Source organism: Heloderma suspectum, chromosome 13, assembly GCF_057233095.1.
Source record: "Heloderma suspectum isolate Gila_16-S chromosome 13, 16-S_ref, whole genome shotgun sequence".
Classification (NCBI taxonomy): Eukaryota; Metazoa; Chordata; class Lepidosauria; order Squamata; family Helodermatidae; genus Heloderma; species Heloderma suspectum.
Window position 1 is genome coordinate 12448744 of NC_139470.1, and position 576716 is coordinate 13025459.

Here is a 576716-nt window from a genome sequence, read left to right on the forward strand (position 1 = left end):
TGATTGAAACGGGGTCTTCTTCTGGATCTACAAACCCAATGGCCGATCTACATGTGCGACGGAATCACATGGTATAGGCTTTCCCCCTCCCTAGGACTGTACCATTCAAACTGCAGCTGGGGATTTGCATAACTGAATGTTCCTCCATGAAGAAAATGAAAATCTGCACATTAACATCAAAAGAAAATAAGCATGTCAGGGAGTATATATATAGGTTTGCTTTTCTCCTTGGTGTACTATTTCTTTTTATGCATACGGAGGTGGTTTTTCATTTTTTTCATTTATGGGGGAGCATTCAAACATGTGTATTCTGATGGAACAGTCCTAGGAGGCTCATGTCATCTGCTTTTTTATGGATATGTGACATAGCCTTCAGAGGAACAGCTTCACTCATATTTAAAGCTTGTCTGATCAACCTTGCTTTAGTTAGGAAGGCATTTTCATCCAGGTCCTATTGGCTAGTGACCTTAATGCAGGGGTGGCGAACTGCTTTCAGCTTGAGGGCAGAATTCAGTTTCAGAGAAGGTCTCAGGGCCCATATAATAGTGTCGGGTGGGACCAAAGGCAAAGGGGGTGGTGCCAAAATGGGGGAACCCCCGCTAGCGTACTGTAGCTTAAAGGTCTTACTCTCAGTAGCAAAGCTCTAATAGAGGCATTTCTACTTTTTAGAATAGGGAAAAACTGTGCTAAAGCCTGGAAACCATGAAATGATTGGTGGTTGGGGGAAAGAGGGTGTGGCCAGGGAAAGGGGTGTGGCCATCTGGGATACTCTGGAGGGCCCAATTGGGATCTCAGGAGGGTGGGCCTGAGGTTCCCCAGCCTTGGCTTAATGGGCTTATTTGTCTTGGTTTGCTTACTCATGTTATCTAGGGGAATTGCTCCGTAAACACCTCTTGAAGGGCACCTACACTCCAAAGTGGCTATGGTGTGTTGATTGCATTGCGTGGCTGATCAGCAGGGGCATAGCAAACCAGTTTTAAAATCTTTACACTGGCTGCCAATTTTTTTCCAAGCAAAGTACAAGGTGCTGATTCTGACCTTCCAAGCCTTACATGGTCTAGGTCCAAGGTACCTTAGGGAGCGCCTCCTCCCCTATGTCCCAGGCCTCCACCAAAGGTCCTCTGGGGGCTCTCTGCTGAGGCTGCCCAATGTCAGACTGGCAGCCACATGCAAGAGGACCTCATCCTTTGCCGCCCCTCCATTGTGGAATGACCTGCTGGCTGAAATGCGCCTGCGGACCTCATTGAAGGTTTTTAAGCAGGCGTTAAAGACTCTATTATTCCGGCAGACCGTCCCTGTTTAGAACTCGTGTTCCTTTTGCTGACTCTTGCATGCCATTTTGAAGCTGTGTTGTTTTAAGCTGTGTTGTTTTATCGTTGGATTTGTGTTGTTGTTGTTAAATGGTTTTTAGTTCACAGTTGTTTTTCGTTACATGTTGTTCGTAACTATGGTCCATGTGCTTTTCTGTAAATGGCTTTTAAACCTTGCATATGGTATTTTAATGTTTTAACTTTTGTAAACTGCCCAGAGAGCTTCGGCTATGGGGCGGTATAGAAATGTAATCAATCGATAACAATACATAGTAAGAAGATGGCCCTGCCGTGATGGGGCAAGGGGCTGCTGGCCTTTTGAAATGTGCTCCCTCGAAACGTGCCGATTTTGTGGCAAGTCTGCCCATCTTGTGGCTTACTGAGCTGAGCTCTGCTAGCTAGGCATGGTGGACTGTTAGGCTTATCCTGCCAGCTGCCTGTTTTTGTACCTGGAGGCAGCCTGCAGGATGATAAACATCAGGCTTATCAAGCCTCTGGTAGGTCACCGTACGTGGCTGATGGGCAGCACGGTTGGTTTGGTGGGTCAAAAATTACACAGGCCTGCTCTGTGTTGAGCTTAAGAAGAGCCCTGCTGGATCAGACCAAAGGTCCATCTCATCCAGTTTCCAACAGTGGACAGATGTCTAGGAAGCTCATGGGCATGTCACGATGATCATGTCTATGCCCTCTTGTGTGTCACCCGCAACTGGTATTTAAAGGTAGGCTGCCTCTAAACATGCATGATCTATCCTTAATATCATGGTTATTAATGGTTCATAGACCTCTCCACTGTGGATTTTTCTGATCCTTTATAAAAGGGGAGAAGAAACTGAGGCCTGGGAGCTAAATCCAGTCCTTATGGGATCCCAATGTGGCCGGCTGGGGCTTCCCAATGGTCGTGCCCCCTTCCCCTGGCCCAAGCGTTCCCCCCACCCCAACTAGCAATTATTTGGAGTTTTCCCAGCTTTTGTGCAGGTTTCCCCAATTCTAAAATGGGGAAAAACTTTTCCCCATTCCCTCATTTGCTTCTCCTAAAGCTTAGTTAGTAGCAGTAACAGCTCAAAGCCGAAATATGCTGGTGTTCGGGGGTATTCTGTGCCCCTGCCCCTTTTGCCTTTGGCCATGCTCACCAATGGAATGCAGCCTCCGAGAGCTTCACTGAAATGAGGTTCCACACCTCTGCTTTATAATGACATAAGAACTGCCCTGCTGGATCAGACCAAAATCTATCTAATTCTGCCTCCTATTTCCAGCCAGATGCTTCCAAGAAACTGACAGCCCAATGATTTTAGAGTTAAATTTCATCCTTCTGGGACATGTACTGGCCTTTCCATAATCTGTGGACTACAAGTTTTATTGGAGGCATCTGCTTTTATCTGCTTTTATAGCATTTTATTGAAGATTTATTCATTGATTTTCTACTGCTGCTATTCTGCATAGTTTTGTATTGTTTTGATCTTGTATGCTGTTTTGAAAGGGTTCTGCCATTAAAGACAGCATTGGAAAATCATTTAAAATAAATATATAAAATAAAGAATGCTCCAAAACATCTGGAGGGCACCAGGTTCAGGAAAGCTGGGTTAGTGTGTAATCTTATACATGTTTAGACAGAAACAAAGTCCTATAACTCCCAGCATCCCTCACCCAGAATGGCTGGCTGGGGGATGCTGGGAGTTGTAGGACTTTTTTCTGTCCAAACATGCATAGGATTACTCTCTCAGGGAGTCCAGCTAGGATTGGAGAGACCCAGTCACTAGCTCTCAGCCTAATCTACCTCACAGAGTTGTTGTTCAGATAATATGCGGGAGGAGGAAAGCCATGTATGTCGTCTTCAGCTTATTGGACAAACGGTGGGAAATAAATGTGAGAAATAATAAATAAGGTTAAAAATACATTAAATCAGTGGGTTGTGGCCGAAACAGATGGCTTATCTAAGGAGTTCATAGCTCAACTGAGAATTGAACTGGAACTTGCTGTCTTACAGACTCACACTTTTAGCAATTCCACAACACGCAAGCTCTTGGAGGAGGAGTTTTGGGCGAGATGTTTGACCTACAAATGGCTGCTTTTCACATGCAGGCTCAACTCCATGCTGCAGTTGTGCGGCGATAAAACATTGATATTTGAACTCTCCCGTAGCTACCCTCTCCTCCTCCTCAACCCCTTTTAAAACAAAATCCAACCCCAGGCTTCTTTGAGTGTCTCTTTTCCCTATTGTTTTCCCTTACACAAACCACAGAAAGAAACAGGTCTCCCAACGGGAGAGCTGACAACTCACTAACACGCCTTTGAATTTGCCTCATAAATAGAGGGAAATGGAAAAATAACGTTGCCATTTTCATGGTATCTCCTGTTAACTAGTGACTGTTCTTTTTGCAACTTGTTGGCATGCCTTTAGTTGAAACAGCAACAAGTTTCGATGCAGCTTCAACCCTGCAATCAAGGCGTATTGTTTCCATGGGGCTCCATCTGGCAAGCAAACCAATGATTAATTTATTCTAACAGTGCATTTCTGAAGAGACCTGTTAATTTGTCACCTTATGTATTCTGGAATAATCAGCTGTGCCCTGTGTACCCCAATTATTTCTGAACTATAGTGGTAATCACTGGGAAATATTTCTATTTCCCTGCCTGCCTTTCTTTCTTTCTTTCTTTCTTTCTTTCTTTCTTTCTTTCTTTCTCTCTCTCTCTCTCTCTCTCTCTCTCCCCATCTCTCTCTCTCTCTCTTTATGAAAAGCTTTTCTTTCAAAGGTCCTCATATTTTTCTCTAACATATTTGTCATAGTATTGCTAAAACATAAACATGTGACTGCTTGTGATTAATGCAAAGGGAGAATTTTACATTAATGCATTTTACATCATCACCACCATCATTTCTATACCGTTCCATAGCCAAAGCTCTCTGGGCAGTTTTCAGAAGTTAAAACATTAAAATACCACAAACAAAATTTAAAAGCCATTTACATAGAAGCACACAGACCTTATACACAAGCAACATATAACTAAAAACAACTTTGAACTGTCAGCCATAAGTAAAGACACATCCAGGACCGATTAAAATTCATCAAGTGCTGCCAAATGCCTGGAAGAAGAGATAGGTCTTAACTGGGTGCCGAAAAGATAATAATATTGGTGCCAGGCAGACCTCATTGGGGTGCTCGTTCCACAGATGGGGGGCCACCACAAAGAAGGCCCTCCTCGTTACCACCCTCCGCGTTTCCCTGAGTAATCGCAAGTCGCACGTTTGGTGGAGATCCACATTTGCGAGCCAAGGTCTCCACTGAACCATGTGGAAGCGTTGACCCAGAGGTGTTGAACCTCTTTAATCCCGACGGCCAAATTCCATTTTGGAGAAGATTTCTGGGGCTGCATTCCAATGGTGGGCAGGGCCAAAGGCAAAAGGGGTGTGGTTACAAAATATCAAGAATAGCAGCATATTTTAGCTTAACGCTTTTACTTAGGAGAGACATTGCAACCTTTTAGAACGGGGAAAAAGAAAGCCATTGGTGGTTGGGGAGAGGTGGGTGAGGCCGGGGAAGAAGCCATGGCCTTTTGGGCCTGATGTTTTGCAGGCTTGCCTAGGCAGACAGGCAGAAAGGATAAATGGTAGACATGAGAAGAGGGGCTTGATCCTTCTTCCAACAGCGATCTCTCCCCTGCTACAACCATCTTCCCCAGTGCAGGTGGGTGGCTCCGGTGTCAGTGGGGTAGTGAATGGGTTCCAGTCAGAATGAGTCAGAACTCTAAAGGAGCTACCCAAGGTGCTGAACCTAGCTAGAGTTCTGACTGGTTCTGTTAGGGATCCTGGAAAAATCTGCTGCGGAGTTCAAATGAAGCCAGATTCCCAAGAATCCTGCTTGCGGGGTCCAGCTGTCCTTACCTCCAAGCCCACTGGACTCTACGCAGGACAGCGTCCAGGTTTTAAAAAGACAAGGTTGTGAATGCTGGCCGCCATTTGCAGACTTCGGGAAAATCATGGCCATAAATTGAGTACTTTACACCGTTTGCGGCTGTAAAGCAGGCACATCTATGTAGAAGTGCTTTTACAGCTGCAATTTATGTAAACGTAAGTTCTTTGCGGCCACAAATGGTGACAAATATGCCATTTACGGCTGCAGTTTCCCCAAGGTCTGCAGATGGCAGCTGACATTCATGGACCTTGCCTTTTTAAAACTGGAAAGTCACCCCGTGAAATCGGGTGGGACTCTGAGGAAGTCCAGTGAGCCCAAGTGGCCCAGATTCCCCTGCTGCAGACCCATCACCCCAGACTGGATTTTGTGGGGATCAGTCAGAACTGCCCCTAGTTCTGACTGAAACCCAGAGCAGATTCACCACCCCATGACATTGGAGCCACCAGCCTCCACTGCTCTTCTCTCATCTGCATCCCAGCAAACATACATCTGTTAGTTTTACCTAGAGCTGTGCACAAACAGCCTCTTGAAATTCTCCACCTTAGTTGCAGGCAGAGAAATCTGGGAGACGATTTCACTGAATTTCTCCAGGGGAGGAGAAATTCTCAACAGGTCCTCCCAGGTAGGGCTCCCCTTTGGCAGGGCTTGTAGCACAGCTGCTTTCTTTTTTGGTAAGGGCTTTGGGGGTTTTCATGCTGCAACAGCATCAACTGTCTTGGCCTCCCCCCCCCCTTTGCATCCACCGCAATGCAGGTGGGGGCAGCGTGGTGTCCAGCTCCAGGGATGAGGGGGAGTTCATGCTCTGCCAAAATCTGTCCTCCAATTTCTTGACGGTTTTCTCCCCCCATGAAAGAGGCTTCCACTGTTCTGCCTCATTCAGGAGGTCTTGTAATTTATTTTTGTGGTGTTTTTGAGCTTACCTCATCACAGCGAGCCTCCCAGGCTGCCCGCACGTCCTGATCTGAAAAAGCCCGATGGGAGGAATTACCTCACGGTGCCTTGAAGTGGGCTTTAACTGAAGTGTAGGAAGCTGAGGAGGCTACAGGCTGCCAGAGAGATGACTGTACAGTGAAAAAAAGGACATTTGTGCTCTCTCCTCAACCATCTCCTAAGTAAGGTAAGCCCAAGAAACCCAAATCCAACCCATGATAATTCCTCTGAAATTTCTCCATCATTGAATCTCTTCCTGAAAGCAATTTATCTCCCATCAAATTGAATGAGAATGGCCAAAAAACATGTGGGAGAAATTTTTGGGCACAGAACTAGTTCTACCCATCCTACAATACATGACTCTTGAGAAGGGCTAAAGGGCAATGACCATGCATGCTTGAGCAAGCTCCAAGCATCTGAACATCTCTCTCTGGAATGAATGAAACACCAGCAGGTGCCTATTTGACAGAATGCTCTTTTGCAGTCATAATGGGACCCATTACCTTTTTGCCCGTAGAAAATGATCCCTTCCCCATCAAGTCCACAAATGAAGCAGAGAGAGCTTCCAAATGGTCCCATAAAGCACCATTCAGCTGACACAACAGGGAGGCGGTTGACCAAGAGAGGATGTTGAGGAACAGCCCCAAACAGGTTTTCCCCTCCAATAAAATTAATAAATAGCACCTCCAGTTCAGTGACACGATGCTGAAAACATGCAAACTTCAAACTGCTGCCTTAGTATTAAATGCTTGTGAGGAAGAAGAAGAAGATGAAGAAAAAAAAGAAGGCTTCTTCTGTAGATTAATGCCTTCCTATAGATCTGCTCCATACATGTAAGAGACACCGTGAAAATTGCCTATTTCTAATAAAATGTAGCAACTGTACCCTGAGGAAAAATTACGGCATTATGAAATATTTTTCTCCCACTTTTCCTGCAGTCAATTTAGTTTTCATTTAAAATTCAATAACTGCACCACGCTCAGAATCTTCCACGGCAGCTGTAATGATTCTGAACCAAAAGTGCGGGCAGTAAACAAGGAAGATTAGGAAGCCATTATGAAGGTAATTTCTACCCCCCCTCCCGTTTTCTCTTACCGCACAGAGGCAGAAAATGGAAATGTGATAACCTGGAAATGAAACGAATGGAATAGAGGGCAGTTGTTTATTACCCCCAAACGCATAGAATCATAGAGATGGAGGGGTCCGTGGAGGGCATCTAGTCCAGCCCCCCATTTGTTCTGGGAAAACCAGACCTGGAGGATCCTCAACAGATGGTTGTCTGGCCTCTGCTTGAAGACAACCCATGAGGATGACTGCCAACCACTCCTCTAGGAAATTGGTTCCATTTTCAAACTGCTGTAACTGCCAAAACGTTCCTCCTAATGTTCAACCAAAATCTACCCTCCTGTAACCTCAGCCCACTGGATCTGGTTCCTCCCTCTGGGGCAGCAGACAACACACCTTTTTTGCCTTCTGTGGGGCAGCCCTTCAGATTTTTAAGAATCATATTGAAATAAGTATTTTTTTATGAGATGATCATTGTTATGGGACCTGGTCTGGAATGAACTGATGGGATTATTTAGTCCTGTTAGAAAGGCAGTTAGCAGAGGCAAAACAAAGCAGAATGAGCATTTACCAATCCCATATGCACACAAGGCTATCTGATAATAATAAATGGAGAACGCACCCTTGGTGACGAAAAGGTAAAATGGTTTACTCACAATATGTTCTTGCATATAACAATGCAGGTACAGCATAGAGTTTCAAAAGGTGTTTGAATCTGGCCTCCTCAGAAGCAGAATTTGAGTCCTCAGAAAAAGTAGCAGTAGTATTCCTGCAGTTGCTATGCAATCACAGAGGGCTTCTTTACATCTGAGAGGCACACGCTTTATATCACACTGAGAGCCAATGTGGTGTAGTGGTTACTGTGCTGGGCTGGAACTCAAGAGATCCAGGTTCGAGTCCCCACTCGGGCCATGATGCTCACTGGGGGGACTTGGGGGCCGTCAATGACTCTCAGGCCTAATCTACCTCACAGGGTTGTTGTGAGGATAAAATGGAGAGGAGGACCAGGTTTTTTTCCCCTCTTGCAAGAGGATTAGCCAAGCTGCCTAGGCTAATCCCCTTGCAAGAGGGGGGAAAAGGCGGGATATAAATGTCATATAAATAATACATACATTCTAAATAATGAAATATCCTCCCCCATCTCCTTTGCAACAGGTAAAAACGGTGGTGCTGTCAGGGTTGAGAGGACACTAGACAAGATGCTTTCTAGGACCGCCCCCCCCAAAAAACCACACACACACTTCTCTCGCTCATTCACCTGTGGCTCTCACTCTCCCCTTGGTGTTCCTCCCAGTGCTTTATCACTCTCCCCCAACACTACCAGGCAGAGATGGCTTCTTCTCCTTCTCCTTCACTACTTTACAGAAGAGGTCAAGAACTCTGCAAAACAAAGCTGCTGTCGAGGCTGGCGTCTTGATTTCCCCAGAGTGCCTCTGAGCTCATGTGGGCCTAGAGGCCCTCTGGGGAAGTCAAGAGACCCAGCATGACTTCAGCTTCTCTCTGCACTATGCCCGACCTCTTCTGTAAGTTCCCCCTGCTCAACAAAATCCCCAAAACATTGCAGTGACTGCTTTTGGGGGCCCTCTAGGCTGTGGGGCCCTTAACCTGCAACCGATGGTCCAACTCTAGCGACGCCACTGGGTGAAAACAAGTAGCCCTTGGCTGAAATGATATCTGCTGAGCGGATGGGTTTAGCAGAGTTGTAGGCTGGCAAGCCCCATAGCACTGTCAGCAGTGCTTGTTCAATGCTTGAGCTGGCTCCAACGGTGTGACTTCCCAGATGTGCAGCTATGAGATAAATGTGGCATTGCAAAAGCATTGTCATATACCTTTTTTTTTTTTTGGCCCCCAGTCCCCCTGTGGGCTGCACCCTACTCCCTTATGGATGCTGGGGGAAAATAGAAATGGGGTCCCTAGTGCTATGGAGTGCCAAAAGGGTCAAAATGTGTTTGTTTGCAAACTACATTTACTCTTTTGGCACTCTGTAGTGGCTACAGAGGGCTTAAAAGATCAAATTTAGCTTGCAGACAAGCTTAATCTGACCCTTTTCGCACTCCGCTTAGCTGCTATGGATGCCATTCCCCTAATCCCCCAGCAAATTTGGGGGTCAGTGGGGTGTGTGAAGGGGGCCCCATATGCATGGGCCCCATATACAGTATCCACCCCTGCCATATACAGTACTTTGGTAGCCATTTTTTAAAAACTCTCTTCCTCGCCCTGATTTTTTCTAAATGGGGGGCAAAAGGAGACAAAATGAGGCAGCCATATTTCTTCCACCCCCCGCCCCCCACACGACATACACCCTCTCTCACTCTTTTGAATCTTTTCTCGGAGAGTGTGAGAAATGAGGCATGGTCTCCGAAAAGCCAGGAACACCAGACTGAATCAACAAGCAGTTAATATTCCGAGATAAAAGAATACTGTTCGGTTAGATTAATCAAACCCCCTTCTGCTTGCCAAAGCCTAATTATCCTTTGATCCACATTAATGACTTCCAAAACCACAGTACACCTGGTGGGAGGACTTGACGTGCAGCATTTTAAGCTAAAAGGAAGCACCCCCCCATGCAAACCAAATCTAATTTGCTTACATCAGTTGACACAATGGCTGTATTGAGCAGTGCCTCCCAAAGGTATGACCAGACTGCACTGGGGAATGATGGAGTCATTTCATCAACAATCACAAAACTACTGCAAATGGCAAAGTCCTTTCCGCAGCAGTTTTGAGCAGCCCATCACATTGCTGGATGCATCACTTCAAAATGACGATGATACAACAACATCACTCTTCATTCTCCTGTATACAGCTAGGGATGGGGAAGAATGCTTTTGAATGCGAACGTACTGATTTTTTTCAAACCACTGCGCAACCCAAAGCTCAATTATCTTCCGAATTTTGAAATTCACAGTTCTCTGAATTCGGCATTCGCCAAAGGAAAAAAATGCTCTCAGAGATGCATATATTAAAATGCATTATACGAGGAAAATTGGTAGCAAAAAATGTGTGCATTAGGCAAAATGAAGAGAAAAAAAAGGATGGATTAGGAGAAATGCACACAAAAATGCTTATGAATTTCCCTCGATAACTTCTATCTATCTATCTATCTATCTATCTATCTATCTATCTATCTATCTATCTATCATCTATCTATCTATCTTAAAATTCCATTGATTGATTGATTTATCCTTCATTCATTTTTAACTGGGAGGCTGGCATGCTGCAAAGTGAAGTGCTGCCCTCTAGATGTTAAGAACATAGGAACCACGCTGGATCAGACCAGGGTCCGTCTAGTCCAGCATTCTGTTCACACAGTGGCCAACCAGCTGCCCATGGAAAACTCACAAGCAGGACCCAAGTGCAACAGCACCCTCCCGCCCATGTTCTCCCCCAGCAACTGGTGTACATAGACAGACTGCCCCTGCTACTGGAGGTAACATATAGCCCCCAGGACTAGTAGTCATTGATAGCCTTCTCCTCCACGAATTTCTCCAATCCTGCTTTCAAACTGGTGGCCATCACTACATCCCGTGGTAGCAAAACCCACAGATTACCTGTGTGCTGTGTGGAGAAGTACTGGATGGTAGTAACTGACTACCTCTCTTGGAGCCTACCAAGGTTTGCTGCCCCTCCTGATTGGGTGTTACGGTTATTGAAAAGCAGTATATATATATATATATATATATATATATATATATATATATATACACACACACACATATATACAGTCTAAATAAATAACAAATAGAATCACATGGTGCACAGCGGATCAATAAAAGCATTCCTCTAAAGGAACGCTAGGCAATATCAGAAAGAAAGATACTGAAGTGGACGTGGGGGTGGAAGATGGGGAGATAAGTGGCCCATTCAAGGCAACCATCAAGCACTCAGGCATGTTCTGAAAACCATGCCTTTAAAACACAAAGTGCCATAAATATGCTTTGATTTCATTGCATGGCGCACAAGTCCACGCCGAACTGTTTTGCCAGCCCAGCAGCATACTTGGCAATCTAGGTCCCCCTCTGTATTCATGAGCAACCTTCAAGATGGATAGCTCTGCTCTTAATGGAATTAGTCCACTGGGGCTGGTGTTCCCGGGTATCCAGTTAGAGGCACGGTATAATCAAATTTCTGCACACTTTGCTGTCTTTGCAAAGTAGGACTCAATAATAATTCAAATTCCCCTGCTAAGCTAAGATGAAAATATTGGCAGATGCCTGAAAAGTCATTTGCTCTAAAGTTCTCCTTTTCGTAACACCGCGCAGATGAAGGAGAGCGAGGGCTCCTTTGTTGATTGGAACCAGTGGAAGTTTGGGAAGGAGATGGGAAAGAGAAGGCGGAAAGCATCCATTTTCATCTCCTTTCAGGCTGCTGCTAATGTTTGTGTTTGCATTCCCCGGAGTTGTAAGTCACTTATCGTGTAATGGAGGAAAATAAAATCTAATAAGGAGAATATTTGAAGACATGCTGGCTCTGATCTAAAACTGCCTGTTCTTTAAGGTCATCGCCTGAGGCCCTGATCTCTAGCTGCCCCCATCTAGAGAGGGTAGGAAGGTAGCCAAGTGACATGAAAGACTGTAACTGTGTGCAGCTTGCCCACATGGTGAACCATTGAACTGCAGGTGGCAGTTTCTCAGTGAAGTACCCTCGGGCCCTAAACTGACCCTGCCCATCCAGGCTGGGGATTGGATCTTTCTGGGCAGGAAGGAGTAAATGAAGGCTTCCTGTTACAGCTGAGCCTTGCTTGAGCAAGATGGTCATCCTGACTCTGGTGTGTTCATGAATTCATGATTATTCCTTGGTCTTGGCTCGCCCCTCCATCCTGTCTCCGGGTTTATCCTCCAGTCATGACTAGTCTCACAGCTTTTGGATCCTGGCTCCCCTTGGACTGCTACCCATGGCCCAGCCTTTGGCATCCTATGTACTTGCCCCAAATCTGCAATCATCATTGGAGACCCTGGTAGATGTCACAGCACCTAGAGGGGTTTGGCTGGTGGGCACTCAAGACAGGGCCTTTTCTGTAGCGGACTGTGGAAGTCCCTATCTAGGGAAATCAGATTAGCCCTTTCTTTATTATTCTTTAGATGGTTTAGGACTGAAATATCTGACAGAGCACCTCTCCCAGCATGAACCTAACCGTACACTGTACTCAGCATCTAAGGTTCTCCTCCAGGTGCCTTCTCTGAAGGAGGCTTGGAAGATAGCAACAAGGGAGAGGGCCTTCTTGGTGGTGGCCCCCCAATTGTGGAATGATCTCCCCGAGAAGGCCCACCTGGTGCCAACATTGTTGTTAAGACCTTTGTCTTTTCTCAAGCCTTTGGTAGCATATGATCAGTTTTAATCAGGTCCTGGATTTGTCTCATGTTTATAGTTGACTGCTCAAAGTTGTTTTTAGACATAGGTTGTCTCTGTGTGTAACATCTGTGTGTTTTTATGTAAATGCTTTTAAAACTTTGTATGCTGTATTTTTAATGGTTTTTAATCTTTGTAAAACACCCAGAGAGTTTCGGCTGTGGGACGGTATAGAAATGTAATTATTATTAATAATAATAGATGGGGTTTTTTCCCATCAAAATATATGGTTTCATCAAGCTTTTAGTAGTTTCTAATGTCATTTTCTGATTTTCTTGCAACTAAGGTTCTGGCTTTGTTTTCCTTGTATTGTTACAATATATTAGTTGTGTTCTGTTTCTATGGATGCTTTTATCTGAATTTTGTATATTGAGGGCTCAGTGGGCAAATGGGTTAGGTATAAATATGTCATAGACAGCAATAATCAAATACAGAATACCCATTCCAGAAACATTCTTCTCTGTTATCCTTTAGATGCCCAAGTAAAAACTGTTTCCTTTTCTTGTGTTTTGGGGGAGTGATAGCTCTGCCTTTGTTCTGATGCCACTACTTAGTTTTATTTATTGTGCAGTGCGTTTTTAGACAGTGTATTCTGAGATTGTTTAATTTATTTGGATTTTTGTTTTTACTATACATTGGGTTACTTCGGGTTGTAAGCTGCCCCAAAGATCTCGTAGGTCAAAAGGCAGGGTATATGCATTTTAAATCAAACTAAGTAATAAAATTCCATTACAATTTTACAGTGAGAGATTCCATCCCAAGTTCTGTTTCGTGGTCATGCAGATAGAGGCAAAGTTCCCCCTGGGTGGCAAACCTATATTGTGTACTACTTAAGACTCCAGGACTGGATTCATCTGATGGAATGTTCCTCCATACAAGTACATCCCTAGGTATAGAAACCTAGCATGTTAGACTCACCTGCTTCCTGATATGCTGGTTTTATAACTGCAGTATTTTATTTACTTAAATAATATTTTTTGTATGGAGGAACATTCTTCATCTGCAGTCTGAAAGCAACACAGGTTTTACCACCTTCATGAAAACTAGGACAGAGTGTGTCAGAATCTTGGCAAATGGCTTATGGATATAAAGATTCCATTTTTGTGATTAAGCCCTAGTGTCCTAAGAGCATCCTTTAAGGAACTCATGTCAATTTGGCAGCACAGTGTGTGTGTTTTAAATTCGCACTCACGATTAGTGGCTTTGTGCCAGTATTTGGCTGTCCGAACTCTACAAACATGGTTCGCTCTTCGGAATGCTTTCAGAACTGAATTTTGCTAAGCGGGCACAGTATTAACAAGAAAATGCAGAGATCAGGATGGTCAAATATTCTTCCTTCAGAACCAATTCCCACCAGCGGCTTGAGGCCATGAGCCAGACTGTCTGGCAACATTTCAGAAAACTAATAACCTTGAGGGCCTTTAAATACATTTTTTGAAAACTCATCTTTTCAGTTTCTAGAGAATGTGGTCTACAGAAGAACCTGGATCTGAATACAAATGAGTGGTACTCAGGTTGATTACAGGTCAATTCACTGGCTATTTTTTCAGGGGGAGGGAGAAGGTTTCACTTCTCATTAAAGCCAGGACTAGGGACTGTTGAATACAATGGGGCTTACTTCTGAGTAAACGTGCATAGGATTGTACTGTTGTTGGATGGAACACTTATTCCAGGTGTGGAAGGTCATAGAGCTCCCAATGTTTTACAGATACAGTTTGGGTCATGCTTGTAACACCCCTCTTTGTAGAACCAGCCAGAACTCTACAGGAGCTATCCAAGGTGCTGAACCCTATCCCCAAAATAGGTTCAGCACCTTGGATAGATCCTTTAGAGGTCTGACTGGTTCTGACTGAAACCCCAAATGGATTCACAGACCCACTGCAATCGGAGCCACCAGCCTCCACTGTCCTTACCTCCCATGGGGACCTCATCCAGATGTGTCTTCCCCATCCCATCGGCCTGCCATCTTGGGAGTGAGAGAAATGAAAAACCTGCAGAAGACAGGAATACATGCATGGCCACATTAAGGTGCCATGAAGTCCTCCACAGCCACAACTGAGTGACCAGATGAGCTGCAGTCAGGATGCACGAGGCTTATATTCAGTCCACATTATGAAGCAGAAGGACCAGAGATCTGAATGCAATCTGTAGTCTGCAGTTCTTAATGTCTGAGCTTGCTAGATGATTTGCGCAACAAGAAATACAACCGAAAAATGTGCACATTTGAAAAGTGCGCTTGTAAAAATGCCTACCTGTGAAAATGCACACAAACACACAATGGGAGAGAAATACTATATTCTAAAAATGTGCACAATTGATGCATACCTTTGGGAAAAAAGGCCCACAAACATATACACAAATGCTCATACCACAAAGCATGCAATCTGATATAGACACATGTCAGAACAAGCATTGAGGTGGAAACTGGAGAACTTTGATAAGGGGGATGTTGAAATCATGCAGATGGGAAACCAGAACAAAAAAAAGCCAAAGAAACACAGCAAGAGAAAACTACCCAAGCAAGGTGGGCCCTTGAAAGCCGTCTGTTCTAATTCCCCATCAAAAGACAGAAGCTTTTAAATATAGCATTTTGATAATGACAAACTGTTTGATCCCCCTCTGAAGAGTTTAGATGGGGATTTTGGTTAGATGCAAGCATCAAAGCCAGCTAACTTTTTTTTTTTTTTTAAAGTACTGATCTATTTGGGAGATGCTGCAGGGGTACAGGCAATCTGCATTTCATGATCAGTGAGATGTGATTATAAAAAGAAAAGAAAAAAGAGAGGTAGCTTAGCCATTAACAGTAGTGATGTCCAGAGAAATCTATTAATTATACATATACCACACCATCTATACCTCCCCAAGGAGAATTAACCTTTGAATGTCATTACAACCTTTTATCAGGGAGTGGGGGGAGGTTATCAACCAGTGCCAAAAAACCCCTTCGCAATATATTGCATGTCACAAGCAAGGACTCAGCCAATGTGAAGATTATAATTGCATGCAATTAATATGCAATGTGCATATTATATTCAGAGATGCAACAGGGGTCAAGCGGCAACTAATGGACACATGTGTCCTCTTCTGCAATATGTTAAATCTTCTGCAAGACAGAGAATTTGAAAAGCTCAAGGCTGTCTTTGATCTATCTACAGATATAAGGAAAGTTTGCAGACGCACCCGCCGGGATTGTGCTTGTCAGATGGGGGGGGGGGACGACGACGACCACAAGCTCCTGCCAAGTGTACTAGGCAAGGTGTAAAACAGTAATATGTACATATAGGTATTTATTATGTTTTATGTAAATACTCCCCTTTGAAAAATGCCTGTCAGGGTTCCCCTTATGAACTGGACCCCCCCAAGCAACTCCTTAAAGATCTCTTGCCTCCTTAAGAGCCCCACCTTCCTTCTTTTACCTTCCCCTTTCTAGTAATGTGTGGTTTAGGTTGTAGGTGTGGGGTGACTGACATTGTAGACACAGGGTTTACCCACAACAGTTTACTGGTAAATGAAAGCAAGCAAATCACAACTAAAGGCATTTACACAATAGAACTGAGTCAGTGATAATAAGATAATAAGAGAACTTCTGTGCCCTGCAGGTGGAATAATTTTACTCTTTTTCTGCTTCGAACACTATTGTAATAAACAGGAACAGGAAGACGGTAGGAAAGCAGACCCTTGTGGTAGACAGTGACTTTTGTAGGCCACATTATCCTTAGGGAATAGGACAGAAATAGCCTCATTTTCAGTTCTTCCTTGTTGTCCATCTCACATTACAAAATGGTGCCCTCTAACACTTTGCAGATAAAAATAGGGACATGATCGTCACAGTGCTGTTTCATAACAAAGGTTGCTAACTGAACTCCTTCCTGTTATTGACACGTTGCTGAAGGCTCTACTCAGTGTGCAGTATAATATTAATTTACTCTCCAGTTGCCCTGTCCTCTCTAGGGATGGGGAAAAAAAATCTGTTCTCATTCTAACTTGAACTTACCTAATTTGCACTTCCTGAACCAAGACGCAAACCAAGGCACAGTTTTCTTCAGCACTTGCATTTCCCTGAATTTTGTGATGCAGATTTCCTGTTTAAAAATGTGTACAAAAACACAGACACTGGGGCTAAAGTGCACAGAAAAATGCATATATTTGTGATAACTATGTACTCCAAAATGCATTATATTAAGGGAAATCACTTGCCAAAAGATGTGGACATTAAGCAAAAACATGTTATTAGGGGAAATGCACATGAAAATGTGCATGCATTTTGCTAGAGACCTTTTTTTTTTAGAAAGCAAACTGATGAAGAAATGGGACAGAACAGACTTAAGTTTTGAAAAAAAAAAGAAGATTCTGAAATGGACAGATTTGTCAGTTCCTAGACCTCCACAGATTTGGAAAGAGAAAGGGACATTGACAGATTTTTCCAAGGGAAACTGATATTGACACATTTGTCTGTCCCTAGTCCTCCACTGATTTAAACACCCAAGAGGGTGTTTATTCTTTTGCTTAGAGATGTAGTAGAAGAACATAATTATCTTTCTGTAGCCTGGGACCAACTGAACCTGGCTCCCATGTAAAGTGCACTGCAGACCCTCACACCCTATGTGCGTGCATGCGTGTGCGCGGGCGGGGGGAGAATATTGCTGCTGGAGTGACACTATCAGCAACTGTCACCAGTTGCAGCAACTGTACTGCAAGCTCAATCAGATGCAGAGGAGTTGGTGACAGGTGGAATAAGGGCGTGGTAAGAGGGGTGGGTTTCTGAAAGTGCTGGCATAAAGGGCTCCTTCACATGGAGCTTTTATCCTGCTATTGAGATTGCTCACTCACAGAAGATTGTGGGTCCTTTTCATGACGTTGTTAACCTCCAGGGCACATCCAGAGGTTTTTCCTGGATCTTTCGCTCCAAAAAGATCAGGAACTAATGAACCATTTTTTAAAGTCAGAACCTGACGTGATTGAAACACCCACTAGATAGCGCTGTTTCATTGTGTTCTATGGAACCTTGAAAATGAAAAGCTTCCCCTCTCAGCAATCACGTGGTCACTGACTGGGAGCCTGTGATAAATGCGGAAAGGTTCCAGAATGGGAGGACTGTGGGTTTTTTCTTCAGTGTAAAGGCAGCCAAGGTCTCCTCTTCTGAACATGGTAGAGCTGGAGCAAAAGGAAAGCATTCAGAGATGTCAGGAGGAAGCAGAAGGAATGAGTCTGCATGGGAAGAGTCTTAAGATGGATTATGGGAGAAGTTGCAGACATTCAGATCAGGTGCTGTGATGGTTTCAGGTTCCACCATAGACCATCCCTTGGACTGCTGGAAAGAACAAACAAATTCACTCTATGGACTGCCAACTGTGCACTGAGTCTCTCCTAGAGGTGTACAGATTTTGTTAAATCTGTTCTGTCTGTGTTTCATGGATTGTCAGGCATATTTCATTCCATCATCTGCTCATTGATGGTACTGGGGGGGGGGGGTATAACCAGAATTTCATTCTACTTGCACTGTTTGTAATCTGCTCACAGAACGTTAATTATTGGGATTAGAAGTATTATATAGTGGATTAGAAGTGTAATAAATAAATAAATAAGTCACATTAGCGCTAATGCACATGAGTACAAATGCTTACTTGCGCAAATGCTAATTAGTGCAAATCCCCTCCGAAAGTGAAAAAATGGTCCCCAAGTCCATGGAATCCACACAACTCAGAAAAAGCCAGGCTGCTGAGGAATCCACAGGTCAGATTCATAGAAATCTAAACTCATTTGAATCCTTTGCAGATTTCTCTGATAGCCCTCATCTCTCCTGCTGGTTATCGTTAATATCATTGCAGAGGCCCAGCTGGGAAGAAACCCATAGCTGTGCATCCATCTGTGAACCAGAGCACTTCATCCCTGGAGCCATTTTCATTCACGCTTTCCATTTATGAGCCTTCGGCTGCACTACCAAATAGCCACTTATTAACATCCTTTGACAATGTGGCTCATACGTTTTGAGAGAAATAGAATACAGTAATGAACGGGCTGTCACAATGAAGCTTGAAAGATGCTGGTGTGTCCCAGCATTAAAATGACTCAGTCACCACCATGAGCTTAAGAAACCCTTCCAGCGACTTACGTGTACAATGAGCAAAGCATCACATCTTACATTTGAGTTAGAAGATCCAAAAAATATTAATGCTTTTGGAAAGATGAGACTGTCAGGTAGATACAGACTGGCATCATGGGTCAGCATTGTCACAAATATACCAAGGCCTATACCCCATCAGGGAACCCACTGCTTACCTCCAGAGACCCCAGGCTGCTTTTCCTATTTGCTGTTTCTGCCTGTTCACTTGCCCTCCCCAATTATGTGAGTAGTAGGGATGTACATATTTCATTAAATCTGTTCCATCTGTGTTTCATGGATTGTCAGGTGTCTTTTGTTCCATGGTCTGCTCATTGATGGAATCAGATTTTTCTCAGTTTCCCAGACTTTGTATATATGGCATATCAGAAGTAGAAGATCTTCCCACTATTTAGAACGCCGATTATATTCCAGTTGTAGGGAACAATATTTATCTCCATTTCTTGGCCACATGAGAAATTGGGCCATTGAGGACAAGCTGAATTTTCTCTTCAAGGATCTAACCAGTTTGTGACTTAGAGGGTTGGCCTTGTCTGTGGTTGAGGTGGCCAGTTTAAGGAAAACAGAAAAGGACAAAAATGTCTGATTAAATGAGCCATATAACAGCTTTTTATCGTGTGGGGGTCTCAATGGGTTCATAAAACCTCATTTTATTAAAAGGTATATGTATTTTAAAATATTTTAATATTTTATTACTTCAGTCTCTTTTAAGTTTGTTTTACATTTTAAGATTCATGTATTTACTGTTTGAATGTGTGCTTATTGTGTTTGAGATGGTCTGAAGACTTGTTCAATAAAATTTGACCATTTCCCAAACTTGCATTCACATTGGAAAGTGCACACTTGTTCAAATGTGCACTTCCAAAAATGTACAACTTCCCCCAAAGCATGCATTTTCAAGCTTTAGCCTATGGGGAAATGTGCATTTTCAGTCATTTTTTTTTAAAATGGATACTTTGTATTTTTGTACGACTAAACTTGCATACAATTCCAGAAAGTAAAATAACCAGTCCACAAGTCCACAGAAATGGCACGACTCAGAAAAAGCTGGCTTACTGCAGACTCCACAAGTTGGATCCACAGGAATCAATTCTTATTTCAATCCACTGTGGATTTCCCCAACTAGTGAGTAGTAATGAGATACAGGTGGGGAACAGTGTCAACAACCTGTTCTTGCCTTGCCCTCTCCTTCAAGGCCATGATGTGGATAGGAACCAGAGGAAGAGTGCAAGCAAAGGGCAGCCATGGCAGGGATGTGTGCCTATTTAGGGAAAAGGGCCCATCTTTCTGAAGAGCCCCCCCCCCCAATTGGGAGCCAACCCTGGGCTGAGACCTTTCCAGATCCAAAACTCACTGGCTCACAAGGATTTGTATACAAAGGTGTTTAGCCATTGTTATGCTAAATGCAACAAGCTTGGCCTTTGTCAGCTTCAAATCAAAAAGACCCAAAGGCCTTTTCAAGACCAAACGACCTGCAAAATTTCCCTTTCCGCATCCACGCGTGAGGAGAACATATGGCGAATGGCATTCTAGTGGGATTTTCATTGAGGGCAGCTCTGAGGTTTGGTGCTGTCCACGCAAACACTAGCAGATGAAGTCAGAGGTTTGACCTTCCAACTGACAAAGTTCTTCGTTACCTCGTATTCACCGAGTAGGTTCATCTTCAGCTGCCTTCTTTGGAAATAGATTCCAAAAACAACGATGGCTGTCAAATGGAGAAATGACGTGCAGTGCCGACTCCAGGTCTCTGTGAGCCCTTGGGCAGACACCCACAATGCCCCCCCTCCCTTTGTGAGTCTGTCTTCTCATCACCACTGTCACCAGCTGCTCTTGTTCCTCACTCTCTTTCTCCTCATTGCTACCGCTTGCTTGCTTGACCGGGAGAGAGCCAGTGAGCAAGTAGGCAGGGGCATTCACTGCTCCTCATTTCTACCACTACTGTTGTTTGGGCCAGAGCGAGAGGTGGGTGAACAAGCAGGTTGCAATGACGAAGAGGAGGAGCAACTCCAAGGGGGTCCTGTCAGTGGGCCCCTGCTGCGATGAGAGCCCTCGGCAGGTGCCTGAGCGTGCCTACTCTTGACGACTGCCATGACAGCATGTTTGAATAACAGCTAAATCTCTGGTTCAAATTAGAACTAAGACTTACCTAAATAGAAAAGGCCACAGCAAGCCAACTAAAAACAATAAAGCCTAAAAACAGAACCATATACAATAGTCGTGACCAGACATGTGAATGCCTGGGGAAAAATGGAGAAAACTTTGAAAAAAATGGGGGAAACCCATTTTTTTCCTTGGGACTTTTTTTTCTGGCAGGCGGGGGAGATGAATTTTTTTTGGCCATTTTTTCCTTCCCCTACTGTTTTCCCTCCATTTATTTCAGGCCTTCACATCTCTAGCAGAAACAAGCCAAATCCTCATCATCAACAACAACAATGTGCAGACTAATATTATTCACCATCAAAGGCTTGGGAAAACAGGACATTTTTGACCTGGTGCCTAAAGAATACATTGGCATCACAGATGTTTCTGGAGGGAATTCCACAAATGGGGAACCACCATGGAGAAGTCCTTGACTTGGTAACCCTCTCTTAGTGGTAGAGCCATTAGCATGCAGACTGAAGAACTCAGATTCACTCCCAAGCATCTCTGGTTCAAGCATGATGGGGGCAGACTCCAAAACTACTTTTGCTTGAAAGCCACTGTCAATCAGAATAGACAATACTGGATTAGACTATCATGCCCCCATTGGAAGACTCTGAGGAGGAGGAAGAGTTTGAGGCCCCAGTGGAGGACAGTGCCATGAGAGAGGACTGAGCCCATGGAATTGCCCACTGAGGTCCCAGCCACTTGGGAAGTGGAGGAGTCTACCCCAGAGGAGGAGGCTGCGCACCCCAAATCTCAGGGCATGTTGGCATCAGAGGGGGCAGGCTGAACTTGGATAACTTGGAGACCCTCAAGGAAGTGCCACACTGCAGCAGAGGTCTACTCAGGAGGAAATGGGCTCCTCACAAGTAGAGGGTCCTCCCCACACAGAGGACTCTCTGCAATCAAAGTGAATGGCTGCAGCTGGTCTTGGGTGGAGCTCTAGGATAAAATCGCCAATAGAACCTTATAGAAGCTGCTGGAATGGTTGGTTCTGGCACCAGCCTGCTACGTGCCTTCTGCTTGGAACCCTGTCTCTAAGTCACCTTGGCCAGGATTTGACTACTCTCTCTGCATAACCCCTTTTGTCTATACTGCCGGGCTTTGCTATCTGCTACCCTGGATCTGATTAGGACTGTTTGTGGACTCTGTTCTACCTTCAGCTACTGCCTCACCAGACCCCAGCCCAGCCTGGACACCCGGGAGGTGTGTCTGTGTGTCTGTTTGTTGTATTTACAATATTTATATACTGCTTGACATCTAGAATGGATTTCAGAGTGGTGAACGCAAGAAATAAAACTGTGAAAGAATAAAAAGATTAAGACACCATATTAAAATTATACATGTCTCAAAACACAATGCCAATAAAAACTATAACTGGTCAATTAAGGAATGCCTCCTGGAACAGTGCTGTTATCAGGAGGTGCTGGAAACAATGCGGTATTAGCATCTGCCTGACCTCCAGAGGCAGGGAGTTCCATAGGAAGGGGGCCACCACACTGAAGGCTCTTCTCCTGGTGGACTCCAGTCAGGCCATAGGTCTGTGTGGAACCACCAGGAGGAAGCCCTCTGATGACCTCAGGGACTGGGCAGGTCACTAAGGGAGAATGCGCTCTCTCAGGTTTCCTGGTCCCAAGTTGTTTAGGGCTTTGCTGATGAGGAAATAGGACACAGATGGACCAATAATTTGATTCAATATAAGAAGCTTATGTGCCCTTAGGGTTTTACCCAATGGTGGCTTTGCCTTCACGGAAAGTGCTTCTCCTCATACAAACTGAGGCACCTGATTTCCCTACAGACACTTTACTCCTTCAAAAAACTGCTCTTGAGGGATAGGCACTCTCTGAAACAGATTGGAGTATGGGGTTGGGGGCTGTACTAGGTGGGGTGATTTGGAACCATTTGGATGCTCTGACCTGCATATGTAGAAGCACTTTCTGCTAAGGCAGAGCTACCTAGGGATGGCAGAGAAATCCACCATGGACTCCAGTGAGGCCGGATTCTTTAGAATCCAGCTCCCCGGAGTCCATGGCGGAACGGATTGCTCCCCCCCCCCCTGCGAAGTCCAGTAGGGATGAACCCTAGCTGGCACTGGCTGGTCCAGGTCCATCCGCTGCCATCCACTGCTGGGCTGCGGATGCAAATGGTGTCTGGCGTAGCAGATGCCATTTGCATCCCTGCCCTTTACCGTGATTGGCTATGTAATTATTTACGTAGCCTATCATGGCCAAGGGCAGGGACACAAATAGCGTCCGCTACACCGGATGCCATTTGCATGGCAGTGGCCAGAAGTCTGCCTGCGGACGGGCCTGGCCAGCGGCTCCGCTGACTCGCCTTGGAGTGGAGCCAGCTGGGAAGGATTCTGGGGGGAGGGATGGATCGCCTCAGCGGATGCCCCTGACCGGATGGGTGAGTGGGGTTCGTACACCCCTAGAGCTACCATTGTGTATGGCCATTAAGGTTTATTGTAGGGACTCAGAACCCCAGGCCTAGGAGCCAAATCTGGCCCATCTGAGGTTCCAGTCTGGATCTTTGGGGTTCCCCAGATGGATGCACCCCCTTTCTCCCAAGCACCAACAACTTGGTGGTTTCCAGGCTTTTGTGCAGTCTCCCCCCCCCATTTTAAAAGCTTAATGTTAGCGCTCTGCTGAAAATTTCTACTCTACCATTTTTGGCATTTCCGGGGTGGGAGGGCAGTGCAGGAAAAATGAAAACTCTGGAGAAGTGAGAATTCTGGGAGGGGTGAGAATTTCAGGGAATTTTCTTTTGGGGAGGGGGACAGGGTCTCCACATACCTTTTTAAATGTAGGCAATTATTGAGGGGTTTTCTTTCTATTTTTTATTTTTCTAAAAACACCCCCTTGCACTTGCCAGGCCTCTTCTCCAGCTTGGCAGTTCTTCTGAACTCCCAGGAGACCCTGTGACCTTACCCTCTCCAATAGGCATTCAGGAAGAACTCCCAGCTGAGAAGAGGCCTCAGCTCCTGCAAGTGCAAGGGGTGTTGCTTTTTAAAAATAAAAAATATAGGAAGAAGACCCTTCAGGAATCACCTACACCTAAAAAAAAAAAAAAAGGTATGTGGAAACCGTGTCCCCCTCCCCAAGCAGAAAATTCTCTGAAATTCTCCCCTACCCTGAGAAAGAGGCAGAAAAAACAATGCCTCTTTCGCAGGGCAAGAAAAAGTTTCCAAAACCTGGGGACAGGGTTCGGTCCAGCAGTACTTAAAATGTCTCTGAGGGCTTAATTGCTGCAGTCAGAGCTTGAAGCTACAATATGCTCATATTTTTTGCCCTGCTCCATTTGCCTTTGACCCCACACACCCCTGGAATGAAGCCCCCAAGAACTCTGAAATTGGAGTTGTCCCTTGGGCTGATAGAAGTCCAGCACCCCTGGTTTATTGGAACTTAGTACACAAATAAGCACTCCAACACCAGCACAGTCCAAAGAGGAGAATCTAATAGGAATCCAAAGCTCAGCAGCAGAGAGGATCAGTCACGAAGCAAGGGTTCAAGGCACTGGGGCTGGTAGAAAGATGTTATTCCAGCAGCTAGCAAGTTCCAGCTGAAATGTACTAGGTGCCTAATGAGAATGATTTTTTGATGCCTTACTGAACCATTTTTTGGAAGGGGTGTCTAGAAATTTACAAAACCCCTGAAGATATGGTGTGAGCTGAGATGAACAGGTCATTGTCCTCTCCTCCTGCCTGTTCAGGCAGCTGCCTTCCATTTGATTTTCATTAAATCCTAGCAGGTGTTTTGTGAGAGCTCTTTTGACAAGGACACTGGCACCTGAGCAAAATTTAAACCAGGGAATTTACACCATCTTGCCTTGTAATTAAGTAGTCTGTGAGTTCCCTGTTCTGATGCTCCAGATTGTAGAAGGCCTCTGTGGACATGACATGAAAACAAAGAAAAAGGTTTGGGGAGGCGAGGGGAATTGTCTATTATTTATTTAACTATGGAGATCTAGATAGCATCTTTCAGTGGGGCTTCTGCAGCAACTGGCAAAAACAAAATAAAATAGATAAATAGCCACCAGTGGGTCTTGATATGCCTAGGTCAGGCTTGGCTCTGGGCCAACTGTGGGGAAAATCTGATACTCCCATAGGAGCCTAGGACACTAGATCAGGATGGAATGTTTTCTCATTTATGGTGGACTTGTAAAAAAGCTAAAACATTTTGGAAATGAATACAGTCTTTAGCTCAAAGAATATTAAAGACTACTATAGAATTAAAGCCAGAAACTTTTTTATTGGGTCTAACAGATAAACACATAAAAGAGAAGGGGGGAACCCTCTTTCTCTACATGACAATGGCTGCAAGGTTATTGTATGCACAAAAGTGGAAGAATGAAACAATACCAACTGTGAACGAGTGAATCATGAAAATGATGGAGCTGGCAGAGATGGGAAAACTTACTATTATAATTAAAGAAGGGTCAGCAACTAAAGTTATGTTAGATTGGAAACCTTTTATAGAATTTGTACAAGAAATAGAGAGAAATGGTATCTATGTATGTGGATTTTGGACTTTGAGATGGTTAGTCCTCCTTTTTTGTTGTTAAAAATTAGGAGAGAAATGAGATAATGTCTCTGAACTCAATGTATTATATACAACTAAGATAAGAATAATAATTCTTAATAATAATAATAGAGAATAATAATAAGCATTTGTTGTGTAAGGGGAGCCAAAGGTAGATATTTTATGATCTTAAGAGATATTTTAGTGTATGTGTATTAGGGATGTCAGAGAATTCCATGACGGATCTCGATGAGGCCGAATGCCAATGCATTTGGCCCCCTGAAATCCATCGCGGAATGAAGCCTCCGCCCTCCCACCCATGAAAGGCGCATGGGACAAAGTCCCCGCTGCCCCCACCCCATGAAAGACGCTCGAAACGGAGCACTTACCTGCTCCCGTCTGCATTGCTTTGCGAATGGCGGCTGTCCTGAGGCCGCCATTCGCTTCCTCCTCTTCAAGTCGTGATAGGCTACGTAAATACTTACGTAGCCTATCATGGCTAAAGCAGGGATGCCATTTGCGTCCCTGCGGAGGCCGTGATAGGCTACGTAAGTATTTACATAGCCTATCATGGCAAGGAGGGGGGAAACCCCAGCGTACGCAAATGGTGGCGGCTACTGCCATTTGCGTACGCTGTTCCCCCCCCCCGCCGTGATAGGCTACGTAAATATTTATGTAGCCTATCACAGCTCAATACAGGGATGCAAATGGCAGCTATGACAGCCGCCACTTGCGTCCCTGCAGGGCTGCCCAGCGGCCGGATGTCTGGCTGCGGGTGTCTGGAGCTGGCTGGCGGCTCCGTGGCTTGGCCGCAGAGCGGAGCCGGCCGCACAGGATTCTGGGGGAGGGATGGAGCGCCTCCCCTCCACAGCGGATGCCCCTGCGCAGAGCCAGGTAAGGGATTCGAACATCCCTAATGTGTATTGTGTGTTTATGTTGTTGTTGTTTTCTTTTAAAAAAACCTAATATATATGTATATATGTATATATGTATATATGTATATATGTATATATATAAAAGGAGCCTAGGACACTGCTTTATACTGAGTCAGACCTTGCTCCATCCAGTCCAGTATTTTTGACACTGATTGGCAGCAACAGCTCTCCAGAGTTCCAGGTAGGAGTTTTTCCAGCCCTACCTGGAGATGCTGAGGATCGAACCTGGGACCTTCTGCATGCAAAGCGGGGCCTCTACCACTGAGCCATGGCCCCTTCCCACAACTGTTTCAGGGAGATGATTCCAGAGAGTCTTCAGCTTAGAACACTGGGGGGACGGGACACCTCTTGGTTTCCAACAGGCATTTGTCGATGTTATGATTAATTCCCACCCTTTCTAACATTCGTTTCACAAAGGACAACCCCCTTGGGCTTAGTTACACAACTTCCCTCCCTGTCCTCCTAATAATGTTTACAATGAGGAAACCTAGCAAATGCAGACTCCTGCCTGAAACCCTGGAAAGCTGCTGCCAGTCAATGTAGATGATACAGAGCTGGTGTCATGTCCTAAATCTCAGAGGCAGCACACCTCCCTGAGGAGGATTCAGAACCCAATGAGCCAGTCACCTCATTTCAGAGGGAGCCCACAGCACCCTCTCTTATGCCTCCCAGGCCCGAGGGTGTAGCCCTGTCCTCAACCTCAGATTGCGATTGCCCCACCTCTTCTCTTGTCCCTTGGCCATGGAGGAGCATGAAGCTATGGAAATAACCATGGGCTCTTTAAGGCTGCAGCTAGTGTCAAGTGTGGGGAGAGCCTCTGAAAGTTCTGGGCCTGGCTTCAATTTCTTGCAGTCCCTTGCTGGGACAACAGCTCTCCCTGTGAGGAAACATTTGGGTTAGTGGCCCCTACAGTATGCTGTCTAGGGTCCTGAAAGCTCCTTACTTTGCTGTGAAGCTGTTCTCCTGGACCTGATCATGCTCTACTGGATGTGATTTTATTTAATGGACTTGACCCCTCCCATCTGATAAACAGGGATTTGAGGAGTCAAGCCATTATTTGACATTGGATGATTTGTGAGTGTGTATGCTACAGGCTCCTTCCCATGGACTTCTAGACTTGCCAGAACAACTAGATAGACCAACAATTTGGCTTGGTATAAGGCAGTTTCTTATGTTGCTATGGGTCTGCGAAGGTTTGAGGCCTGCAGAAGCAAAGGGGAAAAAGGACAGTCTTAAGCTGCTGTTGTTGTTGTTGTTGTTGTGCGGGGGTAACCCTGAGAGGAGTAGTTTCATTTCCCTTGTTAAGTGTCAGTTTCATTTCTCCACTTCAATTTCATTTCTTCAGATTTGAAGCAGTACTTTCAGTTTGCGGGGAGGAGGGTATAAAAAGAGAGAGTCAGAAAGACCAGAGCAGTGAAAGCAGAGTCAGAAGACCAGAGCAGGAAGGAGGAGCAGCCTAGAGGAGTCTAAGGACAGCTAGGGTAAATGAACTTGCATTTTGCAAGATTTATTTTCTTTTAAGGCCTTTTGTATCACTCAGCTTTATTGTGTAAATACCTTTAGTTATGATTTGCTTGCTTTAATTTACTAGAAAACTGTTGTGGTTAAATCCCAAGTGTCTGGAGTGTCAGTCACCCCACATCTACAGCCTAAACCTGATTGGGAAGGGGAAGTTTAAAAGAAGGAAAATGGGACTCTTAAGGAGGCAAAAGATCCTTAAGGAATTGCTCAGGGGGTCCAGGTCATAAGGGGAAACCCTGAAAGGGTCAGTGCTGGCAGATACATAATTGACCTGGGATGGAATCCAGGATCTGCCTTCCATGAGAGGAAGAACTCAATAAATGGCTGCATTTAGGCTAATCCACCAGCTTTACAGCAGCAAATGGTGCCCACTATACCATTTCCGTCCAGAGACTTACTTAGCACAGCGATACGGCATGGCAGTGGCTGCTGGCCGTATCGACATTTGCCAGCGATGCGGAGCAGGCGGCCGGCTCTGCAGGATTGACATAGAGATGGATCCGACCCAGATGGATTCTGGGGGGAGGCGGAGGAGAGTGCTCCATTCTGCCATGGGCCCCAGTGGGGCCGGATTCTTGGAAACACCACTCCTACTTTCAAACAAGGTGCTGTATAAGAGAAAGTTGAGGGATTTTGTTTTGTTGTTAAACCCAGCGAAAGGTCAGACTGGAGTAAATCAGAACACAGAAAAGGCAATCAGTGGAGGAAAATATGTACTGTATGAAAATCCCAGCAATTTAAAATGGGTTGCCAAAGTTCCATGTGCAAAACTGTATAGGGGTTGTAGTTTGCAGTGGGTGCCATGTGTAAACTTTGGGGTAGACATACTATCCTTAACAGATCTGTTAAATACTGATAGAGGTGTCTGTCACTTAGAAATCCAGCCCTTTTTGGGCTCGGGGAACTTCCATACCTGCCTGATCCAAGCTGTGGGGTTTCCCCAAACTCTAGGGACCTTTATTGTTTATGTGTGTGCACATCACAATTTGCACAAATAGAGATTTGCACTAAGTCTGCCTACAGTCTGTGCAAACTGCACAAATTGCGGCTGTAATTTGCACAAATAATTAAAAAAACAACCAGAAAATCTGGTAACTGTCCCTAGTTGCTGCACACTGATTTGGACCAGCTAGCGGAAAACATACCAAAGTCCATGAGGGCCGAGCCAATGAAAGCTCATCAAGCTCCACCCCTCCAAACAGATTCCTCTGACATCCCTAAATACTGATTAAGGGTTTACCAGTGGGGGTGGCAGGACTCCATGAATGGAGTATTTTCCTTATCAGGGCTCTGTACTAGCTGATTCTGAATTGACCTTGGAAGACTGACTCAGCAAGCAGACAGAAGCTTGCAAGTTCCGGAGTCTCCATTCCTTCCATTCCAGGGGGTTGCTCCTGCACTGGCAGACCTAAGGTTAGACTTGGGACCAAGGTCCAGGGCCCTGCAGCCCAGGGGTCACCAAATGACCACTCAGAGAGTGGCAGGAGATGAGGACAGCAGATGCAAACTCCATTCTGTTCTTGTGGTCCCGATGGGGCTATGATTCAAGTGAGTTTAAAATGAAACAAAAACACACACACTCAGAGTAGGGATGTCAGAGAAATCTGAAATGGAATCAAATGAGTTTGGATTTTCATGAATCTGACCTGTGGATTCTGCAGCCGATCAGCTTTCCCCCTGTCGGGCAGATTTCCCACACTTGGGGACCATTTTTCTAACTTTCCCGAATTTTGCGCAAATTTTGTTATAGAAAACTATGCAAAATTTAAAAAAACAACAACCTGGCCAACAACGTGCAATTCCCCCAGAGGTGAAAGTGTAAAAATGTGCATTTGGGCAGTTGGGCACGTTTGAAATTACGCAGGTGCGAATCTGCACAAATCTGGAAACAAAAAATCATGTGATGGGCTGACGACAGAACGAAAGGCACCTGGTGATCTATGAAACACAGCCAGAATGGACTTTACACAATCTGTACATCCCTGGCTCAGTGTATTTTTTCTCCCCAGGGTTGGCAAACAGTTTGTTGTTGTTCTAACATCTCAGGAACATAGAGGGCGTTGTAAAACATGCAGTGGTGTGGGGAAAAGAGACATGTTAGTTGTCGAATGTTAATTCAGTCTTGTTTAACTTCAGAACCTATATTAACTTATATTAAATGGGTTCTAAACACTCTGGCAGGTTACTTGCCACCTTCTTTTCTGGAGGTGTATACTAGAGACATGGAACAATAATTTTCCTCCTCCTAGAGGGCATCTGAGCATGCTCAGTTCTTTTGTCCTTCTTGCTCATACACTGATGTCAACTTTGTCTGCTGGCACAGCTCACCATGACTTTGAGCTTGCTCTGTGAAGCCACTTGTAAAGCTGCAGATTCAGCTGCAGATTCTTTTTCCTTCTTCAAAGCCAGTCTGTCAGAGTGGAAACTGAGCCCATAGAGCCCCAGAGCAGTTCTGATTCTGAGGAGGAACAGCTATCCATAGGAGAGGAGCCAGCTCATCCCTCACAGGCACAGCAGCTGGCAGAGATTCCTCCTGCTGGCATTCCCGAGGTAGATAGTGGTCCTAGCAGTGAGAAAATGTGGGAACGAGGCTTGCTAGATGCTCGACGCAGACACAGAGAGCGATGAGCAATGGAGGGCGCAGAAAGGAGGTGTAGCTCCTGTTTGCCGTGCAAGCAACGGCCGCCTCCCATGGACCCAAGGGAAAGAGGAAGGATCTCTCCCTAGCCCATAAGTTCAGGGTCTTCAAGTGACTCTCCTTCAAATGGGGATCAACTGCCTACTCGGAGCTTAGGCCACTCTGCTGTACCTTGCTTTAGTCGCTGGTGATTAGCATCTGAAAAAGTCATTAAGTTGTAAAAGGATTAAAGCTTTGAAAAGAATAATTTCATCTGTGTCTTGAGTTGGCTGTTGGAGTCTACTGAAAGAGGCCGCCAGGGAGCTCCTTGACACAGTCCTCCTGCAAAGTCTTAGATAGAGGTATTATAATGCCATAACGTCAGTTAGCATAGAATCAAAATTTCAAGGTCTTCTTGCCCATGGGACAGGGTTTTGGAATATAAGTATGTGGTCTTCTTAAATATGAGTCTGTGATCTTTTAGGGGGTCTTATAGTCTCCCCAAAACCCTCATCCAGATAATTCAACTATTCCACGGCAAATTAGCCATCTTCATTAGCCATTAGTTTGAAGTAGCCTCTTCAGTGTTTTGTTAGCAAAATTATTTAATCCTTTTAGTACCAGATTAACATGTAACACACATGGCTGTCTTAAGGCCCCCCCCCCCGAAGATCATTAAGTCTAAAATGACTGCACTGCACCACTGTGCTCCTGATGAATTAAACAGTGTTGGAGCTCAGCAAATTTAATCATAGCTCTTGTACAGTGGGTGATCCTTAATGGTTGCTGAGCTAGCCTTCTGGGAGAAATGGAGAGTTTAGCGTTAAAGTGTGTGAGGCATACCAGCAATAAAATAGAGCCAAGTTGTGTGAGGCATACTGGCAACAAAATAGCAAGGAAACTCAGCTGTTTGGTTACAAGAGGGAGCTGGGGGAAATGGGCTACCTACCTGGGCCAGTAGGTTGTGGGGGCTAGGTGATCAAAGCATATGACACCCATCCTGTCCCAGCTGCACTGCTTGCCTGTGTGTTTCCAGGCCCAACTTAAAACACTGCTGGTCACCTTTACAGCCCTAAATGGCTTGGGATCAATACGAATCTCCCTGGACCTTAAGACTGGCCACAGAGGCCTGGTTCATATGCCCACTGGTAAAATCTTTTCGATTGGTGGGCATGAGAGATAGGGCCTTTTTTGTGGTGGCCCCATCTTTATGGAACACCCTACCATAGAATGTGTCTGTGGCTCCCTCCCTTACTGTTTTTAAACAGGTCTGAAAGACCTGGATGTTCCAGTCTGATTTTAAATGAATTGATTCTTATCTTTTTTTTTTTTAAAAAAAAAACAATTTTTACATTTGCTGTCATTTAAAATGTCATATGCTGCTTTTTCTGTTAATTGGTATTTTCTATTTTATTGTTTCAATTTTTATTTTAATCTTGCAAACTGTCTTGAGGAGGCACAAGCGTGGAAGGCAGTATAAAAAAGATTTTAAATAAAGAAACAAATGAATAGGTGTGAAAGCAAGAGTTGCTATTCTGCTTGAGACTTGGAGTGGAAAAACAACAAATGGGCTTGTGTTTTGTCTTTATACCAGAGCTGTAGGGGCAACTTTAATTTCCAACCATCCGGAGCCCAAAGTGGTACCTCCCAAGTACAACATGTCCCTTTTGAACTTGAAGATTAATTTCTGAGTCTGTGTGCTTGAGGATGGAAACACCTTTTGGCCTGCTAAGAACCTGGACTGTCTTTGGCATACAGTGGATGGTTTCCAGTTGACTCGTGGGAGCTCATCATCTTCTAGCAAGTAAATCTCCTCCTTTAAAAGAGATAGAAAAAAATTGCATAGCATAGAGAAATAAGTAGCCTGCATGAATAGCTTCTAAAAGGCCATAGAATAGAACAAATGGTTAACTGTTCAAAGCATTCTCTAAGTGTGCCACAAAAATTCTTACAAAAAGGAAATTGGTTATTTCCCCACAAAGGGGGTGGGGGGAGAATGAAAAGAAAAGCTTGCATAAGCCTATAATCAAGAATACAAGAAAATGTACCATTCTTTCAAGAGATGGTGTGTGCTTTCTTCTTTACGCTATGAATACGTCTGCAATTTCGATCATTTAATCAGCTGCCAAAACCCAAGACTAGTTCTGAACTATTTCTTTCTTTGGCATTCTCCTCTCTTAAATGACTGCTATAAATTTGTTTCTTAGCTACTTAAAGGGTTCTGCTTCACAATAGATTGACAAGTGTCTCACTGTAATGGATGCCAGTAATTCTCTTGACGATAATATACTCCTTAGCCCTAGGAAAATAGTGATGTTTAAAAGTAAAGAGAAAATAGCATGGCACAGAGAAGAAGCTTTTAATAATGTCCTAGATACTAATACGAATCTGTCTGCTTGTTCCCCTTCCTTCTTAAACTGCTTTGTAGTTTCAGCCAAAAGAGTAGCTGTAAGAGACGAGAAAGGGAAAGGTAGCATAATGCATTCTGGGAAAATTGGTCTAGAAACGGGGGTAGAATAGCGTCTATGGGCACAATCCTATACATGTGTAGACAAGAATTCCTCAAACTCCCAGTATTCCCTAGTTGGCCATGCTTTTTTTGTGCGTCTAAACATGCATAGGATTGTGCCTTAAGAGACTGAGCTAAGAATAGGGATGTCAGAGAAATCCACTGCGGATTCAAATGAGGCCAGATTCCTCAGGAATCCTCAGCGGATTGGGATCACTTACCTCTGCTCCAGGAGGACTGGAGGTGGAGTGGCACTCGGCTGCTTCTTGCCAGCCAGAGCCATTCACCTCCTCCCTGTCCCTGCCGATTGCCATGTCTTTTTTTTTTTTTTTTTTAAATGGCGATCGGCAGGATGTGCCCATAGACTTAGATGCAAATAGAGTCATGAATCTTGTATCTCAGTCTATGTGTCCATAGGCTTATATGCAAGATTCATGAGTCTATTTGTGTCTACGTCTGTGGGCACATCCTGCCGATAGCCTTTTTTTTTTTTTTTTAAGAAAAGTCATGGCAATTGGCAGGGACAGGGAGGAGGCGAATGGCTCTGGTTGGTAGGAGGGAAGGTAAGCAGCCCCCAAGCTGGTTCCCCCCCTGGAATCCTTGTGGAGTGGAGATGCTCTGGAGGATTCTGGGATGGGGGGAGGAACGGATCGCTCCCCCCCATGGATTCCCCACCGGAACAGACGGTGGGGAATCCATACACCCCTACCTAAGAATCAGGAAATCCCTGTCATGTCTCCCAGCCCTTGAACTTTTCAGGGTACAGGAGAAGGCTCTGACAAGGATCAGGGGAAGGGCAGTCAGTCCCGCTTCCAGTCTCCCCTGCCCACCACGCCGGAAGAAGATATAGGCTTGCCAGAGGACTCAGGAAGAACCCCCAGAAGAACCTCTATCTTACCAGACCCTCAGAGGACTGAGGCTACCGAATCAGGTGAGGATTCTTTAACAGTCTTGCCACCTTCTCCAGAGGGAGTGGAGCTGACCACATGAGAGCTCATGGCTGCCTACATAGGGCTTCCGTTGGCTTTAGCTTGCTGCTGAGACTTCCTCCTATGGGTCTTGTAGGAGAGAGCTCCCTGCAGCAGAGCTCATCTTGAGCTATCCGTGGTCCTGTTTCAGCTGCCCTTTACCCAAAAGGGCTTCTGTCTCCACTTAGCCTGCTATTACTGCTGCACTTACCTTAAATGGATTCTGCTTACCCGACACAGCCTTGCCTGCCTCAGTTTGAGTGTTCTACCTAGACAACATCCTCCTTGCTCAGATCTGTCTCTGTCAGATGCCACTGGCTTCCCCTGTGAGCCCGAGGTAACTACAGAATGGGGCAGTCCTCTATCTATCTATCTATCTATCTATCTATCTATCTATCTAAAATTGTTTCTAGGTCACCTTTAAGGGTGAAACCCTCTGAAGGTGGAATACCAAACAAAAACCACACAAAGAGGATAAAATAAAATCCATAAAAACAGAGATTGCCAATTAAAGCAATTAAAAACAGAACTTACCAATCAAAACCAATGGCCAAGATATAAATGAAGGCCAGTGAAAACAGCTGGGGAGCTTTCCTGAAGACCTGCAAAGAATGTGCCTGATGGACAAAGCTGGGCCTTCCAAGAGGCAGGGTGAATCTCCCATCTCAGGCATTGCCTGGCTGGAAAGCTGGCCCAGGGGAGTGGCAGGAGAGCTTAGCATTGGTGCTGCTGATGGAAGTTGGTTTCATAAATGCAGGGCCACCACTGAGAAGGCCCTCTCCCTTGAATTCACCAGTCTAACTGTCCTTGGCGGCAGGTAGGTGTGAAGAACCACTGTTGATGGCCTCAAAGTGTGGGCAGGCTAGTATGGGAGAAGGAGATCCTTCAAATAGCTTGGGCCCAAACCAATTAAGGCTTTCAAGGTTAAAACCAGCACTTCAAATCTTGCCTCTGCCATGAGCTTACTAGGCGGTGTAACATGCATCACGCTGTCTCAGCCTCCAGGATTTGACTTCTGATTCACAGCCTGACATCTTTCAATGAAGGCTGGTTAACAAATCTCCTAGGAAGTAAGTGCACCTTACTAGGCAGTCTTAGATGCACTTCTCTGTCCCAGTCTCATTTCTCCCCAATGCAATATGGGGACTAATAGTAATATTAGTAATTAATAGTAATACAGACTTACTTTACATGGTTGAAGTAAGAATTACATCTGGATCAGGAGTGGGGAGTATTTCCCTGTCAGGTCCACTTTACTGATTGGAAACTGTCAGTGTCCACAGTCCAGCAGTGGGTGTGGCTAGAGTAGTGATGTAGAAGAAATCCACAATGGATTCAGAGGAGTTTGGATTTCTATGAATCCAACCTGTAGATCCTGTAGCAGACAAGCTTTTTCCAAGTCACACTGATTCTGTGGACTAGTTTTCAATTTGGGGGGATTTGCACCAACTCGCATTAGTGCTAATGCAGATTAGCACACTTGCACAAGTGCGCATTAGCGCAAGTTGAATGAAAGTCTGGTAAAGAAAAATGATTCCATCATTGAGCAGATGACAGAATGAGAGATGCCTGTCAATACATGAAACAGACAGGATGGAGTTAACAAATCAAGAACATAAGAGCGTAAGGAGAGCCATGCTGGATCAGACCAAGGGTCCGTCTAGCCCAGCATTCTGTTCACACAGTGGCCAACCAGCTGTTGACCAGGAACCCACAAGCAGGGCATGAGCACAACAGCACCCTCCCACCCATGTTCCCCAGCAACTGGTGCACATAGGCTCCCTGCCTCTGGTACTGGAGGTAGCACAGAGCCATCAGGACTAGTAGCCATTGATAGCCTTCTCCTCCAGGACTTTATCCAACCCCTTTTAAAGCCATCCAAATTGGTGGCCATCACTGCATCCTGTGGTAGCAAGTTCCATAGTTTAACTCTGCACTGTGTGAAGAAGCCCTTCCTTGTATCTGTTCTGAATCTCCCACCAATCAGCTTCATGGGATGACCCCGGGTTCTAGTATTTTGAGAGAGGGAAATTCTGTTCAGCCCTGGGCTAGAGCCAAGTGGAATGGACCAGAGACAAAAGTGGGCTGAGTTATGGATGTGACTCTTACCTTCACTCAGTATGCAACCGAGAAGAAGAACAAAAGCCATTTGAATCCAGGGTGATCTCCCGAAACCTGAGAGGATTCCCCCCACCAGCTTTGTGGTTGGGGAAGGAGTTAAGAATATCAGATGCATCATCAGAGTGAAGGAGTGTGGCTTGGAGAAATGGGGCATGGCCTGGGGAGTGTGCAGAGGTGAAGACTGGAAGGCCCAGAGGTCTGCATTTGGCCTACAGGTGGGAGGTTCCCCACCCAGGGTTGGGGAACCACTTCCAGCCAAGGGCCAAATTGAATTTCAGAGAAGCACTTGGGGGGGCTGCATTCCAGTGGTGGGTGGGACTGAAGGCAAGGGGGCGTGGCCGAAGGGGCATAGCCAAAATACCGATAGTACCCTAATATTGTAACTTAAAGATCTTACCGCCAGTAACTAAGCCTTGGGAGAGGGATTTCAACTTTTCAGAATGGAGGTGGGGGACACAAAAGCCAGGAAACTGCCCAAAGATTGGGTGGGGAGGGGGTTGGGCCAGAAGAAGGGGAGGGGGCCATCTGGAGAACTCTGGAGGGCCGGGATTTGGCCCCTGGTCCTGAGGTTCCCCATTCCTGATATAGATGCTGCTGCAAAGTGCTTTGAACTAATGCCATGCTGAAAATTTCTCCCAGAGGTTTTTCGATCCTTCTTGTTCAATTTGATAGAGAAGAAATTGCTTTCAAAAAGAAATTCAAAGGAGGAGACATTTCAGAGAAATTCTCCTGGGTTGGGTTTTGGGTTCTTGTGCTTACCTTACTTATGAGGTGGCTGGGGAGTGTGCTCAAATGTCCTGTCTGTCACTGTGCAATAATCTCTGTGGCAGCCTATAGCCTCCTTGGCTCCCCACACTTCAGTTAAAGCCATCATGAGGAAGACATCCTGAGGCAATTCCTCCCATGGGGCTTTTTCAGGTGCCCTGCGAGGCTGCAGAGCAATGGAAAGATGTGTAAGAGAGAGAGAAAACACACACAGCACCCTTGGCCACTTCACAGTGATTAGGTAAGCTCAAAAATACCACCCAAAGACATTCAAAATTCTGCCTCAAAAAAAAAAGTGGACGCCTCATCGCAGTTGATGCTGTTGCCCCCTACAGAAGCAGTGCAGTAAACCAAAAACCCTGAGGAAAAAAGAAAGAAGCTGTGCTACAACCCCTGCCAATAGTGAGCCCTATCTGTGAGAAACTGTTGGAGAATTTCTCCTCTCCTAGGAGAAATTTGGCAAAATTAATCACAAATAGGCTGGGGAATTTCGAGAGGCCCTTTGCACACAGCTCTGCTTTGAACACTCAAAAGCACCATACAAGCATTAGGCATTATTATAAATTATGAGCAGCCCTGGTACCCAGTTGAGAATCCTGTACATATTTTCCTCACAAGAGTCTCCACCGATCTTCCTTTCTTCAAAGAAGACACAGCACCTTAGCGGGAAGCCACAATCGGTAACTCTGTCCAATAGGGCTGACCATTATTTACTCATCAGTTCATTAAAAGAGGGGAATAGATTACACCCTTCATAATTTTACTTATTGAGTGGGGCTGTTTTTGAAGTGTTTACTCCCCCCTCCTGCTTTAAAGGCTCACTTACGAGAAATGCGCCTGAAGTTAAGAGAAAAAAGAAAGAAATACACAGCTAATTAACCATGCCTATAAAAAACCGATGAGGATAATTAATGGCCCATCCACTAGCAGTAAAGGAAGATTCTTTTTATATAAAAAAAGGGAAACATCATGATAAAGTTTACAGAAATGCTCTGTTGCAGAAAATTAAATCTATGCTTTGCACCAGCAAGCTAAGGACCACAAAACACTTTGAACATTAATAGCGTGCTATGATTTACAACTTACTATTACCAAGTAGTAAAATAGCTATCATTGTGATGGCTGGAGAGGAAGGGCCAGCGTCAAGGCTAGGCATTGTCGGGCATGTGCTGGGGGGGCCCACTGGCAGAAGCCCCCTGAACTTGCTTTTCCTCTTCGCCATTGCACCCTGCTTGTTCACCTGCCTCTCGCCCTGGCCCAGACAATGGAGGTGGTGAGAAAGGAGTAGTGACAGATGCCACGGCCTACTTGCTTGCTGGCTCTCTGCCTGCCATTCCAGTTATGGAATGATCTCCCCACTGAGGCCTGCTGTGCCGGTGCCAACATTGTCGTCTTTTTGGCACCAAGTTAAGACTGTCTTCTGCTCCCAGGCATTTAATGGCCTATGATGGGGCATTTATGCCAGCTGTCTGAACGGGTCAGTTACTTTATTGAAATAGCTTTTAGCTGTTCAAATTATTTTAAAATTTTGTATATTTATATTTGTATGCTGTATTTTATCTTCTGAATTTTTGTGAACCACCCAGAGAGCTTCAGCTATTGGGCATTACAGAAATGGAATAATAATAATAATAATAATAATAATAGGAAGCAAGTGGCAGCCATGATGAGAAAGAGAACGTGAGTAATAGCAGCTGGTGAGAATGAGGGTGAGAAGGTAGACTCACTGAGGGAGGGAGCCCATTGAGGGTGTCTTGCCCAAGGGTCCTCAGAAACTCAGACCTGGCCCCAGTGGAGAGTAGAGAAAGAGACCGCTTATGTACTTCAGGGATCTAAGGAGTGGAAGGACTGAATAAAAACATAAGAGGAGCCCATATGAATTCATCCATCTAAACTAACATTCTGTTTCCCAGTAGCCAGTCAGAAGCTTTGGGGAAACCTACCAGCAAGACTTAAATCCAATAGTCGTCCTCCTTAATTCCCCCCTGTCAGGATTGATTCTGAGCACAGGGAGATAGTTAGCAGCTCAGATTCAGAAGAGGAACAGCCAGAACAGGGGGATGCATTTTCCTAAGCCAGTTCAGATATGGGTAGATGTGCTTCTCAGGTTACTAGCTCCCAGATGGCCGGGCCTGAAGTCCCCCCCTTGCCCCCCCTCTGTGAGAAGCCAGGAGGAGAAGGAGAGTGGGGGGCTATGACCTAAGAGATGCTAGACTGCAGCGCAGAGCTAAGAGGGAAACGTCAGGGGCGGAGCTCAGACGGTCCACCCGGTTAGCGATGCCTGAGAGGCGACGTAGGGAAGCATCACTGGAAGGGCGGGACGTCCCTCCCTAAGTGAGTCTAGCCAGCAAGCCTCACTTCAAACTGTAGGCAATGTTGGTGTTCCCATTCGAATCCCCCAGAGGCATTCCTTTGTAGCCTGAGAGTCTTCGAGGACCTGCATCTGTAAGAACCTGTTGATAATGAATTAAAGGCCTGAGACTGAAGCCTCTCTGTTTGTGTGTGTGAGTGCATCGGGGAAGAGGGGGCCCAAGGGAGACGTGCCTCCCCCAGCACCTTACAACCTGAATCAGGACGATCCATTTAATATGGCTAATAGCTGTTGAAAGATCCATCCTCCTCCATACATTTGCAGAATGTGCTTTCAAAGCTATCTAAACTAATGGTGCTATCTCCACGGCCCTGGTCTGCGCCGAAGTTCCAAATGGGCGACACTCTGGAGGGACTTCTGTACCCCAAATCTCCCAGGGCTACGTGCTGTCTTTCACAGCTCCCTACTCAATTAATTAATTAATTAGTCGCCCATCTGGCTGGTCACCCAGCCACCCTGGGCGATGTACAATAATAGAAACAGTTTAAAACAAGAAAATTCTACATTAAAAACATATTTCTAAAACTACCCTAACCCACCCCAAATGCCTGCCTTGTTTTTAATGCATGGCGGAAGCTCATTAAAGAGGGGGCATAGCAGAGTTCCCTAGGGAGGGAGTTCCACAGAGTGGGGGCCACCACGGAGAAGGCCCTCTCCCTCGTCCTCACCAGTCTAGCTGTCCTGGCTGATGGGACAGAGAGAAGGCCAGCCGAGGCTGATCCTGTTTAGCCGCCTGTCTGGCTGGAGGTGCTCCTTAAGATAGGCTGGGCTGGAACTATATTGGGTTTTAAAGGTCAAAACCAATACCTTGAATTTGGCCCAGAAAACAACTGGTAACCAGTGCAACTCCTTCAGCACTGGAGTGATGTGATCTCGCCGGTGGCTGCCTTTAATCAGGCGAGCCGCCACGTTCTGTGCCAGCTTATAAAAACATATTGCAACAGCAACACTTCTTTTGTCTCTCCTTCCCTGCCATATGCTGCTAGCGCTCTACCAGAGATAGCAGCCTTTTCTACAGTGGCACCCCGATTGACAAACTTTCTTCCTAGACTTATTTGCCTGTCCCCATTTTTGTTAACTTTTTGATACTGGGATAAATCTATTTAAATGGAAAAACAGTTTCTCTCTGTTTGAATCTGTGACTTGTTGATTATATTTTGCACTAAGTCTGATGGCTGTTGTTTGTGGTTGTTTACTCTGGCCTAGGTATTGTTTATTATTTGTGTGTGTGTGTGTGTGTTTTGATTATTGTAGCCCAAAGGTAGGGATGGCAGAGAATTCCACCACAGACTCCAGTGAGGCCGGATTCTTTGGAGTGAGGCCCGGAGTCCGTGGCAGAATGGAGCAACCCCCCATGCCACCTCACGAAGTCTGCGCAGACCGGATCCTACCTGCCTCTGGCGGGTCCGGATCTGGCTGCTGCTGGCCACCATCCGGGCTGTGGCCGTGAATGGTGTCCTGCATAGCGGATGCCATTGGCGTGCCTCCCTTTGGCCGTGATAGGCTACGTTAAGATCTACGTAGCCTATCACAGCCAAAGAGAAGGACAGAAATGGCATCCGCTACGCTATTTGTGTGCCTCCCTTTTTGCCGTGATAGGCTACGTAAATCCTTACGTAGCCTATCATGGCAAAGCAGGGACGCAAATGGCATCCCCTACGTGGGGTAAGTGGGGTTTCGTACACCCCTACCCAAAGGTGGGCTAAAAATCAACACCTAAATCTGAAGGATGAAACCATAACTGGATGGAGGGATTCAACTAGGGATGATGCAGAAATCCATTGGGGGGGGGGGAGCTCAACAAGCTTCCCTTGGTTCAGTCCCAGGACTTCAGTCCATTTTCTGCTACAGAAAATCTGCATTGACTCTGGTCAGTTCATGGATTTTCCATATATTTTTGGAATTTGCACAGAGATTTGAGCAAATTGCAGTTACGATTTGTGCAAATCACGCAAATTGTGGCCAAGATTTCTGCAAACTACACAAATTGCAATTTGCATAAGCCTCTAGTTGCACATTTTTTTTTTAAAAAATGGAAAAACTCCACTGATTTTGGGGAAAACCCATGGCTTGACCCACAAATGCGAGCTGCGTTGGGCATGCTGCGGAACTCTGTCGAGCCCCCAAAGAAACAGATATCGGACATCCCTAGATTCAACTGGTGGTGGGTGCTGCTGCACTTCCTCTGAAGAACCCAGTTCATAGCTTGGAGATCTATCTGGACTCATCCCTTCCTGTGGGAAGCCCAAGTAACCAGGGGTACCTTTCATCAACTTTGATTGGTACCTCAGCTGTGACCCTATCTAGGGAAAGTGGACCTGGCCTCAGTTACGTATGCCCTACCCATCCGGAGTGGAATACTGTAATGCACTCTATGCGGGGCTGCCCTTGAAGATGATTCAGAAACTTCCGCTGGTACAGAATGTGGCCACCCGAGTCTTTGTTAGGGCTCAATGGTCAGATTATATTACACCATATTACACCAATCCTATTACACCAAGAGCACTACTACTGGTAGTAGTCCTTGGGAGAACTATCAGCATCTGCCCCTGACCCTCACAAGTCACAAGCACTAGGACCAGTGCCGGGATCATTCTTCTCCTCCTCTGAGGTCTCCTCCAGTTCCAGGACTGTCCTGCCAGGAAGGTAATGAGGTATGGCCCTGGCTCCTAGGAATGGGGACTTTGTAGTGGTGGTGCCCCAGTGATGAAATGCTCACTCCTCAAGAAGGCTTGACTGGTGCCTAGTCTGTCATCACTTTATAACCAGGCAAAGGCACTCTTCTTTGTTTTTTGCTCAGGCCTTTTAATCTAATCTGTTTTATCTCTCACACTGCTTTTATGTTGCTCTCCTTAGATCTGCTATTCCTAATATATTGTTCTTTTATGCAAATCATGTTTATGGTATTTTGTCTTTTACAACTGAGGTGCAGAACCTCAGGGATTGAATCTGGCCCTCTGCGGTTCCCATTCCAGCTGTCCAGGTACCCCCGAAGCCCATACCCCCTTTTCTTGGCTCCCCCCTCAGTCCCCCCTCCATCACCAATCATTTGGTGTTTACCCACTTCTGTGCAAACTTTCCACATTCTAGAAGAACCCAGAATGCAGGGTCATCCCATGAAGCTGAGTGTTTGGGAGATTCAGAGCAGACCAAAGGAAGGAGTTCTTCACAAGGCATATAGTCAAACTATGGAATTCCCTACCACATGATGTAGTGATGGCTTTAAAAAGGGCATTGGACAAATTCCTGGAGGAGAAGGCTATCAATAGCTACTGGTCCTGATGGCTATGTGCTCCCTCCAGTATCAAAGGCAGTGAGCCTGCGTACGCCAGTTGCTGGGGAACGTGGGCGGGAGGGTGCTGTTGCACTCATCTCCTGCTTGTGATTTCCTGGTCGACAGCTGGTTGGCCACCGTGTAAACAGAATGCTGGACTAAACGGACCCTGGGTCTGATCCAGCAGGGCTGCTCTTAGTTTTTATGTTCTTATGTTGAAATGCTTCTCTTAAGGCTTAGTTGCTGGCAAGATGAGCTCTAAGCTACAGTTTGCTGGTATTTTTTTTTTCCAGTTGCCCCCCCCCCCATATTTTGTCTTCAGCCCCACCCACCCCTGAGAACTTCTCCAAAATAGAATTCGGCCCCTGGGCTGAAAAAGACTCTGCACTCCTGTTTTATAACATATAATCAGTATGTTGTGATTGTATTTCCATGTTGGGGCATTTCTTTGGCTAGCCAGCCTGGAAATCTGTTGGGAGGGTGGGGTAGGCATTCCCATAATAAAGAAATGAAATACCACTCAGTCTCCTCTTCACCACAAGTCCAGATCATTCACACACACACCACACACACAGGCACACTCATTATTTTTCTCATTGAGCCTGTCAAACAGCCACCACTGCTCAGCTTCAGATGGAACATCTACACCTGCAGTGTGCCAATCCCCCCTTTCTGATGGGCCTTTTCAGTTCTTTTCCCAGTTCTTTTAACAAGATGCCTGCAGCACAGGCTCCCTCCTGGGATTTGATCATTTGTAAGAGTTTCTCCACAGGCTGACACAGAGTGAGACGGAGCTGGGAAAAAAGCGCATTGAAGACGTCTTTTGGAGAAAGATGAGACGGGAGTGCTGTGAGCCTGTCTATGTCCTTGTGGAAGACAGGCTGTGGGACATGGGAGGATCTTTGCATCAGGGGACCCAACAGCATGGTGAAAAATGGTAATTTTGATTGAGGGCAGGGAGGGCGGTTGTTTCAGGTAGGGATGTCAGAGAAATCTGCAATGGAATCAAATGAGTTTGGATTTCTATGAATCTGACCAGATATTTCCATTGCAGACAGGCTTTTCCCAAATCGCATGGGTTCCACAGACTTGTGGATTTTTTTTTTAGCTTCCCAGAATTGTACGCAAATTTAATTGTAAAAAAACAGGTGAAATAAAGAAGGCTGAAAATGTGCATTTCCCCCATAGGCTAAAGCATGAAAATCCACTTGGGGGGGGGGATGTGCACATTTTTTTGGGGGGATTTGCACATTTGCAGGGGTGTGAATTTGTGCAAATGCAAATTTGTGCAAATTTGGGAAATTGGAAAAACATCTGATTCTGTTGATGAGTGGATGATAGAAAGAAAGGCCCCTGGAAATCTGCAAAATGCACATGGAACAGATTTTTCAAAATCTGTACATCCCTAGATTCAGGTGTTCTCGATCTTTATTATCTAGAACAGGGGTTCATAACCTTTTTCAGATGGAGGGCCGAATTCTGTTTCGGAGAAGTTTTCTGGAACCTCACTCCAGTGGTGGGCAGGGCTGAAAGAAAAAGGTCAAGGCCAAGTAATGAAAGAGTCAAGCAACTTTTAGCTGAAAGCTTGCACTGACAGGAACTAAGCTGGAAAAGAAGCATTTTAACTGTTTAGAATGGAGGAAAGCCTGCACAAAAAATGGGAAACTACCAAACAATTGGTGGGTGGGGAAAAGGGTGTGGGACAGGGGAAGGGGGTGTGGGCCTCTGTGGAACCATGGAAGGCTGGATTGGGAACCAAGGATGATATTACATTATGACATAGTATCAGTTGGGGCTGGAAAAAAAGAGGGCAAGGGGAGACATGACAGAGATCTACAAAATTATTCATGGTGTGGAGAATGTGGATAGGGAGACATTTTTCTCCCTCTCTCAAAATACTAGAACCCGGGGTCATCCCATGAAGCTGATTGGTGGGAGGTTCAGGACAGAGAAAAGGAAGGACTCCTTCACATAGCGCAGAGTTAAACTATGGAACTTGCAACCACAGGATGTAGTGATGGCCACCACTTTGGAAGGCTTTAAAAGGGGGTTGGAGAAATTCCTGGAGGAGAAGGCTAGCAATGGCTACTAGTCTTGATGGCTACGTGCTACCTCCCATACCAGAGGCAGTGAGCCTATGTGGACCAGTTGCTGGGGAACATGGGTGGGAGGCTGTTGTGGCTCTCATGCCCTGCTAGTGAGTTTCCTGGTTGGCACCTGTTTGGACACTGTGTGAACAGAGTGCTGGACTACATGGACCCTTAGTCTGATCCATCATGGCTCTTCTTATGTTCTTATCAGTTCAGGGGCTTTGTGTTTTTTTGGGGGGGTGACATTGGCACCCCCATCTTTTATTCCCAACAACTTACCTTGAGACACTGTAGGGCCCTGCTCCTGAAAGTTACTGAAACAACCCCCGCTCCTTCCGCACACCAAAAAAATTCACCCCTTGAGAATCTGTTGGCAAATGTGGATGGCCCATTTGAGTTTAAACCCCTCATTTTTAACTGCTGTCATTCCACATCGGAACTGTTATAACAAGGGAAGGACTGGCCCTCAGTCTTCCTGTTGATGGTGGTGATGAGGAGATGGAGGGAAAAAACAGAACACCCACCCTTGGACTAATAATCATTTCTCACTTCCGTTAAAAAAAATAATGGACTGTCTTTTAAAAAGTTAATTGCCAGTGCATCTAAAAAATGCATTGTAATTGTTTTCAGAAATGTTTTGCTTAGTTACAGTAAGAGTGAGCTGCATATGCCTAATGTGGCCATCGTTAGAGACAGAAATTATGCTGTGCTATAAATATTCTTTATTAGAGCTTTATTCCTCGTGGAAGATGGAATTACTTTTTTCCAAAAATAATTGACAGGCTTACCCCTAAAGCAACATTAGCGTGTCAATGCACAGAGATGGATGCAGTCAAAATAATCGCTTGCTATTTAAACATTCCATTTCGGTTTAGAGTGTGAGATGTAATGCTCGTGCTTAATAGTCTTGAGTGCTCTTTTAAAATGTAATCTTTTTTTCTTTCTTTCTTTTTTAAAAAAGATATGCTTATTGGAGTAGAATGCTTCTTCTACTCCCAATATATATATTTAAAGCCCTAATATACCCCGAAACCACACAAGGGGGACAGAAAGAAAGGCATAAGTTATTGCAGTGGAAGACCAGCCTTGCTCCCCAGCAAGATGAACCATTTCTTTTGTAATGTACTATGGCAGCAGTGCAGAACAGCAGGCCTTGAGACTTAATTTGGCCCTCCAGGGTTTTCCAAATGGCCACGCCCCTTTTCCATGGCTCCACCCCCTTACCCTCACCCCCATTTGGTGGTTCCCTGGCTTTTGTGCAGTTTCTCCTGATTCTAAACGTTTGAAATGCCTCTCCTGGCAGTAAGAGCTTTATGCTAAAATATGCTGGTGTGTTTGGGATTGTTGTTCCTCCTTTTGCTTTCAGCCTCAAGCACTTTTACCACTGGATTCACCTGCCACTGGAATGCAGCCCCCAAGAATTCCTCTGAATTTGGTCCTCAGGCTGAAAGGAGTTCAATATCTTTCACCAACACGTTGAACTGATTGAACTTTAAAAAACAAAACCTAGAACACTATGGACCAAGAGTTTTTTATAGCTTACACAAGGGATGCTGGAGAAATCCTTGACCGACCTGAATCACGTCAGCTTCCTGAGTTGCGTAAAGTGCTTAGTTATGCAATGTATGCATAACTAAGCACTTTATGGCTGCAAATTGCATAAAATACACTAATTACGGTCCTCGTTTGCCCAAGATATGCAAATTGTGGCCACAATTTGTGTGTCTTGCCATTTTTACAGAGAAAAAAAATATGCTGAAATCTTCAAGTCACACCGGGGTCTCTGGGAAAATCCATGTAGTCCCAAGAGGGCTGGATTTCCCCACGATGGACATCCCCAAGACTGGACATTGGCAGATTTGCACATCCCTAATGTACAATATATTGGCATGGCAGGGGTAGGGATACCATATCTGACAGCTTGCTTACTGGTGGTTGGTTTGGGCAAATCCATCAAGCTTAATCTCATTGGGGTTCTCATTTTTCCACCACCAACTTTGTTCCATCCCAGTCCTTCAAGCTTTTATTCCCTGTCATGCACAGGAGTCATAATATTTTGGGGCACATTTGTCAAACTGCACATTTTTGTCCACATTTTTTTTTCAAATGTACATGTTTGTCTAGGTGTGCACTAAAGCCTGTTCCTGCACATTTTTTCAAGCTGCACATTTTTTGTGCACATTTTTGTCCAAATGTGCATGTTTTTCTACATGTGCACTAAAGCATGTTCATACACATTTATTCAAACTGCACATTTGTTCTGGACATTTTTGAAATGCAAGCATTTCTGTTTGCATGCACCTATTGATTAATGCATGTTTGTGTGCATTTTAGAAGTATGCACATTTTTCATTGCACACTTTCCAAATGCACACATGATGCTGAACACATTTTTTGTTTGTTTCGCAGAACACATCACAAGCTCAGAAATGTATGGGGTTCCAACCACAAATGGTGTTGGAGTCCACTTTTGGTTCTGGAACATTATAATTGGGCAATCTTGCATAAAAATGCAAATCCAACTAATTTCTCACCCATCCCTAACTGATGGTATCATTCCCACCCTGTTTCTTGGGGAGGCATCAGGGGAGGAATGATAGATTAGGGCAGCCAAGTGTATATGCCATTACTCCTGCTCATTTCCACCAACCAGCTAGTGTGCCTGGATTGCAGGCCATAAGTTGGGCTAGCCCACTGAGCCCCCACCCCAAGGCCCTGCGATGGGGAGTAAGGAGGTGGGCTCCACATACCTATCTTAAATGATTCAACCAAGCAGGGGACATGTAGCCAGCATGTTGAAATCATCATGAAATGTTGCACTCAATTTGGCTGTGTGATGATATGACAAAGCCAAATATGAATGAATGCATGCCAAAGCCAAATATGAGTGAAGACAATGCTGTCTGCCCCCACTTTGAGTGAGTGGGAACGAAGAATGTTTTACATGCCAAACCAAATAAGACTGAGGGCATGACAAAGCCAAATATGAGTGAGGGCAACGATTTCTGCCCCCACTATGAATGAGAAGGGAGGAAAAAAAAACTCCACAGTGGGCTTTTCACATTTTTTTTTTATGAAATGCATCCCACAGCTTTGACTCAGCCCCATTTCTTCCATTTGAAAAGATTATTCAGACCAGCTGCATCTAGCATTGCAAACTGGTTTCTCCATCATTATTTAACAGATTAAAATAAGATACAAAATAATGAAAACAGAATGGTGCCTGCAACATATGTGACCCTGCTGTATTCTACTTCCTATTGCCTCTTCTCTCACTCTTCACCTTTGGAATTCTTTTTTGTCACCTCATTGTTGTGAACCACCCAGAGAGCTTCGGCTATTGAGCAATATAGAAAATAAATAAATAAATAAATAAATAAAAATCTAGATTTTCTCTAGCTCCTTTCTTCTTCCTGTCATGGCTCATTCTCCCTAGCAAGTATTTCCATAAAATTCACAACCATGTTCAGTATTTCTAATGATGAAAATTTCCTATTTATATCTGAAAATCAATTTAAATGCCACACTCTATCCTACATTTAATTTGATCTTGTTTGGTCATAAATTTCAAACCTCTTATGCTTCTCCATAACAGAAAGAGGTAAGTCTGGCAATAAAATACATTTCTACCCCCATCCACAGCTGGTAGTTTCCTATTCTGTTATAACTAGAGGCTCAAACCCTGGTTGATGGCTGGAGGGAGTTCGGATGGTGGGTTGGTGGCAAGCCCACCATTGGCCTCCATGGACATTCCCTGGACATGGGCAGAGAGGATTTGGCAATGGATCAACTGGAACCAACGTTCCTCCATTCCCCCAGATGGGTCTGTTCCAGGCTAATCAGCCTGGTGCCTAATATTATTCTTCCACATTTCATACTTCAGTTGTTCATTTTGTAAAACAGTTCTCAGTTAACATACCGACTAGGTTCACAAAACATGCTAAACCACACTCAGTGGTTGAGTGTGTGTTGTTGTTGAACATTTTCTTCAGGGTGGCTTGTTAACTATGCAGTGTGGCTCATTTTTCTCAAAAAAGCCACCCTGGGATCCCATGGTTTGCTGTTGGGTTGTTCAGGGTGGATAACAAGCCACACTGCATGATTAACAAGCTACCCTGTGGAAAATGTCCTGGATTCAGACAACACGCTAACCCATGGCTCAATATCAAGCCACACTCAACCACTGAGTGTGGGTTAGAGTGTTGTGTGAACAGCCCCAGTATTGCTTTTCTTATTTTGTGCCGTTGGCTTTCCTTTGACTGATAATCTTAGCACAAGTTAAGATTTTTGTCTGTAATACATAACCTGATATTCTTTATCATCATTAATAACGTTCTAAACATTAACCAAATGTTTTGCAAACTTATAAACAGATCCTAAAGCACGTTTTTGTGAGGCAAGTCCCACTGTGTTCAATGGGGCTTACTCCCAAGTAAGTGTGCATAGGATGGTACCCTTACAATGCAACCCTAAGCATATTTACCCAGACACAGGTTCTATTGAACTCAATGGGGTTACTCCACTGTAAGTGTGCTTACAATGGAGTGTGCAGTTAGTGTCTTTTAAAAAGCCCTTCATTCCTTCTTTTTCATAGATTCAAATGGCAAACTTCCATTTGTATTTTCTTAACTTGAATTGTTATAATTCTGCTGCTTAATCCCTTTTGTCTTCTGATTTTCTGATCTAATCTTTGTTCAAACTGATTAAGTTCTTGGGGGGAAAAAAGTCCTCCTTAAAATTCTTAGCAAGAACATCATTTCCTGTACTTGTTATGTCTAGTATCTGTGCTTTCAATGGGATAGTATCCCTTAATACAATTTTTAGACTTCTTTCATTGTTTAATCAAATCACTAATCAGTTCTGTATGAAGTCTCCCAATCTTTGCCATCATTATTCAATTCATTAATTAGTTAATTATTTCCCATTTCCCCTGGAACCCTTATAATTTATGTTCCACAGTAATTCTTATCTCCATATAATCAATTCAAAAGAAACCCTATGAGTTATAATTAAAAAAACCTACCCATTAATTCATTATCTCATTTCCATCTGATCAATTAAAAAAACACACACCCCTCTTTCATAACCAGTACATTTCACTGAATTTCTGAGAAGAACGATACTGAAAGGAAGTCCAGCAATCAAATCATCTTTAATTCATTCGTATGTTTCATCTTGCTTAGCAATAACATGACATTCTCAATACATCCCATTCAGTTTCCCCAGTACGCACCCCCATTTCCCTTCAGTCTCTTTTACTTACCTTGAATGTCTTTCCCTCTTATTGTTCAAACTTCTTCCACTTCTGATAATTAACTTTTATACTCTGCTCCACTCAGTCTCAAAGAACCAGAGTCTTTAGTGATACTTTATTCAGTAGTCAGAGCTCTCTTCCATTCTATCTTTTTCTCTATTCCTCTCCATGATCTGTTCTATTGGGCCTCAGACATAGCTTGCTTTATCATCTCTTTGGTACGTGCTCAGAGGTCAGCTTTCTTAACGTTACCATAATTCCAGGACTAAAAAGAGACCAAAACAAAAAGTGTCTAGTTTTGCCCTTCCCCTGTGTGCCTTATCCAACGGGCCCCACCTAAGGTCTAAGGCCTAGGGGCCTCACCTAAGGGCCCTATGTATAGACTATCATTTCATACCTCCCATTTCAGGTAGATAGGGTAGGTTGGCTGCAGGGCCTGCCCAAGGCATTTGGCTGTTTGAGGTGAAGGATGAAACAGTGTCCCTCACCCCATTCCACCTAAACAAGCCAACTAGAGTGGCAGTTCAATCTTACTTCAATACTGGTGATGGGACAGCATCCTCCACCATGTCAATCTAGCTTAGGGTGCACAAAACAGGACAGGTAGCATCTCTCCCTCTGTCCTCTGACACTTTACTGCTACCTCCCCGCCCCCCACACTGCCCAGCATCTTCTGCATGAGGCAGCTATCTCACTCTGCCCAATGGGAGGGCTGGCCCTGGCTGGTTGATCCAGTGCAGGAAGCTCTCTCACTCCTCCTGTCCCAAAGTCAGGAAAAGAGTTGCTCTCAGCTGCAAGTAGAAGGGAGATGGAATTTGCCAGACAGTCGTTTCAGCAGTTGATGAGTGGTAGCTCTGTCAGGACCCAGGTCTGGCCTCTGGCTCCTACTTTCAGGCTCACAGTTCATGGTGGCCTACAGCTCAGGTCTGTCAGGAAATAATAATAATAATAATAATAATAATAATAATAATAATAATAATAATTTACATTTCTATACTGCCCCATAGCCAAAGCTCTCTGGACGGTTTACAGAAGTTAAAACATTAAATACAATATACACAGTTTTAAAGCCATTTACATAACAGCACACAGACAATATACACAAACAACATATAACTAAAAACAACTTTGAACTGTCAGCCATAACTAAAGACACATGATCCCAGACTGATTAAAACCCATCATGTGATGCCAAATGTCTGGGAGAGGAGATAGGTCTTAACCTGGCACAAAAAGATAATGATGTTGGCACCAGGCAGACCTCATTGGGAAGCTCATTTCACAGATGTGGGGCCACCACTGAGAAGGCCATCTGCCTCACTGCTGCCTTCCGAGCTTCCCTTGGAGGAGGCACTTGGAGGAGGATCTTAGACTAAAATCATACAGTCTAGGACTATGCCAGCAATGATCCAATGTTTTGATGCAGGGATAGGCAACCTGATGCCCTCCAGATCCCATAAGCTCCAGGCCACATAGCTAACAGTCAGGGATTATGGGTGTTGTAGTCCAAAACATCTGGAGGGCACCAGATTGCCAACCTCTGCTTTAATGCATGTTCCTGTTGCATGGCAAGGTGTTAATTCCTTGGGTTAAGTGCACCAAGCCAATGTTAAACCAAGCCATCATGCAAAAGAAACATTCCAGATTTGCTCCCAAGATCTTGAAGAATGACCTATATTATATATATTATACATTTCCCCTTCATTATCTTCTCTCATAATTAATCACCTCTCTAGTTAGTACTAGATTATTAGCTCGATTTTGTTCCCAAGGTCTCCACCTGTTTGATCTTAATTATAATTGGATCGAAAGCACTGCCTCCATCTAATTGCCATCATTTCTGTCAATATTTCAGGATGTGTGGTCAATAGACTCAACTTCTTAAATGCATTCTCAGACTCAGTTGTGATACTTCAGACAACATAATTAACCGGCCACTGGTCAATACGACGTAACCTCCAGCAAGCGAAGCTATGCACTACAGGAAACCAGTGTTGCCATTTTTTTCTTCGCCCTGTAAAGGCAAGATAGACATTTTGAGAGACATGTCCCTCAATAAATGTGGTAGCCCGATGGGGACGTGTGTTGGTACTCATGCAGAGTTGGTGTCAGGATCATTCCACAGCCAAACAAAGCTCAGAGATAGCCACCTTAAGAAGAGGAAGCTGGTTTCATGCTTCAACTAAAAGTTAGACTAGATGTTAGGGAATGGGTCAGGGTTGGTCCTGTTCCATAGGATTAGGAGCTGGGGTCTGGGAACCTGAATGGGAGATGGGCATCAGGAAATCCAGCAAGCAGTGCTGGCTGGGACAACAGTATACAGGCAATGGCAAGATGTTGGACTACTATTTTTCTCACCAGTTGCTGGAGAACATGGGTGGGAGAGTGCTCTTGGTCTGATCCAGCAGGGCTCTTCTTATGTTCTCATGTTCTTATGTACAATTCCCATCAGACACAGCATATTTTAAGGCATGGGTGCAGAACCACAGCCCTAGGGGCCAAATCCAGCCTGCCTAAGGTCCCAATCTGCCCTTTGGGGTTCTCCAGATGGCCCCACCCACTTTCTCTGGACCCACCCCTTTCACCCAACCACCAGTCATTTGGTGGTTTCCCAGCTTTTGTGTAGTTTCCTCCATTCTCCAAGGCTAGAATAAGGAGGGCATTGCAATCTGAGAATTCAGGAGGGCTGCATTGGAATCCCATGCAGGTCAGATTTGGCCCCCAGGGCTGAGGTTCCACACCCCTGATTTAGGGTTCTGGTGGTGTAAGTAGCTTTCACCTCATCCTCTGGACAGCTGATCTTTGGGTTTGCACAGTTACACATTTATTATGGTGTATGCTTTCCTGGACTACAATCAGATGCACTTAGATGGCCTTTAGGTCTAGGTTTTTAGTAATGTTTTATTGTTGGTGTTTGTTGCTTTATGAATATTTGCTGCCTTACTATTGTATTGATTTTTTATTATATGAATTTTAATGTTCTAAGAGAGCAAACTCTGGGGTGAGTGTCCCAGGGAATGTATGATGGGTTGCAAAATCCCTTCCAAGGTTGGAGACAATGCTCCAATCTCAGAAGGGGGAGTCGGCGATCTGGCTCCCCTGCCCCCTTGCAGCTGGCATGGAGAGAACTGTCACCGGCTGCCCTCTTGGGTTGGAAAAGCGACCTTGGAGAAGGAGAAAAGGGGGCGTTCCAGTGGGCGGGGAGAGGAGGAGACTGGAGAGGCGAGGATACTGACCCTCCTCCAGCCTCCTTCCCTCCCCTGGAAAACCCATCTAGCAAAAATACAGGAGAACAGAGGCAAAATTGCCTCTGCCACCCCTCCCACCATGCCAGCTTTTCCCCAGTGGGGCACAGGAATCCTAGAAGCAAGCATGTAATCAATAGGAGGGCTTGGAAGGTGGCCTAGAAAAATTTTAAATAACAAACGAACAAACTAACTAAAGACAATAACATTCCACAGTTTTTCCCCCCTTTGATAGGTACAAACATTTGTCAGCCATTCATCTGGAAAGATAACATTGTTCACTTTTAATATTTTCCATCCCACTTGCCCTTTCCTTCAATATTTATAACTCTTTGCCTTTTGTCTTACTTTTTTATTAAGGAAAAAAATGGATTGCGTGCACAGTATTCCAATCTTTTTAAAAATTTCATTTACCCTGATTTTTAAATACTTTGAGTTGCCTGCATTTCTGTGAAAAGTAATTTCTTTTTTTTTAATTACAATTTTTGCTTTTGCATTTTCAATAATCATTTTGAAGAGAGAGAGAAAGAGAGAGAGAGAGAGAGAGAAACCTCCAACCCCACAGAAAATGCATTAACTCCTCTTCATAAGTTCTCTTCCATAGCTCTGCATGTTCTGCTATTCATCCCCTCCCAGGTAACTTCTGGTTCATACACTTAGCCCTCTTCCTGTATTAATACTGGGCACACATTCCTGATTTGGCATTGGCAAACTCTGTGCCTTTATGCTCTGATATATTTCTTTTTCTTTTTCAAAGTTCCACTTACTGGAAAAAAGCATGCTTTATAAAGAGAAAGAGAGAGAAAGTGAGAGAGAGACAGAGACACACAGAGAGGAGGAGGAGAGAAAACTAACTTGGGGCAAAGTCACCTCTAGAATTAATGGTAAAAAGGGGGAAAAAAAGAGGAGAGGGTTGTTGTTGTTGGAGGAGGAATCATAGAATCATAGACTAGTAGGGTTGGAAGGGGCCTATAAGACCATCAGGTCCAAGCTCCCCTGCTCAATGCAGGAATCCAAGCCAAGGCATCCCTGACAGATGGCTGTCCACCCTCGTCTTGAATGCCTCCAGTGTGGGAGAGCCCACCACCTCCTTAGGTCATGGGTTCCATTGTCGCAATGCTCTAACAGTCAGGAAGATTTTCCTGATGTTCAGACAGAATCTGGCTTCCTGTAACTTGAACCCATGATGCTTTGTCCTGCATTCTGGGATGATTGAGAAGAGATCCTGGCCTTCTCTGTGACAGCCTTTCAGGTACTTGAGGAGGAGGAGGAAAGCAACAACAACAACAATTTGGGGCAAAGTCACCCCTAGAATTAATGTTAAAAGGGGGGGGGAGAGGAGAGGGTTGTTTTACTGCCTCCTACAGCACTTTATATCAAATTTGTGTTAACCTGGTTGGTCCAGATCAATATTGTCATTGAATCAAAGGCAGTGCAGGCTGGTGGCTCCGATTTCATGGGGCAGTGAATCTGCTCTGGGTTTCAGTCAGAACCCAGTCAGAACTCTAAAGAAGCTATCCAAGGTGCTGGACCCTGCCCCCAAAATAGGTCCAGCACTTTGGATAGCTCCTTTAGACTTCTGACTGGTTCTGATTCAAACCCAGAGCAGATTCACTGCCCCACTGACATGAGAGCCAACAGCCTCCCCTGAACAAAGGATGTTTGACGATTCTGCTCCAGTCCTCTGGTCAAGGACCCAGTCCATCACAATGCTACCCCATGCTGTGCTTTCAGGGGCACTGCACAACTCATCCATCCCCAGCCCAAGGTGTTTAAGATGTTGTTGTTAACATACAGAGCCCTAAACAATTTGGGACCAGGTTATCTTAGGGATGGCCTCACCCCTTATATCCCTGCTGCCTGATCTTTGCAATCATCAGAAGAAGCATGCCTGCACTCATGCCCTGCTCATGGGCTTCCTGTGGGCAGCTGGTTGGCCACTGTGTGATCAGAATGCTGGGCTAGATGGACCCTGGGTCTGATCCAGCAGGGCTCTTCTTCAGTTCTTAGGAGGGTGCCACTTGCTCCAGAGGTTTGTGTCAGGAGCACTGCAATAGAGTGTTTAGTGTTAGAACATTACCCACTGTCATTAGACCGGACCCACAGTTCTGATGTTTAGACGTCTCCTAAAGACCCATCTCTTCACACAGGCTTTCCTCGAAGTGTGACCCAGACAGCTATGTTCTGCAGCACACAGCACAGTGTGCAATTTTATTGGGGATTGGTGTTTTTATTATTGTGTCATTTTATTATGTCATTTTGTTGTTGATTTGATAGTATGGTACTGCATGTTCACTAGGGATGTCAGAGAAATCCACAATGGATTGAAATGGAATGGATTCAGTGGCATTTGCACTACATTCGCGCTTGCAAATTAGCTCTAATGAGCATCAACTAATGTGGATTAGCACATTTGTGCAAGTGCTCATTAGTGCAAATGTGAATTAGTGAAGATAGAACACAATTGTTGTAAAAAAACCCCACATCAATTCCATCAATGAACAGATGATGTAATGAAAGATGCCTGACCATCTGTGAAACACAGATGGAACGGATTGAATAAAATCCATCCCTAATGTTCACTGCTTTGAAACTTTGTGGTAAGTGGTATATAAATCTGATAAATAATGATAACAACCTGGCACCTTCCAGATGTGTTGGAGTATAATTCCCAGAAGCCCCCCAAAAATGATGGGCGAAGCTGATCATGTGACCCAAGCAGTCCATCTCTGCTGCTGTGTTCCTTCCAAATAAGCAAGAGAGAAAGTGGAAGCAAGAGGTGAAGCAGGTTGAACCACAGAACACTCAGCAGCCATGAGTTCTAAATGGAACTTCTATGTCCAGGGGCAGCATGCCTCGGAACATCAGTTGTTAGGGTGGGCAACAGTTGGGGAGGACCATTGACACACTTATGGGCTTTCTGGGAATTGTAGACCCAAACATCTGGAGCAGCCTTCCCCAACCTGGTACCATCCAGATGTTTTGGACTTCAGTTCCCATCATCTGTGACCATTGGCCTTGCAGGATAGGGCTGGTGGAAGCTGAAGGCCAAAACATTGGCAGGGGATCAGGTTGGGGTAGGCTGAGCTGGAAGGATCCAGGTTAAAGAAAGCTGGACTAGAAGGAACTTTGGTCTAGTTCATTTGGGCTTTTCTAATATTCTTATGGAATGTCCTGACTGCTACAACTGAGGTTGACTCAATCTGGAGGTATTTCTATATATGGCATGTGCTGAACATTTAATGCGTATATACAGAGGGCCCCTGTTTTCAGCACATTCTTCCACCGAGGTTACCTACCCGGATGCCCTTCCACCACCATGATCCAAAGCTGAAGGTTTCCTTAGTACCCTCACAACAAAGAGCTGGTTCCAAAACAGTTGGAAAACAACTCAGTTAACTCTCAGCCTGATTTGGACCCTGTCATGCTTCCAGTGAGGAAGGGCGATAGCTCCATGGTAGAGCACATGCTTTGCATGCCATCCAATCCCAGGTTCAATCCCAGCATCTCCAGGCAGGGCTGGGAAAGGCCCCTGTCTGAAACACTGGAGAGCCACTACCAGTCGGCATAGACCAGGAGTGTGGAACCTCTGGCTTGGGGGCCAAATATGGCCCTCCTGGAGTCCCAATCTGGCCCTCTGGGGGTTCCCCAGAGGCCTCACCCCTTTCCCCCAACCACTGATAGTTTTGGTGGTTTCTGGGCTTTTGCACAGTTTTTGCCCCATTGTAACAGGTTGAAATGTCCTGGAGGAGGGGGCTATCAATAGCTACTAGTCCTGATGGCTATGTGCTACCTCCAATATCAGAGGAGGTATGCCTGTGTACACCGGTTTCTGAGGAATATGGGAGGGAGACTGCTATTGCAGTCATGTCCTGCTTGTGAGCTTCCCGTGGGCTGCTGATCGGCCACTGTGTGAACAGAATGCTGGACTAGATGGACCCTTGGTCTGATCCAGCAGGGCTCTTCTTATGTTCTTAACTCCTGGAACACCCACAGGGGGAGATATTTATTTATTTATTCATTCATTCATTCATTCATTCATTCATTCATTCATTCCATTTATATCCCACTTTTTTTTCCTTTTGCAAGGAGCCCAAGTTGGCTTACCTGGTCCTCCTCCTCTCCATTTTACCCCCGCAACAACCCTGTGAGGTAGGTTAGGCTGAGATACAGTGACTGTCCCAAAGTCACCCAGTGAGCTTCATGGCCAAGTGGGGACTAGAACCCAGATCTCCTGAGTCCCAATCCAACACTCTAACTACTACACCACTCTCTGTGTACACCAGTTGCTGGGCGACTTGGGAAGCAGGGTGCTGTCACACTCATGTCCTGCTTGTGGGTCTCCTGTGGGCAGCTGGTTGGCCACTGTGTGAACAGAACGCTGGACTAGACGGACCCTTCAACTGATCCAGCAGGTCTCATCTTATGCTCTCTCCACAGGCTTAAATTCTGGTAGTAAGAGGTTTCAGCTAAAATATGCTGGCGTATTGGCCCCACCCCTTTTGTCTTTGGCACTGCCCCTTTTCCCTTAGCCCTGCCTACCCCTAGAATGCAGCCCCAGTGAGCTTCTCTGAAATGGAATTCAGCCCTATGACTGAAAGAGGTTGAAGAACCTGGGCAGAGGCAATACTGAACCAGGTGGACAATTGTTTGAGCTGGCTAAGCAGCTTTCTATGTTCCATTGGCAACACTGATGGATTCTGAATCCCTCCTGCTGTGAGGCCCCAAATTTTCTGCTGCTTTGATGATGGTGGCAGGGATGGCAGGAGGGAGGCAAGGTTGAGACATGTCCATATTTACTAGGCCTTTGGGATGGTCAACAGGTTGAGGCCCAATTCGGACTGCTAATGGGGCTAGCATCCAACATTGGTTTCCAGAACATGGTAGTGAAGAAAGCTTCACCTACACACATACTAGGGATGTATGGATTGTGCAAAATCCATTCTGTCTGTGTTTTGCAGATTGTTTCATTCCATCGTCCAACTATGCACAGAATCAGACTTTTTGTTTCTGAATTTACACAAATTCACATTTGTGCCAATCTGCACGTGCGAAAATGTGCAAATTCCCCACAAATGCCCATTTTCACACTTTAGCCTATGAGGGAAATACACATTTTTGGCTGTTTTTTTAAAAATTGTGTGTCTTTTTCTACAACAAAAATTGCACAAAATCGGGAAATTACAAAAATGGTCCACAAGTCCGTGGAATCCACCAGACAGGGGAAAAGCCAGTCCACTGAAGAATCCATGGGTTGGATTCATGAAATCCAAACTCATTTGGTTCTGTTGCAGATTTCTCCAACATCCTTAACACATACTAATCTATGCACCACTGAGGAAATATTTAAATATTCAAATATTCACCAGTGATACCCATTTGCTTCATTTGCATACCTGACCTTGGTTGTGCCTTGATTACTCTCTCCCTCATTATTTATTTTAATTTCACACATTTGCACTCACGCTAGCAGTGCGTCACTTACGAGTCATTGGAGGGAAGGATTTGGGTCCCCTTTGCCTCTGTTTATTGCCTTTTCTTCCCTGCTCCCCCAGCAACAAGGCAAGAATATAAATTGACCTCATCCATCTGAGTTAAAAATAACTCTCGCCCTGCTTTGTTTTATTTTTTCCCCTGCGGGCAGTGACGCCGAATCACCTTGGCTGAATGTATTAATTTTCACTTTGGCGCAGGGTGCCTCAACCATGCTATCAGCAAAGTGACCCAACAAGCCATTTGGCAGGTGGGATGGGAAATGTCCTTGATGTGGTTTGTCAACATCAATTGTGTTGTAGTGAAATTATGTGGCAATCGGAGCCTATATGGGGCTACCCTTGAAGAGCATCTGGAACCTACAGCTGGGTGCAAAATAGTTTGTCAACATCAATTGTGTAGTAGTGAATTTATGTGGCAATCGGAGCCTACATGGGGCTACCCTTGAAGAGCGTCCAGAACCTGCAGTTGGGTGCAGAATAGTTTGTCAACATCAATTGTGTTGTAGTGAAATTATGTGGCAATCGGAGCCTACATGGGGCTACCCTTGAAGAGCGTCCAGAACCTGCAGTTGGATGCAGAATAGTTTGTCAACATCAATTGTGTCGTAGTGAAATTATGTGGCAATCGGAGCCTACATGGGGCTACCCTTGAAGAGCATCCAGAACCTGCAATTGTGTGCAAAATAGTTTGTCAACATCAATTGTGCTGTAGTGAAATTATGTGGCAATCAGAGCATCTGGAAGCTACAGTTGAGTGCAAAATGGAGCAGCTAGGCTGCTTACTGATGCATGGTACCTCCAGTATCAGTTGCAGCATGCTTATATACACCAGCTGCTGGGGAACATGAGCGAGAGGATGCTGTCGCACTCATCTCCACTGTTTTATTAGAGATTTTTCATTGTACGTTTCAACAAAGCAAAACTATAAAAGCAAAAAGAAAAGAGAAAAGGAAATAAGTTGACATGATTGAATGTATCAATTTCAGTTAAAATATATGAAACGTATATGTGTATCTCTCCTGGTATCCATTTAACACAGCTACTGATGGGGGCGGAAGCCGAAACGTTTAGACGTTTAGCTCTCTCTCTCTCTCTCTCTCTCTCTCTCTCTCTCTCTCTCTCTGAAAATAGAACTTCCTGAGAAATAATAGAAATCTGGCTCTACGAGAAGGAAGAGGACAACTCTGCAGGGTCCATCTTCATACTGGTGATCAGCGATGGTGAGTAAATATCCCATGACATTATGCAGGCAGGCCAGATGAAAACAACCAATGAGAAAGGGGGCATAACATGGTGATGCATGACATCATGCCGCACTACGCGAATCCAAACTACAGCTCCCAAGTTGCACCTTGATTTTGCACAAGCGCGGAAACTTGTATGCATGGAATGAGAGTGTGTATGAAAGGAGAGCCGTGGTGGCTTAGTGGTTAAGACACTGAACTGCAGACTGGAAGGTCGGCAAGTCAGCAGTTCGAGACCCGAGTGCTGCGTGTTGGAGTGAGCTTCCGTCTTCAGTCCCAGCTTCTGCCAACCTAGCAGTTCGAAAGCAAGAAATTGAAAGTAGATAAATAGGTACCGCCTCGGCGGGAAAAGTAACAGCGTTCCGTGCACCTCAGTGTTCAGTCCTGCCGGCCACATGACCACGGAAGCATCTTCGGACAGCGCTGGCTCTTCGGCTTAGAAATGGGAATGAGCACCGCATCCTAGGGTCGGACACGACTGGTTGGGGACACCTTTACCTTTTATGAAAGGAGAAGTCTGGTCCAAGCTCACATGGATGAATTTGCTACTTTCCAAGTAAATAACAAATCCACTCAGGGTGAGTTTGCCCATCACTATCCTTTATGCTACCCATTGTTGCGAGCCATTGCCCATTTACTTGCCTTTCCCTTTGGGCTTGAATTGCACCACCATCCCGAGACCAAAGACAAGGCAAAAGAAGCAATGGTGTAATGGCACTAATGCTATTGATGTTGCACTAGCATCAATTTATGCTAATGTAACGTCAGACATGGCTGTGGTGGCTTAGTGGTTAAGACACTGAACTGCAGACCGGAAGGTCGGCAGGACAGCAGTTCGAGACCCGAGTGCCACGTGACGGAGTGAGCTCCCGTCTTCAGTCCCAGCTTCTGCCAACCTAGCAGTTCGAAAGCAAGAAATTGCAAGTAGATAGGTACCGCTTCAGCGAGAAAGGTAACAGCGTTCCGTGCACCTCGGTGTTCAGTCATGCTGGCCACATGACCACGGAAGCATCTTCGGACAGCGCTGGCTCTTCGGCTTAGAAATGGAGATGAGCACCACACCCTAGAGTCGGACACAACTGGTTGGGGACACCTTTACCTTTTTAATGTCAGACATGACACTGTTGGGTCCCTCCCAAGGCATGCTCTGGGAAGGGGAATTTTGCTATAGAAAAGCAAAATATTACCAAAAAGTAAAAGAAAATACATAGATTGATAAGAAATTCTTTAATATTTCAAGAGCTCTGCCCAATATTCTCTATTCAATTTTGTGTGGTAGAACGTTTTTTGTTTTTTGTTTTTGCTGGTGGGGACAGAAAGAGAGAACATTTATATTTTGCAAATGCTCACCCTAAAAAATTCCTGAAACACCCTTTGCCCTGGCTGCTGCTACTTTGGTGTCATTTTATCCCTTGGCTGCCATGGCTTCTTTTCCTGCGTTATTCAAATGGATGATCCCACCCAGCCAGTGATCATAGAAGGAATGGGATTATATCACAACACTACATAGCCAAGCTGATTTAGCCATGCTGACATCAATGACAACAGCTGAGGGCACAATTATGTCATTGAGGGCAAATGAGGGCAAATGAGGGTGTGGTAAATGAATGTGTGAAAATGTTTCTATAGAGCAGTGATGGCAAATATGTGGCTTTCCAGATGTGGTTGGACTACAACTCTCATCATTGCTATTGGCCTTCATTAGAAGCTTTTAAGCAGAGGCTGGACTGTCATCTATGGGGGATGCTGTAGCAGTGGATTTTCTGCATCTGCAGGGGGTAGACTAGATGACCATTGAGATCCCTTCCAACTCTATGATTCAATTATTCTTATGTTCTTAAGGTTGCTTGGTTGAGCTCTAGGGTCACCCCTCTCTGCATGCATCGATGCATCAGCATAGGAATGGATCATGATTAAGAATGATAATGACAATGATGGTTTCATTTATTACATTTCTATACCACCCTATAGCCAAAGCTTTCTGGGCAGTTTACAAAGATTAAAAACCTTAAAAACACAGTATTATGGATAATATAAAAACAGTTTAGCTACAAACATACAAACAGAGCAGACACACATACACATATGTCCAAACAATATCCCATGACCTGATTAAAAACCTATCACATACTGCTAAATGCCTCGGGGTGAAGGAAGGTCAAAATCTGGCACCAAAAAAATTACCATGTTGGCAACTGGTGGGCCTTTCTGGGGAATTCATTCCACAATTGGGGGGCTGCCACCAAAAAGGCCTTCTCCCTTGCTCCCATCTTCTGAGCTTCCCTTGGAGGAGGCACCTGGAGGAGGGCCTTAGATGATGAGCATAGTGTACGGGTAGGTTCATGCCAGGAGAGGTGCTCCATCAGGTAATAATAAACAATAAAAATAACAGTAAAGTGAAAACCAGCCCCTTGAATGGTGCTCAGAATCTGGGACCCTTTTGAACCACAGCTTCGCAGAAGCCAGCTGCTTATGTAGATAAGACTGCTTGTTTCAGTGAATTGTGGGATGCAATTTGGAATTGTAAAGCCAAACTTGGGTGCAACGATACAGCACAGGTACATTTCTTACACTAATCATGATTCAGCCACCATTTGTTTCCCCTCCAGGATCCCACAAAAAAGAAAGAAAAAAATCTCCCTGCTGTAGGCATAGGTTTGTTCAGTGCTCTCAAGTAATAGCTTTAATTGGCCGTACGTGGAACGGGTAGCAATGCCCGTATTTGCACATCTGATGTTTCTTAAACAGGCAACATGCTCTGCAATCCAATTAGGCATTCTTGGAGATCACCTTAATTTCTAACCTTGACTAAAAAGCTACCACAGATAGGCCACTTCACACCCGTAGCTCTACCTGTGATCAGGATTTTATTTATTGCTCTAACGAATGCTAGGAACTGTGTCATGAAACAGAGGACAGACTTCAAAGCCTAGCTTTCTTTGAAATCCTAGTAATTTTGCCCTGACTCAAGAGTATTTTCCATCCCTAGTGAAGGCAGAGCTTCAGTTAAGTTTAGCATGCTACCTTTTAGAGACACATAATATGTGTCTGATGGGTTTTATGTTCTCTTTTATTTTCTGCAAATAAACTTTTCCTCCTTTGTTTAAGAGTCCCCTGTTTTGCCACGGGGCTGTTGCAAAGCTCTGGTCTTAAACTTGATCTGTTCTATGTTAGATAAAATTCATGGGGAGCATGGACGGCCGGGTTAGAAAGCCACTGTGTTAAACATGAAAAGGGCTGTATAGACTTCACACCAATTTCAGACAATCCTGTGTTTGTGTTTCCCAGGTGCCTTTAACTTGCCTGGTTAAACATACGTGGTACAGTGGATTTATCCAACACGTAGTACCAGCATTAAAACTAAGTAGCCTGCTGCTGCCTTGTGTGCTGAAAATCACTTCAGGTCTGAATTTGAGTGCAAGAAAAGTTCTGGATCGACTGTAGGAGTGCTCAGAGGAAGCTGATTTCGGTGGGACTGTGAATCCATTCTGGGTTCCAGTCAGAGCCACGCAGAACTCTAAAGGAGCTCTCCAAGGTGCTGAACCTATTTGGGGGCTAGGGTTCAGCACCTTGGATAGTCCCTGCACCCCCCAAAAAAAACATTTGGGAAGAGGAAAGTCAAGGGTTGTAGAACTCAGAGACAGCAGCCTGCAGTGCTGTATGGTTGGAGTACAGTGGCCATTTGTGAATCACCCCAAAATGAGGACATGCACGACCAACAAAAGGGGACATCCATTGGCATAAAATGTGTATGCACTATACAATATTTTATATGCATAGAGGGAAATTTAGAAAAAGTTACTATAATTTAAATAGAAATACAGTACATCTCGCCATAGTGTGGAAGACTGAGACCAGGTGACTTGTGTGCCTCGCTCAGTCTGCTGTCCAGGTGCTGTTGATGGGCAACTCCAAGACCCAGCTCTTCCTTCTGATGGTTCTTTATCTTCACACCAGACTTGTGCTGGACACAGCCCTTCAAATAGAGGATGCCATCAAAATAGAGGGTGATCCTCTGGCAGCCCTTCAAATAGAGGACTGTCCTCTGTAAAATAGGACACCTGAGGCTGGGGTGGGGAACATTTCCTTCCACCACTCAAAGCTTCATTCCCTTGGGGTCAATGTATCATGGGCTGTATACCAGCAGTGGGCAGGGCTAGAAATGGTGGTGCGTGGGGTCAAAGCCATTCTTTCTCACAGTGTCATCCATCCATCCCTTCCATCCACACACACATAAACACACAGATCCATCCAGATGGAAGAGGAAGCTGTTTTTTTGCAAGTGTCTACCTATCCTGCAGCTCTATAAACAACCCTCTGGCCTTGGCCAAGTGACATCTTGCAGCAGTCATGCTATAACCCTTCTCTGTGTGGTTTGTATTACATCCATCAGTACCGGTGTCAACCAGTCATGGATGTTGTCAAGTGTAGGTATGGTTGTGCAGCTGACAAGGGCCTGCACCCCAGCAGGGGCCCACTGACAAGAACCCCCTGGACTTGTCCCTCCTCTTCCCCATGGCAACCTGCTTGTTCTCCTGTTTCTCATTCTGGCCCAGACAACAGTGGTGGTGAGGAGAAGGAGCAGGAGATGCCCCACTGCCTACTGACTCTCTACATGTCAAGCAAGCATGTAGGAGCAAAGATAAAGTGTCTTAATTGTCTGTTCAAGACAGCCAAATCTGTCCCTGAACCCACTGGAACCAGGGCCAGCATCAAGGGTAGGCATGGTTGAGCACTTGCCGAGGGCCCACACCCCAGCAGGGGCCCGGTGACAAGGGCCCCCTGGACTTGCTCCTCCTCTTCACCATTGCAGCCTCCTTGTTCACCTGCCTCTTGCTCTGGCCCAGACAACGAAGGTGGTGAGAAGGAGGAGCAGGAGATGCCCCCGCCTGCTTGCTCACTGGCTGTCTGCCTGTCAAGTGGTAGCAATGATGAGGAAGATGATGAGGCATAATAGCAACTGGTGATAATGGTGGTGAGAAGGTGGATGCACTGAGGGAGGAGGCCCACTGAGTGTGTCTTGCCCAAAGGCCCTCAAAAACCTGGAGTCAGCACTGAAACCTGCCCTCTGTGGTTCTACATCCATAGAAAAGAAGAGGGATGGTTTTAGGACCATCTGAAAGAAACAGTGCTGGTGTGTGTGTGTGTGTGTGTGTGTGTGTGTGTGAATATGCTATTCCAGGGGTGGTGGTGAAGGGCCACTATCTCACCATAGCATTTAGATCTTGACTTCCTAAAATTGTCCATCCTGTTTGCAGGTAGCAATTTTGGAAGGTGCCAAATACTCTCTTGGGGACGGGTGAGGAGGAGAAAGGCTTCAACAGTATTTTTTGGGGGTGGGGCTTCCCATCTGCAGTGGCACAACTTCTTTCCTTGGCAGGCTGACCGCCATTTTATATCACCCCCAATGCCCTGGACTGAGTATTGCTACAGGGCATGGTGGCCACACACACATACACAGAGGAGAATATGTGGAGAATGTTATGCAAAATAGCCTTTTCCCATTAGCCCCTGCCAGCATGGCCAAGGTCAGGAATGCTGGGACCTGAAGTCCAAGACATCTAGAGATCTAACGTCTGCCCATCCCTGTTGTATGGTACCCAGAGCTCCTCTGCAGTAGGGATAAAATGTAATAAAGAAAAGCCTCATTGTGAGTGGCATTGTTGAATGTTGCAATGGAACTGACATTTATTGTAATGCAGTTTTATCACACTCTTCCTTCCAAGAGCTAAAAGTAACATTTGAGGTCCCCCCACCCCCACCGCCAAAGCTGAATCATAAACACTCCCCTTAAACTCTTCCCGATATATGGAAAGTTCACTTGAATTGTTAAAAAATCAACCTTTGAAACTTGAAGCCCAAATTTTTATAGATCACGGTAAGAACTAGGCTGGTCCTGGAGCTGGCATATTTACTTTCCTTCCCATTAGTACCAATAGGAGGGAAAATGTAAGAACAGAACACATGCATGTGCATGCACACACACACATTTACTCATCAAATAGTGGCCAAAAAGGATAAAGGAAAAAGGAAGATTGACTTCCCTCGCAACTTTCTGCCTTGCTGGTCCGAGCCTGACAGGGCTTTGGATTTGGTGGTTCAACTCACATGCCATCTCCCTCCCCAGACTTAATAGGATTGCTCAGTAGATGATGAGCATCAACAGTGATTGACCAATTTGTTCAACAGGAAGAAACTCGGGACTGTCAGCTTCTTGAGGCAGGGACCTCTAAACATGTTACTCTACAAAGTGCCCTGGATCACTGATGACCACCTCCCCCTGATGACCTGCTCCTCCTCTTTCTCATCCTCCTCCCCCAAGCCATGTGGATAATACATCTCATGGAGGATGCAGCTATCAATGGCCATTTAGCTGTTGTGTAGGCGTATCCACCATGAGATGTATTATCCACGTGGTTTGTGGAGAACAGAAGGAGCAGAGGCAGCATATGACTGAGATTCGGTTACTGTGGGGCAAACTGTGTGTGTGTGTGTGTGTGTGTGTGTGCTAGGATTCCTGGAAGCCTCTGGTAGGCCACCATGAGAAACATCTTATTTGATGGACATTTGGTTTATTCCAACAGGGCTCTTCTTATAAATGAGCTCACTTCCTCCTACCCTGGTGCCCTCCAGTCGTGTTCGACTCACATCATCCCCAGCCAACATAACCAATGGCCATGGTGGCTGGGGATGATGGGAGTTGGAGTCCAACACCAGGGTGGGGAAGGCTGCTGAAGCCCTTAGTTCACGAATGTAGCCACTTGTGAAAGCCAAGCTCTATCGGAGCAGTGCCCTAAACAGTTAAACAGTTCCTGATGTTCCCAATTGGAAAGCCATTGAGCAAACTCTCTGCTCCAAGACAGAACGGTATACACTTGAAATGGAAATGATTTATAGTGAATAATTCAAGCATTTATAAAAATAATAATACCAAGCAATACGGTGAAGGGGAGAGACATCTGGCAACTCTTAATCCAGAATATCACGGTTTATAGAACATGATGGATTTCCTTTGTTTCACAACTTCCTCATTTCCATAGAACTTAATAAAGCAGCACTATCCACAGGGGTGGCCAGAAGGATGGCAATTATTCACTTGGAAACTCAGATTCTGCACCTGTGATGTTTTGTTGATGTTGCATATTTTGGGTTGGATCCAGGACCTGCCTCCTTTGAAAAGAAGGGTTCTGCTTGTGAAAGTTCCCTCTGCTCAATTTTTGGGATTCCCACTCCCCCTGCATACTACAGCCCATCCCATTCAGCAGGGTCTCCAGACTCTCTCTGTGTAGAATTTTCAGGGGTCTGGAGGGGCTGCCATGGGAAGGAGGGGGCAGGAATGTCTGCTTCCACCACGACATTTGATACCAATTAAATCTGGATCCAACCTATTGATTTGCATTGTGCGGGAGACAGTGTAGCGCTGTACAGTAATCCTCCACCTTTTACAGTGGAATCCTAGATATGTCTACTCAGAAGTAAATCACACTGAGTTCAATGGGGCTTATTCCCAGTTATAGGATTGCAACTGCAAGATCCAGCAGGACTCACATTGAATTCCATAAGAACATGAGAAGAGCCGTGCTGGATCAGAATAAAGGCATATCTCATCCAGCATTCTGTTCTGGCGGTGACCAACCAGATGCCCATGGGAAGCCCACAAGCAAGACATGAGTGCAACAGCACCCTCCCACCCATATTCCCCAGCAACTGGCACACCAGGCCTCTGATTCTGGAGGTAATATATAGCTATTAGGATTAATAGTCACCATTGACAGCCTTATCCTCCAACTCCAACCTGCAACAGAAGACCTGGGTTTCATGTTTTGATCCTAACTGTTCATCTTTCTCTTCACTTGATGACCATAGTATTTGCAAAGCTACATTGGATTGCCACACTTAATTAGCTTTAAGCAGATATTTATCAGCTTACTGACTGACTCAGCATCCAAAACTGAGAAGGACATTAGCCTTCATTAATTTGAACTTGAAGAGTCCTTGTCCTTTCTTCTCCATTAGGGATCATGTCGGAGGAATCCACAACGGAACCAAATAAGTTCAGATTTTCATGAATCCAACCTGTGGATGGGACAGCAGGCTGATTTTTCCCCTGTTGGGCAGATTCCATGCACTTGTGGACCGTTTCTCTAACCCCTGGGAATTTTGCGCAAATGTCATCATAGAAAAATACTCATAAAGAAAAAAGAAAACCAGCTGAAAATGCACATAGGCTAAAGCATGAAAATGCACATGGGGGTGCATTTCATGTGAATTTGAACATTTTTGCATGTGTGAATTTGCACAAATTTGGAAACCAAAAAAAATCAAATTCCATTGATGGGCGGACAATGGAACAAAAGGCACCTGACAACCAACAAAATACAGACAGAATAGATTTTACACAATCTGTACATCTCTACTCTCCATAAAGCCTCATTGTCCTTAAAATTCAAGACCAAAAAGCCCATAGGGCCAAAAAGCCCAAAGGGCCGCTCTCAAAATACTAGAACCCGGGGTCATCCTACGAACCTGATTGGTGGGAAATTCAGCACAGACCAAAGGAAGGACTTCTTCACACAGCTCATAGTTAAACTATGGAAGTCACTACCACAGGATGTAGTGATGGCCACCAACTTGGATGGCTTTAAAAGGGGGTTGGACAAATTCCTGGAGGAAAGGGCTATCAATGGCTCCTATTCTTGATGGTTTGGGGCTGCCTCCAGTACCAGAGGCAGCTAGCCTATGTACACCAGTTGCTGGGGAACATGAGTTGTGTCCTGCTTGTGGGTTCCTGGTTGGCAGCTGGTTGGCCACTGTATGAACAGAATGCTGGACTAGATGGACCCTTGGTCTGATCCAGCAGGGCTCTTCTTATGTTCTTATGTTCATGGTCCAGCATGGCTTCTGTGCTAAGTACGCCAGCTTCTGCCGGTAGATGTAATTAGCAATTATATCAATCAGTTATCCTATGTGGGGCGAGACCAGATCATCATAAGCTGCATGACTCAAGTGCTACAAAGAGAAATGGAAATTTAAGACATGGGATGCCAGCATCCAAGATAAGAGTGACGCTTTTCTTTAAAACAGTCTTCAGTCTTTTCACATGCTGAATCCCCTGAATAAAAGCAAAATATTCCCCAAATATTTTAAATGTGTTTCCACATATTGATGCTAGACATAATACTTCCTTAAAATTTATTTTCTTTATGAATCTGCTGTATGTATATTTTTCTTCTGATGAATAGACTCCTTGAAACTTAATGATTTCTTTTTTGTAAATGTTAACATATGATGAATACGCAGCAAGGTTATTCAGCTATTTGAATTCTATGTCTTATTAAATTATCTTTGGCATTCTTTATTTATTCTGTTGGATCATTGTGGTTTATTTGACATCAGCTTTCTATGTGGATATGTGGATAGTTTTGTTATCATACGGTGGATTTGCGAGACTTCAAAAAGGAACCTAGTGTGGTCAGTCAAAATCTAAAACAGGTTTTGATCAGCATCAGAGGGACTATTGAAATAGGAAAGCCCTTTCCAGCTTCCAAAAGTCAACCAAAGAGTAGACTTCGCAACAGTGGAGGCTGGTGGCTCCAATTTCAGTGGTGCTGTGAATCCATTCTGGGTTTTAGTCAGAACCAGCTAGAACATTAAAGGAACTATTCAAGGTGCTAAAATAGGAACTATTCCCAAATACGTTCAGCCCCTTGGATAGCTCCTTTGCATTTATCTGGGTCTGACTAAAACCTAGAATGGAATCACAGCTCCACCGAAAGCAGAGCCACCAATTCTGGGCTACCAACCCACCAGTGGAAGAACTATGGTCTACAGCAACCCTTCCCAAGCTGGTGCCCTCCAGATATTTTGGATGTCAACTCCCATCAGCCTCAACCAGCAAGGCCAATGGTCAGGAATGCTGGGAATTGTACTCCAAAACATTTGGATGGCACCAGATTGAGAAGGGCTGGTCTAGACCAGGGATAAGCAGATGTCAGGCTTGTGAGATTTCTTTTCCTTTTGACTAGAATCTCAAGATACACCAACTGGAGGATAGGGATGTCCATCATTTGAATATCCTGCCCTTTTTGGGCCCAACGGATTGCTACTGTCCACCTGGCTTGGCTTGCATTTGCAAACTGAACTGTGGGGTTTCCTCAAATCTGGGACCTTTTGTTGTTGTTTTCTCATAAATAGAAAGTTGCATAAATTACACTGGCAATTTACATGATTTCCATAAGTTCCGGCTGTAATTTGTGCAAAACAAGCAAATTGCAACAGAAATTTGAGCAAACCACAGCAGAAATGTGCACAAATTACAGCAGAAATTTGCTCAAATTATGCAAATGGTGGCTCCAATTTCAATGACTTTCTATTTATGAGAACACCCCCTGCCTGGGAAATCCACGAGCTGGCCCAACTCAACACAAATTGAATCAGGCAAGGTCATGGGTAAAAGAGACCAAGGGGCTGAGCTGATGAAAGTTCGGCAAACTCCACCCCCCTGATGGATTCCTCTGATATCCCTACTGGAGGCTGGTTCAAAAGATATACACTTTGAATGGAAGAATTCCAAGCCCCAGAATTTGTTTTCAGTACCAGAAGTAAGTGGAACTCATGGTACTTCCTCACAACAATCAAATTCAAGTTAAAGCCAAGCGTTCTTCATTGCAGCAGTATAATTTAGGGTGGGAAGGATGTCATTTTGTTACTGGAATTGTTAAACTAGTGGGAGTTGTCAGTCCTTGCTGATCTATGGCAAATCATCCAGAGAGCTACCAGTAGATCCAGATCTACCTTCTCCCTATCCCTGGTCTAGATAATCATCCAATACCTTAATGCTCCTGTGAGATGGCAGGCTTATCATGACCTCTATGTACATGTCTTCAGTGCCATCATAACAGCCCCTTTATTATAGCCTAAAAGCAAAAACTCAGAAGCAACCAATGGACTGCTATTGAAAATAGAACATGGGAGTTGATGAACATCTTTTTGTAAGCAAGGGAGGTTTTCTTATGTTCTCTCCCATTCCTCCTCTCTAGTTGCTTCATTGTTGGATTTGCCTCTCCCTTCAACCAACTGCTGTCCCCACCATTGTTAAAAAAAGGATTGTAAACAGCTTGGGACAGGGACTTTTCTTCTCCTTCTTGCTTTCAGTTACTCTGCTATGTCCATCGATCATTCCTCCTATTTTCTGATGTTTGAGTAGGGATGTCAGAGAATTCCGCGACGGATCTCAGTGAGGCTGAATGCCAGTGCATTCGGCCCCCCGAAATCCATCATGGAACGAAGCCCCCACCCCCCCAACCCACAAAATGCGCACAGGACGAAGTCCCTGCCGCCCCCAACCCACAAAAGGCGCATGAAACGGAGCACTTACCTGCTCCCGTCCGTGCTGCTTTTCGAATGGCGGCCGTCCTGCGGCCGCCATTCGCTTCCTCTTCATAGCTGTGATAGGCTATGTAAATACTTCCGTAGCCTATCACGGCTAACGCAGGGATGCCATTTGCATCCCTGCGGAGGCCATGATAGGCTACGTTAAGTATTTATGTAGCCTATCATGGCAGGGGGAAATAAACCCCAGCGTACGCAAATGGCGGCAGCTACCACGGCTAACTACAGGGATGCAAATGGCAGCGGCTATGACAGCCGCCATTTGCATCCCTGCAGGGCTGCCCGGCGGCCGGATGTCTGGCTGCGGGTGGCCAGAGCTGGCCGGCGGCTCCGTGGCTTGGCTGCGGAGCAGAGCCGGCCGGGCAGGATTCCGGAGGGAGGACCGGATCGTCTCCCCCCAGTCGAAGATTCTGGGGGGAGGGATGGAGCGCCTCCCCCCCCCCAGCGGAAACAGAACGGAACGGAAGTTAAGTGTTCTGTCCATATCTATGTTTGAGCATGAGTGCTGATCTTTGTGTAGCCAAAATGGCGCCACACACACACACAAGAGGGAGGTGGCAGGAGGTCTGGGGAAACCTCAAGGTTTTCAGAAGTACAACGAAATATTTAGAAAGGAAATTTAAGGTGGGGAAATAAAACTCTCCAAAATCAACCCAATGAGGACAAGGCATGCACAGTGGCTATGGAATACTGGTGGGGGGATGGAGAAGAAAACCAGGTGGGGGGGGAGCATGGAATGGAATATCCTGGAGAAGGACACTTAACAGGAACACCCTAAACTGCAACATTTTGTTGCAGCTGCTCCTTATAGTACTGTATTAAATAAACAGAAAAACATAACTTGAATAATTTTTTGGGGGGGTATTTTATGGTCCTAAGTCACATTCAAAGAGCCAAGGGTGAGAGCGTTGGTCTGGGAGCTGGGAGATCTGGGTTCTAGTCCCCACTGGGCCATGGACGCTCACTGGGTGATTTTGGGCCCATCACAAACTCTCAGCCCAGCCTACCTCACAGGGTTGTTGTTGTGAGGATAAAATGGAGAGGAGGAGGATAATGTACATTGCCTTGGGTTCTTTGCAAGAGGAAAAAAGGCAGGATAGAAATACAATCAATCCATCCATCCATCCATCCATCCATCCATCAATCAATAAATGGATTGCCAAATGTCCCCCAAACAAAGCCATGTGGGTAATTACAGAAGAAGGGTATGAATTCTGCTTCGTTGTATTGTGGGGCATTTTTTATCCCAAATACTTTACATTGGCTGGGACAAAAAAGCACCACAATACCCCCTCCCAACCCAAAATTCCAGGCCTCTAGGCCTGACCTTTTGCTTTTCCTTGCCTCTGTAGGGCTCAAACCTTCACTCCAAGCCTTCACGCTGACCCTGCATAAGGCTACTTGAAACACCACCTTCTCCCATATGAGCTTGCCTGGTTCCTAAGATCTTCTGGAGAGGCCCTTCTTTCAGGCCTGCTGCCTTCAGAAGGATGTTTGGTGGTGACCCAAGACAGGGCCTTTTCTGTGGCTGCTTCCAAGCTGTGGAACTCCCTCCCAAGGGAGTCTAGGTTTAATCATTGATGCTCTTCCCCCAGCAGGCAAAGACTGTTTTATTTAAGAAGGCTTTTAACCTGTAAGTGCGTCTGGAGGGTTGGATGCTGCTTTTAATATTTTTTTCTGTGATTGTTATGTTTTTATTGTATTTTAAAGTATTGCTTTTAATCAGTGTTAATTGATTCTGTAAGCTGCCTTGAGTGCCATTTTTTTTTTAGCAGAAGGCAGGGTACTTAAATAAATAAATAAATAAATAAATAAATAAATAAATATTGGTGAGCACACCCAGCCCTGGTTTATTGAGCGATGGCTGAGAAATAAAATCCATTTCCTATCCTTTTTCTGCAGCTTGCCTACTCTCCATTTCCCATAGATTCTTCCAAAGAAGCAGTTAAATTTGCAGCACAGAGCTTCCATCCAAATGGTGGGTTGTGCACGTGTGTGCGTTAAATAAGAGCCCTACTGCGGGATCTAATAGCAATAAGGCTGTCATAAATGCTCCAAATTTAACAAGCTCCATTGTGCTCTGCCAAGTGTGAGGCCCCCATTCTGGTGAAATGTGACAATGGCCTTTTATCCTTCCCTTTTCTTTTCCAGCAAAGGCCCCCCTTGGGAGAACTGTGAGTTTTTAAATCAGCAAAAAGCATGAAGGAATTGTGTTCCCCTTGAGTCTTTGTATTATGATAATGTCTAGATAAAGATGCCTTTCTATTAATTGGAGTTATCTCTACAGGGACTAGTAACATGGGGCGGGGGGAGAAAGGAGCTGAGAGCAAAGCAGAGTTTTAACATGTGCAGGACGCAAAATTGCAAATGGGAAGGGGACTTCAAGCTGCGAAGCACGGGCAGAGAGAACCCTGATTTCAGGGCCCTTATCACATAGGGTTGACAGCTTTTCCCCCCAGCAGTGCTCCTGTGCATTTAACAGGTCAGCAATAGAGATAGATGAATCTGTCAGTTTCACTTTTTTCCACTTTCACTTTTTAAAAAAACCTCCCAATTCTTTTTTAAAAACTCCATTTTTTTCAGGAATGTGCAAATTTTGTTAAGTTCCCATTTTTTTTTTAAAAAAAAGGAAGTGAAGAACATGCTCTCCCATCCCTAGTGAACAACAAGCAGAAAGCTAGGAGGTGAAGCATTTCCACTTTGTGATGCAGTGATGCAGAAAATTTCACCTGTTGGATAATAACAGCTGTTGTCAATAACAGCAGGCTGATATCACTGCATGGTAGGAAAAGCTTCAACTTCTGATTTTTCGCCACTCCTCCCTACTCCCCCCCCATATTTCCCCCACTTTTTCCCACTCCCCTGCTTTCTCCACTTTTCCCCCACTACTTCATGGTAGGAAAAGCTTCACCTGCTGAATTTCCCCCACACACACTTTGTGATGCATTGATGCAGAAAGCTCCACCTGTTGGATTTACCAGCAGGGCTTTTGTGCCAATAACAGCTGGCTGATATCACTGCATGATAGGAAAAGCTTCATCTGCTGAATTTTTGCCTGCCATATGATTAGCGATGGGGGAACTTACCCCAAGTGAATTAATTATTTACTCAGAAAGTAACAAACTCATCCATGTTAGCTCAGAAGAGAGTTCTCCTTTAATACGAACTCTCATTCCATGTATGTGAGTTTTTGCGCATGCATGATATCAAGGTGTATCTTGCGAGCTGTAGTTGAGAATTATGTAGTGTGGCGTGACGTCACACATCAACATGTTATGCCCTGTTTCTGATTGGCTGTTTTCACATGGCGTGCTTGTGTGATGTCATGTGATGTTTACTCAGTGTCACTGACTGCCGGTATGAAGATAAGACACAGAGTCTTCTTCCTTGGATCCAGAGGGAAGCAGGTAATGAGACTTTCAAGTTCTTTTGGGCAGTAGAATGGCTGAAACGGGGTGGGATCTGTGTAATACTTTACTGCACACGTTCCGAAGCTCACAACCCATTCTGAACCTAATTGTAAATTCATAATACATCGATCCAGACTCACAGAGTGAGCATTACGAATGGACAAGTTTTGACCAATGAGTTGACTAATTATGAAATTTGGTGGCATCACTGTAAATGATGAAGCTGTGCTATACTGGCCTGGTTTGGACAATACTATTTCATCTTATTAAGCGAGGTTTTGAATGTGCCTTGTACCAACAGACATAACCCCTTTCCTCCTGTGCAAGTGGCATGCAATGCAGGAGTCTCCAATTAACCATGGTTTCCCATTTCCTCTGAACTTGGAAACTTTGGTTAGCAGGTTTGGGACAAGCCAGGATCTCAAATACGGGTTGGATGTGGTTTCAGATCCTGGCTTGTTCTGAATTTGCTAACTAGGGTTTCCTGTTCGGGATGACATGGGAAACCATGGTTAATTGGAGACTTCCACATTACATTAAAGTGTGCCACAAAGGGAGGAAAGAAGGGAGGGGTAACTGTGTGAGCCCAGGCCATCTGACTGTGGCCACTGATTCAAATCGGTCCATAGAGCTCAGTTCTCCCTAGTCTATTGCTGTTATTATCAGCATAGTGGCGGTAGCTGCTGTACCAAAGTTTATACATCACTGATCTTTCTTTTTCAGCAAATGCTTTTCAGAATTGCATGCCACACTATTTTTTCTGACTGCCAATAAACATGACAGCATTTAAAATCAGGTTTAAAGTCATGTTGACACATTTAGTAGCAAGCTGACATCTCAATCATCCTACAAAGCTTTCTTTACAATTCGAGACGGAATCCAATGGCATGGATCTAAGTCTTTCCCCCACTCCATAGAGTGTCTTAGGCTGCAACCTTATTCCAATTTACTAGGGAGTAAGTCCAATTGAGCTCAATGGGATTTACTTCTGAGTAGACAAGGAAAATATTGTGCTGTTACAGACAAATCCCAGTCTTTCTTTTGACTCACATTTCTGCCCATCCAGCTGGAACTATATGTTAGGTGGCCAGGATATGACAAAGCACCCCAGGCTTACAATCATAGCACTGAAAGAGTCTTTAGAGGTCATCTAGTCTAGCCTTTTGTTCAATGCAGGATTGTGCAACTACAGCATGGATAACTTTTGGGTAACAGAAATCACCAGTGTGGGGCCTCTGATCTGGATCAGGACTATGGTGTGTGTGTGAAAAGGGTTAAAGTCCCCCCACCCCATGCTGGAGTCCTGATCCAGACTGGGTTCACTGCACATACTTTAAAGTAACATGCATCTTCTCTCTCTCTCTCTCCCTCTCCCTCCCTCTCTCAGTTAGTGATAATCTGCAAAGTTGGTTTGTGTCTGTTCATTAAATGAAAGCAGTTAAATATTAAGTCCTCTATTTGCTCCCCCCCATCATTCAAAAAAATGGATAAAATGAAATGCTGTGTCTTAATCTGACAGATCAAGCCAAATTAACCTGGAAAGTTTAATTACTTACCCTCCAACACACACGCGCACATGCACGCTCATGGATGCAGTTAGTTGTCATGACGATGTATTCTATCTGAATGTACCAGACATGGCACTACAGCAGGAGAAATAGCCTATGTTTGCAGTGAGGGCTTGTTTTTTGAAAACGCAGCAGTCAAAGGAACGAACTCCACCTCAGGCTTAATCTTTGCTGTGGGAGGAAGCACATGGCACCCCTCATCCACAGTTTCTGACCAACATGAAATGTCCCCCACAGCATTTCTTGTCTTCTCCAGAAGTACATTTAAATTGGGTTTCTTTTGTGATGTAGACCACTTTGAACTTTTGGGGAAACTGGCAGATGATGTCTGGGATGATAATAATTAATAATCAATGAGGATACTCATTATTGTCAATCAATATAATATGTATTTATTATTTGTTATTACATTTTTATCCCAACATTTCCGCTTGCAAGGAATCCAAGGGGGCTTACCTGATCCTCCTGCTCTCCATTCTATCCTCACAACAACCCTGTGAGGTAGGTTAGGCTGAGAGTCTGTGACTGGCCCAAAGTCACCCAGGGAGCTTCATGGCTAAGTGGGGACTAGAACCTGGATCTCACAAGTTCCTGTCCAACACTCTAACCACTACAGCACACTGGCTCTACACCACCACACTACAGCACACTGGTATATCAGTTTTATATCTGTTTAAGATCATCTTTGGAAGCCCTACTCACTGGCCCGCCAGTAAGATTAGTAAGGTTAGTGGGCACTAGAGAGATATCCCACCCTAACCAACCTAACCACTCCACCACACTGGTGTATCAGATCATATCAATCACGACAATAATAATTGATAATAAACTCTCTTCTGCTCTCTCCCACTGACCCTTGTTGGTTTCATTATGCCCATAAGTATGATGAGTTATGACAAGCCAAAGTTCCTGCTCACGCTTTCCACCTCAGATGGGACAAAGTGAGTTTTGGTGCTGGTGTGTCAGATGAGGGGTCTGATGAGAACTTTTCACATGTGTGCACTGGTTCCATATTAGGGATGGGTGAGAAATTCATTGAGTTTTCTCTATGGATTTGCCAAAAAGCCAAAAACAAAGGGGTTGACAAAAAGGATGTTTTATTCAATGAAAGGAAAAGGTTCCAACGCGTTTTGGACCACATGCAGGTCCTTCAGGGAAATCTAAAATAACAATATACAACATTTATAGACTTTAAATATTCCCTGTGTTCAGCAGTATATACCACATCAGTGATACAACTGGTCATCACAACACAGAGATATAAAAAAACTTCAACATCTAAAGGAAGAGAGGCTCAAAGTACACACACTATGTACAAGCATTCACATCTCAGAGAGCAATCCTTTGGCTGCTAGACACTGTCTAGCGGGCCATAGGAGATGCTCGTTTCTGGGAACCCAGAAAAACAACCACCCTTCTTGTCTGTGCTGCCTTGGAGGCACCCCTCTGGTCCACGCTGCTTCTGTGCTCGGAAGAGGAGCGTGGAGTGACTGAAAAGGGCTGGGGCTGGGGGGTGTTCCGGGGCAGGGAGAGCGGAGCTGCGCGTATGACACATCCGATGTGTCAGCCTCCTCTCCCGGTCAGCCCCCCTGTGGCTAGACAGCCAAAAATGGCTGTCTAGAGGAAAATAGCAGGGCAGGAGAAGAGTGGAGGGAACGATCCCCCCCGTGCCTCTCCTGCCTTGCTTTTGATAGGCGGTCGCCTATCTTGATCTTATTGCACCCTTATAAACTTTAAATATTCCCTGTGTTCAACAGTATATTCCTTATCAGTGATACAACCATTCATCACAATACAACGATATAAAAACTTCAAAATCTAAAGGAAGAGAGGCTCAAAGTATGCAACCTATGTACAAACATTCACATCTCTTAGAGATACACTGACGTAGTATAATGCAACAAGTACCGTTTGATCTTCCAACGCCAGTCTCCTGTGCTACGTCAGATCTAAGATTTACCTAATCTGTACTTTCTGGAACTGAACCTGGATCCAAATACAATATGTTGGTGGAAATATATGCATTTCTGAGCTTGTGATACATTCCGTGAAAGAAATGTCACAACAACATGCACACTGATGAAAACTGTGCAAATAAAGCTGTGTGCAATTCAAAAAACGTTAGAATTCCAGAGGAAAGAGGCAGGAAAATAAGACTTCAGTGCTTGCCCTGGCAGGCCTCCCCCTGCCCTTTGGGCATCTTCACTAGCTTCCCTGTGGGAAAGATCCTGATGAGTTTTTATTTGTTAATATTCTTTATTATGACTTGATTATTTTTACACTAGTTGTAAGCTGCCATGTTAGGATTTGTTAATAATTGTAAGAAATAGATGCTAGTAAATAATAAAATAAGCACAAACATGCTTAGTCAATAGGTATATGCATACAAAAATGTGTAGATTTGAAAAAAAGGGCATAAAAATACTTCAGATTTGTGTGCAGAACAAGAACAATAACCCCTAACACAAGATGTAGTGATGGCCACCAGTTTGGATGGCTTTAAAAGGGGGTTAGACAAATTCCTGGAGGAGAAGGCTATCGATGGCTCCGAGTCGTGATGGCTATGTGCTACCCCCAGTATCAGAAGCAGTATGCCTACATATCAGAGGCTACTAGTCCTGATGGCTATGTGTTCCCTCCAGTATCAGAGGCAATATACCTGTGTACACCAGTTGCTGGGGAACATGGGTGGGAGGGTGCTGTTGTACTCATGTCCTGCTTCTGGGCAGCTGGTTGGCCACTGTGTGAACAGAAGGCTGGACTAGATAGACCCTTGGTCAGATCCAGCAGTGCTCTTCTTGTGTCCATATGTTCTTAACCCCTCTACAGAATGATCTTTGCAGTGGAAAGACTGAGCTTGAAAGATCTGCCTGCCCCTATTCTATACCTGTCAACATTTACAGACAAAAAGGGAACATTCTTTGAAAAAAGAACCCTGATCTCTCTCACTGGCCAAAGGATTAAGAACCCTTGGGAGGGTGCACCATCTGTCTCCCAGGAAGAATATTGGGGAATTGGGACACTGGGAAGAGGGATCAGGAATGGGGTCAGTCACTGATAAATTATCCATAAATCACGCTGGAGATTTTACAGCCTCTATGAGAAGGAAACATAAGAAGTACAGCGCAACTGGTGGCTGTGTGGCTGGTTTAAACATCAATCCATCAGTGTTCAGTAGTTAAGAGCATTGAGTGTTGAAATGAACAGGCAGCGTTCTATTGTATCACGTGAAGAGTCTAATAAAATCCAGATTGGTTTATATAATGGTGTGGAAAATGACCAGATACAGCCAGCCAGCTCTGTTTTATTTAAGAATTAGGGGCAACACTAACATTCTGGATCAAAACAATAAAAAATAAATAAATAAAAAATCTACAATAGTATTGATTTTGTTGGCAGGGATCATCAGGGTTCATCTTGAAGAGCAAAAAATAAAAGCTTGCTTGCAGGCTGGACTAGGGATTTGGGATTTGGAACCTGCCTTGGCTCTTGCAGTACTTCTTCGGAAAGCTCTCTAAGAAACATGTTGAGTGGGGATTTCTGCTTGCAAATGAGCTGCAAGACAATGCAAGCATTTGTACAGCTTGGATCGGGTAAGCCTTAGAGAGGCCAAAGCTGGGACAAATCAAAAGACATAATTCTCTCTGCTGGTGCAGATATGGATCCCCCTCCAACTGTGAAATGCATAGATATTTGTCACAGGTATATACAGCATCTCAGGCAGGTGATTAGCCACAGGCATTTGGTTGGGATTGTGCAACATTGTTGGATGTCATTGCACATTTGCAAGGATTGCGATCAATTGCGTACAATGAACACTGGGAGAGATCTCAGGTTACCATCAAATAGCATGGAAAACTGACATATGTATTCTTCAGGGTTGTGGATTTTCTTTTTAAGAAAATCTTTTTTAAGAAGAAAAGATCTTAATCTTTTTTAAGAAAGGTGCCTTACATGGTTCTCCTGCTCTCCATTTTATCCTTACAACAACCCTGTGAGGTAGGCTAGGTTGAGAGTCAGTGACTGGCCCACACTCACGCTGGGGCAAAAAATCCCAACTTCAAGTATAGCCTAATGGGATCTGAGCTAGTGCTGACTGACCAGGAAATAGATCTTGGGATTGTGGTGGACAGCTCAATGAAAATGTCAGCTCAGTGTGCAGCCACTGTAAAAACAAAAAAAGGCAAACTTCATGTTAGGCGTAATTAGACAAGGGACTGAGAATAAAACTGCCAACATCATACTGCCCCTATACAAATCTATGGTGCGACCACACTTGGAATACTGTGTACAGTTCTGGTCATATTGTAGAGCTGGAAAATTTGCAAAAAAAGGGCAACTAAAATGATCAAGGGGATGGACTATCTCCCCTATGACAGAAGGCTACAACAGCTGGTGAAAAAAGCTAAACAGATTGTTTAGCTTGGAAAAAAGGTGGGTAAGGGGAGACAGGATAGAGGTCTACAAAATTATGCATGGTGGAGAATGTGGATAGGGAGACATTTTTCTCCTTCTCTCAAAATACTAGAACCTGGGGTCATCCTATGAAGCTAATTGGTGGGAGATTCAGGACAGATAAAAGGAAGGGCTTGCACAGTTAAACTATGGAATTCACAACCACAGTTAGTAGTGATGGCCACCAGTTTGGATGGCTCTAAAAGGGGGTTGGAGAAATTCCTGGAGGAGAAGGCTATCAATGGCTCCTAGGGCTATGTGCTACCTCCAGTACCAGAGGCCATGAGCCTATGTACACCAGTTGCTGGGGAACATGGGTGGGAGGGTGCTGTTGCACTCATACTCTGCTTCTGGGTTGCTGATCGACAGCTGCTTTGCCACTGTGTGAACAGACTGCTGGACTAGATGGACCCTTGGTCTGATCCAGCATGTCTCTTCTTATGTTCTTATGTTCTTATGTCACCCAATGAGCTCCATGTTTGAGTGGGGACTAGAACCCAGATCTCCTGACTCCCAGTCCAACAGTGTAACCAGTACACTACACTAGCTCTACATCACTACATTAACACACTACATCATACTGGTATATCAGTTTTATGTCTGTTTAAGATCATCTTTGGAAGCCCTCCTCACTGGCCCATCAGTTAGATCAGTAAGGTTGGTGTGTGCTAGAGAGACACCCTCCTTTGTACATGATATTCCTTCCTTAGCTCGCAGAGCCACTGGGATTCTTCTTTCATGAACTTGTTTTACATTCAGAACTTGCTTTCTTTCATAAAGTTTTCTCCTCAGGTCACTCTTGCCGAGTTGAGCTTGCTTAGGCAAACATATGCTGGATCTGCAACATTTTGTAAAAATAAAATAAAATAAAATGCTACATGAAACAAGTGCTGTTGCTGAGCCTGTCCTGAAATGTTCCATTGTAACATCTTACATCCTTTCTATCCAATCTTCCTTTGAATTCCCCACAGACAACAAGAGACAAGGTATACCTTTTATTCAAAAAGAAGGTCTGCTATTGTACTTCAGCTTCTGAGTGGAGTAAGATTGTCATCTCCTTCTTGGAGGCCTGGCAATCAGACAGAATCTGTGCCATTGAACCATAAAGCAGTTGTGTTTTGCATAACAGAGTAGAAACTATTCTACCATTAAAAATAAAATATAGAGACGGAAAAGAATAGAGAATTCAGTTTTCCAATTCTTTGAGGCCTTTAGAAAAAAAACAACAGACCACAGGATTTCTTCAACCCACTTTCCCTCTTGTCATGAGCAAGGGATTGGAGCAAAGAAAGTCTTAAATCTCAAGATGAAATTATTCCATTTCCCCCTCTAGTCAGCAAATGAAGGCTTTCTTTTATATACATATGGCGTTCATTAAGCCCTGTTTGATTTGGTTGTGAAACTAGAGTGCTGTGCTGAAAATTTCTTCTGCATTTTTAACCGTTAAGGGCGCAATCCTATGAAGATAGGTGGCCACTTTTGAACTCAGAGGCGACCCCCATCCAATGCAGGGCAGGAGAAGCACAGAGGGAATCGTTCCCTCCGTGCTTCTCCTGCCCTGCATTTTCAGCTAGACAGCCAATTTTGGCTGTCCTGCCACAGGAGGGCAGAGCTGGGGAGGAGGCTGCCGGATGACACATAGGCAGTTCAGCCCTCCCTGCCCTGGAACACCCCCCGGAATGCCCCATTTTGGCCACTCTGTGCTCCTCTTCCAAGTGTGGAGCACGGGGCTGTTCCATGCTGCCTGTGAGGCAGCGCAGGAGGGGGGAAGGTCAGTTCTCTGGGAACCAACCTCGGAGCATGGGCTGCGAGATCGGTTCCTGGAAAACCAGATATCCTATGGCCATATAGTTGCTGACTAGCAGCCATAGGATTGCTCCTTTATTCTCATTCAATTTAATAGAAAAGACATTGCTTAAAAAATCAAAGGAGGAGAAAACTTTTGTGAAATTATCATGGGTGAGGTGTGGGGTCCTTGTGCATATCTTAGAAATGAGGTGACTGAGGGGTGTGTGAGACTGTCCTGTGTTTCATTGTACAATCATATTTCTAGTGGTCTGCAGCCTCCCTGGCTGCCTGCATGTCAATTAAAGATCACGGGAATAAACCATCAAGTAACTCCTCCCACATGGCCTTTTCAGATCAGGAAGTGTAGGAAGCAGGGGGAGCTGCAGAGGAATGGAAAGATATGTAACGGAATGGAATACATACACACAGCAAAGTCAGACACTTTACAATGATGAAGTATGCTGAAAAGCATCACCCAAAGAAATTCTAAGGAGCCCTGGGAATGAGGCAGAAAAACAGAAGCCCCTTTCACAGGGTAAGAAAACTTTCAGGAAACTGGAAGACAGGTTATGTCATGGCACTATTACCAACAAAGATTTACAGCCATGATTTCCAAAGTTTTTTTGTTGCTGAATTAAAAATGGAGCCACACTTCACACTTACATACGTTCTATCTGTCCCAATTCAGGCTGAGCGCCGAAGAATTGATGCTTTCGAACTGTGGTGCTGGAGAAGACTCTTACAAGTCCCCTGGACTGCAAGGAGGTCAAATCACAGTCCATCCTAAAGGAAATCAACCCTGAGTGCTCATAGGAAGGACAGATACTGAAGCTGAAGCTCAACTATTTTGGCCACCTAATGGGAAGAGAAAACTCTCTGGAAAAGACCCTGATGCTGGGAAAGACTGAAGGCAAAAGGAGAAGGGGACGGCAGAGGATGAGATGGCTAAATAGCATCACTGATGCAATGAAGATGGACTTGAGCACGCTCCGGGAGAGAGTGCAGGACAGGAAGGCCTGGCATGCTATGGTCCATGGGGTCATGAAGTGTCGGACACGACTGAACGACTGAACAACAACTCTCTGTTTCCTGTCTCTGATAAGTCACTGTTCCATTTTTCACCTTTTAGAGATGTAGTGCTCCCCCAAGATATTTTGCCTGAGCCAGAGGACCAAATGGTGACCACACCCCCAAACTGAGGAGCAGAATACCCAAGGCTAGCCAAGTTGATGTGGCCCCTTAAGCAGAAAACCCAGAAGCATCTCTCCCCACAATCCTTGAAGTAAAAATGCAAGAGCAACAGCAGCAGCAGCAACAAACTGCCTTTTTCTCAGCAGCCATATGCTGGGTTGATGTTTTCACTGAGCTATTCACCACAACTCCAAAATCCCTTTCCTGGTCAGTCACGGCTTGCATAGACCATATCAGCTTATCTGTGAATCTGGAATGTTTTCCCCCACTCTGCATGAGTTTATGCTTGTTTCCATTTAACTGCATTTGCCTTTTGAATGCCCATTCCCCAAGATAAGAGAGATCCTTTTGGAGCTCTCTGCTATCCCTTTTTGTTTTAGCCATCATATCTAATTCAGTGTTGTCTGAAAACTTGGCCACCTCACTGCTCACTCCTCACTCCAGAGCATTTATGAACAAGTTAAGAAGTCCAGATCCTTGGGGTATCCCATTGCTGACCTCCTTCCATTGTGAGAACTGACAATTTGTTCCTACTCTCTGTTCTTTCATCAGTTACTGATCCATAGAAGATCTTCTTCTGTTACCCCATGACTGCTACATTTGCTCAGGAGTCTTTGGTAAGGGACGCTGTCCAAAGACTTTTGAAAGTCCAAGTAAATAGTGTCTAGTGGATCACCCCTATCCACATACTTGCTCATGCTCTCAAAACACTGTAAAAAGTTAATGAGACAGGAGTTACCTTGCAGAGGCCATGTTGATTCTTCTTCAGCAAGACTTATTCTTCTATATGCTTGATACTGTTATCTTTAATAGTGCTTTCCACCAATTTACCTGGAACAGATGTTAAGCTAACTTGACACTCTCCAAAAATGCCAGGGCTTCTTGAGCTTGCTGCTGACAGACATGGGTTTAGCTCTCTTGAAGGGCTCCTTCCCAAATCTTCCTCTTCTGGTAGTAGGCAGAAACTCATTCCTCAGTTTCTGTCTATGTGAATTCAACCCTCAGTTCTCCAGCCTTCTCATCTTCCTCTCTCTGTCTCTATTGACACCTGGCAGTCCACTCAAGCCTTCCGCAGATCTTTCCATTCAGGGTAACTTCAGTTTCCTTTTCACTCTCTCTTCTTGCCACTTTCAGATTGACTCTTTTTCTGACAGGGCTGTGATTGGCTTTTTATTCATTCCAGCCACAACCCCACGTCCAATCAAACGTATAATCTGGCAGACTCGGCCTATACCAAAGACCAGTGAGTGGCACTGGAATGTGAACTCTCTAACCTATCAGAGGCTGACCTTTGTTTTGTACCCATTTTGTCTTGCACAAATGCGGGGGATTCCAACAGTCCTCCGCTCCTGCAAATGTAACCTCATGAAATAACTGCTTCCTTGTGTGCAGCAACAGTAACATAGCTCTGTCGTTTGGCAGATTGCCAATTCAAGGCCACAAAACTTAAAAAACAAAAAACAAAAACCTCACCATACTAATTGTTCATATACCATATAATGAGGATGAAATGGAGTATTCTGAAAAAGGGCATTTACTGGCAGCTGAAACTGAACAAGACCACTCAGAGGTCATCAGCAGATGCTCTTTTCTCCTACCTGCTGCCTAGTGCAGCTAGGCCAGTATGTATAAAGTATAGGGCCTTTTCAGGGGTGGCCACACACCTCTGGAATCAACGTCCATCAGGGATTCATCACACCCTTTCTTTGCAGGTGTTCAGGAAAGCTCCGAGGACCCATCTGTTTTCTCTGAGTTTCCCTTAATTCTGGGCCATTGGTTTTTATTGGTAAGTTTTGTTTGTATTGATTTTACCTGGCAATTTCTGTTTTTATGGATTTAATTGAAACATGTTTTTATTGTTTTTTTATTGAATCCATTTTGTGTGGTGTGTGTGTTTTAATGTTGTATGGTGCTTTGAGAAGGTTGCACCTTTAAAGGCTGCTGAGGAAAAAAAAAGATAGATAGATGATAGAAAGGAGAGAGAGAGAGAGAGAGAGAGAGAGAGAGAGAGAGAGAGATTTTGTTGTGGGTTCCAGTTATCAAATCTTAATGCAGTGACACAAGACAAAATTACCTGCCCTCAGCAGAAGCTGACTGAGAAAAAGGAAGACCAATTCAGAGCATCATGCAGACATGGTAGGCAGACTCTTCTGTGGGCTTACAAATGATTGTCTTTTTTTTTCCTTTTTAAAAATAAGAATGTATTTCTTACAGGGCCACAGTTCACAGCACAGAGCTTTGTCATGCCTGATCTATGGGATCTCCCCATCGTTCAGACCACAGAAATAATATAATATTCTCAAACTGGGGAGAGGTAACGAGTGGGGTGCCACAGGGCTCAGTCCTGGGCCCAGTGCTCTTCAACATTTTTATTAATGACTTGGAGGAGGAGGTGCAGGGAATGCTGATCAAATCTGCAGATGACACAAAATTGGGCGGGATAGCTAATACCTTGGAAGACAGAAACACAATTCAAAGTGATCTTGATAGGCTGGAGTGCTGGCAGAAAACAACAGAATGACATTTAATAGGGATAAATGCCACGTTCTGCACCAAGGAAAAAGAAGTCAAATGCACAGTTACAAGATGGGGGATATGTGGCTCAACAACACTACAAGCAAGAAGGATCTTGGAATTGTTGTAGATCACAAGCTGAATATGAGCCAACAATGTGATGTGGCTGCAAAAAAGGCAAATGCCATTTTGGGCTGCATTTATAGAAGTATAGCTTCCAAATCCCAGGAAGTACTAGTTCCCCTCTACTCAGCACTGGTTAGGCCTCATCCATTTTAAGAAGGACGCAGACAAACTGGAGAGGGTTCAGAGGAGGGCAACAAAGATGATCAGAGACCTGGAAACAAAGCCCTATGAAGAGAGACGGAAATAACTGGGCATGTTTAGCCTTGAGAAGAGAAGACTGAGGGGAGATAGGATAGCTCTCTTCAAGTACTTGAAAGGCTGTCACAGAGAGGAAGGCCAGGATCTCTTCTCGATCATCCCAGAGTGCAGGACACGGACTAATGGGCTCAAGTGACAGGAAGCCAGATTCTGGATGAACATCAGGAAAACCTTCCTGACTGTTAGAGCAATACGACAATGGAACCAATTACCTAGGGAGGTAATGGGCTCTCCCAGACTGGAGGCATTCAAGATGAAGCTGGTAGGGATGGCGGAGAATTTCTCCCCGAATCTTCGGGGGGCCAAGTGCCAACGCATTCGGCCCCCCGAAATCGGTGGTGAAATTCTCCGCCCCCCGCCCCCCCCGGGACGGGACTTACCTTTGGCAAATGTCCCTCCCGGTGGCGGGTCCCGGCGGCCTTTCGGTGGAGTTTCGTCGCGGGCGGGGGCGGCGGCCGGTCTCCTGACCGGCTGCCACCGCCGCCATTGCAAAAAAAACAACAACACACACCCGTGCATAGGCTACGTAACGATTTACGTAGCCTATCACGGCTAGATTTCCAAAGTCAGCAGTTATAGGCTACGTAAATTATTACGTAGCCTATCACGCGTGACTTTGGAAAAAAAACCAAAAAAAAGCGCATACGCAAATGGCGGCGGCCCATGGACGCCGCCATTTGCGTTCCTTATTTTGGCACGTCTAGTCTACGTAAAGATTTACGTAGACTACGGCGAAAATAAGGGCAATGCTATTTGCGTTCCCCTTATTTTCGCCGTAGTCTGTCTACGTAAATGTTTACGTAGACTACACGTTCCCAAATAAGGAACGCAAATGGTGGCGCCCATGGGCACCGCCATTTGCGTATGCGCTTTTTTTTTCCCCAAAGTCAGCCGTGATAGGCTACGTAAACATTTATGTAGCCTATCACAGCTGACTGCAGGGACGCAAACAGTGGCGGCTACAGCTGTCGCCATTTGTGTCCCGGCAGGACAGCAGGATTCGCGGCCGGAGGGACGGGGCGCCTCCCCCCCAGCCAGAATTTCAGGAGGGAGGGATGGGGCACCTCTCCCCCGCCCAGAATTTCGGGGGGAGGGATGGAGCGCCTCCCCCCCACCGCGAAGCAAGCTGCGAGATCAGGTAAGGGACTTTCGTCCATCCCTAGAAGCTGGACAGCCATCTGTCAGGGACGCTTTTGACTTAGATTCCTGCATTGAGCAGGGGGTTGGACTCGATGGTCTTATAGGCCCCTTCCAACCCTACGATTCTATGATTCTCTATAGACATAGTCCTTTGGATTGCTCCCCTTTCCTGAGTGACAGCAAGTTCAAGAAGACTTCATGGGGTTCCATTTTCTTTGAAGTAACCCCAGCAGTTCTGGTGTCTTTGAAAAACAAACACAAAATCTGTTTATTTCCAAATGTACAGATCAAGAAGGATTCATTTTATTTCTGACATTTGATCAGTCTCATTCTCAGCTTAAAAATGCTTGGAGAGAGAATACAACATGTTTTTTGAAAAGCTTTTAAACAATGCCGCAAATAAAGAAAACCTTATTTAGGAACAAGACCAGGGTCACAATGGAAAGAGCAACCGATTCCCAAAATTTCATCTACAAGAACAACCACCACCAACAACAAGCAGAAGCCAGTCTATAAAACACAATTGCCAGCTAGTATCATCAGTGGGAGATCAGAAAAAGACCTACAGCAACTTTCAGAGTCCCCAAAGCTCAGACCACAACAGGCTGCTTCTGGATAGGACATGAAAAGCATTCTTATAATGGGTGGGGAACCTTTTTTGGCTCTGGGGAAGGAACTTGGGGGCTGCTAGACACCAGTGGGAGTGGCCACAGTTCAAAGTGGGTGGGGCCACCCCTACAGCTGGCCTGCAGTCCCGACACATGCAGACTCCCTCCCTCCCTCCCTCCCTCCCCATTGATACAGACACTCACTCATCATTCATGCAGACACAGATTTGGAACATCTTGCTCTTCACCACTGCTGCAGTGGCGGAGAAGGAACTGCTACTTCATTGTGCTCCAGGCATCTCAACGCTGTGCCTCCTGAGGAAGCCAACTCCAGACAGGTTGGGAAAGATGAGGGGTACATTGGCTTTGCCCCCCTCTCTGGACATCTTCACAGGAAGCCTGTCAGCTGAAATCAGCCCGTGGGCTGCAGATTCCACATCTACTAACTAAACCTTGTTTGGATTGTTTCCTTACTTAAGCTGAGTCCCTACAATAAAGCAATTCCTTCAGCTCACCCTAGTACTTTGGCTGTTCAACTTCCAGTCTTCTTGCTTTCAGCTCAGCTTCTTTTGTCCCCGGACTCTGGGTCCTCTGCTACACTCTCTGCCATGGCTTCTTCCTTCTAATTGATCTCTCTTGAACTGACTGACCATCTGATTGCCAGCTTGACTTACAGGCATTATTCCAACTACCTCACCCAACTTCTTAGCCAATTAGAAAGTCAGTGGAGTCTTGCAAAGTTTCTGATTCCCATAGTAACTACGTTTCTCTTCATTCCTTAGATGCCACAAGCTCCCTGTTTGTTTGACTTATGACCAGACCAATTCTATTTTAGAGCCCAGTCCTACAGCGAGCTGATCATGGTCCTGACCACGTACCTCAGCCTTTCCCAGACAGTTGTCATGCTTTGCCAGCATGCCTCTGTGGGCTTTAGCCTGAGACAGGAGACGTTTGGACCAGAGGCAGCCCAATTCAGGTGTCTTTTGATGATACCAAATGCTGACATCTAATACTGGAACTGTAAAACCCCCCACCATGTTAACTATGGCCTAGGCTTCAGGCTTCACCTCCAAACTCCCTGTGCACGAAACAAGTTTCCTGGAAAAAGTAAATTTCAATCCAGTGGAAGAAATTAATTTAGCATTGGGTCACAAGGAGTCGGACATGACTTAATGACTGAACAACAACAACAACAATTTAATCAGAATGTGTCTTTGGCCATTCCAGTCATAGCTTAGTCTTTCTAGCAATGCTCTCTGGGGAGGAAAGCAATTTCTAAAGCAAACAAATCAATATTCAGAAGCTACATGACATTCAGAATGTTATCTCGAACCAGAAGGTATTATTAAAACATAAGCAGCACCCTGGCTCAGAGGTCATATATGTATTTTGAGATTATATTATTCTGTTCAGTGATTTCTTCCCCAGCTACTCACCTTTCTGGACCCTTAATTAGAATTCTAAAGACCAAAGAGATAATCTTTGATGGTTTCTGTCCCACAAACCATTGACTTCCTGGTGGTCCAGAGGTGAGCAGAGTCAGAATCAATTTCGACTGGGCAGACAAGTATGGTCAGTTGAGTTCTAACCTCTGACATCCGTAGATGGAAAGCATCCATTAATGAGATCTAACCACAGATTTCTGACAGAGAAATGAGTATTTGGTTAATGCAGTGGAAACGATGAGGTGCAGAGCCTCAAAAGATATACTGAACCAGCAAGAAGCACATGATATTTGGATCCCCATAGCTTTCTTGTTGGTTTGGCATATTGCACAGAAGATGGAGCAGAACTTGCTCCAGAGGGCAGGACTGAAACCAATGGTTGGACATTGCAGGGAAGCAGATTTCAGCTAAATATTATATTTATACAAAATGGATAGGTTAGGTGAAATTGCATATGGAAATAAATGCACATTTTTATGCATTTTTTTAAATTTGCAGGTTGATGCAGAATGATTGAATCCATACAAAACTGACATACACTGGAAATGGATGGAGGCATGCATCCCCAGTTTTAAGTAATTACAGAGCTGTGCTAAGCATCCTTGCATCCTGCCCTTAGGGAAGGTAAAACCAGTCCTTATCTCTGTTTGTTTGTTTATTTATTATCCACAAATAGTCTAGAAAATGGATGCTTCAGATCTCTACTCTCAGCTGTAAATCTAATTGGAAACTATTTTGTCATAAACATTAGATGGGACCTTAATAAGCTGGAGTAAAATTCCTGAAGCCCTTCATCTCCAGAGGGAGGCCCTTGCCTTGTCTCACTTTAGAATCCACCATATGCTGAATACACTTGTGTTTGGCTAATTAAATCCCAATGACACTTTCGCGTGGCACCAGGTTGGACATATATTGGCTCCAGTTCATCTGATTGCTGAGACTGTCACCAAACCAAAATGAGTTCTTGAAGAAATCAGATGGTTCTGTGAGCACAATAAAGAAGGATGAAAATAACTTGCTGGTCAGAGCAAAAAGCTATTTGAGTATTATCAAATGAAATTGTTCTCCGGTAAGAAATAGTTGAAGCTCAGCAGGAGATCAACCCCTGGGTGGACATAGACAATTTCCTGTTTTAAGATGACTGGAAATATCTTGAGTCAGGTGACAGTGGAAGTTATTTTCTCAGTGGCAGTAGAGACAGAGACACTTTCTACTCTGCAGTGGAAAGATGAAAAAAGGGAGAAGCAGGCAGATTGCAAATAAGAGGTGAAATCCCATTACTCTTAGAAAGTGAGAAGGGTCAAGGTCAAGCTTCTTTGGAAGTCATGCCCTGTGACGTTTAAGCACTTTCCTCTGCTCATGGAGCTTGTATAGACGATTCGTACTTTGGGGGAGTTACAGAGCACATAGAACTCCTTGGATAGCTGGAAAATAAAAGTTTTACCTTAGCAAGGGAGAAAGAGACCACTAACAGGGAGGCCTGGTATGGAATGTTCCAACATCCATGACCTCAGATTTAAGGAATAGACACTGGCATTTGCTTCCAAGGATCCCCGAGATTGCCACTTGGGAACCTGGGAAATAGCATTTCCCATGCCTCCTGGCTCAATGGCCTGAGAGTCTTTCAAAACTCCATTTCTCGGGCTCCACGGCAACAGTAGAATCTGGGTCAATCCCCTTTCCACAAGAGAAACCCATTTAAAGGGCAGTGTTTTACAATTTTAAAAAGAAATGAATTTCTTTGACAAAACTGCAGCTCATTCCTGATGCTACAAAGCTATTCCCTCATTAAGGCAGCAGTGCAGACATCAGCAATGACATTTCATACAATCACAGAATCATAGACTAGTAAGGTTGGAAGGGGCCTATAAGAGCATCACGTCCAAACCCCTGCTCAGTGCAGGAATCTAAGTGAAAGTATCCCTGACAGATGGCTGTCCACCTTTATCTTGAATGCCTCCAGTCTGGGAGAGCCCACCACCTCCCTAGGTGATGGGTTCCATTGTCATATTGCTCTAACAGTCAAGAAGTTTTTCATCATGTTCAGCCGGAATTTGGCTTCCTGTAACTTGAGCCCATTATTCCGTGTCCTGTACTCTGGGATGATCAAGAAGAGATCCTGGCCTTCCTGTCTGTGACAGCCTTTCAAGTACTTGAAGAGCGCTATCATATCCCCCCTTGGTCTTCTCTCCTCAAGGCTAAACATGCCCAGTTCTTGCAGTCCCTCTTCATAGGGCTTTGTTTCCAGTCCCCTGATCATCTTCATTGTCCTCCTCTGAACCCTCTCCAGCTTGTCTGCATCCTTCTTAAAGTGTGGTGCCCAGAACTGGACACAGTCCTCCAGAAGAGGCCCAACCAGTGCTGAATAGAGGGAAGCTAGTATTTCACGGGATTTAGAAGCTATACTTCTATTAATGGAGCCCAAAATAGCCTTTGCCTTTTTTGCAGCCACAACACATTGTTGGCTCATATTCAGCTTGTGATCTACAACAATTCCAAGATCTTTCTCGCTTATAGTATTTTTGAGCCAAGTATTCCCCATCTTGTAACTGTGCATTTGGTTTCTTTTGCCTAGGAGCAGAACTTGGCATTAATCCCTATTAAATGTCATTCTGTTGTTTTCTGCCAGCACTCCAGCCTATCAAGATCACTTTGAATTGTGTTTCTGTCTTCCAAGGTATTAGCTATCCCACCCAATTTTGTGTCATCTGCAGATTTGATCAGCATTCCCTGCACCTCCTCCTCCAACTCCAAGTCATTAATAAAAATGTTGAAGAGCACTGGGCCCAGGACTGAGCCCTGTGGTATTGGTACCCCACTCATTACCTCTCCCCAGTTTGAGAAGATCCCATTGATAAGCACTCTTTGAGTCCGATCCTGTAGCCAACTGTGGATCCACTTCATAGTTGTTTCATCTAGCCCACTTTGAGCTAGTTTGCTCATCAGGATATCATGGAGCACTTTGTCGAAAGCTTTGCTGAAGTCGCAGTATATTATGTCCACAGCATTCCCACAGTCCACAATGGAGGTTACCTGATCAAAAAATGAGTTCAGATTAGTCTGGCAGGATTTGTTCTTGACAAATCCATGTTGGCTTCGAGTAATCACTGCCTTGTTTTCAAGGTGCTTACAAATGGATCACTTTATAATCTGTTCCAGAATTTTCCCAGGGATTGATGTCAGACTGACTGGTCTGTAGTTCCCAGGTTCCTCCTTTTTACCCTTTTTGAAGATAGGGACTACGTTAGCCCTCCTCCAGTCATCCGGCACTTCCCCCATCCTCCATGATTTCTCAAAGAGAATAGACAGCGGTTCTGAGAGTTCTTCTGCCAATTCCTTTATTACTCTAGGATGCAGTTCATCTGGCCCTGGAGATCTGAACTCATTCAAAGTAATGAGGTGTTTGAGGATTTGCCATCAAAACCTGGAATACCACTGCCAACTGTGATCTCTTTTCTGCTTTTCATTATTAGTGGAAGGACTGCTGCTAATCTGCTTTCTTGCCAGTTTTGATATAGACACACAGCCACACCCTTCTTTAATTCTGATTGGAGAAGTGGATATAGAATGAATGTGGTGAATTTATTCACACACACACACACACACTGTGACAGCTGAGAAGTAGAACTGAAAAATATAATAATTTTTGATTTAGCACCAGGAAGCATCTGCTGACTTTGGTCGCATTCCTCAAGATAATCTCCCCCCCCCCCACCCCAATGAGCTCCCTTAATGATATTTGATCCCCGAAGTTTGCTGGGATTTGATAGTGGGGAGCAAAACCCATCAGCATGCCATGAAAATGGTAAATTCCATGCTGGGCATAATTAGGGAAGGGATCGAAAATAAAACTGCCAAGGTCATACTGCCCTTGCACAAATCTATGGTGCAACCACAAGTAGATTACTGTGTACAAGTCTGGTCACTGCACCTAAAAAGGATATTGTAGAGTCTGAAAAAGTGCAGGCAAGGGCAACTCAAATGATCAAGGAGCTGGAACGACCCCACTATGAGGGAAGGTTATATCAGCTGGGATTGTTTATTGTACAGAAAAGGTGAGTGAGGGGAGACATGATAGATTTGTAAGAAATTATGCATGGTGTAGAGAAAGTGGGTAGGAAGACATTTCTCTCTCTATCTCATAGGACTAGAACCCAATGGAGTCATCCCATGAAGCTGATTGGTGGGAGATTCAGGACAGGTAAAAGGAAGGACCTCTTCACACAGCACATAGTTGAACTCTGGAATTCGCTATCACAAGATGGAGTGATGACCACCAGAATGGAGGGAGATCAGGATCTCATTGGCTACTAGTCCTGATGGCTATGTGCTCTCTCCAGTATCAGAGGCAATATACCTGTGTACACGAGTGGCTGGGGAACATGGGTGGGAGGGTGCTGTTGCACTCATGTCCTGCTTGTGGAGTTCCAGTGGGCAGCTGGTTGGCCACTGTGTGAACAGACTGCTGGACTAGATGGACCTTGCTCTGATCCAGTGGGGATCTTCTCATATTTTTTAGTTAGTTATATTGAAAGGAAGAGATGCATCCATTTTTGTAACTTGCATTAGAGATATGTAAGTTATACAAATGGGATTGTTATGAGAATTTGTGCAGGGATACTCATGGGGTACTAAGCTAAGAAAAGACTCCTGTCTGAAATCCTGGAAATCTGTTTCCAGTCAGTGTAGGCATCAATTGCTGGGCTGGAGGGTCCAATGTTCTGTAATTTCAAACTTAATTACTTACAGGCTTCATGCTTTGGTGCATGATCTTAAGAAATGCACATCTACCTGGTAAGGCCGTTTTAGCATGTTATGGGCTGTCTGCCATCTCAAGAAAGCTTAATTGATTGGATCAGTTTTACATCCACTGATTCATCGGCATAAACACTTCCCCAGATTTAACACTGTAGTTCTCCTTTTTTTTTTTTTAACATGCCCAAAATCCATACGCCATGGAAGAGAGCATGCAAATATGCACACAATAATGACAATAATGCAGAGAAATGCATTATTGGAGGGAAAGGAGTTTGGAAAAATGTGTACCTTGGTCAAAAGTGCGCACACAAATTTGGGAAGACATACAGTGGGCTTTCTCCATTGTGCCACCCAATCTGTGGGATTTTCCCCTTGGCATGTGGGAGGCACCAACCATTTGAGGCACCAGTTAAAAATCAACCTTTTCACCCAGGCTTTCCTTGACTGATTGTGCTGCAGGAAATATTGGTCTCCGCATTATTATTTCCAAACCAACCAGAGCTCAGCTGGGAGGAAGGCAGGCATCTCTACTGGATGGTCCAGGTTTAACTGGACATGCTAGGAGGTGTCCCAAATGACCAAATCAACATATTGCTGATAGCGCTGTGCTGAAATCTGTTTTCTTCCTCTGAAAAAGAGATTTTCATTTCCTGCCTCGTTCTCAGGGCACTTTCAGATTTCTTTTGGCGGTGTTTTTGAGTTTATTGATGTAAGGTGACTGAGGGTGCCATGTGTGTGGTTTCTTTCGCCCTTTCTGTTACACATCTCTCCATGCAGCCTCCCTAGCTTCCCGCACTTTGTGATCTCCAAGGGGGGAGTTACCTGATGCCTTCCCCTCGGCTTTAATTGAATCCCAGGGGAAACCAAGGAGCCTGAAGATCACCCTAGACTAGAGTCAATTGTACAATGACCGAGAGGGCACACTCTCTCACACACCCCTTCCCTCTCCATATGCAACTACCCTCAAATCTCCCTCCATGCTGAAATTAGGCTTTTCCCCTGCATGCCCAAGGAGGGATCTTTGTGAGCTTATGTCTGTGGTTTTGTGCATGTGTGAAAGGGGAGAGTGTGTTGATTTGTCCCTGCCCACTTTTTCCTTTGGCCCCTCCCACTGCTGGCATGTGATCCCCAGAAGGTTACCCAAGAGGAAACGTAACCCTCAAGGTGAATATGTTCCCCACCCTGTTTTAGAGATTGGGCTGTTACACCCGCCTGTGTGGCTAGATTGTCCATTGTGCGTGAGCCCTAGTCTGATGAAGTAGTGATCTGGGATGAACATGTGAGACATTAAGTCCAAGTAGCTTAATAAAAATAAATAACTTCCCCTCGTTATATGAAAACTTCAGAATCCTGTATTCCTTTCAATACAACACCATAGTTCTATATGTGAACTGAGTCCTGCTCAGTGCTGCAATGTGCCACAATGACACGATGCACCCATGACAATGTTCCGCATTGCGGGCTGACCATTACCCTGCTCCTTACAGTCATTCTGTGCCTCTTCGCTCAGGCTAAAGTATCCATTTGCTAGATACTATAGACTACATTCTATCACCACCAGCTTCCAATGTCAGTTTACAGTAGGGATGTACGAAAGTCACTTACCTTTCCGTGGATTATGTTGATGGTGGAGGGGGAGGTGTTCCGTCCCTCCCCCCGGAATCCTCGATGGGGGGGGAGGTGATCCGTTCCTCCCCCCCGGAATCCTCCACGGTCAGCTGTGCTCCGTGGCAGCTCCGCGGAGCAGCCGGCCAAGTCCAGCCAGGCCAGAGCCGTCCGCAGCCGGATTTCCAGCCACGGAGGGCTCTGGGGAAAAACAAAACAAAACTGCATACACAAATGGCGGTGGCTACAGCCACTGCCATTTGCGTTCCTTATTTTTGGCCGTCTTAATCTACGTAAATATTTACGTAGACTATGACGGCGAAAATGAAGGAGAACGCAAATAGCGTAGCGGGCGCTATTTGCGTCCCTTTTTGATTCCCTGTTTTAGCCTACGAAAATATTTACGTAGATTAGACTATGTAAATATTTACGTAGACTAAAATGGTGAATCAAAAAGGGACACAAATAGCGCCCGCTACGCTATTTGCGTTCCCCTTCATTTTCGCTGTCATAGTCTACGTAAATATTTACGTAGGCTAAGATGGCCAAAAATAAGGAACGCAAATGGCGGCGGCCGTAGCCCCCGCCATTTGCGTACGTGGTGTTTGTTTTTTTTTAAAACCCAGCCATGATAGGCTACGTAAATCTTTACGTAGCCTATCATGTCTTTTTTTTTTAAAACCCAGCCATGATAGGCTATGTAAATCTTTACGTAGCCTATCACGTCATTTTTGTTTGCTTGTTTTGTTTTACAAGACTGTAAATGGCGGCGGCGGCAGCCAGGCAGAAGACCAGCTGCCGCAGCTGCCACCGCCACAGCCGCCGTCGCCCAGAAGATCCACCACAGGTAAGTCTTATCCCGGGGGGGGGGATCCGCGGGGGGGTGGGGGGGCAGGCCGTTCTGCCACGGAGTTTGGGGGGGCCGAATGCACTGGCATTCGGCCTCACCGAGATCTGTGGCGGAATTCTCTGACATCCCTAGTTTACAGTTTATGCCTCTTGAACATCATTGGCAGTGGTTGGCTGGAGCTGTGCATGCTCCCCTGACCCCCCATCTTTTGCCCCCTGCAGGCGCATCCACCACATGTCAGAATAGACCTGAGTTCAAATCCCCACTCACCCATGAAGTTCTCCATGTGACTTTGGGCTAGTCGCTTCTTTTTCCCCAGCCTGACCTGCCTCTCAGGGTTGTTGTAAAAATACAATGGGGAGGATGGGTGGAAGAAACAAGAGCAGACTCTCCTCTTTGGAGTAAGGGTGAAATAACACCATAATAAACAAACAAACAAACAAACAAACAAACAAACCATATTTTGTTTTGTTTTGTAAATTGGCCCTGTTCCTGGGCCTTTTAAGAACAATATGAGCTGACAGGCAGAAATGAACAGGTGAAGCTTTTTCTGACATGGAGTTAAAGTGATGGGGAATGCTTCTGCAGCTTGTTTTCTGCATGCTGCTGCCTACTGCTAAAGGTATGGGAATGGAGGTAGTACAGAGGGGGAAAAGAACAATTTTTGCATAGCTGTAGCCAAGGTGCACTTATTAGCTGTGCAGTTGAATCTGAAACACTGATTTGCCTCTCTCACCCAGAAGGCTTTGTATTGTTCTGAACTCCACACACCCGGAGCAAGCCACCTCTCCTTAGCCACAGCTTCTCCAGGCTTGTCGACTTCACTAATAACCTTCTGAACAAATGATCGTTTCCCCGGGGTCTAGGCACAGTGAATGAACTGTGCAGTGTCCCTTCAGTGCAAACCAGCTGGCAGACTTCTTCTGCCTCTTCTTTCCTTGGCTTTGGAAAAACCTTGCTGCAGGCCTGTGTTAAGAGCCCTGCCAGGATCAGGCCACCCGCCAAGGTTGTCCACTTTCCCCATTGATATTCGACTTATGCTTGGAACCCCTGGTGTCTGGTATTAGACAGAATAGTAGTATTCATGGATTTGTGCATTCTGGCTTAGAATTTAGAATTAGCTGTTATGCTGATGATCTTTTGCTGTTTATTTTGAAACTCCAGTCGTCGGTTCCAGCTTTGATGAAACTGAATAATACTTTCAGTGATTTGTCTGGCTATTCAATTAATTGGTCAATGTAGGAAATAATGGTGATTGGAGACAGGGTATACTCTAGCGTATTAGCCAATTGGCAATTTTGATGGTGCCCAGAGTTAATTGCTTATTTGGGAATAACTATCGCTAGAGATATATCTCAAATGATTAAGTTAAATTTAAATAAATTGATTAATGAAATTTCACGAGATATTGATAGATGGGCATCTTTAAAGTTGAGTTTATGGGGTAAGGCTAATACACTTAAGAGATAAATACTATACCTCGAATTGTTTATGTTATATGTGGGATCCCCTTACTTAGACATGGCAAATATTTCCAAAAATTTAATGCTTTGTTTCATAAATTCTTTGGGGGTTTCTTCCACCAAGAATATATTTGAAAAGGATGCAACTTCGGGCTAAAGAAGGTGAGTTCAGCTTTCTGGATCTTGTTACTTATCATTGGGCTTTTTGACTGACCTGTACTAAATTTTGGTCTTTCCCACTCAGATTTGATTTTCCACCTTGGCCAGTTTTGGAAGCTTCCTGTCTGGAGCCTCTCTCCAAATGGATGGCATTAGGTTCTCGGCATATTAAGGTGGATAGGGCTCCTCCCACAATCTTGGTGGTTAAAGATATGTGGCATATAATGCCATGCCAGTTGCAGTTCAACCCATTTTCTCATGCCAGATTGACTGTATGGGCAAATCCAGATCTAAGAATTCGAAAGAAAATGTTTCTGTAGCAGACTTGGACAGATAAAATGTTCTTTACCCTGGATCAATTATTGGGTGTTTGATGGTGAGTTCTTGCCAAACATTTGAAACGTTTGTTAGTATCTAGATTCAGTCCTGCTGCTTTCACTGCCTCAGAGTCTCCTCTGCTATTGGAAACACTTATTGATGCTGACCAGGTATATTGACTCATGATTCCTGTTTATAAATACTTATTATCAGTGAATAAATATTATGCATGAGGTCTACAGCAGGAATGGAACAGGGAATTGGAATGTCCTATTTGTTTAATCAATGGACCGCCATTTTGGCATCTGTATCTGATATCTCTATGGGCCTCCAGTTATGTCTTATTCAGCAAAAACGTTTGTTTCAGGTCTATTGGATGCCTCAACCTCTCTTTAACAAAGGTTTGTCAAACTTGGCTAATTGTTGGAGGTGTACTGCAGTTAATGCTTCTTTTATTCATATGTTTTTGAAATGGCCAATAGTTGCTTCCTTTAGGGAGGAAGTTATCATACGGATAAACTTTGTATTGGAAAGCTCTTTAATACTGGCTGATGTACATGTTCTCTTAAACTATTTTCCTGCTTTTTGGAACACACAGTCAGCATAAATGGATTTTTCGTGCTCTCTTGGCTGCTAAAAGGCTGATACGATATGGAAAGGATAAAACCTCACTGCCTATAATACAATGGATTGAAGATGTAACAACAGTAGCAGCATTTGAAAGAGTGGCATATAGGCGTCACTTGTGAATAGACCTATCTTTGGATATCTGGTCTGCTTTTATGGAAGTTTATATGCAATCTATTCTTTTTTACCTCCCACCTCCCCTGAATGTTGTAATATTTGAAACTGAGGACTTTAGAGTATGTTGTCATAGTCCCAATTTTTTGTTAGGTTTTGGTTGTTTGTTTTGTTTTGCTGAAACTCACAATTAAAAAATGATTTATAAAAGATCCCTGCCAGGGAGCTGTATATAGCCATGTTGAGTATTCCTACTTTATTATTGACACCTGTATGGAGCCTAGATGCCTTAGTTGTTCAACAGATGTTCAACAGTGCTCAAAAGACTACACAATCCAGAGATTTTGTGTTGCCTCTCTCTTACCCCCCTCATCATAAACAATAATAATAATGGGAGGTTAAGTCCTACTGAGTTCAGTCATTTCAAGCAAGTGTGTTTAGGATCAGGGGCACGAGAATTGTGGTTATCAGGTCACTGTCACATCCCCTACTGCACTCTTGTCATGAAATACAGGACAAATGCCATTGTAGTATAAAACGAAGGCTCAGAGCAGGTCCCCTGGCTGTGATGTGAAACTAGATTCCTTTTGGCTTTGCAGTGTGAATGACAGAAGTACATGCCGAGAAACTGAATGCCAGTTTAGCTATCAGGCTTACCTCCCCCAACATGCTTCAGCTGGATTGTCTGTTTTTTATTTTAATTTTTAATATGCCACATGAAACTGCTTACTCCTTTATATGTTAATCTTTCCCTAGAGCTGGCTCCAGTGTTGAGGGGTCCACAGCAAAAGTTCAGTCTTGTGGGATTCCATTGTATCTATGACTCCCGCCTTCCGCTGCCTTTGGCCCCCTTCTTAAAACAATAATCATTTCATTTCATTTATTATATTTCTATACTGCCTCATAGCCAATGCTCTTTGCATGATTCATCATCATCATACCTTTTAATTTTCTCCCGGCTACCATCTTATATTTTTCTCCTCAGCATGCCCTGGAGGTTGAGTCATTCTGGAGCATTGTGTGTGTGTGTGTGTGTGTGGGGGGAGTTGGCCATGACCATTGGGAAACAAATGGTAGTGACCATCATTTTCCTCCCACGATACTCTGGAATGACTTAACACTCATGGCAGTGGGAGAAAATGCAAGAAGGGAATCTTAAACCCAGTGCCAGATTGCCAGAAAAAAATTAAAAAGGGGGAAATATGGAGCCCAGGTCAGGTGCCAATGGTGGCCCCTCCTGGGTGATTTGGCCCTGTCAGGGCCCCAAGTATGTTTCATGGTGGCACCAGTCCTGTCGTTTGCTTTAATCATTATGAAAAATTGGCAATGTTTTAAATGTGCAAACCTACTCTCTGGGGGCATCTCTACACCAGCCTAAAATCCTGCATTTAAAACCGGGCTTTCTGCTTCTGTTCTGAATGCAGGATGACAACGTGCTTCCTTTCCCCCCCTCCTTCTCCCTGTATCTGAGTCTTCCATGATCTTTCATTGATCTTGCTCCTCTTCTGGCCGCTTTTTAACTCTTTTCATGGAGGAAACTCAAGCAGAATACAACGGGGTAATTTGACAGCTCATGATCTGCGGTGTATTTAAAAAATGGAACAAAGGGAGTTTAGTGCAGGAGATGCCCTTGAGGTTCATGGCATCATGTAAAGAGCCTGCAAACCTCAGAGAGAGAGAGAGCCATCTCGATCACAGGATAAAAGCTCAGTGTGAAGAAGCCCTAGATTAGCAGGGCGAGGGGTGGGGGGCCACCAGCCAAACAGAGGCATTTCCAGCTGGCTTCCTTTGAAAGGTGCAGAACCATTTATTTTCCTTTTCGAATTTGTCCCTGGAGAAGAAAGGTACGTTTGTATCATCAGCACTGAAAATGTGTTACATCTGTCTCCATCCTCATTTTGAGTAGCAATGAATAATGTTGCCCTTGTTATAATGGAGACTCCCAGGCAAACACTCTGGAAACATAGTATATATTGGATTTTTTTTTTTTTTTGCAGTGTAATTTATTTACAGAGTATGTTGTTGTTGCTGTTGTTCAGAATAGTTAATCAGACATGCTGAAGTGATGGGATTCCCCAGTCTACTTGGATAGGAAGTACAGTAGAAAAGGCACATTGTTCTATTCACCATTGGAGTTGTGCATTAATCAGCAACTTAAAGCTAACAAATCCTTCTGCCAGAGGACTGTCTTCAATGAGGCAAGTGACCAATCTGTCTTCAAAACACATCCCCGATATGGCTGCTGTCCTGTTTCCTCGGGGAGAGTGGAAGCAACGTCTGGTTCGATGGTCCATTTGTTTATTTATTTTTCATCATCTCAAAAGGTCCCCAAAGTACGGATAGCTTGCACAAACCTTTTCTAGGTCACCTGAGGATATGAGGATAGGTTAGGCCTAGAATTCACTGAGGTGATAAATTCTGTGCTGGGGATCTGCCATTTCAGACTGTAGGCTGGGGGATCGTTTGATTGAATGCTCCTCCATATAAAACAATCTCCCTGAGCTTAGAAAAGTAGCATATCATGGATTCTAGTCTAGCATTGTCCCAGCCATGCTAGTTTTCTATATGCAGGGATTAAAAATAGAGGAACATTCAGTCATGTGAGCCCCTACTTGCAGTCTGAAATAGCACATCCCCAGCACAGCTGTATCATCCTTGTGGCCTTAGATGGGGTACCAGTCTCCATCATTGCTTAAACAAACAAACAAACAAACAAACAAAAACTTATCAGGTCCAGTCATTCACAACTCTGGTCATCTTCTCCTTCTGTCTTCTCACTACAGAAGTCCTTTTTCACCCAGTTCTCTTGGAGGGGCACCTACGTACTGGTCGAAGGAATCCAGAAGATAGAGCATCTTCTTCCCAGCCTGAAATCAATGTCTACCATGTTTTATCCAATTTCTGATCATCCATTTTTGCCCTGAGCATCTTTGTACTACTAATCGGAGCCCAAAATTGGCATCTTTTGACATTTCTACCTCTAGGCACCGGCCAGTGTCCCGGCTGATGATTGGACCATTCTGTAGGGAAGGGAAGAAGAAGGATACTGAAATCTTCTAAGTAGCAAACATAGGTTAACACGACAAAGTTACTAACCATGGGGAAGGGAAGGAAAAATAACTATAAAGAATTACAGCTGTGATCTCTACCATGGTGCCTCGGGGTACCAAGACACCTCTCTTTGCCCCACCAGACTCCCCGCCCTTCCTGATTTTTTATTTATTTTTTACGATTTGTAAACTTCTTATATTTTAAGTGGGAGGCTGGCATGCTGCAAAGTGATGTTCTGCCCCTGGCCCCATCTTTATTTGGGCTCAACAGAGTGATCATGTGTTTTGGAGCTCAGACCCCCACCTCTGCCTTGTACTTCAGCTCTTGTGCACATTACTTTTCTTGTAGTCTCACCAGATTGCCTTCTGGGAAATGAGTGTTTTGTGACCAGCCATGGTGAACATGGTAGCTATTTTATGAATGGGCCATCCCATCCCATGGCAGCCATTTTGTGAGAATGCTCATGACATTCTCTCAAAATTCTAAATGTGCCCAGTGTCCCCAAAAGCTGGGGGGGGGGGCTCTACATTAAAGAATATGATCATGTTGCTGGTTATAGCAAAAAGCCTGTTAATAAAGAAAGCAGAGAATTATTGTTATCTTGACAATAACAGTTGAAGGGCCACAGAGCCTTGTCAGAGCCCACTGACTCCTATCCTGGGTCCCCCTTATTTTTTTCCCATGGCCTGGCGCTCCTAGCAGTGTTAGGTGCTTGGATCAAGCCACCCTTTTCATTGCCCATAAACTGTGGTGTAACAGAGTCAGGGATCACAAGGATGCAGTGATAACACTTTGTGATTAGCAGGGACGATTACATCCTCTGCCGGTAGGGATGTATGGATTTGGTTAAACCCATTCTGTCTGTGTTTTGTGGAATGTAGGCATCTTTTGTTCCATCATCCATTCGCTGATGTAATTGGATTTTTTAATTTAGGGATGTACAAGAATTACATTCCTGTTTGCAAATGCGCAGTTGTGCAAGTGCGCAGTTGTGCAAATCCCCCAAAGTAAAAAGCCAGTCTGCAAGTCTGCAGAATCTGAACTCAGAAAAAGCTGATCTGCTGCAGAATCCACAGGTCAGATTCATACAAATCTGAACTCATTTGAAACCATTGCAGATTTCTCCCACATCCCTTTCTGCCATCCTGCTCAAGCTTCCCCATTCCCTCTGAGCTTAGCTTCAATCTTCATAGTAACTTGGGGTGGGGGTGAATTTTGCTAGAAACAATATATTGTCCCCTGTTGTGATGCAAACAGTTTGCCATGGCTTGGTCTTGAATGGGCAGTTAAGATCCATTAGCTTTCAGAAAGACCTGCTCCTGGTGGAGATGAAAACTGCTAGAACTGGTTGGGTTGATACGGATCAACACAGCTGCCTGAATCTTTTGGACTCTCCTTGGGGGTGTAGCTATGGGGACTTCTGTGATGAGAGCCTGCACTGAATTTCTGCCCCCCTCCCATTCCATGCATGACAACTGCTTCTGCATTCCTGATATGTTAGAACAAAACCAAACAACAACAGCTGTTGGCCAACCCAAGTACTCCAAGCATGTGAAGGTTCACATTTTCAATTTACGTAGGACACAATCCTATGCATGTTTAGACAGAAAAAAGTCGTACAACTCCCAGCATGCAATTTACCCACAATGTCCCTCACCTGTCATGTAAGAGCCCATACTTGTATCTATACCTGCCTGCCGTACCTGTGTGAAATCCCACAGTCTCTGTGCTGGCCTCAAAGTGTCTTCACATTTCTTCAGAGTAGGGGTCCTTCCTTTCCCATCGTCTATGAGACATTTCGAGTCAGGCAGGAATGCCGTCGATCCCAGGGGGCCCAGTTGTAGGAGTCCTTCAGAGCTGTAACGGACAAGCTGGAACCAAACCCAAACCAAATCAATATTGTAGTCAACTAAGCTGTGATACGTGTCTACAACAACCCAACGAAGAGATGCTGAAGGTCACGATCAACTGCCAATCATGCCTTTTGCCTTTGTAGAAATCTTTCCCCTAATCCCCTGTGGTGAATGGAATTTTGCACATGCTTAGAGAGACATTTCGTTATTCTTTTGTGTCTTTCAGGGATTAGCTCCGGCACTGAAAGGAGATTCTGGGGCACAGAGGTGGTGAACCCTAATGCATATGTGCTAACTTTTGAAAGAGATGCATTTTTGAGGCTCTGTCCTTGGGAATTCTCAGACCAATTCCTGTCTCCCACTGACCCGATAGTAAAGACATGACTGTGTGCATTGACATGTTCTGGTCACATTCATCAGAGAAAATGTGAAAAATGATTGCACTGATCACTGTGCCTGTTCTAAAAACAAAACACCTCTCTTCTTGAAATAACAGCAAAACTGGGATATTGTTTTTACTAGGAACCGCAATTAGGCTATTGGGAGTGACCCTGATCCATAAGGATGGTTGAGATCACAGGCAGTATTGCTAGGAATGGTGTGGGCGCCTGATTCCTTCTGGGAATCAGGTGGAACCCCCCCCCCGCCCACACTCCTGAGCCCCGCTCGCTGAGCCCCTGCCCCTGCTTGCCCCCTGTCCATGCTTGGTGAGTGGCCTGCACTCACCCTGGTGGCCTCATCAAGCTCTGTGGTAGCCAGTTTTTGAAAAATAAAATGGTGATAGCAAAAATGCACATATTTGCGTATGTGTGAAAATGCATTTTTGCAAATGCACATTGTGTGTGTGTGTGTGTGTAAATGCACATTTTTGCAAATGTGCATATCTGTGCATGCGTGAAAATGTGCACTTTTGCAAAAATGCACATTTCTGCCCATGCACAAATATTTGCATTCACAACATGCGCATTTCCGTGCATATGCAAATGTGCGCATTTTTGCCATCGCCATTTTATTTTTCAAAGAATGGCCACTGAGGAACTTGATGAGTCCACTGGCGTGAGTGCGGGCTGCTCGCTGAGCATGGGAGGGGCTCTAGCATGGTCTGGGGACCAGTGAACAGGGGCACGGGCTGGGCAGGCACCCGGAGAGCCTGAACGGGGGTGGATTCGCACGTCTATGAGACGTATTGTATTGTAGGGGTATTGAACCTTTTCAGCTTGAGGGGCAAATTCCATTTCAGAGAAGCTCTCGGGGCTGCATCCCTCCGGTGGGCAGAGCTGAAGGCAAAAGGGGTGGGGCCAACATCACAAAAATACCCCCAATACCAGCATATTTTAGCTTACATTTCCTGTTGCCAGTGACTAAGCCTTTGGAGAGGCATTTGAACCTTTTAGAATGAGGGGGGGGAGGAAGTGCACAGAAGCTGGGACACCACCAAGTGAACAGTGTTCAAGGGAAAAGGGGCCTGGCCAGGGGAATGGTATGGCTATTTGGTGAACCCTGGTGAGCCAGATAGGGACCTTAGGTCTAAGGTTCTGCTCTCCTGCAGTAATGAGTATTGGGTTGCAGTGTCAAACTGAAATGCAGTTTATTGTGAAGGGCACAGTAAAGGGCTAATGAGACTCATTCTAACAACCCCAGTAATAAATACACACATGGAACCTGCAACAAAATGTTGCAGTATGGAATGCTCCAGTTCATTGAACCAGTCAGCTATTCCTTCCTACAGGATACTCCATTCCATTCCTCCCCACTCCCAGTTTTCGATTCCTCCCCCTTCTCTCCACCAGTCAGGCAGCAATCTGCAGCCATTGTGTACACTTAGCCCTGTTTGGTGATTCCTTCCCCGTTGGCAGGTTTTCCGCTTTAGATTTTTGGGGGCTTCTGCAAATGTCAGTGCTCCCTCCAGCCTGCTGATACCTCCCTCTTGCGAATGGGTCGTGCTGTTTTGGCTCACAGCCTGAACATCAGATACAGAGGGAATGGTGTTGCGGAGTGTGGGGAGGGGGGACTCTATTGGTGCCAGAGTCCATGAAATATCCAGAAATTGATATATGGATATAATGGATATATAATGGATATATCCAGAAATATCCAGAAATCCAGAATCTATTGGTGCCAGAGTCCATGAAATATCCATAAATAGTCGTGAAGTGGAGTTGGACTAGGAAGAAAATGTATCAGGGGTAGGGATGGCGGAGAATTCTGTCACGGATTTCAGTGAGGCCGAATGCACTGGCATTCGGCCCCCCAAAACCCGTGGCGGAATGGCCTCCCACACCCCGCCACCCCACGGAATCTCCCCCAGGACGAAGCTTACCTGGGGCGGATGTTCCGACGGCGGTGGCTCCGGCAGTGGCTCCAGTGGCGGTGGCAGCTGGTCTCTCGGCCGGCTGCTGCAGCCAGCGGCCACCATAGAGGCCGCCATTTGCGTCCTGCCAGGCTGCCATGATAGGCTACATAAGTATTTACGTAGCCTATCACAGCAAAGAGCAGGGGCGCAAACGGCGTCCGCTACACCGTTTGCGCTGCTGCTCTTTCCATAATAGGCTACGTAAATACTTACATAGCCTATCATGGTAAAGGCAGCCATGCAAACGGCGTAGCGGCTGCCATTTGCACAGCTGCCGTTTGTGCCCCTGCTCTTTGCCATGATAGGCTACGTAAATACTTACGTAGCCTATCATGGCAGCCTGGCAGGACGCAAATGATGGCCGCAGCAGCCAGCCGTGGCTGGAACTCCAGCTGCAGACGGCCCTGGCCGGTGGCTCTGCAGAGCTGCCGCAGAGCAGAGCCGGCCCAGGGAGGATTCTGGGGGAAGGGTCGGAGTGCCTCCCCCCCCACCGCGAATCAAAGCTGCGAAAAGGTAAGTGACTTTCGTAGATCCCTAATCAGGGGCACATGCTATTATCTGTTGGAAGGCAGGGCTCTTGACTGCATCGGGATCTTGGTGAGGGGAGGTTAAAATCTCTCCCCCCCCCACCTGCACCCCAGTGATCCTGATCAAGATCTCTATTTCTTCACTACCACAAGATGTAGCGATGGCTGTCAACTTGGATGGCTTTAAAAAGGGATTAGACAATTTCAAGGAGGATAATGCTATAGAGCAATGATGGATGCACACACACATACTCGCACACATATTAAAACTCCGTTGTTAGTCTTTCTATATTTCAGATACATCTGCATCTGCATGTACGTCTCTGTCTCTGTGCATCTATCTGTCTGTCTGTCTGTCTGTCTGTCTGTCTGTCTGTCTGTCTGTCTATCTATCTATCTATCTATCTATCTTTCTTTCTATCTATCTATCTATCTATCTATCTATCTATCTATCTATCTATCTAATTTGCGTTCAGTATCATAGGCAGCATGTAGGTATTTATTTACTGCCTGATTAAAAGCAGCCATCGGCAAGATCACATCACTCTGAAAAAGTTGCACTGGTTACCAGTTACTTTCCAGGCCCAATTCAAGGTGTTGGTATTGACCTTCAAACCCTATATGGTTCCAGCCCAGTCTATCTTAAGGAGTGCCTCCAGCAACACCAGGGATGCCACACAATGAGATCAGCCTCGGTAGGCCTTCTGTCTGTCCCATCAGCCAGGACAGCTAGGCTGGTGAGGACTAGCGAGGGGGCCTTTTCTGTGTTGGCCCCCACTCTGTGGAATTCCCTCCCTAGTGACCTCTGCCATGCCCTTTCTCTGGTGAGCTTCCCCTGGGCTTTGAAAATCTGGCTGTTCAGGCTGGCGTTTGGGGTGGGCTAGGTTTTTTTCTTTAGAGCAATGTTGTTTTGTTCAGTTGATTATGTTGTATTTTGTGTTGTTATTCATATTGTACACCACCTAGAGTGGTTGGGTAGCTGGCCAGATGGGTGGCTAATAAATCTAATAAATAAATCTAATAAATAAATGAATGAATGAATCAATAAATATTTACTAGATTTGTATGCTACCCAACTTTATAAACTGCCCAGAGAGCTTTGGCTATGTGGCAGTTTAGAAATATTATCCATCATCATCAACAACAACTGGCAAATGCCCATGGGGTGGTTTACAATTCTAAAACCAAACAACAACAAAACAACAACAAGAACAAAACAGCAACAATCACAACACAAATGTTTCAAAATAATAAAATATTAGACATTGGAACATTCATTTAAAAAAGAAAAGGAAAAAACACATCGAGAAACCAGTAGTAAAATTAAGAACCAAAGCAAGCAGACTAAAGATTCAATGCCTGCCGAAACAGGAAGGTCTTAATGCGGCATCTAAATGTATACAAAGGAGTAGTCTGCCTCTGTATGCCAGTTGGTGGGGACCATGGGTGGGAGGGTGCTGTTGCACTCGTGTCCTGCTTGTGAGTTTCCCATTGGGGCATCTGGTTGCTCGTGGTGCAAACAGCATGCTCGACTAAGTAAACCTTTGGCCTGATTTAGCACAGCTCTTCTTACATTCTTCAGTCTGCAGTCCTATGTACACTTACCTGAGAGCAAGCCGCATTGAACACAATGGGACTTGCTTCTGAGCAAATGTATGTAGGATGGTGCTGGATCTAGGGAAGTCTGGACCAGACTTCAGGTTTGCAGGATCTAGTGTTTTCTTTTCACTAGAACTCTGAGATGCACGAACTGGAGCCAGTTGCAAAATAGTGGCTCAGGAGGGCAGACCTATGCTAGGAATGAAGGAACAGGGTGCCTCTGGACACATGCTCAGTCCAGGAATTTGTGATCACTAACCAGAACCAAGCTCAGAAGTCCTTTCATACAAAAATCAATTCCTGGTACCCCGCCCCCAGTGTTCTTTTTCAACAACCTAATGTGTGTTGTGTGTTATTTAGTTGTTGTTCTTACTAGACAGTTGGGAGTCAGAAATCCTTGCTGATCTATCTATCATCTATCTATCTATCTATCTATCTATCTATCTATCTATCTATCCATCCATCCTATCATCTATCCATCCATCCTATCATCCATCCATCCATCTATCTAATCTATCATCTATCTATCTATCTATCTATCTATCTATCTATCTATCTATCTATCTATCAGCTATCCATCCATCCTATCATCTATCTATCCATCCTATCATCCATCTATCTATCTATCTATCTATCTATCTATCTATCATCTATCTATCTATCCTATCTATCATCTATCCATCCATCCTATCATCTATCCATCCATCCTATCATCCATCCATCCATCTATCTAATCTATCATCTATCTATCTATCTATCTATCTATCTATCTATCTATCTATCAGCTATCCATCCATCCTATCATCTATCTATCCATCCTATCATCCATCTATCTATCTATCTATCTATCTATCTATCTATCTATCTATCATCTATCTATCTATCTATCTATCTATCTATCTATCCTATCTATCATCTATCCATCCATCCTATCATCCATCCATCCATCCATCTATCTAATCTATCATCTATCTATCTATCTATCTATCTATCTATCTATCTATCTATCTAATCTATCATCTATCCATCCATCCTATCATCTATCTATCCATCCTATCATCCATCCATCCATCTATCTAATCTATCATCTATCTATCTATCTATCTATCTATCTATCTATCTATCTATCCTATCTATCATCTATCCATCCATCCTATCATCTATCTATCCATCCTATCATCCATCCATCCATCCATCCATCCATCCATCCATCCATCCATCTAATCTATCTATCTATCTATCTATCTATCTATCTATCTATCTATCTATCTATCTATCTATCCTATCTATCATCTATCCATCCATCCTATCATCTATCTATCCATCCTATCATCCATCCATCTATCTATCTAATCTATCATCTATCTATCTAATCTGTCATCTATCTATCTATCTATCTATCTATCTATCTATCTATCTATCTATCTATCTATCCTATCTATCATCTATCCATCCATCCTATCATCCATCCATCCATCCATCCATCCATCCATCTATCTATCTATCTAATCTATCAACTATCTAATCTATCATCATCATCATCATCATCATCTCTCTCTCTCTCTCTCTCTCTCTCTCTCTCTCTCTCTCAGCTATCATAATTTATCATACAGGTCACAGGATCCAGCTTTGCTCAGTGAAGGATTTGTATTGCCTGAGTGCAGAATTTTCATATATATTTAGCATGGAATGAAAATAGCCTTGCCTGTAATTAAACAAAGGTCCCATAATGGCATCTGTTACTTCAGGATATTTGGGGGGGGGGAAGCAAGAAAAGGGTGGTGGTGCGGGGGACGTTTATGCCTAACACAACCAGCACATAGTATGCTAATTTTTCCTGTAGGAGTCCAACACCCTTTGGAATTTATTCTTTGTTCTCCTGTTTTAAATGACTACATTGCATGTTGGAAACTGATCTCCATAAAGGGACCATCTGCAGAGCTACGGCAAGGCAGGCAGCAGGAGGCAGGGAAACTGAACTCTCTGCAGGGATGCAAGGAATATATATATATATATATATATATATATATGGGAAAGGAGTGTAAAAGTAAGTGAGCAAACATGTGCAATGGTTTCTGGCAGCATTTCTCAAACGTTTTGAACTTCCCATGTTGAGGCTTGCTCCTGTGAGGGGCAAAACAAGCTTTGGGAGGGATTTCTGCGTTCAGCCAGCTCTGGAAGGAGGCAGGCATGCAAGCAGTGATTTGGCGGAGCAAGGGCTTACAGAGATGCAGCCCTGGCGCATTTTTATCAGCAGGGATGCTAACAACGTCGGCTACCCCACTCCGAATCCCCAATTCGCCCCGAGTTTAGCTGCCTGCAATCCACAAAGCAGTTAGGCAGGACTTGCATTTTCCCAACAGGAAGGTATTTGCTGTTGCAAGGCAAAGTCTTTTGGGGTGGCTCGGTCTGGAATGAGCAATTAAGACCCATTAGCTTGACCAAATCCTGGTCCTGGTGAAGATAAACATGCCAGAACTTGTTTGTTAAGGTGGCCTGAATTTTTGGACTCTCCTTGGGGACACGGCTATGGGGACTGTTACAATGACCATGCTCCCTTCAGAATTCACCACTGCACTCAAGGGTGGCAATTGGTGGGTGAACCACACGTTGCACTTGCACTGCATCGCTGACACCTCCAGGAACTGACACACTTTGGCCATCCACCACAGATCTGTTTAATCCTCTTTTAGAGCCATCTATGCCAGAGGCAATCACCGCTCCATAAGTGAATCATGCCTTCTGTGAAGAAGTATTTTCATTAGCCTTTCTCAGTGTCTTTCTCCAGACGTTTTAGTCCGCATTTTTAAAAAATGTATTAATTCGTTCACAGATCCATGTCAGAGAATTTCTATACTGCTTTCTATTTTCAAAATCCCAAAGCATTTTACAAGATGAACTTATGATAAAATGCAGTAAAACAAATCATTAATACATGGATGAAAGAATGATAGCGATAATACCATCTCATTAAAATAGCCAGGGGTAGCTGATGATGCTACCGGTAAGGGAAATGCTTGGGTAAACAAGCATGTCTGCAGTTGTTGGCAGAAGTACTCAGCACTAGGAGTCCATCTGATCTCAGCGTGGAGATCATTCCACATGGCGGGTGCCACGACTGAGAAGGCCTTCCACTACACCCAGGGCTGGTCCTGCCGTTAGGCAAATGAGGCAATCGCCTCAGGCAGCAAATGCTGGGAGGGAACAGAAATGTTTTGGAGGAGAGAGCCGTGTACCATGCAGCCTACTATGCAACTCCTAAGCTAGCCCACTGCCTTCAGGTGTAATGGAGGACACTATTCCATCTTCAGTGTTGAAGGCAGATTCATTGGCCAGTCCTGTTGGCTTTTTGTACCTGGAATGGGAGGGGTGCCATGTTGTTCTTTGCCTCAGGCAGCAAAATGTCTCGGACCAACCCTGATCCACACCATGGCCAAATTAGTCTCAGTATGCCAGGGTACAGTAAGCAAGCCCTCTCACATACAATGCAGAGACCAAGGTGGCCTATATGGGAGAAGGCAACCTCTCAGATAACCTGATCCTGAGCTGTTTCGGCCCTGGGGTCTTATGAACCAGCAGTAATGCCTTGAACATGGTTCGGCAGCTAACTGGCAGCAAGTGCAGAGCTTTCAGCACAGGAATCATATGTGTATGGTAAGAACCTTTGTAGAAGAGCTTTCCCAGTTGGATGACACCGTCCTTACCCCCCAGCCATTGTGAGCTCCTCCTTTATTGTTCCATGAGCTTGCTCTTATTTGTTTATTTCGCTAATACGTTTTTCAGCTGCTTTTAAGAGCTATACACTAGACGTAAGATCCCTGCATTGAGTTGGTGGTGCAGCTAGGGCTGGAACATGCAACCAAAGTCCAGAATCCCATAGCCCAGCTCCCCTCCCCCTGACCCCCCAGAGAGCAGCAGTGAAGAAGGCATCAGGGTGACCGAAGCAAGCTCCATTTTATTCCCATGGTCATGATGGTGCTTATGAATTAAGGGCGTAATACTATTCATGTTTAGACAGAAAAAAGTCCGTGCTGGCTGGGAAATGTTGGGAGTTGTAGGACTTTTTTCTGTCTAAACATGCATAGGATTGTGCCCTAAGTCAAATGAAAATGTGAACCTTCACATGCTTGGAGTATTTGGGTTGGCCAACAGTTGTTGTTATTTGGTTTTGTTCTAACGTATCAAGAACGCAGAAACAGTTGTCATGCATGGAATGGGGTGGGGGGAGAAATGCTAGTTGTGAGCCTCACAACTGACATAGTACACACAGCCATCTAACCCTCCCCCCCGCATAAGACCATTAAGTCTGGGGTCTAAAATTTCCTCACTGCAGCCCTGGATTGAACAGGGGGTTGGATAACCTCCAAGGTACCTCCAGTTCTAAAATCGGATGATTGTAATTTCTTACAAAGCTGGAACAAAGAGGCAAGTTCTAGATCAGCTTCCCACAGCCTGTGCCCTCGAGAAGTTTGGAACTACACCCCTCATAATCCTTGACCATTGGTCATGCTGGCTGGGGCTCATGGGAGTTGCAGTTCAAAGCAGGTTGGGGAAAGCTGTTCTAGGTGATAAAGAACCATAGATTTTAGAAAACAGAATCTAGCAAATTACGGTTGCTCCTTTGAAAGCTATCTTGGCCAGGCAGCAGTTTTTCCTTTCTTTCCCTTATGTCATTTAATGCCACTCTCCATGTGGCTTTTTGGAATCCATCTGCCCCCTCCATTTCCGCCATTCACAAATCATCTGTGGCAAGAAAAGATGAGCTGCATCAAGAGGTGACTTTTTATCTGAGCCGAGCATCCCCCCCCCACCCCGATCATGACAGTTGGGATTGCTCGTATGTGGCCATGTTAATTAATGATTACAATGCTGGAAAACTTCTATTATCTCACCACAATTTTACAAAACTAATTTGGTGCAAGGGCTGCAGCTGCACCAGCCTCACTCAGGGGTGTTCAGGCACAGAACATGAAAGGGGTTGACAGCCAGCAGCAGATGCTATTCAACAAGCATACGGGTAAATGCAGCTCTCGCTTCCTCATGTGAAGGTACGTCCTTGGCGACTACTGGGTTGAATCCAGTCAGGGCCATGGTTGGGTAGGCATGGCTGGGCCCTGGCCAAGGGCCCACACTCCAGCAGGGCCCCACTGGCAAAGCCCCCTGGATTTGCTCCTTCTTTTCTCCAACCTGTATGCTCACCTTCCTCTCGCTCCGGCCCAGACAACAGCGGTGGTGAGAAGGAGGAGGAGGGGATGCCACGGCCTGCTTGCTCCCTGGCTCTGTGCCTGTCATGCAAGCGGGTGGTACCTGTCACAATCCCTTGGCCCCCACCTTCCTCATGCACACACACAAGAAGAGAGGCTTCAGTCTCACGCCTTTAATTCACTATCAACAGGCTCATTACAGATGCAAATCCCTGAAGACTCTCAGGCTACAAAGGAATGGCAGCAGGGAATCCAAATGGGAGCTATGATATTGCTAACAGTTTGAACAGGGATTTGCTGGCTAGAATAACTTAGGGAGGGAAACCCCTCCCTTCCACTTATGCTCCCCTACGTCGACCCTCATGCACCGCCAACTGGGTTGACTGTCTGAGCTCCGCCTCTAACTTTTCCCACTTCACTCTGCGCCACAGTCTAGCATCCCTCAGGTCACACCCTGTGCTCTCCTCCTCCTCCTCCTGCATTCTCTGGGGGGTGGGGCTTCAGGCCCAGCCATCTGGGTGTTAGCATCCTGAGAAACACGCCTATCCATATCTGAACTCGCTTGGGAAGGTGCCTCCCCTGGTTCTGGCTGTTCCCCTTCTGAATCTGAACTGCTAACTATCTCCATATGCTCAGAAACAATCCCGACAGGTACCAATGATGAGAAAGGAGGAAGAGTAAGAGCAGCTGGTGACAATGGTGCCGAGAACGCAGACTCGCTGAGGGAGGGGGTCCACTGAGGATGCCTTTCCCAAGGTCCTCAAAAACCTGGAGCCAGCACTAAATCAAATGGGTTGTATCTCATGTTCGTCTATGTGAAGTCCCAGTCATTTGAATAGGTCTACTCTAAGTAGGATTAACATTGGATACAATCCATTGAAAATACAACCTCTGCCCACCTGAAGCTGATTGGAATGCGCGAAGAGAAAATTTACATATGCCTGCTGCATTCAGTGGTCTTTTCAGTGCCAACCCCACATCTGTGGAACTCCCTCCCAAGTGATGTACATTAGGATCCTTCTCTGTTTTTCTAAGGGCCGTAAAGACTACCACAAGGTCTAGTGATGGCCACCGGTTGGATGGCTTTAAAAAGGGGATTGGACAAATTCAAGGAGGATTTGGCTATCAATGACAACTACTCATGATGGCTACATGCTACCTCCAGGATCCACCTGGCCGACTTCAGTAACCGAACTCAATCCAAAAGGCAGCATGCCACACAAGAGAAGTCACGAGAACAGCGGCACTGCAGGAAAATGAAAAACTGCTCCAGCTGAGTCAAGGAGGTTCAAGTCACACAGGTAAAGGGTGGCCAGCCCCTCTCATCAATGACAGATAGCTTCTGGATGATGGACCCAGAAGCATTCATCTATGGAAGCAGACTTAGCAGGGCCAATTAAGCTTTTTGCTTAGTAATCTCATATCAGAGGATAGTGGGACTGGCTACCTGGAGAAACTGATTGGCTTAAAATGTGGTAGAGGAAAGATGTATATACAAGCATTTTTTTATTATTATAAACTGCCCCAAAGGCACTTGTCTAGTATATAAATCATCACCATTATCATGTTTATTTCAGCAAACAAACAAACCCTGTGTTCTTGGCTTAGTCCTACTTTTCCATAGAGATAAGACACTCCTCTCATTTGTCTCAATAGGGAAGGTCTGAGTTCATTAGGTCTGAAGGGAAGGTCTGAATAGGGAATGTCTGAGTTCATCAGTAGGGAAGGTCTCATCACAATTGTCTGAATAGGGAAGGTCCGAGTTCATGAGGTCTGAAGGGAAGATCTGAGTTCATTTGTCTGAATAAGGAAAGTCTGAGTTCATTTTGCAAGCTCCCAAGGCAAAAGGGAGAGGTGATCACAGAAGTCAATGAAAGAATCAATGAAAGTGATGTTAAAAAGTTTTAAAAGACTTGCCCTGCTGTTGTCAATCCCAATCTAAAGACAGTCCGGCATCCCCTTATTGTAAGTTGTGGTTAGGAGGTGTGTGTGTGTGTGTGTGTGTGAGAGAGAGAGAGAGAGAGAGAGAGAGAGAACAAGCATGAAAGAGAAACCACTATTTTGTTGTTATTGAGAATTAGAAATGAGAATTAGAAACCCTTGCTGACCTACTGCAAATCATCTAGCTATCTACCAGTAGATCCTGCTCTAACCCTATAGCACCATTCACATTGGCAGCACTCTCTAATTAATTAATTACAGAAGATGGAATAGATCAGAGGGCAGATCATCCAGTGGTTAGGGATGGAGTCAGTAGATCTATCCAATAGTCAGGGATGATAGGAGTTGTAGTCTAGAACATCGGGAGGGCACCAGGTTGACTACCCCTGGAAGAGGTAATGCTACTCCTTTACCTAGCTTGGTATGACCTCACAGCCCTTCCAAATGAAAAAAGCTTGCAGGTATTAGGGATGTCCATCACCAGGAAATCTGGCCCTTTGGGGGCTTGCCAGACTTCCATGGTGCATACGACTGGGCTTGGGTTTTCTAGGCGATATGCAGGTTTTCCCTGATTCCGGGGATGACGACGACTACTACTACTAGTCTTGGCTGTAATCTGTACAAACAGAGATTTGCACAAATCACATCAGCAATGTGTGGAAATTTGCATAATTTGCACAAATTGCACAACCTGTGCAAATTGTGCCCGTAGTTTGCACAAATTCAAAGCCACTGAAAACCCGCCGGCTGCCCCCACTCACTGCAGACCAAGTCAGGCCAGCTGTGTGTTTATTTTGCACAAAGCGCAGTACTGATGACTAACCCTGACCCTGTTCTTTTGGTCACAAGGAAAGTGGTGGAAGTAACTGAATACGAGGTGAACATTGTCACTGTCTCACTAAACAGGACTCTACATGAGATGAGAGCCTCATTTGAATCCAATTAAGCATCCCTGTCCTCCTTCCCCCATCCCAATTGATTAGAGAGAGGCTAAACGTGCTGAGGAACACGCCAAGGCAGCCCTGCACATGAGCGTGCCGAAGATGGACACTTTGACAGTAACTACAGAGCATTCAGCCATCTCGGGCAAGACAATTAAAAACGGAAGATTGCATTTTTGCCCCTTTCTCCCTGCCTTCACTATTAATGTTCAAATTGCCTCCCAATCCAAACCAATTGCTCGTATGGCTCAACTTCAGGTAATTGTTTGGCAGGTGATAAGGTCAGAATTATTTATGCATGAATGCATGAGTGACAATTCATTAAGGCTGTTCCAATTTGGACGGCACATCAGAAAGTGCTAACATGGCATTACGGGAGGAGGTTTACGCAGGGGGTGGTGCGGCTGGTGGAACCATCTGGGATTTAATTGGTATCTGACATCATTAAAAATATATATAATCAGGCAGAACAACAGAAGTATGATCCAAAGATATTTTCTTTTAAAACCTCTATGCACATGGAAATACATACATACATACATGCATATTTAACTTCAGTAGTTAGGGCAAAATGCAAAATAACATTTTTCAGTGGTGGTTGTGGGGGGTTAAATAAATGATTCAAAAGCATGCCTGGAAATAATAATATGGGCTGAAATTTCCCTGGAGGCTGGTTAAGATTAAAACTGTGGATTAAACACTGAGCCCAGATTGAAGGGACGAGAAAGGGGGTGGTGTTAATAAAGACCTAAATCACCTGGGTGGGATTATTATTGGGGGTGGTGAGTAATGGGCAGAGCAGGGTGATCAGGATGGTGATGGTGTCTGGAAAGCAAGCCCCCCCCCCATGGAATAGTTGCAAGAGCTAGCTAGGTTTAGCCCAGAGAAGAGAAGATTGAGGGGAGACACGATTGTTGTTGTTCAGTCGTTCAGTCGTGTCCGACTCTTCGTGACCCCATGGACCATAGCACGCCAGGCCTTCATGTCCTCCGCTCTCTCCTGGAGTGTGCTCAAGTTCATATTCATTGCATCTGTGATGCTATCTAGCCATCTCATCCTCTGCCGTCCCCTTCTCCTTTTGCCTTCAGTCTTTCCCAGCATCAGGGTCTTTTCCAGAGAGTTTTCTCTTTGCATTAGGTGGCCAAAATAGTTGAGCTTCAGCTTCAGTATCTGTCCTTCCAATGAGCACTCAGGGTTGATTTCCTTTAGGATGGACTAATTTGACCTCCTTGCAGTCCAGGGCACTCGTAAGAGTCTTCTCCAGCAACACAGGTCGAAATCATCAATTCTTCGGTGCTCAGCCTTCCTTATAGTCCAGCTCTCACAGCCATACATTGCTACTGGGAAAACCATAGCTTTGATTATACAGACCTTTGTCGGCAAGGTGATGACTCTGCTTCTTACTATGCTGTCTAGGTTTGCTATAGCTTTCCTCCCAAGGAGCAAGCGTCTTTTAATTTCATGGCTACTGTCACCATCTGCGGTGATCTTGCAGCCCAAGAACATAAAATCTGTCACTGCTTCCATTTCTTCCCCTTCTATATGCCAGGAAGTGATGGGGCCAGATGCCATGATCTTAGTTTTTTTAATGTTGAGTTTCAAACCAGCTTTTGCACTCTCCACTTTCACCCTCAACAAGAAGCTCTTTAGATCCTCTTCACTTTCTGCCATTAGGGTGGTATCGTCTGCGTATCTGAGGTTGTTGATAATTCTCCCGGCAATCTTAATTCTGACCTGTGATTCATCCAACCCTGCGTTTCTCATGATGTACTCTGCATGTAAGTTAAATAAGCAGGATGACAATATGCAGCCTTGTTGTACTCCTTCCCAATTTTGAACCAATCGGTTGTTCCATGTCTGGTTCTTACTATTGCTTCTTGACCCTCGTACAGGTTTCTCAGGAGACAGGTAAGGTGGTCTGGTACCCCCATCACTTTAAGAATTTGCCACAGTTTGTTGTGATCCACACAATCAAAGGCTTTAGTGTAGTCAATGAAGCAGAAATAGACATTTTTCTGGAATTCTCTTGCTTTCTCCATGATCCAGCAAAAGTTGGCGATTTGATCTCTAGTCCCTCTGCCTCTTCAAAACCCCGCTTGTACTTCCAGTAATTCTTGGTTTGCATACTGCTGAAGCCTGGCTTGTAGGATTTTGAGCATAACCTCGCTGGCATGTGAAATGAGCGCAATTGTGCGGTAGTTTGAACACTCTTTGGCATTGCCCTTCTTTGGAACTGGAATGTAAACTGACCTTTTCCAGTCCTGTGGCCACTGTTGAGTGTTCCAAAGTTGTTGGCATATTGAGTGCAGCACTTCAACAGCATCATCTTTTAGGATTTTAAATAGCTCACCTAGAATACTGTCATCTCTGCTAGCTTTGTTGTTAGTAATGCTTGCTAAGGCTAGGAGTGCACGAAAGCCACTTACCTGGTCTCGCAGCTTGCTTCGCGGTGGGGGGGAGGCGCTTCACTGCTCCCCTCGAAGTTCAGGCCAGGGGGGGGAGGCTTCCTGCCTCGCCCGGCCGAAATTCAGGCCGGGGAGGAGGCTTCCTGCCTCACCTGGCCGAAATTCAGGCCGGGGAGGAGGCGCCTCGCCTTGCCCGGCCGCGAAATAAAAAGTTAAAAAAAAACCCCGCCCCTGTGATAGGCTACATGACGATTAACGTAGCCTATCATGGCTAGATCTGCAAAGTCAGCGTTGCCCTTATTTTCGCCGTAGTCTACGTAATCTTTACATAGACTACAGCGACCAAATAAGGAACGTGAATGGCAGCTCCCTATGGGGGCCGCCATTAGCCGTATGCGCTTTTTTTTTTTTAAGTCACCTGTGATAGGCTACGCGACGATTTACGTAGCCTATCATGGCTGACTTTGCAAATCTAGCCATGATAGGCTACGTTAATCGTCACATAGCCTATCACGGGGGCTTTTTTTTTTTTTTACTTTTATTGGAATGGCGGCGGTGGCAGCCGGTCAAAAGACCGGCTGCCGCCTCTGCCCCTGTCGAAGACCTGACGAACCGCCGCCGGGACCTGCCGCTGGGAGGGACATTCGGGAAAGGTAAGTCCCGTCCCGGGGGGGGCGCGGGAGGCGGGGGGGTGCAGAGAATTTCTCCCCGAAACTACTTCGGGGGGCTGAACACGTTGGCACTCGGCCCCCTGAAGTTTCGGGGAGAAATTCTCCCCCATCCCTAGCTAAGGCCCACTTGACTTCACTCTTGAGGATGTCCGGCTCAAGTTCAGTGACTACACTATCATGGCTATCAGGGACATTAAGATCTTTCCTGTATAGTTCTTCAGTGTATTCTTTCCACCTCTTCTTAATCTCATCTGCTTCTGTTAGGTCCCTGCCTTCTTTGTCCTTTATCATGCCTGTCTTTGCACAAAACGTTCCCTTGATATCTCCGATTTTCTTGAAAAGATCTCTAGTCTTTCCCATTCTATTGTTTCCCTCGCTTTCTTTGCATTGTTCATTTAAGAAGGCCTTCTTGTCTCTCCTTGCTATTCTCTAGAACTCTGCATTCAGTTGGATATATCTTCCCATTTCTCCCTTGCTTTTCGCTTCCCTTCTTTCCTCAGCTACTTGTAAAGCCTCATCAGACAGCCACTTGGCTTTCTTGCATTTCTTTTTCTTTGGGATGGATTGAGTTGCTGCTTCCTGAACAATGTTACGGACCTCCGTCCATAGTTCCTCAGGCACTCTGTCTATCAGGTCTAATCCCTTAAATCTTTTCCTCACCTCCACTGTATATTCATAAGGGATATGATTTAGGTCGTACCTAAATGGTTTAGTGGTTTTCCCTACAATTTAAGCTGAAATTTTGCAACAAGAAGCTCATGATCTGAGCCACAGTCAGCTCCAGGTCTTGTTTTTACTGACTGTATGTAGCTTCTGCATCTTTGGCTGCAAAGGACATAATCAATCTGATTTCGATATTGACCATCTGGTGATGTCCATGTGTAGAGTCGCCTCTTGTGCTGTTGGAAAAGAGTGTTTGCTATGATCAGCGTGTTCTCTTGGCAAAACTCTATTAGCTTTTGTCCTGCTTCATTTTGTACACCAAGGCCATGCCTGCCTGTTATCCCAGTGATTTCTTGACTTCCTACTTTAGCATTCCAATCCCCTATGATGAAAAGGACATCTTTTTTTTGGTGTTAGTTCTAGAAGGTGTTGTAGGTCTTCATAGAACCGATCAACCTCAGCTTCTTTGGCCTCAGTGGTTGGGGCATAGACTTGAATTACTGTGAGGTTGAATGGTTTGCCTTGGATTCATACTGAGATCATTCTGTCATTTCTGAGATTGTACCCCAGTACTGCTTTTCCCACCCTTTTATTGACTATGAGTGCTACTCCATTTCTTCTAAGGGATTCTTGCCCACAGTAGTAGATATGATGGTCACCTGAATTAAATTTGCCCATGCTTGTCCATTTTAGTTCGCTGATTCCCAAGATGTCGATGTTCAATCTTGCCATCTCATGTTTGACCACCTCCAGCTTACCTTGATTCATTGATCTGACATTCCAGGTTCCTAAACAATATTGTTCTTTACAGCATCGGATGTTCTTTTCACCACCAGACACATCCACAGCTGAGTGTCCTTTCAGCTTTGGCCCAGCCACTTCACTCTTTCTGGAAAGAGCTTCACTCTTTTTGGCGCTACTTGGAAATTCCCTCTGCTCTTCCCTAGTAGTATATTGGACACCTTCTGACCTGAGGGGCTCATCTTCTGGCGCCATATCTTTTAGCCTTGTGCTACGTTCCATGGGGTTTTCTTGGCAAGAATACTGGAGTGAGTTGCCATTTCCTTCTCCAGTGGACCACATTTTGTCAGAACTCTGCCGTGACCTGTCCGTCTTGGGTGGCCCTGGACGGCATAGATTATGGCTTCACTGAGTTACGCAAGCCCCTTAGCCACAAGGCAGTGATACATGAAGGGGGGAGACATGATAGCTGTGCTCAAATAGCTGAATGGCTGTCAGACAGAAGATGGGGCGTATATTCTCTTTATCGCTTGACAGGGCAGGGAAAGAACCAACAGGTGGAAATTGCCAGGAAGTAGATTTGGGGGCACGTAGTGAGCTGCAAGGCAAGGTGCCCCATGGGGATGGAGTCTGAGGAGGGAATAGAGTGCAACGGACCCCCCTCCAGCCTCCTGGGCCCTTGTTCACCAGAGGTCACCGCTCAGCAACTGGCAGAAGCATTGTGGGGCCATCTGTCCCCTTACTCAGCTGCAGTTCTGCTCACAGTTGTGGCTTGGTTACTTCCCCATATTTAAAGTTGGGACTGTGGCTGACTTAAAGGGGCACTGACTCAAGGTTACAGCATAATGGGCCCTTTATGCTGTAATCTTGAGTCATTGCCCCTTTAAGGCAGACATAGACTCAACTTTAAATATGCGGAAGTAACCAGAGCTGTGGTTTCTGGGCACAATTGTGGCTCAGCAAGAGGACAGACGGCCCCGCAGAGCATTGGGCAGTCACCGAGCTGTCCTGCATCTCCTGCCACACAGCTCACACTGGCGGGCAGTGAGGACGGCTCGTGGACCGCCCAAAGGGAGTGGACGGAGATGCGCCCAGCCATCCCTACCCATGAAGTGAAGATAGCGATGGGCAAATCTGCACATTTCGGTTTCTTGCAGTTTCACGTTTTTCAAATCTTACTTTTCGTTCACCTCATCTCATGCTTTGAGAATTTACCAAGGCTTGCATTGGGTTTGTCCTGAACTTTGAGATTTCTTTTTTTAAGTTTGCGTGAAAATTCATAGGCATTTTTTTCTGCACGTTTCTCACAAAAATACATGCATGTTGGCATAACAGTCAAATTTCTTTGCAAGCAAGTTTTCTAATGTATATTGGAATCTTGTTTTCTGAAATATATGCATTTTTTATGCATCGTTTTAATTGGAGATATCTAGGTACGCTTGGAGAACTCTACTGTTTAATCAGGGGTGGGCAAACACAGTCCACATGTAGCTGCTGCCACCCCTATTTTCTTTTTCTGGAAAAAAGCGGGGATACCATCTTGTAAGGAGGCTTAGGATGGAGAAATGTAGCCTGAAAACAAGCTATATTTGTCTGTCCTAAGCCTCCGTAGCAGTTTGCTGCTGATTGTTGGCAGCAGATGGCTACTTTCCATCCTTCTTTTGTGGCATGACAGTGGCAAGGGGAACGCAGTAGGGATGGTGGAGAATTTCTCCCCGAATCTTCGGAAGGCAACCGAAAGTGTTGGGGAAATTCTCCGCCGGCCCCCTGCCCCCCCCCCGGGATGGGACTTACCGTGGCCGAATGTCCCTCTTGGCGGTGGGTCCCGGCGGCGGTTCGGCGGAGTTTCATCGGGGGCGGGGGCGGCGGCCCGTCTCCCGACCGGCTGCCGCCGCCGCCATTGCAAAAAAAAAAGTGCGGTAACCCCCCCCCACACACCCGTGATAGGCTACATAACGATTTACGTAGCCTATCACGGCTAGATTTCCAAAGTCAGCCGTAATAGGCTACGTAAATCGTCACGTAGCCTATCACGGCTGACTTTGGGGAAAAAAAAGCGCGTATGCAAATGGCGGTGGCCCATGGGCGCCGCCATTTGCGTTCCTTAGTTTGGCACGTCTAGTCTATGTAAAGATTTACGTAGACTACGGCAAAAATAAGGGAACGCTATTTGCGTTGCCCTTATTTTCGCCGTAGTCTACGTAAATCTTTACGTAGACTAGACATGCCAAAATAAGGAACGCAAATGGCGGTCCCCATGGGAGCCGCCATTTGTGTACGCACTTTTTTTTTTTTTCAAAGTCACCCGTGATAGGCTACGTGACGATTTACGTAGCCTATCACAGCTGACTTTGGAAATCTAGCCGTGATAGGCTACGTAAATCGTTACGTAGCCTGTCACGGGTGTGGTTTGTTTGTTTTTTTACTTTTTTTTCGCGGCTGGGTAGACGGGGCGCTTCTACCCGGCCTGAATTTCACCGGCGAGGGATGGGGCGCCTCCCCCCCGGCCTGAATTTTGGCCGGGCGAGGCGGGGCGCCTCCCCCCCTCGCCTGAACTTCGGGGGGAGAAGTGAAGCGCCTCCCCCCCACCGCGAAGCAAGTTTCGAGGACAGGTAAGGGACTTTCGCCCATCCCTAGAATGCAGCCAGTGGTGATGGGAGTATGGCTCATGGTAGGTACACGGGCAAAAACTGGCCCCTGCACCACCCAAAGTTTCCCACCCTTTTAACCTCTAATGTTCCAGCTCCCTGTGACAGGCCTCCTGATCACTGTATAAAGTGTGAGGTAGCTCTTAGCTTCACCTTTCCACCATTCCCCCAGACAAGGAAGAACAGGAGCTCTCCTGACTCCTTCTGTATCACCTTTCTGGTGCCAGATCAAGATCGTTTTCTCCACCTTTTAAACGGCTGGCATTTTCAACAATTCAAAGCTGGGCTCTCTCTAAGCGGTGTCTGGTCATTTGAGCTGCTATGGCTGCAATCCTGCACACTCTCACCTCAGTGTAAACCACAGTGATAGCCAATGCGACTTGCTTCTGAGGAGGCATGCACAGGATTACATGGTAAATGATTTCATTTGTCTTCACCCGAGAGGAGAATTTTATGTTGCATTTTGCTTTATTGCTACAGCAGCTCTTTTTAAAGACAGTGGGCAGTATCCAGCTGTGTCATTCCGTTAGAGCAAATGATGTTGCACTAGCAGAAACTAGATTCTGAATGATGCGCAAGAGAAATGCAGCCCCTGGCTTACCTGGGGAGCAATGTTGTGGTGGTGCATGGTCCCGATGGGGAGGCAGGGAGGGGGCAGCTGAGTCGTGGCAGCGACGCCAGGTGGGCACTTAGGTGGGGGGCAGGGAGCCAGTCAGGAGGACTAAATTGGCTCGGAGGGAAGAGGGCTTTGTTGGTGGACTGGAGGGAGAACTTCCCTCCCTCTAGTCCACCAAAGGCTGTTAAGAGCGGGGCCTCCCATGTGGCTTTGGCATTTCTGTCGCCAACTTCCCCACCACCCACTGCAGGATAACTCATTTCTTGCCACGGATTATGGTTAGTTGCCAGTCAACGGGGCTGGGAAGGAATTTTACCTGCACACAGATTGGCCCCAGTATGCAGGGTTTTTGCCTTCTCCACTGCAAGAATATTAACTCAGTGATATTTGGATTTGTTTGGCTTGACAAGTATAACTGTAAGGGTGGTTATAAAACTTTCAACTCTACGTCACCACTTTGGAGGCATGGAAGGCATTGGGCTGGATCCATTGGGAAGGGGACGGGATTGGGCACCCCATTTTCCCCTTCAAGAGCGGATCCCCCTTAAGGGATTGTGGGCGGGGGTGTCGCATTAAGACCCAGCTCAGTGTGGGGCTGCAATCCAGGCTACACCCCAGGGAGGCAGAAAGGGGCTCCCTTCAATGGTCGGCACCATGGGGTGTGCCTCTGACTCCTGCCCCCCACAAAGAGACACCTGGCAGGTGGGCCAGGTTGATGGGATCGGACTGCAGGCAGGTAGTCCAGTTAACTGATCCATGCCCTTTGCCCTCGCCAACTCTATTCCAAGCTGAACCAATAAAGCTGTGGCCAATTATTTAACCCATCCAAGTCCGTGTCTGAATGTGTTACCCCACCTCCCTGTCCTGCCTTAAAGGGACTAGCTATGTGCTGCCACATGCAAGAATCCAACCAAAGTTACATTGGCGCAAATGCGGTTGTGCGTTATGCTTGTGAAACCCATTGTGCAACGAGTTGTGCGTAACTCTTTGCAACCAGTTGTGCAACAGGTTGCGCATTCGGTCGTACAACCTGCTTTGCAACCGGTTGCACAACTGCTTGCACAACCAGTTGCCCAAGTGTAACAGACAACTGCTTGTGCAATGGAAAGACTCAGCGGAGCTCTGCCAGAGCTATTTGAGTTTGCAGAATGACGCGGTTGGAACCCACCCTATGTATTAAAGAAGGAGGTGGTGGTGGAGGAGGAATGTATGTAATGCTTTAGAGCAGGGCTGGATGTGCCTGATCTCGTCTGATCTCGGAAGCTAAGCAGGGTCAGCCCTGGTTAGTACTGGGATGGAAGACCGCCTGGGAATCAGGCTTCCTGCATGGAGCAGGGGGTTGGACTCGATGGTCTTGTAGGCCCCTTCCAACCCTACGATTCTGTGAGTCTATGACTTCAGGGTTGCAGTAGCTACTTCCTTATTGTTTGTTATTTGCTGTCTGAAGAAGAAATTGACCCCCAGCCCCGCAATCTAGGGAGTCTTTATGGTAGGTCTAACAGCCTTACATCTTACTGTGCAAAGTCAGTGTTGACTGGATTCTCATTGGCTGCTTCAGTAGCACCATGTCCCATGGGAATTTAGCTTCTCTTCATCTCCGTCCTTCCTGATTATATCCTTACCTAATCAGATTTGAGTATCAGAAAAGAAAAAGTGTTTTATGAACGCAAGGAAAAAAAAAAGTGGGGGGAACCCATTAATGTATTTAATTGTTAGCTGAAAGTACAGGATTGATTTTTTTAATATATGAAAATTGTTGGCATCGGAATAGCTGAAATGTTTTGACTACTCATGGAAATCTCACAACTATGTATCCCATTAGAGTTTCCTTTGCACAGAGAATATGTCATGCAGTTATATTGCTTTTCCTATAAAATATCCACACGTCCATGCACACGCGCACACACACACACACACAGACACACACACACTTCCATTTTAAATGTCAGATGCTTTTTTTATATATATAAGAGAACAACTGGGACCTAGTGCGGTGGAGTTAATATAGTGCTGGATTTAGACTTGAGACATCTGGGCTGAATTCTCTCTTGAGATATGAGGCTCAATCTCATACAAATCATTTCAAAATACAAGGAATACATTGCTCTCCTCTTCTCTGCAGCCTATACCCCCCCCATACTGCTTAGAGTCGTCCCTCAAATTTAAGTTCTCCTTGGACACCTTTGGGTCCAGCCATTAGTATAATAAGGTAAGTTTAGACTCTGGACTTAATGGTCTCATTTCCCCCTGCCCCCTGCCCCAACTCATTAGATCGGGGTGGGCAACTTGTGGGACTCCAAATATTTTGGTCTACAATTCCCTAGTCAGCATAACCCAATGGTGAGGGATAATGGGAGCTGAAGGCCAAACATCTAGAAGGCTACAAGTTGCCCATTCCTGGCTTAGATGGTCATGTGTGCTATTTCACTTACTTGGACACGTGGCAAGCTGGTACTTCTGCATTAGGAGCCCCTCCTGTCATTCTGCTGATTGGGGACCTGGACTTCTGCCCTAGAGTTCTGCCATGATGGCACCATTGGGTCCAGCTCTACAGATGCTAATTTAGCATGCCGAAAAGATGGAACACTGAGCAGGGTTTCCCTGGTAGATCTTAACATGCTAGGGGAGGAATTCACATAGCCAGGTGGGTGAAAATTTTGTCCAGGTTATCCGTTGTAAGAACTTCACAAATGCATTGTTTTGGATAAGAACCTCCTGAAATTTGCAAACGTTTTTCATAAATGGGATGGGAAGAATGTGAGATTTATTTTCTTTTAATTTAAGGTGGGAGAAAGGGAAAGGAACAAGTTCGTCCATCCTCAGAAATGTCAGTCACACTGAATGTCTTACCCTAAATCTAACATTCTCAGAGCAGCAATACATAGAAATGGATGAATCTGTCAAGTGTTGGTTTCTCAGTTTTTTCCAGTTTTACATTTGGTTCTAGGGATGTATGAGAATTTTGGCTTTGCTTGCAAAATGTGAGAACATGCCCTGTTTGAAGCCCTGAATATGAATGAGAGCTCAAGCATGCGTCCGCCAGAAAACGTTAAAAAAATGTTGAACACATGCTCGCGTTTGTGTCACCCCCGATTCCTAATTTGTACAAATTTCCTCAGTAGACTAAATAAGCCCTGCTTTAGTCTACAGAGAAAATTAGTGCACGTTTCAGAAGACTTCTGCAAATTTCAGGAGACCTGCACACATCTCCCATCCATGCAAAGTGAGCAGTGACTGCAAGCACAAATGCCAATCATGCACAAGACGAACGGCGAGACCATGTTCAGACAATCCTACCAATCTCAAACGTTGCATGTTTACCCATCCATATTTGGCTCATCTTGAACTTTGAGAATTTCTCAGATCTTAAGTTTGGTTTGTCCCAAATTTTAGATTTTTTTTTAAAGTTTGCATGAAAAATCATAATCCTTTTTGTGCACTTCTCCTAATTCATGCATTTTTGTAGTCTTGTCTGCCTAATATATCCATTTTTTTGCAAGCAGTTGTCCTAATACAGTGCATATTTGAATGTACTCTTTTTTAAATTGGAGAATTCCAACACAAAATTCAGAAAAGTGCAAATTTCTAAGGATAACCAAGTTTCTGTTTGCATAGTGGTTTGGAAATGCAAAAATGTCTGCATTCAGATGAGGACTGAATGAATTTCTCTCCCATCCCTAGCAGTACAATCCATGCAATGATATTTTCCTACTCCAAAAAGCTTCAGCACCCCCCCCCCCCAGGCTAGATCATCACTTAAGGAATAATAACATGCACTTGTGTCTACCTGGGAGGACATCCCATGGCAGGGGTAAAGAATTGCTTTGTCATCTTCTTCTGCTCCTTGGTCCAAGCAGTAGCCGCTGGCTTTGCTGTTGCGAACCTGAAATCAAAATCAGGGGGAGGGGAAGAGAAAGATATGTTCCCAAGACTGCAGTGTTGTGATGGGTCATAGAATTGTAGGGTTGGAAGGGGCCTGCAAGACCATCGAGTCCAACCCCCTGCTCAGTGCAGGAAGCCTGATTCCCAGGCGGTCTCCCATCCAAGTACTAACCAAGGCTGACCCTGCTTAGCTTCCGAGATCAGACGAGATCAGGCACATCCAGCCCTTTGCTCATCCATTCCAAGATCCTAGCCTGTGTTCCAGTGTAACACTGAGAAGGTGTTGGATAGCCCATCCAGATTTTATACTGGATTAGCAAGTTGACTAGTAGGGATGAGTGAGCTTCCCCAATTCCTTTTATTTATTGTTTTTGGATCAGAATGGTGGGTATGAGAGACAGGGCCTTCTCGGTGGTAGCCCCACATTAGTGGAACTCCGTGCCAAGTGATTTGCATATGGCTATCAGTACAGGCTTTTGAACGTGCCTTTAAAATCCACTTATTTGGGGAATGCTGTTCCTTAAAGGATTTCCAATTCTGCTGGTTTGAAACTGTTTAAAGCTGTTTTAGGCTGCAATCCCAGATGTGTGAACCTGTGAGAAAGCACCATTGAACTCAGCGGGGCTTACTTCTATGTAGACAGTTCCAGGCTTGCACTGTGATGCAGTCCTAGACATGTCTTCTCAAATGTAAGGCCCACTGAGTTCAATAGGGCTGACTCCCAGGGAAGTCAGTATAAGATTGCGGCCTTAGTCAATTATGGTTGGCATTGCTGGCCTGTGTTTTAAATGTTTGTTTTTACTGAAAGGTTATCTTGCTGGCCTGTGTTTTAAATGTTTGTTTTTACTGAAAGGTTTTATATATATATATATATATATATATATATATATATATATATATATGTATGTATGTTATGGTTGTTTTCTGTAAGCCACCTTGTCGGGGTTTTGCCCTACAAGGCAGCCTAGAAATATTTAAACAAATGGAAGGCATGCTCCACCCTCCAGATGTGTTGGACTACAGCTCCCAGCATCCTTGACCATTGGTCATGCTGGCTGGGGCTGATTTGAGTTGAAGTCCAAGACACCTGGAGGGCAACAGATTAGGGAAGGCTGAAGGATGAGAACCATTATCGGGGTACTTTAAGGGAAGAAAAATGCACTCATTCGCTCCACCTGACACCCCATTAATCCTTCTTTTGTGTATCTGTTAGGAGCTTGACAGCTGGTTTCTCCTTGTATGAAGGCGCGTACAGATTATCCTTGCAGGCAGCAGGGTTTTTTTTGTTTGTTTTTTACGAAGACTGATAACATGAAGCATTTTATTTGTGGACTATGGCATGAGAGATGATGAAGCAGTGTAAGATGCATTGCAAGCAGCTTGGTCCAAATACTGCTCATATTAACACTGATGAGAAATCTGAATTCCATCTCTTGGCTGCAGTTCATCATCACTCCTTGAGCATTGCCTAAAGCAGGAGTTTTGAACCTCTTTCAGGGGGTTCAAACTTTTAGAGGGGCAGGGCTGACAAAAGTTTTGAAGTCACCAAACTATCAGTAGTCAGAAAAAAGCGGGTGGGGCAAGGAGAAGAGGCTGTGACCAGTTGGGGAACCCTGGTGGGCCAGAGGGATCAGTTCTGCATGCTGACCCATGTTAAAGTCATTTCAGCACCAGGAGACCATCCCCACCCCATTTCCCCAGTTGTTTTAATTCACTTGTTTTATCTCTGCTGGTTAAAATGATTGCTGATCAGATATCAGGTATAATCCCAAAGAAGAGAGGTTAATAATAATAATAATAATAATAATAATAATGGTGAAACATGGAGACCTGTGCTAGAATATCTATTCTGTGATATGAATTTTAACTGTTTATAAACATTTTAAAAGCGTACATGAAGAAACTGCTGGATAAATGGCGTAACGGCTGTGGCCGTGTAGTGGAAATGAGGAAGACCATTGTATAACGAGGATTCAGTGGTGCACCAGTTCTTTTGCCCATATCAACAGTGCCGTTGTGCCTGTTCATCGGGGTGGGGTGAGGATTAGCTATGTTAGTTCCCAGAGAATCTCTTGATGCTTTGTTCAACACAAAGAAACTTCTGGCAGAATCTCAAGGTGTTCTACTTGTGGCTTAGAAAGGCGGAGAAGAACGTTATCTTCTGGGCTCTGCAGCCTGCCCATTATTAGGGCCAGTGTTCCCCCCTGCAGAATGTATGAAGTCATGAGCCCATGTTCAGAATGGGAGGGATCAAGGGAATAGTTGTCGTGGGTTACATCGGAAGATGGTGTATAGGGCGTGTCCACATGTTCTGCACAGTTCATTAAGGGCATAGAGGCCTGTGTTAGCATTATATAGAAGGCAGCTTCCAGGTAATTAAGTAGGCTGTCCTACACAGGAGGGCTGGTGTCAGACAAGGCCAACTCTATACATCAACAAATTTGAAGCTGTCTGATTCTTGCCAAGTCACTCTGGTCCCTCAGATAAGAGCACAGTGTTATGTCTCCATGAAGAGCTGGGAAGCTTCAGAGCCTAGGTCGGAATGTTGGTAGGGATGCTGGACAAATTCAAGATGTACTAAAATCATGAGCTCGGATTTCTAAGAATCCAACCTACAGAATCTGCTGTGGAGTCATCCTCTCAGGCTGCGCAGAGTCCGTGGACTTTCGGATGAGTTTTTCACTTTCCCAAAATTTACGCGTATAAATTCGTAGGAAAATATGTAAGTTTCTGCTGAGGAAATGTTGAATGGAATGGGGAGACAATATCCTACATGTCACGTACTAAGGTAAATTATGTAAATACTTACATAAATACTTACATAATTATTTGTGTATTTTTCCACACAACAGAAAAAAAATTAATTTGCATCTGGCTGTCGACAGATGACGGAGCAAAAGGCGTCTGACGATCCACGAAACACAGACCCTAAACGCTGGGGCCTGTTGCTTTGGCCATGATGCTTTACACACCCACTTGGGCATGTAAGAGAAGGTATGTGAGCATTATTCAAACCATGCCAAGTTGGTCCCACTCCAAGAGGCAACATGTGCTGTCAGCTTGGAGAACTTGTATGGTCATGGAACGGTTTCCCGTCTGTCTCTTGAGGGGCCCAGACAGACAATTCAGCTGTGCATGGGCTGAAGAGAGATGCAAGCCTTCTTTGCATATTTAGTCTGCATCCATTTTCTACCAACAAATGGTCATCCTTTTGCACTAGTGGCTTCGTTTCATCTTAGTATCAAAAGAATCTAACGTTGGCCAGGACCCGACAGAATCAGGCCACCAGGCCAGTACGTTAGTATATGACTCCCTGGGACTCAGACTGATTGCAAAAGTGCTGTGTACAAGCCAGGCTGATTCTTGGGGCACACCCGTTGCTGGAAGGGACTCCCAGTAGCTGGAGGGGCACAAGCTTATTAATCTTGAATTGTAATGTCTTGCTTTATTAGCCTGTTTTAGCTAAATAAACATCTTTCCTTCACTCAGTGGTATGTTCCTTCCTTGCTTCTGAATATCCCAAAAGAGCCATTGCCTGGTGACAAAACAATGGGCAAAATGGGCTGTTTGGTATTTAATAGGATTATGAGACTGAAGGTAGGCACTGATTTTATGTTTGTAGGAGTTTCTTCTCAAATCTTCAGTATTATTTATTGCATTTATACCCCGCCTTTTTTCCTCTTGCAAGGAACCCAAGGCGGTGTACATTATCCTCCTCCTCTCCATTTTATCCTCACAACAACAACCCTGTGAGGTGGGTTGGGCTGAGAGTCTGTGACTGGCCCAAAGTCACCCACTGAGCATGGCTGAGTGGGGACTAGAACCCGGATCTCCCAGCTCCTAGTCGAACACTCTTTCCACTACGCCACACTGGCTTATTTATGTGTTTATTTATGTATCTACAATAGGTGTATTTATGTGTTGATCTGTGTTTTGTTTACTTATAACAACAGCCTTCCAGATGTTGTTGGACTCCAAATCCCATCAGGCCCAGCTAGTATGCTCAATGGGCCAAGGGCTGAGGCTCAGTGGTATTGCACAAAAGGTCCCAGGCTCACTCCCCAGCATCTTCAGGTAGGGCTGGAAAAACTCCTGCCTGAAACCCTGGAGAACCGCTGCCAGTCAGTGTCAACAATACTGGGCTGGATGGACCAATATACCAACTTCCTTTTTAGGGAGGGGGTGTAGCTCACAGGTAGAGCCCCTGCTTTGCATGTGGAAAGTCCCAGGTTCAATCCCCAACAGCCATCTGTCAGGGATGCTCTGACTTGGATTCCTGCATTGAGCAGGGGGTTGGACTCAATGGTCTTGTAGGCCCCTTCCAACCCTACTATTCTATGATTCTACATGTAGGACAGGGAAAACTGCCTCAAACGCTGTAGGGCCATTGCTGCCAGTCAGTGTCGACAATACTGGGCTAGATGGACAAAGGGTCTGACTCAGTATAAGGCAGCTTCCTATGTTCCTATGTCAGGGATGATGGGAATTGTAGTCCAGCAACATCTGGAGGGCCACTGGGTTCTGAGCCCTGTTTTATAATATGAAAAACTGAAACAGAAACAGAAACCTATGCTGATTGATGCTATACTGCCATTTTCTGATAGATCGTTCTGCTTCGACTGATGGAGACATTTTTCTCCATCTCTCATAATCTCTCATAACCTTGGTCCTCCCATGAAGCTGGTTGGTGGGAGATTCAGGAGAGATAAGATGAAAGACTTCTTCACACAGTGCATAGTCAAATTATGGAATTCAGTGCCACAAGTCATAGTGATGGCCACCAATTCAGAGGCTTAGGATGGAGGAGGGTGCTCATGGAGGAGGGGAAGGCCATCAATGGCTACTAGTCCCAATGGCTCTACGCTATGTCCAGTGTCGGAGGCAATATGCCAACGTACACCCAGTTTCTGGGGAACATGGGTGGGAGGGTGCTGTTGCACTCATGTCCTGCTTGTGGGTTTCCCATGGCTGGCCACTATGTGCACAGAATGCTGGACTAGATGGAACTTTGGTCTGATCCAGCATGGCCTTTCTTATGTTCTCATTTTCTTTTTGAAATCTTTGTACTGTGAGCTGCCCTGGGAAGTAATTGAGGAGCAAAAATAGAAATAGCTACAAAAATAAATACATAAATACTATCCAAGGTCAAATGTTTCTCAGTGGGTGCAATCGTTGAAGCTCTCTTGGTCCCTCTCTGCTTTGAATGGTGATATAATAAATACTGCCTGACGGTCATCTGCCAAGGTCCGAGGCTATGCATCCCATGATCCCAAGCTTCTGTCAATTAAAACATGACAACTGTTAAGTGGTGGCAGACTTTGTTTATGACAAGTGTGTGATTCAGATATAAAGAGATGAGGGGGATTTTATGGCTCAGCCTTAAAAAGAATTGCAACTTTTCTTGGTAGAAAATACATTTTTACAGCCCTCTCGGTATGTTTTTATGTCCACCTCAACATATTCTGTCACTGCAGCTGCTGGAGCCTGGAGAAAACCACAAGTTCTTTCTCACTAAGAACAAAAATAATGGGGAAGGTGGATCAGTGATTAGAAATGTATTCATAATTTTCCTCTCAAATCACAGGTGCAGTAGTCCACCCATGACAGAGTCCTGGCCCGGCTACATGCCATACTAATGATGCAATTAGCAATGACATTGTGGATTTAAGATGAAGATGATACTGGGCAGGGGGGTGGGGGTTGTCCTCTGGAATGCAGTTCATGGGAAGGGAAATTTGAAGCCTTCCCTCCTCGTGTGTAATATCAGGGGAAATTCCCACCCCCTGCATAGCAATTAGCACTAGGGGGAAAAAACCTCTAATTGATAGTGATGTACAGATTCTCTAAAACCCATTCTGTGTGTCACAGATTATCAGGCACCTTTCATTCTGTCATCTACTCACTCATTGCTGGAACAGGATTTTTTTGTTTCTGAATTTGCACAAATTTGCTTTTTCACACGCACACCTTTGTGTAAATGTGCACGTGCAAAAATGTGCACATTCCCCCCAAATGCATATTTTCACACTTTAGCCCAAGGGGGAATGCACATTTCTGGCTTTTTTTTATTTTGTGTATTTTTCTGTGACAAAATTTGTGGAAAATTCAGGAAAGTTAGAAAAACAACCTGCAAGTCTGTGGAACCTGCCTGATAGGGGGAAAGGTTGTCCGCTGTGGAATCCATGGGTCAGATTCATGAAAATCCAAACTTGTTTGGTTCTGTTACGGAAACCTGACATCCCTAATCATTGGTAGCAATGGGAGATTTCCCCCCCTAATGCTAATTGTCATGCATGGCCATAGAGATGGGCGAACATCAATATTAGAGCTTGTGGAGGTTCTTCAAAGTCGTCCTCGAATCTTGTTTTGCCTCATTTGCATTTCCAGACATCAATGAGAGGTTTTCTTTTGTTTTTTTGATTGGGAAAATGCACATTTTTAATAATGAGCAACTTTTCCCAATTGAAAAAAAAAATAACATTACTTTAAACATGCATGTTTTTCTCACTTGGAAAAAAAAGTGCACTTTCCCCCATAGAGTAAGATGTGAACATTTGGACTTTAGGGGGATTTCTAAAACTGCACGCTTGTCCAAGTGCTTATTTGCGCAAATGCACACTTCCTGAAATTTCAAGTGCACACTTGCAAGTTTGAACACAAGTTCAGGAAATTGGAAAAAACTTAAGGAGAATCATGTTCATGCTTGTTTTCCTGTTTGGGCTTGTGAACTGACACGTTGGCATGATTTGCAAACAGGAACGAAATTCTGATACATCCCTATGCAACGGGGAGTAATTTTCACTGATATCAAGGCTGGGGAGAAAAGGTTTAAACCTTTCCTCCTCACGCACTGTGTTATACAGGAGAATCACCACCCCAACCATGCAGCTGATATATATATATATATACCAATGACATGATTGCTAATCACATAATTAACATAACTGTAATTAGGCCCCAGGTCTTCAGTTCTTACCTAAAATTAGCCACAAACTCATTACTTGACCTTAAGCAAGCAATTATAATCTCTGCCTTGCCACCCCCACATCTATCTGTGATGTGCGATTCGTAATACTGTCCTACCGTATAAGTTGCAGATCACTTAGTATTAGGGATATATGAGAATTTCATTTTTGCTCAGAAAATATGCAAGCGTGCCCCGTTTGAAGCCCTGTACGAGATATTGAGCACATGTCCACCAGAAATGTTTGCCAATTGCTGAACATACGTTTGCATTCAATTTGTGCTCCTTTCCCAGTTCGATCTGGTGCAAATGTCTTAATTTGTCATTGTGCAAACTTCCTCTGTGGACTGAATCAGCCCCACTTTGGTATATGGGGAAAAGTTGCACAAATGGGGAAAATGGCATAAATTGGGGGGAATTTGTGCAAACTTCTCAATTGATTGTGGCTCAATTCATGCAATTTTCCCATTTGCGCAGAGTGAGCAGCGATCACAGATGCAAACAGGAATCAGGGATGCTTTGGCTTGGATTCCTGCACTGAGTAGGGGGTTGGACTCGATAGTGTTAACAGGCCCCTTCCAACTCTACTATTCTATGATTCTATGGTTCTATGGTTCTATGGTTCCATGAGATGAGCAGTGAGATGATGTTTGGAGAATTCTAGTGATCTCAAACATCACTCGTTCATCCCTCCCCAGTTAGTATATTGAAAGTTATTGAGTTGGATCCAGAGTGGCACTGGTTCAACGATGCTCTCAGAAGTGGACTTCCTTCCCATAGCAGCATCCCAGCCTGGGTTGAGAGATCTTCCATGAGTGGAGCCCTTGCTCTTGCACAAGGTTCCTTCCTCTCATTAGGCCTCATCTTGAGTACCGTGTCCAGTTTAAGAAGGATGAAGACAAACTGGAGAGGGTTCAGAGGAGGGCAATGAAGATGATCAGGGGACTGGAAACAAAGCCGTATGAGGAGAGACTGAAAGAATTGGGCATATTTAGCCTTGAGAAGAGAAGACTGAGGGGAGATATGATAGCGCTCTTCAAGTACTTGAAAGGTTGTCACAGAGAGGAAGGCCAGGACCTCTTCTTGATCATCCCAGAGTGAAGGATGTGGAACAATGGGCTCAAGTTGCAGGAAGCCAGATTCCAGCTGAACATCAGGAAAAACTTCCTGACTGTTAGAGCAATATGACAATGGAACCAATTACCTAGGGAGGTGGTGGGCTCTCCCACACTGGAGGCATTCAAGATGAGGCTGGATAGGCATCTGTCAGGGATGTAGATTCCTGCATTGAGCAGGGGGTTGGACTCAATGGTCTTATAGGCCCCTTCCAACCCTTCTGTTCTATGATTCCATGATTCCATGATTCCATGATTCTATGATTCTATGATTCTATGATTCATGGAAGTCCAATCCTGGATCCAATCCATTATTACTACTTAGTGAATGCTTGGGTAGAATTCTTCCCACACAACTTCCTCTTATTTCTCTGCAAGTAAGAGAAGTGCATGCTATGCACGCTTAAAACAAGTAATAGGACTGCGCAGGATTGCCGCCTTCTTTACATCGGGTTGCAGCTGAATATTCAGAGAGGGGCCAAACTCTCTGAGCAACCTGCTCCCATCCCACCCCAGCCATGACTGTGTTCTTGGAGACAATGGATGCAAAGTGCTAAGAACATCCTGGGCTGGAGGCAACATGACATAAATGTGTATTATGACACGTAGGATGACTGGACCCAGGCTGATGTACATCATTCAAATGATGTACATCTTTTTCCTTTGTGGGTGTCAAAAAAGAGATTCAGCTTGGATTGAAGGACCTTCCTTTTGACTGCTCAGTGGAAACTGACATCCTGTCAGCAGCTAAGCCGCAGGAAGTCTCACATAACTGACACGACTTGGGTTTCATAGCTAGCCGCCCCTGCCAGCTAACTGCTCCCCCCCACCCGCCAGAGGGAGCTGCCTGGAAGCTTGTTTTTTTCCCTGCAAGCTGCAGATAGCTCTATTAAGGCACTGCTCAGTTTTGTCCTGAGAAAGCCTGCAGTCCCTCTTTGCATTGGCGCAGATGATCTGAGACATTCGAATAACCACCAGAGGAAGAAAAACAGCAACAAGCATTCAGTCACCTCCAGATGTAACTTTAACTTAGCTAAGCAATGTCAGGGTTTTCTGTTAAATGTGAATGATCTTAGAAATCTGTCTTCTTTCTGGGACAGAAGCATTTATACTGGGACTCAGTTTATATAATGCACTTGTTTAGTGCACAATCCCATGCATGTTTAGACAGAAAAAAATTCCTACAACTCCCAGAATGCCCCAGGCAGCCATGCAGATGTTGCAGGGGCAAATGACAGGCACAATTTCACTGGGTATGGATGAATCTATTTCAGGTTCTCTCCATTTCTCATTTTTCCAATCCTATGTTCGATTTGTCTTGACCTTTGAGAATTTCTCCAGTCTAAAGTTTGGTTCATCCTGAACACTGTGTTGGCTGAGGCTGATGGGACTTGGGGAACGTGTGGCCCTCCAGAAACATCTGGAGCCCTGATCCTATCAATGCAGAGATATCTCGTGTGCCCAGGACCATACGTTACCTCTCCATAAGTGATGGTGTTATTGTAAATCCTCATTTCAGGATAGACATTCTGCAAGTACCACTTAAAACTCCGGCACTGAAGACGTTGCCGCAAAGCGACCCTTTCAGAAACATCGCCGAAGTCAACTCCGGGGTTCTGTGAAGGCAGGGACAGATAAAGACGGAAATTCTATTAGGCCAGATTTACAGTCGATTTCATTACTTCAATAGCTTTCAGTGCTCATTTTGTTTACAAGCTGATTCCTCCACCTGCCCACAGCTCCCCCCTTCACCTCTCTTGGTGTGTAAGTAGCTGTACAGTCTATGGCTATGTTTGAGAACAAGAAATAAATATTAATGAACTCTCAGTAGCAGAAAGGGGAGGGGGAAGGAAAGCAGAGGATCCAAAACTGGGGGGAAAGTACTGATATATGAAAATTCAACTAAGCTGAATATGACAGGATTCCATTTATTGTCTGTAAGAGAGGAACATACAGACAAACCAATACAGGTGTATGAAAAAGCCAACTTGTTTTAAAAAATGCACTGCAGATAGATTCATCTTGAGTTTGAAGCAACACACCACAGCAACTCCCCCGCGCCCCCATGTCCTGGATGAGCTTGATGAGTATCTGGAGCTCTGGTGTGTGACCAAGTGTCCCCATTCCCTTCAATGTAAAGTGCAGCTCTCCATGGGCTGTATGTGTTGAGCTTAGGGATGTGTGAACCCACCCCCTCCTGGGTTCTCTGAGTGCCCACCCAGCCCCTGCCTCCGCTCGCCAGTCCCCGGACCACACTCGAGCCCCCCGTGCGCTCGGCAAGCAGCCCGCACTCACCCCGGTGGCCCCGTTGAGCTCCACAGCCACCATTTTTGAGAAATAAAATGGTGATCGCAAAATGTGCACATTTGTGTAGGTGCGAAAATGCACATTTTTGCAGAAATGAGCATTTTTGCACAAACGCAAATATGTGCATTCACAAAACGCGCATTTCTGCATATGCAAATATGCACATTTTTGCGATTGCCATTTTATTTCTCAAAATTGTTATTTTAAAAAAATATATTATGTTCTTGAAGGTAAGCTTTAATGTACCATGGTTGGTTTATGTCTGATAAAGCAATGCGTTTTTTTATTTCTCTTACCCTAAAGGCCTGCTTTATAGCTCAACAGGGGGAAATGACCATACAGAAGTAATCGCAAAGAGGAGATGGAATGTTTTCATGAGATTTGATGCAATGGCCTTTTTAAACATCTCGAGCCTAGCTCTCATTAAATTTTGCCTCCCATACCATGTATTATTAGGTGGGACCATTTTTCCTCTACAAAGACACTGGACAGAAAGTGTGTCTGAACATGTACCAGCTCATGCATCTTCACCACTGTGTTAGATCTGCTTCACATTGTATGTGAAACTGTAGAATACATTGATGTTTCAGTTGTGTTTGGAGATGCCAGATTTAATAAGTGAGAGGAAAGGTAGCTGTAAAGAGGGTAAAAAGTGTGTGTGTGTGCGCGCACGCGCATGCATGCGTGTGTGTGTTGGATTAGGAGAGCCATTGTGGTGCAGTGGCTAGAGTGTTGGACTGGGAGCCGGAAGAACCGGGTTCTAGTCCCCACTCGGCCATGGAAGCTCGCTGGGTGACTTTGGGCCAGTCACAGGCTCTCAGCCCAACCCACCTCACAGAGTTGTTGTTGTGAGGCTAAAATGGAAAGGAGGAGGATTATGTACGCTGCCTTGGATTCCTTAAAGAGGAAAAAAGGTGGGATATGAATGTAATACATACATACATACATGCATACATATCCAAGTGGGAGGAAACGTTAGAATAACATATGCCATTCAGGACAGGGCTAGCTGGAAATGGAAAATAAATAAATATTACACCAGGATATCCTAGATGGGAAGTAGTCAACCCAGTGCCCTCCAGAGGTTTAGGACTACAACTCCCATAATTCCTGACCATTGGCCATTCTGGCTGGGGATGATGAGAGCTGTAACCCAAAGCATCTGGAGGATATTAGGTAGCCTACTCCTGTCTTAGGAGCTCCATGAGAAACAAACTGGTTCTTCCAAGTCCAAGGCTTCTAGACTGACATTCTTCTGGTGTTTTCCACCATCTCTCTTTCTGACATTAGCCCATTTAGATCAGAAGACACAGGCCTCAGCCTATTGCTGCTTTATGCCAGTTTCACATGTATTCATTCCTGAGAATGCTGCATCCCATTTCTTAAAAAAACCGCATGTTTTGTTATTTTAAAAAAATCCACATGAAAATCTATATTTAAACACTTATTTTTTATCACATTTTCTCGTTTGCATTTCTAAATGTATATCATCCTAAAATATGCATTTTTATATGCACTTTAGTATTGTTCCTTGAGGCAAGAGTTGCATCATCTCATTCGGAGTGTGCAAAACACAGTGGGTAGCTGTGTTCTGAACTGCACCTGAATCTGGGACATACAGCTCAGGTCAGTTCATATCGAAACATGCAAGGAACAAGTCCCTCGAATGTCCCCACTTTGGAAACATCCCTGCACCTCACCTTACCGTCATTGGTATGTTCCATGCCATGTAGACATGTGACTTGAAGTCATCCATCCAGACTTCGGCTGCGCGCAAGGCATTGCGCTTTGCGTAGTAATCAATGTCATTGTTGTAAGGTTTCTTTGTGCGCTCGATATGGGCCACTCGGGAGCAAGGCAGCACCTCCATGCTTCCCCCACACTGCCAGACCTGCGAGAGTGTGAAGAAAAAACAAGGGAGGAATGAAGCGATGTGGGTATGTGGGAGCTGGGGTGGTAGCCGTAGCGTAGAGGGTGCACATGTCCTTTGTGAACCGCCCAGAGACCTTTGGCTATTGGGTGGTATAGAAATGAAATAAATAAAATCCCTTCCATGCAGCAGATAAACATCTGACACTCTGAAGTGGTAGTGTAAGTTAGAATAGGCAATCCTGGGCTAGATGGAGAAATAGCCCGGCCTGGTGTAAAACAGTTTTGTATGTTCCTAATGAGACTGGAAATTCACGTTCAAATCTCACATCCAGTATAAACTCTTCAGGCAAGATGTTGTCTCAAAATCTCAGTCCCTCTGTCTGTAATATGGGGATCAAAAAGGCTAGCCTTTCATACAGGTGAAGTCCAATCAGATTATTTGATAATAAGAGCCATGCTGGATCAGACCCAGGGTCCATCTAGTCCAGCATTCTGTTCACGCAGCAGCCAACAAGCTGCCCATGGGAAACCCAGAAGTAGGACACAAGTGCAACAGCACCCTCCCACCCATGCTCCCCAGCAACTGGTGTACATAGGCTAGCTGCCTCTGGTACTGGAGGTAGCACATAGCCATCAAGACTAGTAGTCATTGATGGCCTTCTCCTCCAGGAATTTGTCCAGCCTCCTTTTAAAACCATCCAAATTGCTGCCCATCACTATGACCTGTGGTAGCGAGTTCCATAGTTTAACTATGTTCTGCTGGAGAACATGGGTGGGAGGGAACTGTTGCACTCATGTCCTGCTTGTGGGTTACTGGACTGATTGATAGCTGGTTGGCCCCCAGGGATGGGTGGATTCCCTACCTGCTGGTCCATGAGGAATCCACCCGCACGGGGGGGGGCGCTCCGTTCCTCCCCCCCGGAATCCTCTTTGGCCGGCTCCACTCCGCGGCGATTCTGCGGAGCCGCCGGCCATCTCCGAAGTGCCAGCGATACAGCTGCCATGCTGTATCACTGGCTGAGGGGTATTGACTGACTGTGGATGCAAATGGATTCCAGGACACCATTTGTGGCTGTAAAGGTCTTAGTTTAAGGAAAATACAGCCGTAAATGTCTGCATTTAATTTTAAGACCTTTACGGCCACAAATGGCATCCTGGATGCCATTTGCATCCCTGCTTTTCATTCACGTGATAGGCTATGCAAATATTTGCGTAGCCTATCGCGTGAAAAAACAGGGCTGCAAATGGCGTCCAGGACCATTGGATGGTTTTAAAAGGAGGTTGGACAAATTCCAGGCCGTAAAGGTTTTAGTTTAAGCTTAATGCAGACATTTACAGCTGCATTTACCTCAAACTAAGACGTTTACGGCCGCTAATGGTGTCCTGGAAGCCATTTGCATCTGCAGTCAGTCCCCTTCAGCCAGCGATATGGCTTGGTGGCCGTATCGCTGGCAATCTGGAGCTGGAGGATCCAGCTGAAGAAGATTCCGCGGGGAGGCAGAGGTAAATGCTCCATTCCGCCATGGACTCCGGGACTCATTGGAGTCCATGGCGGAATTCTCTGCCATCCCTATTGGCTACTGTGTGAACAGAATGCTGGACTAGATGGACCCTGGGTCTGATCCAGCAGGGCTCTTCTGATGTTAAGAACCCTTTAAACATGGATGCAGAACCTGTTTTAGCCCGAGGGCCAAATTCCAGTTTGGGGAAGCTCTCGGGGGGGGGGCATTCCAGGGGTGGGCAGAGACAAAGGCAAAGGGGCAGGGTCGAAGGCCAACAGGGTGGGCCCCCAAAGCCAAAAAATTAGGGATGTACGAAAGTCACTTACCTTTTCACGAAATTTGATTCCAGGTGGGGGGGAGGTGCTCCGTCCCTCCCCCTGAAATTCTGGCAGGGGGGAGAGGCGTTCCCCTCTCCCCCCCAAATCCTGGCCAGCCGGGAACCCAAATGGCGGCGGCAGTAGCCGCCGCCATTTGTGTCCCTGCGGTCAGCCGTGATAGGCTACGTAAATGTTTACGTAGCCTATCACGGCTGAGTAAAACAAAAAACAAAAAAAGCGCGTACGCAAATGGCGGCGCTCATGGGTGCCGCCATTTGCGTTCCTTATTTTGGCACGTCTAGTCTACATAAACATTTATGTAGACTACGGTGAAAATAAGGGGAACGCAAATAGCGTAGACACTACACTATTTGCATTCCCCTTATTTTCGCCGTAGTCTATGTAAATGTTTACGTAGACTAGACGTGCCAAAATAAGGAACGCAAATGGCGGTGCCCATGGGCGCCGCCATTTGCGTACGCGCGGGTTTTTTTGGTGTTTTTTTTACTCAGCCGTGATAGGCTACATAAACATTTACGTAGCCTATCATGGTATTTTTTAAAAAAAATCTAGCCATGATAGGCTACGTAAATCTTTTTTTTTTTTTTTACTGGAAATGGCGGTGGCGGCAGCCAGTCAGCAGATCGGCCGCTGCCACCGCCGAACCGCCGCCGAACCGCCGCTGGAGCCGCCGCTGCCAGGAAGATTCGCCCAAGGTAAGTCCCGTCCCGGGGGGGGCGCGGGGGGGCAGGCCGTTTCGCCACTGATTTCGGGGGGCTGAATGCGCTGGCATTCGGCCTCCCTGAGATTCGTGGCAAGATTCTCTGACATCCCTACAAAAAATACTGGCATACTGTCGCTGAAAGCTCTTGCTGCCCGTAACGAAGCCTTACGAGAGGCATTTCACTTAAGAGGGAAGCCTTGCTCCCATTTGGCTTTGGAACAGGCCTTATGGCCTTCCTGGACCAAATCACAATGGAAACATTTTCTTTGTTTAAGGAGAAAAGAATCCCATATGCTTTGCTCTTAAACAGGGAGGTTGCTCATCTTTGCATCACCCCATGGTCATATAAAATTTGAAAACGGTCCAGAAACTTCAGCTGGTCCAAAATAGGGCAGCAAGATTGTTAACAGGGACTGGACAGTGAGCTCATATTATGCCAGTACTTTTTCAGCTGCACTGGCTGCCAGTCCATTTCCGGGCCCGATTCAAAGTGCTGGTATTAACATTAATAGCCCTTAATGGCTTGGGGCCAGGTTATCTGAAGGATCGCCTCCTTCCATATGTGCCTGCCTGGACCTTAAGATCATCCTCAGCGGCCCTTCTCCGTGAGCCCCTGCCCAACGAAGTGAGGCGGGTGGCTCCTAGGAGGAGGGCTTTTTCTGCTGTGGCACCCTGGCTCTGGAATGAGCTCCCTAGTGAGGTTCGCCTGGCGCCTACATTGTATTCCTTTTGGCGCCAGGTGAAGACCTTTTTATTTCCCCAGGCATTTTAGCATTTTAGCTTTCTAGACTTTTAGCTTTGCTGTTTTAAATCTGTATTTAAAATCCCTGCACTGCTGCTAGGTTTTATTGTGGTTGTATTGTTATATTGTGGTTTTAATGATCTATATATTTTAAATTGTTTTATTGTGTGCCATTTGGTTTTAATTTTTGTGAACTGCCCAGAGAGCTTCAGCTATTGGGTGGTATTGAAATGAAATGAAATGACAAAATAAATAAATACATAAATAAATAAATAAAGTCAGCAACATAAATGCATTAAATGTTCTTTTCTTCTTGAAACAGAGGTTGATATTAGAATCTCCCTGACCATTCCAGGAGCAGGTGAACAGGCAGGAGAGGCAGTGGAACGGTAATTTTTTTTTTTAAAAAAAAACTGGTTGAAAATGTGCATTTCCCCCATAGGTTAAAGCATGAAAATGCAAATTTGGGGGAAGGGTTGCACATTTTGGGGTGATTTGTGTATTTTTGGAAGTTCAAATTTGCACAAATCTGAGAAATTGGAAAAAATCCAATCCCACCAATGAGCGGCTGACAGAATGAAAGCCACCTGACATTCTGTGAAATGCAGATGTAATGGATTTTACAAAATCCATACCTGCCCAGTGGTAAGTATATTAATTTGCAGGTAGATGGTGTGGGATTGAAGTGTCTGTTGCATATACACATTATTCATTAGTACTCCCCCTGGATCCATCAGGAGGATGTTTGCACTGTTTCATCATATCCCAAATGCTCACACTGCCTGATACAAGCTCAGTTACCAACAAACTATGCACCGTGTCCAGCTCCCCCCGCCATACACACACTCACATACTTCACATCTTTGGTGACAAATGATTTCTCAAATGGCCAAACAAAAATGCTACACCCCTTTTTATACATTTGTTTGCAAAATGATGCTTATTTCCCCCTTGACATCCCCTACCAGTTGTGTAGTAAATCACTGGCCATCCAAATTTGCACTTGATTAATGAAAAACATTATCAGGGAATAGTGTCCATAAATCTGGGCAGATGTATGCCTAGAGATTCTACAAACAAAGGCATGAGCATTCAGAAAGAAAAGAGAGAAATAAATCAATTAATGGTGTTAGCTGTTGAAGACACACTCACACACACATGCACGCACATGCACACACGAGCATATATGTATATGTATGTGTGTGTGTCCCCTTCATGGATCACTGCCTTGTTTCGGCGAAGGGGCTTGCGTAACTCAGTGAAGCGATAAGCTATGCCATGCAGGGCCACCCAAGACGGACAGGTCTGTCAGGGTGGACACTGAGCCCATAGAATCCCAGAGTAGTTCTGATTCTGAGGAAGAGCAGTCGCTCCTGGGAGGGGAGTGCACTCCTCTTTCCCAGGGCCCACAGCTGACGGAGATTCCTCCCACCAGCATTCCTAGCTTAGATAGCAGTCCAGGGAGTGACCGAGTGCAGGAAGTAGACTTGGTGGACGCGCGACGCCGATGCAGAGAGCAGCGCCAAATGGAGGGCGCAGAAAGGAGGTGTAGTGCCCGGTGCGCCCAGAGGCTCCAAGGGAAAAGGGGAGGGACTCTCCCTAGTCCTTAAGTTCAGGGGTCTGCCAGTAATTCCCTTTCAAATGGGGACCAACTGTTCCAACTGAGGGCATAGGTACTCTGCTGCTCAGATCTAGTTGCTACCTGTAGAGTTGTTAAGTTGTAAAAGAAGAATAAAGCTTGGAAAGGAATCCCTTTGTCTGTGTCTGGACTTGGCTACTGGATTAGACTGAGAGAGGCCTCCAAGGAGCCCTTGACAAGGTCATGGCGGAGAGTTCTTCTGACAAAATGTGGTCCACTGGAGAAGGAAATGGTAACCCACTCCAGTATTCTTGCCAAGAAAACCCCATGGAACGTATCACAAGGGTAAATGAATATGGCACACTCCAGGAGAGAGCGCAGGACAGGAAGGCCTGGCGTGCTATGGTCCATGGGGTCACGAAGAGTTGGACACGACTGAACGACTGAACAACAAATGTGCGTGTGTGTGTGTGTGTGTACATATATATATATATATATATATATATATATATATGAATGAGTGCATTGATATTGTTCTAAATTCCCTTACACACCTCACAGGAGTTGATCCAATTTTCACTAGAGAGATTACTAGGGTCAGAATTCTTCAACAGAGCTTAGGCCCAGAACCTATTCCCAATGCCAGAATGAAGCCCCCAAACGTTTTCCGAAGTCCTTCAAATTCCCCAATGGTAAATTGTTATTTGAGGAGGGAGTGTTGGGGACATGGTGTCTTCATAATAACCAGCTTACATATATAAAAATTGATCAGGAATTATGGAGGCACAGAAACAAGCACACAGGCTGTACCCAGTTCCATAGCAGTGGGTAGGGATGGCACGGGTGCCTGATTCCATCTGGGAATCTGGCAGAACCCCCCCTGCCTGCACCCCCACGCCCTGCTCACCGAGCCCTTGCTTTCCCCCTGCCCACACTTGACGGATGGCCTGCACTCATCCCAGTGGCCTCCTCAAGCTCTGTGGTCTCCATTTTTCATGAAAGAAAATGGTGAGCACAAGAATGCGCACATTTGATTATGCACGAAAATGTGCATTTTGCAAATACGCCTATTTATCTGCGAAAATGCACATTTCTGCAAAAATGCACATTTTTTGTGCATGTGAAAATATGCACATTTTGTGATCGACATTTTCTTTTTCAAAAAATGGCGACCATGGAGCTTGATGAGGCCACCAGGGTGAGTGCGGGCTGCTTGCCGACCATGGGAGGGACTCAAGTGAGGTCCAGGGAACGGCAAGCGGTGGCTGGGCGGGTGCCCGGGGGTGGGTTTGCACATCCCTAGCAGGGGGAGTCCCCGTTTCTCCAAACCTGCTGCTTTTTTAGCTCTCCTTTCTAGACAAGGCAAGACTCATCTGGTAGATCAATCTTGGCAGGTTTGTTGCAACTCACATTCAACACATTTGGAATAGGGATGCATGAGAAATTTGTTTCCACTCATTTTTACCCAGTTTGCACCAACTCTGATGCAATCCGCAGTCAAGGGCAGTACATTTCCAAGCTTGAAAAAAGTGCATGAAGAAATGTGTACTTTTGAAAAATGTGCACAAATACGCTTTAATCAATAGCAGAATAATGTGTACATATGCCTTACCCTGTGTCTGGTTTGCCTGGCCATGGGGAGGCCGCTGCGGGGGAGGGGTGGATGGGGAGGAAGAGACATGGGTGATCTCCACTGACATTCGCAGTATGGTGCCGCTGGTGTGGGGGGAGGGGCTCACAAGGCATTTTGGTCTGTGGGGACCCTCTCTTTGAAGCCTCGTTGAAGCACAGCTCCCCCCCTCCCTCCCTGGAGGCAGTGTGGATTCTTCTGGTTGTCCTTTTGGGGGCCAAGCAGGAATTTTTGGCTCATGGTCCAACTGTCCAGGGCCATGATTCTTTTTGCCTACTCACACTGTAAGTGGGGCGGGAGTGTCTAAATAGGAAAATCTAGTTAAGTTTTGATTGTCAGATTAATTTGGTCACATTTTGTTTCAGGTAGGCTGGTGGGGACAGGCACTGTTAGTGTGAAAAGGGATGGAGATCACTCTGAGGCACCATTTTGGTGACAGGTGATACCTGAGGCCCCCTCTTCAGGGTTTTGCAGCCTCAGTGGGGGGATAAGGGTTACCTGTAAGGCCAACTCACCCACCTGCTGTTTTGTGGCCTGGGCAGGGTGACAGGGGAAGACCTCTCTTCCCCAAATGGGGCAGTCCCTGATGGGTGACGATCTTACAGATGCCACTCAGCAGGCATATATTGTTTTGCCTGATATATTGCCTGGCTAGTTGCTGGAATATTTTAGTTGCCTGCCCAGGTATTTCCCCTTTGCAGATTTTTAATAAATGTGGCCTGAGTTTTTATACCATACACATATGTCTTGTCTCTTTATTCCCCAGCCTGCAATCCAAAGATGCACACTACTGAGGTATACATTTTGGAAAATATTAGGGATGTACGGACTGTGTAAAATCCACTCTGTGTTTCATGGATTGCCAGCTGCCTTTTGTTCCATCGTCCACCCACAGATGGATGTAAATTTTTTTTTCGTCATGCGGAAAAATACAGAAATAATTACAATAGTATTTACTTAACTGTTTACATAATTTACCTTCGTACGTAACATTTAGCATATTGTCTCCCATTCCATTCAACATTTTCTCGGCAGAAACTTACATATTTTCCTACCAATTTATATGTGTAAATTTTGGAAAGTACACACAAAAAAGAAAATCATCTGAAAGTCCACGGACTCCACACGGCCTGCTGGGGTCATTCCACAGCAGATTCCGCAGGTCGGAGTCTTAGAAATCCGAGCTCATTTTAGTCAGTCTTGAATTTCTGCAGCATCCCTAGAAAATATGCATGAAAATATGCATGGATGTTCATGCAAAAAAACCCCATGACAACCTCACTCTCTCATACGAACTTGAGTCAGAATGAGCCTTGAGATGGAATTTGGAGAACTTTGGCGAACTCAAGTTCTGCTGATTCACACATCTGTCAGGATTGATTCTAAGTGCAGGGAGATAGATAGCAGCTTAGATTCAGAAGAGGAACAGCCCGAACCAGGGGATGCATTTTCCCAAGCCAGTTCAGATATGGGTAGGTGTGCTTCTCAGGTTACTAACTCCCAGATGGCCAGGCCTGAAGCCCACCCACCTTGCCCCCCTCTGTGAGAAGCTGGGAGGAGGACAAGGAGGAGGAGGCAGAGGAGAGTGGGGGCTGTGACCTAAGAGATGCTAGACTACAGTGCAGAGCTAAGAGGGAAATGTCAGGGGTGGAGCTCAGATGGTTTACCCGGTTAGCGAAACATGAGAGGCGATGTAGGGAATCATCACTGAAAGGGCGGGACACGTCAAACACTAGGCAACATCGTAGCTCCCATTTGGATCCCCTGTTGTCATTCCTTTGTAGCCTGAGAGTCTTCGAGGATTTGCATCTGTAATGAACCTGTTGCTAATGAATTCAAGGTGTGAGACTGAAGCCTCTCTATTTGTATGTGTGAGAGCATCAGGAAAGAGGGGGCCCAAGGGAAATGTGACACATTCTCTTTCTGATGGCGATTGGCCACAGCAATAAAGACTGATTTGATTTAATTCGCACATCCTTAATTTGGAACAGCCAACTACATTGTGTCTGTTGTAGGGATGGCGGAGAATTCTGCCACGGACTCCAGTGAGGCCGGATTCTTTAGAATTTAGAATAGACAGAGTCCATGGCAGAATGGAACACTTACCTCCGCTTCCCCGCAGAATCCTCTTCGGATGGATCCTCCGGCTCCCGATTGCCAGAGATACGGCTGCCATGCTGTATCACTGGCTGAAGGAGACTGACTGCAGACGCAAATGGTGTCCAGGATGCCATTTGCGGCTGTAAAGGTCTTAGTTTAAGGTAAATGCAGCTGTAAATGGCTGCATTTAGCTTAAACTAAGACCTTTACAGCCGCAAATGGCATCCTGGACACCATTGGCGGCCGTGCTTTTCATTCATGCAATAGGCTATGCAAATATTTGCGTAGCCTATCATGTAAAACAGGGATGCAAATGGCGTCTTGGACGCCATTTGCATCCGCAGTCAGTCAAGTCCCCTTCAGCCAGCGATACAGCATGGAGGCCGTATCGCTGGCAATCCGGAGCTGGCCGGCGGCTCCATGGAATTGCTGTGGAGCGGATCTGGCCAAAGCGGATTCCGGGGAGAGGAACGGATTGCCTCCCACCCCCCGTGGGAGAATTCCCCATGGACCGGCAGGTAGGGAATCTGCTCATCCCTAGTCTGTTGAAGAAAAGGAGGCAGAAATTGCTGCTGGTGGTTGTTTTCTCTTTCCTGCAGTTTGTATAGGGGGAAAGCAGGCAAACATAATTACTGCCAGAGAGACCAACTTAAGTAGCTAGGTGCAATAATTTCTTTGTTTACTGTAGCAAGAAAATCCAGGTACTGCTATGAGAATGATTATGTGGCCTTTTGTGTTGGTGTGTATCCTTATTAGAAGCACAGAGTGGGGCAGGAACTAGAAGAAGCTTCTCCTGGCATGATGACCTGTAGCAGTTAGGGATGTGCGGTAGGGATAGCAGAGAATTTCTCCCTGAAACTTCGGGGGGCCGAGCGCCAACATGTTCGGCCCCCCAAACAAGTTTTGGGGAGAAATTCTCCGCACCCCCCCCGCACGTCCCCCGGGACGGGACTTACCTTTGCCAAATGTCCCTCCCGGCGGTGGGTCCGGCCGGCGGTTCGGCGGGTGTTCGTCCGGGGCGGGAGCGGCAGCCGGTCTTTTGACCGGCTGCCGCCGCCGCCATTCCAATCAAAGAAAAAAAAACAAAAACGCCCCCGTGATAGGCTACGTGACGATTAACGTAGCCTATCATGGCTAGATTTGCAAAGTCAGCCGTGATAGGCTATGTGAATCGTCACGTAGCCTATCACGGGTGACTTAAAAAAAAAACAAGCACGTACGGCTAATGGCGGCCCCCATAGGGAGCCGCCATTCGCATTCCTTATTTGGTCGCTGTAGTCTACGTAAAGATTACGTAGACTACAGCGAAAATAAGGGCAACGCAAATAGCGTTCCCTTATTTTCGCCGTAGTCTACGTAAATCTTTACGTAGACTACAGCGACCAAATAAGGAACGTGAATGGCGGCTCCCTATGGGGGTCGCCATTTGCGTACGCGCTTTTTTTTTTTTTTAAGTCACCTGTGATAGGCTACGTGACGATTTACATAGCCTATCACGGCTGACTTTGCAGATCTAGCCGTGATAGGCTACGCTAATCATCACGTAGCTTATCACGGGGGCGTTTATTTTTTTTTAAAAAAAACTTTTGAGTTCGCTGCCGGGCGAGGCGAGGCGCCTCCTCCCCGGCCTGAATTTCGGCCAGGCCAGGCGGCAAGCCTCCCCCCCCGGCCTGAACTTCATGGGGGGAGCAGCGAAGCGCCTCCCCCCCACCGCGAAAAACTTCGAGGACAGGTAAGTGAGTTTCGTCCACCCCTAATGTGCGGACTAGAAAATCCACTCCGTCTGTGTTTCGCAGATTGTCAAGTGCCTTTTGTTCCCTCATCCACCCACAGATGGATGCTTTTTTTTTCAGCATGCAAAAAATACGCAAGTAATTACGTAAGTATTTACCAAAGTATTTACGTAATTTACCTTAGCACGTAACATTTAGTGTATTGTCCCCATTCCATTCAACGTTTCCTCTGCAGAAACTTGCGTATTTTCCTACAAATATATATGCGTAAATTTCGGGAGAGTAAAACAAAAAATCATCCAAAATTCCACAGACTCTGCATGGCCTGAGGGGGCCGCTCTGCAGCGGATTCTGCAGGTCAGATTCTTAGAAATCCAAGCTCGTTTTAGTCCATCTCGTATTTCTCCAGCATTCCTAGTAGCAGTACTTTGAACTGGAGGTCAGTACAGGCATAGTGATGCTTGATTCCATTGTCCTTCATTAAGAGGATTACATGTGAATTATCTCTCATCTACCAATTAAGAACTGCATCTGATCATATAAATATCTTGCCTATTTTAATTCTGCTTGCTCTGGTTCATGCCCTAATACTGTTTTATTTCTAGAAGACATATTTATGTCCCTCTCAAGAGGGATAGTTATGCAATATGTTGAAACTAAAAAAGTACTAAAACACAACATTAAGGGAAATGGTCCAACTCATCTCTAAACGCAAGAGACAAATTGTTATTTACCGAAGATAAATTCTCTGCAGATGGGAAAATTGGACACCTGGCTTTGAAGGAAACAGAACTGAAAAGAAAGAAAGAAAAGCACCATAGGGTGGAGAATGTTCCTTTTGTCACGCAAAGCGTATGTTGCTTCGCAGCGGGATCAAATATGCTCAGTGGTGTATATTTCTGGCCACTGATGTTTCTTCCTTGCCTTGCTGTGTCTGCCTCTTTCAATTCAGGACAAATATATAGATCTGTTGATGATGATTTACAAGAACCCATTGCAAGTTCTGATCAATAAGGACCGGAAACAAACCTTTTATCATATGAAATAATAGACATAGAGATCTGAGTGATGGATCTGGTGGCCAGTTGGCTATCTCTGCTACAGCAAAATGTCCTCTGACATGCAGGTTATTTTATTTATTCTTTCATTTAATTTTTTTTAAAAGACAATACACCGCACAGTTTAAAATCTTCACTTTGAGCTGTCAGCTTGTAGATGGAATCCACAATGGATGGAATCCACAATAGAATACAACAGACATCAGGCTGAAGTTTGGGGTGAGGTGGGGGGTGGGAGGATGCCTATAAAATTGCAGTGGTTCACCTCTTGTCATGGTAGGGGTGGGGGAGAATTCCGCCATGGACCCCAATGAGGCTGGATTCCAAGAATCCGACCCCATTGGGGCCTGTGGAAATACAGAGCACTCACCTCCGCCTCTCCCCAGAATCCTTCCAGTTTGGATCCCTTTGTGTGTTGATCCTGCAGAGCCGGCCGCCTGCTCCGCGTCGCTGGCGATACAGCCGGCAGCCACTGCCATGCTGTATCGCTGTGCTAAGTCTCTGGACGTAAGTGGCATAGTGGGCACCATTTGCAGCCATAAAGCTGTTAGATGAGCCTAAATGCAGCCATTTACAGCTGCATTTAGGTTAATCTACCAGCTTTACGGCTGCAATTGGCGTCCACTACGCCATTTGCATCCCTGTTTTTTCACATGATAGGCTATGCAAAAAATATATATATTGCATAGCCTATCTGGTGAAAAAACAGGGTAAATGGTTGCATTTAGGCTAATCTAACAGCTTTACGGCCGCAAATGGCGCCCACTATGCCATTTGTGTCTGGAGACCTAGCACAGCGATACGGCACGTAAATGGCTGCCAGCTGTATCGACATTTGCCAGCGATGCAGAGCAGGAGGCCAGCTCCACAGGATCAATGCAGAACGGAGCCGGCCTGGATGGATTCCGGGGGGAGGAGGAGATCCCCTTCCCCCACCTGTGGACCCCCCCCCCAGCCAGAATGTGGTAAGTGATCTGCCCATCCCTATGTCACGGTACATGGGTGGGCAATCAACGTCTGGGGGAGGGCCAGATGACTTGCCCATCTAGCCCTCCATGGGCTGAAAGACATCAAATGGGCATGGCCCCTGATGTCACAGTCTCTGGGTGAGTTGAGATTATAGTTATTTTGGCATGTCTGCTAGGGAATGGCTTTGCTGTGTGAAGGACTTCCCCCACTGGAGCCTCCAAATTAATTTCAAATTCTGTTAGGTGAAATTCATTGGCAATTCCACCAGTATTGATATCTGGACCCTTTGTCTTCAGGTAGACCAGTTCTTTATTTACAACAGTTATATACCTCTCCAGATCTAAACAGATTCCAAAATGGTGAACAGTAAAAGATAAACAAGAATAAAACATATGAATAATAACACACACACACACACACACTTAAAAAAATGAATACCAATAACAACCATGGCTGGTCAATCAAGGAACATCTCTTGAAATAAAGATGTCTTCAGCAAGTGCCAAACACCAGCAATGTTGGTACCTGCCTGACCTCCAGAGGCAGGGAGTTCCACAGAAAGGGAACCACCACACTGAAGGCTCTACTCTGGGTGGACTCCAGTCAGGTCATAGGCCCACATGGAACCACCAGGAGCATCCTATCTGATGACCTCAGTGACCAGGAAGGGTGGGTTGGGAAGGAAGAAGGCGCTCTCTCAAGTATCCTCATCCCAAGTTGATTAGGGCTTTGTACACCAGTACTAATACCTCAAACCTGGCCTGGTAGCGAATAGGCAGCCAGTGCAGTCCCTCAGCAAGGGAGTCACATGCTGAAAAGGGGCAGCTCCTGATAGGGATGTACAAACCCCACTCACCGTTCTGCCCAGGGGTCCACGGGGGGGGGGAGGCAATCCCTCCCTCCCCCTGGAATCCTCCCCGGCTGGCTCCGCTCCATGGCGAGTCTGCAGAGCTGCTGGCTGGGCCCGTCTGCAGCCGGACTTCTGTTTGCTGCTGGTCTGCGGACACAAATGGCGTCCAGCGTAGTGGATCTCATTTGCGTTCCTGCTCTGTTAGCGTTAGGCTATGTAAATATTTATGTAGCCTATCACAAACAGAGCAGGGACACAAATGGCGCCTGCTATGCTGGATGCCATTTGCATCCGCAGACCAGCAGCGGACGTGGCTGCAGACTTAGTGGATGGACCCAGACCTGGCCAGAAGCAGGTAGAGTCTGTCCACATTGAACTTCGCGTGGTGGTGGAGGTAAGGGGTCTGTTCTGCCATGGACTCCGGGGGGCCGGATTCTAAAGAATCCGGCCTCATTGGAACCTGTGGCAGAATTCTCCGCCATCCCTAGCTCCTGACAACAGCCGAGCTGCTGCATTCTGCACTAGTTCCAGCTTCCAGACCAGCCTTAAGGGCACTGTATGGCATGCGATCCAAGATCATGTCAGTGCAGGGAGCAACCACCGCCATTAATTCCCAATACAAATATTGCCGTTGTGCTGACTGTAAACAAAACAGAGTGCAGTATAAATGTTACCTTAACCGTGTGCGGCTGCTAATGAGCCCAATCAACTTGGCATAACTCGGCTCCAACAGTCATGCTAAGTATCAGGTGGAACACCCCCCATACACCCCCCCATGTAGAATTATTGCCTTGAGTGATGCTGTTTGTATTTTATGTGTTGCAGATTTACTAAGGCTAATATTATAGACCATACCTGTGTGCTTGCAATATGACGTCCTATATTTCCACTATATGGTACTGGGTTTAATTAGTCCTGGCAGCGTATTTGAGATTGCCTAAAGAGACTTCTTAGTAACATATGGCTGTGAGAGCTGAACTATAAGGAAGGCTGAGCGCCAAAGAATTGATGCTTTCGAACTATGGTGCTGGAGAAGACTCCTACGAATCTCCTGGACTGCAAAGAGGTCAAATCAATCCATCCTAAAGGAAATCAACCCTGACTGCTCATTGGAAGGACAGATACTGGAGCTGAAGCTCAAATATTTTGGCCACCTAATGCGAAGAGAAAACTCCCTGGAAAAGACCCTGATGCTGGGAAAGATTGAAGGCAAAAGGAGAAGGGGACGGCAGAGGATGAGATGGCTAGATAGCATCACAGATGCAATGAATATGGACTTGAGCACACTCCGGGAGAGAGCAGAGGACACGAAGGCCTGGCGTGCTATGGTCCATGGGGTCACGAAGAGTCAGACACGACTGAACGACTGAACGAAGAGGCTCCTTAGGCTTTACTTCAAACTGAGCATGCAGATTCCAGACTGCGGCAACCAGAAGTGTGTCGTATTCACAGGGGATGGAGAAAGGATCTAAGAAAAGTTTTGCTGGATCATACCAAAGGTCAATCCAGTTCAGCGTCTTGTCTGATACAGTGGCCAGCCAGACACCCCTAGGGCATGGAGAATGCCATTCGTTTAGGTGTTCTAGCATATCTGTAAAGCAGCCTTCCCCAACCAGCTCTCTGAATGTTTTGGGATGCCAACTCCCAACTCCCGGCATTCCTGACCACTAGGGATGTTGGAAAAATCTGCACTGGAAGCAAATGAGTTTGGATTTCTATGAATCCGACCCAGGGATTCTACAGTGGACCAGCTTTTCCCGAGTTGCACAGATACTGTGGACTTTTGGATCTAAAAAAAAAAAAAAAAAGTTTTGGATTTTTATGCAAATTTAGTTGTAGAAAAATATGTAAAAGAAACACCGCCCCCAAATGTGCATTTCCTCCATAGGCTAAAGCATGAAAATGCACATTGTGGGGTATTTGCACATTTTGGGGCGATCTGCGTGCTTTTGCAAGTGCGTATTTGCAAAAATCTGCTTCTGCAAATGAGTGGACTATGGAATGAAAGGCACCCGGCAATCTGCAAAATGCAGACGGAATGGATTTTACAAAATCTGTACATCTGTACTGACCACTGGGCATAGCTGAAGAGCATCAAGGTCCAAAACATCCAGAGGGCATCACGCTGATGGGAGGCTGTTGAAAAAGCAAACTGGGAGCTGGAATCCAAAATCGGGATGCGCAAAGAGGTGACCTATTGTGAGACAGGGTAAAAACTTGGGGCCAGGTGAGAGGGGAAAAGGGAGCTGAGAAGAGGAGCCGGAAAGGAGTGTTGGCTGTTAAGTTGTTCAATAGTACAGGAACTGGCTGCAGGTTATTTGCATGTGATGCATCTCCTTGATTAATACATCTGGCCTTCCCCAACCTGATGCCCTCCAGATGCTTAGGACTACAACTCCCATCAACTGTGACTATTGGTCACCAAGGCAAGGGCTGATGGGGCTGATGGGGCTTGTAATAGAAATAATCTAGCGGGCACCAGGTTGGGGAAGGCTGAAGAAGACAATGTCTGCTCAACATTCCGTTCTCCAATAATAATGCATATGTCTGGGGAGAAAATTCCCTCATTTAAGGGCTACCACAGAAACGTCTCTCTCTGCCCAAGGCAGGGACACCCAGCGAAGATCCCCTGAGGGTCTTCACTGACAAGTAGGACCTGCAACAAAATGTTGCAGTGCATCCTCCCCCCCAACAGGGGTGTTTTTTTGGCTCCCTTTCTGTTGGCACTTACCACCTGAGTTCACTTTTAAAGGGATTGCTGGGCAGGTTCATGTAGAAGAATAGTGTGCTTTAGGGTTCAGTCTGATGCATATTTAGACAAAAAGAAGTCCTACTACTCCCACCATTCCAGCTGTCATGGCTGGCTGGGGAATGATGGGAGTTGTAGAACATTTTTCTGTTTAAACATACCTCGGGTTGCACCTTCAGAAGTTTAGATACCTAGGGCCCAGGACATTTCAGAATGTAAGACCACAAGAAGAGCCCTGCTGGGTCAGACCAAGGGTCCATCTGGTCCAGCATTCTGTTCACACAATGGCCAACCAGCTGCCCACGGGAAACCCACAGGCAGGACATGAGTGCAACAGCACCCTCCCGCCCATGTTCCCCAGCAACTGGTGTACATAGGCTCACTACCTCTGATGTTGGAGGTAGCATATAGCCATCAGGACCAGTAGCCACTGATAGACAAATTCATGCAGGAGATGGCTAACTCCCTTTCAAAGCCATTCAAATTGGTGGCCATCACTACATCTTGTGGTAGTGATGTCATTCCTTTTATCTGTCCTGAATCTCCCACCAATCATTGGGTTTTAGTATTATGAGAGGAGAAAATGTCTCCCTATCCACTTTCTCCACACCAGGGGCTTAAAGGGTAAAACTAGCTGTTTCAGATGAGCTTGGAAATAAGTCGAGCACTACTAAATATCATTTGATGCCACAATGGTGTGTGTATAGTGGCCAGCTCCAGTTAAATTTGGCTGCCGCATTCTGCACCAGGTATTTTTTGTGGGGTACTTTCAGAGGCAGCCCTGTGTATATCCCATTACACCAATCTAGCCTGGATGTTACGTGAGCATGGATAACTGTGGCCAGACTATCTGCCTTAATGCCACTTGCTCTTAGAGGTTGCACCGCTGAATTGGTTTTTAAATGGGCAGGTGTCAAAAGACCTGCATCTCACCTGCTGTCAGGAGCGCCCTTGCTGCCTTCTGAAATCCTCAAGTAGCCAGAATCAACATACAGATGATAGGGCTCTTTTCCAAAGCTTTATTTCCATTCAACCTAATGACGCTTACAGATGCTAATTGCATGAGCCTAATGAGGGAAAATTTAGAGAGCTGCCTACCAGGGGTTTCTAGCCTTAGAGAAATCGGTTGATCTCCGTTTGGAGGACAGAGGCGGGAAACCTCTGGATTTAAGGGCTAGGAGGCGAAAGTCCTCCTCTTTCCCGTGGGCCATCAGGGCGCAGCTGCTGACGTTGCGCCAAGCGGGCTGAGCGCCTCCTCTCGGCACCCTCCATCTCCCGCTTGTCCCTGCGCCAGCGCCCAGCATCTCGAAGCTCCTGTTGTCCCTCCCCCTGCCTGCCAGGGTTGCTACCACTCTCAGGAATGTGAGCAGGGAGGTGCTCTCCCTCTGGCGGTGCCTCTGAACAGCATGCGGGTTCCTCTCCCACGGTTTCTATCTCTTGCTCAGAATCAGAACTGCTTTGGGGCTCTATGGGCTCCGATCCAACCCTGACACCTACTCCCATGCTCTATGTTTATATTCAGATCTACCAGATCAGGACTTCCTCCTCATGTATGGTTGCTTTTTCCACCCAAGAGGCTTTGATAATAACAGAGGTGATGTGGCTGGATTTATCATATGAACTCGCTTAGGTTGACACAGCTTACACATCTTATCTCTCTCACCAGGGAAGGATTCCTCCCCCCTTCATTCTGTTCCTGTTTTGGTGGGCAGGGGGAACAGCCTAAAATTATATTTGCTTCTTGTGAATCCTCTGCACTGAGGGAAGGCGCAAAACAGGCAAACCCATCACTACGTTGTCAAGAAAACAGGCTCACCGTGTTTAATATAGCTAGCATGGATCAAACCCAGAAGGAAATGGCCATTTAAAAACTCCCCAGGCACCAGAAACACCTCCATATGTTTGCTTTTGAGATAACCAGGGAACAGTCCTGGCTGCTGTCTGATGAGATGCAATATCGACCCAAAGAAGTACAAGCAGACAGGCTGGGGGAACTGCCTGTAAAAAAGCATTTCATACTCTTATTCCATTTTTCTTCTCCATACAAGCAGCAGTGTGAGTACTCTACATAAAAAAAAGAATATTTGAAAGATGCGCATGGAAAAATGCACATGAAAAATGCATGCTTTGGAAAAGTGCACACAAACATGCTTTAATCAATGGGAGAAGAATGCATACATTTCAAAGATGTACAAAACTGATGAATACATTTGGAAAAATATGCACAGAAATATGCATGCATTTTCATGTGAAAAGCCCCCACAAGGATATGAGATGGAATGAGCTTCGAGGTAGAATGTGGAGGAGATTCATGAACTCAGGTTTTGCTTGAACACACATCCCTAGTTCTGATGAGACCTGAATCCTTTTGCTATTTCAATATTTTTTGCACCAACGAGTCACATTCGCACCATATTTTAACAACTGCATGCCAAGCTGACTTCAGTGGTCCCACAAAATTCCCTGGCACCATGTGAAAGAACCAGACGAGAACAAAAAAACACTGCTCTGGGACTACATAATACATAATGCAGTATGGCCTAGAGTGACAGATGCATGCTAAGAGACTAACGCAATGCAGCAGCCTTAAGGCTACATGTCCCATGATGCATTGCACCTCAGAGTGCAAAGGCATCCAGGGAACTGTCTTGAGGTCTTTACCTGAAATGTGGAAACTAGACAACACTGAAGGAAGGGCAGCACTACAAGTCAAAATTCAAACAGGTAGATGGATTTCCAGTGGAAATTTGCAGCTTCAGGCTTTGTAATATGAAAATGGAAGGAAAGCCTTGCTTGATCAGATGAAATGTCCCTCTAGCCTGTCATCTAGCTTCCCACAGTTGCCAATCAGAGACCACAGGAAAGCCCAAAAGTAGGGCATGAAAGCAATAGCACTGTTGCTTCCCAGCATCCAGGATTCAGATGCAAATTCCCATTGAACAAGGTCATTCCATTGACAGTAGGGATGTCAGAGGATTCCGTCCAGGGGGCGAAATCTGCCTAGCTTTCTGCATCTAAGCTCCCCAGACTCCAACTTGCCAGCCCACGGGCTGGCCCTTGTTGATCTGTGTGAGTTGGGCCAGCTCGCAGACTTCCATTTTATTTCATTTTTTCCGTAAAAATGACAACATATGCAAATTGCAGCTGCAATCTGCATAACTTGGGCAAATTACAGGCATAATGAGCAAAATGTGTGCAAATTGAGCTGTAAAGTGTGTAGTTATGCATAAATTGCAGATGCAGTTTGCATATCTTGCCGTTTTTACAGCCAAAAAAAGTTCTGGCTAAAAGCCAGTGGTTTGGCTTATGAATGCAAGCCAAGTCAAGGGCTCCTGGGAAATCCATAGAGCTGCAAGTAGGCTGGATTTCCCTGTAGTGGATAGGGATGTACGAATGCCTTACCTGGCTCAGCGCAGGGGCATCAGCGGTGGGGGGGAGGTGCTCTGTCCCTCCCCCCGGAATCCTCTCCGGCCGGCTCTGCTCTGCGGCGGCTCCATAGAGCTGCTGGCCAGGGCCGGCCGCAGCTGGACTTCCATCCACGGCCGGGCTGCTGCGGCTGCAAATGGCAGCCGTTGTAGAGGCCGCCATTTGTGTCCTTGCTAGCAGCCATGGTAGGCTATGTAAGTATTTACGTAGCCTATCACGGCAAAGAGCAGGGACGCAAATGGCGGCTGCTACTCCATTTGCGCCCCTGCTCTTTGCTGTGATAGGCTACGTAAATACTTACGTAGCCTATCAAGGCTGCAAGGTTGCAAATGGCGGCCGCAGCAGCCTGGCCGCGGCTGGCCAGGAGACCAGCTGCCGCCACTACCGGAGCCACCACCACCACTACCGCCACATCCACTCCAGGTAAGTTCCGTCCTGGGGGGATTCCGAGGGGTGGCAGGGGGTGGGAGGCCGTTCTGCCATGGATTCCGGGGGGCCGCACTGGAATCCGTGGTGGAATTCTCTGCCATCCCTAGTACTGGACATCCCTGGCTGATAGACCTTTCCTCTGTGAATGTGTTAAAGCTAGGGATGTGTGTTGCCCCGGCCGTGGGCGTTGAAGGTTAGAGGTGCCAAGACAGTGATAATTCAGATTCAAAGGTTTACTTACAAGGAGACTTTATTGGGTAACTTACGGCACACAGGTGTACCCAATGGTTGGATCAGACAGCTTCTCTGAACCTAGAGCCATGGGGTCAAATGGGTTTTATACTATACATGTTAGCAATAAGGCAGCACGACACTAGCAAGCACCTCTAGCACTCATTCCCAGCATAGGCTAGAAGTGCTTGGTTCTCAAGCACAGCTACCTAAGATAAACAAGCTTTGCTTCCCAGGCAGATCTTGATATCAGCCTTTTGATTCATCTCAACATGCTCAGAGACCTACTAGCAAGGTAATTGCAACAATAATGAACTCAAGCAAGCATTATGGATCTCTAGGCCCCTCTAACACTACAAATGACTTGGCTACGCTCCAGGGGCCAATACAGGATGTCGGAGAAATCCACAACAGAACCAAATGTGCTCAGATTTTCCTATCCACAGATTCTGCAAAAGATCAGCTTTCCCCCTGTCAGGTGGATTCTGCCAACTCACAGAATGTCTTTCTAGCTTTCCTGATTTTGCACAAATTCCACTGAATAAAAATACCCCCCCCCCAAAAAAAAACCCTCGACCAAAATGCTCATTTCCCCATAGGCTAAAGCATGAAAATGCACATTTGGGGGGAATTTGCACATTTTTGGGGAATTTGCACATTTGCACGAATGTGCATTTGTTCAAATTTGGGAAATAAAAAAAAAATCTGATTCCATAGATGGGCAGACTGTGGAACAAAAGGCGCCTGACAATCTGTGAAACACAGACAGAATGAATTTTACACAGTCCCTACATCCCCAGTTGAAGCCTCCTTTATTATATATATATTTATTTATAGATCCATCCATCCATCCAGAACAATTTATATCCCTTTTTCTGTTTTAATAAAAATGCTCAAGGTGGCTTACAGCAGAATACACACACACACACACTTACTTCAATTAACTAGACCTTGAGAAATAATCTTAGGAGTACACAGTTGAGAGGAAGACAATTAATTGCCCATGTCCTTGCACTGAAGTTTACTTGGCTTCCCCATTGCTCCTTGTAATAGCAAACTCAGCTGGCATATGCCGCCAGGATTGTAACCAAAGTACAGCAGCTGAGAAACAAGAAGGAGGAACAACTTCTAGGTTTCCGGAAGTACAAAAATATGTCTAAAAAAGCAATGTAAGGGCGCACTATAAAAAGCTCAAGCCCAGTGAGGGCTGAACATGCACAATAGCCATTAGGGATGCCATAGAAATCCACAACGGAACCAAATGGGTTCAGATTTTCATGAATCTGACTTGCACATTCTGCAGCAGACCACTTTTCCTCTCTTGGGCCAATTCCATGGACTTCCAGACCGATTTTCTATCTTTCCTGAATGTTGCGCAAATTTCATTGTAGAAAAATACACTTTTTTTTTTTAAACAACCCCAAATCCGCATTTTCCCCGTAGGCTAAAGTATGAAAATGCACATGGGGGAGGGGAATGTGCACATTTTCACATGTGCAAAATTGTGCACTTGTACAAATTCAGAAACAAAAGAAACCCGATTCCGTCACTGGGCGAAATTGATGGGTCACTTTGTTGTAGGTTCTACTTGTTCCCTCTAATACTGAACTCAACTTGTATGTGCCACCAGGATTGTGGCCAAAGCAGGGCCACTGAGAATCAAGAGGGAGGTATCAGCGTGACTGGGGAAACCCAAAGCTTGCAAAAGTACTTAAAAAAAGAAAAAGGAAAAGCCTTAAGCCCCATTCCTAAAACCCACCACCATCAAACCTGCCTAATGAAGACTGAGAATGCAGAGTGTCTGTTGGGGATGAAACACTGAAAATGAAATGGGGGATGAAATGGTATATCGTGGAAGAAGCCATGGCTGGGAGGGTGGAACTCTGAACATTACCAGTGCATGCTGCAACATTTTGTTACAGGTCCTAACTGTGGTCTCTAATTTCTAGGCTCAAACAGTAGTGGGGAAGGATGAATGGGACCGACCAAAGCTAAAACTGAATGGATACAGAAGTTATATCTATTCCATTATAGCCCCTTAATCGTATATTCTCTGCTCTTGCTTGGACCTTTCATCCTTTTTAAAAGTTTCTCTGAAAGACTTCTTTAGAGACTGAAAAAAAACCCCAAAACAATAAGGACCTGCAGCTGGGGAAAAATTTGGAAGTCATGGCATTGAAGAAGGGCAAGGACTTTTGCTAACCTTCTTATAGGAGAAGAACGCTTAATCATGCCACAATTGAAATATTTCCTGGAGGAACTTGTGCTCAGCAATCTTCATCCTTCTGCAGAGCGAGGTTTTATGACTGGGAGAGATAAATCAGGTAAATTAATAGTCTGGCACAATGGAAGGGAGAAGTAGATAAGGTTTAAAATGGGGGTTTTTTTAAATGACCCATATACTTTAACCACTAATCAGATCTCTATAAACTCCTATTCTGCACAATTCTTACAAAGAATATGGGTCCTCTGACCAGAGCATGCCCAGAGATCAAATTGATGGTGTTTTTTTTTTAATGTACTGGCTAAGATTCTGTAAAGACCACTGAATCTTCTCTTTCTCTAATATGATCAATTGTACTTGAGGAGGGGGGAAAATAGGGCAGGTAGCTTAAAGCTGTACAAGACCCATCAAATGCTATTGAAAGCATAATCCAGGCAAAATTCAGTACAATTAGACATTACCTTGCCTTATACTGACAGGCCATGCCTTACACTTGTCTTGTACTGACAGCCTCCCCTAACCTGTTGTTGTCCAGAGGGTGTGTGTGTGTGTAGAATTTGCACAAATTAGGAAATTTGCGCAAAATTAAACTAGGAAAGTTGCGCAAACTGAATGCAAGTGCACATCCGGCAGTTAGTGAACTTTTTCAGCGGACACGTACTTGCACCAGCGATCACGTTTGAGGCTTTGAACACAGCATGCTCGCATGTTTTTGTTAGGAAAATGGAAATTCTCATACATCCCTATGCTCAGTCACCTGAACTGCCTATGAGAAAGGGGGACCCGAGATGGGGTTGCCATTTTCAGTGGCAACTTTGTTTTTGGCATCATTTCAAGTTCCTGCCTAAAGACACTGACAACATTGCGATGGATAGCCAAAAATCAACAGTCACGGCAGAATAGCTGCAAAGACTTTGCTCATTAGGTTGCCATATAGTAACTCCAGCTTTGCAGCTTCCTGGCGTAAGGATTTCTGTATCTTCCCAAGGAGAAAAGAAAATCTCACTGGAAGTTACATCTAACATCTCAGCAGGGGATAAGAAATACACATCTCACTTAAACCAGAAAATCTACTTCTGAATCTCAGGTGAATACAAAAGTCTACTCTTCTCTCTGCTCTCATGTTAGTATAATGCTGACCAGCCATTCTGCAAGTTATACATTTGACCACCCAAAAACGACAGTTGAGACAGGAACAGGGAGCAAATCCCAAGTGAAAGTCAGTGCTAAACCTGTTTATAAGCCCAAAGAGGGAAAGCACATAGAGGTCTTTAAAGGCTAGTATTTCTCCCTTAGGACTAGGGATGTTGTGAATGTCCATGGTTGTTTACTTCTAATGCAGATACAGCATTTGATATTGTGGACCAGCGATCAGTATCCTCAGTAGGCAGAAAATCTGAGAATATCACTGATGAATCCATGAGGAGAAAAAGCACAGCACATGGCGTTGCCACCACATTTAGCCCAAAGTGAAATCAGATGAGATATTTGAGGTACCTTGTTTGGGCAAAATTCCTGAGGAATTTTAGGAAAATCAAATGAGTTTTTGATACTTGTTTATTACTTTATTTTATTAAAAATAGTTCTACTCTGCTTTTCAACCATTGTATGCAAGGTGGCTTACAATATTTTAAAACAAGGTATTGCAGAATAAAAAGAATCAAGGACTACCCCCCCCAACTAAACACAAACACTGGATTAAAAGCATCAGTCCTAACTGTGAATTCAGGTGGTGAGTGCCACCATGGTTGAAGCACCAACGCTCAACTGGTTACCAACACCCAGTCCCATCCAGTGCCTGAGTCAACTGACTAGTTTTTTCCTGACACATAATAGCCATCAAAGAACACAGAATCATAGAATAGTAGGGTTGGAAGTGGCCTACAAGGCCATCGAGTCCAACTCTCTGCTCAATGCAGGAATCCAAGTCAGAGCATCCCTGACAAGATGGTTGTCCAGCCTCGTCTTGAATGCCTCTAGTGTGGGAGAGCCCACCACCTCCCTGGGTAATTGGTTCCATTGTCGTATTGCTCTAACAGTCAGGAAATTTTTCCTGATGCTCAGCTGGAATCTGGCTTCTTGCAACTTGAGCCCATTATTCCATGTCCTGCGCTCTGGGATGATGGAGAAGAGATCCTGGCCTTCCTCTTGGTGACAGCCTTTCAAGTACTTGAACAGCACGATCCTATCTCCCCTCAGTTTTCTCTTCTCAAGGGTAAACATGCCCAGTTCTTGCAGTCTCTCTTCACAGGGCTTTGTTTCTAGTCCCCTGATCATCTTTGTTGCCCTCCTCTGAACCCTCTCCAGCTTGTCTGCATCCTTCTTAAAGTGTGGTGCCCAGAACTGGACACAGTACTCCAGATGAGGCCTAACCAGTGCTGAGTAGAGGGGAACTAGTACTTCCTGGGATTTGAAAGCTATGCTTCTATTAATGCAGCCCAAAAGAACATTTGCCTTTTTTACAGCCACATCAAATTGTTCGCTCATATTCAGCTTACGATCTACAATAATTCCAAGATCCTTCTCCCTTGTAGTGTTGTTGAGCCACGTATCCCCCATCTTGTAACTGCGCTTTTGTTTTCTTTTTCCTAGGTGCAGAACTTGGCATTTATCCCTATTAAATGTAATTCTGTTGTTTTCTGCCCAGCGCTCCAGTCTATCAAGATCGCTTTGAATTTTGTTTCTGTCTTCCAAGGTATTAGCTACCCCAACCAATGTTGTGTCATCTGTAGATGCCAATCCAACTGATACAAGAACAGAGTTTCACAAAGGGGGTTCTGCCACTGGGTGTGGGCACTTATATAGGAGGGTTCCACCACTGCGTATTTTGCCAAGCCCCCCCCCCCCAAACACAGAGCTAGAGCCAGACTGTGGAAACAGAAGGGCACTTAATTCACAGGTCTAAACACTGGCAGAAGATCAGAGGTGATGTCCTTTGAGGTGCCTTCCAACTCTATGATTGTATGTACACACACTATATTTCCCCCGAAAAGTCATCTCCCAAGGCAAAACAGGGACAGTGATTAACCAGACCAGAAAAAAGGAATTTCCCATAGTCAATTGAGGTAATTGGACAGCATGGGTTGCATCCACTGTGGTCCTTCTGGTAGTGGAATGGACACAGCTGGGTAGATCAACTCCCACCTCCCCCATGTACCCCACCAAATCTGCACTGGCAGGTTGGGGGATCCTAGGAATGGGAGAACCAGCCATTGTTGAGCTCGCCTAAATTCTCTGAAAATGACTTCCAAGCCCATTTTGGCTTGTCTCGTTTTGATGTCCGACTGGTTTTTCGGCTTGTGCGAATGGGAGAAGCGTGCGTTTCTTGTGCATGTTTTTCAAAAGTGCGCACTTCCCCGCATTGACTAAAGCACAAAAAGGTGTTTGTTTTTTGAATGAGCATTTCAAAGTGCTCGTTTCTCAAAAATACACATTTTTCAAAACACAATCATGAATTCAGGCATGTGCAAACATCTCTTGAAAGAAAACGCTCCTGCCTGTGTCTGCATTCAGGACTGAGAATGGGATGTGTTTGCATGATACGCGAGCCCACCTGCGAAGATTTGGGGTATGTGTGAGAGGTTGCAGGGAGGAGGAGCAAAATTCCCAATGAGCAGGCACAACTCCACTCACCTAATGTTGTATTTGCCCCTGTGAGATAAGCTGATGTGCACAGAGCTCCCTGAAGGCAGAAGACACAGCTTTAGACTGGATTTTGGTGGCAATCCTATGTTGCATCCCATCGAAGACAGGGCCATTGTTATGAGGAGTATTGAACCCAACATAACACACCAACTATGCCCTTATCTGGACAGAGATAGCCTAGCTAAAGTTATCCATGCTCTGATAACCTCTCATCTGGATTACTGCAATGCGTCATACATGGGGTTGCCTTTGAAAACAGTCCAAAATTCAGCTGATCCAAAACAGGGCAGTGAAATTGTTAATGGGGACTGGGCAATGTGATCATATCATGCCAGTACTTTTCCAGCTGCACTGGCTGCCAGTCCATGTCTGGGCCTGATTCAAAGCACTGGTATTAACATTCAAAGCCCTAAACAGTTTGGGGCCAGGTTACCTGAAGGATTGCCTTCTCCCATATGTATCTTCCTGGACCCTAAGATCATCTTCAGTGGTCCTCTTCCGGGAGCCCATGCCAAAGGAAGTGAGGTGAGTGGCCACCAGGAAGAGGGACTTTTCTGTTGTGGCACCCCAGCTGTGGAATGAGCTCCCTAGAGTGGTTTGCCTGGTGCCTACCTTGTACTCTTTCCAGCACCAGGTGAAGACCTTTTTTATTTTCCCAACATTTCAGCATTTTAGCATTATAGTCTTTTAACTTTGCTGCTTAAAATCTGTTTTTAACAGATTTTAAATCTCTGCATTGCTGCTAGGTTTTATTCTGGTTGTATTTTTATACTCTCGTTTTGAGCTTTTATATTTTATACCGCTTTTATTCTGTACTTCATCATTTTAATTTTTGCAAACCACCCAGAGAAATTTGGCTATTGGGTGGTATAGAAATGTGAATGAATGAATGAATGAATAAATAGAAACCTAGCATGCCAGAGGATGTTAGGGAGAGGACCCTGCTCAGTGGGAGAACACCTGCTTTGCATGCAGATGGTGCCAGACCCAGTCCCTGGTATCTTTGTTTGAAAGTGATCAGGTAACACATGGTGGGAATGATCCCTGTATGATGTCTTGGAGGGCTGCTTTCAGTTTCAGTAGAGAATCTTGGGCTAGATGGATCAATGCACTGAGTTGGTGTAAGGCAGATTCATATACTCTTTTCACTTTTGGAAGAAGAAGGAGAAGGAGGAGGGGGTGATCAGGGCCAGCCCTACCATTAGGCAGGGTGAAGCAATTGCCTCAGGTGGCAGATGCTGGGAGGTGGCAGCAAGGTGTTGGAGGAGAGAGCTGTGGCCTGCCCTACGCCCTCTAAGCTAGCTTGCTGGCTTCAGGGACATGTGGAGGATGCTGTTCCATCACCAGTGCCGAAGGAACAGTCTAGGCAGCTTTTGTACATGGAATGGGAGAGGGCGCCATCTTATTCTTCACCTCAGGCAGCAAAATGTCCTGGGCCAGCCCTGGTGGTGATCCAGGAGAAAGGAAAGCAGCTGCATAGAGGGATCTGTGTGAAGAATCAAAATGAGAGCACCTCCTCCCTTAACCAATTAGGGAGAGCATGGTTTCTATAAAGTTATAAAAACACTGAAATGCTGGCTAATAATGTGATCACAGGGGGTCCTTTTCAAAGGACCTTAATGACAGCATCTTCTTTTCTCTTCTCTTTCTACCAACCCTCTCTGTGTATCATCTGCACAAAATCCTGGTAATCTTTTTCTTTACTGATCTTCAAGAGGGGGGAATTAAAAAAGAAGAAAAAAACCCCTTCGTACAGTAAGGAATATGCATGTGCATGCATGCGCAGGCACGCATGCACACACACTCACACACACACACACACACATAAAGAGGGAGAGAGAGAGAGACATGCAGAGTGAGAGAGAGACATGCAGAGTGAGAGAGAGACATGCAGAGTGAGAGAGACGTGCAGACACACACAAAGATAGAGACAGACACATGTGGAGAGAGAGAGATGTGCACACACAAAGAGAGAGAGAGAGACATGGAGAGAGAGAAATGCACACACAAAGATAGAGACAGACTCATGCAGAGAGAGAGAGAGAGAGAGATGCAGACACACACAAAGATAGCGACAGACACATGCAGAGAGAGACAGAGAGAGAGAGAGAGAGATGCGCACGCACACACACAAAGATAGAGACAGTCACATGCAGAGAGAGAGAGAGAGATGCAGACACATACAAAGAGAGAGAGAGACAGACACATGCAGAGAGAGAGAGAGAGAGAGAGAGAGGAGGGATATGCGTGAGGTTTATGAGATTCTGCCTAGTTCCATAACGGTCTTTTGCAATGCAAATCCTACCATGCTGATCTACTTATGCTAATGCATCCTAAACAAAAGGCCATTAAAGTAATGGCTCCGTATTATTACAGAAATGCTACAGAGTGGACATTAATTTATCCTTCTTTAGATGGTGGGGATATCTGAGGTCCTAGCTTGACATTTCCTTTCTCTACCCCCCAGCCCACCCCACAAAGGCATTACTTGAAAGCATTATTCCATTCAGTCGTCTCTAAATGTGCAAATGCAACAGGGGATGGACCACTGCCCAGCCTGGGGCCAATTCACATCTGCACAGGGGCCACAGCTTGTGCCTGAGGAAGCTCTGTGAAGACAGAGACGTCCTGTCCAGGAAAAGGGGCAAAGGGGTGGCAAGAGGGTGAGAACCACAGGTGAAGTGGCAGGAAGAGGTCAGACTGTAAAGAAGGGAGGCAGGCAGACATAAGGAGTACACAAGATGAGTTCTGCTGGAACAGAGCAGAAGCCTATTGGGTCAAGCATCCTTTCCCACATGGACTATTGGATAATAGGAACAACTCTGCATGCCTCCAGACACTAGGGGGCGGTAGAGAATGTCCTATTGCTTGATCAGTTCTTATTTCCTGCTCCCTCCCCTTCTTCCTCCTTCTTTTCTCTGCCTCTGCAAGAGTGCCATGCAGTTACTCCTAGGGATGGAAGGACACCCCCACCCCCGTCCAGGTTCTCCTGGCTCCTGCCCAGCCCTTTCCCCCACCATTTTGTGTAAGACTATATGTGCACATATTCATGCTCACCATTTTCTTCTGCAAAATGGCTCTTGCAGACGGGTCCCAGGTGACTGCGGGTGGCTTAGCAAATGCTGGGGGGAGATCAAGCACGGGTGCACGAGCAGGGGCAGGGGCTCAATGGGTGCCTGGAGAACCCGGATGAGGAGGGGGGTGCCTGGAGAACCCATCCATCCCTATTTAGTCCATAAGCACAAGCGAGCCCTGGCATAAATGGAGGTTCCAGAGTGAAACCCTCAGTTAAATTGAGCCACAACAGATAACTCAAACCTCCAGGCACAGAAACAGTCTATCTTGGAATACCAGATGTTGAGGACAACTGAGAAAGGATCCCTGTGATCTTCATTTCCAGGGAAACACAATGCTGCATTGAGCCAGAATGACAAGTCTGATCTTCCTAAGCCCTCCGTGGCTCCAATTCCAACTGGGTTTAAGCAGCTCAGGTATCAATCCTTTGCTGAACTCCAAAGCAGCTGAACTATGACAAGCCTGGATAAACTGAAGAGAACATTCAGTGAAGGAACTGTGGCATGTTATGTCCCTGGATTGTTGTTCTCATTTTAGTTCAGCAAATACAGATCAACCATCGCCCAATAAGAGGAGGAAAAAAGAAGAAAAGAAGAAGGTGGTAGGATAGAATAGAACAGCAACATCCAAGCCATTTTATTTGTCAAAGAATAGCAGTGGCTGGTAAATACTTCCTCATCCTATTACAGTCTCAGTTTCCAACACCCTGGGTGAGAATTGCGCCAAGGGGATTAAGTTACAGTGTCAGTTCTCAGTTGACAATTTTATTTCCAGCAGATCCAAAAAACCTCACAAACCCACTAATGTGGCCCTATTCGTCTCCTTCGGTTTTTAAACTTTATCTGTATGCTTTATGCACTGCTCTGCCCATTGCAACATGCCTCCATACTTAATAGGCTATTAAAAAGGAAAGCGTCCTCACAGCCACCCTGAAATGGGATGCGTATCGTAAAAAAAGATAGAAAGGGGGGGGGGGGAGGAAAGAATAAAAATTACAGCACCCTCATCGGCTATGCCTATTGCCTCTGCAGGAAATCGAGGGGAAATATGGCTAGCTGTCATTTATATGGGGGGCATTTTGTGAAGCTGTACTTTTAATTTGGCCCCTAAGCCTCTTGGCTGTGCTGCAGTTAAGTAATTGCAGACCCCAGACTTAATGGTTATATGGGAGACCTCCTGTTTAAGTGGTAAGGTGTATTATCTTTAGTTACTTTAATGGTGAGCCAACCTTGTGGCATCCCCACCCCTGCCCCGACACTCCATGGGGCTCTGGATATGTGCCCCCAAGCTCTACCCTGACAGCACTGCTGTGGGTGAGGTAAGGGGAATACAACCCCCTTGAAATGGACCCAAGGGCTTCTGAGTGGTTCCATTCCCAACATGGCTTGTGTGTGTGTGTGTGTGTGGGGGGGGTCCTTAGGAAAAAAAGAAAGAAGCTGTGCTGACTGCTGCTGCAGATGGTGACACCCCCCCCTGCCCCCACCAAGAAAATATTAGAGAATTTCTTCTCCTGGAGAAATTTGTTGAAATATTCCTCCCAATTTCTCTGGGGAATGTTTAAATATTTAAATGCGGATTGATACCTGAACTCTCTCCCAACATTTCTAACTGTATCTTCTCTTAAAATGTTCATTTTAACATATCTTGACAGGGCATTTGCGGGTGTGGCGGTGGTGTTTGAGCTGGGAACCACGTTAAAACTTGCACTAGATGTGCAACCGCCAGTGGATAACTGAGTTCTGATCTGAATGTTAGCCTGAGATGAGCCTATTAGGTCAGCTTGTTTCTTAAATTGATTATTATATCCCACCTTTTTTCCTCATGCAAGGAACCCAAGAAGGATTACATGGCCCTCCCTCCATTTTACCCTCACAACAACCCTGTGAGGCAGGTTAGGCTGAGAGTCAGTGACTGGCCCAGAGTCACCCAGTGGGCTTCATGGCCGAGTGGGAACTAGAACCTGGATATCCAGAGTCCCAGTCAAACACTCTAACTACTACACCACACTTGTTTCATAGCTTTACAAGGTTTTAAGTCCTCAAGCATCCCTAATTGAGATGTAGTTAGAGCAGCCTTCCCCAATGTGGTTGCCCCCAGATGTTTTGGACAACAACTCTCATCAGCCCCAATCATCATCAACAATGTTCAGGCCTGATGGGAGTCATAGCAAAAAATAAAAATCTAGAGATCACAGGTTTGGGGAGTGCTGGGTTAGAATGTCAGACTAGGTATATGGAGCTGTAGGTTTAAATCCCCAGTCAATCATGAAGCTGAATGACTTTGGGCCAGACACTTTTTCTCTCCTTCTTATCTACTTCACAGGGTTTTTGTGAGAATCAACAAATATAAGAACCTTGAAACTAAGAACCGGTGCCCGAGTTTTACTTGTTTCCTCTTCCCTCCCAATCCCCTTTCCTTTTGTGTTGTGTCTTTTAGAATGTAAGCCTGAGAGAAGGGACCATCTTATTATTAAACTTTGTAAGCCACTCTGGGAGCCCTTGTGTGTGTGTGTGTGTGTGTGTGTGTGTGTGAAAAGCAGGGTGAAAATGCTGTAAATCAATCAATCCGTCAATCAAACAAAAATATTCCTGTGCTTCCTAGCTGAAGGGTAGGATAAATGTGGAATTAATAGATTTTGGTTAATATGGAAATGTATTTATATTTCATCAACCATGCCATCAGCTGAACGGGAGATGGTAAGTCAGCTGGAAAATTGGTGGGGAATCCTACTGCATTTTTGCCCACGCAGACTGAGAGACTTTTCTGATTTCTCTCCCTCTCTCATAACCCTTGATCCCAGGGTCATCCCATGAAGCTGATTGGTGGGGGCTTATTCACAGATACAGTGAATAGAGACAGATAGAAGGCTTATTCACACACACAGTGCATGGTTAAACAATGGAATTTGCTACCACAAGACGAAGTGATGGCCACCCATTTGGATGGCTTTAAAAAGGGGTTAGACAAATTCCTGGTGGATCAGGCTCTCAGTGGCTTCTAGATCTGATGGCTATATGCTACATCCAGCATCACAGGCAGTCTGTCTATGTACATTAGTTGCTGGGGAACATGGGCGGGAGGGTGCTGTTGCACTCATGCCCTGCTTGTGGGTTTCCCATGGGCAGGGCAGCTGGTTGGCCACTGTGTGTACAGAATGCTGGACTAGATGGACCCTTGGTCTGATCCAGCAGGGCTCTTCTTAGGTTCTTATTTTGGAAATACTTTTCTTTGCCTCTATGCAATAACCTTCCTATGGGTAGTTAGAATGCTGGACCTCCAGGACTGACAGGGTGAGATCAGCTCGTGGGTGATCAGCACACTCCCAGAGTGATGCAAAGCAGAAAAGCTTCTTCTCAGCAGAAAACGATAACTGCCTACAAGGGAAAAATACAAATCCAGGGACTGCTGCTCAGAGAGACAAGCTCTAAGAAATTCACGTGATGTGGGCAACCCTCTGGGCTAGTCATTAGTAAAAAGCAAAACAAAAAAGCAGTGGTGTGCGAGATGTCCAGCTATTGCAGAAAGAGATTCTTCAGAGAACGATTCCCATTAGGACTAATTGGCTTGTCCTCCTCATTATCGCTCTCCCCTCCCCAGTTTCGATTTCCTAAGACTTGAGGGCGAAAAGCTCACAGGTCTTGTTCCTGAAGTACATTTGAAGAAGAAGAAGAAGAAGAAGAAGAAGAAGAAGAAGAAGAAGAAGAAGAAATCTGTCATCCCCCTGAGGAGAACATCAATTGACTCAGTGGAACTTCTCTTGCAAGTAATGCTCAGGGGTTGTCAGCATATGTCTGTAGCTATCTAGTCACATTTCCCTCTAAAGTGGTCTGTGTTTATTATTTATTACATTTCTAAAATGCCCAGAGAGCTTCAGCTATGGGGCAGTATAGAAATGTAAATATTATTATTATTAATAATCAGAATCAGAATCATCATAATAATGCCATCAGGGTAGGGCTATGGGGCACAGGCATGGGACCCCACTCAGAAAATGAGCAGGAGAAGATGCAATAGCTCACCATTGTTTTTGGCCCTCCGAAACCCGGAGCTGACACTGTGTCTAGTGAATCCCCTCTGCCTTAAGTTGCCTCCTCCTTTGTTTTGCATGTGTGCGTGTGTTTACTGGCTTGGTGGCAGCTGATAAGGGATGGATGTGTGCAAAAAACAGCTGCATATTCATGAGCATTCCTATCAAAGCCTCAAAAATATCCTTGTAGGCTTTCGGGGTTTTTAAAACATATTTGATAGGGATGCTTGCAAAACCCAGATGGTTTTTTTAGTTGAGATGGAGGTAGGGGTGAGGGTCAAAGGTCACTAATAGCAATCCTTAGAAAGGATACTGTTCCAGAAAGAGGAACACAGGGAGACGCGCGCGCGCACACACACACACACACAGAGACAGCACACAAAAATGGCCATGTTTCAGCTTCCTCCAAATGCAAGGCCATTTCAATACCTTAAAAAAAGAAAACTACCACTCTGCTGATAATGGAGAACCTAAAATTACTTTTTAATGGTAATGTGAGAAAATCATTGCTTTTAACTATTCAGAACTCTTCCACTCTCTTTTTTTTTTTTTTACTTATTCAAGGCAGCAGGGCGATATTATAAAGAGCAACGTATAATTTAAATTGGAGGTGGGGAAAACAATAGGAAGCCAGAATTTGTATGACGATAAAAAAAAAAAAAATGGGGGAAGGGGTGTGTGAGTTTGGGGGAGAGGAAAGCCCTGAAGCCTTTCTGTAGAATTATACAGCTTTATGCAGCTGCCGAGACTTCAAGGAGATCCAAAACATTCCAGTGGATCAAAAAGGTGCTGAGAATCCCGTAGTGATATTTTCTGGTGTATCATTTTAGCTACCAACTGCTTCATCCCTCCAATCCTACAAGTCTCCGCCTGGTCATTTAGCTGCCATCAGAATTCACTGGCACATGTTCATCACACATCAACTGTGTCAACTAGTATTGACTTGTCTATGTGTATGTGTGAAGGAGGGATCACAAATCAGAGCCATAGAATTATACAGTTGGAAGGGACCTTGGAGGTCATCTATGCCAAACCTCTGCTCAATGCAGGACCTACAATACAGGTGTGAATGCGAGAGATTTTTGGGTCCGAGATTTCAGGCATGCCCTTGGTCCCTGAGCTAGCATCACACATGGCCCAGGGACCATAAAGGTTGTACCCAAATGTGCACAGGTGAACACACATGAAAGTGACACAGGCTGGAAATAAAGTGATTTGCCCATGCCAAGTACAGTAATCAATTGAAGAGTTATCAAATATGCAGATGGCACAAAACTGGGTGGGACAGCTAATACCCTGGAAGACAGCAACAGAATTCACAGTGATCTTGATAGGCTGGAGCTCTGGGCAGAAAACAACAGAATTAAATTTAATAGGGATAAATGCCAAGTTCTGCACCTAGGAAAAAGAAACCAAATGCACAGTTACAAGATGGGGGATACTTGGCTCAACAATACTACAAGCAAGAAGGATCTTGGAATTGTTGTAGATCGCAAGCTGAATATGAGCCAACAAGGCAAATGCTCTTTTGGGCTGCATTAATAGAAGTATCACTTCCAAATCCCAGGAAGTACTAGTTCCCCTTTATTCAGCACTGGTTAGGCCTCATCTGGAGTACTGTGTCCAGTTCTGGGCACCACACTTTAAGAAGGATGCAGACAAACTGGAGAGGGTTCAGAGGAGGGCAACAAAGATGATCAGGGGACTGGAAACAAAGCCCTATGAGGAGAGACTGAAAGAACTGGGCATGTTGAGCCTTGAGAAGAGAAGACTGGGGAGAGATAGGATAGCGCTCTTCAAGGACTTCAGAGGTTGTTACAGACAGGAAGGCCAGGATCTCTTCTCAATCATCCCAGAGTGCAGGATGTGGAATAATGGGCTCAAGTTACAGGAAGCCAGATTCCAGCTGAACATCAGGAGAAACTTCCTGACTGTTAGAGCAATATGACAATGAAACCCATGACCTAGGGAGGTGGTGGGCTCTCCCACACTGGAGGCATTCAAGAGGAAGCTGGACAGCCATCTGTCAGGGATGCTTTGACTTAGTTTCCTGCATTGAGCAGGGGGTTGGACTCAATGGTCTTATAGGCCCCTTCCAACCCTACTTTCTATGCTTCTATGTGACCAAGGATATGGAACTGGGCCTTGATGATAGATAGGTGAAACTGTGAAGCTATGTGCACGTTCTACCTGTGGCATTATATCTGTAATAGACCATTTGCACAAGCAAACTGTCCTTTGATGTTGTAGCCAGCCCCAACCGTCAAGCAAAGAACTAATGAGACATCAGGAGAAGACATTCATGTGTTACCCTCCCCATTTGGGGAAAAGCCATTTTCTTCTGCCAAAATTGATCCAGGAATGTCACAATGTCATCACATACCATGGTTCCCAGGGACATTCCATCAGAAATGTCACTGACACAGCTATGCCACTGCTTGTGCTGGTAGCAAGGTGTTTTGGTAAAAGAAATACCAAAATACCAAAATACCTGAGAGAGCGCCTTCTCCCTTTCCAACCTGCCCGGTCACTGAGGTCATCAGAGGGCACATTCCTGGTAGTTCCACATGGACCCATGGCCCAATTGGAGTCCACCAGGAAAAGAGACTTCAGGGTGGTGGCCCCCTTAGTGTGAAATTCCCTGCCTTTGGAGGTCAGGCAGACACCAACATTGCATTGCTTTCAGTGCCTCCTGAAAACTTTGTTATTTCAGGAAGCCTTCCTTGAGTGACCGGCCATGGTTTATTACACTTGGTTTAATCAGAACTCTGTTTCTTTAAAATAATAACAACAACATGATGTTTTTATTCTCTACCCAGTCTGCCATTCACTGCTCTGAGGTCTTTGGATGTTGAGCGGTATAAGAAATACTATAAATGAATGAATGAATGAATGAAATAAAGAGAAAAGAGGGGAAACCTCAAAAGAAAAGTGAAAGAAAAGTGGGGTGGGGAATGAAAACAACAACAACACCAGCCACACGTAGACAAGAAACTATGAAAACCCTCAGCTACCTTGTAAGGTATGTTAGGAAAAGAATGAGAAATTCTGCCCCCAAATTGCCAAATATCCCCCCACTTTTTTTTTTGCAGGTGATGAATGGTCCTACAAAAGTGCTAGTTGGATATTTATTTATCTGATTCATCCCCTGCCTTTCTACCAAAAGGGGCACTTGCGGTGGCTTAAAACATAATTAAAAACTATTGAAAACACAACAGCAGCGTGAAAACAGCTTCCACCTGAACAGACCCACTTAGGGCGCAATCCTATCGAGACGGGCAGCCACCTCCGAACTCGGAGGCAACCGCCTATCCTAAGCAGGGCAGGAGAAGCACAGAGGGGATCATTCGTCGTTCCCTCTGCATTTCTCCTGCCCTGCTTTTTTGGCTAGGGAGGAGGAGATTGCAGCTGCCTAGCCGCAAGAGTACGGAGCAGGGAAGGAGGCTGCTGTACGACACACTAGATGTCTTCAGGGTGGTGGCCCCCTAGATGTGTCATACATGCAGCTACGTCCTCCCCGCCCCAGAATGCCCCCAGCCATGCCCCTTTTCAGCCACTCCGTGCTCGCCTTGAGAGTGCGCGGAAGTGGGGGGAGGTCGGTTTTCCGGGAATGGACCTCGGAGCGCGGGCTCTGAGGCCGGTTTGTGGAAAATGGCATATCCTATGGCCGTCTAGCCACTGCCTAGCAGACATAGGATTGCTCTCTCCGTTGACAAAGCCCTGCAAGAGGTATGTGTGTTGCCTACCCTGTGCGATGGTTAAGTGCATTCTTTAAAAGCTACTTATGGCTCATTTTAGGGAGCAGGGAATGGCGATAATCTGTAACTGAACACACCAGTACATTAGCATTACAAACAATGACTTGTTGCTAAAAATAAAACAACAGCGATGTCTGCAGATGAACAGGGAAGCCGCATCCATATGTGTCTCATTCTATTTAAATATGATGAAGAATCATTGGCTAAGTTGAGAAAATAAGAGTTTTGCACAGTCGATATATTATTTAACCAACTAACGTTCAATCCCTGGCATCTCCAGGTAGGGCTGGGAAAGACCCCTGTCTGAAAACTGGAAGGCCTCTGCTAGCCAGTTTAGACCAGGTGTGGGGAACATCCATCCTGCAAGCCTATTCCGGCCTGTGGAGGTTCCTGTCAGGGTGGACACTGAGCCCATGGAGTCGCAGAGTAGTTCTGATTCTGAGGAAGAGCAGTCGCTCCTGGGAGAGGAGCGCGCTCCTCTTTCCCAGGGCCAACAGCTGATGGAGATTCCTCCCACCAGCATTCCTAGCTTAGAAAGCAGTCCAGGGAGTGACCGAGCGCAGATAGCAGACTTGGTGGATGCGCGACGCTGACGCAGAGAGCGGCGCCAGATGGAGGGCGCGGAAAGGAGGCGTAGTGCCTGGTTGGCGCGCAAACAACGGCTGCGCCCAGAGGCTCCAAGGGAAAAGGGGAGGGACTCCCCCTAGTCCTTAAGTTCAGGGGTCTGCCAGTAATTCCCTTTCAAATGGGGACCAACTGTTCCAACTTAGGGCATAGGTACTGTGCTGCTCAGATCTAGTTGCAAACAGTATAGTTGTTAAGTTGTAAAAGAAGAATAAAGCTTGGAAAGGAATCCCTTTGTCTGTGTCTGGACTTGGCTACTGGATTAGACTGAGAGAGGCCTCCAAGGAGCCCCTGACAGTTCCCCATCCAGCTCACAGAGGCTTGGGCTGCCTCTACCGGCCCCATCCACTCTCGTCCTCTAGTCCCACCCCTCCCAAAGGCTCTCCCTGCAATGCTGGAGGCTACCGGGGGCTTGAGGAGGAGGAGGACGGGAGAAGAATCCCCTTATCTCAGATGTGTGATGGGAGATAACAAGGGGATTCCAAGTCAGAAAAGGAGGGGATCCCAGCCAACATGCTGAAAGATCCACCTAACACTTCAACCAGGACGTCTTTGCTGCACACCAGCCTCCCCCAGTGAGGAAGCCAGCACACAGTGAGGTAGGGTCCTGGCCAATGGGCCAAGTGGATCAGCCCAGTAGCGTGCTGGCTGGGGACCAACTGAGAGCAGGACATGTGGTCCCATCCCCTGACATCATTTTAGAGATGGGCGAGATTACCAGGATTCTCTGAACATGGTCTCCCCGCTCGCCTCGTGCCTGATTCCTGTCCGCAAGAAACTTGCACAAATTGAGCAGCAATCGAATGGGAGATTTGTGCAAATTTCCTCTATAGACTAAAGCAGGGCTAATTCAGTCTACAGATGGAATTGACACAAATTAGGACATTTCAATTTGCGAAAGAAATTGGTGGACATGTGCTCGCATTCAGAGTGTCAAACAGGGCATATGCGTATGTTTTGCTATCTCCTACATCCCTAATCTAGGCTCTATTCTCTAACTTACTTGAGCTTGCTCAGGGATTGCTGCTGAGCTGTGCAGGTACGTTTATTGAACAATCATTAAGCATGGTACAACCTGCTTCCTAAATGTTCCTGCTTAGGAACATTTACTATAACAGCGGGGAAGCAAATGGCATCATTGACTTTGAGAGCTGCAAAAAAAATACATTCATTCATTATCCTCGTGGATCCTCCATATTAATAGAGTTTGCAACAATGGATAAACACAATGGGAGAATGACAGTCATATAAGCAGGGAGAAAAATCAGCCACACAGACAGCACCCATTTGGGTGAGGTAAAAAATTACCGAGTGCAATCCATCATCAGTGTGTCCTTCGTGCACAAACACTCAAGGCATAGCCTTTAGCAGCCTTTCTCCAAAGTGCTTCCCTCCAGATGTGTTTGGACTGCACCGCCTATCATCCCTGGCAATTGGCATGTTGGTGGGAATGATGGGAGTTGTTGGCCAAAACATCCAGAGGGTGCCACAGTGGCAAAGGCTGGTGTTCAGCATGTCCTATTGGTTTCTAAATGGACATATGCCAGGGAAAATCAAAGAGCCATGTTTGTAAGCTTCAAACTAAGGTCACAGATCATCGGATCAAACTGGGGAATGAATAAAATGTGGCGATCTTACAGATTTCATATGTTTAAAAGAAACGCACACAGAGACAAAGAGGGAGAGGAAGCAGAAGTGGTTTCTTCTTGCCAAGTTTGTTTCAAGCATCCAGTCAGGAGATGTATATGGTGCCCATATTGAACAGGGATGTGGAACTTCTGAGCGATGAGGCTAATGTAGCTGACATATACTCCTTGGGTCCTTCCATGTAGCAGAACATGGTCTCCAAGCCCAGCTCCTTGGAGGAACCCCCATTCTTATCTCAGAACTTACATCACTCTTCCTACCACTGCTTAGAGGCATGATCCAGATTGGTTTTGAGGCAGACACAGTCTCTGTGGGACCAGGAATTGGATCTCAAATAGATCCACAAGTACTAGCCCTGTAAATCTGCCCCTGAATTACAGTGTATTCTTGACTGAGCAAACCCACATTTAAAACCTATTAAATGGATGTTTGGCGTTTTCATGCAAGTGCTGTTGTTCCTTCATGCCATTTCTAAACACATGTAAATATATTAAATTAACATGTAAATAAATATACTTCCTGCTGAATAAAAGTTTGCCAGATCTAAAGGCCTAATTAAAATATGCTAATCTAATCATTTCTGGCTGGAACCCAGCATTTATTTATTTTTAGTGGCTATTTATGAACGTTCAGAACAAATCAATTCCTAACAACATAATAAATGGAGTCATAGCTATGCCAAGATCGACTGTTAGTAGAAGAATGCAGTCCCAGGAGTAACACTAATCGTTTGCATATAACTTAATTTCAAAAGAAAATGAAAGGAAGATGTCAGATGAGTGCAGAGTTAAACCAGAGGTCTCAGGTAGCAGGATTGGTTCAACCTTCATCAACATTTTCTAATATCCAGCCTTTCCCAACCTGATGCCCTCCAGATGGTTTGTTTGTTTGTTTATTTATTTGTTATTATTAAATTTATTAATCGCCCATCTGGCTGGTCACCCAGCCACTCTGGGCGATGTACAACATACAATAAAACAGTTTAAAACAATAAAATTCTACAATAAAAACATTTTCTAAAATACCCTAACCCACCCCAAATGCCTGCCTGAAGAACCACGTTTTTAATGCACGACGGAAGCTCATTAAAAAGTGGGCATGACGGAGTTCCCTAGGGAGGGAGTTCCACAGAGTGGGGGCCACCACAGAAAAGGCCCTCTCCCTCATCCCCTCGTCTAGCTGTCCTGGCTGATGGGACAGAGAGAAGGCCATCTGAGGCTGATCTTGTTAAGCGGCCTGTCTGGTGCTGCTGGAGGCACTCCTTAAGATAGGCTGGGCCAGAACCATATAGGGTTTTAAAGGTCAAAACCAACACCTTGAATTTGGCCCGGAAAACAACTGTAGTTTTGGACTACAACTCCCAGTTTTCCTATCCATTGGTCATACTAGCTGGGGTTGATGAGAGCTGAGGACTAACATATCTGCAAGGGGAAGGCTGATCTAGAGTCACAGGGAGAGATGGGTGTTTGTCATCACCTCCTATGTGATCCTTTTTGCCAGATATGCCAGGAAATGGGCCTGGCTGAGACCTTCTGCAAAGTATGGGTTCTACCTCTATGCTATGGCGCCTTCCAAAAATAGAGATGTTGAACATATGGAGCTGCCTTACACTGCTAGGCCACTGCTCCATCTAGCTCAATACTGTCAACTCCGAGTGGCAATGGCTCTACAGTTTTCAGACAAAGATCTTTTCCAACACTTGCTACTTGGTCTTCTTAAAATGGAGTTGATGGGGATTGAACCTGGAACCTTCTGCATGCAAAGCAGGTGCTTTACCAATGAGCTCTTGCCTCAGGTAGCAGGACTAGGAAAGAGCCACGCCTGAGACTTCGAAGAGTAGGGATGTGCTAATCAGCAAACCGCAAGCTCACCAAAGTTCTCTGAATTCCATCTCAGAGCTCATTCTGACCATATCAGATTGTGGGCTTTGTTCTTTTCTTTTTGCATGAAAATCCTTATGTATTTTCGTGCACATTTTTCCAAATGTAAACATGAATTGTGGGCATCTTTGAAATCTAGAGAACAGGAGGAGGTGAGCATCCAACGTAAATCACAAAGAAGGGAAATGGGTTCTCAGGATGCAACAAATAAAATAAAAATGTAGGAAGTCCAACTTGTTTCGGACTTTCTGATTTTGGGGCCTTCTTCATGGGGTAGAGAAAAAAGTCTGCAGAATTTTTTTTTGCAAAAGTTTGTCTCCTGTGTCAATTTACTTGACACAGATTGCCAGTAGATTGAAACTGAAGACCATCTTTTGCAAAAAAATTCTGTAGACTTTTCTCTCTACCCCATGAAGAAGGCCTAGGCCAAAATGCATTGGACTTCCATATATATATATATATATATATATATATATACACATATACATATATATATATATATATACACACACACACACACATACACACACACATCCTGAGAACCTGTTTCTCGTCTTTGAGATTCATTATTGAAATCAATTCTTTTCCCCCATTGATTAAACTGTATTTTTGTGTATTTTTCAAAAGTAAACCTTTTTCAGGAGCATGTTTGAAATGTATGCATGCTGTCAAATGTAATTTGTTTGGTCTGTGAATCACACTGGAAGCTTGGAAATGTACGGTCTTCGACTGCAGATTGTGCCTGAGTCTGTGTTCAGTCCAGAAGGTGTGACCTGGGTAAATATTGATAAAAAATGAACTGAAATTAATTTCTCATACATCCCTATCAGAGAGCCACTTCCAGTCAAAGTAGGCAATGCTGGCCTCAATGAACCAATGGCCTGATGTTTTATTGTTTTATTTATTTATTGCATTTATATCCCGCCTTTTTTCCTCTTGCAGGGAACCCAAGGTGGCTTACATGATCTTCCTCCTCCTCTCCATTTTATCCTCACAACAACAACCCTGTGAGGTAGGCTGGGCTGAGAGTCTGTGACTGGCCTAAAATCACCCAATGAGCTTCCATGGTCGAGTGGGGACTAGAACTCGGATCTCCCAGCTCCCAGTCCAGCACTCTCACCACTACACCATGCTGGCTCTCTTATTATCAGGCAGCTTCATGTGTTTTTCCTATGGATTTTCAGAATTTTCACACAAACACCACCAGCCACTGATCGGGATGTGTGAGTCAGCAAAATTTGAGGTTGCTGAAGGTGCCCAAATTCCACCTTGGTGCTCGTTCCATCTTGTGTCTGTATCAGATCCTGAGCTTTTTTTTCTTTTCTTTTCACACAAAGATGTGTGTGTATTTTGGTGTGTATTTCCCCGCCGAAATGTACACATCAGTTGTGTGCATCCTTGAAATGTATGCATTCTTTCCCCCTTGATTAAAGCATGCCCTTGTGCATTTTTTCAAAAGCACACATTTTCCAAGCACATGTTTGTTTCAAATGTGCGTGCGTATCTTGTCAAATGCACGGTTTTGTTCTTTCGTTTTTGGCCTGCAAATCACATTGCGAGCTTGGAAATGTATGGACTTTGACAGCAGATTCCGTTGGAGTCTTGAGTTCCATTCCATCCAAGATGGGCCAACTGGGTAAATCCTGACCAAACCTAACTGAAATAAATTTATCATAGATCCCTAGCCACTGACTAATAGTTATGCAGTCTGTGTAGGAACATAGGAAGCTGTCTTAATCCAAGTCAGACTTCAGTCCATCTAGCCCAGTGTTGTTCACACTGACTGGCAGTGAAACCACCTGGATTTGACCAGTCCCGTGTGATATGGGCAGTCTTGAACCGAATTCGCACGGGTCATGGTAGATGTACAGATGCCCTTTATAAATGAGGCAAAACAACATCATCAAATTGTGATTGTGGGGCTGAAAAACAAACTATCCAACATATAGTGACAGAGTGTCAAAACTGAGCCTACAATGGAGACTTTGCTGATTTCCTGGCTGTGACAACTGAAGTAAAAAACTAAATCTGTAACCTAGACATAAGTTTGTAATATTCCTGTCTATATTTTATATTTTACATTTCATATGTATTATGCTCTATGTTTCTATTGTAATGCGATGTAAATGTGCCATATGATAAATAATAATAGTGTTGTCAACACTGACTGGCAGTGGCTTTCCAGGGATTCAGGCAGGAATTCTTCCAGCGTTATGTGGAGATGCATGTCAGGGATCGAACTCGGGACCTTCTGCATGCAAAACCTGTCCTCTACGAATGAACCATGGCCTCATCCCTGGTGTAATCCAACCAGGATTTTTCTCTCTCACTTGCTCTGTCTCTTCAAGCCATTTTGTTGTTGTCGTACTTCTGCCATTAGCAAACAGAAATATCAGAGCAATAAAAACCAGACGCACCCCCCCTTCTCTCCACTTAATTTATAGTTTCACTCACAAACCATTTAGTAAATTATTTGGATGATGAATGGCGCTTTGAAAAGGTTTCACAGTCACTAATAATACCGGTCTGTTTTCCTCCGATAACACCGGCTTTGTTAATAGGCACTTCACACAAACATCAGCCCTCTCATGCAACAACAGGAAATGTGCACGTTGGCCTGGACTCAGTGCACAACAGCCTTGGGAAGGGAATGGGCCACAGTGCTTCATGGGAACCCCCTTAACACCCAACAACCCTAAAATATATACACAAATGTGTTTTGGGGTCATTTTACTTTCCCAAGGTATCCTGGGTGGTAAAAAGCCCCAGAATCTCAAATTTGTCTGTGGTGTCAGAAGAAGGGTGTTTTAGACTCAACATATTCAAAATACTAGAAAAACATCATAAACTGTCAAGGTAACATTTTAGGTAAAACCTTATTACTACAAACTAACTTTTTTTAGGGGGTGGTATGGGGTGTTTTACTAACCCCATAAGAAATCAGTCTCCAGTGAGGTAAATGTCCCCCAAAGAAATCAGTCTCTGGTGAGATAAATATGCGCCCCCCCCCCCCCGGCTGAATTCCCATGACTTGTGACAACCTACTGACACCCAGGGTACTTAAGCCTGCTTCCTTAGAACAGTTTTCTTTGGAAAAACTCATGGGCTACATTTACACCTCCTGGCATATAGAAGGGGAAGAAATGAAAGCAGTGACAGATTTTGCTTTCTTGGGCTCCAAGATCACCGCAGACGGTGACTGTAGCCATGAAATTAAAAGACGTTTGCTCCTTGGGAGGAAAGCTATGGCAAACCTAGACAGCATAGTCAGAAGCAGAGACATCATCTTGCCGACAAAGGTCTGTCTAAACAAAGCTATGGTTTTCCCAGTAGTAATGTATGGCTGTGAGAGCTGGACTATAAGGAAGGCTGAGCGCCGAAGAATTGATGCTTTCGAACTGTGGTGCTGGAGAAGACTCTTACGAGTGCCCTGGACTGCAAGGAGGTCAAATCAGTCAATCCTAAAGGAAATCAAACCTGACTGCTCATTGGAAGAACAGATCCTGAAGCTGAAGCTCAAATATTTTGGCCACCTAATGTGAAGAGAAAACTCTCTGGAAAAGACCCTGATGCTGGGAAAGACTGAAGGCAAAAGGAGAAGGGGAGGGCAGAGGATGAGATGGCTAGATAGCATCACGGATGCAATGAATATGAACTTGAGCACACTCCGGGAGAGAGCGCAGGACAGGAAGGCCTGGCGTGCTATGGTCCATGGGGTCACGAAGAGTCGGATACGACTGAATGACTGAACAACAACAACAATGTTGCTTGTGTTTAGGGCATAAAGACCCTCCCCCCCCCCACACATGCACACAATGGCAAAATCAATGGATTGGGATAGTGTATGTCCCAGGCATGTTTTTGTTTTCAGAAAGAAAATGGGAAATGGTAAGAGTCTGAAATATGGGGACACTGTAGAGGTGAACAGTTCCCAACAATGTCATGGGGAAATTATGTGGTGGGTCTACTTTTGTGTAAACTCTGAAATGTAAAGTTCCCTTGGGGTATGTTTGTCACCCCACTTTGTTGGATGAGGTTAATTTTCTCCCCATGGTGCTTCAATCAGCACCTGGCAGCAGGGGCTGCAAGCTCCAATTTCAACTCTCAGCACCGCCCTGGAGAGACACAACCTCAGGGAATGCATTGTGGGAAATAAAAATGGTGGTTCCCAGACCCAGCCACCAGCCCGTGTTGCAGCACAGCTGCTGGCTACAAATGGACCTATCAGTTTGTTTTCTCCCTATGTCAGTTTTGCATGACTTGCATGGGCCTTGAGTGCTATTTTTGGGTGGAAAGGTGGGAATGTACTTATTCCAATTTCTCTGGCCATATGTAGAGAGGGCATCTGTGCACGTCTTTGGTAGGGAGCTTTCTTATAACAGGTCTGGCTATTTGTCCACCAAGCCTAGTTCCGTGATTGGTAGCAGCTCTCCAGGCATGGGCCTTGAGCATCAGTTTTTGGTGAAAGGGGGGATGTGCATTTAAATAAGCAAGTAAATAAGTCTCTTCCATCCCACACTTATAATAAATAAGTGCACTCCATCCTGAACATTCCTTTTTTTCCTTTTTAAAGAATGCACAAAAATCACATTATTTTAACATTTTTTTCAAAATGTCCATGAGCATTTTCTCATAAAATAGGTGCTTTTTTGCACATTGTTTCTGAGAATATGTATTTTGTACACATGCCAACCTAAAATATGTGGGTTATGTGCATTTGGGTACATATCTTTTTTGAGCTAAAAAGTATATCGCAAAATTTGGAGACATGCGAAAACTGAAGGATAATTGTGTTCTGACTGGGCTGTGAGTCAGGGAAGGGTGAATCACTTAAAAATTCAGGCCAAACAAAATCCGTGAACATCACAACCACTGGCTTCCATCACCACCTGAGTAAGTCAACCAAGGCTCAGCCACCAGAAGGCAATGGAATTTTCCTTTACCATGTATAGCTTACGTTTTCCAGTGAATCCAGCTTTAATTTGGCTGAGGAGGAGGACAGGAAGAAGAAATATATGACTAGAGATGTATGAGAAATTTGTTTGGTTTTTTGATCAGGATGTACCCGGGTCACACCTTCCGGCCTGAACATGGACATGGATAGTGTCTGCTATCTGCAATCAAAGTTGATACATTTCTGGGTTTTGCAATGCGATTCATTGCAATGTGCATGACGATGTGTGACATTTGAGAAACGTGTGTAAAAAAATGCAAACCTTTGAAAAATGCACACAGGCACGCTTTCATCAATGGGAGAAAAATGCGTACATTTCCAAGACGTGTACTTTTGGGAAAATTATGCAAGAAAATATGCACACATTCTCATGTGAAAAGAAAACAAAGCTCACGCTCTGATGCGGACATGAGACGGGATGAGCTTTGAGGTGGAATTGTACGTGCATCTGTGCATAGGACATGTCAAAAGGAACCAGAAGTTACGTATTCTCTTAGCACAAAACCACACGGCCCATCTTCCTTTGCCTGGCTCTGAAGTTTTTAATAAAGGGGAAAAATCTCCTGCATTCTTTCTTATTGGCCTTTATCAAGCCTAATGGGTTCTCCTGATTCATTTTCACTTAATTGGCTCTACAACGTTACCTCATTATTAGTTGCTCTGCTGGCATTCATGCAAGCCTGGAAAGGTAAATTGGCTCTAAAAACCCAGTGAATTACTCTTTTAATTAGCTTGAATTGATCAGAAAGGTTACAGAAGTGGCTTGCATTTAAGGACAAATCAGATAGAATCCAGCGGCCTTTGGAACTTGCCTGGAATAGAAGGGATGGTGAAAGGAAGGGGACCTAAACCTGGCAAAGCAGAGAGATTATCATCTTACAGCCCACACAAAATTACAAGGTGTAACTTGGAAGTGGGGTCCTTCCCCCCCTCTCTCTGTCTCTCTCTCTGTCTCACACACACACACACACTCACAAACACACCCTTTCCATCAAATTAAAAAGGTAGGGATTGATCGATTGATTTCATTTTAATTCAGGCTTCTGGTGGTTCCACATGGACCTATAGCCTGATTGGAGTCCACCTGGAGAAGAGCCTTGAGTGTGGTGGCTCCTTTTCTATGGAACTCCCTGCCTTTGGAGGTCAGGCAAGTGCCAACACTGTGCTGATTTCAGTGCCTCCTGAAAACATCTGTATTTCAGGAAGCCTCCTCAGGAAGCCACAGTTTTATCGGAATTTTGTTTCTTAAAAAAAAAAAAGTACTAATTTTAACAGGATGTCTTATTCTTTTATCCTATTTTGTATCTTTTATTGTTCATCGCTCTGTAATCTGCCTAGATGTGGAATGGTATATAAATGCTGTAAATAAAATAATTAATTCTGCGTTCCTTCCTCAATATGAAGCCAGGTGTCTCCTAACCTGTTTTAAAACAATCCAGCCATACAGGTTAATCAAATTGACCAAGCCCCATGACAAACAGTTGAAATTACTCGGTACGTTCAGGCCAGACAAGAGAAGGTTAAGGGGAGATGTAAGAGCTGCCTTCATTTCCAAATATCTGAAATGCTGTCACAAAGACGATGGAGCAGAGTTGCTCTATGCAGGGACAGCTGAGAATTTCAGTTCAGTTCAGCTTTAGGAGCTTATCAACATTTGCAAAGTTCGCTATAATTGGGACAAAAGGAACTTGAGATTAAAATCTTCATTATCAAACATGGAAGAAACCCAATCTGATAGATTCATCCATCCAGGCCCTGTTGTCTTCATCAATCCATGAATGATTCCATGAATGTACAGAAAGACCCCCAAATCATCTCAGCCCTGTTCTGAGGTGCTCAAGGGCCATTTTCAATACCACCAAACTGTACATTCACAACACTCCATAGAAAATTGAAAACCAGGGGCTTGATCTAGGATCCCTTCCACGAGATGAAGGCACCTTCTGTGAGAGGAAGGGACTTTCTGCAAGAAGAATGGCTCTCTTTGCAGAAGGTCTCTCTGCCCAACTTTTAGGGCTCCCCTCTCCCCTCACATGCCACAGCTCACCCTCTTCAGCAGGGTCCCCTGACCCTCTGTGCAGGATTTTCAGGGGGCTGAAAGGGCTGTTGTGGGAAGGAGGGAAGTCCACTTTCACCAATGCAGTGGATCCAGCTTAGATCTGGATCCAGCCCCAGAACAATGAAGGATTTCTCAATGCATGGGTTCCACTCCAGAAAACAAGACCAGGTCATTGGAATGCCAAAATCCAGAGCAAAATTCAGATGGGAAGGACGGTAAAAATTGGTTTCAGTGACCACCTCTCTCTGCTTTATCCCTTCCATGGCCTGCTGAAAGGCAGTCCTCAGGCAGAGTATGTTCAGCCACGCTCTGGGAAAAATCATAAAACAATCCAGGGTTTATGCAAAACCTCATGCATACCTTGTCCTTGTACAGCAGGGAGGCGATAAATCTATATTATGCCCACCTGCACATTGGCTTTTATCTTTGTTGTTCAGCACACCTACACTCGCTGGAGAATTCATTAGCCAGATGACACAGTCACACGGCGGGACTATAAATTAGCGTTTTGCCTGAAGGCGTGCAATTGATTCTGGATGGTACTTCGGAATGCTCATGCTTGCCAGTCACTTCAATCATAACACTACAGCCTGCATCAAAGAGTGACTGAAGACCAATTGCTGAGTACAGAAAAATTGGGTGGTCTTATTTGATGTGTGGGAAACCCTCATGCCAAAAGAGGATAGGAAGAGAAAGTTGGCTCCGGGGATGGGGTGGAAATAGAATATCCCGAGGGCTAATTTTTGTATTCTCCCATCTTAAAGAGCTCATTATGGCCACAACAGAGTCCGAATTTAGTTCTGGTGCATACAGATGGCTGCATTGATATGGCCAGCATAATAGCATGATTGATGGTGGAAAACCTTGATCTTTCCTCATCTGCCTGTACAAATGCAAAACCGCAGGGTAGCTAGAACCAGCCTAATCAGGTGCCAGAAAACATTGCTCAATTAGAGATTGCCCCAATCCTTGGAGAGGCATCGAGGTTATCAAAAAGTTCATACTTGAGATCAGACATGCCCACCTTGTGAACATTAGAACAGCTATGCTGTGATCTAGTCCAGTATTCTGCACACACAGTGTCCAACCACCTGCCTGTAGGGGAGCCCACAAGAAGGACATGAGCAACCTCCTGCTTATGTTCTCCAGCAATTGGTGTCCAAAGGCATTACAGGAGGTAACATACAGCAACCATGACTAGTAACCATGGATAGCCTTATGCTCCATAGGACACGGTGTCTTTAGTTCTGCTGCTGTTTTGTGGATCACACAATAGCACAACGGCAAAAAAAGAGGATAAATTAGTACTAAGGGATGGCTCAGTCTGTCTCTGGTCCATGGCAGTTTCATATGTGGTTGTTTGTAAGTCAATTCACTATCTTTTCTGCATCAATACATTTATTATTATTATTAGGTTTTTGTTGTTGTTGTTTCTAAATGTGAGCATTATCTTTTTTGGGGTAATATTTCTCCACAACACATGCTTTTTGGTAAGCCGTTTATGCTAAAATACACATTTGGTACATATTTTAGTCTAAAAAGAAGATTTTTATATGCAGCCAAGAACTGTGTCCTGTCCAGTTTGGTTCAGGGTACCCAGAGGGGCTAGAAGCAGGAAGGTACACATACAGGCAAGGACCTGGCAGGCCAGGCCAGGCCAGTGTAAGGGTGCTGAATAGCCAAACAAGTTAGACCAGGCAGGATCTTCCAGGACCTTGGCCAGCACCCAGTTAGCTAAGATTCGAGCAAGGAGAGCTGTTGACTCAGCAGCAGTCAAAGGCTTTCTGGAGCCTTATAAAGGCCAGCAGCTCAAGACCTGCAGTTAACTTCACCCCCTCGGAGAAGGAGTTCCTTTCTTAAAGGGCTACTGCCTGATTTGTAGCTGCTGGCCCCTACGGGGTGGGAGTGGTGAGGGCTGTAATGGGGGAATGCCGTCTGCACCAGAGGAGTTGGGTAGAGGCCCGTCCTCTGCTCTGGGAGGCCCTGGCCTAGCGGGGACTGGATTAATGGAGGGAGGCTTCTCTGCCTCCGAGTCCTCTTCAGAGGCAGAGGACAGGTCAAGTCTGGGGAACACGACAAACCTCATCACAAAATATGAAGAAGTGCAAACTCCACAGTGTTCTGATCCATGTATTAATCCAGGCAGCACTGGTGCAAGCTCTCCCACTGCCTGAGACAGGAGAGCACTCTCGTGACTAGGGATGTCGCGGACATCCATCTGGGGGCTCAAGCTCAGTGGGTTCCCGCAAGTTTGGGCCCCCGGACACCAGTCTGCGACCCCCTGCTCTTGCCCGGCTTGGTGCATGCTGAGTCGGGCAAGTGCGACGGCCCCTGCTCCTTGCCCTCGTGTTGCTTTCAGCGGTGGCAGGATGGGAGCCAAGATCCCTCCCGCTTCCCATCCTGCCATTGCTGCAGCAGACAGCAACTGCGGCCCTCTCTGCTGGCGCTTGGCAGAGAGGGATGTAGTTGCTTGCGGCGGCAGCAACAGCGCTCACTGGGCTCCTGCGAAACACCAGCCGGCTCGTGTCCCAGTGCGAGCCGGGCCCGGCAGTAGACAGGGATCTGGAGAGCGGGTCACGGGGCAGACTCGGGTGAGTTCGCACAACCCTGCTCGTGACATCATGGCTCCATAACCCCATCCCACACTGTTGTGCCCACCTGTTACTACCCCCCCTTGCAACCGCTGCCTTCGTTCTATAGAAAGCTGCTGGTACGGCTCTTTGGAGGGCCAGCCAGGCCCAAATGCCTGACTCGGGGGGTATCCCTCAGAGGGGATCACAGGAGATCATCTGCACCATGATTCTCAGCATGAGCAAGAAAGCAGATGGATGACAGCAGCTGTCCATCCTCTCTTTTGCTCTGAGGAGCCCCTCAGAGCAAAGCAAACCGGTTGTAGGGCGGGCGGCTCTGTAGCAGGGATGCTGGAGAAATTTGAGAGGGACTAAAATGAGCTCGGGTTTCTAAGAACCCGACCTGCGGAATCTGCTGCGGAGTGACCCCCTCAGGCCGCATGGAGTCCGTGGACTTTCAGATGATTTTTCACTTTCCTGAAATTAACACATATAAATCCATAGAAAAATACGTACGTTCCTGCTGAGGAAACGTTGAATAGAATGGGGGATAGTATGCTAAATGTTACGTGCTGAGGTAAATTATGTAAATACTTATGTAAATATTTAAGTAATTATTTCCGTATTTTTCCACACGATGAAAAAAAAATATTCGCATCCGCCTGTGGGCAGATGATGGAATGAAAGGCACCTGACAATCTGTGAAATGCAGATGGAGCAGATTTTACACAGTCCATACATCCCTACTCTCCAGGGGCCTGCCAGCCACTCTCTCTCCCTGTGGCAATGTGATGTGGCTGCAAAAAAAGCAAATGCTATTTGGGGCTGCGTTAATAGAAGCATCGCTTCCAAATCCCAGGAAGTACTAGCTCCCCTCTACTCAGCACTGGTTAGGCCTCATCTGGAGTACTGTGTCCAGTTCTGGGCACCACATTTTAAGAAGGATGCAGACAAGCTGGAGAGGGCTCAGAGGAGGGCAACAAAGATGATCAGGGGACTGGAAACAAAGCCCTATGAGGAGAGACTGAAAGAACTGGGCAAGTTTAGCCTTGAGAAGAGAAGACTGAGGGGAGATAGGATAGTGCTCTTCAAGTACTTGAAAGGTTGCCACAGAGAGGAAGGCCAGGATCTCTTCTCCATCATCCCAGAGTGCAGGACACAGACTAATGGGCTCAAGTTACAGGAAGCCAGATTCCGGCTGAACATCAGGAAACCTTCCTGACTGTTAGAGCAATACAACAATGGAACCAATTCCCTAGGGAGGTGGTGGGCTTTCCCACACTTGGAGGCGTTCAAGACGAGGCTGGACAACCATCTGTCAGGGATGCTCTGACTTGGATTCCTGTATGCAGCAGGGGGTTGGACTCAATGGTGTTGTAGGCCCCTTCCAACCCTAATATTCTATGATTCTATTTGCCAGAGTGGGAGAGTGGAACTGACAGGGCTCTTCAGAGAGCTGCTAGTGTCACCAAGCAAGAAAGCCCTACTAGCACCACCTTCCCATTGTGGCACTCTGGTGGGAGAGAGGCTGGTGGGGCTTTCCAGATCACCCACTGGAGGAGGAGGGTGGCCCTCCTGGAGGGGGCAGAGGGAGTGCACAGTTGACTGCTCCTCCCATTTTGCTGGTTGAGATGGAGGATTCACTCTGCCTCATTGGCAGGCCAGCCCTGAGACCTGGAAATGCCCATCAGGCAGGATTGCTTAAAAATGTGGCCCAAACAAAATCCTCGAGCATTGAGGTGTTCAAACAGAGGCTGGATAGCTCTCAGTTGTGTGGATGCTCCAGCTCTTGCTTTCCTGCATCATGCAGGGGGTTGGACTAGATGGCTTTGAAGAAGACCCCCTCTGATTCCATAATTCTGAAAAACACACTGGTCTAAATCTGCTCATTCCTAGTTATTTCCAACAATCCTTTGATGCCTGGGGATGATTTCAGATCCGGATCGTTTTCCCTCCCAAACAGTAGCTTTAAAAACTTTAAAAACATTTAGTTGGCAGATTCTAAACCTGAAATGTGAAGGACATGGTGGAAATCCTTTTAAAAATGCCTCTTTGGCCTCTAAGCTTCTGCCCAATTACCCTTAGAATCATAGAATAGTAGGGTTGGAAGGGGCCTATAAGACCATTGAGTCCAACGCCCTGCTCAATGCTATGAGACCACAAGCCACCAATTCCTATCACAGTCTGCAGGTACGAGGTGGGACACATGGAGAAGAGATCAGACCAGAAGAATCCACATCCCAAGCATCTGTTTCCCGACTGGAGTCTTGTAAGTTAGGACACTGGCTGAAACTGGAATGATTTTCAGCAGGGCTTGCTTATCTTGATGCTCTTTGGAGAGTTGGCTCAGCACTCCAAGGTCAGAGATGAGAAAGGACAGGAGAAAGAGAATACAGATGAACCTCCATAGTCTGTGCAGAGCACAGAGCTTTTAAAAATGAATTATTATGCTTCACTCTAGTGGGGGGAAGCACATTTTGATGTGTGTGTGTTTTAAATGTGCATTTTCCCCTGTTTGAATGGAATGGAAATAGAGCATGGTCAAACCCGGGAAACAAGACGAGACCAGCTTCAAGGTGGTGTTTGGAGAATCTCAGCATTTACGAAAATCACTTGCTTGTAGGGATGTCAGAGAATTCTGCCTGAATTTTAAATGAGATCGAATTCTGACAAATCTGGCTCACGGAATCCTCCTTGGAACAGGGCGGCCCGGTCGACCTGGACAGGAGCTCACACGGACCCTTTTTTTTTTTGTCCGCTGAATAAGGATGGCGGAGAATTCTGCCACGGATCTTGGTGAGGCCGAATGCCAGTGCATTTGGCCCCCCGAAATCCATGGTGGTACGAAGCTCTCTGCCCCCCCACCCCACGAAAGGCACAAGAAACAGGACACCTACCTGCTGTTGTTTGCGCTGACTTGCGAATGGTGGCCACGGCCGCCATTCGCTTCATCACTATAGCCGTGATAGGCTACGTAAATACTTACATGGCCTATCATGGCAAAAAAAAGGGAATGCAAATGGCGGCACCTATGGCAGCTGCCATTCGCGTTCCCTTTTTTTGGCCGTGGTAGCCTACGTAAATATTTACGTAGGCTATTACGGCAAAAGAGAGGGGCGCAAATGGTGTAGTGGCTGCCATTTGCGTTCCTTCCCCCCCCCCCCATAATATGCTACGTAAATATTTATGTAATCTATCACGGCAAAAAAAGGGAATGCAAATGGTGGCCGCCGTAGGCGCCACCATTTGCGTTCCCTTTTTTTTTGCTGTGATAGGCTATGTAAGTATTTACGTAGCCTATCATGGCTATAGTGATGAAGCTGGTTTTTTGTTTTTTTGCTGTGATAGGCTACGTAAATATTTATGTAGCCTGTCACGGCAAAATACAGGGACGCAAATGCATCCCTGCAGGCTGCCCAGCAGCCGGATGTCCAGCTGCGGGCGGCCCCGGCCGGTGGCTCTGCGGAATCTCCGCAGAGCGGAGCCAGCCAGAGAGAATTTCGGGGGGAGGGACGGAGCGCCTCCCCCCCCACTGTGAATGTCACCCTTCGAAAAGGTAAGTGACTTTCGTACATCCCTACTGATGAACAGCGGATTTTACAAAAATAATAATGAAAAGAAATCCATAAATCAGGAATGGAGGAGGAAGAACGCTTTACCCTTTTTACGAGGCATTTTCCCGAGGCTTTCTTTTGCTGGGGCTGAGTTGCAAAGTTTTCTGTTTATTGTCTGTGGAAGTGAGGTCAGGTAAGGTGAGGTCAGATCCAGTGAGGTCAGGTGAGGTGGGGTCAGGACAACTCTGGTGAGGTCAGGAGGTGAAGTCAGGACAGCTCCTGTGAGGTCAGGTGAGGTGAGGTCAGGTGCGGTCAGGTGCGGAGAGGTGAGGTCAGGTGACCGGAAGTTACGTGGGGAATCCATGTGAAGGGCTTTACCCTTACGGAGACCGATGGCAGGTGCGCGAAAAGGATTTTTCGGTGGTACTTACGGTATTATTTATGTAAGTTCGGGGAGCCAAAAAAAATGGGGGAATCTGGGGCATGCGGATGGCGGAATGGAGCAGCCCTCGGCTCTGCAGAATCTTTGCAGAGCAGAGCCGCTCCACAAGGATTCTGGGCAGGAGGAACGGATCGCCTCCCCCCCACACGGATTCCCCACCGGAATGGATGATGGGGAATCTGTACATCCCTACTTGCTTGCCCATCTCTATGCAGCACTCCCTGACTACTGTGACCTCCTTCAAGCCCTCACAGGCCTTGGATTCCAGTTCCTCTTACTCCTGAGAATCAAATACCACTTCACCGCATGCCAGTGTTACAGTGGTTCAGCTGCTTCTAGCACAGAAGCCTTCTTTTGATTAAAGATCAGCAGCCAGAAAATTAGTCTTGCCCCTGGAAAGCTGTGCAGAATCTCTGAACAGGTGATTTGAATGGGCCAGTGTTGCTTTAAGACAGACCCAGACAGGCTCCATGCCAAGTCTATGAAAAGTGACCCCTGGAAGCCTCATAAAAGAAAGCTGGACTTCAAAAGGTAATACAGTCGGTCTGCTAAGTTTAATTAAAATGCCCAAAGGGGGTTGTCTGTAAGCCTCAATGGCCCACAGTATCAATGTCACTTCCGCCCAAAGAAAATATTAATCCAGATTCAGTCAAGAAGAAAGAAAGAACGCAGCTGCCCTCAGAAACCACCTCCGACTGCTTCTCACAAAACAATTGTTGTGAGCTGCAGCCATGCAGATATGTAATAAAAACACATCGGGGAAAACAACAACACTCATCTTTACACGGAGGAAGCAAGGAACCAAAGTTGCTGTTTGGTCTCTGCCAAATCCCACTTTCTGCTACCGTTGAACCTGCTCCAGATGCTTTTCAGATTACGATTAGTATTAAAAACAAAACAAATGACCAACAATAGTGTGTCCAGTTTAAAAAAATATATAGATTTTTTTAAAAATAAATAAAATGGATTTTAAAATGTGAGAAGCTTTGGCATAAAACACCAGCTTCAGCTGCAAATAAGAAGAATGCTACAATACCTCTTATCAACTGAGCCAGAACCAATCAGGAACCGGTCAAACCTCAGTGGAGGAAACGAAGATAAACAATCAGCACCTGCATTCAACAGCCAATCGAACCACATTAATACAAATCATGGCCTGTTTCATCTAATTCTTCACACTGATACCAGGTTTCAGCTGACCATAAACATGGAATCATAGAATAGTAGGGTTGGAAGGGGCCTACAAGGCCATCCAGTCCAAGCCCCTGCTCAATGCAGGAATCCAAGTCAGAGCAACCCTGACAGATGGCTGTCCAGCCTCATTTTAAATGCCTCCAGTGTAGGAGACCCACCACCTCCCTAGGTCATGGGTTCCATTGTCATTCCATTGCATAAGAACATAAGAAGAGCCATGCTGGATCAGACCAAGGGCTCATCTCATCCAGCATTCTGTTCACACAGTGGCCAAGCAGCTGTTACTGGGAGACCCACAAGCAGGACGTGAGTGCAACAGCACCCTCTTGCCCATGTTCTCCAGGAACTGGTGTACATAGGCATACTGTCCCTGATACTAGAGGTAGCATATAGCCATCAGGGCTTGTAACCATTGATAGACTTATTCTCCACTGATTTGTCTAATTGCACTTTAAAGCCATCCAAACTGATGGCCATCACTAGATCTTGTGGTTGTTGTTGTTGTTCAGTCGTTCAGTCGTGTCAGACTCTTCGTGACCCCATGGACCAGAGCACGCCAGGCCTTCCTGTCCTGCGCTCTCTCCCGGAGTGTGCTCAAGTTCATATTCATTGCATCCGTGATGCTATCTAGCCATCTCATCCTCTGCCCTCCCCTTCTCCTTTTGCCTTCAGTCTTTCCCAGCATCAGGGTCTTTTCCAGAGAGTTTTCTCTTCACATTAGGTGGCCAAAATATTTGAGCTTCAGCTTCAGGATCTGTCCTTCCAATGAGCAGTCAGGGTTGATTTCCTTTAGGATTGACTGATTGGACCTCCTTGCAGTCCAGGGCACTCGTAAGAGTCTTCTCCAGCACCACAGTTCGAAAGCATCAATTCTTCGGTGCTCAGCCTTCCTTATAGTCCAGCTCTCACAGCCATACATTACTACTGGGAAAACCATAGCTTTGATTAGATGGACCTTTGTTGGCAAGGTGATGTCTCTGCTTCTGACTATGCTGTCTAGGTTTGCCATAGCTTTCCTCCCAAGGAGCAAACGTCTTTTAATTTCATGGCTACAGTCACCGTCTGCGGTGATCTTGGAGCCCAAGAAACTAAAATCTGTCACTGCTTCCATTTCTTCCCCTTCTATATGCCAGGAAGTGATAGGGCCAGATGCCATGATCTTAGTTTTTTTAATGTTGAGTTTCAAACCAGCTTTTGCACTCTCCTCTTTCACCCTCAACAAGAGGCTCTTGAGATCCTCTTCGCTTTCTGCCATTAGGGTGGTATCATCTGCATATCGGAGGTTGTTGATAATTCTCCCAGCAATCTTAATTCCGACCTCTGATTCATCCAGCCTGGCATTTCTCATGATGTACTCTGCATATAAGTTAAATAAGCAGGGTGACAATATACAGCCTTGTCGTACTCCTTTCCCAATTTTGAACCAATCGGTTGTTCCATGTCTGGTTCTGACTGTTGCTTCTTGACCCTCGTACAGGTTTCTCAGGAGACAGGTAAGGTGGTCTGGTACTCCCATCACTTTACGAATTTGCCACAGTTTGTTGTGATCCACACAATCAAAGGCTTTAGCATAGTCAATGAAGCAGAAATAGACATTTTTCTGGAATTCTCTTGCTTTCTCCATGATGCAGCGAATGTTGGCGATTTGATCTCTAGTTCCTCTGCCTCTTCGAAACCCAGCTTGTACTTCCGGTAGTTCTCGGTTCGCATACTGCTGAAGCATAGCTTGTAGGATTTTGAGCATCACCTTGCTGGCATGTAAAATGAGCACAATTGTGCGGTAGTTTGAACACTCTTTGGCGTTGCCCTTCTTTGGAATTGGAATGTAAACTGACCTTTTCCAGTCTTGCGGCCATTGCTGAGTGTTCCAAATTTGTTGGCATATTGAATGCAGCACTTTAACAGCATCATCTTTTAGTATTTTAAATAGCTCAGCTGGAATACTGTCATCTCTGCTAGCTTTGTTGTTACTAATGCTTCCTAAGGCCCGCTTGACTTCACTCTCTAGGATGTCCGGCTCAAGTTCAGTGACCACACTACCATGGCTATCAAGGACATTAAGATCTTTCCTGTATAGTTCTTCTGTGTATTCTTTCCACCTCTTCTTAAGCTCATCTACTTCTGTGAGGTCCCTGCCTTCTTTGTCCTTTATCATGCCCGTCTTTGCACAAAACATTCCCTTGAGATCTCCAATTTTCTTGAAGAGATCTCTAGTCTTTCCCATTCTGTTGTTTTCCTCGATTTCTTTGCATTGTTCATTTAAGAAGGCCTTCTTGTCTCTCCTTGCTATTCTCTGGAACTCTGCATTCAGTTGGATATATCTTCCCCTTTCTCCCTTGCTTTTTGCTTCCCTTCTTTCCTCAGCTACTTGTAAAGCCTCATCAGACAGCCACTTTGTTTTCTTGCATTTCTTTTTCTTTTGGATAGATTGAGTTGCTGCCTCCTGAACAATGTTACGGACCTCCGTCCATAGTTCCTCAGGCACTCTGTCTATCAGGTCTAATCCCTGAAATCTATTCCTCACCTCCACTGTATATTCATAAGGGATATGATTCAGGTCATACCTGAATGGTTTAGTGGTTTTCCCTACGTTCTTCAATTTAAGCTGAAATTTTGCAAGAAGCAGCTCATGATCTGAGCCACAGTCAGCTCCAGGTCTTGTTTTTACTGACTGTATGTAGCTTCTGCATCTTTGGCTGCAAAGGACATAATCAATCTGATTTCGATATTGACCATCTGGTGATGTCCATGTGTAGAGTCGTCCCTTGTGCTGTTGGAAAAGAGTGTTTGCTATGATCAGCGTGTTCTCTTGGCAAAACTCTATTAGCTTTTGTCCTGCTTCATTTTGTACACCAAGGCCATGCCTGCCTGTTATCCCAGTGATTTCTTGACTTCCTACTTTAGCATTCCAATCCCCTATGATGAAGAGGACATCTTTTTTTGGTGTTAGTTCTAGAAGGTGTTGTAGGTCTTCATAGAACCGATCAACCTCAGCTTCTTCGGCATCAGTGGTTGGGGCATAGACTTGAATTACTGTGATGTTGAATGGTTTGCCTTGGATTCGTACTGAGATCATTCTGTTGTTTTTGAGATTGTACCCCAGTACTGCTTTTCCCACCCTTTTGTTGACTATGAGTGCTACTCCATTTCTTCTAAGAGATTCTTGGCCACAATAGTAGATACGATGGTCACCTGAATTAAATTCGCCCATGCCTGTCCATTTTAGTTCGCAGATTCCCAAGATGTCAATGTTCAATCTTGCCATCTCATGTTTGATCACCTCCAGCTTACCTTGATTCATTGATCTGACATTCCAGGTTCCTAAACAATATTGTTCTTTACAGCATCGGATTTTCTTTTCACCACCAGACACATCCACAGCTGAGTGTCCTTTCGGCTTTGGCCCAGCCGCTTCACTCTTTCTGGCGCTACTTGGAAATACCCTCTGCTCTTCCCCAGTAGTATATTGGACACCTTCCGACCTGAGGGGCTCATCTTCCGGCATCATATCTTTTAGCATTGTGATACGTTCCATGGGGTTTTCTTGGCAAGAATACTGGAGCGGGTTGCCATTTCCTTCTCCAGTGGACCACATTTTGTCAGAACTCTCTGCCATGACCTGTCCATCTTGGGTGGCCCTGCACGGCATAGCTTATGGCTTCACTGAGTTAAGCAAGCCCCTTCGCCACAACAAGGCAGTGATCCATGAAGAGGAGATCTTGTGGTAGCGAATTCTATAGTTTAATCTTTCTCCTTTGGAGGTTCCATTCAACTGCTTGTACAGAGATCTTTATTAATGTTGCTCTGCTAGCATATTTCTCCCTCACATGAAGGGACCAATGTCTTACACCTGTTTTGGTATGCTGAATATCAGCCAAGGGCTCCTTATATTGTTTTAGAAGATAGCTTCCAATTTCACCAGTGTAAAAGAAATAGCTTATGACAATGCCCTTGGTGGGTCCCTTCCTACGTTTAAGTTGGGGGAGGACTTACGTTATACTGTTGTAAAGGAGTCTCTGTGTGTGTGTGTGTGGGGGGGGGGTTGATGGCATTAGTTTTTCTGGAAACTAATTTCTTTCTTAATCTGGAAAGCAGAGCAAAACTGTCAAGAATAGGGATAGGGGAGAATTTTGTTCAGTTCACATTTTGATATGAACTTACTGAATTCACACTTCCCAAATCAATATGCAAAATGGAATACGGTTATCTTTCAGTATTCACACTTCTTGAGACTTTGCAATGTCATTCTTTGAACCAAAAATGCATAGAGAAGGGCACATATTAGGGAAAGTGCACACAAAAATCCCTGTATTAGACAAAATAAAATAAAAGAAAAAGTACTAAAATGCATATATTAGGAGAAAGGGGCACAAAAAATACATATGAATTTCCATGGAGATGTGTGTGTGATTAACTATGCAAGCAAAATTGATGTAGAAATGGGATGGAACAAATTAAGGACTGGAAAAATGAGAAACTGAAGGATACTGAATCTGAGAGATCCATCCATCCCTACCTGAGAAGTAGTCTCCTTTTTGTTTTTTTCCCCACAATGCACCAGACAGATGCAACATCTGGTGCATTGTGGGAAAAATGGTGGCTCTCCACTGATTTTCAGGTGTTGAAGCTCAACTCTCCTTTGGAGGGTAGAGCAGGCAGGTTTCAGGGAAGTGGGCCCTGATGGGGTGTGGATGTCTATGGCTGTCATATGTAGGGACATATGATAAATTCATTTCAGTTCATGTTTTAATCAGGATTTGCCCAGTTTGCACCTTCTGGATCGACCATGGACTCAGATGCGAACTGAGGTCAAAGTCTGTACATTTCTGAGCCTGCAATGTGATTTGTGGACCCCAAACAATGCCTTTGACAGCATGCTTACATTGAAAAAATGTGCATAAAAATGTGTACTTTTGAAAAATGCACACACATGTGCTTTAATCAAAGGGACAAGAACGCATACGTTTCAAAGATGCACACAATGGATGTGTACATCTGGAAAATATGCACAAAAATACACAAAAAGTGTGTGTGTGTGTGTGTGTGTGGGAAACCCCAGAGCTTTCAATCTGATACGGACTCAAGTCGGGATGTGCTTCAAGATGGAATTCGGAGGACTTTGACGAGCTTGCGTTTTGCTGATTCTCATATCACTGGTCATATGCTGACATCAGGAGTGCCTGGTTGAGACAGTGAGTATCATAGAATAGTAGGGTTGGAAGGGGCCTACAAGACCATCGAGTCCAACCCCCTGCTCAATGCGGGAATCCAAGTCAGAGCATTCCCAACAGATGGCTGTCTAGCCTCATTTTGAATGCCTCCAGTGTGGGAGAGCCCACCACCTCCCTAGGTCATTGGTTCCATTGTTGTATTTATTTATTTATTTCATTTCATTTCTATACCGCCCAATAGCCGAAGCTCTCTGGGTGGTTCACAAAAACTAAAACCAAACAACACACAATAAAACAATTTAAAATATATAGAACATTAAAACCACAACATAACAATACAACCACAATAAAACCTAGCAGCAGTACAGGAGTTTAAAATACAGATTTAAAACAGCAAAGATAAAAATTTAGAAAGCTAAAATGCCTGGGAAAATAAAAAGGTCTTCACCTGGCGCCAAAAGGAGTACAATGTAGGCGCCAGGCGAACCTCACTAGGGAGCTCATTCCAAAACCGGGGTGCCACAACAGAAAAAGCCCTCCTCCTAGTAGCCACCCACCTCATTTCCTTTGGCAGGGGCTCACGGAGAAGGGCTCACGTACTTTGTACTGCTCTAACAGTCAGGAAGTTTTTCCTGATGTTCAGCTGGAATCTGGCTTCCTGTAACTTGAGCCCCCCCTTCATGGATCACTGCCTTGTTGTGGCGAAGGGGCTTGCGTAACTCAGTGAAGCCATAAGCTATGCCGTGCAGGGCCACCCAAGACGGACAGGTCATGGCAGAGAGTTCTGACAAAATGTGGTCCACTGGAGAAGGAAATGGCAACCCACTCCAGTATTCTTGCCAAGAAAACCCCATGGAACGTATCACAAGGCTAAAAGAGATGACGCTGGAAGATGAGCCCCTCAGGTTGGAAGGTGTCCAATATGCTACTGGGGAAGAGCAGAGGATATTTCCAAGTAGCGCCAGAAAGAGTGAAGCGGCTGGGCCAAACCCGAAAGGACACTCAGCTGTGGATGTGTCTGGTGGTGAAAAGAAAATCCGATGCTGTAAAGAACAATATTGTTTAGGAACCTGGAATGTCAGATAGCATCATGGATGCAATGAATATGAACTTGAGCACGCTCTGGGAGAGAGCGCAGGACAGGAAGGCCTGGCGTGCTATGGTCCATGGGGTCACGAAGAGTCGGACATGACTGAACGACTGAACAACAACAACAAACTTGAGCCCATTAGTCCGTGTCCTGCACTCTGGGATGATCGAGAAGAGATCCTGGCCTTCCTCTCTGTGACAGCCTTTCAAGGACTTGAAGAACACTATCCTATCTCCCCTCAGTCTTCTTTTAGCTTGCCTTAGCCCATCCAGAGAACTCATAGCTTAGCTATGCCTTGAACTGGGCAAGTCAAGACTCATAGCTCATGCCTTTAACCCAGGGTTCTTGAACTTCTTTCAGCCCAAAGGCCAAATTCAATTTCAAAGATTCTCTCAGAGATGGCGGGATTCTGGTGGTGGGTGGGTCTGAAGGCAAAATAGGAACAGTCCAAAGACAAAAAGGGTGGGCCAATGTGCCAAAAACACCCCCCCACACCAGTACATCTTAGCTTAAAGCTCATATAACCAGGAACTAACTGGCTTTTAGAATGAGGAAAACACACAGAAAAGTTGGGAAACCATCAAAACTTTGACAGTCAGGGGGGAAAACATGGGGCCAGGGAAAGGGGGCATGGTCCTGTGGGGAATCACAGAGGGCCAGTTCGGAGCGGCAGGTGGGTCACATTTAGCTAGGGATGTACGAAAGTCACTTACCTTTCCGCGGATTATGTTGATGGTGGGGGGGGAGGCATTCCGTCCCTCCCCCCAGAATCCTCGACGGGGGGAGAGGCGATCTGTTTCTCCCCCCCGGAATCCTCCACGTCTGGCTGTGCTCCGTGGCAGCTCTGCGGAGCAGCCGGCCAGGCCCAGACCAGAGCCATCCACAGCCGGATTTCTGGCCGTGGAGGGCTCTGAGTAAAAAACCCCCCAAAAACGCAAATGGCGGCGGCTACGGCCGTTCTGCCACAGATTTTGGGGGGCCAAATGCACTGGCATTCAGCCTCACCGAGATCCGTGGTGGAATTCTCTGACATCCCTACATTTAGACCATAGGCTTGAGCTTCAACACCCTGGCTTTGACCACTGCACCACACCACACTAGTTCTTAGGAAAGTGTACAGGAATATATGCTTTCAGTTTCTGGGAGCCAGGGAGGAACCACGAGCAGAGAGACCAAGGCACGCTTTTGCAGACATGCTGGGGAAGGAACGAAATCCCACAGTAATCTGTGCCGCCACTTTGGCTAAAGTCCGTGTAGGCTCTGTGACCCGTAGCTGTAAATCCCCCCCAGATGCCATTTGGCTGGCAATCAAAAAGCTGCCATTCCCAAGTACTCTAATGCCTCCCCTGTACCTGGTTGCTTTAACAACTTTAGCAAGCTGAGTGTCATTGTTTCTGCAGATATGATCTTTGAAATAGCCTCCAATTGCCCTATAAACATTTCCTCGAAAAATGTCAGACACCAGCTACCAAGCTGCATCACTCCATTGCAGGCTTGGAGCACCGGGCACATTTGCGCCCCTCTACAGAGTCCTCTGTTAATTGATTAATGTATATAAAATATTCAGATCATACCACACTGGTCATGGCAGGTGGTTTATAAACATGATTAAAACAACAACACTTCAACAGACACCTGCCTGCTCTCACTACCACCCCACCCCTACCAGGAGGATTGAGTTTCAGTGGCCAGTATTTGGCTGGCCGCCACCATTTTGTTTTCCCCACAATTCGCCATCCCAGTACATTGTGGGAAAAACAAAGCTGGAGCCCCCAAGAGACTGCTTCTAAAGAGCTTTGCCACCAGGACCAGACATACGCTGAAGCAGAGCAAGGCTCCCACCTCAGACAGCAAATTCTGGAGTGTGAGAGGAGCAGAAAGGTTGTAGAGAACAGAGCTCTGTGTGTCACCAGGACTGGCCTTTCATGTCAAAGGTTCTGAGTACAATTCCCCACATCTCTACCCATTTCATTTAGTACATTTCTATACCACCCAACAGCCAAAACTCTGAGCAGTTCAGAGAGATTAAAATCGTAAAACTGCAACATAATATAATATAATACTATTTGCATACGAAAATATAGAATACTTTTGCAGAATCATCATCATCAACAACAACAACAACAAATCCCAGGACCCATTAAAAATATTTTTGCATGCTGTCAAAATACCTGGGAGTCAAGGAAAGTCTTAATCTGGCACTGGAAAGATGACAAAGTTGTTGCCAGGGAGCGATGTGTGAATCAGCAAAACTTGAGCTTGCCAAAGTTCTTCAAATTTCACCTTGAAGCTCATTCCAACCAATTGCAAGATTTGTTTTTGTTTTCTTTTTGCAAGAAAATCGGTGAGAATTTTCTGTGTAATTTTCCAAAGGTATGCATCGGTTGTGCACATTTTTGAAATGTACACATTTTATGTGCATTTTTCAAATGTATGCATGCTGTCAAATACATTTTTGGGGGTCCTCAAATCACACTGCAAGCTCAGGAAATACTTCGACTGCAGATTGCATCTGAGTTCACGTTCAGGCCGGAAGCTGTGAACTGGGTAAATTCTGATCAGAAACGAATTGAAATGAATTTCTCATATATCCTTCAATCAATCATTTATTGTTACGGTCAATGCCCAGCATAGCAAATAAAAAGCTCAGATATCCCTAGTGCCAGGTGGACATTGCTGGGGAGACCGTTCCACAATCATAGGGCCACTACTGAGAAGGCCCTCTTCCCTGTCACCATCCTCTGACCCTCCTTCAGAGGAGGCACTTGAAGGTGGCTGAAGATCATAGTACATGGGTAGGTTCATGCCCAAAGGGGTCTCAGGTAAGATAGCCTGATATACGTATATCTATTCAAATCCTTGGAGATCCAAGTGCCATCCAGAGTAGAAAACTCTGAGCAAGGCTGACCAATGTTAAGGCAGGTTCATCATGTGTTCAATGCTTGGAATTTAGGGATGGCAGAGAATTCCACCACGGATCTCAGTGAGAATGCACTGGCATTCGGCCACCCAAAATCTGTGGCAGAACGGCCTGCCCCCCCGCCCCCCCCGTGGATCCCCCCTGGGATGAGACTTACCTGGGGCGGATCTTCCAGGCGGCTGCGGTGGCAGCTTCAGCGGCGGCTGGTCTTCTGACCGGCTGCCGCCGCTGCCATTTGCAGTCTTGTGGTTTTTTGTTTTTGTTTTTTTACAAGACGTGATAGGCTACGTAAAGATTTATGCAGCCTATCATGGCTGGATTAAAAAAAAAAAAACGCATACGCAAATGGCGGCGGCTACGGCCGCCACCATTTGCGTTCCTTCTTTTTGGCCGTCTTAGTCTACGTAAATATTTACATAGTCTATGACGGCGAAAGTAAAGGGGAACACAAATAGCATAGTGGGCACTATTTGCGTCCCTTTTTGATTAGCCATTTTAGCCTACGTAAATATTTACGTAGGCTAAAACGGCCAATCAAAAAGGGACGCAAATAGCGCCTGCTATGCTATTTGCATTCCCCTTCATTTTCGCCGTCATAGTCTATGTAAATATTTATGTAGAATAAGACAGCCGAAAAGAAGGAATGCAAATGGCGGTGGCTGTAGCCGCCGCCATTTGCGTACGCGGGTTTGTTTTTTTTTTAACCTGGAGCCCTCTGCAGCCAGAAATCCGGCTGCGGACGGCTCTGGGCTGGGCCTCGCCGGCTGCTCCGTGGAGCTGCCGCGGAGCACAGCTGGCCATGGAGGATTCTGGGGGGGAGGAATGGATCGCCTCCCCCCCTGTCTAGGATTCTGGGGGGAGGCACGGAACGCCTCCCCCCCACCATCAACATAATCCGCGAAAAGGTAAGTGACTTTCGTACATCCCCATTGGAATTAGGCTTCATGTTTTATACACAGAAGTCCATTCAATGCGGTATTCCCTCTCCAACACCCCTGTCCTCTCTCCAGGGCCCCATGTTCTCCCTTCAATTTGGCTTTTTCAAATCAGGTGTCCTCCATGATTTACTCCACCTGTGAGGGATAATTTATTCATGGGACCTGACAGTAATAAAAAAAGCTTGCGATCGATGCCATGGCAAAGGCTGACATTTGCTCATATTTTAAAAGTTCTATTTGACTTCGAATGGCATTTAAGTGGAGTAAACTTGGAAAGAGGTTCTGAGGAGGCGCAAGAGGCCTGACTTACTAGGAGGCCCTGGAGGCAACCTATAAAAAAGTGCTCCAAATTACAAATGGGAGAACAGAACTGACACTTTAGATCCACATTTTGCTTCTGCCATCTCCAGTGAGCAACAGGATGAAAAAAAAATAGCTAAATATGTTGCAGCTAGAGATGGGTGGATCAGTGTATTTCTGGTCCCTGTCACTTTTGCATGTCCACATTCATAAGCCCATTTCATGCCATTTCCATATTGATGGGCAACACCTCCCAATAACATTTTAATATGTGTTTTTAAACATATATTCACTCAAAGTACACACGCACTGACATTTCTTTCAAAATATGCCTTTTAAAATGTGTCTTGATACTTCCTTTGAGCCATGAATGGCACTGCAAAATTTGAAGTAGTGCAAAATCCAGTGGACATGTTCTGATTCATCTGGGAGCTGTGGAGCAGATTAGTTCATATCTGGAAAGCCAGTGTGATGTATTGGTTAGAGTATCAGACTGGGCCCTGGGAGATCCAGGTTTTAGTCCCCACTTGTCCAAGAAGCTCACTGGATGACTTTGGGGCAGTCCCTGACTCTCAGTCTAACCTACCTCACAGAGTTGTTGTGATGATACAATGGACAGGAGGAGGAACAGGTAAGCCACCTTAGGTTCCTTGCAAGAGGAAAACAGAAAAAGGTGGGATATGGATGTAATTAGCCAGTGTGATGTAGTGGTTAGCATTGGGCTGGGACCTGGGAGACTTGGGTCCTAATCCCCACTTGGCCATGTACAAATGTATGAAAGTTTTATTTTTTGCTTGCAAAACATGCCAGCGTGCTATGTTCAAAGCTCAGAATGTGCGTGTGAGTATGCATCCAATGAAAATATTTTCTGAGTCACACAGATCTGCAGACCTTTTTTTCTTTTTTCTTTTTTTGAGGCGTGGGGAATTTGCACAAATTTGCACTTGCGGTGATGTGCATGAGTCCCAATGAGCAGTTGTGCAAATGCAAGTGCAAATTAGCACTAATGCATATACAAATACATATGTGGTGGGAATGTAGGAGGTTTAGAAAATGTTGGGACAAGATATTTCAAGAAATAGAAAGAATTACAGATCAAGATATTCTGGTAAAATGCCAGAATTAGTTTTATTGAATATGTTTGTAAAAGAAAATAGAGAGATTTGAGGGTGTGTGTGTGTGTGTCAGTTTCTTGTTGACAGCCGTGAGGCAATTAATTGCAAGTAAGTGGAAGACAGCCCAGATGTTGACATTACATTTGTGGAAAAAGAAAATCTGGGATATAGTAATAAATGAAAAGTTGACACAGAAGCTAAGAGTGCACAGAGGAATAAAGAAATGAGACACCAAGAAGGACTGGCAAAACTATACAGACTTTATGAAAAAAAGATTCGACTAGAACAGCCTTGGTAGAAGCTTATAGAATTTTGTGGGACTCATGAAAAGAAGATAATAAAGGAATGAAACAGGATGAATTAATATATTACCCTGAAATAGAAATAGGAAATGGAGGGGAGAAGAAGAATCCCCAAACTGTTCAAGCTGGGGGAGGGATTGGGGAGGGATCTTGAATCAATATCGATGTGTTTTTGTAATCTCTTTTGAAAAATTAAAAAAAAAATCAGCGCAAGTGGAACAAAATTGTACATCCCTAAAAACCAAAAAAACAAAAAACCAATTCTGTCAATGAGTAGATGATAGAAAGATGCTTGAGAATCTGTGAAACACAGATGGAACAGATTTAAAAAGATCTGAACATCCCTAGGCTCAACCCTGATGCAAGTGTGATTGGCTACCAGAGCATTTGGCTACCACAGCAATGCCTTACAGATCTTTGTTAGACAACATCCAGAGGGAGGCCAAAATGTTTGGTGGAACAGCAGGCCTCCACAAATACAAATCCCCCTACCCCATATTCTAGCTGGACTATCTTACAAAGTAATTTAAGGAGGGGGGAGATAGTTGTTGCAATGATTGTCATCCACTATAAAATGCAGGAGCTGATAACAATGGTGTATACACACACAGCAGCAGCACATATCATAATACCCAGTCTGTTAGGAACAGCACAACTGCAGTGCATAGTCACCTGGGATGCAACGCATAGTCAACTGGGGTGAAATGCATAGTCACCTGGGAATAAGCTGCATGGAATGCTTATTTTTGTCTGCATAGGCTCAACTTGTAGAAGGCATTGAGCTTTAACAAAAGATCTTCAGCCAGTTGAAATGCAACCTCTTAGCTTTGAATTTGAAATGCAAACCATCTTGCAAGGAAGTGTTCCCATTTAAACTGCTAGGGTGGAGTAGGGACTCCATCAAAGGAGAGGAAAGAAGGATGCTTCCTTGGCTGATTATCTCTCATTCTCTGACTTCCTCAGCGCTGATCTCTCACAAACTGGATTAAACCCCAAAGCTTCATTATCTCCTCATTCCATTGAAGGGATGGGGAAATGAGTGACGTTCAAGCTTGTTTCTTCATTTTCCACCTCGATGCTTGTCTCTCATTGTTCCCGAATGTGAGCACCTCCCCCCACCCAACAGGAAAAGTGCACATTTTCGATCACAAAAAATGTGCGCTTTTCCAAACGTGCACCTCCAAATGAGCATTCTCCCCCATAGGCAAGGGTGCGAAAATGGGGGGGGGGGATGTGCATTTTTGAAAGCGCACATGTGTACAACTGTGCACTTTCAAATGTGAACACAAGCTTGGGAAATGGTGAAAATGTACCATGAATAATGCTCCTGCTGATGTTTGCATTTGGGTTTGCGAATTTGTGAACAGAAACAAAGCTCTTGTACATCCTGATTCCTGATTCACTTGCAAGAGCAAGCAGAACTCATAAGCGATCCTGGCACTCTGGCAGATGTGTCCATTCCTGCACTGAAAAAATGTCCTGGAACTGCCCTCCCCTGCATTCCCCCTCAACAACACCACATTCCAAAGATGAGCAAGGGACATTGTTGAGAAGGGCAAAGACAATAGTCAGTGACATTGCAACACTCAGATCTGTTTGCCCTAATGCAAAGAGACAACTGGTTCACCAGTCTGTGGAAGAGTCAGATGGATGCATGGTTGCATTACTCATCCAAAGTGCTTGCACATTTTTTTTTCTAACATAGTAGTGACTTGTACACTTTTAAAACATAATAGGAGACAGTGACCTTCCTTTTAAATCGATGGGATTTGATCTGGGTTGCAAGCCAAGGTTTTCAGAAGCTGCTACATTATCAGTTAATGTAACAAAAGAGATCGTTCAGAGTTTCAATTCAGCGTAGGCAAACTGCAAGGCTATTATAAGTGACTGTGGCAGAAAAGGGGACCTAATCTAAAAAAGCACCAGGTGTTCATAGGAGCCTGAAATCTCATTCTTCTAAAGCAGGAAAATCAAATCAGGAACAAAGCAACCAGCCTTAAAAAAAAAAATCAGAGAGAACCATACACAGTCAAAGGACAAACTGCTTACCTTTAGAAAATAGCCTGCCAGGCAATGCCATCCAGTGGATCCTAGTAGGGCCAGGGCCATTTTTAGTTGTAGCCCCCTATTTGATTTCTTCCCTACCTCTCTGTAATCTTTAGGTACCATTTGACATTTAGGTACCATTTGTGTCAAGCTTTTTCTTGCCTCCAGCTAACGGTAGCCAACAATGTGGAGAGCACATAATGGGCAAGATCTTCTATTTTTCCCACCCCACAAGGGCATAGCTGTTCCTCTACTGTGATGTTATTGTGACCAGTACCTTTGAATCCCTAAGGTGCATGGACCCAAATACCCGAAGGAGCATCTTTTCCCTTAATGGCCTGCCAGTGCATTAATACCTGTGCTGATGTCCTTCTTCAGGTGCCTCTATCAGAGGTCTTGTACATCACATGTCAACAAAGGAAAGGGCTTCTTGGCAGTGATGCCCCAACTATGTAATATAGAATAAGGATGTTGAATCTCAGATCCTCAGGGCATATCTGAGAGGCCACATCTGAGAGGCCATATCTCAGGTCCTCGGGCCATATCTGGCCTACCTGGGCTCTGAATCCAGCCCTCCAGATGGCCACACACCCTTTCCGCAGATCACTAAACATTTGTTGGCTTCCCACCTTTTGTGCAGCTTCCCCCCCTCCATTCTATGAGTTTGAAATGCCTCTAAAGGCTTAGTTACTGGCAACAGAAGGCTCACCTGGTGCTTATGGCGCTCACATTTAACTGGCATCTTTTCGATGCCAGTTAAAACATTTCTGTTCATTCAGGCATTCTAATTTATGAATGTGCTTTTGGGGGAGATACAATGGATTTTTACAATGATAAAAATAGAACTAAATCAACAAACAATGTTGCTTGTATTAATAACAGTGTGGGAAAAAACAAAACAAAAGCATGAAAAACACCTTTTTTACCATCTTTTGGATAGGGGTGGCAGAGAATTCCGCCACAGATCTCAGTGAGGCCGAATGCCAGTGCATTCAGCCCCCCAAAATCTGTGGCAGAATGGCCTGCCACCTCCCGACCCCCTGCGGATCCTCCTGGGATGAGACTTACCTGGGGCGGATCTTCTGGGCGGCGGCTGCGGCGGCTGGTCTTCCGACCGGCTGACGCCACCGCCATTTGCAGTTTTTTTTCTTTTTACAGAGACATGATAGGCTATGTAAGTTTTTACGTAGCCTAAAATGACTGGGTTAAAAAAAAAAAAAAGGCGTACGCTGTACACAAATGGCAGCAGCTACGGCCGCCGCCATTTGCGTTCCTTATTTTGGGCCATCTTAGTCTATGTAAATATTTACGTAGATTAACACGGCAAAAATAAGGAATGCAAATGGCGGTGGCCGTAGCCGCCGCCATTTGCATATGCGGGTTTATTTTTCCCCAGAGCCCTCTGCGGCCAGAAATCCGGCTACGGACGGCTCTGGCCTGGCTGGGACTGGCCGGCTGCTCCGCGAAGCTGCCGCAGAGCTCAGCCGGCTGCGGAGGATTCCGGGGGGAGGAATAGAGTGCCTCCCCCCCGCCCAAGATTCCGGCGGGAGGGACGGAACGCCTCCCCCCCACCATCAACATAATCCACGAAAGGTAAGTGACTTTCGTACATCCCTACTCTTGGAGAATGGAGAAAGTTTTTCTCGTTCCCGATTCCCAGTTCAATGTGTGCAAATTTTGTAAATTTGCACAAATTTCCTCCATAGACTGAATCAGCCCTGCTTTACCCTATGGAGGAAATTTGTGCTAATCTCCTATTCCAATGCTGCTTGATTTGCACATTTCCTGCTCTCCCAAAGCGAGCAGCAATCACAACCACAAATGGGAATCGAGCACGAGATGAGCAGTTCGGATAATCCTTGTGAATGTCGCTCATTTGCCCATCCCCATCTCTGAGATCCTCAGCCAGTTCACCATTTATTGAGCCACATTGGCTGATCTTTTCTTCCTTGCACGGAAAGGCGTACACAATCAGGAGAAAACCAGCAAATTTCTCCTTTAGACTGGCATGCTTTTGCTGATGGATTGTGAGATCTTTACTAGGATGATTAATAGCTCCAGTGTGTGTGTGTGTGTGTGTGTGTGAGAGAGAGAGAGGGGGGGGGCCTCATAAACACCTTCAATTAGGTTAAATAATAAAGTATGCTTTTAGGGTTTATATGCTCCCCTTTCTAAACAAACAAGGGCATCTGTAGCTTCTGCTAATAAGGGGACTTACATGATGCTCGTCAAGCACTCCAACTCTTTAATGAGTTGGGGAGTAAATAACCCACAGTCTGTTAGAGCAATTGATTCCTGCTGCCTTAGCTCTCTACAGCACCAGGTTGGAAACTCAGGAGTGCCACAAAAAAGGAAATATCATCCTGGTGCTGAAATCTGGAGGCACATGGAGAGAATTTTCCTACTGTTGTGTAATTTAATGGGGAACAGCAAGAAGCTAGACTGGCCACTGATGGCTCATCTTCTTGACTCCTGGATTTTTATTTTGTTTTATTTTTAAATGGATGAACTGTACAGTAATATTGCATTGTGTGATCATTCTGGGATGGTGCTGCCCCAATTTTATCCTGTTTGGAAATCTAGACTGTGGAACCTAGGTGGAAGAATTCCACACGTGTCATTTCTTTAAAATATAATGATGATAATGTTAATAATAACAATACTTATATCATCAACCAAAAAACAAATTCCCAACCATTTGTAACAATGTTTCCATTTAAATTAATGGGGCTATTTTTAAAAAGCCCATTGGGGAGAAAACAGGAGCCATTCACCAGGTGTTTTCAGGGGCTGTCACCTCTTTTGATCTCTCTGTTAAGTTCAATGGAGCTATTGCACTGTTTCATCATTTCAACATTACAGCTTTTCACTTTAAAAATAAATAAACCCATCTTTAACTTCCTGGTCTAAATGCAGACATCTTAAAAAACAGCGTGCAAGGGTGGCAGGGAGGTGTACGCACCTGCCTTATATGGAGTCAGACCTCTGGTCCGTTGAACCCAGGACTTTTGATTCTGACTGGCAGGGCTCTCTAAGGGCTCGTAAGAACATAAGAAGAGCCGTGCTGGATCAGACAAAGGGTCCAGCGTTCTGTTTACACAGTGGCCAACCAGCTGCTGGTGATAAACTCACACACAGCACATGAGTGCAACAGCACTCTCCCACCCATCTTCCCCAGCAACTGCTGTACATAGGCATACTACCTGATACTGGAGGTAGCACATAGCCATCAGGACTAGTAGCCGTTGATAGCCTTCTCCTCCAGGAATTTGCCCTTTTAAAGCCCTCCAAAGCAACTCAAGCATAGTCTTTGCCAGACCTGTTACATGAGTTCTTTTAAGACAGGGATGAGCAATGTCTGGGGGCCACCCCCCCCCCAGAACCCACTAGGGGCTACCCCCTGCTGCCACCATGCCACTGCATTTGCTGACATCATTTGATGGTGCAGAAGCAGGGAGAAAATGGCAACTTCACTTTAAAACAATGGGTGTGCTCCCTGGGTCCCTTGTTTTAAAAGGGAAATGCATAGTGTGCCCCCCACACACACTGCACCACTGAATTTTGGCAGCAAATATGTGGCTGTATGGCAGCAGGGACCACAACAGGAACTGAGGAGCCGCATGCTGCCCAACCCTGTTTTAAGAGGAGCTGCTAGGGGACTGAACTTGCAACCTTCAGCATGAAAAACACATGAGCTATGCCTCCTTTATCTGCTCACTTCCAAACATACACACTAGAGCTGTACACAAACGGCCTCTCAAAATTCCCCAGCCTATTTGTGGGCAGAGAAATTGAGGGGGACTATTTCACCAACTTTCTCCTAGGGGAGGAGAAATTCGCCAACAGTTTCTCACAGAGAGGGCTCACCATTGGCAGGGGTTGTAGCACAGGTTATCCCCCCCCCCCGATGCGTTTTTGGTTTACTGCCCTGCTTCTGTAGGTGGCAACAGCATCAATTGTGTTGAAGCTTCCACTTTTTTGAGGCAGAATGTTGAATGTCATTTGGTGGTATTTTTGAGCTTCCCTAATCACTGTGAGGTGGCAGAGGGTGCCGTGTGTCTTCTCTCTCACGCGCTCTCACTCGCACGCTGTCTCTCACACACTCACTCTCACACGCTCATTCTCACACGCTCACTCTCACACTCTCACTCTCACTCTCACACTCACACCTTTCCATTGCTCTGCAGCCTCCCAGGCCACCTGCACTTCCTGAACTGAAAAAGCCCCATGGGAGGAATCACCTCATGATGTCTTCCTCACGATGGCTTTAACAGAAGTGTGGGAAGCTGAGGAGGCTACAGGCTGCCACAGAGATTATTGTATGATGACAGACAGGACACTCATGCACAGTCCTCAGCCACCTCATAAGTAAGGTAAGCCCAAGAACCCCAAACCCAACCATGAGAATTTCTCCAAAATTTCTCCTTTGAATTTATTTTCAAAAGCAATTTCTTTTCTATCAAATTGAATGAGAATGGTTGAAAAAATGTGGGAGAAATTTTCAGTAAAGCACTAATACACACAGCCTCCTGAAAGCTGGACGGTTAGTTTGTGAGCCCCAGAAAATGAACAAGTCCTTAATGAAATATCTACTGGGTGGGGAGGAGGGAATATTTGAAATAAATGATACCATTTAAAAAGGATTAGTGCGGTCACCAGGCAATATTCTCACCAAGAGCAGGTTTATTAATGGCATGGGATCCACCAATTCAAGTTGATCAAAATTACTTCAACTAAGATTTATCAGACTAAACAAAGCCTAGCATAAGCCTTCTGGCATAATCTGCTTTCTTTTCACAGGGACAGAATGTTAATTTGTGAAGGAGTTTTAAAGTATTATTAGTGATGATTAACTCCTATCGCTGCTCTCTGTAACTCCCTTTGTTCTCCATTCTTTTAACCCTGAATTATTATTGTTCAAGATTCTCAGAAATGCACCCTCTGAATAAATAAAGAAATAGGAACTTTCCCTGCAGATGCCCCACTTATATGGACAGAGTTGGGGTACATTATATTGTGCAAGAGATGCTCCCAAGGGGATGCACCCATGGTTAAACATTTATGGGGAGGGGTGCTGTTTAATGATGGTTGGAGCAACATACAAGGAGTTGCTGTGTTGTTCTGAAGTGTGGGTGAATCCAGACCGTGATATGATGTGTCATCAGTCATACCATTTCAGTGCAACAAGCTGTTGTCCGTTCCAGTGGGGAATCCACACGGCGGGTGGGGGGAGGCGATCCGTTTCTCTTCCCCCCGCCCCGGAATCCTTCAGAGCTGCTCTGATCCATGAGGATTCTGTGGAGCTGCCCGGCTTGAGGGCCACTTACCTGGTCCTGGACCCTTCTGCCTCTGCGCCGATCGCTATGTTGCTTAAAAAAATGGTTATCGGCAGGATGTGCCCATAGAAATATGTGCAAAATAGAGCTGTGAATCTTGCATATAAGTTATACACAAGATTCACGGCTCTATTTTGCGTATAAGTCTATGGGAATATCTTGCCGATCGCCATGTTTTTTTTTTTTTTAAAAGGCGATCGGCATGGAGGCGAATGGCTCTGGTTAAGCAAGCAGCCGAGAGCCGTTCCATGTGGAATCCTCCTGGAGTGGAGGTAAGTGGGGCCGTCCTGCCATGGATTCTGAGGGCTGTATTCCAAAGAATCCAGTCTCATTTGAATCTGCGGCAGATTTCTCTAACATCCCTATTCACGTGTTCTACACCTGAATAGGGCACATGCCAATGGGAGGGAACACACCAGCCTTGCCCCTTTCCTTCATTGCTGTCTACTTGTGGAGGGTAACTGTCTGAAGAGGAGAGTCACTGCTATCTGTGGACACTTTCCACGTGAGCCAGAACACTGGAAAATCTGGCTTAAAGGTGGCTTTCCTTTTCAGACAGTCACCCTCCATGAATCATAGAATAGTAGAATAGTAGGGTTGGAAGGGGCCTACAAGGCCATCGAGTCCAAACCCCATGAGTAGAAGGTGATGGATGTGATGATGAAGGAGAGGGGTGAGGGTGAGGCTGGAGCACTCCCACACATCATGTTTCTGCCCTATTCAGAATGCCTGAATAGGGCATGTCACACTTATATGCCCTATTCAGGGGTTGCAGGGGGGGGGGCGGAGAATGGCAACTGCAAATGGAAAACAAAAAGAGTGGTGAGTTTGCGGAAGAGTTTCATGGAGGGTGTTTAATCTATTCTCTGAATTTCATGCCCATTGGGCAAATAAGTTGCCCCCCCCATTTGCTGCCTCCTAATGGCATTGTGAAATTGGGAGGAGCAGGGATTTCAGCTTGGCCTTAAACCTGATCAATGCACTGGCAAGTAGGGATGTATGAGGACTTTGTTTTTTACTCAAATTTGCCCCTTTTGCATGAATGTGAGCACAAATGCAAGCCCGCTTTTCGAGGAAAAGCTTGCATGCTCCCAAACTTGCCTTTGTGTTAAAAAAAAAAAAAAAAGTGCACTTAAAAAAATAGCGTTCTGTCCCCACCCCACAAAAAAGCACTTTCACAGTTTAGTCTATGGAGGGAAAGTGCACATTCGGGTGCACAGCTTTTTTTCTTATTTTTAAGCGTAGTTTCCCCATTTGAATGTCAAGAATAACAGATCAGAATTGAACATGGGAGCAAGGTGATCAAAGCTGCAAGGTGGAACTCAGAATTCAGAGAATCTTGACCATCTTGAACATCAGTGATTCTCCGATCTCTACTGGCAAGTCAAACATCTTTTCCAAGAGCTCCCCAAACCTGGAACTAGTCCTGTCCAGTTCAAATTCACATGCCATCGAGGCCCAAGTACCATCCCTTAACATATCCCTTTAACACAAAGCATGCACATTGTCTAAAGGTGCTGACCGCTCATGTATCCTGCTACCTCCAAGGAGACATTTAGCAGCAGCAGCAGCTCTGGAAAAATCAAGGCAAGCGATCTTGAATACGTGAAGTCTGGTCTGTGCCAGGGAGCTGGATTAAAGCTGACAGACACCGCATTTGGTTTCCTGTAGGGATGTTAGAGAATTCCACCATGGACTCCAATGAGGTCGGATTCTTTAGAACCCTTGGAGTCCATGGTGGAATGGGCCACCCACCTCCGCCACCCCGCGAAGTTTCCTCGGAACGGATCCTACCAGCCACCAGCTGGGTCCGGTCCGTCCACTGCCATCTGCTGCCGTCCTGTGGAAGCAAATGGCATCCATCGTAGCAGACGCCATTTGCGTCCCTGCTGTTTGCCATGATAAGCTATGTAAAGATTTACGTAGCCTATCACGGCAAACATGTCCACTGCTGTCTCCCCCTGCAGGCCCAGTATCCCCCTGACTCACCTAAAGGTCCCTAGACATAGGCAGCTCCTCCATGAGTCCTGGCCTGTGGTGAGCAACTAATCCTCCGAAGAAGGGTCCTCCAGAAACGGCATGAGATTAGTTAGATGTGTTTCCCACCTTCATCCCAAGGAGGTCATCGTAGCATACAAGGAGTTGTCTCACTCTATCCTCACAACATCCCTGTGAGGTAGGTCCATCAGAGGTAGCAACTTGCCCAGGGCAACCTCTGGTGAGTTATATAGATGAGTGGGAAACAGGATCCAGGTTTTCCCACTCTAAATCCCACACTCTGTTGGCTACACTGCGGTCTTACAGCCTGCTCCTAAACAGGTTACATGGAACTAAATGTCTTCGTCAGCGCCATTTACTTCCTAGTAATTTTCTTGGTATTGCTGCTGTAAACAAAATAAAAGCGATACAGGCAATCTGGCTCAATCATGACTTAACATGCCCGGGGGAAGAGAGAGACCGATGTGAGTGAGCCACTTATTTCATCGGGACATCCCTGATCTACAGTCTACAAAGCCAGTAACGTGCCACTCACCCTCATACCAAGTTCAATGTTTTCTCCCCCATAAACCTCCATTCCTGGGTCAAGCAGGCCGATCTCACCGAAGTACTCTCTGTCCACCACAAACGAACAGCCAATCATGGCTGGTGTCCTGTTGATGGGGGGAAAAAAGAGGGAAGGACAAGGGATTCAAACAATATACCTTTGGAATAAAGAAGGGGCATTGTCACCTTGCTTCATTCACTCACTCACATAGATTGTACTGAACCCTGTCCTCCAGTTTCCCGGAAGTTTTAATCCCCCCCATGAATGTTTTCTCGGGGTGCTTTAGAATTTCTTTTGGTGGTGTTTTTTCAGCTCATCTTATCACTGCAAAGTGGCGAAGGGGGCTCTGTGTGTTTTTCACCCCTTTCTGTTCCTCATCTCTCTATCACCTTACAGCCTCCCCAGCTGCCCACACTTCTGGATGTGAAGAAGCCCCAGGGGAGGACTCACCTCATGATATCCTCCCTTGGACTTTAATTGAAGTGCAGGAAGTCAGGGAGGCAGCAGACTGCCGGAGGGAAGACATGACATCCTCTTTCTCCCTCCCCCCCGCCATACACACACTAAAGTAAGTGCAAGGATACCATCCACAAAAATTTCGCATATGTTTTCTTTCTCTTTGCATGTGTAAGCAGTTCCTTTTCCATCAGATTGAATGAAAATGGTAAAGGTTTTAAAAAGTGCCCATTCAGGTGTGCGCTTGGGGGAAAAAATGCACCTTTTTCCTGTTTGGGTGGGGGGAACGATCATGTTTGGGAGCAAGATCAAGGTGAAATGAGATCCTCAACAAGCTCAACATCACCCATTCGCCCATCCCCAATGGGGTTGATGGTAGATCTTGCATCTTGGAGGATATGCACAGCAGATGATGTTTTCAGCACAGCGCTGCAATGCTGTGCATCTCCTCCAAGATGCATGCAAGATCTACCATCAACCCCATTGGGGATGGGCGAATGGGTGATGTTTGAGCTTGTCGAGGATCTCATTTCACCCTGATCTTGCTCCCAAACATAAACTTTCCCCCCACCCAAACAGGAAAAAGGTGCATTTTTTCCCAAGCGCACACCTGAATGGGCACTTCCCTCCCATTGATTAAAGCATGAACGTGCATCCGCTGGGGAAAAGGCATATTTTAAAGCCTGCATCTTTTTTTCAAAAAGGATGCACTTTGCAAATGCAATAGCAAGCTTGAGAACATACAGGGCTTGTTTGTTTTCCCCCGGAAAAAGTGATCACATTTGAGGTTGTGCTTGGGACTGCGAGTGAGGCATTTGGGGGCTGTTTTTCGAAAAGCAATGAAATTCTGATGTATCCCTATGCTAGATTAGATCAAAGGCTTATGTAGTCTAGTATTCTGATCCCACAGCAGCCAAGCAGACACCCATGGGAAAACCACAAGCAGAACATGAGCAGAATAATACAGACACACACACTTTGCTCACGGTCCCCAGAAACTGATGCTGTCCCCATTTGTGCGACTGAACACAGCAGTCACGAAGGAGAATTGCAAAAATGTAACACAGCCCTTAGAAACTTCCAATCATGGTCTAAAAACAATAAGCATGTTAGAATACCATTACCGTTTTATTCCTCCAATGATTCAATTTATTCTTTTATTAGACACTGGCTGTAAAACTTGCCCTAATGAAACTTTAATACTCCCTTTCAAAAAGAAGAAGAAAAAAGGAAAGAAAGAAACATCAGCTTTCTTACCAGGGAAGCAGTATTTCACCAACATGCAACAAACATTCCAATCAATTTGCCTTGTGTTTAATTAAAAAAAGAAAAAGAAAAAGAAAAAAGGGGGAGCTGATAAATTGAATCACAGAGTCTCCTGCCAAGTCTGTTGTGGCTTGTAATGACTTTTTAAAAATATTATTGAGCAAAATTCTAAAATAAACTCCAGCGCATTCAAAAGGAAGCTGTAATCTGATTTGCTGGATCATCTTGTATCTGAATCTGACTTTCTGTGTTGCTTGGTCTGTGTTTGGAAACTGAGGAAGGGTGGGGGGAATAACACTAGGCCTCCAATCCTAAAATGTTCTTGAAACTAACAGAACATCACACTTGTAGTTAACTTGTCCCACTGACTTCAGTGGGATTTAATCACAACTTTTCCTGGATTGAGGCCTGTCACTATAATTTGAGATTATTATTTAATGACAACGACAATTCCCACCTTAGGGATGGACAAATCTGTTTCAGTTTTCTGTAGTGTTCACATTTTTTTCAAGCACGTGTTCATTCCACCCCAATTTGAGTCCTTTAAAGTCTGCACAAAACTTGATGTGCTTTTTTTTTTTTGCACAAGATTTCCTCTAAACTGTGCATTTTTAGCAAGCACCTTCCCATAACGGATGCCTTTTTATATGCAGTTGTCTTTAATGCACATGTTTTTGTAGACAAGTCTCCCTAATGTGTGCGTTTTTGTATCCATTTTATGACTGAAGAACTGCATCGCCCAGTTCAGAAAAGTGTGAACACTGAAGGATAATTGAGTCCCACTTTGCGTATTAGTCTTGGAAGTGTGAACTAGGTCAGTTCATATTAAAATATGAACAAAGCAAGTTTTGTCCCTATCTGTACTACTTCTGCTAAATAACAACAACAACAGCAGCAAATTTGTACCAAACCATCTCTTGGAGCAAAACTAGGATCTGGATACAAGATGTCCCTTCCATGAGAGGAAGGGACCTTCTGTGACAGAAGGACTCTGCTTGCAGAAAGTCCCCCCATCAGATTTTTGGGGAACCCCTTCCCCCCATCCCCACCAATATTATATTTATATCCTGCCTTTTTTTCCTCCAAGGAGCCCAAGGCAGCTCACATGATCCTCCTCTTCTCCCTTTTATCCTCACAACAACCCTGTGGGGTAGGTTAGGCTGAAAGTCAGGGCTTGGCCCAAAGACACCCAGTGAACTTCATGGCCAAGTGGGGACCACGCAGTTCTCCCGAGCCCCAGTCCAACACTTTAACTGGCACATGGCAGCAGTGAGGAAGCTGCCATGTTGACATTCCAACAATGCCCCAGAGCAACAGTAAACCCAAGCACTGTAGGAACATTGAAATGGTGAACAGCCTTCAGGCACCCACTACACTTCATGGCAGCATGCACCACCCATGAAAAAGTTGCCAGCAATAAGCCCATTGGGGGCATCACAACAAGTAGATCCCAGTGAATGGTCCTTTGCCAGCCCGCCACACCAAAGTTGTGCAAATTTGCACTTGCAAAAATGCACAACCCCCCATGTGCAAATCCCCTGCAAATGCACATTTTCATGCTTTATCCCTTGGAGGAAATGTTTTTCTATGACTAAATTTGCGTAAAATTTTGGAAAGTTAAAACACAAACATCTGGTCTGCAAGTCCGCGGAATCCGTGCAACTTGGGAAAAGCTGGTCTGCTGTGGAATCTGTGGTCAGATTCACAGAAATGTGAACTCATTTGATTCTGTTGTGGATTTCTCCGACAACCCTAACTGCACATAATATAAACACCATTGACATACAAACATATAAACAGATCACAGAGAGGGCCTTCTCTGTGGTGGCCCCCACTCTGTGGAACTCCCTCCCTAGGGAACTCCGCCATGCACCCTCTTTAATGAGCTTCCGCCATGCATTAAAAATGTGGTTGTTCCTAGGCATTTTGGGGTGGGTTAGGGTATTTTTTAGAACTATGTTTTTAATGGAGAATTTTATTGTTTTAAACTGTTTCTATTATTGTACATCGCCCAGAGTGGCTGGGTGACTAGCCAGATGGGCGATTAATAAAATGAATAAGTAAATAAATCACGCACACACAAACCTGAACAATTTTAACTATCAACAGTAACAAATCCCAGGACCCAATTAAAACCCTTATCATACGCTGCCACATGCCTGTGTCCCTGCATCCCTGCTTTTTCGTGATAGGCTACGCAGATATTTGCGTAGCCTATCGCGTTAATTAAAAGCACGGACACAAATGGTGCCCAGGATGCCATTTGTGGTGGTAAAGGCCATAGTTTAAGGTAAATACAGCCATTTACGGCTGCATTTACCTTAAACTAAGGCCTTTACGGCCGCAAATGTTGTCCCAGATGCCATTTGCAGCCACAGTCAATCTGGCCCACCAGCGATATGGCAATGGTGGCTGTATCGCTGGCACTTCGGAGCCGGCCGGCAGCTCTGCGGACTCGCTGTGGAGTGGAGCTGGCCGATGAGGATTCCGGGGGGTAGGGATGGATCACCTCCCCCCCCCCCGTGGATGCCAGGTAAGGGGGTTTCGCACATCCCTAAATGAGGAACAACTGTGTTTCAAAGTTGGTGTTCAGCACCCCACAGACTCTGCCTTCCAAACACACCTAAGTTTGGTTTAAACAAAGCCTTTCTGCTGAGCTCTCTTAGGCAGTGGCCTCTCTCTCCTCAGGTCAGAAGCAGTGGGTGTTGCCCTCAACCACTGCCTGGTTCCTCCCAGGAAGTATATCCCACTCAGGCCGAATCCCATCCTTCTTTCAAACAACAGATAGTAACAACAGTGGTGAGAAGGAAGACTCGCTGAGGGGGCCCATGGAAGGTGTCTTGCCCAAGGGCCCTCAAAAACCTGGAGCTGGTACTGCCAGGAGATGAAGGTAAACATGGTGGAATTAGCCATAGGAAGTGGGAAAATACTGCCCTGCTCATTCATAATCAAATCTGCAGGATATGTTTCATGTTCATCACTGTTTCCTATCAAGCTAGCTGGAGGGAGAGGCACAGAAAGACAGGGAGGGAGGGAGGGGGAGATGGAACCAATGGATGTTGGCCAAACTGCTTTAAGATAATCCAATAGCCTGGCCTATAAACCCTGAGAATTATTAAAAGCAGCAGCAGTCTGACACTGGAACAATGAAAAGGCCTTTGGTGTTGGCAGGGCTGGCGCTTTCTGAAGAGCTACACGTTGAATCGATATCATTGTACCGGAGGGAGCAGACACTGTGCAGTCAATTTGTGTAAATTACTTAAGATGTTCCTTGGTGAGCACAACTTGAAGTCTTCGCAGGGGCAGTGGTGGTGATGGAAGGGGCAGGGGGGACATGGAATTCACTGTCAATGTTGGCAAGGGCAACAGAGATGAACTGGGGTTCACCTCGTTTTGTAAAACCCATTCCGTCTGCTTTTTGCAGATTGTCAGGCGCTTTTTGTTCGGTCATCCTCCAATCCTGAGAAGCGGAGGAGTTTTTTGTTTCTGAATTTGCTCAAATGTACATTTGTGCAATTTTACATGCCCCGAAATGCGCACATCCCCCCCCCCCCCGCAAATGTGAATTCTGACCCTTCAGGCTATGGGGGAAATGCGCATCGTGGGCTAGGTTTGGGGGGGGGGGTTGCGCACAATTGGGGAAAGTTTGAAAACCGGCCTGCAAGTCAGTGGAATCCCAAAATGCACACTTGTGCAAATGCACATTTTCCAAAATGCGCACTTGGGCGAAGTGCACACCAAAACAAGTTCAAGAAATTGCAAAAATGTAATGAGACGTATGCTCCGGCTCATGTTCAGGGTTGCAAAAGGGATGTTTTCACATGATTTGTGAACAGGAATGAAATTCTTATACATCCCTAACCCAATTGCCTAGTATGAAGAGAAGTCACTCCTGCCTTCCAGCAAATGAGTGCCAAGGAACTGGGGTAACTGGCAAGCCACAGGCCATCCTTTTTAAATGTTACCATTGCAATTTGGAGTGGAAGATAATCATAATGGGAAAAGGGAGAGTGGGTCTTGTTAACCCTTTACCCTCCCATGTTTTTCTTGCTAAAATTGCTTCGTCTAAGCTGCTCTCTCCCCTATCTATACTCTGAAATCTCTCCCACCTTCCAACTGTATTGGGTAACTTGCCCCAAAGTGGTTAAAAATTTATTTATTTATTTAATTTCTATACCGCCCAATAGCCGAAGCTCTCTGGGCGGAATAAATAAAATGAAAAATAAAAATAAAAAAATAAAATAAAAAATAAAAAAATAAATAAAATAAAATAAAAATCCACTTCCCCACTCCCCACGTGTCAGTCTTGTGCAAGCTGCAATCAAGAGCACAACTCCAATGTAGAGGGGTCTGTGGGAAACAGGCAGCAGAGAAAGCCAACATGCTATTGAGCATCATATGTAGTTTTGCCCCGAGATGGAGCACTTAACTGCAACAGCCATGAGAAACAGATTCTTCTCAGTGCTTTATGGAAACAAAAGCGAGGCTCCTAACAAGCTCTTTAACAATATGCAAATAGGAGCCTGAATGGAGCCTAATTTGTAGAATAAAGTATGAAATATCATGTTTTAGGATAAAAGTGAATCTCTAATGACTGGAGCTTAAGATGTGTCCATCCTTACAGAAATTATTCCCATTTTCTGCTTAGGGAAGTATCTGACTTCCTTATGGTTCATTTCCATGACTTGGAACTACAGCAAACAGATTTGTCCTGTACCACTCCCTCCCCTCCCCGCCCCCCCCACCCCCCCCTAAAACAAAACTTTGCAGAATTGCAAACATCGCAAACGTTCAGAACCAGAAACTTTTACCCTTTCACTTTTGAAATGTGATTCTGACAGGTAGTTTCATAGACTCACATGAGCTGGAAGGGGTCTTGGAGATCATCTAGTCCAACCCCCTGCTCAATGCAGGCTCTGCACTGCAGAGTGCAGCTACAACATCCCTGACACATGGCCATCCAGCCTCTGTTAAAATTCCTCCAGTGATGAAAAACACATCATCTCCCTAGACAATCTATTCCACTGCTGAACAGCTCTCCGTTTTAGGAAGTTCTCCTAATGTCAGGAGAATGCCTGTGTGTGGGGGAGCAGTGTTGTATCCAGCTCCAGAGAAGAGGCAGAGCTAGTGCTGTACCAAAACCTGATCTCAATTTTCTCGGAAGATTTCTTCCCTCCTTTCCCCCTTCCTTTTTTCTACCCCATTCTCTCAGTGCATTTTATTGCATCTTTTGAATGTATTTTTGTGGGGGGGTTGAGCTTAATCACTATGAGGTCGCCAAGAGTGCTGTGTGGGCGTTTTCATTCTATTACGCGTTTCTCCATTGCTCTGCAGCCTCCCAGGCTGCCTGCGCTTCCTAATCTGGAAAACAAAAAACCCTATGGGAGGAATTTCCTCATGATGTCTTCTCCTGGGCTTTAATTGAAATGCGGGAAGCCAAGGAGGCTACAAGTTGCCAGAGAAAGGATCATACAGTGAAAGACAGGACACTTACACACAGACACTTTGGGGACCTCAAAATTCAGGTAAGCACAAGAAGCCCGACCCCAACTCATGTGCATTTCTCCAAAATTTTCTTCTTGTTTGAATTTCTTTTTGAAAGCAATTACTTATCGATGAAATTGATTGAGAATGATCCAAAAAAACTGTGGGAGAAATTTGTGTCACAGCACTAATATGAAGACGGACCCTCAGAGCCCTCCTCCTCAGAGAGCCAGATCTGTGGTGGTGACAACGACAATGAGGGAAGCAGCTAAGGAGGATGCTTCAAGGATGTTTTCTGGCGGGCTGGGGGAGGTCTAGGTAGGATGACTGAACATTTAGAGGGGGATATGTGTAGGGATGTGCGAACACATGCCAGCTCCAGTTCTCCGGGCGTCTGAAGCACCTCCCCCACCTGCCACCCCCTGGACCCATGCTTGGATCCTCCACAAGCTCAGCACGTTGCCTGGACTCACCGCGATGCCGTCTGGTGAACGTCCACCATTTTCCTGCCTTCGTTTTCTGTGTAAAAAATTGAGTTTAAAAAATGTGTATATTTAAATATGCACAGTTTGGGACTGGGAAAGCTTAATATGAGCAATATTAGAGGCATTATGCCTCTAATATTGTGCATATTGAGCTTTCCTGGCCCCAACCTGCACACCAGTAAATACGTACATTTATAAACTCCATTTTTTACGCAGAAAACAAAGGCAAGAAAATAGCGGGTGCTCACCCGATGGGATTGCAGTGAGTCCAGGAGGGTGTGAGGGAGGACAGTGGTCAGGGAGTTGCAGGAGGGGGGCGATGGACTCCCAGACCCAGTTGGGCATCTGTGACTTCCCTAGATATTTTATCATCATCATCATAATCATCCCACCTTTTTCCAATACTGGGACTCAAAGTGGCTGTAGAACATTAAAAACGTATACAGTTAAAATCTATAAATAGAAATAAACAACAGTTAAAATAATTAAATCAATAAGATTAAAAATATATAAAACATCAAAATTTTAGAAGACAAGAAATAGAAACTATAGTATTCATCTATCATATTCTCATAGTCCAGACTAGCTATTCCCAAAGGCCTGCTGGAACAAAAAAGTTTTTACCTGCTTGCGAAAGCATACCAAGGAGGGTGCCATTCTCACTTCCCTGGGAAGGGAGTTCCAGAGCCTTGGGGCAGCCACCGAGAAGGCCCTCTCCCGCATCCCCACCAGATGAGCCTGTGATGGTGGCAGGAGTGCGAGAAGGGCCTCCCCTGAAGATCTCAGGGCATGAGTAGGCTCATAGGGGAGAATATGGTCTTTCAGATAACCTGGACCTGAGCTGTTTAGGGCTTTATAGGACAAGACCAGCACTTTGAATTGTGCCTGGAAACAGACTGGGAGCTGGTGAAGCTGTTTTAAGAGGGGAATTGTATGGTTCCTGTAGCCCACCCCAGTCAACAGTCTGGCAACAGCTGTTTGAACCAGCTGAAGTTTCCGTGCACTCTTCAGAGGCAGCTCCACGTACAGCACATTATAGTAATCCAAATGAAATGTAACTAAGGCATGTGTTAGTTTGTGTGTGCTTCAAAGTTTGCAGTCAATTCCAAACCTAATAGTAAATTCATAATACATCAATCCAGGCTTGCCACAGAGATGAGCATTACGAACAGACAAGTTTCAGCATACAAACTGGCTAATGATGACATTTGGCAGCACCGCTAATCCTTGGTCCTTCTTAGTTCTTGAGCATGAAGCAACCAGCTCCACCTGCTTTTGACAGACAGGGCATAGGAATAGACGGATCATACATATGATCCATTCTGACAGATCTCGTCTCCCTTAATGCGCAAATCTAATCTGACAACCCGAGGGTAGGAAAACATTGGCCTGCCATCTGCCTCTTTGGCTACTCTAACACAGGTAAGGCCTTATTTCCCAGATGTCTTTACAGATAAGGGGAGAGAGAGATTCGTATTAGAATCAAAGCGACGCAAATCCACACTGGAGCTATTCAAGTCAAGAGGATGACAGGAGCACCAACGACGACATGACAAAAACCTAATGAACATCAAAAGCCCACTGTTCTCAGGCCACTGAAGCAAGAAGCTTGTGGAAGTGGGGGTGGGAGAGAGAGAGAGACTGCATTTCACAGCCAACTCATTTTTATAAATTAGCGCATCAAAACACACTTTGTGGAGGAATGGCAGAGTGCTTGCACATGTCTCCTTGATGGGGCTTCACCTGCCTCTTTCTACAGTATATTAAGCAATCAGCAAGAAACGTATGTGTTGCTTTAACGGGCCCCTGCTGGCATGAGGAGATAAAATTCAAGGTAGGGATGAGCCTCACTGGAGACAGGTGACTAATGGGTCCAGGAACTGCTGATAATGAAATGCAACAGAGCATTCCATCAACAGGCAAAGCAGGGGAGTAGGAAAGGAGTCGTCCTACCAGGCAATGTTCTTTTTCTTTGAGCATTTGTCGATGATGGGTTGGATCCAGATTTAGGAATGCTTAGATCCATTGAAGTCCATGGGACTTAAGTTAGTCATGATTCATCTACATCCCATGGACTAAGTCTGGATCCAACCCAACGGGTGCAAATTCTGCTCATGTGTGGAAGGCAGGGAACAAAGGCTGCTCCACACCAACCTCAGCACTTCCTATCCTCCCCTTGGGGCATGAAGGAAATCAAGACCCCAGACTTGTGCCTCATGTTACGTGTCAGAGGCAAAAGTGAGTGCTGTGTGCATTGGGGTTGTGTTGCTTGCCACTTCAAGAGTAGTTTGGTGCCTGCAAGCCTGAGAGAGGGAGGATGTTGGAACTAGAGCTGTGGGCAAATGGCCTCTCAAAATTTTCCAGCCTATTTGTGGGCAGAGAAACTGGGGAAACTATTTCACTGAGTTTCTCCTAGGGCAGGAGAAATTCTCCAACCATTTCTCACAGACAGGGCTTACCATTTGCAGGGTTTGTAGCACATCTCCCTTCTTTTTAAATGGTTTTTGGTTGACTGCACTGTTTCTGTGGGTGGCAACACCATCAGCTGTGCTGAAGCTTCCACTTTTCTGAGGCAGAATTTTGAATTTCTTTTGGCTTTTGAGCTTACTTAATCACTGTGAGGTGGCCGAGGGTGCTGTGTGTGGTCTCTCTCTCTCTCTCTCTGTTGCACATCGTTCCATGGCTCCCAGGCGGGCACCTGCCATTCTGGAACTGAAAAAGCTACATGGGAGGAATCACCTCATGATGTCTTCCTTGTGATAGCTTTAATTGAAGTGTGGGAAGCTGAGGAGGCTACAGGTTGCCACAGAGATTACTGTACAAACACGGACAGGAGACTCATGCACACTCCTCAGCCACCTCATAGCTAAGGTAAGCCCCAAACCCAACCCATGAGAATTTCTCCAAAATTTCTTCTCCTTTGAATTTCTTTTCAAAAGCAATTTCTTTTCTACCACGCACAACACTAGTTCGAACAGCTCCTCCTCTCACTTGCTTCTCAGTAACAGAGGCTGCCATCACTGAATGGCAAGTGAGGGAACAAGACCACTAGCATGCCATACCCTATGCATTCTGCCGTCCTCATAGTGCCATGAGTCTGATTTTTGCAAGCATTTGACACTTGAGGATGAGAAACAAAAAGGGGTGATTGGTGAATGGTGGCATTTCCGCCTCCACCTTGTATTTTTGCCACCCACAAAATAGGGATGGTGTAGGTGCCCAATTCAGTCTGGGAATCCAGTAGACCCACTCCTGCCTGCACCCCCAAGCCCTGCTCACTGAGCCCCTGCCCCTGCTCACCCCCTGCCCGCGCTCGGCAAATGGCCTGCACTCACCCCAGCAGCCTCATCCAGCTTCACGGTCGCCATTCTTTGAGAAATAAAATAGCAATCGCAAAAATGCGCATATGTGTGCACATGCAAAAATGCACATTTTTGCAAATGCACATATTTGTGTATGCACAAAATGCACGTTTTCACACCCACACTAATGTGTGCCTTTGCAAAAATGCACGTTTCGCACATGAGAACATGTGCATTTTCTCACATACAAAAACATGTGCATTTTTGCGATCACCTTAAAAAAGAAAGGCGACTGCAGAGCTCGACAAGGCCACTGGGGTGAGTGCAGGCTGCTCGCTGAGTGTGGGAGGGGCTTGAGCGCGGTCCGGAGCGCGGCCAGAGAGCGGGGGCGGGGGCTTGGCGGGCATTTGGAGAACCCGGATGGGGGTGAGTTTGCATATCCCTACCACAGAAGCAGCAGTGGGGCACCACTTGGAAATGCACAATGATTCTTGGAAGGATGCTACATTGTTCCAAGAGGTATTGTAGGAGGAAAATAGGGAGGGAATTACCACTTACTGTGGTGGCAAAAACATGTTTAAAGGGAGGGAGGAATCCCCACCCCACATACTGAACTGCAAGTTTACCTCCAGAACTTTCACAACCTTTAATATCCTACCCCCCAAAAAAAGAACACCCCCCTGCAATTCACCTGTTGTGAATAAGTTGGGAGGGATGCATTTTGTCTCAGCCCTATTTTGCAAACAGTATGATGTACTGCTCCTTCAAAAACACGTTATTTGTTGTTGTTGTTATTATTATTTTACTATTAACTCTGTCACCAACTACTACGACACCAGTGTGAATGATAATATACTGACTAATAGCAAGACCACAGGTCTCTGCCCTGAGGAGCTTACAATACAAAATTCTAAGCAGAAAAGGAAACAAATGGAGGGGAGGATAGTGGAGCTGCAGGTATAAAGAAGACTCTGTGTTCGGGAGCAACGGTCATCTCAACTGCAAGGAGGCATGGAAATCAGGAAAAAGAGAGGAAGAAAAATATACAGATCTCTGAAGCCGAAGCTTAAGTAGGTGCATTTTCCCCCCACCCTCCCCCCATCATGGGAAATTGGGAATCAATAGCAAAACAGGGAGTGAATGTTCACAGTGACAATGAAATCACAGCTGCTCTTCCAAAGGGGGAAGAGAAAAGCAGGCCAGGTTTATCAAGGAGTGTTAAGATTTCCCAAGCAATTACATGTCTGCGTATTGACTCAGCTTCACAAAGAGCAGAAGGTCTCTGAGAAGAAGCAGATGCTGCTCAGCGATAAATAAACTGAATGCCACCATGTCCCTCTGTTTGGCGGCGATAAGAGGAAATGCACAGCTAAGACCCATTTGCATCCTTTATGAACCTTTGCTTAGGCTTAAAGGTGGCTCCAATGCAGGTGGGAGGGGGGAGGCTGAAGGAGCAGTGCTTGAGATGAAATGCTCCCAGCTCCGACTAAAGGTAGAACCAGGCAAAGATGGGTTTCCTAGCCCTGGGCGGTTCTAGTGCGCAAAGCACAGGTGGTGGGTGGAGGGCATTTGCAAGAGAAAAACAGCACAGAGGAGGGGAGGAGCTCCACCCCTTTCCCACCCACTGATTTCCCTCTTCCTCTCCTCCCTCGGATTGCTTTACCCCCCACAGCCTGGCTCCAAGACGGGCTTTCCTGATGAAGCTGGGAGAGGGGTTGTAGAGGGAAAGTGGTGGTGGGGAGTGTGAAAAACATCCTCATCTCCCCTGCTGCAAGGCTTTCCACCACCCCACCATTCCTCCTCTCCACTGCCACTATGGAACGTTTAGCCACAAAGGCAGCGATAACCGTGGAGATTCACCTGATGGGTGCAGATTCGTCCCCCTTGTCCAGCCAGTCCTGAGGTGGGATGATGTACATACACCAGAGTCCCCAGTTGTAACCATGGGCTGCATTGGCGTACTGCTGCACTTCAAAAGTGTTGTACTTAATGTTGTCGATAGCTGGGAGGATGATCCGTTTCCTGTCTTCTTTGATCCGTGTAAGCGCCGGTTCCACCCTGCAAACAAGAAAGAGATTCATGTATTTTTAAAAAGAGAGTGAGAAAGCTTTTTGTGGGGTGGGGGAGAGAGGGAGAGTTAATGCTTTGCAGTTGGGCAAATTGAATTTAGTGGTTCTCGACTCTAAGATTCCCATACATGCTTTGTCTGTTTTGTTTCTATCAGGGTGAGTTGGCATACTGGTCAGAGCCCTGAGCTTGTTAACAGTCCTGGAAAACTGGCCAAGTACCTTCCCTTTGTTAGGTCACAGGTCATAGTCTGAAGGCACAGGAGTCAGCCACCTTGTTAAAGCTAAGCAGGTCTGGGACTGGTCAGTGCTTGGAGGGGAGACCACCTGGGAACCACATGTAGCCACCTTGAGTTCCACAGTGGAAGAAAGGTGGGGTATAAATGTAACAAACAAACAAACAGGGGTAATAGCCGGTGGATCTCAGTAGCTGCTCTTAACAATAGCTAAGGCAATGTCCACAGAGGCTGTACTAGTGTCAGGAGCGCCCTAGCGGCCTCTTTCAGTACACTCCAATAGCCAACTTTAAAAGGCTTTAATCCTTTTACAACTTAATGACTCTTTCAGATGCTATCACCAGCAACTAAGCAATGAACAGCGGAGTAGCCTATGCCCCAGGTAGGCAGTTGGTCCCCGTTTGAAGAAGAATCACTTGAAGACCCTGAACTTATGGGCTAGGGAGAGATCCTCCCTCTTTCCCTTGGGTCCACAGGACGTGGCCATTGCTTGCGCGCCAAACGGGCCCTACGCCTCCTTTCCATGCCCTCCATCACTCGTTGCTCCCTGCGTCTGTGTCGAGCATCTAGCAAGCCCCCCTCCTGCACTTTCTCACTGCTAGGATCACTATCTATCTCAGGAATGCCGGCAGGAGGAATCTCTGTCAGCTGCTGTGCCTGTGAGGGATGACCTGGCTCCTCTCCCATGGATTGCTGATCCTCCTCAGAATCAGAACTGCTCTGGGGTTCTAATGGCTCAGTTTCCACCCTGACAACTAGAAGCACAGAGTCATTTGCACAAGAGGACCCATCTTTCTTTCTCCCACCTCCTCTGGCTGGGGAGGATCTCATCAAGCTGTGTATGCAAAGCAAATGCAGTTTTGGAGAGAAGCAAGCTGAGAAAAGAATAGACAGCTGAGAATCTTCTATGGAACCATTTTAGGATGCCAACTCCTCTCCTAGGAATCTCAACATGTTTTTTTTTTTTTGGGGGGGGAGGACATCTGCTGGAAAGCTGGGCTTCCAGCTTGTATATTTATAAATAAACACAGACCTTGCAAGATGCCATAAGCCTCCTGTGACCTTCCGAAGGAAACCAAACCCAGGTAAGTGCTGTACCCCCTGAAATGTCCCAGCACGGAGATGATTGGAGAACATCTAACAGGATGAAGGATTATATCACACTACATGTGCTAACTGGCTGACCTAGTCCCAGGACCTTTGTGTGATCAGTGGCAACTGCACAGTGAATGACCACTGCTCATAAGGTGATTGCCACCATTAGTACTTTCTGCACTTAATTTCCTTCTGACCACACTGTTTACAATTCTTCTTCCCACCCCATGCCGCAGACACACCATATATACTGTATATAAAACCTGAAAATCCCCATAATACTTCAGGGCCAGCTCCATGTTTTTGAGGGTCCGTGGACAAGACAACCTCAGTAGGCCCATGTCTTCCCCTCCTCACCCTCAATGGCCCCCTCCCCTCCCTCTCATCAGCTGCTATTGCTTCTCATTTTCTTTCTCATCACTGAAAGGCCAAGACAACCTGTATAGAATCAAGTCAAGATTTCTCTTCCCCAATGAAATGGCAGACAGAGTACCGCATATCCACTTAATATTCATGTGTGGGCATGTCTATGCATGTGTACATGACACAAGATATATATCCACACCTAGGGATTGCGTACAGATGGTGTAAATCTATCTAGTCCGCATTTCATTTTTCCCCAAGTTCCCTAATTTGTGCGAATTCACACTTGCCAAAATGCAAACACATGGAGGGCATGTCTTTGCCTACCTGTGACAGAGCATATGGCAAGATATGCACGGAATTCTGACAAATAAAAAAAAATGGTCCACAAGTCCACAAAATCTGTGTGACCTGGGAAAAGCCGGCCCGCTGAAGAATCTGTTGTGCATTTCTCTGACATCCCTATCCACCCCTATTCCAAAATGTAACTTTTGGAGACCCCGGGGAGGAAGCTAAACATTGAAGAATAGCATCTTTCTTTGAAGACAGCCAGTATGGGGCCTTGGTTAGAGCAACCTTTCTCCACCTGGTGCTCTCCAGATGGTTGGGCCTATAACTCCAAACTCCCCATAGGGCCATGCTGGCTGGGGTGATGGGCACCAGATTGGGTAAGGCTGGGTTAAAGTGTTGGATTGAGACTGGAGAAGTCCAGGTTGAAATCCTCACTCATCCGTGAAACTCCTTGGATGACCTTCAACCGTGCATTCTCTCTCAGACTGTCAGGAGCTCTCTTACTGCCTTCGGAAATCCTCAAGTAGCCCAGAATCAATATGCAGACAAAAGGGCTCTTTTCCATGGCTTTATTTCCATTCAACCTAATGACGCTTACAGATGCTAACTGCCTTAGCCTAAGAGGAAAACTTAAGAGGGAGCAGCCTACCAGGGGGTTCTAGCCTTCAGGAGTCAGTTGGTCTCCATTTGGAGGGAAAGGGTGAGAAGCCTCTAGGAGGAGAGAGTCCACCCCTTTCCCATGGGGCATCGGGGCACAGCTGTTGTTGTGCCAAGCGGGCTAAGCGCCTCCTCTCAGTGCCCGCAACCTCTTGCTTGTCCCTGTGCCGGTGCCTCGTGTCCAGAAGCTCCAGTTGTCCCTCCCTCTCCCTGCCAGGGTCACTGTCACTCTCAGGAATGTGGGCAGGGAGGGGCTCTCCCTCCAGCTGCACCTCTGAAGAGCGAGTGGGTTCCTCTCCCACAGTTTCTATCTCTTCCTCAGAATCAGAACTGCTTTGGAGCTCTATGGGCTCCGATCCAACCCTGACACAGACTAACGCAAAATTATTGTGAGGGGAAAACATTCAGGGGCAGGGGAGGAGGCATTTATGACTCCTTGGAGGAAATGTGGAATAGAAATGACGACAATTCTAGCAAAGGGTTTAAGAAGGCATTCTTAAAGGATGGACATATATGTATACCAGGAGAGGCGATGCCAAATAGGAAATACGCCTGATAAATAGGATACCTGAAGCATAGATGCACACATGCAACTAGGGATGTGCGAACCCATCCCCATCCAGGATCAGTAGGTGCCCACTGAAGCGCTGCCCCCACGAGGTCGGCAAGCCACCTACAATCACCCCAGGTCCTGTCTGGCGAGAACTCGCCATTTTGCTGACCAATATTGCGTAGATGAAGCTTGCCTGGCCCAAATGTGTGCATATTTAAATATGCACATTTTTTGAGCTCCCTGTTTTCGTTAAAAAAACCCACAACCAGTTGGCAAAATGGCGGGTGCTCACTGGACGGGGCCAGGTGAGTGCAGGGAGCATCCCAGAGGGCACAAGCAGAGGAGTGAGTGAGGACAGGGTCTCAGCAGGCGTGGTCCAGGGGTGCAGATGGGTGGGGTGATGGCCTCCCGGATGGAGTCAGGCACCTACAGCATCCCTACATGCAACATATTGTTCAAATATCCCAAACACCCATGGCCCAAGCTTGCTTGGCTTCTATCTATTTCCCTCCCAGATTGTTCAGATAACAGATACCTGCTCAGATTTATTCTATTTTTGGACTTTCCACTAATCATAAGGTGAGAATTTGTGGAATCTTAAGCTGACTCATATGGTCTGGAGAGAATGAGGCCTGGCAAAGCAGCATACTAAGCAAAAAGCAAACAAACAACCCAAGACCATAACCCCCGCCCAGCTTCTGCTATTTAGAAAAGATTAGAGTTATGAGATTCTCAGCTTTTGAAGGATGACAAGGGGGGTCCAGAGAGCAGATCTGGATATGCTCCAAGAAAGCAAAAATGTAATTTGGCAGGAGGCACCTTTTTCTTGCCACTTCTTAAGCAAAATGGCTTGTCACGCTGTAGACATCTGTGGAAATGCAGAGCGATAAGCCCTCCAAATGCCAGTGATTGTCATTCCTCCAGCCTCTGTCAACAACGCACATGTCATGATTACCCCAGGAAGTAGTAACAATTAGCATGAATGCTCTCTGCAGGACATGCACATACATGCATGCGTGCACAAGCATGCGCTCACATGCACCCTTCTCTGCTGCTGCCTAGCTCATCAAGGCCCTGAATACCAAGCAACAGGTGTAGGAGTCATTAATGACACACCGTTAATTTGTTTACGTGGAAGAGAAGGCTGCGACTGTCTTGTTACAAGAGCAGGGGGTGGGAAGAAGTCACCTTGGGGTATTGCATTGCCAAGTGACAGCCACCTGTGGGAAGAGCCCTCGGGGGGTTGTCACTGATGCTGCGGGGAGAGGATGCATCCTCTGTATTGCTATTGCAGAAAGGCAGCTCAGAGAGGCTTGCTGAGAAGGAGCATTGTGGGTGAAGCACCTGCTCTGCTGAAAACAGCCACTTAAAGGGGAATGGATACATCAAAGTGATAATACTTAGTGTATTTACTGTGTCCCCACCCCAAGAGCTCAACAATGGTGTAGAGAAGGTGAAAAGTTATACTGCCATCTGCCAATCAGGCACCAGGCCAAGGCGTCCTAAGGCTCCAACGAGCGAGCAGCAATGTCTACACTGATAACAGGGAGGGAGAGATAGAAATCAAAGAATCAAAGAATGCGGAGGCTCAATAGGCTAATATCAACCCATAAGCCATGTCCCCCAGGGACAAAAATTGAGGACACATGCAAAGAGTGGAGGTGCCTTGTTCCTCCTCTCAACAACCTGAAGTACCCGTTCCCCTCTACTCAGCAATGGTTAGGCCTCATCTGGAGTATTGTGTCCAGTTCTGGGCACTGCACTTTAAGAAGGATGCAGACAAGCTGGAGAGGGTTCAGAGGAGGGCAACAAAGATGATCAGGGGACTGGAAACAAAGCCCTATGAGGAGAGGCTGAAAGAACTGGGCATGTTTATCCTCGAGAACAGAAGACTGAGGGGAGATATGAGAGCGCTCTTCAAGTACTAGGAAGGCTGTCACAGAGAAGAAGGCCAGGATCTCTTCTCCATCATCCCAGAGTGCAGGACATGGAATCATGGGCTCAAGTGACAGGAAGCCAGATTCCGGCTGAACATCAGGAAAAACTTCCTGACTGTTACAGCAAAACGACAATGGAACCAATGACCTAGGGAGGTGGTGGGCTCTCCCACACTGGAGGCATTCAGGATGAGGCTGGACAGCCAGCTGTCAAGGATGCTCTGACTTGGATTCCTGTATGGAGCAGGGAGTTGGACTCGATGGCCTTGTAGGCCCCTCCCAACCCTGCTATTCTATGAATTGATGAAATTGCCTCCCTGCGCCAGGGCAAGACAGGTGTGGGGGAAGGTCTTCCAGGCTGCAGTTCATGCTTTCCTAGGCATGAGTCCCCTAGAGCTCCGTGGGGCTTGCTTCCATGCAAGCCCATATAGGATTGTACTGTGGGAATGTGCACTTCCTGGAGGGGAAATGCATCTTCACATTTCAGCCAATAGGGGAAAGGGACAAATTTGGATGCATGGATTTTTTAAAAAGCGCGGCTAATGCACACATTTCTCATTTGGACACCCCCCCCCCCTCACATTCAGGGATGGGAATGAAGTAGATGGAACTCGCAGAACCTGGGTGAGTTCCAGCCTTCCTGATTCTCTCATCCCCACCTGCCACGGCTCTCCCCTCTCATCGTTCCACCCACGCTACTGTTGCATCAGCGGCAGCATGGCAGGAGCACTGCTCCCCTCTCATCCTCCATTTTGCATGCAGTGGCGTCACTGTGCGCAAGTGTCTCTGTCACCCTCGCAGGCCCCGGAGATGTTTGTGCATAGCGACCCCCACTCCCTGCTGTGCATGAGTCTATCCTTCTCCTGGCCCTGGGAGGGAGAAGGAAATACTTGTGCAAAGCAACGCCGCTGTGCGCAAATGTCTCCTCCTTCCTCCCGGGGCCTGGGAGGAAGAAGGAGAGATTTACGCACAACAATCCTGCTCATGTCTGTGAGTCTCTTCTCCTCCTTCCAGGCTCTGGGAGATAGAAAGACTCACGCACAGCAGGGGCGCTGTGAGTTAATGTCTCCTTCTCCCTCCCCGGTGCCGGGAGGGAGAAGGAAAGTCTTGTGCACGGTGACTCCCATGTAGCAGGAGTCCACCAGTTCTGGCAGGGAGCCCGTGGCTTGGCTTGCTAATGCGAGCTAAGCCAGGGGCTCAGGGTAAATCTGACGAGCCCCAAGAGAGCTGCACTGGACATCCGGTGCATATCCCTGCACTTAGGGAAGGCACGGGTGCCGATTCTGTCCAGGAATCCGGTGGACTCACTCCTGCCCACACCCTGAGCCCCGCTTGCCGAGCCCCTGCCCCTGCTCGCATCCTGACCAAGCTCAGCGAATGGCCTGCACTCACCCTGGCAGCCTTGTCGAGCTTCGCAGTCACCATTTTTTGGGAAATGAAATGGCAATCGCAAAAATGTGCATATTTGCACATGCGCGAATATACACATTTTGGAAAACTGGACAGTTTTGTACACACACTAATGAGCAGCTTCACAAAAATGTGCATTTTAGACATGAGAATATGTGCACTTGCACAATTGCACATTTTCACGCATATAAAAACCTGCACATTTTGCGATCGCCATTTTATTTTATTTTAAATGGCGACTGTGGAGCTTGATGAGGCCACTAGGGTGAGTGCAGGCTGCTTGTCAAGTGTGGGAGGGGCTCAAGCATGGTCCAGGGATTGGAGAGCGGGGGCAGGGGCTGGGAAGGCATCCAGAGAACATGGATGGGGGCGAGTTCGCGCATCCCTACGCACTGGACGTTCCTACATCTGTCAGTTTTGCTTCACCCCACATTCAAATTTTAAAATTGGACATTCTTTCTCTCCCAACATTTATGTATGTATGTATGTATGTATTGCATTTATATCTGGCCTTTTTTCCTCTTGCAAGGAACCCAAGGCAGCTTAAGTTATCGTCATCCTCCTCCTCCTATTTTATCCTCACAACAACAACCCTGTGAGGTAGGTTGGGCTGAGAGTCTGTGACTGGCCCAAAGTCACCCAGTGAGCATCCATGGCTGAGTGGGGACTAGAACCTGGATCTCCCGGCTCCCAGTCCAACAATCCCACCACTACGCCACCCTACATGTGAAGAACTTTGTGAATTCTGGCAAATTCTTATTTATTTATTTATTTATTTAATGTCTATACTGCCCAATAGCCAAAGCTCTCTGGGCGGTTCACAAAAATTCTCTTCCAAAAGGAACTGAAACAAAGTTCTTACCCATCCCTATTACACACACACACACACACACACACACACACGCACACGGCTCCTGTAATGCTCAGTACAGATCTGTGAGTTCAGTATTATTATTCCTATATGCTACACACATCGGAGGGCTGCAAGGTAACACTTCTACACTCAGTATATGCTGAACGACTTGTGGCTCTCTAGGGCAGGGGAAGGCAACATAGTGCCTTCCAGGTGTGTCAGACTACAGCTCCTATCAGCCCCAACCAACCTGTCCCATGCCCAGGGATGATGGGAGTTGAAGTCTGAAACGTCTAAAGGGCACCACGTTGCCTAGCCCTGCTTTAGAGTCTGAGCAACTCAGTTAATGAATGCCAGAACGGCTTGCCCCACTCCTCTGTGATTCAGGGCAGCTCAGCCTATCACTGCAGCAGAGGCAGCGACATCATTACCACCAGAAAACCCCTGGACACATGGCAGCGTAGATAGACAAAGCCCACTCATCATACGTTACCTACTTCCAGCTGCCTGTTCTGGTCAGAGCTCCTGAAATATGCACACTCCATAACAATAGCAGAGAGCTGAAAATCCAAGTTCATTCCCACAGGTCTGTGGCTGTTTTGTATCCCTTTTTGAAACATCTATCAGTGAAATGGGAAGCCTCGATTAGCATAAGATGGTACCCAACATGACGTTCACTTTGGTGCCCTGATGATTGAATCCATCATCCTCTCCTCAAAGAACAGTCATGCTGTGATCTCCATTTCTTTGAGACACAAAGCAAAGATGCTCAAATCCTTTATCAAAGGATGCACTTCTGATGCCTGGTACAGCTGTCAGATTGGATATCACCAAACCTCCCCCTTCTTTAGTACAGCTGACTATGTCTCTCTAAGGCCATCAGTTTGTCCCCCTCCTGCACACACTTTGCATAGCTCCATGGCAACTCCATAAATCATCTTGCTCTAGTTATGCGGCTTCCTGAACAAGAGGGATCAGATTTCATTATGGGGAACAATGAGAGTATAAGTAGAACTATTTGTGCTTCTGCGGCCCTTTCTAAGTAAAAAAAAAAAGAAAAAGAAAAGAAAAGAAAAGAAAAGAAAAAAAGTGGTGGCAAGGGTGAGAGAATAGTGCTCACATCCTGATAACATTAATATTCAACAGAGATCAATGTAAAGTTTTGCATTTAGGATAGGTGCATCCTGCTTTGACAGTAGTAACCCCCGCCCCCACAGCTACAGGTTTTCATAGATCATGAGCCAAATGTGAGTCAGCAGTGTGATGCAGCAGTTAAAAAGGCTAACACAATTCTAGAAAGCATTGACAGAAATACATTGTCCAGACTGCAGGAAGTAATGGAACTGATTCCATTACTCCCTGCAGTAATGGAATCAGGAAGGACTTCCTGACTGCAGAACTGATTCCATTACTCCCCCTCTTGGAGCACTGTGTCTGGTTCTGTGTCCAGTTTAAGAAGGATTACTTAAGAAGTAGGTGAGAATGCGTGCAAAGGAGGGTAACAAAGATGGTGAGGTCCCTGGAGACCAAATCCTATGAGGAAAAGATGAAGGAGATGGGTATGGAAAGCCTAGAGAAGAGATGATTAAAAGGCAATTTGATAGCCATCTTCAAATACTTGACGGATCGTCACAGAGAAGATGGTGCAAGTTTGTTTCCTCTTGCTCCAGAGGAAAAGACCCAAACCAATGGGTTTGAATCACAGGACAAGGGATTTTGACTAAACCTTAGGAAGGACTTCCTGATGGTATGAGCTGTTTGACAGTGGAAAAGACTACTTCAGAAGGTGGTGGACTCTCCTTCATTGGAGGTCTGTTAACAGAGCCTGGATGGGCACCTGTCAGGGATGTTGTAGCAGTGGATTTTCTGCATCTGCAGGGGGTTAGACTAGATGACCTTTGAAGTACCTCAACTCTATGATTCTCTCAAATAAAGTATTAGGAATGTGGTGTGTGTTTTTTAAATGGGGTGTGGACCCCACAAGACATACTCCTCAGGTAGCTCAGGAACTCATTAACAGCAACAAATTATGATACATTCAAGTAACAGAATAATGCATTGTGTGATAAAGAATTAGGCAAGACTGAAAACAGCGGGAAAATGCTGCTATTTTCCCCCAATGACCAGAAAGGAAAGGACACCCCCACCCTTCGCACACCCCTGGGATGTGCAAATCATCAAAACTCAAGCTCACATTCTTCTCCCATTGAAGAAAGTGTATTTGTGTGCATTTTTCAAAAGGACATATGTTTTCATTCACATTTTTTCAAAGGTGTGCATGCTGTCAAACACATGCAACGGGCTACAAATCACATTGCAAACTTGGAAATGTATGGCCTTTGACTGTAGATTGTGTCCAAAGTCCATGTTCGGTCCAGAAGCTGTGAACTGGGAAAATCCTGATCAAAAATGCACCAAAATGAATTTCTTATACATCCCTACCCTCTCCAATCAAATTGCATGGCACACGTCTGAAATTGCACAGTTTAGGATGTCAGGCCTTCTGGGAGCAGACAGGTGGAGAGGAGGCATTCAGACTCCACAACAACAGCAACATTCAGAATTGTGTATACTTGGGGAATATTCTTAATCCTAGGTGCAATTAACACTTTCCTTAATTTTGAGCCCACTACGTAGAGATCTCATCTGGAGTATTGTGTGTGTCCAGCTCTGGGCAGCGCACTTTCAGAAGGATGCAGACAAGCTGGAGAGGGTTCAGAGGAGGGCAACAAAGATGATCAGGGGACTGGAAACAAAGCCCTTTGAGGAGAGACTGAAAGAACTGGGCATGCTTAGCCTTGAGAAGAGAAGATTGAGGGGAGATATGATAGCGCTCTTCAAGTACCTGAAAGCTTGTCACAGAGAGGAAGGCCAGGATCTCTTCTCCATCATCCCAGAGTACAGGACACGGAACAATGGGCCCAAGTAACAAGAAGCCAGATTCCGGCTGAACATGAGGAGAAACTTCCTGACTGTTAAAGCAATATGACAATGGAACCAATTCCCTAGGGAGGTGGTGGGCTCTCCCACACTGGAGGCATTCAAGATGAGGCTGGACAGCCATCTGTCGGGGATGCTCTGACTTGGATTCCTGCATTGAGCAGGGGGATAGACTCGATGGTCTTGTAGGCCCCTTCCAACCCTACTATTCTATGATTTTATGATCTGCAGGCCAACTGCCAGGTTGTCCTCTATGAAATAATTAGCCAGCAGGCTGAACCTTGGCTTATCTGTGCAAAAGCACCAATGGTTTTCATTAGGGATGGATGGACCCACCGAAGTCCATGCTCGGTGGGTACTCGAGGACCGGCCGCTGCAGCTCCCTTGCTGGGCTTGGCAAGAGATCCACAAGAGCCCTGCGGCCACCTGCTGCTCCATGCCAGCCACCATTGTTACAGAAGATAGCAGCTCTTGATTTTTGTATATCTAACATTATGCACAATGGCGGCTGTAAAGAGCCCTTTCTGCAACATTAGATATATGGAAAAGGTGGAAATGGCCCTTTATGGCTACCTTTGTGCACAACATTAGATATGCAAATACCTAGAGCAAATGGTGGCTCACATAAAAATGGTGGCTCACATGGAGAACGGGTGGCTGCCAGGCTCAAGTGGATTGGTCCGGGAAACCCCAGGTGTTTGCTGAGTCAAGGGTTTTTTTTTTGGGGGGGGGGAGTCCAATGGACTTCTGGACCCAGTCAGGCACCCACAACATGCCTAGTTTTTGTTGTTCCATATCAGTGGTGGGATGCCTCTCTGCACATCAGCTTCCGGGGAACTCGGGAAAGCCCACTAGCATCCTCCCACTCACGTAGGGATGTATGGATCTGGTCAAATCCATTCCATCTCCATTTTGCACATTGTCAGGCACCTTTTCACTCATTGATGGAATCAGATTTTTCTCCATTTCCCAAACTTGTGTTCATGTGCATTTGTGCAAGTGTGCACTTGTGAAAATCTGCAAAATGGTCAAATTGCCCCAAAGTACTCATTTTCACACTTTAGCCTATGGGGCAGGTGTGGGGAGGATGTGCATTTTTGGTCGTGTTTAAATATTTTCATATTTTTCTATGATTAAATTAGCACAAAATTCTGGAAAGTAAAAAAACAAAACAAAAACCAGCATACAAATCTGTGGAATCCATACTACTTAGGAAAACCTGTCCACTGTGGAATCCGTGGGGATTCACAGAAATCTGAACTCAGTTGAATCAGTTGCAGATAGGGATGTACAGACTGTGTAAAATCCGCTCCATCTGTGTTTTGCGGATTGTCAGGTTCCTTTCGTTCTATCATCTGCCCACAGACGGATGCGAATATTTTTTGGTCATGTGGAAAAATACAGAAATAATTACGTAAATATTTACATAAGTATTTACATAATTTACCCCAGTACGTAACATTTAGTGTATTGTCCCATATTCCTCAGCAGAAACTTAGGTATTTTTCTACAGATTTATATGCGTAAATTTCGGGAAAGTAAAAAAATCATCCGGGAGTCCACGGACTCCGCAGGGCCTGAGGGGGTTGCTCCGCAGCAGATTCCACAGGTTGGATTCTTAGAAATCTGAGCTCATTTTGGTCAGTCTCGATTTTCTCCAGCTTCCCTAGGCAACAATTAAAGCCCTTAATGGCTTGGGGCCAGGTTATCTAGAGGATCGCCTCCTCCCATATGTGCCTGCCTGGACCTTAAGATCATCCTCAGTGTTCCTTCTCCATGAACCCCTGCCAAAGGAAGTGAGGTGGGTGGCTACTAGGAGGAGGGCTTTTTCTGCTGTGGCACCCCGGCTCTGGAATGAGCTCCCTAGTGAGGTTCACCTGGCACCTACATCGTATTCCTTTCGGCACCAGGTGAAGACCTTTTTATTTTCCCAGGCTTTTTAGCATTTTAGCTTTCTAGACTTTTCGCTTTGCTGTTTTAAATCTGTATTTTGAATTCCTGCACTGCTGCTAGGTTTTATTGTGGTTGTATTGTTATATTGTGGTTTTAATGTTCTATGTATTTTAAATTGTTTTATTGCGTGCCGTTTGGTTTTAATTTTTGTGAACCGCCCAGAGAGCTTTGGCTATTGGGCGGTATAGAAATGAAATGTCTATAAGTGACAACTGCCATAATCACTGGCCACGCTGGCTGGGGTTTATGGGAGATATAATCCAAAATCTCTTGAGAGCACTGGGTTGTCTGTCCCTATCCTTGTCCCTGCAGTTAAATCCACCTAAGACACCTCCTGTCCCCATCATTAATGGGGTGGAATGGGGAAGATCTACATCGTACTACTATTCTTATAAATTTAAGAGCGAAACTCTTTGCAATGATGAGCTGTGTTTGAACACTTCCATTCCCACTTCCTTGGCAGCCTGAACTGTGAAATTTCACAGATGGGGAAATGGTGAAGGAAGAAAATTCCCCCAGGTTTGTGAAAGAATGAGATCATGTTGCCCATTTCATTTTCTGTCTGAATGGAAATGATGCAAACATGCAGAAGGGCATGGGAAGAAATGGCATAAGTCAAGGTGTGTGTGTGGGGGGGTAGTACCTGTCCACAGGGTTGGCCCAAGACATTTTGCTGCCTGAGGCAAAGGACAAGGGTCTCCTCCCATTCCATATATAAAAGCAAAGTAGAGTAGCAGTTGAATCTGTCTTCAACACTGGTGATGGGACAGCAGCCTCCACAGCTCCTGAAGGCAGCAGCCTAGCTTAGGTGGCCCAGGGCAGGCCAGATGGCTCTGTCCTCCAACATCTTGCTGCCACCTCCCACTATCTGCCACCTGACGTGACCACCTCACTCTGCCTAATGGTAGGGCCAGCACTGCCTGCCCATGGGCCAGATACCATCACAGTCAACAGACACCTGACAGTGACTTAGTCAGGAAGGTAGCAAATACTGTTGAGCTGGAGTTGCAAATAGGGATGAATGAGAAACTCCTTTCTGATCAGGATTTACCCCATTTACACTTTCCAGACCAAACATGGTTTTGAATGCAACCTGCAGTCAGTCTGCAGTTCTGAGCTTGCAATGTAATTCGTAGATCCCCTAAAAAATGCATCCAACAACATGTGTACATCTGAAAAATGCACACAAACACACTTTAGTCAATGGGAGAAGAATGTGTGCATTTCAAAGATGTGCACAATTGACGTGTACATTTGGGGAAATATGTGCAATCTTTCACATGGAGAAAACAACAAAACTTGCAATTTGATATGGACACAAGACGGGACGAGCGCAGAGATGGAATCTGGAGATCTTCGGCAAACTCAGGTTTTGCTTGTACACACATCCCTGATTCTAAGACCTTGAATAGCTGCACAGAGACAAGTTGCTCCAAGAAGGTCTGGAGCCCTACTGAGGCTTTTCATCCTTCTTGGGCCTGGCTCCACATCCCAGGCTCTGCCCCCTCCAGAGCAGTAGAGTCTTCTTAACAAGGGGTGGGGGGAGTTTTCTAGCCTGGATCTAGCACTCCACTGACCCTTTGTCAGTCCCTGCCTCGTGCATTTCTTAAGCTGGTGAGCAAACGCCAGAGACCATGAGACCTCTGGTGTAGTGTGGTCTAGCCCCTCAGGGGGTGTTCTCTTGGCGGTGGGGGTAATCCCAGATCAGGATGTTTCTAGCTGGGGCTATGTGGCTGGAGGGGAAGACTCAATGGCTGTCTCCCCTGAGAGCCCACCATCTGCTTCAAGGTTCCACGACACACACATCTCCTCCAGAACATTTGGCTCAAGGGACTCCAGGTCATCACCTGTACAGGAGTCCTCCAGAGGGGACATGGCATCTGCCCCAGGATGTGTTTTGTTAAAAAAAAAAAATATGGAGGAAAGGATCACAGAACTCCATGCAATATGTGATTTCAGCCTATGTTGCAGTAATTGGAATGAAGTTGTCAAGAGACAGATTTTGCCTGGTCTGCAGACAATATTTCTAACACCACCATCATAGCAGCCATGGTAATAAAGGTGTCAGCACAGAACAGCCTCGGCACCACCTCAAGGTCTTTTATCGATTGCCTGTTGAAGCAAAATCCCCTTCTGTTTGTTTGACTAAATGTTCTCATGGATTCCTTGTTCAGGAACCCAATCTGTCATAAGGCACAACCTCAAAGCCGACTCCTGAAACATTAGCAGTAAATACTTAATGCCTAAATTTGCAGCCCTACAATATCTTCCCTAGACTGGTAGAGGATGTATCAGTTGTCAGAGATGGGTTATGAGAGAATTCTCTTGCTGTGCTAATCTCTCCTGTCCCCTGCCCCCCTTATTCCCTGTAGGGGTGTATGAAATACTCACCCCGTTCCGGTTCGGGCATCCGTGGGGTGGGGGGAGGCGATCTGTCCCTCCCCCTGGAATCCTCCCTGGCTGGCTCCACTCCACAGCAAGTCTGCGGAACCACTGGCTGGGTCTGTCTGCTGCCGGACTTCCGTCTGCTGCCGGGCTGCGGACGCAAGTGGCATCTGGCATAGCTGATGCCATTTGTGTCCCTGCTCTTTTCGGTGATAGGCTACATAAATATCACCGAAAAGAGATCTCTATCACCAAAAAGAGCAGGGATGCAAATGGCGTCGGCTATGCCAGATGCCATTTGTGTCCGCAGTCTGGGGCAGTGGACGGGCCCGGACGGGCTGGCAGCAGGTACAGTCCGTCTGGGGAGAACTTTGGTGGGTGGCAGGGGGCAGATCCAGGTTTATCCATACTTCAAGTAGAACCATTGAAATCAATGGAAATTAAATTAGTCATGACTAACAAGTCCCATTGATTTAAATAGGACAAGTAGGCCTAAATCTAGATCCAACCCATGATGTGTCATGGATATGAGCGATGAACTGGAAGGCTTCTAGCTAAATGAGATCAGAAGTAACAGCAGGGATTCCCTCCAAAGGGGAATTCCTCCAGAGGGAGAGACTTGGTGGCCAAGCTCCACCCCTGGAAGAAGCCCTGGAGGTTCGGCAGGCCAAATTAGGGAAGCTTGGTGAGCCAAATTAGGGGTATAATTGTCAGGCTAGGAGAAGGCATGCAGTAGCATTGAACTTCCTGTGTCTCTCCTTTTCTGTCCAAGGAGAGAGATATTTTACAGATTCATTTGGGACTTTGAACAGGGCATGCTCACATGTTTTGTGAGCAAAAACAAAATCCCAATATAGATTTTCTCACAATGTTCACTGCTTCACTCCCAACTCACTCCTGTCATGCCATCTCTCCTGTCAGTGTCCTCCTAATTATAGCACCTTACCAGCCAGTGTTGAACTCAACGTGAGCATCGAAGAACCCAACGATGGGGGACGTTGCAGCTTTCCACCCTTGGATTCTGGCTCGGATCAGCCCTTCCCGTTTATTATTGCGAACAATTTTCACCAGTCCTGGGTATCTCTTATGGACATACTGGTCCAAATTAAACTTCAGCTCAACTGTAAAAAGAAAAGAGACAAAGAGATTTGATTGGTATTATACGTGGCCTATGGCATTTCAGTGAAACATGGTTCTCCTGGGCAAAATATTTCTCAGGAACAATGCCCCAAAGGCAGATATTTAAACAGACCAATCTAATTAGTAAATACTTAGACCCTTCCTCTCCTGTTACCCCACCCCCAATTTAAAAAAATAGATTGAAAAAACAGAATTTAATCCTGACCTTTTTCTGCTATTTCTATGGTAAGTATCCGAAAAGTAAATGGGTTGAGGTGCTGGAATAATACACATACATGCACAGGCATGCATATATATATATATATATATATATATATATATATATATTTTAAAGGAATTATGCCAGATAATGATAAATTGTGAGTTTCTGCACATGAAAACTGGGTAGTCCTGCCAGCAATTCCTCCACCCAATTCAGAGCTCCATGTCTGTTCTGCAGTGGACACGTTCACCTGTGTCAGAAGGCTTCCCATCGACTTAAGTGGAGAGACTATGGGTTCATTCTTCTGGGTCCCCATTGCTGCCCCTCCATTGGTGTGAATGGGGAAGCCAGCTAGACCTATGTATTGAAATTAGTCTATCCCTGTGCAAGAAGAGGGTCACCACGCAGCAGTATGCGGGAAGCTACCATTGGTCTTTCTAACTCAATATTGTCTACACCATGGGTAGGCAACTGCAGAAGGTCTCAGGGGCCCACAGGCACAAGGGAAAAAACCAAACAAAGTACTGTCCGTTGCACCACAAAACACTAGAAGAGTCACAATTAGCTTACTTTACATAGGGGGTGCAGCAATCCATATGCAGCCCACATGTTACCCACTCCTGGTTTACAGGACTATTCCCCAGCCTGGTGTCCTACTATGGCTGGGTTGGGCTCAGCCCTGCGGCAAGCTAGGAGCAAATCAGTCCAGCAAAGCCAGTAAGCAAGCAAAAGTTCAAAGCACAGTATTACCAGCCCAAGAAAAAAGGGCAGTCCAAAAGTAGGGTCTTATCAGGAGCCAGCAGCAGCATAAGAGACAAAGCCAAGAAGAGGCAAGATTCTAAATCACTAGGAGCAGAAATAAGTTATCATTACATCAAACAGTAGCTCTCAACTCAGAACTTATACGCTGGAGCTTCCAGAGCCCCACCCAGGACTCAGCTGCAGCACATCAAAGGCTACTGGAAGAAGTCCTCCTCATAGGGAAGGCCATACTCACAAGGAGCCCTTTACCCATGAGGAGCCTTCCTTTGCAAATAGGCACTCCTTCTCACAGGGGTTCTTCTGGCCTGTCTCTTGAGATGCTGACACTCTCAAGGGCTAGGTGGTCATTCACTCTCTTTCTCAGAAATGGAGCCCCCTCCTCTTGTGGGAATGGGCCCATGGTCATCTCCTCCAAGGGTCCAAGCTCCTTCTAGTCTTCTTGTATGGGATGCTCCTTGAAGTTAGCCTCCCTCCCCCACCCGGGAGTTCCTATGCTGAAGAGGATTTATCCAGTGGGAGGCCCTCCAGATATTTTGGACTTAAACTCCCATCAGGCCCAGACAGCATAGCCAATAGACAGGAATGCTAGGAGTTGTAGTCCAAAACATCTAGAAGACACCAGGTTGGGGAAGGCTGGTTTAGATTAGCTGGCAGTGGGCAGTTTTTGAAGGTTTCAGACAAGAGTCTCTTCTAGCCTTACCTGGAACTGCTGGGAATTGAACCTGGGAACTTTTGCATGCCCTAAGCTATAGACCCTTCCCAAATGACTGTAGAGCACTTCATTTGCACAACAACTCTACATAGAACAAAATATGTGTAAAACAGCCCTTAGATATATCCAAATTGCTGCTGTTTTCATTTAACAGCTTTCTCTCATTACGGACAACACAAGCCAAACATGCATGCAGCAAGAAACAGAATAACAAGCAAGCAAACAAACAAACAGGTGTTATGAATGTTCACCATTGTCGCTGTTGTCATCCACCAGAATGATTTCCTTGAGCAAGTGGGATGGAGTGTGGTTGACGACGCTGTGCACTGAGCGCAAGATGACAGAGAGAGCCTCGTTTACAAAAATAAAGACCACCGAGATCTGGGGGAGGTCATCAGAATAGGACATCTGTTTGCACCTAGAGAGCACAAAAGGGAGAACTAAGACCCACTGAGCATTTAACACAAGGAACATCTTAGCTTTCATCTTACTGTTTCCCATGTCATAGAATCATAGAATCATAGAATAGTAGGGCTGGAAGGGGCCTACAAGGCCATCAAGTCCAACCCCCTGCTCAATGCAGGAATCCAAGTCAGAGCATCCCTGACAAATGGCTGTCCAGCCTGTCTTGAAGGCCTCCAGTGTGGGAGAGCCCACCACCTCCCCAGGTAATTGGTTCCAATGAGGTGTCTCCAATGTCAAAGGAGACATCCCATTTCCATGGCTGGTTAACCCATGTGAACTTGCCCCCCACCCCATCTTGAAAATGACTGATGATTGCTCTGGACTATATCCCCATTCATGGAATTGTTCACATGCAAGAATGTCAAAGAGCCAATTCTCAAAATTTGGTCCAATATTCAGCCAGGAAAGAGATCTTTGGGGTCATGATGGATTGTTCAATGAAAGCATCAATCCAGTCTACAGCAGCTATGCAAAAGTCAAATAAGTGGAAGATGGCCATAGCATTCATGTCCTGTTTATGGGCTTCCCATTGGGGCTTCTGGTTCACCACTGTGGGAACAGAATTCAGGATTAAATGGGCCTTTAATCTGATCCACCAGAGCGTTTCTTATTTCTCCTGCAACACACCTCGTAATATAAGTCAGTTCCCAACTTCCTCCCCTGCATATAAATTAACGTTAAAAATAACCGACATGTTCTCACAGGCAAATGCAGTGTCCAATTACCATAGCAATTACAGGCCCCATTCTCTAAAATACAGCTAATGATACCACAGGAAATGACTTTCTTTGCTCTTGTCAAACTCAGTGACCTCCTGGCTCATGACTTCAACATAATGATCACAGTTTTTTTACACCATTAGCCATTTATCTTCACGGGGTGAGGGAAGGACATGTCTGACTACCAGGTAACCCCTGGCAATCTGCCAAAGGGGGGGAATCATGGAGCAATCCATTTTCAAACTCCCTCCTAGGCTCAATGTATTGAAATGCTCAGAAATGTTAATGATTCCTGTGTCCTTGTTGTGAGAGCTTCAACTCCTGCAAGAAAATCATTTGCACCCCAAAGAGGTCCACTGTGCTTTATGTTTATGTAAAATATCTCCCATTGACACCTAGAAATAAACCTTGATGAGAAACGGAGCATTGACAGGAAGGATGGATTGGTCAATTTTGGTTTCACTCCGTTTCTCCTTTCTCCAACCAGAACTTCATTTCATCCCAATCCCGCATCAGTTTGCTCGTGTTTTTAAAGCCCCATCCAGCACTTTTGGGGCCCAACAGACCCCTGCTGCCCACCAATGTGTAGGGATGGGTTAACTCATCTGAATCTGCTGGGCAATCCATTCACCGGAACCCCACCCACTGCCAGCCCCTGCTTGCGCTGGTGGTGGTTCACAGGAACGTGGTGAGCGCCACCACCAACAAGAGGAACTGCATCCCTCTCTGCTGGTGCTCAGCAGAGAGGGGTGCAGTTGTTCTTGGTGGCAGCAGAGGAGGCAGCAGGATCATAGACTCATAGCCTCATAGAACAGTAGGGTTGGAAGGGGCCTACAAGGCCATCGAGTCCAACTCCCTGCTCAGTGCAGGAATCCAAGTCAGAGCATCCCTGACAGATGGCTGTCAAGCCTCATCTTGAATGCCTTCAGTGTGGGAGAGCCCACCACCTCCCTAGGTAATGGGTTCCATCATCATACTGCTCTAACAGTCAGGAAGTTTTCCCTGCTGTTTAGCCGGAATCTGGCTTCCTGTAACTTGAGCCCATTATTCTGTGTCCTGCACTCTGGGATGATCGAGAAGAGATCCCAGGTGGGAACTGAGAGGGAAGTGCCATGGCTGCCACCCTGCCCCTGCTGCTGTTGAGTAGGGATATATGAAAGTCACTTACCTTTTCGCGGATTGTGTTCATGGTGGGGGGGAGGTGCTCCGCCCCTCCCACCGGAATCCGCGACGGGGGGGGAGGCAATCCGGTCCTCCCCCCCAGAATCCTCGAAGGCCGGCTCTGCTCCGCGACGGCTCTGCTCCGCGGAGCAGCCAGCCAGGCCAGGGCTGTCCGCAGCCGGATTTCTGGCCATGGACTCGCTGGTGTGGACACAAATGGCAGCCGCCATAGCGGCCACCATTTGCGTCCAGCCAGGGAGCCGTGATAGGCTACGTAAGAATTTATGTAGCCTATCACGGCTACCCCCCAAAAAAACCCGCAGCGTACGCCAATGGCGGTGCCTACGGCGGCCACCATTTGCGTTCCCTATTTTTTGCCAATTTATCTTACGTAAATATTTACCTTATTTATCTTATGTAAATATTTATCTTATGTAAATTACATAAGATAAATCTTATGTAATTTACATAAAATAAATATTTACATACTAAGATAAATAAGGTAAATATTTACGTAAGATAAATCGGCGAAAAATAGGGAACGCAAATGGCGGCCACCATAGCCTCCGCCATTTGCATACGCTGTGTGGTTTTTTGGGGGGAGGTTAGCTGTGATAGGCTACGTAAATTCTTACGTAGCCTATCATGGCTGCAAGGACGGCAATGGCGGCGGCAGCAGCCTTGCTGCGGCCGGCCAGGAGACCAGCCGCCGAATCTGCCACGTCAGCCCCAAGTAAGTGCCATCCCGGGGGGATTCCATGGGGGGGGGCAGGGGGCAGGAGGCTGTTCCGCCATGGATTCCGGGGGGCTGGATTCTAAAGAATCCAGCCTCACTGGAATCCGTGGCAGAATTATCTGCCATCCTTACCACCGAGAGCAACACTCGGGCATGGAGCAGGGACTGCTGTGCTTGCCCAACTTAGTATACACCAAGTCAGGCAAGAGCAGGGGGTCGTGGACTGGCATCTGGGAGGCCAAAATGCTGGGAACCCGCTGAGGCCAAGCACCCAAAGAGATGCTCGTGACATCCCTACATATGTGTCATCCCATCACAGGGGCATTTGCATTCTCAGTTTGAAAGGCAGTCATGGCCGTTGTGGCAGCAGCCATGCTTTCTTGCTGCTGGGTGTGTGTATTGGCCCCAGGCCTGTAACCAAGTCACCTGTAGTTCTAGAGGGGCCTAGAGATCCATAATCCTTTGCTTAGGTTCATTATAAGTGCAATTCCCTTGCTAGTGGGCCTCTGAGCATGTGAGATGAGTCAAAGGTCGATAGTGAGGCCTCAGCACATTCCATGCTAATGAAGGCTAGTATCTTATCAGGGCCTAGTATGTGTCTGGGAAGTAGGTATGTCAGGACTGGAGCAGGAATGGCACTCAGCTGCTTCTTCCAGCCAGAGCTATTCGCCTTCTCCCTGTCCCTGCCAGTTGCCTTAAAAAAAAGTCTTTAAAAGAAAAAGGCAATCGGGAAGGGGGGGGGGATGTGCCCATAGACTTAAATGCAAATAGAGTCATGAATCTTGTATATAAGTCTATGTGTCCATAGGCTTATACACAAGATTCACCGCTCTATTTTGTATATAAGTCTATGGGCACGAGTGATCAGCAGGATGTGCCCATAGACTTATATGCAAAATAGAGCGGTGAATCTTGCGTATAAGCCTATGGACACATAGACTTATACGCAAGATTCATGACTCTATTTGCATATAAGTCTATGGGCACATCCTCCCAATTGCCATTTTGTGTTTTTTTTAAGACTTTTTTTTAAAGGCAATAGGCAGGGACAGGGGGGAGGCGAACGGCTCTGGCTGGCAGGAGGGAAGGTAAGCGCCTCGAAGCCAGTTCCCCCACCCCCGGAATCTGAGTGGACCGGAGCCTCTCTGGAGGATTCCGGGGGGGAGGAATGGATCGCCTCCCCCCCCCATGGATTTCCCACTGGAACAGATGGTGGGAAATCCGTACACCCCTACTGGGAAGTGAGGCTATGTTTATGATAAGCTGCAGGTGTCTGTGCTGAGAAAGCTCTGATTGTTTTCCTAAGCACCGTTAGTCTGTGCTGGGAATGAACACTAATTAACGTTTGCTGTTGTCATACTTCCACACTGCTGACATGTATGGTATAAAACCCATTTTACCCCATGGCTCTGGGTTCAGAGAAGCTGTCTGATCCAGCCATTAGGTATGCCTGTGTGCTGTAAGTTACTCGATAAAGTACTCCTTGTAAGTAAACCTCAATCTTATTTATCACTATCTTGGTACCTCTAAATTAAGAGTTCGAAGCCTACTGCAGGGGCAATACGATGTGTTTGTTACCTGTAAAACGAAAATGGGGATGCTTTGAAAAGGCAGCCCTTCGACCACCTTGCAACATTGCAAGTACATATTTTAATAAGAATGCTCATGTAGATTTTTTTAAAATGCATTAATGCAGGGACAGGACAGACTTAACAAAGAACACATATCTAAAATGACATGAACCAGGATTACACTCATCCGCCCACTCCATGTTGACAGCACTGGGATCAGTTACTAATAATAGGTACACATTTTCCCCAATGTCCCAATCTTGATGTCCAAACCGTCTGACTATTGACATGTCTGGGGCTGGTTCACACCGATGCATACACAATGGTCCAGCTAGGAAATTTTAGACTCTGGACTTAATGCGTTTTACAGTGGGGTGTGTGTGGTATGTTGGAGAAATCGGCAATGGAACCAAATGAGTTCAGATTTTCATGAATCGAATCCGTGAATTCTGCAGCAGACCGGCTCTACCCTGTCAGGTGGATTCCATGGACTTGTGGACAGTTTTTCTAACTTTCTGAACTTTGTGCAATGTCATCATAGAAAAATATGCAGAATTAAAAAAAGCCTGGCCAAAAATGTGCATTTCCCCCATGGGCCAAAGCATAAAAATGCACATTTGGGGGAAATTTGGGGAGAGCCAGCGTGCTGTAGTGCCTAGAGTGTTGGACTGGGAGCCAGGAGATTTGGGTTCTAGTCCCCACTCGGTCATGGAAGCTCACTGGGTGACTTTGGGCCAGTCACAGACTCTCAGCCCAGCCTACCTCACAGGGTTGTTGTTGTGCGGATAAAATGGAGAGGAGGAGGAGGAGAATGTAAGCCACTTTGGGTTCCTTGCAAGAAGAAAAAAAGCAGGATATAAATGCAATAAACGAACAAACAAACAAATAATTTTCTCATATGCGACTTGGTGCAAATGAAAAATATCCAATTCCATCAATGGGCGGACAGTGGAATGAAAGGCGTGAATCACAGACGGAACAGATTTTACACAATCTGTACATCCCTTGTGTATGTCTTTAGGTGGCCATGTGTATTACTTCAGTTGTTAAGCACACAATTAATATTTTCTTCTCCTCCCCCTCCACTGCCATCCCATGCTTTACAACTGCTTCTACATTCCTGATACGTTAGAAGATGAAAAACAGCAAAACTGTTTGCCAACCCTAATTAAACACACACACACACACACACACACACACAGAGAGAGAGCACAAGCATGCATTTTTGTGTTTTTTCGCTTAAATCATACCACCATCATGCCTACAGGAATAAAATGGAGTTTGCTTCTGTTGTCCTGCTGTCCTTTGGGTGGTCTTGTGGACTGAAGGGCCCTTGGGTTTGGGGAGATCTTCACACTTACATTTATATCACTTGCTTTTTTTTTTTTGGCTCATTTGGTTTCTCAGTAAATGATGGCATGTAACAATTTGGTGATGGCCACCAATTTGGAAGGCTTAAAAGTGGGATTGGGCAAATTCACAGAGAGTATCCTATGAAGCTGATTGGTGGGTGATTCAGGGAAGATAAAAGGAAGGATGTTTTCACACAGCACATAGTCAAACTATTCGGATGGCTTCAAAAGGGTTAAAAGGTTAGACAAATTCCTGGAGGAGAAGACTATCAATGGTTACCAGTCCTGATGGACATATGCTAGCTCCAGCATTGGAAGCAGTGTGCCTATGTACACCTGTTGCTGGGGAACATGGGCAGGAGGGTGCTGCTGCACTTGTGTCCTGCTTGTGGGTTTCTTGTGGGCAGCTGGGTTGGCCACTGTGTGAACAGAATGCTGGGCTAGATGGACCCTTGGTCTGATCCAGCAGGGCTCTTCTGATGTTCTTAAGACATACATCTGAGGCCTTCTCTACATGGCCCCAAATACACAATAAAATGGTTGTCATGCGGTTGTGTCTCCCAGGCTTGTTTGTTGTTGTTTTAAACAACCAGCTGCAAGTGGTGGGGATGCATCGGTGGGGGAGTGAGGTCGGGGGAGTTGAGACTGAGTTTATGACCCCTTACAATGCAGGACTGGGAAGACTTGAGGATTACAGGTTCAACCATGTGTGCATGTGTGTGTGTGTGTGTGTGTGTGTGGATGTGTTAACAAGAACCGTGAGATCCACCACTGGAGCCTGGTGCTTAGATTTATGCTTAGAATTTAATAATTCTGAGTAGGGACCTTGGAGAACTCCAATTTTTTCTCTGAGTTGCATAGATTCCATGGATGGATGGAGTGGGTTAAAAAAAATGGGGCAGGATCTGAGCAAATTTGCATTCGCACTAATGCTCATTAGCACTAATGCGCACTCACGCAAGTAGAAAAAAAAATTTTGTACATCCCTCAAAAAACCTGATTCCATCAATGAGCGGACAATGGAACAAAAGATGCCTAACAAGACACAAGACACAGACAGAACGGATGTATTAAAATCCGTATGTCCCTAATTCTGAGCCCAGGAATTTGTATTTAAGTTCCAGAACTGAGCTGCAGTTCCAGAACCGAGCTGCAGTTCCAGAACTGACCTTACATTCCAAGGACTGCGTGCACAGTTCTTCCAAACAAAACTCCACTCCTATTTACTCCAACCCTCCTTAATTTCAGAGGTATAATCTAGGCCATGGGAAGGCATTTTGTTGCTGCTACTGTTAAAACATTGGGAGTTAGAAATCCTTGCTGATATATAGCAAATCACCCAGAGTCCATACCAGCAGAACAAGATCAACCTCCATTCCACGGTTGCTGTAAAAGCATCTGGGTACGACTTGCTCAGTGATCTCCACATCAGCCGTGTGGACCAAATAGGAGATATGTTCTTCTGGTTGCAGACTGTTTTCTGCTTTGCTTCCTCCTCTCCCTCAACAGGAGTTGAGACCAACACCTAATTGTATAGGGACATGGTTGACATTCTTGACCTCTGATATTTTCCCAGGAGCAAGGACAAGTGCTGACTGCAGAACAGATCCATGCTATCACTGACAAATTTTTGCAGGCAAACCTTCTGTCTCAGTTTTATGTTTCCTAATCAACCTAATTAGAATTTGTTCTTGCTCCTGGGGAAAATGTTAACGACTGTATTCCATGGCCTTTCCCCCCACTGAGTAATGAACCTTTCCCCCCACAATCCTGCAGGAGAAAAACAAAGGAGCGGAATAATAAACTGGCATGATGCAGAGCTAATGAGATAATAGAACTGTTTGTTGATGAGGAGAGCAAGAAAGGGAATGCAAACTGAAGATGTCTCTCTTTACAAGCAAGAGAAGAGGGGGAAATAAGGACTCAGGCAGTCTCCAAATCCTTGGAAGGACTTCCCATGTCCTTGATGAATGTCCTTGAATCACCATTGAACTACTAAGCTTGAATGAAAAGCATTTGGACCAGTGGTGCAGGTAAGACTAGACCTTGGAGCAAAATTTCAGGGCCCCACAGCCCAGTGGGGCCCCCAAATGTCCACCCAGAGATCGGCAGGTGATGGGGGCATCAGGGTATCAGAAGCAAGCTCCATATTATTCATTTCATGATGAATGCAGTCTGTTCAATTGATTGTGTAGTGATGATGCTGTGATTTGCTTAAAATGCAAAACTGTACATTGTTGTTGTTTATTCAGTCCCTTCCGACTCTTCGTGACTTCATGGACCAGCCCACGCTGGAGCTTCCTGTCGGCCATCACCACCCCCAGCTCCCCCAAGGTCGAGTCGGTCACCTCCAGAATATCATCCATAAAACTGTATATTGTTGTTGTTCAGTCGTTAAGTCGTGTCTGACTCTTCATGACCACATGGACCAGAGCACGCCAGGCCTTCCTGTCCTCCGCTCTCTTCCGGAGCATGCTCAAGTCCATATTCATTGCATCGGTGATGCTATCTAGCCATCTCATCATCTGCCATCCCCTTCTCCTGTTGCCTTCAATCTTTCCCAGCATCAGGGTCTTTTCCAGGGAGTTTTCTCTTCGTATTAGGTGGCCAAAATATTTGAGCTTCAGCTTCAGTATCTGTCCTTCCAGTGAGCAGTCAGGGTTGATTTCCTTTAGGAAAACTGTACACACTCAAGTGTATTTCTTGTTCTGTTTTAGCAGGGTTGGCAAACATTCTGACATGCAGGGAATGTAGAAGCAGTTGTAAAGAGGGGAATGAGGGCTGGAGTAGGGGACGGGAAATGTTAGCTGTGTGCTTCACAGCTGAAGTAATACACAAGGCTATCTAACCCCCTCTCCAAATGAGACCATTATCTCTGAAATGACTTTCCTACAGAACTGCTTTGGCTAACGGACCAATGAGTCTCATGCAGGAAGTCTACAGGAGAGAAACCCTCCTTTCTTGCAGTATGTTGAGAGAGAGGAAAGATGTCACCATAGGAATGAAAGCAAGCAGAGAAAAGCATCTGTCCAAGGGGGAAACAATTAGGAAAGAATTGTCCATGTTCTCAATATTTAGAGCCTGACGACACATTACACTTATTGTGATGTGTAGCCAGGCTCTAAATATTATTCCCCTACTGGGCCCTCTTGCAGTTGCTTCCCTGTGGCTTGGGACTGGGTCATTTGCTACTCCCATAATACAATGTACACCAAGCCAAGTTTTTCCTGCTGTCAACTGACTGCCTTCACTGAAACCCCCGGAGGCCCTTTTTAATGCTCTTAGCTGAAGCAATCCCTGGACAGCAGCACCAACCACCTGATCTCCAAGTTGAATATTTAAATATGGCAGGCATGCCATTGTTGGTTTCTGGATGCGGTTTAATTTTTGGATCCCTGAAGGATATCACTAACACATCTATACTGAAGCCCATTCAGTATTGGCCCTTGATTGGTTCTTCCACCTCTTTTAGTGCAAGGACTGAATGAAGTCTCACCAGAAACTAACAGCAACTTCGCTCCTCTCCCTTTTCATGGCAGAATGTCCCTTGCTTTATCCAGACTACAACTCTCATGAAAAGATGTGTTGATGGGAAAATAAAAATAAAAATGAACCTCTGACGCCAGGCACTGTGTGTCCCCCTTGAATCGACATTGTCTCCCCACCCCCTTTATAAGAGTTTGCATGTTGCTTTTGAACTGAACCAGACAAGAATAAAGATTTTCCCCCAAAACCAAAATGGCCTTCCTGTGGGGTGCTTATCATGCTGTTGCAAGGAATGCTGGTGGATGGAGGTCATTCGAGGAGGGGAGCAGTCGCATGGCAGTGCGTCCCAGCCAAGCCGACACAGTGGGCCTGGCTCGCTCACCTCTCCCCCTGAAATCAGATGTGCGGAGGGCACTTCACTGTCTCACCTCCTCATTCATGCAGGCAGAATGGCTGCTGATGGAGTCAGTTCCTGGAGGAGAGGAGCCAAAGGGCACTAGGTCCCAGCCTGTCATGGTTGGATCGGAGCCCATAGAGCCCCAAAGCAGTTCTGATTCTGAGCAAGAGATAGAAACCGTGGGAGAGGAACCCGCGCGCTGTTCAGAGGCGCCGCCAGAGGGAGAGTCCCTCCCTGCTCACATTCCTGAGAGTGGCGGCGACCCAGGTAGGCAGGGGGAGGGACAATTGGAGCTTTGGGACACTAGGCGCCGGTGCAGGGACAAGTGGGAGATGGAGGGCGCCAAGAGGAGGCACTCAGCCCGCTTGGCGCAATGTCAACAGCTGTGCCCCGATGCCCCACGGGAAAGGGGCTGACTTTCGCCTCCTAGCCCTTACATTCAGAGGTTTCCCGCCTCTGCCCTCCAAACGGAGATCAACTGATTCACTAAGGCTAGGAACCTCCTCCGGTAGGCAGATCTCTTAAGTTTCCCTCATTAGGCTCAGGCAATTAGCATTAGGGATGGCGGAGAATTTCTCCCCGAAACTTCGGGGGGCCGAGTGCCAATGTGTTCGGCCCCCCGAACAAGTTTCGGGGAGAAATTCTCCGCCCCCCGCACCCCGCACCCCGCACCCCCCCCCCGGGACGGGACTTACCTTTGCCCAATGTCCCTCCCGGCGGCGGGTCCGGCCAGCGGTTCGTCGGGTCTTTGTCAGGGGCGGGGGCGGCAGCCGATCTTTCGACCGGCTGCCACCGCCGCCATTGCAATAAAAGAAAAAAAACAAAACACACCCCCGTGATAGGCTACGTGACGATTAACGTGGCCTATCACGGCTAGATTTGCAAAGTCAGCCGTGATAGGCTACGTAAATCGTCACTTAGCCTATCACGGGTGACTTAAAAAAAAAAAAAAAGCGCGTACGGATAATGGCGGCCCCCATAGGGAGCCGCCATTCCCGTTCCTTATTTGGTCGCTGTAGTCTACGTAAATCTTTACGTAGACTACAGCGACCAAATAAGGAACGCGAATGGCGGCTCCCTATGGGGGCCGCCATTTGTGTACGCGCTTTTTTTTTTTAAGTCACCCTTGATAGGCTACGTGGCGATTTACGTAGCCTATCACAGCTGACTTTGCAGATCTAGCCATGATAGGCTACATTAATCGTCACGTAGCCTATCATGGGGGCATGTTGTTGTTTTTTTAACTGTTTAGTTCGCGGCCGGGTGAGGTGAGGCGCCTCCTCCCCGGCCTGAATTTCGGCCGGGCGAGGCGGGAAGCCTCCCCCCCGGCCTGAATTTCGGCCGGGCGAGGCGGGAAGCCTCCCCCCCCGGCCTGAACTTCGCGGGGGGAGCAACGAAGCGCCTCCGCCCCACCGCGGGAAATCTTCGAGGACAGGTAAGTGACTTTCGTCCACCCCTAATTAGCATCTGTAAGCGTCATTAGGTTGAATGGAAATAAAGCCTTGGAAAAGAGCCTTATCGTCTGTGTGTTGATTCTGGCTACTTGTGGATTCCAGGAGGCAGCAAGGGTGCTCCTTGCTAGCTCACCTCTCTCTCTCTCCCACAGCAATGATATTGTAGTATTAGTTTACTGAGTTTGCTACCTGCCCCATTAGCTCAAGATGGGAATGTTAAGGAAAGGAAAGGAAAGGTTCCTCCTGTGCAAGCACTGGGTCATTACTGACCCCTAGAGGGACGCCTGCTTACGCTGGCATTTTCATGGCAGACTGTAGCGGGGTGGTTTGCCATTGTCTTCCCCAGTCATGACTACCTTTCCCCCAGCAAGCTGGGTACTCATTTTACTGACCTTGGAAGGATGGAGGGCTGAGTCGACCTGAGCCGGCTACCCGAGACCCGGCTTCCGCTGGGATCGAATTCAGGTCGTGGGGAGAGTTTCGGTTGCAATACTGCCACCTACCAATAGCATAAAAAGCATCGAGAGCCAGTGTGGTGTAGTGGTGAGAGTGTTGGACTGCAAGCTGGGAGATCTGGGTTCTAGTCCCCACTCGGCCATGGAAGCTCCCTGGGTGACTTTGGGCCAGTCACAGACTCTCAGCCCAACCCACCTCACAGGGTTGTTGTTGTGAGGATAAAATGGAGAGGAGGAGGATAATGTAAGCCGCCTTGGGTTCCTTGCAAGAGGAAAAAAGGCGGGATATAAATGCAATCAATCAATCAATCAATCAATCAATAGGTTGTGCTATATAGAACTGTCTGCGGTGTTCTCAAATGAGCAAGACTTTCTCACTGTAGGTGTTGGGAGCACGGCAAAATTCATTAGGGATTTCATTAAGGCTCTCTTGTCAGGCATTCATGCAGCAATGTGTGAGGAAGAGACAGAAGCTGGGGAGAGAATTCAATTATTGCCACTCTAGCTTCCCCTAACTGGCTCTGACTCTGGAAAGAAGCATAAGGACACTTGACAAACAGCTCCCCCCTTTTTAATGGCCTCTTGCATATTTCACAGGGGACTCTCTTCAAACTCCAATAAAACCCAGCACTACAGAAAAGTACATTGATTTGTCTCACACTACACCAAAAAGAAAAAAAGAGGGGGTGAAATTATCAGAGACTTGGAGGGATATCAACCAGGAACCTTGTAGCTGAGATGGTGGGACAAATTAGACATTATTTTATTTGCATCTTTGAATCCTGTGCTTGAAGAAATAAAATAAAGCAAAGCGTACAACAAATAAACCCCCAAATAACCTGCAAAAAGCTCTAATCAGGATTGAGACCATGGCTCAAGGGGGTTAGTCCTTTCTCCCGTATGGGTTTCCCAGTGAACACTGCCCGCCCTGAAGCCTTTATTATACTGCTGGGCTTAACTGTGAAAAGTTTTGAAAGTTCAAATTGAATTCTGGAAAGAGAATCGAGGATGAATAAATTGCTTGTGTGCAGGAAGGCTGCAAATTTTGTGGGTGTGGGGGTTGATACTATTGAAGGGAGTCCTTGACATTGTCATGCTGGTACCAGCATGGTAGATTTCCCAGAATGTCCCAGTTCAATGGAGCATTTGGGGAAAGGCAACTTCCACCTGCCTCCCAAATGCCCCTCAGAATGGAGGATTTTGGGAAAGCTAACATGGCAGCCGCCAACACAATGGAACTCCAGTATGTTTTACCCCCTCACACCACACGCATACACACATAATGCCACATAATACCATCCTGCCATTCCCCCAAAGTAGCCCAAGTCAATGGGGCCATGAAAATGTGGGGGACATTTTCACTTACCCCTACCTATTTCCCTGTGAAGCTTCTATTTACTGTAATCAGCAGCTTTGTGGAAATGATCTTCCAATGGAAAATGGGATGGGGCGGTGTTAAAATCCTCTCCCCAGTGCCTCTGTCCCTCCCAATCCATATTGGACATCCAGGGGCTGCTTTGATTACAGGGTGGGGTGGGGGACAGAGAATCACAAATATAGGGTTCAAAGATACATTAGTAGCATGTAGTTTGGCCTTTGGCATACAGAGGTAAGTTAGGTGTGTTTGTTTCTCTCTGTGTATAGACCCTCTTCAGACACAGAAAGTAATAGCCAGTCAATTTGTTTGTTTCAACCACCGGTCATCCTATATGTCAGCTGTTCCCAGTCTGATGCTCTTCCTCTGTTTTGAACTACGATGCCTAGCATTCCTGACAATTGGCCATGCTGGCTGCAGCTGGTGGTAGTTGAAGTCCAAAACATCTGGAGGACACCAGGTTTGGGAAGCGTGGCATATACTATTGGAAACCAAGTGCAAAGGGAGAAACACAGGATGCAAAAAACAGACAAACGAACAAAACCCCAATGCATAAACAGAGGGATGACACAAATTGGAACAAGCTTTTAAGTGGAATTTTGAGAACTTTGATGAGGTTGAGTTTTGCTGATGTGCACATCCCTACAACAAAATGAACAATGAACTGGAAGATGAACCTGATTGAATGAAAACAAAGATCTTGCATTCTCACAGGAATCTGGCCTTTTGCCCTTCAGACAGACCCATCGTTGTCAACTCCAGCACTATGTCTCGTTCCATCTCATAGAATCACAGAATCATAGGGTTAGAAGGGGCCTACAACACCATTGAGTCCAACCCCCTGCTCAATGCAGGAAGCCTGATTCCCAGGAGGTCTCCCATCCAAGTACTAACCAGGGCTGACCCTGCTTAGCTTCCGAGATCAGACGAGATCAGGCAAGCAGCATTACTGGATGGGTATCATAGAAACACAGGACTGGAAGGAGCCTACAAGACCATCGAGTCCAACCCCCTGCTCAATCAGGAAGCCTGATTCCCAGGCGGTCTCCCATCGCAGTACTAACCAGGGCTGACTCTGCTTAGCTTCCGAGATCAGACGCATCCAGTCCTTCAGCGACTGACCTCTGGGAACTTTTGGTAGTGAATAAAGTGTTTCCCTGTCCCTGGCAGAACTCATCAAAGAAGGAAGCGGACTAAGCAGAGACGGAGCAAAACTCTCCTGTGGATTTTTTGTTTTTGTTTTTGCTTGTTCAGCTGATGCCATTACAGGGAGAAGAAAATTTATGTTTTAGGTCCCTCGAAGTTCAAGAGTCATGTATAATTTACTCAGCAGGTTGCTGCCCCTTGGTAAGCTAAAGGGCTCAAGGAAAGCTGAGGCCAAGACTTAAAGAAAAGGAACCAAATGGCTGGGTTGCTATTTTCACCAGGAACTCTACGGATAATAAAAGGTGGGCTAAAAATCAGCCCCACTTTTGCAGGGCCATTTATTCCTGAGTGTGTGTGTGTGTGTGTGGGGGGGGGGTGGCTTGGGGGCGGCTTAGTGGAGGTATCTTTTGCAGGGATGCAGGCCCAGCACTTTTAAAAAAATTATTAGCAAGGATGCTGATGTCATCTGTCCCCCAGTCCCCCCTGTCAGAAGTCCCTGTTCCCTCTTAGCTTAGCTGTAATTCCCACAGGAACATAGGAAGCTGCTTTATATTGAGTAAGACCATTGGTCCATCTGGCCCAGTATTGTTGACACTGACTGGCAGCAGTGGCTCTCCGGGGTTTCAAGCAGGGTTTTTCCAGCCCTACCTGGAAAAGCTGGGGATTGAATCTGGGACCTTCTGCATGCCAAGCATGTGCTCTACTTGTGAGCTATGGCCCCTCCCTTAATAAGTAAGCTGGTTTATTGGTCCATCTAGCTCAATATTGTCAACACTTACTGGGAGCAGCGGCTCCCCAGGGTTTCAGGCAGGAGTTTTTCAGCCCTACCTGGAGAAGCTGGGGATTGAACCTGGGACTTCTCATAGTAGCTGGGGTGGGGGGGATGAATTCTCCCAATAATGATATGTGGTTCCCTGTTGTGATGTGAATATTTTGGGGCGGCTTAATCTCAAATGGGCCATTAAGGCTCATTGGCTTTACAAAAGGCCTGCTCCTGGTGGAGATGAAAACGGATAGCACTGCTTTGCTGATATGGATCAACACAGGTGCCTGCATGTTTGGACTCTCTTTGGAGGTGTGGCTATGCAGACTGTCATGATGAGAGCCTGCACTTCCAAATTTACCACTGCACCACTGGTGGGAGAAGGGTGATTTTCTGCTGCTGGTAACATCTCTCTCTGTGTGTGTGTGTGTGTTTGCATGCCTGAGGATGGAATGTGGCAGTGGGCATGGCTGGACTTAGTGATGGACAGGGCCTGCTGCTTTCCGGGGTGGGTGAATATCAACAAAATGTGTGTGTGTGTGTGATTCTTACATTACTTAACTTTACAAAGTAGTCAATATTTTCCCCCTTGCTACAAACAAACAAACAAACAAACAAACGTCTTTGCAAGCACTCATAGCAATGGGGGTCTCTCTGCAGCCTCCTAGCCTGGCCACACTTTCTGGAATGCTTATGGGAATGATGGGAGAAATGGGTGAAAGCAACTGGGCTGAAAGGTTCAGCCGGGCTCTAGCTGAAAGACAGGGCTGTCTCTGAAGACAATCTAGAGGGGCCGTGGCTCAGTGGCAGAGCACCTGCTTTGTATGCAGAAGGTCGCAGGTTCAATCCTCAGCATCTCCACATAGCTCTAAACCTCTGGAGCGCCTCTGCAGGCCAACACTGAAAACATTAGGCAGGATGGACCAATAGTATAATTTAGTATGAGGCAGCTTCCTATGTTCCTAGAGCGGGTGCGGTTAACATTTTTGTCTCTGAGGGCTACATGTGGCAGTGGGCATGGCCAGAGCTGGTGGTGGGCGGGGCCTGGAATCCTGCTTCCCCCCTCTCCCACATGCATAAACATACTCAAACACACACATAATCTTCTCCCCACTGTCTTGCCCCCTGCGTTCTCTGGTACACATACAAAGACAGCAACTCTGCCCCCCACACACACATGCACACTCTCCCCCTTATCTTCCTCCCATGTCAGCATCTTCAGCAAGATCTTGGATGAGGGCAGATGAGGGCAAGGAAGACTCAAAGACAGGGATGTCCTGGATGCCCAACTGGGTCCAGGAGTCCATCACCCCCCGCCCCGCCAGTAACCCCTGGACAATGCCCGCCGAGCCCCCGCCCTTGCTCTCACTCGCTCGTGCCCTCCCGGACTCACCACGACCCGTCCGGCGAGCGCCCGCCATTTTGCCACCGCTTTTTAATGGAAAAAAAGGGAGCTTAAAAGATGCGCATATTTAAATACGTGCAGTTTGGGGCCAGGAATGCTTCATATGTGAAATATTAGAGGGATTATGCCTCTAATATTGCACATATTAAGCTTTCCCAGCCCCAAACTGCACATATTTAAATATGCACATTTTTAATGCTCCCTCCCTCCCCCCATAAAATAAAAAATGCGGCAAAATGGCAGGCGCTTGCCATACGGGCCTGGGGTGAATGCAGGCGGCTCGCTAAGCTCATGGGGGCTAGAGCATGGGTCCGGTGGGAGGGAAGCGGGGATGGCACCTCAGTCGGTGCCCGGAGAACCTGAGCTGGGGTGGGTTCGCACATCCCTACTCAAAAAAGAGAGGTGGATGCTCTAGCTTGCTTTACTTCATGGCTCTTCTCCCAAGAATAGCATTGACTATTTCCCAGAACACTGCATCAGCAATGTTTCAGGTGCCAGGGGGCCTTGGAAATGTACTCTTCCACGTCACCTGAGTCCATACTATAGATAATGGGGTAGGCAACATGGTGTTCATGGGCACCAATACACTCCGACCTTTCTTGGTGCCCACCATGGTGGTTTCCCACTCCCACTATTTTTTTTTAAATTAACACATTTTCTTCTTAATGACAGCTAGGAGTGCTCTGAAATAAGTTGTTGCTGAAAACAGGTTCAAGGGAATTGTTTAGTGTGTTGGGGATCATAACCCCACCTCTGTCTTTTATTCAGTCTTTTTGCCAGGTTAACAGTCCTTTGCCACACTTCCCAGGGCAACCATTTTGTGGTGATACCAAGGCTGGTTTCTCAAATTGTCCAGTGTGCTCATGGCCCCAGAAGGATGCCTATCCTTGCTATAGATGTCTGGAAACCTCAGAGAAATGGCATAGGGGTGGAAGCTACCTATGGAAACACATGATATGGAGAGAGAGGAAAACACACACAATCTGCATACGTTCATGGTCTCATCCTTTGTTATCTCCAACACTGTCTATTTTTTATTTTAATCTCCTTGTGAAGAAAAGCAGTGGGGAGCACTTAACCTCTCCCTCCTCCTGTATTCCACTCAGTATTGCTCCCTCTAAAAAACGCTTCTCCTCCCATAGAGATTCAAGTACAAGTTTTAAGTAATCTAGATACATGGTTCCGATTTTCAGCAGCAGCCACATATTTGTGGTGACTTCTACTTCAGTCCTAGACTTGAAGTTTCATACAAGACAAACATATCAAGTTTGGTATCATTTTCAGGTCCGTGGCTCCCTCCAGAGTCCTGGGAACTGCAGTTTGGTGAAGTTACTGAGCATCCTTTGCTAGAGTTCCCCAGATCCCTTGCAGGATTACATTTCCCAGGGCTCCCTAGGGAAAGGGAATGCCTGTTATAGCCTCTAGCACTGATTCGCCTTTTTTCAGTGTCTCAACCATGGCTCAACATACCAAGAAGGAATACACAAATATAAAATTTGTGTCGCGCAAATACTCTCTCAGAAATAGTCTAGCAAATGCTTTCCCATAAAAAGCCAAACACTCCAGGCAGCAGGAAACAAAGAATGATCTGTAAAGCAGTAAGATGCATAATCCTCCAAATAAAAGAAGTGTCTAATCTTTCTGCAGCAATGGGAAAACAAGCCAAACTCTCTGGCTGCAATCTATGCAATGCGTCCTGCATTGGACTCAGTGGGATTTGCTTCTGAGTAGACATGTGGCAGGAGCGGGCTGTCCATGGCAGAACATGCAGCCCTTTGCGGGTAGGGATGCATGCACATTCCAGTTCACAAGTCAGCGGAACTTGTTCTGTTGGGAGCCCTGAACGCAAACATGGATGGGCGCATGTTTTTGAAAAGGAGGAGTCCCCACACCAGTGGAACAGGTGTCCTGCCTGACAAGAGCTGCTGGATCTGTGTGCTCCTGCCTCGTATGACAAACCACTGACAGGCAAGTGGTGGCTTCTCACCAAAACACCTAAGTTCAGGCCCTGGACTGACTCCACCCACCCTGGTTGGCCATCGGATCCTCCTGGATAGGAAGGAGTATAAAAGGCCTTCCTCTTCCAGTTGAGCCTTGATTGAGCAATATGGCCTTCCTATGCCCTCCCTGGTGGGTTCCTGTACCTGGGTTGTTTGGGGGGCCTGAATTCTGGCTTGCTCCTCAGTCCTCCTCCTGGTTTGTCTTTTAGTCCGGGCTTGTGGACTTCTGGTGTGTCCCTAGGGATGCATGAGGCATTCCAGTTGAGCCTTGCTCAAGCAACAAGGTCTTCCTAAGAACTGAGATATTCCTGCATCTGTGGTTATTCTTCAGTCCCAAATCCTGGCTCGCTCCTTAATCTTGTATCCTGGTCAGTCTTTTGCTTCTGACTTACCATTTGGTCCTGGCTGTACGTGGTGCAGGAGCTTGTTGTAGCATGGCTCCTGGTTCATCTTAGGCTATCCTGGGGTCCAATTCTGACACTGCTCTATAGTGTTACGTGCCTGCCATCCTGCAGATGAGACTTCTCCCACTGCTGATCCTGCTCGAAGTTCTGGTGCCTCCTCCTCCTCTTCCTCCTCCTCTGTATTCCAGTAGCTAATCAGGGGCCAGGGAGCCAGGAGGACACAATAAACTGCAGCATTGTGCAGTTGCTTAGCCAATGCACTGCTGAGAGCTTACCCCTATGCTTTGGTACTCAAGCAGAATGGCGAGAATAGGCATGAGCTAACGGAGAACTCTCCAAAGAAGCTATTGCTCCCCGCCTCTTCCCTGCTCGCGCTCAGGGATTGCATGGATTGCATCGCAGTGCCCCCCAAATGATTTCAGCAGCCCACCAGTACTGGAAAGTACTTTTTAAAATGGCAAGTGAGTTAAGGCTGCTATACTTGCAGGAAAGCTAAAATCCGAAAGACAGCCTTCCAAATAGGAATTGATTGATTGATTGATTGATTGATTGCATTTATATCCTGCCTTTTTTCCTCTGTCAAGGAACCCAAGGCCGCTTACACAATCCTCCTCCTCTCCATTTTACCTTCACAACAACAACAACAACCCTGTGAGGTAGGTTGGGCTGAGAGTCTGTGACTGGCCCAAAGTCACCCAGTGAGCTGCCGTGGCCGAGTGGGGACTAGAACCCGGATCTCCTGGCTCCCAGTCCAACACTCTCACCACTACACCACACTGGCTCTCTGTATTGTTGTACTTAAATTTGCAGTATTTACCTGCTGGATGAAAAGACCCCACTGTCTGGTTTTATATTTGGCTTTATTGACTGCTGGTTTCAAGGTGGAAAAGTATGCTCCCCCACCACCCGCCCAGTATATCAAGTTTAGAGCCCAAAGCCCTTAATGTCTTGGGGCCAGGTTTTGCCTATATGTGACTGCCCTGTCCCTCAGGCAGATCATCCTCAGGGGTCTTTCTTTGGGAGCCCCCACCACAGGAAGTGAGGCAGGTGGCTACCAGGAAGACAGCCTTTTCTGCTGTGACACCCCGGCTGTGGAATGAGCTCCCTGGAGAGGTTCGCCTGGTGCCTACATTGTACTCCTAGTCCTTACAGCACCAGGTGAAGACCTTCTTATTCTCCCAGGTATTTAGCATTTTAGCTTCCTAATCTTGTAGCTCTGGTGTTTAAGTCTGTATTTTAAATCTCTGCATTGCTGCTAGGTTTTATTCTGGTTGTACTGTGATATTGTGGCTGGAAGCTTTCATGGTTTATGCTGAACCTTCTGGTTTTAATTTTTGTGAATTGCCCAGAGAGCTTCAGCTATTGGGTGGTATAGAAATGAGATAAAGTGGGTTGGCCTTGTGTGCCCCCCCCCCATTGTTGCCACCTAAGCTATTTAAACGCTGTGCTTTCAGACACGGTTGCAGTGTACACTTGCACAGCCTCTGAGAGCTGAGAACAAGCCAAATAGACTGATAGCCTAAGAACATAAAACATAAGAAGAGCCCCGCTGGATCAGAACAAGGGTCCACTTAGTCTAGCATTCTGTTCACACAGTGGCCAACCAGCTGTCGACCAGGAAATCACAAGTAGGATGTGAGTGCAATAGCACCCTCCCACCCATGTTTCCCAGCATACTGCCTCTGATACAGGGGGTAGCATGTAGCATCAGGACTAGTAGCCATTGATGGGCTTCTCCTCCATGAATTTGTCTAACCGCCTTTTAAAGCCATCCAAATTGGTGGCCATCACTACTTCTTGTGGTAGCAAATTCCATTGTTTGACTATGCGTTTCTGTTTCCTTCATTAGGTTCACTAACCCATCAACTAAAACAGGGTTCACTGTGCCATGGCAAAATCCTCAGACCACTTATTTTTAGTGACAATGCCGAGGTCTGCAATTACCTGGTTCAGTGTATGAATTTGTCTGATTCATAATGCTTGGCTGGATTATGAACTGAGCGCTATTCCCCCCCCCCCGCAAAGTTATTTTCTTGCTCATAATGCAAAATGAGATTCTGTGCGTGCACAGTCAGCATTCATCAGACCAGATGGCCTAAGCCAGCTGCTTTATAAATGTATGAGCAGATTCAGCTCCTTAGTAGAGATGGCCAGATCGGTCAGTCTCTGTCTCGCAGAGATTGTCAGTTTTTTAGGTCAAGCTCACACCATCCCATTTCTGCACAAGGTTTCAACACCCACACCCACACACAAGCTATATGAAAATTTGTACTTTCTGAGTGCAGTTTTCATAATCTATGCATTAATGCACAGTTTTTTCTGTGCAATTTTAAATGCAGGGATTCCCGAGTTGCTGAAATGCTGTTTTATGTATTTATGTATTTATTATTTATTAGCCACCCATCTGGCTGGCTACGCGGCCACTCTAGGTGGCATACAATACTAATACCAACATGAAATACAACAAATTTACATAATCAACTGAAAACAACAACAACAACAAAAGCCATAACAAAATAACACTCCTAACCCACCCCAAATGCTCACCTGAACAGCCAGGTTTTCAAAGCCTGTCAGAAGCTCATCAGAGAGGGGGCATGGCAGAGGTCACTGGGGGGGGGGGGAATTCCACAGAGTGGAGGCCACCACAGAAAAGGCCCTCTCCCTAGTCCTCACCAGCCTAGTTGTCTTGGCTGATGGGACAGACAGAAGGCCTACTGAGGCCAATCTCATTGAGCGGCAGCCCTGGTATTGTTGGAGGCACTCCTTAAGACAGATTGGGCCAGAACCATATAGGGTTTTAAAGGCCAATGCCAACACCTTGAATTGGGCCTGGAAAACAACTGGTAACCAGTGCAACTCCTTCAGCACTGGAGTGATGTGGTCTCACCGATGGTTTCCTTTAATCAGGTGGGCCGCTATGTTCTTCACCAGCTGCAACTTCTGAACCTCACATAGAATGCATTACAGTAGTCTAGGCAAGAGGAAACCAGGGCACGAACTACTGATGGGAGCAGATGGTTAGGGAGACAGGGGTGCAGCTGCTATATCAGATGGAGTTGGTACTGCGCTGCTCGGCTCACGGCTGACACCTGAGCCTCCACGGACAGCTGGGAGTCTAAAATGACCCCCAGACTGCGGATCTGGTCCTTCAGGGGTAGCTGCACCCCATTAAACACCAGGTCAACCTCCCCCAACCTCCCTTGTCTCCCACAAAAAGTACTTTGGTTTTGTCGGGGTTCAGTTTCAGCTTAGTCCTTTCCATCCAGCCACTCAGAGACACTTGGGCAGGGTTTCTACAGCCAACCTTGGTGAGGATTTAAATGAGAGGTAGAGTTGCGTGTCATCCACATATTGGTGATACCGCACCCCAAACCTCCTGATGATAGCCCCCAGTGGCTTCATATAGATGTTAAAAAACATCGGGGAGAGAACAGAACCCTGTGGCACCCCGCAAGTGAGCAGCCAAGGATCTGAAGTTTCCTCCCCCAGAGCTACCCTCTGGTACCTGCCAGAAAGGAAAGAACGGAACCACCACAATACGGTGTGCCCTATGCCCAACCCCTCCAGGTGGTCCAGGAGGATAACGTGGTCGACGGTATCAAAAGCCACTGAGAGATTGAGGAGAACAAGGAAGGAGCATTCGCCCCTATCCAGAGCCCTCCCCATATCATCCACCAAGGCGACCGAGGCTGTTTCTGTTCCATACCCAGGCCTGAAGCCCGATTGAAATGGATCCAGATAATCGGCTTCTTGCAAGTGTGCCTGCAACTGCAAAGCCACCACCTGCTCAATCACCTTGCCCCCAAACAGCAGATTCGAGACTGGGAGAAAGTTGTTCAAGTCTTGGGGAGCCAAGGAGGGCTTCTTTAATGGTGGTCGCATCACTGCCTCCTCGAGGGAGGCGTTCACCACTGCCTTGATCCCCTCCCTAAGTCTCTCCCTGCATCTCATAATGAGCGAAGACGGGCAAGGATCGAGTAAGCAGGTGGTCGGCCTTAAAGATGAAAGCACCTTGTTCACTTCCTCTGAAGGAAGAAGCTGGAACCAATCCCACACAACCAGTCTGCCACAGGCCGCCCCTAGTTCACTAACCGTATCTACAGTGCACGGAATAGCACTCCTGATCCGGTCAATTTTATCTGCAAAGTGCTTTGCAAACTCATCACGGGAGGCCTTAGAATGCTCCATTGGTTCCAGAACAACTGGACCGACCAGGTTCCATACCACTGGGACAGCACTCTGCAGATGCAATAGAGGCAGCATAAACATTATTTTTGCTGCTCTTACTGCCATGTGGTAGGCTGAAGCTACAGCAATGACCTGTGTCCGATTGTCTTCAGAGCGAGATTTCCGTCACTGGTGCACTAGCCAGCTTACCTCCTGCTTCAGAGCTCGCAAGTGTGGGGTGAACCACGGTGCAGTCTGAGCTCTGTTCAGGGGGAGAGAGCATTTCAGAGTAACACGGTCTAATGCCCCAGTGATTGCAGCATTCCAGCCATCCACCAGGGTCTCGACCAAGCGGCCGTTTGCATGCTCCAAAGAATCCCCAAGCACAGTCAGGAATCCACTTGGATCCATAAGATGCCTGGGGCAGACCATCTTAATGGGTCCTCCACCCCTATGGAGGGGTTGTGGAACCAAGAAGTCCAACCCCACCAGGTAGTGATCTGACCATGACAAGGGGGTGTTGAATATATCCTGAATTTCCAGATCACTCCCACCTCTCCAGAAACAAACACAAGGTCTAACGCATGGCCGGCTACATGAGTGGGCCCAGTTGGAATAGGGTGCAGCTCCCAGGAAGTCATGGTCTCCATGAAGTCCTGAGGTGCCCCTATGAGGATGGCTTCCAAATGTATATTGAAGTCCCCCAACACCAACAAGTTAGGGGACTGCACATGCACCTCAGAGACCACCTCAAGCACCTTGGCCAGGGAGTCTGTCATGCAGTGGGGTGGGTGGTACATGAGCAGAATCCCCAGACTGCACTTCGGGCCCAACCTCCAGTGCCTGCAGTCAGCAACCCTGGGCTCCTGGAGAGGGAGTCTAGTGAGGACCAAGGACTCCCGGTACATAACAACCACTCCCCCTCCTTGACCCCCCAACCCTTGGCTGCTGTGCATACAAAAATCCAACCGGGCAAATGGCCGCAAGAGCAGGAGCAGCGGCCTCATCCAGCCAGGTCTCTGTAATACATGCTAGGTCTGCACCCTCATCCAGGATCATGTCATGGATGAGAGATGTTATAGGGGCAACAGACCTGGCATTACATAGCAGCAGACAAAGGCCAGAGGATGGAGTCACACATCCCCCAGCCATCCTTTAGCTCTGGACAAGCCCGGAACAGGGGACAGATATTATGCATCTCTCCCCTGTTCCCTTTAGCTGGCATGGCCTGCCCTGAGTGCTCTGCCAGCACCTGCTGCCCAGTCTCAGTATGTTCTGGCCCCCAGAACTCCCCCCATTGCCTCTGCCAGGTGGAAACATGCCTCTCTCACTTTCACCTATCAAGTGGGCACTCCACCCCTAAAATGACAAACACAACTCCAAAGCCCACCACCCACCAACATTTTTTTAAAACTACAACCCAGGTCCTCTGCTCCCTTCTGGCTCCCCTGAGTGGTTCACTCAAGTTTTAAGCCTTTCAGGGTTGACCAAAAGCAGTGTGATCTTTCTAGCATGGAGGGGTGGAGCGAGCTCCCTGCAGCTCCTCCCTCTCTGGCCAATGTAGAGGACCAGGTTGGTCTCCCCCTTGTAATGATGTTCTTCCCTGGAGGCAGGAGGTGCAGTCTCCCAGTGGCCCTCAGTTCTCCAGCTGAGGGATCGTTTTATGCATGATTTTCTCAAATATGATTCTGAACTGAGCCTGTAGATAACAAGCTGATTCCAAATTGAGCTAGTTGATTCTGAGCTGATTTCAAGTTGAGCTTGCAGATACCGAAGTGATTCTGAACTGAGCTTGTAGATACTGAGCTGATTCTGAATCAAGCTTGTAGATACTGAGCTGATTTTGAATTGAGCTTGTAGATACTGAGCTGATTCTGAATCGAGCTTGTAGATACTGAGCTGATTCTGAATTGAGTGTGCAGATACTGAGCCAATTTTGAATCCAAACAAGAGGCTGCTAAAGAGATGTCTCCATCATGATTATAAAAAAGCCTTGAAAAACTTTTATGTTGCTCCTTTGCTGTCAATGTTTATAGCTACGGAGTCCTTTAAGTAGTTTATGGGACAGGGTCTCTAACAGCACTTATAGGTGTACTTGGTACCTTGGCATAAATTAAATGCCAATTGGAGTTACAATGCATGCAGGCATTTTAAAGCTAATATAAAGAGCCATTTCCTAGCTTATAACTATAGCAGGCACTTAAAATAACATTTAGATTTTGAATTTCATCTCCATTACCTCAGAAAATTTAAAAAATCATTCTCCGGCCATTAGTGTTGTCCAGTAAAGTCCATCATTAAAAATGGCAGACCAAAAATAGATTATATACTTCACCCAGCTTCTCTGAGAGATATAAGAAGTCTTGAGACACAGTGTCGGATCAACCCATTACAGCGAGGCCTGAGATGAATTTAGATGACTGGGAGCTACATGGTAGTCAGAGGTTTACAATTGCCTGGAACATCTGGGGGAGGACATTGGCTGTAGACTCCAATCATTTGGGTAATCCCGTGATGGCTACCTATGCCTCTTCATATTTCTGCAATATGGAGTGAGGAAGGCAAGTATGAATGGTACAAATACTTTGATTTCTAAACTAATGTGGCACCCAGCCGTCATGATGTCAGCTCTAGAGCTCACCCCCACACACACACCTGTGGGATCATATTGGGCAAAAATGGAAGGCTGGTGATGTCCACATGATGTGGAAAGGATCACAGAGATAAGTCAGTTGTATGAACTAGTGTGTCCAGGGGAGGTCCATACATATGAAAGTTATGATTTCTACATAACTCAAAAAGGCCCTGCAGTGAGAGGGTACCTGAACCAACCTTCCCAAACCCAGTGCCCTCCAGATGTTTTGGATTTCAATTCCCATCAGACCCCAGCAAGCATGGCCAGGAATGGTCAGGAATGCTGGGAGTTGTCATCTAAAACATTTGGAGGGAACCAGCATGGCTGCTGTAGGAAAACGCATGGAATATGAAGTGACACAGGTGTGTGTGTGTGTGAGTGAGAGAGAGAGAGAGAGAGAGAAAGAGAGAGAGAGAGAGAGAGCGAGCGCTTTTTAATCTTTTTTATTACTCTTTGGGGATCAATTATGACCTCAAGCAAGTACATCAGAACATCAGAACATAAGAAGAGCCCTGCTGGATCAGACCAAGAGTCCATCTAGTCCAGCATTCTGTTCACACAGTGGCCAAACAGCAGGCAACCCACAAGCAGGACCTGAGTGCAACAGTACCCTCTTGCCCATATTCCCCAGCAACTGGGGTACATAGGCATACTGGCTCTGATACTGGAGGTAGTACTAGGGGTGTTGGAGAAATCCTCTGTGGACTCCAATGAGGCCAGATTCCAAAGAATCCAGCCTCCAGAGTTCGCGGTGGGATGGCGCCTCTTACCTTGCTCCGGGAAGAGTCCTGCTGGACCGGCATGCCTGCTCCGGATCCTGCTTTGAGAAAGACAGCCGTAAAGCCCTGAGTTTTATGTAAATAAAGCCGTAAATGGCTGTGAGGGCTTTACGGCCGCAAGTGGCACCCACTACGCCATTTGCAGCTGTCTTTCTCAAAGCAAAATGTCAATGGTGGCTGCCATTGTCGTATTTCTGGAGGATCCGGAGCAGGCGTTCTGGTCCGCAGAACCCAGCGGATGTGCGGCCACTCAAGAGGATCTTGGAGACCCCCCCCCGGAAAGAAAGGTAGGGGTTCTGTGCTTCCCTAAGTAGCACATAACCATCAGGACTAGTAGCCATTGATAGCCTTCTCCTCCAGGAATTTCTCTAAACCGCTTTTAAAGCCATTGAAATTGGTGGCCATCACTATGTTTTGTGGTAGTGAATTCCATAGTTTAACTCTGTGCTGTGTGAAGGCTTCCTTTGATCTGTTCTGAATCTCCCACTAATCAGCTTCATGGGATGATGCTATTGGATTCCAGTATTATGAGAGAAGCATTATTTATTTTTACAGCGCGATCCTAAATGCATCTATTCAGAAATAAGTGCCATTGAGCTCAGTGGAGCTTAGCTCCAGGAACAATGGGTCTAGCATTGCAGACTTAAAGAGCTATAATAGTGTTCAAGATCTGGCATATTTTTGTTTGTCACACTATGACGTTGCTCCATCAGGATCAGAGCCTAAATCCTCAAAAACAAAGACACATTTCAGGCTAGACAACTTTGGGGATATATGAGAAATTAATTTCAGTTCATTCTTTATCAGAAGTTTCTTTATCAGAATTCATACGTTTCTGAGCTCGCAATATGATTTGCGGATCAAAAGTAATGTATTAAACGGTATTCATACTTTTGAAAATGTGCACAAACATGCATTCATCAATGACAGAAGAATGTATACATTTCAAAGATGTGCACAACTGAGGCAGACATTTAGGAAAATATGCATGAAAATATTCCGAGATTTTCAAGCGAGAAGAAAAATAAACGAAGCTCACAATTGAGATGGAATGAGCTTCAAGGTGTCATTTGGAGAACATCTCCAACCTCAAGTTCTGCTTGCATGTCCATCCCTACACTTCTTCAGGGGAATGTTACTTATCAAATATAGCTATAAGAGAAATATTAGCTCAGCAGCCCACATGGACTTGGTCCCTGATCTCAGGCCAAGATGGTGGGAAGGGGTCGTAGCTCAGAGGTAGAGTCCATACTCTGCATGAACAGGATTCCAATTTTGATCCTTGACATCTCCAGTAAAATGGATCGGAGGAAGGGATGTCGCAGGCATCCTTTTGGGGGCTTGAGTTTGGCAGGTTCCCACCAGTTCAGACCCTGGATGCCAGTCCGCGACTTCTTGCTCTTGCCCGACTGGACACATGCCGAGTTGGGCAAGTGCAGCGCCCCCCGCTCCTTGCCCGAGCGGTGACTTCAGGATGGGAAGCCTTCCCATCCTGCCGTCCGCGTCCAGAGCAACTGTGTCCCTCTCTGCCGGTGCTTGGCAGAGAGGGGCACAGTTGCTCTGGGCGGTGGTGGAGACAGCAGGATGGGAAGTGAGAGGGACACGGAACTTCCCTCTCGCTTCCCATCCTGCTGCCAAGAGCAACTGCACCCCTCTCTGCCAGTGCTTGGTGAGTTCACACAACCCCGATCAGAGGCACTTCCTATCAGAGTAGACCAGTTTTCCCCAACCTAGTGTCCTTCAGATGTTTTGGACTTCAACTCTCATCAGCCATCATTGTTGGCTTTTTAACCAGCTACAGGGTATAACTTGCTATAATTATTATTTACATGTACATAATAAACATGTAAATAATAGAGATATGTAAATAATAAATAAGGAGAGACAGGCCCTTCTTGCTGGTGTCCCCATAATTGTGGAACTACCTCCCAAAGGAGGGATATTTTGAGCCGTAAAGTCTGGCTTTAAGTAGGCCTTAAAACACCAGACTGCAGATTGCATTCATGTCCATGTTCAGTTCAGAAGTTGTGTACTAGGTAAATCCTGATTTAAAAAAATGGACTGAAATGGATTTCTATACATCCTTAAGGCAGGTTTCCATGGTGAAGAGGAGGAGCAACTCCAGGGGGCTCTTGTCACCTGCCCAACCATGCTTGTCATTGATGCCAGCCTTGCTTTTTGTACATAGTTTTGCCCAATGTACACATTTGGTACAAGAATACTTTCTGAATATAATGCATCTCTGGATGTAAATGCCAGTAATATATACATTTTTTTTATTGGGAGATTCTACTGCAAAATTAGGAGAAGTAAGCATTTGAAAGGATAATTGAGTTTTGGTTTAAGATGGTTTCCAAAGTGCAAAATTAGGTAAGCTTGCACTAAAATGCAAACCAAATAAATGTTTTCCCATTCTTACTGAATACTAGTCTCATGAAGGCATCTGGGTGACCACTGTAGTAGTTAGCAAGAAAGTGGACTAAATGGACCTTTGCTTTCATCTCATGTTGCCATGGGGATGGTGGCAGAATCTGGTTGGGGGCTCAAGCTCGGTACATTACCACCAGCTCAGGCCCCTGGACTGGAATCCGTGCAGTGCTGCACTTGCCCGACTTCAGCAAAGAGCTGGATGCGACCAATCTCATCTGATCTTGGAAGCTAAGCAGGGTCAGCCCTGGTTAGTACTTGGATGGGAGACCGCCTGGGAATCAGCCTTCCTGCACTGAGCAGGGGGTTGGATTCAATGGTCTTGTAGGCCCCTTCCAACCCTATGAATCTATGATACCCCTCCAGTAATGCTTCTTGGCTGATCTTGGCTGATCTCGGCTGCTAAGCAGGGTCAGCCCTGGTTAGTACTTGGATGGGAGACTGCCTGGGAATTAGGGATGGACGAAAGTCCCTTACCTGTTCTCGAAGCTTGCTTCGCGGTGGGGGGGAGGTGCTTCGGTTCTCCCCCCGAAGTTCAGGCGAGGGGGGGGAGGCGCCCCATCCCTCGCCGCTGAAATTCAGGCCAGGTAGAAGCGCCCCGTCTACCCGGCCGCGAAAAAAAAAAGTAAAACACACACACACACACACACACACACACACCCGTGATAGGCTACGTAACGATTTACGTAGCCTATCACGGCTAGATTTCCAAAGTCAGCTGTGATAGGCTATGTAAATCGTCACGTAGCCTATCACGGGTGACTTTGAAAAAAAAAAAAGCATGTACGCAAATGGCGGCTCCCATGGGGACCGCCATTTGCATATGCGCTTTTTTTTTTTTCAAAGTCACCCGTGATAGGCTACGTGACGATTTACGTAGCCTATCATGTGTGACATTGGGAATCTAGCCGTGATAGGCTACGTAAATCGTTACGTAGCCTATCACGGGTGTGTGTGTTTTTTTTTTACTTTACCTTTTTTTTTTTTGCAACGGCGGTGGTGGCAGCCGGTTGGGAGACCGGCTGCCGCCCCCGCCCCCGCCGAACCGCTGCCGAATTGCCGCCGGGACCCGCCGCTGAGAGGGACATTCGGCCATGGTAAGTCCCATCCGGGGGGGGGCGGGGGGCCAGCGGAGAATTTCCCCACTAATTTCGGGGGGCCGAATGCGTTGGCATTCGGCCTCCTGAAGATTCGTGGAGAAATTCTCCGCCATCCCTACTGGGAATCAGGCTTCCTGCACTGAGCAGGGGGTTAGACTCAATGGTCCTGTAGGCCCCTTCCAACCCTATGATTCTGTGTCTATGTCTATGTTGGTGTGCACAGAGTTGGGCAAACTCGGCAGGCCCCGCTGCTCTGCCGAAGCGCCATTCTCCGCAAAATGGCAGCTCAGCTGTTTCCATGGAGGCCAATTTTACATAAATGGCAGCCATAAAGATGCCCATCTATGCAACATTACAGGCGTATGTGGTCAATTTCCCCGGTGAGCAGGGTCAAGCGGCAGGTGGGGGTCCTGCAAGCAGCATGCATCAGAGACGGGGGCGGGTTTGCCCATCCCTATGTTACCCTTAAACCCTTTTTGAAATACCTGTGTCAGAACTGAAGCTGACGTAAGAATTTGCATGGAAATAATCACCAAAGAGAAAAAGAGAGCTGACTTGGGTCTGGTAGAGCCCAAACCCCAGACGAGGAAAGGAAATGTTTTGAAAGCGAAGAAGATGGGCGAAGGAATTAGACCTAATAGGGATGTACTTATCAAAGCATTACAGACAGGATGGAGACAGGATTCCTGGGCAGCCACATCCCATTACCTCGCTTGTCCTTTGAAGTGGCACAGCGGAGCATAACAATAACATGACAGTTCGAAAATTTATAGGAGTGCCTTTTCTCGGTCTCAAATTGATGGGAGGCAACAGTCGGGAATGTTCTTAGGGGACCGTAATGCAATGAGCTGTAAAATGCCACTGTGCTCTTGATGATGGTGAAGCATTATTATTTCTCTCACCTCTATCCCATGAGAACATAAGAAGAGCCCTGCTGGATGACACCAAAGGCCTATCTAATCCAGCTTCCTGGTTTCCACAATGGCCAGCCAGAAGCCTCAGCAAAGCCCATAAGCAGGGCACGAGGATAATATCTGTCAAGAATGACGGCCTGTTTTCCGCCATAAGATTAGGCCAGGCTGTCACATCTGATGTAACCACCTGGAATTGTATGTGATCTAGAGGATCCTTGGCCCTTCGCTCAAGGCCAAGAGCAGTCCCTGCTAATTGGGAAGTGCTAACAGCTGGAGTTGGTGGGGAGTTCCAGCCTCTTGGGGGCAAGCGTGGTCCACCCAGGGGCCGAGACAGTGGTTGGCTTAAGGAAAATCTGCCCTGGGTTGCCAGGGCTGGGCTTTAAAAGAGGGTTGAGGTAGAAGCATGGTGTGTCTCCCTTCATCCTGGTGGTTCTGGACCTGCAGATGGCTGGTTCCTATCTGGGGAGATACATACTTAAGTACATTAAGGATAGGCCAGGTAGCTTTATTATTTTGCTTGGGGATGCGTTCATAAAGATCTCTGTATATAGTTAAGTAATTTGGCTTTGTACCCTCTTGTGCAACTTGCTATTTCCATTCTTCCCTTTACCTTTACCCCTTTATTTTTATCTTAATAAACCTTTATCCAACCTTTAGTGGGTGTGATTTCTCGACATATCCTCAGTGCTCATTTCAGTGCCTCTTGGCTTAGAAAGGTGGCTACTGGGTATTTGGGGGACTAAAAGGCCAGGTTTGGCCAGTCCTATTTTGTGGGAGCGCTGGGATCAGTTCCAGAGTGGTCCTACCTCACAGGAAGGTTGGAGTTAGTTCTGGTGGATCCTTCAGAATATCCTTCTCTTGCAGTTGTAGGGATGGCGGAAAATTTCATTTGGTTCAAATTTTAATGCAAACTTACCTAATTTTGCGCTTTCAAGCAAATACACAAATATGCTTTGAAATTCACACTTCTCCAGCTTTTGCAATGAAGTACTATTTTTTTTAATGCATAAATTAGGGGAAGTGCCTATATGTCTTTATTAATGAAATAAAGTTCAAAAATGCATTCTATAAGAAAAAAAATGCTTGCAGAAGTGTTACATTAGGCAAAACTGCATACAAAAACAATCATGTATTGGGGAAAATTAGGGGTGCACGAAAGTCACTTACCTGGTCTCTCAGCTTTTCGCGGTGGGGGGGAGGCGCTTCGCTGCTCTCCCTGCGAAGTTCAGGCCGGGGGGGGGAGGCTTCCCGCCTCACCCGGCCGCGAAATTAAAAGTTAAAAAAAAAAAACGCCCCCGTGATAGGCTACGTGACGATTAACGTAGCCTATCACGGGTAGATTTGCAAAGTCAGCCGTGATAGGCTATGTAAATCGTCACGTAGCCTATCACGGGTGACTTAAAAAAAAAAACAACGCGTAAGCAAATGGCGGCCCCCATAGGGAGCCGCCATTTGCATTCCTTATTTGGTCGCTGTAGTCTACATAAATCTTTATGTAGACTACGGTGAAAATAAGGGCAACGCAAATAGATTTACGTAGATTTACGTAAATAGATTTATGAAGATGTAGATTTACGCAAATAGATTTACGTAGACTACAGCGACCAAATAAGGAACGTGAATGGCGGCTACCTATGGGGGCCGCCATTATCCGTATGTGCTTTTTTTTTTAAAGTCACCCGTGATAGGCTACGTGACGATTTACGTAGCCTATCACGGCTGACTTTGCAAATCTAGCCGTGATAGGCTACGTTAATCGTCACGTAGCCTATCACGGGGGCGTTTTTTTTCCTCTTCTTTTATTGGAATGGCGACGGCGGCAGCCGGTCGAAAGACTGGCTGCAGCTCCCGCCACGGACGAAGACCCAACGAACTGCCGGCCGGACCCGCCACCGGGAGGGACATTCGCCAAAGGTAAGTCCCATCCCGGGGGGGGGGGGGTGCGGGGTGCGGGGTGTGTGTGGAGAATTTCTCCCCGAAACTTGTTCGGGGGGCCGAACACGTTGGCGCTCAGCCCCCCGAAGTTTCGGGGAGAAATTCTCCGCCATCCCTAGGGAAAATATGCGCAAAAAATGCTTATAGATTTTCATGTGACATTTAAAAAAAACAAAACTCAAAGTTCAGGGTGAACCAAATTTAAGATGAGAAAAATGAGAAACTGAAATTGCCAGATCTGTCAATCCCTACAACTGTTGTTTGTAGCAATTGGTGTTAAGAGGCATTCTGCCTTTGATCATGGATGTGGCCTGCAGCCGTGGTGACTAGTAACCTAACCTTATTCTCCATTAGCTTTATACTCCATACATGTGTCTAAGTCCCATCGAAGTTGTGGCCACCTTCACTACATCTTGTGGAAGTGAATTTGATGTATTAACCATGCATTGCATGAGGGACTACTCATCTGTCCCAAAACTCCCACAGATCAGCTTGACTAGTTGACTCTGGCTTCCAGTATTATTACCATCCTTTCTCCAAGGAATGCATGATGGCCTACATGGGGGTAGTCATTTTATCCTCAGGACAACTCTGTGAGATTGGTTTAACTGAGAGACTATGACCGGCTCAAGCTCACCCAGTAAGCTTCCTGTCTGGTCAAGGCCCCAGACCCAGGTCTTTGTGGTCCTAGTCCAGCACTCTAATCCCTACACCACAGTGGCTCTTGGATACTTTGTGTGCTCTTAGCTACCTGCTCAGAATGGTGGGAGGCAGAAGTTAGAGGAAACTGGCCAAATGTCTGTGCTGATTTCAGTAGAGCAGCCCAGAACTGAGACCTCCTAGCAAGGGAAAAGCTTGGATCCAAAGTAGGGATGGCGGAGAATTTCTCCCCGAAACTTCGGGGGGCCGAGCGCCAACGTGTTCGGCCCCCCGAACAAGTTTCGGGGAGAAATCCTCCGCACCCCCCCCCGCACCCCCCCCGGGACGGGACTTACCTTCCCTGAATGTCCCTCCCGGCGGTGTGTCCGGCTGGCGGTTCGTCCGGTGTTCGAGCGGGGCGGGAGCGGGAGCCGGTCTTTCGACCGGCTGCCGCCCCCGCCATTGCAATGAAAGAAAAAAAAAAAACACGTCCCCTGATAGGCTACGTGACGATTCACGTAGCCTATCACGGCAAGATTTGCAAAGTCAGCCGTGATAGGCTACGTGAATCGTCACGTAGCCTATCACGGGTGACTTTAAAAAAAAAAAAAAAGCGCGTACGCGAATGGCGGCCCCCATAGGGAGCCGCCATTCCCCTTCCTTATTTGGTCGCTGTAGTCTATGTCAATGTTTACGTAGACTACGGCGAAAATAAGGGCAACGCAAATAGCGTTGCCCTTATTTTCGCCGTAGTCTACGTAAACATTTACGTAGACTACAGCAACTAAATAAGGAACGCGAATGGCGGCTCCCTATGGGGGCCGCCATTCGCGTACGCGCTTTTTTTTTTTTTTTAAAGTCACCCGTGATAGGCTACGTGACGATTCACGTAGCCTATCACGGCTGGCTTTCCAGATCTAGCCGTGATAGGCTACGTGAATCGTCACGTAGCCTATCAGGGGACGTTTTTTTTTTTTTTTTTTAACTTTCGTGTTCGCGGCCGGGCGAGGCGGGAAGCCTCCTCCCCAGCCTGAATTTCGGCCGGGCGAGGCGGGAAGCCTCCCCCCCCGGCCTGAATTTCGGCCGGGCGAGGCGGGAAGCCTCCCCCCCCGGCCTGAACTTCGCGGGGGGAGCAGCGAAGCGCTCCCCCCCACCGCGAACAAGCTGCGAGAAAAGGTAAGTGACTTTCGTTCACCCCTAATCCAAAGACATGATCTTCTACAGGGAGAAACAATAGCACAGTGCAAGAGTTCATGCTTTACAGGCAGAAGGTCTTAATCCCTGGCATCTCTAGTTAAAAGGTCTGGTAGGAGATGATGGGAAAGGCCTCAAGCTGAAACTGTGGACAGCTGCTGCTTGCCAGGTAAGAAAATACTGGGCTAGATGGACAAATAGTCTGGGATGCGCAGCTTCCTATGTCCCTGTGTATCTGCACAAGGAGGTTCACAACCCCAACATGGCCCAACAAGACTCTGGGCTTATGTGTCAAGCATAGACCCTGAGGAGGAGGAGACAACATGTCCAGGACCCTAATATTGACTCTAGTAAGGGGTAGGAGGCAGCCATGAACCCATATCGGTGGGGAGAAAAAGTGTTGCTAGCCTCAGATCTCAGAGCCAGTATCTTGGTATTGACAGGGTGTCCTCCAGAGTTGGCCTGAAGGCTCCTTCCCCCAAGTGCCTCAAAGGCTGTGACCAGAAAGTCCCACTCATCAGGAATGCCAGAGGGCCCACTGAGAGTTTCACCAAATGTCACAGAAGGTCAAAGTAAAAATGTGAGCCCTTTAAAGGGGCATGTCCCATCCCAGCAAGGTGGGGCACAATTTGGTCTTCACAAGAAGATGAGTGCTCAGTTGGGCACTGACCACAATTGGAACATGTTACAGCTTTGGAGCTGTCCAATGCCCTGCAGCCCATGTCCAACCAACCCCAGGACCAGCAACATTGCATGGAGGACTAATGTGCAAAGAATAACCATTTAAGGGGGGGGGGATAAATCCCAGAAGGCATGCTTAGAGCCGTTCTGTGGACCCCAACCATGGCCTTCTTGACCCATCCTGGGTTAAGTGAACATGAAAGCTTTGGCAGGTTCATGTGTATGTGGAGTTGAGGTGTGCACCGACCACAAGAGTTGACTAGGGATGGATGGACTCACCACCACCTATGCTCCCCAGGCACTCTCCAAACCCTCACCACCACCCACCCTGCCTGCCCCTGCTTGCCACGCCGACCATTCATGCCTCTAATCTTGTGTAAATGGCGGCTTTACATCCACCATTTGTATGAAAGACCTTTTACGCAGAATAACAAGCCTCCATTTTTATGCAAAATGGCAGCTCACTAGGGGACTGGGCAGCCATGCAGAGCTCTCTGGGTGCTCTCCGGGCTGTCCATGCTCACGACACCCCTAGATTTGATTTCAACACCAATTTGGTGCTTCAGAAAATGGCCCAATTCCACTTTGACCAATTTGGAGGCTGTCCATTTCAACTCAGACATGAAACCTAAGTTGGGATTTGGAAATCTGAGGCTACATGCCTCCCATTGACTATCATGGGAAATCAAAATATGGCTATAACTTGTTTTCTGTTTGTAAGACTTGGATGACCTTTGTAAGTATAGTATCCCCTTAGGAGGTAATTACACATGCCAAGTATCAGAAAAAAAATAGGTACAGTGGGTTTTATGGTAAAGACATTTATATTTTGACTTTTTAAAACAGAGAGCAGATGATAACTTTTCAATTTCTTGCTAGAATTGGATGAAATTTGCAAGGGTAGTTTCCTCTTCTAAGGGAACCAAGCCTGCTAAGTTTCTGATGAGGAGGTTTATGGAATTTTGTGCAAGAGCAGCCTTTATATTTTGAGGGTATCATAACAAGGGGGGGAGGATGTGTTTATCCCCCTACATACTTGTAAACCACCCTTCTGAAAATGACAGGCAGCATAGAGGTAGCCCTAAGTTAGAAAACTTCAAAGTTTCAGAAGAATAGGTGCAGCAGGGAAAGAGAGCCCTCAATTTTGGCGAGTGATTAGTTTCCCCATCACTCCCCTCCCCCTGCCCCTGTCTTTTGGGGTGATACGTTTGCAAAAATGGCACATAGCCTACAGTTGTCACCAGGCAAGAAACCTGCAAAGTTTAAGAAGCATAGTTGCAGGGGCTAAGGGGTTTTGATGATTTGAAACCAGTTTGAGGCTTTTTTTCATAGAGAAGTCTGGTGGTGTTGGAAGAACGACCATCTCCCAGTCCTATTCTTTCCCTCTCCTGAAGCACAGTCATTGGAGCCCCTGGTAAAATGCTCCCTCAGATTAGGGATGTCAGAGAATTTCGCCATGAATCTCGGGGAGGCCAAATGCCAGCGCATTTGGCCCCCCGAAATCGGTGGCGGAATGGTCTGCCACCCCCCCGCCCCCCCGGGACGGGACTTACCTTGGGCGGATCATCCTGGCGGCGGCGGCGGCGGCGGTGGTTCGGCGGTAGTGCAGCGGCGGCAGCGGTGGCGGTCGGTCTTCTGACCGGCTGCCGCCGCTGCCATTTCCAGTAAAAAAACCAACAACAACCCTTGATAGGCTACGTAAAGATTTACATAGCCTATCACGGCTAGATTTTTAAAAAACACCGTGATAGGCTATGTAAATGTTTTCATAGCCTATCACGGCTGATTTAAAAGAAAAAAACAAAACACGCGTAAGCAAATGGCGGCGCCCATGGATGCCGTCATTTGCGTTCCTTATTTTGGCACATCTTAGTCTACGTAAACATTTACGTAGAATAAGACAGTGAAAATAAGGGGAACGCAAATAGCGTAGCATCTACGCTATTTGCGTTCCCCTTATTTTTGCCGTCCTAGTCTACGTAAATGTTTACGTAGACTAAGACGTGCCAAAATAAGGAATGCAAATGGTGGTGCCAATGGGCGCCGCCATTTGCTTACGCGTGTTTTGTTTTTTTCTTTTAAATCAGCCGTGATAGGCTATGAAAACATTTACATAGCCTATCACGGTGTTTTTTAAAAATCTAGCCGTGATAGGCTATGTAAATTTCCATTTTTTACTGGAAATGCAATGCCATTTGCGTACACGCATTTTTTTTCTTTTAAATCAGCCATGATAGGCTACGTAAACATTTACATAGCCTATCACGGCTGACTGCAGGGACGCAAACGGCTGCGGCTATGGCCGCCGCCATTTGCGTCCCTTCTAGCCAGAGGCCAGATGTCCAGCTGCTGGCGGAGCCGGCCGGCGGCTCTGCAGAATCCCTGCGGAGCGGAGCCGGCTGGCCAGAATTTTGGGGGGAGGGACGGAGCGTCTCCCCCCACTTCGAATCAATTTCGCTAAAAGGTAAGTGACTTTCGTACATCCCTACCTCAGATTAGAAGGGGGACATGTCACTCAACTGCACTCCTTCCTTACCCGTGCTCCTCAGTGCTTGGAGAAACGGAACCAAAAGACACTATTTGGAGATGAGTAAAAACATCTGCATCTCCAAACACAACATGGTAATGAACCCTTCTTCTGTCCCAACATAGGTTCTGGTGGCTTTAGAGGGAAGCCTCCTTCACCTTGGAAAGCATCAAAAATTATCCTAAGGGGCCCAGTTGTACTTGGGCTTCATGTTTTTCCCAAATCCAGTGTGCATTAAAACGTTGTAGGACTGTACCCTTCTGAAATTTTTGTGTTTGGGGAGGGGAAAAAAAAAGTTTATTTTTTGTTTTGTTTTGTTTTTTCTTTTCTTTTTAGATTTTTCTTTCATGTACAATTAATACCACTAACTTAGCATTGTTGAAGCTATGGCTCCCTAAGAATTTGCATGCTATAATTTGCAAGATAGATTTGAATGCGCAAATTTCCTAGGACAGCTGTCAGTTCAATATATCTTTACATGTTTGTTTGAGATATAGATATAGATATAGATATAGATATAGATATAGATATAGACACATACTCACTGGAAAAGACCCTGATGCTGGGAAAGATTGAAGGCAACAGGAGAAGGGGACGGCAGAGGATGAGATGGCTAGATAGCATCACGGATGCAATGAATATGAACTTGAGCACACTCCGGGAGAGAGCGGAGGACAGGAAGACCTGGCGTGCTATGGTCCATGGGGTCACGAAGAGTCGGACATGACTTAACAACTGAACAACTATATATATATATATATATATATATATATAAGCTCAAAGTCTTCTGTTGTGTGAAAAAATATATAGCATGAATCTCATCTGGCTTTCGGTTCTCGGTAGGGATGGCGGAGAATTTCTCCCCGAAACTTCGGGGGGCCGAGCGCCAATGTGTTCGGCCCCCCGAACAAGTTTCGGGGAGAAATCCTCCAAACCCCCCCCACCCCCACACCCCCCCCGGGACGGGACTTACCTTCGCCGAATGTCCCTCCCGGCAGCGGGTCCGGCCAGCGGTTCGGCAGGTGTTCGAGCGGGGCGGGAGGAGCAGCCGGTCTTTCGACCGGCTGCCGCCGCCGCCATTGCAATAAAAGAAAAAAAAACGACCCCTGATAGGCTACGTGATGATTGACGTAGCCTATCACGGCTGACTTTGCAGATCTAGCCGTGATAGGCTACATGAATCGTCACGTAGCCTATCAGGGGGCTTAAAAAAAAAACAAAAACTTTCGCGTTCGCAGCCGGGCGAGGCGGGAAGCCTCCTCCCCGGCCTGAATTTCGGCCGGACGAGGCGGGAAGCCTCCTCCCCGGCCTGAATTTCGGCCGGGGCGAGGCGGGAAGCCTCCCCCCCAGCCTGAACTTTGCGGGGGGAGCAGCGAAGCGCCTCCCCCCCACCGCGAACGTCCTTCGATGACAGGTAAGGGACTTTTGTCCACCCTAATCAGAGGTAATTCATGCATATGGTTTGCAAGACCTCTCCATGTGATTTTGCATATTTTAGCCACTAGTAAAAAAATAAATAAAATAAACAAAACTGGTAGTCTTCACCAAAGGTTCTCTGTCTGTCTGTCTGTCTGTCTGTCTGTCTGTCTGTCTCCCTCTCTCTGTAGCCCTGTTGTCCATGACAGCATTCATACATTGAAAACTTTAAATGAAAAATGTGCACTTTTGAAAAATGCTCACAAATACATTTTAATCAATGGGAGAAGAGTGCACATATTTCAAAGATGCGCACAATTGATGCATACATTTGGGAAAATATGTACAAAAATATGCACAGATTTTCATGTGAGAAAACGCAAAAAACAAACCTCGCAGTCAGATACAGACTTGAGTCAGAATGAACTTCAAGATGGAATTGGGAGAATTTCAGTGAGCTCAAGTTTTGCTGATTCACACATCCCTCCCTTTTTCGCATCAGAAATTTTCATGCTGTAATCTGACCACATTTGTATAAGAAGTGTGAGATGAAATCTTCTCCCCACCCTTCCACATTTGCCTACCCATTCACAGGTTGCAAAGTCAAGGGGATTTATTTACTTTTAGAAGAGGGATGGCATTTTTGTCCCACTTACTTCCACCATCACTGTTCTTTTTCCCTGTTGCTGCCAGACACCATTGTTTCAAGCACTGCTTCCTTCTGCCCTTACTCTGATGGTGTCTGTCCTAAAGCCAAATCAGAGTGAAGGTAGGAGCAGGAAGATATGCTTTGTGTTTTTTACCCTTGATGCCTTATGGAAGGAAAGACCACACTGACAAGGGTATGGTGGCAGCAGCAGTGGCAACTCCCAGAACAGTGCCAAAACTTGGTAATTTGTATTCCACCCTTCTTCCAAAGAACTCATGGTCCCTGTTTTATATGCACAGCAGGCTCATGTGGTAGACCAGGCGATGGGAGTGTGAATGCCCCCCAAATGAGCCAGTAAGCTTCATGGCTGAGAGGGTAGTTTTTCCCAGGTTGTCACAGTCTATAATGGTTCAACCCTAAGCATATTTACTCAGAAGTAAGCCCCACTGTACTGAATTCAACGGGGCTTACTCCCAGGTGAGTGTGCACTGCTATATCATACCAGCTTTACATCACACTGGCTCTTGTGTTACCATGTTATCGTTCCCTCTATTTCTGATGTTCAGGTGGTGAGTGCTGTTGTTCACGTAGCCATAACAGCACCCCCTAGAGGTATCAGCAGCTTTTGCAGAAGTACAAAAGATCTGGTGGTGGTGGTGTGGGACCTAGGGGGGAGCACAATGACGACGGAGCATGTTCAGTGGATATGAAATAGTAATTGGTCGGGCGGGGGTGGAAAATGGGGAAGGGAGGAGGAAATGGAATAGATTATCCTGGAAAAGAGCATGGCTGGCTGGCTGGAGGAACACTCAATGCTGCAACAGTTCACATGTCTCATCTCTTACCCTATAGTAAAAAAATATGATTGAAAGTGAAATGCATTATAGGAAATGGCATGAAAAAGTTGGTAAAAATAAATAAACAAAGTATTACTTTAAAGTGGGATGGCGGGGGGGGGGGGGAGAGAAACTCAGCCTGGAGGCCAAATTCAGTCCTCCGGAGTTCCCTAGCTGGCCCCACACCCTTTCCTCCAATTACTGATTGTCTGGTGGTTTTCTGGCTTTTGAGCAGTTTTCCCCATTCTAAATCCCCTTTAAACTTAAATACGTTGGTATTTTGGCCCTCTGTCAGGGTTGCCCCTGAGCATAGCGATTGGCAGAGTAGCTCAGAGTCTGAAGAGGAACCGCAAAACGTGGGGGAGGAAATTTCCCAGACCTAGACAAAGATGGATAAGCCTACTCCTCAAGCTTCAAAGGTACAGCTGGATGGAGAGGGCCTCTCTTCACCTGTCCTTGTGAGAGATAGCAAACAGGGAGAAGGGGGGCTAGTAGAGCCTGAATTCTTAGTCACTAGACACAGATGGAGAGACAAGAGAGAAATGGTGGGGCAGAGCTTAGACAATCTGCCCAATTGGCCTGGCAGGAACAGCTGTGCTTAGAGTCCACTAGGGATGGACGAAAGTGTTCTCGAAGCTTGCTTCGCGGTGCGGGGGAGGCGCTTCGGTTCTCCCCCCGAAGTTCATGCGAGGGGGGGGAGGCGCCCCGCCTCGCCCGGCCGAAATTCAGGCCGGGGCTGAGGAACCCCATCCCTCGCCGGCAAAATTCAGGCCGGGTAGAAGCACCCCGTCTACCCGGCCGCGAAAAAAAAAGTAAAACAAAAAACAAAAAACCACCCCCGTGATAGGCTACGTAACGATTTACGTAGCCTATGATGGCTAGTTTTCCAAAGTCAGCCATGATAGGCTACGTTAATCGTCATGTAGCCTATCACGGATGACTTTGAAAAAAAAAAAAGCACGTACGCAAATTGCGGCCCCTATAGGGCGCCGCCATTTGCGTTCCTTATTTGGGCACGGGTAGTCTATGTAAAGATTTACGTAGACTACGGCGAAAATAAGGGCAATGCTATTTACGCTACTGTGGGTCACTGATAATTAGCATCTGAATGACCCATTGAATTAAGTGGATTAAAAGCCTTGGGATTGAAGTCTCTTGTCTGTGTTTTGATTTGGCTTTTGAAGTTTTACAGCAGGGGCAAAGGGAAACGTGACAACCTCCCCCTTTGGCCCCATCCCTTTTGCCTTCAGCTCCACCCACCACAGGAATGTGCACCAAAGAAGCTTCTCTGAAACTGAATTCAGCCCTCAGTCTGAAAGAACTTCTACATCCCAGCCTAGGGATGCGAGAACTCACCAGATGCCACCTCGCCCACCACTCGCCAGACCCCTGCCGGCTGCCCGACCCTGTTTGGCATAATGTGCAAGCCGCCAAATGATCTGGGCATGCCTGGTGAGCGGTGCACAGTGTCAGGAATGAATCTGAATGTGTGGAGAAGTCTAGCAGCTCTGATTCAGAAGGGGAACAGCCAGAACAGGGGGAGAATATTAGAATAGTAGGGTTGGAAGGGGCCTACAAGGGCACCCTCCCTAGTGAGCTCAGATACAGCAAGGCTTTCTTCCCAAGACCTTGGCTCACAGATGGCTCAGCCTGGATCTCCCCTGCCTTTCCTCCACCATGAGAACCCAGGTTTCGGAGGGTGGGGAGAGTGAGGGGCTGACTTGAAGGATGCTAGGGTCCATCACAGAGCAAAATGGGAAAAGTTAGGGGCAGGGCTCAGATGCTCTGCCAGGTTGGCCACTCGTGGAAGCCAACATAGGAGGGAGCCACCCTAAGGGAAGGCCATCCCTGCAAAATTAGTCTGGCTGAGAATTTCTTGTTCAGACTGCTGGCAACTTCTCTAACTTCCATTTCGGCTCCTGTATTGATATTCGTAGATGTGTGGATTAGCTGGCTCATTGCAGTCTGAGAGTTTCCTAGAATCTGCATTTGGAAAGAAGCTAGTCGTTGACTAATAAAGTTGTGAGCCATAAGCCTTATTTCCTGGAGTGTGCTGATTGCAGAGGGGGAGGATGAAGAAACATGACACACAGTGTCCCCCCCAAGCTGCCATTTTGGGTAAAAATGGCTACTCAGCTATTTATGGAAATCACCATTTGCATAAAATGGCAGCCGTAAATAGCTCCATTTACACAAAATTGCAGGTGTCAATGGCCTAATTAGACTGATTAATTAATGGTGATTTCTGTATGTAGATGAGCCAACATTTTTACCCAAAATGGCGGCTTGCAGCCAAACAGGGATCCCTGACTCAGTGTGGGCCAAGTCGCGCAAGCACAGGGTTCTGCAGACTGGTGTCCAGGGTGGCTGAGCCAGTGAGAAATGGCTGAGCTCAATCCCCAACTGAACTCCTGCGACAACCCCACTCCAGCCTTCAAAATAAAAAAAACATATAAAGCCAGCATATTTAACACCAGAACACAAACCAAACCAACAGCAACAAAAGGCAACCCTGCTCTGTAGGATAGGCTTTTTGAGGGCAAAACATAGAAATCCATGAAAACTCAGCTTAGCTGGACATTTATACATCACTAAGAGGGCCTTGAACAACCACAAAGTTTGGTCACCTGGGGCTTTGTTGGAATGTAAGCCAGTCAAAAGCTAAAGTTTGCTTCTACTGTGCTTTCACTCTTTGTACTTTCTGGAGCAGGGGTGGGCAGGAGAAATGGTAGCATGTTTTAAGGGAAATGGGTGTGATAAACTATTTATGTGTATCTTGGGTTTCTCTGGCAGTTTGAACCTGGCATTCATTACAGCCGACAGGCATCCAGAACTAGTGTTGCTCGAAGAATTTTACAGACATGTTGATGGTACTGCAAAGATTAAGCCGGGAGGAGCGGGGAAAGGGGGGGATTTACCATGTTTGGCTTTCAGATAAGGAGACAAGGTTACTCATTTTTACAATTCTATTTCCGTTCAGTTTGCTCATTCTCCTTCTATTATCCCAAGGGCCGCTGTTAATAATCAAGATCTATGTTGTGCACTTTTGTGGTATAATTAAACTGGCTGCTTAATTAGAAAGCCTAGCTAGGGCTAAACAAAGGGGAATCAATAATGTATGTAATGGGGAAAGCAAGAGACACAGCGAGGGAGAGGACAACTTGGGGTGGTCTAAAAAATTTGTTCAGAGCGAAGGCTATGTAACTAGCATTAACCCTGCATTTATCATACAGCAATGTAAAGTGCCTGTTTGACCCTCTTTCGTATCTTGTTGGCAAAATATGAGGCTAACTTGAGTAATTCCGGGGGAAGCACAAATGCTGCGTAGGTAATCCAGCCTACAGGGAAGAAACCTTCTGATGCAGCAGTTGAGGATCTCTGTTGGAACAGGCAGGAAACAGCCTTGAGAAATGGACACGCCATCCACAGAAGAGTTGGTGTGGAAGCCAGGCCACAGTCTGGTCCCAGGGCATCCTCTAAAGGCACATGAGGCAGCCACCTTGCTGAAGCTAAGCAGGTCTCGGTCTGGTCAGTGCTTGGAGGGGAGACCGTCTGGGGACCACCTCGAGTTCCACAATGGAAGAAACGTAGGACATGAATGTAATAAATAAATAATAAATAAATAAGCCACACCCATAGCACTGAGGTCATGATTAGGGATGTTGGAGAAACCCAGAACGGAATCAAATGAGTTCAGATTTTTATGAATCTGACCTGTAGATTTGGCAGCAGGCAGGCTTTTCCCTGGTCAGACAGATTCCGCGGACCTGCAGACCTTTTTTCTAACTGTGAAGTTTGAGGCCTACAGAGGCAAGGTAAAAAGGTCAGGCCTAGAAGCCTGGGTTGTTGTTGTTTTGTTGGGAGGGGGTAGGGATGTACGAAACTCACTTACCTTTCCATGGATTATGTTGATGGTGGGGGGGAGGCATTCCGTCCCTCCCCCTGGAATCCTCGACAGGGGGGAAGGTGATCTGTTCCTCCCCCCTGGAATCCTCCATGGTCAGCTGTGCTCCGCAGCAGCTCCGCGGAGCAGCCGGCCAGGCCCAGGCCAGAGCCGTCTGCAGCTGGATTTCTGGCCGTGGAGGGCTCTGGGTAAAAAACAAACAAAACAAAACCGTGTACGCAAATGGCGGCGGCTACGGCCGCCGCCATTTGCGTTCCTTATTTTTGGCCGTCTTAGTCTACGTAAATATTTACGTAGACTATGACGGCGAAAATAAAGGGGAACACAAATAGCGTAGCAGGCGCTATTTGCGTCCCTTTTTGATTCACCGTTTTAGCCTACGTAAATATTTACGAAGGCTAAAACGGCGAAACAAAAAGGTATGCAAATAGCGCCTGATACGCTATTTGCGTTCCCCTTTATTTTTGCCGTCATAGTCTACGTAAATATTTATGTAGACTAAGACGGCCAAAAATAAGGAACGCAAATGGCGGTGGCTGTAGCCGCCGCCATTTGCGTACTTTTGTTGTTGTTTTTTTTACCCAGCCATGATAGGCTACATAAACCTTTATGTAGCCTATCACATCTTGTAAAAAAAAAACAACCCAACGACAAGACTGCAAATGGCGGCGGCGGCTGCCGGTCAGAAGACCAGCCGCCGCAGCCGCCACTGCCCAGAACATCCGCCCCAGGTAAGTCTTGTCCCGGGGGGGATCTGCGGGGGGGTGGGGTGGCAGGCCGTTCTGCCACGGAGTTCAGGGGTCCGAATGCACTGGCATTTGGCCTCACCGAGATCCGTGGCGGAATTCTCTGACATCCCTAGGAGGGGGTATTTCTGAAAAAAGTAATGTAATTTCCCCATTTAAGTTTCATTTTCCTGAGTTAGGTTTCATTTCTCCAGGTTTGAAACAGTATTTTTGGTTTTGGGGAATGAGGGGGAAAAAGCAGGGGAGAGCCAGTGAGAGAGAGATAGAGGAAGAAAAGAGCAGGAAGAGCGGCAGCCTGGAGAAAACTAAGTGCAACTAGGGCAGAGGAACTTGCATTGTTGCAAGCAACCTTTGTTTTCTCTTAGGGCGCAATCCTATGGCTGCTAGACAGCATCAAGATGGCCATAGAATTTTTTGTTTTCTGGGAAATGAGCTCGGAGCCAGCGCTCCAAGGTCGGTTCCCAGAAACCCAACTCCCCCCCACTCCCCTGTCTCCTTGTAGGCAGCATGGTTCATCCCCAGTTTCGCGCTTATAAGAACAGTGTGGGGCGGCTGAAAAGGGGCCATTCCTAAGGGCGGGGCCAGGATGGTGGAAGCACCATTGCAACGCTTCCTATGCACCATCCAGCCTCCCCCTCACTCCGAGGTACCTTGGCTAGACAGCCAAAATCAGCCAACTAGCTGCAAGTGCAGGGAGGCTGGAGTGCAGAGGAAAAGATCCCCTCTGCACTCCACCCACCCTACGTTGGATAGTTGGTTGCCTCTGAGTTCAGAGGTGGCCATCTATCTCCATAGGATTGTGGTCTTAATGCCTTTTGTATCACTCAGCTCTCTTGAGAAAATATCTTTAGTTGTGATTTGCTTATTTTAATTCACCAGTACTCTGGTGTATTAAAACCCAGGTGTCTGGAGTGTCAATCACCCCACATTTACAGCTTAACCCCCATGTTATTGGGAAGAGGAAGTTTAAAAGAAGGGAGGTGGGACTCTTAAAGAGGCAAGAGAGATCCTTAAGGAGTTGCTCAGGGGGCCCAGGTCATAAGGGGAACCCTGACACTAAGGGCAGAACCCTATCAAGATAGGTGGCCGCCTCCGAACTCGGAGGCGACAGCCTATCCAACCAAGGCAGGAGAGGGCGGCATTCCTGCCATTTTCAGCTGTCTAGCCACGGGGGGGGGGGTGATGGGGAGAGGAGGCTGCTGTATGACACATCAGAGAGCTCTGCTCTCCCTGCCCCAGAACACCCCTGGAACGCCCCTTTTCAGTTGCTCCGTGCTCTGAGCAGGGAGGATGGGGCTTCTCCACACTGCCTCCAACAAGGCAGCACGGACGTGAGGGGAGGTCGGTTTTCCAGGAACCGAACTCGGAGCACAGGCACTGAGGTCGGTTCCTGGAAAACAGCATATCCTTTGGCCCTCTAGACAGTGTCTAGTGGCCATAGGATTGCTCCCCAACTTTTTGGAATTTTGCACAAGTTTAGAAATAGAAAAATATGTGAAATAAGAAAGGCTGAAAATGTGCATTTCCCCATCTGGGGGATTTGCACATCTGGGGGGTGGGGGGATTTGTGCATTTTCACAAGAGCAAAATTGTGGAAATTTGGAAACAAACAAGCAAAAATCTGATGATGAGCAGACAACCAAACAAATAGTGCCTGACACTCCCCAAAACAGAGATGGGACAGATTTTACACAAACTGTACATCCATAGTCATGATAGCCATCTTCATATAACTGAAGAGTTGTCAGCAAGATGGTGGAGAGGACTCGTTCTCTGTTGCTCCAGAGGGCAGCCAGGACAAGAACCAATGGGTGGAAATCGCTGGGAAGCAGATTCCAGCTAAACATTAGGAGAAATGTCCTAATGGCAAGAGCTAGGACCTATTTTGGAGACTGTCTGCTTCAAGGTAGGTACCAAACCCAAGTGAGATTTGGACTTTGTGTCTGCCATTGACTCTCATGGAAAATAAGAAAAAAATGCCTATAACTCCCCCCCCCCTTGTTAGAATTGGATGATATTTGCAGGCATAGTAGCCACATTAGAGAAGATTACACCTGCAAAATATAGATGAAAAATAGATGCAGGGGGTTTTGTGCTATACCCCTTTATATTTTGATATTCTTATGCTTTTAAGGGACCTGCCAAAAACTTTGTGATTATTTCTTTGCAAAATTGGATGGAATATGTAATGACAGTTGTTTCTTCTGGGGCAATCAAGCCTGCCAAGTTGCAGATTAATAGGCACAGGGGTTTTCTTGCAAAAGCAGTCTTGACATATTGAGGATATCTCAAAGAGGATGTCCTTATCCCCTTATGTTCCTTGTGGACCATTGTTCTGAAAATGAACTTGTGTATCTGGTCAATCATTCTTTTTCTCCAGGTCCAACAACAATATTCCCAAATCTTGTTACTTCTTTGGGAAGTACATAGCCACTGTAGCAAATATGTAGGGGTTTTTTTTTCTTTTAACACCAGTTTTAACACCATCATGGATAACCCAATTATGTATATGTGAGAAATTTGCTCCACGGAGCTTTTTTATGGATTTACCCAATCCACATCTCCCAGACTTTGATGAGCTTCCGCTGGGCTTTAAAAACCTGGCTGTTCAGGTGGGCATTTGGGGGTGGGTTAGAAGTTTGGGGAGTGGTGTTGTTTTGTTATGTTGTTTTGTTCAGTTGATTATGTAAATTCGTTGTATTTTGTGTTGTTCTTAGTACTGTATGCTGCCTAGAGTGGCCTGGTAGCCAGCCAGATGGGCAACTAATAAAACTAATAAACAAACAAACACAATTGAAAGTTGGAAATTTGTATATTTTCAATCTGGCAATGCTTTCTGTACACACTCACAAACATTCTACAGCATACACACATTTGAAAACACACAAAGAGAAATGCATAACATTCCAGAATCCACACAAACACGCTTTAATCAATGCATGCACACATCAAGTGCATACATCTAAAAATGCATGCATACATTATGAAATGGTTCTAACCCATGGTTTATTTAACTCATGGATTGTGAGGTTGTTGTGATGTACAAACTCTACTGTGCTAACTAATCATGGTTTGTTAACCACAAACAAACCAGAAAGAGTGCCCATGGGTTGGGTTCTGATCTCTGGGTTGTTTAAACCATGGGTTGTCATTAAGTGTGGACTCAGAACCATGGGTTGTTTCACCACGCTACAGAGGCAGTGGGCAAGTGTGGTAAACACCCCCCACACACGCACATAAAGCCACTCTATATGCCTGTACTACAGTGCCACAAAGGCAGCTGGGATACAGCAAGGGAGCAGGTGAAGGCAGAGGGAAACAAGCAACCCAGGAATTGAGAAAACAAAACATGGTTTGTTCAATCATCTGCCAGACAAACCCTGGGTAGGGCAACAAGCCATGGGTTAATGTTATGTGTGAAGCGGGTCTATGAATAAGGTATCCAAATTTTCATAAAGACTTTAAAACAAACAAACACAAGTTCATGCACAAATGGGATAGAATGAGCTTGACTGAAAAACAATAATAAAAAATGCAATCTCACTGGGACTGAGCTTGACAGATCTCTCCTTCCTTATATCCCCAAAATTTAGTGAGTAGCAATGTTTAAAAGTAGCCACCACAAGAAGGTCTGTAATTGTATGAACTAGCCACCAGTGTTAGCTTGAGATATTGGGCTACGTTTTGGACAAGGTACCTTCCAGTTGCCCCCCCCCCTTCCGTACCATTGCCCAGAAGGAGAACGGAAAGGAAGCGGAGGTAGGGATGGACGGACTCATCCACGCCCAGCTTTGTCAGGTGCTCACCACCGAGCCACTGCCGCCACCACCCTTGCTCACGGTGCCATGCGAGGTTTGTTGTGGCCCGGTGAGTGCCAGATGAAGCCATGGGGCTGCCCATCTTCCCTAGTGAACTGCCATTGTGTGCAATGATGGCAGCTCTGGTACATCCGGGTAAGTAATGTTGTGTACTTGGTGCCTGCGAAGGGCCCATTTCTGCATTAATTTCCATTACAGGGATGAATGCTCCACTACAGTGGCTCAGTAGGGAGGATGGGCAGCTGCCGGGTGCTCACCGAGCATTGGGGGTTTGCCAAGCACGTCTGGGAGGGCAGGTGAGGGAGAGTCTGTTGGACTCACCATGCACACATCTGCACACCCACGGACTCCTGTGACATCCCTAAGTGGAGGCTCTGGATCCTATTTGCCAATGCTTACATGCTTAGAGAAATGGCAGGTGATGAGGTGAATAAGAAGCAACAGTGAGGAGGAGGATGAAGACTAAGCATCTCTGGGATTCAGCAGTGGATCCTAATTAGGGATGGGGGAGAATTTCTCCCCGAAACTTCGGGGGGCCGAGTGCCAACGTGTTCGGCCCCCCGAAGTAGTTTCGGGGAGAAATTCTCCACACACACCCCACACCCCGCACCCCCCCCCCGGGACGGGACTTACCTTTCCCGAATGTCCCTCCCGGTGGCGGGTCCCGGCGGTGGTTCGTCAGGTCTTCGACAGGGGCAGAGGCGGCAGCCAGTCTTTCAACCGGCTGCCGCCGCCGCCATTCCAATAAAAGTAAAAAACAAACAAAACGACCCCGTGATAGGCTACATGACGATTCACGTAGCCTATCATGGCTAGATTTGCAAAGTCAGCCGTGATAGGCTACGTAAATCGTCACGTAGCCTATCACGGGTGACTTTAAAAAAAAAAAAGCGCGTATGGCTAATGGCGGCCCCCATAGGGAGCCGCCATTCATGTTCCTTATTTGGTCGCTGTAGTCTACGTAAAGATTACGTAGACTACGGCGAAAATAAGGGCAACGCTATTTGCGTTGCCCTTATTTTCGCCGTAGTCTACGTAAAGATTTACGTAGACTACAGCGACCAAATAAGGAACGCGAATGGCGGCTCCCTATGGGGGCCGCCATTTGCGTACGCGCTTTTTATTTTTAAAGTCACCCGTGATAGGCTACGTGACGATTAACGTAGCCTATCACAGCTGACTTTGCAGATCTAGCCGTGATAGGCTACGTTAATCGTCACGTAGCCTATCACGGGGGCGGTTTTTTTTTTAACTTTTTATTTCGCGGCCGGGCGAGGCGCCTCCTCCCCGGCCTGAATTTCGGCCAGGCGAGGTGGGAAGCCTCCCCCTCGGCCTGAATTTCGGCCGGGCGAGGCGGGAAGCCTCCCCCCCACCGGCCTGAACTTTGGGGGTAGCAGCAAAGCGCCTCCCCCCCCACCGCGAAGCAAGCTGTGAGACCAGGTAAGTGCCTTTCGTGCACCCCTAGGATCCTTTACTTGATTGTGGGTCTTGGCAAATGCCCTACGATGCTAACCCTTATGCCAACCTTGTACTGGCTTTTACATTCTAAGCGAGCTGTCTCCTCAAATTTTGCCAACGCCTTCCTAGCTACTGAAGAATCTTATTTAAATAGGAGCGAGCTCTCTGAGAACATCTGTTGTGCTTGACTTAACTTTTCTCCACACTTAATAAGGTACTTTATTTAAACTTTCAGCAGTGCCCGGGAATCCCCGATGGGGATTTTAAAACAGAGGATTATTATTAGAAATTAATTAAGTATTCTTTTCAGCCCCATCTATGGAGAGCAGTTGAGCATTGCTTGCATTCCTTTGGCTGCATTAAAACATTACTGACTGTCAGTATGATGTCTGATGACAGCAGAGGGAGGACAACTCTTTTAAAGGGTAGCAGAAGGATATAAATATGACAAATTTGGAAAGCCACTTAATGAAGGGAGCACTTAAGTGGCAACAACAACATGAAACATGGCATTGTACTAATGGTCAAAGCTGAGATATGTGAAGAATGTGATGCTCTTGGTTTAGAAATGTGTAAGTGGTGCAGTTGGGGGGGGGGATTCTCAAAGGCTTTGCTTAGTATAATTAAAGGACCATAACTGTGATCTTCAGAGTAAAACCCGCAGTAGGCTTGAATAAATATCCTGGCTACACAGTTCTCTGCTAGGAACTGTTCTGTCACAAGTACAATTGAAGATGAGTCATTGGATCCTTCCAGCCTCCAAGCCCCCATGTGTCCCAGGGATAGCGATGAATGTTTTAAGAAAGAAACTGACAGTGTTGAAACTGACAAGGTTTTTCTTCCATCTTGTCAGTTTCACTGGAGAGGCAGTGATCAAGGCAAGACAGCCAAGCTGCTGGCAATCTCCACCCTTACCCCAGCCAACCAGCCAAGGTAAAATAGTATGTTGCTGTTGCCGCTGCTGCTGCTGTTCAAAATCCTGTGAATACATACCAGCTACTGGTTTGAATATTAGGGATGTTAGAGAATTCCAATGAATTTGGCCACCCGGAATCCGTGGTGGAATGGAGCCCCCCGCCCCCCCACCCCGTGAAAGCCCTGCGAAACAGAGCCTATCTGGCTGCGGCTGCGGCTCTGGCGGCGGCGGCTCTGGCGGCGGCGGCTCTGGCCGCTGCTGGACTGCTGCAGCCACAAATGGCAACCCTCGTAGCGGCTGCCATTTGTATCCCTACGCCGGCCCGTGATAGGCTACGTATATATTTATGTAGCCTATCATGGCTAATGCAGGGACACAAATGGCGTCCCCTATGCCATTTGTGTTCCTGCTTTAGCTGTGATACGCTACATAAATATTTACATAGCCTATCACAGGCTTGCGTAGGGACGCAAATGGTGTCCCCTACACAGGACGCCATTTGCGTCTGCAGCAGCCTGGCAGCGGCTGGAGGCCCCGCTGTGGGTTGGCCCAGCCGGCAGCTCCATGGCCTGGCCGTGGAGTGGAGCCAGCCAGGCAGGATTCCAGGGGGGAGGAACAGATCACCTCCCCGCCCATCGAGGATTCCGGAGGGAGGAACGGATCACCTCCTCCCACCTGTGGAACCCAGCAGAGCCGGGTAAGCGGGGTTTTGTACACCCTTAATAGTAATACTTCATTAAAAAAAAAAAAATCTTAGGCAAAGATTTCAGGACAAAAGTCCTTCTCACACACAGGTGCTTGAGAGATGTTAAGGCAATATTTTAAAGACTGTATCAAGCAATCCAAGTATGCATGAATAGTGCCACTGCAGCAGCCTGGACTGGGGATTAGCAAATCCCCCCCTCCCATTTTTTCATTCATTCATTCATTCATTCATTTATTGCATTTATATCCTGCCTTTTTTCCTCCAAGGAACCCAAGGCAGCATACATAATCCTCCTCCTCCTCCTTCTTCTCCTTTCCATTTGATCCTCACAACAACAACCCTGTGAGGTAGGTTGGGCTGAGAGCCTGTGAGCTTCCATGGCCGAGCGGGGACTAGAACTCAGCTCTCCCGATTCCCAGTCCAGCACCCTTGCCACTACACCTCACTGGCTCCCTTTATTGCAGTCATCCAGATATCTACAGTCATCCAGATACATTCTGACTCCAAATGCCATCATCCCCAGCTTGTTGGGGAGGATGGAACTTGCAGTCCCACCATCCTTGCTTTATGTCTTCGCTGGTTCACTCTGCCCTGTATTTCACTCCCCCAGAATTCTGGTTTAACTAGCAGAGTTTCTAAAAGAAATTATGGAATGGGAGCATGCTCAGTTTGCCACAGCTTTCTGCTATTCCACCGGGGGATCTTTTCTTTATTGGTTCTGCATCGTGATGGCAAACAGCTGTCTCTTATGCCGCTGGAACTTCGTGCCTCACTTTGCAATTGTATTTTCCCCACCCTACCCCAGCTGATGATAAACACTTCTTGCATCTGGTAGTGGGCTCTGTCCCCTGAAAGCTCATGCCATAATACATTGCTTAGTCTCACAGGTGCCAGAAGACTTGGTTGTTTCACCTTCATGGGGGGGGGGGAATCACCAACCAATGGGCTGGCTGAGGCACATGGCAACTTTGACGTTGCCTCACAACTTCCCCTCCTTAGTGTGTCAATTAGGCTTTGGGGAGAAGGAAGGTCCCATTCATGTGAACAAGGCCTTTTATTCGAAGCTGAAGAGCCACATGGGAGGACAATTTTTGGAGGGGGGGCCTGGAATGGCAGTATACATGAAGGGGATGTTCATTCTTTCCCTGTCCTCCTGCTGTCATTAATGGGACCTTTCCCCGCCCCTAAGTTTCCTTGCCATGCAGAGGGAGGGGGTTTCAGTGGGGAGGGAAAAAGGAGAGAAAGAGAAGGGAGGAGAGAGAGACAGGGAGGGAGGGGGGAGAGAGAGAGAGGTGGAGAGAGAGAGAGAAAGAGAGAGAAAGAGAGAGAGAGAGAGGTGGAGAAAGACGGAGAGAAGGGGAGAAAGAGAGAGGTGGAGAGAAAGAGAGAGAGAGAGGTGGAGAAAGAGGGAGAGAAGGAGAGAAAGAGAGAGGTGGAGAGAAAGAGAGAGAGAGGTGGAGAAAGAGGGAGAGAAGGGGAGAAAGAGAGAGGTGGAGAGAGAGAGAGAGAGAGAGAGAGGTGGAGAAAGAGGGAGAGAAGGGGAGAAAGAGAGAGGTGGAGAGAGAGAGAGAGAGAGAGAGTGGTGGAGAAAGAAGGAGAGAAAGAGAGAGAGAGAGAGAGGTGGAGAAAGAGGGAGAGAAGGGGAGAAAGAGAGAGGTGGAGAGAGAGAGAGAGAGAGAGCGGTGGAGAAAGAAGGAGAGAAGGGAAGAAAGAGAGAGGTGGAGAGAAAGAGAGAGAGAGGTGGAGAAAGAGGGAGAGAAGGGGAGAAAGAGAGAGGTGGAGAGAGAGAGAGAGAGGTGGAGAAAGAGAGAGGGAGAGGGGAGGAAGAGAGAGAGGTGGAAAGAGTGATAGAAAGAGTGGGCCCTGCCCACTGCTTGGTCTGACTCCACCCACTTTTGGCCTTAGCCTCACGTACCTCTGGTATGCATCCCCCCAGAGATTATCCATGGTGAAATGTGCCCCTCAACATTGAAAATGTTCCCCACCCCTGTCCTCCTGTCCTACAACCTGCATTTTATAGCTTTCTTTGCTCTGATCTCCACCACATTTTCTTCCACTTGGTAAAAACAAAACAAAATACAACAACAACAACAACAACAATAGCCCATCATTTTGTATCACAAGTGGCTGGTTGTGCACGTGGTAGTTATCCCTGTAATAGCAACATGAATAAATGCACACACCTAGTACAGGGAGTATTCATCCTGATATGAGACATCTGGCACAGGTTTTCATTGCACTGTACATTGGCATTTTCAGTTGATCAGTTATCTGGACATCAACTACTAACCTTTTACTAATATCTAACACAGAGTAGGGATGTGTGGGCTGTGTAAAATCTGCTCTGTCTGTGTTTTGTGGATTGTCAGGCAGGCTCACAGATGGATGTGGATTTTTTTTTTTGTCATGAGGAAATATATGCAAATCATTACGTAAATAATTACATAAGAGGTTTTGTAAGAATTTACATAATTTACCTTAGTATGTAACATTTAGTCTATTATCACCCATTCCATTCAACTTTTCCTCAACAGAAACCTGTGTATTTTCCTATGAATAATATGCTTAAATTTCAGGAAAGTAAAAAAAAAATCATCTGAAAGTCCATGGACTCAGCCAAGCCTGAGGGGATTGCTCCTCAGTGGATTCCACAGGTCAAATTCTTAGAATTTTGTAGGGATGGCAGAGAATTTCTCCACGAATCTCCGGGAGGCCGAATGCCAACGCATTCGGTCCCCCGAAATTGGCGGAGAAACTGTCCGCCACCCCCCCCGTCACCCCCCGGAATGGGACTTACCTCTGTTGAATGTCCCTGGCGCTGGTGGCTCCCGGTGGTGGTTCGGCAGCGGTTCGGCAGCGGTTCGGCGGCGGCAGTGGCCGGTCTTCCGACCGGCTGCCGCTGCCACCATTTCCCAGTAAAAACAACAACAACAACAACAAACGTGATAGGCTACGTAAAGATTTACGTAGCCTATCATGGCTAGATTTTCAAAAAACACCGTGATAGGCTACGTAAATCCTTATGTAGCCTATCACGGCTGACTGTGGGGGGGGGAAGCGCGTACGCAAATGGCAACGCCCATGGGCGCCGCCATTTGCATACGTGCTTTTTTTTCCCCCCAAAGTCAGCCGTGATAGGCTACATAAGGATTTCCGTAGCCTATCACGGCTGACTGCAGGGACACAAATGGCAGCGGCTATGGCCTCCGCCATTTGCGTCCTGGCCGGCCAGGAGGATTCGTGGCCGGAGGGACGGGGCACCTCCCCCCCGGCCAGAATTTCGGCCGGAGGGATGGGGCGCCTCCCCCCCGGCCAGAATTTTGGCCAGAGGGACGGGGCACTTCCCCCCCCGGCCAGAATTTCGGCGGGGAGGAACGGAGCGCCTCCCCCCTACCATGAAGCAAGCTGCGGGACCAGGTAAGTGACTTCCATCCATCATTAGAAATTTGAGCTCATTTTATCCATCTCAAATTTCTCCAGCATCCCTAACAGAGAGTCATACCTTTAGGACCATTCCAAGGTGAAACGTAAGAAATTCCACTAAGGGCAACACAAAGGATTTACTTACTTTTTTGGCCTGTAGTCTGGAATAGATCTGTCCAGTGAAATCCTATCACTTAGCTGGGCATTATAACCATATTCTTCATACTTGGTTTCAGATTCATGGCTATCATCTCTCAGGGTGGCAGCCATTCCTCCTTGGCCCAAGCCTCCAGGGCCTTCAACTAATCCCATGGGCTTGGCTAGACCTGGAGAGAAAGAAAAAATGCAGGCAAAATATATATATATAGGAACTTGAATCAGTGTCACCATTGCATATGCTTGCATTGCTAAAACACTGTGAGGAGGAGGAGGAGGAGGAGGAGGAGGAGGAGGAGGAGGAGAAGGAGAATCATGTATGCATGTAATTATCACATTTCTATACTGCCCAACAGCTGAAACTCTCTAGTAGTAGAAGTAGTAGTAGTAGAAGAAGAAGAAGAAAAAGAAGGGATTCAAATTCACACACAATGATTGCTTTTTGTGTGGTGTTTTACTGAAGTGAACAAGTGCTTCTGCACCTTGGTAACACCATACATAAATCAAGATTGTTGTTGTTGTTTTCTTTTTTGCAATGTTTTATTAGTGTGGATTTGCCCCTCACAAATGTAGAGTAGAAAGAAGACACATATGAACTGATAGATGTGTCAAACTGTGCATGTACAATTCTTTAAACAAATTGTGCATGTGTGTGTGTGTGTGTGTGTGTGTTAGGTGGGGATGAAATGAAACAATGGGGATTCCTCTCTCATTAGTTGCATTTGAGAAAGTAGACCAGTGAATTCAGAAGTCCACTGGGACATACTGTAGGAAGCTGCCTTATACCAGGTCAGACCTTTGGTCTACCTAGCTCACTATTGTCTACACCATCAGAGGTGGGGAACCTGCCCCCACCCCCAGAAGTTGTTGGATACTATCCACCCCAACAAGCATGGTCAATAATCAGGAATGATGACAGTTGAAGTCCAACAGCTTCTGGAGGGCCACAGGTTCCCCATGCCTGTTCTACATTGACATGGAAATGTCAGGATTGAACCTGGGGACATCTTCGTGCTCTGCTACTTATCTAGAGCCCGTCCCTTTAACTCCAAGATCTAAGGAGAAATTCAGAGGAGGAGAATTTCAGAAGCATCACTAAATTGTAATTCTGTGAAAAGGCCAAGGAGCATTTTTATCCTGCTCCTCAGCCTAAAAGTCTCCTGGAGTGGCTTACAATAAAACAGAGGTAATCTATAAAAATAAGACAGTCCCGCCTGCAGCCTTATAATCTTAAAAAAGTCATGGCATGAAAGGAAAAAAGGGATGGGGAGGGAAGAGGGAAAAAAGTAAGTGGGTTTTCAGCAGGGCTGATGGAATGGCCCTGCTTCACATCCCTTCACCCTCTGCTGCAGTCTTCTGGAATGGCTGCAGGTGGTGATGGTTGAGGGAGGGTCCTAATGGGTATCTATGGATGCCCATTCATGATGGATATAGATATCTGTCATGAATTTAACTAATCCCCTTCTAAAAACATTTAAGCCAGATGCTGCCATCACATTCAACTAGTGAATTCTGAATGAGTTTTCTGTAATTTAATGATACACTGTGTTGATGAAGAAGAAGAAGAAGAAGAAGAAGAAGAAGAAGAAGAAGAAGAAGAAGAAAACTTAACTTAAGCAGGGTGATTTGTTTTCTGCAGGCAAGCAGGCTCATGATACTCCCTACACTTGACAAAATTTACAGTTAGACATTTCTGTGATCACCCCAGTGTGAGGCTGTAGAATGTTCTCCTCAAGTTCCAGCTTCCGTGTATATACTGCATGGCTAAGAACCAGGAAGGGAATATATGAGTGCAAAACCCCAGGGAGATGATAGATTGCAAAACAACCTCAGTGAACAAAAGTGGCTGGCAGCCAGATTACTGGAACAAAGAGGCTGGAGGAGATTGCTCTGATCTTACATCAGCTTCATGGGCTACTGCCTATCTGTGACCAGGCTCAGTTGAAAGTGCTGGTTTTAAACTCCTAAATGGCTTGGGGCCAGGTGACCTCCCATATGAGGCTACCTACAAGTGAAAGTTGGCAGCTGAGGCTCTGCTCATTCTCCCTCTCTTAGGTGAGATCAGATGAGCAGGTACCAGAGACAGGACCTCTTCAGTGGTGGTGTCAGGATTGTGGAATCCCCTCCGCTTTGGAGATCTATCGATGCCAGGTGCCTGGCCCTTGGCTTCCTTTCTAGTCAAACTGTTAAGCCATGTTTCCAGTCGATTACTTTTATTATGCAAACTACAAATGAATAGGCCTCGTTACAGGCTACAGACAATATATTTATGCAGAAACTGACAATAAGCTTTCCTAGCTGGCTTTGCATCATACAGTAGGGTTCAGGTAACTACCTGGGTTAAAGCAGCATGAATGGGAGCTGCTACTCAACTGCTGCTGGCTACTACACCCCCCCTTCTCAGACTGAGTGAGCTACCAAGTCCCACCCTAAAGATGGGTCTTTCCATGGGGTCACCTCCATTGTTGCAAGTCTCTTGGAGCACCTTATGACTCTGTGTTGCTCCTACCTTTTCATCTGACATCTAACCCTTGGGTCTCTTATTCCCACCCCCTCCTCCTCTTTGTTAGGAGCCTGCATTCCCACAGGTTCAGGGGAGGGACTGGCATGGCTATCATACAACTGATTAGACTAGGGATGGCAGAGAATTCTGCCACGGATTCCAATGAGGCCGGATAAAATGGTGAAAAAAAGGGGAACGCAAATAGCGTAGTGGGCACTATTTGCGTTCCTTTATTTTTCGCCGTTCTAGCCTATGTAAATATTTACGTAAGATAAATCGGTGAAAAATAGGGAATGCAAATGGCAGCCGCTGTAGCGGTCGCCATTTGAGTACACTGAGTTTTTTTTTGGGGGGTAGCCATGATAGGCTACATAAATTCTTATGTAGCCTATCACGGCTGCAAGGATGGCAATGGCAGCGGCAGCAGCCCGGCTGCAGCCGGCCAGAAGACCACCTGCTGCCGCCGGAGCCGCCGCCGAATCCACTGCATCTGCCCCAGGTAAGTGGCGCCCCGGAGGGATTCCGCGGGGGGGCGGAGGGGCAGGAGGCCATTCCGCCATGGATTCCGGGGGGCCAGATTCTAAAGAATCCGGCCTCACTGGAATCCGTGGCGGAATTCTCTGCCATCCCTAGCATTGGGGGGGGGGGTAGCCGTGATAGGCTACGTAAATTCTTACATAGTCTATCACGGCTGCCTGGCTGGACGCAAATGGCGGCCGCTACGGTGGCCACCGTTTGTGTCCGCAGCAGCCCATCCACGGCCAGAAATCCGGCTGCGGACGGCCCTGGCTGGCTGCTCCGCGGTCTGGCTGTGGAGCGGAACTGGCCGTCAAGGATTCCAGGGGGGAGGACTGGATTGCCTCCTCCCATCCCCCCCCACCGTGAAAGATTCCACGAAAAGGTGAGTTTCGTACATCCCTAGATTAGACTGCAGCTGGGCTTCACCCCCTCTGTCACTGTTAATCTCACCGGGGGCCCACTCTTATAACATTGATGCCTCGACAATGCCTTCCACCTCCTGCTCCTCATCTGACTCAAAATCAGTTCCCATGTTTTCTTGCGGCATGTCTGAAGAGGTGCTGGTCCCAGGACTTACCATCAGGCCCTTTCTCTTTAACATTTAGAAGCATAGAAGCATAGAATAGTAGGGTTGGAAGGGGGCTACAAGGCCACCGAGTCCAACCCCCTGCTCAATGCAGGAATCCAAGTCAGAGCATCCCTGACAGGTGGCTGTCCAGCCTCATCTTGAATGCCTCCAGTGTGGGAGAGCCCACTACCTCCCTAGGGAATGGGTTCCATTGTTGTATTGCTCTAACAGTCAGGAAGTTTCTCCTGATGTTCAGCCGGAATCTGGCTTCCTGTCACTTGAGCCCATGATTCCATTTCCTGCATTCTGGGAATGCATTCTGTGACCATTTAAATTTGCTTTTGCTTAAACAAGACTGTGGAAACCGATTATTTATTTGTTTGTTTGTTTGTTTATTTATTTGTTTGGACTCCAGCAAACGTTGGGCTTCCCCCAGTCCTGCAGATACTTCCCTCTTGTACATAGTTTCATGTTTGCATCCACACTTGCAGGATGCATTTGCTATTAGTATATTGGCTGGGTGGTCATTTGTTTTTAGTGTCCATTTGTTGGTTTCTTTTTAATCATGTAAGATGCTTTGTGTGTCTACAGACAGAAAGGCAGGGTAAAAAAACACACAATCAAATCAAAATCTAAAAGGTTCCTAAATCTGCAAGGGCCTGTTCACACATGCATGAACATCATGGTGGCCTCTGAAGTTCAGCAGGTATGGTGCATTTGAAAAGGTAATGTGCTGTGTAATTGTGGGGAGACCCTTCGGCTCATCATATCACCACAAAGAAGCTGTTGCTGAGCCTGTTTCCCTGTACAAAAAATGGAAAAAGCGGACTGAAGGGGACCAGAACTCAAACAGACAGTATCATATTGCTGTTCTATAAATCTCTGCTGTACATTTGGAATTTTAATGGACAGTCCTGGTTTATTGTGAACCAACTTTTTTTTTTTTTACGTCAGCCATGATAGGCTACGTAAAGATTTACGTAGCCTATCACGGTGTTTTTTTAAAATCTAGCTGTGATAGGCTATGTAAATCTTTACATAGCCTATCACATTTTATTTTTTTTTTAAACCTGGAAATGGTGGCGGCGGCAGCTGGTCGGAAGACCAGCCGCTGCAACCACTGCCGCTGCACCGCTGCCGGAGCCGCTGCCGGAGCCGCCGCTGGAGCTGCCGCCGGAGCCGCCGCCGGAGCCGCCGCCGGAGCCGCCGCCGGAGCCGCCACCGCCGCCGCTGCCAGGAAGATCCACCCCAGGTAAGTCCCATCCCAGGGGCTGGTAGGGGGGTGGCGGGCCATTCCGCCACCGATTTTGGGGGGCCGAATGCACTGGCATTCGGCCTCCCTGAGATCCTTGGCAGAACTTTCATACATTATTATGAATTTCTTGGTTTTCCTTTCAATAATGTTCACATTTTTTCAAGCACAACGAAGGATGGATGGACTGTGTAAAATCCGCTCTGTCTGTGTTTCGTGGATTCTCAGGTGCCTTTTATTCCATTGTCCGCCCACAGATGGATGCGAATATTATTTTTTTTCATCATGCAGAAAAATACGCAAATAATTATGTAAGTATTTACATAATTTACCTTAGTACATAATATTTAGTGTATGGTCCCCCATTCCATTCAATGTTTCCTCAGCAGAAATGTACATATTTTCTTAGGAATTTGTATGTGGAAATTTCGGGAAAGTAAAAAAAAATCATCTGGAGGTCCACAGACTCTGCGCTAGGGATGGCGGAGAATTTCTCCCCGAAACTTCGGGGGGCCGAGCGCCAACGTGTTCGGCCCCCCAAACACGTTTCGGGGACAAATCCTCCGCACCCCCCCCGCACCCCCCCGGGACAGGACTTACCTTCGCCGAATGTCCCTCCCGGTGGCGGGTCCGGCCGGCAGTTCGGCAGGTGTTCGAGTGGGGCGGGAGCGGCTGCCGCCGCCGCCATTCCAATAAAAGAAAAACAAAAACGCCCCCGTGATAGGTTACGTGACGATTAACGTAGCCTATCACGGCTAGATTTGCAAAGTCAGCCGTGATAGGCTACGTTAATCATCACGTAGCCTATCACGGGTGACTTAAAAAAAAAAAAAGCGCGTACAGATAATGGTGGCCCCCATAGGGAGCCGCCATTCGCGTTCCTTATTTGGTCACTGTAGTCTATGTAAAGATTTACGTAGACTACAGCGACTAAATAAGGAACGCGAATGGCGGCTCCCTATGGGGGCCGCCATTAGCGTACGCCCTTTTTTTTTTTTTAAAGTCACCCGTGATAGGCTATGTGGCGATTAACGTAGCCTATCATGGCTGACTTTGCAGATCTAGCCGTGATAGGCTACGTTAATCGTCACGTAGCCTATCACAGGGGCGTTTTTTTTTTAAAAAAACAAAACAATGGAGTTCGCGGCCGGGCGAGGCGGGAAGCCTCCTCCCCGGCCTGAATTTCAGCCGGGCGAGGTGGGAAGCCTCCTCCCCGGCCTGAATTTCGGCCGGGGCGAGGCGGGAAGCCTCCCCCCCTGGCCTGAACTTCACGGGGGGAGCCGAGAAGTGCTTCCCCCCCACCGCGAACAAGCTTCGACGAAAGGTAAGTGCCTTTCGTCCACCCGTACTCTGCGCCGCCTGAGGGGGTCGCTCCGCAGTGGATTCCACAGGTCAGATTCTTAGAAATCCAAGCTCATTTTAGTTTGTCTTGGATTTCTCCAGCATCCCTAAGCACAAGTTTGTCCCACCCTGTTTCCACATCATTTTGCGTGTGTGTGTGTGTGTGTGTGTGTGTTTGTGTGTGTGTGTGTTTAAGTCCGGATGAAAATGCATGCACATTTTTCTGTACACAAACACATGCATGCATTTTTTTTGTACGTCATTTCCCCAAATATGCTCATTTCAGGGCAATTAATTTCCCCTAGTGTATGCCTTTTCTGTGCTATTTTTAATGTACATTTATCTACAACTTTTGCACATGTTTTTGATCAAAGAACCACACTGCAAAATTCAGAGAAGTATGAAAATGGAAATATAATGTTGTTCCAGTTAGGGATGTATGGATTTTGATCCATCCGTGTTTTGCCGATTGCCAGTCATCTTTTGGTGGTCCATCATCTGTTTGCTGATGGTATTAAATTTTTCTCAATTTCCTGAACTCACATTTGCATTGAAAAGTGTGCACTTGTGCAAATGTGCACTTCGGAAAATGCACAAATCCCCCCTGACGTGTGCAGTTTCATGCTTTAGCCTATGAGGGGAAATTAGAGATGGCGCAGGCGTCTGGTTAAAGCTTGAAGCTGGACAATTTCTCACAGGCTCAGCCCCCCAGAGGCCTGTCCGTGGTTCCCCGCACTTGCCCAATTCAGTGCCCTCCAATTGGTCAAGTGTGCAGCCACCCACTTTCTCAATGAGCCGCCATTTTGCATAATAACCATTTACAAAATAACCATTTACTCCCACATACTGGCTGCCTGTTTTGAGCCATATACCACCTCCGGATGCAAGACGAAAGAGTGCCCTTCTTCAAGAATACCGGGAGATTATTGACAATCTCCAGCTACCAGTATTAAACGATGTAACCTACTTGGAGCAAAGCAGGTTAAGATCGAGACATCCAGCCATTTCTACCGCTAAAGCTCTTCTAGAAGACGATTTCAATATCCACAGCACATGGAAACAACATTGGCTAGGAAACTGCCCTCCACAATGCCGAAGCTTGCCCTGCATCTTGGAAAAACCACCTGGATTTGACCAGCCCTGTGTGATATGGACAACTTTGAACCAAATTCACACGGGCCATAGTAGATGTGCAGATGCCCTTTATAGATGGGGCAAAACAACATCATCACATTGTGAATGTGGGGCTGAAAAACAAACTATCCAACATATAGTGACAGAGTGTCAAAACCAAGACTACATTGGAGACTTTGCTGATTTCCTGGCTGTGACAACTGAAGTAAAAAATCTATATTTGTAACCTAGACATATGTTTGTAATATCCCGGTCTATATTTTATATTTTACATCTCATATTTATTATGCTCTGTGTTTCTATTGTAATGCGATGTAAATGTGCCATACGATAAATAAATAAATAAATAAATAAAATAATACAAAATGGCAACTGTAAAGGGGCCATTTACACGACGTTACTTGCCGTGTGGCCAGCGGGGGTCCGGTGAGTGTCATGGGATGAGTTTGCCCATCCCTAGGGGAAATGCACAATTTCAGTTCGGTCTTTTTAATGTTTTTGTCTTTTGTACAACTAAATTTGCATTCAACTCTGAAAAAAAAAATAATTCAGCAAATTGTGGAATCTGCATGAGTTGAAGAAAACTGTTCCACTGCAGAATGCACACGTCAGATTCAGAGAAATCTGATCTCCTTTTCATCCCATATGGATTTCTCTGACATCCCTGGTTCCAGTTCCAGTTCAGGAAGTGTGAATTAGGGTTGCTTTGTATTAAAATGCAAACCACACACATTTCTCCCTGCTCCCCACCTGTGAGCAATAGAGGAGAAGGGAAAAGAGGAGAGCAGAATCTGATGGTTCATCAGGACTCTGGGCTGCTTGTTAGCAGAAGCTGCATTAGGCAGCTGTAAAGTGTTTGGGGAGGAAGATATATATAACAAAATTTAGCAAAAATGCATGATCTAAAGAACAAGTGCCCAAACCATCTCCAGCCTGATCCCCTCCAGATGTTTTACTCTACAACTCCCAGGGCTCCTGACCATTGGTTGTGCTGTCTGGGGCTGATGGGAGCTGAAATCCAAAATATTTGGTTATCTCCACGCACAGTTGGATCCCTCTTATGGGAGGAGAGGGGGTTGTAAAACAGCAATCAAGGATGCTGTGGAACAGACCATTGCACTGAGCATCCCACAACCTTCTTGCTTTTCCCCTTCCTCTCTTACTCAGAAAGATTTGTTTGTTAATAGTAATAACCACAGCAGATGAGCCAGGACACGCCTGGGAATGTGAGTGGAAGAGGGCGGGATGACATGTGCCCTGAAATTCCCAACACCCCTACGTTTCTTGTTTCAAATATTTTCTTGCCTTCCTTTGCAGGGAGCAGGCATGAGTCTGGTGTGTGAAATCCACAAATACATTCTTTCCTTCCCCCATCCTGAGCTTAATACTGTCCCAGGAGAAGGTGCCCTTCTTCTTTTCCCTGGCTGGAAATAAATTGGCACACTTTCCCTTTTTAAAATGCAGTCGGAGTCATGACGCACATTCTGGTTTCTTGCATTACTCTCCTCATTTCTAGGAAATTGCCACTAGCCAGCCCTTATCTACTTGAACTGTACTGAAATGTTCTCTCTCCTGTGAAACACTGGAGCTTGCTTGCAGCATCCATAATAAGCTCACCAGGGTTGTAGAGTGGGCGAGCACCGACAATACTTCCCCACATTTTCTAAGTGAAAAGGAACATCGGTGATGCTTTAATAATAATTAAGAAGTTATTTAATGGTTCTTCTGCCCTGCCCATGACCTAGAATGTAGTAAAGGCACAATCCTATGATGTTTAGACAGAAAAAGTCCTACAACTTGCAGTATGCCCCAGCACAATGCATGGTTGGCTGGGGCATACTGGGAATTATATGACTTTTTTCTTTCTAGACACGCGAAGGATTGCACCCGAGGTCAGTCACAATGAAGTGATTGCTTGCAATAATGCCATGCTGTACTGCTTGTGTTTAATCCAACACACATACTGAGAGGCAGTGTGGTGTAGTGGTTAAAGCAGCCTTCCCCATCATGTCTCTCTCCAGATGTTTTAGACCACAACTCCTATTAGACCTAGTCAGCATGGTCAACAGTCAGGAATGATAGAAGTCATAGTCTGAAACATCTTGTGGCAGGGGTGAGGCTGTTGAACATGTATGTTTGCTGATAGCAACTTGCTTGTTCAATTCAATTCAAACTTAGAAGGGACCAAAAGCCCATTACATCTAATTGTCTACTAGGGATGTCAGAAGAATCCGTCTTCAGGTGAAGTTCTCTGAGGTTTCAGCAGCTCGCCCCCCCCCCCGACTCCAGCTCTATAACTTACAAATTGGCCCAACTTGATCTATATGAGTTGGGCCAGCTTGTGGATTTTTGCCCCCCCCCCGCCACCAAAAATGGCCATTAACGCAAATTGCAGCTTCGTATAATTTACTCAAATTTCAGCTGCCATTTGCTTAATTTGCACAAATTGCAGCTGTGCTGTGCTTAATTTGTGCAAATTGCACTGATTACAGGCACAATTTGCACAAACTAAACCAATTATGGCCAAAATTTGTGTAAATTATGGAAATTGCAGCCAGAATTTGCATAAATGGCTATTTTAGTTGGGGGGGGAGAGAGAGAGAGAAATTCCAGGGAAAAGCACGTGGCTCAGCTCACAAATGCAAACCAAGATGGGGGCTCCAGCGAAATCCAGAAACCCCCAAGAGGCTGGATTTCCCCATGATGGCCGTCCCTCTAGTCCCTACACCAGCTGTCTACATATCTGTGTACAATTGTCATCACAATCATTCACAAGTAGGAAATGCTTCTTATTTTTCCCCTTTCCCTTTCCTTTCCTTTTTTTAAATTTTGTTTTTAAGCACAAACAACAGATTTCTTAAAACCAGATGTTTAACTATGTTGGGCTATTCTGAGAACAGTGGCTGCATGAAGGAAAGAGCAAAGCTGCAAGACATCAAACACTGCAGAGGGCATCAAAGAACTTACTATTTTCCTTAGGAGAGAATACGTTTGGTGGCCCAGCACAGCAAGTCATGATTACAAGGATTTCATTTGTTTTACCCCCAAATCTGCTGTTGTAGCTGCTCATGCTGCTAGTCAGATCCTGCTTCAGAAAAATGATGGGCACCTATCCAATCCGAACTCAAATTCGGGGGCTTCTCCTTGTACTTCATAGCACCACCATTGTACCCCAGGGAGGCTAAAGTGGTCAGAAGGAGTGCTGCAGTGTGGCTTGATATCTAGCCAAAGGAAACAAACTAAAAATTGCACATTGAATCCTGCCAGCACAGTGAAAATGAGACCCTTGCATGTCCCGGGGGAGTTTGTCCAGGCCTGCTCAAACATCAGGAATTTACTCCCAGGTTAAGCCACTGGATGGATCATTCAAGAAGGCTGGAGGAGAGGTGCTACACAAAGAGGAAGAGGAAGGCAATGTGACTGCAAATGCTCCCTGGAGGTGGTGGGTCAGGCCTGACCATTGACAGCAGGCAGTCTCCTAACACTAGGCATGAATGGGAATTCTGTTTTTGATTGCAAAACATTCATAATTTGTTGAACACTGGCTTCCGATTCCCAGTCTGACTGGTGCTAGTGTCCTAATTTGGGCAAATTTCCTCACTTGGGCAAATGTCCTCTGTAAACTGAATCAGCCCCATTTCAGCCTATGGAGGGAAGTTGCTCAAATCAAGACATTTGTGCAACTGTAGGGAATGATGCGCATATCTCCCATATGTTCCATGCTCAATTCGCACAAGTTTCCCACTCACTCATAGCAAGCAGTGATCACAAATACAAACAGGTGTCAGGGACGAGCAGTGAAACAATGTTTGCCCATCCCTACCTAATACATGCATTTTTTAAAATGTATTTTGCTCAACATACCTTTCTGAAGCCATTTTCCTAATATGATGCATTTTTAAGCATTAGTCCCCTTAATCTATGGCTTCTTCTTTTCTTCTCTTTTTTGGTATGCCTTGGTTTGTTGGAGAACACCATTAGAAAAACTTGGAGAAGTGCAAATTTCAAACGAGAATGGAGTTTCGATTCACGTAGTGGTAGAGATGTATTATTAACTGTGTAAAATCCACTCCATCTGTCTTTTGCAAATTGTCAGGTGCCTTTTGTTCCATCATCCACTCGCAGGTGGATGTGATTTTGTTTCCGTCATGTGCAAAAATATGCAAATACTTATGTAAGAGGGTTGGTAACAATTTACATAATTGACCTTCATACGTAACATTTAGCATATTGTCCCCCATTCCATTCCACATTTGGAAACTTGCGCATTTTCCTCTGAATAAATATGTGCACATTTTGGGCAAGTTAAAAAAAAAATCATCCGAAAGCCCACAGACTCCGTGCATCCTGAGGGGGTCACTCTGCAGCGGGTTCTGCAGGTTGGATTCTTATAAATCCGAGCTCATTTTAGTCTGTCTCAGATTTCTCCAGCTTCCAATCCCTACACACTGGTTCGATTGTCCAAGATTAGTTAAGTTCACATTAAAATCTTAACTGAATGAATTTCTTCCCCAGCTGACTCTGCAGTCCTAGACCACCTGGTGCAGAGTGTTTCTATTAGGGATGGCAGAGAATTCCACCACGGATCTTGGGGAGGCTGAATGCCAGTGCATTCGGCCCCCCAAAATCTGTGGTGGAACAGCCAGCCCCCCTGCCCCCCGTGGATCCCACCGGGACGAGACTTACCTGGGGCGGATCTTCCGGGCGGCGGCGGCTGCGGTGGCTGGTCTTCCGACTGGCTGCCACCGCCGCCGCTTGCAGTTGTTTTTTTTTTACACACACGTGATAGGCTATGTAAGTTTTTACGTAGCCTAAAATGCCTGGGTAAAAAAAAAAAAGAAAGGCGTATGCAAATGGCTGCAGCTACGGCCAAAAAAAGTTTTTTTTTTTTTAGCCAGACGTTTTAGGCTACGTAAAACCTTACGTAGCCTAAAACGACAGGGTTAAAAAAAAAAAAAGGCGTACGCAAATGGCGGCTATGGCCGCCGCCATTTGCGTTCCTTATTTTGGGCCGTCTTAGTCTATGTAAATAAATACGTAGACTAAGATGGCGAAAATAAGGGGAACGCAAATAGCGTAGACACTACGCTATTTGCGTTCCCCTTATTTTTGCTGTCTTAGTCTACGTAAATGTTTACATAGACTAAGACGTGCCAAAATAAGGAACGCAAATGGCGGCAGCCATGGCCGCCACCATTTGCGTATGTGCATTTTGTTTTGTTTTTTAAGTCAGCCGGGATAGGCTACATAAACATTTACGTAGCCTATCATGGTTTTTTTTTTTTAAACCTAGCCGTGATAGGCTACTTAAATCTTTACGTAGCCTATCACGTTTTTTTTAAAAAAACTGGAAACGGTGGCGGTGGCAGCCAGTCGGAAGACCGGCCACCGCTGGAGCCGCCGCTGGAGCCGCCGCCGCCAGGAAGATCCGCCCAAGGTAAGTCTCATCCCGGGGTGGGGTGGGGTGGCCGGCCGTTCCGCCACCGATTTCAGGGGGCTGAATGTGCTGGCATTCGGCCTCCCTGAGATCTGTGGTGGAATTTTTGTACATCCCTATGTCCACTACGCTATTTGCGTTCCCCTTATTTTTGCCATCTTAGTCTACGTAAATATTTACATAGATTAAGACGTCAAAAATAAGGAACACAAATGGTGGCAGCTGCATGGATGCAAAATGGATGCAAGCAGACTCATTTTCCCCTCACTGTCAAGGTTTCCGTATGAGGCAGGGAGCACAGTCTCCAAGTGGCCCAGTGGCAGAGACCAGAGTTTGCTTCCTTTCCTTTCTGCAGTCCCAGGGCAACTGATGAAGTTCATTCACTTAGTCAGAGTGTGGAATATGCTTCTGCCATCAAGGCTCATAAATCCTGCCCAAACTCTCTGCGTAATGGAAAAAGAGGTCTTGAGCGAAGGAACCGTTACCTGAAATTATTGCTTTGGAGAGCATCCAAAAATGGTCTTGTCCCTCAGATGGAAAAGGGTCACAGAATGCATTACCAGCCCAGCACGCTGGTAGTGGGGCCAGAGAAAATGAAAACCCTGGGCAATCCGTGCTTGACAAAATCCAGGTGAAATGACATTATTTTAGGGGTGGACGAAAGGCACTTACCTTTCGTCGAAGCTTGTTCTCGGTGGGGGGGAGGCGCTTCGCTGCTCCCCCCGCGAAGTTCAGGCCGGGGGGGAGGCTTCCCGCCTTGCCCCGACTGAAATTCAGGCCGGGGGGGAGGCTTCCCGCCTCGCCCGGCCGCGAACTCCATTTTTTTTTTAAAAAAAAAAACGCCCCCGTGATAGGCTACGTGACGATTAACGTAGCCTATCACGGCTAGATCTGCAAAGTCAGCCGTGATAGGCTACGTTAATCGTCACGTAGCCTATCATGGGGGCATTTTCTTTTATTGGAATGGCGGTGGCGGCAGCCGGTCGAAAGACCGGCTGCTGCTCCCACCCCGCTTGCACACCCGCCGAACCGCCGGCCGGACCCGCCGCCGGGAGGGACATTCAGCGAAGGTAAGTCCCGTCCCGGGGGTGTGTGCGGGGGGCAGGGGGGTGAGGAGGATTTCTTCCCGAAACTTGTTCGGGGGGCCGAACACGTTGGCGCTCAGCCCCCCAAAGTTTCGGGGAGAAATTCTCTGCCATCCCTACTTTAAACCTCGAGATTGCAACTGACTTTACAGAGCAGGTAATATGGGATGTACAGGTTGAGATGAAAACTCATCCGATTTACGGCTCAGCCAAAATGTCATGCAGTGACATGATCTTGTTAATTGTATGTCTGAATCTGTCCAGTTGCTCAGGTAGGAACTAGATCTGAGCCAAATCTTACACACACACACACACACACACACACACACACAGACTTTACCACCTTGTGAATAGTTTTGGTGATGTATGTGTGTGCAAATGTGTGTATGCACAGATGTGTGTGCGTGAGTGAGTGAAAAAGGGAAAAGTATGACATGAACTCACTGGTGGTGCTGTGCCAAAATTTTATTCTGCATTTTTTTTTTACCATTATCATTCAAACTGATGAAATAGAAATTGCTTGGGGGGAGGGCATCAAACATTATGTTTATTTTTTATGAGGGCGGGGAGAGAATTCTCATGGGTGAGATACAGGATTCTTGCATTTATATTAGTACTGAGGTGACCATAGGGCAGGAGTGGGGAACTCTTTCAGCCCAAGGGTCAAATTCAGTTTCAGAGAAGCTCTCACAGTGGTGGGCAGGACAAAAGGCAAAGGGGGGGGGGCTACAAAATACCAGCATATTTTAGCTTAATACTCTTACTGACATAACTTTTCTACATCAGCCTGCTAATCCACTGTATCTACTTTCAGTTTTGCCATGGAATTGAGATCCAAGCACTACACAAAGATTGTGTCATTTCCTGCTTTTCCACTACATAACCTCTATGTGGCATTGTGGAATAGTGGAATAGTGCAATTACACAAGTGGAAAAAGCATTTTGCAAACAATACCACATTTTCCCTGCTCTTAAAAAAAATAAAATAATTGGAAGTGTTGTTTAAAAACAGAAGCAAAACTGGAGAGGGTCACAACATCATCTAAAGAACCTGCAAACAACTGGGAGTAGGGAAGGATGATCATGCAATGAATGCCTCATGTAGAAAAGCTCACAGTCACTAAGACTTAGGAGAGGAATGTCAACCTTTTAGAACAGAGGAAAGACTGCACAAACCCTGGGAAATCACTCAATGATTGGTTGTTGGGGAAAGGGGTGGGGCCAGAAGAAGAGGGAGTGGTCATCTGAGGAACCCCAGAGGACCAGATTGGAACCCAAAGAGGGTCAAGATTTGCCCCCCCGGACCAGAGTTTCCCAGCCCCTGCCAGAGTGTGTGTGAATGTCCTGTCTTTCATTGTAGAACCTCAAAGGAACTGTTAGAGATTGTCTCCTCCTGTTTTCTGCCTACAAGTAGGGTGGATAATTTGGAGAGGCCATTTGTGGACAGCCCTGGAGAAAAGGGTATTTTTGGTGGTGAAGCCTTGTCTCTGCCTGTTCACCTCCCTCCTTCTCTGCTGGCCTTCAGGGCAAAATGGGGGATGCTGCTGTGCCTCTTTAAATATGGTCTGATGTTGCTGCTGTTCCTGAGTTGTGCCTTGCTGATGATTTGGCTTGATGTGAGCCCTCTTCAGAAATGCTTCCATGTAGTCAGCGAACATGTGGAGCCAGGAGCTGACCCCGCCCCCAGTGGCCACACACCCCAACGAAGCCCCACCCCAATGGCCACACAACCAAGCCCCCCCCCCCATGACTATGTGCCCTCTGCTCTGACCTTTGGGCATTCAGCAAAGGACAGGAAGGGAGCTGTACACATGGGATCAGGAGCCCCAATCATAAAATCATAGAGTCATATAGTAGGGTTGGAAGTAGGGATGTACGAAAGTCACTTACCTGGTCTCGCAGCTTGCTTCGCGGTGGGGGGGAGGCGCTTCGCTTCTCCCCCCGAAGTTCAGGCCGGGGGGGGGAGGCTTCCTTTTACATAGCCTATCACGGCTGACTTTGCAAATCTAGCTGTGATAGGCTACGTTAATCGTCACATAGCCTATCACGGGGGCGTTTTTGTTTTTTTTTTTACTTTTCTTGGAATGGCAGCGGCAGCAGCCGGTCGAAAGACCGGCTGCTGCCCCCGCCCCTTTTGAAGCCCTGCTGAACCGCCACTGCAACCCACCACCAGGAGTGACATTCGGGAAAGGTAAGTCCCATCCCGGGGGGTGTGTGCGGGGGGTGGGGGGGTGCAGAGAATTTCTCCCCGAAACTACTTCGGAGGGCCGACTACGTTGGCACTCGGCCCCCCGAAGTTTCGGCGAGAAATTCTCTGACACCCCTAGTTGGAAGGGGCCTACAAGACCATCAATTCCAACCCCCTGCTCCATGCAGGAATCCAAGTCAGAGCATCTCTGACAGATGGCTGTCCAGCCTCATCTTGAATGTCTCCAGTGTGGGAGAGCCCACCACCTCCAGGGATGTGCAGAACCCCTACCTTTTTTTCCGGGGGGAAGTTCCGCAAGGGGGGGAGGTGATCTGGCCCTACCCCCAGAATCCTCCTTGGCCAGCTCTGCTATATGGCAATTCCATGGAGCTGCCGGCTGGCTCCATAACGCCAGCGATACAGCTGCCATTGCTATGCCATATCGCTGGCTGAGGGCTCACTCCGGATGCAAGTGGCGTCTGCTATGCCATTTGCGGCCATAAAGCTCTTAGATTAAGCTAAATGCAGCTGTACATGGCTGCATTTAGCTTAAACTAAGGGCTTTAGGGCTGCAAATGGCATGTACTACACCATTTGCATCTGTGGTTTTTCACACAATAGGCACGATTGCTCCGACGAGGATCCAGCAGAGGAGGATTCCGGCAGGTGGTGGAGGTGAGTTTGTGCTGTTCTGCCATGGACTCCAGAGATCTAAAGATATCTGGATCTTCTAAAGAATCTGGCCTCATTGGGGTCCGTGGCGGGATTCTCTGACATCCCTAACAGCCTCCCTAGGTAATTGGTTCCATTGTCATATTGTTCTAACTGTCAGAAAGTTTTTCCTGATGCTCAGCCGGAATCTGGCTTCCTGTCACTTGAGCCCATTATTCTGTGTCCTGCACTCTGGGATGATAGAGAAGAGATCCTGGCCTTCCACTCTATGACAGCCTTTCAAATACTTAATGAGCACTATCCTGTCCCCCCTCAGTCTTCTCTTCTCAAGGCTAAGCATGCCCAGTTCTGTCAGTCTCTCCTCATAGGGCTTTGTTTCCAGTCCCCTGGAAACAAACACAGGGCTTCAGTTCATGTAGAAAAACCTATATACAACAGCCATTTGCACATAGGATCCCCCTTCAGACCATTGCTGAATGTACAAAGGGCAAGGGGGGCACAACCAATTGGCCATGGAGGAACTGATTAATTTTAGGTCTTGGACGTAATGGTCTTATGGGGGCCCATTGTGATGCCCATTTGTATCACTTTTAACACAACTCACATTTCTAGGGATAGACAGTCTCACCTATGCCTGCCTTTGTTGGATGCTCACTGAGCTGCTGCCACTGCCCACCTGTTTGTGGGGCTGTGTGAGCTTCTGGATGGCTCAGCGAGCACCTGGCTCAGCCGCAGGGCCACCGGCCTTCACTGCGTCAAGTATTCGGAGAGGTATCATGTAGAAGATGGAGCAGACTTGTTCTATGTTGCTCCAGAAAGCTGCACTAGAACCAGTGGGTGGAAATTACAGGGAAACAGATTTTGGCTAAACATTTGCAGAAACTTCTTAATGAAAAAAAGCTGTTCAACAGTGGAACTGTCTGCCTCAGGAGGTGGAAGGTCTGCAGAACTTTCCTGATTTGTGCAACTTTCCTCCACAGCGGGGCTGATTTAGTCTATAGGGGACATTTGTGCAAATTAGGACATTTGCACAAATCATACTGGGAATCAGGAACAAGGCCAATGTGAGCATAGCTTTGACAATTTATGAATATTTGGGGGGGGGACACTTACACTCATGTACGAGGCTTCGAACAGAGCACGTTCACATGTTTTGCAAGCAGAAATGAAATGATCATACATCCCTGCACCCTGACCATGAAATTTCTGGCTTTAATTTCATCCACGTTTCCTGGTACGTCCTGCTCTGGTGTAATTGGGGGGGGGAGTACAATTGAAAGAATAACAACAGCAAAAGGAAGCTCTTTCTGAGGCATTTTATACACTCCTGCCTGCAACCAAATACCCCAAGACAGACGATTCTCAGAAAATACTGCTCTGTGGAAAGATTGTGAGTGATGTGTTCTCGTATCTCTCCTGCCCATTTGATAATATAAAAGATGTCAAGGCTGCAGACTGCAACAGCTTCCAGCCAAGAAGCCTTAGCATGATTCCCACTGTGACTGCACCAGAGAAAAAGATACCATGGGATACAAGAGCAAGGACTAGAGCAAGTGGAAAAGGTTTTTGGAAGACAGGGCAGATTACAATCTGGACTAGAGTACGGATGTCAGAGAATTCCGCCACGGATCTCGGTCAGGCCGAATGCCAGTGCATTCGGCCCCCCGAAATCTGTGGCAGAACGGCCTGCCACCCCCCCGCCCCTCCACGGATCCCCCCCCCCGGGACGAGACTTACCTGGGGCGGATGTTCTGGGTGGCGGCGGCGGCGGCATCGGCGGCTGCGGTGGCTGCGGCGGCTGGTCTTCTGACCGGCTGCCGCCACCGCCATTTGCAGTCTGCTCGCCTGGTTGTTGTTGTTTTTTTACAGAGATGTGATAGGTTACATAAAGACTTACATAGCCTATCACATCCTGGTTACAACAAAAACAAAAACAGCGTATGCAAATGGCGGTGGCTACAGCCACCATTTGCGTTCCTTATTTTTCGCCATCTTAGTCTACGTAAATATTTACGTAGACTATTACAGAGAAAATAAAGGGGAAGGCAAATAGCGTAGTGGGAGCTATTTGCGTCCCTTTTTGATTTGCCGTTTTAGCCTACGTAAATATTTACGTAGGCTAAAATGGCGAATCAAAAAGGGACGCAAATAGCTCCCACTACGCTATTTGCGTTCTCCTTTATTTTCGTCGTAATAGTCTACGTAAAAATTTACATAGACTAAGACGGCGAAAAATAAGGAACGCAAATGGCGGCGGCTGTAGCCACCGCCATTTGCGTACGCATTTGTTTTTTTTACCCAGAGCCCTCCACAGCCGGAAATCCGGAAATCCAGCTGTGGACGGCCCTGGCCTGGGCCTGGCCGGCTGCTCCGCAGAGCCGCCACAGAGCACAGCAGGCCGTCGAGGATTCCGGGGGGGAGGACCGGATCGCCTCCCCTCCATCGAGGATTCCGGGGGTGGGACGGAACGCCTCCCCCCCCCATAAACATAATCTGTGGAAAGGTAAGTGACTTTCGTACATCCCTAGACTAGAGAGGGGAGAATCAGCAAATGTCTCCTTCACCACAATTGCATCCCCAACTGCAAGCTTTTGTTCTTGTTGTTCAACTGGGGAAAGAGTGCATTTGGGTGCACATTTTTTAAAGTGCACAGACATTTTCTAAAGCATGAAAATGCACACTCCCCCTCCAAATGTATATTTTTAAGTCCACATTTCTTTACTGTATGTATGTATGCATCTTTCAACATGAATGCAAGCTTGGAAAGAGGTGAGCGTTTCCCCTCAAATGCACTCACATTCAAGTTTACATTCGAGGGTGCTAATGGGACAAATTCTCATCTGAAAGGAATCCAAAGAAAATTCTTGGACATCCCTAATCTGGACATGTGTCTCAGCATTCACAAAATAATTACCCTTTAGTATTTCTCAAGCAGTTTTAAAGATTCAAAAGCAGTTCAGATTCTTGTAATCCTGACAACAAACTTGGACAGTTGGATAACATGATGACCCCATATTAAAGGGTGGAAAGGGTGAGGATGAATGGTTTTCTTAACCCTTTTATGGTCATCTAAGCTCAGGGCTGTCACCACATCTCATGGAAGTGAATCCCCCCACCCACCCAAATACATCATGTGGGAAGAACTGTTTCCTTGTTTGTCTCTCCCAGATAGGGATGGATGAAAGTCCCTTACCTGGTCCCGCAGCTTGCTTCGTGGTGGGGGGGAGGCGCTCCGTCCCTCCCCCCGAAATTCTGGGCAGGGGGGGAGGCGCCCCATCCCTCCCTGCCAAAATTCTGGCTGTGGGGGAGGTGCCCCGTCCCTCTTGCTGAAATTCTGGCCGGGGGGGAGGCGCCCTGTCCCTCCAGCCGCGAATCCTCCTGGCCAGCCGGGACGCAAATGGCGGCAGCCGTAGCCACCGCCGTTTGCTTCCCTGCAGTCAGCCGTGATAGGCTACGTAAATCTTTACAGAGCCTATCACGGCTGACTTTGGGGGGGAAAAAAGCGCATATGCAAATGGTGGCGCCCATGGGCGCTGCCATTTGCGTTCCTTATTTGGGCACATGTAGTCTAGGTAGACATTTACGTAGACTACAGCGAAAATAAGGGCAATGCAAATAGTGTTGCCCTTATTTTCGCCATAGTCTACGTAAATGTTTACGTAGACTACACGTGCCCAAATAAGGAACGCAAATAGCGGTGCCCATGGGCACCGCCATTTGCGTACGCGCTTTTTTTTTTTCCAAAGTCAGCCGTGATAGGCTACATAAGGATTTACGTAGCCTATCATGGTGTTTTTTGAAAATCTAGCCATGATAGGCTATGTAAATCTTTATGTAGCCTATCACGTTTGTTGCTGTTGTTTTTTTTACTTGGAAATGGCGGCGGCGGCCGGTTGGAAAACCGCCGCCGAACCACCGCTGAACCACTGCCGGGAGCCACCGCCGCCAGGGACATTCGCGCAAGGTAAGTCCCATCCCAGAGGGGGGTGGGGGGCGGACTGTTTCTCCACCAATTTCGGGGGGCCGAATGCGTTGGCATTCGGCCTCCCAGAGATCTGTGGAGAAATTATCCGACATCCCTACTCCCAGAGCTGCTAATGGGGTAATCTGGAGTACTAGTAGCATGGGAGAGGGAATATTGTTTCCTTTGGAGGTTGAGCAAATCAAAAGAGGGATGTGCTTGATTTCCAAAGTACCTGGAAATATCATGTGCTAAGCAGGAAGTGAATCTTTCCTGGTGTGGCACTAAATTGTGCTTACTCAGTGATGAGGAAAAGGATACTCCATGCGAAGGCTATATGAGAATTCTGTTTCTGTTTGCAAATCACTCAAAAGTGCCCTGTTTGCAACCTCAAACATGACTGTGAATGGGAGTGCATGTTCTCTGAAAATGTTCCCAAATTCGCATTCACGGCATTTGCAAAATGTGCATTTAAAAAATGCAGAACTTTTGAAAAATGTACAACTTCTGAAAAATGGAACTTTAAAAAGCCACAACTTTAAAAATGTGCACTTTTCCTGTTCAAACGAACCAAAAACAGGTCACACGTAGGGATGTCAAAGGAATGAGTTCAGATTTCCATGAATCTGATCCATGGATTCTGAAGCAGACCGGCTTTTCCCCTGTCAGGTGGATCCTGCAGAATTGCAGACCAGTTTGCTTTGTTGTTGTTGTTTATTTGGTCAGTCACTTCCGACTTTTCATGACTTCATGGACCAGCCCATGCCATAGCTTCCTGTTGGCTGTCGCCATCCCCAGCTCCCCCAAGGTTGAATCCATCACCTCCAGAATATCATCCATCCATCTTGCCCTTGGTCGGCCCCTCTTCCTTTTGCCTTCCACTTTCCCTAGCATCAGCATCTTCTCCAGGGTATCCTGTCTTCTCATTATGTGGCCAAGACCAGTTTGCTAATTTTCCCAAATTCTGCACAAATTTTGTCCTAGAAAAGGACACAAAATAAATTTAAAAACCAGCCAAAAATGCACATTTCCCCCCATAGGTTAAAATGTGAAAATGTGCATTTGCAGGGAATGTGTGCATTTTTCCACTGTGAATTTGTGCAAATTCAGAAACACCCCCCACCTTTGTAGATGGGCGGACGATGGAACAACAGGTGCCTGACAATCTACAAAACACTGATGGAGTGGATTTCACACAATCCATAGATTGTAGTCACAAATGAGAATGGGAACGAGCCAAGCAAGCTGAACTGAGCTTTGAAGTAAAATTTGGAGAATTTCAGCAAGCTAGAGCATCTGTGTTTCTCCAGTTCCTACTCCTCATATGCTCAGAGAACTTTCCTATATTTTAAGAGCAGAACCTTGGTATTCATAACGGGGGTTATGATTTTAATTTCTACCTCTGATTGCATGCTCTGGCTTCTTCATACAACACTCACAAACTCTTTGATGCAACTTGCACATATGTTTGTGCATGTGTTCTTGTTGTATCCCAGTGGAGCCGACAGACACAATAGCAACATGGAGCCTGTGGTCTCTCCGGACATAAAATTCATTACTATTTTTTAATTGGAAACGATACTACATTTATGTGTACAGATCCCCAAGATCAAAATGTAATTGCTTTTAAGCAATCCTCATTTGAAGCTTGCTGCCCCTGGAGGTGAGGAGATGGATTCTAATTACAAGAGATAATTTGGAAGAAGATAAACAAATATCAGAAGATCATGAAGGTCAACAATGGATAGAAGCAAAAGGATGGGAAGGAGGATGAAAGTCTTCATTTACAGAGCAGTTGGCAACCCCATCTAGTGATGTGACGTGTTAAATTACTTTTCCAGCTGCACTGGCTGCCAGTCCATTTCCGGGCCCAATTCAAAGTGCTGGTGTTAACATTCAAAGCCCTTAATGGCTTGGGGCCAGGTTACCTGAAGGATCACCTCCTCCCATATGTGCCTGCCCAGACCTTAAGATCATCTTCAGCAGCCCTTCTCCATGAGCCCCTACCAAAGGAAGTGAGGCGGGTGGCTACTAGGAGGAGGGCTTTTTCTGCTGTGGCAACCCAGCTCTGGAATGAGCTCCCTAGTGAGGTTCGCCTGGCACCTACATTGTATTCCTTTCGGCGCCAGGTGAAGACCTTTTTATTTTCCCAGGCATTTTAGCATTTTAGCTTTCCAAATTTTTAGCTTTGCTGTTTTAAATCTGTATTTTAAACTCCTGCACTGCTGCTAGGTTTTATTGTGGTTGTATTGTTATATTGTGGTTTTAATGTTCTATATATTTTGAATTGTTTTATTGTGTGTTGTTTGGTTTTAATTTTTGTGAACCGCCCAGAGAGCTTCGGCTATTGGGCGGTATAGAAATGAAATGAAATAATGAATGAATAAATAAATAAATAAATGCAACCACCACATCCACAATAGGACTAGAAAACAAGCAAGGGGTTTGGGGTTTGGGCACTGAGAATTCTGGGTGCTTAGCCCACCTGTGATAAGGGATGGGGGAGAAATTTGTTTGGTTCACATTTTAATATGAACCAATCTAATTAATATATCCCAAACTGATACAGAAACCAGAACGTAATTATTCCTCATTGTTCATACTTGGCTGAATGTTGAGACGCAGTTCTCCGATAAAACAGGCATAGATTAGGAGTAGGGTGCGCACATAAGCAAAGCTCAAACTTGCCAAAGTTCTCCGAATTCCATCTTGACGATTGTTCTGACTTGAAACTGTATCAGATTGTGAAGGTTTTTTTTTTCTTTTCATGTGAAAATCCATGCATATATTTGTGCATATTTGTCAAATGTACAGATCAGTTGCACGCATCTCTGAAATGTGTGCATTCTTCTCCCATTGATTAAAGTGTATTTGTGCACATTCTTCAAAAATATGGATTGCATGCATATTTTTCAAATGTATGCATGCTGTCAAACACATTCCTTTTGGTCCGTGAATCATATTGCAAGCTTGGAACTGTATGGACTTCAACTGTAATTTGTGTCCAAGTCCATGTTTGGTCCAAAAGGTGAGAATTGGGCAAATCCCGATAAAACAAACAAACTGAAACTAATTTCACATACATTATGAGAAACAGTGTACAAAAATGCTCACGTTAGGGAAAATAGTGTACCAATGGGAATATATTAGGGGAAAGGGCTTGCCCCAAAACATGCATTTTAAGGGGAAATGCACACACAAGGGATTTTTGTGTGTGTGAATTGTAGACTTAAAAAAACACAGACACTGACACAACACATTTGCAAAGCGATGTGAAAATGGGATGGAACAAAGTTGTGCTTGGGGGGAAAAGGCATGAATATAGAAAGAGAAACAGACAGATCTGCCAATCTCAACCTATGACATTTATTGTCATTATCATTATTTGCATTTCTATCCTACCTTTACTCTGAGGAGCCCAAGGCAGGGTACATGATCCACTTCCACCTCTTAATTTTATCCTTACAACCACCCTGTGAAGTAGCTTAGTCCAAGAGTCAGTGACTGGCCCAAAGTCACCCAGTGAGCTTCATGACTGTATGGGGACTAGAACCTGGGTCTTCCAAGTCCCCAACTAACATTCTAACCACTACACCACACGGGCTCTCATGATATATCATACAGCAGCAGATATAATCATACGTCAACAGCTACTGAGCTAGGATAGTATAAAGGCTGAGCTGTGGAGTTCCCAGTTCAGATATCACCCACTCTCTCAGCTTACATGGCCCTAAAAGGGGATTTGGTGGCTTCAAAAGTGGATTTGAAAACCATTATGGAAGATAACTTTATGATAGGGACTGTTGAAGATGTTGATCTCTTTGAATTCTGATTTCAACAGGTCTGAGATCCTCACCTCCCAGTCTAATGTGGCAGACTGGAACTTAATTGTACATGGGCTCTTGCATTTCGCAAACATCCTGAAACAGTTCTCAGCTTGGAAAACAAGCAAATGTAAGTTTCAAACATGTGTCTTTTGAAAGAAAATTCATCTAACCATGCATATTTTGAGAAGCTGGGTTGGATCCAGATTTAGTCATACTTAGAGTCAACCCATTGAAATCAACAGGAGTTTACTTAGTCATGAGTAAGCTATGTCCCATTAATTTCAATGGGCCTACTCTAAGTATGACTAAATCTAGATCCAACTCATTAGGTCTAAAAATGTGCATTGAAATATGTGTTTAAATGCATTTTTATACAGATTTTCTTGAATGTTCAAATCAGTCTTCTGGGCAAACACATACAAAAGTGACATGGATTTTAAATAGGATGCTTCAACCATTCCTAGTCTATCAGTGGCTATTGGCATTACAGCCATATATAATCTTCAGGTTCAGAGATAGTATACCATTGAATACATTGTGTTGGGGACAAACTATGGGGAGGACTTCTGCCTTCAGGCATTGCTTAGGAATTTCCTGTTGTCATCAGGTTCATCCTGTTAGGCAACTCATTCTTGCTCAGCCTGAGTCCCCACCCCAGTTGCAACAGGGGGATAATAGAACTGATCTATTTTACAAGGTTTATTTATTATTTATCTATTTACAGCATTTATATACCACTCCACATCTAAATAGGATTGTTAGAATCATAGAAACATAGACTTGGAAGGAACCCCAGTGTTCATGAGAACTTAAGAAGAGCTAGGCTGGATCAGAATAAATGCCTGCCTAGTCCAGCATTCTGTTTCCACAGTGGCCAACCAAATGTCCATGCGAAGGCCACAAACAGGCCATGAATCCAATAGCCACTTCCCACTCATGATCCTGAGCAACTGGTATTCAGTGGCATACTGCATCTGACACAGTACATAATATAGAACCATCATGACAAGTAGTAGCTATTGACAGCCTTATCCTCCATGAATTTGTCCAGTCCCCTTTGGAAGCCATCCAAGTTGGTGGCCATCACTACATCTTGTCGTAGCAAATACCACAGTTTAATGATGTGCTGTGAGAAGGACTTTCTTTTGTCTGTCCTGAACCACTATTCAGCTTCATGGGATGACCCCATTGGGTTCTATGATGATTAGAGAGGGAGAAAAATGTCTCCCTACCTACTTTCTCTACACCAGGTATAATTTCCTGCACCTATATTTTTAATGCTTAAATGCCCCAGTGGTCACCTTCCCTCATAAGGGAGTTACCCCAGCCCCTTGATCATTTCAATTGTCTGTTTCTGCACCCTCTCCAGCTCTACAATATCCTTTTGGGGTACTTGTTGAGGTCATCTAGTCCAACTCCCAATTGATGTAAGAAATCTGCTGCTATAGCATCCCCAATAGGTGGTCATTTCACCTCTGGTTAAAAGTCTAGCACTTCTAATGAAGGAGTATTCAACACTTAAGTTCTGAGGGAGTCTGTCCCATTGCTGAACATCTCATATTGCAAGGAAGTTCTCCCTAACGGTGCTCTCTCTGTGTGCGTGTATGTGTGTGTGTGTATCTGTGTCAATAACACAGTATTCATTAGAGACTCTTCATTTCTTGGTCTTAGATCACATTTCTCAATTATTGTCATCAGCCTGAAAAAAGCAAGCAAAGAAAAACGAAAGAAGACACCACATCTAACATAGAAAAAGCCACCTGAATAATTCATACCCAAACTCCCCCCCACTCTCTCTCTTTGTCTCATTTCAAAACTCCCACATCATGTATGAATCAGGACAGTGGAATTTTTATAACTGATTTTCTCTGTGAACAGGGAGGGCAAGGAAACAGCCAGAAGGTTACTGAGATGGTGATGGCCTCAACGATGAGGAGAGACAAGCAATTCTGGTGCTGTGATACTCGTGTTTGCTGCTAGGCAACCATTCCCCCCCCCCCTCTCAAGGAAACCAACATCCTAAATGCCATCAGTCTCCTATTTGACCTCTGGCGGTGGCTGATACCTAAAGCCTTTGCGGGCGATCAGTTCAAAATTCCTGGCCAATTAAACAGTGAGGCTCATGCTGGATGGAAGCAACAGGCCTTTTTGAGCCCTGCAGGTAAACAGAATTCATACCCTCAAAGCAAAATATTTCATTGCCCCCTCATAATTAGATAGGCATTTTTACAGCAGCTAACAACCCAGCTAGCCATAAACAAAGAAGAAAAAAGGAACAAGCAACCCAAACAAAGTATGGTTTGCTCCTGTTGATCTGCAGCAGTAGATTAGCTAGAAGAGGCAACATCTCACCACCTGGCATGAGTGATCTGCGTTGGATACTCAGGGTCCTTTTTCAAGATTAACATTTGGCAACCAAAGACAACTGTTGGTCCTGTGTGCTGGTGAGACCACTGTGATTCTCACACATTCTCTTGCATATTTCATTTATTTTCTTATTTTATTTTATTTTATTTTGTTTGTTTGTTTCATTTATTTATTTCTTATTTTCTTACAACTAGGATCTGAGGCAAAATGTTGCAATGTGGAGTGTAACAGTTTGGTGGTCCAGACAGACAGCCAATCAGCCAGGCCTTCTTCTGGGATACCCCATTCCATCACCCCTCCCCTCCATTTTCTAATTCCCCTGCCAACAGTCAGTCAGCATCCTGTGTGAACTGAGTGTGGGTCACTGAACTTAAAAAAAAAAATCCCTTTTCCTTCAGGATTTTTTTCTAAAGATGTTTGTGTGTGTACTTCTGAAAACTTTGGGTTTCCGCCCAGCTTGCCATAACTGCCCTCTTGTGTGTAGAGAGGATGCTCTGTTGTCTGCATAAGGCTCCACACTCAGGGAATGAGTTTGCTCTTAGCATTTAGCAGGAGTGGGGAGCCTTTTCTGTTGAGGGCCCCATTCCCTTGGGGATAATCTGTTGGGGGGCACCTTCTGGTGGTGGGTTGGGCTCAAATCAGTGGTGGGTGGGGCAGTCCAAAAGTGGGTAGGGCCAGCCCTCCCTCCCTCCCTCCCTCCCTCTCTCTCTCTCTCTTTATTTTCTCTTTCTCTGCCACTCCTGTCTCTCTTTGAGAGCCAGTGTGGTGTAGTGGCAAGAGTGTTGGACTATTAGCTGGGAGATCCGGGTTCTAGTCCCCACTCGGCCATGGAAGCTCACTGGGTGACTTTGGGCCAGTCACAGACTCTCAGCCCAACCTACCTCACAGGGTTGTTATTGTGAGGATAAAATGGAGAGGAGGAGGGGGATAATGTAAGATGCCTTGGGTTCCTTGCAAGAGGAAAAAAGGTGGGGTATAAATGCAATCAATCAATCAATCAATCAATCAATCTTTATGTCAGCTCTGCCCCCTCTGTTTCTGTATCTGTATCTCTGTCTCTGTCTCACTCTGTTTGTGTTTTACCATTCCTTCCTCTCTCTCTCCCTTTCTGTCTCTGCCACCCCCTCTCTCTTTCTGCCACCCCTCTCTCTTTCTGCCACCCCTTCCCCCTCTCTGTCTCTGTCTCTCTGTGTGTGTGTCTTTCTGCCATTCCTTCCTCTCCCTCCCTCTTTTTCTCTCTGCCAACCCCTCTCTTTCTGCCACTCCTTCCTCTCTCTCTCTCTGCCACCCATCCTCCCGCTCTCTGACATCCTCCCTCTCTCTTTGTCATCCTCCCTCTCTTTTTCTGTTGCCCCTTCCTCCCTCTCCTTCTCCAATTTTCTTCTCTCTCACACTCTCTCTGCCACCCCCCCCTCTCTTCCACCTTCTTGCCTCCTCTTCTTACCTGCCCAGTAGGCTGGCAGGGCAGGGACAGATTGCCTCTGCCAGTGGTCTGACTGCATTGCTTGCAAAGATCTTTCTAAATCAGGGAAAGGGCTGCATGTTGCCCATTCCTGATATGTAGGGTATTCACACTCCACTTTGCAGCCAATATAGAGTCCCAAAGCAGCTTACCATTAAAATCCATGATAAAGACACACACTCAGTCTTGTGTAGTCTCTTCTGGACCTTGGCAGCTGATGTCCTAGTCCTAGGGATGAGTGAAAATTTTATGTATGTTTCCTTGTTTGTTTTAAAGAACAACTTACCAGAATACGGAAATTTCTTCATGCACAGGACAGACAGAACCTCAGATTTAAAATCACTGAAAGCAAAATGGCCAGATGTCTCCATCCAAGTGGAAGCTTTCGAGCGCTTAGCTCTTCAACTTCTGGGCTTGAATCCCTGCATATTCAACCATGCTTGTGGTGCTGAATTTGGGTGGCCCCCCTCTTTCTTCCTTAGTAGGCTCCCTACCATTAACAGCTACATGACACTACACAGGCACAACACGGTCCTCTCCATTCTGGGAATATTGAATTTGGCTGGGGCAGATAAAGTGAGATTTTCATTGGGTTTGTTGTGTGTTTTGAGAACTTGCCAAAACCCACACATTTCTTTCTAAGTAGTAAGGAAAGTAGGGATGCTGGAGGAATCCAGCTGGGGGGTAGAGATGGGCAAGTTCTCACCAGCTCTGCCCCCTGCCCTGGACTCTGGCTTGCAGATCCCCTGGGCTTGCCCGACTAGACACGCACTGAGGTGGGAGACCTTGTGGTTTTCTGCTTTTTAAAATTTATGCAAATTGCAATTTGCATAAAAATTGCAGGAATACATATCTATGGAAATTGCATTTTGCACAAAATCACATCTGCAAATAGTGCAATTCGCACCATTTTGCACTATTTACAATTGTTTGCACAAATCGGGATTTCCGTGAATATTTATGCCTACAATTGTGGCTCATAGATTGTTTAAAAATGCAGGAAAGTTCCCAAGTTTTGGGAACTGACCTGCCGCTCAGCTCGCAAATTCTCTATGAGTCGGAGGTGCCGTGGGGATCTGTCGAGCCAAACACTAACAGGATTTTCCTGTGATGGCCATCCCTAAAGGAAAGAATTTGAGATTTGAAAATATGAATGTGGGAGAAAGCACAAAAGCATAACTGACAGATTCATCTGTCCTTACATAGTCCGGGTTCCAGGCTCTTCCCTCCAGAGGGTGGAGACAAAAAGAGCTTCAAATGGACAGAAGGACTGGCTGATGGTAAAGATGCCAGCTCAGAGAAGTAGCCCTTCCATTGATCTGCAGACTTTTCTGCCCCCTCGTAGCAGGTGATAATTCCAGGTGTAGAGCTGCTGATATCATTTGGAGGTGCCATTTAGAGAGGTCAGGGGGGTGAGTGCCACCCTGTCTTTCAAATCATATGCACTCATTTCTCTTAGTGCCTGTCCTCATATAGGCAAAATGGCACCATCCATGCACAAGGATGAGGTTGCAGAATTACAAAACAAAACAGCAATAACAACAAAACACCCCTTTTAGGGGAAAAATACCCTAAGAGGAGGGTCCACCAGAAGAGTCTAATGAGTATGCTCAGTGACCGTGGGATATTGGAATGGGCAACAGAAAACCAGGTTAGAGGGGGAATAGAATAATGAATGATGTATGAGAAATTTGTTTCAGTTCACTTTTGACCAGAATTTTCCCAGTTTGCACATCCAGAACCCAAATGCTGCCTATGATGGAACTCTGTATCTCCAAGCATCTCCAAGCTTGCAGTGAGATTTGTGTGTGTGTTAGGAAATCGTGTACATTTGAAAAATGTGCATGAAAAATGCATGCATGTTTAAAAAGTGCACCAACACGTTAACCAATGGGAGAAAAATGCATCCATTTAGAACATGTGCACAGTTGATGTGTACATTTGGAAAGCTGGTGCATACACATTCATTTTTGTGCAAAAAAAGGAGAAAACAACAAAGCTCATATTTGGATATGGACATGAATCAGAATGGGCGTTGAGGTGGATTGGAACAAAGAGCCTTGATAAGCTCAGGTTTGGATGATCCATCCATAGAATGGAATGGAGTATCATGGAGAAGGATACACCAGACTGACTGGCAGAGTGAAGGGGAGCACTCCACAGTACAACAGTTTTGTTACAGGTCCTACTTATCATAGAATAGTAGGGTTGGAAGGGACCTATAAGACCATTGAGTCCAACCCCCTTGTTACATATGATTATGTGTCAGGAATTTAAGAGCAGCCTTGGTGGATCAGACAAAGTTTAATCTCACCCAGCATCTCCTTTGCCCTGCTGGTAACCAGATTCCTTTGAGAGCCAGTGTGGTGTAGTGGTTAGAGTGTTGGACTGGGACTTAGGAGATCTGGGTTCTAGTCCCCCCATTGGTAGGGATGTATGAAAATCACTTACCTGTTCGCGGATTATGCTGATGGTGGGGGGGGAGGCATTCCGTCCCTCCCCTCGGAATCCTGGACGGGGGGGAGGTGCTCCGTCCCTCCCCCTGGAATCCTGGATGGGGGGGAGGCGCTCCGTTCCTCCCCCCCGGAATCCTCCTTGGCTGGCTGTGCTCCGCGGCAGCTCTGCGGAGCAGCCGGCCAGGCCCGGCCAGGCCAGAGCTGTCCGCAGCTGGATTTCTGGCCGCGGAGGACTCTGGGAAAAAAATAAACCACGTACGTAAATGGCAGTGGGTACGGCTGCCGCCATTTGCGTTCCTTATTTTTGACGTCTTAATCTACTTAAATATTTACGTAGACTAAGACGGTGAAAATAAAGGGAATGCAAATAGCGTAGTGGACGCTATTTGCGTTCCCCTTATTTTCACCGTCTTAGTCTACGTAATTATTTACGTAGACTAAGATGGCCCAAAATAAGGAATGCAAATGGCGTTGGCCGTAGCCGCCGCCACTTGCGTACACCTTTTTCTTATTTTTTTACCCAGACATTTTAGGCTACATAAAAACTTACGTAGCCTATCACATGGGTGTAAAATACCACACACACCTGCAAATGGTGGCGGCGGTGGCAGCCGGTCAGAAGACCAGCTGCCGCAGCCGCCACCGCCGCCCGGAAGATCCGCCCCAGGTAAGTCTCATCCAGGGGGGATCCGTGGGAGGGCAGGGGGGGTGGCAGGCTGTTCTGCCACAGATTTCGGAGGGCCGAATGCACTGGCATTCGGCCTCCCCAAGATCCGTGGCAGAATTCTCTGCCATCCCTACCCATTGGCCATGAAGCTCACTGGGTGACTTTGGGCCAGTCACTGACTCTCAGCCTAACCTACCCCACAGGGTTATTGCAGGGATAAAATGGAGAGGAGGGGGACCATGTTAGCCACCTTGAGTTCCTTGCAGGAGGAAAGAAGCTGGGATGTAAATGCAATAATAAATAAATAGTCTACCAGCAGGGCAAGAAGACAGTAGCTTTCTCCCACTGTTTTTCCTCCAACCAGTGGGGTTCTGAGGTACACTGCCTCTGAACCTTGAAGTCCCACTTCCTGTTATGACTAGCAGCCATTGACAGATCTTTGCACTATGTATTTATCTACTTCCCGTCGCTAGACCCGTGGCAGCAAATTACACACCAATGGATTATACATTCTGTACACTTAGAATACACTTAGGGATACATGAATCTTTCCCAAGGAAAAATGTACTAGCATTATCAATACTTCTTTTAGCTTCCTTCAAAATTCTGCAGAGACATAACCTAAATAGGTGAGAAGCTTATTTTAATGCATTCCTAAATCTAAAGTGTCTTTCTACACCAGGAGATGTTTTTATCACCTTCCCGCATGCCATCTTCTCACAGCATTGGAAGCCATCCCTGCACTCTCATTTCCCTGACAGTCTCTATGTTTTACACTTGTAGGTGTGCATAGATCAAGGAAAACACATTTGTGCGTCCGTGTGTCTCTGTCTCCTTGCTGAGAGAGTGCTGCTGTTTTGAGCTGGGGATTGTCAGACAGAACTTTCATCATTTCCTTTCCTAACTCCCCCAGCTCCATCCTCTGATTCCCTCACCTTCCTTCTGCTATCTCACTCCTGCACACACTCATTGGGCCTTATCTGCCACCATGCAGGCTGGGCTGACATGCCTCCCCACTAAAATTCATCTTCGTTTGTGTGCTTTTAACATTGGAATATGATTTAATTTACTGAGACGAAAGACGGTGAGGTATCAGGAAGCATGTTGAGGCACGCTGCAGAGAAACATCTATTGAATTCTTTCACTCAGAACTTAAATTCACATCCTGCCTTCTCCTAAGGGTGAGCTTACACTCATCGCATAGAGGGTGCTTTGAGCCAGTTCACAGGGCAACCTTTGCCACATGGTGAGCTGTTCAAGTGAACACAGAAAGCTTACGTTGCACCAGAACAATGATCCCCCTAGCTTGATAATGTCTACTCCAGCCTTGCCCCAACCTGGTGCCCTCCAAATGTTTTGGGCTTCACCTCCTATCAGTCCCAGCCAGCATGGCCAAATGGTTAGGGATGCTGGGGGATGAAATTTAAAACATCTGGAAGGCACCAGGTTGGTTGAAGCCTGGTCTACCCTATTTGGTAGTGGCTCTCCAAGGACTCCAGAGCTCAGTGGGAGAGCACCTCTCTTGCATGCAGAAGGTCATGGAAAGCTGCTGCCAGTCAGAGTAGACAATACTGGGTAGACCACCCAGCTTGCATGCAGAAGGTCCCAGGGTCATTCTCCAGCATCTCCAGTTAAGAGGACCAGGTAGCAGGACATGGGGCCTTTCCCATCCAAGTAGACAATACTGGGCTAACTGGATAAAGAGTCTCTGATAGCGCTCTGCAAAAATTCCTCCCACATTTTTTTTTTGGCCATTCTCATTCAGTTTGATGGAACAGAAATTGCTTTTGAAAATAAATTCAGCAGTGAAGAAATTTCAGAGAAATTCTCCTGGGTTGGGTTTGGGTTTCTTGGGCTTACCTTACTTAGGAGGTGGTGGAAGAGTGTGCACAACTGTCCTGTTTTTCATTGTACGATCATCTCTCCAGCAGCCTGTTGCCTCCTCAGCTTCCTACACTTCAATTATCGCCCACTTTAAAGCACCATGAGGTAATTCCTCCCATGGGGCTTTTTCAAATCAGGATGTGCAGGTGGCCTGGGATACTAGCTGTGATGAAGTAAGCTCAAAAGCATCATGAAAAATAAATTATAAAACACCCTGACTGAGGCAAAACAATGGAAGCCTCTTTCATGGGGGGAGAAAAGTGTCAGGACATTGGAGGACAGGTTTTGGCAGAGCACGAACTCCCCCTCATCCCTGGAGCTGGGCACAATGCTCCCTCACCTGCCCTGAGGTGGATGAAAAGTGGGGCTCAGCCTGCCAAGACAGTTGATGCTGTTGCAGCATGAAAACCCCCAAAACCCTTTCCAAGAAAGAAAGAAGCTGTGCTACAAGCCCTGCCAATGGGGAGCCCTAGCTGGGAGAAACTGTTGAGAATTTCTCTTCCCCTTGGAGAATTCAGTGAAATTGTCTCCCAAATTTCTCTGCTCACAAGTAAGGTGTAGAATTTCAAGATGACATTTGTGCATTACTCTAGTCTCTGAGCTGGTATAAGGCAGCTTTCTCTGTGCCTTTAAGTGGATAATATTATGCTATAACCATGCTAGCCTTCTGTTTAGATATTCAAGGGTTCAGTGTAGCTCAAATATAGACTGACTGTTTTAGTTTTTCAGATAGTTTTATAAATTTTCTTGAGCTTTATAAATTAGCATGGGTTACAACCCACCATATCAGGTGACGTATGGAACGGGAGGCTTCGAGTCTAAAAAAAGACAGTCAGACTGGTAGATCTGCAGCAACCATTCCATTAATGTAAAGCAACTGCTACAAACCACAAGGCGCCCTAGGAGACTTTATAATGCGGTAAGTGTCTTTTTAATGTGTATAGAAACCATAGTCCCTATTGAGTCCCTGATTAACACAATCAAATTTCTTTATCATCTTCTTTAGAACTGCCACCCTGAGCTCCTTGATGGTATGTCCAGGGAGGCAAAAGTGTTCACTGACAAGTTTGTTACTGTTCTTATGCTTGGTGTCTGATTTGTGCCCATATGACCTTTGTCTTAAAGATAGTCCCATTTGGTTGATGTTAAGTGGCTTTTGGTCCCTTGATGCAGCAGATCAAATACACAACATTCGATGATGCATAGGGATGTTTGTCCTAGATTTGGTGGATAGCCCCATTGGGTCCACTTACATTATAACTCCTGTAAGTGGAGACATTGGAGGTCAAACTTGGGCCTTTATGGATGGAAGCTGGGGAATTGCACATCAGACCCAACTCTGGTGTGGTGAATGACTCACCCAGACAAGTTGTTGTGTAGAGATGTTGGAAAAACCTGCAAAAGATTCAAATGAGTTCAAATTTCTATGAATCTGACCTGTGGATTCCACAGCAGACTGACATTTTCTAAGTCAGTAAATTCTGCAGACTTGCAGCCTGATATATATATGGACTGTGTAAAATCCACTCCGTCTGTGTTTCGCGGATTGTGAGGAACCTTTCATTCCATCATCTGCCCACAGACGGATGCATTTTTTTTTTGTCAGGGATGCTGGAGAAATTCGAGACCAATTAAAATGAGCTCAGATTTCTAAGAATCTGACCTGCGGAATCCTCTGCAGCATGACCCCCTCAGGACTTTTGGATGATTTTTTACTTTCCCGAAATTTACTCATATAAATCCATAGAAAAATATGTGCGTTTCTGCTGAGGAAACATTGAATGGAATAGGGGACAATACACTAAATATTAAGTACTGATGTAAATTATGGAAGTACTTACATAAATATTTACGTAGTTGTTTCCGTATTTTTCCGCCTGATGAAAAAAAAATGCATCCGTCTGTGGGCAGATGATGGAATGAAAGGTTCCTCACAATCCGCGAAACACAGACGGAGTGGATTTTACACAGTCTATATATATATATATATATATATTCCAGAATTGTATGCAAATTTAGTTGTACAAAGATACAGAAGTTGCTGGAAACTATGCTAATATGCATGCTATTAAAAAAAAGAGAGAGACCCAAAATGCACATTGTTCCCCATAGGCTAAAGAATGAAAATGCAGATTTTCAAAAGTGCACATTCACACAAATGTCCCCTTTCCGATGTGACTGCAAGTTCAGGAAATTGAGAAAAATCTAATTCTGTCAATGAACAGATGACGGACTGAAAGACACATGACAATCTGTGAAACAGTTGTTATTGTTGCTGGTAGTTTTAAAAAGTGGAAGAAAAATATGCTGAATACAATAAACAAATTGATTTACTTTTGGAAGTGCAAAAATTAGCTTAAAGTCTCTTTGTGTAAAATATTCTAGCAGGTAATGTTGTATCTTAATGTGTCCTATTTAAACAACTGTGCAGTTAAGGCTACAATCCTGTGTGCTCTTAGTAGGGAGTAAGCCCCATTGAACTCAGTCAGACTTACTTCTGATAAGTAAGTAAGTTCCACTGTAAAATACACCAAGGAGCAGCTAATCCATTTTAAATGAAATTTTAAATGCTTCACCACTATATAAAAAAAGGGGGAGGGTCTTAATAACTTGCTGGGAAACTGGGATGCTGAATGATCATAAAACTAAGTACTAAAAGTCGCATGCAAATGATGAATAATAGGGGGCTCAATATGAGTAAGAAGAGAGGAAAATTAAGCAAAATCACATTCATAAATATAGCAATGCAAGCAGAGAATGAAAGGAGATGATTTGGAATAATGGTGAATCACAGGAGCAGAGCAAACAGGAAATAAAAGTGTAATGCAGGAAAGTGGCAGAACGCTTTATTTTAAAGGAGCAATAAATCTGGAACATTTTTTGTTTCTTTCTGGATTATTATTTGTAAGAAGATGACCTGACTCTGGCATGTAGGGGTGGGAATGCAATTACTATCATTTTATATAAGCACACTGAAACCTGAGCAGTGGGGGAGAGCTACTGGCCTTCTGTTCACAACCGGTTTATGGCCGAAACCCTATCAGAATTCTTCAAGACTTTTGCTAATCTCTCTGCTGCTAGTATCCCCTCATGGAAGAATATGTGAACCAGCAAAGCTCGAGTTCGCCAAAGTTCTTTGATTTCCATCTCAAAGCTAGTTTCGATTCAAGCCCATATCAGACAGTGAGCTCTCTTGCTCTTTCTTTCTTTCTTTCTTTCTTTCTTTCTTTCTTTCTTTCTTTCTTTCTTTCTCTCTCTCTCTCTCTCTCTCTCTCTCTTTCTTTCTTTCTTTCTCACATGAAAATCTGTGCATATTTTCATGTGTATTTTTCCAAATGTACACATCAGCTGTGTGCATTGTTTTTTTAAAAAATGCACTCATTCTTCTCCCATTTATTAAAACATATTTGTGTGCATTTTTCAAAAGTACACAATTTTTCATGCACATTCGGCGAAAGTATGCATTTTTCATGAGCACTATTCAAATGTACACATGCTGTGTGCATGCGTGTGTGCATGCATGCATGAGAAATGCCTTCCAGAGAAATGTCTTTCAGCATGTTTTTGATCAGGATTTAGCCAATTCACACCTTCCAGATCAAACTCAGGCTCATACCACAATCTGTGGTTGAAGCCCATACATTTCTGAGCTTGCAATGTTATTCGCAGAGAAAAACAAATGTGTTCAACAGCACACGTAAATTTGGAAAAAAAATGTGCATGAAAAATGCACACATCTGTAAAATACGCCCAAATATGCTTTGATCCATGGGAGAAGAATGTATTCATTTCAAAGATGTGCACAACAATTGATGCATACATTTGGAAAAATACGCCCTCAAAAGTGCAGGGATTTCCATGCAACCCCCAACCCCAACCCTGAAGCTCGTAATCTGTTATGGACTCAAGTTGGGACAAGCTTTTTGAGATGAAATTTAGAGATTTTCAGCAAGCTTGAGTTGTGCTGATCTGCATATCCCTAGTTATGGATGCTGGGAGGTGTAGTCCCACAAATCTGGAAGGCACCATTTTGAGGGAGGCTGATGTAGTCCTTTCTCCACCCATCCCCGTACAAAGGTTTCCCAACCCAGCTGTTTTTAATCCATATCTTCTTAGCTGGGCTCCGAAATGGGAAGCCCACCAGGCAAAGAAGCCCAAAATGAGAAGCCCATGAGGAGGGGTAGCTTTTACACAGATGAACTGACAGGTATGGAAAGGGATAAGCACCCACACATTTATTTATTTATTTGTCTGTGTGTTCCTTAAACTCACATTCTTTCCATCCCATTGATGAAGACATTTGCAAATTTTGCTAAGTTCTTATAACTCCTAGGGATGCTGGAGAAATTTGAGATGGACTAAAATGAGCTCCAATCTGACCCATGGAATCTGCTGCGGAGTGACCCCCTCAGCCCACGTGGAGTTCGTGGACTTCTGGATGATCTTTTTACTTTCCCGAAATTTACGCATATAAGTTCATAGGAAAATACCTAAGTTTCTGCCAAGGAAATGTTGAATGGAATGGGGACAATACTTTAAATACTATATACTAAAGTAAATTATGTAAGTACATAATTATTTGTGTATTTTTCTGTGGGCGGACAACAGAACAAAAGGCACCTGACAATCCATGAAACACAAACTGAGTGGTTTTTACATAGTCGGTACATAATAACACTCTCCCCCACAAACCAATTGAAATCCTCACCCATCCCTCCTTGGAGCCCTTCCTAGCCTTTTTGTGTGGTGAGACATCAGCCACCAACTTTGTGGACTCCAGCCCATATTCAGCACTACTGAATGAATGGTTAAAAGACTATCTGCACCTGCAATTTGCAGAAAGCATTTCAAGTAGGGATGTATGAACATTTTGCTTCTTCTCGCAAAACATTCACACATGCCCTATTTGGAGCCCTGAAGGCTGCTGTGAGCACATGCCTGCTGGAAATGTTCACAAATTGCATCCAATTTGCACATTTTTCCCGTTCACGCAGAGTGCGCAGTGATGGTAAATAGGAACAGGAATCAGGCATGAGAGGGGTGGTGAGATGTTATTCAAAGAAGCCTAGCGATTTTTTCCCATCCCTATTTTCAAGCATCTGTCAAGCCATGCATGTGTGAAGTAGCCATTACTATTTACTTAAAACAAAAGAAAGGCAAGCATCATGATTTGGGCAAGTATGTGTTTATGTGTGCGTGTATGTTCCAAGATGGTGGACATCACAAAGGCCCTAAATCTGTCTTGAGGAAAATGGTCTGCTGTTGGCTTACTTAATAATATTTGGACTCTGATATCTCCTGCAAAGCCCCATAAGGGATAGTTACTACCCCCACAAACTTGCTGCATTGCCTTGTGATAGGATGACAGAAGGAACATACCACCCACAAAGAAAGGATCACAGCAACAGTGAAATGGGCCTCTCTGGGATAATTAGCGGTAGTTGCTGCACACGAATTGCCTACTTAATTATTTTCACATCAATTAATTTGGTAGCTAGGTAAGCAGCCGGTGTGCTTTAAATACTCCTTATTGCAGAAATGTCGAAAGCTGCGTGAGGATTTGTACATAAAAAATAATTCAGAAGCTGGAATGAGGAGATTGTATAAAGCACACCACCCAAACTTTGCAGAGGGTTTTTTTTTTTTTAGAAAAATCTCACATTCTTTCTCTCCCAGATACGAAGAACTCTGCAGATTTTGATAAATTCATGTAAAAAACAAATGGAAATGAAATTCTAATGCATCTGCACCAGAGAGGACCATGTTCTCCTGCCTGACCCTGCAGTGATACAAGCCCTGAACATATAACACCAATTCTGCCCTGCTTCCACTGGGTGCCTGTATTTTCTGAGCCCAATTCAAGGTGCTGGTTTTGACCTATTAAGCTGTGCATAGCTCAGGACCTAAATACCAGTGGAACGCCTCTGTCAGTATAAGATACAGCACGTATTTAAACTATGGAATTCTCTACCAGAAGATGTAGTGATGGCCACCAGTTTGGATGGCTTTAAAAGGGGGTTAGACAATTTCATGGTGGATCAAACTTTCAATGGCTACCGGTCCTGAGGGCTATGTGCTACCTCCAGTACCAGAGGCTGTATGCCTATGTACACCAGTTGCAGGGGAACATGGGTGGGAGGGTGCTGTTGCACTCATGTCCTGCTTGTGGGTTCCTGGTCAACAGCTCATTGGCCACTGTGTGAACAGAATGCTGGACTAGATGGACCCTTGGTCTGATCCAGCAGGGCTCTTCTTATGTTCTTATGAACCTACGCATATGTTACAATCCTCATCTGAAGCCCTGCTCCAGCCCACCTCTTCCAACTGAGGTTCGGAGCGTGACAACAAGGGAGAGGGACTTCTCAGCGGTGGCCCCCCAATTGTGGACCACTCTCCCCCTAAGGTTTGCCTGAAGCCAACATCGTTATCCTTTGGGCAACAGGTTAAGACTAACCTATATTCCTAGGCATTTGATAAAGTTTGAACTGGTCCTGGGGTTTTTATTATTGAGTGTTTAAAATAGTTTTGTAAATGGTTTTTATATTAATTTTATATTGTATTTTTATGGTTTTAATCTTCTGTAAACTGCCCAAGAGTATTGGCTAGTGGGTGGTATAGAAATGTTAATCATCACCATCATCATCACCAACTTTTTTTTCTTTTTGTGCTCCAACTCTCTCAGGGAGAGCAATCCTATGGGGAGGCACCTCTGAACTTGGAGGTGACCGCCCATCCACTGCAGAGAGGGAGGAGTGGTGAGGAGTGGATCTCCTCCACACTCCCGCCACCCTGCTTTCATGGCTAGACAGCTGATTTCAGAGTGTGGGGTGAGGAGGCCAGATAACGCATAGGAAATCTCGTACTTCCGACCTCCCTGCCCCATCCCCAGGAACGCCCTGTTTCCCCCGCTCTGTGCTACTCTTGCGAGCATGGAGTGCAGGGCTGATCCGTGCTGCCTACGAGGTGGCACGGGAGGGGGTGGAGGGCAGTTCTGCAGGAACTGACCTCGGAGCACTGGCTCTAAGGTCAGTTCCTGGGAACTGACCAATCCTGTGCTGTCTAGCCGCTGACTAGCAGCCATAGGATTGTGCCCTAAGACTCCATTTGGCCAGATATACTACGTAGACTACACGTGCCCAAATAAGGAACACAAATGGCGGTGCCCATGGGCGTCACCATTTGCGTACGCGCTTTTTTCCCCCCCAAAGTCAGCCGTGATAGGCTATGTCTAGGGTTGGCGGAGAATTTCTCCCCGAAACTTCGGGGGGCCGAGCGCCAACGTGTTCGGCCCCCCGAAGAAGTTTCGGGGAGAAATTCTCCGCCCCCCCGCCCCCTGCCCCCCCCAGGATGGGACTCATCTTTCCCGAATGTCCCTCCCGGCGGCAGGTCCTGGCGGCGGTTCGTCGGGTCTTCGTCAGGGGCGGGGGCGGCAGCCGATCTTTCGACCGGCTGCCACCGCCGCCGTTCCAATAAAAGTAAAAAAAAAAAAACGCCCCCGTGATAGGCTACGTGACGATTAACGTAGCCTATCACCGCTGACTAGCAGCCATAGGATTGTGCCCTAAGACTCCATTTGGCCAGGAATACTGATGCAACCACCTGTGTGCATCTGTGCTCTCTCAAGATCCAAGGTCAAAGTAAGGCTCAGTTAGAATCATAGAATCATAGAATAGTAGGGTTGGAAGGGACCTACAAGGCCTTCGAATCCAGCCCCCTGCTCAATGCAGGAATCCAACTCAGGACTGAAAGATCTTAGCAGCGTTCCTATGGGAACATTTTCTTCTTCTTATTATTTTTTGTGCTTGAAGTACTATTTCCAAATCTTACTGGTTCTGATGTGCCTGTTTACTCCTTTCCTCCTTCCCCTTGTAAACAAATGTTACGCCTAAATGTTACGCCTTGTAAACAAATGTTACGGAGTTGTGTGTGCTTCCTTCCAAGTAAGCCTTGCTACTAAATAGAGAGCCTTCTGCTTGATTGACGGCCACTGTGTAAGCTTTCAGGCTTGAGGCTTGGCGAGAGGGTGCAGTGTTTCGAAGGCCGTAAGACTGAAGGGTATCTTTCAAGGTCCGAGAGTCCCCTGGCTCAGGCGGAGGGGTAGGGAAGGGGTGGTGGCAGCCGACTGTGGTAATTGTCCCTTCAGGGAACTACAGCAACTCTCTCCCTCCCTTCACAACAGCAACAACAACAACATGGCTGCTGAGATGAGGAGCCTCTCTGAAAAGGAGAGATGGAAACCCTAATTCAGCACTAACAGAGTTGAAGACAAAGGAACCCAGCCTCAGACTCTTAAGAGCTAAACAGTGGGTCCTGGGTCTGGATGGATGAATCAGTCAGTTTTTGGTTTCCCTCACATTGGGTTTATTTATTGATTTATTCATTTCATCTCAGGGGGGCAGTATTCAAACAAGGGCACCCCGTCTCTGCTGGTTCCATTGCATTTGTGGGAGCAACACAACCACTTGCACAACAGAGCTTCTGCATTTCTAGAAATGACTCCAGAAACAAGTGGAAATGCTCATTTCTGGAATGGGACAGGTCATTGGAGCTTCTGTCTGTGAACTTCGTTGACCTGGTTGTTGTTCAGTCGTTCAGTCGTGTCCGACTCTTCGTGACCCCATGGACCATAGCACGCCAGGCCTTCCTGTCCTGCGCTCTCTCCCGGAGCGTGCTCAAGTTCATATTCATTGCATGTTCGTTGACCTGGCCCATTCTGTAAATGAGCATTGTTTGGGGGATGTTTTTAGATCTACAAAAGCCCTCTTGTGTGAGCAGTCGCTCCCATGAGTGCACGGTCACAATAGGATACTAACCAAGTTCTTCCCCTCCCCTCCCTTGAAATATATATATATATATATATATATATATATATATATATATATACATACACACACACACACACACACACACATAAGGAGTGCCTCCAGCAACACCAGACAGGCTGCTTAACAAGATCAACCTCGGCTGGCGTTCTCTCAGCTAGGCTGGTGAGGGCAAGGGAGAGGGCCTTCTCTGTGGTGGTCCCCACTCTGTGGAACTCCCTTCCTAGGGAACTCTGCCATTCCCCCTCTTTAATGAGCTTCTGCCACGCATCAAAAACGTAGTTGTTCAGGCAGGCATTTGGGGTGGGTTAGGGTAGTTTTAGAAATATGATGTTTCAATGTAGAATTTTATTGTTTTAAAACTGTTTGCATTGCTGTACATTACCCAGAGTGGCCAGGTGACTGGCCAGATCGGTGATTAAGAAATTTAATCAATCTATCAAATAAAATATGATGTTGGAGAAATCTGCAGTGAAATCAAATGAGTTCAGATTTCTATGAATCCAACCCTAGGGATGTACGAAAGGTACTTACCTTTCCGCGGATTATGCTGATGCTGGGGGTGAGGCGTTCTGTTCCTCCCCCCCGGAATCCTGGCCAGCCAGCTCTGCTCCACAGGGATTCTGAGGAGCCGCTGGCCAGCCCCGCCAGCAGTCGGACATCTGGCCGCTGGGTAGCAGGGACGCAAATGGCGGCGGCCGTAGCCACCACCGTTTGCGTCCCTGCAGTCAGCTGTGATAGGCTACATAAATGTTTACATAGCTTATCATGGCTGATTAAAAAAAAAAAACAAGAATGCGGGTACACAAATGGTGGCGCCCATGGGCGCCGCCATTTGCGTTCCTTATTTTGGCACGTCTTAGTCTACGTAAACATTTACGTAAACTAAGACGGCGAAAATAAGGGGAACGTAAATAGCATAGACACTATGCTATTTGCGTTCCCCTTATTTTCTCTGTCTTAGTCTATGTAAATGTTTACATAGACTAAGACGTGCCAAAATAAGGAACGCAAATGGCAGCGCCCATGTAGGGATGGACAAAAGTCCCTTACCTGGTCCCGCAGCTTGCTTCGTGGTGGGGGGGAGGCGCTCCGTCCCTCCCCCCAAAATTCTGGGTGGGGTGGAGGCGCCCCATCCCTCCCCGCCGAAATTCTGGCCGGGGGGGAGGTACCCCGTCCCTCCAGCCGAAATTCTGGCTGGGAGGGAGGCGCCCCATCCCTCCGGCCGCGAAACCTCTTCTCCTGCCGGGATGCAAATGGCGGCGGCCATAGCCGCCGCCGTTTGCATCCCTGCAGTCAGCCGTGATAGGCTACGTAAATGTTTATGTAGCCTATCACGGCTGACTTTGGAAAAAAAAAAAAGTGCGTATGCAAATGGCGGCGCCCATGGGTGCCGCCATTTGTGTTCCTTATTTGGGCACGTGTAGTGTACGTAGACATTTACATAGACTACGGCGAAAATAAGGGCAACGCAAATAGCGTTGCCCTTATGTTTGCCGTAGTCTACGTAAATGTCTATGTAGACTACACGTGCCCAAATAAGGAACACAAATGGTGGTGCCCATGGGCATCACCATTTGCGTACGCGCTTTTTTCCACCCCAAAGTCAGCCGTGATAGGCTATGTCTAGGGTTGGCCGAGAATTTCTCCCCGAAACTTCGGGGAGCCGAGCGCCAACGTGTTCGGCCCCCCGAAGAAGTTTCGGGGAGAAATTCTCTGCACCCCCCACCCCCTGAACCCCCCCGGGATGGGACTTACCTTTCCCGAATGTCCCTTCCGGCGGCGGGTCCCAGCGGTGGTTCGTCGGGTCTTCGTCAGGGGCGGGGGCGGCAGCCGATCTTTCGACTGGCTGCCGCCGCCGCCGTTCCAATAAAAGTAAAAAAAAAAACAACACCCCCGTGATAGGCTACGTGACAATTAACGTAGCCTATCACGGCTGACTTTGCAGATCTAGCCGTGATAGGCTATATAAATCGTCACGTAGCCTATCACGGGGGCGTATTTTTTTTTTAACTTTTTATTTCGCGGCCGGGCGAGGCGCCTCCTCCCCGGCCTGAATTTCGGCCGGGCGAGGCAGGAAGCCTCCCCCCCAGCCTGAATTTCGGCCGGGTGAGGTGGGAAGCCTCCCCCCTGGCCTGAACTTCAGGGGGAGAGCAGCGAAGCGCCTCCCCTCCACCGCGAAAAGCTGCGAGACCAGGTAAGTGGCTTTTGTGCACTCCTACATAAACATTTACGTAGCCTATCACGGTGTTTTTTGAAAATCTAGCCATGATAGGCTACGTAAATCTTTACGTAGCCTATCACGTTTGTTGTTGTTGTTGTTGTTGTTTTACTTGGAAATGGCGGCGGCGGCCGGTTGAACCGCCGCTGGGAGCCGCCACTGCCAGGGACATTCGACCAAGGTAAGTCCCATCCCGGGGTGTGTGTGTGGACCATTTCTCCACCAATTTCGGGGGGCGGAATGCATTGGCATTCGGCCTCCTGGAGATTCATGGAGAAATTCTCCGACATCCCTACCCATGGGTGCCACCATTTGCATACGCGTGTTGTTGTTTTTTTAAAATCAGCTGTGATAGGCTACGTAAAGATTTACGTAGCCTATCACGGTGTTTTTTTTAAATCTAGCCGTGATAGGCTACGTAAATCTTTACGTAGCCTATCACGTTTTTTTTTTGGTTTGTTTGTTTACCTGGAAATGGCGGCGGTGGCAGCCGGTCGGAAGACCGGCCGCCGCAGTTGCCGCAGCCGCTGCCACCGAACCGCTGCTGGAGCCGCCTCTGGAGCCGCCGCCGCCAGGAACATCCACCTAAGGTAAGTCCCATCCCGGGGGGGTGGGGGGCCGTTCCGCCACTGATTTCAGGGGGCCGAATGCGCTGGCATTCAGCCTCCCCAAGATCCGTGGCGGAACTTTTGTGCATCCCTATCCAACCCATAGATTCCACAGTAGACCAGATTTTCCCAAGATGCACATATTCCATGGACTTGGGGACTTAAAAAACAACACCTTTCTCGACTTTTACACAAAGTTAGTCATAGAAAAATACATAAAATTTAAAAAGTCCCCAAGTGTGCATTTCCCCATAGGCTAAGGTATGGAAATATGGGGGGATATTTGTGCATTTTGGGGGAGACCTGCACATTTGGGCAGATTTGCTCACTTTTGGAAATGCGAATTTGTGCAAATGCGAATATTTGCAAATTTCGGTAACTGGAAAACATCTGCTGCAGCAGATGACAGACTGCTCAATCAATGACAAAATGCAAGGCACCTCACAAACTGTGAAACACAGACATAACAGATCATACAAAATCCATACATCATATTTTGGTAAATTCTTATTAAAACTGGACAGAAACAAAATTTTCACCCATCCGTAGTCTCAATCCATTGGCCCAAAGTATCACTATGTGTATGGATGTGGCCAGTTTATTCATGGGGCCCCTGCAGGCATTATAACCAACAGCTACTAAAGGAGCAATGGCATCTTCTGAACTGCTTCCTCGGCACAACACGGTGTTGCTATCACAACATTTCAATCATCTCAAGGTAGACTGATCTTTGGGTTCTGCAGTTCCATCTCAATTGGACCTATTTTTAGCCTTGTCGCTGCTATTGTTACAGCATGCTCAGAAAAGGAGGCTATAGCACTCTGTTCGCAACACAAAGCTGACTGGAAGATGAGTTAATATAATAAAAAAAATACATCTTTATTTATAAAAAGCATTATAATCCTGCAGGCATCTGAGAGTGGTGGAAAAAGAAACTCAATTTCGAAAAGGGCAGTGAGGCCCTTTCACCAAACAAAATACACAAAATAGCAGAAGGAAGCCAAATGAAAACAACTAATTAACCCCATCACCTTGCTGAATGGAACCACATAGCCAAAGCAAGAAGAAAACATCTTTGGCCTAGTTTGGGTGCAGAAGAGACTTTTCAGCATTATGGGGTGGCTGATGTAAAATATATGTGATATATAATACTGTTATTTTGCTTTAGGGATGGAGATCCTATTTGTGAGTTTTGATTCCAGAGAGAGAGAGAGGGAGAGAGAGAGAGAGAGAATTACATAGTTGTCACAGCTGTGAATATGTTTCCTGAATAAAGCAACAGGTTTCTGAACAATTATCACACATCCACAAAAGAAAGAAAGATTAATTGTGCAATACGTTGTGCAATTAAGACTATTTCACAGCATGGGGATGAATGCATAATCTTATCTCAGAGCCATGAGAGATTTATTTAAATGTATTCATATATCTATTATATTTGTTGGTTGCTTTATAAAATGCTTGCCATAAGTGACATACAAACTCAATTATACAACAACATTAAAATAATACAAAAAACAGAGCAGGTACCAATAACATCCAAAACCAATGTACAAGGAGAAAATAAATGCCAGCACTAGTGAGAGTCAATCAAATAAATGAGCTAAAACCAAAGCAACCCAGCCAGTATCCATCATCAACAGAAAGTGATAATAAAATGATGCTATCATTATGTTTAAAAGGCCTGGCTGCCTGGGAGAATAAATATGTATTGGTCGGGCACCAGAAGGGTATTAGAGTGGGTGCCAAGCAAGGTTCTCTCTCTCTTAAGAACATTCCACAAATGGGGGGCCACCACCAAAAAGGCCCTCTCTGTCATGGCCACCCTCCAGACTTCAGGTGGAGGGGGCAGTCAGAGAAAGGCCCCCACTGATCATTATGGGGGGGGATAGTTGCATAGGAGAAGAGGTGTTCCTTTAGATATAAATTGGTTTCCTGTTGCTCCAAGGGGTAGAACTTGAACCAACAGGTTCAGATTACAAGGGAAAGGGATTTTGAACTAAACATTAGGAATAACTTCCTGATGGTAAGGTATGAGTTGTTCAGCAGCAGTGGTGGGCTCTCCTGCATTAGAGATTTTGAAGAAGAGGCTGAATAGGTACCTATCAGGCAGCTGAATAGTGGACTTTGTGCATCAGCAGGGAGTTGAACAAGATGACTCATTCCTGTCCATTACTTTCTCTATGGTATCTTCCAACTCTACTGCTCCATGCTGCCTATAACGGACCGCACTCACGTGGTTCCATTATGAAGATGCATATCACTAGGTACAGTATGTATGACAATTTTGCAAATCTCTTGAAAACGCCCTGTTTGCAACCCTGTGCATGAACTGGAGCACTTGTTCTCTAAAAATTATCGTGTTCACAAAATGTGCATATTTAAAAAATATGCACAACTTCAAAAAGACACTTGAAGTTGTGCATTTTTTAAAGTGAGCATTTTAAAGATGTGCACTGTCCACATTTTCACGCTTAAATGGAGGGAAAAGCATAAGATGGGCATTTTTAAAGTTGGGCATTTTTAAGGTTGGGCTTTTATAAAAAATAATCACATTTTCACACTTAACTCAATGGGAGGAAAACACACTTTTGAAAAATGTGTACTTTCCCTCTTCGAACTGGGGGGGGGGAGGGAACACTTGCAAAGAAGAACTTGCAGAGAAGGAGCCAAACTGCGCTTTGAAGTAAAGTTTAGTCTTTAGCAAGTTTGAGCATCCCTGTTCCTCCCATTCCTACCTACCACAGCAACATGCAATCTCAATATGGGAAATTGGTCCCCTAATGGCTGCAAAAATGCAAGATGGGGGCCTTGGTAGATGGTCACTTGTATTTACCCTCACTCAAATTCTGTCTCCCTAGGGTGTGTATGTTTGCTCGTGCGCTCAAGAACAGTAACTTCCGGGTGACTCATTTCACCCTCCATGCATCCCCCTTGGCTTAGTTTCTTTAATCACGGCATCACTGCTAGGATGATGGTATGAATTAAACCTTGAATATTACAAAATATAACTCATACTCTGGTGCAGCACTGAAGGATTCATAGAGCACTGAGCTGTCAAGGGAAGGAATTATAGTAAGACTTATAATATCCACATAAGTTGGTTTATATAATTTTGCCTCTAAAGGAAAAGGAATGAAAAGAAAAGATAAAAGAGGAAGCTTTAGAAAAGAAAAGGAATGCCGGCCCATTATTTACAAGCAATGACATAAAACTCTGATATGTCCAGAGTGTTAAAATATAATGGGCATGATACAGCTGAAATTAAAGACTTAAAAAGTCCCACAGATTTCAATGAGAGAGACTTAAGTATTTACCTAAGACTCCTGTTGAAGGTAATCTCCATCCCCAACCCCCCTCCCCCCCTCCCCCCCACCAAGAGCAAGAAAGTCAGGCTGCTGCCTTTTCCTTCTGCGGAAAGAAATGGCAAAACACATCTCTTTATCTTTTTTGCCCTCCTCCCATCACTCCAAGAAAGTGAGAGTGAGAGAGAAAAAGAGAGAGAGAGGTTGGAATATAGATAGATAGATAGATAGATAGATAGATAGACAGACAGAAGCCCCAGGCCCATTCAAAATGATTATCATAAGAACATAAGAAGAGCCCTGCTGGATAATACCAAGGTCCACATAGTCCAGCATTCTGTTCACACAGTGGACAAACAGCCGCCCACGGGAAACCCACAAGCAGGGCATGAGTGCAACAGCACCCTCCCACCCATGTTTCCCAGCAACTGCTGTACTGAGGCATACTGCCTTTCTGGAGACAATATATAGCCATTAGGACTAGTAGCCATTGATAGCCTTATCTGCCATGAATTTGCCCAATCCCCTTTTAAAGCCTTCCGAATCAGCCATCACTACATCTTGCTGAACTGAATTCCAGAGTTTAACTATGCACTGTGTGAAGAATTACTTCCTTTGATCTGTTCAATCTCCCACTAATCAGCTTGATGCAATGACCCCAGGTTCTAGTCTTATGAGAGGGAGAAAGATGTCTCCCTCTCCACTTCCTCCACACCATGCATACTTTTGTATACCTTACCTTTATGATGTCTTCTCTTACCCTCCTTGTTTCCAAGCCAAACAATTCCAGATGATGCAACTTTTCCTCCTAGGGGAGTTGCTCCAGCCCCTTGATCATTTTAATTGCCCTTTTCTGCACTTTTTCCAGCTCGAAAATATCTTTTTTTAGGTGCGGTGGCTAAAACTGTACACAGTTTTCCAACTGCATGGTCACACCATAGATTTATATAAGGGGAGTATGATCTTGGCAGTTTTATTCTCAGTTCCTTTCCTAATTATGCTTACTGTGGAAATTTATCAATTTCCCCCCCGATTCCCACATTCTCTCCACTTTGGTTGCAATTTCAGCTGTAAGGGTAGCATTGTTTTGTGGCCCAGTTTGAACAAACTATTTCTGTCCAGGCCTAGTCTGTGCCTGCATTGTAGTAGACTTACAGTACATACATTCTTCATTTGGAGAATTAACAGACTTGAGAGAGGACTTGTGCATTAAGAATTATTCTGCACTCATGCGAACGCTAACAGTATTTTTGAAATGCACCCCAAAATGCAATGCAATAAAATAGGAGCAGTATTTTACCCAGGACATGGATGAGAAAATGGAAACAGCTGGGGGCATATGGAAATGACAAGAACTAAAATGTCCTGTAGTTCACTAAGAGATGTACGAGAATTTTGTTTCAGTTCATTAATCATCAGAACTTGCCCCATTTATGAATGGGAGTGCATCTTCCTCCCCAAATTGCACATTCCCAAACTTGTGATTGCATTGGGGTGGGGGGAATGTGTACTTTGTTTGTTTGTTTGAATGGACACTTCAAATGTGCACTTAAAAAAAAAGTGTAGTATTGATCTATCTGTATATCTTGATAGTTAAACAGACAGACAGACAGACAGACAGACAGACAGACAGACAGACAGACATTTTCATACCTTAGTCCATGAAGGGAAAGTACACACTTTTGAACAATGCATTTGTAAATGAGGGATGGTGCAGTCACCCATCTTGTTCCGGGAGTCCAGTGGACCACCCGTGACCCCTGAGCCATTCCTGCTGAGCTCCTGTCCTGCTTGCCCCCCCTGCAGTCACTGAGCTGCCCACACTCACCTGTGCCCCATCCTCCTGCGCCACAATTACCACGTTGCAAAAATGTGCACATTGACTTATATGCAAAATGGCACCATGATTCTCCCATATATGCAAGATTACAGGCGTAAACAGCTCATTTACATCTGTAATCTTGCATATATGGGTGTTTCACTTTTTTGTGATCGCCATGTTTTTTCCCAGGTGTTTCGGTCCTGAGTGGGTGTAGGGCTCAAACGTGGGTCTGGGGTGCCTGAGTGGGGGCAGGAGCTGGGCGGATGCCTGGACGGGGGAGTGGGGAGGCTGTCCATCCCTAATGGAAATGCACACTTTCCCCTTTTCAAAATATGCACATTCCCCATTCACACTAAAAGAAAAACAGGTTGCAAACTAAAATGGGAGTGAGGCAAACTGAGCTTCGAAGTGGTGTACGGAGAATCGAAACAAGCACAAGCATGCTTGGTTCTCCCACCTGTAGCTAAGAGGAACTCTGGGGAACCTCTCATTATAGGTAGAACACATTTTTGCTTTAATTAAGATTCTCAGATGTAGATTCTAATGGACCACCAATCCAAAACCCAACTCAGAAGTGGCCTTTTTGACAGCCCCACCTTACCCTTGATTTCTCCTTTTACAGAGATTGCATTATTGATGCAGCTCCAGGTTGTATGCAGAAAATAAGAGACCAATTTGGGTTATGGATCCATCCATTTATTCAGTAGTTTCTTACAGCACACAGCCACCTACTGAGGTCACCATAGGCTCTGGAATAAAACTGCATCTAAGCATATTTATAGGAAGAAACCTTTCTGAAAAAGGGGAAAAAAATCAGGCAATGCTCTTTTCTATAAATATACTTCAGTTCAGAACAAAATGTTAGCAAGTGTTCCTTGATGAGGCAAAGGACTGCCAAGTGGCTTTCTCAGAGAGGTAGCAGTAGAATCACCCCTTCCTTCATCCAATTAAATCTGGAGTGGTAAAACTGCTCCAGGTTCTGTTCTGGAGAAGTCAGAAAATAAGGACTATGAAGGTCAAAACATCATTTTGACATCCAAGTAGAACCCAGTCTTGAAAAACATGGATGTTTCCAACCTTCTCCTCATCCCACAATCTGGAGATACATTTTGGGATTTCTGAACTATCTGCTCTTGTTTCCAACATGGAACTGATGCAGTAGGAAGTGATCCATTTTTTCCCCATCTCCACGTTTTGTACAGCGGAGAAGCACGCACAGTCTTTCAAGAGTTTTCAGTCCCCCACCTCCACCCATTACCAGAATGTATTGACAAGCTGATTGCTGATAACTGGCATGGAACAGACCTGAAGGTGGGAAACAGAGGAAGTCCACAGAAATGGATTTGACAGAACTGTCCGATGCTAAAGTCCTCTAAAGTAATAAACATACATGCTCAAGCTGGTAGAATATGTCAATACTTTCTTACATACATATGAGAATAGAAGATCCATACTAGAAAGCAATACCTGAGCCAAATGACATCATGCTTAGCTTGCTTCTGCCAGAGTCCAGTGACTCTGGAAGATGGAGATGGGGATGTATGAGAAATTTGTTTCATAGAATCATAAAATAGTAGGGTTGGCTGTGCAGCCTCATCTTGAATGCGTCCAGTGTGGAAGAGCCCACCACCTCCCTAGGGAATTGGTTCCATTGTCGTATTGCTCTAACAGTCAGGAAGTTTTTCCTGATGTCCAGCTGGAATCTAGCTTCCTGTAACTTGAGCTCATTATTCCATGTCCTGCATTCTGGGATGATTGAGAAGAGATCCTGGCCTTCCTCTCTGTGACAACCTTTCAAGTACTTGAAGAGCGCTATCCTATCTCCCCTCAGTCTTCGAGGGATGTACGAAAGGTACTTACCTTTCGGGGATTATGCTGATGGTCCGGGGGGAGGTGTTCTGTCCCTCCCCCCAGAATCCTTGCCGGGGGGGGGAGGCGCTCCATTCCTCCCACCCCAGAATCCTGGCTGGCCGGCTGTGCTCCACAGCGATTCTGTGGAGCCACCGGCCGGCTCCACCAGCAGCTGGCCATCCAACCGCTGGCTAGCAGGGACGCAAATGGTGGCGGCAAATGGTGGCGGCATTCACATGCTGTGGGCTTGTGAATGGCGGAACGGAGCACTGGACACAAATTGCAGAAGTCAAGTGGCACAGAAGGTACACAATTCGTACATCCCTGCTGGCTGGTTCTGACTGAAACCCAGAGCAGATTCACAGCCCCAATGACATCAGAGCCACCAGCCTCCACTGGGTCACACTGAAGTCTCTCCTGCCCCTATTTGAATGCCCTCCTGCCTTTAAATGGAATTTCTGCTCAAATGACAACACCTCTGCTGCTTTAAAGGCTCATCTTCCCCTTTTTTCTTTTCTTTTTTTTTTTTACAAATTTGATAGGGACCATTTTTAATGCATTTTTTGCACTGTCTATCTACAATCCTTGTTCCTCCAATGCAGAATATTCTGACAATTTCATTTCCTGGCCTAAGAAGTATAAACTCCCTTTGCAGCTTCAGCAGCAGCAGAAGAAGAATAACTGCATGGAGATCATTTGGCTGAGTCCTCTAATTGTTAGTGACAAGCATAGCCCCACCATACAGATTTGTGATTTGTGGCTCAGGAGGACATCCACCAGAAATCTATCATGTTTGGAGGTTGCAAAGTTAGGGGTCATTCTTGCAACTGCACAGGGAATTGTGTTGGGGGTGGGGGGTGTGAAAGAAGAAGCAAACATCTTTATGATGACAATTGTGCTTCCAACCGGGTGCTGTTTTTTAATCCACACAGTATGCCAGAAGGTTGTGAATAGGAAAAATAGTCTTCACTCTGACATAGCTTGTTTCCATGTAGCCAGTTAGGTGATGCTGTATAGCCAGGCATATTTTGGTTATGTGATGATGAGTGAAGAAGGCAAAGTAGAGCAAAGACAATAGGGATATCTGTCACTTGGAAATCTGGCCTTTGGGGACTCAACAGATGTCCACTGTCAGGCGAACTTGGCTTGCATTTGTAAGCCTAGCTTCAGGTTTTCCCTGAACTCTAGGGACTTTTTGCAGATTTCATTGTTGCTGCTGTCGAGCCGCAATTTGTGCAAACAGAGATTTGTGCAAATTGCAGCCATAATTTGCACAAATTAAAGAACATGGAAAATCCGCTAACCAGCCTGACTCACTAAGTTGGGCACGTTAGTGGAAAAGGGACCAAAGTCCGGGGGGCCAAGCCAATGAAAGTTTGCCATAGTCCATCTCCCAAACGGTTTCCTCTGATAGCCTTAGAAGGCAATGCCTCCTGCCCAACTTTGGAATCTTGTACCCCCCCCCACTTGCCCAGCAACACTGGGAAGGACAGCTTCCACTGCTGCTACAGCCACACCTGCAGCAGTGGCAAGAAGATTAAGGGTGTGCATGTTGCAAAATCTCCCCATCCCCATAGCCGTTATAGTCTGGGGGACTTTGTACAAGATCGGTAACATGGCCACTCCAAGCAGCTAAAGGAATTTAGGAAATATTTTATTTTTCTTTGGCTTCAATTGGTCAGGAAAATTATCTCTTCTGTTTGACCTTGGGCACTCCAAGTTGCTTCCAAGCACATCTTCCAATATGGTGATGTTCAAATGGGGCTACAAAGGCTTATAAGAGCAGCAGTACATACAGACATGGTAGAGAAAAGAAGATGGCATCCTCCATTGGTGCATGAGGGAAGCCAGTTTTTTTTTAAGAGAGAGAAAAATGTCCTATAGTTGGAAAAGTGCTCCTTACTACCCTTAACCCCCCCCCAATCCCTACTTCACCCACCAAGAATTACCAAAATCCCCTCCATTGTTTTGCCAACAAATGGGACATTTCAGCTCAGCACCGGTCCTTTCTTGAAGCAATAACTTCAGTAAGAAACACTCTTGAGTCAAGCTGATAGTTCATCTAGCCCATTATCTTGCTTACAAGGCCCCAGGACTTACTTCAGGGGAAGCTCGTTGGCTAGTGTCACATCATGTGCAATCACAGTAGGTATAGCCACATCTGGTAAAGTCACATCACATACGGTCACTCACATTAGGTTCTGTCACATCTAGTAGAACCTCAGTGGGTGTAGTCATAGAGCTTTCAAGTTCAGGCAACCCAATCAGCACCTCAGACAGCTCCCAGTGAGCCTGGTGTCGCTTGCTTCTCTAAGTAAACAGCATGAAGAAATGTTGCCTCAGCAAGGAGCTGGAGCCATCTGAGGCCTTACAAAAGCTAGGAATGTCAGGGAATTCCACAATGGATCTCGGTGAGGCCGAATGCAAGTGCATTCGGCCCCCCAAAATCCATCGCGGAATGAAGCCCCTGCCCCCCAACCCACGGAAGGCGTGCGGGACGAAGTCCCCGCTGCCCCCACCCCACGAAAGGCACGTGAAACGGAGCACCTACCTGCTCCCGTCTGCGCTGCTTTGCGAATGGTGGCCATCCTGCAGCCACCATTCGCTTCCTCCTCTTCATAGCCCTGATAGGCTATGTAAATACTTATGTAGCCTATAACGGCTAAAGCAGGGACGCCATTTGCATCCCTGCGGAGGCCGTGATAGGCTACGTAAGTATTTACGTAGCCTATCACGGTGTGTGGGGGGGGAAACCCAGCGTACGCAAATGGTGGCAGCTACTGCCATTTGCGTACGCTGGGGGTTTTCTCCCTGCCATGATCGGCTACGTAAATATTTATGTAGCCTATCACGGCTCAATACAGGGACGCAAATGGCGGTGGCTACAACAGCTGACATTTGCATCCCTGCAGGGCTGCCCAGCGGCCGGATGTCTGGCTGCGGGCGGCTGGAGCCGGCCGGCAGCTCTGCGGCTTGGCCACGGAGCACAGTTGGCCAGACAGGATTCAGGGGGGAGGGACAGAGCGCCTCCCCCCCACCATGGATTGCCTGGTGCAGAGCCAGGTAGGTGTTTCGTACATCCCTAACAAAAGCGGACAAAACCTGTTCTGCTGTAGTCTCCACCCTCTGAAAGAGCTGGTTGCACTCCTCAAAAGGTTCTTGGTTGATTTTGCGTTCTTGAATTTCTGTGAAGCTGAGGAGATTTCTGTTCAATCCTGGACTTGTCCTCTGATTGTGAGGACATAGGTAAGGTTACATCCTCTGGCCAGGAGAGAACAAAAGAGGGTCATGAAAGGTCCTCTTTGAGGATGACAAAGGGACTTCTTCTGTACCCTGTGAAAACCCAGGTTTGAGGGTCATGCCACAAGTGAGACCTGTTCTGACTAACAGTGGTTCTTTGCAGGGTTCCAGCCCTGTTAATGGAAACCAATTTTCAGTGGAGATGCCAGGGATTTAATTTGGGGCTGTGAAGGTTTGAGGCCTACAGAAGCAAAGGGGGGAAAGGGTCAGGCTCAGAGGCCTGGGTATTTTGTTTTTTGTTTTTTTTGTTTTTCTTTGTTTTGTTGGGAGGGGGTATCCCTGAGAGGAGTAGTTTTATTTCCCTGGTTAAGGTTCACTTTAATTTCCTCAGTTAAGTTTCATTTCTTCAGGTTTGAAACAGTAGTCTTGGTTTTGAGGGAAGAGGGTATGAAAAGAGAGAGTCAGAAAGACTAGAGCAGTAACAGCAGAGTCAGGAAGAGCAGAACATGGAGTAGGAAGAAGCAGCCTGAAGAAGTCTAAGTGCAGCTAGGGTAGAAGTACTTGTGTTTTTGCAACTTTTATTATCTCTTAATGCCTGTTGTATCACTCATCTCTATTGTGTGAATACCTTTAGTTGTGATTTGCTTGCTTTAATTTCCAGTAAACTGTTCTAGCCAAATTCTGTGTCTAGAGTGTCAATCACCCGATGCCTACAGCCTAAAACCCATGCTATTGGAAACGGGAAGGTAAAAGAAGGAAGGTGGGACTCTTAAGGAGGCAAGAGATGCTTAAGGAGTTGCTCAGGGGGTCCAGGTCATAAGGGAAATCCTGACAGGGACATTCTGCAAGTCTCTGTCTCTCTCTCTCTCCTACCAGCTAAATAGGACCAGTAGAATCCCATGAAAGACCCCTCTGGTAGTTTTCTTTGAATACCCCACCCCTTTCCTCCTGAGCCTGTCATTTAGGAATAGGATTCATGCATCCAGCCCCAGATTGTTGCTGTATTTAATCTGCCCAAAGAGAATGCAATCAAATTATTACAATGTGCAAGAACGATAATCTGCTAGAATTTTTGAAAAAGTTATTCTTCAATGCCTGCCACCCCTAATAAGCCAACAAGGTCTAATAAGAACACCATGGGTAGGAAGGTGTGAGGAGCATATGCATAACAGGGAGATGAAAACTCTCTTCATCTTTTTTTCAGATTGAATGAAATCTAATTACATGCCATATTGATTGTTGTGTATTACTGGAAGTGGAGACAGTAAAAAAAAGGGGGGGAGGTGCAATTACAGTAAAAATTGCAGGCTGACCCTTTCAATTGCTTTTGGCATAAAAGGGTTATGCACGAGTTGGAGAGAGATATGAAACCATTTCCCCCTCTCTAACTCGCTGGTTAAATTATTCTCTGTTCCGTTATGTCCAAGAAAATCTAGTCAATTGAGCCTACAATCTTAAGTGCAGGTATTAGAGATGAGAGTAAGTCCTATTGAACTTGGTGGGACTTACCTCTGAGTAAATATGCTTAGGTTTGCAGTCCATGTATAACTCAGAGCTCGATAACAGCTTACTCTGGGTCACTTCCCCCCATACTCACTGAGGTTGTTCATTCATGTGATGAATCTTCCACATGAGCCAAGGCTGGCTCCTGGGGTGGCATACTTGGGCATTTGCCCAAGACCAGGAGAGGTTCCATTTCCCCCCAGAGTGCCATCTTTCCCATTTTTCATTTTGCACAGAGTATCCTAAGAGTATCCCCAGTCTGTATGTCTCACTTCTTCCAGTTTAGGGGGAGCCATGTTGTCCCTAATGCACCGCCCCCCAATCCTGCACCCAGCACAAATTGAGCTCATCATTCTTATGTCTGTGCCATGACCACAGCAGCCTCTGCAGTCTCCAAGGCCAAGCTGGGACTCAGGGATCCATAGCACCTATCCATTTTAGACCACTTTTAACCACCATGGCTTCCTCCAAAAGATTCCTGGGAATTGAAGTCTGCAAGGGTGCTGTGGATTCTTTGTCAGAGAACTGGATCCTCCTCTCTGCCACAGAGTAACAGTTGCCAGGGTTTCTCCCTGGGCAAAAGAATGTATGATGAGGGTTAAGCCAGTTTAAGTCTGAAGTATACCTATGGGTAGGGATGCTGCGGGTGTCCGAGATGGGAGTGGAGTCCAACAGACTCTCCCCACTCAGCCTCCAAGCCCATTCACCAAGCCACTGCCACTTACCAGGCCTGCTTACCAAGTGCCCGCATGGTGCATGTGTGCCCAGCGGCCACCTGTCCCCTTAGCAATATGCCATTTTGTGTAAAAATGGCAGCTTGAGGTTTTCTGGATATGTAATGTTACCTAAATGGCAGCTGTAAAGGGGCCATTTATGCAACATGACAGGCGTGAATGGTCCATTTATGCCTATAATGTTGCCTAAATGGCCCCTTTACGGCTGCCATTTATGTAACATTACATATCCGAAAAACCCCGAGCCCCCATTTTTACTCAAAATGGGGGCTTGCTAAGAGGATGGGTGGCCCTGCAGCACTTGCTGGGCACTCATTGGACACTCCAACAGCTTGCACGGTGAGCAGGGGCGGGTGGCAGCCCAGCAAGCACCCAGTGAAACCAGACAGAGCTGAATTCCTCCATCCCTCCCTATGGGCTCAGAGATCCTGGAAATAGTTGTGGCTAAGGTGTACACATTACCAGCTGGGATTGTATATTGTCCACTTGAACTGGCAATTCTCATGCAACATGATGGAAGTTGTTTACTCCAACTGAGTATATTGGATGAATGAAATTAGATATGAAGGGTGTTCAAGGGACATTAGATATAAAGGGTGTTGAAGGGAAATAAAATATAAAGGGTGTTCAAGGGACATTAGATATAAAGGGTGTTCAAGGGAAATAAAATATAAAGGGTGTTCAAGGGACATTAGATATAAAGGGTGTTCAAGGGAAATAAAATATAAAGGGTGTTCAAGGGACATTAGATATAAAGGGTGTTCAAGGGAAATGCTTCTTTACATGCATGCAATGCATGGATGGCTCATGTCCTTCACCCCTGTCCATAACATCTGCATGCCTCCCTACCCTAGCCCTAATGCACACATGTCCACCACGAAGTATGAAAGGGGAGCTACATACAAGGAGTGTCCTGCTTGTAGTGATGTGGTGACAGCTCCTGGGAACTGGTCAGGCTCAGCACCAAAGGCAAGGTCACTAGATTCAAATCCAAACACAGGGAGGTCCAGAGAGAGAATAGCTGGGTTAACAGGGAACTACACACCTGAGAGCTAGTGGACGACATCATTCCAGGACTCTGGACCTAGAACTGAAGGCTTTGAAACTTGATCCTTCAGATCTCCACACAGAGCACAGCTGTAGGTCATCAGTGCCAGTGCAGGGTGGTGGCGCCAATGTCAGTGGGGCATGAATTTGCTCTGGGTTTCAGTCAAAACCAGTCAGAACTCTAAATGAGCCATCCAAGGTGAAGGATCTGTTTTTGGGGATAGGGTTCAGCACCTTGGAGAGCTGCTTTAGAGTTCTGACTCATTCTGATTGAAACCAACAGCAGATTCACTGCCCCGTGACATCGGAGCCACCAGCCTCCACTGATTCAGTGCCCCCTGATGAATGGTCTACTCAGAGGCAGAGTTTGAGGAGTCAATATTCCTCAGGCAGGCACTTCAGCATATGGCAGCTGGATGAGCTTTTCACTGCTGTGTTCCCTGGGGCTAGGTGGCTGTTCGGAATCTGCGTCTATGTCCAAGACGGGGCTAACTCCATTGTGAGGTGTAGGATTGATGGCTGTCTCCTTGAACTGCCACAAAGTACCTAGACCTAAGAGCATGAGAAGAGCCATGCTGGGTCAGACCAAAGCCCTATCTAGTCCAGCATTCTTTTCACATAGTGGCCAACCAGCTTCCTGTAGGAAAAACCCACAAGTAGGACATGAGAGTGACAGCATACTGCCTCTGATATTGGAAGGAGTACATAGCTGTTATGACTAGTGGCCATTGATAGCCTTTTCCTCCATGCACAGACAAGAGGAGCTCTTCTCTGATGTCCAGCTTCCTGGGGAGGGGTCCATATCATCCTCCAGAAGGTGCATGACGGTGGGCTCTCCTTCCAGTCAGGAACCCTGCAGAATTTGGGTTCCTGATTACAGAGAACACCTAGGCACATGTAGAGAGGGTGCTGTTGCATGCATGTCCTACTTGTGGGGTTCCCGTGGGCAGCTGGTTGGCCACTGTGTGAGCAGAATGCTGGACTAGATAGACCTTTGGTCTGATCCAGCATGGCTCTTCTTATGTTCTAATCTACGTGCCAAACACCTGGATGTCAGGCATAAGTTGTCAGGCATGTTCCTGCTGCCCTCTCATGCATATCTGGAGGGGGATCACTTGAAAAAAAATAAATATTTGGAGTAAAAGAAAAGCATTTCCCCCAAGTTCCAGACCAGATCTAATGTGCAAACAGTCTCAATGGGCCAGTTCACACAACTGTCGCAGCATTATTTAAGCCACAGTGGGTCGCAGCACATGTCGGTGGCAATTGGGATTATTCAAGCCATGGTAGGTAGTCACCATGACTTAGTGTGACATCTGAACTATGTTGGGCTGTGGCGGTCATGAGAACCAGGCCAATATCACCTTCACTCTGCCTCCAGAAACTTCTCCCATTCTTTCTGCTGTTAGCTCAGCTATCACTTTCTGTTAAGGGGCATTCACTGGAAAGGAACATTTTAACAAATTGAAGGGAATGCACAGGTTGATGAACTGTAGCAAGAAACAGCAGCTGTGTCCAGCACAGGCAGATTGTGAAAAGTTGGGGAATCACTGATTTATATGAACTCACTCGTACAAGTCAATGACACACTTGTGTGATTCCTCCAATCCCCGTCTGCAAATGGCAGTATGAAGGCACCAGCTGGACATGTCAGGAACTTTTAGAAATATGAATGCTCCATGAAGACAGGAGATGAAATAATACATCACTAGAAACAATTGTTTTAGGTACTGTTTCAGCCCAGATAGAGGGGGCTAGTCAAGAAGCATTCTTATTTTTGCACTTCTTTCAAAAAGGTGTGGGGGGAGATTGCTCTAGTTTGGCTAGCTGACATAACATCCAAATTCTTGTGCCAGGGAACCTCATATTCTGCATTCAGGGTATCTGAGGCAAGTAATACAGTCTGAATTATACTGCAACCCTATGAATGTTTACTTGGAAGTAAGCCCCACTGTGTTCAATGGGGCTCATTCCCATGTAAGTGTGCATAGAATTGTTGTAGCCTTATTCACGGTTACTCAAAAGTAAGTCCCACAGTGTTTAGTGGGGCTTTAAAAAAAAATCTTTATATATTCCCTCGTTTAACATCCCACCTTTCGGTCAAAAATGGCACTCAAGGTGGATAAGAGTAATAGAATACAGATTAAAAACAAAATCTTAATTAAAATGTAACATAAAAACAAAGAAATCACACACAAGAATAAAGGAAATAAGCAGCAGGAACCAATTAACAAGACCCCTCAGCAACAGAACATTTTACATTTCAAAGGCCTGCCTGAAATAATAATGATGATGACGACGACGATGATGATAGTAATGGTGATGATAATGATAATAAAGATGATGACGATGATGGCAATAATGATGATGATATTAATGATGATTATGATAATGATGATGATAATAATGATGACGATAATGATGTTGGTAGAAGGACAAGGGAGTAGGGAGGAGCTTCCCCTTTGCAAGGAATTCCAGAGCCTGGGAGCAGCCACTGAGAAGATGCTTTCTCATGTCCCCACAAAACACGTCTCTGATGGCAGTGATACCAAGGGAAGAGCCTCCCATCCCATGTAGGGGTGTATGGATTACTCACCCCATTCTGGTCCAGGGTGTCCATGGTGGGGGGGAGATGATCCATCCCTCCCCCCAGAATCCTCCCCAGCCGGGTCCACTCTGCAGGCGAGTCCGCGGAGCCACCGGCCAGGGCCACCCGCAGCAGGATTTCTGTCTGCTGCCGGGCTGCGGCTGCAAATGGTGGCCGCTGTAGTGGCCGCCATGTGCATCCCTGCATTAGCCATGATAGGTTTCATATATATTTACATAGCCTATCATGGCTAATGCAGGGATGCGTTGGATCCCTCCCTCCCCCTGGAATTCTCCCCAGCCAGCTCCACTCTGCAGTGAGTCCGCAGTACCGCCGGCCAGGGCTGACTGCAGCCAGACCTCTGTCCGCTGCCGGGCTGTGGAAAAAATGGCTGCCACTGTAGCAGCTGCCATTTGTATCCCCGCATTAGCCGTGATAGGCTACGTATATATTTACGTAGCCTATCACGGCAAAAGGCAGGGACGAAAATGGCGTAGCGGATGCTATTTGCATCCCTGCTCTTTGCCTATCTGTGATAGGCTACGTAAATACTTACGTAGCCTATCACAGCTAAAGTAGGGAAATTGTGGCCGCAGACTGGGTCCCCGGGATGGACCCTACATTCCCCAAGCTGGTTGATCCCTCTCTCTTGTGCATGGGTGGGGCTGTTTTGGCTATATAAGCAACATCACTCATAACCTGAACATCAGGATTAGCATGAATCATGAATGTTCAAGAGGACTCTTCTGGTGAATCTACCATTTAAATGGACTTTGAACCCAGGGAGGTGATGAGAAGGAGGGGAAAAGGCAGAGGATCATAATTCACTCAAGATCAAGATCATCAATTACTACTTAGCATCCACTTGAATGGATTCAAAGGAAGCAGAAACCATCTTCCAGGATGGCATTAGTGGTACAGCATTCAACTCTGAAATAGGCTCAGGTGTTGACAAAGGAAAATAAAATCCACATAATATTCAGGATTGAAACCCAGCATTTTCAGATGGGAATTTACTTGGAATGCTTTCCAAAGGTGAGATATTTTGTATTATAAAAAGAGCCCTGCTATATCAGATCAAAGGCCAGCCTCCAATGGTGACTGGCTAGTTAGCTCTGGGAAGCCCACAAGCAGAAGGTACAGGCAGCCCTCTTGTTCTCCTCAAGCATTTGGCATTATTCAGAGGTACATCCAATGAATATTCATCAGCATTTTAAAGGAGGGGGAAGGGTCAGTCATGGAATGGTGACCCTCAATGCTGCTGTGAGTGGATTTTCTCATTAGCCAAGGGAGTCCCCTGCCCCTGGCATCTGGCATCCAAAGATATGTTGCTGTTCAGTTGTTCAGTCGTGTCCGACTCTTCGTGACCCCATGGACCACAGCACGCCAGGCCTTCCTGTCCTGCGCTCCCTCCCGGAGCATGCTCAAGTCCATATTCATTGCATCAGTGATGCTATCTAGCCATCTCATCCTCTGCCGTCCCCTTCTCCTTTTGCCTTCAGTCTTTCCCAGCATCAGGGTCTTTTCCAGAGAGTTTTCTCTTCGCATTAGGTGGCCAAAATATTTGAGCTTCAGCTTCGGTATCTGTCCTTCCAGTCAGGGTTGATTTCCTTTAGTTTGGACTGATTTGACCTCCTTGCAGTCCAGGGGACTTGTAAGAGTCTTCTCCAGCACCACAGTTCGAAAGCATCAATTCTTCGGCGCTCAGCCTTCCTTATAGTCCAGCTCTCACTAGGGTTGGCGGAGAATTTCTCCCCGAAACTTCAGGGGCCGAGCGCCAACATGTTCGGCCCCCCGAACAAGTTTCGGGGAGAAATTCTCCGCCCCCCCGCCCCCCCCGGGACGGGACTTACCTTTGCCGAATGTCCCTCCCGGTGGCGGGTCCTGGCAGCGGTTCGTCAGGTCTTCGTCAGGAGCGGGGGCGGCAGCTGATCTTTCGACCGGCTGCCGCCGCCGCCATTCCAATAAAACTAAAAAAACAACAACACGCCCCTGTGATAGGCTACGTGACGATTAACGTAGCCTATCACGGCTAGATCTGCAAAGTCAGCACGGGTGACTTTAAAAACAAAAAAAAAGCGCGTACGGATAATGGCGGCCCCTATAGGGAGCCGCCATTCCTGTTCCTTATTTGGTCGCTGTAGTCTACGTAAAGACTACGTAGACTACGGTGACCAAATAAGGAACGCGAATGGCGGCTCCCTATGGGGGCCGCCATTTGCGTACGCGCTTTTTTTTTTTAAGTCACCCGTGATAGGCTACGTGACGGTTTACGTAGCCTATCACAGCTGACTTTGCAGATCTAGCCGTGATAGGCTACGTTAATTGTCACGTAGCCTATCACGGGGGCGTTTTTTTTTTAACTTTTAATTTTGCTGCCGGGCGAGGTGAGGCGCCTCCTCCCCGGCCTGAATTTCAGCTGGGCGAGGCGGGAAGCCTCCCCCCCCCGGCCTGAACTTCAGGTGGAGAGCAGCGAAGCGCCTCCCCCCCACCGCGAAAAGCTGTGAGACCAGGTAAGTGGGTTTCGTGCACCCCTAGCTCTCACAGCCATACATTACTACTGGGAAAACCATAGCTTTGATTATGCAGACATATGGAGGTTTCACTAAGAATGATTCCCTGGTCAATAGCCATTAATAGACCTATTATCCTTGATTTTGTCAAATACTTTAAAAAAAATCCATCTCGGCTAGTTTCAGGAAATAATTGCCGTATTGATCTTCTTTGCCACTTCTGTAAATGTTCCCCACAAACTCACCATACTATTTGGTGGTGGTGGCAGTTCCAGAATGTTTTCCTAGTACTCCTTGTAAGGCCTGAAACCCTCCCCTTTATCAATGTGTGTGGATAACAGTTACATCTACCCAGTATCAGGGAACCTGAGGCTCTCCAGATGTTTTTGGAGAGCCTCAGCCAGCACGGTGAATGGTCAGGGATGATGTGAGTTGCAGTCCAACAACATCTGGTGGGCCACAAGTTGCCCATGCCTGATCTACCTTAATGTTTTTCAACATGTTTTTACATTCACCCACCCACCCCAGTCTAAACTAGCCTGTCTTGAGTATCTCCAGTTGGGGATGCTGGAGAAATTCAAGATGGACTAAAACGAGCTTGGTTTTCTACAAATCCGACCTGAGGAATCTGCTGCAGAGCGACCCCCTCTGGCCTCATGGATTCCCTGGACTTTCAGATGATTTTTTTAAACTTTCCTGAAATTTATGCATATACATTTGTAGGGAAATACGTAAGTTTCTGCTGAGGAAACATTGAATGGAATGGGGGACAATACGCTAAATGTTACATACTAAGGTAAATTACGTAAATACTTACATAATTATTTGTGGATTTTTCTGCACGATGAAAAAAAAAATATTCGTATCCATCTGTAGGCAGATGACGGAACAAAAGGCACCTGATTATCCACGAATCACAGAGAGAGCAGATTTTACACAGTCCGTACATCCCTATTTCCAGTCCCATGCTACCTCTCACATTGGCAGATGGGTGTACAGAGAAATATTTGCATGGGCTAAATGGTTATTAATGATTCTTTCAAAGGGGGTCTTCCACATTTGCTCTTCCCTCGTCACTACTGGCTCCCAATGAGTTGACAGCAAGCAAGGCAAATATTGCCAGCAAGAGCACAGCAAGTTGCTCAGACCAACTAGCAAGATTGTCCCTCTGCAGGGGTTAGAGAGTATCACCTGACCCACCCTTGCTTGTGCAGTACACTTGCACAATAGGCCTTTACAATAGTTCTCCTGCAGTTCTGTCCTTTGGCCTAGGCAAGGTGGTGGTGCATAGGCTGAATCCCCAACTAGTATCCCTTAGGCCAAAGGAGGGCTTATGGTGCTCCAGATGTTTTGGCCTACTACTCCTGCCTCACCATTGGCTATGCTGGCCAGGGCTGTAAGCTAAAACATCTAGAGGGCCAGAAGTTGCCCACCACTGCCCTTAGTTCAGCACCCTCTATTACCTCAACCCCTACCATCTTCATGCAATCAAAATCACAATCATGTGTAATGAAAGAACATTGAGATATGGACATCCTAGTGCTATGAGTAGGGATGCTGGAGAAATTCAAGATGGATTAAAATGAGATCGGATTTCTAAGAATCCAGCCTGTGGAATCCAATGCACAGTGACCCCCTCAGGCCATGCAGAGTCCATGGACTTTCGGATGATTTTTTTTACTTTCCCGAAATTTATGCATATAAATCCGTAGAAAAATACGTAAGTTTCTGCTAAGGAAATGCTGAATGGAATGGGGGACAATACACTAAATGTTACATACTGAGGTAGATTATATAAATACTTATGTAAATACTTACATAAATATTTACATAACTATTTCTGTATTTTTCTGCATGATGGGAAAAAAAATTAGCATCCATCTGTGGAATGAAGGTGCCTGACAATCCGCAAAACACAGACAGAGCGGATTTTACACAGTCTGTACATCCCTAGCTGTGAGCACCACAAATATTGACACAATATTTCCATGAGATGTTCTAGAGTAGGTAACCTGGTGCCCTTCAGATGTTTTGACTACAGCTCCCATGATCACTGACCATTGGCCATGCTGCCCAGAGCTAATGGCATTTGTAGTCCAAAACATCTGAAGGTCGCCTACCCAAGTTCTAAGTCTAGACCAAAAGGATGGGAAGTGAACAGCTTCTTTCTTCTGCTGTTGATTGCAAAGTTCCCATTTGGGGTCTTAGAAAGAAAGGTCCCACCAACCTCTGTCTCTCTTCCAGCAGTAGTGGACCAATGTCCACAACTCCTCTCTGGTGACCTTTCTCCTTGCAGGCGCCCTGTGAGGGCCTGACCCATAACCTGGAAACCACCTAAGTGGTATCATATGACCCGCTTCAATAAACTATTGTTGGAGTACCACAGCTTTCCCCAACCTGACACTCTCTAGATTTTTTGGACCAAGTTGCCATCATCCCTGACCACTGGTCATGCTGGCTAGGGCTGATGGGAGTTGTAGTCCCACATAACTGGAGGGTGCCAGGTTGGGGAAAGCTGGCATATTTCTTAATGACATTATTGCATTTATATCCCACCTTTGTTTCTCTTGCTTACATGATTCTCCTCGTCTCCATTTTATCCTCACAACAACCCTGTGAGGTAGGTTAGGCTGAGAGTCAGTGACTGGCTCCCAAAAGTCACCCATTCAATTTCATGGCCAAGTGGTGACTAGAACATGGATCTCCTGAGTCTCAGACCAACACTCTAACCACTAACCATTACACCACACTGGTGAAGAGCCTGCATGTTCAAAGGGGTCAGGGTGCATGCCAGCCACAGCAAAGTATACTACTAACATGCAAGGCATTGGAACACTCGCAAATATTAGGAAAAAATCCCCATTGATGTTAACCATTTCACATTTTGAAGGCTGAAACAACTGCTGTTGAAGTCAATATTCTGAATGCCACAACTCTAATGTGAAGCCATGCACCTTTCATCATATCTATGTTACTTTATTTGCCACTAAACACAAAATAAGGCAAGGCGTTTCATCATATAAATTCCTTTTTCTCAAACTGTTGCACAATTTCATTACAGTATGCTATGAATCCCTTAGGAGTTCATATTTAACTGTTTATGAATAACTGTAAAATTGAAATACACTTGTCAGGTGTCGGCCAATTTGTCACAGAAAGATTAGGAGCAACATAATCCAGTTTTATTAGTTAGCTTGTTTTCAACTGACCAATAAACATGATATCATTCATACACCGAATGAAATGTATTAAAAAAAAATACTCAAACTGGGGGAATGGCAGGTGAGAATAATAAAAAGCAGGGAATGTTTTTTATAAAGTTCTGCACTTCATGAGAACTAGAACAGTGATGCTAAATTGTGCTCTTGAAGAACAGTGCAATGGAGGACAAATATCTACTCCCAGCACAGCTATGTACAATGATCCTATTTCTATAGCATTCTGAATTTGCAACATGTTATTTACAATATGTACCGGGTTTGCAATCACAACAGAGCGGTAACCACAGCTGTCTCACACACACTGATGTTCATCACAGCATCTGACTGCATCATCAAGTGGTGACTTCCATAATGTTTCGTCCGGTTCATTGCACCTCAGAGATCAAACAACACAGATAGAACTTTCAATTGCCTTAGAGCACCAGGCAGTCAAGTTTGCACAGCTGTGAGTCTTCAATGGCCATGCCTTTTCATCTGGTGGCGGCAAGGTACAATTGCACATGTGAATGAGTGACCACAGATCAGTCACCACAGGCAGAATGTTCATATCATACTGCTCAAGGCGTAAGGATATTCAATGGAGTTGGCATAAAGGTAAGAGCGTAGATAGCACCAAGCACAACCCAGTGTGGCTTCAGCCTGCCATTTAGTACATTAACCTTGCCACTGTTCAAAGTCTTGTGGGGGTCCTGAGACCTTTGATGATGTGAGACCACACCCACAGCATGACAATAACTGGGCTATCACATTTGCCTTGCTGGATCGCCAAACACCAAGGTAATGCATCATCAACACCAGAACAATGGAAACTCTTTCTGCAATTGGATGTGAGTCCATGACATCACCCCTTACATCAGCCTTCCCCCACCAAATGCCATCCAGATGTGTTGGACCGCAACTCCCATAATTCCCAGCCAGCATGGCCATTGGCCATGCTGGCTGGGAATTATGGGAGTTCTAACCCAACACATCTGGAGAGAGCTCCAATCGGGGAAGGCAGACTTACATTGTCCACCATGACTGCTGGTCCCGCTGTGCCCATAAGCTCTGCACAGTCTGTTCATACATTGAGCAGTCAGCCAGAAAGTACAGAGCAACAGAGTCATGCCTCTGCACGTATGAGAGCCAGTCTTACGTGCTGAATAATTGCCCAGTGAGAAAACAAGTAATATCCATTCATGTGTGAACACGCAATGACATTTTACATATGGGGGAGAGAGGCTCAGATCTTGGGTGGTAGTGGCCAAACCATGACAATGTGGCCAAAGTGGGGCTCCTACACAGATCTTTGAGATGGAAACCCAGCTGATAAGTTCTCACCCCCTCTTCATGTTAAAGTTCTGCAACTCCAAAGTTGCCTTCTCAACTTTACTTTCAATAGGGGGCAATGCCCTAAAGTCACATGTTTGCTTGTTTTTTAATCCCCATGTCTTCCTGACATGCTCCAACAATTTCACTTCCCTACTAAAGGCACTGACTGAATCTATGAGGTTGATGGGCATTCCACCCACCTCTCCCAATGGGGACACCATGTCATTTGCCCAAGTTTTTACAATGCCATGTGGTCTAACCATTGCATGACCTCCATTACATCTAGCTAGCTGGCTATTAAGCTGCACTTTTTAACACACACCCCCTCCAAAAAATGCTATGGATCCGCCAACCTTATCTCCCTCCTTTCCCATGCTTACCATTGAGCTGGTTATACACAACTTCCTCCAGGTGGTCCAGCCGCTGCAGGATGGACTCCCTGTCCAGCAGGGCGCCCGCCTTGGCGTTCCTGCTCCTCATCCGTCGGTCGGCGCTCCTGACAATCTGCACCAGTTCCTGGGAATGATCCTGGATCCTGCAGTAGACGGAGAAGAGGATGATGCCCACAAAGACCAAGATGTTCACAGTCAACAAAGTTTTGATTTTCCTTGCCACCGCCATGGAAGCCGCTGGGTTGGGGAGGCATCAAGGCATGGTAGCCAGTGCCCTTGGAGCTGCAGCAGCATTTAAGGCAGTAGTCTCTGCCTGCAGAAGATGGGGGGGGGATTGAGGGAGGAAGGGAGGGTGGTCTCGGCAGATTCACACCCCCAACCCTTCTTCCCCTCTGCTTGGTGAGGGGGGAAACCAGCCGATGTCCACAGCCGAAGCGGAAACTGATGGAGGGAGCTGTCCTTTCAGCACCACGGCGCTCTCCGCCGCCACCTCCTTTCCTACGCGGCTACGAGGGACCCGGCCACCTTCTTCTACGCGCTCTCTGCGGGCAAAAAGAGAAACCTCCTTCTCGGCTCTTGCGATGGGGGCTGGAGGATGGAAGGGGGGGGGACGCACACACACAAAAAAGGACACGGCCAGAGCAGCCTCTATGGAGGCTCAGCAGCCCCTCTTGAACAAGGCCAGCCGGCTTGTGCAGCAAGAGGAGGGAGAGGGAGAGAGAGAGAGAGAGAGAGAGAGAGAGAGAGAGAGAGAGAGAGAGATGCACAGACGAGGATGTTGGGGAGAAGCGGGGAGGGGGGAACATCGCTCGCATTTGATCCCTGCCTGCTTCCCTCCCTCGCTCCCTTTCGTGCGTGTGTGTCTCTGTGTGCGTGTGCCTCGCAATCGCATTGGTTTCTCCCCCTCGCAGGGCGCCGGTGCGAAGTCACGTGCTTGGTTGGGAGTAGAGTGGGGGGGGTGCTTTAAGGGGAGATGGAGGGCGAGGAGATGGAACTCATCGACATTCACCAAGTCGAGCAGATTGCTCTCTCCCCCCTCCCCATCTTGAGCCAGACTACGCAGCCAAGCTGGGGGACACCCCCCCCCACACACACACACACACATACACAACAAGACACCTAGAGACAAGGCAGGACAAGGCAGGACAAGGCAGGAGAGAAGTAAGGATCTAACAGGTTCTCTGCTCACCTAAGATGAGGTGCGTTGTTTTGGTTTTAAGTGCCTTTGTGGGTGGGTGGGAAGTTTCATCTACACCACTTTGGGCAGGGTAGGTACAAAACCTGTGGTGAGGGAAGGGGAAGGGAGGCTGGTTCTTTGAGCCAAAGCTGAACCCAGGAAGGTTGCCTCTTCTTCTCCTTCTCCTTCTCTCCCTCTTTTTGTAATGTTTGCCAGCTCTGTCCTCCAAACCATGTGAAATCTGAACACAGAGAGTGTCCTACTGTCATTGCTGAATTATTTCAACTCTCTCTCTCCTCCTCCCTACTCCCTGTAAAGCTCCAGGTATGCTTAAGCCCAAGTGCATTTCGCACAAGAAATGTAGCATGTGGGGTAACCCCCCTGCCCAAGTTTTAGCTCCCCCACCCTCATTTTGGTTAGTTTAGATGTTCCTTAGGTGAATGGCAAGTTGATATTGTCCCATTGTTGTTGTTCAGTCGTTCAGTTGTGTCCCATAGATGTGCTCAAATAGCAGAGGGCACTTAAAAATACAATGGGGGGTTAATACCCCCCCCAGTCTTTCACCATTTCACTTGTTTATATGCTCCCAGAATACAATCAACTGATCAATGGGAAGTTATATAATTCCACCTGGACAATGATGGCATTTATTTATATAATTAAGTACACAATCCTTGTTGTTGTTGTTGTTCAGTCGTTAAGTCGTGTCCAACTCTTTGTGACCCTATGGACCATAGCGCACCAGGCCTTCCTGTCCTCTGCTCTCTCCCAGAGCATGCTCAAGTTCATATTCATTGCATCGGTGATGCTATATAGCCATCTCATCCTCTGCCGTCCCCTTCTTCTTTTGCCTTCAGTCTTTCCCAGCATCAAGGTCTTTTCCAGGGAGTTTTCTCTTCGCATTAGGTGGCCAAAATATTTGAGCTTCAGCTCCAGTATCTGTCCTTCCAATGAGCACTCAGGGTTGATTTCCTTTAGGATTGACTGATTTGACCTCCTTGCAGTCCAGGGGACTCATAAGAGTCTTCTCCAGCACCACAGTTTGAAAGCATCAATTCTTCGGTGCTCAGCCTTCCTTATAGCCCAGTAATAACTATATATTAACCATATATAGTCCAGTCATTGCAGGTCAGAAAGCAATCCTATGCATGTTTAAATGGTTAAAAGTCCTACAACAACATTCCCCAGCCAGCAATGCTACCTGGAGAATGCTGGGAGTTACAGGAGTTTTTTCTCTCTAAGCATGCATAGGATTGCTTTCTGACCTGCAATGACTTACATCAGCCTTCCCCAACTGGGCATCCTCCAGAGGTGTTAGACTTCAACACCTATAGGCCCCAGCCAGCATGGCCAGCAAATGCCCAGGAATTCTGAAAGTAGTCATCCAAAACATCTGGAGGCCACCCAGTTGGGGAAGGTTGTGTTCCATCATGGAAATCTACACATGATTCTCTTGGGGTCTCCCATCTAGGCAATTTCTTGATCCAGAACTGCTTACACAACTGCAGATGATGCCATTAGACCACAGGCCAACCTTTTCCAGCCTGCTGCTCTCCAGATGTTTTAGACTGCACCTTCCAGAATTCCTGACCACTGGCCATGCTGGCTGGAGCTGATGGGAACAGAAGTCCAACTCATCTGACCTTGCATACCACTAAACAATGATACCTGGCAATGACTATGTGTGGAGGAAAGTCACTCTTTGCCCATGGGGGGGTTGTGTCACCCCAGCCATGGGTGTTGTACTTTTAAGTTAGAGGTGCCAAGATAGTGATAAATCAGATTCAATGGTTTACTTACAAGGAGATGCTTTATTGAGTAACTTACAGCACACAGGCATACCCAATGGTTGGATCAGACAGCTTCTCTGAACCACGAGCCATTGGGTCAAATGGCTTTTATACAATAGATGTTAGCAATAAGGCAGCAGCAAGCACCCCCTAGTGTTCATTCCCAGCATAAATTAACAGCACTTAGTTCTCAGCACAGCCACCTGTAAACAAACTTCGCTTCCCAGGCAGAGTGCTTGATAACACTCTCACTCATTAGTATGGAATGTGCTAGGCTGCACTATTGGCCCTTTGAATCATCTGCACATGATCAGAGGCTTACTAGCAAGGGAATTGCAACAATAATGAACTTAAGCAAGCATCATGGATCTCTAGGCCCCTCTAACACTACAAATGACTTGGCTACGCTCCTGGGGGCAATACAGGGGTGGGGGTGGAAAAGCAAACCAAATGTTCACAAAAGGCTTTCCAATAGCTTATCAGTTCACAAGACCTAGTTGGCTGGGCATGTATGGTGAATCTTTCACAAGATGAAGATGCATGCAGATCACTACCATGGGGGGATAGTCGCAATGGCCATGTCACTTTATCTGCTTGCCTTCATTGATGAGCCTTTTCTATCCCCAGCGTATATCAGGTTGTGTTGAGAGGATATCAGGAACTGCTGTGTTTCAAATTATGAGGTGCCTTTTGGATCTGTGTATGGCTGCCTCGTGCGGCAAGACCCAGAACTACTGCAACATGGCTCTCCCTTTGGAAATTTGAGCTTCAACCAGAATGTTCACCAGGGCTGGGTGCAAGGAGCACATGACTCCCTTTTTCCAGTAGCATCAGTGGCTACCAATCTATGTCTCAGCACAGTTCAAACTGCTGGTTATGCCATATACTTTTTGGGACTAGGCTACCTGAAAGACCACCTTCAACCATAGGAGCCTTAAGGTTTTCAGGTCTAAGGGTCTGCAGGAAAGGCCCATCTTTGGATACTGTTGTCTTCAGATGCGTGCTTTGTATGACACAGATGGCCTTCTCAGTGGCTGTTCCCAGGCTGTGGCACTCCTGGCTGAGGAAATAAAGGATGGCTCCCTCTCTGCTGTCCTGCTGGTAGGCAAAGACATTAAAAAAAAATCCAGCAGGCCTTTGACAAGGTAGCGGGTCTGTTGGGTTGGATGCTGTTTTTATTGTATTATTGTTGTGTTTTTATTTGTGTTATAATGTCTTCATTTTATTATTGCTTTCATCATTTTTAATCTATGTTTGTGAATGGCTTTGAGTGCCATTTCCTTGGTAGAAAGGCAGGGTACAAATCAATCAATCAATCAATCAATCAAATAAACAAATAAATAAATATTAAATAAATAGCATGCTGAAGCAATAAGGACAATAAGAAAGCTTCCTAGATAAGCTGTTTTGAGCAACAAAGTCTTGCTGAGCTCCATGCATGATTTGGTCCTGACTTCCAGCTTGTTCTTTGTCCTTTGGTACTGACTTGAGTCCCAATTCCTGGTTTGCTTTTTGTCTTTGTCTCCTGGTTTGTCCAGAGGTCTGGCTTGCTTCCTAACCCTGCCTTCTGGTTTCTCCTTTGTTTCTTACTCTTCAGTCTTTACTATTAGCTTCTCCATGGCTCTTGGCTCATCACAGATTGCTGCCCAGGGCCCATCCCACCCCACACTTCCTCAAGCCCCCCACCCCACCCCACACACAGAGGCAGCCAGGCAATGTCTGTTTGCTGGCAGGCCACTTTTGTGCACTCACGCCAATTCAAAATGGCCCAACAGTAAATGTAGATGCTGGCAAGGAAGTTAATACTCTGCAATGAAAGGGAAAATGGGGGACATGGGAAATCAAGAGTTCTGCATCAACATACTAAATTCTCTGGACAGAGAAAGCCAACATTTTCAACTACAATAAATTATGTGCAGCAGGCATTGCAATATGTATTAGTTTTCTTGTCATAACTTGCGTTCCCCCCTCCCACTTCTGTGGACATTTCCTGGCTTTCATGTCTTTCCTTCTGTCTGTCTGCCTTTCTGTCTGTCCTTCCTTCCTTCCTTCCTTCCTTCCTTCCTTCCTTCCTTCCTTCCTCCCTCCTTTTTTTAAAAGGATTTCCAGTGAACAATAACAGCTAGAAAGATTTTTTTTAATGAAACTTGTTGCAGTGCTCAAATGTTCCAGTGCTCAAAAGATCCATCTGTGCTTCTCAGCACATCTGCAACACACACGCACGTGCACACACACACACACAAAATCCCAGGATACGTGCTTAGGATTCATTCAGCAGGTCAAGCATGATTTCTAACCAGGTTGTCCCCTGTATACGTACAACATGTCAAAGTTACACAGCTTCGGTCTAACTCAACAAACATCAGTGGCCTGACCTGAAAGCTGGGGTCAGGAGATGGCATGGTCAGGCACTTTCCATGGTCCATGCCCTAATAGGGATCCAATAGCTGAGACCCCTGTAGCCGCCTCCTCCTCCTCCTCCTCACTATTGCCACATCCTTGCTTGCCCACTCTTTCCCTCTGGCCTGTACTGGTGAGCTTGTTGGTGACCTCTCCTTGTCAAGTGAGCAGGCAATGTTGGTGAGGATTTGGGGCCAAAGTGGCCAGCACAATTGCACTGGTTTTGAAGAGGGGGTCCCACTGAGGGAGTGTCATCAGTAGGTTCCCCAAAACCTGTAGCCAGCACTACCTGACCCCACTGATAGGGATCTTGTGGAGTGGGGTTTAGTAATTCTCTGCATTCTGAATTGGACTGCATTGTTCTCAAGATACAAGTCCTCCCTCTGCAGACACCCAACAATCAGAATTGCAAGTAGGACCTGCAACAAAATGTTTCAGCATTGAGTGCTCCTCTTCAGGGTGCCAGCCAGTCATGTTCTTTTTCAGACTATGCCATTATGTCCCCTCTTCCTGGTTTTCCATTATTGTTCCCTACCATCTGTCAGTATTCCATTCTCAATGGGCTGTTTTCAGTTGTCATCCCCCTCTCCCCCAGTGTTTTTCGTAAAATATGTATTTTTGATACTTCTGCAAATGCAGGGTTCCCCAAGCCTGCTGATACCTCCCTGTGCTATTTCAGGCCATGGGTTCTGATGATGCTCTGTGATGTTGTCTGCATTGCAGGGTTCTGCTATGGTCAGATCTTTCGCTGGGGTCAGCTGAGGTCAAGTTTCTCAGGACCACGGGAAGCTCCAAGTGCTGTTAGGAGTGGAAGTGTGAGGCCCCAGGCCGAAACCAAGCTATTAGTAGTTTTAGAGTGGCTTAGATCCATAATGCTCTCTGGCTTTGATCAGAGGGCTGCTGTTTCCCTTAACAGGCCTCTTGATTTACCAGGATGAGTCAAAGGGTGAGAAGCAGCTCCAAGCACATTCCTTGCTAATGAGGAGAGTGTCTTATCACTGCTGTGCCTGAGAAGCTGAGGTTGTTTGTCTTAAGTCTGCAGGTAGGGATGTACGAAAGTTACTTACCATTTTGCAGATCTGCTTTGCGGTGTGGGGGGGGAGGCGCTCCGTCCCTCCCCCTGGAATCCTCGATGGGGGGGAGGTGCTCCGTCCCTCCCCCGGAGTCCTGCCCGGCTGGCTCCACTCTGCGGGGATTTCGCGGAGCCACCGGCCGGCTCCACCAGCAGCCGGACATCCGGCCGCTGGGTAGCAGGGACACAAATGGCAGCAGCCGTAGCCGCCGCCATTTGCGTCCCTGTATTCAACCGTGATAGGCTACATAAAGACTTACGTAGCCTATCACATCTGGGTTGGCTCCAAACGGCGAATCAAAAAGGAACGCAAATAGCGTCCACTATGCTATTTGCGTTCCCCTTGATTTTCGCCATAATAGTCTACATAAATATTTGCATAGACTAAGATGGCAAAAAATAAGGAACACAAATGGCGGCAGCTGTAGCCGCCATTTGCATATGCTTTTTTTTTTTTAACCCAGACGTGATAGGCTACGTAAGTCTTTATGTAGCCTATCATGTCTATGTAAAAACAAAAAACAACTACCAGACTGCAAATGGTGGCGGTGGCAGCTGGTGGGAAGACCAGCCACTGCCGCTGCCACCAAAGCCGCTGCCAAAGCCGCTGCCATCTGGAACATCCGCCCCAGGTAAGTCTTGTCCCAGGGGGGATGCACGGGGGTGGCAGGCCGTTCCGCCACAGATTTCGGGTGGCCGAATGCACTGGCATTTGGCCTCACTGAGATCCGTGGTGGAATTCTCTGACATCCCTAGCTGCAGGTGGCTGTGCTGGGAGCCGTGCAATGCTAGTCTATGCTGGGAATGAACACCAGGGGGTACTTGCTGCTGTTATGCTGCCTCATTGCTAACATGTATGGTATAAGACCCATTGTACCCCATGGCTCTGGGTTCAGAGAAGCTGTCTGATCCAACCATTGGGTACGCCTGTGTGCTGTAAGTTACTCAGTAAAGTACACCTTGTAAGTAAACCTGGGTCTGATTTATCACTATCTTGGAACCTCTAAAATAAGAGGTCAAGGCCCATGGCCGGGGCAATACAGGAAGCCAGACAGGGTTGTCTGTATGTTGCTCCAACAAGGAGCAGATCAAGACTAGGGATGGTGCAGATGCCGAACTGGGTCAGGAGTCTGTCAGGCTCCCCCACCCCACCCACACCCCCAGACTGCACCCGCTGAGCCCCTGGATTCACTTGCTCCCACTTGCACCCTGCCGGATGCTCCCCACACTCACCCAGACCCATCCACAAGTGCCCACCAATTTGCTGAGTTTTATTTTTATGGGGAAAAAGCTAATTAAAAAATGTGCATATTTAAATATGAGCACATTCAGCCTGGGAAAGCTTGATCTACACAATCTACACCCAGGGTGAGTGTGTGTGGCTTACTGAGCTTGTGGGAGCTCAAGCGCAGGTCCAAGGGGGCTCGAGTAGGGGTGGGGCTTTAGCTGGTGCCCGTGATACCAAGCGGGGGTGGGTTTGCCCATCCCTAATCAAGACTGAGTCTTAAACAGGAGTTTCCCTAGATTTAGTCTGGTTTAGCAGTAGGGATGGCCAGACCAACCCCGATCTGGTTTTGGCAGGCACCCACTGAAGCACTGCCCCAGCTTGACCCTCCCCCTGCAACCTGTCCTCAAGCCCCATGAGCTTGCCAAGCCATTCTCACTCACCCTGGATCCTGTCCACAAGAGCCAGCCATTTTCCTGATCTTGATTTTATGAAAAAGAAGCTCTTTAAAAATGTCCAATATGTACAAATTCAGGCTGGGAAAGGTTGATATATGCACTAACAGAAGCATCTAACACAGGTAGCTATGGAGGGAAAAGCTCAGGGAAAAGCTATGGCTGAGCCATTCTCACTGGCATGCTAGTTTTCTATGTGTAGGGAGAGGTTTGGGATCTTTTCCCCCTGTGAAAACATTCAAACCTCCCTAAACATGTGCAATAAAACCTGCACTGCATTTCATGGGCAATGGCCCAGTCTGGAGTGGATATTCCAGTGTTAAGGTGTGATAGTAGGGATGTTGGAAGACTCCATCTGGGGGGTGAACCTCACTGCGCTTTAGTCAGCCCCCCCCCCCGACTTCAGCTTCCTTTCCCACATCAAGTCAGTCTGCATTGAGTCAGGCCAGCTCATGGATTTCTAAGGCTTTTTTAAAATTGTGAAACATTATTTGCACAAATTGCAGTCATGATTTGTGCAAATTTACCATCACGATTTGCACAAAGTACAGTCACGATTTGTGCAAATTGTGGAAATTTTGATAGTAATTTCTGTAATTTGCACAAATTGCAGCCATAATTTGCATAATGTGTGCAAAGTGTGGCCACAATTTGCACAAATTGCTTTTTACAGCCCACCCCCAAACCATGGAAAAGTTCCTGAATTTCACCAACAACCCCGTGGCTCAGGTCTCAAATGCAAGCCAAGTTGGGGGCACCATAGAAATCCATTGGGCCCCAAAAGGGCCAGATTCCTCAGTGATGGACATCCCTATATGAGCATGGGGAAGTAGAGGGACAATGTTTGAATCCTCATTCTTCTATGATCTCCACCAATTGGAAATAATTATTGAGAAAAGCTTGGGGTGTCATTCACAATGGCACCTCTTCCAGCTACATGTAGCATGGAGAGCTCTTCAGAAACCACTAAGTGCTCATTTTTACATTCTAGTGCCTTAAACCAGAACCGAATTGCTCCAGAGAAGTTCCATGAGATCAATGGAAATGTGTCAAGCCAGAGATTTTACAGCTGTATCCACACTTCCACAGTGAAATTTAAAGTTGGGATTTGTGACTTTGGATCCATTCAATGCTGTAGAGATATCAGCAAATTCTAGAACAGGCCAATATAGACTACAAGAGGAAATAAGGTTCTGCAGCAGGGGTGAGTTGCTACTTCAAAAAAAAGAAAAAAAGTTTGATACTTGAGTATTATACATTTTAAACAAATGGTTTTAAAATGTAGCTCCTACATCTTTGCTGCCCTATATGTCAATATCACTTGCTCCTTTATAATTGAATCGCTTTTTTTGTGGCTGAACTGGATTAACCACTGCTAATTTGTAGTACAATCTATAAAGTATTCTGTTCCTGAATTTTAAAAAGAACTAGCCTCCTGTTATAGGCTGAGCCCTACTCCCAATGTGGTGCAGGCAGGCATTGCTGCTGAAAGATAACATGAGATAACATGTTTTTACTTCATCGGCTAAAAACTGCTGGTGGGATGCCTGTGTGCAACCAGTAAGTCATTATTTGACATGCTGTGAGGTCACAGAATGTTCATAAACATCCTAACTGGGGGGTGCATAAGTCATGGACTGCGGAAAGCCAGTGCAGCTTCTGTGAGTGATATGGATTGGCTCCTTAGCTGGGAGAACGTACTCAGAGAATGGAGATGAAGGAGTTGTATACTGCAGAGATGATGGAGAGAGAGAATGTGAGGAAGGATGAGTGGCATGGAGAGACACCGGTAGCTGCATTTCACCTTCTGCTTCATAATAACATAAAAAGAGTCTTCAGATCAATGGGCTAGGTAGTCCAGCCTTTTTTTTCTTTTTTTCCCACACAGTGGGAAGCTAGGTATCTCTGAGAAGCCTGCAAGCAGGATGAGGAGGCAATAGCTTTCTCCCGCTTTCTCTCTCCAGCACCTGGTATTCAGCAGAATAATGCCTCTAATTCTGGAGGTTCCATATAGCCATCATAGACAATAGCTACTGAGAAGCTCAGCCATGCCGGCATTCACACATCATTTGTGAGCTTTGCACCTAGCACCTTATTTCAAGTATCTGTGTTGTCCCAGGAAGCCGTTCAAGTGAGAGGCTTTCAACACCTATGAGCAAGAGGTTCCAGAATGTAGTGTGCAAGCCACCATCATCTCACCTAATCAAGGCTCATAACCTGTGTGTCCTCAACTGTGATTGAATCAATAGGAGTCACCCTCGTGAGCACACATTACCATTTTCTTTCTGTAACTTCTAGGCAAATTAAACATGTATTCCTCTGCTTAAGCTTTGTCTGTATTCTTGAGCCAGTTTCCCCCCTGTATCCAGCATGGTGTACAATCTGCCATGTGTGTTCCAGGGCTCTGCTCAAGATCCTTCCATTTCCATCCTATACAATGGTCAATATGGCTGCCTTGGGTTGGTTTGTTTGTTTTTTGCATTTCTCTGATGGTCAATTACATCTGCCAGATGCTTGTTTGCATGTATGCAGAGTTGGCTCCAAGTTTTGAGGGCCCTTCGGCAAATCATCCAAATGACTGGCGGTCAGGGGGAAGGGGGTGTGGCCAGGAAAAGTGGGTGTGGCCACCTGGGGAATGCTGGAGGGCTGCATGAAGACTCCAAGTTTTGGCCCACAGGCCTAAGGTTCTTCACCCTGACCTTAAGGGACCACGGGAGCCTAGATAAAATTGTGGGGAAAATGTTTTAATTCATATGTTTAGTAAAATTTAGTAATTTGAATTTAGGGAGGATCCTGGATCAGAACTATTAAATGGGTCAAATGCATAAATAGAGCCTTCCTTTCCCCGATGTGGATGATTGTTATCAGTCTGAGTGGCACAGAAGAGATAAAATGCCATGAATGGATGCTCTTTTGTTTCTGTTCACAGGGAGAAAACAAAGGAATCGTGCCAGAATTTCTTTATTGAAAAAACAACAGCTTGGCTATCAGAAAGCTATATTACAACAAACACATAAAACAATAAAACTTCTTTAAATCTTAACACAATGCTATGATCGAGAAAAGCCAAAGCATCAGCGAACAGTAGAAAAGCCAGGGGAGGCTGGTGGATCTGATGTCAGTGGGGCGGAGATTCCATTCTGGGTTTTAGTTGCAACCAGCCAGACATCCAAAGGAGCTATCCAAGGTACTGGTCCAATTTTGGGGATAGAGTCCAGCACCTTGGATAGCTCCTTCAGACTTCTGGCTGATTGTATTTAAAACCCAGAATGGAACTCTGCCCGACCAACATCGGATCCACCAGCCTCCCGTGAATAAAGTCCACCCATCAGCTCTGCAAGGACCTTCCTAAAAAGCCAGTGGTGGAGGAAAATAGTTATTCAGTGGCAATAATGTCAAGAGGAGGGGCATGTCACATTCCTACATCCTCTCACAATCAACACACTCCAGGAGACTTGACTTTAGGGTAATACTACTTTATTAATTAACGACTATCTACTTTAGCAATGCAAATTGTAGGAAACTCTCAGACTGCAATGAAACAGCTAATGAATATCAATAGAGGAGGCAAAGTGGAAGTTAGAGAAGTTGCCAGCAGTCTGGGCATGAACTTCTTGGCCAGACTTGCTTCACAGGATTCCCATCCTTTAGGGTTGCTCCCTCCTACGCTGGCTTCCATGAGTGGCCAACCTGGCCGAGCATCTGTGCCCTGCCCCTAAATTTTCCCGCTTTGCTCTGCGATGGACCCTAGCATCCTTCAAGTCATGCCTCTTGCTCTCCTCCTCCTCCGAACCCTGAGTTCTCATGGTGGAGGAATGGGGGAGCCATTCAGGCTGGGCCATCTGTGTGTCAAGATCTTGGGAAGAAAGTCTCGCCGTACCTGGGCTCTCTAGGGAGGGTTCCTCCCTCTGTTCTTGCTGTTCCCATTCTCATTCTGAATCTGAGCTGCCAGACATCTCTGCACGCTCAGATTCATTCATGGCAGAGCATCAGGATGTGTCCCGAAGATCAGCAGTGACCCCCCCCCCCGCCAGGATGTAGCCCTTGACAAGTGTCCAACAACACCAACCCCGACAATGGCCCCAAAGTCCCTTCCTTTGCTTGAAGAGGACAAAGGGGATGAAATTAGGAAAACAACTTAAGGAGAAGCATCTTTCCCAAGGCAAGAATCATAGAATAGTAGGGTTGGAAGGGGGCCTATAAGACCATCATACCGCAATAAACAATATTTTTGCTTATGTGTCAAAATAGCTGGATCTGGTGCCATGCCCGCTCCTGGAGTGGGGTACAGATTGGGTCACCTGCCATTCATTTGGGGGATGCTGTTCAGTTCATTACTGACTAAGGTGCTCTGATGAAAAACCCACAGCTTCCAATTGATCAGGCATTACAGAATCCATTCTCCTCAGATGTCTGTGTTTTCATGTGTATGAGAATGCAGAGCAGCCCTCTAGCTATAGCTCTCATGCCAACACACAAGGGAGCCTGGGCTCCATCAGCCACCAGGCAGCAAAGTCCCACCCGATTTGGTATTCCAAGCACAACTGTGGGAGAGGCAGGATTATTACCTTCCGACCCATAGCGTGCTACCCCCCACTGCTTGGAAACGATACCAGTAATGAGATTTTGAGAGTCCTTTCATTGTTTTGATTTTTTTTTCAACCACCACAGTAACTGGAGCCTTGAAAACAAGGAGACATTGGCACTATTTATTTATTTATTTATTTATTTCATTTCTATACCACCCAATAGCCAAAGCTCTCTGGGCGGTTCACAAAAATTAAAAGCAAACAGCACACAATAAAACAATTTAAAACATATAGAACATTAAAACCACAATATAACAATACAACCACAATAAAACCTAGCAGCAGTGCAGGAGTTTAAAATACAGATTTAAAACAGCAAAGATAAAAATTTAGAAAGCTAAAATGCTAAAAGGCCTGGGAAAATAAAAAGGTCTTCACCTGGCACCGAAAGGAATACAATGTAGGTGCCAGGCGAACCTCACTAGGGAGCTCATTCCAGAGCCGAGGTGCCACAGCAGAAAAAGCCCTCCTCCTAGTAGCCACACGCCTCACTTCCTTTGGCAGGGGATCACGGAGAAGGACCGCTGAGGATGATCTTAAGGTCCAGGCAGGCACATATGGGAGGAGGCGATCCTTCAGGTAACCTGGCCCCAAGCCGTTAAGGGCTTTGAATGTTAACACCAGCTCTTTGAATCAGGCCCGGAAGTGGACTGGCAGCCAGTGCAGCTGGAAGAGTAATGGCGTAATATGAGCTCGCAGGCCAGTCCCTGTTAACAATCTTGCTGCCCTATTTTGGACCAGCTGAAGTTTCCGGACCATTTTCAAAGGCAGCCCCATGTATAATGCATTGCAGACGAGAAGTCATCAGAGCATGGATCACTGTGGCTAGGCTATCTCTGTCCAGATAAGGGCGTAGTTGGTATACCAGCCTAAGCTGATAAAAAGTGCTCTGTGCCATTGAGTTCACCTGTGCCTCAAGTGATAGTTCTGGATCCAAGAGCACCTGCAAACTATGAACCTGATCCTTTAGGGGGAGTGCAACCCCCTCCAGAACAGGTTGAATATCACCTGGCCGGGCAGACGAACCACCCATTAAGAGACAGTACCTCCTTCTTGTTTGGACTGAGTTTCAGTTTATTGTAGGGGTGGACGAAAGTCACTTACCTGTCGTCGAAGCTTGTTCGCGGTGGGGGGGAGGCGCTTCGCTGCTCCCCCTGCGAAGTTCAGGCCGGGGGGGGAGGCTTCCCGCCTCGCCCCAGCCAAAATTCAGGCCGGGGGGGAGGCTTCCCGCCTCGCCCCGGCCGAAATTCAGGCCGGGGAGGAGGCTTCCCGCCTCGCCCAGCCGCGAACTCCAAAGTTGTTTTTTTTTAAAAAAAAACGCCCCCGTGATAGGCTATGTGACAATTAATGTAGCCTATCACGGCTAGATCTGCAAAGTCAGCCGTGATAGGCTACGTTAATCGTCACATAGCCTATCACGGGTGACTTAAAAAAAAAAAAAGTGCGTACGCTAATGGCGGCCCCCATAGGGAGCCGCCATTCGCGTTCCTTATTTGGTCGCTGTAGTCTATGTAAATCTTTACGTAGACTACAGCGACCAAATAAGGAACGGGAATGGCGGCTCCCTATGGGGGCCGCCATTATCCGTACGTGCTTTTTTTTTTTTTTAAGTCACCCGTGATAGGCTATGTGACGATTTACGTAGCCTATCACGGCTGACTTTGCAAATCTAGCCGTGATAGGCTACGTTAATCGTCACGTAGCCTATCACGGGGGTGGTTTTTTTTTTTTTGGAATGGCGGCGGCGGCAGCCAGTCGGAAGACCGGCTGCCGCTCCCGCCCCGCACGAACACCCGCCGAACCGCCGGCCGGACCCGCCGCCGGGAGGGACATTCGGCAAAGGTAAGTCCCGTCCCGGGGGGGGTGCGGGGGTGTGTGGAGAATTTCTCCCCGAAACTTGTTCGGGGGGCCGAACACCTTGGCGCTTGGCCCCCCGAAGTTTCAGGGAGAAATTCTCCACCATCCCTAGTTTATTGGCCCTCATCCAATCCATTACCGTGCCCAGGCACTGGTTCAGAACAGCCACTGCCTCACCTGGGTTTGATGAGAAACGGAGGTAGAGCTGGGTGTCATCCACATATTGATGGCACCTCAGCCCACACCGCTGGATAACCTCCCCCAGCGGTTTCATGTAGATGTTAAACAGCATGGGGGATAAAACAGAGCCCTGTGGAACCCCATGGCACAATTTCCATGGCACAGAGCAATAATCCCCCAGCACCACCTTCTGGAATCAGCCATCCAAGCAGGAGCGGAACCACTGTAGTGCAGTTTTTAGCTCGAGTTAAACATCCTATGCAGCCCCTTGGCAACAGGCGAGTTCTTCATTGCTGGGATGGGTTTGCCACTAGGATGTGCTGTTGGAGATTCTACCAGGAGCTTGCTGTAGGGAAGGCTGGGAAATATGCCCACTTGAAACCTTAGAGAGCAGCTGCCATTCAGTGTAGTCAATACTGAGCTAGATGGACCAATGGACTTATAAGGCAGTGGTATGTTCCTGGATCCCCAAGGTGTCAGGCAGCTTTGGGATCCAGGGACTAGCCTAGCCCTACCAAGAGGACATGGTGCTTGATCAAGTTATTTTGACACGTTAGCAAAAATGTTGTTTGTTGTCATCCTTGCCAGGGCAGGAGGCTGCTTCTTCAGTGGTTTTCCTAATCTTTGCATAAATGCCAATTTTAAGGAGGGAAAAAGCAGACCTGAAAATCCCCGAGCTGGCCCGACTCGAAAGAGATTGTTAGAGTTGGGCCAGCTCATGCGTAAGCGAGGCGGACTCCAAGGGCCTGAGCTGGTAAAAGCTCAGCAAACTTGACCCCCCAAGGACAGATTCCTCCAACATCCCTAGGAGATGCTTATGCAGCAATAGGAACATGCAAAGCTTCCATATACAAAGCCAGACTATTTTTTCATCTAATCCAGTATTATCTACTCTGCCTGGCAGTGGTTCCTTAAGAGGAGAAGTCCATGTTCAGGCCTGATTTAAAGTGCTCATATTAATGTTTAAATCCCTAAACAGCTTGGGGCCAGGTTACCTGAATGATTGTCTCCTCCCCAATGTACCTGCCCAGACCATAAGATCATCCTCAGTGGTCCTTCTCCGTGAGCCCCTGCCAAAGGAAGTGAGACAGGTGGCTACCAGAAAGAGGGCCTTTTCTGCATGGCACCCCAGCTGTGGAATGATCTCCCTAGAGATGTTCACCTGGTGCCTACATCGCACTCTTTCTGGTGCCAGGCGAAGACCTTTTCTTTTATTTCCCCAGGTAGTTCAGCATTCTAGGCTTTTAGCGCTGATGTGTTAAATGTGTTACTGTTAGGGATGTCAGAGAATTCTGTGACAGATCTCAGTGAGGCCGAATGCAAGTGCATTCGGCCCCCCAAAATCCATCGCAGAACGAAGCCCCCGCTTCAAACAAAGCCCTCGCCCCACCCCACGAAAATCGTGCGAAATGGAGCATTTACCTGCTCCCGTCGGCACCGGCTTGCGAATGGCAGCTGTCCTACAGCCGCCATTCGCTTCTTCTTTCATGCTGTGATAGGCTATGTAAATACATACGTAGCCTATCACACCTATCGCAGGGATGCCTTTTGCATCCCTGCAGAGGCTGTGATAGGCTACGTAAGTATTTACGTAGCCTATCACGGCAGGCTAAAAAAAAAAAACGTGTACACAAATGGCGGCTGCTACGGCTGCCGCCATTTGCGTTCCTTATTTTTGGCCGTCTTAGTCTACGTAAATATTTACGTAGACTATTAAGGAGAAAATAAAGGGGAACACAAATAGCGTAGCGGGCACTATTTGCATTCCCCTTTATTTTTGCCGTTATAGTCTACGTAAATATTTAGGTAGACTAAGACGGCCCAAAATAAGGAACGCAAATGGCAGCTGTAGCCGCCACCATTTGCGTACGCGGTTGGTTTTTTTGTTTTTTGTTTTACCCAGAGCCCTCCGCGGCTGTGGACGGCTCTGGCCTGGGCCTGGCCAGCTGCTCCACGGAGCCACCGCGGAGCACAGCCGGCCGGTCGAGGATTCCAGGGGGAGGGACGGAATGCCTCTCCCCCCCATAAACATAATCCGCAGAAAGGTAAGTGACTTTCGTACATCCCTAGTTACTGTGTTTTAAATCTCTGCATTGCTGCTAGGTTTTATACTGGTTGTTTATACTGTAGCTTTAAGGCTTTTATATTTTATATTGTTTTTATGCTGTACTTGTAGTTTTAATTTTTGTGAACCACCCAGAGAGCTTTGCCTATTGGGCAGTATAGAAAGACAATAATGTTTTATATGTTTTAATGTTTTAATGTTCTATATATTTTAAATGGTTTTATTGTGTGCTGTTTGGTTTTAATTTTTGTGAACCGCCCAGAGAGCTTTGGCTATTGGGGGGTATAGAAATGAAATGTATGAATAAATGAATGAATGAATAAATAAATAAATAAATAAATAAATAAATAAATAAATAACCAATACACATTTTTTTCTCCATCACCTGGTCCTTAAGCTCTTCTCAACTAGAGATGCTGAAGATTGAACCTGGGACCTGTTGCATGAAAAACACCAAGCTATAGTCCATGGCTTGGTTAAAGGTATTGTTGTTGTTCAGTCGTTCAGTCATGTCCGACTCTTCGTGACCCCATGGACCATAGCACACCAGGCCTTCCTGTCCTGCGCTCTCTCCCGGAGTGTGCTCAGGTTCATATTCATTGCATCGGTGATGCTATCTAGCCATCTCATCCTCTGCCGTCCCCTTCTCCTTTTGCCTTCAGTCTTTCCCAGCATCAGGGTCTTTTCCAGAGAGTTTTCTCTTCGCATTAGGTGGCCAAAATATTTGAGCTTCAGCTTCAGTATCTGTCCTTCCCATGAGCACTCAGGGTTGATTTCCTTTAGGATGGACTGATTTGACCTCCTCGCAGTCCAGGGGACTCGTAAGAGACTTCTCCAGCACCACAGTTCGAAAGCATCAATTCTTCGGCGCTCAGCCTTCCTTATAGTCCAGCTCTCACAGCCATACATTACTACTGGGAAAACTATAGCTTTGATTAGACGGACCTTTGTTGGCAAGGTGATGTCTCTGCTTCTTACTATGCTGTCTAGGTTTGCCATAGCTTTCCTCCCAAGGAGCAAGCGTCTTTTAATTTCATGGCTACAGTCACCGTCTGCAGTGATCTTGGAGCCCAAGAAAGTAAAATCTGTCACTGCTTCCAATTCTTCCCCTTCTATATGCCAGAAAGTGATAGGGCCAGATGCCATGATCTTAGTTTTTTTAATGTTGAGTTTCAAACCAGCTTTTGCACTCTCCTCTTTCACCCTCAACAAGAGGCTCTTGAGATCTTCTTCACTTTCTGCCATTAGGGTGGTATCGTCTGCATATCGGAGGTTGTTGATAATTCTCCCAGCAATCTTAATTCCGACCTGTGATTCATCCAACCCGGCATTTCTCATGATGTACTCTGTATATAAGTTAAATAAGCAGGGTGACAATATGCAGCCTTGTCGTACTCCTTTCCCAATTTTGAACCACTCGGTTGTTCCATGTCCGGTTCTTACTGTTGCTTCTTGACCCTCGTACAGGTTTCTCAGGAGACAGGTAAGGTGGTCTGGTACTCCCATCACTTTCAGAATTTGCCACAGTTTGTTGTGATCCACACAATCAAAGGCTTTAGCGTAGTCAATGAAGCAGAAATAGACGTTTTTCTGGAATTCCCTTGCTTTCTCCATGATGCAGTGAATGTTGGCGATTTGATCTCTAGTTCCTCTGCCTCTTCGAAACCCAGCTTGTACTTCCGGTAGTTCTCGGTTCGCATACTGCTGAAGCCTAGCTTGTAGGATTTTGAGCATCACCTTAAAGGTGTAGCCATAGTTAAAAAGAAACCCATTGAAATCAATGGCACTTAGGTTTGGCATGGCTAACTTCAATCCCATTGATTTCAATGGGTCTAATCTTTGTATGACTAAGGGTGCAATCTGATGCATGTTTAGACAGAAAAAAAAAGTCCTATCATTCCAAGCAAGCCCTAGCCAGCTGGGGCATGATGGGAATTTCAGGACTTTTTTTCTGTGCAAACATGCATAGGATTGCACCCTAAATCTGGATCCAACCCCATGACTAAAAGGCAGTCTCCTGACCCATGCTGTGATTCAAGGGCATAGCCTTCTGATGCTACTTTAGGTGTCCTACTACTGCATTAGGGATGTTTGTGGAATCCATCTGGGGTGAAAGTCACTAAGTATTAGTGAGCTTGGCCCCCTGGACTTTTGCTTGCTTTCCTGCAACCTGGCCTGACATGATCTGGATCTGGTGTTATTTGAATTAATTGAGAAATTTGCACAAACTGCAACTGTAATTTGCACAAATTACACAAATTCTGGGTGTAATTTGCACAAATCATGCTAACTGTGGTTGTGATTTGTGCAAATGATGGCTGAAATTTGCATAATTTGCTCCAATTGCTTTTTACGCCCACCCTCCCTGAAAAAGTTCCTAAATTTTGGAAAGAAACCCCTGGCTTGGCTTGGAAATGCAAGTCAAGTTGGGGACACTGTGGAAATCCATCAGGCCCCCAAAGCACTGGATTTCCTGGCAATGGAGCGGGGCATTCTGAGGAGTGGGAATTGCCATGTTGGCCCATCTACACACACACATCAGATTTTTGTGAGTAAGTTGAATTATTTGCTCGAGAATCTCTCCCTGGCCCCTATTCATGTCAGCCCTTAATATTTATGCCAGCCAAGGAAGAAACAGAATCAAGTCCCATATGGATTAACAGCTCTCAAGACTATCAAGTTGCACTTTTGATAGGCACTAAATATACTTAAAAGAGACATTCCAATTGCTGTTTAGCAAACAAGCTCCTGGAATAAAGAGAAGGCATTACTGCCTGTTAGCATTCACTGTTCAATCCAATTAATGAGGTCCGCTGCCAGAAGAAATGCAGAAGGAAGCCATGGGTGAGAGGCTGAGGTTACTCAACTTTTGTCACAAGGTTAGGGAGGACTTTCCAGCAGTGAAAGGAATTCTCTGTCATGTAAAATCACTCGACTGTGTTTTATTTTATATATAGGGAAGGGAAACTGTTTTCAGAGGTATAAGAGGACAAATGGGCACCCTGCAGGAATCCTGGTTTAACTCGCTGGAACCTGATGGACTCTGAAACTCACAGCATTAAAAAAGAAGATTGAGTCTTGAAGAGATTTCAAGGGAGAGGGGGGGGAGGTTAGTGGGAGGAATCTTTGATTTCGTTTTTTGTAAAGCTAATGGCAACACAGCACATAGTTAAACTATGGAATTTGCTACCACAAGATGTAGCGATGGCTACCAATTTGGATGGCTTTAAAAGGGGGTTAGGCAAATTCATGGAGCAGAAGGCTATCAACGGCTACTAATCTTGATGGTGATATGGTATCTCCAGTAACCGAGGCAGTATGCCTATGTACACCAGTTGCTGGGGAACATGGGTGGGAGGGTGCTTTTGCACTCATGCCCTCCTTGTGGGTTCCTGGTCGACAGCTGGTTGGCCACTGTGCAAACAGGATGCTGGACTAGATGGACCCTTGGTCTGATCCAATATGGCTCTTCTTATGTTCGTATGTTCCTAGAGTACACTCCTAGTCATATTTAGACAGAAATAATAATGGGGGATTATTGCTCTGTGCCATGGCAATTGTGCCATGGGGTTCCACAGGGCTCTATTTTATCCCCCATGCTGTTTATCATCTACATGAAACCGCTGGGGGAGGTTATCCGGAGGTGTGGGCTGAGGTGCCATCAATATGCGGATGACACCCAGCTCTTCCTCCCTTTCTCATCAAACCCAGGTGAGGCAGTGGCTGTTCTGAACCAGTGCCTGGGCACGGTAATGGACTGGATGAGGGCTAATAAACTGAAACTCAATCCAGACAAGACGGAGGTACTGTTAGTGGGTGGTTCGTCTGCCCGGCTAGGTGATATTCAACCTGTTCTGGAGGGGGTTGCACTCCCCCTAAAGGATCAGGTTCGTAGTTTGGGGGTGCTCTTGGATCCAGAACTGTCACTTGAGGCACAGGTGAACTCAGTGGCACGGAGCACTTTTTATCAGCTTAGGCTGGTATACCAACTACGCCCTTATCTGGACAGAGAGAGCCTAGCTACAGTTATCCATGCTCTGATAACTTCTCGTCTGGATTACTGCAATGCGTTATACATGGGGCTGCCTTTGAAAATGGTCTGGAAACTTCAGCTGGTCCAAAATAGGGCAGCAAGATTGTTAACAGGGATTGGCCTGCGAGCTCATATTACGCCAGTGCTTTTCCAGCTGCACTGGCTGCCAGTCCATTTCCGGGCCCGATTCAAAGTGCTGGTGTTAACATTCAAAGCCCTTAACGGCTTGGGGCCAGGTTACCTGAAGGATCGCCTCCTCCCATATGTGCCTGCCCAGACCTTAAGATCATCATCAGCGGCCCTTCTCCATGAGCCCCTGCCAAAGGAAGTGAGGCGGGTGGCTACTAGGAGGAGAGCTTTTTCTCCTGTGGCACCCCGGCTCTGGAATGAGCTCCCTAGTGAGGTTCGCCTGGCGCCTACACTGTACTCCTTTTGGCGCCAGGTGAAGACCTTTTTATTTTCCCAGGCTTTTTAGCTTTCTAAATTTTTATCTTTGCTGTTTTAAATCTGTATTTTAAATTCCTGTACTGCTGCTAGGTTTTATTGTGGATGTATTGTTATATTGTGGTTTTAATGTTCTATATATTTTAAATTGTTTTATTGTGTGTTGTTTGGCTTTAATTTTTGTGAACCACCCAGAGAGCTTCGGCTATTGGGCGGTATAGAAATGAAATAAATAAATAAATAAATCCTACAGCTGGGGGATGGCTGGATGTAGTAGGACTTATTTATGTCTAAACATGTGTAGGATCACACCCTTATTGTGTTGATAAGCACACTGATTGCACATTTGCCCCATAAAGCACTAAACTAGTCTTCCCCAACTCAGGTGCTTTAGGGTAGAGCAATCTTCCCTGTGTTCTGGATTTCAGCTCCAAAGGCTGAAGAGGCAGTATGCCTGTGTGCACCAGTTGCTGGGGAAAGTGGGTGGGAGGATGCTGTTGCACATGTCCTGCTTATGGATTTCTGTGGGCAGCTGGTTGGCCACTGTGTGGACAGAATAGTGGACTAGATGGACCCTTGGTCTGATCCAGCATGGCTCTTCTTATGTTCTTAGTTGCACATTCAAGACCAGGTTAGTCCAAAATACTGTGCATTACAATAGGGATAGCTCACAACAATACAGTGTTGTTGGGTAAATCCATCCCCCCATCTACTGTGAGGATTGCAGCTAAGCTCTGAGGTGTATGTGCATGGGGGGTGGGGAGGCGACAACATTGACCCTGCTAAGCAAACAGCCCCAGTGTTTTGGTCCTGAGAGCCCTGGCTCCATTACACTGTGACCTTCGTCCAAGAGCCTTGCAAGGTCAGGCCTAGGCATTGCTTGGAGGCATGTGATCTATGCCACCTAATGGTGAAGGTGTTGAAAGTGATTTAGTAAGTTGCACCAACACCCCCCTACCCCCAGCTCTGGAACTGAAGAGATGGGAGCCCAGTGTTGGCCTCAGCACCTGGCAGACTTCCAGAGGCAGCTGCTGGGGTCTCAGCACCATGGTAAGAGCCACCTCTGATGCGTAGGCCCTCCTTCAAATTATTTGTTTGGGCCCAGTGCTCTGAGCAGCAGAGGGTGGCCACGGCTAGCCACCATTTTAATTCCATGCTAAGTCCCAGAGTGACTCTACATCAGGGGTATTGTGGGAAATAAAAATGGCAGCTTAATCCAGCCACCACTCCCTGCTTGGAGAGCTCCGCAGAGCACTACAGCCTGTTGCTGCCACTTCCACCATGGAGGGGGACCTCTAGAGAGTTGTGCTTGTGCCAAGCCACCTCAAACCTGAAGACAGACTAGGGATGAGCAGACTCGAGCTCACTGAAATTCTCTGAATTCCATCTTGAATCTCGTTCCATCTCAAGTCCGTATCCGATTGCGAGCTTTGGTGTTTGTTCGTTTGTTTGTTTGTTTCGTATGGAAATCCATGTGTATTTTTGGGTGTAATGTCCCATCAATTGGGTGCATCTTTGAAATGAACGCATTCTTCTTCCATTGATTAAAGGGCATCGGTGCGCATTTTTCAAAAGTTTGTGTTTTTTCCATGTGCATTTTTCAAAAGTACTCATGCTGTTAGAAACACATTGTTTTTTGGGGGGTCCGTGAATGACACTGCAAGCTTGGAAAGGTACAGACTTCAACTGCAAGTTGCGACTGAGTCCATGTTCAGTCTGGAAGGTGTGGACTAGGTAAATCCTGATCCAAAACAAACTGAAAATAACTTCTCACACATCCTTAAGTCGTCCCGGAGTCTCCTACAAAACAAACTTATATTCTGGACCACCTTCTTCCACAGGGACTAGTGGGTGGCCACAAAATCGAGGAATTGCATCACCCCAAAAGAGGATAGGAATTTGCATAAACTTTGCATTTGCTAATGTATATGCATAGGTGCAAATATAGTAATTTAAATGGACATAAGAACATAAGAAGAGCCATGCTGGATCAAACCAAGGGTCCTTCTAGTCCAGTATTCTATTCACACAGTGGCCAACCAGCTGTCAACCGGGAACCCACAAGCAGGGCATGAGCGCAACAGCACCCTCCCACCCATGTTCCCCAGAAGCTGGGGTACATAGGCTCACTGCCTCTGATACTGGAGGTAGCACATCACCATCAAGAGTAGTAGCCATTGATAGCCTTTTCCTCCAGGAATTTGTCCAACCCCATTTTAAAGCCATCCAAAATGGTGGCCATCACTACACATCACACTGAATGGAAATACAGTGCATCACACCATAGCATGGAAGAATGTGAGCATGTGTCCTATGTACCTTGCTTAGTCTGTGGTCCAGGCATTGTTGATGGGCAACTTCAAGGCCCGACTCCCCCTTCTTATGGTTCTTTATCTTTCAACCAGAACTGGAGAAGGCAGCCCTTCAAATGCAAGTCACCTTGAAAATAGAGGACAATCCCCTGGCAGCCATTCAAATAGAGGATTATCCTCTGTAAAAGACGACACACGGCCACCCTACAAACCAGCCCAAACTTTACCGTCATCATTTTTATGTATTTTATTTTGAAGATTTTGAAGATGCTGCCCTTTATCAAATGATTTCCCAGGGCGGCTTACAATACTTTAAAAAATTAAGATGAATACATCATTAAAAAAAAAAAAAAATCAAGGCACTTCAAAAAGCACTAAAAGCAGCAGGGACTGGATAGATCTCTGGCCGGGCTTAAGTGAAGCTACTGCTCTGAGTCTGGGTGGGATATTCCCCTTAAGCTTACATTTGAAAAACAAGAGAGAGAGCGGGGGGGGGTGTGTGTTGGAGACATGTTGCAGGTTGTGACAATATCAGATGCTGACAAGCTGCAACTAGTTTGAACTAAAAAGGGCCCTGCAGAGTTGGCAGAAAAAAAATTAGTGGAAAAAAGGAGGTATGTGTTGCATGTAGGGATGTCGGAGAAATCCCCAGTGGAATGAAATGAGTTGGGATTTTCATGAATCTGACCCACAGACGCCGCAACGGCCCAGCTTTCCATCTTGTCGGGCAGATTCCGTGGACTTGCAGACAGGTTTTCTAAGTGTCCTGCATTTTACACAAATGTTGTCATTGAAGAATGTGCAAAATTACTATTATTATAATTATAATTATTAATAATAATAAACTGGCCAAAAATGTGCATTTTCCCATTGGCTTAAGTATGAGAGTGCACATTTTGGGGGGATTTGCACACTTTTGGACTTGCGCATTTGCACAAATTCAGAAACAAAACAAAAAAATCTGATTCTGTCAATGAGGGATGACAGTAGGGGTGGACGAAAGTCCCTTACCTTTCGCCGAAGCTTTTTCGCGGTGGGGGGGAGCGCTTTGCTGCTCCCCCCGTGAAGTTCAGGCCGGGGGGGGAGGCTTCCCACCTCGCCCGGCCGAAATTCAGGCCGGGGAGGAGGCTTCCCGCCTCGCCCGGCCGAAATTCAGGCCGGGGAGGAGGCTTCCCGCCTCGCCCGGCCGCGAACTCGAAAGTAAAAAAAAAAAAAAAAAACACGTCCCCTGATAGGCTACGTGACGATTCACGTAGCCTATCACGGCTAGATCTGGAAAGTCAGCCGTGATAGGCTACGTGAATCGTCACGTAGCCTATCACGGGTGACTTTAAAAAAAAAAAGCGCGTACGCGAATGGCGGCCCCCATAGGGAGCCGCCATTCGCGTTCCTTATTTAGTTGCTGTAGTCTACGTCAATGTTTACATAGACTACGGCGAAAATAAGGGCAACGCAAATAGCGTTGCCCTTATTTTCGCCGTAGTCTATGTAAACATTGACGTAGACTACAGCAACTAAATAAGGAACGCGAATGGCGGCTCCCTATGGGGGCTGCCATTCGCGTACGCGCTTTTTTTTTTTTTTTAAGTCACCCGTGATAGGCTACGTGACGATTCACGTAGCCTATCACGGCTGACTTTGCAAATCTTGCCGTGATAGGCTACGTGAATCGTCACGTAGCCTATCAGGGGACGTGTTTTTTTTTTTCTTTCATTGCAATGGCGGGGGCGGCAGCCGGTCAAAAGACCGGCTGCCACTCCCGCCCCGCTCGAACACCGGACGAACCGCCAGCCGGACCCGCTGCCGGGAGGGACATTCAGGGAAGGTAAGTCCCGTCCCGGGGGGGGGCGGCGGGTGGGGGGGCGGAGGATTTCTCCCCGAAACTTGTTCGGGGGGCCGAACACATTGGCGCTCGGCCCCCCGAAGTTTCGGGGAGAAATTCTCCGCCATCCCTAGATGACAGTCACAGAACAAAAGGCGTCTGACAATCTGCAAAACTACATCCCTACTTATATGCTGGGAGAAATTTGTAAGGTATGATGGGCAGAGATTAGCTCCAGATGGCTCAGGGTTCCAGCAAACTGATAACTGAGATATATGCTATGCCCTTTCTTCCATGTCTTTTTGGTGTGTGTGTGTGGAGGTGATACAGAACCTCAGGGTTCAGTACAAAATCCTAGCACTCTGGGAGTCCCAATCTGGCTTGCTGGGGTTGCCCAGATGGTCACAATCCTTTCCCTGACCTTGGTCCCACCCTAGCAAATATACCTTGTGCCTTGACTGCTGTCTGGATCCTGCATCTTGGCTTTCCCTTAGCACTACAGGTGTATACATTTTGTAAAGTCCATTCCGTCTGTGTTTCTTGGATTGTCAAGCCTCTTTCATTCCGTCTTCTGCTCTTTGATGGAATGGGATTATTTTTTACCAGGATTTCATTCTACTTGTACTAATTCTCATTAATGGTGAGTATTCAAGGTGCACTTCTGTAAATATGCTAATGCGAATTAGCACTAATGTGAATTAGCACACACAGCCCTCAACTGAAAAACCATCCTGCAAGTCTGTTGTATCCACATAACTCATAAAAGCCAGTTCACTGAAGAATATGCAGGTCAGATTCATAGTAGGGATGTACGAAATCCCCCTTACCTGGCTCCGCCAGGTTCCGCTGGGGGGGGAGGGGCTCCGTCCCTCCGCCCGGAATCCTGGCTGGCTGGCTCCGCTCTGCGGGGATTCCGTGGAGCCGCTGGCCGGCTCCGCCAGCAGCCGGACATCCGGCCGCTGGCTAGCAGGGACACAAATAGGGGTGTCAGAGAATTTCTCGCCGAAACTTCGGGGGGCCGAGTGCCGACGTATCTGGCCCCCCGAAGTAGCTTCGGGGAGAAATTCTCCCCCCTGCCCCCACCGCCCGGGATGGGACTTACCTTTCCCGAATGTCGCTCCCGATGGCGGGTCGCAGCGGCGGTTCGGCAGGGCTTCGACAGGGGCGGGGGCGGCAGCCGGTCTTTCGACCAGCTGCCGCCGCCACCATTCCAAGCAAAGTTTTAAAAAAACAAACGCCCCCATGATAGGCTACGTGACGATTAACGTAGCCTATCACGGCTAGATTTGCAAAGTCAGCCGTGATAGGCTACGTAAATCGTCACGTAGCCTATCACGGGTGACTTTAAAAAAAAAAAAGCGCATACGGCTAATGGCGGCCTCCATAGGGAGCCGCCATTCGCGTTCCATATTTGTTCGCTGTAGTCTACGTAAAGATTACGTAGATTACGGTGAAAATAAGGGCAACGCTATTTGCGTTGCCCTTATTTTCGCCGTGGTCTACGTAAATCTTTACGTAGACTACAGTGACCAAATAAGGAACACGAATGGCGGCTCCCTATGGGGGCCGCCATTTGCGTATGCGCTTTTTTTTTTTAAGTCACCCGTGATAGGCTACGTGACGATTAACGTACCCTATCATGGCTGACTTCGCAGATCTAGCCGTGATAGGCTACGTAAATTGTCACGTAGCCTATCACGGGGCGGTTTTTTTTACTTTTCTGTTGAAGTTCGTGGCCGGGGAGACGGGGCGCTTCTCCCCGGCCTGAATTTCGGCCGGTGGCGAGGCGGGAAGACACCCCCTGCTCGCATGAACTTCGGGGGGAGAAGTGAAGCGCCTCCCCCCCACCGCGAAAAAAGCTGCGGGACAAAGTAAGTCTCTTTCGTACATCCCTAGGGTGGTGGCCGTAGCTGCCGCCGTTTGTGTCCCTGTAGTCAGCCGTGATAGGCTACGTAAATCTTTACATAGCCTATCACGTCTGACTTAAAAAAAACAAACCAAAAAACACGCGTACGCAAATGGCGGCGGCTACGGCTGCCGCCGTTCATGTTCCTTATTTTGGGCCGTCTTAGTCTATGTAAATATTTATGTAGACTAAGATGGCGAAAATAAGGGGAACGCAAATAGCGTAGTGGGCTATTTACGTAGATTAAGACGTAGACTATTATTTACGTAGACTAAGACGGCCAAAAATAAGGAACGCGAATGGCGGTGGCTGTAGCCGCCGCCATTTGCGTACACGCGTTTGTTTGTTTTTTAAGTCAGACGTGATAGGCTACGTAAAGATTTATGTAGCCTATCATGTCTTTTTTTGTTTTTTTTTTTAAAACCTAGCCATGATAGGCTACGTAAATCTTTATGTAGCCTATCACGTCTTTTTTTCTTTTCTTTTTTTACAACAGTGGAAATGGCGGCGGCGGCAGCCGGTCGGAAGACCAGCCGCCACCACTGCCACCACCGCAGCTGCCACCGGAGCCGCAGCCGCCCGGAAGATCCACCCCAGGTAAGTCTCATCCCGGGGGGGATCTGCGGGGTGGTGGGGGGGCAGGCCGTTCCATCACAGAGTTCGGGGGGGCCGAATGCACTGGCATTCGGCCTCACCGAGATCCGTGGTGGAATTCTCTGCCATCCCTAATTCATAGACATCCAAACTCATTTGAATCTGTTGTGGATTTCTCCAGCATCCCTCTTAGGACACAACAGATGCTCCATTGATCTGGTGGGAAGTTTGTATTCATGTCCAGTCATGCTGAAACCAAGCCATGGATCTGGGTGACAAAGCCAGTGTGGTGTAGTGGCTGAAGTGTTGGACTGGGAGTCAGGAGATCCGGGTTCTAGTCCCCACTCGGCCATGGAAACTCACTGGGTGACTTTGGGCCAGTCACAGACTCTCAGCTCAATGTACCTCACAGGGTTGTTGTTGTGAAGATAAAATGGAGAGAAGGAGGATTATGTACACTGCCTTGGGGTCCTTGCAAGAGGAAAAAAAGAGGGACATAAATGCTCTCTCTCTCTCTCTCTCTCTCTCTCTCTCTATATATATATATATATATATATATAAAACAATAAGCCATGTTCCCATCAAAGGCAAGTGAAAGTCTTTTATCATGCTTCCCATTTCTCCGAGTGATAGGATGCTTCTAGGACTGTCTCTTACAGGACCAGTTTGACTGAAAGAAGAATGTACTTCAGACACAGTGTTCAAGCAATATCTGCTCTTTTACACATATACAAGCTGAGCATGGCAGAGTGTGCATGCAGAAGACAGTGCTAGTTTTTAAAGCAGCATCAGTTCCTCAAAGTAAGTGCATGCCCTTTGCACCACTAGCTTCAAAAATTAAAACCTATTTCTCATGATGCTACCTTATACCATTGGATCATCATCACCATCATCACCATCATCACCATCACCATCACCATCACCATCATCACCATCATCACCATCATCATCACCATCATCACCATCATCACCATCACCATCATCATCACCATCATCACCATCATCATCATCATCACCATCATCACCATCATCATCATCACCATCATCATCACCATCATCATCACCATCATCATCATCACCATCATCACCATCACCATCACCATCACCATCATCACCATCACCATCACCACCACCACCACCATCACCATCATCATCGTTAACCTTTCTCTACTGCCCCATAGCCAAAGCTGTCTGGGTGGCTGACAAAGATTAGGTACACCAATGACAAGCTCTGCAGTTTTGACTGTGCCACCCGTGGTGTTTCCTTTAGTGGTAGGCCCCCAAATAGGGTGATCAAATGGCAGGTCAGAGACAGCCTTGGACCTGCTGGATGCGAGATCCCTTCATTCTCCCCTGAGACCCCCCCCCCAGGATCAGGACCCTCAGTTACGCGAGCCTGGAACTGCCATCAGTATTTTCCCTCTTGACAATAATAAAATGAAGAACCTGGAGAAGAAGAAAAGTAAGAACATTCTCCCATTGTCTGCCCTGGCTTGTGCGAGACAGAAGCACTTTTGAAGTCAGTGGAGGCTGGTGGCTCCGATTTCAGCGGGGCTGTGAATCCATTCCGGGTTTCAATCAGAACCATCCAGGACTCCAAAGGAGCTATCCAAGGTAGTTAACCTATTTGGGGGTTAGGGTTCAGCACCTTGAATAGCTCCTTTGGAGTGCTGGCTGGTTCTGACCGACACCCGGAATGGATTTACAGCCCCACCGAAATCCGAGACACCAGCCTCCACTGTTTGAAGTGCTGGATGTTTTGCCATTTCACTCTCCCACACACCCCTCTTTCTTTAGAACTGCTCTAGCCATCACCAGAACTTGCTCTTTGCAAGGAGACTAAATCTACAACAGCTGTCCCTTGAACTTCCTGCTGATTGGGAAACTGGGAATCCACAGGGATGGGGGGAAGGGGGGAAATACCTTGGAATAACTTCAAATCATACTTCCTTCTTTACCAATCTACCCAGTCACTGACGTCATCAGAGGGCAAGTTCCTGGTGGTTCCACAAGAACCCATGGCCCGATTGGAGTCCACCAGGAAAAGAGCCTTCAGTGTGGTGGCCCCCTTCCTGTGGAATTTCCTGCCTTTGGAGTTCAGGCAGGTACCAATTTTGTCTTCCTTCCAGTGCCTCCGGAAGACATTGTTACTTTGAGAGGCCTTCCTTGCATGACCAGCCGTGGTTTAGTAAATTTGACCTTACTGGAATTTGTCTTTTTTTAAAAAATGTTTTAACTTTTTTAACCTGGTGTTTTATTCTTTTACCTTTGTTGTTCACTGCTCTGAAATCTTCTGGTGTGGAGCGGTATATAAATATTGTAAATAAACAAACAAACAAACAACAAAACAACCAATTAAATTAAATGTCCTGCTCGGTGTGTGTGGGGAGGGAAGCAACCGAATCCCTGCCATTAAAGACCATGATGCTAAAAGAATGGGAAGGAAATGGGTTTAGCATTAACTCTACCATCTTTGGGAGAAAGCGTAGATTCATCTAATTGCTATTAATTGCATGCAACATCACTGTAAATTGATACATGAACACAGAACAAGCAGGACTGATTTCAGTTGCTTGTTGTGTAAGAATTCCTAATGACAATAATGAGGCTCCCATAACATAGACAAGAGAGGTCTGATATCCATGCAGGATAATATGGCATTGTTTTTTACAGAGCTCACTGCTGTCTGTGTCAGATGTCAGTGTCAGAAGCTCCAGCAAACTGAGAGCTGAAAACAATTTCCAGATATCAATACAGATACAGAGTTTTGTAGGGAAGCCTCAGTGAACGTGCTCTTCCTGGAAAGGAGCAGTGGGGGACCTCTTTTAGCCCAAGGGCTGGATTTAATTTTGGAGAAGCTCTCAGGGGCTGCATTCCAGTGGCGGGCCAGGCTGAAGTCAAAAGGGGCAGAAGAACCAAAGTCAAAAGTGGTGGGGCCCAAAATACCGTAAAATGAAAAAATACCAGCAAATTTTAGCTGAAAGCTCTTACTGTCGGTAACTAAGCCTTAGGAGAGGCATTTCAGCCTTTTAGAATTTTGGGGGGGGGACCGCACAAAAGCTGGGAAACTAAATGATCCCATTTAGCTTGGGGGAAAGGGGGTGGGGCCAGGGAAGGGGGTGTGGTCATTTAGTGAACCCTGAAGGGCCGGATTGGGACCCCAGAAGGCCTTGATTCAATCCCTGGGCCTAAGGTGCTGCACCTCTGCTTTATGCGTCTGCCATTTGCACTCACCTGCAAAGATAATACCATTTAGAGCTGTGCACAGATGGCCTCTTGAAATTCTCCACCTTGCTTGTAGGGGCAGAGATATTTGGGAGTGAATTTCACCAAATTTCTCGAGAGGGAGGAGAAATTCTCAACCGTTTCTCCCAGCTCCGGCTCCCCATTGGCAAAGCTTGTCGCACAGCATCTTTCTTTCTTGGTAAGGGCTTTGGGGGGTTTTCATGCTGCAACAGTATCAACTGTCTTGGCAGGCTGGGCCCCACTTTTCATCCACCACAATGCAGGTGGGGGCAGTGTTGTGTCCAGCTCCAGGGATGAAGTGGATTTAGTGCTCTGCCAAAATCTGTCCTCCAATTTCCTGAAAGTTTCCTCCCCCCATGAAAGAGGCTTCCATTGTCCTGCCTCATTCAGGGTGTTTTATAATGTATTTTTGTGGTGTTTTTCAGCGTACCTCATCACAGCAAGCCTCCCAGGCTGCCTGCACGTCCTGCTCTGAAAAAGCCCTATGGGAGGAATTACCTCATGGTGCTGTAAACTGGGCTCTAATTGAAGTGTAGGAAGTTGAGGATGCTACAGGCTGCCAGAGAGATGACTGTACAATGAAGAACAGGACACCTGTGCTCATTCCTCAGCCACCTCCTAAGTTCCGTAAGTCCAAGAAACCCAAGCCCACCCCATGAGAATTTCTCCAAAATTTCTTCACCATTGAATTTCTTTTTGGAATCAATTTCTCTTCTATCAAATTGAATGAGAATGATAAAAAAATGGGGAGAAATTTTCAGCACAGCACTAATACCATTCATTTTGACAAAGGAGACCTTGCTGCGCGGAGAGTAGGATTGACCAGGTAAGACATTCCCTGAGTTAAGCTACACAAACAGCACAATCACTTCACACATCTCTTGCTGAACTGGGCCTCTTCATTCTGCAAAGAGGAAATTATATTCTCCACCCAGTTCCCTCCCCCCTTTTCTTTTAAACTCCCTGCATATAGAAAATGAACATGTCAGGGAGAAGGTTATCCTAGATTCTTCCTTCCTGATGTGCTAGTTTTCTTAGTGCAGGGCACGAACTGTTCTTTTTGATATGGGGGAGTATTCAATCTTGTATCCCCCCCACCCACTGATGCAGTCTGATGTGGTACAACTCAGACACACATTTCTGATCACAGTGAGAACCAAGCACTGGTCTTAAACAAGATTAAAATAATAATAACAATAACAATAACAATAATAATAATAATAATAATAATAATAATCCAGCACAAAAAAGAAAGAAAAAAGCCAGTCACATCCATATTGGCACTCTTACGTTATTTATGATGCTCTTTTTACAAGTATGACAAATCTCCAGACAAAAACTTTGTGGCACTCCATTATTCTTGCTAGGGATGGCGGAGAATTTCTCCCCAAATCTTCGGGGGGCCGAGCGCCAACGCATTCGGCCCCCCGAAATTGGCGGTGAAATTCTCCGCCCCCCGGCCCCCCCCCGGGATGGGACTTACCTTTGGCGAATGTCCCTCCCGGCAGCGGGTCCCGGCGGCGGTTTGTCGGCCTTTCGTTGGGGGCGGGGGCAGCAGCCGGTCTTCTGACCGGCCGCCGCTGCCGCCATTACAAAGTGTAAAAAAAACACAAAACCCCGTGATAGGCTACATAACGATTAACGTAGCCTATCACGGCTGACTTTGGAAATCTAGCCGTGATAGGCTATGTTAATCGTTACGTAGCCTATCACGGGGTGTTTTTTTTGGTTTTTTTTTACACTTTGTTTCGCGGCCGGGGAGACGGGGCGCTTCTCCCCGGCCTGAATTTCGGCCGGGCGAGGTGGGAAGCCTCCCCCCGGCCTGAATTTCGGCCAGGCGAGGCGGGATGGCTCCCCCCCTCGCCTGAACTTCGCGGGGAGAAGCGAAGCGCCTCCCCCCCACTGCGAAGCACCCCTGAGAAAAGGTAAGTGACTTTCGTACATCCCTAATTCTTGCTCTCTTCTTCTTCTTCTTCTTCTTCTTCTTCTTCTTCTTCTCCTCCTCCTCCTCCTCCTCCTCCTCCTCCTCCTCCTCCTCCTCCCAGGGTAGTAACTCACTTGATTAGGAAAGGGAACAAACCTTCTTCCATTATTGGGTGAAAATAAGGAATCGAATAGGAAAATGCAGGGAGGGAGATGCAATTATATATACACGCATGCATACACAGAGAGCTAGGAGGGACTTTAACAGCTTGGAGGTGCAAGTTATGTCAGGCAGATGAGACAGGAGATGCAGAGGGCAACAACTATACTGAACTCATGATGAGGGCTGTGCACGGCTTCTGCCTGAGGCCCAAAGCCCAACTTGAAGCGGGCTGCTTTGGGGCACTTTGAGCCCCTTCTGAGGTGAAGCGCAGGGGGCACAAAGCCGCCTGGAGCAGGTCGGGGGCCCTCTGAAGCCCCATTGGTGTGCTTTGGAGCCTCAGCATCCCCGACCCAGCCACACTGGCACCTCCAGGTCCATCCCTGAGAGCTGCCCATCACCGTTGCTGCCATTGCTGCCACCATCATCGCCACCGCCACCAGCTCCCAAGGCCTGGATGTGCACTGGCTCTTATTGCTTCCAGGAAGTTGCCGCCAGAGGTGGAGGAGGAGGAGGAGAAGGCAGTGGCAGGGGAGGAGGTGGTGGAGGCGGAGAAAGAGAAGGAGGTGGCGACAGAGGAGGAGGAAGAGGAGGTGGCAAGGTAAGGGGCTTGGGGGTTGCATGGGGGCACCGGGGGGTGAAGCAGGATTCGGACATCCAAATCCCACTTCTGGTTTGGGGCCAAGTCAGGTCGGGGGACCCCTGAACCAGCCCAAGCTGAATCGGGCCCACTTCCGAAGCCACGAAGCACCTTCCAAGTGAGATCATGGGGTCCCTGCACAGCCCTGCTCATCGTGTCATATCCCACATGTATTTTGTAAAGCAAAAAATGAAATATAGACCAGTAAAATCTACACAACTTGTCCATAAGATTCCCCCGATCCCTGCTCGGTCTCCAGAACTTGACCCACAATGAATGCAGGGCTCCTGCCCATCATTCCCTTCTAAGTGTTTGTGTGTGTGTGGCGGGGCTGGAATCCCATATCACAGAGGCTGGTTTGCACCAGGGGTGCGGGTGTGAGCCATGAAGTGACACTTCATAGCCAGCTTGTCTACAAGCAGGCAGTAATGCAGGTGCAAAGGGAGACCTCCAAGCAGGTCTGTTCTGCACACAGTAGGGATGTACGAAAATCACTTACCTTTCGGGGATTATGCTAATGGTTGGGGGGGGAGGCATTCTGTCCCTCCCCCTGGAATCCTTGCCGGGGTGGAGGTGCTCCGTTCCTGCCCCCCCCCGGAATCCTGACCAGCCGGCTCCGCTCCGCAGGGATTCTGCGGAGCCGCCAGTCGGCTCTGCCAGCGGCCGGACATTCAGCCGCTGGCTAGCAGGGACGCAAATGGTGGCGGCCGCAGCCACCACCGTTTGCATCCCTGCAGTCAGCCGTGATAGGCTACATAAATGTTTACGTAGCCTATCACGGCTGATTTAAAAGAAAAAAATAACATGCGTACTCAAATGGTGGTGGCTACAGCCGCCGCCATTTGCATTCCTTATTTTGGCACGTCTTAGTCTATGTAAACATTTACATAGACTAAGACGGTGAAAATAAGGGGAATGCAAATAGCGTAGCATGTATGCATGTGAAGAAGGAGAAGAAGACAACAAAGACGACGAAGAGAGCAAGAATAATGGAGTGCCACAAGGTTTTTGTCTGGAGATTTGTCATGCATGTAAAAAGAGCCTGTAAAAATAACGTAAGAGTGCCAATATGGATGTGACTGGCTTTTTTCTTTCTTTTTTGTGCTGAATTATTATTATTATTTTAATCTTGTTTAAGACCAGTGCTTGGTTCTCACTGTGAACAGAAATGTGTGTCTGAGTTGTACCACATCAGACTGCATCAGTGGGTGGGGGGGATACAAGATTGAATACTCCCCCATATCAAAAAGAACAGTTCATGCCCTGCACTAAGAAAACTAGCACGTCAGGAAGGAAGAATCTAGGATAACCTCCTCCCTGACATGTTCATTTTCTATATGCGTAGCGTCTACGCTATTTGCGTTCCCCTTATTTTTGCTGTCTTAGTCTACGTAAATGTTTACGTAGACTAAGACGTGCCAAAATAAGGAACGCAAATGGCGTCGCCCATGGGTGCCGCTATTTGCGTACGCGCGTTTTGTTTGGTTTTTTTAAATCAGCTGTGATAGGCTATGGAAACATTTACGTAGCCTATCATAGTGTTCTTTAAAAATCTAGCCGTGATAGGCTACGTAAACCTTTGCGTAGCCTATGACATTTTTCTGTTTTGTTTTTTACTGGAAATGGCCGCGGCGGCGGCCGGTCGGAAGACTGGCTGCCGCAGCCGCCGCCGAACTGCCGCTGGAGCCGCCGCCTCCGCCAGGAAGATCCGCCCAAGGTAAGTCCCGTCCCGGGGGGGGCGCGGGGTGGCAGACCATTCCGCCACTGATTTCGGGGGGCCGAATGCACTGGCATTCGGCCTCCCCGAGATCCGTGGCGGAATTCTCTGACATCCCTAGCACACAGACACTCATTGCCTACCCCTTCTCATGGGCATCCTGGATTTCTCATGTGCATGCACCCCCTGGATGACAGGAGGCTGCACTGCAGCAGAAGCCCCAGAGGAGCAAAATGCCAATAGCGAGAGCCTGCATTGCAAAGAGGATGTCGCCTCTTTGATACAGATTCGTTGGTGGGAAATGCAGGCGCAAGAACGTGATGGGATATTGGTTTTATTTATTAAATTTATTTTTTTATTAAATTTCTTAATCACCCATCTGGCCAGTCACCCGGCCACTCTGGGTGATGTACAACTGTACAAATACTTTAAAACAGTAAAATTACACATTAAAACATCGTATTTCTAAAAATACCCTAACCCACTAGGGATGTACGAAAGTCACTTACCGTTTCGCGGATCTGCTTTGCAGTGGGGGTGGAGGTGCTCCATCCCTCCCCCCAGAATCCTCAATGGGGGGGAGGTGCTCCGTTCCTCCCCCCCGGAATCCTCAACCGGCCAGCTGTGCTCTGTGGCGGCTCCACAGAGCAGCCAGCCAGGCCCAGGCCAGAGCCATCCGCAGCTGGATTTCCAGCCGCGGAGGGCTCTGGCTCTGGGTAAAAAAAACACACACCTGTGTACGCAAATAGTGGCGGCTATGGCTGCCGCCATTTGCGTTCCTTATTTTTGGCCATCTTAGTCTACGTAAATATTTACGTAGAGTATTACAGCGAAAATAAAGGGGAACGCAAATAGTGCCTGCTATGCTACTTGTGTTCTAATTTATTTTGGCCGTAATAGTCTACATAAATATTTACGTAGACTAAGACGGCCAAAAATAAGGAACGCAAATGGCGGCGGCTGTAGCCGCCGCCATTTGTGTATGTTTTTTTTTTTAGCCTGCCGTGATAGGCTATGTAAATATTTATGTAGCCTATCACGGCATGAAATAGGAAGCGAATGGTGGCCGCAGGGCGGCTGCCATTCGCAATTCGGTACCGACGGGAGCAGGTAAGTGCTCCGTTTCGCGCTATTTTCGTGGGGTGGGGGCTTCATGCTGCCCGACTTTTGTGGGTTGGGGGAGGCGGGGGCTTCATTCCGCGATGGAGTCCTGGGGGCCGAATGCACTTGCATTCGGCCTCACTGAGATCTGTCGCGGAATTCTCTGACATCCCTATAACCCACCCTGAAAGCCTGCCTGAACAACCATGTTTTCAATGTGTGGTGGAAGCTCATTTTAGGCTATGAAACCTGCTCAGTCACCTTTGGCAAACTATGGTCTCCAAATGTACCACCCTTAAATGGATTTTGAGTTCCATGGAGGAAGGCCATAAAATGTTAGAAACAAACACAAGCCATTTCTGTTGCTTTAAATATTGATGATGCATAGTCCAACCTAAGCATCTCCTGCCCAAAAAAGCTATGGTCTTTTTGCAAGGTGGAGCTCTCTAACAGTTCAGGATGTTGGCATTCATTGTAATTTGCCCAGCAGCTGCCGTCTTGCAAGGCACTCTGCATGGTTGTAGCAGCTTAGGTCTTAGCAAGGCGTTGCTTGCAGAGAAGCATGCTGGAATAATCTAGGGATGTTGGAGGAATCTGTTTGGGGGTGGAGCTTGATGAGTTTTCACCAGCTCGGCCCCCTGGACTCCGTCTCGATCATCTGCATGGCCCGACTCAGTGCACAATGAGTTGGATCAACTCATGGATTCTTCAATGCAATTCGAACAAAATCACTGCTGTAAATGGCCTAATTTGCACAAATAGACCCTTTATGGCAATTTTGCACAAAATTGCACTATTTATGGCCACATTTTTGCACAAATTAGCCCATGATTTTGTGCAAAAAACCCTGTTAAAGTTCCCCGGTTGTGGGAACTATTGCGTGGATTCGCTCACAAATGCAAGCTGGGGTCTGTCGGGCCCCAAAAGGTCTCGATTTCCCCATGATGGATATCCCTAGAATAATCACACAAACACTGTTCTTAATGGATTGCCTTAAGTGGCAGTAGCATTGAGGCTGAAACTGACCAGGACAAAGGGCAAGCCCCGAATAAGTTCCAGAGTGTAACTTTTGCCTATAGAAGATCCTAGGTGCAACTAAGGATGGAGGAGAAATCCACTGGACTCAAATCAGGACAGACGGATTCTCAAGAATCTGACCTGTGAAATCCACTGCAGAATGACACCACTCACATCTGGGTCGGTCGGATTTCACATGGGGTGGGTCTCCAGCGCTGTCAATGTCACCAAAGCCCTTCCTTCCCTTGCTGACTGTCAAGGGCTTCCTTAACAGCCAGTGTCGGGAGGAAAGGTTGCGGCTCAGCCAGTGACCAGCACACACACCCTGGCCTCCTCTTGAGGAGACCAGGGAGAGAGTGCTGGGGTGCCGCCAAGGCCTTTCTTCCCCATGCCAGCTGTCGAGCGCTTCCTTAACAGCCGGAGCAAGGAAGAAGTGTTGCGGAGCGGCCAGGAGGAGAGCCACCCCGCAAAATCCAGCAGATGTGGTAAAGATCTAGGGAAATCCGTTGGGCCCCAAGCAGCCTGGATTTCCCCACCACAGACCCCACCTGGACCGGAGGTCACAGGGCTCGCACACCTCTAGGTGCAACCCATGCTATCTCATGTTGAAACTGGTATCAGGCAGCAAGTGCTAGAAAGAACTTTGACACTGGAGAGCTGTTGCGATCAAAGGCATATTCCTCCTCTACTATACAGAGGAGGAAGAAGAAAGAGACAATGTTGCTAGCCCTGAGCAAAAGTATGTGGAACTTCTATTTTAAAAATCCAGGGAGGGAAAGTGGAGAAGGGAAGAAGAAGAATCTCTACGTGTTCAGGGGTGGGGGGCTTACTGGGAAAAGTCATGTCATCAATGTGTGTGTGTGTGTTTTACATCTTAGCTTTAAATGTATTTTCCACCACTCCACAAGTGTCCATGGGGAAATGATGTTTCAAGCAAGAAGGAAAAGGGTGGGGGAGCCATTGTTGTGGACTCTTTTTCTGGTAAACCCATCCTCCCTGAAATATCAGGATTTTCTCCCACATACACACAGATGGCACACGGAGAGACCACACAGATGACACACAGAGACCACACGCAGAAAGAAACAGAGACACCTGCCAAAAGGACCCTCCATTTTTGTGGCATGCGAATGGATTCACAAAAGTAAAGGGAGCATGTTTAGCTCAGCAGTAAGCATTGCCTTAGATTCTGCATAAACCACTCTGTCTAGAACTATGCAGACAGCTATACCATTGGGTCCGAGTACTGAAATCGCCCCTCTATTTACGATCACCAAAGAGTTCCATGTTTTGCTTCTTTCTCTCTCTCTCTCTCTCTCTCTCTCTCTCTCTCTCTCTCTCTTTCTCACTGATGAGCAAGTACCAGAAATAGCAATGGACAGCTTTGCTTTTAGCAACTGGTGTGTGTGTGTGTGTGTGTGCGTGCGTGTGTATGTGTGTTTTTTGTTCATTCCCAGGCAAATATTGTCTCTTGCTGCTACCAGAGATGCTACTTAGCAGCTGGCCCAACTCCCTTGATGGAAAAAAAAAGCTTTCAAAAGCTAGTATGTGTTGGCAACTAAAGGGCTCCAAGCATCCTTTTCCCTGTGTGGGGGGGAATCTATTGATTGCAGCATATTTGAATTTTATATTGCCAAATGCTTCCATTTTTCAAGTGGCTCCTGTCTGATATTCAAGGTCAGGGAAGTCAATTGAAACTTAATCCTTCCCTTCTTTGATTTATGGTAGCTCTGACTTTAAGTACCTGATTCAGGATGGATTCAATTGTTTCGTGTTGAAAACAAATGGAGAGAGCTATTTTTTCTGAGGATTTTGCCTTGAATAATGGCTCAATGTGTTTTTATCATATTACAGTGCCGTATTTTAATAGAAAGGATTATTCACTCTTGTTTCCTCTTGTGGCAATACTCATATGTTACCAGAAAGCCCAGCATCTCAACAAGACCAAAAAGCAAAAGAAAAAAGCGAAAGGTCTTAGCCTTAATGTTGTTTGCTTTCTCAGGCTGGGTTAATAACTACAATTTTCTCTCACTATCGGACTGTCACCATCTAAAGTCTAGCATTAACAGTTTTGTGTCTGTGCCATCTACACCAGATTTGCAACAGAAATTCCAAACATGGGCATTTTGGGCTGCTTTCGAGATGACATCAAAACTTACATTCCTGTATGGATGGGTGAAAAGTGTGCTTGGTTTGTTTACATTCTTTATAAGAAAGAACATTATATTAAACATTATAAGAACATTTATAAGAAAGAACATCTGCATTAGAGGTAGGGATGTGCAAACCCACTCCCATCCAGGTCCTCCGGGTGCCCGCCCAGCCCCTGCCCTTGCTCGCCAGACCATGCTCAAGCTCCTCCTGTGCTCAGCGAGTAGCCTGCACTCACCCCAGTGGCTTCGTCAAGCTTGGGAGTAGCCATTTTTTGCAAAATAAAATGGCGATAGCAAAAAAGTGCATATTTGTGTATGAGCGAAATGCACATTTTTCAAAGAATGCTTATTTCCGCACATTCACGAACATGCGCATTTGCAAACTGCACATTTTCACATACACAAATATGCGCATTTGCAAAAATGTGCATTTCCACCCATACACAAATATGCACGTTTTTTCAGTGGCCATTTTATTTTGCAAAAGATGGTGACTGCTGAGCTCAGTGAGGCTGCCAGGGTGAGTGCAGACTGCTTGCCAAGTGTGGGCAGGGGGTGAGTGGGGGCAGGGGTTTGGTGAGTGGTGCTCAGCAGTGAGGCCAGGATCAGTTCCACCAGATTCCCAGACAGAATCGGGCGCCTGTGCTATCCCTAATTAGAAATGACCTCAAAATCCACATTTCTGTACGGATGGGTAAAAATTTTGTTTGGTTTGTTTGTGTTCTTTGTAAGAACTTAACAAAAATTCCCCATAATCAAGATGGAAAGAATTTGAGATTTTAAAAATGTAAATGTGGTAGCAAGCAAAATTGGCGGACGTATTCATCCAGACAGCAGGCTTCGAGTTCTTAGCTCTTAAAAGTCTGGGTTTGAATCCCTATGTATTCTGCCATATCTGGAATTCTGTATTAGGGTTGCCAAGACTTTTCTTCTTCTTCTTCTGACAGGCTCCTCAGCTTTCACAGTTGAGTGGCAGGCAGGTACAACATGGTCCACTCCATGTTGGGAAAACTGCATGTATTGAATCTGGCTGGTGCAGAAGGGTGAGAATTTCATTAGGTTCATTTTGTTTTGTTTTGTTTTAATGCAAAGTTCTTCCTAAACAGGAGGGAAAATATTAGAGGTTTGTTTGTGTTTTTGCTGTTGTTGTTGTTGTTGTTGTTGTTGCTGCTGTTGAATGAATGTGATAGAAAGCCAAACTGACAGGTTGACCCATCTTTATATTTCTGGGCTTGGAAATATGAGGTTTGGGGTGGGTGGGGAGTGGTTATAATCCTTAGCTCAAACACAAGATGACCACTACAACCCCCCCTCCCCCCCCATATTCTCTGCCTTGTATTAAACTCTGAGCTGGAGCTAGGGTTGCTGGAGAAATTTGAGATCGACTAAAACACACTTAGATTTCTAAGAATCCAACCTGCGAAATCTACTGCACAGAGAACCCCTCAGGCCCAGGCCGTGTGGAGTCCGTGGACATTCAGATGTGTGTGTTTAACTTTCCTGAAATTTACGCATATTTATCCGTAGGAAAATACATGTTTCTGCTGAGGAAAAGTCAAATTGAATGGGGGACAATACGGTAAATGTTACATACTAGGGTGCATTATGTAAATTGTTACGAAACCTCTTACATAATTATTTGTGTATTTTTCCACATGATGAAAAAAATCCGCATCCGTCTGTGGGTGGACAAGGGAACAAAAGGCACCTGACCATCTGCAAAACACAGTCGATTTTTACACAGCCTGTTCATCCCTAGCTGGGGCCAATGTCTTCTCCTTCCTGCTTCCACCTGACCCAACCCCCTCTCTTGGAGCTACCCAGCCAGTCCTGAAACCCCACTGATCCACAATCCTCAAATAGTGGCTATCAAGTCCATCGCCCTTGGGAAAACTGCATCTCCCAGGGGCTAGTTGCACCAGTTCTGCTGTACAGCAGCAGTCCAAGAACCAAAGGGGGAAGAGACCTCCTTCCCTTCCTTTTCCCTTCCACTTGTTACTGCCACTGTTGAAGTTGGTGGGAAGGGGAGGTTCTCCAAGGGAAAGGAAATCAAATAGAATCAGAGAAAAGGCAGGTTCAGGAAACAACGCCCCATTCACAGATTGAGAAATAAGGGGAGGGAATTTGTGACATCCTCTCTCTCTCTCTCTCTCTCTCTCTCTCTCTCTCTCTGCGTAGTGGGGTGAGATCTACTCTCAGAGGAGCTTACTGGGAACTTTGACTGAAGAGTCTTGCTCCCTTCTCTCTCTCTCTCTCTCTCTCTCTCTCAACCACTTTTTCTGCTACTAAAAGTGGTGTCCAATGCTGGAGTGCTTCTATATGTCATCTTCTCCCCCACAACAGACAACACATCATTGGAATGATGCAACATTGTGACCCACCCCTTCAAACTTGAAATGAATGTCATTGTTTTGTGTTTTGGGTGTGTGAGGTGCTTTGGCCTACCCCCATCCAACAAATCCAGAGAAATCATCAAATCACCCCTATTTGGGATAATTGTCTGCACCAGAAGAACTACAATATCTGTGTTAAAAATGAGTCCTCTTAGATGACTGCCTCAGAGGGCAGACATTGGGTTGGATGGATCCAGACCTAGTCATACTCAGGTCTTATGTTAGTCATAACTTACTGGTCCCATTGATTTCAGTGGGTCTTCTCAAAGCATAACTAAGTCTGGATCCAACCCTAGATCTAATGGGGCTTAATAGTTTCAGGGGAGTTGATTTCAGTTGAACATAAGGAGAAATGTTGTGATGGTAAGAGCAGTTTGATGATGGTACCAATTGCCTAGAGGGGTGGTGGGCTCTCCCTCGCTGGAGGTCTCCAATCAGTGGCTGATCATCCATCTGTTTGACAGGCTTTAGCACTGTATTTCCTGCATACACCAGGGGTTTGGAGCATTGTTTATTACACTTCTATACCACCCCACAGCCAAAGTTCTCTGGGCAGTTTACAAGGACTAGAGGCCTTACAAGGCCTCCTCCAGTGTTCTGATTCTGCTGTTGCTCTACCCATGGGCAAGATCTCTCCTTTGCTTCCTGGAATGAGGCTCAGACTCTGGTACCAAACACAGCTGCCTTATCTTGCCTAATGACAAGGATGCCTCTTCCCATAGGAGTCACACTTACATGAACAAGCTGTACGGACTTTCAAAATATCTGAATTTTCCCAATAGTTCACACATACACACACACAGCATGGCTCATAGTGATGCATAGATTTTGTGAAATCTGTCCCATCTGTGCTTCGCCCATTGTCGGGTAGCTTTTGTTTTGTTGTCTGCTCATTGGTGGTGGAATCTGTTTGGTTTTCCAATTTCCTGAATTTACTCAGATTCACATTTGCACAAACTTGCACTTGCCGAAATGGGCAAATTCCCTCAAAATGTGCATTTTCATGCTTCAGCCTATGAGGGAAATGCACATTTTCAGTCGGTGCTTTTTATTATACTTTACATATTTTTCTACAACTACGTCTGTGTAAAATTCCAGAAAGTTTTTTTTAAAAAAAAAAATGGCCTGCAAGTCTGTCGAATCCGTGCAACTCAGGAAAAGCCAGTCTGCTGCAGAATCCATAGGTGGGGATTCAATGATTCATACAAATCTGAACTCATTTTATTCTGTTGCAGATTTCTCCAACATCCCTAGTAACACATCAGCATTCTTGAAATGTGAAACATGCAAGAATTGCCTTTCTTGATCTGGTTGACTTCCACCAAGTCTAGATTGTAATTTCCAACAGTGTGGCAAGCCAGATGTCCACAAAGCAGGACATGAATGTGATGGCCATCCCCAGTTGTTTGCCCCAGCATCTGGTGCTGAGAGGTATACTGCATCTGGACATAGAAGCTCTGTTTAGCTCTCACAGGGGGGATGTGCAAGGAAATCGGGGTTAAAGTCCAACACATCTGGAGGGTACCAGATTGGGGAAGGCTGCCCTCAGATAGGGGTGTCAGACCTCAGGCCTGATGACCAGATCTGGCTTACCTGCGGTCCCAATCCCCCCCTTCTCCTGGCCCAACCACCTATGGTTTGATGGTTTCTTGACTTGCAGTTTCCAACCACCACCAGTACCACCATTCTAGAAGATTGAAAAGCCTCTCCTAAGGCTCAACTAGCAGCAGTAAGAGCTTTAACCTAATATATGCCAGTCGTTTGGGTTGTTTGGTCCTTCCCTTTTTGCTTTTGGTCCCACCCGTTTGCATTTGGCCCCACTCGCCACTGGAATGCAGCCCCTGAGAGCTTCTCCAAAATTCAGAACCTCTGGCTGGAAGAGAACAGACACCCCCTCCCCTAAGTCATAGTGGACATACCACATCCAGGTCCCCAGCATGAAAAGATATCAAAAACACCATCCCTGGCCCTTGACCATATGATCTCTGCCAGAACTCCAGTGACATCCCCGTCTATAAGGTGGAGAATGCATATGAGCCAATGGGTCTTTGTTTCCCAGGTTCAGTACATTCGATCTTCATCTGTAATTCCTTTCTAGCCGCTCCACAATCTTTTTTCTTTTATCCGGAGTCAGACAAAACATATCAGTTTCATGAACGGTAGCGTCATTCCTCCTTTTGTGCTTCCTAATAAGTTGTCAGGGACGATCAGCTTGACATCCCGGAATGGTTGTTCTTCACCTCTCCTATTCCCTTGGAGGATGGCTTTGATCCAGGTAAAATGTTGGAGGCTCAGCCTCCTATATTTCAAAAGCTGCTTCCCTTTTTGTGTTCAGTTTCTTCCCCAAGTAGCTATCCACACATATATTTCAGAAGACAGAAAGCTTTAAGAAGCCAAGAGAGGAAAGAAGCAATCTGTTTGGTTAATAACACACAGGACATTCATTCTTTACATACACAATTACCTGCTTTCCATCCAGATGCCACCATTTCGAAATATACAGCAGCTCCATCAGGCTGCTTAATCTGGCATCTGGGAGTATCCTGTTGAGAATCATAATTCTGTCCTGACTTCCATTGGAGGATAATGAAGCCCACAGTTTATAGGAGGGATGAGGAACTGTTGGCCCACAAAATTTAGCCCATGAGGCTGAACCATGCACCCCACAGATGAGAACCCCACCCCTCAATGCTAGAGGAGATTCCCTTGTGCTGGTTCGGGGGCATCTGACCCCCCACACATAAACAGTTCATCACCTCTGGATTAGAGGTCCTTTAAGGTTCTGGATTTGTTTGTTTTTAATGTCCACAGGGTTGTTCTTTGTTAAAATATCTGTGGCATGGTTCCAATAAACTGGTATCTTAATGAAAGAAAGGCTTTAAGACTTGTGATACTTGCCTCAGAAATCTTCTTGCTTGCCATGCCTCACCTCTTGGCTTGGGCTGTTCCAATCTAGGGAGTGAGGAGTAAACTTACTGCTCAGGCAATTTTGATGTAGAATCATAGAAACATGGAATAGTGGAGTTGGAAGGGGCCTATAAGACCATTCAGTCCAATGCCCTGCTCAATGCAGGAATATAAGTCAAAGCATCCCTGACAGATGGCTGTCCAGGTTCTGCTTGAATGCCTCCAGTGTGGGAGAGCCCACCACCTAGGGATGTCAGAGAATTCCGCCATGGATCTCGGAGAGGCCGAATGCCAGTGCATTCGGCCCCCCGAACTCCGTGGCAGAACGGCCTGCCCCCCCCCCCGCGGATCCCCCCCGGGACGAGACTCACCTGGGGTGGATGTTCCGGGCGGTGGTGGCTCCAGCGGCAGCTGCGGCGGCTGTGGCGGCTGGTCTTCCGACCGACTGCTGCCACCGCCATTTGCAGTCTTGTCTTGTAAAAAAAAAAAAAAAGTTGTGATAGGCTACATAAAGATTTATGTAGCCTATCATAGCTGGGTAAAAAAAACAACAACCGCGTACGCAAATGCCGGTGGCTATGGCCACCGCCATTTGTGTTCCTTATTTTTCGCCGCCTTAGTCTACGTAAATATTTACGTAGACTATGACAGCGAAAATAAAGGGGAATGCAAATAGCGTAGCGGGCGCTATTTGCGTCCCTTTTTGATTCACCGTTTTAGCCTACGTAAATATTTACGTAGGCTAAAATGGTGAATCGAAAAGGGACACAAATAGCGCCCGCTACACTATTTGCGTTCCCCTTTATTTTCGCTGTCATAGTCTACATAAATATTTACGTACACTGAGATGGCCAAAAATAAGGAACGCAAATGGTGGCAGCCATAGCCGCCGCCATTTGCATACGGGTTTTTTTTTTTTTTTACCCAGAGCCCTCCGCAGCCGGAAATCCAGCTGCGGACGGCTCTAGCCTGGGCTTGGCCAGCTGCTCCACAGAGCTGCAGCGGAGCACAGCCAGCCGTGGAGTATTCCGGGGGGGAGGAGCGGATCACCTCCCCCCCGGCGAGGATTCCGGGGGGAGGGACGAAACGCCTCCCCCCCACCATCAACATAATCCGCGGAAAGGTAAGTGACTTTCGTACATCCCTACCACCACGTCCCTAGGTAATTGGTTCCATTGTCGTATTGTTCTAACAGTCAGGAAGTTTCTCCTGCTATTCAGCCAGAATCTGGCTTCCTGTCACATGAGCCCATGAGTCCGTGTCCTGCACTCTGGGATGATCGAGAAGAGATCCTGCCCTTCCTCACTGTGACAACCTTTCAAGTACTTGAAGAGCGTGATCATATCTCACCTCAGTCTTCTCTTGTCATGGCTAGGGATGTACGAATCCCTTACCTGGTTCCAGTTGGGGCATCCGCTGGGCGGGGGGAGGCGCTCCATCCTTCCCCCCGGAATCCTCAACAGGGGGAAACAATCTGGTCCTCCCCCCCGGAATCCTGCCTGGGTGGCTCTGCTCCGTGGCGGCTCCGTGGAGCAGCCGGCCAGGCCCGTCCACAACCAGAGTTCCAGCCACGGACGGGCTGATGCAGACGCAAATGGCAGACACTGTAGCGGCCGCCATTTGCGTCCTTCCAGGCAGCCGTGATAGGCTATGTAAGTATTTACGTAGCCTATCATGGCATGCCCCCCCCAAATGGCGTACGCAAATAGCGGCGGCTATGGCGGCTGCCATTTGCGTTCTCTATTTTTCACCATTTTATCCTACGTAAATATTTACATAGGCCATTACGGTGAAAAAAAAGGGAACTGCAAATAGCGTAGTGGGCACTATTTGTGGTTCCCTTTTTTTCCGCAGTAATTGCCTATTTCATGCCTACGTAAATATTTACGTAGGATGAAACGGCAAAAAATAGGGAATGCAAATGGCAGCCACCGTAGCCGCCACCATTTGCGTATGCCATTTTTTTTTTCTTGGCTTGCCATGACAGGCTACATAAATACTTACGTAGCCTATCACGGCAAAGACCAGAATGCAAATGGTGGCCGCAGCAGCCAGTCGAAAGACCAGCCGCCGCCGCTGCCGAAGCTGCCGCTGGAGCCCGCCGCCGTCCGGAACATCCACCCCAGGTAAGCCTTGTCCCGGGGGGAATCCGCGGGGGGGGTGGCAGGCTGTTCCACCACAGATTTCGGTGGGCCGAATGCCAGTGCATTCGGCCTCACTGAAATCCATGGTGGAATTCTCCGCCATCCCTAGTCATGGCTAAACATGCCCAGTTCTTTCAGTCTCTCCTCATGGGGCATTGTTTCCTGTCCTCTGATCATCTTCGTTGTCCTCCTCTGAACCCTCTCCAGTTCGTCTGCATCCTTCTTAAAGTGTGGTGCCCAGAACTGGACACAGTACTCCAGATGAAGCCTAATCAGTGCTGAGTAGAGGGGAACTAGTACGTCACATGATTTGGAAGCTTTGTTGTTGTTTATTCGGTCAGTCGCTTCCGACTCTTCGTGACTTCTTGGACCAGTCCACGCCAGAGCTTCCTGTCAGCCGTCACCACCCCCAGCTCCCCCAAGGTCGAGTCCATCACCTCCAGAATATCATCCATCCATCTTGCCCTTGGTCGGCCCCACTTCCTTTTGCCTTCCACTTTCCCTAGCATCAGCATCTTCTCCAGGGTGTCCTGTCTTCTCATTATGTGGCCAGAGTACTTCAGTTTTGCCTTTAATATCCGTCCCTCAAGTGAGCAGTCTGGCTTTATTTCCTGGAGTATGGACTGGTTTGATCTTCTTGCAGTCCAAGGTACTTCAGAATTTTCCTCCAGCACCACAGTTCAAAAACATCTGTCTTCATAGAATAGATTTGGAAGCTATACTTCTATTAATGCAGCCCAGAATAGCATTTGCCTCTTTTGCCCCCGCATCACAATGTTGGCCCATATCCAGCTTGTGATCTACAGCAATTCCAAGATGCTTCTTGCTTGTAGTGTTGTTGAGCCAACTATCCCCCATCTTGTAACTGTGCATTTGGTTTATTTTTCCTAGGTGCAGAACTTGGCATTTATCCCTATTAAATGTCATTCTGTTGTTTTGTGCCCAGTGCTCCAGTCTATCAAGATCACTTCGAATTTTGTTTCTGTCTTCCAAGGTATTAGCTATCCCACCAAGTTTTCTGTCATCTGCAGATTTGATAAGCATTCCCTGCACCTCCTCCTCCACATCACTAATAAAAATGTTGAAGAGCAATGGGCCCAGGACTGAGCCCTGCGGTACCTCAATCATTACCTCTCCCCAGTTGGAGAAGATCCCACTGATAAGTACTCTTTGAGTCCGATTATGAAGCCAACTATGGATCCACCAGATAGTTGTTTCATCTAGCCCACTTTTAGCTATTTTGCTAATCAGGATATCACAGGGCACTTTGTCGAAAGCCTTGCTGAAGTAGAGATATATTATGTCCACAGCATTTCCACAGTGCACAAGGGAAGTTACCAGATGAAAAAAATGAAATCAGATTTGTCTGGCAGGATTTGTTCTTGACAAATGCATGTTGACTTTGAATAATCATTGTTTCCAAGGTGCTTACAGATGGATTGCTTTATCATCTGCTCCAGAATTTTCCCAGGGATTGATGTCAGACTGACTGGTCTGCAGTTCCCAGGTTCCTCCTTTTTACCCTTTTTGAAAATAGGGACAACATCAGCCCTCCTCCAGTCATCTGGTACTTCCCCTGTCCTCCATGATTTCTCAAAGAGAATAGACAGCAGTTCTGAGAGTTCTTCTGCCAGTTCCTTTATGACTCTAGGATGCAGTTCATCTGGCCCTGGAGATCTGAACTCATTCAAAGTAATTAGGTGTGCCTATCAATCTCAAGCTGCAATCCTGCCCCTTCAGCCTGTACTTTGCCTTTGCCGGGGGGGGGGGGGTCATAGACCCTCTTTCGGGAGAAGACTGAATTGAAGTAGGAAATGAGCACTTCTGCTTTTTCTTTGCCATCTGTTATCATTTTGCCATCCATATGTAATAGTTGAACCACCACGTCTTTTACTATGCACATATCTGAAGAAAGCTTTTTTGTTGCTTTTAGCATCCCTCACTATCCTCAGCTCATTCTCAGCTTAGGCCTTCCTGATGCCATCCCTGCAATTCTGTGCTACCTGCTTGTACTCTTCCGTTGTAGCTTAGCCTTCCTTCCACTTCCTATATGTGTCCTTTTTTTGTTTACAGGTCATCTCTAAGCTTTTTGTAAAGCCACATTGGCTTCTTCTGTTGTCTTCCACTTTTTTTTTTTCTCTTCTTGTTGTAATTGTTAGTAATTGTGCCTTTAGAACTTCCTTTAAAAAAAACAACTCCCACCCACCTTGGACTCCTTTTTCTCATTAGAGCCGCTTGCCATGGGACCATACTTAGCATTGTTCTGAGTTTATTAAAATTGGCTTTCCTAAAATCCAGGGTACATGTTTGGCTACCCTCAGCTTTTGTTTCTTTTAGAACCAAGAACTCAAGTATAACATGGTCACTTTTTCCCAGAGTTCCTGTAACTGCTACTTTATCCTCTAAGTCACCTCTGTTGGTTAGAATCAAGTCAAGGATAGCCAATCCTCTAGTTCCTTCCTCCACTTTCTATAGGAGGAAGTTATCAGCAACACAAATCAGGAATTTCCTGGAGGGGCCATGTTTTGCAGAATTTGTCTCCCAACAAATATCAGGGAAATTGAAGTCCTCCATTACTACTACATCTTGCTTCCTTGAAACATTGGCAATTTGCTTTTCATTGGCAAATAACGGCAAATTTGCTGGGGGGCATATGAGTGCAAATTTTCAGAGGGAGGTTCAGGGGACTCACTTAGTTGAAGTAACTTAAGTTCAGTGGGACTAACTTAAATGTGTTAATTCCAATGGGTCTAGTCTATGTATGACTAAGTCTGGACCCAACTCATTATGCGTGTGTGTGTTCTCAAATAAATCAGTGGAAGAATTCTAATACATCACTTCCACTTTGAAATGAGGAAGCTAACTGAGAGCTGCAGTACCTAGGGAATGCTCAGAAGCATCCATCTGACTGAGCCACATTGTAGGGTTATGAAGGTGGGGGGACAAAAATATAAGAGAGCAATCCTATGGCCAGTGGACACTGTCTAGACAGCCATAGGTTTTTTGGTTTCTGGAAACTGCGGTCATCCAACCTCGGTTTCCAGAAACCACTCTCCCCTCCCCCTCCCCCTTTCCCCTCGTACCGGCATGGTTCTTTCCACACCATCATCATCTTTGTGCTCATAAATGGAGAAATTCTTCGCGGAGAAATTCTCTGCCATCCCTATTAGAGACGTGACTGAAAGGTTGCCTGCACTCATAAAGCCCACTGACAGGTATCCCTTTCTTCTCATCCATGTGGGAACAAATGATACCGCCAAGCGGAGCTACGAAGAAATCATGCCATCCCTAGTTGCACCTCACAATGGATGGGAAGAAAGTGTTTGGCCACAACATGAAGAACTTCATCAGGAGGGCTTTAAACTGAATCCTACGGGGAAGGGAGATGTAATGTTGGGGGTAACAATGGACATAGGCGCATGCACTGCAACGGAGAGAACAGCTCTGATAGCGCGCAATAATAGTCTTCAGACACATGTAGGAAGAAAGCCAGACTATGAAGCACATGGTCTTCGATGTCTATATACTAATGCCCAGAGTATGGGAAACAAACAGAACGAACTTGAACTCTTAATACAAGAGGGAAATTATGACTTGATAGGTATAACTGAGACTTGGTGGGATGACTCTCATGACTGCAATAGAGCAATTGAAGGATATAACTTGTTCAAAAAGAACAGGAGGAACAGAAAGGGAGGTGGGGTTGCACTGTATGTGAAAAATACATATCTCTGCACAGAAATACAGGAGGAGGAGCTTGGTAGCCCCTTTGAGAGCATCTGGATCAAAATGTATGAAGCAAAGAATAAAAGGAACCTGGTGGTCGGAGTCTACTACTGGCCACCCAATCAAGGAGAAGACAAGGATGAAACATTTGAAAAGCAAACAGCCAATGTTTTAAGGAAGCATGATGTAGTAGTAATGGGGGACTTCAATTTCCCTGATATTTGTTGAGAGACAAATTCTGCAAAACATGGCCCCTCCAGAAAATTCCTGACTTGTGTGGTCCTACAGAAAGTAGAGGAAGGAACTAGAGGATCAGCTATCCTTGACTTGATCCTAACCAACAGAGATGACTTAGTGGATAAAGTAGCAGTTACAGGAACTCTGGGGGAAAGCGACCATGTTGTACTTAAGTTCTTGGTTCTAAGGGAAGCAAAAGCCGAGTGTAGTCAAACGCATACCCTGGATTTTAGGAAAGCTGATTTTAATAAACTCAGAACAATAATCAGTAAGGTCCCATGGCAAGCAATGCTAATGAGAAAAGGAGTCCAAGATGGGTGGGAGCTTTTAAAAAAGGAAATTCTCAAGGCACAATTACAAACAATTCCAACAAGAAGAAAAGGTGGAAGACAACAGAAGAAGCCAATGTGGCTTCACAAAAGCTTCGGGATGACCTGAAAACAAAAAAGGACACATATAGGAAGTGGAAAGAAGGCCAAGTAACAAAGGAAGAGTACAGGCAGGTAGCACAGAATTGCAGGGATGGTGTCAGGAAGGCTAAAGCTGAGAACGAGCTGAGGTTAGCGAGGGATGCTAAAAACAACAAAAAGGCTTTCTTCAGCTACGTGCATAGTAAAAGGCAGAGGAAATAAATGGTTGTTCAGCTATTAAATAAGGATGGCAAAATGATAACAGATGACAAAGAAAAGGCAGAGGTGCTCAATTCCTACTTTGGCTCAGTCTTCTCCCAAAAGAGGGTCTATGACCCCCCTGGCAAAGGTGAAGTACAGGCTGAAGGGGCAGGATTGCAGCTTGAGATCGATAGGCATATGGTCAAAGAACACCTAATTACTTTGAATGAGTTCAAATCTCCAGGGCCAGATGAACTGCATCCTAGAGTAATAAAGGAACTGGCAGAAGAACTCTCAGAACCGCTGTCTATTCTCTTTGAGAAATCCTGGAGGACGGAGGAAGTGCCAGATGCCTGGAGGAGGGCTAATGTTGTCCCTATCTTCAAAAAGGGTAAAAAGGAGGAACCTGGGAACTGCAGACCAGTCAGTCTGACATCAATCCCTGGTAAAATTCTGGAGCAGATGATCAAGCAATCCATCTGTAAGCACCTTGAAAACAATGCAGTGATTACTCGAAGCCAACATGGATTTGTCAAAAACAAGACCTGCCAGACGAATCTGATCTCATTTTTTGATCAAGTAACCTCCCTTGTGGACCATGGGAATGCTGTAGACATCATATACCTCGACCTCAGCAAAGCTTTTGACAAATGCCCCATGATATCCTGATGAGCAAACTAGCTCAAAGTGGGCTAGATGAAACAACGATCTGATGGATCCACAGTTGGCTACAGAATCGGACTCAAGGAGTGCTTATCAATGGGACCTTCTCCAACTGGGGAGAGGTAATGAGTGGGGTACCACAGGGATCAGTCCTGTGCCCAGTGCTCTTCAATATTTTTATTAATGGCTTGGAGGAAGAGAGGCAGGGAATGCTGATCAGATTTGCAGATGACACAAAATTGGGTGGGATAGCTAATACCTTGTGGAGCAGAGCCAGCTGGTGAGGATTTTGGGGGGAGCGCCTCCCCCGCACCGCAGATATCACGAAACAGGTAAGTTGTTTCATACATCCCTAGCAGACGCCGGGTCTTGGGTAGCCGGCTCAGGTTGACTCAGGCTTCCATCCTTCCGAGGTCAATAAAGTACCCAGCTTTAGTACCCAGCTTGCTGGGGGAAAGGTAGTCATGACTAGGGAAGGCAATGGCAAACCAGCCCACTATAGTTTGCCATGAAAATGCTAGTGCAAGCGGCGTCCCTCTAGGGGTCAGTAATGACCCAGCGCTTGCACAGGAGGAAACTTTCCTACCTTTCCTATAGGCCTCAAACCTTCACAGAGGGATAAGTAACTGCTGGGCTTTTAATGAATAGCTCTGCCACACCTTTCATATTTTGTCCCCTCTCATCCATTAAGAAGCATATTTGCAGCCATTGCAGAATGTCCCTAAAAGTCATATATCTCCATCTCCCTGGAACACTTTGTGTAAGAAGAAGTGCCATGGCTCAGTGGTAGAGGAATTGCTTTGCATGTAGAAGGGTAGAGCTGCCAGAATCCTGCCTAAAATCCTGTAGAGTCAGTCAGTGCCGACAATATTAGCCCAGAGGAATCTATGGACTAACTCAGGATAAGGAAGAACAGTATATTCTTAAGCCATTGGATGCATTGTCAGCTTTGTAGGGGTGGACGAAAGTCCCTTACCTGTCCTCAAAGGACGTTCGCGGTGGGGGGGAGGCGCTTTGCTGCTCCCCTCGTGAAGTTCAGGCCGGGGGGGGAGGCTTCCCGCCTCGCCCCGGCCGAAATTCAGGCCGGGGGGGAGGCTTCCCGCCTCGCCCGGCCGCGAACCTGAAAGTTTTTTTAAAAAAAAAACGCCCCCTGATAGGCTACATGATGATTAACGTAGCCTATCATGGCTAGATCTGCAAAGTCAGCTGTGATAGGCTATGTCAATCGTCACGTAGCCTATCACGGGTGACTTAAAAAAAAAAAAAAAAGCGCATTATCTAATGGCGGCCCCCATAGGGAGCCGCCATTCGCGTTCCTTATTTGGTCGCTGTAGTCTACGTAAATCTTTACGTAGACTACAGCAACCAAATAAGGAACGGGAATGGCGGCTCCCTATGGGGGCCGCCATTATCCGTACGTGTTTTTTTTTTTTTTTTAAAGTCACCCGTGATAGGCTACGTGACGATTGACGTAGCCTATCACGGCTGACTTTGCAAATCTAGCCATGATAGGCTACGTTAATCGTCACGTAGCCTATCAGGGGGCGTTTTTTTTTCTTTTATTGCAATGGCGGCGGCGGCAGCCGGTCAAAAGACCGGCTGCCGCTCCCGCCCCGCTCGAACACCCGCCGAACCGCCGGCCGGACCCGCCGCTGGGAGGGACATTCGGCGAAAGTAAGTCCCATCCCGGGGGGGGTGCGGGGGGCGGGGGGGTTCGGAGGATTTCTCCCTGAAACTTGTTCGGGGGGCCGAACACGTTGGCGCTCGGCCCCCCGAAGTTTCGGGGAGAAATTCTCCGCCATCCCTACAGCTTTGTATAAAACATTCTGGTGGCCAATTGTTCTGGACTGTTTTGGAATATATTGCAATAAACATTGTTCCCATTGTTTGCTGAAAGCAACATTTTCAGCTGGCATTAGATGTTCCTGCTTTGGGAAACACATTTGAGGTATTTCCAAGGGAACCAAAAGCAGTCATAGCTGGAGCTTCTGGGAGCTTCTGATTTGCAATTCATCTGGATTAATTCCCATGTTTGTAATAATCCAGGATCTAGGAAGAACTATTGTTGGGCAGATTCTGTGGACTTGTAGACTGGTTTTCAAACTTTCCCAAATTTCCATCAAAGAAAAAAATACGCAAAGTTTTTTTAAAAAATGGCCAAAAATGTTGCCCCATAGGCTAAATCATGAAAATGTGCATTTTGAGAGGATTTTCAAATTTTTGCATATGTGAATTTGCACAAATTTGGAAACAAATAAATCTGATTCTGGTGATGGGTGGACAACGGAATGAAAGGTACTTGACAGTCTGCAAAACAGAGACAGAATGTATTTTACCCAATCTACACATCCCTACTCAGATGGTGGGAGAAAACAGAGATCTCTCGTTCTCCCCTTCCCTTCCTTCCACCTTGCTTCCATAAGAATATCTACCAGGTAAATCAATGGGATGGAAGGGGGATGGGAGTTTTTGAGTTTTTGAGGATGTCTGGGGGCTGGATGAGTGGGAGGCTTAGGAAACAGACCCAGTTGTGACAGAGTAATGATGATGCCTGAATTGGTTCAGATTAGCTCAGCTTAAGCCAAGCTATTTTTTGAAGGGGAAAGGGAAAAGCTCCAATTAATCCAAGCCAGTCTGAGCTAAAACATCAATCACAGCATCACTGTTCACAACACTCAAGAACTGTGTCCTCTCTCACTCGCTCGCTTTACCAGACCAAATGTGTTCTACATGAACTGCATAATTAACATCTACAAATACGTTTCTTTTTTTCTTCTTTTTTAAAAAGTTTTGCCTAATTGCAGAAGTAGGTTGTGGGTTTACTTTTCTTTTCTCCACTTGCAGACACCCCCCACACCCCCTGGGATATGCCACCAAGCAAAGCAGTCATGCAAAAAGATTTATGACAGTCATTTGTTTACACAAATATATTCAAAGACATTTTGAGTTCCCTCTTCTGTCTTTTCATTTTATTTAGTGTGAAAACACAAGCTGTTCCCAAGTCACATTGATGCATTTTTCATAAATCAGATGCTACTGATATCATCACTTAAGAAAGAGACATATATTGCAACGTTCCTTCCTGCACAGAGATGGTTTGGGTTAAAGTTTGCTAGCAAGTATACATTTTAATGGAAAGGGACATTAAATACATGGCTAATATCTGAGTACAAGCTAAATATCCATTGTTAGGAATGGTGGAATGCATTGAAGTAGGACGTGTGTATATCATGGAGTGGGGTATCTGTGGAGTGTATCAATATGTGTCCTTCACAGATTGCACACTTCAGCCCAGCCATGGAATCCCTCTCAGTTTGGAAATAAGACTCCCTATGATGCAAGGATGGGTCTGAAGATACAGAGGGCAGGGAAGATTGGCCCTCTGTATCTTCAGACCCATCCTTGCAAAAACCACCCCCAGTCCAGGAAAGAACCACCCAACCCATGACTCCCATAGGAGAAGGAGATGACCTTCAGTAGCCAATGAAGCCTTAGCTGGCATGGCTCAAGGAGGCATGGGATCTTCTCAAACTGGGGAGAATGAGCGGGGCATCACAGGGCTCAGTCCTGGGCCCAGTGCTCTTCAACATTTGTATTAATGACTTGGAGGAGGAGGTGCAGGGAATGCTGATCAAATTTGCAGATGACACAAAATTGGAAGGTACAGGGATGTCAGAGGATTCTGCCACGGATCTCAGTGCAACCATTTGGCCCCCTGAAATCCATGGCAGAAAGAAAGCCCCCCTGCCCCACCACCCCGCGAAAGGTGCGTGAAATGGAGCACTTACCTGGTGCCATTCGCACTGCTTTGCAAATGGCGGCCACATCTGCGGCCGCCATTCGCTTCCCCATTTTTGCCGTGATAGGCTACTTAAATACTTACGTAGCCTATCAAGGCTAACTCAGGATTTGCATCCCTGCAGAGGCCTTGATAGGCTATGTAAATATTTACGTAGCCTATCATGGCAAAAAAAGGAACGCAAATGGTGGTCGCCGTAGCCGCCGCCATTTGCGCCCCTGTTTTTTTGCCATAATAGGCTACATAAATATTTACGTAGCCTATCATGGCAAAAAAACAGGAATGCAACTGGCGGCCACCATAGCCGCCACCATTTGCATCCGCAGGCTCCGCATGCCTGCGAATGCACCCAGCCGGCGGCTCTGCGGAGTTGCCGTAGAGCTGAGCCGGCTGGGTTAGGATTTTGGGGGGAGGTGCAGAGCGCCTCTCCCCCACCGTGAATCACCCCTTTGAAAAGGTAAGTGACTTTCACACATCCCCAGCCAGGATAGCTAATACCTTGAAAGACAGAAACAAAATTCAAAGTGATCTGGATAGACTGGAGCACTGGGCAGAAAACAAAAGAACGACGTTTAATAGGGATAAATGCCAACTTCTGCACCTAGGAAAAAGAAACCAAATGCACAGTTACAAGATAGGGGATAAGTGGCTCAACAACAGTACAAGTGAGAAGGATCTTGGAACTGTTGTAGATCACAAGCTGAATATGAGCCAACAATGTGATGCGGCTGCAAAAGAGGCAAATGCTATTCTGGGCTGCATTAATAGAACCATAGCTTCCAAATCCCGTAAAGTACTAGTTAACCTCTAGTCAGCACTGATTAGACCTCATCTGGAGTACTGTGTCCAGTTCTGGGCTCTGCACTTTAAGAAGGATGCAGACAAGCTGGAGAGGGTTCAGAGGAGGGCAACAAAGATGTTCAGGGGACTGGAAACAAAGCCCTGTGAAGAGAGACTGAAAAAACTGAGCATTTTTAGCCTTGAGAAGAGAAGACTGAGAGGAGATAGGATAGCGCTCTTCAAGTACTTGAAAGCTTGTCACAGAGGGGAAGGCAAGGATCTCTTCTCAATCATCCCAGAAGGCAGGACACGGAATAATGGGTTCAAGTGACAGGAAGCCAGATTCTGGCTGAACATCAGGAAAAGCTTCCTGACTGTTACAGCAATACGACAATGGAACCAATTCCCTAGGAAGGTGGTGGGCTCTCCCACACTGGAGGCATTCAAGATGAGGCTGGACAGCCATCTGTCAGGGATACTCTGACTTGGATTCCTGCACTGAGCAGGGGGCTGGACTCAATGGTCTTGTAGGCCCCTTCCAACCCTGCTATTCTATGATTCTATGATAGGTCTGACTTTGAGGGCCCCTCTTCAGAACCCTTGACAGCCCAAGAGGACCCCTCTCTGACTCTACAACACCAGCAGGAGTAGCAGGAGATTCTCCATCTCCACATGAGCCTATGTCTGAGGAATAGGGTGTTTCCCTTTTAAACACCAGCAGTTTCTTCAGAGTGAACAGAGCTTGGAACACAAAAATGGACAGCAAGACTACTTAACCCTTCAGGTAGGGATGTCAGAGAATTCCGCCACGGATCTCGGTGAGGCTGAATGCCAGTGCATTCGCCCCCCCGAAATCTGTGGCGGAACGGCCTGCCACCCCCCCCGTGGATCCCCCCCCCGGGATGAGACTTACCTGGGGCAGATGTTCCAGGCTGCGGCAGCTTCGGCAGCGGCGGCTGCAGCAGCTGGTCTTCCGACCAGCTGCCGCCATTTGCAGTCTGGAGGTGTGTTTTTTTACAGAGACGTGATAGGCTCCGTAAAGATTTACGTAGCCTATCATGTCTGGGTTAAAAAAAAAACACGTACGCAAATGGCGGCGGCTACAGCCGCCACCATTTGCGTTCCTTATTTTTGGCCGTCTTAGTCTACGTAAATATTTACGTAGACTATTATGGCGAAAATAAAGGGGAACGCAAATAGCGTAGTGGGTGCTATTTGCATTCCCCTTTATTTTCACCGTAATAGTCTACGTAAATATTTACGTAGACTAAGATGGCCAAAAATAAGGAACGCAAATGGCGTAGCCACTGCCATTTGTGTACGCGGTTTGTTTGTTTTTACCCAGAGCCCTCCGCGGCCGGAAATCCGGCTGCGGATGGCTCTGGCCTGGGCTTGGCCAGCTGCTCCACAGAGCCATCGCAGAGCACAGCCGGCCATTTGAGGATTCCGGGGGGAGGGATGGAACGCCTCCTCCCCCACACCATAAACATAATCTGCGCAAAGGTAAGTGACTTTCGTACATCCCTACCTTCAGGTAGGTCTAGACCATTGCTGGAGCAATATCCTTGCTTACTGTGCTTGGGGATTCTGTGTCTGGCTTGGCTCCACCCTGCTCCACAGTGAGCTGTCCATGGTTCTGCTCTCTTGTGCCAACTCCTGCCAATCTTCATTGGCCACCCCCTGTATTGTAGGTTTCAGCCTAAGAAGAGGATTCAGTGAGGACTAGGCCAGCCAGATTTAATACTGAGAAGCAGAATTTGCTCCCACCAGTATGAGCTTTACTTCATGAGGCATTTATTGTGCACTCATTGTTCTGTACTCATGTTTGCTTATGGGTTCTTTAGATGACGCTGTGACCTTCCAGATTCACTTCTGTTTTTAAAAAGTACTTTCTGCAAGGTCTTTTTTAGACCAGGGAAAATGTGGTATTATTTCCGAAAGCAACAGAAAATATTTTTCCTCTTGTGTGATTGTGCTATTCTGCTATACTACAGTGCCACCTAGAGGTTATGCAGAAGAAAAGCAGGAAAGGAAATGCTCTTTGTGTAGTGCTTGGATCTCAATTCTGTCACGAAACCGAACGTTGATATAGCGGATTAACAGCTTCATGTAGAAAAGCCCTATAGTATCCCTCAATTGTAGTATTGTAGTTCCTTCCCAGAGTAAATGGGAACCATTCACATCATTATCATATGTAGTTGTTCTGCACCAAATCAGTCAGACCATCTAGCCCAGCCTTGTCTTATTTTGCTCAGCCACAACTCGCCCAAGCCCCAGGCAAACATCTTTCCTGTCATCTTCTGCCTGTTATCAAGGGATGGCAGAGAATTCCACCAGAGATCTCAGTGAGGCCAAATGCCGGTGCATTTGGCACCCCAAAATCCATGGCAGAACAAAGCCCCCCTGCCCCACCACCCCACAAAAAGCATGCAAAACGGACCACCCACCATCTGTGACCGCCATTCACTTCACGATTTTCCCTGTGATAGGCTACATAAATATTTATGTAGCCTATCTCAGTGAAAAAAAAGGGACGCAAATGGCGGCTATGGCGGCCACCATTTGCATCCCTGCACAGCCCAGCTGTGGCTGGATGTCACTGCGGGCGGCCCTAGCTGGCGGCTCCGCGGAGTCGCCACGGAGGGGAGCCAGCCGGTGAGGATTTCGGGGAGAGGAATGATATTCTTGATCTTCTTTGTTGTTCAAAGGAATCTGGCAAGGAATCACTCATCTGGTTGGGTGAGTGGACATGCTAAAAAGGTCTAGGAAAGAATTTTCCATCAGTGGCTATTGCAAGTGTTGGAACAAATAGCTGTCTGAGGAATCTGGTTGTGGATGGAGCTCAATGAACTTTTGTCTGCTCCCCGGACTCCATTTGGATTTCCACCAATTGGCCCAGCTTGGTCCACAGTGAGTCAGGCCATCTGGTGGACTTTTCATCATCATCATCATTGTCATCATCGTTATTATTATTATTTGGGTAAATAGACATTTGTGCATACTGTGGCTGCAATTTGCATAATTTGCACAAATTGCAGCTGCAATTTGTGCAAATTTCACAAATGGTGGCCAAAATCTGTGCTAATATCTATCTGAGCAAATTTTTTAAAAAACAAAACATATTTCAGATTTCTGAGAAAACTCAGAGCTTGGCTCGTAAATACAAGCTGAGGCAGGGGTGCTACAGAAATCCAGCAAGCCCCCAAAGGGCCAGAGTCCTGGTGATGGACGTTCCTAAATAGCCATTACAATCACCCAGAGTCTTCTGACTATGTCGAAGCTGCATTTAGGATTCCTGGGGAATCAGCTGAAAGTCCAAAAATCTAGTCCATCTACTGGACCAAGCAAAGTAAGATCCTGGAATGCTCCTATATGCACATTTTCCTAGCTCTCTAACTGTCCTAGATAAATAATGCCATGGGGAAGTTTACTAAAAAATAATATTAAAAGGATGTTCAAACAGATGGAAACTAAACCATAAGCCAAAGCTAAATCTCCCAATGTGACTACATTTCCAGTTGCCATAAATGTTCACATGAAAACATAATCAAACTGCAGCTTCTTTCTGGATCCAAAGGACATAAAGGACCTGGAAAATTCCATTGAGACAATGTTACCTGTCCAGCATCTTAACTGCTAAGCCTGAATAATCACTTCAAGTGCAAACATGCAATATTCTAATTAAAAACACTTCTTTCACAGAGACTCAATCATTCTAAAGGGAGCTCAGGCTGATATGGTGGACATTAGCAAATCGGATCAGTCCATCCTGGATCCACGCCAGTGTTAGGGGAGAATATAATTTAGTTTAATTGAACAATGAAATTAAAATAATCCTTTAAACAAGCGATCAGCAGAGTTGTATAATTTCAGTGCTCCATATAATTTTCCTTAACAACTTTTTAAAAAAATAATAACAAATCTGGGCTCCCTTTCAGAAATATTTGTGGAGGTTTTCTCTGAGTCATAAAATGGCAGCCATCATGAAACCCATGGTTTATCCAATTTCATTCCTTTATGATTGTTCTGTCCCTGTGCCCTGCATCCCACTCCTGTGCACTTTAAGAAGGATATCTAGACAATATTTATTTTGTTTTGTTTTATTTATTTACAACATTTATATACCTCTCCACATATAAACAGATTATTTAAAGATAAACCAATAACAAAACCACCATATTAAAAAGTAAAAAAACAAAACAGGATACCAATAAAAATTGTGACTGGTCAATCATGGAAGGCTTCTTGAAATAGAAATGTTTTCAGGACGTGCCTAAAACAATGCCATGTTGGTGCCTGCCTGACCCCCCAGAGGCAAGGAGTTCCACAGAAAGGGAACCACCACACTGAAGGCCTCCACAATTGGAGTCTACCACACTCTGGGTGGACCCCAATTGGGCCAGAGGTCCATAAAGAACCACCAGGAGTGTCTCATCCAATGATTTCCATGACCAGGAAGGTTGATAAGGGAAAAAGAAAAGGTGTTCTCTCAGGCATCCTGGTCCCATGTTGTTTAGGTCTTTATATACTAGTAGCAAACCCTTAAACCTGACGTGGGAGTAGATAGGCAGCCTGTGTAGTTCCCTTAGCATGCTGAAAAGGGGCAGCTCCTGACAACAGCTGAGCTGCTGCATTCTGCATTAGCTCCCAGCTTTTGGACAAGCCTCAAGGGCAGCCCCACACAGAGCACGTTGCAGCAATCCAGTCTTGAGGTTGCTAGGATTTATAGGAGAGCAATCCTACATCTGATTGGGGGTGAACTGTGGCTTCTTTTTGAGTCTGAACACAACGGCAAACCCAGGTTTGTCGCTCTGCAATGATTGCGGTGTCCCAAAGAGAAACAGGGCGAACAGAGGAGGAGGAGCAATCAGACAGTCCATGGGGTTGATGACTGGGATCGTGCCCTCACCAATCCTGTCAGGGTGATCTGAACTGCCTCCACCCACACATTATCTGGGGTGGCAAGGGAATCCGAACACCTACAGTTAGGCTGTGTGATGCCTATGGGGCCTTTAAAGAGCCACACAGTTCCTCTGACCGTCAACAAAGTGGCAAGGCAAGCCAGAGGAGATATGCCACCACCCACAGGAAGCTCTGGAGGTCCTACAAGGGGCTGGGAGATTGCAGCACATTATATACCCAGTGTCAGTTCCAGATTTCTAAAGGCCCTTGGGCAAGACCAACCTCCGTGTGCCCCCCCCGCCAGTGAGTCTACCTTCTCACCACCAATGTCTCCAGCTGCTCTTGCTCTTCATCCTCTTTCTCATCATTGGTACCACTTCCTTTCTTGACAGGCAGAGAACCAGTGAGCAAGTAGGCGATGGCATCTACTGCTGCTTCTTCTCACCACCACTATTGTCTGGGCTAGAGCAAGAGGTAGATGAACAAGAAGGTTGCACTGGTGATCAACTCCAAGGAGGTCCTCCCAGTGGGCTCCCACTGGGGTGTAGGCCTCTGGAAGATGGTTGGCCTACCTATATATAGTAGACAAGTCTGGGGGGGTGAAGGAGGGGAGAGCTTCTCCCTTCCCCCATTGCTGAGAAACAAGGCTGAGCAGGAAAAGGTGATCTTCAAACCCCGTCCTCTCCACTTCTGAGGTAAAGTGTGGGAGAAAGCCTGACAAAGGCTATTCTCCTATTCATCACCTCTAAAATGATCCAATTAAATTTCAAACTTCTGGACAAATCTACTGGATTCTGGAAGACAGGGTGTCATGACACCCATGTACACTTTATTAATGCATTCATCAGTGCCTGACATGGTAAATAATATCAGTGTGTCTCTTACCATGAGATACAGCTGCAAAAATCCAGAAATTACTTTTGCATTCCTCAGCCATACAAATTCATGCTGAGCCTGGCAAGCAGAAAATGTTTCATCACATCAAATGATGCGGGGAACACGGGAAATGTTTGATTTCTCAACAGAGTATCTTAAAGCAAACTTTGCAGGGAGAGAGGGAGGGAAGATATTGTCTTATCATTTATATGGGGGGGAACTATTCATATTTCATTGCCATTCTATTCAGGGACAGGTCGAGATGCTTTGCTGCCTGGGGCAAAGGACATGGTGCCCCCCTCCCTGCCCCATTGCATGTACATAGGGATGTCCGAGAATTCTGCCACGGACTCCATTGAGGCTGGATTCTTTTGAATCCAGCCTCTGGAGTCTGTGGCGGAACAGTTCTACCTACCTCTGCCTCCCATCGGACCCGCACGGAGCTGGATCCTCCTTGCCAGCCGGCTCCGTACAGCAAGCGATATGGCCACCATTGACGTGCCATATCGCTGAGCACTTACTGCAGGAAGTGATCCAGACGCAAATGGCATCTGCTACGCCTTTTGCAGCCATAAAAGTCTTAGATTAAGCTAAATGCAGCCGTAAATGGCTGCATTTAGGTCAGCCTAACAGCTTTACGGCCACAAATGGCGTCCACTATGCCATTTGCGTCCCTATTTTTTCATGCGATAGGCTACGCATTTGTATTTATGTAGATATTTGCGTAGCCTATCACATGAAAAAACAGGGATGCAAGTGGCGTAGCAGATGCCATTTGCGTCCGGATCCCCTCCTGCAGTGAGGATTCCGGGGGGAGGAACAGATCTCCCCCCCCCCGCGGACCCCATCCCACCGACTGGCAGGTAGGGGATTCGTACATCCCTACATGCACAGAATCTGACTGGACTGGCACTTGAATCTTTAAACTGGCAATGGACGGTGTTCTCCTCCAGAACTGAGTTCATCAAGCTGGTGGCGGGGGGGCACTCTGGGACATTCATATGACACACAGAGAGCCCTGTCCCCTAGCACTTTGATGCTACTTTCCCTGCTCCCCCCACAACATCTGCCACCTGAGATAGCTGGTTGGGTCATCCCTGATTCTATTCCAAGACACCTCTCTGCCAACCCCTCCATGAAAAGGTACCTTTCTTTTTTCCACAAGTGACTGGATCATGCTGTCAGCTTTGAAGTGCCCCCTCTTATCTCTGGGACAGTATAGGATTACTCTGATTTTTGTAAAGGGGTCCTGGTTTGGACAGAAAAAATGATAATAATGTGTCTGGAATGGGTGTTTACAGCAATGGCTGCTGTGGGGGGGCAGTAGCAGAGAGCTGTTTTCTTCGAGTCCTCTTTCTGGAAGCATCTGTCAGGCCTAGGGCCTAGCTTTTTGACAGACTGCAGCTGAGGTCTTATTCTGACAAATGTAAGTGAGGTCCAAATGATCCAGAGGTAATAGCTGGTTGAGTGCCAGTTGGACAGTTGAGAACCAAGGAGCCAGAGGGAGGGCCCTGCTGTTGCCATTCATAAAGGTGTGATGTAGAGATGACTAGGAACAGGGGAGTCCAGTTCTGTGGTCCCTTGAGGCTCTTCTCATTTGCCCCATAAAGCACTAAACTAGTCTTCCCCAACTAGTTTAGGGTGGTTTAGGGTAGAGCAATCTTCCCTATGTTTTGGACTTCAACTTCCACCATCTCCAGCCAGCATGGCCAATGGTATGGAATGTTAGGAATTGTAGTTCAAAATATCTGGAGACCACCCGATCTGGGGAGGCTGTCTTACATCAAGGAAATCTGATGTGGCCTAAATTCAGATTGCCTGAAGTTAAGAATTTTGTTCCTGTTCATTTTTGATAACAATTTACTAAAATTCACATTTTTCATATTCAGAATGGAAAGAAGTTAAGTTGAAAACAAACTGGATGCTGGAGAAACTGAAATTGACAGATTCGTCCATCCAGGCCCCGGGCTTTGAGTGCTTAGCTCTTAAAAGTTTGGGGTTGACCTTGAATCCTTGTGCATTCAACTAAGTTAGTGACGAATTAGTGACCACCTCTTTCTTCTGATAGGCTCCTGATATTTAACATCTGCATGGCAGGCAGCTACACAAAATGGCAAGAGCTAAAAACATTAAGTGGAGAAGCTCCTATTTTGCTATGCATTCCTATTTCTCTATTGTATAGAAATGTGTTGGGACTGAGCCTGAGGCAGCTGTCAGCAGGGAGCTAGGAACCAAGAGCCAGAATTTTGCCAGAGGATTAGAGCTCAGGAATTGAGCTGGGAGCCAGGAATCAAGCTGGGAGCCAGGAATCAAGCTGGGAGCCAGGAATCAAGCTGGGATTCAAAGCTGAAGAATACAGAGTAACACACCAAAGGCAAAAAAAAATCCATTGCTCAGGCAATGTCCCAACTCCCAAGACTATTAAAAGTCTTCCCAAACATGAAGACTTTTAATAGTTCTTCCTGTGTAGAAGTGCCCAATGGCCAGCAAGGATGAACAAGACCAGTCCAGAGGCCAAGAATACTTCACTACTTAGAAGATGCTCCAAACTGCAGTTCTGGTGGCTCACCACATAGGACAACTGTCTAGAGAGTAGGGATGTCAGAGAATTCTGCGACGGATCTCGGTGAGGCCGAATGCCAGTGCATTTGGCCCCCCAAAATCCATCACGGAACGGCCTGCCACCCCCCCGCCCCCCGCGGATCCCCCCTGGGACGAGACTTACCTGGGGCGGATGTTCCGGATGGCGGCGGCTCCAGCAGCAGCTTCAGCGGTGGCAGTGGTGGCAGCTGGTCTTCCGACCGGCTGCCGCCGCCGCCATTTGCAGTCTGTGTCCCCCCCCCCATAGACGTGATAGGCTACGTAAACACTTACGTAGCCTATCACGTCTGGGTTAAAAAAAAAAAACGCGTACGCAAATGGCGGTGGCTACGGCAGCCGCCATTTGCATTCCTTATTTTTCGCCGTCTTAGGCTACGTCAATACAAAAAATTACATAGACTAAGATGAAGAAAAGAAAGGGTAACACAAATAGCGCCCACTACGCTATTTGCATTCCCCTTTCTTTTCTTCGTCTTAGTCTATGTAAATATTGATGTAGACTAAGGCAGCTGTATGGGGCCACGGTGGCTTAGTGGTTAAGATGCTGAACTGCAGACTGGAAGGTCAGCAGGTCAGCAGTTCGAGACCTGAGTGCTGCATGATGGAGTGAGCTCCCGTCTTCAGTCCCAGCTTCTGCCAACCTAGCAGTTCAAAAGCAAGAAATTGCGAGTAGATAAATAGGTACCGCCTTGGTGGGAAAGGTAACAGCGTTCCGTGCACCTCAGTGTTCAGTCATGCCAGCCACATGACCACGGAAGCGTCTTCGGACAGCGCTGGCTCTTCGGCTTAGAAACGGGGATGAGCACTGCACCCTAGAGTCGGACACGACTGGTTGGGGACACCTTTACCTTTAAGGCGTCTGTAGCCGCCACCATTTCAATACGTGTGTTTTGTTTTTTGTTTTTACCCAGAGCCCTCCGCGGCTGGAAATCTGGCTGCAGATGGCCCTGGTCTGGGCCTGGCCGGCTGCTCTGCAGAGCCGCCATGGAGCACAGCCAGCCGTTGAGGATTCCGGGGGGAGGACCGGATCGCCTCCCCCTGTCAAGGATTCCGGGGGGAGGGACGGAACACCTCCCCTCCCACCATGAACAGAATCCGCAAAAAGCTAAGTCACTTTCATACATCCCTACTAGAGAGCCAAGCTGTGTGCAGCTGGTTCCGATGATACAAAATGGTCAATGCTTCCGCAAAGAATGGCAAATGTGAGCAGTCTACTCCTTGTGTGCCATTTACCCCTTCCGCCACGGATCTTGGGGAGGCCGAATGCCAGTGCATTCGGCCCCCCGAAATCTGTGGCGGAACAGACTGCCCCCCCACCACCCCCACAGATCCCCCCAGGATGAGACTTACCTGGGGCGGATCTTCTGGGCGGCGGCGGCTCCAGCAGCGGCGGCTGGTCTTCCGACCGGCTGCCACCACCACCACCATTTGCAAGGGTTTTTTTTTTTTTTTTTTTTACACCCACGTGATAGGCTATGTAAGTTTTTACGTAGCCTAAAATGTCTGGGTAAAAAAAAAAAAGGCGTACGCAAATGGCGGCGGCTATGGCTGCCACCATTTGCGTACGCTTTTTTTTTTTTTTAACCCAAACGTTTTAGGCTACGTAACTTTTTATGTAGCCTAAAACAACTGGGTAAAAAAAAAAGGCATACGCAAATGGCGGCGGCTATGGCCACTGCCATTTCCGTTCCTTATTTTGGGCCGTCTTAGTCTATGTAAATAATTACGTAGACTAAGACGTCAAAAATAAGGAACGCAAATGGCGGCGGCCGTAGCCACCACCATTTGCGTACGGTTTCCCCCCCCCCCCGAGCCTTCCGCGGCCGGAAATCCAGCTGCAGACGACTCTGGCCTGGCTGGGCCTGGCCGGCTGCTCCGCGAAGCCGCTGTGGAGCACAGCCGGCCGTAGAGGATTCCGGGGGGGAGAAACGGAGCGCCTCCCCCCGGCCAGGATTCCGGTGGGAGGGACGGAACGCCTCCCCCCCACACCATAAACATAATCCGAGAACAGGTAAGTGATTTTCATACATCCCTACCCCTTCCCTTTCACAAGTGGGAAAAAAAATGGTGTCAGCATTTTGTCTGAAGAAGGAGGCTGGTGGTCTTGTTGTGTTCATTGCTTGCTCACAGATTACACTGCTCACCCAAGGAGAACACCCCTGTGAGTGGCTGTTTACAGAAGAGGCAGCCATCTTGCATCATCAGAGCCAACTCTCAGCCACCAGGCCCAAATAATTACTTCACAGCTGGTGTGAACGTAAAAAGGAAACAGCAAAGGAATTGAAACTGACAAGTAACGGGTGCGAGGACTGGAGGGCTGGGAGGGGAAAAAATGGGTTTTCATTAGTTTTCTGTAAGTGGATTAAAATGGGCAGAGTGTAAGGATTCCCACAGGCTCCAATTAAGGAGCTTACTCTGTAGCTGAATTGTCCTAAACAAGCAGCAATTTGGATGGGAAACTCTTTACACAGCAGGAATTTAACAATAGGAAGAAGAGAAAAACTCCTTTCCAGCCCATCTTAATGTCAAGTGAATTTGTTGTGGAATTCAGCAACATTGTCATGGAATGAAGTATCAGTTACCCCAATGGTACAGTCTTTATTTTTCTCTGTCTTGCACAAATATCGCACAGTCAGCAGGAACACTGAATGAGCCTAGGAGAACTATTCACTCTACCGAATTCCTTGCAGTATTTGAAGGAATGGTTCTTCCTGGAACCGAAGGACTATTTTGGATGTGAAACTGAGCCATTTGTGTGTGCATGCCCATGCACTCTCCCATGTGCTTTGTCAACATGCAAGCAATGTTCAGACAGCCCTCTGATTGCTTGATTGCTTGATTGATTGCCCACCAGTTGTTACCTTTGCATAGGAAATCTAAGAATTGGTGGACGAACACCATGGTGTAAGCCGAAACTGGTGCACTCCAGATGTTTGAGACTTCAATTTCCATTAGCCCCAACCAGCATGGCCAATGGTCAGGAACTCTGGGAGTTGTAGTCCAAAACAACTGGACTTCACCAGGTTGGCCATGGCTGCTCTAGAACATACGTCCCCACTATTCTCCCCCATGAATGAAGACACACGCTTCCATAACTCTAGTGCTCAAAAGTCCAGTGACCTTTGATGCAGGTCACTTGCACAGTAGTGGGATCCCTGGCTCTTCTTTGCTCCCTCACTGCTCAGCTCCAGCCTCCCTCCTTCTGGCTAGAGATCCAGACTGGACTGGACTTATATCGTTCGCGAGTACTGAAGTCCTCAAGTATTCCTGCCTAATTTCCTGATGGCACAGAGAGACATCCACACAAAAAGTCTCAACTACCTGCTCTCCTCAGTCTTTATCCCCACCTCTCATTGTTGGCTCCAAGTGTTTTTTTGGGGGGAGGAGGGAGACAAGGTGCCATCAGTGGGCCCCTCGCCAAGCGAGTTCATCTCATCCTTGCTTCTTTCTCCGCTGCATAATCACAGATTGGGGTCCTTGTAGACTGAACCTGTAGAACTGCCCAAAGGGAAAGCACAAGGCAAGTGAAGGAAGCTCTTCTATCTCTGCAGTCTTGTTGCTGCTTGAATACTCAGAGAGAGAAGGTGAGCAGGCAGTGACAGCAAGGAGGAGGAGGAGGCTTCAGGCATTGACAGTGGGACCCCTTTAGGGATGCGTACCTTGGCAGGTGCCCAGTGATGCCTACCCCTGATGCCAGCCTTGATATATCTGGTGAGCTCTACACTTGCTTCCTTCTCCCTGTCTCTCCACATCTCAGCCTCTAGCTCTATGCTTGTTTCCTTCTCCTTCCTTCTTCTTTCTGGCTCTGCACTTCCTTCCTTCTCCATGCCTTGGCCTCTAGCTCTAATTCTTGGTGACAGATTGCCATGCAGCCATCTATCAGCTCCTGGTGATAACGTTTCCTGGTGAGAGTAGCTGTGGTCAAGGCCCATGGCTTGTTTTTCAGTGGGAGAGATGGAGCAGATGTTTCAGTTTTTGGCTCTGAGTGAGCCCACAGGCCCAGGAACTTCTGACATGGCAAGCTGGTGACCAAGCCATTTTCAATCTACCATTACATCTCTGTATAATCAGGGGTATTTTGTATGTTGAGCCTTGATTGGAGCACAGTACACAAAATGTAGCTAAACACACATACACACACACATACACACACACACACACACACCAGTTCAGGGCCACAATTAGGGATGTATGGAACGTGTAAAATCCGCTCCATCTTTCACAAATTGTCAGGCACCTTTTTTTCCATCATCCGCTCACAGGCAGATGCAAATAACTCACCCCCACACACAACTTCAACAATGGCAGTAACAAGTGGAGGGGAAAGGGAAGGGAAGGAGGTCTCTTCCCTCCTTTGCTTCTTGGCATGCAAAGTACAACTAGCCCCTGGGAAATGTAGTTTTCCCAAGGGTGATTGACTTCATAGCTGCCATTTGAGGATTGTGGGTCAGTGGGGTTTCAGGACTGGCTGGGTAGCTCCAAGAGAGGGGATTGGGTTGGGTGGAAGCAGAAAGGAAAAGAAATCAGCTCCAGCTAGGGAAGAATGGGCTGTGTAAAAAATCCACTGCATTTTGCAGATGATCAGGTGCCTTTTGTTCTGTCATCCACTCACAGATGGATGCGGATTTTTTTTTTTTTTGTAATGCAGAAAAATACACAAATAATTATGTAAGAGGTTTTGTAACAATGTACATAATTTACATTAGTACATAACGTTTAGTGTATTGTCCCCCATTACATTTGACTTTTCCTCAGCAGAGACTTGCATATTTTCCTATGAATAAATATGTGTAAAGTTCTGGAAAGTTAAAAAAGAAAAAAAAGACAACCAAAAAGTTAATAGACTCCAGGTGGCTGCAGGGTGGGGGTTTCACTCCACAGCAGATTCTGCAAGTTGGAGTCTTAAAAATCTGAGCTCATTTTAGTTTGTCTCAAATTTCTCCAGCTTCCCTAACCACAATACATGGTTTCTGGACTTTTGTTAGGCTTGCTGGGATCACAAACTGTGCAGGTCCATGCTAGCAGAACACTGAAGTCTTAAAGTATATTTGCACCACAAGTCATTTTCTGTCCTCCTTAGATTCCTACAAACTTGTTTAAATCCTATTCCTTTTTCATACCACAACAAATAAAAAGAAAAAAATCAGAAAACAAGAGCCTTTTTTTTTTTTTACCAGCCTAGCTTTCCATCCCCTACTGAAATCATATGTACTGCCAATCCATGCTGTAAATCGAAAGCTGTGTTTGCTGTAAAACTCTCAGAGAAATAATTTGGTTCCAACGAGAAAGACAATGTTGATAATGCAGGAGAAGCTCTGCATACTAAGCAGCCTTTTCTGCACCCCTCCTTCCAGACAGAATCCTATTTTATTCCATATCAGCTTTCAGATTGAAGAAATGAGGGGTAATCATAGGCTGCTGGGATATGGAGTCAAGGGTGAATTTACACAATTGCTGTGTGTGACCTGGGTTTTTAAAAAAGCATCATCTCTGCAATGGTATTTTCCCCTGACTCTTGGATTATGTCTTTAATAAACTGCGGTACTGCATGTAATGCTTTAACTTCTCACTAGATGTCACTTTAAAGCAGAGCAGCAAACATTGAAATATAAAGCACTGCCTCATTGGCTCAAAGTAGACACGTCACATAGTCACATGCCCCTTTCGCTTCATCTTCATCTTTTTTGGCAGCCTTAGAAGAGTGTAAGATTAAGCAGAGAAACAGTGAGGGAAAGGTGGCTTAATCCATCCCCCTCCAGCTGTTTTTTCTGCTCCCCTCAGCTGCTTTTCCAGCAGAAGGATAAAGGATATGAGCCATTATTATGTAGAAAAATCACAGAATTAGAAAGAGGTAAGTGCCCCACCCTCCATTCTGCTCTTCCGCTACTAACCGTTATTGGTTTGTTGGTTTGTTTTTTTAAACACTAGACAAAAAGATACATGTGAGAAAGATACCTCACAGCTATTTGTGGCCAGAGTGACATCCTTCACAAGCAATCAGTCCTTCTTCCTTAATTCCATTTCATTTGGTAAGGAGGAAGAATCGGTTCCAAATTGGAGGAAACTGCAGTCAACTTTAGACAACTACAGGAAAATTTTCCATCTGCTCTGGAAATTTTTTTCTGGATGGAAAATCCAGAGCAGAGGATCTTCATTAAAAGCAAGAGAGATTGAGGGGGGGGGGAGGCAGGCGGGCAGGCAGGCAGGGAAAACAAAGAGGAATATTTCAAGTGTGATAGGAGGAGCCATTTTCAATTGCATCCATTTTCAGTTAGGTCTAACATCATCTCCTATTCCCAGCTAGCCAGTTCCATAAGTACAAACATCTTGTTGGAGTAGACCAAGACCCCTTGCACCCATATTTAGTTGTTAAGAACATAAGAAGAGTGCTGTTGTATCAGACCACAGGACTATCTAGTATTAGGGATGTACGAAATTGGCCTTACCTGGCTCCACCGGGTTCCGCTGGAGGGGGGAGGCACTCCGTCCCTCCCCCCGGAATCCTCGCTGGCCAGCTCCACTCCACGGGGATTCCGTGGAGCCGCCGGCTGGCTCTGCCAGCAGCCGGACATCCATAAATCTTTATGTAGCCTATCACATCTGACTTTAAAAAAACAAACAAACGTGCGTACGCAAATGGCGGCGGCTATGGCCGCCGCCATTTGCGTTTCTTATTTTGGCCCATCTTAGTCTATGTAAATATTTACGTAGACTAAGACGGGCCAAAAATAAGGAACGCAAATATTTACGTAGACTAAGATGGGGCAAAATAAGGAATGCAAATGAAGGCTGTAGCCGCCACCATTTGCGTACGCACGTTTGTTGGTTTTTTTAAGTCAGACGTGATAGGCTACGTAAAGATTTATGTAGCCTATCACGTCTTTTTTTTTAACACTGGAAATGGTGGCGGCAGCAGCTGGTCGGAAGACCGGCCGGCGCAGCCGCCACAGCTGAACCCTCCACCGGAGCCGCCGCCGCCCGGAAGATCCACCACAGGTAAGTCTCATCCCAGGGGGGATCCGTGGGCGGGTGGGGGGTGGCAGGCCATTCTGCCACGGAGTTCGGGGGGCCGAATGCACTGGCATTCGGCCTCACCAAGATCCGTGGCGGAATTCTCTGCCATCCCTATCTAGTATAGCTTTCTGTTTGCGTAGTAGCCAACCAGCAGCCTGTGGAAAGCACACAAGTAGGATATGAATGCAGCACCCTCCTGCTCGTGTTCTCTCCTGCCTCTGATACTAGAGAGAGCATATAGAGATGAATGAGGAATGTGTTTCAGTTTGCTTTGGAGCAGAATTCACTAAATTTGCACCTCCCAAACTGAACATAGACCAGGATGCAATCTGTGCTCGAAGTGTGTAGATTTCCAACCTGGCAATATAAATTGTACCATACACACACACACACACACTCACACACACACACTAGAAAAATGTACAGATTTGAAGAAGAAAAAATGCATGAAGATACGTGTACATTTCAAAAATGCCCACAAAGAGATGTTCATCAATGGGAGAGAAATTTGTACATTTCAAAAATGCACACAATCGATGTGTACATTTGGGGGGGAAAATGTGCACAAAAATATGCAGAAATGTTCATACAAAAAGAAGGAAGGAAGGAAGGAAGGAAGGAAGGAAGGAAGGAAGGAAGGAAGGAAGGAAGGCAAAGGCAGGCAGGCAGGCAGGCAGGCAGGCAGGCAGGCAAGCTCACAGTCTGATACAGACACAAGGTGGAGCAAGCTTCAAGGTGGAAATCTAAGAACCTCAACTGATTTGTTGATTTGTGCATCCCTCGTAGCATATAGCCATCCTAAGTGTGTTGGCTTCCAGCTGCAGAAGTTACTCACAACACATACAAGCTGTGCAGATCGCCTGTGCATGTGATGAAAATGTGGCAGTGGGGGTGGGGCGGAAGTCCAACCCCTCTCTTGCCCCTCAAGTGATGATTATCACTTGACGGAGAAGATACAAATATGGATGATCTACTCCACCATTCTGTTTCCAGCTGCAGTGTTCTCTTGTTGTTTGTCCCAAGCATCTGGCACTTCCAGACACACTGCCTCAGGGCACTGGAGTTCTATAAAGTCATTACAGCTGATAACCTAAAAGTAACTTTACGACAGGTCACAATCAAAACATTTTCCATTTTCTTTGAAACACAGCTCTTCATGCTCTCAGCTCCTATTGTTTTTTTAAGTGAACCTCTCAAATATCTGAAATGGACATATATTTATTTTCGTGTTTTCCTTCCCCTCTGTCGCCCCAGCACAATGCTTTGTTTATCAAGAGTTGCTCAGGGGTCTACTGGCACTGATGTTTCTTGCTTCATTTATAAAGCCTGCTGCTGCCTTTGTCTGAGACAGGTAGAACATGAATAAGATTGATTTTGTGGGCGGAAGGATGGTGAAGAGGTTGGGGAAATGGTTCCAAATTATGAATGGTGTGGAGGGAGAGCAATGAATGAAAAATGGCTCTTTCAAAATACTAGATCTCGGGGTCATCCAATAAAATTGATTGGTAGGAGGTTCAGAACAGGCAATCAAAAGCACTTCATAAAACACTGCCATCCTTCTAGGATACATTGACAAAGGCAGTTGTGATGGCCACTAGACTAGGTGGTTTAAAAACACAGACACACACACACACACACACACACACAGTTAGACTAGCCTTCCCCAACCTGGTGCCCTCCAGTTGTGTTGGACTACAATTCCCATCATTCCAAGCCAGCAGTCCAACTCATCTGGATGGCCCCAGATTGGGGAAGGATCTGTTATTTTATGTGAAGGTTAAGTTTTATTTGCAATTTCTGTTTTTGTTTGTTTGTTTTTAATTTTGCATGTATTTTAATTGTACTTTATTGTATTTTTATTGCATGTTATAATATTGTGATTTAAAAGGGTTCTAAGCTGCCCTGAGTAGTGCATAGGCACTAGAAGGGCAGGACAGGAATGCAATAAATGAATGCATATCAATGGCTGCGAATAGAATAGAATCTCCATATTCAAAGGCAGTATGCTGGATAAAAACAACACAAAAAAGGGAATGTCTGTCTCATAGGAAGCTGCCTTATACCAAATCAGATTCTTGGTCCATCAAGCTCCAGTAGCATCAGCATTGACTGGCAGCAGCTCTCCAGGGTTTTAGGCAGCAGTCTTTCCCTGTCAAACTTGGAGATGCAGGGGATTGAACCTGGGACCTTCTGAATGCAAAGCAGGGGCTCTACCACTGGGCTAAGGCCCTTTTCCAAAGGGAACTTTGGCCCAAGGTTATTCTAGTGCGAGTCAGTGCTCAGTGGCAGGGCATGAAATGAGGTAGGGATGTTGGAGAAATCCATTTTGGGGGTGGAGTCTGATGGGTTTTCCTAGGTCTTCCACCCACCCCACCCCCCAGACTCTGTTCCAGTTCCTGCTGCAGCACCTGACTTGGTCTGCAGCGATTTGGGCCAGTTTACAGAATTTTCAGGCATTTTGCACCTTTTTTGCAGGTTCTGCAATTTGCACAATTTTCTGAGCAAGTTATACAAATTTCTGAGCAATTTGCACTCATCGCTGAGTGATTTGCACAAATTGCAGCCAAATCTGCACACATTTCTGAGCAAACTGCACAAACTGCAGAGCCTGCAAAGGGGTGCGGGGGACATGCAAAAAAAGGGGGGAAAGCCTGCAGCTTGGCTCACAAGTGCAAATTGAGTCTTGCATTCCATGGAACTTCATCAAGCCAAAAAAGAACCAGATTTCCCAGCAATGGACATCCCTCAAATGAGGAAACAAAAGATGCCTGACAATTCATGAAATACAGATGGAATGGATTAAACAAAATTAAACAGAGGAAGAACAGAGTTTGATTAATTGCATTGAGTGTCCTAATGTTTCACCTTTATTTTTGATAGCAGTGTACCTCCAATTTAGAATTGGAGTTCTGCTTTCACACACACACACACACACACACACGGAGGAGAAAGAATATGTTTCAATTATCAGAAAGTTGAGAAACAACAAACAATACAATAACTTATAAAGATTTTCCCTAAGACTCATTTCCTTGAGACAAGTTGAAATGATCCAATTGGTTTATGGGTGAGAATTACTTTCCTGATCTGATTACAACCCATAATCCTCATCCTCATGATGCCAATGGCGAATAGCCAGTGCAGTCTCAGGGTGAGGATGTTTACTATTGACTGGGGGGGGGGAATCTGGGCTTGAATTTTTTTTCAACCACAAAGCTACCTGGATGGATCATCACCTCAGGACAATCACTGTCCCACAGGGTTGATATGAGGATAAAGGTGAGGGGAGACATGTATGCGGCCTTGAGCTCTTTGGAGAAAGAAATGTCTTTGGAGAAATTTTTCTCCCTCTCAGAATACTAGAATGCAGTGGGGTCATCCCATGAAGCTGATTGGTGGGAGGTTCAGGATGGATAAAAGGAAGGACTGCTTAATGCAGGCCATAGCTAAATTATGGAATTCACTTCCACAGGATGTAGCAATGGCCACCACGTATGACTTTAAAAAGGGCCCTGCACAAATTAATGGAAGATAAGGCTATCAATGGCTTCTATTCCTGATGGCTTTATGCTCCCTCCAGTATTAGAGGCAGTATGCTTAATGCCTATGTACACCAGTTGCCAGGGAACATGGATGGGAAGGTGCTGTTGCATTCATGTTCTGCTTTTGGGTTTCCTGTCAACAGCTGGTTGGCCACTGTGTGAACAGAATGCTGGACAAGATGGACCCTGGGTCTGATCCAGCAGGGCTCTTCTGTTGTTCTTATGGTCCTATGGGAACAATTAAAATATCAGGTGGATCCACAGTTGGCTACAGAATTGGATTCAAAGAGTGCTTTTCAATGGAATCTTCTCAAACTGGGGAGAGGTAACGAGTGGGGTACTGCAAGGCTCAGTCCTGGGCCCAGTGCTCTTCAACATTTTTATTAATGACTTGGAGGAGGAGGTGCAGGGAATTCTGATCAAATTTGCAGATGGCATAAAATTGGGCAGGACAGTGAATACCCTGGAAGACAGAAACAGAATTCAAAGTGATCTTGATAGGTTGGGCAGAAAACAACAGAATGACGTTTAATAGGGATAAATGCCAAGTTCTGCACCTAGGAAAAAGAAACCAAATGGACAGTTACATAGGGATGTCATAGAATTCCGCCATGGACTCCAGTGAGGCCAGATTCTCCCCCTGGAATCCGTGGCAGAACGGCCTCCTCCCCCCCAGTGGCTCTGGCGGCGGAAGCGGCGGCTCTGGTGGCGGATGCAGTGGCTCCTGTTGGTCTCCCGGCCAGGTGCTGCTGGGCTGCTGCAGCCGCAAATGGCGGCTGTCGTAGCAGCCACCATTTGCGTCCTTGCAGTCAGCCATGATAGGCTAAGTAAGTATTTATGTAGCCTATCACAGCAAAGAACAGGGGTGCAAATGGCGTAGCAGCTGCCATTTGCATCCCTGCTCTTTGCTGTGATAGGCTACATAAATACTTACTTAGCCTATCACGGCTGACTTCAAGGATGCAAATGGCAGTCAGTACGACGGCCGCCATTTGCGGCCGCAGCCGGAACTCTGGCTGCAGCCGGCCCCGGCCGGCGGCTCCATGGAGCTGCTGTGGAGTGGAGCCAGGCAGGGAGGATTCCAGGGGAGGGATGGAGCTCCTCCCCCCCACCACAGATTGCCTGGCGTGGAGCCAGGTAAGACTTTCGTACATCCCTACAGTTACAAGATGGGTGATACTTGGCTCAACAATACTACAAGCGAGAAGCATCTTGGAATTGTTGTTGATCACTAGGGTTGGCGGAGAATTTCTCCCCGAAACTTCGGGGGGCCGAGCGCCAACGTGTTCGGACCCTCGAACAAGTTTTGGGGAGAAATCCTCCGCCCCCCACCCCCCGCACCCCCCCCCCAGGACGGGACTTACCTTTGGCGAATGTCCCTCCCGGCGGCGGGTCCGGCCGGCAGTTCGGCGGGTGTTCGAGCGGGGCGGGAGCGGCAGCCGATCTTTCGACCGGCTGCCGCTGCCGCCATTGCAATAAAAGAAAAAAAAACGCCCCCTGATAGGCTACGTGATGATTAACGTAGCCTATCACAGCTAGATCTGCAAAGTCAGCAGTGATAGGCTACATCAATCATCAAGTAGCCTATCACGGGTGACTTAAAAAAAAAAAAAAAGTGTGTACGGATAATGGCGGCCCCCATAGGGAGCCTCCATTCCCATTCCTTATTTGGTCGCTGTAGTCTACGTAAAGATTTACGTAGACTACAGTGACTAAATAAGGAACGCGAATGGCGGCTCCCTATGGGGGCCGCCATTAGCGTACGCGCTTTTTTTTTTTTTAAAGTCACCCGTGATAGGCTACGTGACGATTGACGTAGCCTATCATGGCTGACTTTGCAGATCTAGCCGTGATAGGCTACGTTAATCGTCACGTAGCCTATCAGGGGGCATTTAAAAAAAAAAAATCTTTTGCGTTCGCGGCCGGGCGAGGCGGGAAGCCTCCTCCCCGGCCTGAATTTCGGCCGGGGCGAGGCGGGAAGCCTCCCCCCCCCGGCCTGAACTTCACGGGGGGAGCAGCGAAGCGCCTCCCCCCCACCGCGAACGTCCTTCGAGGACAGGTAAGGGACTTTCGTCCACCCCTATTGATCACAAGCTGAATATGAGACAACAATGTGATGTGGCTGCAAAAATGGCAAAAGCTATTTTGGGCTGCGTTAATAGAAGTATAGCTTCCAAATCCCATGAAGTACTAGTTCCCCTCTACTCAGCACTGGTTAGGCCTCATCTGGAGTACTGTGTCCAGTTCTGGGCATCACACGTTAAGAAGGATGCAGACAAACTGGAGAGGGTTCAGAGGAGGGCAATGAAGATGATCAGGGGACTGGAAGCAAAGCCCTATGAGGAGAGGCTGAAAGAACTGGGCATGTTTAGCCTTGACAAGGGAGGACTGAGGGGAGATAGGATAGCACTCTTCAAGTACTTGAAAGGCTGTCATGGAGAGGAAGGCCAGGATCTCTTCTTGATCATCCTAGAGTGCAGGAAATGGAATAACAGGCTCAAGTGACAGGAAGCCACATTACAGGTGAACGTCAGGAAAAAAAAACTTCCTGGCTATTAGAGCAATATAACAATGGAACCAAGGTGGTGGTGGGCTCTCCCACACTGGAGGCATTCAAAATGAGGCTGGACAGCCGTCTGTCGGGGATGCTCTGACTTGGATTCCTGCTTTAAGCAGGGGGTTGGACTTGATGGTCTTATGAGCCCCTTCCAACCCTACTGTTCTATGATTCTATGGAAATAGTAATAATAAACTAAACAACACACACCCTCTTTAAAAAGAACACACACACTCACATGACACAATGGCAGGAGTTAATCAGAAGTTAACAGTTACATGCTGGCAGTAACTTTCTCCAGGTATTAAAATGTGTGATGCTTCACCAGCTCAACTTCATGGCTATTTATCAGTTCATTAGGCCAGTCCCATCACCTCCCTCTAAGCACCTTTCAGGACAAAATGAGCGGCAAATTGTTTATAAATGGCTCTGGCAGCATTTCACGCTGCTACTCACCTCGTAGTAATGCTGGGCAATCAAGCAATGGCTACGTGCATTTGTCCATTGTGTCTGTTGGCAAATAAAATGCTTGTAAGTTTGCCCTTGAACAAAATTTGCCGCTGGGACCACACTGAAGAGAACAAGCTCCTTCCAATGAACAGAAGTAGTGATGGTACCGAAGTTTGTAATTGACCAGGATCTGAATATGAACATGACCAGCTACGAATTCTTGGAAGTCTTAGGAGTCGAGCACCATTTCCCTGGGAAGTTTTCATCTGGCTCTGAATACAAGTGTTCAGTTTGCCCCAGGAAATGGAAAAGTCTGTCAGTTTGGGTTCCTCTATGTTCCTCATTTTTCCAGTTTTCAGTTTGCCTGATCCCACACTGTCAGATTTAAAAAAAAAAAAAAATCACATGAAACTTAATACACATTTTTACCACATTTTATTTATTTATTTATTTATTTATTTATTTATTTATATTCAATTTATTAATCACCCATCTGGCCAGTCATCCAGCCACTCTGGGCGATGTACAACAATAAAAACAATTTATTAGGGATGTACGAAAGTCACTTACCGTTCCGCGGATCTGCTTCATGGTGGGGGTGGAGGCGCTCTGTCCCTCCCCCTGGAGTCCTGCCCGGCCTGCTCCGCTCCATGGGGATTCTGCGGAGCTGCCAGCCGGCTCCACCCGCAGCCAGACATCCGGCCGCTGGGCAGCAGGGATGCAAATAGCGGCGGCCATAGCCGCCGCCATTTGCGTCCCTGTACTTAACCGTGATAGGCTTCGTAAATATTTACATAGCTTATCACGGCAAAGTAAAAAAAAAAATGCTTATGCAAATGGCGGCGGCTACGGCCGCCGCCATTTGCATTCTCTATTTTTCGCCATTCTAGCCTACATAAATATTTACATAGGCTAGAATGGCGAAAAATAGCGAATGCAAATGGCAGCCGCCATAGTTGCCGCCATTTGCGTATGCTGCACCCGGCCATGGCTGGCCAGGAGACAAGCCGTCACACCCACTGCCGTCGCACTCAGCACCGCCCCCCCACTGCACCCGCCACCCCGCCGCACCCACCGCACCCGCTGCCACCACCACCCTGCCGCACCTGCCGTCGCCGCTGCACCTGCCGTGTTTTTTTTTTTTGCTTGCTGTGATAGGCTACGTAAATACTTATGTAGCCTATCACTGCTATGATAAAGAAGTGAATGTAGGGATGGACGAAAGTCCCTTACCTGTTCTCGAAGCTTGCTTCGCGGTGGGGGGGAGGAGGTTCGGTTCTCCCCCCGAAGTTCAGGTGAGGGGGCGAGGCGCACCGCCTTGCCCGGCCAAAATTCAGGCCAGGGGGGAGATGCCCCATCCCTCGCCGGTGAAATTCAGGCCGGGGAGGAGCGCCGCGTCTACCCGGCCGCGGAAAAAAGTAAAAAACAAAACAAAACACACACCCGTGATAGGCTACGTAACGATTTACGTAGCCTATCACGGCTAGATTTCCAAAGTCAGCCGTGATAGGCTATGTAAATCGTCACGTAGCCGATCACAGGTGACTTTGAAAAAAAAAAAAGTGCGTACGCAAATGGCGGCTCCCATGGGGACCGCCATTTGCGTTCCTTATTTTGACATGTCTAGTCTACGTAAAGATTTATGTAGTCTACAGCGAAAATAAGGGCAACGCTAGGATTGGCGGAGAATTTCTACCTGAAACTTCGGGGGGCCGAGCACCAACGTGTTCAGCCCCCCGAAGATGTTTCGGGGAGAAATTCTCCACACACCCCCGCACCCCGCACCCCCCCCGGGATGGGACTTACCTTTCCCGAATGTCCCTCCCAGCGGTGGGTCCTGGCGGCGGTTCGTCGGGTCTTCGTCAGGGGCGGGGGCAGCAGCCGATCTTTCGACCGGCTGCCGCCGCCATTCCAATAAAACTAAAAAAAAACACATGCCCCCGTGATAGGCTACGTGACGATTTATGTAGCCTATCACGGCTAGATTTCCAAAGTCTGCCGTGATAGGCTACGTAAATCGTCACGTAGCCTATCACGGATGACTTTAAAAAAAAAAAGCGCGTACGGCTAATGGCGGCCCCCAGAGGGAGCCGCCATTCACGTTCCTTATTTGGTCGCTGTAGTCTACGTAAAGATTTACGTAGACTACAGAGACCAAATAAGGAACGTGAATGGCGGCTCCCTATGGGGGCCACCATTTGCGTATGTGCTTTTTTTTTTTCAAAGTCACCCGTGATAGGCTACGTGACGATTTACGTAGCCTATCACGGCAGACTTTGGAAATCTAGCCGTGATAGGCTACGTAAATCGTTATGTAGCCTATCACGGGTGTGTTGTTTTTTTTTAACTTAACTTTTTTTTTTGCCATGGCGGCAGCGGCAGCCGGTCAGGAGACCGGCTGCCGCCCCCGCCGAACCACCGCCGAACCGCCGCCGGGACCCGCCGCCGAGAGGGACATTCGACCACGGTAAGTCCCATCCCGGGGGGGGGCAGGGGCCAGCAGAGAATTTCCCCACCAATTTTGGGGGGCCGAATGTGTTGGCATTCGGCCTCCCGAAGATTCGTGGAGAAATTCTTCGCCATCCCGAAGTGAATGGCGGCCGCAGACGTGGCTGCCATTCGCAAGTCAGCACGGACAGCAGCAGGTAAGTGCTCCGTTTCACACGCCTTTCGTGGTATGGGGGGGTGGGGGCTTCATTCCGCCACGGATTTCGGGGGGCCGAATGCACTGGCATTTGGCCTCACCGAGATCCATGGTGGAATCTCTGACATCCCTAGTCCCAGTCAGCCATGCTGGCTACGGAATGCTGGGAGTTGTAGAACATTTTTCTGTCTAAACATGCATAGGGTTGCACCTTAAAGGTGGGCTGATTTAGAAATTTGTGCGAATTTGGAAAGGCGTGGAATCAAACTGGGAAAATTTGAATGCGCATACATTTTTGGGGATTTGTGAACATTTTCGGTGGACATGTTCTCATGCTCATGTTCTCATTCAGGATTGCAAGCAGCGCAGTCTTGCATGTTTTGCAAGCAGAAACAAAATTCTTGTACATCCCTACATTTTATGGAAAACTCATCAATATACCAACTAGTACTGATCCAATTCCAAACTAAAGACACAGGAATTTTCTATTACTACACAGGAGAAACCCATGCAACCCCTTCACTCCAGTCTGAAATGGTATAATCTGGTATAATTTATAATCACGTGATAACACTTAGGAACATAAGAAGAGCCATGTTGGATCAGACCAAGGTCCATCTAGCCCAGCATTCATGCAGTGGCCAACCAGCTGTTCATGGGGAACCTACAAGCAGGTCATGGGTGCAACAGCACACTCCCACCCATTTTCCGCACTAGGAATGGGCAAGCATGCAATGTTTGAGATTGGTAACGTTCTCCAAACCTCATTTTGCTGCTCATCTCATTCCTGTTTCCTGTTTGTGATCACTGCTCACTAGGCATAAATGGGGAAATTGTGCCAATCAAGCAGCTACTGAACATGAAATCTGTGCAAATACTGATTGAGCCTACAGGGTCATTTGCTCAAATTAGGAAATTTGTGAAAAATGGAACAGGGAAAATTGCACAAATTGAACATGAGCGTATGTCTGGCAATTTGCAAACATCATTTTCAGCAAACACATGCTCACACTAGCAATCATGCTTGGGGCTTGGAACAGGGCATGCTCACATGAGCAAAAACAACTAGGGATGTGAGAACCCATCCCAGCTCGAGTTGTCTGGGCGCCCGCAGAAGCCCAGACCCTGCTCCCCCCCCCAGACACACACTTGGGCCGCCCATGAGCTCGGCGAGTTGCCCTGACTCACTGCCATCCTGCACATTAAGCCTCTAATATTGTACACATTAAGCTTTCCTGGACCTAAACTGTGCATATTTAAATATGTGCATTTTTTTAACTTCCTTTTTGCACACACAACAAAGGTGGGAAAATGGCGGGTGCTCGCCGGTCGGGATCACGGTAGATCCTGGAGGACGCGAGTGGGGGGCAAGTGGGGGGCGAGCAAGGACAGCATCTCGGCAGGCACAGTCTGGGAGTGGCAGGCGGGGGGGGGACTCTCGGACCCAGTCAGGTGCCTGTAACATCCCTAAAAAGAACACTCTCATACATCCTCTTTCCCAGCAACTGCGGTACACAGGCGTATTGCCTCTGATACTGGAGGTAGCATAGAGCCATCTGGACTAGTTAGGGGTGTATGAAATCCCACTTACCCTGCTTCGATGGGGTCTGTAGGGGGGAGGCGATCCGGTCCTTCCCCCTGGAATCCTGCCCGGCCGGCTCTGCTCCACAGCCAGGCCGCGGAGCCGCTGGCATGGCCGATCCACGGCAGGGCCTCCATCTGCTTCCGGGCTGCTGCAGATGCAAATGGCATCCTGCGTATGGGTCGCCATTTGCATCCCTACGCTAGGCCGTGATAGGCTACGTATTTATTTATGTAGCCTATCACGGCTAAAGTAGGGACACAAATGGTGTAGGGGATGCCATTTGTGTCCCTGCTTTAGCCATGATAGGCTATGTAAATAAATACGTAGCCTATCATGGCATTGGGGCTGCGGTGGCTTAGTGGTTAAGACACTGAACTGCAGACCGGAAGGTCGGCAGGACAGCAGTTTGAGACCCGAGTGCTGCATGATGGAGTGAGCTCTAGGGGTGGACGAAAGTGACTTACCTGTCGTCGAAGCTTGTTCGCGGTGGGGGGGAGGCACTTCGCTGCTCCCCCCACGAAGTTCAGGCCGGGGGGGGAGGCTTCCCACCTCGCCCGGCCGAAATTCAGGCCGGGGAGGAGGCTTCCCGCCTCGCCCGGCCGTGAACTCAAAAGTTTTTTTTAAAAAAAAAACGCCCCCGTGATAGGCTACGTGACGATTAACGTAGCCTATCATGGCTAGATCTGCAAAGTCAGCCGTGATAGGCTACGTTAATCGTCACGTAGCCTATCACGGGTGACTTAAAAAAAAAAAAGCACGTACGCTAATGGCGGCCCCCATAGGGAGCCGCCATTCGCGTTCCTTATTTGGTTGCTGTAGTCTACGTAAATCTTTACATAGACTACGGCGAAAATAAGGGCAACGCAAATAGCGTTGCCCTTATTTTCGCTGTAGTCTACATAAATCTTTACATAGACTACAGCGACCAAATAAGGAATGGGAATGGCGGCTCCCTATGGGGGCCGCCATTATCCATATGTGCTTTTTTCTTTTTTTTTTTAAGTCACCCGTGATAGGCTACGTGATGATTAACGTAGCCTGTCACGGCTGACTTTGCAAATCTAGCCATGATAGGCTACGTTAATCGTCACGTAGCCTATCACGGGGGTGTTTTTTCTTTTTCTTTTATTGCAATGGCAGCGGCGGCAGCCGGTCGAAAGATCGGCTGCCGCCCCCGCCCAGGACGAACACCCGCCGAACCGCCGGCCGGACCCGCCACCGGGAGGGACATTTGGCAAAGGTAAGTCCCATCCCGGGGGGGGTGCGGGGGGTGGGGGGGTGCGGAGAATTTCTCCCCGAAACTTGTTCGGGGGGCCGAACACATTGGCGCTCGGCCCCCCGAAGTTTCGGGGAGAAATTCTCTGCCATCCCTAGTGAGCTCCCATCTTCTGTCCCAGCTTCTGCCAACCTAGCAGTTCGAAAGCAAGAAATTGCAAGTAGATAAATAGGTACCGCTTCGGCGGGAAAGGTAACAGCGTTCCGTGCACCTCAGTGTTCAGTCATGCCGGCCACCTGACCACGGAAGCGTCTTCGGACAGCGCTGGCTCTTTGGCTTAGAAATGGAGATGAGCACCACACCCTAGAGTCAGATACGACTGGTTGGGGACACCTTTACCTTTTTTTTATCATGGCATGGGTAGGGACGCAAATGGCATCCCCTATGCCATTTGAGTCCCTGCTTTAGCCATGATAGGCTATGTAAATAAATACGTAGCCTATCACGGCATGGGTAGGGACACAAATGGCATCCCCTATGCCATTTGAGGCCCTGCTTTAGCCGTGATAGGCTACATAAATAAATACATAGCCTATCATGGCCTAGCGTAGGGACACCGGCCACCCTTTGTGGCCGTAGAAGCCCAGCAGCGGCCGGAAGATGACCTAAAGCTGCCGCCAGAACCACCAGAGCCGCTGCTGGAGCTGCTGCCGCCGGAGCTGCCACCACTGCTGGAGCCGCCGCCTGAGCCGCCACCACCACCAGGTAGGTCCGTTCCGGGAGGGTTTCGGGGGGTGGGGGGTTAGTCCATTCTGCCATGGACTCCGAGGGGCCGGATTTTTTAGAATACTGGAGTCCATGGCGGATTTTTCCAACATCTGTAGGACTAGTAGCCTTCTCCTGCATGAATTTGTCCAACCCCCTTTTAAAGCAATCCAAACTGTTGATCAGATAATTACATCTTGTGGAAGTGAATTCCATAGTTTAACTATGTACTGTATGAAGAAGTACTTCTTTTTATCTCTCCTGAACATCCCACCAATCATCTTCATCATGATCTGGCTAGAGATGATGGCATTTGTAGTCCACCGCTTCTGAAGGCCACCAAGTTGGGGAAAAGCTGGTCTAGAGGTATCCAATGCAGACCTGATCAACAGTTGGTAGGGAATGTCAAGAAGATTTGCTTCTTATATTTCTGGTGAAAGTGGTCTTGTGGCTACCCAACATTCCAGGAGAATTGGTCCTAGGAAAGACAGGAGTCCAAGCATTGCTTTGAAGCTTCTGCCAATATCACTGATTCTTATCCATTTATATTTGTTAAGACAAATATGGGGTGGGGGCAGGAGGAGAAAGGAGAAGTAGAAGGATTGCCGAAAATTGGCTTTTAAATCTGGCTTCCCCTGAGAAAGATGGTCATGCTCTGTGGTTTGTGGTATTACTTGATAAGCAGTGATTAAAACAGTAATCCTGAATTGTAATCAAAAAGCAGTCAAGGCTCTGAAATTACTTTTCTGCTAAGCTTCTCCCTCCCAAACCTCTTCTGAACGACAATCCTGTATGGCGAATAATAATGGAGAAGCCATTCCAATTTCATTTAAAAATATTCAGTCCATTAACATATAGTTTGGAGAATTTGGTTTGGTTTCTCTTGTTCCTTTTTTCAAACTTCATCAAAAAGGGACCTTTAATGTGAGTATGTAAGACAATTATCTCCACACTTCCAACTTCAGTGAAAGAATGCCTGAAGTGGTATTAAGGTATACTTTTCTTGCTCAGGATGTGTGTATGGTAGAGTTGCCTCCTTCCCCCTGCCCCACAAGACTTTGTCCTGTGCCATATCTCCATCCTAGGAAAACCTTTATGTGCAAAATGGGTATGCGTCAGGCTGCTTTTAAAGGCAAAGGAGCAGGCAATAAACAGTGTCCATCTCAGAAAGCATTCTGCTTTCCTACGCTTTCTCAGAGAATCTTTGGGGAAAGCTCAGGTTTAACCTGAGAGAGCTAGGGGAAAAAAAATCCAGACCCAAATGTTCAGCCCCACCCACCAACCCACTCTTGAGCCTTTAAGCCCCCTCTCCTACCTTCCCAAACCCCCTCCAACCACCTTCACACTCCCCATGTGTCCAGTTATGTCCCTGCTGCCCCAGACATGTGAAAGGAGGAGGAAGACAAGGAGGTTTGTCCCTCATTCAGCCCTCCAACACCAGATGTGCTGGAACATAGTGTGCTAGATGCAGGTAGACCTGGAAATGTAGTTTTATCAAGGGCCATCAACAGTGGCCCATGGAAAATTACGTTTGCAAGTCTAAACATCCTGAACGGCACTGCTCCAGGCCTCAGAGTGGATCAGGACCACCTTCTCTTCCTCATCCCTCCCACCTGTTACCACCAAACTACCAGGAGCTGCCAGGTAAGTTGGTGGAAAGGATGGGGGGGGGGGACAGAGAGGAGGAGGATGGGAAGAAGCAGCATTTGTCACTGGCTCAGATTTTAATCTGACATGGAGAAAATTTGGGAGTCAAAATGCTTGCTTCTCATATGATCCCAAAAATATGATCTTGGTTGACAGGGAACACTAAAACCTGTAATATCCAGAACTAATTTTAATTATCCACTTCCAAGCAATATAATGTCATGTAGGCCACACCAGCACTGGCTAGGTAAAGCCTTTTCTAAGTGAAATGCTGTGAAAAGAATTATTATTTGTTTGTTTGTTGCATTTATATTCCACCTTTTTCCCTCTTGCAAGGAACCCAAGGTGGCTTACATTATCCTCCTCCTCTCCATTTTATCCTCACAACAACAACCCTGTGAGGTAGGCTGGGCTGAGAGTCTGTGAGTGGCCTGAAGTCACCCAGTGAGCTTCCATGGCCGAGTGGGGACTAGAACCCAGATCTCCCAGCTCCCAGTCCAACACTCTAACCATGCTGGCTCTCTGAGAAATGGCCTCACCTAAATTTGCTTTCATGAGTTGCAGTTTATGGCCCTAAATCTTAGATGCTTCTTGCTGCCTGGGTAGCAACAAGAGATGTGCAAAGAAATCCCTACTATTTCTGCAGATATTTCTACTGTAACAATAAGTGATGCCACATGTTTGAGATATGTGTTCACAGAAGCAGATATATAATTTAGGCACGGATCAGATTTTTGGATCCTAGCATCAGTGTGGCTAATTCCCCATTCAAAGGGTGGACTGGCTTGCAGTGTCGCATAGCTCTGGGCTGTTGCTCAGAAGCTCAGAATATTTCACAGTCTTTGAAATATTTTCCAGCGTTAAGTAAAGGAGTCACTGGTTATTGTGTTGGTTTCCTAACACAAGAACATAAGTAGGGTCCTGTTGGATCAGAACAAAAGCCTCTCTAGTCCAGCATCCTGTTCTCACAATCAGATGGCCATGAGAGAGCCATGAACAGGACATAACAGCATCCTCCCATCTCTGTTTCCTAAATATTGTTATTGAGAGTACGGATTGGCAGGAACCCCCTGTCTGGGTTCTCCAGGCCCCTGCCCAGCCCCTGCCCCCACCCGCACGCACTCAGACCCACGCTTGAGCTCCCCGCCACTCACCAAGCTGCCTGCACTCATCCAAACAGCCTCGATGAGATCTGTGATTGCCACTTTTGAAAAATAAAATGTCAATTACAAAAATGCACATATTTCCATATGCAAAAATGTGCACATTTTCAAGATCACCATTTTATTTTTCAAAAAATGGCTATTGTGGAGTTCGATGAGGCCACCCAGGTGAGTGCAGGCAGCTCAGTTGGCATGGGTAAAGGGCAAGTGGAGGCAGGGGTTTGGCAAGTGTGGCTTGCGGGTGCGGGCGGAGTTCTGCTGGATTCCCATATGGAAATGAATCAGGTGCCCTCGCCATCCCCAACTGAGAGGCATACTGCCTCTGATACTGGAGATATATTTACCCATCATGACCAATGGCAATTAATAGCCTGATCTTCCATGAATTTGACTATTCCCCCTTTAAAACCATCTAAATTGGTGGCCATCACCTAGGGATGTTAGAGAAATCCACCGCGGATTCAAATGAGGCTGGATTCTTTGGAATCTGGCCTCAGGAATCCACGGCGGATCAGCACCACTTACCTCCACTCTAGGAGGATTGGACGTGGAATGGCACTCGGCTGCTTCTTCCACAGGAGCCGTTCGCCTCCACTGCGCCGATCACCATTTCTTAAAAAAAAAAAAAAAGGCGATCGGCAGGATGTGCCCATAGACTTATACGCAAAATAGAGCCATGAATCTTGCGTATAAGCCTATGGACACATAGACTTATATGCCAGATTCACAGCTCTATTTGTGTATAAGTCTATGGGCACATCCTGCCGATCGCTTTTTTTTTTTTTAAGAAATGGCGATTGGCATGGAGGAGGTGAATGGCTCTGGTCGGCAAGGTAAGTGGCCCTATAGCCGGTGAGGCTCCGCGGAATCCTCGCAGAGTGGAGCCACTCCAGAGGATTCGGGGGGGAGGAAAGGATCGCCTCCTGCCCCCCACAGATTCCCCACTGGAATGGACAGTGGGGAATCCATACACCCCTACAATCACCACATCTGGAATGGAAACAAATACCATAGTTTAGCTATGTGCTGCCTGAGGAAGTCCTTTTTTTTCTGTCTGTCCTGAACCTCCCACCATTCAACTTCATTGGGTGATGACTCCTTTGGTTTCTTGGATTATGAGAGAGGGAGACAAACTTCTCTCAATTCACTCCCTCCACACCATGCATAATTGGATAACACCTGTGTCATGACTCACCTTATTTGCCATTTTGTTCTCAGGTGAAATGCCCATAGGTGAGTTGCATCACTCCCTTGAACATTTTCCATGCTCTTTTCTGCACCTTTTCCAGCTCTACACAATACGCTTTTTCAGGTGTGGTGACCAGAACTGTACACTGTATTCCAAGTGCAATTGCACTGTAGATTTATATTAGGGTATTATGATCTCTGCAGTTGTATTTTCAGTTCTTTTGTTTGATGCTCCCCAACGTGAAATTTGCCTTTTCAGAGCCACCACACAGCAGGTTGATGTTTTGTTTAATCTATCTACCACAGCCACTGTCAGACCCCATCAGAGTATATGTATAGGGGCGGTGTTACAGGGGCTGTTGTTCCAATGCACATCACTTTTCATACCCTACATAGGGATGTACGAACCCCCCCAACTGTCTGGTCTGGAGGGTTCCGTGGAGGGGCAATTTGGGCCGCTTAGGGCCCCGTGGAATCCACTGGAGCCCAGCCATGTCTGCCAGAGTTGGCGGAGAGGTTCTATGGCTCTGTATAAGATGTGATACGCTAATGGTGGCTGCTATTAGCCTATCACGGGACAAATACATCCGTAAATGGCATATTGCACGCCATCTGTGGCCATAAAGCACTGTTGTTGTTGTTGTTGTTCAGTCGTTCAGTCGTGTCCGACTCTTCGTGACCCCATGGACCATAGCACACCAGGCCTTCCTGTCCTGCGCTCTCTCCCGGAGTGTGCTCAGGTTCATATTCATTGCATCGGTGATGCTATCTAGCCATCTCATCCTCTGCCGTCCCCTTCTCCTTTTGCCTTCAGTCTTTCCCAGCATCAGGGTCTTTTCCAGAGAGTTTTCTCTTCGCATTAGGTGGCCAAAATATTTGAGCTTCAGCTTCATTATCTGTCCTTCCAATGAGCACTCAGGGTTGATTTCCTTTAGGATGGACTGATTTGACCTCCTTGCAGTCCAGGGGACTCGTAAGAGTCTTCTCCAGCACCACAGTTTGAAAGCATAAATTCTTCGGCGCTCAGCCTTCCTTATAGTCCAGCTCTCACAGCCATACATTACTACTGGGAAAACCATAGCTTTGATTATACGGACCTTTGTGGGCAAGGTGATGTCTCTGCTTCTTTCTATGCTGTCTAGGTTGGCCATAGACTTTGCCCTAAATCGCAGCTGTTTACGGCTGTATTTAGGTCAAAGTCAGTGCTTTACAGCTGCAAATAGTGTACAATATGCCATTTACAGCTGTAACTTTCCTGCGATAAGCTAATGGCAGCCCCCATTCACATATCATGTCTTATAGGGAGCCCGAGATCCACCCTGCAGGAACTCCTCCAGACCAGGAGGTAAGTGCGGTCACTCTGCCATGGACTCTGGAGGTCAGATTCTTTGGAATCCGACCTCATTTGAGCCCACGACAGAATTCTCCAGCATCCCTAACCTTACATAGAACCACCTGCACTATTTGGATATCTGTTGCTTTTTCTTTTCTTTTTTTAAGAATACTTATCCACAGAATCAAATACGTAATGTTTATATTAGGAACCAAAAGAAAACAAACATACACATGCATGTTTGTGACATCCATATTTGCAATCCATTTGGGCCAAAAGCCTCATCGACCACCATGGCCAAATGGCAGATCCCATTGTCAAAGATGCTGTCCATTTGTGTCACAATTGTCTCTTTGGAGCAAGCAGTTGGAAGAAGACACAGGATGTCATTCCAGGGGATGCAGATGGCCAAGAGGCTTCCAGTAGCTGACCAAAGTCAAAAAAGAAACAGCTGCACCAACTGAATTCCCAACTAGGGATGTACAAAACTCCCCTACCTGGCTCTGCCGGGTTACGCTGAGGGGGGAGGTGCTCCGTCCCTCCCCCCGGAATCCTCGATGGGGGGGGAGGCACTCCGCTCTGCTATTTGCGTTCCCCTTATTTTCGCCGTCTTAGTCTATGTAAATATTTACGTAGACTAAGAAGGCCAAAAATAAGGAATGCAAATGGCGGCGGCCGTAGTCACCGCCATTTATGTATGCTTTTTTTTTTTTTTAAGCCAGACGTGATAGGCTACATAAGTTTGTACATAGCCTATCATGTCTTGTAAAAAAAAAAAAAAAAACCTGACAAGTCTGCAAATGGCGGTGGTGGCAGCCGGTCGGAAGACCAGCCACTGCAGCTGCCACCGCCAGAGCCGCCACCACCCGGAAGATCTGCCTCAGGTAAGTCTCATCCCGGGGGGGATCTGCGGGGGGGGGGGTGGCAGGCCATTCCGCCACAAATTTCGGGGGGCCGAATGCACTGGCATTCGGCCTCACCGAGATCCGTGGCGGAATTCTCTGCCATCCCTATTCCCAATGCATTTCAACACTTTGTCAAGGGAAAAACTATTGGGGAGCCTTTTGGAGGATTCCCTCTCCCTTGAGTTTTTCCCTTGATAAAGACCTGGGAATCCAATTGGTGCAGCTGTGTTTTTTTTTTTACTTTGGTTTCCAGCCTGACAGCTTTTTTTCTTTCCTTTTCTTTTCTGGTCCTTATTGGCACAGTAGCTGACCCCCCCCCCATCATTTCCAAACTTGTGGAGTGAGGAGGAAACCTGGGTAGACATGCTCACCTCCTTTTTCAACATTAAGTGAAGACCTCCCTCCCATTGGGATCTTTCAATGTGAACTTTTGAATTCACTGAGTTTCAGAGCTCCTGTATTCTTTCTCTTTCTTTCTTTCTTTCTTTCTTGTGACATTGTGCATGTCTCTATGCTGTTTTACTCTATGCTATGCGTGCACGCGTGCGCACGCGCACACACACACACACACACACCCTGTGATCTGTATGCTGTATTTATTTGTTTGAGACTTTGTAAGTTGCCCCGAAAACACAGTTATTGGGCAGCACTGAAATGTTGGCAGTACATAAATGAATTAATGAATTAATTAAGAAGTGATAAAATTCACAGAGTGAATGAATTTTTTTCTTAAGTGTTACTCAAACCTCTATATAGCTCATTTCTATATCTAGCTCATAGAGCCAGTGTGGTGTAGTGGCGAGAGTGTTTGTTTGTTTATTTGTTTATTTATTTTTATTTATTTATTAAATGTATTAATTGCCCATCTGGCTTGTCACCCAGCCAGCAGCCACTCTGGGCAATGTATAACAACAAAACAGTTAAAAAAATAAAATTCTACATTAAAAACATCATAAAAAATACCCTAACCCACCCCAAATGCCTGCCTGAACAACCACATTTTTAATGCATGGTGAAAGCTCATTAAAGAGGGGGCATGGCGGAGTTCCCTAGGGAGGGAGTTCCACAGAGTGGGGGCCACCACAGAGAAGTTCCTCTCCCTCGTCCTCACCAGCCAAGCTGTCCTGGCTGATGGGACAAAGTAAAGGCCACCCGAGGCTGATCTTGTTAAGCGGCCTCTCTGGTGTTGCTGGAGGCACTCCTTAGGCTGGGCCAGAACCATATACGGTTTTAAAGGTCAAAACCAACACCTTGAATTTGGCCCGGAAAACAACTGGTAACCACTGCAACTCCTTCAGCACTGGAGTGATGTGATCACGCCAGAGGCTGCCTGTAATCAGGCGAGCTGCCGCGTTCTGTACCAGCTGCAGCTTCCAAACTGTCTTTGTCAGAGTGGACACTGAGCTCACAGAATCTCAGAGCAGGTCTGATTCTGAGGAGGAACAGCTGTCTGTGGGAGAGGAGCGCACTCATCCCTCCCAGGCCCTGCAGCTGGCAGAGATTCCTCCTGCCGGCATTCCAGACATAGATAGCAGTCCTGGGAGTGAAAGAGCATGGGAGGAGGACTGGCTGGATGCTCGACGCAGACGCAGAGAGCGACAAGCTATGGAGGGCACGGAAAGGAGGCGTAGCACCTGTTTGGCACGCAAGCAACGGTCGTGTCCAGAGGACCCAAGGGAAAAGGGGAGGGACTCTCCATAGCCCATAAGTTCAGGGTCTGCAAATGATTCTCATTCAAATGGGGACCAACTGTTTCCAACCCAGGGCATAGGTTACGCTGCTGTTCATAGCTTAGTCGCTGGTGATAGAGTTATTAAGTTGTAAAAGGAATAAAGCCTTGAAAAGAATCCTTTGTCTGTGTCTGGAGTTGGCTACTGGAATAGACTGAAAAAGGCCGGATAGGGCCCCCTGACAGTCTTCAGGGGTAACCCCACGTAGAGAGCATTACAGTAGTCTAAACGAGAGGAGACCAGGCCATGTACTACCGATGGGAGCAGATGGTCGGGAAGGAAGGGGCGCAGCCTCCATATCAGATGGAGTTGTACAGCACTGTCTGGCTCACAGCGGACACCTGAGCCTCCATGGACAGCTGGGAGTCCAAAATGACCCCCAGGCTGCAGACCTGGTCTTTCAAGGGCAGCCGTACCCCATTCAACACCAAGTCAACATCCCCCAACCTCCTCTTGTCTCCCACCAAAAGTACCTCAGTCTTGTCAGGGTTCAGCTTCAGCTTATTCCTCCCCATCCAGCCACTCACCATCTCCAGACATTTGGACAGGGATTCTATGGCCAACCTTGGTGAAGATTTGAACAAGAGGTAGAGCTGCGTGTCATCCACATATTGATGACACCGCACCCCAAACCTCCTGATGATAGCCCCCCAGCAGCTTCACATAGATGCTAAATAGCATCGGGGAGAGGATGGAACCCTGTGGCACCCCACAAGTGAGTGGCCATGGATCCAAAACATCCTCTCCCAGTGCTACCCTCTGGTACCTGCCAGAGAGGAAGGACCGGAACCACCACAATACGGTGTCTCCAATGCCCAACCCCTCCAGGCAGTCCAGGAGGATACCATGGTCAAGAGTATCAAAAGCCGCTGAGAGGTAGAGGAGAACAAGGAAGGAGCATTCACCCCTATCCAGAGCCCTCCTCGTATCATCCACCAAGGCGACCAAGGCCGTTTCTGTCCCATGCCCAGGCCTGAAGCCTGACTGAAATGGATCTAGATAATCGGTCTTCCAAGTGTGCCCTCAAATGCATCGCCACCACCCGCTCAATCGCCTTGCCCAAAAATGTAGGGATGTACGAACATCACTTACCTTTCCGCGGATTCTGTTCATGGTGGGGGGGGAGGCATTCCGTCCCTCCCCCCGGAATCCGGTCCTCCCCCCCAAGAATCCTCAATGGCCGGCTGTGCTCCGCGGCGGCTCCGCGGAGCAGCTGGCCAGACCCAGGCCAGGGCCGTCCACAGCCGGATTTCCGGCCGCAGAGGGCTCTGGGTAAAACAAAAAAAACACATACGCAAATGGCGGCAGCTACGGCCTCCGCCATTTGCGTTCCTTATTTTTCTTCGTCTTAGTCTATGTCTAGGGATGTATGAAAGTCACTTACCTTTCGCGGATTATGTTTATAGTTGGGGGGGAGGTGTTCCGTCCCTCCCCCCGGAATCCTCACCGGGGGGGAGGCGCTCCTTTCCTCCCCCCCCCCCTGGAATCCTGGCTGGCTGGCTGTGCTCCTCAGGGATCTACGGAGCTGCCGGCCAGCTCCGCCAGCAGCTGGACATCTGGCTGATGGCTAGCAGGGATGCAAATGGTGGCGGCCGTAGCTGTCGCCATTTGCGTCCCTGCAGTCAGCCGTGATAGGCTACGTAAATGTTTACATAGCCTATCACAGCTGACTTAAACAACAACAACAACAACAACACGTGTACGCAAATGGCGGCGGCCACGGCCACCGCCATTTGCATTCCTTATTTTGGCACATCTTAGTCTACATAAACATTTACGCAAACTAAGATGGCGAAAATAAGGGGAACGCAAATAGCGTAGCAGATGCTACGCTAATTGCGTTCCCCTTATTTTCACTGTCTTAGTCTACATAAATGTTTACGTAGACTGAGACGTGCCAAAATAAGGAATGCAAATGGCGGTGACCATGGCCACCGCCATTTGCGTACGCACGTTGTTGTTGTTTTTTTAAAAAAGTCAGCCGTGATAGGCTACATAAACATTTACGTAGCCTATCATGTTTTTTTTTAAAACCTAGCCGTGATAGGCTACGTAAATCTTTACGTGGCTTATCACTTTTTTTTTTTTTAAACTGGAAATGGTGGTGGCGGCAGCTGGTCCGAAGACCAGCCGCCTCAGCCGCTGCCGCCGCCGCCGGAAAGATCCGCCCAAGGTAAGTCTCGTGCCGGGGGGGGGCTGGGGGGCAGGCCGTTCCGCCACCGATTTCGGGGGGCCGAATGCGCTGGCATTCAGCTTCCCCGAGATCCGTGGCGGAATTTTCGTACATTCCTCTCTACGTCAACATTTACGTAGACTAAGACAAAGAAAAGAAAGGGGAACGCAAATAGCGTAGTGGGCGCTATTTGCATTCCCCTTTCTTTTCTTCGTCTTAGTCTACATAAATATTGACATAGACTAAGACGGCAAAAAATAAGGAACACAAATGGCGGCGGCCATAGCCGCCGCCATTTGCGTACGCGTCTTTTTTTTTTTTTACCCAGACTATTTTTTTTTTGCGTACGCATTTTTTTTTTTTTTTACCCAGTCTTTACGTAGCCTATCACGTCTATGGGGAAAAAACAAAACAAAACACAGACTGCAAATGGCGGCGGCAGCAGCCGGTCGGAAGACCAGCCACCGACGCCGCCACTGCTTAAGCCGCCGCTGGAGCCGCCGCCATCTGGAACATCCAGCCCAGGTAAATCTCATCCTGGGGGGGATCCATGGGGGGCGGGGGGGTGGCAGGCCATTCCGCAATGGATTTCGGGGGGCCGAATGCACTGGCGTTCAGCCTCACCAAGATCCGTCGCGGAATTCTCTGACGACATCCCTACAAAAATGGCAGATTCGAGACTGGGCGAAAGTTGTTCAGAATTTGGGGATCCAAGGAGGGCTTCTTTAAGAGTGGTCTTATCACTGCCTCCTTGAGGGCTGATGGCATCACTCCCTCCTCAAGGGAGGCATTCACCACCGCCCTGATCCCCTCACCCAGTCTCTCTCTGCAGCTCATAATGAGCCAAGATGGGCAAGGATCAAGTAAGCAGGTGGTCGGCCTTACAGATGAAAGCACCTTGTCCACTTCATCAGAAGGAAGAAGCTGGAACCGATCCCACAAAACCGGTGTGCCACAGACCACCTCTTGCTCACTAACTGTATCCACAGCGCATGGAATAACACTCCTAATCCCATCAATTTTATCTGCAAATAAAGGCCTTAGAATGCTCCAGTGATTCCGGAGCCACTGGACTGACCAGGCTCCGGACCACTTGGAACAGCCTCCTGGGACAGCACTCTGCGGATGCGATAGAGGTAGCATAATATTCCTTTTTTGCTGCCTTCACCGCCACATGATACAGCTCTAGCCCGTGTCTGATCGTCTTTAGATGGAGACTTCCGCCACCGGCGCTCTAGCCATCTCACTTCCTGTTTCAGAGCTTGTAACTGCAGATTGAACCATGGTGCAGTCTGAGCCCTGTTCAGGGGGAGAGGGCGATTCGGAGCCACCCGATCTAATGCCCCAGTGATTGCAGCTTTCCAGCCACCCACCAGGGTCTCGACCGAGTGGCCATTGGCGTGCTCCAGAGAATCCCCAAGCACGTTCAGGAATCCATTTGGATCCATAAGACACCTGAGGCGGACCATTTTAATGGGTCCTCCACCCTTGCGGAGGGGTTGTGGAACCGAGAAGTCCGACGTCACCAGATAGTGATCTGACCATGACAAGGGGGTGGTGGATATACCCCCGACTTCCAGATCACTCCCTGCTTCTCCAGAAACAAACACAAGGTCTAGCACATGACTGGCTACATGGGTGGGCCCACTTAGAATAGGGTGGAGCACCCAGGAAGCCATGGTCTCCATAAAGTCCCGAGGTGCCCCTGTGAGGACGGCCCCTGAATGTACATTGAAGTCCCCCAGCACCAATAAGTTAGGGGACTGCACATGCACATCAGAGACCACCTCAAGCACCTCGGCCAGGGAGTCAGTCATGCAGCAGGGTGGACGGTACACAAGCAGAATCCCCAGACTGCCCCTTGGACCCAACCTCCAGTACATGCACTCAGCAACCTTGGTCTCCCGGAGAGGGGGTCTGGTGAAAACCAAGGACTCTCAGTAGATAACAGCCACTCCCCCTACCCAATCCCCAGCCCTTGGCTGCTGTGCATACGAAAATCCGGCTTGACACATGGCCACCAGAGTTGGCGCATCGGCCTCAGCCAGCCAGGTCTCCGTAATACCTGCCAGGTCTGCACCCTCATCCAGGATCATGTCATGGATAAGGGAGGTTTTCTGGGTAACAGACCTGGCATTGCAGAGCAGCAAATGAAGGCCAGAAGATGGAGTCACGCCTCCCCCAGCTATCCTTTGGTTCTGAGCAGGCCCAGAGCAGGGGACAGATATTATGCATCTCTCTCCTGTTCCCCTTACCTGGCATGGCCTGCCCCTCATGCCCCACCAGAGCCTGCTGCCCAGCCTCAGTATAATCTGGCCCCCAGCACTCCCCCCACTGCCTCCGTCAGGTAGACACATGCCCCCCCCTCCCGCCTATCAGGCAGGCTACCCACCCCTAAAACACAACAGAATCCCCCAGAAATTTAAAAACAAAACCCAATTAAAAAATCCCCTTTAAAATACTGCCAGGCAAGAGTCCATGGTAGTGATAGTGGTGGTGGTGGCGGCGGCGGCGGTAGCAGTGGCGGCGGCGGTAGCAGTGGCGGCGGCGGTATCAGTGGCGGCGGCGGTATCAGTGGCGGCGGCGGTAGCAGTGGCGGAGGCCGGCACACCTCTTCCCGGGTGGTGGCAGCTTCTCCTGCAGGCCCTGGCTCCCCCAGGCCGCCTCAGCCAGCCAGCTTATGTAGCCCCTCCTGGAAGGGGCAAGTGGAAGCAGCACAGCTCGCTCTGTACCTGGGGGCCTGGTCCTGCAGGGACTGGCAGTCTGCCAGGCAGAGGTCCGTAGGGAAGGCCTGGTGTTGGTGGCGGCAGCAGCCATAGCAGGCCCAGCAGCTACAGGCCCTACAGCAGCAGGCACAACCCTCCCCCAGTGGTGGCAGCTTCTCCTGCAGGCCCTGTTGGGCTGGGAGTCGGGAGATCTGGGTTCTAGTCCCCACTCGGCCATGGAAGCTCACTGGGTGACTTTGGGCCAGTCACAGACTCTTAGCCCAACCCACCTCACAGCGTTGTTGTTGTGAGAATAAAATGGAGGAGAAGGAGGGTTATGTATGCCGCCTTGGGTTCCTTAAGGCGGAAACAGAAGTGGGATATAAATGAAATAAATAAATAAATAAATTCAAACTTTCAGTGCTTTTCAGTGAATTTCATCCACAATAAAATTAGATCCTTGTTGCTCATATGTACAGACTAGTAACATAAACCACTTAGGGCATAATCGTATTCATGGCATGCTTACATAGAAAAAAAGGTTCTACAGTTCCCCAGCATGTTCCAGCCAGCATGGCTGGTTGGAGGAATGCTGGGAATTGTAATCTTTTTTTTTCTGTCTAAAGATGCATAGGATTGCACCCTTATAGAGTATGTAAACTGCTTAGAGATTTTATTATCTTAAGTGGTGTACAAGTACAACAAATAAATAAATAAATAAATAAATGATAATAGATGGTAGGCATGTCCAAGAATTTCCTCTCTTGTTTTGGAAATCGTCAGAACTTTTCCAGTTTGCAACCCTGAATGCGAAAGTGAACACAAACGTTTCCTTGAAAAAGCTCTCACATTCTTGAACTTGTAGTTGTGTTCATAAAATGCATCTTTCTTGAAAATAAAATGCATGCTTAAAAATGCACAAGTTAACAAAAATGTATTTCATGTTTGAGCAATTCAGGAAAGTGCACGCTTTTGAAAAATGTTAGGTATGTACAAAAGTTCCACCACGGATCTCCGGGATGCCGAATGCCAGCGCATTCGGCCCCCCGAAATCGGTGGCGGAATGGCCCCCTGCCCCCACCCCGGGATGGGACTTACCTTAGGCGGATCTTTCTGGCGGCGGCGGCTCCGGCAGCGGTGCGGCGGCAGTGCGGTGGCGGTGCGGCGGTGGCCGGTCTTCCGACCGGCTGCCACCGCCGCCATTTCCAGGTAAAAAAACAAACAAACAAAAAAAGTGATAGGCTGTGTAAAGATTTACGTAGCCTATCACGGCTAGATTTTTAAAAAACACCATGATAGGCTACGTAAATGTTTACATAGCCTATCACAGCTGATTAAAAAAAAAAAAAGAAGACCAGCTGCCACCGCCGCCGCTGGAGCCACCGCTGGAGCCGCCGCCGCCCGGGAGATCCGCCCCAGGTAAGTCTCGTTCCAGGGGGGATCCAAGGGGTGGCGGGGGGGTGGCAGGCCGTTCTGCCACGGAGTTCGGGGGGCTGAATGCACTGGCATTCGGCCTCACCGAGATCCGTGACGGAATTCCCTGCCATCCCTAATATGTAGTGAGGATGTGCCACAGAAACATACCCCCATGTGAAATAATTTTTTCACACATCCCTAGTTGAAAGTGTATCAACTCCATTGTGGAAGCTCTAGTAGGCTACATACTCCAGAGATGATTCATGCATGAGGACTTCCCCACTTACTTTAAAAGAGGGTGCAACTGTGTGCCATGTAGGAATGTCCCTGCAAAACTGTTCTTTCCATTCATAGGTATGGGGGGGGGGAGTATTCATAACCATCACTAGAATGAATGGGTGGAAATTCCAAATAACCAGGTTTCGGCGAAAATGTAGGAGAAATATGCTAATGGTAATATAATGAATTCTGGAATGTTATGTTCATGGATGCATGCATGTACTTTCCCCTAATATTCACATTTTTGTATGCAGGTTTTTGTTTTGATTTTTTACTGGAGAATGTCATTGCAAAATTTGGAGATGTGAGAGTTTCAAAGGATAACTGAGTTTTGGTTCGCATCTTGGTTCTAAACTGTGAACTTAACTTTTGTTGTTTCCTCCCATCCCTTTTTCCCTCTATTTGCCATCTCTGCCGCAAAACCTCAACCTCAATTGCTGGCAGAAGACTACAGGGCCAGCTCTCTGTGTTCCAACAGATTCTTTTGATTTGCATCGTCAGATTCTGATCTTCCCTTTGTTTTGTTTTGATTTAATGTAATGGCTTTACACCATTTTGATTTGGTTAGCAGCCTTGAGCTTGCTAATGTGGAAAAGGTGGGATATACGTAGATAAAATAAAGAAAGAAAATATACAAGCACAGTTGTGGCTCTAATTGTATTATGCTGCCCTCGCCTTCAAGTTGAAAAGCATGAGATGTTCTTTAGTTGATATATATCAGTTTCAATACACATACGAATTTAATGATATTGAAGGTTGCTTGGCAGTTGCCAAGCCTGTCTCTGGCTCCCTCCTTTCCTGTTGTTTGTACGGTACTGAGCTGCAGTGTTTAAAAGCCTGCAAACTGTATGTAGCTCCTCGCAGATCTGCCCCTAGCCTCAAGTGAAAGGACAAAAGATAAACATCTCCTGTCTAAGAACAAGAAATCTATAGTGATGGACGTGAAGCAGATCACCTAGCTAATCTCAACTTGTCCCACTTTAGCACCAGCTTTTCACAAATAACTATCGACCCACCGCTTGCCGAGTCACAAATCCTCATCTAATTCTCAGAGGGAAAGCACAGTAGGAAGGAGGGAAGAGGAGATGTGCTCTTCCTCTCCTGCAATCTCTTAAAAAAAATCTCTCCAGAAATATTATCCCCCTCAGTCTCTCTGTGCCACTTATCTTTCTTTCTTTTCTTTTCTTTTTTGCCTGTTACAGTCAAGTGCATCACCTTCTTCCATTGCTGAGATCTTCTCCTCTTGCTAACTTTTGAGTCTAAAGATAACTGGTACACAAGCAACAGGGCTGCATCAGCAAACCTCGAAGCTAAGGTGGTGGGGGGGAGAAAGGCAAATTTCCTCAATTTTGTCCCTTTATTGTTCAGTGCATGGGCTTTTACCTCAAGTTCCACTCTTTCCAAACCTCTGGTTTGACTAGGGGCTTTTTTACATGACCCTGTTAAACCACTGTATCTACTTTAAGTTTTGTCGCAGAATTAAGATCTGACCACTACACAAAGAGTGTTTCCTTTCCTGCTTTTTCATGACATAGCCTCTAGATGGCACTGTGGTATAGCAGAATTGCACAATTACACAAATGGAAAAAGCATTTTATTTCATTTTCAAAAATAATATCACATTTTCCCTGCTGTAACAAAACCCTCACTGTTCTTTAAAAGTAGAAGCACAACTGGAGGATCACAACATCATCTAAAGAACCCATAAACAACCTTGAGCAGGGAATGATGAGCATACAATAAATGCCTCATCTAAGAAAGCTCTAGGTAGGGGTGTACAAAACCCTGCTTACCTGGCTCCGCCGGGTTCCGAAGGTGGGGGGAGGTGATCTGTTCCTCCCCCCAGAATCCTCAACGGGAGGGAGGCGATCCGTTCCTCCCCCCCGGAATCCTGCCCGGCTGGCTCCGCTTTGCGGCCAGGCCGCGGAGCTGCCGGCCGGGCCAACCCGCAGCGGGGCCTCCAGCCACTGCTGGGCTGCTGTGGACACAAATGGCGTCCTGTGTAGAGGACACCATTTGCATCCCTACGCAAGCCCGTGATAGGCTACGTAAATATTTATGTAGCCTATCATGGCTAAAGCGGGAATGCAAATGGCGTAGGGGACGCCATTTGCGTTCCTGCTTTAGCCATGATAGGCTACGTAAATATATACGTAGCCTATCACGGGCCGGTGTAGGGACGCAAATGGCGGTCTCTTCAACGGCTGCCATTTGCGGCCGCAGTAGCCCAGCAGCAGCCAGAGCTGCCGGAGCTGGAGCCTGAGCCGCAGCCAGGTAGGCTCCGTTTCGCAGGGCTTTTGCAGGATGGTGGGGCAAGGGGCTCCATTCTGCCATGGATTCCGGGGGGCTGAACTCACTGGAATTTGGCTCCCCTGGGATCCGTGGAGGAATTCTCTAACATCCCTAGCTCTAGCGGAGTTTCAAAAATTGATTCTGGAACTGGAACCTGCACAGTTTGCCAGTTTTCAACTCCTTCAGTTCATTTAAATCTGTCTTCAAATGTTCACAATTACACATTGATAAAACACTGCAGATAAGAAAATTTGATGTGATTTACATTATGTATGATGAGCTATTGTTGGATAAGGTTAAGCCATAGAGAAAGGCGATCTGAGAGCAAGACTGCTACGGATGGCAGAGAATTCCGCCACGGATCTTGGGGAGGCTGAATGCCAGTGCATTCGGCCCCCTGAAATCTGTGGCGGAATGGCCTGCCACCCCCCTGCCACCCCCGCAGATCCCCCCGGGACGAGACTTACCTGGGGCGGATCTTCCGGGCGGTGGTGGCTCCGGCAGTGGCTTCGGCAGCGGCAGCTACGGCAGCTGGTCTTCCGACCAGCTGCTGCCGCCGCCATTTGCAGTTTTTTTTTTTTTTACACACACGTGATAGGCTACATAAGTTTTTACGTAGCCTAAAACGCCTGGGTTAAAAAAAAAAAAAGCATATGCAAATGGTGGCGGCTACGGCCACCACCATTTGTATTCCTTATTTTGAGCCGTCTTAGTCTACGTAAATAATTATGTAGACGAAGACGGCGAAAATGAGGGGAATACAAATAGTGTCCGCTACACTAAATGCATTCCCCTTATTTTCGCTGTCTTAGTCTACGTAAATATTTACATAGATTAAGACATCAAAAATAAAGAGCGCAAATGGTGGTGGCCATAGCCGCCACCATTTGCGTATGCGTATTTTTTTTTTTCCCCCAGAGCTCTCCGAGGCTGGAGATCCGGCTGCGGATGGCTCTGGCCTGGCTGGGAGCACAGCCGGCTGCGGAGGATTCTGGGGGGGAGGAACGGAGCACCTCCCCCCCAATCCAGGATTCCAGGGGGAGGGACGGAATGCCTCCCCCCACACCATAAACATAATCCACGAACAGGTAAGTGATTTTCGTACATCCCTAAAGACTGCTAGAGAACCCACCAGTGTAGTCCGTTGCACTGCTGAAGAACTGCATTAGGAAGTTTATCCTATCTGATTCCCTGTGGTTTCCACCTATTGTTTCTAGTTAGGGATGTATGGGAATTTCATTTTTGCTTGCACAATATGCAAGCATACCCTGTTTGCTACTTTGAATGCAAGCGTGAGGATGTGTCTATCAAAAATCTTCATCAACTGCCAAACATGTGCTCATGTTCGATTTTCCCAGATTTCCTAAATTTACACAAATTCCCCAAATGTACGCAATTTTTGTAAATTTAAGCAACTTTTGTAAATCTACACAAATTCCATAAATTTGCCAAAGCTTCCTAACTGTATGCAGATTCCATGAATTTGCACAAATTTCCCCCTGTAGACTGAATCAGCCCCACTTTAGTCTGTGAAGGAAATTTAGGAAATTTGCACAAATCGAACAGGGAAAAGTTGTGTAAATTTCACATCCGGGCACAGCTTGATTTGCACTCCCCCCCAATTGAACAGAGTGTACAGCAATTTCAAATGCGAATGGGAATCAGGCCAGAGACAAGTGGCAAGCTGAAGTTCAGGGAAGCCTGCCAATCTCAAATGTCGCTCATTCAACCCATTCGTAGTTCTAGTACTTCTTCCTGGAGTAACAGAGTACAAGTCTACTCCATCTTCTGTCTGACAGCCCTCCAGATTTTTGAGGGCCATTATCATGTGTTCCTTTAATCTTGTGGTTTCCAGGCTAAATATACCCATTTATTTCAACTGTTCTTCCATAGGACTTGGAGTATGAGCTTTATCAGAGAATCCCACTACACTCTTATCCCATCTCTTAGGATGATGTCACTGCCCATATATAGCTTCTCCTACCTCCAGCAGGGTAATACAGCCTTCTCCAACCTGTTGCCCTCAAGATGCTTTGGACTAGAACTCCCAGGATCCCTGACAAGGCTTGGAAAAACCAACAACTGTCAAGCTTGCCCAAATTCTCCAAAGTTCACTTTGAAACTCAGTTCCACTCACTCTTCTTTTCATTGTTTGACCTGTTCTTTGGCTCATCCCAATGGGAAAAGTCCACCCCACACACACAATTGCACATTTGGGGAGTGCATTTTTCAAAACTGTGCACTTTTCCTATTGACTAAAGCACAAAAATGCACAATTTTTAGAAAAATGCATATTTTTTTAAGAAAATATAACTCTTTAGAAAAATGCATATTTTTAGAGAAATGCAGATTTTTAAAAGTGCATTTTTTAAAAAAAATCATATTTTAAATGCATTTTTAAATGTGCGTTTCAAAGTGCACATGTTTACAAGTGAATGTTTTGAATGTGACTGCAAATACAGGAAATTGTGAACATTTCTCCCCCCAAAACCAAAAACACTCCTCTCCGCATCTGCGTTTGGAGTTGCAAACAGGGCTGTTGGCATGAATTGCAAAAAGAAACAAAATACTTGTACAGCCCTAACCTTGGCCATTAGCTATGGTTACTGGAGCAGATGGGAGTTAAAGTCCAAAACATCTGGAGAGCACATCCAACATGATGACTTAAGCTTTCAATGCATACTTCAGCTCATCTCACAGTGGATTAGTGTGGATTAGCACATAGAACTATAGAATCATAGAATAATAGGGTTGGAAGGGGCCTATAAGACCATCGAGTCCAACCCCCTGCTCAATGCAGGAATCCAAGGCAAAGCATCCCTGACAGATGGCTGTCCAGCCTCGTCTTGAATGCCTCCAGTGTGGGAGAATTGTTTAAGAATTACTGTGGAGGTGAAAGGATTCAAAATATTTAATTCCTACAGAGCTCTCTGCTGAGCTGCAAACCTTATCTGAATGTTGTCCCTGTTGGCAAAGACTGCAAAGGTTGGTTGCAACCTCACAAGTTCTCCTTAGTGACATACCAAAGAAGCAGAGCGTCAAAAAAGCGGTTGCCCCAGAATGGCATAGTTTTATCAACAGACTCACAGTCCAAAACAATTAGATGTAAGTGCTTCCAATCCAGCTCACTGGATAATAATAATAATAATAATAATAATAATAGCAATTGAAAAGTTTGTCAGGACCAAGCGATATGGAACAGGCAGTTCTGTGATCCTTCCTCCAGATTTTTCAATTTTTTAAAAAGAAAAATAGATGTGGATGCTGAAATTGGGGGCACAGGAACAACAGGAAGAGGAGTCATTTAATCCTTTCCTGTGTGATTTGTCCATTCATAATTGCCACTGTGGCTTTTCACCCCATGAGGGGAAAGGTATTGAGTCCCTCTGTCTTTCTCCCACAAGGACAGGAAAGCAGCTGGGATGGAAAAGGAATGGACAAATCAGTCTATTTCTGGTCCATGCTAGTTCCCCATCTAGTGAATCATAGGTCTGCCCATTCCATCCAATTTCTGCATCAATCTGTGATTTTTTTTTTTAAAAAAAATGCATTTGATTTTGCCTGCAATTCCCCTTAACACATGAATTTTGTATGTCACTTTCTCTAATATGTGCACTACTTTACTCAACATTTCTCTAATACACACATTTTTGTGCACACCTTGGGAGGAATTGGAGAATACTTGAAATGTGGGAAGGAGGGGAAGGGGGGATGGATATAGGAGAGACTGGAAGGAAGGGAGGGAGGTCTGTAATTTATGCTGGGCTGCTGTTGAAGTGGGTTCCAACTAGGGATGTACGAAAATTCCGCCACGGATCTCGGGGATGCCGAATGCCAGCACATTCGGCCCCCCGAAATCGGTGGCAGAACGGCCCCCCCACCCCCCCGGGATGAGACTTACCTTGGGGGGATCTTCCTGGCGGCTCCGGCGGCGTTTTGGCGGTGGTTTGGCGGCTGCGGCGGCTGGTCTTCCAACCAGCTGCCGCCACCGCCATTTCCAGTTTAACAAAAACAAAACAAAAAAAATGGCTAGGTTTTTTTAAAAAAAACCGTGATAGGTATAACGGCTGACTTAAAAAAAAAACAAACGCATGTACGCAAATGGCGGCGGCCATGGCCACCGCCATTTGCATTCCTTATTTTGGCACGTCTTAGTCTACGTAAACATTTATGTAGACTAAGACAGCGAAAATAAGGGGAACGCAAATAGTGTAGACGTTACACTATTTGCGTTCCCCTTATTTTCACTGTAGTCTATGTAAACGTTTACGTAGACTAGATGTGCCAAAATAAGGAACGCAAATGGCGGCGGCCATGGGCGCCGCCATTTGTGTACGTGCGTTGTTGTTGTTTTTTAAGTCAGCTGTGATAGGCTACATAAACATTTACGTAGCCTATCATGGCTGACTGCAGGGATGCAAACGGCGGCGGCTACAGCCGCCGCCATTTGCATCCCTGCTTGCCAGCGGCCAGATGTCCGGCTGCTGGCGGAGCCGGCCGGCGGCTCCGCAGAATCACTGCGGTGCACAGCCGGCCGGCCAGGGGGAGGGAGGGATGGAACGCCTCCCCCACAACCATAAACATAATCCGCGAAAGGTAAGTACCTTTCGTACATCCCTAGTTCCAACTGGTTGTGTGGTGTGACCTTATTTCTTAATTACATCTCTGGATTTTTTGAAATTGTCTATAGTTGCTTTGTGCCTTTTCTGGCAGAAAGGTAGGAAGAGAGAGAGAGAGAGAGAGAGAGAGAGAGAGAGAGAGAGGGGTTGGTCCAAAGCAGCACAACAGCAAACCAACACGGAGGCTCTCAATCTACTCTGGATGCAGTCAGTCAAGGTAAAATATATAAGGAAGATAAAAAGACTAACAGAGTATTTCAAGAGAGAGAAAATGAGAGAGAGAGAGAGAGAGAGAGACTAACAACAGAGTAATTTCGAAATCTATTTAGTTGTAAACATTTCGGCTTCCACCCTCATCAGTACCTGTACAGCACAGCAACTGAAGCTGAAACGTTTAGCTCAAAATATAGCATTTAGGGTGCAATCCTATGCATGTTTAGACAGAGAAAAGGCCTAAAACTCCCAGCTCTCCCACAAATCCTTGAACAAAGCATGTTCATGATAATTAGATTTGCATAAAAGTAATTCATTTTGCATAATTCAGTATTTTAAAATTATAACTGTCTGGAATTGTATTAAGGATTATGAAGATGCACCAGAGTTCTTGAGGCATCAAAGGAAGAACACCATAAGAACATAAGAAGAGCCCTGCTGGATCAGACCAAGGGTCCATCTAGTCCAGCATCCTGTTCACACAGTGGCCAACGAGCTGCCCATGGGAAACCCACAAGCAGGACAGGAGTGCAACAGCACCCTCATGCCCATGTTCCCCAGCAGCTGGCATACACTGCCTTTGATACTGGAGGTAACATATAGCCATCAGGACTAGTAGCCATTGATACCACTAATGTTGTGTCTCCATTTGGGATGGCGGAGGACACAGAACGCCTCAGCCTGAGAGTGTTTGGGAAGGGGCCCAGCACATGGGCAGGTGGAAGACATCCACAGCTCGACCCAGCTAGCCTCACTTATCAATCAGCCTCTGTATAAAAGATGAGCCTCAAACCCAGTTCAAGTGCTGGAAGGAATTGTTGATGTTCATCCATAGCTGAAAATGTCCCTGCCAGCTCCTGGACCCAGCTCTGATTATTCTCAAACCCAGAATGACTCCGACTATTCTTCCCTATATCTGGTTTTGTTTTCCTTGGCTTTGGACTGATACTACTGGCTTCTTGACCTTGGACTACTTAATGACTAATGCTCGCTGCTGCTTATCGCTCAGCTTGAGTAATTTACGACAAGCAAGTATTACATTATCACCCCAGGAATGTAAACCAATGTTGTTCCCAACTAATTAATCTATTAATATAGCGGTTTTAAATCCATACACAATATCTCCGCAAGTATAGAATTCTGCCCCCCACCCCATATCTTGTACTCCAAAATACAAGGAAATGGAACAATCCTTGATGCCCTGTGTGTGTACTGCACAGTGCTGTGAATGCAGGAGGTGATCCCCTATGGGGCATTTTGGAGCCCTTCGCCCTTCTCCTCCCCTCCCAAGCACTGGTCATGTGTGTTCAGTGTCATGCTCACACTCATTCCCTTGAATTGGTGGCATCACTAAATATACATCTCTACAGCTTATAATGCTCTAAATTGAGTGTCACTTCTGGTACACTCATTTTCAGCTCGGAGTGTACAACAAGATCTGAGAAGAGAAGCTGTCTCCTCCAGAGACATGTGCTCATTCAGTGCTACACAGGAGCATGACTAGGCACCAGAAGAGGACCAAACCACTGGCTCTCTCCTTCACGGGAGGCACAGATGGTCCTTCCATTCAAGATAATGGGATGTTCATTTGCTGAGGGAACTGCACTGGCTGTCTATTCACTACTGGGGCAGGTTTAAGGTATTAGTACTAGTGTACAAAGCCCTAAACGGCTTGGAGCCAGGATACCTGAGAGAGCACCTCTTTCTTTGCCAATCTGCCTGGTCACTGACAGCATCAGAGGGCATGTTCCTGGTGGTTCCACATGGACCCATGGCCTGGTTGGAGTCCACCAGGAAAAGAGCCTTCAGTGTGGTGGCCCCTTTCCTGTGGAATTCCCTGCCTTTGGAGGTCAGGCAGGTGCCAACACTGTGTTCCTTCCGGCGCCTACTGAAGACACTGTCATTTCGACAGGCCTTCCTTGCATGTCCAGCTGCGATTTATTAAGTTCAACCTTATTGGAATTTGTCTTTAAAAGATGTTTTAACGGCTTTAACCTGGTGTTTTATGCTTTTATCTTTGTTGTTCATCCCTCCAAAATCTTCTGATGTGGAGCAATCAATAAATGTTGTAAATCAACCAATCACGATAATGGCCAGATGCACTGTGGTCTGGAAGTTCACATGGTCGAGAGCCCCCTGGCGTTGCTCCTTCTCTTCACTGCTGCAACCTGCTTGTTTACCTGCCTGCCTCTCACTCTGCCCTAGACAGCAGCGGTGGTGAGAAGGAGGAGCAGGAAATGCCACCTCCTACTTGTCCAGTGGCTCTCTGCCTTTCTGGCAAGCAAGTGGTAGCCGTGATGGGAAAGAGCGGAGAGAATGAGGAGCATTTGGTGACAATGGCAATGCAAAGGTAGTGCACAGAGAGAGGGGGCCCATTGAGGGCATCTTGCTCAGGCCACTCAAACACCTGCAGCTAGCACAGCCTAAAGCCTCCTGTGCCATCACCCCTCGCTGTGGCAACACGAAAAGTAGGGGTCGAAATCTGATTCTGAATGGATCCAAAGGGGGATCCCAACCTATCACTAGTCCCCAAAGGCACGATGCATTCCAGGCATAGCCACGTGCTGAGATTCTGCCATATAAGACTATCCAAATGACAGGCATTGTGCTGGAACGATGCCTTTAAGAGATCATAAAAATAGCAGAGAACCCGGATCTCCCTGGCTTTGTTTAAAAAAAAAAAGAAAAAAAAGACAACCCTTAGACATAGATGTGTGTCTAGCGTTCAGCCCTGGTGACAGGGAAAGTGTGAGCTTGCTGCAGTACCCATAGAGCTATGCCAGTCCTTTTTCTTTCTTTCTTTGCACTCCCTGTTTACTTCTCTCAGCATCCCCTGTAAGTGCTAATGAGATTTCTGGGCTCCCTTCGAGGACGAATTTCAGATGATTGCATCCCCGCACTAGGCATCTGGTGGGTTTTGCATCCACTGCATCATGCACGTAGTGTTTTCTGCTTCCCGCTCAGATCTAGGCAGCTGGACACAGACCGTACAGTAGGAAATTCAAACAGCAGCATGTGCATTTTAATAGCATCCTCAGCAGAGCTAGGCTTGCTTAGCACTAGCTGATGCTCATTTCATTTGAAAGCCAGGCTCTTAAAAGAGAGAGAGAGGGAGAGAGGGAGGGTGAACAACTTGTCCAGCAATCCCTTGCAAAGATCTGTTCTGTGATTTGTCTCTTTTATGAAGCAATGTAGTCTCCAGCGCAGTTCCCCACTGGTGGGTCCCTTTGAATTTGATTTGTTTGTTTTTCTTTCCATGATGTGATTTCAAGGGGGAATTTAACTGGGGGAGGTGGAAGGGAGAGTGGCTGAAGAATTCACTGTGGACCTGTCAGACTGACAGACCCACAGAGAAAGAAAACTCTTCCTGTTAGAAGTGCTGCAAAGTCTGCTAACGCTTTTCAAAAAGTGGCTCAGCTATGTAACTTAACCGTGTCTGAATTTAGGTCCACCTGGGCTGTCTGCAGTTATTAGCATGTAGTAGAAGGTGATGTTTTTGTTTTGTTTTGTTTTGTTTTTAATAAGGGCATGCCAGTTTGCAGTATTACTCTGCTGCTTGGACAGATCTGTGAAGGATGCCAACCATTGCTACTAGAACAACAGATGCCAACAAAAATCACTGAGCTTGGATCTGAGCTTTGGGGTCTCGTAAATCTCACCTCAAGGTGTACAAGTGTCAGGAGCTTCCAGAATTCAACCAGATCGTCTTGCGGGGGGGGGGGGGTGCAGCTCCTGCATGTGGCAAGCCACTAAACCAGAGGTGCAGGACTTCGTTTAACCTGAAGTTTGAATTCCACAGTGGAATTGTACAGCTGAAGGCAAAGGGGGCAGGGACAAATGCAAAATGGGTGCTGCGGAAGAATCAAAAATGCCAGCCTATTTTAGCTTAAAGCTCTTATTGCTGGGCAGGAACAAAGCCTTAGAAGAGGCATTTCAGCCTTTTATAATGGGAAAAACTGCACAAAAGCCAGGAAACCACTAAATGATCAGTGTTTGGGGGGAAAGAAGTGGGGCCAGGGGAAGATATCATCATCTTTTAGAATAGGTATGTATTGGAAAGTTGTTTCACTTTGCAAATCACTTGAAAATGCCCCATTTGCAATCCCAAACAGGAACAGGAAAGCATTTCCTCTGAAAATGTTCTCAGCTTCCTGAACTCTCATCCACGTCTGCAAAATGTGCACTTGAAAAATGTGCAGCTTCCTCAAAATGCACAACTTTTAAATCGTCCACACTTTTGTCTATGGGCAAATTTGCTCAGTTTGGGAGATTTGCTCAAATCTGGGAATTTCCGGTGCACCTCCCACATTTGATGGCTTTTCATTTTGCGTGATTTTTCCGTGTGCGCAAAACCAACAGCGAGCACAAATACAAGAGCAAATCGAGGAGAGATGAGCAGAGAGATGATGTTTGGAGTAGGGGTGTGAGAACCCATTTTTAAACAGAAAAACATCCTACAACTCCCAGCATCCCCCAAGCCCCTTAAGCACTATAATTCAGCAGTTCTTGGCTTCCTCTGTGCTCCAGCCAAGCTGACTTCATGAAACCAAAGGACACAGCCCAAGGGCATACCCATCAATCTTGATGGATGGAGAGGAACATATGGGAGAGCAGCTGGCTGTTTGCTGAACTGTGCAGCAATCCCCACCTGGAATTCTGATATCAGCTTCCAGAGTCTCCCTTGCACTGCCTCCCTGGATTCTCATTGTTTAATGAAGGCCCAGACTTCACCCAACTATCTCATACAATGCTGGCTACAGGTTTTTGACAGCAGTTGAATAAGATCCCTTCAATGGGCGCCCTCCCTGAATGAGTGTACCTTCTCGCCCCCATTGTCCCCAGCTGCTATTGCACCTCATCCGCTTTCTCATGATGGCTACCGCTTGCCCTTAGCAAGACACCCAGTGAGTCCACCTACTCGCCCCCATTGTCCCCAGCTTCTATGGCTCTTCATCCTCTTCCTCATCATTGCTGCCACTTGCTTGCTGGACAGGCAGAGAGCCAGGGAGCAAGCAGGCTGTGGCATCTCTTGCTCCTATTTCTCACCACCGCCATTGTCTGGGCCAAAGCAAGAGGCAGGTGAAAAAGCAGATTACAATGGTGAAGAAGAGGACCAAGTCCAGGGGGGTCTTGTCAGTGTGGGACCCTGCTGGGGTGTGGACCCTCCACAGGTGCCCAACTGTGCCTACCCTTGACACCAGCCCAGATAGTAGTAGATTGGCCTGCACTTAGTGCTGTGAATTTCTGACCAGTATCCAGGATCTGTCTCACAGGTCCTTTCAGACACTGCCAGCTTCAGCTTTTGGCGGGCCCTTGGGCAAGACACCCTCAATGGACCCCCTCCCTCAGTGGGTCTGTCATCTCACCATTGTCACCAACTGCTCTTTCACATCATGGCTACCACTTCCTTCCTTGAGAGGCAGAGAGCCAGTGACCAAGCAGGCAGGGGCATCTCCTGCTCCTCCTCCTCACCGCCACCATTGCCTGGGTCAGAGTGAGAGGCAGGGGGACTAGGTTGCCCCTTCAAGCAGATCTTTGGCATGCAAGCTGGCTTACTGGGCTGGGTGCTGTCTTTATTCCTGAGTTGTTGTTTTGTTAATTGAGTTTTTAATGCATTTCCTTTATGATCACTTTAATTGCGTTTATTTTTATTTTCAGAATGTGGCTCTTATTGTTGTCCACCTTGAGAACCATGTGTTTTTATTTTATTTTCTTTTTTGGTGGAAAGGTGGGGTATAAATCAAATAAACAGAGAGTCCCTTCTCAATTGCCCACCGATGAGAGCAGTCAGGTGGGTGACCACACATGAGAAGGCCTTCTCTGCAGTGGCCCCACACCTTTGGAACAAGCTGCCATCCGAGGTCCACCATTCTCCGTCATTGCAGACTTTTAAGAAGGCCTTGGAAACATATTATTTTACCTTGGCCTTCTATTGATATGCCTGCCATTGTTGCTGTTGCTGCTGTTAACATCATTGTTGGTTTTGTTGCTGGCTTTTATTGTTGTTTTTAGTGTTTTTATATTTTCATCACTTTTAATATTTTAATTGTCTTTACGGCTTTTTTGTGGTGAGCCGCCTTGGGAGAGCTTCTGCCCTGAAAGGTGGCCAAGAAATATTTGAAAGAAAGAAAGAAAGAAAGAAAGAAAGAAAGAAAGGGTAATTAGGAGGAGCAACTGGGGGGGCTCTTGCCAGTGGGCCCCTGATGGTGTGTGGGCCATTGGCAGGAGCCCAAGCATACCTGCCCAAGACACCAGCGCTGATCACTTATCCTCTTTCACCAAGACAGTTTCTGAACTCTTCTCTGTGAGCAGGGCTGAACAAAATATATTTTGAATTCCTAAAATCCATATGACCATGTGTTCATTTTTAGAGGCAGCTGCACACTGAGGGAGGAATAAGGTACAGCAGTGTGCAAATGGTCTCTCAAAATTCTCCAGAGTATTTGTTGGCAGAGAAATGTGTGTGTGGGGGAGCATTTTCACCAAATTTCTCCAAGGGGAAGAGAAATTCTCCAACAGTTTCTCACAGACAGGAGACAATTTTGGCAGGAGTTGAAGCACAGTTTCTTTCATTTCTCCTAAGCATTTTTTATTCCCCCCCCCCCACTGCCATGACAAGCGTTGAGGCTTCCACTCTTCTCCAGCATTCACAGGGCATTTTATAATTTATTTTGCTGGTGTTTTTTGAGCTTAACTAATGACCGCAGTGTGTTGAAGGGTGCTTCACATCTCCCCTGCAGCCTCCCAGGCTTCCTATGCTTCCTGATCTGAAAAAGCCCAATGGGCAGAATTACTTTATTATGTCTTCCCTTGGGCTTTAATTGAAGTGTGGGGAGCTAAGGAGAAGCGACAAGGTGCCACAGAGATGTTTGTACAGCAAAAGACAGGAGACCTGTGTGCATTCCTTGGCCACCTCCTAAGAAAGGTAAGCACAAGGACCCTGAACCCAACCCATGAAAATTTTGCCAATATTTCTTCTCCTTTGAATTTATTTTCTAAAGCAATATCTTTTCTCTCAAATTGTGTGAGAATGGTCAAAAAAATATGGGAGAAATTATTGGCACAGCACTAGAATAAGCCATGACTATTACCCAGAATGAATCCAAGGTCAAGAGGAGTGAAGTCTCTATCCCAGCCTTCCTCAATCTGGTGCCCTCCACTCCAGATGTTTTGGACTATAACTCCCATCAGATCCAGCTAGCACAGCCAATGTCCAGGGATTATGGGCACTGTAGTCCCAAATCATCTGAAGGGCACCGTGTTAGGGAAGTCTGATTAATCAGAGCACAACAATTTTGCTTGGCATAAATCTCTGAGCTCCACTAAAGCAGGGCATGAAGAAGAAGAAAAACATCTCCATAATTCCACACTCTCTATTCTCACATCAGAGAAAACAAAGAGAAAGGAGCAGCTGACAAGGAGCTGGCAGCTGAGGAAACCTGATGCCCAAAGACATATCAGAGCTTCGACAAGGACATCTAATTAGAGCATGATTAATGCCAATCATTCCTTCTCTGCCAGCCCCAACATGCATCCTTTCAAGTTTGGCATCCATCTTTCCACACTGGCATCTGTAGTGTGGCTAACAGAGTGCTGCTAAATGGCAAGAGAGGTTTTGTTGTTGTTGTTGTTGTTGTTTTTAAAGGAAGGCATGTACACTGTGTGCCAGATGGAATGACAAATGCCAGCAGATTATCCTCACTCATCTGTTGCTGCAAAGGTGACAAAGGGTCCTGTGGCACTGGAAATCTCATCTATTCCAACAGGAGTTTTCATAAGCAAGAGCTTATTTGTCACCTTCATAATAAGAACATAAGAGCCATGCTGAATCAGACCAAAGTCCATCTAGTCTTGTATTCTGTTCATACAGTGACCAACCAGCTGTCGACCAGGAACCCACAAGCAGGACGTAAGTGCGACAGCACCCTCTCACCCATGTTCCCCAGCAACAGTTCTACATAGGCATATTGCCTCTGATACTGGAGGTAGGATAGAGCCATCAGAACTAGTAGGCATTGATAGCCCTCCCCTCCATGAATTGGAGTCCAGTCCCCTTTTAAAGCAATCCAAGCTGGTGGCCATCACTACAGCGTACCCAACAAAGGTTTCGGCTATTATGTATATGTCCCCTCTCTATCAGAGGAGGGATGCAACGCCATGGAGAATGGGCAGGATTTGATCCAGGTGCCACCACAGAGCCTCCAAAGTAACCATCCCATCAGATGGTCCAAAATGATCGTCCCACCGTGTTGGTTATATTTATTATAAGGTTGTTTTAATTACTTTTAAAACAAACTGGGACCCTGAGATGCTGTGAAGTGAAAGGCTGCCCTCAAGCACCAACTTTATTTAGGTTCAAAAGAGTGGCTTTGTGTTTGGGAACTCAGAAGATGGCACCTCTGGCCAGGGATGGACAGAGCCACCTCTGTCCATGGTCTCTGGGAGCTCACCAAGCTGCCACTGCCACCTGCTCACTTGCTGCACTGCCCAAACCCCTGGACAGCTCGGCAAGCACCCCAGTGAGCATGGCGGGGCCACCCATCCCCTAGCGAGCCACCATTTTGTGTAAAAATGGTGGCTCTGGTTTCTCCATAAAAGTAACGTTGCGTAAATGGTGGCAGTAATGGGGCCATTTATGCAACTTTAAAGGCATTAATGGCCCATTTATGCCTGTAATGTTGGGTAAATGGTCCATTTACCCCTGTAATGTTGGGTAATTGGTCCATTTATGCCTGTAATGTTGCACAAATCATCCATTTATGCCTGTAATGTTGCACAAATCATCCATTTACACCTGCAGTGTTGCGTAAATGATCCATTTACGCCTGTAAAGTTTAGTAAATGGTCCATTTATGCCTGTAATGTTGAGTAAATGGTCCATTTACACCTGTGGTGTTGCGTAAATGGTCCATTTATGCCTGTAATGTTGCATAAATGGTCCATTTACACCTGCAATGTTGTGTAAATGGTCCATTTACACCTGTGGTGTTGCGTAAATGGTCCATTTATGCCTGTAATGTTGCACAAATCATCCATTTATGCCTGTAATGTTGCATAAATCATCCATTTATGCCTGTAATGTTGCACAAATCACCCATTTATGCCTGTAATGTTGCACAAATCATCCATTTACACCTGCAATGTTGCGTAAATGGTCCATTTATGCCTGTAATGTTGCGTAAATGGTCCATTTATGCCTGTAATGTTGAGTAAATGGTCCATTTACACCTGTGGTGTTGCGTAAATAGTCCATTTATGCCTGTAATGTTGCATAAATGGTCCATTTACACCTGCAGTGTTGAGTAAATGGTCCATTTAGGCCTGTAATGTTGCACAAATCATCCATTTATGCCTGTAATGTTTCACAAATCATCCATTTACACCTGCAATGTTGCATAAATGGTCCATTTGCGCCTGTAATGTTGCGTAAATGGTCCATTTATGCCTGTAATGTTGCGTAAATGGCCCTTTGCAGCCTCCATTGATGCAACATTACTTTCACGGAGAGATCCCAGGTGCCATTTTTACGCAAACAGGCAGCTCGCTAAGGGCGTGGGTGGATTGCGCTAGCACCTGTCAAATCGTTCCAGTAAGTGGGAGCAGCTCGGTGAGCAGAGTCTGGGGGGCCAAGTGAGGGGGAGTCCATCAGACTCCCCTCCCCTCTGAGACCCCTGCAACATCCCTACCTCTGGCTTGACATCAGTTCCTTGTAGGGATGTATGAGAAATGTATTTCAGTTTTGTTTTCAATAGGATTTATCCAGTTCAAGCCTTCCAGACTGAACAGGGACTTGGATGCAATCTGTGGTTGGAGTCCACACATTTCTGTACTTGCAATGTGATTCACAGACTGTCCCCAAAAAAAGTGTTTGAATTCTAGACCTCTTGTTTTGATATAAGATTGATGATATGATATAGAAATGTAAGGTTGTTGTATACTAAATTGTAAGATTGTTAAGGTTATAGATATAGTCTTTAAAATAGAACAACAATGGAGACTGGGGGGTGTTGGAGCTTAAATTAAATTCATTAGGGGGGAGGGAGAGGGAGGGGAGCGAGGGAGGAGGAATTTTCTTCTTTTTTCTTCGCTCCCTTTCCTCCTCCCTTTTCCCTTTATTTTTTTTTCTCTTTCTTTTTTCTTCTTTTTTTTTATTGTGGTGTCCTCATCAGAATATCGTATTGCTGGGAAATTGAAGCATTGATGAGGCTGTTGGTAATTTTGGTACTGTTTATTTCATTCATATAAAATAAATAAAAATATATTCCCCCCCAAAAAAAGTGTTTTACAGCATGTGTACATTTAAAAATGCGCACAAATACATCTTAATCAACGGGAGAAGAATGGGAGAAGAAACGTGTGCACAATGAGTGAATACATTTGAAACACACACACACACACACAAATACAGATGGATTTTCATGTAAAAAGAAACAAAGCTTGTGATATGGTCTGGACTCGAGTCGGAATGAGCTAAGCTTTGAAAGGGAATTCGGAGAGCTTTGGCAAGGTCTGGTTTTGCTGATTTGCACATCCCTAGTTTCTTGAGCAAGTTACTTTGTCTCTGTACCTCCTATGTTTGCATTCTGTGAAATGGATATTGCAGTAGAAATGGTGGGGTTCAAAAACGTGACTTTGTGTTTTGAAGTTCAGACCCCAGCTTTGTACTTAGGTTCTTGGGCAAGTGAATTTTCCTTTTTTGTCATCAGTTTACCGTCTGGGAATGAGTGTCAGCTGCACCTAGCCTGGCAGCCATTTTGTGAATGAGCAAGCCCTCCTCGTGGTAGCCATTTTGTGAGAGTGCCCATTACAGTCTCTTAAAATTCCAGATGTGCCAACTGACCTCAAAGGGCTGGGGACTAGATGTTTATAAAGGCTCTCTAAATCTTTAGCATGCCTTCTCCACCAAAGGAATTCCCACTGCTTTGATGAAGTGGGGGATACAATGCAGTATAAATCTGTCCATGCAAACAGAATCCAAGAAGTTTGCCTGCTGGGCTGGCTGTGATCTAGTAGCTAATATGTGCTAATTCTGCAGTTGCCCTAATGGCATTCCAGGAGGCTGCTGTCTGTTTTTTTCTTCTCCCCATGAAGACTGTAATATCATTCCAAGTCCAGGCTTTTCTTGGCAATAACACTGTTGTTTTAATCATTATTTGGGATGCATTGGGCCTGCTGGGAGCTGAAGCGTTCCTCTGGATTGGAAGAGGGAATGTGGAGGCATGTTTCTTGAGAACTTAGAAGGCAAGAGACCAATTTCCCATCATTGTAGAGAAATTTGTGTGGGGAGTGGGGAAGTTTTTTCACCCTTGGGAAGGGAACAGCATATGTTCTGTGTGCCACACTGGAGCATCACATGCATAGAAGATGCGCTCTCGACATCAGCACTGCAGAATGCTCTGAGCCCAAGGGCTGAAAGGAACAGACTGTGCTCAGTCCCCTCTCCAACCATCTGTCACACCCTTCTCCCCGCTTTGTCATGTCTACCTTGATTAGGCAACTCACTGTCTGCAAAAGACAACCTTCAAAGCACCTCCGAATGTCCTCCTTAAAGCTTGAACATTTTATATAAAAGGCTGGCTTCAGCTCAAAATAAACAGCACAGAGTGGCCTTCCCAACCTGGTGCTGTAAGTGAGCTGTCTGAAGTGAGCCAGGAACCAGGAATCAAAAGGAGGAGTAAAGTACAAGTCAGGACTGGAGGGAAAACCAGGAGGCAGGAGAGAGGAGTGAACCAGGAGGCAGGACCAAAGACAAAGTCAGAGTTGGAATGCAAAGTAAGAGGGAAGAACAAGGAGTCAGGACCAAAGAGTAAGTCAGAAGAAGGCAAACCAGGAGGCAGGACTGAGGAGCAAGCCAGGAGGCAGGACCAAAGGAAATGAAGGATACAGGTAGGGATGGGCGGGCACCCCCCGCCCCAGTCAGGGTCCTCCGGGTACCCACCCAACCACTCTCCCTGCTCGCACACACCTGGACCCATGCTTGAGCTCCCCGTTGCTAACTCAGCTGCCCGCCCTCACCCACGCAGCCTCATCCAACTCTGCAATTGCCATTTTTTGAAAAACAAAATGGTGATCCCGAAAATGTGCATATTGGCATATTTGCAAAATGGGGCAGTGAATTGCCCATATAGGCAAGATTACAGGTGTTTGCTTGCCTGTAATCTTGCCTATATAGGGCTGTTCATGGCCCCATTTTGTGTATATGCAAATATGCGCTTCTACGTGATTGCCATTTCCCCCCCCCCAAAAAAAATGGTGATCACAGAGCTCGACGATGATGACGGATGGGTGCAGGTGTCTCGGTGAGCGGGGTCAGGGGGTGAGCAGGAGCAGAGGCTCAGCAAGTGTGGCATGGGGGTGCGGGGGGGGTCTTGGATTCTGGAATGGAATCAGGCACCCGTACCATCCCTAGATACAGGAACAACAACACTACAGTCTGGGCTTTCTACCTCCGTGAGAATTAGGCGGCCAAAGCAATTCGCTTATAAATCTTCTAAGTAGTTTTACCTCCTTCCTGAATCCACAGTGCTGGAAAATGCACAGTATCCTAGAGAGCAGGTGACTGTTGAGGAACAAAAAATACAGAGGCTTGGAGGAACACCTTTCAACCAAGGTCTGTGCGTTTTGGTCTCCAGGGGGAGGAGCACTCCCCACACTCTTATTTATTCATTACATTTATACCCCACCTTTCTTCCACTGTGGAACTCCCGGTGGCTATATGTGGCTCCCAGGTGGTCTCCTCTCCAAGCACAGACCAGACCCAGCCCAAGCCTGCTTAGCTTCAGCACGGTGGCTGCCTCATGTGCCTTCAGACTATGACCTCTTGTGGAGGAATGTAAGGCAGATGGTGCATTCTGTACATGCAGAGCATCTCTCAAGGATCTTGTAGGGATGTCAGAGAATTCCACCACGGATCTCAGTGAGGCCGAATGCCAGTGCATTCGGCCCCCCGAAATCCATGGCAGAACGAAGCCCCGACCCCGCCCCGCCCCACAAAAGGCACGCGAAACGGAGCACTTACCTGCTGCCGTCTGCACCATTCACTTCCTCATCATAGCTGTCATAGGCTACGTAAATAATTATGTAGCCTATCACGTATTTACGTAGCCTATCACGGCAAGCTAAAAAAAAAAGCATACGCAAATGGCGGCAGCAACGGTGGCCGCCATTTGCATTCCCTTTTTTTCGCTGTTTTAGCCTACGTAAATATTTACGTAAGCTATTACGGTGAAAAAAGGGGAACGCAAATAGCGCAGTGGGCGCTATTTGCATTCCTTTTTTTTTCGCCATAATAGCTTACGTACATATTTACGTAGGCTAAAACAGCGAAAAAAAGGGAATGCAAATGGCGGCTGCCATAGCCTCCGCCATTTGCGTACGCTGTTGTTTTTTTGCCTGCAGGCTGCCCAGCGGCCAGATGTCCAGCTGTGGGTGGCCCTGGCTGACGGCTCTGCGGAATGTCCGCAGATTGGAGCTGGCCGGGTTAGGATTTCGGGGGGAGGTGCGGAGCGCCTCCCCCCCACTGCAAATCACCCGGTTGAAAAGGTAAGTGACTTCCGTAAATCCCTAGAATCTTGGGTGAAGGAGTCAGCCCTAACATGCAAGCTTGATTGGAGTTGGAAGCGAAGTCAGAGCATAAATAGCAAATCAATGCTGGCTATTGAGCAGTATGTTAATAGACTTTTAGAAATATTGGTATTGAGACATGCACCGCGCATCACACACTGGAACACACCTTGCTTCTAAATTGCATGCAAACGTCTCCTCCTACTCCTGCCATACTGCTGTCCTTCCCCTCTGTAGCTAGTTCAGAGTGGTTCTGTTATTGCCGGTCTTCTGTCCCCCTTCACTATGGTCATGTCAACCTATCCATGTAGACTCTGTGCTAGGTTCCTGTTGTGCTTCATGTTAAGTCCAACTGTTGGATTTTGCAACATAGGGAGCAATCCTATCAGGATAGGTGGCCGCCTCCGAACTCAAAGGTGACTGCCTATCCAATGCAGAGCAGGTGGAGCATGGAGGGGATCTTCTCCTCTGTGCTCCAGCCACCCTGCATTTGCAGCTAGATGGCCAATTTTGGCTGTCTAACCATGGGACTTCAGAGCAGGTGGGGGAGGCTGGACAATGCATAGGAAGCATCGTACCAGCCCTTCTGCACTCCCCTCTCCACCCCCAGGAATGCCGTCTTTCGCCCATCTCCATGCTTCTCTTCTGAGCATGGAACCTGGGCATGATCCACGCTGCCTACGAGCTGGCAGGGGAGGGGTGGGGAGGCAGTTTTCCAGGAACTGACCTCAGAGCACAGGCTCCGAGGTCAGTTCCCCGAAACTGAACAATCCTATGGCCCTCTAGCTGCTGGCTAGTGGCCATAAGATTGTGCCATTAGAGTGGTTATTGGGCTGTGCTTATGACACCAAAGCCTTTCTGACTTGCTGAGCCAAACAGAGGAAATACATCACCCCTACCCCACAAAAGGAGACAAAAGATGAGACAGATTTGCTTCAAGGTTGCATATGCTAATTTATGTGTATAGATGAATCTTGAGAAAGAATGACTATCACTTAAATAAGAATACAACGCACATCAATATATTGTAGTGAACTATCCCTGTCGTAGTGAGAAGAATGTTAGGGTGACTTGGTCTTGAATGGGTAACTAAGACCCATTAGCTGTACAAAATACATGTATAACATGCACAAACACAGAGATAGGTCAATGAAGTTGCCTGCATTTCTGGACTCTCCGTGGGGGTGTGGCTATGGGGACTGTCATGATGATTGCCTGCACTTCAGAATTTACTGCTACAACACCCATGCATACACTATGCTCATTGTCTAAGGCCCTCCTCCAGGTGCCTCCTTGGAGGGGGATCCAGAAGGCAGCAACAAGGGACAGGGCCTTCTCAATGGTGGCCCCCAAATTATGTAACAAACTCCCCAGCAATGCCCACCTAAGACCTTCCTCTACTCCCAGGCAGTTGGCAGCATATGATAGGTTTTTAATCAGCTCATGGGATGTTGTTCGGATATGCACGTTTGCATGTGTGTCTGCTCTGTTTATATGTTTGTAGCTCAACTGTTTCCACATTATGCATAATATTGTGTTTTTAAAGGCTTCAGTCTTTGTAACCTGCCCGGAGAGCGCTTTGGCTATTGGGTGGTATAGAAATGCAATAAATGAAATGAAACATTGAATCAGACCCACAGGGTTGGGGTGGGGGGGGGATCCTTGAGAGGTCATTCAGACTAACCCGAATCCCTATCAACATACCAGGCCCAGACTGTCTGCATCTTGAAAGGCTCCAAGAATCAAAGTGCATTAAGGGCGAGTTAAATGGAAGTAACTCCATATCACCAAAGCCTGCACAATGTGCTTTTCCTGGATCTGCAAAGGCCCACAGTAGACTAAGCATCAAGACCCAAGCATCTCCACATGGCAGATGGGTTTTTAATAAAGGAAATTGGCAGGTCTAATAACAAACAACTGACTCTTAGTGGAATTAGGTAACAAGTTGAAGGGATTAATTATGGAGGCCCTAAGCAGGTTTTTCTGGAACAACTCATGAGGGCAACATGCCCAGCGAGCTTTTAGACAAGCTGTTTTCATATAAGGAAATAACATTCCGAAAGTCAAGAATTTAATATAAACATGGAGTTTGCCAAACTGGCAATGCCTGAGAAGTGTGGGTGTTGCAACGCCACCAGCCCAGACAACGGTATTCTAAAGGATGCAGAATAAGTTAAACTGGAATGGCTTTGGTAAAGGTAAAGGTAAAGGTGTCCCCAACCAGTCGTGTCCGACTCTAGGGTGTGGTGCTCATCTCCATTTCTAAGCCGAAGAGCCAGCGCTGTCCAAAGACGCTTCCATGGTCATGTGGCCGGCATGACTGAACACCGAGGTGCATGGAACGCTGTTACCTTTCCCGCAGAAGCGGTACTTATTTATCTACTTGCAATTTCTTGCTTTCGAACTGCTAGGTTGGCAGGAGCTGGGACTGAAGACGGGAGCTCACTCCGTCACGCGGCACTCGGGTCTCAAACTGCTGTCCTGCTGACCTTCCGGTCTGCAGTTCAGTGTCTTAACCACTAAGCCACCATAGCCCCTGGAATGGCATTGACTTCCTGCTAATTCCACAGCATAAGACATTTGCATATAATGTCCAGCGTATCAGAGCTAGGCAAAGGTAAGCCAGGACCATGAGTGGCCGACCGTATCTGTGTCTCAACTTGGTTTTCCGACCCCTGAAGACCATTCTATTGCCAGAAGGACATCAGGCAAGAAGTACTGCTCTGTTGACCAGGGCTGAGGCCCAATAACCCTTGTGGGTCACTCGGGTCTTGCGAGAGAGGCCATTGCAGCCATATGACCTTGGCAACTGGTTGCCCACCCTCTCCCCTAATGCTCACACTCTTGGGCAGCCCTACTAGCTGTTGACAAATATGTCCAGAGATGAACCAACATCTCTTGGAAGACTGTTTGGGGGGGGGGGAGAACCTTTACTAAGTTCTGTCTTTTTTTCTCCCTGCTAGAAAAAAAGATAGCAGAGTTTTCTCCAAATATTCTCCACCATATTTTTTTTTTAGTTGTGACCCCCATTTCCCTGGGATAATGCCCTGCGATGATGCTAAGTCTGGGCAGGCATGGTGCCAGGGGTCAGCATACAGGGGCAGCTGCTGAGGGCTCAGAGGCTCAGAAGGGCTCATCCCTGCACCTGAGCCTCCTGCTGCAGCTCCTGCCATTCTCCTCCTCCTCTCTCTCCTCCTACGGCCAGGGGAATCTACAGACCCTGCAGAGTCCTATTTGAAAAGAAAAGTGTTTTTGAACTTACATTATGAGTGGCAGCAATCTGAACCAATCAGATGCTGCATTGGTGGTGGGGCGGGGGACGCCAATGAAGTCGCAAGGTAGCATTTATGTCACTCCTGTGCCGTCATTGGCTATGTTCCTCCCCAATGAAGCATCTCCTTGATCCAGATCAGTGCTACTAAAATTGTAAGTTTTTTTAAAAAATGGACCTGCAGGCTTCATTGGCTGCTAAGATTCTTCACCAGCAGGGCTGACTGTGTCAGGAGAAGAGGGAAGAGCCATTAAGTGCAAGACTGGCTGGTGTCAGGGATGAGTCCCAGCCCTTTCAGATGTCTGACAGCTCTAAGTCAGAGTTATAACTGCTAGATCAAGGACCAGGGTGCCTAGACACTGGGAGAGATTCCTCCCTAAGGCCTTGACAAACAGATGGCCCAGGCTGAGTCCCTGCCCCCTCCCTCCACCGTACGAACTCACGTTGAGGAGGAGGAAGAGGGGCGTAACTTGAGAGGATCTAGGGAGCATTGCAAAGCAAAAGCAAAATGGGAAAAGTTAGAGGCAGAGCTCAGACACTCTGCCAGGATAGCCACTCTTAGAAGCCAATGTAGGAGGGAGCCTCTCTAAGGGAGGGGCATCACTGTCAAGTAAGCTTGGCCGTGAGGTTCATACCCAAACTGCCGGCAACTTCTCTACCCTCTGGTTCATCTCCTCTGCTTAGAGATTGTTGATTAGTTGTTTAGGGCTTGGGCAGTCTGAGAGTTTCCTTGAATCTTCATTTGTAGAGAGGCTAGTCTCTAGCAAATAAAGTCGTATTAGCCTGAAGCTTTTTCTATTGTGGTGTTGATTGCAAAGGGGAACAATGAACCATTCCTGACAGCTGGCTAGGGAGGATGGGCAGCTGCCAGGCACTCGCCAAGCCACAGGGTGCTTGCCGAGGGAGTCCACGAGCGCCCCGCAATTCAGTGAGTGGAATCCAGGAGGACAGGTGAGGGGGAGTCCGTCAGACTCTATCCCACCCCCTGAAGGATCTTGGAATATCCCTATACTGGCAGCAACAGCACAAGAAAAGAAAGAAAGAAGCTGTGCTTAGGGATGTATGAGAAATGCCTTTCAGTACTTTTTTTTTTATCAGACCCAACTGCAATCTTCAATCGAAGGATGTCCATTTCTGAGCTTGCGGTGCGATTTGCTGCGTTGAGAAATGTGCGAACATTTGAAAAAAATGCTCACGCACACAAAAATGTACTTTTGAAAAATGGGCATAAACATGCTTTAATCAATGGGAGGGAGTCTGTACATTTTGAAGATGTGCACAACTGATTCATACGTTTGGGAAAATATTATGTAAATGAAGCACACATTTCCATGCAAAAAGGATGGATGCATCCAACGGACTCCCCCGACCCCTCAACCTCCTGGACTGCATCCACTCACCTGCCACCCTGTTCACTGAGCCATGCAAGCCTCCGCTCGTGAGAACCCAGCACCGTCTGCTCCCTCAGCGAGTCACCGTTTTATGAAAAAAAATGGTGACTCATTCTTTTCCATAAGTCTAATTTTACACAAATGGCAACCAGAAAGAGCCATTTCCACAACATTACAGGCATCAATGGACCACTTACGCCTGTAATGTTGTGTAGATGGCCCCCTTATGGCTGCATTTTTTGTAAGATTAGATTTAAGGAAAAGAATGAGATGCCATTTTTTTTGCAAAATGGTGACTTGTTGAGGGAGCGGACAGATGCTGGACCTGCTCGCAGGGCATGCAGCTGCTTGGTGAGCAGGTCCAGATGAGCGCAGGGGCTTGTAAGCGGGTCCAGGGGGGTAGTGACTTGGCAAGTGCTCAGAGAACCTGGACGGAGGCAAGTCTGTCCATCCCTAGTAGAATAATCTTTAGCAAAGTCAATGCTTATTTTTTACTGAGCTGCAATGCAGTTTGATTTATGGCAACTGTAGAGATATGAACGAGTTGTCCAATTAAGTAAAGAACACACCATTTTGCAGAGATGTTGTGGGGTTGTGGTTGCTCTTGTTGTTTGCAGAAAATTCATAGCTATATTAAGTTTCAAAAGTAATATAAAATGAAGAAACTCAGGATAGGGATGTTCATTACTTGGAAATTCGGCCCTTTTGGGGTTCAACAGACTTCCGCTGCCTGCCCGACTCGGCTTGCATTTCCAAGCCAAGCCATAGATTTTTCCCCAACCTCCAGGGACATTTTGCAGTTCTTGTTTTTTGTTTTGTTTTTTTATTGCCAGGCAGTGTAACTGATGCCTGTTATATTAATGTATGTGTTTGCATTGTTAAATGTGACCCAGGTAAGACAGGATCAATGGGGTGTTAGGGAGTGAAAGGTGGGTGGCTCTTGTGTGTGAGTGGGGATTCTGAAGTTATAAAATGGATGAACTGACAGCAAGAAAATGGATAGAGCCTTAGTGATTGAGGAAGCTACATCTAGTGAGTGGGGTTTTGGGAACAGGATTTAGAAGGGACGGAGTAAATTTGCAGGTTAGGACCAAGCATAGATTGGTTAATAACAATACATTCACAGCCCTTAATGGCTTGGGGCCAGGTTACCTGAAGGATTGCCTCCTCCCATATGTGCCTGCCTGGACCTTAAGATCATCCTCAACGGCCCTTTTCCAGGAGCCCCCACCAAAGGAAGTGAGGCGGGTGGCTACTAGGAGGAGGGCCTTTTCTGCTGTGGCACCCCGGCTGTGGAATGAGCTCCCTAATGAGGTTCGCCTGGCACCGACATTGTATTCCTTCTGGCGCCAGGTGAAGACCTTTTTATTTTCCAAAGCATTTTAGCATTTTAGCTTCCTAGACTTTCCTAGACTTTCTAGGCTTTTCTCTGTTTTAAATCTGGATTTTAAATCTCTGCATTGCTGCTAGGTTTTATTCTGGTTTTATTCTGGTTGAATGATTATATTGTGGTTTTAATGTTTTTATATTTTAATGTTTTTATATTTTATATTGTTTTACTGTGCGCTTTTTGGTTTAATTTTTGTGAACCACCCAGAGTGCTTCCGCTATTGGGCGGTATAGAAATGGAATGAAATAAATAAACAAACAAATTGCTCTTCTTGCGTTTCATAAATGTTATTTGTTTGTTTTCAATGCAAAGTCCCATCTGTTGGTTTGCCTTATTGCACTACCGTTAGAAAAAACATATTTCCTTGCTACTTCTCTTGTATTGGGTAGAGGGAACCAATTAGTCATATTGAGTGTCTCTTTGACCCAGAGAGTAAAGAAGCTGAAGCTCTGAGTGTCTGTGAGGACAACTGACCAAAGCGGAGGCAGATGTCCTGATGGGGTTTTCTTCTCTGTTTCAGCAGGTGGAAGCTGGAGAAGGTAGAACCCAGGGCAGGAACATCACAGGCCTCAATTTGTGCAAAAAGAGGTTTGCACAAATTGTGCCCAAAATTTGCACAGTTGTGAATTTGCACAAATTCTAGTCATAAGGTATACAAATTAAAGAACCTGTGAAGTCTGCTAACTGGCAGACTGAGTTGGGTCAGTTAGCAAAAAACAGAGTCAAGCCAATGAAAGCTTGTCGAGTCTCCCCCCACACACACAAACGGGTTCGTCTAACATCCCTAACTCGGGGTGGGGGACTGAGGTAAATGTAAGCTGTTCTTGTTTAAACCTCTGATTTTGAGAACTGATATACAAAAACACATCTATTTTGTGAATTGCCCAGAGAGCTCTGGCTATTGGGTGGTAAAGAAATGTACTCAATAAATAAGTAAAGATCTATTCATGTGGAACTCATTGCCACAAGATCTCACACCAAGAATGTAAGGTAACTTGAAAAGTGATATGCTAAAACAGATGTTAGGAAGTCTTTGACACACAGTAACTGTTCAAGAAAGAACAGCTGAGCATTTAGGGCAGGTACAGAAAACACAGGTGCTTTACGGTTTAAGCCAATTAAGTACAAAGGGTTTAGAAGGAATTTTTCCCCCTGTGGAGAGTTTATCTTGTAAATACCAATTTCTGAGTTTCCTGGGGGCCTCCTCCTATGAAACAGCTGCTCGAAAATAGCCTTCCAGACTGGGCTTGGAGGCTAGTGTGGTAATTTTTAAGCTCTTAAGAAGCAATCACTACCAGCGGAGTAGTTTATCAACTGTGTATTATTTCTATACTAGGGCTGAACCAAATGATTATGATGTTCAGTTTTTCGATTCAAAATAAACATTTTCAAGGGGAAAAATTGCTTGGCAAACGTTACTCAAACCACATGAAACCTCTTTTTCTGGAGCAACTTGGTCTTATTTTATCTCCCCTCCTCTCCCCAAATTCTTGTCTGCTGCTGTCCTCACTTTATTAGTGGTGGGTGAGTGTTTCACATGGTTCATTTTTTTTAATAAGAACATACTAAAATTCAGATATTTCTTCCATAGGGGATGGAAAGAACCCGCACTTAAAAAAAAAAAAAAAAAGTGAATGTGGAAGAAAGTGAAACTGACATATTCATCCATCCCTAGACTTGATAATATCACATGGATCAACATATACAATTAGATAGAGGGGCACATTCAAATCACCAGACCTTTTAAACAAGTATACTAAGTATACTTAATATACTAAGATGGACTTGCAGGAGGCCACAGTAGAATCAAATACACTGAAAGCCAGGGAAAATGCAATCATCTTTACTTGTCACCTAAATGCAGAAACGGTGAATGAATGCCTAATGAATTGTCAGGAGCAGAGAATTCCAAAGTGGTGGTGCCAAAAGTGAAAAGGCCCTGTTTTTTCAAACATTCTAAAGAGCAACTTTCATGCTCCGTAGAGACAGTGTCATTCAAAATGCAATCAACACACTCAAGAGGGTTTTGAACAAGAGGCTGACAGAATGTTTGAAAACTTCAACAGGTCCAGAATGCTGCAGCCAGATTGTTGACCACAGCTAGTTATAGGAAGCATGTGACTAGGGATGTAAAAGAATTAGGGATCTATAGATTTTGTTAAACCCCTTCCATCTGTGTTTCATGTATTGTAAGGTGTCTTTCGTTCTGTCATCCGTAGAGTTGGCGTGGATGCCCAACTGGGTCCAGGAGTCCATTGGGTTCCCTCCTGCCTGAGCCCTCTGACTATGCTCACTGAGCCTCTGGCCTTGCTCACCCCCGCTTGCACCCTCCAGGACTTTTCCCGTAGTCACCTGGACCCATCCGTGAGCACCCACCATTTTGCTGAGCTTATTGTTATGGAAAAAGGAGGTCATTAAAAATGTATATATTTAAATATGCACACATTTAGGCTGGGAAAGCTCAATATATGTAATATTAGCAGTATATTTGGCCCATTTATACCTCTAATACTGTATATATCAAGCTATCCTAGCCAAATTTGTGCATATTTAAATATGTGCATTTTTAATTACCTCCATAAAAATTTAGCGGGCACCTGCCAATACCAGACGGGGGTGGGTTCATCCACCCCTAGTGGTCCACTCACTGACAGAATCGGATTTTTGCATGAAAATTTCATTCATTTGCAAATGCACATTAGCACAAATGCACAGTTGTGCTAATGTGCATGAGCACAAATCCTCCCCCGCCCCCCTTGCCAAAAAAGTTCTTTTTAAAAATGGTCTGCAAGTCCATGGAAACTGTGCAACTCAGAAAAAGTTAGTTCACTGTGGAATCCTCAGGTTGGATTCACAGAAATCCAAACTCATTTGAATACATTGTCGATTTCTCTAACAACCCTAAAGAGAACTTCATTTCAGTTCACAAATCATCAGAACTTGTTCTTTTCCCAGTTCCGAATGCAAATGCAAATGGGAGTGCTGCATTGTTCAGAAAAAGCGCACACATTCTGGAGCTTTTAATCGTGTTTGAAAAATGCATATATAGTCAATGGCCTATGGGGGAAAGTGTACCCTTTTGGAAAAATGCACACTTTCCCCATCTGAACTGTGCACTTTCCCTATTCCAACAAAGAAAGAAAGAAAGAAAGAAAGAAAGAAAGAAAGAAAGAAAGAGAAAAACCCAAACAGGATGAAAATGAAAATGGGAGCAAGCCGACCAAAGCTTGGAAGTGCAATTCAGAGAAACTTGGTCAGCTCAAGCATCCCTGGTTCTCCCATCCCTAGATGTGACTCCCTTTTGTTTTAGAAAAGTTTCACTGGCTACAGCAAATTTTGATTCTGAGCACAATGAAAAGAGCTGGTTATGAGCTATGAAGCCCTGCACATCTTGGAACCAGGCTATCTGAAGGAACACATTCTCCCTTATGAGCATGCCTATGTTTGAAGATCCTTGACAGATGCCCTTCTCTCCATCCCACCACCATCACACACACATTTGGTGGGAGCACAGGACAGGGCCTTTTCAGTTGCTACTCACAGTCTCTGGAACTCCCTGCCTAGGGAGGCAAGGACAGTTCCATCTTTATTGTCCTTCTGCCAGCAGCAGACAAAGACATTTTGACTCAGGCCAGCTTCGGGCTGTTAAACTATTTTAGCTGGTGGGTGCTGTTTATTTCTTATTTATTTTTAACAGATGTGTTCCAACTGATATAGTTATGTTTTAATCATGTCACATTTTATCTGTATTGCATTGTTGCTAACCGCCTTGAACAGTGTTTTTAGGGGAAAGGCAGGGGATAATTTAATTAATGAATTGCAGTTGAACTAACTCAATGAATGAATAAAACAAGATCACAGCAAAATAAAGGCATGTTTCAATGTAAAGGAAAGGAAAATGAAAAAGGAGGAGGAGAAGGAAGAGGAGGAGGAGTGTAATTTTGGTTCAGGCCTTGTGTGAGTAGTTGTCAGGGTGGAAACTGAGCCCATAGGGCCCCAGAGCAGTTCTGATTCTTAGGAAGAACAGCAATCCATGGGAGAGGAGCTCGCTCATCTCTCACAAGCACAGTAGCTGGCAGAGATTCTTCCTGCCAGCACTCCTGGGAGAGATAGTGACCCTGGCAGTGAGAGAGCGCTGGAGGGGGGCTTGCTGGATGCTCGGCGCAGACGCAGGGAGCGGCGCTAGATGGAGGGCGCCGAGAGGAGGCGCTCTGCTCGCTTGGTGCTAAAACAACGGTCACGTCCCGAGGACCCAAGGGTAAGAGGGAGGACCTCTCCATAGCCCGTAAGTTCAGGGTCTTCCCACGCTTCTCCTTCAAACGGGAACAAACTGCCTTACCTGGAGCTTAGGCTACTCTGCTATCTACCCAAGTGCAGTTCCTTGCTTAGTCACTAGTGATTAGTATCTGAAAGAGTCATAAAGTAATAAAGGAATAAAGTCTCGGAAAGAATCCTCGTCGTCTGTGTCCCGAGTTGGCTATTGGAGGGGACTGGAAGAGGCAGCTAGGGCGCTCCTGACAGTAGTGTTATTATATAGCTTTGTCACTAGGTGGCACTGGTTGTGATTGTACCCAGGCAGAGTCAGGAGTTTCTTGTTGCTCTCCTGTCCTTGTTGGAGAGAGACAATTTAGTTCTTGTCTGGCTTCCTGACTAGTGTGTTTTCTAAGCCCTCCATGACAACCCTATGATTGGCTGTTGTTTTGTCTGTTGTCAATGCTCATCTTTCCCCAAATCATGTGACCTCTTCATGCCCTTGGCGATTGCCCAAGCGATGCCTAGGGGAGAAGGGGGACCAAAAAAACATGGCAGGGGCATTGCATCTGCATGCTTTTTGATTTCAACTTTAGTCTTGCTAATAGGCTTGCTTGCTGGTTACATGACTCCAAGATACATGACAGAGGGAGCTCAGGAATCAGCCTTCAGAGGTCATGTGGTTAGCAGGAAGATCACACGAATCCCTTTCAATGTGTGATCCTTTCAGATGAGAATATATACACATAAATACATATATATTCCCTTTGGTATCTGAGTTTATATCACTTTCCCAGAGAGAGAGAGAGAGAGAGAGAGAGAGAGATTGATTCCCGTTGGTATCTGAGTTTATATCACTTTCCCAGCTGTGTAAACCAGACACCGATGCTGCCTTAAAGAATTCCAGATCACAGCAGGGGGTGAACAGCAGCAAGGAAAAAGAGAACAAATGATACCTATTAAAAGATAGGGGCCCCAGTGTGAATAAATATGGTTCCTTCTCCCCCGCTCCAACTTGCTTTGCTGTAGGCTGACACTTTGGTGTTCACACAAACCAATGAAGTCTTTTATCTGGGACCGCACAGCCGAAAACTCGAAAGAGAAAATGCAGCTCAGTTTTCCTTTGAATGCACATGTTCAGTGAAAGAGACAAAACTTTGAAATTTCCCCTCCCTACACCAGTTTTCCAACCATTATTGTTTGACTCTGTAGGCAAAAGAAGATGACTACATAAATGTCTCTGGAAACAGGTTGAGGCTGAAATTCCATACTCACTACTGTCCTGGCTTGGCTTGGCTTGATACACAGGGGAAAGAGGCTATAGCATGTGTCACTCACAGATGGTTCAGTGTCAGGGAGAGAGGAGGCATATCTGATAAAATAGAGTCACAGCAAGTTAAGGAACTGTTAGAACCCTGGACAACATACTGTAGGGGATACTGAGTACAGAGTCTCCTCACAAGGAGAGCTGTTGTTGCAGCAAAAGAGTGCAGGCATTCACGCCTGTAATTTTACATGAATCACAGTATTTAGGGCTGCCATTTTGTGCAAAGTGGCAATTTCCAGAAAAGGCTTACCCACAATTTTATGCAAAATGGTGGCTCACACACAAGCGAGACTCCATGAACTCTTGCCAGGCATTCACGGACCATCTGGCAGCTTGTCATGTGCACCCTGTGGGAATATTGGGAAGTTGTTTGATAAATTTGCAGATAGCAGTTGCAATGAAGAAGCAGTTAAGGCTTATAGTCAAGGTGAAAAAGAAGGATTTTTATTATTATTATTCATGGTCAAAAAGGAACATACATAATCTTCCCAGCTGGCAGAAAATAAAATTGCACCTCATTGTAGACAAAGGAGAAAAAAGGGAGGAGGTGAGATAAGAAGGGAAGTGGTCAAGATACAGGAGGGGAAAAGGGCAATTAAAGACAGGTTAAGCAAGTTAGACCCTTATTTAGGGCTAACTTTAGAAAACTTTAGAAAAGGGGTTTTTCTGCTGTGGCACCCCAGCTGTGGAATGAGCTCTCTAGAGAGGTTCCTCGGGCACCTACGTTGTATTCCTCCCGGTGCCAGGTGAAGACCTTTCTATTCTCCCAGACATTTTAGCAATTTAGCTTCCTAGTCTTTTAGCTGTGGTGTTTTAAATCTGCATTTTACATCTCTGCATTTCTGCTAGGTTTTATTCTGGTTTTATTCTGGTTTTATTCTGGTTGTACTGTTATATTGTGGTTTTAATGCTTTCATATTTTATATTGTTTTATCCTGCACTTTTTGGTTTTGAGTTTTGTGAACCGCCCAGAGAGCTTCAGCTATTGGGTGGTATAGAAATGAAATGAAATGAAATGAAATAAATAAATAAATAAATATTTACCAGAGAGAGGGTTAGTCAGCAAGGACAGAAAGATTGTCACAACTATCACCTCCTACCGGCCCAAACAATGAACTAACAAGCATTGTTGCCCATTGCCATTTCTAACGCACCCACCAGGGTCAGGCAAGCGTCAGGAGTCCCATGAGCAGCGTCATGGGCAGACAGGTGGGAGTTTGCCCATCCCTAGTTTATATACATATTAGTTAATTCGCATGAAGAAACAGAGACAACTCCTGGATCCAACTCTTACACTGGAGGTTAAATTTGCAGGGTTTAATTTAATTTATCTGCACATCTAATATTTATAGGCTCAGCGCTTTCTCACAGATGAGCTGATAATTTGCTCATAGCCCCACAGTTGCCATTCCATTCCATCAAAATCATGGTAATATCTTAGATAATGGCAAAATTACACTGCAGTTGAAGTATATATTAAGTTTTCCACTTCGGTTTGGGGGAAGTTGCATACATAGATTTTAATGTGTGTTTTTATAAAATAATTGTAGACAGATCCAGGATTTTGATGGAACATATTCATGGCTGAATACATGTGAAACAGACATTGGCCAGATATAAACCAGTTAAACAATTGTAGAGATAGACCAAAGTGGCCATCACCTTACAATGGACAAGATCAGATTTTCCTTTTGATTTTCCTTTTCCTCCGCTACAAGTTACCCTACCTTGTCTATGTGCATAAGCTAAATCACACTGTTGATTGGGGGGGGGGGTCTTTTTTGCAATTATTACAAGCTGGGTCAGGTTAAAAATATGTAGCATACTAATAAGTTCCTGCCTTACCCAGAGATTATTCCCAAAATGGAAGTTGACAAAATGGAAAAATAGACCTACATTTTCTCAATATCTTCAAGAACCATTGTCATAATGCTTGCACAGACATATGGAACTTTTTGAAAACCAACTGATGCAGAGAATTTGTTGTTATGCAGTCATTAAGTCGTGTCTGACTCTTCATGACCCTCATGCATGCCAGGCCTTCCTGTCCTCCGCTCTCTCCTGGACTGTGCTCAAGTTCATATTCATTGCATCGGTGATACTATCTAGCCATCTCATCCTCTGCTGTCCCCTTCTCCTTTTGCCTTCAATCTTTCCCAGCATCAGGGTCTTTTCCAGGGACTTTCCTCTTCGCATTAGGTGGCCAAAATATTTGAGCTTCAGCTTCAGTATCTGTCTTTCCAATGAGCACTCAGGGTTGTTTTCCTTTAGGATGGACTGATCTGACCTCCTTGCAGTCCAGGGGACTCGTAAGAGTCTTCTCCAGCACCACACAGTTCGAAAGCATCAGTTCTTCGGTGCTCAGCCTTCCTTATCATCCAGCTCTCACAGCCATATGTTACTACTGGGAAAACCATAGCTTTGATTAGACAGACCTTTGTCGGCAAGGTGATGTCTCTGCTTCTTACTGTGCTGTCTAGGTTTGCCATAGCTTTCCTCCCAAGGAGCAAGCGTCTTTTAATTTCATGGCTACAGTCACCGTCTGCGGTGATCTTGGAGCCCAAGAAAATACAATCTGTCACTGCTTCCATTTCTTCCCCTTCTATATGCCAGGAAGTGATGGGGCCAGATGCCATTATCTTAGTTTTTTTAATGTTGAGTTTCAAACCAGCTTTTGCACTCTCCTCTTTCACCCTCAATAAGAGGCTCTTTAGATCCTCTCTGCTTTCTGCCATTAGGGTGGTATCATCTGCGTATCTGAGGTTGTTGATAATTCTCCTGGCAATCTTAATTCTGACCTGCGATTCATCCAACCCAGCGTTTCTCATGATGTACTCTGCATATAAGTTAAATAAGCAGGGCGACAATATGCAGCCTTGTCATACTCTGCAGAGAATTTACTCATCACTATTAGACAGAGAGTATGTTGACAAAGTGGCACCAGACACTTCAAAACATAAAGAAGATGGAGGGGAAAAGAAGATAGATGTAATTTTGACCAGATAGATTTAAAATGGACTTGAATGAGGCAGTCTCCATGGAAGACCGGATTTGGAAGTATCAGAAGGTAGCAACGGCTATTATATCCGCTGACCTTAAAGAAAATGACCACAAAACACAATTCAGATGGTGTCTTACTCCTGCCTGTCATATCAGTCAGAACATATTTCGGCCATTTTCTGAAGTGATGGGGAGAGAGAGAGAGAAAGAGAATGAGAGAAAGAGGGAGGGAGAGAGAGATTAATCTTCTACTTGATTTTATTTGTGTAAACTGTATTCAAATATGATGTCCCTGTAGAGGTGTCAGGGACAGGAAGTGTGCCTTTTTCCAAATTCTTTGGGGAGAAAAAATCAACCAACTCAGCTCAGTTGTGGGCCTAACATAGCCCATGAGATAATTTTTATCTACAGTTCACACATACACACACACACGCACACAAAACCTCTGTAGTTTGATGAATCTTATATATCACAAGTGTGAAGGTAGGAGAAAATTGTTTCTGTTTGTTTTTGATCAGGGTTTTACCAAGGTTGCACCTTCCAGACAAAACACAGATGTTTTCCATCTTGCAATGTGATTTTTGGAACTCCCTTTTAAAGCTTGTTCCAACTTGTGCCCCCCTCCCAACACATTTGATAGTCTACATACATTTGAAAATTGTGCATGAAAAATTGCAAACTTTTGAAAAAATGTGCACAAATAAGCTTTAATCAATGGGAGAAGAATGCATACATTTCAAAGACTGGCACAATTGATGCATACATTTGGGAAAATACTCACAAAAATTGATTCATACATTTGGGAAAATGCACACAAACATATGCATGGATTCTCATGTGAAAAGAAGGGAAAAAAACAAAGCTTGTGATCAGATGTGGACTCGAGTTGGGACATGCTTCGAAATTGAATTTGAAGAACTTCAGCAAGCTCAAATTTTGCTGATTCTCACACCCCCAATTGCAAGGGAGATTCCACAGTTTTGTTTACTAGGATTAACATTCCTAACATGACCTCAAATATATATAATGGCAATTTGAATAAGGGCACAATCCTATGGGGATAATCTGAATTTGGAGGTGACCAACTATCCAATGCAGGGCTGGAGAAGTATGGAGGGGATCATCCCCTCTGTGCTTCAGCTGCCCTGCATTTACTGCTAGACATCTGATTTTGGCTGTCTAGTCAGGGCACCTTGGACAGGGGGAGGGAGAGAGAGGCCAGGCAGCACATCGGAAGCATAACTGCACTTTCTTCTATGTACTTCATGTCTGCAAATACCATAAACTTCCCAATTTATGGTCATATTTTTCTCACAGTTGGCTAATGGAGGCTGCCATTAGCCGATCACACCATTTAGAATAGGGAAGAGCCGCCCCATGAAATCCAGTGGATTCAGTAAAGCTCCAGGGAAATCCATGGGGCCCCAAACAGCCTCAATTTCCCTGCTGTGAACCTCCCTTGGACCAGACATCACGGGGTTCATAGACCCCCTAGTGGGTCCAGGTTCAAAACTGGATGTCCAGGTTCAAAACTGGCACCCCTGCCATTAATTAATCTGCCATCTAGTTTGTTTGTTATGTTGGGGGGGGGGTGTTTGTTTTTGTTACAGATTTATGATAGCTATTACTCTATGCAATTTACTGCTTAAGGAATATGGAACTACACTCTGCACAAAAGAGAATTTTGATTAGGTTTGATCTCTCTCTCTATGCATCAAATATATTTTGCCTTGCTGTTCCCTCAAAGCAAATATATTTTATTTCTCCCCATGCCCAGAGTGCTTCTGATTAGCACAGAGGGTGTGTGGACTGGAACAAAAGGAGCTTAAGGCAAGAACTGTCTTTTTCAAAGGAAAAAAAGAAAGAAAAGATTGCTAATTCAAGGACTTTTCCATTGCAAAATGCAACAGATGTTCACAGGATAGCAACAGAAATCCTCTGATGCAAATTGTGGAGGTAATCTAGATTTAGCAGCAGCAGCAAGAATTTTGAACAAAGGCAATCAGGGAAAGAAAGAACAAAAATGATTGGCTAAGGGAGCAATCCTATGGCTGCTAGAGAGCGGCTAGACAGCCATAGGATATCTGGTTTTCCAGGAACTGACCTCAGGGCCTGCGCTTCGAGGTCAGTTCCCCGAGAATTGACCTCCCCCCACTTCCACGCTGCCTCAAAGGCTGCACAGGACAGCCCCATGTGCTGCACTCACAAGAGGAGTGAGAAGTGGCCGAAAAGGGGCATCTCTGGGGGCGTTCCTGGGCAGGGAGGGCGGAAATGCCTGTATCTAACATCCAATGTGTCGTCTGGCAGCCTCCTCCCCCTCTCCGTCCTCCCGCGGCTAGACAGCCACAATCGGCTGTCTAGCTGAAAATGCAGGGCAGGAGAAGCACCTATCTGAATAGGATTGTGCCCTAAGTCAATGTTAAAGAAGCCCCAGTAGTGGCAGCATCCCTAGTCCTTAACAAGCCCTCAGAATTCTCCTCTTTTTTTTCCTGCTCTGAAAATTACGAAGATAAATCCGTACCGACAACCGTAATTCTGGTGCCCAGCCATCTCCATGAGTCTGCATAACTTCCTTAAGAATGGCTATTTTTGTAGATATTTACGTATTTTTCCCCCTGCCCCGAGACGTGCAGTAATTACTTTCAGTAATTACTTCCATATCGGGGTAATTCTCACTGTATTCTTCCATTATGTATGTGTATGTGTGGGGGAGCTTCTCTCTCAATCCAGCTGTTTCCCTGGTATTTTGTCCATTCCCTCAGCATGTTCAGAGTGTGCTTTTTATTCAGACAAAGAGCTTACTAATCTTTCCCTTCATGCTGCATTTGTACAAGTGTGACTGCTTCAGAAAGAACTTTCCATTATACTGTCTCTTTTTCATGAGTTTCATAACAGAAGTGTGGTGTAGTGGTTAAAGGCCAGCCCAAAGTCACCCAGTGAGATAACTAACAGGAGGTTTGATCATGAGCTGGATGTGGAAATACAAAGCTGAGCTGGGGGCAAGTGGGGTGCTGACATGTGTAGGAGTAAGTTGCATTGAACTCAATAAGACTTACTTCTGAGTAGACATGCACAGAGTTGGTTCTCCTCTCCATTTTAGCCTCACAACGTCAACAACAATGCTGGATGTGGAAATATACAGCTTAGTAGGGAGAATAATACCTCATGCAGGGCTCCAGGACCCGCATGGTCATTTTAAAAGGTTTTTTCCTTCTTTCAAACAGCGTTGCTTTAAACAAAGAGTGCATCGCTCAGGCACACCCAAGACAGCCTTCTTTTGGGAAGCCCCTAGGAGGAGGAAGTGTTTTGGCTGAAAGTAAACAGGGACGGAGGATTTCAATTTAAAAAGAACACCCACAAACAAGGCGGTGAGCACAATTCATTTTTTAAAAAAAACTTACGTATTTATTATTGGAACATACTACACTGCATTTTTATTTACGGAAATTCCACGACCCTTTGTGGATGATGAAAGAAAAGCCGCATGACTGCTGGCTCCGCAGGACCTCGTGGTGCCATTCCTCAGAGGATTCCGTGGCACGGACTGAAGGGAATTCGATCCCATTTCAGTCCATGGCAGAATTCTCTGACATCCCTAGTTACGTAACCGATGCCCTCTGAATGTCTTGGTCTGGACTACAACTCCAATAAGTCCTGACCATCAGCCATGCTGGCTGGAGCTTATGAGAATTGTAGTCCAAAATATCTGAATGTCACCATGCTGCCCATCCCTGAGTATTTCTGAAGGGGTTTCTAATTTCAAAAACAAAGTAGGACAGCAGCTGCCCACTGAGAAACATTGGTCAGAGTGTTGGCTGTTTCAGTGAGTTTCCCCCTCCCATCTGCATTTTCAACCATCCCAGAAAATAGATGGGGAGTCCAGCCTCCCTTGTACCCTTTAACTTCCCTGCACATGTGCACAGAGTCAAGGTGTTGTCCCATGTTGACAGCTGCCTTGGAAAACATTCAATCAAAAAGTAGGTTAGAGATCTTTCAGATAAATAAATGCAGCTCTAAGGTTGCAATCCTATAACCACCTACTTGGGAGGAAGCCCCAATCAACCTAAGGGAAGTCCAGTCAAATATAAAACTCCATTTTCCCTAAGAGGAAGATGTGCTTTTCGATGTCAGGATTCAATTAAATGTTTCCTGCTTTCATCTGACCTGCACCTGCCTATTGTGTTCATTTACCCTTCTGTATTCATATTCAGGCTTCGTATGCTTCAGATCCACCACATCATCTCCAATAATGTGCAGGCTGTGGCAGAAGCATGTCTCTTCACTGTACAGATGTTATGTTGGCCTTGGAGACCTCAATCAGTGGCTGACGGTGGGGGTGGCAGAGACACAGCTAGAAGAATGGAAAATGGTTGGGAAAAAAGGGATGCAATTTGTAAGATAACGGATGGAACATGGTGTTTTTGTATCTTAAGCCCTGATGTTTGCAATGATCAGCACCTTCTTCACCTTTCTTCTTTTTTAGCTGAGTAATCATTTCTTTAAAAGGTTTCAAACCTGAAACTCCATGGCATGAGGCAGCATGCAAATCTATTGTAACGTTAAGAGCCTCCACAGTGTTCAGATATTTTAAAACCTGACCCGCTGTTGCTTTTTGTTCTACCACCCAAGCCCTGGCCTCTTTCTTGGCTGCCCCCTGCTTGAAAAGCCTGCTGCCCCTCCAATTGGGTCCCATCCTTCTTCAAGCTGAGCCCAATGCAAAATGCTGTTTCTATGCTTCCTCCACTGCTGTGCTGCCCAGTTAGAAAACTACAAGCCGTGTGATCCCTGACAAATCATCATCATCCATATGTCATTTGAAGCTAAGGAGAAGCCTTATCATGCCTCTGTTCCACGGTCTTACTTGGTACCTGTTATCCCCTCCCATTTATTCTGCTCGAGAAAGATGTCAGGACCCTGGCTGGGAAGTGGAGGGGAGGCACACTAGGAAAAGGAACCCATGAAAAGCCTGGTTAGTTTGGGGAGAGATGGAAGAGACTTACACATCTCTAAAAGTTAGATGCACATGCATACATAAAAGGAGAAGGGGACGGCAGAGGATGAGATGGCTAGATAGCATCACTGATGCAATGAATATGGACTTGAGCACACTCTGGGAGAGAGCGCAGAACAGGAAGGCCTGGCGTGCTATGGTCCATGGGGTCACAAAGAGTCAGACACGACTGAACGACTGAACAACAACAACAACATGCATACATGTTAGTGATGCACGAACATCACCACATCCAGAATGTGGAGAGGGAGACATTTTTCTCCCTCTCCCAAAATACCAGAACCCAGGGTTATCCAATGAAGCTGATTGGTGGGAGATTCAGGACAGATAAAAGGAAGGGCTTCTTCACACAGCGCAGAGTTAAACTATGGAATTTGCTACCACAGGAAGTAGTGCTGGCCACCTATTTGGATGGCTTTAAAAGGGGGTTAGACAAATTCCTGGAAGAAAAAGGCTATCAATGGCTACCAGTCTTGATAGCTATGTGCTACCTCCAGTACCAGAAGCAGTGAGCCAGTTGCTGGGGAACATGGGTGGGAGGGTGCTGTTGTGCTCATGCCCTGCTTGTGGGTTCCTGGCCTAGATGGACCCTTGGTCTGATCCAACAGGGTTCTTCTTCTGTTCTTATGTGCCTGTGGACACCTTCTATGGTGCCTCCAAGGCCCCCTGCCCCTCCAGAATTTAATTTTATTTCTTAAGAATACATACACACACACGTGTGTGTGTGTGTCCGCGCGTATGTGTGTATATATAGGGGGGCTGTCACCAACAGCAACATTTTTATTTGAGATCAAAAGAGTGGCTTTAAGTTTTGGAGCTCAGGGCAGTATCCGACAGGGCACTTACTCCCCCACTGATTCTCTTGTGCCCCTCAGTTTGTGTTGCGTGAGTGGCAGGTCTCACCGATTCCACTGCACAAGCAGGACAAACCACTTGCGCAACAGAGATTTAACGCTTCCCAGAGATAGGCCCCAAAATGATTGGAACCGCTTGTTTCTGGATCAGGACTGCCCAGTGTATATCCTTTATGCAAACTCTGTGGACTGGCCCTGTTACACCTAGGATTCTGGGGAAAAGCATCAACCTCCATTTTTGAAAACCCAAAGCTCAGCTGTTCCCCAGATCTGTCTCCAGCCTTAAGCGAAACACACAGCTTCCTAGTTAGGCGAACAGCAGACGTAAAGAGGAGATCCCGTTCCATGGATACAGATTTTTATGCCTGCACAGCATCAAAGTGCATCTTGGGAACTGTAGTTTGGAACTGTGTAGTGTGGCATGACATCATATGTCACCATGGTATATATACCGCTTTCCCGATTGGTTGTTTTTGCATGGCTTGCCTGTATGATGTGATGTTTACCTGCTGCTGCCCATTTCCGGTATACGGAGGAGAGACAAAGGTGGATCAAGAGCTACAGCAGTGGCAATGATGAGGGAAGCAGCTGTAGACACACCAGATAATTCCAGGGTGAAACCAACCAACTCAACGCATGTGCAGAAACGGTGTTGTTTAGATGGAGATTGTGCATGCTTCGAAGCATGCGATCAATTCTGAACTTCACAGCATATGTGCAATACATCAATCTGGGTTTGCTACAAATTACAAAATGGCAGGCTTGGCGGAGAATTCCGCCACAGATTTCAGTGAGGCCAAATGCACTGGCATTCAGCTCCCTGAAACCCGTGGCGGAACGGCCTCCCACCCCCTGCGACCCCGCGGAATCCCCCCCAGGACGAAGCTTACCTGGGGCGGCTGTTCCAGCGGTGGCCGCTCTGGCGGCCACTTCGATGGCAGCTCCGGCAGCGGTGGCGGCAGCTGGTCTCTTGGCTGGCTGCTGCAGCCACAAATGGCAGCCGCCATAGCAGCTGCCATTTGCATCCTGCCTTTACCGTGATAGGCTATGTAAATACTAACATAGCCTATCACAGAAAGAGCAGTGGCGCAAATGGTGTAGCGGCCACCGTTTGCGCCCCTGCTCTTTGCCATGATAGGCTATGTAAATACTTACGTAGCCTATCATGGCAGCCTGGCAGGATGCAAATGGCGGCCGCTACAGCGGCCACCATTTGCAGCCGCAGCAGCTGGCTTTGGCCGGAACCTCAGCGGCTGTGGCTGGAACTTCAGCTGCGGATGGCCCTGGCTGGCAGCTCCATGGAGCCACCGCAGAGCAGAGCTGGCCCAGGGAGGATTCCGGGGGGAGGGATGGAGAGCCTCCCCCCCACCGTGAATCAAAGCTGCGAAAAGGTAAGTGACTTTTGTACATCCGTACAAAATGGATGAGTTTTGACTAGGGATGGTGCAGACGCCTGACTGGGTCTGGGAGTCTGTCAGGCTCCTCACCACCACCTGTGCCCCTGGACCACACCTGTCGAGTCTCTGGCCTCAGTCACCCCCACTCGCACCCTACCAGACAGTCCTCGCACTCATCCGGACCCGTCCATGAGCTTATTTTTATGGGAAAAAGGAGGTCATTAAAATGCACATATTTAAATATGCATAAATTTTGGCTGGGAAAGCTTGGTATGCACAATATTAGAGGTGTAAATGGGCCATTTATGCCTCTCATATTGCATATATCAAGCTCTCCAAGCCCAGATTTGTTCATATTCAAATGTGCACATTTATAATGACCTCCTTTTTTTCCGTAAAAATAAGCTCGGCAAAATGGTGGGCACTCACGGACAGGATCCAGGCTGAATGCAGGTGGTTCGGCAAGCTCATGGGGGCTCGAGCATGGGGCTTGAGTGCGGGCGGCGCTTCACCGGACACCCACCAATAATGGACAGGGGTGGGTTTGTCCATCCGTAGCTTTGACCAATGAGACAACTCATGGTGAAATTCAGTGGCATCGCTAACATACACACACATATACACACACACACACCAGGTCATGTGTAAAACTACCAGCCAGGGGGTACTCAAGGTCTCACATACTCCTTGTTTACATATCGCAGATGACTTTTGAAACTTACCTCCATTTTAACATAAGAACATAAAAGCATTCCAGCCTATCTTGGCCAGCATTCTCTTCACACAGTGGCCTACCATATGACTATGAGAAGCCCAGAAGCAGGACATGAATGCGACAGCAGCACACTGGCTCTCTTTTACAATGCAGAGGATTCTAACCACTTAGGGATTTTAACATATTAAGCAGTATAGAAGCATTACAATACACGACACATATTTCTATGTATTATTTCAATATGGATAATAAAGAAATAAATGTCAGTGTTCACTGTCTTTTCTCTCTCTGGTTTCCTTCTTGTAAGGAATCATCACAGAAAGAATGCCAGTTTTCACTGCCTGGTCAAGTGAGTCGAACTTTTGGGGAAGAGCGATCAGTTTGCATTTGCTCTTAAACACTGGGTCATTACATTCCTAGTGAGTAGACATGGCCCATTAAGCATTCGCATTGCCTCTTCCTTGTGTCTGCTTCCACTTGAGCCCACATGTGTCAAAAGTGCCAGGAAGCTATTGTTTAAAATTAAGAAACTCTGCTGGTTCTTGCCAACTGGCAGGTCACAGGTGTGGCATGTTGAGACCTTGGGGGCAAAACTTTCAACGACTGGATAGTGTGTTCTCCTAATTCTTGTCCTTCTTCTGGGTAGTAACTAGGGACTAGGAAGAGGACATTTTACATCAGCCTCCCCCAACCTGATGCCAATCAGATGATTGGACTTCAATTCCCACCAACCCCATCCAGCATGCCCAATGGGCAATGATGATGGGAGCTGTGCTCCAAAACATCTGGAGGGCACCAAGTTGGGAAGGACAGTTTTACCTCCTTGTTTGCATCCAAACTTCAATGCTTTTAAAGTTTTTAATGTCCAATGTCATATTATTTTTGATACTTTTATTGGATGATTATGTGTTTGTTTACAATATTTGTTTACAACTACATATCTAAAGCAGATTTTGGAGTGGTGAACACAAAACATAAAACAGCAAAAGAATGAAAAGATTAAAACATATTATAAATTATAGAATCATAGAATCATAGAATAGTAGGGTTGGAAGGGGCCCACAAGGCCATCGAGTCCAACCCCCTGCTCAATGCAGGAATCCAAGTCAGAGCATCCCCGACAAATGGCTGTCCAGCCTCGTCTCGAAGGCCTCCAGTGTGGGAGAGCCCACCACCTCCCCAGGTAATTGGTTCCATTGCCGTATTGCTCTGACACTCAGGAAGTTTTTCCTGATGTTCAGTCGGAATCTGGCTTCCTGTAACTTGAGCCCATTATTCCGTGTCCTGCACTCTGGGATGATCAAGAAGAGATCCTGGCCTTCTCTGTGACAACCTTTCAAGTACTTGAAGAGTGCTATCATATCTCCCCTCAGTCTTCTCTTCTCAAGGCTAAACATGCCCAGTTCTTTCAGTCTCTCTTCATAGGGCTTTGTTTCCAGTCCCCTGATCATCTTTGTTGCCCTCCTTTGAACCCTCTCCAGCTTGTCTGCATCCTTCTTAAAGTGTGGTGCCCAGAACTGGACACAGTACTCCAGATGAGGCCTAACCAGTGCTGAGTAGAGGGGAACTAGTACTTCCCGGGATTTGGAAGCGATGCTTCTATGAATGCAGCCCAAAATTGCATTTGCCTTTTTTGCAGCCACATCACATTGTTGGCTCATATTCAGCTTGTGATCGACGACAATTCCAAGATCCTTCTCGCTCGTAGTGTGGTTGAGCCACGTATCCCCCATCTTGTAACTGTGCATTTGGTTTCTTTTTCCTAGGTGCAGAACTTGGCATTTGTCCCTATTAAATGCCATTCTGTTGTTTTCTGCCCAGCACTCCAGTCTATCCAGATCACTTTGAATTTTGTTTCTGTCTTCCAAAGTATTAGCTATCCCTCCCAATTTTGTGTCATCTGCAAATTTGATCAGCATTCCCTGCACCTCCTCCTCCAAGTCATTAATAAAAATATTGAAGAGCACTGGGCCCAGGACTGAGCCCTGCGGTACCCCACTCGTTACCTCTCCCCAGCTTGAGAAGGTCCCATTGATAAGCACTCTTTGAGTCCGATTCTGTAGCCAACTGTGGATCCACTGGATCGTTGTTTCATCTAGCCCACTTCGAGCTAGTTTGCTCATCAGGATATCATGGGGCACTTTGTCGAAAGCTTTGCTGAAGTCGAGGTATATGATGTCTACAGCATTCCCACGGTCTACAAGGGAGGTGACTTGATCAAAAAATGAGATCAGATTTGTCTGGCAGGACTTGTTTTTGACAAATCCATGTTGGCTTCGAGTAATCACTGCATTGTTGTCAAGGTGCTTCCAGATGGATTGCTTTATGATCTGCTCCAGAATTTTCCCAGGGATTGATGTCAGACTGACTGGTCTGTAGTTCCCAGGTTCCTCCTTTTTACCCTTTTTGAAGATAGGGACAACGTTAGCCCTCCTCCAGTCATCTGGCACTTCCCCGGTCCTCCATGATTTCTCAAAGAGAATAGACAGCGGTTCTGAGAGCTCTTCTGCCAGTTCCTTTATGACTCTAGGATGCAGTTCATCTGGCCCTGGAGATTTGAACTCATTCAAAGTAATGAGGTGTTCCTTGACCATATGCCTGTCGATCTCAAGCTGCAATCCTGCCCCTTCAGCCTGTACTTCGCCTTTGCCAGGGGGGTCATAGACCCTCTTTTGGGAGAAGACTGAGCCAAAGTAGGAATTGAGCACCTCTGCCTTTTCTTTGTCCTCTGTTATCATTTTGCCATCCTTATTTAATAGCTGAACAACCATTTCTTTCCTCTGCCTTTTACTATGCACGTAGCTGAAGAAAGCCTTTTTGTTGTTTTTAGCATCCCTCGCTAACCTCACCTCGTTCTCCGCTTTAGCCTTCCTGACGCCATCCCTGCAATTCTGTGCTACCTGCCTGTACTCTTCCTTTGTTACTTGGCCTTCTTTCCACTTCCTATATGTGTCCTTTTTTGTTTTCAGGTCATCCCTAAGCTTTTTGTGAAGCCACATTGGCTTCTTCTGTTGTCTTCCACCTTTTCTTCTTGTTGGAATTGTTTGTGATTGTGCCTTGAGAATTTCCTTTTTTAAAAGTTCCCACCCATCTTGGACTCCTTTTCTCGCTAGCATTGCTTGCCATGGGACCTTACTGATCATTGTTCTGAGTTTATTAAAATCAGCTTTCCTAAAATCCAGGGTACGCGTTTGAGTACACTCGGCTTTTGCTTCCCTTAGAACCAAGAACTCAAGTACAACATGGTCGCTTTCCCCCAGAGTTCCTGTAACTGCTACTTTATCCACTAAGTCATCTCTGTTGGTTAGGATCAAGTCAAGGATAGCCGATCCTCTAGTTCCTTCCTCTACTTTCTGTAGGAGGAAGTTATCCGCCACACAAGTCAGGAATTTCCTGGAGGGGCCATGTTTTGCAGAATTTGTCTCCCAACAAATATCGGGGAAATTGAAGTCCCCCATTACTACTACATCATGCTTCCTTAAAACATTGGCTATTTGTTTTTCAAAAGTTTCATCCTTGGCTTCTCCTTGATTGGGTGGCCGGTAGTAGACTCCGACCACCAGGTTCCTTTTATTCTTTGCTCCATTTATTTCAACCCAGATGCTCTCGATGGGGCTACCAAGCTCCTCCTCCTGTATTTCTGTGCAGAGATATGTATTTTTCACATACAGTGCAACCCCGCCTCCCTTTCTGTTCCTCCTGTTCTTTTTGAACAAGTTATATCCTTCAACTGCTGTATTCCAGTCATGAGAGTCATCCCACCAAGTCTCAGTTATACCTATCAAGTCATAATTTCCCTCCTGTATTAAGAGTTCAAGTTCGTTCTGTTTGTTTCCCATACTCTGGGCATTAGTATATAGACATCGAAGACCATGTGCTTCATAGTCTGGCTTTCTTCCTACATGTGTCTGAAGACTATTATTGGGCGCTATCAGCGCTGTTCTCTCCATTGCAGTGCATGCGCCTACGTCCATTGTTACCCCCAACATTACATCTCCCTTCCCCGTAGGATTCAGTTTAAAGCCCTCCTGATGAAGTTCTTCATGCTGTGGCCAAACACATTCTTCCCAGCCTTTGTGAGGTGCAACCCATCCCTAGCCAACAGCCCATCTTCCAGGAAGTATAGCCCGTGGTCCCAGAATCCAAATCTCTCTCGTCGGCACCACCTTCGTAGCCAGTCATTCACCCGGAGTATTTTTCGTTCCCTTTCTATCCCTCTTCTAACTACTGGAAGGATGGATGAGAAAACTATCTGGGCCCCAAAGTTCTTGAGTTTCCTTCCCAAAGCTTCAAAGTCTGACGTGATCTCTTCGTAGCTCCGCTTGGCGGTATCATTTGTTCCCACATGGATGAGAAGAAAGGGATACCTGTCAGTGGGCTTTATGAGTGCAGGCAACCTTTCAGTCACGTCTCTAATCTGTCCTCCCGGGAGACAACATACCTGGCGAGTCCACGGGTCTTCGCGACATACTTGGGTCTCGATCCCACGCAGCAAGGAGTCTCCCACTACTACCACTCTTCTCTTCTTCTTCTTGTAGGCCTGGGTTTCATCGCCTCTGTTTGACTGACCTTTAGCCTCTTGCTCACTCTCATGCAGGTTCCCCTGTGATTCTTCCTCTGCAGGCTGTCCTCCAGTCTCATCTGCAAGTACCTGGAATCGGTTCCACAGCTCCACCGCTTCCACTGGTGCAGAGTGGCGTCTAGTTCTTCTTCTCCTAACTGTCACCGTTTTCCAAGGAGTATCCTCTACTCCATTTTTCTTCACCTCAGCATTTCCCACTGCCTCATCTTGCTGTTGCTCTTCAAGCTTCTGGTCTGCCCTTTGCTGCTGTAGTTCCCCCATTCTGTCCAAGAACTCTTCGTGTTCTCTTATTCCCCGGAGGGTTGACAGTCGCCGCTCCAGTCCACTTACTTTTTCCTCCAGCAGCGTGATCAACTTGCACTTGTTGCAGGTGTAGGCCATGTTGTTCTCAGGCAAGAAAACAAACATTGCACACACCTTGCAGGTCACCACCACTGGAGAGTCTTGTCCTTCCATAGCCTCTTTTCCCTTTTTGTGTCTAGCTTTGTGATTGTTCTAGACTAGCCTGTGCCTGCTCCTCTACTCAGTAGAGGTTAAAAGCAGAGTCCTACTGGTGTGGAAGTGTGTGTTACAAGACAAATAAATGAAAAAAAGTTAGTAAAAAAAAATAATAAAAAAAAATGTTAGGGGCCTCCCCCTTGACCTCCCCTGCCGAACTCCCCTGGCCAACTCCTGTTTGCTCCCCCTGTTCGCTCGCTCTCTGGGAGCTTGCCTGCTTCTGTAGTCCCTGGACCAGCTGGAGCAGCTTGCTCGGCTCTGCTCTGCTCAGCTGGGAGGCGGGAAACAGACTGAAGCTTCCCGCCCAGTCAGCTGCTGGGAGTACTCAGGCCGCACCCCTCCAATTCAGTTGGAGCTCTCAGAAGCTCCTGGTGAGCTCACAGCCAGTCAGAAGGATAAAGGGCAGCCCCCTGGGCTTCCTGCAACCCACTTACCTCTTAGCCTCTGTCTCCTTTGTCTCCTTTGTCTCTTCAACCACTGCAACTCCCCTGGCCAACTCCTGTTTGCTCCCCCTGTTCGCTCGCTCTGTTCGCTCGCTCTCTGGGAGCTTGCCTGCTTCTGTAGTCCCTGGACCAGCTGGAGCAGCTTGCTCTGCTCTGCTCTGCTCAGCTGGGAGGCGGGAAACAGACTGAAGCTTCCCGCCCAGTCAGCTGCTGGGAGTACTCAGGCCACACCCCTCCAATTCAGTTGGAGCTCTCAGAAGCTCCTGGTGAGCTCACAGCCAGTCAGAAGGATAAAGGGCAGCCCCCTGGGCTTCCTGCAACCCACTTACCTCTTAGCCTCTGTCTCCTTTGTCTCCTTTGTCTCTTCAACCACTGCAACTCCCCTGGCCAACTCCTGTTTGCTCCCCCTGTTCGCTCGCTCTGTTCGCTCGCTCTCTGGGAGCTTGCCTGCTTCTGTAGTCCCTGGACCAGCTGGAGCAGCTTGCTCTGCTCTGATCTGCTCAGCTGGGAGGCGGGAAACAGACTGTTTTAATTATGCTTTAAAAACAGAATGCCAATAGAAGCCATGGCTGGTCAGTTAAGGAATGCCTCCTGGAACTGTGCTGTTTTGAGAAGGCACTGGAAACAACACACTGTTGGTGCCTGCCTGGCCTGCCTGACCTCCAGGGGCAGGGAGTTCCAAGGAAAGGGGGCCACCTCATTGAAGGCTCCTCTTCTGGTGGACTCCAATTGGGCCATAGGTCCATGATGATGATGATGATGGTGATGACATTTATATCATGCCTGTGTTCCTCTTAAAAGGAACCCAAGGTGGCTAACATGATCCTCCTCCTCTGATTTTATCTTCACAACAACCCCGTGAGGCAGATTAGGCTGAGTCACCCAGTGAGCCTAATGCTTGAGGGGAACAGGGCTAGAGGACTCTGTGGGCTCCATCTTCATACCAGTGATCAATGATGGTGAGTAAACATCACATGACATCATCACACAGGCAGGCGATGTGAAAACAACCAATCAGAAAGAGGCACATAACGTTATGATGTCATATTGCAGTACACAGTTCCAAACTACAGCTCCAAAGATGCACCTTGCCAGTTTGCTTGCACAACACCTCATATACATGGAATGAGAGTTCATATTAAAGGAAAACTCTCATCTGAACTGACATGGAGAAATGCATTACTTTCTGAATAAATAACATGGAATCAGGGTATGCTCACTCATCGCTAATGTTAAGCAAAATAAAGTTTAAAGAAGTTTTCTGATGCTCCAAGCACAACAAGTATTTATTTCTAGGGAAAAGAGATTCCAGAATGCCTTGTGAAACTGCCATATAGCAGTTCAAGCTGTTTCAGCTCTGTAGTCATAAGAGAATTGTATTCTCCAAAGCATAAAAAAGAGAGAGGCGGTTATGCCCATGGCATATGCTTCTCCCATAATCAAGGCAAGTTGGAGGAATGGTCGACATTAAACGGGAGTTCTTCTACAGTTGTATGAGTGAACCCAGCACAAGGGGTGTATGAACCCCACTTACCTGGGTCCGCTGGGGGGTCCGCGGGAGGGGAGGCAATCCGGTCCTCCCCCCAGAATCCTCCCCGGCTGGCTCCGCTCCATGGCAAGTCCGCAGAACCACCAGCCAGGGCCGGCCGCTGCCAAACTTCCAGCCACAGCTGGTCTGCGTCCACAAATGGCGTCAGGCGTAGCAGACACCATTTGCATCCCTGCACTTTACCGTGATAGGCTATGTAAAGATATATGTAGCCTATCACATTAAGGAGCAGGGACGCAAATGGCATCCACTATGCCATTTGCGTCCCTGCACTTTACTGTGATAGGCTACGAAAATCTTTACATAGCCTATCATGGTAAAGTGCAGGGATGCAAATGGTGTCCGCTATGCCAGACACCATTTGCGGATGCAGACCGGCCATGGTATCCATTTAGCATGGTAGCCATGGTAGCCATTTAACAGCACCATCTACTGACTAGAATGGAAACCAAAACATTTAACTTAAATATGTTTTTTTTAAAAAATACTCTGTTGTTAATCTTCCTATCTTATTTATTTATTTATTTAAAATATTTGTATATTGCTCCATATGTAGAACAGACTTTGGAGCGGTGAACACAAGAGATAAAACAGTAAAAGGATAAAAAAAGATTAAAATACCAGATTAAGATTATGCTATTTTTAGAAACAGAATACCAATAGAAACCATGACTGTTGAATTAAAGACTGCCTCCTGGAAGAGTGCTGTTTTCAGGAGGCACCAGAAACAGCCCAGTGTTGATGGCCACCTGACCTCCAGGGGCAGGGAATTCCAAAGAAAGGGGGCCACCACGCTGAAGGCTCTTCTCCTGGTGTACTCCCATCGTGCCATAGGTCCATTTCATTATACATTTTACCTTAAGACTGAATGCATACACAGTGGATCCAGACCCTCCTTGTTGCTTTGCTGTTGTGCCACTTTTCACACACACACACACAGAGAGAGAGAGAGAGAGAGAGAGCAAAATTAAATTCTCACCCTTCTGCACCAGCCAGATTGAAAAGTTACAGCTATTTCCCCAGCATGGAGAGGAACAGAGGACCACTCTCTACCTTCCTGCCATCATGTAGCTGTTAAAGAAGAGGATCCTGTCAGGAAAAAAAGAGGTGGCGACCCTAAGTCAGCTCTGAAAACATGCATCAATTCACAGGGATTGAAACCCAGTCTTTTAAAAGTCAAGCAATGACCCACAGTGGAGCATCAAGTTTTAAACCCAGTTTGTCCAGCTTCAATCACCTTAGCATCATGGATCTGATCCTTCAGTTTCAAGCACAGATATGATGCATGCAGCTTCCCAGTCCCTGATAATAAACTGATCAGGTGACAGAAGGATTTGATCTCTCTCCTTTTGTATATTCAATATCCCCAGAATCACAAGGACACTTTTAAAAGCTATTCTAAACACTCAGTGCCCTCTGTCTGGATGGACAAACCTGTCAGTTTCATTTTCTCCCATATATATATATATATATATATAAAGTTCACAAGTTCTAGCTGTCCTGTTTACAAAGAAATTTTGTAAATTTGGGGAAGTTCTTATCAAAATGCAAAGCAAATTAATTTCTCACCCATCCCCAAGTATGCACCTGAATCTGAAGTTTATCAAGCTACCATGGCTAAAAACTGCTGATCCAGAAATTTCTCTAATTTCCTGTTAAAGCCAACTGGATCAGTGGTTGTTATCACCACATCTTACAACAATGAATTCCAATTTTTTGATGGCTTGAGCATTGAAAGAGTGGGCAGACTAAAGAAATAGTCCATGAAATGGAAGCAGCCTGAGTGGCAAACTAAGATGTCTCTGAGTTGCAATAATAAATTAAGGCAAAACATGATTCAAAAACCATGGAGTTTACGAACAGACACCTTGTGCTTTACTTGAAGGATGAAATGTGTTGTCTGAGTGCACTGAGAGAATTGACAATGAAGCAAATGAAAAAGGACCTTGTCCTTGATCAACATAAGAACTGTTGTGAGATGCTGTCAATCTCACAACATCCTGGCAAAACTCATTATGATTATTCTGAATCAGGTTTCTCTGCAACTGATAATTGACTGGGGATTTATTTATTTTTTTCTTTTTCAAAAATGTTATGTTTGTTAACGACCCACATGGCTTCCATCCAGCCTTGTCACTTATCTACCTTGAATTCTTGCCACTTAGGAATTTCTGAAAATGGTGCCATTATCACTGTCTGAGATAGATGGATACCTAACTTCCAATTGGCTTAATCTTATTACTCTGAATGGAGTATCGATTCCAGCTCATTTTATCAGTACTACTCCCAAGGCCTGTTGGATGCCTGGGTGTCATTATGACAAATGGATCCTGGAGCCTGAGTGAAGGGGAAGTCTGAGCAATCCCCCCCCACACACACACACACACTTTTAAGAAAGCAGTGCCTGCAAATCTACCAAGAGGCATTGCCATGGCCATTTAATTTCAGATAACTACAGGTGATTATAATGACACTGAGGTAGTGCAGCTTTTGTTTGATAAGGACACAAAGCAATGGAAGTCTACATATTTTTCATTCTATTCTTCTGAATGGTAAAAGTCTTTCAGTCTGGGTGTTTTGCCTCCTACTCATGTTTGCTTCCCACCATAATTTTCAACTAGCAAATGAATTCCCAAGCTCCAAGGAGCTGAAAATCCATTGGACTAGAAAGGTAGGAGATGTTCAGAGAAAAGAACTAGGGAGCTTACATGAAACAGGGTTGTAGCTCAGTGGGGTAGAGCATCTATTTTACATGTGGAAGGTCCCAGGTTTGATCCCTGGCATGTCCAGGTTGGGTTGGGAAAAGGGATGTTAGAGAAATCTGCAACTTATTTAACTGAGTATTAAATGAGTTAAATGACACTGACCCATGAATTCCACAGTGGACAGGCTTTTTCCAAATCATGCAGATTCCTTGGACTTCCGGACCTATTTGTCACTTCTGGGGGGATTTTGGCTCACTTTTTGGCTAACTTGCAATTAGTGCTAATTTGCATCAGCTGATATGAATTAGCACTAATATGAATTACTGCAGTGAGAATGAAATTCTGGTTAAAAAACATGGATCGCATCAATGAGCGAACAACAGAATGAAAGGCACGTGACAATCCGCAAAACACAGAACAGATTTAACAAAATCTTTATGCTGCTAGCTGGGAAAGTCCCTTGTCTGAAACATGATGCCCACTGCCAATATATGCAGATAATACTGAGTAAATGGACCAATGATCCATATTATCTATGGTTAGGGATGTATGAAAGTCACTTACCTTTTCGCAGATGTGATTCATGGTGTGGGGGGATGCGCTCCATCCCTCCCCCCGGAATCCTCCCTGGCCGGCTCCGCGGAGCTGCTAGCCAGGGCTGTCCACACCTGGAGTTCCGGCCGCAGACGGGCTGCTGCGGATGCAAATGGCGGCCTCCATAGCGGCCACCGTTTGCATCCTGTTCTTTGCCATGATAGGCTACGTAAATACCTACGTAGCCTATCACGGCAGCCTTGCTTGGACACAAATGGCGGCCGTGGCAGCTGGTCGAAAGACCAGCTGCCACCGCCGCCAGAGTCGCCGCTGCCGCTGGAGCCCCAGGTAAGTTTCGTTCCGGGGCTATTCCGCAAGGTGGGGGGGGGTGGGAGGCCGTTCTGCCATGGATTTCGGGGGGCCGAATGCCAGTGCATTCGGCCTCACTGAAATCCATGGCGGAATCCTCCGCCATCCCTATCTATGACTATGGTCCATATCATCTATTGGGCACCACATTTTAAGAAGGATGCAGACAAGCTGGAGAGGGCTCAGAGGAGGGCAACAAAGATGATCAGGGGACTGGAAACAAAGCCCTATGAGGAGAGACTGAAAGAACTGGGCATGTTTAGCCTTGAGAAGAGAAGACTGAGGGGAGATAGGATAGCACTCTTCAAGTACTTGAAAGGTTGTCACAGAGAGGAAGGCCAGCATCTCTTCTTGATCATCCCAGAGTGAAGGACATAGAATCATGGGCTCAAGTGACAGGAAGCCAGATTCCGGCTGAACATCAGGAAAACTTCCTGAGCATTAGAGCAATACAACAATGGAATCCATTCCCTAGGGAGGTGGTGGGCTCTCCCACAGTGGAGGCATTCAAGATGAGGCTGGACAGCCATCTATCAGGGATGCTCTGATTCCTGTATTGAGCAGGGGGTTGGACTCGATGGATTTGCAGGCACCTTCCAACCCTACTGTTCTATGATTCTATGATTCTATTATCTACCAATGGTCCATATTATCTATGCAGATAATACTGAGCTAAATGGACCAATGGTCTGAATAAAGCAGCTTCCCATATTCCTATTTAATTTACAAATGTCAGCCTTGTCCTTCCCAAAATATTGACCTTCTGCATGGCTTACAAAATCCAGGGATGATGATGATGACAATGATGATGATAAATATATTATTACATTTATATCCCCTCCTCCATTTTATCCTCACAACAACAACCCTGTGAGGTGGGTTGGGCTGACGGTCTGTGACTGGCCCAAAGTCACCTAGTGAGCTTCCATGGCTGAGTGGGGACTAGAACCCAGATCTCCCAACTCCCAGTGCAACACTAGCCGCTACACCACCCTGGCTCTCCATACTGGTTATTAACAACAACAACAACAACAACAACAACCAGAATCACTCATTAACATAATCATCAGATGAAAGCCATTAAAACCATCAGTAATTAGTCAACCAAAAAGCAAAGCAAACAGAGAATGTAAAAAACAAAACCAGATTAAAAATGGCAACCACTACCACCAAATAATTTTAACCACACACAATACAGTTAACTTCCATAAGCCTGAGAGAACATGGTGGGCTTTGCCTGGCACCTAAAGGATAGTGATGATGACTCCAGGTCAACTTCCCTCAAGAGGGAATTCTACAATCCGGGCACAACTAAAAGGCTGCATCTCCTATTGTAGCCTATATAACATCTAGAGGCAGGGATGGGCCTCTGAGGACTGTCTCAGCTGGTGGGCAAGGTTCCAAGGAGGAGAAATCCTTCAGATGACCTGGTCCCAGGGTTTAATACGTGAAAACATGAAACCGCTGGGGGAGGTTATCCGGAGGTGTGGGCTGAGGTGCCATCAATATGCGGATGACACCCAGCTCTGCCTCCCTTTCTCATCAAACCCAGGTGAGGCAGTGGCTGTTCTGAACCAGTGCCTGGGCACGGTAATGGACTGGATGAGGGCCAATAAACTGAAACTCAATCCAGACAAGACGGAGGTACTGTTAGTGGGTGGTTCGTCTGCCCGGCTAGGTGATATTCAACCTGTTCTGGAGGGGGTTGCACTCCCCCTAAAGGATCAGGTTCGTAGTTTGGGGGTGCTCTTGGATCCAGAACGGTCACTTGAGGCACAGGTGAACTCAGTGGCACAGAGCACTTTTTATCAGCTTAGGCTGGTATACCAACTACGCCCTTATCTGGACAGAGATAGCCTAGCCACAGTGATCCATGCTCTGATAATTTCTTGTCTGGATTACTGCAATGCATTATACATGGGGCTGCCTTTGAAAACGGTCCAGAAACTTCAGCTGGTCCAGAATAGGGCAGCAAGATTGTTAACAGGGACTGGACAGTGAGCTCATATTATGCCAGTACTTTTTCAGCTGCACTGGTGCCAGTCCATTTCCGGGCCCGATTCAAAGTGCTGGTATTAACATTTAAAACCCTTAACAGCTTGGGGCCAGGTTATCTGAAGGATCGCCTCCTCCCATATGTGCCTGCCTGGACCTTAAGATCATCCTCAGCGGCCCTTCTCCATGAGCCCCTGCCAAAGGAAGTAAGGCGGGTGGCTCCTAGGAGGAGGGCTTTTTCGGCTGAGGCACCACGGCTGTGGAATGAGCTCCCTAATGAGGTTCCCCTGGCACCTACATTGTATTCCTTTCGGCGCCAGGTGAAGACCTTTTTATTTCCCCAGGCATTTTAGCATTTTAGCTTTCTAGACTTTTAGCTTTGCTGTTTTAAATCTGTATTTTAAACCTCTGCACTGCTGCTAGGTTTTATTGTGTTTGTATTCTTATATTGTGGTTGTATTGTTATGTTGTGGTTTTAATGTTCTATATATTTTAAATTGTTTTATAGTGTGCCATTTGGTTTTAATTTTTGTGAACCGCCCAGAGAGCTTCAGCTATTGGGCAGGATAGAAATGAAATAAATAAATAGAAATGAAATAAATAAAACCAGCTGGGTCAGAAGAAATGGAGGGCAGCATGAAACGGGAGGAGGGGATACCAGAGACAAAAGGACTCTATACTCTCTGCCTTATAACAGACCCATGCATTCCAATTATCACAAGAGGAAAATTCACCTAGCAGCAGCTAACCTAGTTAAGGGTGTAATCCTGTCTGGATAGTAGGCATGGTGGAGAATTCCGCCACGGATCTTGGTGAGGCCAAATGCCAGTGCATTCGGCCCCCCGAAATCCGTGGTGGAATGAAGCCCCCCTCCCCCCACCCTGCAAAATGGGCCCGGAACGGAGCACCTACCTGCTGCCATCCGCGCTGCATTGTGAATGGCAGCCGCGTCTGTGGCCCCCATTCGCTTCTTCCATATAGCCGTGATAGGCTACCTAAATACTTACGTAGCCTATCACGGCTAACGCAGGGACGCCATTTGCGTCCCTGCAGAAGCCGTGATAGGCTACGTAAGTATTTACGTAACCTATCACGAAAGGAAAAAAAAACAGCAAACACAAATGGCGGCGGCTACAGCAGTCACCATTTGCGTTCCCTTTTTTTCCGCCGTGATAGGCTACGTAAATATTTATGTAGCCTATCACGGCAAAACAGAGGGGCACAAATGTCGTAGTGGCCGCCATTTGCGCCCCTCTATTTTGCCATAATAGGCTACGTAAATATTTACGTAGCCTATCATGGTGGGAAAAAAAGGGAATGCAAATGGTGGCTGCCATAGCTGCCGCCATTTGCGTTCACTGTTTCATTTTGTTTTTTCGTGACAGGCTACATAAATATTTACGTAGCCTATCATGGGCCGGCATAGGGACACAAATGGCATCCCCTACACAGGATGCCATTTGCATCTGCACCAGCCAGGCAGCAGCTGGGGGCCCTGCTGCAGGTTGGCCTGGCCAGTGGCTCCGCAGCCTGGCTGCGGCACGGAGCCAGCCGGGCAGGATTCCAGGGGGAGGAATGGATCGCCTCCCCCGTCGAGGGTTCCGGGGGGAGGAACGGATCGCCTCTCCCCACCTGCGGAACCCAGCGGAGCCAAGTAAGTGGGGTTTCGTACACCCCTACTGGATAATCCCTACCCTCTGAAATCAGAGGCTGTTGACTATCCTGTACAGAGTGCTAGAGCAAGGAGGGGACCTTCTCCTCCATGCTCTAGCTGCCCAGCATTTTGACAAGATGGGTGATTTAGCCCGTCTAGCCATGGCTTCAGGGAGGGGGAGGGGAGGAGCCTGGAGATCTGATAGGAAACTGCATAGAACAGTTTCCGCAGTCTCCTCCCCTCTCCACCCCCAGGACTGCCCCCTTTCCCCCGTTTCCGAGTGCGGAGATGCAGCCAGCGTGGAGAAAACCATGCCTGCTATGAGGGGGAGGGAGCAGGAAGCATGGTTTCTGATCCCTGAGGTTGGAGCCCTGGTTCCAACCTCAGATCCCAGAAACCAAACAACCCCATCCCGCCCCTCACGGCCCATGCTGTCTAGGGAGCATAGGATTGCTCTCTGAGCCAGCATTCCATCCTAAAACATTTACGCTCTGCTGACTTCAGGGTTATTTCCATAGGAAAGACAGGAACCTTTTACTGGGTCAAGTTACACCTCCCTCTCTCCCCCCTCCCCGCCCCAGTAGCCCCATTTTGGCTGCAATTCTGTTGGCACTCGTCGCCACCAGAGTTTGCTATTAGAGGAAGTGAAGTGTTCCTCTCCCCAGTTCTTTGTATGGATTTACAAGGAAGATAGAAAGCTGCCTGAAAAGGACAAAATACCAAGGTGGCCATGGGCATCAGCAGTTGAAAATGTGACATGTCACATAACTAAATGTACCGCACAGAAAAGTTGAGAATCTTTATAAATACCTGAACTTCTGGTGCCTTTAATCTTTAGCCTTGTTTGTTTGTTTGTTTGTTTGTTTGTTTAATACCACCTGAGATCAAAGTGGTATTTCAGGAAGATGGATGGGAGGCCCACAGGAAATGACAGGGATCTAGCCCACAGCACAGCATGCAGCTGAGCAAAGAGTAAACTCCTCCGAGCTCCTTCAGTAGAATGCTCTCCATGCATTAAGCTGGAAGGACTTTGTAGCATTGTGCTATAAACTGCATTTGACTCAGGCAGTGACCCAGGAACATAAAGAAATGAACAGAAATAATGTGGGTGAGAAATGCTATTCTCACGCATCTGCTGTGTGGTCAAGGGATTGCAATGTAAGTGCTTGTAAAGATGCTGCTCCTTCCCCCTCTCTAGAATTACTAGAACCTGGGATCTGCCTTTGGTGGCCATGTGTCCTCCTTCACAGAGGAGAGTTCTGTCTCTGAAGGGCTGTCAAGGGATAGTCCTCTCTTTGAAAGGGTCCTTTATTTGAATGGCTGTGTCCAGTCCAAGTCCAGTTTAAAGATAAAGAGAAGACTGAGGGGAGATATGATTAGGGATGTCAGAGAATTCCGCCACGGATCTTGCTGAGGCCGAACGCCAGTGCATTCGGCCCCCCGAACTCCATGGCGGAACGGCCTGCCACCCCCCACCCTCCATGGATCCCCCCCGGGATGAGACTTACCTGGGGTGGATGTTCCGGACAGCGGCGGTTCCAGCGGCAGCTTCGGCGGTGGCAGTGGCAGCGGATGGTCTTCCGAATGGCTGCCGCCGCCGCCGCCATTTGCAGTCTATGTAAAGACTTACGTAGCCTATCACATCTGGCTTTAAAAAAAAAACGCATACGCAAATGGCGGCGGCTACACCACAAAAAAAAAAAAAAAACCCACCAACCCTTCCCCCCAGCCCCCTCTCACTCACACACACAGAATGAAATATATCTGTGAAGCAATGGAAACATCAAACAACCCCCCCCCAACATAATGCCTTCCCCTAGATATTCCAGCTCTAAGATAAATCAATTAAGCTAAATGCACTAAAGTTTGCTCAGAATTGTTCTTTTTTCCATTAAAGTATGTCCAAATATCCTTTCGGATAGGGTAGAAACAAATGAAGCAATATCAAGGTACAATCCAGTAAAGAGCAAAAAGAAGAAAAAAGTGTATATTTTTTTAAAAACTGTTGGGTCTGCTGTAGCAGCATTTCAAATGGTGGATTTGTCAATAAATGTAATCGTCACGATACAAAGTTTGATTTGAGGTGTCTGGCCAGGCTAAGGGCATGTCTGTGTGCCCTCCAACCACTTGGCAATGCTACAGACTTTGGCTTCAATTGACTTTTTAACTTACTACAGCATCCAAAAATTAATCTGTGGCTTTGCTGATATAAAAACTGCGAAGCTCCTCTTTACTTTTGCCTTTCACCTAACTAGGAAGCTGTGTGTTTCGCTTAAGGCTGGAGACAGATCTGGGGAACAGCTGGGCTTTGGGTTTTCAAAATGGAGGTTGATGCTTTTCCCCAGAATCCTAGGTGTAACAGGGCCGGTCCACGGGGCTTGCATAAGGGAGCTACACTGGGCAGTCCTGATCCAGAAACAAGCGGTTCCACTCATTTTGGGGCCTATCTCTGGGAAGCATTAAATCTCTGTTGCGCAAGTGGTTTGTCCCTCTTGTGCAGTGGAATCGGCGAGACCTGCCACTCACGCAACACAAGCTGAGGGGCACAAGAGAATCAGTGGGGGAGTAAGTGCCCTGTCGGATATTGCCCTGAGCTCCAAAACTTAAAGCCACTCTTTTGATCTCAAATAAAAATGATGCTGTTGGTGACAGCCCCCCACCTCTCTCTATACACACACACTCACACACACACACACACACACACACACATATTTGTTGTTTATTCATTCAGTCACTTCTGACTCTTCATGACTTCATGGACCAGCCCACGCCAGAGCTTCCTGTCAGCCGTCGCCACCCCCAGCTCCCCCAAGGTCGAGTCCGTCACCTCCAGAACATCATCCACCCACCTTGCCCTTGGTCGGCCCCTCTTCCTTTTGCCTTCCACTTTCCCTAGCATCAGCATCTTCTCCAGGGTTTATCCTGTCTTCTCATGATGTGGCCAAAGTACTTCAGTTTTGCCTTTAATATCCTTCCCTCAAGCGAGCAGTCTGGCTTTATTTCTTGGAGTATGGACTGGTTTGATCTTCTTGCAGTCCAAGGCACTCTCAGAATTTTCCTCCAGCACCACAGTTCAAAAGCATCTATCTTCCTTCGCTCAGCCTTCCTTATGGTCCAGCTCTCGCAGCCATAGGTTACTAGGGGGAATACCATTGCTGTAACTATGCGGACCTTTGTTGTCAATGTGATGTCTCTGCTCTTAACTATTTTATCAAGATTTGCCATTGCTGTCCTCCCAAGAAGTCAACGTCTTCTGACTTCCTGGCTGCAGTCAGTGTCTGCAGTAAACTTTGCACCTAGAAATACAAAGTCTGTCACTGCCTCCACGTTTTCTCCTTCTATTTGCCAGTTATCAATCAAGCTGGTTCCATAATCTTGGTTTTTTTGAGGTTTAACTGCAACCCAGCTTTTGCACTTTCTTCTTTCACCTTCGTCATAAGGTTCTTCAGCTCCCCCTCACTTTCAGCCATCAAAGTGGTATCATCTGCATATCTGAGATTGTTTAATGTTTCTTCCAGCGATTTTAACTCCAGCCTTGGCTTCATCAAGCCCAGCATGTCGCATGATGTGTTCTGCGTACAGGTTGAATAGGTGGGGTGAGAGTATACAACCCTGCTGTACTCCTTTCCCAATCTTAAACCAGTCCGTTGTTCCATGGTCTGTTCTTACCGTTGCTACTTGGTCGTTGTGTCCCTCTGTGTGTGTGTTTGTGTGTGTGTGTGTGTGTGTGTGTGTGTGGGTGTATGATAGAGAGAGAGAGAGAGAGAGAGAGATAGGCAGGCAGGCAGGCAGGCAGGCAGGCAGGCAGGCAGGCAGGCAGGCAGGCAGATAATGTTAAGAAATAAATTAAATTCTGGAGGGGCAGGGGGCCTTGCAAGCACCAGGGAAGGTGTCCACAGGCACATAGGAACAGAAGAAGAGCCCTGTTAGATCAGACCAAGGGTCCATCTAGCCCGGCATTCTGTTCACAGCTGTTGAACAGGAACCCAAAAGCAGGGCATGAGTGCAACAGCACCCTCCCACCCATGTTCCCTAGCAACTGGCATACATAGGCTCACTGCCTCTGGTACTGGAGGTAGCACATAGCCATCAGGACCAGTAGCCATTGACAGACTTCTCCAGGAATTTGTACACTGGAGACCCCAGCCTTATTGGTACAACATCCAACCTACTTTCTCGTTCTCCCCCTCTTCCTTCCCACCACTGCTTTGTGTAACACCCAGAGTCATGAAAAATTCTGGAGAATTTGAATGCTCACTTACCAATAGGGATGGACTGACACACTTCCATCTGGGTTGGCCAGGAGTGTGATGAGCCGCCGCCCGCTCGGCAGGACCTGAGCGCCCGTGCACCCAATGAGTGGGTCTGATGGCCACCTGCAGCAGAAGCTGGGATGCAGGGAGGAGAGGGAAGCCTGTCCTCCTTCTGCCCCCACCACGGTGGCCAGGATGGGAGGAGGAGAAGGGACTTCCCTTCTCCTCCTCCCACCTTGGCCTCCGTGGAGGCAGCAGTACCAGTGGCAGTGGGGCAGCTAGAGGAGGAGAGGGAATCCCCTCTCTTCCTCTTCCTGTCAAGCCGCTGCCTGTAATGCAACTGAGCCATCATTTGACAGAAGATGGGGGCTCTAGGTTTTCTATATCTACCGTTGTGCACAACAGCGGCCGTAAAGGGCCATTTCCACATTAGATCCATGAAAAAGGTGGAAATGGCCCTTTGTGGCCAGTGCTATGTAAAAACCTAGAGCCCCGTCTTCCATAAAAATGGCGGCTTCCATGGAGGGCGGGTGGCAGTGGGGTGCTCCTGTGTGTGTCCAGTAAGTCCCGTCTCCCCACGAGGATGGGCGGGAGGGGGGGCAACTTGCCAAGCCATGTTTGGGGGGCAAGGGTGGGAGGCAACTGACTCCCAGACCTAGGTGGGTCCCTACGCTATCCCGGCTTACTATTTCATGACATTTGGGTTGGCTGTAATAAAGTTATTTCCCAACTGTGGATTTTGGAGCACGGGTGCATATGTGTTTTCTTATGGATCAACAGAGCTCTGTGTTTTGAATGGGATCTCTCATCTTCCATCCATCGCCTTGCGTTGGCTATTTTTGCCATGCGTGCGTGCACACACAAGCACGCTTTAATTACGCCTTCATCAAAAGCAATCAAGAAGGCTTGAGCCTGTGGCTTTTGCTCCCATATGCTTAGGAGTAAAATAACCCTCCAGGCAGCGCATTTACTTAGCTGAATAACCATGATTTCTGGCAAACGAATGTCGCATGAAAAATTAAGAACTGTGATGCTTGGGAGACATTTGAAACAACTGAGACAAAGAAGTCGGAATGAACTTGCCAAGCTCCATGAGATATTTTTGATTTGATTTGTGTTGTTTAGTTTAACATATAAAAAGAGTGAAAGAGGGAGGGGGAGAAAGACTGAATAAAATCAAAGGAGAAACCGTATGGTGAAAGTGCCTCTACACAGGCAAAAAAACAGAACAAGGTCAAATGGGCAACTGAAATTAGAAAACAGAATAGTAATGGAGAAAACCATTGCAAGGTTTTAGCTCCCAGTGACTTTCACTTCAGCTACAGCATGGATTAAAGTGGCCACATAAAAGGTGGTGACACCACACACAAAAACCCTTTTCGGAAGGCCCCAAACACAAGTCTCACAAAATCCCAGCATGTGCAACACCTATTTGGCTTCATTTGAAGATAAACCCATTAGTGGATAATACAGAAAAACAGAAGAGCCCTGCCACACACACACACACACACATTACACCAAAGGTCAGTTTACTGAAAAATCCATTGCATAGCTAGTGGTCAGCCAAGATGGGTTTGGCCATTTTCCTTTTCTTCTTTTTCAATTGCCGGTTCAATTACCAATGCCATCTGACAAGAGAGCTCCCTGGTGGGAATTCGTTTATTTGGTAGCGATTGGAAGACGGCCACTGAGAGAATATACAATGCAGAACCCCAGCAGTTTCTAGACAGCAGGGAACTTTGGCAATGGTACTTCGAAACTGATTGTGTTCCAACATCTAATGACAATGATGGTTCTTGAAGGAAATCTCAACAGAGACGGCAGAGCTCTGCTAAGTGGTTTTTTCTTAGGAGCAGACCAGGAGTGGCTTGGCCCATTATTCCCACTGTGAGGGGAATTTCCCCCACCCCACCCACTTTCTAGTGTGCTTCTGGACGATTCTTCAGAGACCCAGAGAAAAGGAGAGAAATCGTCTAAGCAGAGTAGGGTTTTAGTTCAACAATTTTAGTATCAAACAAGTCCTGATGTATATATAGTACAGCAGCTTGTTTTCTATGGCTGCCAACACCAGAAGCCTACAAGCAGCACATGAAGGCAACAGCCCTCCCTCAATGTTCCTCCTCAGCAATTGGTTATCAGTGGCATACTGCCACTGATCATGGAGGTTCTACTGAGCTCTTCATAAATGGCAAAGAGCTGCTGATAGACCACTCTTCCTCCATGAATTTGCTTACTGTGCTACATGAGTCCTAGTGAAAGAAATCTCAAATCCAGGAGGGAGTGGGGGATTTCCTGAAATACTAGAGACTTAATATCAATTCACGTTGGATGGATTTGATTTTATTTCTTTCAGAAGAAAACATGAATGAATCAGCTTGTGTGGGATTGTAAGAAGGCTTTGTGCTACGCAAGGGATATGACATGAATTAATACACTCTCTTGCATGCATGTAAAACTAATTTTCTCTGCCATGACTGGTAAGTGTGAGCAACACCAAGAGTATCTATGGATGTATGAGAAATTTATTTCAGTGCATTTTTGATCTGAATTGACCCAGTTTGCGCCTTCCAAACCAAACACATTGGATGCAATCTAGGGTCGAAATCCATACATTTTAGAGCTTGCAATGTCATTTGCGGAACCCCCCCCCCCAATGTGTTGGGGGCATCCATACATTTGAAAAAAATGTACACATTTTTTTCATGCACATTCGGAAAATGCTCACAAATACGCTTTAGTCAATGGGAGAAGAATGATTACATTTCAAAGATGCGCACAATTGATGGCTATGTAGGGATAGGTGAATGAGCAATCTTCAAGATCACCAGGATTGCCTAAACATCATCTCACCACTTGTCTCGTGCCTGATCCCTGTTCGCGTTTGTGATTGCTGCTCACTCTGGGTGAACTGCAAACTTCTGTAAATCGAGCAGCAAATAGTGATTGAATGGGAGATTTGCATAGATTTCCCAAAATTAAATGGCGATCGCAAAAATGTGCATCTTTTTGTATGCGTGAAAAACTGAAAATGCACATTTTTGCAAATGCACATATTTGTGGGTGTGAGAGAGAAATGTGCATTTTTGCAAAAATGTGCATTTTCGTGCATATAGAAGTATGTGCATTCATAAATATGCGCATTTTTGTGGTTGCCATATTATTTCTCAAAAATGTCTACTGTGAAGCATGACGAGGCTGACAGGGTGAGTGCAGGCCATTCACCAAGCATGGTCAGGGGGCAAGCAGAGGCAGGGGCTCAGTGAGTGAGGCTCAGGGGTTTGGGCAGGGGTGGTTCTGATGGATTCCTGGACTCATAGAATCATAGAATAGTAGGGTTGGAAGGGGCCTATAAGACCATTGAGTCCAACTCCCTGCTCAATGCAGGAATCCAAGTCAAAGCATTCCTGACAGATGGCTGTCCAGCCTCCTCTTGAATGCCTCCAGTGTGGGAGAGCCCACCACCTCCCTAGGAAATGGGTTCCATTGTTGTATTTCTCTAACAGTCAGGAGGTTTTTCCTGATGTTCAGCCGGAATCTGGCTTCCTGTAACTTGAGCCCATGATTCCGTGTCTTGCATTCTGGGACGACCGAGAAGAGATGCTGGCCTTCTTCTCTGTGATAACCTTTCAAGTACTTGAAGAGCGCTCTCCTATCTCCCCTCAGTCTTCTCTTCTCAAGGCTAAACATGCCCACTTCCTTCAGTCTCTCCTCATAGGGCTTTGTTTCCAGTCCCCTGATCATCTTTGTTGCCCTCCACTGAACCATCTCCAGTTTGTCAGCATCCTTCTTAAAGTGTGGTGACCAGAACTGGGCACAGTACTGCAGATGAGGCCTAACCAGTGCTGAGTGGAGGGGAACTAGTACTTCCCGGGATTTAGAAGCTAAGCTTCTATTAATGCAGCCCAAAATAGCATTTGCCTTTTTTGCAGCCACATCACATCGTTGGTTCATGTTCAGCTTGTAATCAACAACAATCCCAAGATCCATCCCTATTCAAAGATGACTAGGCTGAGAAAGCTCTGCATTTCAGTTCTTCCTCCTATTCTAAATCCAGGTAGGATAATGACTGACCCAGGACTAGGGATGGGTGAGAGTTTAGTTTCAGTTAATTTTTGATTAGAATTTTCCAAAATTCACAAATCGCTATATATTTGAAACAAAAAGAATGAGATATTTAAAAAAAAAAATGAATGTGTGAGAAATGTTTAAGCCTCATCTTTATTACTCAGTGTAAGGCAGCTTCCTATGTTCTTAGCCTATATTCCCCACAAGTACAGAACTACCACCACAGTCCAATTTGTGTGCAAATGGGCCTTGTTGTCCTTTACATCTGCTTCCCCTACATGACACTGATGCTTTCTGCAGAGCTGAGGGCATATTATGAGGTGATGCCATGAACTACAGTGGCACATGGCTTTGAGAACCCAGATCCTCTATTCTTTGGGCACTTGACCTTTCCTGATCCTATGAATCATGACCAAAGAACAGAAGACAGCCGACCATTGCTTTAATTAATTCATTAGACCCAGCCGATCTGCATAGTTGATTCTCATTTCATGTACCTGCACACATCTCCAGAAAACAGCAGTAATCACAAAATCCATAGCACGGAAGATTAGAGCGAAAGTATTAGGGACTCTGTGGACCTGGAGACTATAATGATAACCCACATTTATCTGATTTCATGGAGATAAATGCAGTAACCAGGCAGCCTAAGCCCCTTTCCTTGTTATTATTATGGTGTAGCTTATTAAGAAAAGCAAAACCTTAGATTGGAGGCAGATCATGCGTTGAAACATAATAAGTCAAATGCTGAGTTAGAGGTACTCGGAACTGCAGCTGATTTAGCAGTCCCCCCCCACACACATACACACACACACACAAGCTATGTTTAAGGGAGGACCAGGAAAATATTTAAAATTCTTGGCAGGCAACATCGGATTTTGGGGAGCTGCCCCAGTTGGTCTCAAATTAAAATTCCACAATGATAGCATCAGTTTATCACCATCATCCCCATCTTCTCAAGTCTAGATATGGGATCATTTTAAGACTCCTAGAGTTTATTAGCACCCCACCCTCCTTGTGGGGTGTTGTTGTGAAACAACAACAACAAATGCATTCCTTAGCATACGAACGTTTGAAAAATGTGCATGAAAAACTGTATTTTTGAAAAAATGTGCGCAAATACACTTAAATCAATGGGAGAAGAATGAACACATTTTAAAGATGCAGGCATTTGGAGAAATACACACAGAAATGCACACATATGATCATGTGAAAAGAAAAACAAAGCAAAACTTGCAATCAGAGAAGGGGTTGATTCAGAATGAGCTTCAAGACAGAATTCAGAGAACTTTGCTGATGCACACATCCCTACCATCCAGACGTTATTTATTCATTTATTTATTTATTTCTATGCCGCCCAATAGCCGAAGCTCTCTAGGTGGTTCACAGAGTTCTCCAACTCCAGCCAGCCCCAGTCACCATTGTCAATAGTCCAACAACATCTGGAGGGCCCCCGGTTACCCACACCACCTTACAATGTTTTATCTATGGGCCATGTATATGTAGGTAATGCAGAGGAGGGAAAGATGCAAATGAACTGGAGGCACTGACACGTGTGGCAAAATGAGCATGCACCAATGGTAAGATTTCTCTTTGAATTCTTCCTAGGTGAAATGGAAAGGAGGAGGAGCAGAATTCAAAACACCATGAATACCTGGAGCTAAAAAAAAAAAAAAAAGGGATAGTGGAAGCCCAATTTTCCCTAGCAGTGACCAGTGGGACACAAAACAAAGAGAGTTGGATCCAAGATCTGCCTTCCACAAGAGGAAAGGATCTCCTTTGACAGGAAGGGCTCTGCTCAGAGAAAGTTCCTCCACCCAGCTTTTGGGGATCCCCTACCACCCCCTCACACACCCCATTCAGCAGGATCTCCTCTCTGTGTAGCATTTTCAGGGGTCTGGAGGGGTTGCCATGGGAAGGATGTGGCGGGGTTGATCCAACTTAAACCTGGATCCAATCCCAACCAAATATCATTTCTGAAATAGTTTGTAATCTTTAACCATCCTTTCCCCATCCCTACTTTTTCAATATTTTGGGCACTGGATGCCCTACAATTTACTATGGTGATGGCTGGTTCCCTGATTAGCTACACTGTAATAGATCTTTAATCCTCATATGCCATGTTTTCATCTTTCTCCCTGATATTTAAATCCAAAGCTGCTTTTTCTATGCGCAGTGGACAAGAGCTGCAGTTGCTCCCCACCCACTTTCTGGCAATTCTTCACTCTCTGAACATTGCTGTTATCTGCATGTATAGCAGGCATAACAGCTCCTTAAGAAAAGGGGGGAAAATAATAATCTAGAGTTGAAGTGTACTGTCCCCGGCGGGAAGGATAAAGATTTTCCACTGAACTGTTGCAAGGCCAAAGAAAACTGGCCGATATTTTGTGACACCAGATTTTCATGGTTCCTTCTCCCAAGTAATAAAATATAACAGGATCAATGAAAGTGCTGCTCAGGAAAAAAAAAAAATGGCCAATTAAATTGAGGTGAACAATTCATGTCCTTATGTAATGCAGTGTGATTTAAGAATACAGCTTTATACATCTATACTGCCTTTTCCCGACAGCTTATTCCAATATTGCTCTCATGAGATACATTTCAGCTTCATTCAGATGGAGTACCATAGTATAGTACAGCTTGAGGGTACCTTGGAGGACATCTAGTCCAACCCCCTTACGCAGTGCAGGACTCTTGCAACTATAGCATCCCTGACAGATGGCCATCCAGCCTCTGCTTAAAGGCCTCCAATGAAGGAGAGTCCATCATCTCCCAAGGCATAGCTCTTACAGTTCAGGGTGTTTCTTGTAATGTTTAGCCAAAATTTGCTTTCAAAATCTGCTTCGACCTGCTCCTTCTCATCCTGTGCCCTGGAACAAGAGATGGCTGGCACGTCATCAAGTTTCCCTGAGCTAGGCCTGCCTCCTCTGGCACCGGTGCTCCCTGGGACCTGGGGGGTGCTCAGCCTCTGAGGCAGAGTCCCCCTCTCCCTGAGTGGCTGGGGCCTCAGCAGGCTTCTCCGTGGACTCAGGCCACTGTTGCTGTGGTGCAGGCCCTGGCAGTGTCATGTTTCCTTTGGGCCCCCTCTTTCCCGATGCACTCACACACACAAACAGAGAGGCTTCAGTCTCAGGCCTTTAATTCATTATCAACAGGTTCTTATTACAGATGCAGATCCTCGAAGACTCAGGCTACAAAGGAATGCCTCTGGGGGATTCGAATGGGAACACTGACCTTGCCTGCAGTTTGCTGGCTAGACTCACTTAGGGAGGGAAGTCCCGCCCTTCCAGTGATGCTTCCCTATGTCGCCTCTCAGGCATCGCTAACCGGGTCGACCGTCTGAGCTCCGCCCCTGACGTTTCCCTCTTAGCTCTGCACCGCAGTCTAGCATCTCTTAGGTCACAGCCCCCACTCTCCTCCTCCTCCTTCTCCTTGTCCTCCTCCTGGCTTCTCACAGAGGGGGGCAAGGGGGGGACTTCAGGCCCGGCCATCTGGGAGTTGGTAACCTGAGAAGCATGCCTACCCATATCTGAACTGGCTTGGGAAAATGCATCCCCCAGTTCTGGCTGTTCCTCTTCTGGATCTGAGCTAACTATCTGCCTGCTCTCAGAATCAATCCTAACAGGCAGGAACTGGGAATCATCCTCTGTTGGGGACTCTAACTCTTCCTCTTCCTTGGAGAATTTCAATAGGGGCCGGGCATGACAATCAGAGCCAGCATAGCCAATGGCAAGGCATAATGGCAGTTCTAGGCCAAAACATACGGACGGCCTGCAGTTGCCAACCCCTGCCTTAAACTTGCCCTTCTCCAGGCTAAGGCCCAGCTCTTTCAACCATTCTTTGCAGGACTTGGTTTCCAGAACCCTCACCATCCTGATGGTGGCCCTCCTCCAAACATGATTTATTTTGTCAATATTCCTTCTGGAAATGTGGCACCCAGCGTGGGACAAAATGCCTAGGAGAGAGTGTGCAATCTGAATAAGGCGTTGAATGATACATTAATCACCTGATAGTCTCACCTAGGGATGCACAGATTTTATTACATCTGTCTTCTCAGTGTTTTGCAGACCGTCAGGCATCTTTCGTTCCATCATCGGGTCATCAATGGAATCAGAATATTTTGTCTGAGAGAATGCAACTTTGTTTGCAAATGCGGATTTGTGCAACCACACATCTGTGCAAGTGTGCATTAGTTAATGTGCACTTCAACAAACATGCATTTGGAAATGAACCAAATTGTGCAAATCCCCCCCCCTTTTAAAAAAGTCCACAAATCGGAGGAATCTGCAGGACACAGAAAAAGTCAGTCCACTGCAGAATCTGCTAGTCAGATTCATACAATTCCAAACTCATTTGAATCCATTCTACATTTTTATTTATTTTTATTTTATTTCTTGTATTTTTATCCCACTCCTCAGCCTCTCACCCATGCCTAGGGGTGGCACTGGAGTCCAAGGAGGGGGTGAGGCCTGACTGACTCCCCTCCCCCATTCGGCCACATGGATCCCAGTCCCCGGGCTGCAGGGGGCTCCTTTGCCCACTCAGTGACCTGCGGGAAATACTACGAGGCCGGCCAGCCCCTTACCAAGATGCAGTTTTGCGCACAATCACAGCTTGGTTACTTCTGCATATGTAAAGTGGCATCTATGGTGGCCAAACGGGCAATGACTCAAGATTACAGCATAAGGCCAGTGTGGTGTAGTGGCTAGAGTGTTGGACCAGGAGCCAGGAGATCCAGGTTCTAGTCCCCACTGGGCCATGGAAGCTCACTGGGTGACTTTGGGTGAGTCACAGACTCTCAGCCCAACCTATGTCACAGGGTTGTTGTTGGGAGGATAAAATGGAGAGGAGGAGGAATATGGACACCATTTGGGGTTCCTTAGAAGGAAAAAAAAAGTGGGATATAAATGTAATAAATAAATAAAATAAAATATAAGGCCCTTTATGCCTGTAATCTTGCATCATTGCCACTTTAAGGCAGCCATAGACTCAACTTTACATATGCAGAAGTAACCTGAGCCATGATTTCTGCGCACAATTGGAGCTCCCTGAGGTGACGGATGGCCTCGCAATGACACAATGCTTCTCAGGTGATCGCTGAGCCATCCTGCAGCTCGTGCGGGAGGGCAGCGGGGATGACTCTTTGACCACTCAAAAGGAGCGGATGGAAGTGCGTTTGTCCATTCTGACCCATGCTTGTGTTTATCTGTTCAGAAACAGCATTCACCAGGGGATCAAACTCCTCCTTCTCTGCCTTCTTCCCCCCACCTCTACTTCATCATTAAAATCAAAAGGCACATTGCAGCAACACTAAACAACATTTCTATTTTTAATGTTGTTCATTTGGGAGGCCAGTGGTAAACCTCCTACTGTGTTAAAGGCTAGTGAGTTGTAAATCCTTTCTAATCCTAACACTTCCAAATTGATCTGGGTGACTCTAGTTAGTTTCAGGATGGTCAGTTGTTTGTTTAAAGGAGGAAGGGACGGATCGGTATTTTCCCTGTCCATATGAGTTTTACATGTATAAATGTGTTTGGTCATGAATGGTTGTGAGCCCCCACACTTAAAAAAAAATCTGCAGTGTTTGAGGGTTTTAAAAAAACAAACCAGGGGAATTTATTTTTAAGCAGCACCATCCTCATACACACACTTGCAGAAAAGTGATACAGTCCATTCTATGAGGATGAACAAACTGGAAAGCATCCAACAGAAATCCACAAAGAACATGTTTCTCGGGATGCTAGAAAAAAATGCTTTATTCTTAAGCTTCCTGAAGAATTTGTTGTTCAGTCGTCAGTCATGTCCGACTCTTCATGACCCCATGGACCATAGCATGCCAGGCCTTCCTGTCCTGCGCTCTCTCCCGGAGTGTGCTCAAGTTCATATTCATTGCATCAGTGATGCTATCTAGCCATCTCATCCTCTGCCGTCCCCTTCTCCTTTTGCCTTCAGTCTTTCCCAGCATCAGGGTCTTTTCCAGGGAGTTTTCTCTTCGCATTAGGTGGCCAAAATATTGGAGCTTCAGCTTCAGTATCTGTCCTTCCAATGAGCAGTCAGGTTTGATTTCCTTTAGGATGGACTGATTTGACCTCCTTGCAGTCCAGGGGACTCGTAAGAGTCTTCTCCAGCACCACAGTTCGAAAGCATCAATTCTTCGGTGCTCAGCCTTCCTTATAGTCCAGCTCTCACAGCCATACATTACTACTGGGATTCCTGAAGAATAGGAAGAGGCAAACAAGATTCTCTGAACATCAGCTGAATGTTCATCTCTCCTCATCTGCAATCTCTCCACGTCTTTTGGACATGAACACATGTCTGAGAATTCGCAAAGAGTTTCGGAGAACACGTTCTTCTGCTTGTGTCCATTTTCAGGGCTGTGGAAACACAGCGTGTTCACACAATTTGCACACAGAAATGAAATGCTCATGCATCCCTGCTTAAAGCATTGTTTCAGAGCATCGTGAGACATGTACCCTCTTTGTGGAGAGTCAGTTTTATCACATCGGAATTCTACTATGGACTTATGGACTGAGGGAAATGCAGCCTTATGGAAACTTCTCTGTCGCTTTTTTGCAGGGGGGGGGGGGGCTGTTTTCTCCAAGTAGGGGAATCCCGTTTTCTGAGGCATGAGGCTCAGTGTGCCTGCATCGGAGCTGGCTGCTTTCAGTCTGTGGATTCACTGAGGCTAAACGTCCTCTAGCAATAGACATGAACAACTAGTGCAAATGTAAACACCTCTGTCCTTGTCCCTTTGAAGGGCAAAAACATGTTTTGCCTCCAGTTAGCTTCAGGGCCTTGCCCTTGAGGAGACCCGAGCTGTTCCTTCATGCCTCACAAGCCCTTGGCAAGAAGAAAAAGCATCCAGCAACTGTCTGGGGGGGGGGGGTGCATAAAAAGACAGAAAACAACACTGATGGTAAGATCCATGTAAAGAAAAAAAACTCAACTGTTTTGAATTCCCACTGTCTTAGGGTGTTTCTACATTAAGCAAAAAAACTGCAAAAACCCACATCCTTTCCAGAGCTTCCTGCTTTCAGTTTCTTTGCAGGATTAGGAAGGGCTTCTTTACATGGCAGACACCTGGTTTGAACTGAGGGGGTGCCTCCTTCCCCTCCTCCCTGGCATGTGCGCAAAGGAAAGGGGGGAGTCTTGTTTTCGTAGCTTAACTTCTGCTGTACGGTTTTCTCGCAGCCCCCAGGAAACCTCTGACTTACTTCTGAGTAAGCATAAAATGTAAGATTGTGCTGCAAGTCTGCAACCCTCTGCACACTTACTTGGGAGTAAGCCACACTGAACTTAATAGGGTGATCTGAAATAACAGAGGACATTGCTTCTGAGCTTGGTGGGGCAGGGGATCAGATGTGTCTCCCTTCATTGCAGGGAGGCATTTTACCCTCTTCTCCCTCCAAATGAGAAATGCAGAGGCAGGAGATGCAATCAGCAGGCGATTCTTGCCCTCGTGCCTGTCAAATCTCATCCCGACAACTGAAAACAAATGCCCACAGCAGGCAGACACAGCAGTTTTTTCTGCTATTGGAGAATTTCACAGGGAGGTCATGGCACTCCAGTTCCAGGGGCTAGAAAAAATACATTTTTTTGCATTTGGGGAAAACACGAGATAGGCTGGAGAAAATGGCGGGAGACACGCTGGAGGGTAACGGCGTCATCTAAAGAGCCCGCAAACTTCTGAGAGAGAGCCATCTCAATAGCAGGATAAAAGCTCCGTGTGATGAACCCCTTAGAACTAGCTGTGAGTGGTTCAGGCCAAGCAGTAAAGTTAAGGGGCTATGCTCCCCTCTTCCAAGCAGGGCTGCAGAAACTGAGGACCCATATCCAGCCCTCTGGTGCTCCCAATCCAGCCCTCTGGGGGTCCCCAGATGTCCACACCCCTTCCTCAGGCTTCACTCCTATTCCCCTGACTATTTATTTATTTAGTTATTCACAGCATTTATATACCACTCCCCATCTAAACAGATTACCCGCAGCAGTGAACAATACAAGATAAAGAGAAATAAAACACCATATTAAAAATTCTTATTTAAAAAAAAAAACAGAGTACCAATAAAAACTGTGGCTGGTCTGTCAAGAAAGACTTCCTGGAATAAAGCTGTTTTCAGGAGGCACCAGAAACAAGTTTTGGCGCCTGCCTGAGCTGCAGAGGCACGGAATTCCACAGAAAGGGGGCCACCACACTGAAGGCTCTTCTTCAGGTGGACTCCAAGCGGCCATAGGTCCATGTGGAACCACCAATTATTTCATCGTTTCTTGGCTTTTGTGCACCCCCCCCACCCACCCACCCCCACACACAAACACACACACACACACCAATTCTAACAGGTTGAAATGCCTCTCCCAAGGCTCAGTTACTGGGCAGTAAGAGCTTTAAGTTAAAATATGCTGGTAGCTCCAGTGTTTGGCTTGGGGACCCAGCCACTACCGCCAAGAGCTTCTCTGAAATGGAATTGGGCCCTTGTGCTGAAAGAAGTCCAACACCCCTGGCTTATGGGTGCTTTCAAATGGAGGGCTACTAACACTACCAATTGGATGAGACTGTGCACTTATTTCGTCTTTTCTTTGTGGATGGATTTTGTTGTTGTTGTTAAGGAGGAACACAGATGAAGCAGTGGGAAAACATAGGAGGGCTACAAATGGAAGACGTGGTGCCCATGAGATGTTTTAAACTACAACTCCCCCTGACTATTAGCCATGCTGACTGGGGACGTTGGCATCACATGCAGGAAGGGTGGGTGGCAATCCTGCTAAGGCTATTTAGGCAACCTGCAGGAAGCGCTGCAAGGCCAGCCATCCCCTTACTGAGCTGCGATTGTGTGCACAATCGTGGCTTGGTTACTTCTACATATGTGGCATCTATGGCTGCCTTAAAGGGGCAATTACACAAGATTACAGCATAAAGCCAGTGTGGCGTAGTGGCTAGAGTGTTGGACTGGGAGCCTGGAGATCTGGGTTCTAGTCCCCACTCAGCCACGGAAGCTCCATGGGTGACTGTGGGCCAGTCACAGACTCTCAGCCCAAAATACCTCACAGGGTTGTTGTTGGGAGGATAAACATCTTGACCCCTGTAAAATTCTGTGAATTGGACAGAAAAGACCTCTTCTCAAAGCATCCGAAGCGCAACACTAAACACCACACTTGTGGTTGTGTTCATGTTTAACTGTCAAAAGCAGGTGTGATTGGGGGAGTAATCATGACTATGGGATGTTTTATCAACCCTTCCCTATCCTACTGCAGCTACACACAAAAATCCAACTCCCCAAAATTATTAGTAGTGCCAGTGGAAGCTACCCCCACCAATAGAAACTTGGGAAGGGGAATTTTCATCAGGTTTGTAGTGGGGGAAGGAAGAGTTAAACCCACTCACCCTGTGACCCCATGGTCCTGATGGGCCCCACCCCACCCCACCCCACCCACAATCCCCTTATTAGCAGTGCAAAAAACCCAAATACAACTGCCTGTTTGACTTAGCTTCATGTCCATTTTGGCCATTAGTTTCCTTTGGATAAGACAGCTGTAGCAATTTATGACTTCATTTACACATACATACAAGAAAAGCATAAGGAGACACACACAGAACCTCTTGCTCAGGGATGTCTGTCGCTGGGAAATCCGGCCCTTTTGGGGCTCACCAGATTTCCGTGGCAACCCCGACCCAGTGTGCATTCGCAAGCCAAGCCAGGGGTTTCTTCCCTAAATCTGAGAATTTATCTTGTTGAAAAAAAGATGGATAAAAAGCCATTTGTTCACATTGCAGGAGCAATTTGCATAATGTGTGCAAATTGCAGCCACAAGCTGTGCAAATCGCTTTTTATGCAAATTTTAAAAAAGAAAAGAAATCTGCGAACCAGCCTGACATGATGCAGATCGAGTCGGGCCAGCTTGCAAGAAAACAAGCCGAAGTCCATGGGGCCAGGCTGATCAAAGCTCGATGAGCTTCACCATCACCACCCCCATATGGATTCCTTCAACATCCCTACCCCTACTGCAGGCAGCTTCCCAGGCAGTGACTTGAGTGTCTCCCCCTACCCACTGCAGGGCTACACCCCTAGTTTCAGCTGAATATTAGCCAACCATCCTTAGCTTTGAACCCGCAATCTGCCTAACAAAAAGTCAGTTGGCCTTCAACTATAATTTAATCATAGAATCATAGAACAGTAGGGTTGGAAGGGGCCTACAAGGCCATTTTTTATGTCATTTCTATCCCACCTTTCTTCCTTTGTGGAACTCAAGGTGGCTACATGTGGTTCCCAGGTGGTCTCCCCTCCAAGCACTGACCAGACCCAGACCTGCTTAGCTTCAGCAAGGTGGCTGCCTCATGTGCCCTCAGACCAAAGCTAGTGGACTGTTGGTCCTGCTGCTTCAGCTGTGGTAAGGGCTTCACATCACTGGGTGTTGCTATGGCTTCAGTTGTGGGTTCTGCTAGGAGTCCGATCTACCTGGAGATGCCAGGAATGAAACCTGGGGCTTTCTGCATGCAAACCTTGTGCTCTACCACTGAGCTACAGCCCCTGATGTGCTCTGCTCTGCCTCCAAATCTTTGTTCTACGCATGGACAGATGTCTGAGTAGGGCTAATGTGAACTTGAAATCAGTTAATAATTCTTCATACATGAAACTCCCACAAATGTCTTTGATTGTGTTTGGTCTTAATTTTTTCTAACATTCCTTTTTTCTTTTCTTTTTTTGTCAATGACATCCATGTTCTTTCTTTCATGTAGGACATGCACTTCAAGGAACGGAGATGATCTGTATGACTTTGTTCCCAGGAGGTGATCATTCTTTTATCTACTTAAAGAAATAAAGAAATAGAATTTTTAAAAAGTTAACTTAAACTTTAAGGGGGGCAGATACTTCTTTCCTTGAAGTATGTTTACAAGGATATGTCTGGTCTTTAATGTCATACAGCAATGCTGGAAAGAGCCAAGGTGCTTAAGGACTTGAAGCAGTGCACCTAACTGCTGGGATTCATAACATTAAGAACAACAGACACTTGGTCCAGCATCTTCACTGCAAAAGCCAGAGTTGAAAGGAGAAATAGATCCCAGAAAACGGGAATCCAGGCAATAGAGGATGGGCGGGTACATCCCAGATTTGGAAGGCAAGCCACTGTGGTGGCATATTCATGTTCCATTAAGGGCACAATCCTATTGGGATGGCAGCAAGCCTCTGAACTCGGAAGGTTACCACCATCCAATGCAGAGTGGGAGGAGCGTTGGAAGGAATCTTTGCCTCCACGCTCCTCCCACTCTGTACTTGATCTAGACAGGTTTTTTTGCCCAACTAGCTAGGGCTTTGAGAAGTGGGAAGGAAGGAGGCTGGGGAGGCCTGGGGATACAGCCTGAGCCAGCCTCAAAATTCCCCTCCCTGCCCCACATACCAACACCCCTCTTTCCCTCTTCCCCGAGGTTGCTTTTGCGAACTCGGAGAGGCAGCCAGTGCAGTTCTTTCCATACCAGCTGTGAGGGGGGAGCAGGGAGCTCAGATTTCTGGCTTTGAGGTTGGAGTACTGTCTCCAACCTCAGATCCAGGAATCTGAACTATCCTATGCCCCTCCCTCAGACTCTTGCCTAGGGGCTGTGGGATTTCTCCTCCTGTCACATTCGTAGAAGTGTAAAATCTCAAAGATAAGCTATGTTCTGATCCACACATTACTCCGAGTGGTGCGGACCAGGTCAGTTCATATTGGAAGCCGCAAAATTCAAATTCCTCAAAAGTATCCCTAGTAGCAATAAAGATTAGCGATACAATAGAAGATCATGACAGAAGTGCATTTAAAGAGCCAGATAAATCCATCAGTCAGACTAAATATCCTACAAATATCCTGTTGCTGGATAACATGAGCGGGAGGGGTGCTTTTGCAATCATGCCCTGCTTCTGAATGATCAGCCACTGTGTGAAGAGAAAGCTTGACTAGATAGGCCTTGGTGTGATCCAGCATGGTTCTTCTCATGTTCCAAACAATTACACAGCAATTAAACAGAAAGCGGGGCACTATTTCTTTATGTAGCTCCACTGTAGGTGGCATTCATTCCATCCAATCAGGAGGGGTCTGAGGAAAGTCTTACTCTCTGGAGCAATCTCATTCTAAGATTTATTAATTGGCAAAGATGAACAAGCATGAGTGCTAGCAGAGATAACAAAGTGGGGGGGAGAACTACCAATGTCTGCCAAAATGTTAATGTCAACCGTTCTTAAATTATCTTCCAGTCAGGATTGATGGTCTTTCACCTCCTTGTTTGCAGGTATGCTGGAGTCCTGAAATAGCAAGTGTTTTACTTAGGAGCTGTGTGTGTGTGTGTGCACGTGTGCTTGGGGTGTTGATGCATAAATTATTAAAATCCAAACGACAAAGGCATTCTGCAAACTTTGCCTGTGGAGGCCTACAGTTAATATGGTTTGAATGCCAGTTTTATGCAGGCAGACACCTCTCCATTATTTTGCTCACAAGTACTCAGACAATTAGCATCTAAGCCTTGTCGCATTAAGCCCCATCCATCTGGATGACTGGGAGAAGAGTGCAATATGGCCACAGCAGTTGTGCGCTTTGTATATTCTGAACATTCTAAATTTCTTGGTGCTATTTTAGCCTGCTTATCTTCAATTTTTTTTTCAGAAAAGTTATTTAATAAATTTATATATCATTGTATTTTAAAATATCTCGAAGTTAAGCTACCATATGATACAGATCCACAGAGTTTCCCTTTATAACGCAGACATCTCAGGAACCGAGGCAAGGACTATTTCAGCTTTGGCAGTTAATTGCTGTGGTGATGTTTTAATTTAACAAAGCCACCAGTATATTACACAATTACTGTTGTTGTTGATTATTCAGTCAGTCGCTTCCGACTCTTCGTGACTTCATGGACCAGCCCACGCCAGAGCTTCCTGTCGGCCGTCGCCACCCCCAGCTCCCCCAAGGTCGAGTCCGTCACCTCCAGAATATCATCCATCCACCTTGCCCTTGGTCGGCCCTTCACACTTCCTTTTGCCTTCCACTTTCCCTAGCATCAGCATCTTCTCCAGGGTCTCCTGTCTTCTCATGATGTGGCCAAAGTACTTCAGTTTTGCCTTTCATATCATTCCCTCAAGTGAGCAGTCTGGCTTTATTTCCTGGAGTATGGACTGGTTTGATCTTCTTGCAGTCCAAGGCACTCTCAGAATTTTCCTCCAGCACCACAGTTCAAAAGCATCTATCTTCCTTCGCTCAGCCTTCCTTATGGTCCAGCTCTCACAGCCATAGGTTACTACGGGGAATACCATTGCTTTCACTATGCGGACCTTTGTTGTCAGTGTGATGTCTCTGCTCTTAACTATTTTATCCAGATTTGTCACTGCTCTCCTCCCAAGAAGTAAAGTCTTCTGATTTCCTGGACTATACTATATATATATATATATATATATATATATATGTTTTTCTTCAGTCTAAAGGTTAAACCATAAGAACAAACTGAAACTGAATTTAAGGAGTTCGTATCTCTAAAATCTATTATCTGTTCCTTGGAATGTTAGGAACATAGGAAGCTGCCTTCTACTGAGTAAGACCACTGGTCCATCTAGGCCGGTATTGTCAACACTGATGGGCAGCGGCTCTCCAGGGATTCCATTAAAGCTTACCTGTGCACATTTTCAAGAAATACACAATTTTTCATGTGCATTTTTCAGATGTATGAAAGGCATTGTTACTTCAAGAAGCTGCCCGTGAGTCACCAGCCATGGTTTATTAAGTTCAGAATCTGTTCCTTTAAAATGTTTTAATTGTTTTATTTATGGGGTTTTATTCTTTTATCTTGTTCACCACTCCAACATCTTCAATGTGGAGTGGTACATAAATATTGCCAATAAAGAAATAAAATGAATGTATGCATGCTGTCAAACACAGTTTGTTGGTCCACAAATCACATTGCAAGCTTGGAAATATACGGACTTTTGACTGCAGATTGTGTCTGCATCTATGTTTGCTCCGATAGGTATGAACTGGGTAAATCTTGATTTAAAAATTGTCATACATCCCTAGGTAGCAGAGAAGCCAAGAGTTCTGATGTCTGTGAGTGACCCCCCGAGCTCTATATTTTAAATCTCTGCATTGCTGCTAATTTTAATTCTGGTTGTATTGTTATTTTAATTATTTATATATATATATATATATATATATATATATATATATATATATAGTTTTACTGTATGCTTTTTGGTTTTAATTACTGTGAACCACCCAGCGAGTTTTGGCTATTGGGCAGAATAGAAATTAAATAGATAGATGAGCATTAAACATTTAAGCCTCAGAAGAAGATACACATTTGAGGAATGAGATGCACACCAACTGCCCCAACTCCATAGCTTCAGACCCTCCAAAAGTCACCCCAGGAACAGAGGTGGTGGAGAGTCCAATTCTAGACCAGAAGGCATGGCACCTGCCCAGAATAGGACAAGGATTCCTTTCCCTGAGCCCTGCTTTGGAGTAGGAAGCTAAAAGAATCATTGCTTGGGAAGGGGGCCCAGCTGATGCTCCAAAAAGGGACAGGGCAGCAGAGTAATCTGTACAGGTCATGAGTTAGTGCCTTGCCGTTGCTGATGCATGACCTCCACTCCCCAGGCCTCTGAGCTGAACAACTCATCTGCTCTCAAGAAAAACATCCTCACTGACCAGTTAGAACAACTTTCCCCAACACTGGATCCCCAGATGTTGTTGGACTACAGCTCCCTGTCATCCACAGACATTGGCTATATGGTCAGGGAACAATGGGACTTATATTCCAACACGTTCTGGGGACAAAAGGCTAAGTAAGACAAGAGTTCAAAGAGAGCAAGCTAAACCATGCAGTAGAGCTGGTGGGTGTCTTGCTTACAGTGATTCTCAGGCAGAGTTCCACACTTGGGTCAAGTCCAAAAGTAAGATCAGAATGCAGTCCAAAGTCAAACACAAAGAAAGTGAGAGAAGACCAGATAAACACACACAAGGAAGCTGATACTAAAACATTGCTCCAGCACTTGCTGTCTGGAACTGAGGTCTTTTTAAGCCTGAGCTTTCAGAGCCCCACCCAGAGTGTAGATGCAGGTCATTGTTGCCACTTCAGGAAAGCTCTACTCATGAGCAGGGCCTTGCTCATGAGCATACCTTTACACACAAGGAGTGGGAACTTTGGCAGCTGGCTGAGCCTTGATCTTCAGATGCCTGCACTCTCTGGGGCTAGGTGGCCACTTGGCACCCACGTTTAAGTCTGAGAGAGGCCTACCTACGTCTTGAGGGTGAGGGTTGTCTCCCCTGCAGGTCCAGTATCTCCCTGATCCACCTTAAGATCCCCAGACACAGGTTGCTCCCCTGTGATGCTTGGGTCAAGGTGCTCCAGGACTTCCTCCGAAGAGGAGTCTTCTGGGGGTGGGGGGATGACATCAGGAACAGGACAACAGTCTGAAGTGGAACCTCTTGTTCTGCCTCTTCAAATTCCATTCATACTTCATTCTATTGCACATTTATTGTTCAGTCGTTCAGTCCTGTCCGACTCTTCGTGACACCATGGAACATAGCATGCCAGGCCTTCCTGTCCTCCGCTCTCTCCCGGAGTGTGCTCAAGTTCATATTCATTGCATCGGTGATGCTATCTAGCCATCTCATCCTCTGCCGTCCCCTTCTCCTTTTGCCTTCAGTCTTTCCCAGCATCAGGGTCTTTTCCAGACAGTTTTCTCTTCGCATTAGGTGGCCAAAATATTTCATCTTCAGCTTCAGTATCTGTCCTTCCAATGAACACTCAGGGTTGATTTCCTTTAGGATGGACTGACTTGACCTCCTTGCAGTCCAGGGGACTCGTAAGAGTCTTCTCCAGCACCACAGTTCAAAAGCATCAATTCTTCGGCGCTCAGCCTTCCTTATAGTCCAGCTCTCACAGCCATACATTACTACTGGGAAAACCATAGCTTTGATTAGATGGACCTTTGTTGGCAAGGTGATGTCTCTGCTTCTTACTATGCTGTCTAGGTTTGCCATAGCTTTCCTCCCAAGGAGCAAGCGTCTTTTAATTTCATGGCTACAGTCACCGTCTGCGGTGATCTTGGAGCCCAAGAAAGTAAAATCTGTCACTGCTTCCATTTCTTCCCATTCCATATGCCAGGAAGTGATGGGGCCAGATGCCATGATCTTCGTTTTTTTAATGTTGAGTTTCAAACCAGCTTTTGCACTCTCCACTTTCACCCTCAACAAGAGGCTCTTGAGATCCTCTTTGCTTTCTGCCATTAGGGTGGTATCATCTGCATATCGGAGGTTGTTGATAATTCTCCCAGCAATCTTAATTCTGACCTCTGATTCATCCAACCCGGCGTTTCTCATGATGTACTCTGCATATAAGTTAAATAAGCGGGGTGACAATATGCAGCCTTGTCGTACTCCTTTCCCAATTTTGAACCACTCAGTTGTTCCATGTCTGGTTCTTACTGTTGCTTCTTGACTCTCATACAGGTTTCTCAGGAGACAGGTAAGGTGGTCTGGTACTCCCATCACTTTAAGAATTTGCCACAGTTTGTTGTGATCCACACAATCAAAGGCTTTAGCGTAGTCAATGAAGCAGAAATAGACGTTTTTCTGGAATTCTCTTGCTTTCTCCATGATCCAGCGAATATTGGCAATTTGATTTCTAGTTCCTCTGCCTCTTCGAAACCCAGCTTGTACTTCCGGTAGTTCTCGGTTCGCATGCTGCTGAAGCCTAGCTTGTAGGATTTTGAGCATCACCTTGCTGGCATGTGAAATGAGCGCAATTGTACGGTAGTTTGAACACTCTTTGGCGTTGCCCTTCTTTGGAATTGAAATGTAAACTGACCTTTTCCAGTCTTGCGGCCATTGTTGAGTGTTCCAAATTTGTTGGCATATTGAATGCAGCACTTTAACAGCATCATCTTTTAGGATTTTAAATAGCTCAGCTGGAATACTGTCATCTCCGCTAGCTTAGTTGTTAGTCATGCTTCCTAAGGCCCACTTGACTTCACTCTCGAGGATGTCCGGCTCAAGTTCAGTGACTGCACTATCATGGCTATCAGGGACATTAAGATCTTTCCTGTATAGTTCTTCTGTGTATTCTTTCCACCTCATCTTAATCTCATCTGCTTCTGTTACGTCCCTGCCTTCTTTGTCCTTTATCATGCCCGTCTTTGCACAAAACGTTCCCTTGAGATCTCCAGTTTTCTTGAAGAGATCTCTAGTCTTTCCCATTCTGTTGTTTTCCTCGATTTCTTTGCATTGTTCATTTAAGAAGGCCTTCTTGTCTCTCCTTGCTATTCTCTGGAACTCTGCATTCAGTTGGGTATATCTTCCCCTTTCTCCCTTGCTTTTCGCTTCCCTTCTTTCCTCAGCTACTTGTAAAGCCTCATCAGACAGCCACTTGGCTTTCTTGCATTTCTTTTTCTTTGGGATGGATTGAATTGCTGCCTCCTGAACAATGTTACGGACCTCCGTCCATAGTTCCTCAGGCACTCTGTCAGGTCTAATCCCTGAAATCTATTCCTCACCTCCACTGTATATTCATAAGGGATGTGATTTAGGTCATACCTGAATGGTTTAGTGGTTTTCCCTACGTTCTTCAATTTAAGCCAAAATTTTGCAACAAGAAGCTCATGATCTGAGCCACAGTCAGCTCCAGGTCTTGTTTTTACTGACTGTATAGAGCTTCTGCATCTTTGACTGCAAAGGACATAATCAATCTGATTTCTATATTGACCATTTGGTGATGTCCATGTGTAGAGTCACCTCTTGTGCTGTTGGAAAAGAGTGTTTGCTATGATCAGCGTGTTCTCTTGGCAAAACTCTATTAGCCTTTGCCCTATTTCATTTTGTACACGAAGGCCATGCCTGCCTGTTATCCCGGTGATTTCTTGACTTCCTACTTTAGCATTCCAGTCCCCTATGATGAAGAGGACATCTTCTTTTGGTGTTAGTTCTAGAAGGTGTTGTAGGTCTTCATAGAACCGATCAACCTCAGCTTCTTCGGCCTCAGTGGCTGGGGCATAGACTTGAATTACTGTGATGTTGAATGGTTTGCCTTGGATTCGTACTGAGATCATTCTATCGTTTTTAAGATTGTACCCCAGTACTGCTTTTCCCACCCTTTTGTTGACTATGAGTGCTACTCCATTTCTTCTAAGCAATTCTTGCCCACAGTAGTAGATATGATGGTCACCTGAATTAAATTCGCCCATGCCTGTCCATTTTAGTTCGCTGATTCCCAAGATGTCGATGTTCAATCTTGCCATCTCATGTTTGACCACCTCCAGCTTACCTTGATTCATTGATCTGACATTCCAGGTTGCTAAACAATATTGTTCTTTACAGCATCGGACTTTCTTTTCACCACCAGACACATCCACAGCTGAGTGTCCTTTCGGCTTTGGCCCAGCCGCTTCACTCTTTCTGGCACTACTTGGAAATTCCCTCTGCTCTTCCCCAGTAGTATATTGGACACCTTCCGACCTGAGGGGCTCATCTTCCGGCGTCATATCTTTTAGCCTTGTGATACGTTCCATGGGGTTTTCTTGGCAAGAATACTGTAGTGGGTTGCCATTTGCTTCTCCAGTGGACCAAATTTTGTCAGAACTCTCTGCCATGACCTATCTGTCTTGGGTGGCCTTGCACGGCATAGCTTATGGCTTCACTGAGTTACACAAGCCCGTTCGCCACAACAAGGCAGTGATCCATGAAGGGGTTGCACAGTTAGACAATGTCTAATCTCACTACGAAAAGAAAACGAAGCCAGGCAGACAAGAACGGGATGCTCTGGGATGCTCTGGCTTGGATTCCTGCATTGAGTAGGGGGTTGGACTTGATGGTCTTATAGGCCCCTTCCAACCCTACTATTCTATGATTCTATGAGTGCCCTGGCCTCTAAAAAAGGATAAAATTAAATGATACACAGTGTATATTTTAAACTTCTGATCTGCCAAGCTGGAGGCTAAGCTCTGAAGCTCACAGGCCCATCCTTCTGTCTTATAAGGCAGGCTACCAAGCATGGCCTACTGCATATAACAGAGAGATTAAACTTTTTTGAAAAAAATATCTATATAATCACCAATCCTGAACAAATTGTTCCTGGCAGGTGAAGTGAACAGACTAAATTATCCTAACAGGACTTCTTTGCTCCTTCTCCTCCAGTTTTTAGCTACGATTGATCTTTGACATTCAAGAGATTGAACTGCTTGTCATGGTGTGCTTTCATGGACTTTTGTTATATGCAGTAATTTACTGAGTACCAGTTCGGAACCAACCAAGAAAGGGGGTCCATTATCCTGACTGCTGAGCAATGTTGCAGAAGTTTACAATTCTTTGGCTTGGAAAGCCAACTCATAAGGATTGCCTTAAATATGAGGTGAGCACAGAATCATAGAATAGTAGGGTTGGAAGGGGCCTATAAGACCATTGAGTCCAGTCCCCTACTCAGTGCAGGAATCTGCATGACAACCCCTGATTTGTTTTCCCCCTGTAGTTTGTATTTTAATGTTTTTTTTCCGCAGGGGGGGCTCAACTGAGTAGAGGGGAGGGGACGATTTGTGTGCGAGGGTGGGGTTTATACTTCTGGGAGGGATTGGGTCCTATCACACTCTAAATTATGTCATTGTGGGCATAATGGGGTCTGGTTTGATTCATAATGGGGTTTGGAATAAATCAACATATTTCCTGATTTAGGGAAAGAAATATTAATTTGCTAAGCCCAGTGGGATTTCTGTTGAATTGGATCCAGATTTAGTGTTGCTTAACTCCCACTGGAATCTACATGAAAGGTTAGGCATGGCTACCTTCAGTCCCACTGATTTCAGTGGGACTAAAGGGCATAACTTAGTCTGGATCCAATACATTATCAGTACCATCCTCCTGCATAGTAGAAAATGCCCACTTGGGTCCCAGTTAGACCACATGATCCAGATGATGGGTTTGAAGAGCGCATGGCTCAGTAGTCACTGAGTGAAGTTGTCAAAACATAAAAACATGAGAAGAGCCCTGCTGGATCAGACCAAGGGGCCATCTTGTCTAGCATTCTGTTCACACAGTGGGCAACCAGCTGCCTGTGGGAAGCCCCCAAGTAGGATATTAGTTGCTTATGTTCCCCAGCTGGGAGATATTGGAGGTAGCCAAACACCATAAGGTCTGGTAGCCATTGTTAGCCTTATCAGCCATTAATCCCCATTCAAAGCTATGCAAATTGGTGGCCATCACTACATATTGTGGTAGCAAACTCCATTGTTTAACGATGCACTGTGGGAAGAAATCCTTCCTTTTATCTGTCCTGAATCTCCCACTGATCAGCATCATGGGATGACCCCACTGGGTTCTAGCATTATGAGAGAGGGAGAAAAATGTCTCCCTATCCACTTTCTCCACACCGTGCACATTTCTGAACACCTCCAGTATGTCTCTCCTTAGTAACCTTTTTTTTTCTAAACTCAGAATTACCTGGTTGGGAGGAATACTAGGGGTGTACGAAATTGGCCTTACCTGGCTCCGCCGGGTTCTGCTGGGGGGGGAGGCGCTCCATCTCTCCCCCTGGAATCCTGGCCGGCCGACTCCACTCTGCGGGGATTCCGCAGAGCCGCTGGCTGGCTCCGCCAGCAGCCAGACATCCAGGCGCTGACTAGCAGGGACACAAATGGCGGCGGCTGTAGCCGCTGCCATTTGCATTCCTTTTTTTGTCCCGTCTTAGACTACGTAAATATTTACGTAGACTAAGACGGCGAAAATAAGGGGAATGCAAATAGCGTAGCAGATGCTATTTGCATTCCCCCTTATTTTCGCCGTCTTAGTTTACATAAATATTTACGTAGACTAAGACGGGACAAAATAAGGAACGCAAATGGCGGCAGCCGTAGCCGCCACCATTTGCGTACACGCTTTTTTAAAAAAAAAAGTCAGACGTGATAGGCTACGTAAAGATTTACGTAGCCTATCACATCTTTTTTTTTTAACACTGGAAATGGCAGCAGTGGCAGCCGGTCGGAAGACTGGCCGCCGCAGCCGCCGCTGCCGCAGCCGCCGCCAGAGCTGCCACCACCCAGAAGATCCACCCCAGGTAAGTCTCGGCCTGGGGGGGATCTGCGGGGGGGTGGGGGGGCAGGCCGTTCCACCACGGAGTTCGGGGGGCCGAATGCACTGGCATTCGGCCTCACCAAGATCCGTGGCAGAATTCTCTGACATCCCTAAGGAATACCAGTTTATCTCACTGGTAATACTTGGAAGCATTTTGCAACCCATTTCCAAACTGAAAAAGGAGACCTGACACAGCCCTTCTTAGCACTATTTAATGTCTGAGGTGCCACAGTAGGTATGAATGTGGGAATACATGAGGCTATATCCAGACAGTTATTCTTGGAGTGGACCATTGGAATCAAAGGGACTTATGGTAGACTGACTTAAGTCCCATTGATTTCAGTGGGTCTGTTCTAAGCCTGACTAAGTCTGGATCCAACCGATGGTGAACAACTACAAACAGGCAATGTGAACCCAAGTCCTAGCCAAATCCAACAATTGAGCTTTGGCAGAATTATAGCCCATGATTATGGGGCTCTACAATGCTTGCAGTCCCTGGCATACCAGAATGTGCATTACAGCAGCAGTAATTAATTGCCCATCTAGCCATGCAGCACTGCATATTTCCTGCATGGTCATCGGTGGGCTTTCAGTCCCTGCAAAGGCGCCACGCTGATCCCACCCACAGCTGGTAAAGTCAGAATGAGCCAGATGGTCCCTTGCTCTCTTGACACAGCTGGCTGCTCGTGAGGCAGCTGGGAGCAAATGCTCCAGCCACAGCTGTAAGAGGAGTAGAGTAAGGAACTAGATTTCCCACAAGTGAAATCTCAATTTATTGCTTCAAGAAATACAGTGCAGTTGAGGTATGTATGTATGTATGTATGTATGTAGTATGTATGTATTTTTGCGTCTTTCCAAAAGGGAGCAACAAAGGAGAAGTTTCTTTGCAGAGTCAGAGCAATGCAGGCACAAAAGTCTGGTTTTAAGGCAGGCGAAGACTAACTTCACTCTCGCATTGTCTGCTTTCCCCCACCCCCGCCCCGCTGCCTAAAATCCAGTGGAGGCTGATGGTTCCGATTTCAGTGGGGCTGTGAATCCATTCTGGGTTTTAGTCAGAACCAGCCAGAACTCAAAAGGAGCCATCCAAAGTGCTGAACCTATTTTGGAGATAGGGATCCTTAAAGATCCTTAGGCCCTCAAAGTCCATTCCAATGTGCTAATAAAGGGAAGGCCCTGGAATTTCAGTTCAGTTCGTTTTTTATAAGAACATACCAACGTTCACAAAGTTCTCCCTATCTGGGACAAAAAGAACTTTATATTTAAAGGGGGAAAAAATCAAATGTGGGAGAAATAGAAGTGAACACATTCAGCTATACAACCAGTGGAGGCTGGTGGCTCCCATTTCAGTGGGGCTATAAATCCATTCTGGGCTTCAGTCAGAACCAGCTAGAACTCTAATGGAGCCATCCAAAGTGCTGAACCCTATCTCCAAAATAGGTTCAGTGCCTTGAATAGCCCCTTTAGAGTTCCGACTGGTTCTGACTTGTTCTGATTGATAGCACTGAAATCGAAGCCACCGGCCTCCACTGCATCCAGCGTTGCATTGTGGGACAACATGGCGGTTCCCACTGATGTTGGTTACAGAAGCTGTGTGCCAGTTGAAGCAATGCGGCCAATGCTGGTTTACGCCCCCAAATGGGCTGGGGGTGACGGGAGGGGAGAAAGATGTTGCTGCTGGCTGCTGCTTTTCCTAATAAGTAAGTGAGTGGTTAGAGTGTTGGACTGGGGCTTGGGAGATCCAGGTTCCAGTCCCCACCTGGTGAGGAAGCTTACTGGGTAACTTTGGGCCAGTCACAGACTCTGACCCTAAACTACTTCTCAGTGTTGTTGTGAGGATACAGTGTAGAGGAGGAGGACCATATAAGCCAGCTTGGTTTCCTTGCAAGAGGGAAGAAAGGCAGGATATAAATGTAATAATGAAAGAGGAAGGAAGGAAGGAAGGAAGGAAGGAAGGAAGGAAGGAAGGAAGGGTCTCCTGTCTCCCAAACTTTGCAGATTTCTCTTCCCTCCCACCCCACCCCGGAAAACTACTTCCATTTTCTTCTCCCCTTTCACCCCATCCCCACCCCAAATTTTCCAGGAAACATAAAAGTAGAACCTTCATTGCAGCAGTCATTCAAACAAAAGTACCCAGAAAGAGAGGAAAACAACAGTCGCAAAAACAGCTCAAACATTTTTTCCCTGTGTCCAAATGTTAGGATAAGCTGACGCGGAGGATGAACGGCTGCGCTCTTCATCTTCCCAAGTCTTTGCTGGTCTCATTGCCGAAAGGCCATAAATAAAGGGAGAAGTAGAAGTAAACAGCTCAGCGGTTAATGTGGCAGGATTTACAGGCTGGGCTTCTCATATGTAAAGCACAGCGCCCCTGTCACCTCCCTTAGTTGCAGAGATTTGTAACAAGGGAGATGCTGACGCAGAGTCGCCGACTTCCAATGTTGCCGACTCAGACGCAGGGCACAAGCAATGATCATATTTTATCATTAGAGGCTGACGCTTTTATGGATGTGATTTAGGGCTTAGGCTGAGTCGCAGGCCGCTTTTCTGGGAGGTGGTAATGGCCTGATCCTCAAAAGGAACCAAGCTGGCAGTAGCATTGGTCCATCATGATGGTGAGAAAGCTCGAGCTCCTGGTTTTTGAGGGCCCTTGGCCAAGATACCCTCAACATGCCCCTCCCTCGCTGAGTCTACCTTCTCGCCACCATTGTCACCAGCTGCTGCTTAGGGATGGCCGTCACGGGGAAATCTGGCCCTTTGGGGGCTCACCAGATTTCCCAAGAGTCCCCAGCTCAGCTTGCATTTGTGAGCTGAGCGGTGGGCTTTTTCGCAGAATCCAGGAAATTTCTCAGATTCCCCCTGCCCATAAAATCGGCATTGACATGAACTCATGTCAGGATGTGGCCTCCCATGAACACGTCACAAGTGATTTCCTTCCTTGTCCAGCCAGCCCTGGGAAATGCTGCCCAATGGAAATGGACTAGAGTAAGCCAGAGGTCAGCAGCAGGCAACCGCTGTCCCTTCCTGGGCCAGCCTGGTCTCTACCAGGCTTTTATGCTGATTGAAAGCTGCCAGCCAAGTGTGCTTTGCCAGCTGGGCATCCATTTCCAAACTCATCAGCATGCCTCGGAATGATATGACTTTGGCAGCTGGAAAGGCAGCTGATGAATGGGTCTGCATAGAGGCTGTAGCCCCACCAAGGCATTGCCCTCACAGTACGTGTTAACTGTCTGCTTGTTGCTCCTCAATCAGGACCGTCAGCTGTGCCATCCATAAGAGCAGAGTCTTCCCAGAATCTGCCCAGGAATTCCATTTCTGCTAACCATCTTGTCCCAGTTTGCTATGCCTGGACCTAAAGAGATTCCTTTTCCAGGTAGCAAGTACTATTCTTCTAGATTGGAGTTGGCAACATGGTGCCCCTAGGCACCAATGCACCCCTAGATACCTTTCTTGGTGCCCACCAAGGTGCCCTACCTCTCCCATTATTATTATTATTTTAATTAACCTATTTTCTAACTGGCAGCTGAGATTGCTGTGACATAGGTTTCTGCTGATGCTGAAAACTGTAGGTTTGAAGGAGCTGTTTAGTTTGTTGTGGCTCAGGTCACATCTCTGCCTTGTACTCAGTCTTTTGGGCAGGTTATGTTTCCTTTGTCATGCCTCCTATGGCAGCCATTTTGTGTGGTGTCCAGGACAGTTTATCAAATGGCCAAATGTGCCCACAGCCCCAAAAGGTTGCCTACCCCATTCAAAATAGGGGTAAGGCCTTGAACCAGGGCTAGGGGCATAATCCAGACTCTCTACCAAGCATGAGGAACCGTTTACCCACTGGGAGTGCTAGACTGCTTTTCAGCTCAATACCTGGGAGCTGTATGATAGCAGAGGGTCAATCCCTCCCATCCAAAGCCATGCCTCGTAACATCATGAGGGAGTTTCTCTTTGCAGACATAGGCAGGAGCGATCACTCTTTGCCTTTCTTTTCATGACAAAAGGGCAGTCCCTCTCAGCAGTAGAGAAAGCCATTTTTCTATAGTCCTGGGAGAGGGGAGAGGCATAGGGTAGGGGGCAGTGCTTGGGAAAGGGGCAGTGCCTGGGTGTTGACCTCCATGGGCCAGGTGGGAAACCTCTGCAGTCCAGATTAGGGCTGCAGGACAGAGATTCCCCACCCCTGTTCTCAACATCATGGTAGCATGGTATGGGTAGTTTGCTTCAGCAGTGTCACCACCGATGGATGGAGAGCAATGTTGAAGCTGCCAGCTCAGCAGGGGGCAGCTGAATCCAGGGCTGGACAAGGGCTGATCAAAATTCACCCTCTCCCCCAATTTGCCACCTCGTTCGCCATTTTCAGTGACTTAGAATCATAGAATCATAGAATAGTAGAGTTGGAAGGGGCCTAGAAGACCAACCCCCTGCTCAATGCAGGAGTGCAAGTCAAAGCATCCCTGACAAGTGGCTGTCCAGCTTTCTCTTGAAGGCCTCCAGTGTGGGAGAGCCCACCACCTCCCTTGGTAATGGGTTCCATTGTCGTATTACTGTAACAGTCAGGAGGTTTTTCCTGAAGTTCAGCTGGAATCTCACTTCCTGTACCTTGAGCCCATGATTCTGTGTCCTGCACTCTGGGATGATTGAGAAGAGATCCTGGCCTTCCTCTCTGTGGCAACCCAAAGGCTTCATTACTGGCTCTAAGAACATAAGAACATAGAATCATAGAATAGTAGGGTTAGAAGGGGCCTACAAAACCATCGTGTCCAACCCCCTGCTCAATGCAGGAGTCCAAGTCAAAGCATCCCTGACAACTGGCTGTCCAGCTTCCTCTTGAAGGCCTCCAGTGTGGGAGAGCCCACTATTTGTGGGAAGTGGGTGGAGCAAAAGTCACACGGGTCACACTTCTTAACACCTGGACCAGAGAGGGCAGCAGTATTCAAACAGGAGATGGTAACAGGAATCAGTTTCTGATAAGTAGTCAGTCAGTCTGCCTGACTTTCTGTGTCCACTTTACCCCAATATACCCATTTTTGTACACATGATTTAATTGGAAAACTCTGTGCAACATTCGGAGCTGCGTGAAATTTGTGGCGTCAGTGAGTTCTGCCTTAGTGGCTTTTTAGTAGATAAGGTGGTATATAAATTAGGATTATGAGGATGATACTGTTACAAAAGTTCACATTAAAAATATCTACTGAACAAATGGCTCCTTCTTCCCTATTGTTTTGTTTATTTGTTTCTTGCCAGATCCTGTTCTTCCAAACTCCTTTAATGCCATCTGCAGTGCTTCAGCCCCTGAGGATGTTATATCTCAATCATGCCTGCACTTAATCTCCTTCTTTCTAATGAATTCCAGACTCATTTTCCTAACCTCTCCTCACAACCAGACCCCCGAGGCCTTTAATTGTGCCGGTTACCCTTTCGTGCGCCTTTTCTAATTCTTCAGTATGCTTTCGGTAATAAGGACAAACCATCAGCAGCAAAAGCCACGTTCCTGGCATGCCAAGGGAGCTTAATTCAAGAGAGCCAGAAACTGCAAATCCTCAGCCACTCCTTCTAGTGATGCCTGTTTATGAGCAGCTATTGAAAAAGCCTTAAAAATATAATGAAATAGTCTTCATCATTCAGATGTAATTACCTTAATGATTTAGTTGGTTAATGGACAGGTTGAGTGGAAGGGAAACTGTGCACTGCCATTTTTGTCTATATGCATGCATTGAAATGTGAATGCAATAAAAGTGAGATGCCATGAACAAGAGATTTCACTTTAAGGGTGCAATCCTATCCAGATAGGAGGCCGCCTCCGAACTTGGAGGTGACTGCCTATCCAAAGCAGGACAGGAGATGCACGGAGGGGATCATTACCTCCACGCTTCTCCTGCCCTGCATTTTCTGCTAGACAGCCGATTTCAGCTGTCTAGCCACAGCAAGGCGGAGTGGGGGAGGAGGCCACTGTACGACACATTGGATGTGTCGTACAGGCATTTCCGCCCTCCCCACCCTGGAACACCCCCAGCCAGGCCCCTTTTTGGCTGCTCCTCACTCCTTTTGCAAGCACGGAGGACGAGGCTGTTCCACACTGCCTCAGAGGCAGTGTGGAAGTGCGGGGAGGTCGGTTCTCTGGGAACCGACCTCGGAGCGCGGGCTCTGAGGTCAGTTCCCAGAAAACACCACATCCCTTGACCATCTAGCTGCTGTCTAGCGGCCATAGGATTGCTCCCTAAGAGACACAGAGGTGCATGCATGTGAAACCAAGTCCTATGAAGAACAGTTGGAAGAGATGGATATGTTTAGCTAGGAGAAGAGGAGTTGGCAGGGAGACACAGTAGCTGTCTTCAAATTGTTGTCTGAAGAACTGCCAAGCAGAAGGCAGAGCAGTCTTGTTCTCCGTTGCTCTGTGAGGGCAGGACTAGAACTGGTGGGTGGAAATGGGAAGGAAGCAGATTTTGGCTAAACACTAGGAGAAACTTCCTAAATGTAAAAACAACTTAGGAGTCTTGTGGAACCTCAAAAACCAACATCCCAAAAACTAACACAAGGTATCTTAGGGAGCACCTTCTCCCCTTTTGCGTCCCAGTCTGCCACCTAAGGTCCCCTGAGGGCTCTCTCCTGAGGTTGCCTAATGTGAGACTGGCAGCCACATGCAGAAGGACCTTCTCTTTTGCTGCCCCTCAGTTGTGGAATGGCCTGCCGGTTGAAATGCGCCTGCAGACCTCTTCGAAGGTCTTCAAGCAGGCATTAAAGGCTCCATTCTTCCGGCAGGCCTTCCCTGTTTATAACTTTCATTCCTCTTTGCTGACACTTGTATACTGTTTTTAAGTGGCATTGTTTTAAGCTCTGTTGTTTTGTTGTCAGATTTGTTAAAAAAAATGTTTTTAGTTCAAAGGGTTTTTTTAGATATACTGTATGTTGTCCGTATATATTGTCCATATGCTTTTATGTAAATGGTTTTTAAACTTTGTATACTGTATTTTAATGTTTTAACTTCTGTGAACTGTCCAGACAGCTTCGGCTATGGGGCGGTATATAAATGTAATAATAATAATAATAATAATAATAATAATAATAATAATAATTTATTCTGGCATAAGCTTTCATGGACACCGTGCATTTCATCGAGTGCCCTTGCATCTGAAGAACTGAACAGTGTCCATGAAAACTTATGTCAGAATAAATGTGTTATGAGGTGCCACAATAGTAGGGATGTCAGAGAAATCTGCAATGGATTCAAATATGTTCAGATTTCTATAAATCTAACATGCAGATTCTTCAGCAGACTGGCTTTTTCCAGATCTTTTGGACCGGTTTTTTACTTGGGGGGGTGGGATTTGCACTACACATTAGTATTAATGCACATTAACTTGGACATTTGCACTAATGTGCTAATCCACAGTAGTTAATGCTCATTAGCACTAATTAGTGCAAGTTCACATTAGTGCTAATGCGAATGAGTGCCAGTAGAATGATATTCTGTTTAAAAACATCCCATTCCTTCAATGAGCGGATGATGGAATAAAAGATGCCTGACGATCTACGAAACAGGAATGGGACAGATTTAACAAAAACATACATCATCCTAGCCACAAGACTCTGTTGTTTTTGCTGCAACAGACTAACACGGCTACTCCTCTGGAAATTCCTAAAGGTAAGAGCTATGTATTTGACAGTGAGGCAGACTACTTTGGCAAATAGTGGACTCTTCTTCACTGGAGGAATGTCAGCAGAAGCTGGATGGTCACCTGTCAGGGTGCTGGAGTTGCAAGATTCCTGCATTGAGAAAGGGGGGTTGGACTACATAATATCCAAGGTACCTTCCAATTCTATAATTTTATGTGTACAGTAAGAGTATTCTTAAAAGGCATCTCAAAAGGCAAAACCAATACCAGGGACAAGTACCAGAAAATAGGAACTGTCTCTGGTCAATATGAACAACTAGAGCATGTTTGCTATAGCATACAGCAAGGCCCATAGCTCAGTAGTAGAGCCCATGTGCTTTGTATGCAGAAGGTTCCAGGTTCGATCTTTGGCATCTCCAGTTAAAAGGAGCTGGAATCAGGTGGTGGAAAAGACCTCTGTCTGAGACCCTGGAGGTCTGCTGCCAGCCACAGTAAACAGTACGGTAGGGATATATAAGAAATTTGTTTTTGATCTGGATTTACCCAGTTTGCAGTTTCCAGATGGAATGCAGACTCAAACACAATCTGCGGTCAAAGTCCATACCTTTCTGAGCTAGCAGTGTGATTTCTGGACATAAAATAATATGTTTGACACAATACGTACATTTGAAAAATGTGCATGAAAAAATGTGTGCTTTTGAAAAATGTATGCAAATGCTCCTTAAGCAGAGGGAGAATAATGTGTCCATTTCAAAAATCCAGACTATCAGTGTGTACGTTTGGAAAAATGCACACAGAGACATGCATAGATTTTCTCACACACACACACACACCAAGCTCTCAGTCTGATATGGAATTGAGTCAACTCAGGGTTTGAGATGGAATTCAGAGAACTTCGGCGAGTCCAGGTTTTGCTGATTCGCACATCCCTAGAATACTGGTCTAGATGAGCAAATAGTCTGACTAAGGCAGGTTCCTATGTTCATCATGCTATTTTAGGCTTTATACTTTCTAGAAGGTTTCCAAACAGGTTTACAGGACCATTTTCCAAGTCCAGATAAGGAGAGAGCTGTAGACAATTACGATATTTAAGACCATTGGTCCATCAAGCTCAGGACTGTTCACAATGACTGGCAACAGCTCTTCGGAGTTTCAGACAGGAGTCTTTGCCAGCCCTACCTGCAATCTCTCTCTATTTACAAATGTATGGATGGAGCAGGTGTTCCTCAGGTTCTACTAGGGTGAGTTCAGGAGCACCCCAACATCATGGCATCATCCCATATGGTTAGTGCTTCTTAGTGTGGGATGCCATTTTCAGCAGCATCCTTGTGGAACAGGGATGCAAAATCTCAGACCCTGGAGCAAAGTCTAATCCTGCAGGGTTGCCCAGGTGACCAGAACCCCTTCCTGTGACACCCCACACACCTTTCTCTGGCCTCCAATGTTTCGGTGGTTTCCCATATTTTGTGCAGTTCCCCACCACCACCTCTAAAAGGTGAAAATCCCCCTCCAAAGGCTTCGTTACTAGAGCTGTATGCAAGTGGCCTCTTGAAATTCTCCACATCACTTGTGGGTAGAGAAATTTGGGAGACGATTTCACTGAATTTCTCCAAGCGGAGGAGAATTTCTCAACAGTTTCTCCCAGATACAGCTCCCCATTAGCAGGGCTTGTAGCACAGCTTCTTTATTTCTTTATTTATTGCAATGGATTTGGGGTTTTTCATGGTCCAACAGCATCAACTGTCTTGGCAGGCCAGCCCACAGATTGCCTCCACCACAGTGCAGGTGGGGGCGGTGTTGTGTCCAGCTCCAGGGATGAAGTGGAGTTTGTGCTCTGCCAAAATCTGTCCTCCAATGTTCTGAAAGGTTTCTCCCCCCATGAAAGAGGCTTCCTCATTCAGAATGTTTTATAATATATTTTTGTGGTGTTTGTCCTGATCTGAAAATGCCCCATGGGAGGAATTGCCTCATGGTGCCTTCCACTGGGTAGAAATCCTCCACAGTTTCTCCTAGCTAGGACTCCCCACTGGCAGAGCTTGTAGCACAGCATCTTTCTTTTTTGGCAAGCAGGGGTGGGGGTGCTGCAACAACAGAATCATTTTTCTGCTGTGGCACCCCGGCTGTGGAATGAGCTCCCTAGTGAGGTTCCCCTGGCACCTACATTGTATTCCTTCCGGTGCCAGGTGAAGACCTTTTTATTTTCCCAGGCTTTTTAGCATTTTAGCTTTCTAGACATTTAGCTTTGCTGGTTTAAATCTGTATTTTAAATTCCTGCACTGCTGCTAGGTTTTATTGTGGTTGTATTGTTATATTGTGGTTTTAATGTTCTATATGTTTTAAATTGTTTTATTGTGTGTTGTTTGGTTTTAATTTTTGTGAACCGCCCAGAGAGCTTTGGCTATTGGGCAGTATAGAAATGAAATGAAATGAAATGAATGAATGAATGAATGAATGAATGAATGAATCAGCTGTCTTGGCAGTCTAGCCCCCAGTTTGCATCCACCACAATACAGGTGGGGGTAGTGTTGCATTTAGTTTCAGGGATGAAGTGGCATTAGTGTTCTGCCAAAATCTGTCCTCCGATTTCCTGAAAGTTCCCTTCCCCAGCCCCCAACCCATGAAATAGGCTTCTATTGTTCTGCCTCATTCAGGATATTTTATAATTGATTTTTGTAGTGATTTTGAGATTACCTAATCCCAGCTAGCCTCCCAGACTGCCTGCACATCTGAAAAAAAAAAAGCCCTATGGAAGGAATTCCCCTTCATGGATTACTGCCTTGTTGTGGTGAAGGGGCTTGCGTAACTCAGTGAAGCCATAAGCTATGCCATGCAGAGCCACCCAAGATGGACAGGTCATGGCAGAGAAGTCTGACAAAATGTGGTCCACTGGAGAAGCAAATGGCAACCCACTCCTGTATTCTTGCCAAGAAAACCCCATGGAACGTATCACAAGGCTAAAAGATATGACGCCGGAAGATGAGCCCCTCAGGTCGGAAGGTGTCCAATATACTACTGGGGAAGAGCAGAGGGTATTTCCAAGTAGCGCCAGAAAGAGTGAAGCGGCTGGGCCAAAGCCGAAAGGACACTCAGCTGTGGATGTGTCTGGTGGTGAAAAGAAAGTCCGATGCTGTAAATAACAATATTGTTTAGGAACCTGGAATGTCAGATCAATGAATCAAGGTAAGCTGGAGGTGGTCAAACATGAGATGGCAAGATTGAACATCGACATCTTCGGAATCAGAGAACTAAAATGGACAAGCAAGGGCGAATTTAATTCAGGTGACCATCATATCAACTACTGTGGGCAAGTATCCGTTAGAAGAAATGGAGTAGCACTCATAGTCAACAAAAGGGTGGGAAAAGCAGTACTGGGGTACAATCTCAAAAATGACAGAATGACCTCAGTACGAATCCAAGGCAAACCATTCAACATCACAGTAATTCAAGTCTATGCCCCAACCACTGAGGCCGAAGAAGCTGAGGTTGATCGGTTCTATGAAGACCTACAACACCTTCTAGAACTAACACCAAAAAATGATGTCCTCTTCATCATAGAATGGAATGGAATGCTAAAGCAGGAAGTCAAGAAATCACCGGGATAACAGGCAAGCATGGCCTTGGTGTACAAAATGAAGCTGGACAAAGGCTAATAGAGTTTTGCCAAGAGAACACGCTGATCATAGCAAACACTCTTTTCCAACAGCACAAGAGGTGACTCTACACATGGACATCACCAGATGGTCAATATCGAAATCAGATTGATTATGTCCTTTGCAGCCAAAGATGCAGAAGCTACATACAGTCAGTCAAACAAGACCTGGAGCTGACTGTGGCTCAGATCATGAGCCGCTTGTTCCAAATTTTGGCTTAAATGGAAGAATGTAGGGAAAACCACTAAACCATTCAGGTATGACCTAAATCATATCCCCTGTGAATATACAGTGGAGGTGAGGAATAGATTTCAGGGATTAGACCTGACAGAGTGCCTGAGGAACTATGGACGGAGGTCCGTAACATTGTTCAGGAGGCAGCAACGAAATCCATCCCAAAGAAAAAGAAATGCAAGAAAGCCAAGTGGCTGTCTGATGGGCTTTATAAGTAGCTGAGGAAGGAAGGGAAGCGAAAAGTAAGGGAGAAAGGGGAAGGTATATCCACCTGAATGCAGAGTTCCATAGAATAGCAAGGAGAGACAAGAAGGCCTTTTTAAATGAACAATGCAAAGAAATCGAGGAAAACAACAGAATGGGAAAGATTAGAGATCTCTTCAAGAAAATCAGAGATCTCAAGGGAACGTTTTGTGCAAAGACGGGCATGATAAAGGACAAAGAAGGCAGGGACGTAACAGAAGCAGATGAGATTAAGAAGAGGTGGAAAGAATATACAGAAGAACTATACAGGAAAGATCTTAATGTCCCTGATAGCCATGAGAGTGCGGTCACTGAACTTGAGCCAGACATCCTCGAGAGTGAAGTTAAGTGGGCCTTAGGAAGCATGACTAACAACTAAGCTAGTGGAGATGACAGTATTCCAGCTGAGCTATTGAAAATCATAAAAGATGATGCTGTTAAAGTGCTGCAGCCAAGATGCCAACAAATTTGGAACACTCAACAGTGGCCACAAGACTGGAAAAGGTCAGTTTACATTCCAATTCCAAAGAAGGGCAACGCCAAAGAGTGTTCAAACTACCGCACAATTGCGCTCATTTCACATGCCAGCAAGGTGATGCTCAAAATCCTTAGGAGTGCACGAAAGCCACTTACCTGGTCTCGCAGCTTGCTTCACGGTGGGGGGGAGGCGCTTCGCTGCTCCCCCCTAAGTTCAGGCTGGGGGGGAGGCTTCCCGCCACGCCCGGCCGAAATTCAGGCCGGGGAGGAGGCGCCTCGCCTTGCCCGGCCGCAAAATAAAAAGTTAAAAAAAAAAACACCCCCGTGATAGCCTACGTGACGATTAACATAGCCTATCACGACTAGATCTGCAAAGTCAGCCATGATAGGCTACATAAATCGTCACGTAGCCTATCACGGGTGACTTAAAAAAAAAAAAGCACGTACGCAAATGGCGGCCCCCATAGGGAGCCGCCATTCCCGTTCCTTATTTGGTCGCTGTAGTCTACGTAAATCTTTACGTAGACTACGGCGAAAATAAGGGCAACGCAAATAGCATTGCCCTTATTTTCGCTGTAGTCTACGTAATCTTTACGTAGACTACAGCGACCAAATAAGGAACGGGAATGGCGGCTCCCTATGGGGGCCGCCATTAGCCGTACGCGCTTTTTTTTTTTTTTTTAAGTCACCCGTGATAGGCTATGTGACGATTTACGTAGCCTATCACGGCTGACTTTGCAAATCTAGCCATGATAGGCTACGTTAATCGTCACGTAGCCTATCACGGGGGCATTTTTTTTTTTTTACTTTTATTGGAATGGCAGTGGCGGCAGCCGGTCGAAAGACCGGCTGCCACCTCTGCCCCTGTCGAAGACCTGATGAACCGCCGCCAGGACCTGCCGCCGGGAGGGACATTCGGGAAAGGTAAGTCCCATCCTGGGGGGGGTGTGGGGGGCGAGGGGGGGAGAATTTTTCCCCGAAACTACTTCAGGGGGCTGAACACGTTGGCACTCGGCCCCCCAAAGTTTCGGGGAGAAATTCTCCCCCATCCCTAAAAATCCTAAAAGCTAGGCTTCAGCAGCATGCAAACTGAGAACTACCGGAAGTACAAGCTGGGTTCCAAAGAGGCAGAGGAACTAGAGATAAAATCGCCAACATTCGCTGCATCATGGAGAAAGCAAGAGAATTCCAGAAAAACGTCTATTTCTGCTTCATTGACTATGCTAAAGCCTTTGATTGTGTGGATCAAAACAAACTGTGGCAAATTCTGAAAGAGATGGGAGTACCAGACCACCTTACCTGTCTCCTGAGAAACCTGTACGAGGGTCAAGAAGCAACAGTAAGAACCAGACATGGAACAACTGATTGGTTCAAAATCGGGAAAGGAGTACGACAAGGCTGCATATTGTCGCCCTGCTTATTTAACTTATATGCAGAGTACATCATGAGAAATGCCGGGTTGGATGAATCACAGGTCAGAATTAAGATTGCTGGGAGGATTATCAACAACCTCAGATATGCATACGATACCATCCTAATGGCAGAAAGTGAAGAGGATCTCAAGAGCCTCTTGTTGAGGGTGAAAGTGGAGAGTGCAAAAGCTGGTTTGAAACTCAACATTAAAAAAAACTAAAATCATGGCATCTGGCCCCATCACTTCCTGGCATATGGAATGGGAAGAAATAGAAGCAGTGACTGATTTTAGTTTCTTGGGCTCCAAGATCACCGCAGACGGTGACTGTAGCCATGAAATTAAAAGACGCTTGCTCCTTGGGAGGAAAGCTATGGCAAACCTAGACAGCATAGTATGAAGCAGAGACATCACGTTGCTGACAAAGGTCCATATAATCAAAGCTATGGTTTTCCCAGGAGTAACGTATGGCTGTGAGAGCTAAGGAAGGCTGAGCGCCGAAGAATTGATGCTTTCGAACTGTGGTACTGGAGAAGACTCTTACGAGTCCCCTGGACTGCAAGGAGGTCAAATCAGTCCATCCTGAAGGAAATCAACCCTGAGTGCTCATTGGAAGGACAGATCCTGAAGCTGAAGCTCCAATATTTTGGCCACCTAATGCGAAGAGAAAACTCCCTGGAAAAGACCCTAATGCTGGGAAAGACTGAAGGCAAAAGGAGAAGGGGACGGCAGAGGATGAGATGGCTAGATAGCATCACTGATGCAATGAATATGGACTTGAGCACGCTTCGGGAGAGAGCGCAGGACAGGAAGGCCTGGCGTGCGATGTTCCATGGGGTCACGAAGAGTCGGACATGATTGAACGACTGAACAACAACAAATGGGAGGAATTACCTCCTAGTGCCTGAAACTGGGTGTTAAATGAAGTATAGGAAGCTGAGGAGGATACAGGCTGCTGGAGGGATAATTGTACAATGAAAAACAGGACACTTGTGCTCACTCCTCGGCCACCTCCTAAGTAAGGTAAGTCCAAGAAACCCAAACCCAGCCCACGAGAGTTCCTTCATCATTTCTTCACCATTGAATTTCTTTTCGGAAGCAATTTCTCTTCTTTCAAGCTGAATGAGGATGGTCGAAAGAAATGTGGGAGAAATTTTTGGCACAGCGCTATTAGCTACTGGTAGTAATAAGCTTTAAAAAATGTTGATATTTGGGGTATTTTTTGGAAAGAAAGAAAAAACTTTGTTTTGACCCCGCCCCTTTTGCCTTCAGTCCCATCCACCAATGGAATGCAGGCCCACATGAGCTTCTCCAGAATGGAATGCAGGGCTCGGGCTGAAAGAGGTTTTGCACCTCTGCTGTATGGAAGGCAGTCCTAAGATACATTAAAATCCAATCCTATTGAAAATTAGGTCATCACAAGACATCTTGGAACAGCTCTGAGTTGATTAGCTTGAGGGCCTTTGGCTGTACTCTCCTGGTGTGAGGAGGGAAGTCTAGGTTGGCATGCAATAAAGCTCCGTACACAAGGCGTGTTGTAAAACCTCCGTTTTCACATCTTTTCATAAAATTGTACATCTTTAATACGGGACCTTTGCTTTTTATGGCCCTAAAGCTATTTATGATCTCCAAATGGTCTTCTCGGCAGTACTTGTGTGCTTGCCGAGTGCCAAAAGCTGAGTATTAAAAGAAAAGGTGGAGGGGGGAAGTTCTAGGAACTGTATTAAACTGCCTTCAGCTAGAGCAATACGACAATGGAACCAATGCCCTAGGGAGGCGGTGGGCTCTCCCACACTGAGGTTCAAGATGAGGCTGGACAGCCACCTGTCAGGGATGCTCTGACTTGGATTGCTGCACTGAGCAGGGGGTTGGACTCGATGGCCTTGTAGGCCCCTTCCAACCCTACTATTCCATGATTCTATGTTCTTATGTTCTTAGAGCAATATGACAATTGGACCAATTCCCTAGGGTGGTGGTGGGCTCTCCCACACTGGAGGCATTCAAGATGAAGCTGGACAGCATCTGTCAGGGATGCTCTGACTTGGATTCCTGCACTGAGCAGGGGGTTGGAGTCGATGGCCTTGTAGGCCCCTTCCAACCCTACTCTTCTATGATTATATGATTTTATGAATTAGAACTTAATGCCTTCTGGTACAGAGAAGTCAGTAGTTTGCCAGGGTTTCAGGCAGAGGTCTTTTCCAGCCTTGGTGCCCTATCCAGAAAAATCTGATGGTTTCCCAGCTTTTGTGTGTGTGGGGGGGGGGTTTCCCTCCCATTCTAAAAGATTGGAATGCTTCTCCTAAGGCTCAGTTACCAGCAGGAAGAGTTTTAAGCTTAACTGGGCATTCAATGGAATTTGGCCCTTGGGTTGAAATTCTGCTTTAGGCAGAATTGGAGAGGCTTCCAAATTTCTCCTCATTCAAATGTTTCCCCAAATTATGGAGTTACAATTTCCTTGGTCTTGTTTCTGAAGTGGAAATGATGCATTAGAAACTGTTTTCTTTCTGATGTTCTTGTTGTTGTTGTTGTTGCACAATTCACTATGCATGCACACTTTTGTCATAGCTTTCAGATCCTTTACTTCAACTGTGTCTTCTCCCCTCCTGAAGTCACAGATCCACCTATGTTTATTCATAAATCACTGGATAAATACCCACTTTTGAAGTGTCCCCCCCATGCACTTGTGTACATTGATAAAACACGACAAAAAGCAAACTTGATGTGATTGTATAGATACAGTTACGTTGCGATCCTATTGCATGATGTTCCCTATTACCAATGTGGGAGAGCACAAGTGTTCATAAGTGAAACACTGGACAAAAAGAATCTTGATGCAATGATAAAGATAATCACATTAAGGTTGTTTGGGCACTTGTGTGCAACTGATCCAACACCACAACGCCCCCCCCCCCAAATGTGAAGTGATCATCCATATAGTTGTGCAAATA

At 46.3% G+C, this 576716-nt stretch overlaps 1 protein-coding gene across 1 annotated transcript; it reads right to left on the reverse strand.

Moving 5' to 3' along the window:
* Positions 1 to 102418: 102418 nt before the first annotated feature.
* Positions 102419 to 373548, reverse strand: GALNT9 (polypeptide N-acetylgalactosaminyltransferase 9). Its single transcript, XM_084820326.1, has 11 exons — positions 373308 to 373548; positions 304809 to 304989; positions 249153 to 249319; positions 247032 to 247206; positions 231207 to 231404; positions 218342 to 218459; positions 140732 to 140917; positions 138198 to 138335; positions 128546 to 128641; positions 104300 to 104467; positions 102419 to 102565 (listed from the first exon to the last, which is right to left on the reverse strand). The coding sequence occupies exons 1-11, from the start codon at positions 373546 to 373548 to the stop codon at positions 102419 to 102421; spliced, it is 1815 nt and encodes a 604-aa protein (XP_084676452.1).
* Positions 373549 to 576716: the final 203168 nt, after the last annotated feature.

Coding starts and splice junctions, on each gene's coding strand:
- GALNT9 (XM_084820326.1), bottom strand. CDS start 373,548: ATGGCGGTGGCAAGGAAAATCAAAACTTTGTTGACTGTGAACATCTTG. Junction 247,207..249,152: donor GGATGACAACAGCGACAATG/GTGAACATTCAT, acceptor TTCTTTTTACAG/TTGAGCTGAAGTTTAATTTG. Junction 104,468..128,545: donor GCCATGGGATGTCCTCCCAG/GTAGACACAAGT, acceptor GTTTGGTTCCAG/CTTGTCCGTTACAGCTCTGA.